This window comes from Chionomys nivalis, chromosome 2, assembly GCF_950005125.1.
Source record: "Chionomys nivalis chromosome 2, mChiNiv1.1, whole genome shotgun sequence".
Taxonomy (NCBI): Eukaryota; Metazoa; Chordata; class Mammalia; order Rodentia; family Cricetidae; genus Chionomys; species Chionomys nivalis.
Genome location: NC_080087.1, coordinates 136,153,011 through 136,729,726, shown reverse-complemented (window position 1 = coordinate 136,729,726; position 576,716 = coordinate 136,153,011). Strand labels below are relative to the sequence as shown.

At 37.4% G+C, this 576,716-nt stretch overlaps 2 protein-coding genes and 1 pseudogene across 5 annotated transcripts; 2 read left to right on the top strand and 1 right to left on the bottom strand.

Annotated features, from left to right (window-relative positions):
- Window positions 1–263,132: 263,132 nt before the first annotated feature.
- On the top strand, window positions 263,133–474,472 carry Nbeal1 (neurobeachin like 1). Of its 4 annotated transcripts, XM_057752692.1 has the most exons (56): window positions 263,133–263,295; window positions 263,974–264,248; window positions 278,975–279,066; window positions 279,481–279,642; window positions 283,447–283,528; window positions 284,374–284,501; window positions 296,198–296,280; window positions 312,479–312,564; window positions 319,807–320,113; window positions 322,649–322,755; window positions 329,517–329,603; window positions 332,005–332,088; window positions 348,017–348,115; window positions 348,203–348,783; window positions 349,626–349,758; window positions 350,322–350,441; window positions 351,642–351,945; window positions 352,137–352,222; window positions 355,269–355,358; window positions 358,279–358,447; window positions 358,881–359,014; window positions 365,560–365,719; window positions 365,829–365,931; window positions 369,388–369,544; window positions 370,540–370,698; window positions 372,213–372,372; window positions 373,288–373,376; window positions 376,153–376,689; window positions 381,053–381,228; window positions 399,586–399,739; window positions 400,179–400,307; window positions 403,597–403,902; window positions 404,206–404,355; window positions 406,612–406,769; window positions 410,213–410,337; window positions 412,580–412,706; window positions 413,500–413,648; window positions 414,527–414,660; window positions 415,754–415,855; window positions 417,331–417,426; window positions 418,012–418,136; window positions 419,001–419,141; window positions 420,605–420,735; window positions 434,795–434,904; window positions 436,981–437,098; window positions 437,891–437,988; window positions 442,786–442,902; window positions 452,891–452,980; window positions 454,732–454,841; window positions 457,216–457,388; window positions 459,364–459,458; window positions 463,764–463,880; window positions 464,236–464,397; window positions 465,411–465,559; window positions 466,733–466,868; window positions 468,369–474,472. In XM_057752692.1, exons 2-56 carry the CDS (start codon window positions 264,198–264,200, stop codon window positions 468,468–468,470), a joined length of 8,130 nt encoding a protein of 2,709 aa, XP_057608675.1. In that variant the 5' UTR covers window positions 263,133–263,295; window positions 263,974–264,197; the 3' UTR covers window positions 468,471–474,472. The 4 variants fall into 4 exon arrangements, with proteins under 4 accessions (XP_057608675.1, XP_057608683.1, XP_057608689.1 ...); XM_057752700.1 differs by lacking the exon at window positions 329,517–329,603; XM_057752706.1 differs by lacking the exon at window positions 415,754–415,855.
- Window positions 474,473–495,295: 20,823 nt separating this feature from the next.
- On the top strand, window positions 495,296–557,544 carry LOC130869328 (cytochrome P450 20A1). Its single transcript, XM_057761314.1, is given in 16 exon segments — window positions 495,296–495,539; window positions 499,213–499,351; window positions 500,027–500,136; window positions 500,139–500,198; window positions 501,800–501,832; window positions 501,835–501,941; window positions 511,937–512,101; window positions 518,412–518,468; window positions 518,470–518,491; window positions 523,217–523,341; window positions 525,060–525,114; window positions 526,424–526,458; window positions 529,853–529,917; window positions 541,396–541,482; window positions 557,386–557,446; window positions 557,449–557,544. Coding segments are annotated over 16 exon segments (1,461 nt in total).
- An 8,796-nt stretch (window positions 557,545–566,340) lies between these two features.
- LOC130870343 (40S ribosomal protein S11-like) lies at window positions 566,341–569,124 on the bottom strand (annotated as a pseudogene).
- Window positions 569,125–576,716: the final 7,592 nt, after the last annotated feature.

Here is a 576,716-nt window from a genome sequence, read left to right as displayed (position 1 = left end):
GCCTGATGACTGTAGACTTCAACTTTTTAAACTTTGTACAAAAAAAAAATGTTTCAATGAGTTCTTTGATGAGGAATGATTTTAGAAGGACTAGTATGTGAAAACTTGCTTTATTTAAGCACCCGTAGAACATTAATCCTTTCTCACTTCAGTCTTCTATAAAAAGAATCCAGGAGTAGTTAATGCATAAGCAATAGCTAATACAATAGTCTTACTAATTGATTTGTAATGACAAAATATGGGAGATCTTGGCCAAACAGAGATAATACTTCCAATTCAAATGTCTTAGCTAAAGTGATTTTGTATTTCTTCTGTAGACTCTTCTCAAACTCACAGAGATCCCCCTGCCTCTGCCTCTTGAGTGCTGGGAGTTAAGGAATGCACCACCACTGACCCGCAAATTTTGTATTTCTTAAGGCATCTTGAAACTATGATGAGTGTTGAAATGAATTTTAAGAACTTTTAGTAATGTAAACTGTACAGGAATACTTTCTGTTTGCCTTTTTTTAAAAAAATATCTTTAATATTTTTATTTTATGTATAAAGTGTTTTGCCTACATGTATGTCTGTATACCACACGTGTGTCTGGTGCCCACCAAGGCCAGAAGAGGGCATCAGACCTCCTGAAATTAGAATTATAGTTATGGGTCCTGGGGATTTAACCCATTTCTTTGGAAGAGCAGGCAGTGCTCTTACCCATGGAGCCATTTCACCAGCCCCAGGGATATTTTACAAAACAAAACAACAATAAAAGACACTATGGAAAACAAATGGGCACTGCTGCAAAAGTACTTGATTGTCTCAAACACAGATGAGGAGACACACTGATGGCTAGGAAAGGCTGAAACTCAAAAGGGCTGCTAGGGACAAAACTACAATTCTAGCCAGAGGCACAACAGCTGCAAGATTTAGAAATCTAAGCTTTTGCCCTAGGACTTCCCACCACTGTCTGGGAATGGGCATAGCCTTCTTGCTTAAGAGTACTTGCAACAGGCATTCTGACGTCACGTGGGAGGAGACTTTAAATCCAAATGGCTCTTGGTTGGCATTGGTGGGTGTCTTCCTAAGCAATTTTGCATTTTACTGGAAGTGGGAGCTGGGGGTCAAGAACCAGAGAGAAAGGTAACTGCTTGCATGGGGTTAATTCTGTTCTTGCTAAGAAACCCTGTGGCATCAGAGACCTGGGGCGGCATCTGCCAGGCTCTGGGTTCAGGGATCAGTAAGTTTGTGTGGGCAGAGCCTGGAGAGGGAAAAGAGGATGCTGATTGCTGACCAAGGTGTTCCCCAGGGAGGGGGGGAAGGGGAGGACTGCCTGGGAGGGACAGGTTAAAACGCTGCTTTCCTGTGGTAATACAGCATCTGAAAAGCCATATAAAAAGAAAAAGTCTGGGAAACTGAAGGCTTGAGAATAAGACCTAAGTGGAATGTAAGCAGCCAAACAAGGAGTGATGTGACTCAGTGCACAGCCTATTGTGCTAAAGTCCCCAGCTCAAACAAACAATAAAGTGGGTTTTAGTATTTGGTGTTAGTATTTGGGCATCTACATTGGCCTGCCTGTCCTTAGGGTCCTGACAGGAAAATTCCTCACCTGTAGCCACTAAGAGCACAAACAAATACAGCACACAGGGAAAATACTATCGTAAAGGAATAAACTTAGTTACTCTTCTACTTCAGAATAAAAGTGACAATTATTGCTTAATGATCCACTTGCATCTGGAACATTTTTCTGATATTGAAATCATGAATTAGGTTCTGAGCATGAAGCGCAGTTCCATTTCCACCGGTGGTGCTGGCTGCCTCTCCACACAGGAATTAAGATCTCAGGACCTCGACGAACCAGACCTTTATACCTGTCAAGCGTAAGTGCCTCCAACTATGGATCTCAGCTGCACGCTGCCATGTTCTGTACCTAGTTCTCAGAAACTGTAGAATCAGATGGTGAAAGTGGGTCTTCTCTAGTTCCACACTTGAGTCGCTCACTCTCCAAAGGTTAGTAATTCCTTCAGAGAGCTTTGGTTTTACTGTCTAAGTCTGTCAGTATTAATTATATTAGCAATTAAACTAAGAAAATGTCAATATAAACTCAATTTAAAATAACAAACTCATTATAAGGTTTCAAAAATAAAATGGTTTTATTTATTTACTTGTTTATTATTTGTTTTGGTTTGGTTTTTGGAGACGAGATTTCTCGATGTAGCCCTAGCTTTCCTGGCAATCACTCTGTAGACCAGGCTAGCATCGAGCTTTGAGATCTACCTGTCTGTGCCTCCAAAGTGCTCAGATTAAAGGTACATGCCACCACCACCTACAATGCTTTTAATTTAAAAAAAAAATCTGGGTAAGCAAGATGACTCAGCAGGTAAAGGCACTTATCAACAAACCCAAACACCTGCTTTCATTCCCCAGACCCACATGGTAGAAGAGAACCTGCTGCTTCAGCAGCTACTGAACACCAGCTGCTCTCTCTCTACCTCTCTCTCTCTCTCTCTCTCTTACACACACACACACACAAAATAATAAATGTAATAAAATTAAAATATTTCCAATGCAAAACAATTTCATTGGGCAGCAAAACATGGTCTCCCCTTTTAACGTCAGATCCCATTAATATCTGACTAAAGAAAGACAGTTAGAATCTATGTCTGCTGCTGCATTCAGACTGTCCTAGCAGCCAGTCTCTAGGAAGCAATGTATGCATGAAAGGATGAGCATGATAAGAAGCTAAATAAGAAAGTGAACCCAAAGAAAATCATATAGTCATCCGCATGGAGAGGGGGAAGTAGACAAGATTGCAGGGCAAAAACTGGGAACTTGCGGGTGAGGTGGCATGGGGCAAAGGGGAAATGGGATGAGAAATATGAGAAGGGGAGGATGGGAGGAGCTCGGAGGATTGGGATGGTTGGGATATAGGAAGGATGGATACGGGAGCAGCGAAGTATATATCCTATCTAAGGGAGCCATCTTAGGGTTGGCAAGAGACTTGACTCTTGAGGGGTTCGCAGGTGTCCAGGAATATGTCCCCAGCTGGTACCTTGGGCAACTAAGGAGAGGGAACCTGAAATGACCCTATCCTATACTGATGAATATCTTGCATATCACCTTAGAACCTTCATCTGGCGATGGATCGAGGTAGAGACAGAGTCTCAATTTGGAGCAACGGTCTGAGCTCTTAAGGTCCAAATGAGGAGCAGAAGGAGGGAGAACATGAGCAAAAAATCAGGACCACGAGGGATGCACCCACCCACTGTGACAGTGGAACTGATTTATTGGGAGCCCACCAAGGCCAGCTGGTCTGGGACTGAATAAGCATGGGTTGATTCCGGACTCTCTGAGCATGGCGGTCAATGAAGACTGATGAGAAGCCAAGGACAATGGCACTAGGTTTCGATCCTAATACATGAACTGGCTTTGTGGGAGCTTAGCCTGTTTGGACGCTCACCTTTCTGGACGTAGATAGAAGGACCTTGGTCTTCCCGCAGGGCAGGGAATTTGGACTGCTCTTCAGTATCGAGAGGGAGGGGGAATGGAGTGGGGGGAGGAGAAGAGGAGTGGGGATAGGGGGAGGGAAGTGGGGGGAGGGCAATATTTGGGAGGAGGGGAGGGAAATGGGAAATGGGGAGGAGGTGGAAATTTTAATTAAAAAAGAATAAAAATAAATAAATAAGTAAAAAAAAAAAAGAACAAACAGCATCTTAGTTTTGATGTAGTGATACCTAGATATATATACCTTGGAGAACATGACTAGACTTGATCAACAGTTGTCTGGATTGGAGGTGGGGAAGTTTGATACAGATTGACAGGAAACAGTCTGTTATTTGTATGACCTGGGGTATGACCTCACCTTTTTGTACTTTGAATCCCTTGTGTATAGGAATGGAGATAGGTTGAGCGGTGGTGCACATATTTAATTAAATGGAGGTAGTCTAATCTCTGGGTTTGAGGCCAGCCTGGTCAACACACAAATTCCAAGACAACCACAGCTACACAGAAAAACCTGTCTTCCAGAAAAAGAAAGAAAAAGAGTGGAGATACTGGGAGATTGCTCAGTGGTTTAGAGTCATTCCTATTCTACCAGAGGACCCAAATTCAGTTCCCAGTACCCACATCGGGCAGGTCACAACCACCTCTGACTCCAGCTAAAGGAGATCTGATGCCCCTTTTGTGACCTCCATAGGCACTCTCGTTCATGTGTGGTTATGCCTATGCAGACAAAATATACATAGAATATAAAATAGAACTTTTCAGTTTTTTAATGGAGACAATGGCAGACTCTCCTTAACAAGTAGTTCTGAATATTTATTAAGTGTTCATATAGGTCAACTGCTCTTAAGTTCTTCACGCATATTAACTCTTGATACTTGGTGACAACTTTCCCTTAAGGCACAATGGCCTACAAGGGAATACAAACAAGGGAGCAGTTATAGGGGCATAAATAGAGATGAAAGTGTTTAGGTTATTGAACAGGCCTTTAGAGTACTTGGTACAGAAGATCTATGGGCCTGAAACACACCTTTAAGGATAATATATGTGTTGATAATGTCATGCACAAGGAAATTTGGTTTGTTATTTGTGGTGCTGAGGATTGAGCACAAGCTGAACAAAACAATGAGATATATCCCTGTCACAGAAGTACATTTTATTCCCCCCATATTTTATACCTAAACTGCTGTAACCTCATGGTATGCTTTCCTGCTTTAAGGAATGCATTGTGTTTAGTTATTTAAAGCTTAAAGACTAATGTTTGATGTTGTTGTTACGATTTGTGTTTGTGTGTTTGTGTGTGTGTGATGGATAGCCTTGAAATAATGCAGACTTGAACACAGAAGGAAATGTTTTTGATTGCCTTCTTAATATGCAACTTGGTATGATTTCCAGCTGTAAAACAATAAAGAATACAAGACCTATCCATGATAAAGTATTTATTCAGAAAAATATCCAACATCTATATAAGGTATTAAATTGTCTGATTTTAGTGATTTTGCAGCGTGGTTTAAATTCTGCTTGTCAGAGACAGGGTTTCTCTGTCTAGCTCTGGCTGTCAGTGGAACTCACTCTGTAGACCAGGCTGGCCTTGAACTCACAGACATCTGCCTGCCTCTGGCTCAGGAGTGCTGGGATTTGCTGGGATTAAAGGTGTGAGCCACTAGCACCCAGTTTTATTGTTTTTTTAAAAGCAATGTATAAGTAAATCCCACAGTTTTACAAAAATAGCTATTCAAGTAATCCACACAAAGTTGTTTTCACCGTTAACAATTTCTATGGCATTTGACATGGGCTACAAACATGGCCCTGTGGTAAAGTACTTTCTTAGCATTTGGCTTCAGACCTGGGCTCAATTCCCAGTACCACCAAAAAGAACAAAACAAAACAAAACAAAACAACTACTTTTTACTAGGAAGACCCTTTTCCCTTCCTCAATAAAAGAGAGGTCAGGAGTGTGCCTTGTATCAGCAATTCCAGCACTTTCTTATCAGACGCTGGGGGGATTGCAAGTCCCAGGTCAGGCAGGGTCACATAGTAAGACCCTATCTAAAATACATAACAGCCAGGAAATCTTAAAATGAAAAATGGTCTATGTTTAGTAATAGTGCAAGTTAGTTTGAGTCATGAAAAATTAAAACAAAAATCAGTCTATAAGAAAATGTTGATGAGGGTCTGAAGAGGTGGCTCAGCATCTAAGAACACTGCTTACTCTTCCAGAGGTGCTGAGTTCAGTTCCCAGTAACCACATACTGGCTCACAACTGTCTATAGTGTGATCCCATGTCCTCGTCTGACATAAAGTTGGACGTGCAGGTAGAGTACTCATATAAATAAAAATAAGTTTTTAAAGAAAAAAAGGAAGGAAGGAAGGAAGGAAGGAAGGAAGGAAGGAAGGAAGGAAGGAAGGAAGGAAAAGAAATGAAGGAAGAAAAAGTTGATGAAGCCCGGTGGTGGTAGTGGTGGGAGCACATGCCTTTAATCCCAGCACTCAGGAGCCAGAGGCAGGAAGAGCTCTATGCGTTAGAGGCCAGCCTGGGCTACAGAGTGAGCTCCAAGACAGCCAAGCCTACACAAAGAAACCCTGTCCCATAAAACCAAAAGAGTTGATGATCTAAATATTTGTGCAGTAGGACATACCTATAATCCCAGATTTGGAAAGCAGGAGAATCCATTGTTCTGGGCTATGGAAACTCATGACTCAAAAAAAAAAGAAGAATAAAAGAAAAGAAAAACTATATGTATGTAGGACTGGAGGGTTTTTTCTGTGATTAAGAAAACTGTTTGCTCTTGCAGAGGACCTGAATTCAATTTCTGGCACTCACACAGAAACTCAAACCATCTGTAACTGCAGTTCTTCTCATCTAGGAGCACACAACACACATGCTTACATGCAGTGAAGATGTTTATATGCATAAATATACATGTACATAATAATTGACGAGAGGCTGAAGAGGTAGCTCAGCAGTTAAGAGCACTTGTTCTTCCAAAGGGCCTGTGTTCATTGCCAGCACCTGCTTGGTCAATCACAACCCTCAGTAACTCCAGTCCCCTGGATCTGATGCCCTCTTCTGGCCTACTTGAACATTGTGTGCACATGATGTACAAAGTTTACAAAACACCTAGACACATAATTTATTTTAAAAATAATTGAGCAAGACATGGTGGTGCATGCCAGTAATCCCAGCACTCTGGAAGCTGAGAGGAGAATCTTGAGTTCAAGGTTAGCCTGAGCTACATAACAAGTCCAAGGTTACCCTGGTATGTATAGCAAAAACCTTTCTAAATTTTAGAAAATAGATATTAAGAGGGATTACAGCATAAACAATAAAATATCAAAATGGAAAAGTCAAAATAACCAGAAAAAAACCAAATATTAACTCTCACAAAATGATTTATTAACAAATTATTTTACAGATGAATGCTTTCAAATAATTAAAGGTCAGATGGTTTTTAAACATGAGAGTTGTCATAGAACATAAACACAATTATCAAGAGGCTACTATATGCGTGTACAACAACTTATAGGCATCATAATAAAATCAAACCAATCACCGACAGACATAATATACAAAGCTCAATAATTGCTATCAAAATGTATTTGGCAAATAGGCAATTATTATTTAAGATAAGGTCTTGCTCAGATTAGGTGAGTCTCTAGCCAGAATCTTTGGGCCTTCCTTAGTCCTCTAAATGCTGGAATTAGATGCATGCATGGCAACAACTGGCTCAGCAAATGCTTTACGCATGACCATATGCCTGGTACTGTAATAGATGTCTGAACTAATATAGCACAACACCTGCCCCATGGACTCCATTTCAAGTGGGACGATGGCTACAGGAACAAGTATTTCCCATTACAAGATTATTAAGTTAGCTACAAAGTAGTAGATTTCATAATGGCATTTTTACACATGTTTTCTTCTTCCACACCCTGCCCTCTGGCCTTTGCCTTGCCCTCCGCTCTGTCCCATTCTTGCTGTTTTTCCATTGCCCACAACAACCTAATTTCTGCTCTCCCAGTACAATATTGCATTATCTTCTGTCAGTGTTCCTGTACCCTAATCCTTCAGGTCTCTTTTTCCCTCTCACAGTTCTCTAGTTTCATGAGTCATCCACACATGGACACCGACCCACTCACACATAGAAACTTCAATCAAGGCTACACACATGAGAGAAAACATAGTGCTTATCTGAACGCAGTTTATTTCAGCTAACATTCTGAATTGAAATTTCACCCATTTTCCTACAAATGTCATTTTTTTACTTTTAAATCTGTGTGTGTGTGTGTGTGTGTGTGTGTGTGTGACCACAGAGATGAGAGATGTCAGACCCTCCTGGGGCTTGTGTTACAGGTGGTTGTGAACTGCCTGGTTTGAGTGTTGGGAATCAAATGCTGGTCCTCTGGAAGAACAAGAAGTGCTCGTTATCACTGAGGCATATGGGCAGATCATGTGATAGTTTTGGTTGTCGTCCTCAAAGATTTGTTTATCTTTTATTTTTATGTGTGTGAATATTTTTCCTGCAATATATGTGTACATCCGTGGTGACTGTGGAGGCCAGAAAGGGATTCCCTGGAACTGGAGTTATAGATGGTTCTGAGCCACCAAGTGGGTGCTGGGAACCAAACCCAGTTCCTCTGTAAGAGCAGCCAGTGCTTTTCCCTGAGACATCTGTCCCACCACTTTCTCATTTTTGACAAACCTACTTACTGATTTCCACAGTAGCTGCAATTTATGCTCACTAGCAGTGAGTAAAGTTTCCTCTTTCCTCAAATTCCTGCCAGCATCTGTTGTTCTGTTTTCTTGATGAAAGTCATTCTGAGCTAGTAAGGTGAGAGTATAAATCATTTTAATTTCACCTTTCCCTGATGGCTTAGGATGTTGAACCCATCATCAAATATTATTTGCCATTTCTATTTCTTCCTTTGAGGACTGTCTGCTCACCTCATTACCTCATGTATGGATTGGATTTGGTTTAATCTTGGCTGTTTTTACATAATAGAACCCTATGCGATACAGAGTTGGCAATGATTTCTCAAATCTGTAAGCTGTCTCTTCAGTTGTGAGGTTCCTTCCATTGTTAGGCAGGTTTTTAGTTTGCTATAATCCATGTGTCAGTCCTTGGGTTGTGTTCTCTGCTGTCACAGTCCATTCAGAAGTTCCTACCTCTGCATAGGATGATTGTTGACACGGGACATAGTTGATGTGTCTTCCCTGCAGTTTCAGCATGTCCTGTCTTCACATGAAGTCTGTGATCTATTTTCAATGTTTCATGTAGTTTGAGACTCGACCTGATTTCATTCTTCTACAGGTACATACCCAGTTTTCTCAGCACCATCTGTAAAAGGATCTTTCCTAATGACATCTGGGTTCAAGGGAAAAAATGAAGTACCTTCTAGGGCTGGGTTGATGAATCCATGATTAAGAGCACTTGCCGCTCTTGCAGAGGACAAAGGTTCAGTTAACAGCACCCGTATGGCAGCTCACAATCCCTTATATCTCTAATTCTAAGGTATCTGATGTCATCTTCTGGAGAGTAGTTGACTGTTCAGTTTTCATGAGTTTGTAGGCATTCTGGGGGTAGAATTGTTGTTGAATTCTAGCATTATTCCATGGTAATCCAATAGTACACAGCTGGTTACTACATTTTCTTTTGTATCTGTGAATGTTTGCTTTGTTACTGATTATGTGATCAATTTTTGAGAAGGTTCCATGAGATGCTGAGAAGAAGGTATTTTCTTTTCTGTTGGGTGGAATGTTCTATAGATGTCTATTAATTTCATTTGTTTCACTACATCTGTGATATCTCTTATTGCTCCATTAAGTTTCTGTCTGTTTAGCCTGTCCATTGGTGAGAGAGGAGTGTTGAAACCTACTATTAGAGTGTGTGTTTCCCTTCTTTGAGTTGTGGTGGTGGAGAGTTGTCAGATGTCTGTGTTATTATGGGTGTTCTTAGCTTCCTTGGTTTGTGCATTGCCTTCTAGTAGTTTCTGTAAGGCTGGGTTTGTGGCTACCTATTATTTAAATCTGTTTTTGTCCTGGAATATCTTTTTTCTCCATTGATGGTGAAGGCAAGCTTTGCTGTGAATAGTACTCTGGGATTGCCTTCATGGTCTCTTAGTGTTGGCAGCACATCTATCTAAGACATTCTGGCTTTCATGGTTTCCACTGAGAAGTCAGGTGTAATTCAAGTGCCTACGGACTCCTGATCTTTGATGAAGAAACCAGAAATACATGGGAGACCATTCTCTCCCTTATAAGAGATCATGTCAGCACACAGAAGCCACCCTATTGCTGACACACCCCCACATCCCAAAAAATATTTAATGGAAAGGAATTCCCACACAGACCTCAACCTAAAACCAGATATCTTGAACCTAACAGAAGAAAAAGAAGGGAAGATCCCTGAAATCAATGACATAGGAAAAGACTTTCTGAGCAGAACACTATTAACACAGACACTAATTTCAACAATTAATAAATGGGATCTCATGAAACTGAAAAGCTTCTGCATGACAAAAGATCCCATCATTCAGACAAAGTGGCAGCTTACAGAATGGTAAAATATTTTTTATCAACTACACACCCAATAGAGTGCTAATATCCAAAATTATACAAAAAAACTCAAACAAAATGTATAAAGAACTCAAAAGGCTAGATATCAAGAAAACAAATGACTCAATTAAAACTGGGAATTTTTAAACAGAGAATTCTCAATAGGGAATCTTAAGTGGCTGAGAAAGACTTAAATGTTCAACATTCTCAGTCATTAGTGAAATGCAAACCAAGTCTGCTTTGAGAGTCCATTTTACACCTGTCAGAATCCCTAGGATCAATAATACGAGTGACAGTTCCTGCTGGCAAGGATATAGAATAAGGGGTACACTCATCCACTGCTGGTAGGAGTGCAGACTCATACAGTCACTATGGAAATGAGTGTGGATTTACCTTAGAGAGATGGGAATTGATCTACCTCGTGATACAAATTGGATCCTTTATACAAATGAATATTACTCAGCCATTAAAAAGAATTAAATTCACAGTAAATGGGTAGAACTAGGGGGAGAAATCACCCTGAATGAGGTACCCAGACACAGAAAGCCAAATGTGGCATGTATTAGCTTACATGTGGATATACAGAATCACAGAGATTAAGCATAGAGTAACAGATTAAGGAGGAGAGAAGCATCTCATCAGGAAAGAAGAAATAGAATAGAAAGGTACAGGCTGGTGAGGGGAGGTGCAAGGAGAGAAATAGAGGGACGAGGGAGTGTATACAGGGAGAAACAGCTAAAACTAAGGCCACAGAAGTAGTGTGCAGTGGCATGGGTATTGATACAGTCGATGCTTCCTGAAATAAATGCATATGTGAAGGCAATCTAACAGAGAAATCAAATAACAGGGTGATGAGACTGTGTCTGAGAGCTTTCTCCTTCTGTCTTGCATTCCATTCTTTAGGTTGGGATTAAAGATGTGCACCACTGGGATTAAAGGCGTGCACCGCCAGGTTTCTATGGCAAACTAGTGTGGCTACTGAGATTAAAGGTGTGTGCTACCACATACTCTCTGATCTTCAGCTAAACTTTCTTTATTAAAATACAAATGAAATATCACTACACGTAAGTATCACAAAACATTGTAAAGGAGGGGACACATAGATTATAAGAGCCAGAGCATCATGGAATTTGCTGTGACATTGTATCTCCTAGGAATGTCAGAATCTACACCAATAAAATCTTATTAACATGGCTGCTTAAGTATGAGCTGAATAAGGACAAGAGGCAATCTATAAGGGACAAGGGGCCAACCAGCCCTACACAAAGAACTATAGGGAACTCACAAATGCCGGGAGTGGAGAAACAGTTTTAGTCCTACTGTGGGAAGAGTACACGAAATGCTTATCCAATACCAAATGGTGAGCCCTGAATCATACATACAAATAACATTATACTAAATTAAAGTATGTGTGTGTTATAGTTTCTTAGGTACTTAACAGTATGAATCCTTGTGATTTTTTTCACATATCCATACTATTATTTTGCTCTCCTTTCTCCCTGTGTATTTAACTCCCTTCAACCTAATTATAACCCTGACAGCATACAGACAAGTATCATACAGATTGGGCAGGTTACATACACATATGCATGTAACAAAATTAATGAAAAATCCATGAATTTGAAAGGGAACAAGGAGGCATATAAGAGCGGGTTTGAAGAAAAAAAGTAAAAGGAGAAATGATGTTTCATTGTTACAAAATATTTGTATAACTATGTAAAGACGTGTTGCATTTGTTGAATTATATGTAAAAATGTGTTGCTGTTTTACCTTGTCTGCCTAAGGCACCTGATTAGTCTAACAAAAAGCTAAATGGCCAATACCAAGAAAGAGGTATAGGCAGGACTTGCAGGCAGGGAAACTGAGTAGCAGGAGGAATTTAGGCTTAGAAAGGAAGAAAGAAAAAGAGATACCAGGGAGAAACCAGTGGCCAATCAGACACACATGGAGGAAGCAGGAAACCAAGACATACAGAATAAAAGAAAGGTAAAAAGCCCCAAGGAAAAATGTAGATGAATAGAAACAGGTTAAATTAAGTTCAAAAAGCTAGCAGGACGAGCCTAAGCTAAGACTAAGCACTTATAATTAATAAGAAGCATTCATAATAAATTATTTGGGAGTTTCTTGGTGGCCCAAAGGAAAATTCCAACTACACATAATACATTAATAAAATAAAGAAGTAGTTGTTTTTAAAGAATTAACATAAAAGGTAAAAAGGGACACAGCCAAGACTGTTAAATAGACAAGCTTGTCTCAGAAAAAAAAAAGAAGATAAAAAGAGATGTAACATATCCCTATTACCTGCACTGAAGAATTTTTCACAGATACTGCCATGGCATAACCACATGGGAATAAGGTGGCCTGCATTAATTAAAAGAGTTTCTAATAGTAAAGTATATTACAGTTGCTTATGACTTAAAATGTCATTATAAAATATCTAGCAAATTAAATTCAACTTGATTACATTATCATTTCTTCCCACTACATTCCTTAGGATGAATTTTAATTTATTAACGCCATGTATCACTAAGCTAAAATCCTGATACAATTATCTCAATTAAACTAAGAAAATGTCAATATAAACTCAATTTAAAATAACAATCTTATTATAAGGTTTCAAAACTAAAATGGTTTTATTTATTTGTTTGCTTCTTTGCTTGTTTTGGTTTGTTTTGGAGACAAGATTTCTCGATGCAGCCCTAGTTTTCCTGGCATTCACTCTGTAGACCAGGTTAGCATCGAACTTTGGGATATACCTTTCTCTGCTTCCAAAGTGCTCAGATTAAAGGTGCGTGCCACCACCACCTACAATGCTTTTAATTTAAAAAAAAAATCTGGGTGAGCAAGATGACTCAGCAGGTAAAGGCACTTATCAACAAACCCAAACACCTGCTTTCAATCCCCAGACCCACATGGTAGAAGAGAACCTGCTGCATCAGCAGCTACTGACCACCAGCTGCTCGCTCTCTTTCTGTCTCTCTCTCTCTCTCTCTCTCTCTCTCTCTCTCTCTCTCTCACACACACACACACACAATAATAAATGTAATAAAGTTAAAATATTTCCAATGCAAAACAATTTCATTAGGCAACAAAACATGGTCTCCCCTTTTAACGTCAGATCCCTTTAATATCTGACTAATGAAAGACAGTTAGAATCTATTCTGCTGCTGCATTCAGACTGTCCTAGCAGCCAGTCTCTAGGTAGCAATGTATGCATGAAAGGATGAGCATGAGAAGAACAAACAACATCTTAGTTTTGATGTAGTGATACCTAGATATACATACCTTGGAGAACATGTCTAGTCTAGATCAGCAGTTGTCTGGATTGGAGGTGGGGAAGTTTGATACAGATTGACAGGAAACAGTCTGTTATTTGTATGACCTGGGGTATGACCTCACCTTTTTGTACTTTGAATCCCTTGTGTATAAGAATGGGGATAGGTTGAGCGGTAGTGCACATATTTAATTAAACGGAGGCAGTCTAATCTCTGGGTTTGAGGCCAGCCTGGTCTACAGACAAATTCCAAGACAACCAGAGCTACACAGAAAAACCTGTCTTCCAAAAAAAGAAAGAAAAAGAGTGGAGATACTGGGAGATTGCTCAGTGGTTTAGAGTCGTTCCTATTCTACCACAGGACCCAAATTCAGTTCCCAGTACCCACATTGGGCAGGTCACAACTGCCTGTGACTCCAGCTCAAGGAGATCTGGTGCCCCTTTTGTGACCTCCATAGGCACTCTCGTGCATGTGTGGTTATGCCTATACAAACAAAATATACATAGAATATAAAATAGAACTTTTCACTTTTTTAATGGAGATAATGGCAGACTCTCCTTTACAAGTAGTTCTGAATATTTATTGAGTGTTCATATAGGTCAACTGCTCTTAAGTTCTTCATGCATATTAACTCTTGATACTCGGTGACAACTTTCCCTTAAGGCACAATGGCAAACAAGGGAGTACAAAAAAGGGAGCAGTTATAGGGGCATAAATAGAGACGAAAGTGTTTAAGTTATTGAACAGGACTTTAGACTACTTGGTACAGAAGATCTATGGGCCTGAAACACACCTTTAAGGATAATATATGTGTTGATAATGTCATGCACAAGGAAATTTGGTTTGTTATTTGTGGTGCTGAGGATTGAGCACAAGCTGAACAAAACAATGAGATATATCCCTGTCACAGAAGTACATTTCATTCCCCCCATATTTTATACCTAAACTGCTGTAACTTCATGGTATGCTCTCGTGCTTTAAGGAATGCATTGTCTTTAGTTATTTAAAGTTTAAAGACTAATGTTTGATGCTTTTGTTACGATGTGTGTGTGTGTGTTTGTGTGTGTGATGGATAGCCTTGAAATAATGCAGACTTGAACAGAGGAGGAAATGTTTTTGATTGCCTTCTTAATATGCAACTTGGTATGTTTTCAAGTTCTAAAAAAATAAAGGATACAAGACCTATCCATGATAAAGTATTTATTCAGAAAAATATCCAACATCTATAAAATGTATTAGATTGTCTGATTTGAGTGATTTTGCAGTGTGGTTTAAATTCTGGTTTGTCTGAGACAGGGTTTCTCTGTCTAGCTCTGGCTGTCAGTGGAACTCACTCTGTAGACCAGGCTGGCCTTGAACTCACAGACATCTGCCTGCCTCTGGCTCAGGAGTGCTGGGATTTGCTGGGATTAAAGGTGTGAGCCACTAGCACCCAGTTTTATTGTTTTTTTAAAAGCAATGTATAAGTAAAACCCACAGTTTTACAAAAATAGCTATTCAAGTAATCCACACAAAGTTGTTTTCACCGTTAACAATTTCTATGGCATTTGACATGGGCTACAAACATGGCCCTGTGGTAAAGTACTTTCTTAGCATGTGGCTTCAGACCTGGGCTCAATTCCCAGTACCACCAAAAAGAACAAAACAAAACAAAACAACTACTTTTTACTAGGAAGACCCTTTTCCCTTCCTCAATAAAAAAGAGGTCAGGAGTGTGCCTTGTATCAGCAATTCCAGCACTTTCTTATCAGACACTGGGGGGATTGCAAGTTCCAGGTCAGGCAGGGTCACATAGTAAGACCCTATCTAAAATACATAACAGCCAGGAAATCTTAAAATGAAAAATGGTCTATGTTTAGTAATAGTGCAAGTTAGTTTGAGTCATGAAAAATTTAAACAAAAATCAGTCTATAAGAAAATGTTGATGAGGGTCTGAAGAGGTGGCTCAGCATCTAAGAACACTGCTTACTCTTCCAGAGGTGCTGAGTTCAGTTCCCAGTAACCACATACTGGCTCACAACTGTCTATAGTGTGTGATCCCATGTCCTCGTCTGACATAAAGTTGGACGTGCAGGTAGAGTACTCATATAAATAAAAATAAGTTTTTAAAGAAAAGAAGGAAGGAAGGAAGGAAGGAAGGAAGGAAGGAAGGAAGGAAAAGAAATGAAGGAAGAAAAAGTTGATGAAGCCCGGTGGTGGTAGTGGTGGGAGCACATGCCTTTAATCCCAGCACTCAGGAGCCAGAGGCAGGAAGAGCTCTATGCGTTAGAGGCCAGCCTGGGCTACAGAGTGAGCTCCAAGACAGCCAAGCCTACACAAAGAAACCCTGTCCCATAAATGAAGGCGCAAGTCATAAACAATCCCACACCAGTTTGGAATTGTGATTAATAGGGTGGTATTTATTTAAAGGGGAATAAACTTACAGATCACGGTCCCAGACAACAGCCCTCTGCGCACGCAATTAGGAAGAAGTCTATTCGCCGGAACCGGAGCAGGAAGTAAAGAGAGAGAGGAGGGAAGTGGCCGCTTTTTTTAAAGGGAAAGATACCACGCCCCAATGGGCTGGTATCTTGGTGGCTATTGGCTGGAGGAGCGGAAGGACCTTCCGCAACACCTCCCCCTTTTATTTAAGTAAGAGAGTTCTAAACCTACTATGAAATTATATACAATAAGTACAAATATCCTATTCTAACTAGCTTAGGTCTTATATAATAAATAGCTTGGCTAAGTCATGAGTTGAAAGTAACTACATTTATATAGTCTTCAACCCCATCGAAGATCTGAGAAGGGAAATAATGTTACCTGAGTAATTAGGAAGTGCAATCAAACAACTTCTAAAACATGCAACAAATCACAGAGACAACTAGCTACCTGGGCAATCACCCAAGGTCACGTTTGCAGCGTTGAAGCAACCAACTTTGGCTAAGGCCTAACATAACTGACACACCATTTTCAAAGGCAAGAAACTTGTCAAAACTATCTTACCCTGTCTTGGCAGGATATGACAGTCCTGTTTTTTCCATTCACAGATACTCTGTATTTCTGTCAGTGGTTGAGGTATGGGCATTTCTTTACCCAAAGGCCAGTTCAGCCAAGAAGAAAGGCTCCAGGTGGAGTGTCTTTGGTGCTCAACATTCTCTCGGGAATAGAGCGGTGTTGCCAGGAGCAATTGTGTCTCACTACCACAAAACTCTGAGTTAGATTAAAGGCCATTTTCTACAGCTCTTTGAAGAGGTTGAAGATTATCTATCTATACTGAGTATAATCTCTATGTGTCTAAAGAACCTGATTAGTCTAATTATAAATGACAAACTTAGAATACTATTGATCTATATAATTCTCAATACCTATCTAACTTAAAGACTAAGACAATAAACAACTGTGAAACAAATGAGGACAATGACCTCCAAATATAAACAATGTACAAATATACATTGCAGTATGGTAAATGTATATCAATACACAAGCAATATGTAAGTATCTTAATCAGAGGTAGAAATGTACACTGCAATATGGTAAATATATACAATATATATCAATACAATATATGTCAATACATAAAAATGTTTTTAAACAGAGGTAGAAACATGCATGCATACAATAGTCAATATAATTTCACTTTGTATCAATATATAAGAATCGATACCGATACATTTGTCTCAAAACAATAACTCACAAGTACCAACAAGTACCAATCTATTATCCCTCTTTTTTTTTTTCAAATGATCCCTGAGCTTATTATAAAATTCCTTCCCCAACCCTCAACCATATACCAATTTATAATCAACCCCTAAATGATGTCCCTAAACCCAAGGGCAAACTTTACTGGGAGAGGGGACGTCGTCCTCTAGAGTTACTTCCAGCTGTCATGGGGGCGACGTTCTTTCTGGGGGATCCTGTGAAAGTAAAATGATGGTTAAATTTCAAGATCGATGTCTTTTAAAATTGCAAATAGTCTCTGAGTATTTTGTGCAGGTCTGGCCAGAATGTTGTATAAGAGGTGCACCATTTCAGCTAACCAAGTTGGGATCGTCTTGTGCAGCTGGTACCCAAAACAGGTCTTGTAGTAGCGCTATCAGTATCATGACGTCATATCAACCAGGTGGAGTCGTTGTTATGGGGCCCCATCTTCTTCCTGGAAACTTTAAATGTCACTTCAGGAAAAAACTCATTGTTCATTGTGAAAAACTTAAACATTAATCATATAGACATACACACACACACACACATATATGTATATTCAATGAAAGGAATGATAGATATATTCAATGAAAGGTATGATAGATATGAAGAAAAGCAAAGATGTTTTCTAAACTCATATTTCTTTCTGTCCCCTATCATGGCTCTTGACATGAGACAGAAACTCCAGAAACTCTGGGTTTTTCTCTTACCAACAGGCTTGGAATTGGAGAGGGACTGAGCCAGAGTCCAACTTCAAAACCAGCTCTATAAATTTAGAAATATGGTTTAGTATATTTTACTTACACAACTTATTCAGTTTTCTTGATAGTTCCTATTGGGCAGGTATTTTTCCATCTGTCAGTATTCAAACCTCCAGGATCCCTTGAATTTTTCAAAGATGAGTGTTTTCCTGTGGAGATAAGAACAGAACCCTGCCCCCATTCTATATGTTTTTCTTACCACCTGTAGGAATATCATCATTGTGGATGAGTTGTCATTTCTCCTTTCCAAGAGGTTTCTCCTCTTCAAATCGAACCTTTATTAATTTTGATGGTATCCACAATTTTTCTTCTCCTGTGGAAACAAGAGCAAAACCCCTTCCCCAACGTAGCACATCTCCTGGCTTCCATTGAGAGGTCAGCACATCTTTGAAATAAATTGGTTGATTTAGTTCAGCAGACTTTTCCATTATCCAATGTCTTTCTGCTGCTGTCGTTCCTTTCTCATTAGCGTTAAGAAAATTCAAGGTCAATAAAGCATTATGTAATCTATTTCTGGGGGTATTTTCGGTCCCTTTCTGTTTGTTCAGCATATCCTTTATAGTACGATTTGATCTTTCTATAACTGCCTGACCTGTGGGATTATGTGGTATACCTGTAATGTGTTTTATATTATAATAAGCAAAAAAGCGTTTCATTTTCTTAGATACATATGCTGGACCATTGTCTGTCTTTATTTGTGCAGGTATTCCCATGATGGCCATAACTTCCAATAGATGTGTGATTACTGAATCAGCCTTTTCTGAGCTCAGGGCAGTAGCCCATTGAAAACCTGAATACGTGTCTATGGTGTGGTGTACATATTTTAATTTACCAAATTCCATAAAGTGGAACACATCCATCTGCCAGATTTCATTTCTCTTAGTACCCTTTGGGTTACTCCCTGCAGGCAACGGTGTTTGATTATAGAAGGAACAAGTAGGACATCTCTTTATAATGTCCTTAGCTTGTTGCCATGTAATGGAAAATTCTTTCTTTAGGCCTTTACTATTGACATGATGCTTCTTATGAAATTCTGAGGCCTGCAACACGCTTCCAATCAATAATTGATCAATCTCAGCGTTGCCTTGTGCTAGAGGACCAGGCAGACCTGTATGGGACCGGATGTGTGTTATGTACATCGGACAAAGCCTGTTCCTGATTATGTCTTGTACCTGGATAAACAATGAAGTCAACTCTGTGTCATCTGGTATAAATTCAGCAGTTTCAATATGCAAGATAACTCTTTCTGCATATTGTGAATCTGTAACTATATTAAGAGGTTCTTTAAAATCCCTTAGCACCATAAGAATGGCATATAATTCTGCCTTCTGGACAGAATTATAAGGGCTTTGTTCCACCTTACTCAATTCATCTGACTTATAACCTGCTTTCCCTGATTTATTTGCATCAGTATAGAATGTACGGGCTCCAGTTATTGGAGCATCACGTACAATTCTAGGAAGAATCCAAGAAGTTCTCTTTATTAGGTTAAGTCTACCACTTTTGGGATAGTTGCTATTAATTTCTCCCAAAAAATTAGCACAAGCTCTTTGCCATGGTTCATTGTCTTCCCATAACTTTTTTATTTCTTCAGTAGTAAAAGGCACTATAATTTCTGCTGGGTCTATACCTGCTAGTTGACGAAGTCTCAGTTTACCCTTTATAATTAATTCAGAGACTTTTTCCACATAAGTTTTTAATTTTTTACTTGGTTTATTAGGTATAAATATCCACTCTAAAATAATATCTTCCCTCTGCATTAGAATCCCTGTAGGAGAAATTCTGGAAGGCAATATGACTAGGATGCAGCTAAGATTTGGGTTCACCCTATCCACATGTGCCTCCTGTAATTTTTCCTCAATCATTGTCAGTTCCTTTTCTGCTTCAGCTGTCAGTTTTCTTGGACTATTCAAATCTTTATCACCATCTAAGGTTTTGTTTAAATGAACTATTAGATCAGGTGTTATCCCAACAGCTGGTCGTAGACTGGAAATGTCTCCTAACAATCTTTGGAAATCATTAAGAGTCTTTAACCTGTCTCGCCTAATTTGTGCCTTTTGCGTTTTAATTTTCTCTAACCCTATTCTGTAACCTAGGTAATTAATAGAATTTCCTCTTTGAATCTTTTCAGGGGCAATTTGTAATCCCCACCTAGGCAAGACTTTCTTTACTTCTTCAAACATCCTTTCTAAAGTATCTTTATTTGAATCAGATAACAAGATGTCATCCATGTAATGGTAAATTATGGACTTGGGGAATTGTTTACGAATTATTTCCAATGGCTTACTTACAAAATATTGGCACAATGTAGGACTATTGAGCATACCCTGTGGGAGGACAGTCCATTGATATCTCCTATTAGGCTGAGAATTATTATAAGTAGGCACTGTGAAGGCAAATTTTTCTCTATCCTTTTCTTGTAACGGTATGGTGAAAAAACAATCTTTCAAATCAATAACTATAAGAGGCCATCCTTTTGGTAATAGAGAAGGCAAAGGAATTCCAGATTGTAGTGGGCCCATAGGTTGAATTACCTTGTTGACAGCTCTTAAATCTGTCACCATTCTCCATTTACCGGATTTCTTTTTTACAACAAACACAGGAGAATTCCAAGGGCTGGTTGATTCTTCAATATGGTGAGCATCTAGTTGCTCTTGCACCAGCTGTTCCAATGCCTGTAATTTATCTTCAGCTAGAGGCCACTGTTTGATCCATATTGGCTTCTCAGTTAGCCATTTTAAAGGTAGGGCTGTTGGTACCTCTAAAGGTTTGGTATTTGCTGTATGTTCTTGTACAGCCTGAATGGCTGGTGACCTTTTCCCATAATATCTCATCATGTCCTTCCCAGAATTATGAGTTCCTGGAACTACAGGAATGTTAATCTGGGTATTCCATTGCTGTAGCAGGTCGCGGCCCCATAAATTTATTGTGATATTGGCAATATATGGCCTTAGTCTTCCTATTTGCCCTTCAGGCCCTATGCATTCAACCCATCTTGTGCTTTGTTTTACACGAGATAGGGTTCCAATTCCCAGGAACTGAACATCTACCTCTTGAAGAGGCCAATTCGGATGCCACGATTCTGGAGTAATGATACTTACATCCGCACCTGTGTCCAATAAGCCTTCAATAAAAGTGCCATTTATACAGACTCTTAGCTTTGGTCTTTGATCATTAATAGAAGTCTGCCAAAATATACGTTTACTCTGTCCTACTGGGTTTTTTGACTCATCCTCCATGCGTAATTCATCATTTAGACCAGTAATATTTTTTACAGCAGAAATTGGAGCTTTTAATTTTCTTGGTGAGGCACGTTCTCTACTGTGACTGGGAATGACTGGGCCACTGTTGGCTTGGGGGCCTGCGAGAGGCCCCTCAAGGAGTTTCCCGACTGTATCGGGTTGCCTTGTCTGTCTGTTGTTGACCTGCATTCGTTGGACCAGTGTCGGCCTTTACCGCATCTCCTACATATACCTGAAGGCCGAGGTCTCCTATTTTTGTCATTCCCAGACGGGATATTATTCCTAGAAATCCTTTGCCTGCAATCCCTTTTCAGATGTCCTAATTTACCACAATTAAAACACCTGGCAGTTTGATGTCTCCTCATTGCTTTGGAAATCGCTTCTCCTACCCAAGATTCATCATTATAGCTAAACGTCTCGACATTCATTGTATGCTGAATCCATTCATCCATAGGTGCTGATCTAAACTTTAAAGGCCCAATTATCTTTTTGCATTCTATGTTTGCATTCTCAAAAGCTAGAGATTCAAGAAGTAGTCGTCTAGCTTCTGGGTCTGTTACCCCTATGTCCAGAGCCTTAATTAATCTTTGCAAAAAGTCAATAAAGGGTTCTCTCTGTCCCTGCCTAATTCTGGTATATGATTCAACCCTTTTTGCTGGATCTTGTAGCCTATTCCAAGCATTTAAAGCTGCTTGGTGACATAAACACAGTACTTCATCATCATAAAGAGCTTGGACCTGTGGGTCAGCATATTCTCCTACACCAAGAATTTGATCTTGGGAAACCTCCACACCTTTTGCTCTTCCTTGCTGTTCCATATGTTTGGATTCTTCTCTGAAATAGATTCCAAACATCAAGGAAGGTCCATTATCTAAAACTGCAGACACTAACTGATGGAAATCGTGGGGGGTAGCTCTAGCATTAGAAGCCCAAGTCCTTATCATTTCCTTAACATATGCAGAGTGCAAGCCAAAGGTAACTATAGCTTGCTTAATTTCTTTTAGATCATTCATTGCTATTGGCATCCATCTAGCTTCTCTGACTCCCTTTGAGCCTTTAGAAGTTGACGCTTTGTCAGAATGAATTACAGGGTATGTCGCTAAAACCCTGGGTAAGCCAGATCTAATAGCTGGTGGTGGCATTGTATCCTGTCCTTGTGCCTTCTTACTCTGTTCACCAGCTCCAATAATTTCTTCAATCATTTCAAGTCTTTTTATCATTGTCTCTCTTAAATCCTGAATCTCCTGAGCTACATGTGTTTCTAGTGATTTTACTGAGGTATCAATTTTTTGGTCCCCATTCTGCACCTGTGATTTCAAAGCTTTTGAATCCTGAATCTCCTGACCTGTATTAGTTTCTGGTAAAGATTGCATGGTTCTTAGGAGTGCCATAATTTTCCTAAATAATAGAATATTCAAAAGAATACTGAAACCTAGTAACCAGTAAATTAAGTTATCTCCATAGTCGTATAAACCTTGCATGAAAAAACCCATTGTTTTGGTAGTCAAAATAGTAAAATTCATGTTGGAAATGAAAACTGCCATATTACCTATTATTCAGCAGGTGGCGCTGTTCCCAAGTCGCGACGAAAACGGGGTCCTGTTTCAGTGTCCGCCTAGTATTTGTTAAAAACTGGGAAATGCAAGTTGCTCAACAAAGTAAATGTAATTAAATCAATTTCGTACACGGAACCATAAACCCAGAATCCAGGGGTAGAGAAGAGTAACCCGGAAGCTGTGTATGCCTCCACGTGACAGAGTCGTCCCAAGGGGTTGCAGCTTTCCGCAACCAGTAACCGCGTGCTCTGGTTCGCTCCGCTTAAGAGCTGCGCTTGCAAGGGAGATTTGAAAACGATTCAGAAAAGAGCAAACCACGTGGGCAGAGACTACGCGGGCCTGTGGAATTTAAATCCACGTAGCGAGGCAAACGATAGGCTGCGTGGGGACTTGAAGTCAATCTGAGGTGTCTAAAGGGAAAATATAAAGAACTGCAACAAGAAAAGCCACTGCGTGATGATTTATGTTAAACTGCTGGCTCCACGCACAAGGCACAGGCCGCAAGGCACAGGCCGCAAGGCACAGGCCGCGGCCGAACTGGCGGCCGGCAGCCGAGCGGGGGAAGAAGGGGTCCTAAAACCAAACGTTGGGTGCCAGATGAAGGCACAAGTCATAAACAATCCCACACCAGTTTGGAATTGTGATTAATAGGGTGGTATTTATTTAAAGGGGAATAAACTTACAGATCACGGTCCCAGACAACAGCCCTCTGCGCACGCAATTAGGAAGAAGTCTAGTCGCCGGAACCGGAGCAGGAAGTAAAGAGAGAGAGGAGGGAAGTGGCCGCTTTTTTTAAAGGGAAAGATACCACGCCCCAATGGGCTGGTATCTTGGTGGATATTGGCTGGAGGAGCGGAAGGACCTCCCGCAACACATAAAACCAAAAGAGTTGATGATCTAAATATTTGTGCAGTAGGACATACCTATAATCCCAGATTTGGAAAGCAGGAGAATCCATTGTTCTGGGCTATGGAAACTCATGACTCAAAAAAAAAAAAAAGAAGAATAAAAGAAAAGAAAAACTATATGTATGTAGGACTGGAGGGTTTTTTCTGTGATTAAGAAAACTGTTTGCTCTTGCAGAGGACCTGAATTCAATTTCTGGCACTCACACAGAAACTCAAACCATCTGTAACTGCAGTTCTTCTCATCTAGGAGCACACAACACACATGCTTACATGCAGTGAAGATGTTTATATGCATAAATATACATGTACATAATAATTGACGAGAGGCTGAAGAGGTAGCTCAGCAGTTAAGAGCACTTGTTCTTCCAAAGGGCCTGTGTTCATTGCCAGCACCTGCTTGGTCAATCACAACCCTCAGTAACTCCAGTCCCCTGGATCTGATGCCCTCTTCTGGCCTACTTGAACATTGTGTGCACATGATGTACAAAGTTTACAAAACACCTAGACACATAATTTATTTTAAAAATAATTGAGCAAGACATGGTGGTGCATGCCAGTAATCCCAGCACTCTGGAAGCTGAGAGGAGAATCTTGAGTTCAAGGTTAGCCTGAGCTACATAACAAGTCCAAGGTTACCCTGGTATGTATAGCAAAAACCTTTCTAAATTTTAGAAAATAGATATTAAGAGGGATTACAGCATAAACAATAAAATATCAAAATGGAAAAGTCAAAATAACCAGAAAAAAACCAAATATTAACTCTCACAAAATGATTTATTAACAAATTATTTTACAGATGAATGCTTTCAAATAATTAAAGGTCAGATGGTTTTTAAACATGAGAGTTGTCATAGAACATAAACACAATTATCAAGAGGCTACTATATGCGTGTACAACAACTTATAGGCATCATAATAAAATCAAACCAATCACCGACAGACATAATATACAAAGCTCAATAATTGCTATCAAAATGTATTTGGCAAATAGGCAATTATTATTTAAGATAAGGTCTTGCTCAGATTAGGTGAGTCTCTAGCCAGAATCTTTGGGCCTTCCTTAGTCCTCTAAATGCTGGAATTAGATGCATGCATGGCAACAACTGGCTCAGCAAATGCTTTACGCATGACCATATGCCTGGTACTGTAATAGATGTCTGAACTAATATAGCACAACACCTGCCCCATGGACTCCATTTCAAGTGGGACGATGGCTACAGGAACAAGTATTTCCCATTACAAGATTATTAAGTTAGCTACAAAGTAGTAGATTTCATAATGGCATTTTTACACATGTTTTCTTCTTCCACACCCTGCCCTCTGGCCTTTGCCTTGCCCTCCGCTCTGTCCCATTCTTGCTGTTTTTCCATTGCCCACAACAACCTAATTTCTGCTCTCCCAGTACAATATTGCATTATCTTCTGTCAGTGTTCCTGTACCCTAATCCTTCAGGTCTCTTTTTCCCTCTCACAGTTCTCTAGTTTCATGAGTCATCCACACATGGACACCGACCCACTCACACATAGAAACTTCAATCAAGGCTACACACATGAGAGAAAACATAGTGCTTATCTGAACGCAGTTTATTTCAGCTAACATTCTGAATTGAAATTTCACCCATTTTCCTACAAATGTCATTTTTTTACTTTTAAATCTGTGTGTGTGTGTGTGTGTGTGTGTGTGACCACAGAGATGAGAGATGTCAGACCCTCCTGGGGCTTGTGTTACAGGTGGTTGTGAACTGCCTGGTTTGAGTGTTGGGAATCAAATGCTGGTCCTCTGGAAGAACAAGAAGTGCTCGTTATCACTGAGGCATATGGGCAGATCATGTGATAGTTTTGGTTGTCGTCCTCAAAGATTTGTTTATCTTTTATTTTTATGTGTGTGAATATTTTTCCTGCAATATATGTGTACATCCGTGGTGACTGTGGAGGCCAGAAAGGGATTCCCTGGAACTGGAGTTATAGATGGTTCTGAGCCACCAAGTGGGTGCTGGGAACCAAACCCAGTTCCTCTGTAAGAGCAGCCAGTGCTTTTCCCTGAGACATCTGTCCCACCACTTTCTCATTTTTGACAAACCTACCTACTGATTTCCTCAGTAGCTGCAATTTATGCTCACTAGCAGTGAGTAAAGTTTCCTCTTTCCTCACATTCCTGCCAGCATCTGTTGTTCTGTTTTCTTGATGAAAGTCATTCTGAGCTAGTAAGGTGACAGTATAAATCATTTTAATTTCACCTTTCCCTGATGGCTTAGGATGTTGAACCCATCATCAAATATTATTTGCCATTTCTATTTCTTCCTTTGAGGACTGTCTGCTCACCTCATTACCTCATGTATGGATTGGATTTGGTTTAATCTTGGCTGTTTTTACATAATAGAACCCTATGCGATACAGAGTTGGCAATGATTTCTCAAATCTGTAAGCTGTCTCTTCAGTTGTGAGGTTCCTTCCATTGTTAGTCAGGTTTTTAGTTTGCTCTAATCCATGTGTCAGTCCTTGGGTTGTGTTCTCTGCTGTCACAGTCCATTCAGAAGTTCCTACCTCTGCATAGGATGATTGTTGACACGGGACATAGTTGATGTGTCTTCCCTGCAGTTTCAGCATGTCCTGTCTTCACATGAAGTCTGTGATCTATTTTCAATGTTTCATGTAGTTTGATACTCGACCTGATTTCATTCTTCTACAGGTACATACCCAGTTTTCTCAGCACCATCTGTAAAAGGATCTTTCCTAATGACATCTGGGTTTAAGGGAAAAATTGAAGTACCTGCTAGGGCTGGGATGATGAATCCATGATTAAGAGCACTTGCTGCTCTTGCAGAGGACAAAGGTTCAGTTAACAGCACCCATATGGCAGCTCACAATCCCTTATATCTCTAATTCTAAGGTATCTGATGTCATCTTCTGGAGAGTAGTTGACTGTTCAGTTTTCATGAGTTTGTAGGCATTCTGGGGGTAGAATTGTTGTTGAATTCTACCATTATTCCATGGTAATCCAATAGTACACAGCTGGTTACTACATTTTCTTTTGTATCTGTGAATGTTTGCTTTGTTACTGATTATGTGATCAATTTTTGAGAGGGTTCCATGAGATGCTGAGAAGAAGGTATTTTCTTTTCTGTTGGGTGGAATGTTCTATAGGTGTCTATTAATTTCATTTGTTTCACTACATCTGTGATATCTCTTATTGCTCCATTAAGTTTCTGTCTGTTTAGCCTGTCCATTGGTGAGAGAGGAGTGTTGAAACCTACTATTAGAGTGTGCTGTTTGATGTATGCTTTGAGTTCTAGTTTGTGTGTTTCCCTTCTTTGAGTTGTGGTGGTGGAGAGTTGTCAGATGTCTGTGTTATTATGGGTGTTCTTAGCTTCCTTGGTTTGTGCTTTGCCTTCTAGTAGTTTCTGTAAGGCTGGGTTTGTGGCTACCTATTATTTAAATCTGTTTTTGTCCTGGAATATCTTTTTTTCCATTGATGGTGAAGACAAGCTTTGCTGCGAATAGTACTCTGGGATTGCCTTCATGGTCTCTTAGTGTTGGCAGCACATCTATCTAAGACATTCTGGCTTTCATGGTTTCCACTGAGAAGTCAGGTGTAATTCAAGTGCCTACAGACACCTGATCTTTGATGAAGAAACCAAAAATACATGGGAAACCATTCTCTCCCTTATAAGAGATCATGTCAGCACACAGAAGCCCCCCTATTGCTGACACACCCCCACATCCCAAAAAATATTTAATGGAAAGGAATTCCCACACAGACCTCAACCTAAAACCAGATATCTTGAACCTAACAGAAGAAAAAGAAGGGAAGATCCCTGAAATCAATGACATAGGAAAAGACTTTCTGAGCAGAACACTATTAACAGAAACACTAATTTCAACAATTAATAAATGGGATCTCAAACTGAAAACTTTTGCATGACAAAAGATCCCATCATTCAGACAAAGTGCCAGCTTACAGAATGGTAAAATATTTTTTATCAACTACACACCCAATAGAGTGCTAATATCCAAAATTATACAAATAAACTCAAACAAAATGTATAAAGAACTCAAAAGGCTAGATATCAAGAAAACAAATGACTCAATTAAAACTGGGGTATAGATCTAAACAGAGAATTCTCAATAGGGAATCGTAAATGGCTGAGAAAGACTTAAATGTTCAACATTCTCAGTCATTAGTGAATTGCAAACCAAGTCTGCTTTGAGAGTCCATTTTACACCTGTCAGAATCCCTAGGATCAATAATACGAGTGACAGTTCCTGCTGGCAAGGACGTAGAATAAGGGGTACACTCATCCACTGCTGGTAGAGTGCAGACTCATACAGTCACTATGGAAATGAGTGTGGATGTACCTTAGAGAGATGGGAACTGATCTACCTCGTGATCCAGCTCTATCACTCTTGGGCATTTACCCAAAGGACACTTCATCCTACCACAGAGACGCTTACTCAACCATGTCCATTGCATCTCTATTAATAATGCCCAGAATATGGATAACATAATCAAGACATGAATATGAATGGATAATAAAAATTGGAACCTTTACACAAATGAATATTACTCAGCCATTAAAAAGAATTAAATTCACAGTAAATGGGTAGAACTAGGGGGAGGAATCACCCTGAGGGAGGTACCCAGACACAGAAAGCCAAATGTCGCATGTATTAGCTCACATGTGGATATACAGAATCACAGAGATTAAGCATAGAGTAACAGACTAAGGAGGAGAGAAGCATCTCATCAGGAAAGAAGAAATAGAGTAGAAATGTACAGGCTGGTAAGGGGATGTGCAAGGAGAGAAATAGAGGGACGGGGGAGTGTATATAGGGAGAAACAGCTAAAACTGAGGCCACTGAAGTAGTGAGCAGTGGCATGGGTATTGATACACTTGATGCTTCCTGAAATAAATGCATATGTGAAGGCAATCTAACAGAGAAATCAAATAACAGGGTGATGAGACTGTGTCTGAGAGCTTTCTCCTTCTGTCTTGCATTCCATTCTTTAGGTTGGGATTAAAGATGTGCACCACTGGGATTAAAGGCATGCACCGCCAGGTTTCTATGGCAAACTAGTGTGGCTACTGAGATTAAAGGTGTGTGCTACCACTTACTCTCTGATCTTCAGCTAAACTTTCTTTATTAAAATTCAAATGAAATATCACTACATGTAAGGCTCATGAAACATTGTAAAGGAGGGGACATACAGATTATAAGAGCCAGAACATCATGAAGTTTGCAGTGACATTGTATCTCCTAGGAATGTCAGAATCTACACCAATAAAATCTCATTAACATGGCTGCTTAAGTATGAGCTGAATAAGGACAAGAGGCATGGTATAGGGAACAAGGGGCCAACCAGCCCTACACAAAGAACTATAGGGAACTCACAAATGCCGGGAGTGGAGAAACAGTTTTAGTCCTACTTCTGGAAGAGTACACACATTGCTTATCCAATACCAAAAGGTGAGCCCCGAAACCATACGTACAAATAACATTATACTAAATTAAAGTATGTGTGTGTTATAGTTTCTTAGGTACTTAACAGTATGAATCCTTGTGATTTTTTTTCACATATCCATACTATTATTTTGTTCTCCTTTCTCCCTGTGTATTTATCTCCCTTCAACCTAATTATAACCCTGACAGCATACAGACAAGTAACATACAGATTGGGCAGGTTACATACACATATGCATGTAACAAAATTAATGAAAAATCCATGAATTTGAAAGGGAACAAGGAGGCATATAAGAGCGGGTTTGAAGAAAAAAAGTAAAAGGAGAAATGATGTTTCATTGTTACAAAATATTTGTATAACTATGTAAAGACGTGTTGCATTTGTTGAATTATATGTAAAAATGTGTTGCTGTTTTACCTTGTCTGCCTAAGGCACCTGATTAGTCTAACAAAAAGCTAAATGGCCAATAGCAAGGAAGAGGTATAGGCAGGACTTGAATACAGAGGAAATGTTTTTGATTGGCTTCTTAAAATATTCTTAATATGCAAGTTGTTATGTTTTCCCGCTCTAAAACAATAAATGTTACAAGACCTATCCATGGTAAAGCATTCAGAAAAATATCCAACATTTATATAAGGTATTAAATTGTCTAATTTGAGGGATTTTTCTCCCAATACTTTTTCTAATCCAAACTTTCAATGCCTAATAAAAATGATTGTAGTTTCTTACAGAAAATGGTTATTCATATTGTTTATCCAGAATGTCTCTTCAAGCCCCATCAACAAAAGATTTTCTTAAGACTTTTGCATTTCTTTACAGTGTCTTATGTCCATTGTATAAATTTCCTCTCAGGAAATTTGAAGAGATTCCAAGATTTTAAAGACCTTGGGTATGTAATATTTTTATTAGTCTAAGATCTTATCAGAACACAGAAGAAACACATATTATAAATTTGTGAATCCTCTGAATTAGTAGGTTCAGTTTTAGGACGATCACTGTTAACAGCATGTGTATGATGTACTGAAAAAGAAGGAAAATTGATAGATTGTAGCATATTCAACATTTTGGTTCCTGTAACAGACGCCAATGCTTGGTAATTGTTAAATATAGGAGTTATTGAGGTAAAGAGATGGCTCAGTGGTTAAGAGTACTGTCTGCTCTTCCAGAGGACTCAGGTTAGGCTCTCAGGACCCATATGGTGCCTCACAGTCATATACAATGATTCCTCTTTTGACCTCCACAGCCACCAGGCATACACATGTTATGCATATATGTAGGCAAAATATCCATATACATAAATTTTAAATATACATTTATATTTATGATATATGTATGTATATATATATATATAGTAGACTACTTGGTACAGTGGATCTATGGACTTCACACATATATTTATACACACACTCTCACACAGACATTCACTCATGCATGCACACGCACACACGTGTGACTGACTTAATTCATGGCTATAAAGGATGGAACGCCGAAAAGATGAACATGTGTGTCAGAATAGTATTACCTTTATAACAAGACCATGCCTTCAAACTCCCATTTTTTTGGAATAGATTCATTCATAGGGCTCTCACCTGCCTGAAGTCTCATGTCTTTGTATCATTAGTATCTGACTCTGGGGACTAAGTTACCAACATGAATTCTGCAGAATAAACATTCAAACTGTAGCAGTCCATTATAGCAGAAGTTTAGGTGATAGAACGTAAAGCACAAACCATGAGGAACATAATGTACAGCCTGGTATGGCCTTTAATCCCAGAATTCCAAAGACCAAGGCAAATAGATCCTCTGAATTCAAGGCTACCCTGATCTACATGATGAATACCAGGCCAGCCAAAGCTACTCAGTCCTGGTCTCAAGAAACATAAAGTGCAGCCTGGGTACCATTGTTTATAGTGGCAAAACCATAGCAGTAAGGTCTGATGAAAACGATGAGATTGTCTTATTTTGATTTCCTGATTCTTGAATAAAACACAGAATAAAACTAATGAAGGGGGCTGGAGAAATGGCTAAGAGCACTGTCTGCTCTTCCAGAGGACCCCAGTTCAACTACCAGCAACTACATGGTGGCTCACAACCAGCACATTGTATGCATAGGAGATAAATAAATCTTTCAAAAAAAAGACACTAACAGAGGGAAGAGTTTATTACATTAATCATCAAGGGAATTAAGGGCAGAAACTCAAGCAGGAGCAGAGGTGGGAACTATGAAGCCAAGCTGTTTACTGACTCGTTCTCCATAGCTTGCTCAGCTTGCTTTCTACTACAGTCCAGTATTACCTACTTGGGTGGCACTGCCCACAGAGGACTAGCCCTCTCCCATCAGTCATGAGTTAAGGGAGTGCTTCATAGATATGCCCATTGGCCAGCCTAATGGAGACTTTTCCTTTATTGAGGTTCCATCTTTCCAGATGACTCTAGTTTGTATCTGGTTGACAAAGCTAACCAGCAGAGAGATGAAGTTTAAAAGTATTATAAAGAAAGACAAGCACAGATCAGATGTGGTGCTGCACATGTGTGATCCCAACACTTCAGGAAACTGAGGAAGGAAAGCTGTTTGTTTGGAGACACAGGGATGGAAGGAGATTTAGTGACAGATAATGACTAATGTACTAATAGAAGTACATTGAATGTAGGAAAATGAAAAGGTTTTTGAGGAGAATTCTATACTCAGCTGTTAAACACTGTGCAAAGTAATCTGTGTAATGTGAACAAATACACAAAAATCAATGATGAATAAGATCTTCAGAGTAGACTCAAATATCTTCAAACAGGTATGCATGCAGTGTAGCTTTAAAATACACTTTTACTGTAGCCTTTATGCTTGCTAACACGGTTGCTCGTTATCTTCCTGTTTCTCATAGGTATCTCTTTGCACTGTCCAAGAGCGCCCTCTATGCAGTGGAAGCCCCTCATACCTGGCCTAACATCCTGGCAGCCTTGGTATGGCTGATAGACTACATCAAGGTATTTGATTGATAGTTTAAATCTTACCTTTAAACGTTTAGTTTTTGTTTTGTTTTGTTTTTCCTCACAATGAATTTCTATTCTCTCCCTATCTGACTTTTGCAACTTGTCTCCAAACCTGCTTCTGCTTTCAAAGCACGTCTGATTTGAAGTTCTTCAAACTGTTAGTGTAAGAACGGTGAGCAGGGAGAAGCTCTGCTTGACAAATTGTTTTCCTGGGGTGTTAGAGTTTAGACAAAAATGAACCCATCGTTTTTCTTTGAGAAATTCATTTTGTTATTTTTTAAAAATAGAATCAGTGTTAATCACAAAAAATAGGGAAATATAGAATGAATATTTTCCCAACTTACAGATAACTTTTAAGTCATTTTCTTTGGATATATCTTTCTTTCTTTCTTTCTTTCTTTCTTTCTTTCCTTCCTTCCTTCCTTCTTTCTTTCTTTGGTATTAGGTGTTGAACCATGGGTCGCACTACCATTGAGGTGCACTTCAGCCCTGGATATTGGTTTCAAAGTCCTGTTTACTCTAAAACTGTGTACAGTCATGTTTTGCTTGCTGATGTTCTGTCACTGATGGATGGCATGGTGGTCCCATAAGATTATTACAGATATGAACTAATTTCTGTCACTTAGTGATGGAGCCATTGCAAAATTGCTCATCTCTGGTGATGCTAATATAAACCTGTGCTGCAGCCATATAAGAGTATAACACATAAGTTAATGTTGCCTGACATGTTTACCCTACTTATTTTATAGAGTGTATGACATTTTTTTAAACAAATGTTTTTTTTTATTGTAAAACAGTGCCATGTAAATCTGTAGCAGCCTCTTTTTTCTACATATTAACAAGTTTTCCTCCAAGGAAACTTATAGCAATTAAAAATACTCAGCCTCCAGATGTGATAGCATACTTTTTTGAGTACTAGCACTTGGGGCAGAGGCAGGCAGATCTCTGAGTACAGGGACAGCCTGGTCTATGCAGAGACAGCCCTTCTCTACACAGCCATGGATGAGCATTGTGTGCCTATGGAGAGGCATTACTGTTTCAGACTCTACCTATGTGGAAACTTTAAAGCTGTTTGTTTTCTCAGTTTTATATCCCGCTACGTGATTTCGCTATTAATTTGAAACTTTTCTTTTTTGGTTGGTTGGTTGGTTTTTTCTGTGAGTGAATCTCACCAAGTTGCCTAGTCTGTACTCTGGGGTCAAAGGTCAAATAATCTTCCCACTGCAATCTGGTAAATAGCTGGAACTACAGGTATGTGCCACTGCATCCAGCTTTTAATCCAGCATTTTATTTGAACCTTTTTGTATGAAATTCTTTCTGTCTCAAACTGAGCCAATGATTTGGGAAGGCATATTGTTGGGTTTGGTTTGGTTTTGTTGTCAGGTTGCTGTGCCTTTGAGAAAGGAATGGCTGGGATATGGTGAGTGGGCGTTTTGGTTCATCATTTTGGAATAGAAACTGTATTTCACTGGTAGTCTTAACTGGGATCACCAGTCCTTGGCATTATATCCAGGTTTGGTTTTTGTTGTTTTTTGTTGTTGTTGTTTTTGTTGTTGTTGGTTTTTGGAGTTGACTTCGTATTCCCTAGATTTATGGTCCCCCATGTTAGTGTTAGAGCCTCTTTTATTCTGTGTAGGCACTCTTCAGCTGAACCGCACTTCCCAGTCCTGATGATGCCTTTGAAGGCTTTAACTTGTTATTTCTGTGTGTGTGTGCGATGTGTAAACATGCTTATGCTGTGGCACACATGTGAAAGTCATAGCATAATATTTTGGAGTTGGTTACTGAGTCTGGTCTGTTGTTCATGTTTTTAATAACTGACAACATGACAAAAAGAATATTGCTATTTTTTATATTTTTATTTTTTTTTAAAGTTGAACTTCAAAGTTTCACACAAGAGTAATTGCCTGGGCTGGAGAGATGGCACAGAGGATAAAAGCATTGACTGCTTTTTCAGAGGTCCTGAGTTCAATTCCAGCAACCCCATGGTGGCTCACAACCATTATAAGATCTGATGCCCTCTTCTGACATGCAGAAGAACACTGTATACATAGCAAATAAATCTTTTTTTTTTTGGCTGTTGAAGTCACAAGGGCCCAGTCTTTAATGAGAGGCAAGGGGAGGGAAGGAGAGGGAAGGAAACTGGTGCACTCTGGGGTGCTCCAGGCATCTTCCTGCAGCCTCCTGCAAGGGATCTCGGGGTTCAGGGATGTCCTGTTTCAGGTCCCGAGCTTGAAGCCTCTCTGGGCATGGCCCAGGCGCTGGAGTCCTGGTCCATATCTGCTCAGAGTCCCGAGGCCTCCTGAGTGTTCTGTGTCCGCCGGGGTGGGGGGATGAGGGGGTTGGGGGGATGAGGGGTGGAGGGGTGGGGGTGTGATGGGGGTGGAAGGATGAGGGGGAGGGGCCTTGACACCACTGCAGCTCACCTGAGCTCTGCCACCCAGAGCACCATCAGCTTATACCTGTGTGAAGCCTCTGTGTGAAGTACCTGTGTGACCTGGACCTTGGATCCCCTGCGGTGATTGCAGCTCCTCCTCTGGTTGCACAAGTGGAGGCAGAGGCTGCAGAGCAGCAGCAAGGGGAAAAGCAGCGTTTTTATTTTGTTGTTGTCGTTCTTTTTTCTTCTTTTTCTGCTTCTCCCGCGCGCTGGGAGCCAGCTACAAGCGTGGCAGGAAAAAAAAAGTAATTGCCTTTTTTCCTTTTGCAATGATGCAAAAAATAATGATATTACTGTGTATTTGCATGTGCATGGGCACATGTACGCATGCTACAACATATATGTGGAATCAAGCCCAGGTTGCCAAAACTGTATATCATGCTTTTACCTCCTTCTCGCTACACTTTTTTTCCTTTTATCTTATCAATTTACAAAAACTTATCTCCACTTCCTACTACTGGAACTGCAAATGCTCATCTCCACATTCAGCTTTTACATGGTTACCTTAGCACAAATTCAAATAAATACCTGCAGTCAGCTATGAGGGTAAGCTGAGCAATCCAAGAGCAGAGTGGCCAGGCACTAGAGAGAACTTTAACTTCTACCAATGCTTAGACCTAAGGGGCAATCCTCTTTTTGGGCTCCCTCCTCAGGCTCTCTCCTCAGACTAAAGGGACAATCCTCAGAATACTCTGAGCTCTTGTCTCCTCCCCTCTTATATTCCTCTCTCCATCCAGCCCTATCACTCCTGTCTCCACCTCTCTAGTGGTGGGATTGAAGGTGTGGGATCACCTCTGCAGGAGCTCTGTTTCTCTTTTAGACATTCAGTCATGTGTAACCCAGAGTGGTCTTGAACTAACAGATCCCTCTGTCTCTTTCTCCTTAGTCCTGGGATTAAAGATGTGTACCTTCTAGTGGTTTACTCTGCACTCTGATCTTCAGGCAAGCTTTCTTTTTTAAAACATGAAAAAACCCATCACAATAGTTATTGGGCCTCCAAACTCAATTCGTCATGCTTGTATGGTAAGCATTTTATCCACAGAACATTTTCCCAGCCTATCGATATTATTTAAAATTCTGTGTTTTGCTTACCCCTCCCCCATTGGCTTCAAATTGCATTCATAAACATTAGGGAAACATTCCCATCTTGACAATATTTAACGTTAACATTTGGGGAAGTATTGATTTTCTCATTTATTCATCTCTATTTCTTCAGTAAGATATAGCTTTCTTAGTATCAAGTATCATGTTTTTAAGTTCCATTTGTTTTGATGTTTTCTTAACTATATTTCTATGCTGAGACTTGTAGTGATATTTCAAGACTTTCTTGTCTCACTAGTCTTAATAAACTATCTTACCCCATTCTAAATCATTTTCTATTACTACCACTGTTTAAAAAGAAAGGTTTTTTTGTATGTAACAAAAATTATGATATATTCAGATAAAAGGTAGTGTTTTCCCTACAGAAGTGGATGTGCTGTTATCTCAAAAATGGCTTATTAAGCCAGGCTTAGTGATTCTGGCCTGTAATCTCATCTAATTAGGAAGCTAAGGCAGAAGAATCACAGGTATCTGTCCTTACAAGTGCTTCTACAAACAGAGGTTTAGGCCAGCCTGTGCAACTTAGATCCTGTTGCAAGATAAAAAGGAAAAGAGAACTTAAGAATAGCTCAGTGATAGTTTGCTGGTCTAGCATACATATGACTGTTAATTCAGCGCCCCCAACCCCAATGAAGTTACTGCTGGCTGGTGATGGAAGAGAGTATAGGGAGCTTGTCTAAGCAAGTATTAGATCCTGACATAATGGTTGTAGGAACAATTGAAAATGTTCCTTTAAAATATTATTTTTACTTATCTGTGCTTGTGAAAATCTGTGTGAGGCCAGAAGAGAGCACTGGGTCCACTAGAACCAATGTCACAGGCATTTGTGAGATATACGAACTTGAGTCCTCAAGAAAAGCACCAAGCACTCTTAACAATTTGAGCCCTCTCTCCAATTCTGAATATATTATTATTCTCTTCACCTCCATATATAATATATTGACTGATGGCCTCTGTCCATTATTTGTTATTTTTTTCTGATCCCAAATTGCTTCATAATATTTTATAAGTGGCTTGATAGTTTCTCTCATTCTTCACTGTGCCTCTTTGCTCACTTGGCACACAGTCTGTCTGCATAGCAGCAATTTGACCATGGCCCCATCTCTTTTAGAGACTAAATAAAAAGGTTGCATGAGCTCCAAAATCAATTTTGGTTAGGGCCTGGCTTGGATTTCCTGTGCCCTGAACAATGCTCATAAATAGTATTTTGTTAGAGAATACCATCTTCACCTGGTGGGAGCTCCATTCTATAGCGTTAGGTGAAGACTCTATCTCAAAACAATGTTATCAAAGCGCTTGCGAGATGACTTGATTAAGAGAACTTCCTACCCTTCCGAGAACCAGAGTCCCCGCACCCACACCAGGTAGCTCTTAATTACCTATAACTCCAGCTACAGTGAGTCCAGTGCCCTCTTCTGACCTTGTAGAACACTGTATATATAATAAACAAATCTTTAAAAAAGAATGAATTTTACAAACTATTAAACCACTAATCTAGTGTGCTGTTTGTTTACTATTTAGATTTATCATACCAAGAAAGAAAGCACACCTTGTGGAGAAGAAACAGAAGATGGAATTAAGCATGATAAGGTACTATATATTACTATAAACAATATATAAAGAGGATACTTTTATATTCTTCACTAAAAGGTGTTCTTTTCTAAGTTCCAGGAGAGTCAAGGCTTCACAGAGAAACCCTGTTTCAGGGGAAAAAAAGAAAGAGGGGGGAGGCTAGAGGAAGTTAACAAGTCATTATATTTTCATGTAAATTATTTTTCTCTCAGTGTTATGTAGTGATGGGGGAATATCACTTTGACACCTATGGCACAAAAGATCAGTGGGGAAAACCAACATTCCTCAAGATGCACTAGGGATGTAAGAGTAGAGAACAGTTCAGCTGTTGTAACTATCCTCCATCTGTCCAGGGAGTACATGGACATAAAAATGTCAAGTGTAGCAGGTGGAAAGGTCGAGACTTGAGATCCCTAGAGCGTGTCAGCCAGCCAAACTGATCAAACCAGGGAGAGATCTTATCTAAGATAATTAGATGAAAGCAGCTGAGTAAGGCTCACAATGTAACCTCTGACTTCTGTATGCACACATGCATACTCATGATCACATAAACATGCGTATGCATGTTTTAGAAGGTAGTATCTACTGAATTGGGGGAAGGGAAAGGATAAGGTACTGAAAACCTGAAGGATGCTGTAGGTTGATTCTGATGAAGTATTTGGGCTCTTTTCCAGAGGATTTATATAATGACTCCAAGCTGGAGTCATTAGAGGCAGAAAACAAAGCACTCCATGAAGAGATTGCAAGATTGGAGAAAGAAAGATAAAAAGAACAAGTTAGTAACCATGTTTTTGAACTTACTTGACAACTCTTTAGACTTTTGAGCCTGTTTGAGAAGACCTTCTTATGAAAGGTGTTTTTAAATGGGTTAACAAATAAGCTTCTTAGAGGTAAAATAGTATAGACTTTCAGTGAAGCCATGTGTGGTATCTGCGGTACTTTGTTTTACCTTGTGGTCTATCAGTCGTGGACTAATGGTGCTCAGAATATGATGAAAGACTCCTGCCTGTTTATATAAGGCCCAAACTACCCTTTGGACAGGGTCCCTGGGGTATTTACTTGCAAGGAGCATTGTTTTCAAGAGGTTCTGAGTTTAGGTAGTGAAATCACGGTGGTATAGTGTATACATATAGAGTATACTGTAATATGCATGATTTTATAAAAGCAAGATGATAATGTGGGTGTTTATTTAAATATGTAAGGGTATTTTGCCTACATGTATATCTGTGTACCACATTCACACTGTGCCAGTGGAGAAGAGAAGAAGATGTCAAATCTGAACTCAAGATACAGAGAGTAGTTAAATTGAATTCAGGTCCTGTGAAAGCGGGCATTGCTTGTAACCCTGATAACAGAATCTACCTTTATCTTGGTTTTATTAGTGGAGCACCTAGATTGTTCTGAAAAGTAATCAGATATTAAGTATTTGAGTTTCTACTTTATACTTGGTTTTTCCCTATCTAGAACTGAAGTCTTTCATTAAATTATTACGTTACAGTAGTAATACCAAAGTTTTTTTTTTTTTTTTTTTTTTTTTTAGTTCTTTTGACTGGTTCTAAGGTAAGTGTAAATAATATTGCTTTCTTAAAAATACAGAATGCTTCTTGGTAAAAATAACTAATTTAGTACTTTTTTTCTTCAAGAATCGTCTACTATCATTAAAGAAATTGAACACTTCCTTGTAGTCAGATGTTGAAAAGTGTAAAGCATACATGAGCAGTTTGGAGTCACATTTGTCCATCCTAGATAAGAAACTGAGTGGCCTCGATGAGGAAATTAGTAGATTAGGTAAGCAAAGCTAAGGGATCATTTAGATTGTCCTATGGGCCTCTGTAAATAGCTATGTGATCTTTTCCTTCTTTGATAACTTTCTGTAGTAGTTATTAGTTCTTTCAACCAGGCATAGGAGCACACACCTTTAATCCTAGCATGTGGGAAGCAGAGGAGGTTGATCTCTGTGAGGCTGAAGCCAGCCTGGTCTACCAAATGAGTTCCAGAGTTGTATCGTGAGACCCTGTCTCAAAAAAAAACCAAACTAATAATTGTCTGCATTTTCATCCTGCCTGGTTTCTGTCCTCCCACCAGGTCCCACAGACATTTATCCCCAAAAAAATCAAACAGAGGTCTATAGTAATGACAAACTGATTGGCCCATCAACTCAGGCTTCTTATTAACTCTTATAACTTATATTAACACATTATTTTTATCTATGTTGGCCACATGGCTCAGTTCAGCTGAGCAATCACATCTTCCTTCCTCTGTGGTTGGGACAGGACTGGGGAGGAATGAATTCTTCTTTTCTGTTTTACCCACCTCTACTTCCTGACTGGATACTGGCCAATCAACATTTATTTAAAACATTATTGAAGAACTCTACAGCCTTACTAAGTAATCTTCATCTGCCTCCCCACAGACTATTTTCCATCCATTCAAATACATTTTCTTTTGTCTTGCCATTTCCCTAAGCCACTTATGTTCTTTGCTGAAGATGTTGTATCAGTTGAAATTCTAAGCAACCCTCTGAGAATTCTTAATCTTCTAAGTTGCTCCAGTGTACCCCCTGCCGTGTGTGTGTGTATGTGTGCATGTGTGTGTGTGCATGTGCGTGTGCGCAAATGTGTGTGTGTTCATATATTTGTATCTACTTGTAATTTCTTTTTTTTATTGAAAAAAATTTTCTGCCTCCTCCCCGCCTCCCATTTCCCTCCCCCTCCTCCCAGCCCTCCCCCCTCCCCCCACTCCTCTTCTCCTCCCTCTCCAGTCCCAAGAGCAGTCAGGGTTCCCTGCCCTGTGGAAAGTCCAAGGTCCTCCCCCCTCCATCCAGGTCTAGGAAGGTGAACATCCAAACTGTCTATGCTCCCACAAAGCCAGAACATGAAGTAGGATCAAAACCCGTGCAAGAGTTGTCTCCAGAGGTTATGTTTGTCTTTGTAAATATATACCTTGATTTAAGCACATAGGGGTCAGGTAGCTTTTCTTTATGTGCTAATTTTTAATTATCTGTGATTCAATAGTCTCTTATAATTAGAGGAAGACATAGTCAATGCTTCCATAAAAACAAGTACTAAATTGTTAGGATGAAAAGGGAAGATGGCCTTGTGGGATGATGAAATTCCGTAGCTTGCTTCTGCAGGCAAATGCAATGGAGTCCTATTCATCTATGAACACTCCTTCAAAACCCCCCAAAGACCATGAATCTTCCCACCTCTAACCCCTTACCTGTTTTGTGTATCCAGAGATGATTATGAATATAATAAACAAATGACAACATGAAAAAAAATAAAACATGATTGACCGAATATATACAATTGTCCGGCAACAAATAATAATTATTTTTTTCTCTCATACCTCCAAATGTAATCTAAGAGTCAATAATATGTGCTTGCCAAAGGACTCAGGAAGAATCTGTTTTTTTCCCAGCTTTTATGGGTGATAGCTTATGTGGGTTTATGTCCACATCACTCTAATCTCTACCTTCATCTTCTTACTGTCTTTTTTCTGCATCCTCTTTTTTCTTCCTTTTTAAGGCTATATTTGTATCCCATGCTGGTTTTGAATTGAAGATCCTCTGGCCCCAGCATCCAGGGCTCATAATAATACATAACCTAAGCTCACCTCAAACTCAAAATATTGCCTCCAAAAGTCAGAATTATAAATTGCCACCACATCCTTCTCTTTTCTCCCCTCTCTCTGTCTTTTCTTTTTTCTTTTTTTTCCTTTTGGTTTGTTGGTTTGTGTTTTTTCTTCCAAGATAGGGTTTCCCTTTGTAGTGTTGGCTACCCTGGAACTCTCTTTGTAGACTAGGCTGGCCTTGAACTCACAGAGATCTGCCTCCCGAGTACTGGGATTAAAGGTGTGTGCCATCACTGCCCACCTTTTTTTTTTAAGTTTTATGTGTATGTTAAGTTTATGTGTACCACTTGTGTACCTGATATCCTCAGGTCAGAAGAGGGTGTCAGATCTGCTGGAACTGGAGTTACAGATGGTTGTAAGCTACCCATGTAGGCTCTGGGAACTAAATCTGGGCCCTATGGAAGAGCACTATGTTCTTCAGATGTTGTGCATCTCTCTGGTCCCTAAGTCATCATCTTCCTATCTGCATGAATTCTCCGTTTACCTCTATCTTACAGTGGTACCTATGGTGATGTTTAAGGCACACCTGCATAATCGAGGGTTCTCTCATGTCAGCATTCCCAATCACTTGCGTGAGGACCATTTTCCAGATTAGGCAATTTTTACAAATTCAAGAGATGTGGAGACCTTCCCAGCCCACTGTACTTCCAGCGTTCTCAGTACATGACATTTTTAGTTTTGAACAGTCTAACTGAGCAAACCCGTTTGACAGTACACTTATCTCACGGTCTCAAGTACTAGGATTATAAGTGAGAGCATTGTTCTTTTTCTCTGTAAAAGCTTTACTTTGAAACATAATCACGCTGAAGTTAGAGCAGTGTTCCTTTTCTCTGTATGATTTAGTGAGAAACGCACATGTGTTTCTCTGGAAAGAGAAGCATTTGTTTGGGACATGTCAAAGGATTGTTAGAGGTGAGAGAAGTTTTGATTTTCTCTGTAAAAGCTTTATTTTGATAGATAATCACGTTCTTTTGTAAGTATACTAATTTCATGAGAAGCTTTATTGAGAAATGCACATGTGTTTCTCTGAAAAGAGAAGTAGTTGTTTGGAACATTTCAAAAGATTGTTAGAAGCACGAGCAGTGTTCCTTTTCTCTTTACAAGCTTGAATTTGAAGGATAATCAGGTACTTTTGAAAATGTATTAATTTCATGAAAATCTCTAGTGAGGAACGCACATGTGTTTCTCTGAAAATAGAATCAGTTGTTTGGGACATGCAAAAGTATTGTTAGAATCGAGTCTAGAGTTTCTTTTCTCTGTACAAGCTTTACTTTGAAAGATAACCATGTTCTTTTCAAAGTGTATTAATTTCATGAAAAGCTCTAGTGAATAATGCACATGTGTTTTTCTGACAAGAAAAGCAGTTGTTTCGGCCACGTGAAAGCATTGTTAGAAATGATAGAAGTGGGCTTTACTCTGTACAAGCTTTCCTTTGAAACATCATCACATTGTTTTGAAATTGCATATATTTCATGAAAAGCTTTAGTGAGGAACGCACATGTATTTCTCTGAAAAGAGAAGCCGTTGTTTGGGACATGGCAAAGCATTGTTAGAGGTGAGAGCAGTGAGCTTTTCTCTGTACAAGCTTTATTTTGAAAGATAATCACGTTCATTTGAGAGTGTATTAATTTCATGAAAAGCTTTAGTGAGAAAAACACAAGAGTTTTTCTGAGAAGAGAAGCAGTTGTTTGGGACATGTCTAAGGAGAGTTCAAAGTGAGAGCCGAGATCCTTTTCTCTGTACAAGCTTTACTTTGAAAGATAATGACGATCTGTTTAAAGTACATTAATTTAATGAAATGCTTTAGTGAGAAACTCACATGTGTTTCTCTGGAAAGAGAAGCAATTGTTTGAGTCATGTTAAAGCATTGTTAAAAGTGAGAACAGTGGGCTATTCTCTATACAGCTTTACTTTGAAAGATAATCTCATTCTTTTGAAAGTGTATTAATTTCATGAGAAGCTTTAGTGAGAAATGCACATGTGTTTTTTTGAAAAGAGAAGCAATTGTTTGGGACATGTCAAAGGACTGTTAGAATTGAGAGCGTTGTTTCTTTTCTCTGTAGAAGCTTTACTTTGAAAGATAATCATGCTCTTTGAAAGTGTACTAATTTCATGAGAAGCTTTAGTGAGAAATGCATATGTGTTTCTCTGAAAAGAGAAGCAGTTGTTTGGGACATGTCAAAACATTGTTTGAAGTGAGAGCAGTGTGCTTTTTTCTGTACAAGCTTTACTTTGAAAGATAATACATTCTTTTGAAAGTGTATTAATTTCATGAAAATCGTTAGTGAGAAACGCACATGTGTTTTTCAGAAAAGAGAAGCATTTCTTTGGGTCATGTCAAAGGATTGTTAGAAGAGAGAGCCATTAGCATTTCTGTGTACAAGCTTGAATTTGAAGGATAATCAGTTTCTTGGAAATTGTATGAATTTCATGAGAAGCTTTAGTGAGAAATGCCCATGTGTTTCTCTGAAAACGGCAGCAGTTGTATTGTGAAATGTCAAAGCATTTTGAGAAGTGAGAGTTTTACCTTTTCTGTGTACATGTTTGAATTTGAAGGATAATCAAGTACTTTTGAAAGTGTATTAATTTCATGAAAATCTCTAGTGAGAAACACACAAGTGTTTCTCTGAAAAGAGAATCGGTTGTTTGCAACATTTAAAATATTGATAGAATTGAGTGTAGAGTTGCTTTTCTCTGTACAAGCTATGATTTGAAAGATACACACGCCCTTTTGAAAGTGTATTAATTTCATGAAAAGCTCTAGTAAGAAACACACATGTATTTCTCTGAAATAGAAGCACTTGTTTGGGAAATATCAAAGGATTGTTAGAAGTAAGAGCCATTCTTTTTTTTGTGTACAAGCTTGAATTTGAAAGATAATCACTTTCTTTGAAAGTGTATGAATTTCATGAGAAGTTTTAATGAGGAACGCACATGTTTGTCTCTGAAAAGAGAAGTAGTTGTTTCGGGAAATTTCAAATCATTGTGAGAAGTGAGAGCCCATACCTTTTCTGTGTACAAGCTTGAATTTAAGGATATTCACGTTCTTTGGATATGTATTAATTTCCTGAAAATCTCTTCTGAGAAACGCACATGTGTTTCTTTGAAAAAAGAAGCAGTTGTTTAGGCTATGTCAAAGGATTGTTAGATGTGAGATCAGTGTTCTTTTTCTCTGTTCAAGCTTAACTTTGAAAGATAATCAGTTTCTTAGATAGTGCATGAATTTCATGAACAGCTTAAGTTAGAAACACATATGTGATTCTCTGTAAAGAGAAGCAATTGTTTGAGAAATGGCAAAGCATTGTTAGGAGTGAGAACAGTGGGCTTTTCTCTGTACAAGCTTTACTTTGAAAGATATCACGTTCTTTTGAAAGTGTATAAATTTCATGAAATACTTTATTGAGAATCACAAGTGTTTTTCTGAAAAGAGCAGCAGTGTTTTGGGGCATGTCAAAGGATAGTTAGAAGTAAAAGCAGAGATCCTTTTCTCTGAACAAGCTTTACGTTGAAAGATAATCTTGTTCTTTTAAAAAGTGTACTAATTCCATGAGTAGCTTTAGTGAGAAACGTGCATGTGGTTCTCTGAAAGGAGAATCAATTTTTGGGACATCAAAGGGTTGTTAGAAGTGAGAGCATTATTCTTTTTCTCTCTGAAAGATTTACTTTGAAAGATAATCACGTTCTTTGAAAGTGTTTTAATTTAATGAGACGCTCTAGTCAGAAACGCACATGTGTTTTTCTGAAAAATGAAGCAGTTGTATGGGACATGTCAAAGGATTGTTAGAATTGAGTGTAGAGTTCCTTTTCTCAGTTCAAACTTTACTTGGAAAGATAATGACTTTCATTTAAAAGTGTATTAATTTCACGAAATGCTTTAGTGAGAAACGTACATGTGTTTCTCTGAAATAGAAGCAGTTGTTTGGGATATGTCAAAGGATTGATAAGTGAGAGCATTGCTACTTTTCTCTGTAGAAGCTTTCCTTTGAAAGATAATGATGTTCTTTTTAAAGTGTATTAATTTCACGAAATGCTTTAGTGAGAAACGCGTATGTGTTTCTCTGAAAAGAGAAGCAGTTGTTTGGGCAAAGGGAAAGCATTGTTAGAGGTGAGAGCATTGTTACTTTTCTCTGTAGAAGCTTTCCTTTGAAAGATAATCACATTCTTTTGAAAGTGTACTAATTTCATGAGAATATTTAGTGAGAAACTCACATGCGTTTCTCTGAAAAGAGAAGCAGTTGTTTGGGATATGTCAAAGGATTGTTTGAAGTGAGAGCACTGTTCCTTTTCTCTGTACAAACTTAAATTTGAAGTATAATCACGTTCTTTTTAAAGTGTATTAATTTCATGAAATTCTTTATTGAGAAATGAACATGTGTTTCTCTGAAAAGGGAAGCCGTTGTTTGGGACATGACAAAGGACTGAATTAAGAAAGAGCATTGATACTTTTCTCTGTAGAAGGTTTCCTTCGAAAGACAATGACATTCTTTGAAAGTGTACTAATTTCATGAGATGCTATATTGAGTAACACACATGAGTTTCTCTGAAAAGAGAAGCAGTTGTTTGGGACATGTCAAAGGGTTGATAGAAGTGAGACCATTGTTACTTTTCTCTGAAGAAGCGTTAATTTGAAAGATAATTACATTCTTTAGAAATTTTTCTAGTTTCATGAGAAATTTTTGTGAGAAACACACATGTCTTTCTCTGATAAAAGAAGCAGTTGTTTGGTACATGTCAAAGGATTGTTAGAAGTGAGAGAAAGTATGCTCTTCTCTGTACAAGCTTTACAAGAAAAATAATCAGTTGCTTTGAAAGTCTATGAATTTCATAACAAGCTTTAGTGAAAAAAACACATGTGTTATTCTGAAAAGAGAAGCAGTTGTTTTGGCCATTTAAAAGCATTGTGAGAAGTGAGAGCTATTAGCTTTTCATTGTACAACTTTTACTTTGAAAGATAATCGTGTTGTTTTGAAATTGTATTAATTTCATGGAAAGCTTCAAGCACACATGTGTTTCTCTGAAAAGAGAAGCAGTTTCTTGGGCATTGTGAAAACATTGTTAGACATGAGAGCAGTGGGCTTTTCTCTGTACTAGCTTTACTTTGAAAGTTAATCTCGTTCTGTTGAAAGTGTACTAATTTCATGAGCAGCTTGAGGGAGAAATGCACAGGTGTTTCTCTGAAAAGAGAAGGAGTTGTTTGGGACATATCAAAGGATTTTTAGAATTGAGATCCTTGTTACTTTTCTCTGTAGAAGCTTTCTTTGAAAGATAATGACGTTCTTTTTAAAGTGTATTAATTTCACAAAATGCTTTAGTGAGAAACGCACCTGTGTTTCTCTGAAAAGAGAAGCAGTTGTTTGGGCAATGGGAAAGCATTGTTAGAGGTGAGAGCATTGTTCTTTTTCTCTGTAGAAGCTTTCCTTTGAAAGATAATCACATTCTTTTGAAAGTATACTAATTTCATGAGAATATTTAGTGAGAAACGCACATGTGTTTCTCTGAAAAGAGAAGTAGTTGTTTGGGACATGTCAAAGGATTGTTAGAAGTGAGAGCACTATTCCTTTTCTCTGTACAAGCTTAAATTTGAAGTATAATCACGTTCTTTTGCAAGTTTATTAATTTCAGGAAAATCTCTAGTGAGAAGCACACATGAGTTTCACTGAAAAGAGAATCAGTTGTTTGGGACATGTAAAAGTAATGTTAGAATTGAGTGTAGTTTTGCTTTTCTCTGTACAAGCTTTACCTAAAAGATAATCTTGTTCTTTTTAAAGTGTAATAATTTCATGAGAAGCTATTGTGAGTAACACACACGTGTTTCTCTGAAAAGAGAAGCAGTTGTTTGGGACAAGACAAAGCATTGTTATAAGAGAGAGCATTGTTACTTTTCTCTGTAGAAGCTTTCCTTCGAAAAATAATCACGTTCTTTTGAAAGTGTACTAATTTCATGAAAAGCTATTGTGAATAACACACATGTGTTTCTCTGAAAAGAGATGCAGTTGTTTGGGACATGTCAAAGGATTGATAGAAGTGAGAGCGTTGTTACTTTTCTCTGTAGTAACTTTAATTTGAAAAATAATCATATTCTTTAGAAAGTATACTAGTTTCATGAGATGTTTTAGTGAGAAACGTACATGTCTTTCTCTGATGAAAGAAGCAGTTGTTTGGCACAAGTCAAAGGATTGTTAGAAGTGAGAGAAGGTATGCTTTTCTCTGTACAAGCTTTACATGAAAGATAATTAGTTGCTTTGAAATCTATGAATTTCATCAGAAGCTTTAGTGAGAAAAGCACATGTGTTATTCTGAAAAGAGAAGCAGTTGTTTCTGCCATGTCAAAGCATTTTTAGAAGTGAGAACCATTAGCTTTTATTTGTAAAAGTTTTACTTTGAAAGATAATCATGTTGTTTTGAAATTGTATTACTTTCATGGAAAGCTTTCCTGAGAAATACACATGTGTTTCTCTGAAAAGAGAAGCAGTTTTTGGGCAATGTGAAAACATTATTAGAAGTGAGAGCATTGTTACTTTTCTCTGTAGAAGTTTTCCTTTGAAAGATGATCATGTTCATTGAAAGTGTACTAATTTCATGAAAATCTCTAGTGAGAAACTCACATGTGTTTCTTGGAAAGGAGAAGTAGTTGTTTGGGAAATGTAAAAGTATTGTTATAATTGAGTGTAGAGTTGCTTTTCTCTGTACAAGCTTTAATTTGAAAGATAATCTCGTTCTTTTGAAATTGTGTAATTTAATGAAAAGCTTTCGTGAGAAGCACTCATGTGTTTCTCTGAGAAGAGAAGCAGTTTGGGACATGGTGAGAAAAGCACATGTGTTTCTCTCAAAAAAAAAACGCAGTTGTTTGTGACATGTCAAAGCATTGTTAAAAGGGAGACCATTGTTCATTTTCTCTGTAGAAGCTTTACTTTGAAAGATAATCATGTTCTTTTGAAAGTGTATTAATTTCATGAAAGCTTTAGTAAGAAACACATATGTGTTTCTTTGTAAAGAGAAGAATCATTTGGGACATGTCAATGGATTATTAGAAATGAAAGCAGTGTTCCCTTTCTCTGTACAAGCTTGAATATGAACAACAATCACGTTCTTTTGAAAGTGTATTAATTTAATGAAATGCTTTAGTGAGAAAAGCACATGTATTTCTCTGAAAAGAGAAGAATTTGTTTGGGACATGACAAAGGATTGTTAGAAATGAGAGCAGTTTCGTTTTCTCTGTACTAATTTCATGAGAAGCAGTTGTTATGGCCATGTCCATGCATTGTTAGAAGTGAGAGCCTTTAGCTTTTCTTTGTACAAGTTTTACTTTGAAAGCTAATCACAGTGTTTTAAAATTGTATTAATTTCGTGGAAAGTTTTCATGAGAAATGCACATTTGTTTCTCTGAAAAGAGAAGCAATTGTTTGGGATGTGTCAAAGGATTGATAGAAGTGAGAACGTTGTTACCTTACTTTTCTCTGTAGAAGATTTCCTTTGAGACATAATCACGATCTTTTGAAAGTGTACTATTTTATGAGACGCTTTAGTGAGAAACGCACATGTGTTTCTCTGAAAAGAGAAGCAGTTGTTTGGGATATGTCAAAGGATTGCTTAAGTGAGAGCAGTGTTCCCTTTCTCTGTACAAGCTTGATTTTGAAGGAGTACGTTCTTTTGAAAGTGTATTAATTGCATGAAAATCTCTAGTGAGAAACGCACACGTGTTTCTCTGAAAGAGAATCAGTTGTTAGAGATATCTATAAGTATTGTTAGAATTGAGTGTAGAGTTGCTTTTTTCTTTACTAGCTTTACTTTGAAAGATAATGGCGTTCTTTCTAAAGTGTATTAATTTCACAATATGCTTTATTGAGAAACCCACATGTGTTTCTCTGAAAAAGAAGCAGTTGTTTAAGACATGTCAAAGGTTGGTTAGATGTGTGAGCATTGTTACTTTTCTCTGTAGAAGCTTTACTTTTAAAGGTAATCATGTTGTTTTGAAAATATACTAATTTCATGAGAAGCTTTAGTCAGAAACGTAGATGCGTTTTTCTGAAAAGAGAACCGGTTGTTCAGCACATGTCAAAGGGTTGTTAGAAGTGAGAGAATTTATACTTTTCTTTGTACAAGCTTTAATTGAAAGATAATCAGTTTCTTTGAAAGTGTTTCTGTGAACAGAGAAGCAATTGTTTGGGACATGTCAAAGGAATGATAGAAGTGAGAGTGTTGTTACTTTTCTTTTTAGAAGCTTTTCTTAGAAAGATAATGACGTTTTTTATAAAGTGTATTAATTTCACAAAATGCTTTAGTGAGTAACCCACATGCATTTCTCTGAAAAAAGAACCAGTTGTTTGGGACATGTCAAAGGTTTGTTAGAAATGAGAGCATTGTTATTTTTCTCTGTAGAAGTTTTCTTTGAAAGATAATCACATTCTTTGAAAGTGTGCTAATTTCATGAGAATCTTTAGTGAGAAATGCACATGCATTTCTTTGAAAAGAGAAGCAGTTGTTTGGGATATGTCAAAGGATTGTTAGAAGTGAGAGCACTGTTCCTTTTCTCTGTATAAGCTTAAATTTGAAGTATAATCACGTTTTTTGAAAGTGTATTAGAAGTGAGAACTGTGTTCCATTTCTCTATACAAACTTTATTTGAAAGATAATCACGTTCTTTTGAAAGTGTATAATCTCATGAAATGCTTTAAGTCAGAAATGCACATGTTGTTCTTTGAAAAGAGAAGAAGTAGTTTTCGACATGACAAAGTTGTTAGAGTAAGAACAGTGTAGTTTTCGAATGACAACATTTGGAAGATGACAAGTCTGGAACATCTCAAAAAAGAGTTAGAAGTGAGTTCCGTTTTGCTTTTCTTTGTTCAAGCTTTTCTTTGAAAGAAAATCATGTTATTTGGAAAGTGTATAATTTCATGAAATGCTTTAGTGAGAAATTGACATGTGTTTTTCTGAAAAGAGGAGCAGTTGCTTAGGACATTTAAAAGTATTTTTAGAATTTAGAACAGGGTATCTTTTCTCTGTTCAAACTTTACTTTGAAAGATAATCACGTTATTTTGAAATTGTATAATTTCATGAAATGCTTAAGTAAGAAATGCACATGTGTTTCTCTGAAAAGAGGAGCAGTTCTTTGCGATCAGACAAAGAATTGTTAGAAGTTAGAACAGTGTTCCTTTTCTCTGTACAAACTTTATTTGAAAGAAAACAACGTTGTTTTGAAAGTGTACAATTTCATGAAAAAGTTTAGTGATAAATGCACATGTGTATCTCTGAAAAGAGAAGCAGTTGTTTGGAACATGTCAAAGTATTGTTAAGAAGTGAGAACAGTGTTCCTTTTCTCTGTACAACTTTACTTTGAAAGATAATCATGTTCTTTGAAAGTGTATAATTTCATGAAATTCTTTATTGAGAAACAGACATGTGTTTCTCTGAAAAGAGAAGCAGTTGTTTGGAAGATATCATATTTGGAACATGTCAAAGAAGACTTAGAAATGAGTTCTGTTTACTTTTCTTTGTGCAAGCTTTACTTTGAAAGAAAATCACATTATTTTAAAAATGTATAATTTCATAAAATGCTTTAGTGAGAAATGCATATGTGTTTCTCTTAAAAGAGGAGCAGTTGTTTGGAACATATAAAAGTATTGTTAAAAGTGAGAACAGTGTTCCTTTTCTCTGTACAAACTTTACTTTGAAAGATAATCACGTTCTTTTGAAAGTGTATAATTTCTTGAAATGCTTTAGTGAGAAATGCACATGTGATTTTTGTAAAGAGAAGGAGTGGTTTGCAACATGAAAAAGTATTGTTAGAAGTGAGAACAGTGTTCCATTTCTTGTACAAACTTTATTTGAAAGAAAATTACATTGTTTTGAAAGTGTACACTTTCGTGAAATGTTTTAGTGAGAAATGCACATGTGTTTCTCTGAAAAGAGGGACAGTTGTTTGCAACATGACAAAGTATTGTTACAAGTATTATCAGTGTTCAATTTATCTGTACAATCTTTACTTTAAAAGAAAATCACATTCTTTTGAAAGTGTATAATTTCATGAAATGGTTTAGTGAGAAATGCACATGTGTTTCTCTGAAAAGAGAAGCATTTGTGTGGGACTTGTAAAAGTATTGTTAGGAGTGAGAAGACTGTTTCTTTTCTCTGTACAAACTTTACATTAAAAGATAATCATGTTCTTTTGAAAGTGTATAATTTTATGAAATGCTTTATTGAGAAAAAGACATGTGTTTGTCTGAAAAGAGAAGCAGTTTTTTGGAAGATACCAAGTTTGGAACATGTCAAAGAAGAGTTAGAAGTGAGTTCTGTTTACTTTTCTTTGTGCAAGCTTTACTTTGAAAGAAAATCACATTATTTTAAAAATGTATAATTTCATAGAATGCTTTAGTGAGAAACGCACATGTGTTTCTCTGAAAAGAGGAGCATTTGTGTGGGACATGTAAATGTATTGTTAGAAGTGAGAAGACTGTTTCTTTTCTCTGTACAAACTTTACATTGAAAGATAATCACGTTCTTTTGAAAGTGTATAATTTTATGAAATGCTTTATTGAGAAGTGGACATGTGTTTGTCTGAAAAGAGAAGCAGTTGTTTGGAAGATATCAAGATTGGAACATGTCAAAGAAGAGTTAGAAGTGAGTTCTGTTTTGCTTTTCTTTGTGCAAGCTTTAATTTGAAAGAAAATCATGTTCATTGAAAGTGTATATTTTCATGAAATGCTTTAGTGAGAAATGCACATGTGTTTCTCTTAAAAGAGGAGCAGTTGTTTGGAACATATAAAAGTATTCTTAGAAGTGAGAACAGTGTTCCTTTTCTCTGTACAAACTTTACTTTGAAAGATAATCACGTTCTTTTGAAAGTGTATAATTTCTTTTTTTTTTATTTTTATTCTTTTTTAATTAAAATTTCCACCTGCTCCCCATTTCCCATTTCCCTCCCCTCCTCCCAAATATTGCCCTCCCCCCACTTCCCTCCCCCTATCCCCACTCCTCTTCTCCTCCCCCCACTCCATTCCCCCTCCCTCTCGATACTGAAGAGCAGTCCAAATTCCCTGCCCTGCGGGAAGACCAAGGTCCTTCTATCTACGTCCAGAAAGGTGAGCGTCCAAACAGGCTAAGCTCCCACAAAGCCAGTTCATGTATTAGGATCGAAACCTAGTGCCATTGTCCTTGGCTTCTCATCAGTCTTCATTGACCGCCATGCTCAGAGAGTCCGGAATCAACCCATGCTTATTCAGTCCCAGACCAGCTGGCCTTGGTGGGCTCCCAATAAATCAGTTCCACTGTCACAGTGGGTGGGTGCATCCCTCGTGGTCCTGATTTTTTGCTCATGTTCTCCCTCCTTCTGCTCCTCATTTGGACCTTAAGAGCTCAGACCGTTGCTCCAAATTGAGACTCTGTCTCTACCTCGATCCATCGCCAGATGAAGGTTCTAAGGTGATATGCAAGATATTCATCAGTATAGGATAGGGTCATTTCAGGTTCCCTCTCCTTAGTTGCCCAAGGTGCCAGCTGGGGACATATTCCTGGACACCTGCGAACCCCTCAAGAGTCAAGTCTCTTGCCAACCCTAAGATGGCTCCCTTAGATAGGATATATACTTCGCTGCTCCCGTATCCATCCTTCCTATATCCCAACCATCCCAATCCTCCGAGCTCCTCCCATCCTCCCCTTCTCATATTTCTCATCCCATTTCCCCTTTGCCCCATGCCACCTCACCCGCAAGTTCCCAGTTTTTGCCCTGCAATCTTGTCTACTTCCCCCTCTCCATGCGGATGACTATATGATTTTCTTTGGGTTCACTTTCTTATTTAGCTTCTATAGGATCACACATTATATGCTTAATGTCTTTTATTTTATGGCCAAAAACCGATTATGAGTGAGTACATCCCATGTTCCTCTTTTTGAGTCTGGGATACCTCACTCAGGATAGTGTTTTCTATTTCCATCCATTTGCACGCAAAATTCGAGAAGTCATTGTTTTTTACTGCTGAGTAGTACTCTAATATGTATATATTCCACACTTTCTTCATCCATTCCTCCATTGAAGGGCATCTAGGTTGTTTCCAGGTTTTGGCTATTACAAACAATGCTGCTATGAACATAGTTGGACAAATGCTTTTGTCATTTGATGTGGCATCTCTTGGGTATATTCCCAATAGTGGTATTACTGGATCTTGGGGTAGGTTGATCCCAAATTTCCTGAGAAATCGCCACACTGATTTCCAAAGTGGTTGCACAAGTTTGCATTCCCACCAGCAATGAATGAGTGTGCCTCTTTCTCCACAACCTCTCCAGCAAAGGCTATCATTGGTGTTCTTGATTTTAGCCATTCTGACAGGTGTAAGATGGTATCTCAAAGTTGTTTTAATTTGCATTTCCCTTATCGCTAAGGAGGTTGAGCATGACCTTAGGTGTCTTTTGGCCATTTGAATTTCTTCTGTTGAGAATTCTCTGTTCAGATCAGTGCCCCATTTTTTTATTGGGTTCATTAGCATTTTAAAGTTTAGTTTCTTGAGTTCTTTATATATTTTGGTGATCAGACCTTTGTCTGTTGCAGGGTTGGTGAAGATCTTCTCCCAGTCAGTGGGTTGCCTTTTTGTCTTAATGACAGTGTCCTTTGCTTTACAGAAGCTACTCAGTTTCAGGAGGTCCCATTTATTCAATGTTGCCCTTAATGTCTGTGCTGCTGGGGATAAACGTAGGAAGTGATCTCCTGTACCCATATGTTGTAGAGTACTTCCAACTTTTTCTTCTATCAGGTTCAGTGTGTTCAGACTAATATTGAGGTCTTTAATCCATTTGGACTTGAGTTTTGTGCATGGTGATAGATATGGATCTATTTTCATTCTTCTACACGTTGACAACCAGTTCTGCCAGCACCATTTGTTGAAGATGCTCTCTTTTTTGCATTGAATACTTTTAGCTCCTTTATCAAAAATTAGGTGTTCATAAGTTTGTGGGTTAAAATCAGGGTCTTCTACTCGGTTCCATTGGTCGACTTCTCTGTTTTTATGCCAATACCAAACTGTTTTCAATACTGAGGCTCTGTAATAGAGTTTGAGGTCAGGGATGGTAATGCCTCCAGACGATCCTTTATTATATAAGATTGTTTTGGCTATCCTGGGTTTTTTGTTTCTCCATATAAAGTTGATTATTGTCCTCTCAAGATCTGTGAAGAATTTTGATGGGATTTTAATGGGGATTGCATTGAATCTATAAATTGCCCTTGGTAGAATTGCCATTTTTACTATGTTGATCCTCCCTATCCAAGAGCAAGGGAGATCCTTCCATTTTCTGGTATCCTCCTCAATTTCTTTCTTCATTGACTTAAAGTTCTTGTCAAATAGATCCTTTACTTCCTTGGTTAGGGTTACCCCAAGATATTTTATGCTATTTGTGGCTATCGTGAAGGGTGATGCTTCTCTGATTTCCATCTCTGCTTCCTTATCCTTTGTGTATAGGAGGGCAACTGATTTTTTGGAATTGATCTTGTATCCTGCAATGCTACTAAAGGTGTTTATCAGCTGAAGGAGTTCTTTGCTGGAGTTTTTGGGGTCGCTTATGTACACTATCATATCGTCTGCAAATAATGAAAGTTTAACTTCTTCCTTTCCGATTTGAATCCCTTTGATCCCCTTATGTTGTCTTATTGCTATTGCTAGAATTTCAAGCACTATATTAAAGAGGTATGGAGAGAGTGGACAACCTTGTCGTGTTCCTGATTTTAGTGGAATAGCTTTGAGTTTCTCTCCATTTAATTTGATGTTAGCTGACGGCTTGCTATAAATAGCTTTTATTATAGTTAGGAACGACCCTTGTATTCCTAATCTCTCTAAGACCTTTATCATAAAGGGATGTTGAATTTTGTCAAATGCTTTTTCAGCATCTAATGAAATGATCATATGGTTTTTTTCTTTCAGTTTATTTATATGATGGATTACATTGATAGATTTTCGTATGTTGAACCAGCCCTGCATCTCTGGGATGAAGCCTACTTGATCATAATGGATAATTTTTCTGATGTGTTCTTGGATTCGGTTTGCCAGTATTTTATTGAGTATTTTTGCGTCGATGTTCATGAGTGAGATTGGCCTGTAGTTCTCTTTCTTGGTTGTGTCTTTGTGTGGTTTTGGTATCAGAGTAACTTCAGCTTCATAAAAGGAATTTGGCAATGACTTCTCTGTTTCAATATTGTGAAATACATTAAGGAGTATTAGGTCTTCTTGGAAGTTCTGGTAGAATTCTGCATTGAAGCCATCTGGACCTGGGCTTTTTTTGGTGGGGAGGTTTTTTATAACAACTTCTAATTCTTCGCGACTAACAGGTCTATTTAGATTGTTCACCTGGTCCTGGTTTAACTTTGGTATATGGTACTTATCTAAAAAAGTGTCCATTTCTATAACATTTTCCAATTTTGTGGCATACAGATTTTTGTAGTAAGATCTAATGATTCTCTGAATTTCCTCTGAGTCTGTGGTTATGTCTCCCTTTTCGTTTCTGATTTTGTTAATTTGCGTATTCTCTCTCCGCCGTTTGATTAGTTTGGATAGGGGTTTATCAATCTTATTGATTTTCTCCATGAACCAGCTTTTTGTTTCATTGATTCTTTGGATTGTTTTCTGTATTTCTATTTTGTTGATTTCAGCCCTCAATTTGATTATTTCCAGTCTTCTACTTCTCCTAGGTGAGTCTGCTTCTTTTTTTTCTAAAGCTTTCAGGTGGGCTATTAAGTCTCCAATGTGTGCTTTCTCCGTTTTCTTTAAGTGGGCACTTAATGCTATGAATTTTCCTCTTAGCACTGCTTTCATAGTGTCCCATAGGTTTGAGTATGTTGAGTCTTCGTTTTCATTGAATTCAAGAAAGACTTTAATTTCTTTCTTTATTTCTTCCTTGATCCAGGTGAGGTTCAGTAGTTGACTGTCCAGTTTCCATGAGTTCATAGGCTTTCTGGGGATAGCATTGTTGTTGAATTCTAACTTTAATCCATGGTGATCTGATAAGACACAGGTGGTTACCGATATTTTTTTGTAACTGTGTAAGTTTGCTTTGTTACCGAGTATGTGGTCTATTTTCGAGAAGGTTCCATGAGCTGCAGAGAAGAAGGTATATTCTTTCCTATTTGGGTGGAATGTTCTATAGATGTCTGTTAAGTCCATTTGATTCATTACCTCTCTTAATCCTCTTATTTCTCTGTTAGGTTTCTGTTTGATTGACCTGTCCATTGGTGAGAGAGGAGTGTTGAAATCTCCTACTATTAGTGTGTGTGGTTTGATGACTGCCTTGAGTTTTAGTAACGTTTCTTTTACATAAGTGGGTGCTTTTATATTAGGGGCATATATATTCAGGATTGAGATTTCATCCTGGTGAATTGTTCCTGTTATGAGTAAAAAATGTCCATCTCCATCTCTTTTGATTGATTTTAGTTTGAAGTCAACTTTCTTAGAAATTAGTATGGCCACACCTGCTTGTTTCTTAGGTCCGTTTGCTTGATAAACCTTTTCCCAGCCCTTTACTCTGAGTAGATGTCTGTCTTTGTGGTTGAGGTGTGTTTCTTGTAAGCAGCAGAATGTTGGATCCTGTTTTCGTATCCAATCTCTTAGCCTGTGCCTCTTTATAGGTGAGTTGAGTCCATTGATATTAAGTGATATTAATGACCAGTGGTTGTTAACTCCGGTCATTTTTCCTTTCTTTCTTTCTTTCCTTTGGTAGTAGAGTTTGTGTGTTTCCCTTCTTCAAGTTGTGCTGGTGAAGGGTCTTTAGATGTCTGAGTTATTGTGGGCATTGTTGGACTCCTTGGTTTGTGATTTTCCTTCAATTACTTTCTGAAGGGCTGGATTTGTGGCTACGTATTGTTTAAATTTGTTTTTATCCTGGAAAACTTTGTTTTCTCCATTTATAGTGAACGAAAGCTTGGCTGGGTATAGTAGTCTGGGCTTGCATCCATGGTCTCGTAGTTTCTGCAGTATATCTATCCAGGACCTTCTGGCTTTCATGGTTTCCATAGAGAAATCAGGTGTAAGTCTGATAGGTTTACCTTTATAGGTAACTTGACCTTTTTCCTTTGCAGCTCTTAATATTCTTTCTTTATTCTGTATGTTTTGTGTTTTGATTATTATATGACGAGGAGATGTTTTTTTTTGATCCAGTCGATTTGGTGTTCTGTATGCTTCTTGGACCTTCAAAGGAATATCTTTCTTAAGGTTGGGAAAGTTTTCTTCTATAATTTTATTAAATATATTTTCTGGACCATTGAGCTGTACTTCTTCTCCTTCTTCTATCCCTATTATTCTTAGGTTTGGTCTTTTTATTGTGTCCCAGATTTCCTGAATGTTTTGTGATGAGAATTTGTTGGTTATGCTGTTTTCTTTGATGAGAGTGTTTATTTTCTCTATGGTATCTTCAGTGTCTGAGATTCTTTCTTCTATCTCTTGTAATCTGTTGGTGGTACTTGTCTCTGTAGTTCCTGTTCGTTTATTCAAATTTTCCATCTCCATCCTTCCCTCGGTTTGTGTTTTCTTTATTACTTCCACTTTGTTCTTCAAGTCTTGAACCGTTTCCCTTACCTGTTTGATTACTTTTTCTTGTTTCTCTTGGTTTTCTTGGGTATCTTTGAGATATTTATTCATTTCCTCTACCTTTTTGTTTGTAATCTCTAATTGGTTGTGGCAGTTTTTCACCTCCTGTTTAAGGTCCTCTATTATTTTCATAAAATTCACTTTTGAGTCGAATTCTTCTAATTCTTCTGTATTAGGGTTTAGACTTCTCATTTCGGGATTCCTGGATCCTGGTGATGTCACGTTGCCTTTCAAGTTGTTGGGGGAATTCTTGCATTGGCGCCTGCCCATCTTTTCCTTCAAATGGAGCCAGGAGAGGCCTGATGTCTTGGACCAGTCTTTGCTGTGACTAACTCTCTAGGTGTATCTCCTCAGTGTAGGGGCAGGAACCGTTCCCTTCCAGGTGAACTCCTCAACACCAAAATATGGATGCGTGGTATTCCAATGACCCGTGTAAAGAAGGCCGAATGCAAGGGGTCGGGCGGGGTCCAGTAGAACACAGGCGACACTGCAGTACAAGCTGGAGGTGCCTGCGCTCCCTTTCGGGGGTTGCTGAGGCCTGCCCACTGCTCTGGTTGGGTAGCCTTAGTGTAGGGGCGTTTGTGCTCTCTACCGGGACCGTCCGCCCCAGGATAGTACACACTCACCCGGAAAGTGTATAATTTCTTGAAATGCTTTAGTGAGAACAGCACATGTGATTCTTTGTAAAGAGAAGAAGTGGTATGCAACATGAAAAAGTATTGTTAGAAGTGAGAACAGTGTTCCATTTCTTGTACAAACTTTATTTGAAAGAAAATCAAGTACTTTTGAAAGTGTATAATTTCATGAAATGGTTTAGTGAGAAACACAATGTGTTTCTCTTAAAAGAGGAACAGTTGTTTGGAACATATAAAAGTATTGTTAGAAGTGAGAACAGTGTTCCTTTTCTCTGTACAAACTTTACTTTGAAAGAAAATCACGTTCTTTTGAAAGTGTATAATTACATGAAATGCTTTAGTGAGAAATGCACGTTTCTCTGAAAAGAGGGGTAGTTGTTTGAGACTTGACAAAGTATTGTTAGAAGTTAGTACAGTATTGCTTTTCTCTTTACAATCTTTACTAAAAGAAAATTGCATTCTTTTCTTTTTTTTATTCTTTTTTAATTAAAATTTCCAACTGCTCCCCGTTTCCCATTTCCCTCCCCCTCCTCCCACACATTGCCCCCTCCCCCCACTCCCCTCCCCCATCCCCACTGCTCTTCTCCTTCCCCCAGTCCATTCCCCCTCCCTCTCGATACTGAAGAGCAGTCCAAATTCCCTGCCCTACAGGAAGACCAAGGTCCTCCCACTTCCATCCAGGCCCAGGAAGGTGAGCATCCAAACAGGCTAAGCTCCCACAAAGCCAGTTCATGTATTAGGATCGAAACCTAGTGCCATTGTCCTTGGCTTCTCATCAGCCTTCATTGTCCGCCATGTTCAGAGAGTCCAGTTTCGACCCATGCTTATTCAGTCCCAGTACAGCTGGCCTTGGAGAGCTCCCAATAGATCAGTTCCACTGTCACAGTGGGTGGGTGCACGCCTCGTGGTCCTGATTTCCTTGCTCATGTTCTCCCTCCTTCTGCTCCTCATTTGGACCTTAAGAGCTCAGACCGTTGCTCCAAATTGGGTCTCTGTCTCTCTCTCGATCTATCGCCAGATGAAAGTTCCTGTGCCATTCTCCTTGGCCTCTCATCAGCTCTCATTGTCCGCCACATTCAGAGAGTCCGGTTTTATCCCATGTTTTTTCAGTAGCAGTCCAGCTGGCCTTGGTGAGCTCCCAATAGATCGGCCCCACTGTCTCAGTGGTTGGGTGTACCCCTCATAGTCCTGACTTCCTTGTTCATGTTCTCTCTTCTTCTGCTCCTCATTATAACCTTGCGAGCTCAGTCCGGTGCTCCAGTGTGGGTCTCTGGCTCTATCTCCATCCATCGCTAGATGAAGGTTCTATGGCGATATGTAAGATATTCATCAGTATGATTATAGGATAGGTTCATTTCAGGTTCCCTATCCTCAGGTGCCCCAATGAACTAACTGGGGACATTGCCCTGGGCACCTGGTAGCCATTCCAAGTTCAAGTCTCTTGCCAACCCTTAGGTGGCTCCCTTACCTAAGGTATGAGTTTCCCTGCACCCCTATCCAACCTTCCTTTATCCCCAATCACCCCGATTCCCCCAGTTCCCCTCATCTTCTCCTTCACACTTGTCTCTCCCTATCACCCCTCATCCCCATCCCACCCTACCCCCAAGATTCCAATTTTTTGCCCATCAGTCATGTCTATTTCCCATAGCTGGGAGGATATCTATATGTTTTTCCTTGGGTTTACCCTCTTGTTTAGCTTCTTTAGGATCACAAATTATAGACTCAGTGGCCCCTATCCATGGCTAGAAACCAATTATGAGTGAGTACATCCCATGTTCTTCTTTTTGGGTCTGGGTTACCTCACTCAGGATCGTATTTTCTATTTCCATCCATTTGCATGCAAAATTCGAGAAGTCATTGTTTTTTACCACAGAGTAGTACTCTAATGTGTATATATTCCACACTTTCTTCATCCATTCTTCCATTGAAGGGCATCTAGGTTGCTTCCAGGTTCTGGCTATTACAAATAATGCTGCTATGAACATAGTTGGACAAATGCTTTTGTCATATGATAGGGCATCTCTTGGGTATATTCCCAAGAGTGGTATTGCTGGGTCCAGGGGTAGGTTGATCCCAATTTTTCTGAGAAACCGACACACTGATTTCCAAAGTGGTTGCACAAGTTTGCAGTCCCACCAGCAATGGATGAGGGTACCCCTTTCTCCACAACCTCTCCAGCAAAGGCTATCCTTTGTGTTTTTGATTTTAGCCATTCTGACAGGTGTAAGATGATATCTCAAAGTTGTTTTGATTTGCATTTCTCTGATCGCTAAGGAGGTTGAGCATGACCTTAAGTATCTTTTGGCCATTTTAACTTCTTCTGTTGAGAATTCTCTGTTCAGTTCAGTGCCCCATTTTTTAATTGGGTTAATTATCCTTTTAAAGTCTAGTTTCTTGAGTTCTTTATATATTTTGGAGATCAGACCTTTGTCTGTTGCGGGGTTGGTGAAGATCTTCTCCCAGTCAGTAGGCTGCCTTTTTGTCTTAATGACAGTGTCCTTTGCTTTACAGAAGCTTCTCAGTTTCAGGAGGTCCCATTTATTCAATGTTGCCCTTAATGTCTGTGCTGCTGGGGTTATACATAGGAAGCGATCTCCTGTGCCCATATGTTGTAGGGTACTTCCCATTTTCTCTTCTATCAGGTTCAGTGTGTTCAGATTGATATTGAGGTCTTTGATCCATTTGGACTTGAGTTTTGTGCATTGTGATAGATATGGGTCTATTTCATTCTTCTACAGGTTGACATCCAATTGTGCCAGCACCATTTGTTGAAGATGCTTTCTTTCTTCCATTGTATACTTTTAGCTCTTTTATCGAAAATCAGTTGTTCATAAGTTTGTGGGTTAAAATCCGGGTCTTCTATACGATTCCATTGGTCGACTTCTCTGTTTTTATGCCAGTACCACGCTGTTTTCATTACTGTAGCTCTATAATAGAGTTTGAAGTCAGGGATGGTAATGCCTCCAGAAGTTCCTTTATTGTATAAGATTGTTTTGGCTATCCTGGGTTTTTTGTTTCTCCATATAAAGTTGATTATTGTCCTTTCAAGATCTGTGAAGAATTTTGATGGGATTTTAATGGGGATTGCATTGAATCTATAAATTGCCCTTGGTAGAATTGCCATTTTTACTATGTTGATTCTCCCAATCCAAGAGCAAGGGAGATCCTTCCATTTTCTGGTATCCTCTTCAATTTCTTTCTTCAATGCCTTAAAGTTTTTGTCAAATAGATCTTTCACTTCCTTGGTTAGAGTTACCCTAAGATATTTTATGCTGTTTGTGGCCATCGTGAAAGGTGATGATTCTCTTATTTCTCTCTCTGCTTCCATATCCTTTGTGTATAAGAGGGCGACTGATTTTTTGGAGTTGATCTTGTATCCTGCCACATTACTAAAGGCGTTTATCAGCTGTAGGAGTTCTTTGGAGGAGTTTTTGGGGTCGCTCATGTACACTATCATATCATCTGCAAATAATGCAAGTTTAACTTCTTCCTTTCCAATTTGAATCCCCTTTATCCCCTTATGTTGTCTTATTGCTATTGCTAAAACTTCGAGAACTATATTGAAGAGGTATGGAGAGAGTGGACAGCCTTGGCGTGTTCCTGATTTTAGTGGGATGGCTATAAGTTTCTCTCCATTTAATTTGATATTAGCTGTCGGCTTGCTGTATATAGCTTTAATTATATTTAGGTATGACCCTTGTATCCCTAATCTCTCCAAGACTTTTATCATAAAGGGATGTTGAATTTTGTCAAATGCTTTTTCAGCATCTAATGAAACGATCATATGGTTTTTTTCTTTCAGTTTATTTATATGATGGATTACATTGATAGATTTGCATATGTTAAACCAGCCCTGCATCTCTGGTATGAAGCCTACTTGATCATAATGGATAATTTTTCTAATGTGTTCTTGGATTCGGTTTGCCAGAATTTTGTTGAGGATTTTTGCGTCGATGTTCATGAGTGAGATTGGCCTGTAATTCTCTTTCTTGGTTGTGTCTTTGTGTGTTATTGGTATCAGAGTTACTGTAGCTTCATAAAAGGAATTTGGCAATGACTCTTCTGTTTCTATATTGTGAAATACATTAAGGAGAATAGGTATTAGGTCTTCTTGGAAGTTCTGGTAGAATTCCGCATTGAAACCATCTGGTCCTGGACTTTTTTTGGAAGGGAGGTTTTTGATAACAGCTTCTAATTCTTCACGACTAACAGGTCTATTTAGGTTGTTCACCTGGTCCTGGTTTAACTTTGGTATATGGTATTTATCTAAAAAAGCGTCCATTTCTTTTACATTTTCCAGTTTTGTGGCATACAGGCTTTTGTAGTAAGATCTAATGATTCTCTGAATTTCCTCTGTGTCTGTGGTTATGTCCCCCTTTTCATTTCTGATCTTATTAATTTGCAAATTCTCTCTCTGCCGTTTGATTAGTTTGGATAGGGGTTTATCAATCTTGTTGATTTTCTCCAGGAACCAGCTTTTTGATTCATTGATTCTTTCAATTGTTTTCTGTGTTTCTATTTTGTTGATTTCAGCCCTCAGTTTGATTATTTCCAGTCTTCTACCCCTTCTAGGTGAGTCTGCTTCTTTTTTTTCTAGAGCTTTCAGGTGGGCTGTTAAGTCTCCAATGTGTGCTTTCTCTGTTTTCTTTAAGTGGGCAGTTAGTGCTATGAACTTTCCTCTCAGGACTGCTTTCATAGTGTCCCATAGGTTTGAGTATGTTGTTTCTTTATTTTCATTGTCTTCAAGGAAGAGTTTAATTTCTTTCTTTATTTCTTCCTTAATCCAGGTATGGTTCAGTAGTTGACTATTCAGTTTCCATGAGTTTGTAGGCTTTCTGGGGGTAGCATTGTTGCTGAATTCTAGCTTTAATCCATGGTGATCTGATAAGATACAGGTGGTTATTAATATTTTTTTGTAACTGTGGATGTTTGCTTTGTTACCGAGTATGTGGTCGATTTTTGAGAAGGTTCCATGAGCTGCAGAGAAGTAGGTATATTCTTTCCTATTTGGGTGGAATATTCTATAGATGTCTGTTAAGTCCATTTGATTCATTACCTCCATTAATTCTCTTATTTCTCTGTTAGGTTTCTGTCTAATTGACCTGTCCATTGGTGAGAGAGGAGTATTAAAGTCTCCTACTATTGTGTGCAGTTTGATGGCTGCCTTGAGTTTTAACAATGTTTCTTTTACGTACGTGGGTGCTTTTATATTAGGGGCATAGATATTCAGGATTGAGACTTCATCCTGATGAATTGTTCCTGTTATGAGTAGAAAATGTCCCTTTCCATCTCTCCTGATTGATTTAAGTTTGAAGTCAACTTTGTTAAAAATTAGTATGGCCACCCCTGCTTGTTTCTTAGGTCCATTTACTTGATAAGCCTTATCCCAACCCTTTACTCTGAGTAGGTGCCTGTCTTTGTGGTTGAGGTGTGTTTCTTGTAAACAGCAGAATGTTGGATCCTGTTTTTGTATCCAATCTGTTAGTCTGTGCCTTTTTATAGGAGAGTTGAGTCCATTGACATTAAGTGATATTAATGACCAGTGGTTGTTAACTCCGGTCATTTTTTAAGTTGTAAATTTTGTGTGTTCCCCTTCTTTGTGTTGTGCTGGTGAAGGGTCTCTAGTTGTCTGAGATATTGTGGTCATTGTTGGACTCCTTGGTTAGTGATTTTCCTTCTATTACTTTCTGTAAGGCTGGATTTGTGGCTATGTATTGTTTAAATTTGTTTTTATCCTGGAAAATTTTGTTTTCTCCATTTATAGTGAACAAAAGCTTGGCTGGGTATAGTAGTCTGGGCTTGCATCCATGGTCTCTTAGTTTCTGCAGTACATCTATCCAGGACCTTCTAGCTTTCATGGTTTCCATAGAGAAGTCAGGTGTAAGTCTGATAGGTTTACCTTTATAAGTAACTTGGCCTTTTTCCTTTGCTGCTCTTAGTATTCTTTCTTTATTCTGTATGCTTTGTGTTTTGATTATTATATGGCGAGAGGATGTTTTTCTTTGATCCAGCCTATTCAGTGTTCTGTATGCTTCTTGAACCTTCATAGGTATATCTTTCTTTAGGTTGGGAAAGTTTTCTTCTATAATTTTATTAAATATATTTTCTGGACAGTTGAGCTGCGCTTCTTCTCCTTCTTCTATTCCTATTATTCTTAGGTTTGGTCTTTTTATTGTGTCCCATATTTCCTGAATGTTTTGTGATGAGAATTTGTTGGCCTTGCTGTTTTCTTTGATCAGCGTGTTTATTTTCTCTATGGTATCTTCAGAATCTGAGATTCTTTCTTCTATCTCTTGTATTCTGTTGGTTATGCTTGCTTCTGTAGTCTCTATTCGTTTACCTAGATTTTCCCTGTCCAGCTGGCCTTCTGTTTGTGTTTTCTTCTTTGCCTCCATTTCAGTTTTTAAGTCTTGAACTGTTTCCATTATCTGTTTGATTGTTTTTCCTTGGTTTCCTAGGGTATCATTCATTCACTGATTTACTCAATTCTTCAAACTTTCTGTTATACTTCTCATCCATTTCTATAAGGGCATTTTTTACATGTTGTTTAATGGCGTCAATCACTTTCATAAAGTCAATTTTATCTACTTCTTCATGATTAAGGTGTTCATGTCCTCCTGTTGGGAGGTCGCTGGGTTCTGGTGGTTTCATATAGTTTTTCAGATTGTTAGGTGAATTCTTGCATTGGCGCCTGCCCATCTCTTTCTCCGAATGCTCCCCTATGGATCTTCTTTTACTGGATCAGGTCTCCTTGCCTACTGATGTACCTTCCCAGTGATGGCTCTCTGCAGTGATAGCTCACCTGGTGCTCCAGTGATGTCTCTCCTTGCTTCTTGCAGGCAGGCCAGTGAAACAAAGGAAGTCTCCTCTGCCTACTTGCCCTGAGGTTTTGCCCCCAGCGCCAGACAGACTGAGCTGGATGGTGTTATGTGCCCAAAGAGGAAAGGGGGCAGAAGGAAGAAGGGTTCTGGATGCAAGCTGGGTGGGACAAGAAGAGAGAGGCAGTATGGGGGGTGTAGAGCCCCTGCAGGGAGCCCAGGGAGTATAGGGAGGGGGATGAGGAATTTCAGAGTTCCCTGTCCAGGGCTGCTTCCGCCGCCGCTGGTCACAAACTCACCCCACTGATGTCTCTCCTGGTGCCGAGATCAGATCTCCCTGCAGGTTGGGTAGTTTGTAAACAAAGCGCCTACCTTGGTTGCTGCAGGCAGGCCAGTGAAACAAAGGAAGTCTCGCCTGCCTACTTGCCCTGAGGATTTGCCCCCAGCACCAGACAGACTGAGCTGGATGGTGTTATGTGCCCAAAGAGGAAAGGGGGCAGAAGGAAGAAGGGTTCTGGATGCAAGCTGGGTGGGACAAGAAGAGAGAGGCAGTATGGGGGGGGTAGAGCCCCTGCAGGGAGCCCGGGGAGTATAGGGTGGGGGATGAGGAACTTCAGAGTTCCCTGTCCAGGGCTGCTTTCGCCGCCGCTGGTCACAAACTCACCCCACTGCTGTCTCTCCTGGTGCCGAGATCAGATCTCCCCCACTGCTGTCTCTCCTGGTGCCGAGATCAGATCTCCGTGCAGGTTGGGTAGTTTGTAAACAAAGCGCCTACCTTGGTTGGTGCAGGCAGGCCAGTGAAACAAAGGAGGTCTCGCCTGCCTACTTGCCCTGAGGATTTGCCCCCAGCACCAGACAGACTGAGCTGGATGGTGTTATGTGCCCAAAGAGGAAAGGGGACAGAAGGAAGAAGGATTCTGGATGCAAGCTGGGTGGGACCTTGCATTCTTTTCAAAGTGAATAATTTCATGAAATGGTTTAGTAAGATACACACATTTGTATCTCTGAAAAGAGAAGCAGTTGTTTTTGACATGACAAAGTATTGTTAGAAGTGAGAACATTGTTCCATTTGTCTGTACAATCTTTACTTTGAAAGAAAATCACCTTATTTTGAAAGTGTATAATTTCATTAAATGCTTTAGTGAGAAAAGCACATGTGTTTCTCTGAAATGTGTAGCAGTTTTTTGGGACATGTAAAAATATTGCTTGAAGTGACAACAGTGTTTCTTTTCTCTGTACAAACTTTATTTTGAAAGATAATCACGTTCTTTTGAAAGTATATAATATCATGAAATGCTTTATTGAGAAACGGACATGTGTTACTCTGAAAAGAGGTGCAGTTCTTTGCGACCGGAAAAAGTATTGTTAGAAGTGAGAACAGTGTTCCTTTTCTCTGTACAATCATTACTTTGATAGCAAATCACGTTCTTTTGAATGTGTATAATTTCATTAAATGGTTTAGTGAGAAACGCACATGTGTATCTCTGAAAAGAGAAGCAGTTCTTTGGAACATGTCAAAGTATTGTTAAGAATTGAGAAGAGTGTTACTTTTCTCTATACAAACCTTACTTAGAGAGATAATCACATTCTCTTGAAAGTGTATAAATTCATGAAATGCTTTAGTGAGAAACACACATGTGTTTTTCTAAAAAGAGATGCAAATTCTTTCCGACAAGACTAAGTATTGTTAGAAGTGTGAACAGTGTTCCATTTCTCTGTACAATCTTTACTTTAAAAGATAATCACATTCTTTTGAAAGTGTATAATTTCATGAAATGATTTATTGAGAAACGCACATTTTTATCTATGAAAAGAGAAGCAGTTGTTTGGAAAATGTCAAAGTATTGTTAAGAAGTGAGAACAGTGTTCCTTTTCTCTGTACAAACTTTACTCTGAAAGATAATCACATTCTTTGGAAAGTGTAATAAATTCATAAAATGTTTTAGTGTAAAACGCACATGTGTTTCTCTGAAAAGAGGAGCAGATGTCTGAGACATGTAAAAGTATAGTTAGAAGTGAGAACAGTGCTCCTTTTCTCTGTAAAACTTTGCTTTGAAAGATAATCATGTTCTTTTGAAAGTGTATTTATTGCATGAAATTCTTTTAAGAAACACACAAGTGTTTCTCTGTAAAGAGAAGCAGTTGTTTGCGACCTGTCAAAGTATTGTTAGAACTGAGATAACTATTCCTTTTCTCTGTACAAGCTTTACTTTGAAAGATAATCACATTGCTTTGAAAGTGCGTTCATTTCCTGAAAAGCTTATTTAGAAACGCACATGTGTTTCTTAGTAAAGAGAAGCAGTTGTTTGTGACATGTCAAAGTATTGTGAGAAGTGAGATTAGTGTTCCTTTTCTCTGTACAAGCTTTATTTTGAAAGATAATCACATTATTTTGAAAGTGTAGTTTTTCTTGTAAAGCTTAAGTTAGAAACGCACTTGTGTTTCTTGGTAAAGAGAAGCAGTTGTTTGCGGCATATCAAAGTATCGTTAGAAGTGAGATCAGTGTACCTTTCTCTGTACAAGCTTTACTTTGAAAGATAATCACATTCTTTTGAAAGTGTATTCATTTTATAAATAGCTTTAGTAAGAAACGCACATGTCTTTCTCTGTAAAGGGAAGCATTTCTTTGCGACATATCAAAGTATTTTTAGAAGTGAGATCAGTGTACCTTTCTCTGTAGAAGCTTTACATTGAAAGATAACCACATTCTTTTGAAAGTGTATTCATTTTATTAAAAGCTTTAGTAAGAAGAGCACATGTCTTTCTCTGTAAAGAAAAGCAGTTGTTTGTGACATGTCAAATGTTTGTTAGAAGTGGGATCAGTGTTCCTTTTCTCTGTACAAGCTTCATTTTGAAAGATAATCTCGTTCTTTTGAAAGTGTATTCTTTCCTGAAAAGCTTTAGTTAGAAACGCACTTGTGTTACTTGGTAAGGAGAAGCTGTTGTGTAGGACATGTAAAAGTATTGTTTGAAGTGAGGTCAATATTCCTTATCTCTGTAGAAGCTTTCCTTTAAAGATAATCACATTCTTTTGAAAGTATATTCATTTCCAGAAAAGCTTTAGTAACTAACATACATGTGTTTCTTGGTAAAGAGTAGCAGTTGTTTGCGTCATGTCAACGTCTGGTTAGAAGTGATATCAGTGTTCCCTTTCTCTGTACAAGCTTTAATTTGAAGGATAATCAAGTTCTTTTGAAAGTGTATACATTTTTTGAAAAGCATTAGTTAGAAACACACACGTGTTTCTTGGTAAACAGAAGCCATTGTTTGCGACATTTCAAAGTATTTTTAGAAGTGAGATCAGTGTACCTTTCTCTGTACAAGCTTTACATTGAGAGATAATCACATTCTCTTGAAAGTGTATTCATTTCATTAATAGCTTTAGTACGAAACGCACAAGTGTTTCTCTGTAAAGAGAAGCTGTTGTTTGCGACATGTCAAAGTATTGTTAGAAGTGAGATCAGTGTTCCATTCTCTGTAGAAGCTTTGCTTTGAAATACAATTACGTTCTTTAAAAAGTGTATTCATTTCTTTAAAAACTTTAGTAAGAAATGCACATGTGTTCCTTGGTAATGAGAAGCAGTTGTTTGCGACATGTCAACGTCCTATTAGACCTGAGATCAGTGTTGCTTTTCTCTGTAGAAGCTTTAATTTGAAAGATAACCACATTCTTTGAAAGTGTATTCATTTCATAAATAGCTTTAGTAAGAAACGCACATGTGTTTCTCTGTAAAGAGAGGCCATTTTTTGCGACATGTCAAAGTATTGTTATTAGTGAGATCAGTGTTCCTTTTCTCTGTACAAGCTTTACATTGAAAGATAATCACGCTATTTTGAAACTGTATTCTTTCCTGAAAAGCTTTAGTTAAAACGCACTTGTGTTACTTGGTAAGGAGAAGCAGTTGTTTGCGACAGGTCAAAGTGTTGTTTGAAGTGAGGTCAATATTCCTTTTCTAGGTACAAGATTTACTTTGAAAGATAATCACATTCTTTTGAAAGTATATTCATTTCCTGAAAAGCTTTAGTAACTAACACACATGTGTTTCTTGATAAAGAGAAGCAGTTGTTTGCGACATGTCAACGTTTGTTAGAAGTGATATCAGTGTTCCTTTTCTCTGTACAAGCTTTACTTTGAAGGATAATCACATTCTTTTGAAAGTGTATACATTTCTTGAACAGCTTTAGTTAGAAACACACATGTGTTTCTTGGTAAAGAGAAGCAGTTGTTTGCGACATGTCAAAGTATTGTTAGAAGTGAGATCAGTTTACCTTTCTCTGTACAACTTTACTTTGAAAGATTATCATATTCTTTTGAAAGTGTATTCATTTCATTAATAGCTTTAGTAAGAAACGCACAAGTGTTTCTTTGTAAAGAGAAGCAGTTGTTTGCGACATGTCAAAGTATTGTTAGAAGTGAGATCAGTGTTCCATTCTCTGTAGAAACTCTGCTTTGAAATATAATCACGTTCTTTTAAAAGTGTATTCATTTCTTTAAAACTTTAGTAAGCAAAGCACATGTGTTACTTGGTTAGGAGAAGCAGTTGTTTGGGACATGTCAAAATATTGTTTGAAGGGAGATCAATATTCCTTTTCTCTGTACAAGCTTTAATTTGAAAGATAATCACGTTCTTTTGAAAGTGTATACATTTCTTGAAAATCTTTAGTAAGAAACATACATGTATTTCTCTCTAAAGAAAAGCAGTTGTTTGTGACATGTCAAATTATTGTTAAAAATGAGAACAGTTTTCCTTTTCTCTCTACAAGCTTTACTTTGAAAGATAATCTCATTGTTTTGAAAGTGTATTCATTTCAAAAATAGCTTTAGTAAGAAACGCACAACTGTTTCTCTGTAAAGAAAAGCCATTTTTTGCGACATGTCAAAGTATTTTTGGAAGAGAGATCAGTGTTCCTTTCTCTGTAGAAGCTTTACTTTGAAAGATAATCACATTTATTTCAAAGTGTATTCATTTCATGAAAAGCTTTAGGAAGAAACACACATGTGTTTCCCTGTAAAGAGAAGCAGTTGTTTGCGACGTGTCAAATTATTGTTAGAAGTGATATCAATGTTCCTTTTCTCCGTAGAAGCTTTACTTTGAAAGAAAGTCACATTCTTTGGAAAGTGTATTCATTTTATAAATAGCTTTAGTAAGAAACACACGTCTTTCTGTGTAAAGAAAAGCAGTTGTTTGCGACATGTCAAATTACTGTTAGAAGTGAGATCAGTGTTCCTTTTCTCTGTAGAAGCTATGCTTTGAAATATAATCACGTTCTTTTGAAAGTGTATTCATTTCTTGAAAAGCTTTACTAAGAAACCCACGTGTATCTTGTTAAAGAGAAGCAATTGTTTGCGACATGTCAAAGTATTGTTTGAAGTGAGATCAGTATTCCTTTTCTCTGTAGAAGCTTTATTTGAAAGATAATCACATTCTTTTGAAAGTGTATTCATTTCTTGAAATGCTTTAGTAAGAAACGCACATGTCTTTTTCTGTAAAGCAAAGCAGTTCTTTGTGACATGTCAAAGGCTTGTTAGAAGTGAGATCCGTGTTCCTTTTCTCTGTAGAATCTTTGCTTTTAAATATAATCACATTCTTTTTAAAGTGTATTCATTTTAGGAAAAGCTTTATTAAGAAATGCACATGTGCTTCTCTTTATAGAGAAGCAGATTTTTTCGACATATCTATTACTGTTTGAAGTGAGATCAGTTTTCCTTTTCTCTGTAGAAGCTTTACTTTGGAAGATAATCACATTGTTTTGAAAGAGTTCATTTCAAAAATAGCTTTAGTAAGAAACGCAAAAGTGTTTCTTTGTAAAGAAAAGCAATTGTTTGCAACATGGCAAATTACTGTTAGAAGTGAGATCAGTGTTACTTTTCTCTGTAGAAGCTTTGCTTTGAAATATAATCATGTTCTTTTGAAAGTGTATTCATCTCTTGAAAAGCTTTATTAAGAAACACATGTGTTTCTTGGTAAAGAGAAGCAGTTTTTGCTACATGTCAAAGTCTTTTTAGAAGTGAGATCAGTGTTCCTTTTCTCTATAGAAGCTTTACTTTGGAAGATAATCACGTTTTTTTGAAAGTGCATTTATTTCATGAAATACTTTTGTAAGAAACACACATGTGTTTCTCTGTAAGGAGAAGCAGTTGTTTTCGACATGTCAAAGTATTGTTAGAAGAGAGATCAGTAGTCATTTTGTGTGCAAGCTTTAATTTGAAATATAATCACGTTCTTTTGAAAGTGTATTTATTTCTTTAAATGCTTTAGTAATAACACACATGTGTTTCTTGGTAAGGAAAGGCAGTTGTTTCTGACATGTCAAAGCCTTGTTAGAAGTGAGATCAGTATTCATTTCTCTTTAGAAACTTTACTTTGAAAGATAATCACATTCCTTGAAAGTGTATTCGTTTCATAAATAGCTTAAGTAAGAAACGCACAACTGTTTCTTTGTAAAGAGAAGCCATTGTTTACGACATGTCAAAGTATTGCTAGAAGTGAGGTCAGTGTTCCTTTTCTCTGTAGAATCTTTGTTTTGAAATATAAACATGTTCTTTTGAAAGTGTATTCATATCTTGAAAAGCTTTAGTAAGAAACGCACATGTGTTTCTCTGTAAAGAGAAGCAGATGTTTGCAACATGTCAAATTACTGTTAGAAGTGAGATTAGTTTTCCTTTTCTCTGCAGAAGTTTTACTTTGAAAGATAATAACGTTCTTTTGAATGTGTATTTATTTCATGAAATGCTTTTGTAAGAAAAGCACATGTGTTTTTCTGTAAAGAGAAGCAGTTCTTTGGAACATGTTAAAGTATTGGTAGAAGTGAGATCCGTATTCCTTTTCTCTGTACAAGCTTTACTTTGAAAGATATTCACATTCTTTTGAAAGTGTATTCATTTCTTGAAAAGCTTTAGCATGAAACACACATATGTATCTTGGTAAGGAGAAGCAGTTGTTTACGACATTCAAAGTATTGTTTGAAGTGAAATCAGTATTTCTTTTCTCTGTAGCAGGTTTACTTTGAAAGAAAATCACATTCTTTGAAAGGGTGTTCATTGCATAAATAGCTTTAGTAAGAAACGCACATGTGTTTCTCTAAAGAGAGGCCATTTTTTGCGACATGTCAAAGTATTGTTAGAAGAGAGATCAGTGTTCCTTTCTGTGTAGAAGCTTTACTTTGAAAGATAATCACATTCTTTTGAAAGTGTATTCATTTCAGGATTAGCTTTAGTAAGAAACACACGTGTAACTTGGTAAAGAGATTCAATTGTTTCCTAAATGTCAAAGTCTTGTTAGAAGTGAGATCAGTGTTCCATCCTCTGTAGAAGCTTTGCTTTGAATGATAATCACGTTCTTTTGAATGTATGTTCATTTCTTAAAAAGTTTTAGTATGAAACGCACATGAGTTTCTCTGTAAAGAGAAGCAGATGCTTGCAATTGTCAAATATCTATTAGAAGTGAGATCAGTTTTCCTTTTCTCTGTCGAAGCTTTATTTTGAAAGATAATCACGTTTTTTGAAAGTGTATTAGTTTCATATATAACTAGTAAGAAACGCACAGTTGTTTCTCTGTAAAGAAAGGCCATATTATGCATCATGTCAAAGTATTTTTAGAAGAGAGATCAGTGTTCCTTTCTCTGTAAAAGCTTTACTTTGAAAGATAATCACATTCTTTTCAAAGTGTATTCATTTCATGAAAAGCATTAGGAAGAAACGCACATGTGTTTCTCTGTAAAGAGAAGCAGTTGTTTCCGACATGTCAAGTATTTTTAGAAGTGAGATCAGTGTTCCTTTTCTCTGTAGAAGCTTTGCTTTGAAATATAATCATATTCTTTTGAAAGTGTATTCATTTCATGATAAGCTTTAGTTAGAAATGTACATGTGTTTCTCTGTAAAGAAAAGCACTTCTTTTTGACATGTCAAATTACTTTTAGAAGTGAGATCAGTGTTCATTTTCTCTGTGGAAGCTTTATTTTGAAATATAGTCATGTTCTTTTGAAAGTGTATTCATTTCTAGAAATGCTTTAGTAATAATGCTCATGTGTGTCTTGGTAAGGAGAAGCAGTTGTTTCTGACATGTCAAAGTCTTGTTAGAAGTGTGATCAGTATTCATTTCTCTGTAGAAGCTTTACTTTGAAAGATAATCACATTCTTTGAAAGTGTATTCATTTCATAAATAGCTTAAGTAAGAAACACACAAGTGTTTCTCTGTAAAGACAAGCCATTGTTTGTGACATGTCAAAGTATTGTTAGAAGTTAGATCAGTGTTCCTTTACTCTGTAGAATCTTTGATTTGAAAGATAATCAAGTTCTTTTGAAACTGTGTTCATTTCTTGAAAAGCTTTTGTTGGAAACGCACATGTGTTCCTTGGTAAAGAGAAGCAGTAGTTTGCGACATGTCAAAGTATTCTTAGAACTGAGATCAGTATTCCTTTTCTCTGTAGAAGCTTTAATTTGAAAGATAATCACATTGTTTTGAAAGTGTATTCATTTCATAAATAGCTTTAGTAAGAATCTCACAAGTGTTTATCTGTAAGAGAAGCAGTTGTTTGCAACATGTCAAATTACTGTTAGATGTGAGATCATTGTTCCTTTTCTCTGTACAAACTTTACTTTGAAAGATAATCACATTCTTTTTAAAGTATATTCATTTCTTGAAAAGCTTTAGTTAAAAACGCACATGTGTTTCTTGGTAAGGAGAAGCAGTTGTTTGCAACATGTCAAAGTATTGTGAGAAGTAAGATCAGTGTTCCTTTTATCTGTAGAAGCTTTACTTTGAAAGATAATCATGTTCCTTTGAAAATGTAATCATTTCTTGAAAAGCCTTGGTTGGAAATGCACATGTGTTTCTTGGTAAAGAGAAGCAGTTGTTTGCAACATTTCAAAATATTGTTAGACGTGAGATCAGTATTCCTTTTCTCTGTACAAGCTTTAGATTGAAAGATAATCATGTTCTTTTGAAAGCGTATTTCAAGAAAAGCTTTAGTAAGAAATGCATATGTGTTTCTTGGTAAAGAGAAGCCGATGTTTGCCACATATCAAAGTATTGTTAGAACGGAGATCACTGTTACTTGTCACTGTACAAGCTTTACTTTGAAAGATAAGCACATTCTTTTGAAAGTGTTTTCATTTCTTTAAAAGCTTTAGTAAGAAACGCACGTGTTTCTCTGTAAAGAGAAGCAGTTGTTTGCGCCATGTAAAATTACTGTTAGAAGGGAAATCAGTGTTCCTTTTCTCTGTACAAGCATTACTTTGAAAGATAATCACGTTCTTTTGAAAGTATATTGATTTCTTAAAATGTTTTAGTAAGAAAGACACATGTGTTTCTGGGAAAGGAGAAGCAGTTGTTTGAGACTAGTCAAAGTATTTTTGAAGTGAGATCAGGATTCATTTTCTCTGGAGAAGCTTTACTTTGAAAGATAATCATGTTCTTTGGAAAGTGAACTCATTTCTTGAAAAGCTTTAGTTGGAAACAAACTTGTGTTTCTTAGTAAAGAGAAGAAGTTGTTTGCGACATGTCAAAGTATTGTTAGAAGTGAGATCAGTGTACCATTTCTTTGTAAAAGCTTTACTTTGAGAGATAATCACATTCTTTGGAAGTGCATTCATTTATGAAAAGCTTTATTAAGAAATGCACAATTTTTTCTCTGTGAAGAGAGTACTTTTTTGTGACATGTCAAGTTATTGTTAGAATTGAGATCAGTGGTCCTTTTCTCAGCACAAGCTTTACCTTGAAAGATAATCGCGTTCCTTTGAAAGTTTATTAATTTCACGAAAGCTTTAGTACCAAACGCACATGTGTTTCTTTGTAAAGACAATCAGATGTTTGCTACGTGTGAAAACATTGTTAGAACTGAGATCAGTGGTCCTGATCTCAGCACAAGCCTTACATTGAAAGATAATCACGTTCTTTGAAAGTTTATTAATTTCTCGAAAGCTTTAGTAAGAAACTCACATGTGTTTCTATGTGAAGACAAGCAGTTGTTTGCTAAATGTGAAAGCATTGTTAGAACTGAGATCAGTGTTCCTTTTCTCAGTACAAGCTTTACTTTGAGAGATAATCACATTGTTTTGAAAGTTTATTAATTTCAAGAAAGCTCCAGTACCAAACGCACATGTGTTTCTTTGTAAAGACAAGCAGTTGTTTGCTAAATGTGAAAGCATTGTTAGAACTGAGATCAGTGTTCCTTTTCTCAGTACAAGCTTTACTTTGAAAGATAATTGCGTTCTTTAGAAAGTTTATTAATTTCACGAAACCTTTAGTAAGAAACGCACATTTGTTTCTGAGTAAAGACAAGCAGTTGTTTGCGATGTGTGAAAGAATTGTTAGAACTGAGATCAGTGTTCCTTTTCTCAGTACAAGCTTTATTTGAAAGATAATTGCATTCTTTTGAAAGTTTATTAATTTCACGAAAGATTTAGTAAAAAACGCACATGTGTTTCTTTGTAAAGACAAGCAGTTGTTTGCTATGTGTGAAACAGTGTTCGAACTGAGATCAGTGTTCCTTTTTTCAGTACAAGTTTACTTTGAAAGAAAATGGCGTTCTTTTGAAAGTTTATTAATTTCATGAAAGCTTTAGTAAGAAATTCACATGTGTTTCTTTGTAAAGACAAGCAGTTGTTTGCTATATGTGAAAGCATTGTTAGAATTGAGATCAGTGTTCCATTTCTCAGTACGAGCTTTATTTGAAAGATAATTGCGTTCATTTAAAAGTTTATTAATTTCACGAAAGCTTTAGTAAGAAACGCACAGGTATTTCTTTGTAAGGACAAGCAGTTGTTTGCTCTGTGTGAAACATTGTTAGAACTGAGATCAGTGTTCCTTTTTTCAGTACAAGTTTACTTTGAAAGGAAATCGCGTTCTTTTGAAAGTTTATTAATATCACGAAAGCTTTAGTAAGAAACACGCATGTGTCTCTTTGTAAAGACAAGCAGTTGTTTGCTATGTGTAAAGAATTGTTAGAACTGAGATCAGTGTTCCATTTCTCAGTACGAGCTTTACTTTGAAAGATAATTGCGTTCATTTGAAAGTTTATTAATTTGACAAAAGCCTTAGTAAGAATGCACAGGTGTTTATTTGTAAAGGTAAGAGTTGTATACTAGGTGAGAAAGCATAGTTAGAACTGAGATCAGTGTTCCTTTATCAGTACAAGCTTTACCTTGAAAGATAATCGCGTCCTTTTGAAAGTTTATAAATTTCACGAAAGCTTTAGTAAAAAACGCACATGTGTTTCTTTGTAAAGAAAAGCCATTGTTTGCTACGTGTGAAAGCATTGTTAGAACTGAGATCAGTTTTCCTTTTCTCAGTACAAGCTTTACTTTGAAAGATAATCGGGTTCTTTTGCAAGTTTATTAATTTCACGAAAGCTTTAGTAAGAAACGCACATGTGTTTCTTTGTAAAGACAAGCAGTTGCTTGCTACGTGTGAAAGCATTGTTAGAACTGAGATCAGTGTTCCTTTTCTCACTACAAGCTTTATTTGAAAGATAATCACGTTCTTTTGAAAATTTATTAATTTCACGAAAGCTTTAGTAAAAAATGCACTTGTGTTTCTTTGTAAAGACAAGCAGTTGTTTGCTATGTGTGAAACAGTGTTCGAACTGATATCAGTGTTCCTTTTTTAGTACAAGCTTTATTTTAAAAGATAATCGCGTTCTTTTGAAAGTTTATTAATTTCACGAAAGCTTTAATAAGAAACGCACATGTGTTTCTTTGAAAAGACAAGCAGTTGTTTGCTATGTGTGAAGCAGTGTTCCAACTGAGATCAGTGTTCCTTTTCTCAGTACAAGCTTTATTTTAAAAGATAATCGCGTTCTTATGAAAGTATATAAATTTCAAGAAAGCTTTAGTAAGAAACGCACATGTGACTCTTTGTAAAGACAATCAGTTGTTTGCTACATGTGAATCCTCTTTTAGAACTGAGATCAGTGTTCCTTTTCTCAATACAAGCTTTACTTTGAAAGATAATCGCATTCTTTTGGAAGTTTATTAAGTTCACGAAAGCTTTATTACCAAACGCACATGTGTTTCTTTGTATAGAAAAGCAGTTGTTTGCTACGTGTGAAAGCACTGTTAGAACTGAGGTCAGTTTCCTTTTTTCCTACAAAGTTTACTTTGAAATATAATCGCGTTTTTTGAAATTTTATTAATTTCAAGGAAGGTTTACTAAGAAACGCACATGTGTTTCTTTGTAATGACACGCAGTTGTTTGCTTCATGTGAAAGCATTGTTAGAACTGAGATCAGTGTTCCTTTTGTCAGTACAACCTTACTTTGAAAGTTAATCGAGTTCTTTTGAAAGTTTATTAATTTATCGAAACCTTTAGTAAGAAACGCACATGTGTTTCTTTGTAAAGACAAGTAGTTATTTGCTACATGTGAAAGCATTGTTAGAACTGAGATCAGTGTTTCTTTTCTCAGTACAAGCTTTACTTGAAAGACAAACGCTTTCTTTTGAACGTTTATTAATTTCACAAAAGCTTTTGAAAGAAACGCACATGTGTTTCTTTGTAAGGACAAGCAGTTTTTTGCTACGTTTGAAAGCATTGTTAGAACTGAGATCAGTGTTCCTTTTCTCACTACAAGCTTTACTTTGAAAGATAATAGCGTTCTCTTGAAAGTTTATTAATTTCATGAAAGCCTTAGTACCAAACACACATGTGTTTCCTTGTCAAGACATGCAGTTGTTTGCTACGTTTGACAGCATTTTTTGAAATGAGATCAGTGTTCCTTTTCTCAGTACAAGCTTTACTCTGAAAGATAATCACGTTCTTTGAAAGTTTATTAAATTCAGGAAAGCTCCAGTACCAAACGCACATGTGTTTCTTTGTAAAGGCAAGCAGTTGTTTGCTACGTGTTAAAGCATTGTGAGAACTGAGATCAGTGTTCCTTTTCTCAGTACAAGATTTACTTTGAAAGATAATCACGTTCTTTTGAAAGTTTATTAATTTCACAAATGCTTTAGTAAGAAACGCACTTATGTTTCTTTGTAAAGGTCAAAGTTGTATGCTACGTGTGAAAGCATTGTTAGAACTGAGATCAATGTTCCTTTTCTCAGTACAAGCTTTACTATGAATGATAATCGTGTTCTTTGAAAGTTTATTAATTTCACGAATGCTTTAGTAAGAAACGCATTTGTGTTTCTTTTTAAAGGTAAGAGCTGTATGCTACGTGTGAAAGCATTGTTAGAACTGAGATCCATGTTCCTTTTCTCAGTACAAGTTTTACTCTGAAAGATTATCGTGTTATTTTGAAAGTTTATTAATTTCACAAATGCTTTAGTAAGAAACACACTTATGTTTCTTTGTAAAGGGAAAAGTTGTATGCTATGTGTGAAAGCATTTTTAGAACTGAGATCAGTGTTCCTTTTCTCAGTACAAGCTTTACTTTGAAAGGTAATCGCGTTCTTTTGAAAGTTTATTAATTTCACGAAAGCTTTAGTAAGAAACGCACATGTGTTTCTTTGTAAAGGCATGCAGTTGTTTGCTATGTATGAAATCATTGTTAGAACTCAGATCAGTGTTCCTTTTCTCAGTACAAGCTTTACTTTGAAAGATAATCGTGTTGTTTTGAAAGTTTATTAATTTATCGAAAGCTTTAGTAAGAAACACAGATGTATTTCTTTGAAAAGACAAGCAGTTGTTTGAAACGTGTTAAAACATTGTTAGAAGTGAGATCAGTGTTCCTTTTTTCAGTACAAGCTTTACTTTGAAAGATAATCGCGTTCTTTTGAAAGTTTATTAATTTCACGATAGCTTTAGTAAGAAACGCACATGTGTTTCTCTGTAAAGACAAGCAGTTGTGTGCTACATGTGAAAGCATTGTTAGAACTGAGATCAATGATGCTTTTCTCATTACAAGCTTTACTTTGAAAGATAATCACGTACTTTTGAAAGTTTATTAATTTAAAGAATGCTTTCGTATGAGACGCACCTGTGTTTCTGTGTAAAGGTAAGAATAGTATGCTACATGTGAAAGCATTGTTAGAAGTGAGATCAGTGTTAATTTTCTCAGTACAAGCTTCACTTTGAGAGATAATCACATTCATTTCAAAGTTTATTAATTTCACGAAAGCTTTTGGAAGAAACGCACATATGGTTCTTTGTAAGGACTAGGAGTTAGTTGCTACATGTTAAAGCATTGTTAGAACTGAGATCAGTGTTTCTTTTCTCAGTACATCTTTACTTTGAAAGATAATCACGTTCTTTTGAAAGTTTATTAATATCACGAAAGCTTTAGTAACAAATGCACATGTGTTTTTTTGTAAAGACAAGCAGTTGTTTGCTACGTGTGAAAGGATTGTTAGAACTGAGATCAGTGTTCCTTTTCTCAGTATGAGCTTTACTTTGAAAGCCAATCGCGTTCTTTGAAAGTTTCGTAATTTTAAGAAAGCTTTAGTAAGAACCTCACATGTGATTCTTGTTAAGAAAAGCAGTGGTTTGCTACGTGTGAAAGCATTGTTAGAACTGAGATCAGTGTTCCTTTTCTCAGTACAATCTTTACTTTGAAAGATAATCGCATTTTTTGAAAGTTTATTAATTTCACGAACGCTCCAGCACCAAACGCACATGTGTTTCTTTGTAACGACATGCATATGTTTGCTATGTGTGAAAGCATTGTAAGAACTGAGATGAGTGTTCCTTTTCTCAGTACAAGCTTTATTTGAAAGATAATCGCTTTCTTTTGAAAGTTTATTAATTTCACGAAAGCTTTAGTAAAAAACGCACTTGTGTTTCTTTGTAAAGACAAGCAGTTGTTTCCTATGTGTGAAAGCATTGTTAGAACTGAGATCAGTGTTCCTTTTCTCAGTACAAGCTTTACTTTGAAAGATAATCGCGTTCTCATGAAAGTATATAAATTTCAAGAAAGCTTTAGTAAGAAACACAAATGTGTTTCTTTGTAAAGACAATCAGTTGTTTTCTACGTGTGAAACCTCTTTTAGAACTGAGATCAGTGTTCCTTTTCTCAATACAGGCTTTACTTTGAAAGATAATCGCATTCTTTTGAAAGTTTATTAAGTTCACGAAAGCTTTATTACCAAACGCACATGTGTTTCTTTGTAGAGACAAGCTGTTGTTTGCTATGTGTGAAAACATTGTGAGAACTGAGATCAGTGTTCTTTTTTCTCAGTACAATCTTTCCTTTGAAAGATAATCACTTTCTTTTGAAAGTTTATTAATTACCCGAAAGCTTTAGTAAGAAACGCACATGCATTTCTTTGTAAAGACAAACAATTGTTTGCAACGTGTGAGAGCATTTTTAGAACTGAAATCAGTGTTCCTTTTCTCAGTACAAGCTTTACTTTGAAAGATAATCGCGTTCTTTTGAAAGTTTATTAATTTCATGAAAGCTCCTGTACCAAGCGCACATGTGTTTCTTTGTAAAGACAAGCAGTTGTTTGCTGCATGGGAAAGCATTGTTAGAACTAATATCGTTTTTTTTAAAGTTTATTAATTTCAAGAAAGTTTAGTATGAAACGCACATGAGTTTCTCTGTAAAGACAAGCAGTTGTTTTCTGCGTGTGAAAGCATTGTTAGAACTGAGTTCTGTGTTCCTTTTCTCAGTACAAGCTTTATTTTGAAAGATAATCGCATTCTTTTGAAAGTTTATTAATTTCACGATAGCTTTAATAAGAAACGCACATATGTTTCTTTCTGAAGACAAGCAGTTGTTTGCTACGTGAAAAGAATACTTAGAACTGAGATCAATGTTTCTTTTCTCAGTACAAGCTTTACTTTGAAAGATAATCGCGTTCATTTAAAAGTTTATTAATTTCACGAAAGCTTTAGTACCAAAGGCACATGTGTTTCTTTGTAAGGACAAGCAGTTGTTTGCTACGTGTGAAAGCATTGTTAGATCTGAGGTCAGTGTTCCTTTTCTCAGTACAAGCTTTAATTTGAAAGATAATCGCATTCTTTTGCAAGTTTATTAATTTCACGAAAGCTATAGTAAGTAACGCACATGTGTTTCTTTGTAAAGACAAGCAGTGGTTTGCTACGTGTGAAAGCATTGTTAGAACTGAGATCAGTGTTATTTTTCTCAGTACAAGCTTTACTTTCAAAGTTAATCGTGTTCTTTTGAAAGTTTATTAATTTCACGAAAGCTATAGTAAGAAACGCACATGTTTCTGTGTAAAGACAAGCAGTTGTTTGCTACGTGTGAAAGCCCTGTTAGAACTGAGATAAGTGTTCTTTTTCTCAGTACAAGCTTTACTTTGAAAGATAATATCGTTCTCTTGAAAGTTTATTAATTTCACGAAAGCCTTAGTACCAAACACACATGTCTTTTCTTGTCAAGACAAGCAGTTGTTTGCCACGTGTGACAGCATTTTTAGAAATGAGATCAGTGTTCCTTGTCCCAGTACAAGCATTACTTTGAAAGATAATCACGTTCTTTGAAAGTATATTAATTTCAAGAAAGCTCCAGTACCAAACGCACATGTGTTTCTTTCTAAAGGCAAGCAGTTGTTTGCTACGTGTGAAAGCATTGATAGAACTGAGATCAGTGTTCCTTTTCTCAGTACAAGCTTTACTTTGAATGATAATCGAGTTCTTTGAAAGTTTATTAATTTTACGAATGCTTTAGTAAGAAATGCATTTGTGTTTCTTTGTAAAGGTAAGAGTTGTATGCTACGTGTGAAAGCATTGTTAGAACTGAGATCAGTGTTCCTTTTCTCAGTACAAGCTTTACTTTGAAAGATAATGGCGTTCTTTTGAAAGTTTATTAATTTCAAGAATGCTTTAGTAAAAAACGCACATGTGTTTCTTTGTAAAGACAAGCAGTTGTTTGCTACGTGTGAAAGCATTGTTAGAACTGAGATCAGTGTTCCTTTTCTCAGTACAAGCTTTACGTTGAAAGATAATCGTGTTCTTTTTAAAGGTTATTAATTTCACGAAAGCTTTAGTAAGAAAGGTATATGTAGTTTCTTTGTAAAGACAAGCAGTACTTTTCTACGTGAAACCATTGTTAGAACCGAGATCAGTGTTCCTTTTCTCAGTACAAGCTTTACTTTGAAAGATAATCGTGTTGTTTGGATAGTTTATTAATTTCAAGAATGTTTTAGTAAAATACGCACTTGTGTTTCTTTGAAAAGGTAAGAGTTGTATGCTATGTGTGAAAGCATTGTTTGAACTGAGATCAGTGTTCCTTTTCTCAGTACAAGCTTTACTTTGAAAGATAATCGCGTTCTTTTCAAAGTTTATTAATTTAAAGAATGCTTTCGTAAGAAACGCACCTGTGTTTTTTTGTAAAGGTAAGAGTTGTATGCTACATGTGAAAGCATTGTTAGAACTGAGATCCGTGTTTCTTTTCTCAGTACAAGCTTTACTTGGAAAGATAATCGCATTCCTTAGAAAGTTCATTAATTTCAAGAAAGCTTTAGTAAGAAACGCACATGTGTTTCTTTGTAAAGACAAGCAGTTGTTTGCTACTATTGAAAGCATTGGTAGAACTGAGATCAGTGTTCCTTTTCTCAGTACAAGCTTTACTTTGAAAGATAATCGCGTTGTCTTGAAAGTTTATAAATTTCATGAAAGCTCTAGTAAGAAAGCACATGTGTTTCTTTGTAAAGACACGCAGTTGTTTGGTACGTGTAAAAGCATTGTTAGAACTGAGATCTGTGGTCCTTTTCTCAGTACAAGCTTTACTTTGAAAGATAATCGCGTTCTTTTGAAAGTTTAGTAATTTCAAGAAAGCTCCAGTACCAAATGCACATGTGTTTCTTTTTAAAGTCAAGCAATTGTTTGCTACATGTGAAAGCATTGTTAGAACTGAGATGTGTTCCTTTTCTCAGTAGAACCTTTACTTTGAAAGATAATCGCGTTCTTTTGAAAGTTTATTAATTTAAAGAACGCTTTCGTAAGAATCACACCTGTGTTTTTAAAGGTAAGAATTGTATGCTACATGTGAAAGCATTGTTAGAAGTCACATCAGTGTTAATTTTCTCAGTACAAGCTTTACTTTGAAAGATAATCACATTCATTTGAAAGTTTATTAATTTCAAGGAATCTTTAGTAAGAAACGCATATGTGTTACTTTGTAAATACAAGCAGTTCTTTGCTATATGTGAAAGGATTGTTAGAATTGAGATCAGTGTTCCTTTCCTCTGTACAAGATTTACTTTGAAAAATAATGGTTTTCTTTTGAAAGTTTATTAATGTCACGAATGCTTTAGTAATAAACACACATGTGTTTCTTTGTAAAGACAAGCAGTTGCTTGGTACGTGTGAAAGCATTGTTAGAACTGAGATCAGTGTTCCTTTTCTCAGTACAAGCTTTACTTTGAAAGATAATCATGTTCTTTTGAAAGTTTATTAATATCAAGAAAGCTCCAGTAACAAACGCACATGTGTTTCTTTGTAAAGACAAGCAGTTGTTTTCCACTTGTGAAAGCATTGTTAGAACTGAGATCAGTGTTCCTTTCTCTACAAGCTTTACTTTAAATATAATCACATTCTATTTAAAGTTTATTAATTTCAAGAAGCTTTAGTAAGAAACGCACATGTGTTTCTTTGTAAAGACAAGCAGTTGATTGATACGTGTTAAAGCATTGTTAGAACTGAGATCAGTGTTTCTTTTCTCAGTACAAGCTTTACTTTGAAAGATAATCGCGTTCTTTTGAAAGTTTATAAATTTCACGAACGCTTTAGGAAGTAACGCACATGTGTTTCTTTGTAAAGACAAGCAGTGGTTTGCTATGTGTGAAAGCATTGTTAGAACTGAGATCAGTGTTATTTTTCTCAGTACAAGCTTTACTTTCAAAGTTAATCGTGTTCTTTTGAAAGTTTATTAATTTCACGAAAGCTATAGTAAGAAACGCACATGTGTTTCTTTGTAAATACAAGCAGTTATTTGCTACGTGTGAAAGCATTTTTAGAACTGAGATCAGTGTTCCTTTTCACAGTACAAGGTTTAACTTGAAAGATAATCGTGTTCTTTTGAAATTTTATTAATTTCCTGAAAGCTTTAGTAAGAAACGCACGTTTCTTTGTAAAGACAAGCAGTTGTTTGCTACATCTGAAAGCCCTGTTAGAAGTGAGATCAGTGTTCCTTTTCTCAGTACAAGATTTACTTTGAAAGATAATCGACTTCTTTTGAAAGTTTATTAATTTCACGAAAGCTTTAGTAAGAAACGCACATGCATTTCTTTGTAAAGCCAAGTAGTTGTTTGCTACATGTGAAAGCACTGTTAGAAAAGAGATCAGTGTTCTTTTTCTAAGAACAATCATTATTTCAAAGATAACCGTGTTCTTTTGAAAGTTTATTAATTTCACGAAAGCTTTAGTAAGAAACACACATATGTTTATTTGTAAAGACAAGCATTTTTTTGCTACATGTGAAAGCACTGTTAGAACTGAGATCAGTGTTCATTTTCTCAGTACAAGATTTAGCTTGAAAGGTAATTGCGTTCTTTCAAAAGTTTTTTAATTCCACGAATGCTTAGTTAGAAACGCACATGCGTTTCTTTGTAAAGACAAGCAGTTGTTTGTTACATGTGAAAGCCCTGTTAGAACTGAGATCAGTGTTCCTTTTCTCAGTACAAGCTTTCCTTTGAAAGATAATCACGTTCTTTCAAAAGTTTATTAATTTCACGAATGCTTTAGTAAGAAACGCACATGCGTTCCTTTGAAAAGACAAGCAGTTGTTTGCTCTCTGTGAAAGCCCTGTTAGAACTGAGATCAGTGGTCCTTTTCTCAGTACAAGTTTTACTTTGAAAGATATTCGTGTTCTTTTGAAAGTTTATTAATTTCATGTAAGCTTTAGTAAGAAACGCACATTTGTTTCTTTGTAAAGACAAGCAGTTGTTTGCTACATGTGAGAGCATTGTTAGAACTGAGATCAGTGTTCCTTTTCTCAGTACAAGCTTTACTTGAAAGATAATCTCGTTTTTTTAAAAGTTTATTAATTTCAAGAAAGCTTTAGTAAGAATCGCACATGTGTTTCTCTGTAAAGACAAGCAGTTGTTTTCTGCGTGTGAAAGCATTGTTAGAACTGAGTTCAGTGTTCCTTTTCTCAGTACAAGCTTTACTTTGAAAGATAATTGCGTTCTTTGAATGTTCATTAATTTCATGAAAGCTTTAGTAAGGAACGGACATGTGTTTCTTTGTAAAGACAAGCAGTAGTTTGCTATGTGTGAAAGCACTGTTAGAATTGAGATCAGTGTGTTTTCTCAGTACAAGCTTTACTTTGAAAGATAATCACGTTCTTTCGAAAGTTTATTAATTTTACGAAAGCTTTAGTTAGAAACACACATGTTTCATTGTAAAGAGAAGCAGTTCTTTGCTCTGTGTGAAAGCCCTGTTAGAACTGAGATCAGTGGTCCTTTTGTCAGTACAAGTTTTACTTTGAAAGATAATCGCGTTCTTTCGAATGTTTATTAATTTCTCGAAATCTTTAGTAAAAATCGCATGTGCTTGTAAAGACAAGCAGTTGTTTGCTACATGTGAAAGCCCTGTTAGAACTGAGATCAGTGGTCCTTTTGTCAGTACAAGTTTTACTTTGAAAGATAATCGCGTTCTTTCGAATGTTTATTAATTTCTCGAAATCTTTAGTAAAAAACGCATGTGCTTGTAAAGACAAGCAGTTGTTTGCTACGTGTGAAAGCACTGTTGGAACTGAGATCAGTGTTCCTTTTCTCAGTACAAATTTACTTTGAAAGATAATCGCGTTCTTTTGAAAGTTCATTAATTTCACGAAAGCTTTAGTAAGAAAAGCACATGCGATTCTTTGTAAAGACAAGAAGTTGTTTGATACGTGTGAAAGCATTGTTAGAACTGAGATCAGTGTTCCTTTTCTCAGTACAAGCTTTACTTTGAAAGATAATCACGTTCTTTCGAAAGTTTCTTAATTTCACAAAAGCTTTAGTAAGAAACGCACATGTGTTTCTTTGTAAAGACAAGCAGTCGTTTGCTACGTGTGAAAGCACTGATAGAACTGAGATCAGTGTTCCTTTTCTCACTACAAGCTTTACTTTGAAAGATAATCACATTCTTTCGAAAGTTTAGTAATTTCACGAAAGCTTTAGTAAAAAACGCACATGTGTCTCTTTGTAAAGACAAGGAGTTGTTTGCTACATGTGAAAGCACTGTTAGAAATGAGATCAGTGTTCCTTTTCTCAGTACAAGCTTTACTTTGAAAGATAATCACATTCTTTCGAAAGTTTCTTAATTTCACGAAAGCTTTTGTAAGAAACACACATGTGTTTCTTGGTAAAGACAAGCAGTTGTTTCCTACGTGTGAAAGCCCTGTTAGAACTCATCAGTGTTTTTTTCTCAGGACAAGGTTTACTTACAAAATCATCGTGTTTTTTGATAGTTCATTAATTTCACGAATGATTTAGTAAGAAACGCACATGTGTTTCTTTGTAAACACAAGCAGTTTTTTGCTACGTGTGAAAGCACTGTTCGAACTGAGATCAGTGTTCCTTTTCTCAGTACAAGCTTCACTTTGAAAGATAATCGCGTTCTTTTGAAAGTTTATTAATTTCATGAAAGCTTTAGTAAGAAACGCACATGTGTCTCTTTGTAAAGACAAGCAGTTGTTTGCTATGTGTGAAAGCACTGTTAGAATTGAGATAAGTGTTCCTTTTCTCATTACAAGTTTTACTTTGAAAGATAATCACATTCTTTTGAAATTTGATTAATTTCACGAAAGCTTTAGTAAGAAACACACATGTTTCATTGTAAAGAGAAGCAGTTGTTTGCTACGTGTGAAAGCCCTGTTAGAACTGAAATCAGTGGTCCTTTTGTCAGTACAAGTTTTACTTTGAAAGATAATCGCGTTCTTTTGAAAGTTTATTAATTTCTCGAAATCTTTAGTAAAAATCGTATGTGCTTTAAAGTCAAGCAGTTGTTTGCTACGTGTGAAAGCACTGTTAGAACTGAGATCAGTGTTCCTTTTCTCAGTACAAGCTTTACTTTTAAAGATGATCGCGTTCTTTCGAAAGTTTATTAATTTCAGGAAAGCTTTAGTAAGAAACACACATGTGCTTCTTTGTAAAGACAAGCAGTTGTTTGCTACCTATGAAACCATTGTTAGAACACTGATCACTGTTCCTTTTCTCAATATAAGCTTTACTTTGAATAATAATCATGTTCTTTTGAAAGTTTATTAATTTCACGAAAGCTTTGGTAAGAGACGCACGTGTGTTTCTTTGTGAAGACAAGCAGTTGTTTGCTACGTGTGAAAGCACTGTTAAAACTGAGATCAGTGTTCCTTTTCTCAGTACAAGCTTTACTTTGAAAGATAATCACGTTCTTTTGAAAGTTTATTAATTTCACGAAAGCTTTAGTAAGAAACGCACATGTGTTTCTTCGTAAAGACAAGCTGTTGTTTGGTCCGTGTGAAAGCATTGTTAGAACTGATATCAGTGTTCTTTTTCTCAGCAGAAACTTTACTTTGAAAGATAATCGCGTTTTTTGAAATTTATTAATTTCACGAAAGCAATAGTATCAAATGCACATGTGTTTCTTTGTAAAGACAAGCAGTTGTTTGCTACTTGTGAATGCCCAGTTAGAACTGAGATCAGTGTTCCTTTTCTCTGTACAAGCTTTACTTTGAAAGATAATTGTGGTCTTTCGAAAATTTATTAATTTCACGAAAGCTTTAGTAAGAAACGCATGAGCTTGTAAAGACAAGCAGTGGTATGCTATGTGTGAAAGCCCGGTTAAAGCTGAGATCAGTGTTCCTTTTCTCAGTACAATTTTACTTTGAAAGATTAATTTCACGAAAGCTTTAGTAAGAATCGCACATGTGTTTCTTTGTAAAGCCAAGCAGTTGTTTGCTAAGTGTGAAAGCACTGTTAGAACTGAGATCAGTTTTGCTTTTCTCATTACAAGCTTTACTTTGAAAGATAATCACGTTCTTTCGAAAGTTTATTAATTTCTCGAAAGCTTTAGTAAAAAACACATATGTGTCTCTTTGAAAAGACAAGCAGTTGGTTGCTATGTGTGAAAGCACTGTTGGAACTGAGAACAGTGTTCTTTTTTTCTGTAAAAGTTTTACTTTGAAAGATAATCGGGTTCTTTCGAAAGTTTATTAATTTCACGAAAGCTTTAGTAAAAAACGCATGTGCATGTAAAGACAAGCAGTTGTTTGCTACGTGTGAAAGCACTTTGGAACTGAGATCAGTGTTCCTTTTCTCAGTACAAATTTACTTTGAAAGATAATCGCGTTCTTTTGAATGTTCATTAATTTCACGAAAGCTTTAGTTAAAAACGGACATGTGTTTCTTTGTAAAGACAAGCATTAGTTTGCTACATGTGGAAGCACTGTTAGAACTGAGATCAGTGTTCCTTTTCTCAGTACAAACTTTAGTTTGAAAGATAATCGCGTTCTTTTGAAAGTTTATTAATTTCAGGAAAGCTTTAGTAAGAAAAGCACATGCGATTCTTTGTAAAGACAAGAAGTTGTTTGATACGTGTGAAAGCATTGTTAGAACTGAGATCAGTGTTCCTTTTCTCATTACAAGCTTTACTTTGAAAGATAATCACGTTCTTTCGAAAGTTTCTTAATTTCACAAAAGCTTTAGTAAGAAACGCACATGTGTTTCTTTGTAAAGACAAGCAGTCGTTTGCTACGTGTGAAAGCACTGATAGAACTGAGATCAGTGTTCCTTTTCTCAGTACAAGCTTTACTTTGAAAGATAATCACATTCTTTCGAAAGTCTCTTAATTTCACGAAAGCTTTTCTAAGAAACACACATGTGTTTCTTGGTAAAGACAAGCAGTTGTTTCCTACGTGTGAAAGCCCTGTTAGAACTCATCAGTGTTCTTTTCTCAGGACAAGGTTTACTTACAAAATCATCGTGTTCTTTTGATAGTTCATTAATTTCACGAATGATTTAGTAAGAAACGCACATGTGTTTCTTTGTAAAGACAATCAGGTTTTTGCTACGTGTGAAAGCACTCTTAGAACTGAGATCAGTGTTCCTTTTCTCAGTACAAGCTTCACTTTGAAAGATAATCACGTTATTTCGAAAGTTTATTAATTTCACGAAAGCTTTAGTAAGAAACACACATGTTTCATTGTAAAGAGAAACAGTTGTTTGCTACGTGTGAAAGCCCTGTCAGAACTGAGATCAGTGGTCCTTTTGTCATTACAAGTTTTACGTTGAAAGATAATCGCGTTCTTTCGAAAGTTTATTAATTTCTCGAAATCTTTAGTAAAAATCGCATGTGCTTGTAAAGTCAAGCAGTTGTTTGCTACGTGTGAAAGCACTGTTAGAACTGAGATCAGTGTTCCTTTTCTCAGTACAAGCTTTACTTTTAAAGATGATCGCGTTCTTTTGAAAGTTTATTAATTTCAGGAAAGCTTTAGTAAGAAACACACATGTTCTTCTTTGTAAAGACAAGCAGTTGTTTGCTACCTGTGAAACCATTGTTAGAACACTGATCACTGTTCCTTCTCTCAATACAAGCTTTACTTTGAATAATAATCGTGTACTTATGAAACTTTATTAATTTCACGAAAGCTTTAGTAAGAGACGCACATGTGTTTCTTTATAAACACAAGCAGTTTTTCGCTACCTATGAAAGCATTGTTAGAACTGAGATCAGAGTTCTTTTTCTCAGTACAAGCTTCATTTTGAAAGATAATCACTTTCTTTCGAAAGTTTATTAATTTCACCAAAGGTTTTGTAAGAAACGGACATGTGTTTCTTTGTAAAGACAAGCAGTCGTTTGCTACATGTCAAAGCACTGTTAGAACTGAGATCAGTGTTCCTTTTCTCAGTACAAGCTTCACTTTGAAAGATAATCACGTTCTTTCAAAAGTTTATTAATTTCACGATAGCTTTAGTAAAAAACGCACATGTGTCTCTTTGTAAAGACAAGCAGTTGTTTGCTACGTGTGAAAGCACGGTTAGAACTGAGATCATTGTTCCTTTTCTCAGTACCAGCTTTACTTTGAAAGATAGTCGCGTTCTTTCGAAAGTTTATTAATTTTACGTAAGCTTTAGTAAGAAATGCACATGTGCTTCTTTGTAAAGACAAGCAGTTGTTTGCTACCTGTGAAACCATTGTTAGAACACTGATCACTGTTCCTGTTCTCAATATAAGCTTTACTTTGAATAATAATCATGTTCTTTTGAAAGTATATTAATTTCACGAAAGCTGTAGTAAGAGAAGCACGTGTGTTTCTTTGTGAAGACAAGCAGTTTTTTGCTACGTGTGAAAGCACTGTTAAAACTGAGATCAGTGTTCCCTTTATCAGTATAAGCTGTACTTTGAAAGATAATCACGTTCTTTTGAAAGTTTATTAATTTCACGAAAGCTTTAGTAAGAAACGCACAAGTGTTTCTTCGTAAAGACAAGCTGTTGTTTGGTCCGTGTGAAAGCATTGATAGAACTGATATCAATGTTCCTTTTCTCTGTACAAGCTTTACTTTGAAAGATAATCGTGTTCTTTCGAAAGTTTATTAATTTCACGAAAGCTTTAGTAAGAAACGCATGAGCTTGTAAAGACAAGCAGTGGTTTGCTATGTGTGAAAGCCCGGTTAGAGCTGAGATCAGTGTTACTTTTCTCAGTAGAATTTTACATTGAAAGATAATCACGTTCTTTTGAAAATTCATTAATTTCACGAAAGCTTTAATAAGAAACGCACATGTGTTTCTTTGTAAAGATAATTAGTTTTTTGCTACCTGTGAAAGCATTGTTAAAACTGAGATCAGAGTACCTTTTCTCAGTACAAGTTTTACTGTGAAAGATAATCGCGTTCTTTTGAAAGTTTATTAATTTCACGAAAGCTTTAGTAAGAAACACACATGTTTCATTGTAAAGAGAAGCAGTTGTTTGCTACATGTGAAAGCCCTGTTAGACCTGAGATCAGTGGTATTTTTGTCAGTACAAGTTTTACTTTGAAAGATAATCGCGTTCTTTCGAAAGTTTATTAATTTCTCGAAATCTTTAGTAAAAATCGCATGTGCTTGTAAAGTGAAGCAGTTGTTTGCTACGTGTGAAAGCAATGTTAGAAATGAGATCAGTGTTCCTTTTCTCAGTACAAGCTTTACTATTAAAGATGATCGCGTTCTTTCGAAAGTTTATTAATTTCAGGAAAGCTTTAGTAAGAAACGCACATGTGCTTCTTTGTAAAGACAAGCAGATGTTTGCTAATTGGGAAACCATTGTTACAACACTGATCACTGTTCCTTTTCTCAATACAAGCTTTACTTTGAATAATAATCGTGTACTTATGAAACTTTATTAATTTCACGAAACCTTTAGTAAGAGACGCACATGTGTTTCTTTGTAAAGACAAGCAGATTTTTGCTACCTATGAAAGCATTGTTAGAACTGAGATCAGTGTTCCTTTTCTCAGTACAAGCTTTACTTGGAAAGATAATCACGTTCTTTCGAAAGTTTATTAATTTCAGGAAAGCTTTAGTAAGAAACAAACGTGTTTCTTTGTAAAGACAAGCAGTCATTTGCTACTTGTGGAAGCAGTGTTAGAACTGAGATCAGTGTTCCTTTTCTCAGTACAAGCTTTACTTTGAAAGATAATCACGTTCTTTCAAAAGTTTATTAATTTAACGGAAGCTTTAGTAAAAAACGCACATGTGTCTCTTTGTAAAGACAAGCAGTTTCTTGCTACCTTTGAAACCATTGTTAGAACACTGATCACTGTTCCTTTTCTCAGTACAAGCTTTACTTTGAATAATAATCGTGTCCTTTTGAAAGTTTATTAATTTCACGAAATCTTTAGTAAGAGAAGCACGTGTGTTTCTTTGTGAAGACAAGCAGTTGTTTGCTAAGTGTGAAAGCACTGTTAAAACTGAGATCAGTGTTGCTTTTCTCAGTACAAGCTTTACTTTGAAAGACAATCACGTTCTTTTGAAAGTTTATTAATTTCAGGAAAGCTTTAGTAAGAAACGCACATGTGTTTCTTCATAAAGACAAGCTGTTGTTTGGTCCGTGTGAAAGCATTGTTAGAATTGATATCAGTGTTCCTTTTCTCAGTACAAGCTTTACTTAGAAAGATAATCGTGTTCTTTCGAAAGTTTATTAATTTCACGAAAGCTTTAGTAAGAAACGCACATGTGTTTCTTTGTAAAGATAATTAGTTTTTTGCTACCTGTGAAAGCATTGTTAGAACTGAGATCAGTGTTCCTTTTCTCAGTACAAGTTTTATTGTGAAAGATAATCGCGTTCTTTTGAAAGTTTATTAATTTCACGAAAGCTTTAGTAAGAATCGCACATGTGTTTGTGAAGCCAAGGAGTTGTTTGCTACGTGTGAAAGCACTGTTAGAACTGAGATCAGTGTTGCTTTTCTCATTACAAGATTTACTTTGAAAGATAATCACGTTCTTTCGAAAGTTTATTAATTTCACGAAAGCTTTAGTAAAAAACACATAAGTGTCTCTTTGAAAAGACAAGCAGTTGGTTGCAATGTGTGAAAGCACTGTTAGAACTGAGAACAGTGTTCTTGTTTTCAGTAAATGTTTTACTTTGAAAGATAATCGGGTTCTTTCAAAAGTTTATTAATTTCGCGAAATCTTAGGAAAAAACGCAGTTGCTTGTAAAGACAAGCAGTTGTTTGCTACGTGTGAAAGCACTGTTAGAACTGAGATCAGAGTTCCTTTTCTCAGTACAAATTTACTTTGAAAGATAATCGCGTTCTGTTGAAAGTTCATTAATTTCACGAAAGCTTTAGTTAAAAACGGACATGTGTTTCTTTGTAACGACAAGCATTAGTTTGCTATGTGTGAAAGCACTGTTAGAACTGAGATCAGTGTTCCTTTTCTCAGTACAAGCTTTACTTTGAAAGATAATCACGTTCTTCCGAAAGTTTTTTAATTTCACAAATGCTTTAGTAAGAAATGCACATGTGTTTCTTTGTAAAGAGAAGCAGTTGTTTGCTACGTGTGAAAGCACTGTTAAAACTGAGATCAGTGTTATTTTTCACAGTACAAGGTTTACTTTTAAAAATCATGGTGTTCTTTTGATATTTTATTAATTTCACGAAAGATTTAGTAAGAAACGCACATGTGTTTCTTTGTAAAGACAAGCAGTTTTTTGCTACGTGTGAAAGCACTCTTAGAACTGAGTTCAGTGTTCCTTTTCTCAGTACAAGCTCCACTTTGAAATATAATTGCGTTCTTTTCCAAGTTTATTAATTTCACGAAAGCTTAAGTAAGAAACGCACATGTGTCTCTTTGTAAAGACACGCAGTTATTTGCTATGTGTGAAAGCACTGTTAGAACTGAGTCAGTGTTCCTTTTCTCAGTACAAGCTTTACTTTGAAAGATAATTGCGTTCTTTGAAAGTTCATTAATTTCACGAAAGCTTTAGTAAGAAATGGACATGTGTTTCTTTGTAAAGACAAGCAGTAGTTTGCTATGTGTGAAAGCACTGTTAGAAATGAGATCAGTGCTCCTTTTCTCAGTACAAGCTTTACTTTGAAAGATAATCATGTTCTTTCGAAAGTTTATTAATTTAACGAAAGCTTTAGTAAGAAACGGACATGTGTTTCTTTGTAAAGACAAGCAGTTTTTTGCTATGTGTGAAAGCACTGTTAGAATTGAGATCAGCGTTCCTTTTCTCAGTACAAGCTTTTCTTTGAAAGATAATCACGTTCTTTCGAAAGTTTATTATATTCACGAAAGCTTTAGTAAGAATCGCACATGTGTTTCTTTGTGAAGCCAAGCAGTTGTTTGCTACGTGTGAAAGCACTGTTAGAACTGAGATCAGTGCTGCTTTTCTCATTACAAGATTTACTTTGAAAGACAATCACGTTCTTTCGAAAGTTTATTAATTTCACGAAAGCTTTAGTAAAAAACACATAAGTGTCTCTTTGAAAAGACAAGCAGTTGGTTGCTATGTGTGAAAGCACTGTTAGAACTGAGAACAGTGTTCTTGTTTTCAGTAAATGTTTTACTTTGAAAGATAATCGGGTTCTTTTAAAAGTTTATTAATTTCACGAAATCTTTAGTAAAAAACGCAGTTGCTTGTAAAGACAAGCAGTTGTTTGCTACGTGTGAAAGCACTGTTAGAACTGAGATCAGAGTTCCTTTTCTCAGTACAAATTTACTTTGAAAGATAATCGCGTTCTTTTGAAAGTTCATTAATTTCACGAAAGCTTTAGTTAAAAACGGACATGTGTTTCTTTGTAACGACAAGCATTAGTTTGCTATGTGTGAAAGCACTGTTAGAACTGAGATCAGTGTTCCTTTTCTCAGTACAAGCTTTACTTTGAAAGATAATCACGTTCTTCCGAAAGTTTTTTAATTTCACAAAAGCTTTAGTAAGAAATGCTCATGTGTTTCTTTGTAAAGAGAAGCAGTTGTTTGCTACGTGTGAAAGCACTGTTAAAACTGAGATCAGTGTTATTTTTCACAGTACAAGCTTTACTTTGAAAGATAATCGCGTTCTGTTGAAAGTACATTAATTTCACGAAAGCTTTAGTTAAAAACGGACATGTGTTTCTTTCTAACGACAAGCATTAGTTTGCTATGTGTGAAAGCACTGTTAGAACTGAGATCAGTGTTCCTTTTCTCAGTACAAGCTTTACTTTGAAAGATAATCACGTTCTTCCGAAAGTTTTTTAATTTCACAAATGCTTTAGTAAGAAATGCACATGTGTTTCTTTGTAAAGAGAAGCAGTTGTTTGCTACGTGTGAAAGCACTGTTAAAACTGAGATCAGTGTTATTTTTCACAGTACAAGGTTTACTTTTAAAAATCATGGTGTTCTTTTGATATTTTATTAATTTCACGAAAGATTTAGTAAGAAACGCACATGTGTTTCTTTGTAAAGACAAGCAGTTTTTTGCTACGTGTGAAAGCACTCTTAGAACTGAGTTCAGTGTTCCTTTTCTCAGTACAAGCTCCACTTTGAAATATAATTTCGTTCTTTTCCAAGTTTATTAATTTCACGAAAGCTTAAGTAAGAAACGCACATGTGTCTCTTTGTAAAGACACGCAGTTATTTGCTATGTGTGAAAGCACTGTTAGAACTGAGTCAGTGTTCCTTTTCTCAGTACAAGCTTTACTTTGAAAGATAATTGCGTTCTTTGAAAGTTCATTAATTTCACGAAAGCTTTAGTAAGAAATGGACATGTGTTTCTTTGTAAAGACAAGCAGTAGTTTGCTATGTGTGAAAGCACTGTTAGAAATGAGATCAGTGCTCCTTTTCTCAGTACAAGCTTTACTTTGAAAGATAATCATGTTCTTTCGAAAGTTTATTAATTTAACGAAAGCTTTAGTAAGAAACGGACATGTGTTTCTTTGTAAAGACAAGCAGTTTTTTGCTATGTGTGAAAGCACTGTTAGAATTGAGATCAGCGTTCCTTTTCTCAGTACAAGCTTTTCTTTGAAAGATAATCACGTTCTTTCGAAAGTTTATTATATTCACGAAAGCTTTAGTAAGAATCGCACATGTGTTTCTTTGTGAAGCCAAGCAGTTGTTTGCTACGTGTGAAAGCACTGTTAGAACTGAGATCAGTGCTGCTTTTCTCATTACAAGATTTACTTTGAAAGACAATCACGTTCTTTCGAAAGTTTATTAATTTCACGAAAGCTTTAGTAAAAAACACATAAGTGTCTCTTTGAAAAGACAAGCAGTTGGTTGCTATGTGTGAAAGCACTGTTAGAACTGAGAACAGTGTTCTTGTTTTCAGTAAATGTTTTACTTTGAAAGATAATCGGGTTCTTTTAAAAGTTTATTAATTTCACGAAATCTTTAGTAAAAAACGCAGTTGCTTGTAAAGACAAGCAGTTGTTTGCTACGTGTGAAAGCACTGTTAGAACTGAGATCAGAGTTCCTTTTCTCAGTACAAATTTACTTTGAAAGATAATCGCGTTCTTTTGAAAGTTCATTAATTTCACGAAAGCTTTAGTTAAAAACGGACATGTGTTTCTTTGTAACGACAAGCATTAGTTTGCTATGTGTGAAAGCACTGTTAGAACTGAGATCAGTGTTCCTTTTCTCAGTACAAGCTTTACTTTGAAAGATAATCACGTTCTTCCGAAAGTTTTTTAATTTCACAAAAGCTTTAGTAAGAAATGCTCATGTGTTTCTTTGTAAAGAGAAGCAGTTGTTTGCTACGTGTGAAAGCACTGTTAAAACTGAGATCAGTGTTATTTTTCACAGTACAAGCTTTACTTTGAAAGATAATCGCGTTCTGTTGAAAGTACATTAATTTCACGAAAGCTTTAGTTAAAAACGGACATGTGTTTCTTTCTAACGACAAGCATTAGTTTGCTATGTGTGAAAGCACTGTTAGAACTGAGATCAGTGTTCCTTTTCTCAGTACAAGCTTTACTTTGAAAGATAATCACGTTCTTCCGAAAGTTTCTTAATTTCACGAAAGCTTTTGTAAGAAACACACATGTGTTTCTCTGTAAAGACAAGCAGTTGTTTTCTACGTGTGAAAGCCCTGTTAGAACTCATCAGTGTTCCTTTCTCAGTACGAGGTTTACTTTTAAAAATCATGGTGTTCTTTCGATAGTTTATTAATTTCACGAAAGATCTAGTAAGAAACGCACATGTGTTTCTTTGTAAAGACTAGCAGATTTTTGCTACCTATGAAAGCATTGTTAGAACTGATATCAGTCTTCCTTTTCTCTGTACAAGCTTTACTTAGAAAGATAATCGTGTTCTTTCGAAAGTTTATTAATTTCACGAAATCTTTAGTAAGAAACGCATGAGCTTGTGAAGACAAGCAGTGGTTTGCTATGTGTGAAAGCCCGGATAGAGCTGAGATCAGTGTGCCTTTTCTCAGTACAATTTTACTTTGAAAGATAATCACGTTCTTTTGAAAATTCATTAATTTCACGAAAGCTTTAGAAAGAAACGCACATGTGTTTCTTTGTAAAGATAATTAGTTTTTTGCGACCTGTGAAAGCATTGTTATAACTGAGATCAGTGTTCCTTTTCTCAGTACAAGTTTTATTGTGAAAGATAATCACGTTCTTTTGAAAGTTTATTAATTTCACGAAAGCTTTAGTAAGAATCGCACATGTGTTTCTTTGTGAAGCCAAGCAGTTGTTTGCTACGTGTGAAAGCACTGTTAGAACTGAGATCAGTGTTTCTTTTCTCATTACAAGATTTACTTTGAAAGATAATCACGTTCTTTTGAAAGTGTATTAATTTCACGAAAGCTTCAGTAAAAAACACATAAGTGTCTCTTTGAAAAGACAAGCAGTTGGTTGCTATGTGTGAAAGCACTGTTAGAACTGAGAACAGTGATCTTGTTTTCAGTAAATGTTTTACTTTGAAAGATAATCGGGTTCTTTCGAAAGTTTATTAATTTCACGAAATCTTTAGTAAAAAACGCATTTGCTTGTAAAGACAAGGAGGTGTTTGCTAAGTGTGAAAGCACTGTTAGAACTGAGATCAGAGTTCCTTTTCTCAGTACAAATTTACTTTGAAAGATAATCGCGTTCTGTTGAAAGTTCATTAATTTCACGAAAGCTTTAGTAAGAAACGCACATGTGTCTCTTTGTAAAGACACGCAGTTGTTTGCTATGTGTGAAAGCATTGTTAGAACTGAGTCAGTGTTCCTTTTCTCAGTACAAGCTTTACTTTGAAAGATAATTGTGTTCTTTGAAAGTTCATTAATTTCACGAAAGCTTTAGTAAGAAATGGACATGTGTTTCTTTTTAAAGACAAGCAGTAGTTTGCTATGTGTGAAAGCACTGTTAGAAATGAGATCAGTGCTCCTTTTCTCAGTACAAGCTTTACTTTGAAAGATAATCATGTTCTTTCGAAAGTTTATTAATTTCACGAAAGCTTTAGTAAGAAACGGACATGTGTTTCTTTGTAAAGACAAGCAGTTTTTTGCTATGTGTGAAAGCACTGTTAGAATTGAGATCAGCGTTCCTTTTCTCAGTACAAGCTTTACTTTGAAAGATAATCACATTCTTTCGAAAGTTTATTAATTTCATGTAAGCTTTAGTAAGAAACGGACATGTGTTTCTTTGTAAAGACAAGCACTTGTTTGCTACGTGTGAAAGCAATGTTAGAACTGATATCAGTGTTCCTTTTCTCAGTAGAAGCTTTATTTTGAAAGATAATCGCATTTTTTGAAATTTATTAATTTCACGAAAGCTTTAGTATCAAACGCACATGTGTTTCTTTGTAATGACAAGCAGTTGTTTGTTACGTGCGAAAGCATTGTTAGAACTGAGATCAGGGTTCCTTTTCTCACTACAAGCTTCACTTTGAAAGATAATTGCGTTCTTTTGAAATTTTATTAATTTCACGAAAGCTTTAGTAAGAAACGCACTTGTGTTTCTTTGTAAAGACAAGCAGTTGTTTGCTACGAGTGAAAGCTTTGTTAGAACTGAGATCAGTGTTCCTTTTCTCAGTACAAGCTTTACTTTTAAAGGTAATCAAGTTCTTTTGAAAGTTTATTAATATCACGAAAGCTTTAGTAAGAAACGAACATGTGTTCCTTTGTAAAGACAAGCAGTAGTATGCCACGTGTGAAAGCAAAGTTTGAACTGAGATCAGTGTTACTTTTCTTAGTACAAGATTTACTTTGAAAGATAATCACATTCTTTGAAAGTTTATTAATTTAACGAAAGCTCTAGTACCAAACGCACATGTGTTTCTTTGTAAAGACTAGCAGTTGTTTGCCTCATGTGAAAGCATTGTTAGAACTGAGATCAGTGTTCCATTTCTCAGTAAGAGCTTTACTTTGAAAATAATCATTTTCTTTTGAAAGTTCATTAATTTCAAGAATGCTCCAGTAACAATGCACATATGTTTCTTTGTAAAGGCAAGCAGTTGTTTGCTAAGAGTGATAGCATTGTTAGAAGTGAGATCAGTGCTCCTTTTTTCAGTACAAGCTTTACTTTGAAAGATAATCGCGTTCTTTTGAAAGTTTATTAATTTCATGAATGCTCCAGGACCAAAGGCACATGTGTTTCTTTGTAAAGGCAAGCAGTTTTTTGTTATGTCTGAAAGCATTGTTAGAACTGATCAGTGTTCCTTTTCACAGTACAAGCTTCACTTTAAAAGATAATCTCGTACTTTTGAAAGTTTATTAATTTGAAGAAAGCTTTACTAAGAAACGCACATGTGTTTCTTTGTAAAGACAAGCATCTGTTGGCTATGTATGAAATCATTTTTAGAACTGAGATCAGTGTTTCTTTTATCAGTACAAGCTTTACTTTGATAGATAATCGCGTTCTTTTGACAGTTTATTAATTTCACGAAAGCTTTAGTAAGAAAGGCATATTTGTTTCTTTGTAAAGGCAAGCAGTTTTTTGCTACGTGTGAAAGCACTGTTAGAACTGAGATCAGTATTCCTTTTCTCTACAAGCTTTACTTTGAAAGATAATCGCGTTCTTTTGAAAGTTTATTAATTTCACGAAAGCTTTATTAAGAAATGCACATGTGTTTCTTTGTAAAGACAAGCATTTGTTTGCTACGTGTTAAAGCATTGTTAGAACTGAGATCAGTGTTCCTTTTCTCAGTACAAGCTTTACTTTGAAAGATAATAGCGTTCTTACAAAGTTTATTAATTTCAGGAAAACTTTAGTAAGAAACGCACATGTGTTTCTTTTTAAAGACAAGCAGATGTTTGCTACGTGTGAAAGCATTGTTAGAACTGACATCAGTGTTCCTTTTCTCAGTACAAGCTTTAATTTGAAAGATAATCGCGTTCTTTTGAAAGTTTATTAATTTCACAAAAGCTTTAGTAAGAAATTTTTATGTGTTTCTTTGTAAAGACATGCAGTAGTTTGGCATGAGTGAAAGCATTGTAAGAACTGAGATCAATGTTTCTGTTCTCAGTACAAGCTTTACTTTGAAAGATAATCGCGTTCTTTTGAATATTTTTATTTTCATGAGAGCTTTACTAAAAAACGCACATGTGTTTCTTTGTAAAGACAAGCAGTTGTTTGCTATTGTGAAAGCATTGTTACAGCTGATATCACGGTTCCTTTTGTCAGTACAAGTTTTACTATGAAAGATAATCGCGTTCTTTTGAAAGTTAATTAATTTCACGAAAGCTTTGTACCAAACGCACATATGTTTCTTTGTAAAGGCAAGCAGTTGTTTGTTACGTGTGAAACCATTGTTAGAACTGAGATCAGTGTTCCTTTTCTCAGTACAAGCTTTACTTTGAAAGATAATAGCGTTCTTTTGAAAGTTTATTAATTTCACGGAAGCTTTACTACCAAACGCACATGAGTTCTTTTAAAGACAAGCAGTTGTTTGCTAAGTGTGAAAGCATTATTAGAACTGAGGTCAGTGTTCCTTTTCTCAGTACAAGCTTTACTTTGAAAGATAATAGCGTTTTTTGAAAGTTTATTAATTTCAGGAAAGCTTTAGTAAGAAACGCTCATGTGTTTCTTTGTAAATACAAGCAGATGTTTGCTACGTGTGAAAGCATTGTTAGAACTGAGATCAGTGTTCCTTTTCTCAGTAGAAGCTTTACTTTGAAAGACAATCATGTTCTTTTGACAGTTTATTAATTTCACGGAAGCTTTAGTAAGAAAGGCACATGTGTTTCTTTGTAAAGATAAGCTGTTGTTTTCTACGTGTGAAAGCATTGTTAGAACTGAGATCAGTGTTCCTTTTCTCAGTACAAACCTTACTTTGAAGATAATCGCATTCTTTGAAAGTTTATTAATTTCACGAAAGGTTTAGTTCCAAACGCACATGTTTTTCATTGTAAAACAAGCAGTTGTTTGCTACATGAGAAAGCATTGTTAGAACTGAGATCAGTCTTCCATTTCTCAGTAAGAGCGTTACTATGAAAATAATCGTGTTCTTTTGAAAGTTTATTAATTTTAAGAATGCTCCAGTAACAATGCACATATGTTTTTTGGAAAGGCAAGCAGTTGTTTGCTAGGAGTGATAGCATTGTTAGAACAGAGATCAGTGTTCCTTTTCTCAGTACAAGCTTTACTTTAAAGATAATCGCGTTCTTTTGAAAGTTTATTAATTTCAAGAATGCTCCAGGACCAAAGGCACATGTCTTTTTTTTTAAGGCAAGCAGTTGTTTGTTACGTGTGAAAGCATTCTTAGAACTGAGATCAGTGTTCCTTTTCTCCCTACAAGCTTCACTCTGAAAGATAATCGCGTTCTTTTGAAAATTTATTAATTTCACGAAAGCTTTAGTAAGAAACACATATGTGTTTCTTTGTAAAGACAAGCAGATGTTTGCTCCGAGTGAAAGCTTTGTTAGAACTGAGATTAGTGTTCCTTTTTTCAGTACAAGCTTTACTTTGATAGATAATCAAGTTCTTTTGAAAGTTTATTAATATCACGAAAGCTTTACTAAGAAACGAACATGTGTTCCTTTGTAAAGACAAGCAGTAGTTTGCCACGTGTGAAAGCAAAGTTTGAACTGAGATCAGTGTTACTCTTCTCAGTACAAGATTTACTTGAAAAGATAATCACGTTCTTTTGAAAGTTTATTAATTTAACGAAAGATTTAGTACCAGACACACATGTGTTTCTTTGTAAAGACTACCAGCTGTTTGCCTCATGTGAAAGCATTGTTAGAACTGAGATCAGTGTTCCATTTCTCAGGAAGAGCTTTACTTAGAAATAATCATTTTCTTTTGAAAGTTCATTAATTTCAAGAATGCTACAGTAACAATGCACATATGTTTCTTTGGAAAGGCAAGCAGTTGTTTGCTAACAGTGTTAGCATTGTTAGAAGTGAGATCAGTGCTCCTTTTCTCAGTACAAGCTTTACTTTGAAAGATAATCGCGTTCTTTTGAAAGTTTATTAATTTCACGAATGCTCCAGGACCAAAGGCAAATGTGTTTATTTGTAAAGGCAAGCAGTTGTTTGTTATGTGTGAAAGAATTGTTAGAACTGAGATCAGTGTTCATTTTCTCCGTACAAGCTTTACTTTAAAAGATAATAGCATTCATTGAAAGTTTATTAATTTCAGGAAAGCTTTAGTAAGAAACGCACATGTGTTTCTTTGTAAAGACAAGCACATGTTTGCTACGTGTGAAAGCATTGTGGGAACTGAGATCAGTGTTCCTTTTCTCAGTACCAGCTTTATTTTGAAAGATAATCATGTTCTTTTAAAAGTTTATTAATTTCACGAAAGCTTTAGTACCAAACGACATGTGTTTCTTTGTAAAGAAAAGCAGTTGTTTGCTACGTGTGAAAGCATTGTTAGAACTGAGATCAGTGTTCTTTTTCTCAGTACAATCTTTATTTTGAAAGATAATCGTGTTCTTTTGAATGTTTATTAATTTCACAAAAGCTTTAGTACCAAATGCACATGTGTTTCTTTGTAAAGACAAGCAGTTGTTTGCTACATGTGATAGCATTGTTAGAACTGAGATCAGTGTTCCTTTTCTCAGTACAAGCTTTACTTTGAAAGATAATCGCGTTCTTTTGAAAGTTAATTAATTTCACGAAAGCTTTAGTAAGAAACGAACATGTGTTTCTTTGTAAAGACAAGCAGTAGTTTGCCACGTGTGAAAGCAATGTTACAACTGAGAGCAGTGTTCCTTTTCTCAGTACAAGATTTACTTTGAAAGATAATCGCGTTCTTTTGAAAGTTCATTAATTTCACGAATGCTCCAGGAGAAAATGCACATGTGTTTCTTTGTAAAGACAAGCAGTTGTTTGCTAAGTGTGAAAGCATTGTTAGAACTGAGATCAGTGTTCCTTTTCTCTACAAGCTTTACTTTGAAATATAATCGCGTTCTATTTAAAGTTTATTAATTTCATGAAAGCTTTATTAAGAAATGCAGATGTGTTTCTTTGTAAAGACAAGCAGTTGATTGATACGTGTTAAAGCATTGTTAGAACTGAGATCAGTGTTTCTTTTCGTAGTACAAGATTTACTTTGAAAGATAATAGCGTTCTTTTGAAAGTTTATTAATTTCACGAAGCTTTAGTAAGAAACGCACATGTGTTTCTTTGTAAAGACAAGCAGTTGTTTGCTACGTGTGAAAGCATTGTTAGAACTGAGATCAGTGTTCCTTTTCTCAGTACAAGCTTTACTTTGAAAGATAATCGAGTTCTTTTGAGAGTTTATCAATCTCAAGAATGCTCCTGTAACAATGCACATGTGTTTCTTTGTAAAGGCAAGCAGTTGTTTGCTACGTGTGATAGCATTGTTAGAACTGAGTTCAGTGTTCCTTTTCTCAGTACAAGCTTTACTTTGAAAGATAATCGCGTTCTTTTGAAAGTTTATTAATTTCAAGAATGCTCCAGGACTAAAGGCACATGGGTTTCTTTGTAAAGGCAAGCAGTTGTTTTCTATGTGTGAAAGCATTGTTAGAACTGAGATCAGTGTTTCTTTTCTCAGTACAAGCTATACTTTGAAAGATAATCACGTTCTTTTGAAAGTTTATTAATTTCACGAAAGCTTTAGTAAGAAACGCTCATGTGTTTCTTTGTAAAGACATGCAGTATTTTGCCACGTGTGAAAGCATCCTTAGAACTGAGATCAGTGTTCCTTTTCTCAGTACAAGCCTTACTTTGAAGATAATCGCGTTCTTTGAAAGTTTATTAATTTCATGAAAGCTTTACTACCAAAAGAACATTTCTTTCTATGTAAAGAAAAGCAGTTGTTTGCTAAGTGTGAAAGCATTGTTAGAACTGAGATCAGTGTTCCATTTCTCAGTAAGAGCTTTACTTTGAAAATAATTGTGTTCTTTTGAAAGTTCATTAATTTCAAGAATGCTCCAGTAACAATGCACATATGTTTTTTGGAAAGGCAAGCATTTGTTTGGTAGGAGTGATAGCATTGTTAGAACAGAGATCAGTGTTCCTTTTCTCAGTACAAGCTTTACTTTAAAGATAATCGCGTTCTTTTGAAAGTTTATTAATTTCAAGAATGCTCCAGGACCAAAGGCACATGTGTTTCTTTGTAAAGGCAAGCAGTTGTTTGTTACGTGTGAAAGCATTGTTAGAACTGAGATCAGTGTTCCTTTTCTCACTACAAGCTTCACTCTGAAAGATAATCGCGTTTTTTGAAAATTTATTAATTTCACGAAAGCTTTAGTAAGAAACGCACATGTGTTTCTTTGTAAAGACAAGCAGATGTTTGCTACGAGTGAAAGCTTTGTTAGAACTGAGATCAGTGTTCCTTTTCTCAGTACAAGCTTTACTTTGAAAGATAATCGCGTTCTTTTGAAAGTTTATTAATATCACGAAAGCTTTAGTAAGAAACAAACATGTGTTTCTTTGTAAAGACAAGCAGTAGTTTGCCACGTGTGAAAGAAATGTTTGAACTGAAATCAGTGTTCCTTTTCTCAGTACAAGATTTACTTGGAAAGATAATCACGTTCTTTTGAAAGATTATTAATTTAACGAAAGCTTTACTACCAAACACACATGTGTTTTTTTGTAAAGACTAGCAGCTGTTTGCCTCATGTGAAAGCATTGTTAGAACTGAGATCAGTGTTCCATTTCTCAGTAAGAGCTTTACTTTGAAAATAATCATTTTCTTTTGAAAGTTCATTAATTTCAAGAATTCTCCAGCAACAATGCACATATGTTTCTTTGTAAAGGCAAGCAGTTGTTTGCTAAGAGTGTTAGCATTGTTAGAAGTGAGATCAGTGTTCCTTTTCTTAGTACAAGCTTTACTTTGAAAGATAATCGCGTTCTTTTGAAAGTTTATTAAATACACGAATGCTCCAGGACTAAAGGCACATGTGTTTATTTGTAAAGGCAAGCAGTTTTTTGTTATGTGTGAAAGCATTGTTAGAACTGAGATCAGTGTTCCTTTTCTCAGTACAAGCATACTTTAAAAGATAATAGCGTTCTTTGAAAGTTTATTAATTTCAGGAAACCTTTAGTAAGAAACGCACATGTGTTTCTTTGTAAAGACAAGCACATGTTTGCTACGTGTGAAAGCATTGTTCGAACTGAGATCAGTGTTCCTTTTCTCTACAAGCTTTACTTTGAAATATAATCACGTTCTATTTAAAGTTTATTAATTTCATGAAAGCTTTAGTAAGAAAAGCACATGTGTTTCTTTGTAAAGACAAGCAGTAGTTTACCTCATGTGAAAGCATTGTTAGAACTGAGATCAGTGTTCCTTTTCTCAGTACAAGATTTACTTTGAAAGGTAATCGCGTTCTTTTGAAAGTTCATTAATTTCACGAATTCTCCAGGAGAAAATGGACATGTGTTTCTTTGTAAAGACAAGCAGTTGTTTGCTAAGTGTGAAAGCATTGTTAGACCTGAGATCAGTGTTCCTTTCTCTACAAGCTTTACTTTGAAATATAATCACGTTCTATTTAAAGTTTATTAATTTCATGAAAGCTTTATTAAGAAATGCAGATGTGTTTCTTTGTAAAGACAAGCAGTTGAATGATACGTGTTAAAGCATTGTTAGAACTGAGATCAGTGTTTCTTTTCTTAATACAAGCTTTACTTTGAAAGATAATAGCGTTCTTTTGAAAGTTTATTAATTTCACGAAGCTTTAGTATGAAACGCACATGTGTTTCTTTGTAAAGGCAAGCAGTTCTTTGCTACGTGTGATAGCATTGTTAGAACTGAGATCAGTGTTCCTTTTCTCAGTACAAGCTTTACTTTGAAAGATAATCGCGTTCATTTGAATGTTTACTTATTTCAAGAAAGCTCCAGTACCAAACGCACATGTGTTTATTTGTAAAGACAAGCAGTTGTTCGCTATGTCTGAAAGCATTGTGAGAACTGAGATCAGTGTCCCGTTTCTCAGTACAAGCTTTACTTTGAAAGATAATCACGTTCTTTTGAAAGTTTATTAATTTCACGAAAGCTTTAGTAACAAAATCACGTGTTTCTTTGTAAACACAAACAGTTGTTTCCTAAGTGTGAAAGTATTGTTAGAACTGATATCAGTGTTCCTTTAGTCAGTACAAGCTTTACTTTGAAAAATAATCGCTCTCATTGAAAGTTTATTAATTTCACGAAAGCTTTAGTAAGAAACAAACATGTATTTCTTTGTAGAGACAAGCAGTAGTTTGCCACGTGTGAAAGCATTATTAGAACTGAGATCAGTGTTCCTTTTCTCAGTATAAGCTTTACTTTGAAAGATAATTGCGTTCTTTTGAAAGTTTATTAATTTCAAGAAAGCTTTAGTAAGAAAAGCACATGTGTTTCTTTGTAAAGACAAGCAGTAGTTTACCTCATGTGAAAGCATTGTTAGAACTGAGATCAGTGTTCCTTTTCTCAGTACCAGCTTTACTTTGAAAGATAATCGCGTTCTTTTGTAAGTTTATTAATTTCACGAAAGCTTTAGTACCAAAAGCACATGTGTTTCTTTGTAAACACAAACAGTTGTTTGATAAGTGTGAAAGCATTGTTAGAACTGATATCAGTGTTCCTTTTCTCAGTAGAAGCTTTACTTTGAAAGATAATCGCGTTTTTTGAAATTTATTAATTTCACGAATGTTTTAGTATAAAACGCACATGTGTTTCTTTGTAAAGACAAGCAGTTGTTTGATACATGTGAAAGCATTGTTAGAACTGGGATGAGTTTTCCTTTTCTCAGTACAAGCTTTACTTTGAAAGGTAATCGCGTTCTATTGAAAGTTTACTAATTTCCATAAAGCTCCACTACCAAACCAACTTGTGTGTCTTTGTAAAGGCAAGCAGTTGTTTGCTACGTGTGAAAACATTGTTGCAACTGAGATCAGTGTTCCTTTTCTTAGTACAAGCTTTACTTTGAAAGATAATCGGGTTCTTTTGAAAGTTTACTAATTTCCACAAAGCTGCACTACCAAAAAAACATGTGTGTCTGTGTACAGGCAAGCAGTTTTTTGCTATATGTGAAAGCATTGTTACAACTGACATCAGTGTTCCTTTTCTCAGTACAAGCTTTTCATTGAAAGATAATCGCGTTCTATTGAGAGCTTATTAATTTCATGAAAGCTTATTAACTAACGCACATGCGTTTCTTTGTAAAGATAGCCGTTGTTTGCTACGTGTTAAAGCATTGTTGAAACTGAGATAAGTGTTCTTTTTCTCAGTACAAGCTTTAGTTTGAAAGATAATGTCGTTCATTTGAAATTTTATTAATTTCATGAAAGCGTTAGTAAGAAACGCACATGTGTTTCTTTGTAAAGACAAGCAGTAGTATGCCACGTGTGAAAGCACTGTTAGAACTGAGATCAGTGTTCCTTTTCTCAGTACAAGCTTTACTTTGAAAGATAATCGCGTTCTTTTGAAAGTTTATTAATTTCACGGAAGCTTTAGTACCAAACGCACATGTGTTCTTTGTAAAGACAAACAGTTGTTTGCTAAGTGTGAAAGCATTGTTAGAACTGAGATCAGTGTTCCTTTTCTCAGTACAAGCTTTACTTTGAAAGATAATCGTGTTCTTTTGAATGTTTATTAATTTCACGAAAGCTTTAGTACCAAACGCAAATGTATTTCTTTGTAAAGACAAGCAGTTGTTTGCTACATGTGAAAGCATTGTTAGAACTGAGATCAGTGTTCCATTTCTCAGTAAGAGCTTTATTTTGAAAGATAATGATGTTCTTTTGAAAGTTTATTAATTTCAAGAATGCTCCAGTAACAATGCACATGTGTTTCTTTGTAAAGGCAAGCAGTTGTTTGCTACGTGAGAAAGCATTGTTAGAACTGAGATCAGTGTTCCTTTTCCGAGTACAAGCTTTACTTTGAAAGATAATCACGTTCTTTTGAAAGTTTATTAATTTCACGAAAGCTTTAGTAAGAAACGCACATGTGTTTTTTGTAACGACAAGCAGTTGTTTGCTACATGTGAAAGCATTGCCAGAACTGAGATCAGTGGTCCATTTGTCAGTAAGAGCTTTACTTTGAAAGATAATGGTGTTCTTTTGAAAGTTTATTAATTTAGAATGCTACAGTAACAATGCACATGTGTTTCTTTGTAAAGACAAACAGTAGTTTGCTACATGTGAAAGCATTGTTAGAACTGAGATCAGTGCTCCGTTTCCCAGTACAAGCTTTACTTTGAAAGATAATCACATTCTTTTGAATGTTTATTAATTTGACGAAAGCTTTAGTGAGAAACGCACATGTGTTTCTTTGTAAAGACATCAGTTTTTTGCTACGTGTGAAAGCATTGTTAGGACTGAGATCAGTGTTTCTTTTCTCAGTATAAGTTTACTTTGAAAGATAATCGCGTTCTATTGAAAGTTTGTTAATTTCATAAAAGCTTTTAAGAAACGCTTATGTGTTTCTTTGTAAAGACATGCAGTAGTTTGGCACGAGTGAAAGCATTGTTAGAACTGAGATCAGTGTTCCTTTTCTCAGTACAAGCTTTGCTTTGAAAGATATTCACGTTCTTTTGAAAGTTTATTAATTTCACGAAAGATTCAGTACCAAACGCACATGTGTTTCTTCGTAAAGACAAGCAGTTGTTTGCTATGTGTGAAAGCATTATTAGAACTGAGATCAGTATTCCTTTTTCATACAACCTTTACTTTCATACAACTGTACTTTCATACAACTGGGGGCTGGAGAGATGGCTCAGTGGTTAAGAGCATTGCCTGCTCTTCCAAAGGTCCCGAGTTCAATTTCCGGCAACCACATGGTGGCTCACAACCATCTGTAAAGAGGTCTGGTGCCCTCTTCTGGCCTGAAGAATCGCGTTCTTTTGAATATTTTTATTTTCACGAAAGCTTTACTAAGAAACACACATGTGTTTTTCTCTGTAAAGACAAGCAGTTGTTTGCTACTTGTGAAAGCATTGTTACAACTGATATCACTGTTCCTTTTGTCGGTACAAGCTTTACTATGAAAGATATTCGCATTCTTTTGAAAGTTAATAAATTTTACGGAAGCTTTTGTACCAAACGCACATGTGTTTCTTTGTAAAGGCAAGCAGTTGTTTGTTACGTTTGAAACCATTGTTAGAACTGAGATCAGTGTTCTTTTTCTCAGTACAAGCTTCACTTTGAAAGATAATCGCGTTCTTTTGAATATTTTTATTTTCACGAAAGCTTTACTAAGAAACGCACATATGTTTCTTTGTAAAGACAAGCAGTTGTTTGCTACGTGAGAAATCATTGATAGAACTGATATCAGTGTTTCTTTCCTCAGTACAAGCTTTACTTTGAAAGATAATCACGTTCTTTTGAAAGTTTATTAATTTCACGAAGCTTTAGTACCAAACGCACATGAGTTCTTTGTAAAGACAAGCAGTTGTTTGCTAAGTGTGAAAGCATTGGTAGAACTGAGATCAGTGTTCCTTTTCTCAGTACAAGCTTTACTTTGAAAGATAATCGTGTTCTTTTGAATGTTTATTATTTTCACGAAAGCTTTAGTACCAAACGCAAATGTGTTTCTTTGTAAAGACACGCAGTTGTTTGCTACATGTGAAAGCATTGCCAGAACTGAGATCAGTGTTCCATTTCTCAGTAAGAGCTTTACTTTGAAAGATAATGGTGTTCATTTGAAAGTTTATTAATTTAGAATGCTCCAGTAACAATGCACATGAGTTTCTTTGTAAAGACAAGCAATAGTTTGCTACGTGCTAAAGCATTGTTAGAACTGAGATCAGTGTTCCTTTTCCCAGTAAAAGCTTTACTGTGAAAGATAATCACGTTCTTTTGAATGTTTATTAATTTCAAGAAAGCTTTATTAAGATATGCTTATGTGTTTCTTTGCAAAGACATGCAGTAGTTTGGCACCAGTGAAAGCATTGTTAGAACTGAGATCAGTGTTTCTTTTCTCAGTACAAGCTTTACTTTGAAAGATAATCGTGTTCTTTTGAATATTTTTATTTTCACGAAAGCTTTACTTAGAAACGCACATGTGTTTCTTTGTAAAGAAAAGCAGTTGTTTGTTATGTGTGAAACCATTGTTAGAACTGAGATCAGTGTTCCTTTTCTCAGTACAAGCTTCACTTTAAAGATAATCTCGTTCTTTTGAATATTTTTATTTTCACGAAAGCTTTACTAAGAAACGATCATGTGTTTCTTTGTAAAGACAAGCAGTGGTTTGCTACGTGTGAAAGCATTGATAGAACTGAGATCAGTGTTTCTTTTCTCAGTACAAGCTTTACTTTGAAAGATAATCGCGTTCTTTTGAAAGTTTATTAATTTCACGAAAGCTTTAGTAAGAAACGCTCATGTGTTTCTTTGTAAAGACATGCAGTAGTTTGCCACGTGTGAAAGCATTATTAGAACTGAGATCAGTGTTCCATTTCTCAGTTAGACCTTTACTTTGAAAGATAATGGTGTTCTTTTGAAAGTTTATTAATTTCAAGAATGCTCCAGTAACAATGCACATGTATTTCTTTGTGAAGGCAAGCAGTTGTTTGCTACGTGTGAAAGCATTGTTAGAAGTGAGATCAGTGTTCCTTTTCCCAGTACAAGCTTTACTTTGAAAGATAATCGCGTTCTTTTGAAAGTTTATTAATTTCACGAAATCTTTAGTAAGAATCGCTTATGTGTTTCTTTGTAAAGACTAGCAGTTGTTTGCCTCATGTGTAAGCATTGTTAGAAGTGAGATCAGTGTTCCTTTTCTCAGTACAAGCTTTACTTTGAAAGATAATCACGTTCTTTTGAAAGTTTATTAATATCACGAATGCTCCAGGACCAAAGCCACATGTGTTTCTTTGTAACGGCAAGCAGTAGTTTGTTACGGTTGAAAGCATTGTTAGAACTGAGGTCACTGTTCTTTTCTCAGTACAAGCTTCACTTTGAAAGATAATCGAGTTCTTTTGAGACTTGATTAATTACAAGAATGCTCTAGTAACAATGCACATGTGTTTCTTTGTAAAGGCAAGCAGTTGTTTGGTACGTGTGATAGCATTGTTAGAACTGAGATCAGTGTTCCTTTTCTCAGTACAAGCGTTCTTTTGAATATTTTTATTTTCACGAAAGCTTTACTAAGAAACGCACGTGTTTCTTTGTAAAGACAAGCAGTTGTTTTCTACAATTGAATGCATTGTTAGAACTGAGATCAGTGTTCCTTTTCTCAGTACAAGCTTTACTTTGATAGATAATCGCGTTCTTTTGAAAGTTTATTAATTTCACGAAAGCTTTAGTAAGAAAGGCACATCTGTTTCTTTGTAAAGACAAGCTGTTTTTTTCTACGTGTGAAAGCATTGTTAGAAGTTAGACCAGGGTTTCTTTTCTCAGTACAAGCTTTACTTTGAAAGATAATCACATTCATTTGAAAGTTTATTAATTTCACGAAAGCTTTAGTAAGAAACGCTCATGTGTTTCTTTGTAAACACATGCAGTATTTTGCCACGTGTGAAAGCATTGTTAGAACTGAGATCAGTGTTCCTTTTCTCTGTACAAGCCTTACTTTGAAGATAATCGTGTTCTTTGAAAGTTTATTAACTTCATGAAAGCTTTACTACCAAAAGGACATTTCTTTCTTTGTAAAGAAAAGCAGTTGTTTGTTAAGTGTGAAAGCATTTTTAGAACTGAGATCAGTGTTCCTTTTCTCAGTACAAGCTTTACTTTGAAAGATAACCGTGTTCCTTTGAAAGTTTCTTAATTTCAAGAATGCTCCAGTAACAATGCACATGTGTTTCCTTGTAAAGGCAAGCAGTTGTTTGATAAGTGTGAAAGCATTGTTAGAACTGAGTTCAGTGTTCCTTTTCTCTACAAGCTTTACTTTGAAAGATAAATGCGTTCTATTAAAGTTTATTAATATCACGAATGCTTTATTAATAAATGCACATGTGTTTCTTTGTAAAGACAAGCAGTTGTTTGCTACATGTGAATGCATTGTTATAACTGAGATCAGTGTTCCTTTTCTCAGTACAAGCTTTACTTTGATAGATAATCGCGTTCTTTTGAAAGTTTATTAATTTCATGAAAGCTTTATTAAGAAAGGCACATCTGTTTCTTTGTAAAGACAAGCTGTTTTTTTCTACGTGTGAAAGCATTGTTAGAACTGAGATCAGTGTTCCTTTTCTCAGTACAAGCTTTACTTTGAAAGATAATCACATTCATTTGAAAGTTTATTAATTTCACGAAAGCTTTAGTAAGAAATGCTCATGTGTTTCTTTGTAAACACATGCAGTATTTTGCCACGTGTGAAAGCATTGTTAGAACTGAGATCAGTGTTCCTTTTCTCAGTACAAGCCTTACTTTGAAGATAATCGCGTTCTTTTGAAAGTTTATTAATTTCACGAATGCTTTATTAATAAATTCACATGTGTTTCTTTGTAAAGACAAGCAGTTGTTTGCTACGTGAGAAAGCATTGTTAGAACTGAGATCAGTGTTCCTTTTCTCAGTAAAAGCTTTACTTCGAAAGATAATAGCGTTCATTGAAAGTTTATTAATTTCACGAAAGCTTTAGTAAGAAACGCACATGTTTTTCTTTGTAAAGACAAGCAGTAGTTTGCTACGTGTGAAAGCATTGTTAGAACTGAGATCAGTGTTCCTTTTCCCAGTACAAGCTTTACTTTGAAAGATAATCGCGTTCTTTTGAAAGTTTATTAATTTCACGAAGCTTTAGTAAGAAACGCTTATGCGTTTCTTTGTAAAGACATGCAGTAGTTTGGCACGAATGAAAGCGTTGTTAGAACTGAGATCAGTGTTTCTTTTCTCAGTACAAGCTTTACTTTGAAAGATAATCGTGTTCTTTTTATTATTTTTATTTTCACGAATGCTTTACTTAGAAACGCACATGTGTTTCTTTGTAAAGACAAGCAGTTGTTTGTTACGTGTGAAACCATTGTTAGAACTGAAATCAGTGTTCCTTTTCTCAGTACAAGCTTCACTTTGAAAGATAATCTCATTCTTTTGAATATTTTTATTTTCACAAAAGCTTTACTAAGAAACGCACATGTGTTTCTTTGTAAATACAAGCAGTTGTTTGCTACGTGAGAAATCATTGATAGAACTGAGATCAGGGTTTCTTTTCTCAGTACAAGCTTTACTTTGAAAGATAATCGCATTCTTTTGAAAGTTTATTAATTTCACAAAAGCTTTAGTAAGAAAAGAACTTGTGTTTGTTTGTGAAGACAAGCAGTTGTTTTCTAGGTGTGAAAGCAATGTTAGAACTGATATCAGTGTTCCTTTTCTCAGTACAAGCTTTACTTTGAAAGATTATCATGTTCTTTTGAAAGTTTATTAATTTCACGAAAGCTTTAGTAAGAAACGCTCATGTGTTTCTTTGTAAAGACATGCAGTAGTTTGCCACGTGTGAAAGCATTATTAGAACTGAGATCAGTGTTCCATTTCTCAGTAAGAGCTTTACTTTGAAAGATAATGGTGTTCTTTTGAAAGTTTATTAATTTTAGAATGCTCCAGTAACAATGCACATGTATTTCTTTGTAAAGGCAAGCAGTTGTTTGCTACGTGTGAAAGCATTGTTAGAACTGAGATCAGTGTTCCTTTTCCAGTACAAGCTTTACTTTGAAAGATAATCACGTTCTTTTGAAAGTTTATTAATTTCACGAAAGCGTTAGTAAGCAACGCACATGTGTTTTTTGTAAAGACAAGCAGTTGTTTGCTACGTGTGAAAGCATTGTTAGAACTGATATCAGTGTTACTTTTCTCAGTACCAGATTTACTTTGAAAGATAATCACGTTCTTTTGAAAGTTTATTAATTTAACGAAAACTTTACTACCAAATGCACATGTGTTTATGTGTAAAGACTAGCAGTTGTTTGCCTCTTGTGAAAGCATTGTTAGAAGTGAGATCAGTGTTCCTTTTCTCAGTACAAGCTTTACTTTGAAAGATAATCGCGTTCTTTTGAAAGTTTATTAATTTCACGAATGCTCCAGGACCAAAGCCACATGTGTTTCTTTGTAACGGCAAGCAGTTGTTTGTTAAGTGTGAAAGCATTTTTAGAACTGATGTCAGTGTTCCTTCTCTCAGTACAAGCTTCACTTTGAAAGATATTCGAGTTCTTTTGAAAGTTTATTAATTTCAAGAATGCTCCAGTAACAATGCACATGTGTTTCTTTGTAAAGGCAAGCAGTTGTTTGGTACGTGTGATAGCATTGATAGAACGGAGATCAGTGTTCCTTTTCTCAGTACAAGCTTCACTTTGAAAGATAATCGCGTTCTTTTGAATATTTTTATTTTCACGAAAGCTTTACTAAGAAACGCACATGTGTTTCTTTGTAAAGACAAGCAGTTGTTTTCTACGTGTGAAAGCATTGTTAGAAGTGAGATCAGTGTTTCTTTTCTCAGTACAAGCTTTACTTTGAAAGATAATCACGTTCATTTGAAAGTTTATTAATTTCACGAAAGCTTTAGTAAGAAACGCTCATGTGTTTCTTTGTAAACACATGCAGTATTTTGCCACGTTTGAAAGCATTGTTAGAATTGAGATCAGTGTTCCTTTTCTCAGTACAAGCCTTACTTTGAAGATAATCGCGTTCTTTGAAAGTTTACTAATTTCATGAAAGCTTTACTACCAAAAGAACATGTCTTTCTTTGTAAAGAAAAGCAGTTGTTTGTTAAGTGTGAAAGCATTGTTAGAACAGAGATCAGTGTTCCTTTTCTCAGTACAAGCTTTTCTTTGAAAGATAACGGTGTTCTTTTGAAAGTTTCTTAATTTCAAGAATGCTCCAGTAACAATGCACATGTGTTTCTTTGTAAAGGCAAGCAGTTGTTTGCTAAGTGTGAAAGCATTGTTAGAACTGATGTCAGTGTTCCTTTTCTCTACAAGCTTTACTTTGAAAGATAAACACGTTCTATTGAAAGTTTATTAATTTCACGAATTCTTTATTAATAAATGCACATGTGTTTCTTTGTAAAGACAAGCAGTTGTTTGCTACGTGAAAGCCATTGTTAGAACTGAGATCAGTGTTCCTTTTCTCAGTAAAAGCTTTACTTTTAAAGATAATAGCGTTCTTTGAAAGTTTATTAATTTCACGAAAGCTTTAGTAAGAAACGCACATGTGTTTCTTTGTAAAGACAAGCAGTAGTTTGCTATGTGTGAAAGCATTGTTAGAACTGAGATCAATGTTCCTTTTCCTAGTACAAGCGTTACTTTGAAAGATAATCACATTCTTTTGAATGTTTATTAATTTCCCGAAAGCTTTATTAAGAAAAGCTTATGTGTTTCTTTGCAAATACATGCAGTAGTTTGGCACAAGTGAAAGCATTATTAGAACTGAGATCAGTGTTTCTTTTCTCAGTACAAGCTTCACTTTGAAAGATAATCGTGTTCTTTTGAATATTTTTATTTTCACGAAAGCTTTACTTAGAAACGCCCATGTGTTTCTTTGTAAAGACAAGCAGTTGTTTGTTACGTGTGAAACCATTGTTAGAACTGAGATCAGTGTTCCTTTTCTCAGTACAAGCTTCACTTTGAAAGATAATCTCGTTCCTTTGAATATTTTTATTTTCACGAAAACTTTACTAAGAAACGCACATGTGTTTCTTTGTAAAGACAAACAGTTGTTTGCTACGTGAGAAATCATTGATAGAACCGAGATCAGTGTTTCTTTTCTCTGTACAAGCTTTACTTTGAAAGATAATCGCGTTCTTTTGAAAGTTTATTAATTTCACGAAAGCTTTAGTAAGAAACGAACTTGTGTTTGTTTGTGAAGACAAGCAGTTTTTTTCTAGGTGTGAAAGCAATGTTAGAACTGATATCAGTGTTTTTTTTCTCAGTACAAGCTTTACTTTGAAAGATTATCGTGTTCTTTTGAAAGTTTATTAATTTCAGGAAAGCTTTAGTAAGAAACGCTCATGTGTTTCTTTGTAAAGACAAGCAGTTGTTTGCCACGTGTGAAAGCATTATTAGAACTGAGATCATTGTTCCATTTCTCAGTAAGAGCTTTACTTTGAAAGATAATGGGGTTCTTTTGAAAGTTTATTAATTTCAAGAATGCTCCAGTAAAAATGCACATGTATTTTTTGTAAAGGCAAGCAGTTGTTTGCTACGTGTGGAAGCATTGTTAGAACTGAGATCAGTGTTCCTTTTCCCAGTACAAGCTTTACTTTGAAAGATAATCGCGTTCTTTTGAAAGTTTATTAATTTCACGAAAGCTTTAGTAAGAAACGCTTATGCGTTTCTTTGTAAAGACATGCAGTAGTTTGGCACGAATGAAAGCGTTGTTAGAACTGAGATCAGTGTTTCTTTTCTCAGTACAAGCTTTACTTTGAAAGATAATCGTGTTCTTTTTATTATTTTTATTTTCACGAATGCTTTACTTAGAAACGCACATGTGTTTCTTTGTAAAGACAAGCAGTTGTTTGTTACGTGTGAAACCATTGTTAGAACTGAAATCAGTGTTCCTTTTCTCAGTACAAGCTTCACTTTGAAAGATAATCTCATTCTTTTGAATATTTTTATTTTCACAAAAGCTTTACTAAGAAACGCACATGTGTTTCTTTGTAAATACAAGCAGTTGTTTGCTACGTGAGAAATCATTGATAGAATTGAGATCAGTGTTTCTTTTCTCAGTACAAGCTTTACTTTGAAAGATAATCGCATTCTTTTGAAAGTTTATTAATTTCACAAAAGCTTTAGTAAGAAAAGAACTTGTGTTTGTTTGTGAAGACAAGCAGTTGTTTTCTAGGTGTGAAAGCAATGTTAGAACTAATATCAGTGTTCCTTTTCTCAGTACAAGCTTTACTTTGAAAGATTATCATGTTCTTTTGAAAGTTTATTAATTTCACGAAAGCTTTAGTAAGAAACGCTCATGTGTTTCTTTGTAAAGACATGCAGTAGTTTGCCACGTGTGAAAGCATTATTAGAACTGAGATCAGTGTTCCATTTCTCAGTAAGAGCTTTACTTTGAAAGATAATGGTGTTCTTTTGAAAGTTTATTAATTTTAGAATGCTCCAGTAACAATGCACATGTATTTCTTTGTAAAGGCAAGCAGTTTTTTGCTACGTGTGAAAGCATTGTTAGAACTGAGATCAGTGTTCCTTTTCCAGTACAAGCTTTACTTTGAAAGATAATCACGTTCTTTTGAAAGTTTATTAATTTCACGAAAGCGTTAGTAAGCAACGCACATGTGTTTTTTGTAAAGACAAGCAGTTGTTTGCTACGTGTGAAAGGATTGTTAGAACTGATATCAGTGTTACTTTTCTCAGTACCAGATTTACTTTGAAAGATAATCACGTTCTTTTGAAAGTTTATTAATTTAACGAAAACTTTACTACCAAATGCACATGTGTTTATGTGTAAAGACTAGCAGTTGTTTGCCTCTTGTGAAAGCATTGTTAGAAGTGAGATCAGTGTTCCTTTTCTCAGTACAAGCTTTACTTTGAAAGATAATCGCGTTCTTTTGAAAGTTTATTAATTTCACGAATGCTCCAGGACCAAAGCCACATGTGTTTCTTTGTAACGGCAAGCAGTTGTTTGTTAAGTGTGAAAGCATTTTTAGAACTGATGTCAGTGTTCCTTCTCTCAGTACAAGCTTCACTTTGAAAGATATTCGAGTTCTTTTGAAAGTTTATTAATTTCAAGAATGCTCCAGTAACAATGCACATGTGTTTCTTTGTAAAGGCAAGCAGTTGTTTGGTACGTGTGATAGCATTGATAGAACGGAGATCAGTGTTCCTTTTCTCAGTACAAGCTTCACTTTGAAAGATAATCGCGTTCTTTTGAATATTTTTATTTTCACGAAAGCTTTACTAAGAAACGCACATGTGTTTCTTTGTAAAGACAAGCAGTTGTTTTCTACATGTGAATGCATTGTTAGAACGAGATCAGTGTTCCTTTTCTCAGTACAAGCTTTACTTTGATAGATAATCGCGTTCTTTTGAAAGTTTATTAATTTCACGAAAGCTTTAGTAAGAAAGGCACATGTGTTTCTTTGTAAAGACTAGCTGTTTTTTTCTACGTGTGAAAGCATTGTTAGAAGTGAGATCAGTGTTTCTTTTCTCAGTACAAGCTTTACTTTGAAAGATAATCACGTTCATTTGAAAGTTTATTAATTTCACGAAAGCTTTTGTAAGAAACGCTCATGTGTTTCTTTGTAAACACATGCAGTATTTTGCCACGTGTGAAAGCATTGTTAGAACTGAGATCAGTGTTCCCTTTCTCAGTACAAGCCTTACTTTGAAGATAATCGCGTTCTTTGAAAGTTTACTAATTTCATGAAAGCTTTACTACCAAAAGAACATGTCTTTCTTTGTAAAGAAAAGCAGTTGTTTGTTAAGTGTGAAAGCATTGTTAGAACAGAGATCAGTGTTCCTTTTCTCAGTACAAGCTTTTCTTTGAAAGATATCCGTGTTCTTTTGAAAGTTTCTTAATTTCAAGAATGCTCCAGTAACAATGCACATGTGTTTCTTTGTAAAGGCAAGCAGTTGTTTGCTAAGTGTGAAAGCATTGTTAGAACTGATGTCAGTGTTCCTTTTCTCTACAAGCTTTACTTTGAAAGATAAACGCGTTCTATTGAAAGTTTATTAATTTCACGAATTCTTTATTAATAAATGCACATGTGTTTCTTTGTAAAGACAAGCAGTTGTTTGCTACGTGAAAACCATTGTTAAAACTGAGATCAGTGTTCCTTTTCTCAGTAAAAGCTTTACTTTGAAAGATAATAGCGTTCTTTGAAAGTTTATTAATTTCACGAAAGCTTTAGTAAGAAACGCACATGTGTTTCTTTGTAAAGACAAGCAGTAGTTTGCTATGTGTGAAAGCATTGTTAGAACTGAGATCAATGTTCCTTTTCCTAGTACAAGCATTACTTTGAAAGATAATCACATTCTTTTGAATGTTTATTAATTTCCCGAAAGCTTTATTAAGAAAAGCTTATGTGTTTCTTTGCAAATACATGCAGTAGTTTGGCACAAGGGAAAGCATTGTTAGAACTGAGATCAGTGTTTCTTTTCTCAGTACAAGCTTCACTTTGAAAGATAATCGTGTTCTTTTGAATATTTTTATTTTCACGAAAGCTTTACTTAGAAACGCCCATGTGTTTCTTTGTAAAGACAAGCAGTTGTTTGTTACGTGTGAAACCATTGTTAGAACTGAGATCAGTGTTCCTTTTCTCAGTACAAGCTTCACTTTGAAAGATAATCTCGTTCCTTTGAATATTTTTATTTTCACGAAAACTTTACTAAGAAACGCACATGTGTTTCTTTGTAAAGACAAACAGTTGTTTGCTACGTGAGAAATCATTGATAGAACTGAGATCAGTGTTTCTTTTGTCTGTACAAGCTTTACTTTGAAAGATAATCGGGTTCTTTTGAAAGTTTATTAATTTCACGAAAGCTTTAGTAAGAAACGAACTTGTGTTTGTTTGTGAAGACAAGCAGTTGTTTTCTAGGTGTGAAAGCAATGTTAGAACTGATATCAGTGTTTTTTTTCTCAGTACAAGCTTTACTTTGAAAGATTATCGTGTTCTTTTGAAAGTTTATTAATTTCAGGAAAGCTTTAGTAAGAAATGCTCATGTGTTTCTTTGTAAAGACATGCAGTAGTTTGCCACGTGTGAAAGCATTATTAGAACTGAGATCATTGTTCCATTTCTCAGTAAGAGCTTTACTTTGAAAGATAATGGGGTTCTTTTGAAAGTTTATTAATTTCAAGAATGCTCCAGTAACAATGCACATGTATTTCTTTGTAAAGGCAAGCAGTTGTTTGCTACGTGTGGAAGCATTGTTAGAACTGAGATCAGTGTTCCTTTTCCCAGTACAAGCTTTACTTTGAAAGATAATCGCGTTCTTTTGAAAGTTTATTAATTTCACGAAATCTTTAGTAAGAATCGCTTATGTGTTTCTTTGTAAAGACTAGCAGTTGTTTGCCTCATGTGTAAGCATTGTTAGAAGTGAGATCAGTGTTTCTTTTCTCAGTACAAGCTTTACTTTGAAAGATAATCACGTTCATTTGAAAGTTTATTAATTTCACGAAAGCTTTAGTAAGAAATGCTCATGTGTTTCTTTGTAAACACATGCAGTATTTTGCCACGTGTGAAAGCATTGTTAGAACTGAGATCAGTGTTCCCTTTCTCAGTACAAGCCTTACTTTGAAGATAATCGCGTTCTTTGAAAGTTTACTAATTTCATGAAAGCTTTACTACCAAAAGAACATGTCTTTCTTTGTAAAGAAAAGCAGTTGTTTGTTAAGTGTGAAAGCATTGTTAGAACAGAGATCAGTGTTCCTTTTCTCAGTACAAGCTTTTCTTTGAAAGATATCCGTGTTCTTTTGAAAGTTTCTTAATTTCAAGAATGCTCCAGTAACAATGCACATGTGTTTCTTTGTAAAGGCAAGCAGTTGTTTGCTAAGTGTGAAAGCATTGTTAGAACTGATGTCAGTGTTCCTTTTCTCTACAAGCTTTACTTTGAAAGATAAACGCGTTCTATTGAAAGTTTATTAATTTCACGAATTCTTTATTAATAAATGCACATGTGTTTCTTTGTAAAGACAAGCAGTTGTTTGCTACGTGAAAACCATTGTTAAAACTGAGATCAGTGTTCCTTTTCTCAGTAAAAGCTTTACTTTGAAAGATAATAGCGTTCTTTGAAAGTTTATTAATTTCACGAAAGCTTTAGTAAGAAACGCACATGTGTTTCTTTGTAAAGACAAGCAGTAGTTTGCTATGTGTGAAAGCATTGTTAGAACTGAGATCAATGTTCCTTTTCCTAGTACAAGCATTACTTTGAAAGATAATCACATTCTTTTGAATGTTTATTAATTTCCCGAAAGCTTTATTAAGAAAAGCTTATGTGTTTCTTTGCAAATACATGCAGTAGTTTGGCACAAGTGAAAGCATTGTTAGAACTGAGATCAGTGTTTCTTTTCTCAGTACAAGCTTCACTTTGAAAGATAATCGTGTTCTTTTGAATATTTTTATTTTCACGAAAGCTTTACTTAGAAACGCCCATGTGTTTCTTTGTAAAGACAAGCAGTTGTTTGTTACGTGTGAAACCATTGTTAGAACTGAGATCAGTGTTCCTTTTCTCAGTACAAGCTTCACTTTGAAAGATAATCTCGTTCCTTTGAATATTTTTATTTTCACGAAAACTTTACTAAGAAACGCACATGTGTTTCTTTGTAAAGACAAACAGTTGTTTGCTACGTGAGAAATCATTGATAGAACTGAGATCAGTGTTTCTTTTGTCTGTACAAGCTTTACTTTGAAAGATAATCGGGTTCTTTTGAAAGTTTATTAATTTCACGAAAGCTTTAGTAAGAAACGAACTTGTGTTTGTTTGTGAAGACAAGCAGTTGTTTTCTAGGTGTGAAAGCAATGTTAGAACTGATATCAGTGTTTTTTTTCTCAGTACAAGCTTTACTTTGAAAGATTATCGTGTTCTTTTGAAAGTTTATTAATTTCAGGAAAGCTTTAGTAAGAAATGCTCATGTGTTTCTTTGTAAAGACATGCAGTAGTTTGCCACGTGTGAAAGCATTATTAGAACTGAGATCATTGTTCCATTTCTCAGTAAGAGCTTTACTTTGAAAGATAATGGGGTTCTTTTGAAAGTTTATTAATTTCAAGAATGCTCCAGTAACAATGCACATGTATTTCTTTGTAAAGGCAAGCAGTTGTTTGCTACGTGTGGAAGCATTGTTAGAACTGAGATCAGTGTTCCTTTTCCCAGTACAAGCTTTACTTTGAAAGATAATCGCGTTCTTTTGAAAGTTTATTAATTTCACGAAAGCTTTAGTAAGAAACGCTTATGCGTTTCTTTGTAAAGACATGCAGTAGTTTGGCACGAGTGAAAGCGTTGTTAGAACTGAGATCAGTGTTCCTTTTCTCAGTACAAGCTTTACTCTGAAAGATAATCACGTTCTTTTGAAAGTTTATTAATTACATGAAAGCTTTAGTACCAAAGCACATGTGCTTCTTCGTAAAGTCAAGCAGTTGTTTGCTATGTGTGATAGCATTGTTAGAACTGAGATCAGTATTCCTTTTCTCATACAACATTTACTTTGAAAGATAATGGCGTTCTTTTGAAAGTTTATTAATTTCATGAACGTTTAAGTAAGAAACGCACATGTCTTTCTTTGTAAAGACAAGCAGTTGTTTGCTACTTGTCAAAGCACTGTTATAACTGATATCACTGTTCCTTTTGTCAGTCGAAGCTTTACTATGAAAGATAATCGCGTTCTTTTGAAAGTTAATAAATTTCACGAAAGCTTTTGGACCAAACACACATGTGTTTCTTTGTAAAGGCAAGCAGTTGTTTGCTACGTGTGGAAGCATTGTTAGAACTGAGATCAGTGTTCCTTTTCCCAGTACAAGCTTTACTTTGAAAGATAATCGCGTTCTTTTGAATATTTTTATTTTCATGAAAGCTTTACTAAGAAACGCACATGTGTTTCTTTGTAAAGACAAGCAGTTGTTAGCTACATGTTGCATTGTTAAAACTGAGATCAGTGTTGCATTTCTCAGTAAGAGCTTTATTTTGAAAGATAATGGTGTTCTTTTGAAAGTTTATTAATTTCACGAAAGCGTTAGTAAGAAACGCACATGTGTTTTTTGTAAAGACAAGCAGTTGTTTGCTACGTGTGAAAGCATTGTTAGAACTGATATCAGTGTTACTTTTCTCAGTACCAGATTTACTTTGAAAGATAATCACGTTCTTTTGAAAGTTTATTAATTTAACAAAACTTTACTATCAAACGCACATGTGTTTATTTGTAAAGACTAGCAGTTGTTGGCCTCATGTGAAAGCATTTTTAGAAGTGAGATCAGTGTTCCTTTTCTCAGTACAAGCTTTACTTTGAAAGATAATCGCGTTCTTTTGAAAGTTTATTAATTTCACGAATGCTCCAGGACCAAAGCCACATGTGTTTCTTTGTAACGGCAAGCAGTTGTTTGTTAAGTGTGAAAGCATTGTTAGAACTGAGGTCAGTGTTCCTTTTCTCAGTACAAGCTTCACTTGGAAAGATAATCGAGTTCTTTTGAAAGTTTATTAATTTCAAGAATGCTCCAGTAACAATGCACATGTGTTTCTTTGAAAAGGCAAGCAGTTGTTTGCTACGTGTGATAGCATTGTTAGAACTGAGATCAGTGTTCCTTTTCTCAGTACAAGCTTCACTTTGAAAGATAATCGCGTACTTTTGAAAGTTTTTTAATTTGACGAAAGCTTTACTAAGAAACACACATGTGTTTCTTTGTAAAGACAAGCAGTTGTTTGCTATGTGTGAAATCATTGTTAGAACTGAGATCAGTGTTTCTTTTATCAGTACAAGCTTTACTTTGATAGATAATCGCGTTCTTTTTAAAGTTTATTAATTTCACGAAAGCTTTAGTAAGAAAGGCACATGTGTTTCTTTGTAAAGACAAGCTGTTTTTTTCTACGTGTGAAAGCATTGTTAGAACTGAGATCAGTGTTTCTTTTCTCAGTACAAGCTTTACTTTGAAAGATAATCACATTCATTTGAAAGTTTATTAATTTCACGAAAGCTTTAATAAGAAACGCTCATGTGTTTCTTTGTAAACACATGCAGTATTTTGCCACGTGTGAAAGCATTGTTAGAACTGAGATCAGTGTTCCTTTTCTCAGTACAAGCCTTACTTTGAAGATAATCGCGTTCTTTGAAAGTTTATTAATTTCATGAAAGCTTTACTACCAAAGGAACATGTCTTTCTTTGTAAAGAAAAGCAGTTGTTTGTTAAGTGTGAAAGCATTGTTAGAACAGAGATCAGTGTTCCTTTTCTCAGTAAGAGCTTTATTTTGAAAGATAACCGTGTTCTTTTGAAAGTTTCTTAATTTCAAGAATGCTCCAGTAACAATGCACATGTGTTTCTTTGTAAAGGCAAGCAGTTGTTTGCTAAGTGTGAAAGCATTGTTAGAACTGAGTTCAGTGTTCCTTTTTTCTACAAGCTTTACTTTGAAAGATAAACGCATTCTTTTGAAAGTTTATTAATTTAACGAATGCTTTATTAATAAATGCACATGTGTTTCTTTGTAAAGACAAGCAGTTGTTTGCTACGTGAGAAAGCATTGTTAGAACTGAGATCAGTGTTCCTTTTCCCAGTACAAGCTTTACTTTGAAAGATAATCACGTTCTTTTGAATGTTTATTAATTTCACGAAAGCTTTATTAAGATACGCTTATGTGTTTCTTTGCAAAGACATGCAGTAGTTTGGCACCAGTGAAAGCATTGTTAGAACTGAGATCAGTGTTTCTTTTCTCAGTACAAGCTTCACTTTGAAAGATAATCGAGTTCTTTTGAAAGTTTATTAATTTCAAGAATGCTCCAATAACAATGCACATGTGTTTCTTTGTAAAGGCAAGCAGTTGTTTGCTACGTGTGATAGCATTGTTAGAACTGAGATCAGTGTTCCTTTTCTCAGTACAAGCTTCACTTTGAAAGATAATCGCGTACTTTTGAAAGTTTTTTAATTTGACGAAAGCTTTACTAAGAAACACACATGTGTTTCTTTGTAAAGACAAGCAGTTGTTTGCTATGTGTGAAATCATTGTTAGAACTGAGATCAGTGTTTCTTTTATCAGTACAAGCTTTACTTTGATAGATAATCGCGTTCTTTTTAAAGTTTATTAATTTCACGAAAGCTTTAGTAAGAAAGGCACATGTGTTTCTTTGTAAAGACAAGCTGTTTTTTTCTACGTGTGAAAGCATTGTTAGAACTGAGATCAGTGTTTCTTTTCTCAGTTCAAGCTTTACTTTGAAAGATAATCACATTCATTTGAAAGTTTATTAATTTCACGAAAGCTTTAATAAGAAACGCTCATGTGTTTCTTTGTAAACACATGGAGTATTTTGCCACGTGTGAAAGCATTGTTAGAACTGAGATCAGTGTTCCTTTTCTCAGTACAAGCCTTACTTTGAAGATAATTGCGTTCTTTGAAAGTTTATTAATTTCATGAGTTTTACTACCAAAGGAACATGTCTTTCTTTGTAAAGAAAAGCAGTTGTTTGTTAAGTGTGAAAGCATTGTTAGAACTGAGATCAGTGTTCCTTTTCTCAGTAAGAGCTTTATTTTGAAAGATAACCGTGTTCTTTTGAAAGTTTCTTAATTTCAAGAATGCTCCAGTAACAATGCACATGTGTTTCTTTGTAAAGGCAAGCAGTTGTTTGCTAAGTGTGAAAGCATTGTTAGAACTGAGTTCAGTGTTCCTTTTTTCTACAAGCTTTACTTTGAAAGATAAACGCATTCTTTTGAAAGTTTATTAATTTCACGAATGCTTTATTAATAAATGCACATGTGTTTCTTTGTAAAGACAAGCAGTTGTTTGCTACGTGAGAAAGCATTGTTAGAACTGAGATCAGTGTTCCTTTTCCCAGTACAAGCTTTACTTTGAAAGATAATCGCGTTCTTTTGAAAGTTTATTAATTTCACGAAAGCTTTAGTAAGAAACGCACATGTTTTTCTTTGTAAAGACAAGCAGTAGTTTGCTACATGTGAAAGCATTGTTAGAACTGAGATCAGTGTTCCTTTTCCCAGTACAAGCTTTACTTTGAAAGATAATCACTTTCTTTTGAATGTTTATTAATTTCACGAAAGCTTTATTAAGATACGCTTATGTGTTTCTTTGCAAAGACATGCAGTAGTTTGGCACCAGTGAAAGAATTGTTAGAACTGAGATCAGTGTTTCTTTTCTCAGTACAACCTTCACTTTGAAAGATAATCGAGTTCTTTTGAAAGTTTATTAATTTCAAGAATGCTCCAATAACAATGCACATGTGTTTCTTTGTAAAGGCAAGCAGTTGTTTGCTACGTGTGATAGCATTGTTAGAACTGAGATCAGTGTTCCTTTTCTCAGTACAAGCTTCACTTTGAAAGATAATCGCGTACTTTTTAAAGTTTTTTAATTTGACGAAAGCTTTACTAAGAAACACACATGTGTTTCTTTGTAAACACATGCAGTATTTTGCCACGTGTGAAAGCATTGTTAGAAATGAGATCAGTGTTCCTTTTCTCTGTACAAGCCTTACTTTGAAGATAATCGCGTTCTTTGAAAGTTTATTAATTTCATGAAAGCTTTACTACCAAAAGAACATGTTTTTCTTTGTAAAGACAAGCAGTTGTTTGTTAAGTGTGAAAGCATTGTTAGAACTGAGATCAGTGTTCCTTTTCTCAGTAAGAGCTTTACTTTGAAAGATAACCGTGTTCTTTTGAAAGTTTCTTAATTTCAAGAATGCTCCAGTAACAATGCACATGTGTTTCTTTGTAAAGACAAGCAGTTGTTTGCTAAGTGTGAAAGCATTGTTAGAACTGAGTTCAGTGTTCCTTTTTTCTACAAGCTTTACTTTGAAAGATAAACGCATTCTTTTGAAAGTTTATTAATTTCACGAATGCTTTATTAATAAATGCACATGTGTTTCTTTGTAAAGACAAGCAGTTGTTTGCTACGTGAGAAAGCATTGTTAGAACTGAAATCAGTGTTCCTTTTCTCAGTAAAAGCTCTACTTTGAAAGATAATAGCGTTCTTTGAAAGTTTATTAATTTCACGAAAGCTTTAGTAAGAAACGCACATGTTTTTCTTTGTAAAGACAAGCAGTAGTTTGCTACGTGTGAAAGCATTGTTAGAACTGAGATCAGTGCTCCTTTTCCCAGTACAAGCTTTACTTTGAAAGATAATCACGTTCTTTTGAATGTTTATTAATTTCACAAAAGCTTTATTAAGATACGCTTATGTGTTTCTTTGCAAAGACATGCAGTAGTTTGGCACCAGTGAAAGAATTGTTAGAACTGAGATCAGTGTTTCTTTTCTCAGTACAAGCTTTACTTTGAAAGATAATCGTGTTCTTTTGAATATTTTTATTTTCACGAAAGGTTTACTTAGAAACGCACATGTGTTTCTTTGTAAAGACAAGCAGTTGTTTGTTACGTGTGAAACCATTGTTAGAACTGAGATCAGTGTTCCTTTTCTCAGTACAAGCTTCACTTTGAAAGATAATCTCATTCTTTTGAATATTTTTTTTTCACGAAAGCTTTACTAAGAAACGCACATGTGTTTCTTTGTAAAAACAAGCAGTTGTTTGCTACGTGAGAAATCATTGATAGAACTGAGATCAGTGTTTCTTTTCTCAGTACAAGGTTTACTTTGAAAGATAATCGCGTTCTTTTGAAAGTTTATTAATTTCACGAAAGCTTTAGTAAGAAACGAACTTGTGTTTGTTTGTGAAGACAAGCAGTTGTTTTCTAGGTATGAAAGAAATGTTAGAACTGATATCAGTGTTCCTTTTCTCAGTACAAGCTTTACTTTGAAAGATTATCATGTTCTTTGGAAAGTTTATTAATTTCAAGAAAGCTTTAGTAAGAAAGGCACATGTGTTTCTTTGTAAAGACAAGCTGTTTTTTTCTACGTGTGAAAGCATTGTTAGAACTGAGATCTGTGTTTCTTTTCTCAATACAAGCTTTACTTTGAAAGATAATCACATTCATTTGAAAGTTTATTAATTTCACGAAAGCTTTAGTAAGAAACGCTCATGTGTTTCTTTGTAAACACATGCAGTATTTTGCAACGTGTGAAAGCATTGTTAGTACTGAGATCAGTGTTCCTTTTCGCAGTACAAGCCTTACTTTGAAGATAATCGCGTTCTTTGAAAGTTTATTAATTTCATGAAAGCTTTATTACCAAAAGAACATGTCTTTCTTTGTAAAGAAAAGCAGTTGTTTGTTAAGTGTGAAAGCATTGTTAGAACTGAGATCAGTGTTCCTTTTTTCAGTAAGAGCTTTACTTTGAAAGATAACCGTGTTCTTTTGAAAGTTTCTTAATTTCAAGAATGCTCCAGTAACAATGCACATGTGTTTCTTTGTAAAGGCAAGCAGTTGTTTGCTAAGTGTGAAAGCATTGTTAGAACTGAGTTCAGTGTTCCTTTTTTCAACAAGCTTTACTTTGAAAGATAAACGCGTTCTTTTGAAAGTTTATTAATTTCACGAATGCTTTATTAATAAACGCACATGTGTTTCTTTGTATAGACAAGCAGTTGTTTGTTACGTGTGAAACCATTGTTATAACTGAGATCAGTGTTCCTTTTCTCAGTACAAGCTTCACTTTGAAAGATAATCTCGTTCTTTTGAATATTTTTATTTTCACGAAAGCTTTACTAAGAAACGAACTTGTGTTTGTTTGTGAAGACAAGCAGTTGTTTTCTAGGTGTGAAAGCAATGATAGAACTGATATCAGTGTTCTTTTTCTCAGTACAAGCTTTACTTTGAAAGATTATCGTGTTCTTTTGAAAGTTTATTAATTTCAGGAAAGCTTTAGTAAGAAACGCTCATGTGTTTCTTTGTAAAGACATGCAGTAGATTGCCACGTGTGAAAGCATTATTAGAACTGAGATCAGTGTTCCATTTCTCTAAGAGCTTTACTTTGAAAGATAATGGTGTTCTTTTGAAAGTTTATTAATTTCAAGAATGCTCCAGTAACAATGCACGTGTATTTCTTTGTAAAGGCAAGCAGTTGTTTGCTACGTGTGAAAGCTTTGTTAGAACTGAGATCAGTGTTCCTTTTCCCAGTACAAGCTTTACTTTGAAAGATAATCACGTTCTTTTGAAAGTTTATTAATTTCACGAAAGCTTTAGTAAGAAACGCTTATGTGTTTCTTTCTAAAGACATGCAGTAGTTTGGCACGAGTGAAAGCCTTGTTAGAACTGAGATCAGTGTTCCTTTTCTCAGTACAAGCTTTACTTTGAAAGATAATCACGTTCAGAAAGTTTATTAATTTCACGAAAGCTTAAGTACCAAACGCACATGTGCTTCTTCGTAAAGTCAAGCAGTTGTTTGCTATGTGTGAAAGCATTGTTAGAACTGAGATCAGTATTCCTTTTCTCATACAACCTTTACTTTGAAAGATAATGGCGTTCTTTTGAATGTTTATTAATTTCATGAAAGTTTTAGTAAGAAACACACATGTGTTTCTTTGTAAAGACAAGCAGTTGTTTGCTACTTGTGAAAGCACTGTTACGACTGATATCACTGTTCCTTTTGTCAGTACAAGCTTTACTATGAAAGATAATCGCGTTCTTTTGAAAGTTAATAAATTTCACGAAAGCTTTTGTACCAAACACACATGTGTTTCTTTGTAAAGGCAAGCAGTTGTTTGTTACATGTGAAATCATTTTTAGAACTTAAATCAGTGTTCCTTTTCTCAGTACAAGCTTCACTTTGAAAGATAATCGCGTTCTTTTGAAAGTTTATTAATTTCATGAAAGTTTTAGTAAGAAACGCACATGTGTTTCTTTGTAAAGACAAGCAGTTGTTTGCTACTTGTGAAAGCACTGTTACAACTGATATCACTGTTCCTTTTGTCAGTACAAGCTTTACTATGAAAGATAATCGCGTTCTTTTGAAAGTTAATAAATTTCAAGAAAGCTTTTGTACCAAACACACATGTGTTTCTTTGTAAAGGCAAGCAGTTGTTTGTTACATGTATAACCATTGTTAGAACTGAGATCAGTGTTCCTTTTTTCAGTACAAGCTTCACTTTGAAAGATAATCGCGTTCTTTTGAATATTTTTATTATCACGAAAGCTTTACTAAGAAACGCACATGTGTTTCTTTGTAAAGACAAGCAGTTGTTTGCTACATGTGAAAGCATTGTTAGAAGTGAGATCAGTGTTCCTTTTCTCAGTACAAGCTTTACTTTGAAAGATAATCGCGTTCTTTTGAAAGTTTATTAATTTCACGAATGCTCCAGGACCAAAGCCACATGTGTTTCTTTGTAAAGGCAAGCAGTAGTTTGCTACGTGTGAAAGCATTGTTAGAACTGAGATCAGTGTTCCTTTCCCTAGTACAAGCGTTACTTTGAAAGATAATCACGTTCTTTTGAATGTTTATTAATTTCCTGAAAGCTTTATTAAGAAAAGCTTATGTGTTTCTTTGCAAAGTCATGCAGTAGTTTGGCACAAGTGAAAGCACTGTTAGAACTGAGATCAGTGTTTCTTTTCTCAGTACAAGCTTTACTTTGAAAGATAATCGTGTACTTTTGAATATTTTTTTTTCACGAAACCTTTACTTAGAAACGCACATGTGTTTCTTTGTAAAGACAAGCAGTTGTTTGTTACGTGTGAAACCATTGTTAGAACTGAGATCAGTGTTCCTTTTCCCAGTACAAGCTTTACTTTGAAAGATAATCACGTTCTTTTGAAAGTTTATTAATTTCAAGAAAGCGTTAGTAAGAAACGCACATGTGTTTTTTGTAAAGACAAGCAGTTGTTTGCTAAGTGTGAAAGCATTGTTAGAACTGATATCAGTGTTACTTTTCTCAGTATCAGATTTACTTTGAAAGATAATCACGTTCTTTTGAAAGTTTATTAATTTAACGAAAACTTTACTACCAAAGGCACATGTGTTTCTTTGTAAAGACTAGCAGTTGTTTGCCTCATGTGAAAGCATTGTTAGAAGTGAGATCAGTGTTCCTTTTCTCAGTACAACCTTTAATTGAAAGATAATCGGTTTCTTTAGAAAGTTTATTAATTTCACGAATGCTCCAGGACCAAAGCCACATGTGTTTCTTTGTAACGGCAAGCAGTTGTTTGTTAAGTGTGAAAGAATTGTTAGAACTGAGGTCAGTGTTCCTTTTCTCAGTACAAGCTTCACTTTGAAAGATAATCGAGTTCTTTTGAAAGTTTATTAATTTCACGAAAGCTTTAGTAAGAAGAGATCATGTGTTTCTTTGTAAACACATGCAGTATTTTGCCACGTGTGAAAGCATTGTTACAACTGAGATCAGTGTTCCTTTTCTCAGTACAAGCCTTACTTTGAAGATAATCGCGTTCTTTGAAAGGTTATTAATTTCATGAAAGCTTTACTACCAAAAGAACATGTCTTTCTTTGTAAAGAAAAGCAGTTGTTTGTTAAGTGTGAATGCATTGTTAGAACTGAGATCAGTGTTCCTTTTTTCAGTAAGAGCTTTACTTTGAAAGATAACCGTGTTCTTTTGAAAGTTTCTTAATTTCAAGAATGCTCCAGTAATAATGCACATGTGTTTCTTTGTAAAGGCAAGCAGTTGTTTGCTAAGTGTGAAAGCATTGTTAGAACTGTGTTCAGTGTTCCTTTTTTCTACAAGCTTTACTTTGAAAGATAAACGCGTTCTTTTGAAAGTTTATTAATTTCACGAATGCTTTATTAATAAATGCACATGTGTTTCTTTGTAAAGACAAGCAGTTGTTTGCTACGTGAGAAAGCATTGTTAGAACTGAGATCAGTGTTCCTTTTCTCAGTAAAAGCTTTACTTTGAAAGATAATAGCGTTCTTTGAAAGTTTATTAATTTCACGAAAGCTTTAGTAAGAAACACACATGTGTTTCTTTGTAAAGACAAGCAGTAGTTTGCTATGTGTGAAAGCATTGTTAGAACTGAGATCAGTGTTCCTTTTCCCAGTACAAGCTTTACTTTGAAAGATAGTCACGTTCTTTTGAATGTTAATTAATTTCACGAAAGCTTTATTAAGATACGCTTATGTGTTTCTTTGCAAAGACATGCAGTAGTTTGGCACCAGTGAAAGCATTGTTAGAACTGAGATCAGTGTTTCTTTTCTCAGTAGAAGCTTTACATTGAAAGATAACCGTGTTCTTTTGAATATTTTTATTTTCACGAAACCTTACTTAGAAACGCACATGTGTTTCTTTGTAAAGACAAGCAGTTGTTTGCTACGTGTGAAAGCATTGTTAGAACTGATATCAGTGTTACTTTTCTCAGTACCAGATTTACTTTGAAAGATAATCACGTTCTTTTGAAAGTTTATTAATTTAACAAAAACTTTACTACCAAACGCACATGTGTTTATTTGTAAAGACTAGCAGTTGTTTGCCTCATGTGAAAGCATTTTTAGAAGTGAGATCAGTGTTCCTTTTCTCAGTACAAGCTTTACTTTGAAAGATAATCGCGTTCTTTTGAAAGTTTATTAATTTCACGAATGCTCCAGGACCAAAGCCACATGTGTTTCTTTGTAACGGCAAGCAGTTGTTTGTTAAGTGTGAAAGCATTGTTATAACTGAGGTCAGTGTTGCTTTTCTCAGTACAAGCTTCACTTTGAAAGATATTCGAGTTCTTTTGAAAGTTTATTAATTTCAAGAATGCTCCAGTAACAATGCACATGTGTTTCTTTGTAAAGGCAAGCAGTTGTTTGCTACGTGTGAAAGCATTGTTAGAACTGAGATCAGTGTTCCTTTTCCCAGTACAAGCTTTACTTTGAAAGATAATCACGTTCTTTTGAAAGTTTATTAATTTCACGGAAGCTTTAGTAAGAAACGCTTATGTTTTTCTTTCTAAAGACATGCAGTAGTTTGGCACGAGTGAAAGCGTTGTTAGAACTGAGATCAGTTTTCCTTTTCTCAGTACAAGCTTTACTTTGAAAGATAATCACGTTCAGAAAGTTTATTAATTTCACGAAAGCTTAAGTACCAAACGCACATGTGCTTCTTCGTAAAGTCAAGCAGTTGTTTGCTATGTGTGAAAGCATTGTTAGAACTTAGATCAGTATTCCTTTTCTCATACAACCTTTACTTTGAAAGATAATGGCGTTCTTTTGAATGTTTATTAATTTCATGAAAGTTTTAGTAAGAAACGCACATGTGTTTCTTTGTAAAGACAAGCAGTTGTTTGCTACTTGTGAAAGCACTGTTACAACTGATATCACTGTTCCTTTTGTCAGTACAGGCTTTACTATGAAAGATAATCGCGTTCTTTTGAAAGTTAATAAATTTCACGAAAGCTTTTGTACCAAACACACATGTGTTTCTTTGTAAAGGCAAGCAGTTGTTTGTTACATGTGAAACCATTGTTAGAACTGAGATCAGTGTTCCTTTTCTCAGTACAAGCTTCACTTTGAAAGATAATCGCGTTCTTTTGAAAGTTTATTAATTTCATGAAAGTTTTAGTAAGAAACGCACATGTGTTTCTTTGTAAAGACAAGCAGTTGTTTGCTACTTGTGAAAGCACTGTTACAACTGATATCACTGTTCCTTTTGTCAGTACAAGCTTTACTATGAAAGATAATCGCGTTCTTTTGAAAGTTAATAAATTTCAAGAAAGCTTTTGTACCAAACACACATGTGTTTCTTTGTAAAGGCAAGCAGTTGTTTGTTACATGTATAACCATTGTTAGAACTGAGATCAGTGTTCCTTTTTTCAGTACAAGCTTCACTTTGAAAGATAATTGCGTTCTTTTGAATATTTTTATTATCACAAAAGCTTTACTAAGAAACGCACATGTGTTTCTTTGTAAAGACAAGCAGTTGTTTGCTACATGTGAAAGCATTGTTAGAAGTGAGATCAGTGTTCCTTTTCTCAGTACAAGCTTTACTTTGAAAGATAATCGCGTTCTTTTGAAAGTTTATTAATTTCACGAATGCTCCAGGACCAAAGCCACATGTGTTTCTTTGTAAAGGCAAGCAGTAGTTTGCTACGTGTGAAAGCATTGTTAGAACTGAGATCAGTGTTCCTTTTCCTAATACAAGCGTTACTTTGAAAGATAATCACGTTCTTTTGAATGTTTACTAATTTCCCGAAAGCTTTATTAAGAAAAGCTTATGTGTTTCTTTGCAAAGACATGCAGTAGTTTGGCACAAGTGAAAGCATTGTTAGAACTGAGATCAGTGTTTCTTTTCTCAGTAGAAGTTTTAATTTGCAAGATAATCGCGTTCTTTTGAATATATTTATTTTCACGAAACCTTTACTAAGAAACACACATGTGTTTCTTTGTAAAGACAAGCAGTGGTTTGCCAAGTGTGAAAGCATTTTTAGAACTGAGATCAGTGTTTCTTTTCTAAGTACAAGCTTTATTTAATGAAAATCGCGTTCTTTTGAAATTTTATTAATTTCACAAATGCTCCAGGACCAAAGGCTCATGTGTTTCTTTGTAAAGGCTAGCAGTTGTTTGTTACGTGTGAAAGCATTCTTAGAACTGAGATCAGTGTTCCTTTTCTCAGTACAAGCTTCACTTTGAAAGATAATCCAGTTCTTTTGAAAGTTTATTAATTTCAAGAATTCTTCAGTAACAATACACATGTGTTACTTTGTAAAATCAAGCAGTTGTTTGCTATGTGTGAAAGCAATATTAGAACTGAGATCAGTGTTTCTTTTCTCAGTACAAGCTTTACCTTGAAAGATAATAGCGTTCTTTTGAAAGTTTATTAATTTCATGAAAGCTTTATTAATAAATGCACATGTGCTTCTTTGTAAAGACAAGCAGTTGTTTGCTATGTGAGAAAGCATTGTTAAAACTGAGATCAGTGTATTTTTTCTCAGTACAAGCTTTACTTTGAAAGATAATGTCGTTCATTTTAAATTATATTAATTTCATGAAAGCTTTAGTAAGAAACGCACATGTGTTTCTTTGTAAAGACAAGCAGTAGTTTGCCACGTTTGAAAGCATTGTTAGAACTGAGATCAGTGTTCCTTTTCTCAGTACAAGCTTTACTTTGAAAAATAATCGCTTTGTTTTGAAAGTTTATTAATTTAACGGAAGCTTTAGTACCAAATGCCCATGTGTTCTTTCGAAAGACAAGCAGTTGTTTGCTAAGTGTGAAAGCATTGTTAGAACTGAGATCAGTGTTCCTTTTCTCAGTACAAGCTTTACTTTGAAAGAAAATCACGTTCTTTTGAATGTTTAGTAATTTCACGAAAGCTTTAGTATCAAACGCAAATGTGTTTCTTTGTAAAGACAAGCAGTTGTTTGCCACGTGTGAAAGCATTATTAGAACTGAGATCATTGTTCCATTTCTCAGTAAGACCTTTACTTTGAAAGATAATGGGGTTCTTTTGAAAGTTTATTAATTTCAAGAATGCTCCAGTAACAATGCACATGTATTTTTTGTAAAGGCAAGCAGTTGTTTGCTACGTGTGGAAGCATTGTTAGAACTGAGATCAGTGTTCCTTTTCCCAGTACAAGCTTTACTTTGAAAGATAATCGCGTTCTTTTGAAAGTTTATTAATTTCACGAAAGCTTTAGTAAGAAACGCTTATGCGTTTCTTTGTAAAGACATGCAGTAGTTTGGCACGAATGAAAGCGTTGTTAGAACTGAGATCAGTGTTTCTTTTCTCAGTACAAGCTTTACTTTGAAAGATAATCGTGTTCTTTTTATTATTTTTATTTTCACGAATGCTTTACTTAGAAACGCACATGTGTTTCTTTGTAAAGACAAGCAGTTGTTTGTTACGTGTGAAACCATTGTTAGAACTGAAATCAGTGTTCCTTTTCTCAGTACAAGCTTCACTTTGAAAGATAATCTCATTCTTTTGAATATTTTTATTTTCACAAAAGCTTTACTAAGAAACGCACATGTGTTTCTTTGTAAATACAAGCAGTTGTTTGCTACGTGAGAAATCATTGATAGAACTGAGATCAGTGTTTCTTTTCTCAGTACAAGCTTTACTTTGAAAGATAATCGCATTCTTTTGAAAGTTTATTAATTTCACAAAAGCTTTAGTAAGAAAAGAACTTGTGTTTGTTTGTGAAGACAAGCAGTTGTTTTCTAGGTGTGAAAGCAATGTTAGAACTGATATCAGTGTTCCTTTTCTCAGTACAAGCTTTACTTTGAAAGATTATCATGTTCTTTTGAAAGTTTATTAATTTCACGAAAGCTTTAGTAAGAAACGCTCATGTGTTTCTTTGTAAAGACATGCAGTAGTTTGCCACGTGTGAAAGCATTATTAGAACTGAGATCAGTGTTCCATTTCTCAGTAAGAGCTTTACTTTGAAAGATAATGGTGTTCTTTTGAAAGTTTATTAATTTTAGAATGCTCCAGTAACAATGCACATGTATTTCTTTGTAAAGGCAAGCAGTTGTTTGCTACGTGTGAAAGCATTGTTAGAACTGAGATCAGTGTTCCTTTTCCAGTACAAGCTTTACTTTGAAAGATAATCACGTTCTTTTGAAAGTTTATTAATTTCACGAAAGCGTTAGTAAGCAACGCACATGTGTTTTTTGTAAAGACAAGCAGTTGTTTGCTACGTGTGAAAGCATTGTTAGAACTGATATCAGTGTTACTTTTCTCAGTACCAGATTTACTTTGAAAGATAATCACGTTCTTTTGAAAGTTTATTAATTTAACGAAAACTTTACTACCAAATGCACATGTGTTTATGTGTAAAGACTAGCAGTTGTTTGCCTCTTGTGAAAGCATTGTTAGAAGTGAGATCAGTGTTCCTTTTCTCAGTACAAGCTTTACTTTGAAAGATAATCGCGTTCTTTTGAAAGTTTATTAATTTCACGAATGCTCCAGGACCAAAGCCACATGTGTTTCTTTGTAACGGCAAGCAGTTGTTTGTTAAGTGTGAAAGCATTTTTAGAACTGATGTCAGTGTTCCTTCTCTCAGTACAAGCTTCACTTTGAAAGATATTCGAGTTCTTTTGAAAGTTTATTAATTTCAAGAATGCTCCAGTAACAATGCACATGTGTTTCTTTGTAAAGGCAAGCAGTTGTTTGGTACGTGTGATAGCATTGATAGAACGGAGATCAGTGTTCCTTTTCTCAGTACAAGCTTCACTTTGAAAGATAATCGCATTCTTTTGAATATTTTTATTTTCACGAAAGCTTTACTAAGAAACGCACATGTGTTTCTTTGTAAAGACAAGCAGTTGTTTTCTACATGTGAATGCATTGTTAGAACGAGATCAGTGTTCCTTTTCTCAGTACAAGCTTTACTTTGATAGATAATCGCGTTCTTTTGAAAGTTTATTAATTTCACGAAAGCTTTAGTAAGAAAGGCACATGTGTTTCTTTGTAAAGACTAGCTGTTTTTTTCTACGTGTGAAAGCATTGTTAGAAGTGAGATCAGTGTTTCTTTTCTCAGTACAAGCTTTACTTTGAAAGATAATCACGTTCATTTGAAAGTTTATTAATTTCACGAAAGCTTTAGTAAGAAACGCTCATGTGTTTCTTTGTAAACACATGCAGTATTTTGCCACGTGTGAAAGCATTGTTAGAACTGAGATCAGTGTTCCCTTTCTCAGTACAAGCCTTACTTTGAAGATAATCGCGTTCTTTGAAAGTTTACTAATTTCATGAAAGCTTTACTACCAAAAGAACATGTCTTTCTTTGTAAAGAAAAGCAGTTGTTTGTTAAGTGTGAAAGCATTGTTAGAACAGAGATCAGTGTTCCTTTTCTCAGTACAAGCTTTTCTTTGAAAGATAACCGTGTTCTTTTGAAAGTTTCTTAATTTCAAGAATGCTCCAGTAACAATGCACATGTGTTTCTTTGTAAAGGCAAGCAGTTGTTTGCTAAGTGTGAAAGCATTGTTAGAACTGATGTCAGTGTTCCTTTTCTCTACAAGCTTTACTTTGAAAGATAAACGCGTTCTATTGAAAGTTTATTAATTTCACGAATTCTTTATTAATAAATGCACATGTGTTTCTTTGTAAAGACAAGCAGTTGTTTGCTACGTGAAAACCATTGTTAGAACTGAGATCAGTGTTCCTTTTCTCAGTAAAAGCTTTACTTTGAAAGATAATAGCGTTCTTTGAAAGTTTATTAATTTCACGAAAGCTTTAGTAAGAAACGCACATGTGTTTCTTTGTAAAGACAAGCAGTAGTTTGCTATGTTTGAAAGCATTGTTAGAACTGAGATCAATGTTCCTTTTCCTAGTACAAGCATTACTTTGAAAGATAATCACATTCTTTTGAATGTTTATTAATTTCCCGAAAGCTTTATTAAGAAAAGCTTATGTGTTTCTTTGCAAATACATGCAGTAGTTTGGCACAAGGGAAAGCATTGTTAGAACTGAGATCAGTGTTTCTTTTCTCAGTACAAGCTTCACTTTGAAAGATAATCGTGTTCTTTTGAATATTTTTATTTTCACGAAAGCTTTACTTAGAAACGCCCATGTGTTTCTTTGTAAAGACAAGCAGTTGTTTGTTACGTGTGAAACCATTGTTAGAACTGAGATCAGTGTTCCTTTTCTCAGTACAAGCTTCACTTTGAAAGATAATCTCGTTCCTTTGAATATTTTTATTTTCACGAAAACTTTACTAAGAAACGCACATGTGTTTCTTTGTAAAGACAAACAGTTGTTTGCTACGTGAGAAATCATTGATAGAACTGAGATCAGTGTTTCTTTTGTCTGTACAAGCTTTACTTTGAAAGATAATCGGGTTCTTTTGAAAGTTTATTAATTTCACGAAAGCTTTAGTAAGAAACGAACTTGTGTTTGTTTGTGAAGACAAGCAGTTGTTTTCTAGGTGTGAAAGCAATGTTAGAACTGATATCAGTGTTTTTTTTCTCAGTACAAGCTTTACTTTGAAAGATTATCGTGTTCTTTTGAAAGTTTATTAATTTCAGGAAAGCTTTAGTAAGAAACGCTCATGTGTTTCTTTGTAAAGACATGCAGTAGTTTGCCACGTGTGAAAGCATTATTAGAACTGAGATCATTGTTCCATTTCTCAGTAAGAGCTTTACTTTGAAAGATAATGGGGTTCTTTTGAAAGTTTATTAATTTCAAGAATGCTCCAGTAACAATGCACATGTATTTCTTTGTAAAGGCAAGCAGTTGTTTGCTACGTGTGGAAGCATTTTTAGAACTGAGATCAGTGTTCCTTTTCCCAGTACAAGCTTTACTTTGAAAGATAATCGCGTTCTTTTGAAAGTTTATTAATTTCACGAAAGCTTTAGTAAGAAACGCTTATGCGTTTCTTTGTAAAGACATGCAGTAGTTTGGCACGAGTGAAAGCGTTGTTAGAACTGAGATCAGTGTTCCTTTTCTCAGTACAAGCTTTACTCTGAAAGATAATCACGTTCTTTTGAAAGTTTATTAATTACATGAAAGCTTTAGTACCAAAGCACATGTGCTTCTTCGTAAAGTCAAGCAGTTGTTTGCTATGTGTGATAGCATTGTTAGAACTGAGATCAGTATTCCTTTTCTCATACAACATTTACTTTGAAAGATAATGGCGTTCTTTTGAAAGTTTATTAATTTCATGAACGTTTAAGTAAGAAACGCACATGTCTTTCTTTGTAAAGACAAGCAGTTGTTTGCTACTTGTCAAAGCACTGTTATAACTGATATCACTGTTCCTTTTGTCAGTCGAAGCTTTACTATGAAAGATAATCGCGTTCTTTTGAAAGTTAATAAATTTCACGAAAGCTTTTGGACCAAACACACATGTGTTTCTTTGTAAAGGCAAGCAGTTGTTTGCTACGTGTGGAAGCATTGTTAGAACTGAGATCAGTGTTCCTTTTCCCAGTACAAGCTTTACTTTGAAAGATAATCGCGTTCTTTTGAATATTTTTATTTTCATGAAAGCTTTACTAAGAAACGCACATGTGTTTCTTTGTAAAGACAAGCAGTTGTTAGCTACATGTTGCATTGTTAAAACTGAGATCAGTGTTGCATTTCTCAGTAAGAGCTTTATTTTGAAAGATAATGGTGTTCTTTTGAAAGTTTATTAATTTCAAGAATGCTCGAGTAACAATGCACATGTGTTTCTTTGTAAAGGGAAGCAGTTGTTTGCTACGTGTGAAAACATTGTTAGAACTGAGATCAGTGTTCCTTTTCCAGTACAAGCTTTACTTTGAAAGATAAAAACATTCTTTTGAAAGTTTATTAATTTCACGAAAGCGTTAGTAAGAAACGCACATGTGTTTTTTGTAAAGACAAGCAGTTGTTTGCTACGTGTGAAATCATTGTTAGAACTGATATCAGTGTTACTTTTCTCAGTACCAGATTTACTTTGAAAGATAATCACGTTCTTTTGAAAGTTTATTAATTTAACAAAACTTTACTATCAAACGCACATGTGTTTATTTGTAAAGACTAGCAGTTGTTGGCCTCATGTGAAAGCATTTTTAGAAGTGAGATCAGTGTTCCTTTTCTCAGTACAAGCTTTACTTTGAAAGATAATCGCGTTCTTTTGAAAGTTTATTAATTTCACGAATGCTCCAGGACCAAAGCCACATGTGTTTCTTTGTAACGGCAAGCAGTTGTTTGTTAAGTGTGAAAGCATTGTTAGAACTGAGGTCAGTGTTCCTTTTCTCAGTACAAGCTTCACTTGGAAAGATAATCGAGTTCTTTTGAAAGTTTATTAATTTCAAGAATGCTCCAGTAACAATGCACATGTGTTTCTTTGAAAAGGCAAGCAGTTGTTTGCTACGTGTGATAGCATTGTTAGAACTGAGATCAGTGTTCCTTTTCTCAGTACAAGCTTCACTTTGAAAGATAATCGCGTACTTTTGAAAGTTTTTTAATTTGACGAAAGCTTTACTAAGAAACACACATGTGTTTCTTTGTAAAGACAAGCAGTTGTTTGCTATGTGTGAAATCATTGTTAGAACTGAGATCAGTGTTTCTTTTATCAGTACAAGCTTTACTTTGATAGATAATCGCGTTCTTTTTAAAGTTTATTAATTTCACGAAAGCTTTAGTAAGAAAGGCACATGTGTTTCTTTGTAAAGACAAGCTGTTTTTTTCTACGTGTGAAAGCATTGTTAGAACTGAGATCAGTGTTTCTTTTCTCAGTACAAGCTTTACTTTGAAAGATAATCACATTCATTTGAAAGTTTATTAATTTCACGAAAGCTTTAATAAGAAACGCTCATGTGTTTCTTTGTAAACACATGCAGTATTTTGCCACGTGTGAAAGCATTGTTAGAACTGAGATCAGTGTTCCTTTTCTCAGTACAAGCCTTACTTTGAAGATAATCGCGTTCTTTGAAAGTTTATTAATTTCATGAAAGCTTTACTACCAAAGGAACATGTCTTTCTTTGTAAAGAAAAGCAGTTGTTTGTTAAGTGTGAAAGCATTTTTAGAACAGAGATCAGTGTTCCTTTTCTCAGTAAGAGCTTTATTTTGAAAGATAACCGTGTTCTTTTGAAAGTTTCTTAATTTCAAGAATGCTCCAGTAACAATGCACATGTGTTTCTTTGTAAAGGCAAGCAGTTGTTTGCTAAGTGTGAAAGCATTGTTAGAACTGAGTTCAGTGTTCCTTTTTTCTACAAGCTTTACTTTGAAAGATAAACGCATTCTTTTGAAAGTTTATTAATTTAACGAATGCTTTATTAATAAATGCACATGTGTTTCTTTGTAAAGACAAGCAGTTGTTTGCTACGTGAGAAAGCATTGTTAGAACTGAGATCAGTGTTCCTTTTCCCAGTACAAGCTTTGCTTTGAAAGATAATCGCGTTCTTTTGAAAGTTTATTAATTTCACGAAAGCTTTAGTAAGAAACGCACATGTTTTTCTTTGTAAAGACAAGCAGTAGTTTGCTACATGTGAAAGCATTGTTAGAACTGAGATCAGTGTTCCTTTTCCCAGTACAAGCTTTACTTTGAAAGATAATCACGTTCTTTTGAATGTTTATTAATTTCACGAAAGCTTTATTAAGATACGCTTATGTGTTTCTTTGCAAAGACATGCAGTAGTTTGGCACCAGTGAAAGATGTGTTAGAACTGAGATCAGTGTTTCTTTTCTCAGTACAAGCTTCACTTTGAAAGATAATCGAGTTCTTTTGAAAGTTTATTAATTTCAAGAATGCTCCAATAACAATGCACATGTGTTTCTTTGTAAAGGCAAGCAGTTGTTTGCTATGTGTGAAAACTTTTGAAAGTTTTTTAATTTGACGAAAGCTTTACTAAGAAACACACATGTGTTTCTTTGTAAAGACAAGCAGTTGTTTGCTATGTGTGAAATCATTGTTAGAACTGAGATCAGTGTTTCTTTTATCAGTACAAGCTTTACTTTGATAGATAATCGCGTTCTTTTTAAAGTTTATTAATTTCACGAAAGCTTTAGTAAGAAACGCTCATGTGTTTCTTTGTAAACACATGCAGTATTTTGCCACGTGTGAAAGCATTGTTAGAACTGAGATCAGTGTTCCTTTTCTCTGTACAAGCCTTACTTTGAAGATAATCGCGTTCTTTGAAAGTTTATTAATTTCATGAAAGCTTTACTACCAAAAGAACATGTCGTTCTTTGTAAAGAAAAGCAGTTGTTTGTTAAGTGTGAAAGCATTGTTAGAACTGAGATCAGTGTTCCATTTCTCAGTAAGAGCTTTACTTTGAAAGATAACCGTGTTCTTTTGAAAGTTTCTTAATTTCAAGAATGCTCCAGTAACAATGCACATGTGTTTCTTTGTAAAGACAAGCAGTTGTTTGCTAAGTGTGAAAGCATTGTTAGAACTGAGTTCAGTGTTCCTTTTTTCTACAAGCTTTACTTTGAAAGATAAACGCATTCTTTTGAAAGTTTATTAATTTCACGAATGCTGTATTAATAAATGCACATGTGTTTCTTTGTAAAGACAAGCAGTTGTTTGCTACGTGAGAAAGCATTGTTAGAACTGAAATCAGTGTTCCTTTTCTCAGTAAAAGCTTTACTTTTAAAGATAATAGCGTTCTTTGAAAGTTTATTAATTTCACGAAAGCTTTAGTAAGAAACGCACATGTTTTTCTTTGTAAAGACAAGCAGTAGTTTGCTACGTGTGAAAGCATTGTTAGAACTGAGATCAGTGCTCCTTTTCCCAGTACAAGCTTTACTTTGAAAGATAAAAACGTTCTTTTGAAAGTTTATTAATTTCACGAAAGCGTTAGTAAGAAACGCACATGTGTTTTTTGTAAAGACAAGCAGTTGTTTGCTACGTGTGAAAGCATTGTTAGAACTGATATCAGTGTTACTTTTCTCAGTACCAGATTGACTTTGAAAGATAATCACGTTCTTTTGAAAGTTTATTAATTTAACAAAACTTTACTATCAAACGCACATGTGTTTATTTGTAAAGACTAGCAGTTGTTTGCCTCATGTGAAAGCATTTTTAGAAGTGAGATCAGTGTTCCTTTTCTCAGTACAAGCTTTACTTTGAAAGACAATCACGTTCTTTTGAAAGTTTTTTAATTTCACGAATGCTCCAGGACCAAAGCCACATGTGTTTCTTTGTAACGGCAAGCAGTTGTTTGTTAAGTGTGAAAGCATTGTTAGAACTGAGGTCAGTGTTCCTTTTCTCAGTACAAGCTTCACTTGGAAAGATAATCGAGTTCTTTTGAAAGTTTATTAATTTCAAGAATGCTCCAGTAACAATGCACATGTGTTTCTTTGAAAAGGCAAGCAGTTGTTTGCTACGTGTGATAGCATTGTTAGAACTGAGATCAGTGTTCCTTTTCTCAGTACAAGCTTCACTTTGAAAGATAATCGCGTACTTTTTAAAGTTTTTTAATTTGACGAAAGCTTTACTAAGAAACACACATGTGTTTCTTTGTAAAGACAAGCAGTTGTTTGCTATGTGTGAAATCATTGTTAGAACTGAGATCAGTGTTTCTTTTATCAGTACAAGCTTTACTTTGATAGATAATCGCGTTCTTTTTAAAGTTTATTAATTTCACGAAAGCTTTAGTAAGAAACGCACATGTGTTTCTTTGTAAAGACAAGCTGTTTTTTTCTACGTGTGAAAGCATTGTTAGAACTGATATCAGTGTTACTTTTCTCAGTACCAGATTTACTTTGAAAGATAATCACGTTCTTTTGAAAGTTTATTAATTTAACAAAACTTTACTATCAAACGCACATGTGTTTATTTGTAAAGACTAGCAGTTGTTTGCCTCATGTGAAAGCATTTTTAGAAGTGAGATCAGTGTTCCTTTTCTCAGTACAAGCTTTACTTTGAAAGATAATCGCGTTCTTTTGAAAGTTTATTAATTTCACGAATGCTCCAGGACCAAAGCCACATGTGTTTCTTTGTAACGGCAAGCAGTTGTTTGTTAAGTGTGAAAGCATTGTTAGAACTGAGATCAGTGTTTCTTTTCTCAGTACAAGCTTTACTTTGAAAGATAATCACATTCATTTGAAAGTTTATTAATTTCACGAAAGCTTTAATAAGAAACGCTCATGTGTTTCTTTGTAAACACATGCAGTATTTTGCCACGTGTGAAAGCATTGTTAGAACTGAGATCAGTGTTCCTTTTCTCAGTACAAGCCTTACTTTGAAGATAATTGCGTTCTTTGAAAGTTTATTAATTTCATGAGTTTTACTACCAAAGGAACATGTCTTTCTTTGTAAAGAAAAGCAGTTGTTTGTTAAGTGTGAAAGCATTGTTAGAACTGAGATCAGTGTTCCTTTTCTCAGTAAGAGCTTTATTTTGAAAGATAACCGTGTTCTTTTGAAAGTTTCTTAATTTTAAGAATGCTCCAGTAACAATGCACATGTGTTTCTTTGTAAAGGCAAGCAGTTGTTTGCTAAGTGTGAAAGCATTGTTAGAACTGAGTTCAGTGTTCCTTTTTTCTACAAGCTTTACTTTGAAAGATAAACGCATTCTTTTGAAAGTTTATTAATTTAACGAATGCTTTATTAATAAATGCACATGTGTTTCTTTGTAAAGACAAGCAGTTGTTTGCTACGTGAGAAAGCATTGTTAGAACTGAGATCAGTGTTCCTTTTCCCAGTACAAGCTTTACTTTGAAAGATAATCGCGTTCTTTTGAAAGTTTATTAATTTCACGAAAGCTTTAGTAAGAAACGCACATGTTTTTCTTTGTAAAGACAAGCAGTAGTTTGCTACATGTGAAAGCATTGTTAGAACTGAGATCAGTGTTCCTTTTCCCAGTACAAGCTTTACTTTGAAAGATAATCACTTTCTTTTGAATGTTTATTAATTTCACGAAAGCTTTATTAAGATACGCTTATGTGTTTCTTTGCAAAGACATGCAGTAGTTTGGCACCAGTGAAAGAATTGTTAGAACTGAGATCAGTGTTTCTTTTCTCAGTACAACCTTCACTTTGAAAGATAATCGAGTTCTTTTGAAAGTTTATTAATTTCAAGAATGCTCCAATAACAATGCACATGTGTTTCTTTGTAAAGGCAAGCAGTTGTTTGCTACGTGTGATAGCATTGTTAGAACTGAGATCAGTGTTCCTTTTCTCAGTACAAGCTTCACTTTGAAAGATAATCGCGTACTTTTTAAAGTTTTTTAATTTGACGAAAGCTTTACTAAGAAACACACATGTGTTTCTTTGTAAAGACAAGCAGTTGTTTGCTATGTGTGAAATCATTGTTAGAACTGAGATCAGTGTTTCTTTTATCAGTACAAGCTTTACTTTGAGAGATAATCGTGTTCTTTTTAAAGTTTATTAATTTCACGAAAGCTTTAGTAAGAAAGGCACATGTGTTTCTTTGTAAAGACAAGCTGTTTTTTTCTACGTGTGAAAGCATTGTTAGAACTGAGATCAGTGTTTCTTTTCTCAGTACAAGCTTTACTTTGAAAGATAATCACATTCATTTGAAAGTTTATTAATTTCACGAAAGCTTTAGTAAGAAACACTCATGTGTTTCTTTGTAAACACATGCAGTATTTTGCCACGTGTGAAAGCATTGTTAGAAATGAGATCAGTGTTCCTTTTCTCTGTACAAGCCTTACTTTGAAGATAATCGCGTTCTTTGAAAGTTTATTAATTTCATGAAAGCTTTACTACCAAAAGAACATGTCTTTCTTTGTAAAGACAAGCAGTTGTTTGTTAAGTGTGAAAGCATTGTTAGAACTGAGATCAGTGTTCCTTTTCTCAGTAAGAGCTTTACTTTGAAAGATAACCGTGTTCTTTTGAAAGTTTCTTAATTTCAAGAATGCTCCAGTAACAATGCACATGTGTTTCTTTGTAAAGACAAGCAGTTGTTTGCTAAGTGTGAAAGCATTGTTAGAACTGAGTTCAGTGTTCCTTTTTTCTACAAGCTTTACTTTGAAAGATAAACGCATTCTTTTGAAAGTTTATTAATTTCACGAATGCTTTATTAATAAATGCACATGTGTTTCTTTGTAAAGACAAGCAGTTGTTTGCTACGTGAGAAAGCATTGTTAGAACTGAAATCAGTGTTCCTTTTCTCAGTAAAAGCTTTACTTTGAAAGATAATAGCGTTCTTTGAAAGTTTATTAATTTCACGAAAGCTTTAGTAAGAAACGCACATGTTTTTCTTTGTAAAGACAAGCAGTAGTTTGCTACGTGTGAAAGCATTGTTAGAACTGAGATCAGTGCTCCTTTTCCCAGTACAAGCTTTACTTTGAAAGATAATCACGTTCTTTTGAATGTTTATTAATTTCACAAAAGCTTTATTAAGATACGCTTATGTGTTTCTTTGCAAAGACATGCAGTAGTTTGGCACCAGTGAAAGAATTGTTAGAACTGAGATCAGTGTTTCTTTTCTCAGTACAAGCTTTACTTTGAAAGATAATCGTGTTCTTTTGAATATTTTTATTTTCACGAAAGGTTTACTTAGAAACGCACATGTGTTTCTTTGTCAAGACAAGCAGTTGTTTGTTACGTGTGAAACCATTGTTAGAACTGAGATCAGTGTTCCTTTTCTCAGTACAAGCTTCACTTTGAAAGATAATCTCATTCTTTTGAATATTTTTTTTTCACGAAAGCTTTACTAAGAAACGCACATGTGTTTCTTTGTAAAAACAAGCAGTTGTTTGCTACGTGAGAAATCATTGATAGAACTGAGATCAGTGTTTCTTTTCTCAGTACAAGGTTTACTTTGAAAGATAATCGCGTTCTTTTGAAAGTTTATTAATTTCACGAAAGCTTTAGTAAGAAACGAACTTGTGTTTGTTTGTGAAGACAAGCAGTTGTTTTCTAGGTATGAAAGAAATGTTAGAACTGATATCAGTGTTCCTTTTCTCAGTACAAGCTTTACTTTGAAAGATTATCATGTTCTTTGGAAAGTTTATTAATTTCAAGAAAGCTTTAGTAAGAAAGGCACATGTGTTTCTTTGTAAAGACAAGCTGTTTTTTTCTACGTGTGAAAGCATTGTTAGAACTGAGATCAGTGTTTCTTTTCTCAATACAAGCTTTACTTTGAAAGATAATCACATTCATTTGAAAGTTTATTAATTTCACGAAAGCTTTAGTAAGAAACGCTCATGTGTTTCTTTGTAAACACATGCAGTATTTTGCAACGTGTGAAAGCATTGTTAGTACTGAGATCAGTGTTCCTTTTCGCAGTACAAGCCTTACTTTGAAGATAATCGCGTTCTTTGAAAGTTTATTAATTTCATGAAAGCTTTATTACCAAAAGAACATGTCTTTCTTTGTAAAGAAAAGCAGTTGTTTGTTAAGTGTGAAAGCATTGTTAGAACTGAGATCAGTGTTCCTTTTTTCAGTAAGAGCTTTACTTTGAAAGATAACCGTGTTCTTTTGAAAGTTTCTTAATTTCAAGAATGCTCCAGTAACAATGCACATGTGTTTCTTTGTAAAGGCAAGCAGTTGTTTGCTAAGTGTGAAAGCATTGTTAGAACTGAGTTCAGTGTTCCTTTTTTCAACAAGCTTTACTTTGAAAGATAAACGCGTTCTTTTGAAAGTTTATTAATTTCACGAATGCTTTATTAATAAACGCACATGTGTTTCTTTGTAAAGACATGCAGTAGATTGCCACGTGTGAAAGCATTATTAGAACTGAGATCAGTGTTCCTTTTCTCAGTACAAGCTTCACTTTGAAAGATAATCTCGTTCTTTTGAATATTTTTATTTTCACGAAAGCTTTACTAAGAAACGAACTTGTGTTTGTTTGTGAAGACAAGCAGTTGTTTTCTAGGTGTTAAAGCAATGATAGAACTGATATCAGTGTTCTTTTTCTCAGTACAAGCTTTACTTTGAAAGATTATCGTGTTCTTTTGAAAGTTTATTAATTTCAGGAAAGCTTTAGTAAGAAACGCTCATGTGTTTCTTTGTAAAGACATGCAGTAGATTGCCACGTGTGAAAGCATTATTAGAACTGAGATCAGTGTTCCATTTCTCAGTAAGAGCTTTACTTTGAAAGATAATGGTGTTCTTTTGAAAGTTTATTAATTTCAAGAATGCTCCAGTAACAATGCACGTGTATTTCTTTGTAAAGGCAAGCAGTTGTTTGCTACGTGTGAAAGCTTTGTTAGAACTGAGATCAGTGTTCCTTTTCCCAGTACAAGCTTTACTTTGAAAGATAATCACGTTCTTTTGAAAGTTTATTAATTTCACGAAAGCTTTAGTAAGAAACGCTTATGTGTTTCTTTCTAAAGACATGCAGTAGTTTGGCACGAGTGAAAGCCTTGTTAGAACTGAGATCAGTGTTCCTTTTCTCAGTACAAGCTTTACTTTGAAAGATAATCACGTTCAGAAAGTTTATTAATTTCACGAAAGCTTAAGTACCAAACGCACATGTGCTTCTTCGTAAAGTCAAGCAGTTGTTTGCTATGTGTGAAAGCATTGTTAGAACTGAGATCAGTATTCCTTTTCTCATACAACCTTTACTTTGAAAGATAATGGCGTTCTTTTGAATGTTTATTAATTTCATGAAAGTTTTAGTAAGAAACACACATGTGTTTCTTTGTAAAGACAAGCAGTTGTTTGCTACTTGTGAAAGCACTGTTACAACTGATATCACTGTTCCTTTTGTCAGTACAAGCTTTACTATGAAAGATAATCGCGTTCTTTTGAAAGTTAATAAATTTCACGAAAGCTTTTGTACCAAACACACATGTGTTTCTTTGTAAAGGCAAGCAGTTGTTTGTTACATGTGAAATCATTTTTAGAACTTAAATCAGTGTTCCTTTTCTCAGTACAAGCTTCACTTTGAAAGATAATCGCGTTCTTTTGAAAGTTTATTAATTTCATGAAAGTTTTAGTAAGAAACGCACATGTGTTTCTTTGTAAAGACAAGCAGTTGTTTGCTACTTGTGAAAGCACTGTTACAACTGATATCACTGTTCCTTTTGTCAGTACAAGCTTTACTATGAAAGATAATCGCGTTCTTTTGAAAGTTAATAAATTTCAAGAAAGCTTTTGTACCAAACACACATGTGTTTCTTTGTAAAGGCAAGCAGTTGTTTGTTACATGTATAACCATTGTTAGAACTGAGATCAGTGTTCCTTTTTTCAGTACAAGCTTCACTTTGAAAGATAATCGCGTTCTTTTGAATATTTTTATTATCACGAAAGCTTTACTAAGAAACGCACATGTGTTTCTTTGTAAAGACAAGCAGTTGTTTGCTACATGTGAAAGCATTGTTAGAAGTGAGATCAGTGTTCCTTTTCTCAGTACAAGCTTTACTTTGAAAGATAATCGCGTTCTTTTGAAAGTTTATTAATTTCACGAATGCTCCAGGACCAAAGCCACATGTGTTTCTTTGTAAAGGCAAGCAGTAGTTTGCTACGTGTGAAAGCATTGTTAGAACTGAGATCAGTGTTCCTTTCCCTAGTACAAGCGTTACTTTGAAAGATAATCACGTTCTTTTGAATGTTTATTAATTTCCTGAAAGCTTTATTAAGAAAAGCTTATGTGTTTCTTTGCAAAGTCATGCAGTAGTTTGGCACAAGTGAAAGCACTGTTAGAACTGAGATCAGTGTTTCTTTTCTCAGTACAAGCTTTACTTTGAAAGATAATCGTGTACTTTTGAATATTTTTTTTTCACGAAACCTTTACTTAGAAACGCACATGTGTTTCTTTGTAAAGACAAGCAGTTGTTTGTTACGTGTGAAACCATTGTTAAAACTGAGATCAGTGTTCCTTTTCCCAGTACAAGCTTTACTTTGAAAGATAATCACGTTCTTTTGAAAGTTTATTAATTTCAAGAAAGCGTTAGTAAGAAACGCACATGTGTTTTTTGTAAAGACAAGCAGTTGTTTGCTAAGTGTGAAAGCATTGTTAGAACTGATATCAGTGTTACTTTTCTCAGTATCAGATTTACTTTGAAAGATAATCACGTTCTTTTGAAAGTTTATTAATTTAACGAAAACTTTACTACCAAAGGCACATGTGTTTCTTTGTAAAGACTAGCAGTTGTTTGCCTCATGTGAAAGCATTGTTAGAAGTGAGATCAGTGTTCCTTTTCTCAGTACAACCTTTAATTGAAAGATAATCGGTTTCTTTAGAAAGTTTATTAATTTCACGAATGCTCCAGGACCAAAGCCACATGTGTTTCTTTGTAACGGCAAGCAGTTGTTTGTTAAGTGTGAAAGAATTGTTAGAACTGAGGTCAGTGTTCCTTTTCTCAGTACAAGCTTCACTTTGAAAGATAATCGAGTTCTTTTGAAAGTTTATTAATTTCACGAAAGCTTTAGTAAGAAGAGATCATGTGTTTCTTTGTAAACACATGCAGTATTTTGCCACGTGTGAAAGCATTGTTACAACTGAGATCAGTGTTCCTTTTCTCAGTACAAGCCTTACTTTGAAGATAATCGCGTTCTTTGAAAGGTTATTAATTTCATGAAAGCTTTACTACCAAAAGAACATGTCTTTCTTTGTAAAGAAAAGCAGTTGTTTGTTAAGTGTGAATGCATTGTTAGAACTGAGATCAGTGTTCCTTTTTTCAGTAAGAGCTTTACTTTGAAAGATAACCGTGTTCTTTTGAAAGTTTCTTAATTTCAAGAATGCTCCAGTAATAATGCACATGTGTTTCTTTGTAAAGGCAAGCAGTTGTTTGCTAAGTGTGAAAGCATTGTTAGAACTGAGTTCAGTGTTCCTTTTTTCTACAAGCTTTACTTTGAAAGATAAACGCGTTCTTTTGAAAGTTTATTAATTTCACGAATGCTTTATTAATAAATGCACATGTGTTTCTTTGTAAAGACAAGCAGTTGTTTGCTACGTGAGAAAGCATTGTTAGAACTGAGATCAGTGTTCCTTTTCTCAGTAAAAGCTTTACTTTGAAAGATAATAGCGTTCTTTGAAAGTTTATTAATTTCACGAAAGCTTTAGTAAGAAACACACATGTGTTTCTTTGTAAAGACAAGCAGTAGTTTGCTATGTGTGAAAGCATTGTTAGAACTGAGATCAGTGTTCCTTTTCCCAGTACAAGCTTTACTTTGAAAGATAGTCACGTTCTTTTGAATGTTAATTAATTTCACGAAAGCTTTATTAAGATAGGCTTATGTGTTTCTTTGCAAAGACATGCAGTAGTTTGGCACCAGTGAAAGCATTGTTAGAACTGAGATCAGTGTTTCTTTTCTCAGTAGAAGCTTTACATTGAAAGATAATCGTGTTATTTTGAATATTTTTATTTTCACGAAACCTTACTTAGAAACGCACATGTGTTTCTTTGTAAAGACAAGCAGTTGTTTGCTACGTGTGAAAGCATTGTTAGAACTGATATCAGTGTTACTTTTCTCAGTACCAGATTTACTTTGAAAGATAATCAGGTTCTTTTGAAAGTTTATTAATTTAACGAAAACTTTACTACCAAACACACATGTGTTTATTTGTAAAGACTAGCAGTTGTTTGCCTCATGTGAAAGCATTTTTAGAAGTGAGATCAGTGTTCCTTTTCTCAGTACAAGCTTTACTTTGAAAGATAATCGCGTTCTTTTGAAAGTTTATTAATTTCACGAATGCTCCAGGACCAAAGCCACATGTGTTTCTTTGTAACGGCAAGCAGTTGTTTGTTAAGTGTGAAAGCATTGTTATAACTGAGGTCAGTGTTGCTTTTCTCAGTACAAGCTTCACTTTGAAAGATATTCGAGTTCTTTTGAAAGTTTATTAATTTCAAGAATGCTCCAGTAACAATGCACATGTGTTTCTTTGTAAAGGCAAGCAGTTGTTTGCTACGTGTGAAAGCATTGTTAGAACTGAGATCAGTGTTCCTTTTCCCAGTACAAGCTTTACTTTGAAAGATAATCACGTTCTTTTGAAAGTTTATTAATTTCACGGAAGCTTTAGTAAGAAACGCTTATGTTTTTCTTTCTAAAGACATGCAGTAGTTTGGCACGAGTGAAAGCGTTGTTAGAACTGAGATCAGTTTTCCTTTTCTCAGTACAAGCTTTACTTTGAAAGATAATCACGTTCAGAAAGTTTATTAATTTCACGAAAGCTTAAGTACCAAACGCACATGTGCTTCTTCGTAAAGTCAAGCAGTTGTTTGCTATGTGTGAAAGCATTGTTAGAACTTAGATCAGTATTCCTTTTCTCATACAACCTTTACTTTGAAAGATAATGGCGTTCTTTTGAATGTTTATTAATTTCATGAAAGTTTTAGTAAGAAACGCACATGTGTTTCTTTGTAAAGACAAGCAGTTGTTTGCTACTTGTGAAAGCACTGTTACAACTGATATCACTGTTCCTTTTGTCAGTACAAGCTTTACTATGAAAGATAATCGCGTTCTTTTGAAAGTTAATAAATTTCACGAAAGCTTTTGTACCAAACACACATGTGTTTCTTTGTAAAGGCAAGCAGTTGTTTGTTACATGTGAAACCATTGTTAGAACTGAGATCAGTGTTCCTTTTCTCAGTACAAGCTTCACTTTGAAAGATAATCGCGTTCTTTTGAAAGTTTATTAATTTCATGAAAGTTTTAGTAAGAAACGCACATGTGTTTCTTTGTAAAGACAAGCAGTTGTTTGCTACTTGTGAAAGCACTGTTACAACTGATATCACTGTTCCTTTTGTCAGTACAAGCTTTACTATGAAAGATAATCGCGTTCTTTTGAAAGTTAATAAATTTCAAGAAAGCTTTTGTACCAAACACACATGTGTTCCTTTGTAAAGGCAAGCAGTTGTTTGTTACATGTATAACCATTGTTAGAACTGAGATCAGTGTTCCTTTTTTCAGTACAAGCTTCACTTTGAAAGATAATCGCGTTCTTTTGAATATTTTTATTATCACAAAAGCTTTACTAAGAAACGCACATGTGTTTCTTTGTAAAGACAAGCAGTTGTTTGCTACATGTGAAAGCATTGTTAGAAGTGAGATCAGTGTTCCTTTTCTCAGTACAAGCTTTACTTTGAAAGATAATCGCGTTCTTTTGAAAGTTTATTAATTTCACGAATGCTCCAGGACCAAAGCCACATGTGTTTCTTTGTAAAGGCAAGCAGTAGTTTGCTACGTGTGAAAGCATTGTTAGAACTGAGATCAGTGTTCCTTTTCCTAATACAAGCGTTACTTTGAAAGATAATCACGTTCTTTTGAATGTTTACTAATTTCCCGAAAGCTTTATTAAGAAAAGCTTATGTGTTTCTTTGCAAAGACATGCAGTAGTTTGGCACAAGTGAAAGCATTGTTAGAACTGAGATCAGTGTTTCTTTTCTCAGTAGAAGTTTTAATTTGCAAGATAATCGCGTTCTTTTGAATATATTTATTTTCACGAAAGCTTTACTAAGAAACACACATGTGTTTCTTTGTAAAGACAAGCAGTGGTTTGCCAAGTGTGAAAGCATTTTTAGAACTGAGATCAGTGTTTCTTTTCTAAGTACAAGCTTTACTTTAATGAAAATCGCGTTCTTTTGAAATTTTATTAATTTCACAAATGCTCCAGGACCAAAGGCTCATGTGTTTCTTTGTAAAGGCTAGCAGTTGTTTGTTACGTGTGAAAGCATTCTTAGAACTGAGATCAGTGTTCCTTTTCTCAGTACAAGCTTCACTTTGAAAGATAATCCAGTTCTTTTGAAAGTTTATTAATTTCAAGAATTCTTCAGTAACAATACACATGTGTTACTTTGTAAAATCAAGCAGTTGTTTGCTATGTGTGAAAGCAATATTAGAACTGAGATCAGTGTTTCTTTTCTCAGTACAAGCTTTACCTTGAAAGATAATAGCGTTCTTTTGAAAGTTTATTAATTTCATGAAAGCTTTATTAATAAATGCACATGTGCTTCTTTGTAAAGACAAGCAGTTGTTTGCTATGTGAGAAAGCATTGTTAAAACTGAGATCAGTGTATTTTTTCTCAGTACAAGCTTTACTTTGAAAGATAATGTCGTTCATTTTAAATTATATTAATTTCATGAAAGCTTTAGTAAGAAACGCACATGTGTTTCTTTGTAAAGACAAGCAGTAGTTTGCCACGTTTGAAAGCATTGTTAGAACTGAGATCAGTGTTCCTTTTCTCAGTACAAGCTTTACTTTGAAAAATAATCGCTTTGTTTTGAAAGTTTATTAATTTAACGGAAGCTTTAGTACCAAATGCCCATGTGTTCTTTCGAAAGACAAGCAGTTGTTTGCTAAGTGTGAAAGCATTGTTAGAACTGAGATCAGTGTTCCTTTTCTCAGTACAAGCTTTACTTTGAAAGAAAATCACGTTCTTTTGAATGTTTAGTAATTTCACGAAAGCTTTAGTACCAAACGCAAATGTGTTTCTTTGTAAAGACAAGCAGTTGTTTGCTACATGTGAAAGCGTTAGAACTGAGATCAGTGTTCCATTTCTCTGTAAGAGCTTTATTTTGAAAGTTAATGGTATTCTTTTGAAAGTTTATTAATTTCAAGAATGCTCCAGTAACAATGCACATGTGTTTCTTTGTAAAGGCAAGCAGTTGTTTGCTACGTGTGAAATCATTGTTAGAACTGAGATCAGTGTTCCTTTTCCCAGTACAAGCTTTACTTTGAAAGAAAATCACGTTCTTTTGAAAGTTTATTAATTTCACGAAAACTTTAGTAAGAAACGCACATGTGTTTTTTGTAAAGACAAGCAGTTGTTTGCTACATGTGAAAGCATTGCCAGAACTGAGATCAGTGATCCATTTCTCAGTAAGAGCTTTACTTTGAAAGATAATTGTGTTCTTTTGAAAGTTTATTAATTTAGAATGCTCCAGTAACAATGCACATGTGTTTCTTCGTAAAGAGAAGCAGTAGTTTGCTACGTGTGAAAGCATTGTTAGAACTAAGATCAGTGTTCCTTTTCCCAGTACAAGCTTTACTTTGAAAGATAATCAAGTTCTTTGGAATGTTTTTTAATTTCATGAAAGCTTTAGTGAGAAACGCACATTTGTTTCTTTGTAAAGACAAGCAGTTTTTTGCTAAAAGTGAAAGCATTGTTAGAACTGAGATCAGTGTTCCATTTCTCAGTAAGAGCTTTGCTTTGAAAGATAATGGTGTTCTTTTGAAAGTATATTAATTTCAAGAATGCTCCAGTAACAACGCACGTGTGTTTCTTTGTAAAGGCAAGCAGTTGTTTGCTACGTGGGAAAGCATTGGTAGAACTGAGATCAGTGTTCCTTTTCCCAATACAAGCTTTACTTTGAAAGATAATCGCGTTCTTTTGAAAGTTTATTAATTTCACAAAAGCTTAGTTAGAAACGCTTATGTGTTTCTTTGTAAAGACATGCAGTAGTTTGGCACGAGTGAAAGCATTGTTAGAACTGAGATCAGTGTTCCTTTTTTCTGTACAAGCTTTACTTTGAAAGATAATCACGTTCTTTTGAAAGTTTATTAATTTCACGAAAGCTTTAGTAACAAACGCACATGTGTATCTTCGTAATACAAGCAGTTGTTTGCTATGTGTGAAAGCATTGTTAGAACTGAGATCAGTATTCCTTTTCTCATACCAGCTTTACTTTGAAAGATAATAGCGTTCTTTTGAAAGTTTATTATTTTCATGAAAGTTTTAGTAAGAAACGCACATGTGTTTCTTTGTCAAGACAAGCAGTTGTTTGCTACGTTTGAAAGCATTGTTAGAACTGAGATCAGTGTTTCTTTTCTCAGTACAAGCTTTACTTTGAAAGATAATCGCGTTCTTTTGAATATTTTTATTTTCACGAAAGCTTTACTAAGAAACACCCATGTGTTTCTTTGTAAAGACAAGCAGTTGTTTGCCAAATGTGAAAGCATTTTTAGAACTGAGATCAGTGTTTCTTTTCTAAGTACAAGCTTTACTTTAATGAAAATCGCGTTCTTTTGAAATTTTATTAATTTCACGAATGCTCCAGGACCAAAGGCTGATGTGTTTCTTTGTAAAGGCTAGCAGTTGTTTGTTACGTGGGAAAGCATTGTTACAACTGAGATCAGTGTTCCTTTTCTCAGTACAAGCTTCACTTTGAAAGATAATCAAGTTCTTTGAAAGTTTATTAATTTCAAGAATGCTTCAGTAACAATGCACATGTGTTACTTTGTAAAGTCAAGCAGTTGTTTGCTACGTGTGAAAGCAATATTAGAACTGAGATCAGTGTTTCTTTTCTCAGTACAAGCTTTACCTTGAAAGATAATAGCGTTCTTTGAACGTTTATTAATTTCATGAAAGCTTTATTAATAAATGCACATGTGTTTCTTTGTAAAAACAAGCAGTTGTTTGCTACGTGAGAAAGCATTGTTAAAACTGAGATCAGTGTTCTTTTTCTCAGTACAAGCTTTACTTTGAAAGATAATGTCGTTCATTTTAAATTATATTAATTTCATGAAAGCTTTAGTAAGAAACGCACATGTATTTCTTTGTAAAGACAAGCAGTAGTTTGCCACGTTTGAAAGCATTGTTAGAACTGAGATCAGTGTTCCTTTTCTCAGTAGAAGCTTTACTTTGAAAGATAATCGCTTTGTTTTGAAAGTTTATTAATTTAACGGAAGCTTTAGTACCAAACGCCCATGTGTTCTTTCGAAAGACAAGCAGTTGTTTGCTAAGTGTGAAAGCATTGTTAAAACTGAGATCAGTGTTCCTTTTCTCATTAGAAGCTTTACTTTGAAAGATAATCGTGTTCTTTTGAATGTTTAGTAATTTCACGAAAGCTTTAGTACCAAACGCAAATGTGTTTCTTTGTAAAGACAAGCAGTTGTTTGTTAAGTGTGAAAGCGTTAGAACTGAGATCAATGTTCCATTTCTCAGTAAGAGCTTTATTTTGAAAGTTAATGGTATTCTTTTGAAAGTTTATTAATTTCAAGAATGCTCCAGTAACAATGCACATGTGTTTCTTTGTAAAGGCAAGCAGTTGTTTGCTACGTGTGAAAGCATTGTTAGAACTGAGATCAGTATTCTTTTCCCAGTACAAGCTTTACTTTGAAAGAAAATCACGTTCTTTTGAAAGTTTATTAATTTCACGAAAGCATTAGTAAGAAACGCACATGTGTTTTTTGTAAAGACAAGCAGTTGTTTGCTACATGTGAAAGCATTGCCAGAACTGAGATCAGTGATCCATTTCTCAGTAAGAGCTTTAATTTGAAAGATAATGGTGTTCTTTTGAACGTTTATTAATTTAGAATGCTCCAGTAACAATGCACATGTGTTTCTTCGTAAAGAGAACAGTAGTTTGCTACGTGTGAAAGCATTGTTAGAAATGAGATCAGTGTTCCTTTTCCCAGTACAAGCTTTACTTTGAAAGATAATCGCGTTCTTTTGAAAGTTTATTAATTTCACGAAAGCTTTAGTAAGAAACACACATGTGTTTCTTTGAAAAGACAAGCAGTTGTGTGCTACATGTGAAGGCATTGTTAGAACTGAGATCAGTGTTCCATTTCTCAGTAAGAGTTTTACTTTGAAAGATAATGGTGTTCTTTTGAAAGTTTATTAATTTCAAGAATGCTCCAGTAACAATGCATATGTGTTTCTTTGTAAAGGCAAGCAGTTGTTTGCTACGTGTGAAAGCAATGTTAGAACTGAGATCAGTGTTTTTTCTCAGTACAAGCTTTACTTTGAAAGATAATCACGTTCTTTTGAAAGTTTATTAATTTCACGAAAGCTTTAGTAAGAAACGCTCATGTGTTTCTTTGTAAAGACATGCAGTATTTTGCCACGTGTGAAAGCATGGTTAGAACTGAGATCAGTGTTCCTTTTCTCAGTACAAGCCTTACTTTGAAGATAATCGCGTTCTTTGAAAGTTTATTAATTTCATGAAAGCTTTACTACCAAAAGAACATGTCTTTCTTTGTAAACAAAAGCAGTTGTTTGCTAAGTGTGAAAGCATTGTTAGAACTGAGATCAGTGTTACTTTTTTCAGTACAAGTTTACTTTGAAAGATAATCGTGTTCTTTTGAAGGTTTATTAATTTCAAGAATGCTCCAGTAACAATGCACATGTGTTTCTCTGTAAAGGCAAGCAGTTGTTTCCTAAGTGTGAAAGCATTGTTAGAACTGAGATCAGTGTTCCTTTTCTCTACAAGCTTTGCTTTGAACGATAATCGCGTTCTTTTGAAAGTGTATTAATTTCACGAAAGCTTTAGTACCAAACGCACATGTGTTTCTTTGTAAAGACAAGCAGTAGTTTGCTAAGTGTGAAAGCATTGTTAGAACTGAGATCAGTGTTCCTTTTCTCAGTACAAGTTTTATTTTGAAAGATAATCATGTTCTTTGAATGTTTATTAATTTCACCAAAGCTTAATACAAATTCACGTGTTTTTCTTTGTAAAGACAAGCAGTTGTTTGCTACATATGATATCATTGTTAGAACTGAGATTAGTGTTCCTTTTCTAGGGACAAAGTTACTTTGAAAGATAATCGCGTTCTTTTGATAGTTTATTAATTTCACGAAAGCTTTAGTAAGAAACGAACATGTGTTTCTTTGTGAAGACAAGCAGCAGTTTGCCACGTGTGAAAGCAATGTTAGAACTGAGATCAGTGTTCCTTTTCTCAGTACAAGATTTACTTTGAAAGATAATCGTGTTCTTTTGAAAGTTCATGAATTACACGAATGCTCCAGAACAAAATCCATACGTGTTTCTTTGTAAAGACAAGCAGTTGATTGATACGTGTTAAAGCATTGTTAGAACTGAGATCAGTGTTTCTTTTCTCAGTACAAGCTTTACTTTGAAAGATAATAGCGTTCTTTTGAAAGTTTATTAATTTCAAGAAGCTTTAGTAAGAAACGCACATGTATTTCTTTGTAAAGACAAGCAGTTGTTTGCTATGTGTGAAGCATTGTTAGAAATGAGAACAGTGTTCCTTTTCTCAGTACAAGCTTCACTTGGAAAGATAATCGCATTCTTTTGAAAGTTTTTTAATTTCACGAAAGCTTTATTAAGAAACGCACATGTGTTACTTTGTAAAGACAAGCAGTTGTTTGCCACGTGTGAAAGCATTCTTAGAACTGAGATCAGTGTTCCTTTTCTCAGTACAAGCTTCACTTTGAAAGATAATCGAGTTCTTTTGAAAGTTTATTATTTCAAGAATGCTCCAGTAAAAGTGCACGTGTGTTTTTTTATAATGGCAAGCAGTTTTTTGCTACGTGTGGAAGCATTGTTAGAACTGAGATCAGTGTTTCTTTCCTCAGTACAAGCTTTACTTTGAAAGATAATCACGTTCTTTTGATAGTTTATTAATTTCACGAAAGCTTTAGTACCAAACGCACATGAGTTCTTTGTAAAGACAAGCAGTTGTTTGCCAAGTGTGAAAGCATTTTTAGAACTGAGATCAGTGTTTCTTTTCTCAGTACAAGCTTTACTTTAAAGATAATCGCGTTCTTTTGAAAGTTTATTAGTTTCACCAATGCTCCAGGACCAAAGGCTCATGTGTTTCTTTGTAAAGGCAAGCAGTTGTTTGTTACGTGTGAAAGCATTGTTAGAACTGAGATCAGTGTTCCTTTTTTCAGTACAAGTTTACTTTGAAAGATAATAGCGTTCTTTTGAAAGTTTATTAATTTCATGAAAGCTTTAGTAAGAAACGCACATGCGTTTCTTTGTAAAGATAAGCAGTAGTTTGCCACGTGTGAAAGCATTGTTAGAACTGAGATCAGTGTTCCTTTTCTCAGTACAAGCTTTAATATGAAAGATAATCGCGTTGTTTTGAAAGTTTATTAATTTCACGGAAGCTTTAGTACCAAACGCACATGTGTTCTTTCGAAAGACAAGCAGTTGTTTGCTAAGTGTGAAAGCATTGTTAGAACTGAGATCAGTGTTCCTTTTCTCAGTACAAGCTTTACTTTGAAAGATAATCGTGTTCTTTTGAATGTTTTTTAATTTCACGAAAGCTTAATGAGAAACGCACATGTGTTTCTTTGTAAAGACAAGCAGTTTTTTGCTACATGTGAAAGCATTGTGAGAACTTAGATCAGTGTTTCTTTTCTCAGTCCAAGTTTACTTTGAATGATAATCACATTCTTTTTAAAGTTTATTAATTTCATGAAAGCTTTAATAAGAAACGCACATGTGTTTCTTTGTAAAGACAAGCAGTTGTGTGCTACATGTGAAAAAATTGTTAGAACTGAGATCAGTGTTCCATTTCTCAGTAAGAGTTTTACTTTGAAAGATAATGGTGTTCTTTTGAAAGTTTATTAATTTCAAGAATGCTCCAGTAACAATGCACATGTGTTTCTTTGTAAAGGCAACCAGTTGTTGGCTACTTGTGAAAGCAATGTTAGAACTGAGATCAGTGTTTCTTTTCTCAGTACAGGCTTTACTTTGAAAGATAATCACGTTCTTTTGAAAGTTTATTAATTTCACGAAAGCTTTAGTAAGAAACGCTCATGTGTTTCTTTGTAAAGACATGCAGTATTTTGCCACGTGTGAAAGCATGGTTAGAACTGAGATCAGTGTTCCTTTTCTCAGTACAAGCCTTACTTTGAAGATAATCGCGTTCTTTGAAAGTTTATTAATTTCATGAAAGCTTTACTACCAAAAGAACATGTCTTTCTTTGTAAACAAAAGCAGTTGTTTGCTAAGTGTGAAAGCATTGTTAGAACTGAGATCAGTGTTCCTTTTTTCAGTACAAGTTTACTTTGAAAGATATTCGTGTTCTTTTGAAAGTTTATTAATTTCAAGAATGCTCCAGTAACAATGCACATGTGTTTCTCTGTAAAGGCAAGCAGTTGTTTCCTAAGTGTGAAAGCATTGTTAGAACTGAGATCAGTGTTCCTTTTCTCTAGAAGCTTTGCTTTGAAAGATAATCGCGTTCTTTTGAACGTGTATTAATTTCACGAAAGCTTTAGTACCAACTCACATGTGTTTCTTTGTAAAGACAAGCAGTAGTTTGCTAAGTGTGAAAGCATTGTTAGAACTGAGATCAGTGTTCCTTTTCTCAGTACAAGCTTTATTTTGAAAGATATTCATGTTCTTTGAATGTTTATTAATTTCACGAAAGCTTTAGTACAAATTCACATGTGTTTCTTTGTAAAGACAAGCAGTTGTTTGCTACATATGATATCATTGTTAGAACTGAGATCAGTGTTCCGTTTCTCAGGACAAAGTTACTTTGAAAGATAATCGCGTTCTTTTGAAAGTTTATTAATTTCACGAAAGCTTTAGTAAGAAACTAACATGTGTTTCTTTGTGAAGACAAGCAGTAGTTTGCCACGTGTGAAAGCAATGTTAGAACTGAGATCAGTGTTCCTTTTCTCAGTACAAGCTTCACTTGGAAAGATAATCGCGTTCTTTTGAAAGTTTTTTAATTTCACGAAAGCTTTATTAAGAAACGCACATGTGTTTCTTTGTAAAGACAAGCAGTTGTTTGCCACGTGTGAAAGCATTGTTAGAACTGAGATCAGTGTTCCTTTTCTCAGTACAAGCTTCACTTTGAAAGATAATCGAGTTCTTTTGAAAGTTTATTATTTCAAGAATGCTCCAGTAACAATGCACATGTGTTTCTTTGTAATGGCAAGCAGTTTTTTGCTACGTGTGATAGCATTGTTAGAACTGAGATCAGTGTTCCCTTTCTCAGTACAAGCTTTACTTTGAAAGATAATCTCGTTCTTTTGAAAGTTTATTAATTTCACGAATGCTCCAGGACCAAAGGCACATGTGTTTCTTGTAAAGGCAAGCAGTTGTTTGTTACGTGTGAAAGCATTGTTAGAACTGTTCAGTGTTCCTTTTCTCAGTACAAGCTTCACTTTAAAAGATAATCACGTACTTTTGAAAGTTTTTTAATTTGACGAAAGCTTTACTAAGAAACGCACATATTTTTCTTTGTAAAGACAAGCAGTTGTTTGCTATGTTTGAAATCATTGTTAGAACTGAGATAAGTGTTTCTTTTATCAGTACAAACTTTACTTTTATAGATAATCGCGTTCTTTTGAAAGTTTATTAATTTCATGAAAGCTTTAGTAAGAAAGGTACATGTGTTTCTTTGTAAAGACAAGCTGTTTTTTTCTACGTGTGAAAGCAATGTTAGAACTGAGATCAGTATTCCTTTTCTCAGTAAAAGCCTTACTTTGAAGATAATCACCTTCTTTTGAAAGTTTATTAATTTCAAGAAAGCTTTAGTACCAAACGCACATGTTTTTCTTTGTAAAACAAGCAGTTGTTTTCCACGTGTGAAAGCATTGTTAGAACTGAGATCAGTGTTCCTTTTCTCAGTACAAGCTTTACTTTGAAAGATAATCGTGTTCTTTTGAAAGTTTATTAATTTCACGGACGCTTTAGTACCAAACGCACATGAGTTCTTTGTAAAGACAAGCAGTTGTTTGCCAAGTGTGAAAGCATTTTTAGAACTGAGATCAGTGTTTCTTTTCTCAGTACAAGCTTTTCTTTAAAGATAATCGCGTTCTTTTGAAAGTTTATTAATTTCACGAATGCTCCAGGACCAAAGGCTCATGTTTTTCTTTGTAAAGGCAAGCAGTTGTTTGTTACGTGTGAAAGCATTGTTAGAACTGAGATCAGTGTTCCTTTTCTCAGTACAAGCTTCACTTTGAAAGATAATCGAGTTCTTTTGAAAGTTTATTAATTTCAAGAATGCTCCAGTAACAATGCACATCTGTTACTTTGTAAAGTCAAGCAGTTGTTTGCTACGTGTGAAAGCAATATTAGAACTGAGATCAGTGTTTCTTTTCTCAGTACAAGCTTTACCTTGAAAGATAATAGCGTTCTTTTGAAAGTTTATTAATTTCATGAAAGCTTTAGTTAGAAACGCAAATGCGTTTCTTTGTAAAGATAAGCAGTTGTTTGCTACGTGTTAAAGCATGGTTAAAACTGAAATCAGTGTTCTTTTTCTCAGTACAAGCTTTACTTTGAAAGATAATGTCGTTCATTTTAAATTCTATTTATTTCATGAAAGCTTTAGTCAGAAACGCACATGTGTTTCTTTGTAAAGACAAGCAGTAGTTTGCCACGTGTGAAAGCATTGTTAGAAGTGAGATCAGTGTTCCTTTTCTCTGTACAAGCTTTAATTTGAAAGATAATCGCGTTGTTTTGAAAGTTTATTAATTTCACGGAAGCTTTAGTACCAAACGCACATGTGTTCTTTCGAAAGACAAGTAGTTGTTTGCTAAGTGTGAAAGCATTGTTAGAACTGAGATCAGTGTTCCTTTTCTCAGTACAAGCTTTACTTTGAAAGGTAATCGTGTTCTTTTGAATGTTTTTTAATTTCACGAAAGCTTAACGAGAAACGCACATGTGTTTCTTTGTAAAGACAAGTAGTTTTTTGCTACGTGTGAAAGCATTGTTAGAACTTAGATCAGTGTTTCTTTTCTCAGTCCAAGTTTACTTTGAATGATAATCGCATTCTTTTGAAAGTTTATTAATTTCACGAAAGCTTTAGTAAGAAACGCACATGTGTTTCTTTGTAAAGACAAGCAGTTTTGTGCTACATGTGAAAGCATTGTTAGACCTGAGATCAGTGTTCCATTTCTCAGTAAGAGTTTTACTTTGAAAGATAATGGTGCTCTTTTGAAAGTTTATTAATTTCAAGAATGCTCCAGTAACAATGCACATGTGTTTCTTTGTAAAGGCAACCAGTTGTTTGCTACTTGTGAAAGCAATGTTAGAACTGAGATCAGTGTTTCTTTTCTCAGTACAGGCTTTACTTTGAAAGATAATCACGTTCTTTTGAAAGTTTATAAATTTCACGAAAGCTTTAGTAAGAAACGCTCAAGTTTTTCTTTGTAAAGACATGCAGTATTTAGCCACGTGTGAAAGCATGGTTAGAACTGAGATCAGTGTTCCGTTTCTCAGTACAAGCCTTACTTTGAAGATAATCGCGTTCTTTGAAAGTTTATTAATTTCATGAAAGCTTTACTACCAAAAGAACATGTCTTTCTTTGTAAAGAAAAGCAGTTGTTTGCTAAGTGTGAAAGCATTGTTAGAACTGAGATCAGTGTTCCTTTTTTCAGTACAAGTTTACTTTGAAAGATAATCGTGTTCTTTTGAAAGTTTATTAATTTCAAGAATGCTCCAGTAACAATGCACATATGTTTCTCTGTAAAGGCAAGCAGTTGTTTGCTACATATGATATCATTGTTAGAACTGAGATCAGTGTTCCTTTTCTCTACAAGCTTTGCTTTGAAAGATAATCGCGTTCTTTTGAACGTGTATTAATTTCACGAAAGCTTTAGTACCAAACGCACATGTGTTTCTTTGTAAAGACAAGCAGTAGTTTGCTAAGTGTGAAAGCATTGTTAGAACTGAGATCAGTGTTCCTTTTCTCAGTACAAGCTTTATTTTGAAAGATAATCATGTTCTTTGAATGTTTATTAATTTCACGAAAGCTTAAGTACAAATTCACATGTGTTTCTTTGTAAAGACAAGCAGTTGTTTGCTACATATGATATCATTGTTAGAACAGAGATCAGTGTTCCTTTTCTCAGGACATAGTTACTTTGAAAGATAATAGCGTTCTTTTGAAAGTTTATTAATTTCACGAAAGCTTTAGTAAGAAACGAACATGTGTTTCTTTGTGAAGACAAGCAGTAGTTTGCCACGTGTGAAAGCAATGTTAGAACTGAGATCAGTGTTCCTTTTCTCAGTACAAGATTTTCTTTGAAAGATAATCGTGTTCTTTTGAAAGTTTCTTAATTTCAAGAATGCTCCAGTAACAATGCACATGTGTTCCTTTGTAAAGGCAAGCAGTTGTTTGCTAAGTGTGAACGCATTGTTAGAACTGAGATCAGTGTTCCTTTCTCTACAAGCTTTACTTTAAATATAATCACATTCTATTTAAAGTTTATTAATTTCAAGAAGCTTTAGTAAGAAACGCACATGTGTTTCTTTGTAAGGACAAGCAGTTGATTGATACATGTTAATGCATTGTTAGAACTGAGATCAGTGTTTCTTTTCTCAGTACAAGCTTTACTTTGAAAGATAATAGCGTTCTTTTGAAAGTATATTAATTTCAAGAAGCTTTAGTAAGAAACGCACATGTGTTTCTTTGTAAGGACAAGCAGTTGTTTGCTACGTGTGAAGCATTGTTAGAAATGAGATCAGTGTTCCTTTTCTCAGTACAAGCTTCACTTGGAAAGATAATCGCGTTCTTTTGAAAGTTTTTTAATTTCACGAAACTTTATTAAGAAACGCACATGTGTTTCTTTGTAAAGACAAGCAGTTGTTTGCCACGTGTGAAAGCATTGTTAGAACTGAGATCAGTGTTCCTTTTCTCAGTACAAGCTTCACTTTGAAAGATAATCGAGTTCTTTTGAAAGTTATTATTTCAGGAATGCTCCAGTAACAATGCACATGTGTTTCTTTGTAAAGCCAAGCCGTTTTTTGCTATGTGTGATAGCATTCTTAGAACTGAGATCAGAGTTCCTTTTCTCAGTACAAGCATTACTTTGATAGATAATCTCGTTCTTTTGAAAGTTTATTAATTTCACGAATGCTCCAGGACCAAAGGCACATGTGTTTTTTTGTAAATGCAAGCAGTTGTTTGTTACGTGTGAAAGCATTGTTAGAACTGATCAGTATTCCTTTTCTCAGTACAAGCTTCACTTTAAAAGATAATCGCGTACTTTTGAATGTTTTTTAATTTGACGAAAGCTTTACTAAGAAACGCACATATTTTTCTTTGTAAAGACAAGCAGTTGTTTGCTATGTGTGAAATCATTGTTAGAACTGAGATCAGTGTTTCTTTTATCAGTACAAGCTTTACTTTGATAGATAATCGCGTTCTTTTGAAAGTTTAATAATTTCACGAAAGCTTTAGTAAGAAAGGTACATGTGTTTCTTTGTAAAGACAAGCTGTTGTTTTCTACGTGTGAAAGCATTGTTAGAACTGAGATCAGTGTTTCTTTTCTCCGTACAAGCTTTACTTTGAAAGATAATCACATTCTTTTGAAAGTTTATTAATTTCACTAAAGCTTTAGTAAGAAACGCTCATGTGTTTCCTTGTAAAGACATGCAGTATTTTGCCACATTTGAAAGCATTGTTAGAACTGAGATCAGTGTTCCTTTTCTCAGTAAAAGCCTTACTTTGAAGATAATCGCGTTCTTTTGAAAGTTTATTAATTTCAAGAAAGCTTAGTACCAAACGCACATGTTTTTCTTTGTAAAACAAGCAGTTGTTTTCCACGTGTGAAAGCATTGTTAGAACTGAGATCAGTGTTCCTTTTCTCAGTACAAGCTTTACTTTGAAAGATAATCGTGTTCTTTTGAAAGTTTCTTAATTGCAAGAATGCTCCAGTAACAATGCACTTGTGTTCCTTTGTAAAGGCAAGCAGTTGTTTCCTAAGTGTGAAAGCATTGTTAGAACTGATATCAGTGTTCCTTTTCTCTACAAGCTTTACTTTGAAAAATAATCGGGTTCTTTTGAAAGTTTATTAATTTCACGAAAGCTTTATTAAGAAATGCACATGTGTTTCTTTGTTAAGACAAGCAGTTGTTTGCTACGTGTTAAAGCATTGTTAGAACTGATTTCAGTGTTCCTTCTCTCAGTACAAGCTTTACTTTTAAAGATAATCCCGTTGTTTGGAAAGTTTATTAATTTCACGAAAGCTCTAATAAGAAACGCACATGTGTTTCTTTGTAAAGACAAGCAGTTGTTTGCTACGTGTGAAAGCATTGTTAGAACTGAGATCAGTGTTCCTATCTTCAGCTAAAGAGTTACATTGATATATGATCTCATTCTTTTGAAAGTTTATTAATTTCACGAAAGCTTTTTTAAGAAACATATAAAGCACCCACTTATGTAAAAGAAATATTGCTAAAACTCAAGGCAGACATCAAATCACACACACTAGTAGTAGGAGACTTCAACACACCTCTCTCACCAATGGACAGGTCAATCAGACAGAAAACTAATAGAGAATTAAGAGAATTGTTGGAGGTAATGAATCAAATGGACTTAACAGACATCTATAGAACACTCCACCCAAATAGGAAAGAATACACCTTCTTCTCTGCAGCTCATGGAACCTTCTCGATAATTGACCACATACTTGGAAACAAAGGAAATCTCCACAGATACAAAAAAATATCAATGTCCACCTGTGTCTTATCAGATCACCACGGATTAAAGTTAGAAGCCACCAACAAAGCTACCCCCAGAAAACTGACAAACTCATGGAAACTGAACAGTCAACTACTGAACCACACCTGGGTCAAGGAAGAAATTAAGAAAGAAATTAAAGTCTTCCTTGAATTAAATGAAAACAAAGAGACAACATACTCAAACCTATGGGACACGATGAAAGCAGTGCTAAGAGGAAAGTTCATAGCACTAAGTGCCCACTTAAAGAAAACGGAGAAAGCATACATTGGGGACTTAACAGCACACCTGAAAGCTCTAGAAAAAAAAGAAGCAGACGCGCCCAGGAGGAGTTGAAGACTGGAAATAATCAAACTGAGGGCAGAAATCAACAAAATAGAAACACAGAAAACAGTCCAAAGAATCAATGAAACAAAAAGTTGGTTCTTGGAGAAAATCAACAAGATTGACAAACCCCTATCCAAACTAATTAAACGACAGAGAGAGAACACGCAAATAAATAAGATCAGAAATGAAAAGGGGGACATAACCACAGACACAGAGGAAATTCAGAGAATCATTAGATCTTACTACAAAAGCCTGTATGCCACAAAACTGGAAAATGAAAAAGAAATGGACACTTTTTTAGATAAGTACCATATACCAAACCTAAACCAAGACCAGGTGAACGATCTAAATTGACCTGTTAGTCGCGAAGAATTAGAAACAGTTATCAAAAATCTCCCTTCCAAAAAAAGCCCAGGGCCAGATGGTTTCAATGCAGAATTCTACCAGAACTTCCAAGAAGAGCTAATACCTATACTTCTTAATGTATTTCACAATATAGAAACAGAAGAGTCATTGCCAAATTCCTTTTATGAAGCTACAGTTACCCTGATACCAAAACCACACAAAGACCCAACCAAGAAAGAGAATTACAGGCCTATCTCACTCATCAACATTGACGCAAAAATTCTCAATAAAATACTGGCAAACCGAATCCAAGAACACATTAGAAAAGTTATCCATTATGATCAAGTAGGCTTCATTCCAGAGATGCAGGGCTGGTTCAACATACGCAAATCTATCAATGTAATCAACCATATAAATAAACTGAAAGAAAAAACCATATGATCATTTCATTAGATGCTGAAAAAGCATTCGACAAAATTCAACACTCCTTTATGATAAAGGTCTTGGAGAGATTAGGGATACAAGGGGCATATCTAAATATAATAAAAGCTATTTACAGCAAGCCGACAGCTAACATTAAATTAAATGGAGAAAAACTCAAAGCCATCCCACTAAAATCAGGAACACGACAAGGATGTCCACTCTCTCCATACCTCTTCAATATAGTGCTTGAAGTTCTAGCAATAGCAAGACAACATAAGGGGATCAAGGGGATCCATATTGGAAAGGAAGAAGTTAAGCTTTCATTATTTGCAGATGATATGATAGTATACATAACCGACCCCAAAAACTCTACCAAAGAACTCCTACAGCTGATAAACACCTTTAGTAGCATGGCAGGATACAAAATCAACTCCAAAAAATCAGTTGCCTTCCTATACACTAAGGATAAGGAAGCAGAGAGGGAAATCAGAGAAGCATCACCTTTCACGATAGCCACAAATAGCATAAAATACCTTGGGGTAACTCTGACCAAGGAAGTGAAAGATCTATTTGGCGAGAACTTTAAGTCTTTGAAGAAAGAAATTGAAGAGGATACCAGAAAATGGAAGGACCTCCCTTGCTCTTGGATTGGGAGGATCAACATAGTAAAAATGGCAATTCTACCAAAAGCAATCTATAGATTCAACGCAATCCCCATCAAAATCCCATCAAAATTCTTCACATCTGGAGTAGACAATAATCAACTTTATATGGAAAAACAAAAAACCCAGGATAGCCAAAACAATCTTATACAATAAAGGATTGTCTGGAGGCATTACCATCCCTGACTTCAAACTCTATTACAGAGCTACAGTACTGAAAACGGCTTGGTACTGGCATAATAACAGAGAAGTCGACCAATGGAATAGAATAGAAGACCCTGACTTTAGCCCACAAACCTATGAACACCTGATTTTCGATAAAGGAGCTAAAAGTATACAATGGAAAAAAGAGAGCATCTTCAACAAATTGTGCTGGCAAAACTGGAAGTCAATCTGTAGAAGAATGAAAATAGATCCATATCGATCACCATGCACAAAACTCAAGTCCAAATGGATTAAAGACCTCAATATCAGTCCAAACACACTGAATCTGATAGAAGAGAAAGTGGGAAGTACTCTACAACACATGGGCACAGGAGAACACTTCCTACATACAACCCCAGCAGCACAAACACTAAGGACATCATTGAATAAATGGGACCTCCTGAGACTGAGAAGCTTCTGTAAAGCAAAGGACACTGTCACTAAGACAGAAAGGCAACCCACTGACTGGGAGAAGATCTTCACCAACCCCACAACTGACAAAGGTCTGATATCCAAAATATACAAAGAACTCAAGAAATTAGACCGTAAAAGGTTAATCAATCCAATTATAAAATGGGGCACTGAGCTGAACAGAGACTTTTCAACAGAAGAAGTTCAAATGGCCAAAAGTCACTTAAGATCATGCTCAACTTCCTTAGCAATCAGGGAAATGCAAATCAAGACAACATTAAGATACCATCTTACACCAGTCAGAATGGCTAAAATCAAAAACACCAATGATAGCCTCTGCTGGAGAGCTTGTGGAGAAAGGGGCACTCTCATCCATTGTTGGTGGGAATGCAAACTTGTGCAACCACTTTGGAAAGCAGTGTGGCTGTTTCTCAGGAAAGTCGGGTTCAACCTACCTCTTGACCCAGCAATACCACTATTGGGAATATACCCAAGAGATGCCCAAACATACAACAAAAGTATATGCTCAACTATGTTCATAGCAGCATTGTTTGTAATTGCCAGAACCTAGAAACAACCTAGATGTCCTTCAATGGAAGAATGGATGAAGAAAGTATGGAATATATACATATTAGAGTACTACTCAGCAGTAAAAAACAATGACTTCTTAAATTTTGCATACAAATGGACAGAAATAGAAAACACTATCCTGAGTGAGGTAAGCCAGACCCAAAAAGAGGAAAATGGGATGTACTCACTCATATTTGGTTTCTAGCCATAAATAAAGGACATTGAGACTATAATTCGTGACTCTAGAGAAGCTAAATAAGAAGGTGAACCCAAAGAAAAACATATAAGCATCCCCCTGAATATTAACCTTCATCAGGCGATGAAAGAAGACAGAGAAAGAGACCAACATTGGAGCACTGGACTGAAGTCTCACGATCCAAAGGAGGAGCAGAAGGAGAGTGAGCACGAGCAAGGAACTCAGGACGGCGAGGGGTGCACCCACACACTGAGGCAATGGGGATGATCTATCGGGAACTCACCAAGGCCAGCTGGCCGGGGACTGAAAAAGCATGGGACAAAACCGGTCTCGCTGAACATAATGGACAATGAGGACTACTGAGAACTGAAGAACAATGGCAATGGGTTCTTGATCCTATTGCATGTAATGGCTTTGTGGGAGCCCAGGTAGTTTGGATGCTCACCTTAATAGACCTGGATGGAGGTGGGTGGTCCTTGGACCTCCCACAGGGCAGAGAAACCTGCTTACTCTTTGGGCTGAAGAGGAAGGAAGACTTGATTGGGGGAGGGGGAGGGAATGGGAGGTGGTGGCGGGGAAGAGGCAGAAATCTTTAATAATTAAATTAATTAATTAATAAAAAAAAAGAAAGTTTATTAATTTCAAGAGCTTTAGTAAGAAAAGCACATGTGTTTCTTTGTAAAGACAAGCAGTAGTTTACCTCATGTGAAAGCATTGTTAGAACTAAGATCAGTGTTCCTTTTCTCAGTACCAGTTTTACTTTGAAAGATAATCGTGTTCTTTTGAAAGTTTACTAATTTCACGAAAGCTTTAGTACCAAAAGCACATGTGTTTCTTTGTAAACACAAACAGTTGTTTGCTAAGTGTGAAAGCATTGTTAGAACTGATATCAGTGTTCCTTTTCTCAGTAGAAGCTTTCCTTTGAAAGATAATCGCGTTTTTTGAAATTTATTAATTTCACGAATTTTTTAGTATAAAACGCACATGTGTTTCTTTGTAAAGACAAGCAGTTGTTTGATACATGTGAAAGCATTGTTAGAACTGGGATCAGTTTGCCTTTTCTCAGTACAAGCTTTACTTTGAAAGATAATCGCGTTCTATTGAAAGTTTACTAATTTCCATAAAACTCCACTACCAAACGAACATGTGTGTCTTTGTAAAGGCTAGCAGTTGTTTGGTACGTGTGAAAACATTGTTACAACTGAGATCAGTGTTCCTATTCTTAGTACAAGCTTTACTTTGAAAGATAATCGCGTTCTTTTGAAAGTTTACTAATTTCCACAAATCTGCACTACCAAAAAAACATGTGTGTCTGTGTACAGGCAAGCAGTTTTTTGCTATGTGTGAAAGCATTGTTACAACTGAGATCAGTATTCCTTTTCTCAGTACAAGCTTTACATTGAAAGATAATCGCGTTCTATTGAGAGTTTATTAATTTCATGAAAGCTTTAGTAAGAAACGCACATGCGTTTCTTTGTAAAGATAAGCAGTTGTTTGCTACGTGTTAAAGCATTGTTAAAACTGAGATAACTGTTCCTTTTCTCAGTACAAGCTTTACGTTGAAAGATAATGTCATTCATTTCAAATTTTATTAATTTCATGAAAGCTTTAGTAAGAAACGCACATGTGTTTCTTTGTAAAGAGAAGCAGTAGTATGCCACGAGTGAAAGCACTGTTAGAACTGAGATCAGTGTTCCTTTTCTCAGTACAAGCTTTACTTTGAAAGATAATCACGTTCTTTTGAAAGTTTATTAATTTCACGGAAGGTTTAGTACCAAACGCACATGTGTTCTTTGTAAAGACAAGCAGTTGTTTGCTAAGTGTGAAAGCATTGTTAGAACTGAGATCAGTGTTCCTTTTCTCAGTACAAGCTTTACGTTGAAAGATAATCGTGTTCTTTTGAATGTTTATTAATTTCACGATAGCTTTAGTACCAAACGCAAATGTGTTTCTTTGTAAAGACAAGCAGTTGTTTGCTACATGTGAAAGCATTGTTAGAACTGAGATCAGTGATCCATTTCTCAGTAAGAGCTTTATTTTGAAAGATAATGGTGTTCTTTTGAAAGTTTATTAATTTCAAGAATGCTCCAGTAACAATGCACATGCGTTTCTTTATAAAGGCAAGCAGTTGTTTGCTACGTGTGAAAGCATTGTTAGAACTGAAATCAGTGTTCCTTTTCCGAGTACAAGCTTTACTTTGAAAGATAATCACGTTCTTTTGAAAGTTTATTAATTTCACGAAAGCTTCAGTAAGAAACGCACATGTGTTTTTTGTAAAGACAAGCAGTTGTTTGCTACATGTGGATCATTTTTAGAACTGAGATCAGTGTTCCATTTCTCAGTAAGAGCTTTACTTTGAAAGATAATGGTGTTCTTTGAAAGTTTATTAATTTAGAATGCTCCAGTAACAATGCACATATGTTTCTTTGTAAAGACAAGCAGTAGATTGCTACGTGTGAAAGCATTGTTAGAACTGAGATCAGTGTTCCCTTTCCCAGTACAAGCTTTACTTTGAAAGATAATCACGTTCTTTTGAATGTTTATTAATTTGACGAAAGCTTTTGTGAGATACGCACATGTGTTTCTCTGTAAAGACACCAGTTTTTTGCTACGTGTGAAAGCATTGTTAAACTGAGATCAGTGTTTCTTTTCTCAGTACAAGTTTACTTTGGAAGATAATCGCGTTCTATTGAAAGTTTATTAATTTCACGAAAGCTTTATTAAGAAACGCTTATGTGTTTCTTTAAAGACATGCAGTAGTTTGGCACCAGTGAAAGCATTGTTAGAACTGAGATTAGTGTTCCTTTTCTCAGTACAAGCTTTACTTTGGAAGATATTCACGTTCTTTTGAAAGTTTATTAATTTCACGAAAGCTTTAGTACCAAACGCACATGTGTTTCTTCGTAAAGACAAGCAGTTGTTTGCTATGTGTGAAAGCATTGTTAGAACTGAGATCAGTATTCCTTTTTCATACAACCTTTACTTTGAAAGATAATAGCGTTCTTTTGAAAGTTTATTAATTTCATGAAAGTTTTAGTAAGAAACGCACATGTGTTTCTTTGTAAAGACAAGCAGTTGTTTGCTACGTTTGAAAGCATTGTTAGAACTGATATCAGTGTTTCTTTTCTCAGTACAAGCTTTACTTTGAAAGATAATCGCGTTCTTTTGAATATTTTAATTTTCACGAAAGCTTTACTAAGAAACACACATGTGTTTCTTTGTAAAGACAAGCACTTGTTTGCTACTTGTGAAAGCATTGTTACAACTGATATCACTGTTCCTTTTGCCAGTACAAGCTTTACTATGAAAGATAATCGCGTTCTTTGAAAGTTAATAAATTTCACGAAAGCTTTTGTACCAAACGCACATGTGTTTCTTTGTAAAGGCAAGCAGTTGTTTGATACGTTGAAACCATTGTTAGAACTGAGATCAGTGTTCCTTTTGTCAGAACAAGCTTCAATTTGAAAGATAATCGCGTTCTTTTGAATATTTTTATTTTCACGACAGCTTTACTAAGAAACGCACATGTGTTTCTTTGTAAAGACAAGCAGTTGTTTGCTATGTTTGAAAGCATTGTTAGAACTGAGATCAGTGTTTCTTTTCTCAGTAAGAGCTTTACTTTGAAAGATAATGTTGTTCATTTGAAAGTTTATTAATTTAGAATGCTCCAGTAACAATGGACATGTGTTTCTTTGTAAATACAAGCAGTAGTTTGCTACGTGTGAAAGCATTGTTAGAAATGAGATCAGTGTTCCTTTTCCCAGAACAAGCTTTACTTTGAAAGATAATCACGTTCTTTTGAATGATTATTAATTTCACGAAAGCTTTAATGAGAAACGCACATGTGTTTCTTTGTAAAGACAAGCAGTTTTTTGCTACGTGTGAAAGCATTGTTAGAACTGAGATCAGTGTTTCTTTTCTCAGTACAAGTTTACTTTGATAGATAATCGCGTTCTTTTGAAAGTTTATTAATTTCACGAAAGCTTTAGTAAGAAACGCACTTGTGTTTCTTTGTAAAGACAAGCAGTTGTTTGCGACATGTGGATCATTTTTAGAACTGAGATCAGTGTTCCATTTCTCAGTAAGAGCTTTACTTTGAAAGATAATGTTGTTCTTTGAAAAGTTTATTAATTTCAAGAATGCTCCAGTAACAATGCACATGTGTTTCTTTGTAAAGGCAAGCCATTGTTTGCTACTTGTGAAAGCATTGTTAGAACTGAGATCAGTGTTCCTTTTCTCAGTACAAGCTTTACTTAGAAAGATAATCACGTTATTTTGAAAGTTTATTAATTTCACGAAATCTTTAGTAAGAAACGCACATGTGTTTTTTGTAAAGACAAGCAGTTGTTTGCTACATGTGAAAGCATTGCCAGAACTGAGATCAATGTTCCATTTCTCAGTAAGAGCTTTACTTGGTAAGATAATGGTGTTCATTTGAAAGTTTATTAATTTAGAATGCTCCAGTAACAATGCACATGTGTTTCTTTGTAAAGACAAGCAGTAGTTTGCTACGTGTGAAAGCATTGTTAGAACTGAGATCAGTGTTCCTTTTCCCAGTACAAGCTTTACTTTGAAAGATAATCACCTTCTTTCAAAAGTTTATGAATTTCACGAAAGCTTTAGAAAGAAACAACAATGCATTTCTTTGTAAAGACAAGCAGTTTTTTGCTACGTGTGAAAGCACTGTTAGAAGTGAGATCAGTGTTCCTTGTAAAGACAAGCAGTTGTTTGCTCCATATGAAAGCACTGTTATAACTGAGATCAGTGTTCCTTTTCTCAGTACAATCTTTACTTTGAAAGATAATCGCGTTCTTTCAAAAGTTTATTAATTTTACCAAAGCTTTAATAAGAATCGCACATGCGTTTCTGTTACAAGCATTTGTTTGCTACGTGTGAAAGCACTGTTAGAACTGAAATCGGTGTTCCTTGTAAAGACAAGCAGTTGTTTGCTACGTGTGAAAGGATTGTTAGAACTGAGATCAGTGTTCCTTTTCTCAGTACAAGCTTTACTTTGAAAGATAATCACATTCTTTCGAAAATTTATTAATTTCACGAAAGCTCTAATAAGAAACGCCCATGTGTTTCTTTGTAAAGAAAAGCAGTTGTTTGCTACGTGTGAAAGTATTGTGAGAACTGAGATCAGTGTTCCTTTTCTTAGCACTAGCTTTTCTTTGAAAGATAATCACGTTCTTTTGAAAGTTTATTAATTTCACGAAAGCTTTAGTAAGTAACGCACATGTGTTTCTTTGTAAAGACAAGCAGTTGTTTGCTATGTGTGAAATCATTGTTAGAACTGAGATCAGTCTTCCTTTTTCAGCACAAGATTTACCTGAAAGATAATCGCGTTCTTTTGTAAGTTTATTAATTTCAAGAAGGTTTAGTAAGAAACAGACATGTGTTTCTTTGTAAGACAAGCAGTTGTTTGCTACGTGTGAAAGCATTGTTAGAACTGAGATCAGTGTTCCTTTTCTCAGCACAAGCTTCACTTTGAAAGATATTCGCGTTCTTTCGAAAGTTTATTAATTTCACGAAAACTTTATTAAGAAACGCACATGTGTTTCTTTGTAAAGACAAGCAGTTGTTTGCTTCGTGTGAAAGCATTTTTAGAAATGAGATCAATCTGCCTTTTCTCAGCACAAGATTTATTTGAAAGATAATCGCGTTCTTTTGCAAGTTTATTAATTTCAAGAAGGTTTAGTAAGAAACGCACATGTGTTTCTTTGTAAGATAAGCAGTTGTTTGCTACGTGTGAAAGCATTGTTAGAACTGAGATCGGTGTTCCTTTTATCAGGACAAGCTTTACTTTGAAAGATCATCACGTTCTTTTGAAAGTTCATTAATTTATCGAAAGCTTTAGTAGGTAATGAACATGTGTTTCTTTGTAAAGACAAGCAGATGTTTGCTACGTGTGAAAGCATTGTTAGAACTGAGATCAGTGTTCCTTTTCTCAGCACAAGCTTTCCTTTGAAATATAATCGCGTTCTTTTGAAAGTTTATTAATTTCACGAATGCTTTAGTAAGAAACGCACATGTGTTTCTTTCTAAAGACAAGCAGTTGTTTGCTATTTGTGAAAGCATTGTTAGAACTGAGATCAGTCTTCCTTTTCTCAGCACAAGATTTACCTGAAAGATAATCGCGTTCTTTTGTAAGTTTATTAATTTCAAGAAGGTTTAGTAAGAAACAGACATGTGTTTCTTTGTAAGACAAGCAGTTGTTTGCTACGTGTGAAAGCATTGTTAGAACTGAGATCGGTGTTCCTTTTATCAGGACAAGCTTTACTTTGAAAGATCATCACGTTCTTTTGAAAGTTCATTAATTTATCGAAAGCTTTAGTAGGTAATGAACATGTGTTTCTTTGTAAAGACAAGCAGTTGTTTGCTACGTGTGAAAGCATTGTTAGAACTGAGATCAGTGTTCCTTTTCTCAGCACAAGCTTTCCTTTGAAATATAATCGCGTTCTTTTGAAAGTTATTAATTTCACGAATGCTTTAGTAAGAAACGCACATGTGTTTCTTTGTAAAGACTAGCAGTTGTTTGCAACGAGTGAAAGCATTGTTAGAACTGAGATCAGTGTTCCTTTTTTCAGCACAAGCTTAACTTTGAAAGATAATCGCAGTCTTTTGAAAGATTATTAATTTCACGAAAGCTTTAGTAAGAAACACACACGTGTTATTTTGTAAAGACAAGCAGTTTTTGCTACGTGTATAAACATTTTAGAACTGACATCCCTGTGCCTTTTGTTTGTACAATCTTTACTTTGATAGATAATCACGTTCTTTTAAAGTTTATTTATTTCACGATAGCTTTAGTAAGAAACGCACATGTGTTACTTTGTAAAGACAAGAGGTGTTTGCTACGTGTGAATGAATTGCTAAAACTGAGATGGGGGTTCCTTTTCTCAGTACAAGCTTTATTTTAAAAGATAATAATGTTTTTTGAATGTTTATTAATTTCATGAAACCTTAAGTAAGACACGCACAGGTGTTTCTTTGTAAAGACAAGCAGTTGTATGCTACGTGTGAAAGCATTGTTAGAACTGAGATCAGTGTTCCTTTTCCCAGTACAAGCTTTACTTTGAAAGATAATCACCTTCTTTCAAAAGTTTATGAATTTCACGAAAGCTTTAGTAAGAAACGCCAATGCATTTCTTTGTAAAGACAAGCAGTTTTTTGCTACGTGCGAAAGCACTGTTAGAAGTGAGATCAGTGTTCCTTGTAAAGACAAGCAGTTGTTTGCTCCATGTGAAAGCACTGTTAGAACTGACATCAGTGTTTCTTTTCTCAGTACAATCTTTACTTTGAAAGATAATCGCGTTCTTTCAAAAGTTCATTAATTTTACCAAAGCTTTAATAAGAAACGCACATGCGTTTCTGTTACAAGCATTTGTTTGCTATGTGTGAAAGCACTGTTAGAACTGAGATCAGTGTTCCTTGTAAAGACAAGCAGTTGTTTGCTACGTGTGAAAGCACTGTTAGAACTGAGATCAGTGTTCCTTTTCTCAATACAAGCTTTATTTTGAAAGATAATCGCGTTCTTTCGAAAATTTATTAATTTCACGAAAGCTCTAATAAGAAACGCCCATGTGTTTCTTTGTAAAGAAAAGCAGTTGTTTGCTACATGTGAAAGTATTGTTAGAACTGAGATCAGTGTTCCTTTTCTTAGGACTAGCTTTTCTTTGAAAGATAATCACGTTCTTTTGAAAGTTTATTAATTTCACGAAAGCTTTAGTAAGTAACGCACATGTGTTTCTTTGTAAAGACAAGCAGTTGTTTGCTACGTGTGAAAGCATTGTTAGAACTGAGATCAGTCTTCCTTTTCTCAGCACAAGATTTACTTGAAAGATAATCGCGTTCTTTTGTAAGTTTATTAATTTCAAGTAGGTTTAGTAAGAAACAGACATGTGTTTCTTTGTAAGACAAGGAGTTGTTTGCTACATGTGAAAGCATTGTTAGAACTGAGATCAGTGTTTTTTTTCTCAGCACAAGCTTCACTTTGAAAGATATTCGCGTTCTTTCGAAAGTTTATTAATTTCACGAAAACTTTAGTAAGAAACACACATGTGTTTCTTTGTAAAGACAAGCAGTTGTTTGCTTCGTGTGAAAGCATTTTTAGAAATGAGATCAGTCTGCCTTTTCTCAGCACAAGATTTACTTGAAAGATAATCGTGTTCTTTTGCAAGTTTATTAATTTCAAGAAGGTTTAGTAAGAAACGCACATGTGTTTCTTTGTAAAGAAAAGCAGTTGTTTGCTACGTGTGAAAGCATTGTTAGAACTGAGATCAGTGTTCCTTTTCTCAGCACAAGCTTTACTTTGAAAGATAATCGCGTTGTTTGGAAAGTTTATTAATTTCACAAATGCTTTAGTAAGAAACGCACTTGTGTTTCTTTGTAAAAACAAGCAGTTGTTTGCTACGTATGAAAACATTGTTAGAATTGAGATCAGTGTTCCTTTTCTCAGCACAAGCTTTACTTTGAAAGATAATTGTGTTCTTCTGAAAGTTTACTAATTTCACGAAAGCTCTAATAAGAAACGTACATGTGTTCCTTTGTAAAGACAAGCAGTTGTATGCTACGTATGAAAGCATGGTTAGAACTGAGATCAGTGTTCGTTTTCTCAGCTAAAGCTTTACATTGAAATATAATCACGTTCTTTGAAAGTTTATTAATTTCACGAAAGCTTTAGTAAGAATCGCATATGTGTTTCTTTGTAAAGACAATCAGTTATTTGCTACATGTGAAAGCATTGTTAGAACTGAGATCAGTGTTCCTTTTCTCAACACAAGCTTTACTTTAAAGATAATCGCGTTTTTGAAAGATTATTAATTTCACCAAAGCTTTAGTAAGAAACACACAATTGTTGTTTTGTAAAGAAAAGCAGTTGTTTGATACATGTGAAAGCATTGTTAGAACTGAGATCAGTGTTCCATTTCTCAGAAAGAGCTTTACTTTGAAAGATAATGTTGTTCTTTTAAAAGTTTATTAATTGCAAGAATGCTCCAGTAACAATGCACATGTGTTTCTTTGTAAAGGCAAGCCATTGTTTGCTATGTGTGAAAGCATTGTTAGAACATATATCAGTGTTCCTTTTCCCAGTACAAGCCTTCCTTAGAAAGATAATCACGTTCTTTTGAAAGTTTTTTAATTTCACGAAATCTTTAGTAAGAAACTCACATGTGTTTTTTGTAAAGACAAGCAGTTCTTTGCTACATGTTAAAGCATTTCCGGAACTGAGATCAGTGTTCCATTTCTCAGTAAGAGCCTTCCTTTGAAAGATAATGGTGTTCATTTGAAAGTTTATTAATTTAGAATGCTCCAGTAACAATGCACATGTGTTTCTTTGTAAAGACAAGCAGTAGTTTGCTACGTGTGAAAGCATTGTAAGAAATGAGATCAGTGTTCCTTTTCCCAGTACAAGCTTTACTTTGAAAGATAATCACATTCTTTTGAATGTTTATTAATTTCACGAAAGCTTTAGTGAGAAACGCACATGTGTTTCTTTGTAAAGACAAGCAGTTTTTTGCTACGTGTGAAAGCATTGTTAGAACTGAGATCAGTGTTTCTTTTCTCAGTACAAGTTTACTTTGTAAGATAATCGCGTTCTTTTGAAAGTTTATTAATTTCACAAAAGCTTTAGTAAGAAAAGCACATGTGTTTCTTTGTAAATACAAGCAGTTGTTTGCTACATGTGAAAGCATTGTTAGAACTGAGATCAGTGTTCCATTTCTCAGTAAGACTTTACTTTGAAAGATAATTTTGTTCTATTGAAAGTTTATTAATTTAAAGAATGCTCCAGTAACAATGCACATGTGTTTCTTTGTAAAGACAAGCAGTTGTTTGCTATGTGTGAAAGCATTGTTAGAACTGAGATCAGTGTTCGTTTACCCAGTACAAGCTTTACTTTGAAAGATAATTGCGTTCTTTTGAAAGTTGATTAATTTCAAGAAAGCTTTAGTAAGAAAAGCACATGTGTTTCTTTGTAAAGACAAGCAGTAGTTTACCTCATGTGAAAGCATTGTTAGAACTAAGATCAGTGTTCCTTTTCTCAGTACCAGCTTTACTTTGAAAGATAATCGTGTTCTTTTGAAAGTTTATTTATTTCACGAAAGCTTTAGTACCAAAAGCACATGTGTTTCTTTGTAAACACAAACAGTTGTTTGCTAAGTTGACAGCATTGTTAGAACTGATATCAGTGTTCCTTTTCTCAGTAGAAGCTTTACTTTGAAAGATAATCGCGTTTTTTGAAATTTATTAATTTCACGAATGTTTTAGTATAAAACGCACATGTGTTTCTTTGTAAAGACAAGCAGTTGTTTGATACATGTGAAAGCATTGTAAGAACTGGGATCTGTTTTCCTTTTCTCAGTACAAGCTTTACTTTGAAAGATAATCACGTTCTATTGAAAGTTTACTAATTTCCATAAAGCTCCACTACCAAACGAACATGTGTGTCTTTGTAAAGGCAAGCAGTTGTTTGCTACGTTTGAAAACTTTGTTACAACTGAGATCAGTGTTCCTTTTCTTAGTACAAGCTTTACTTTGAAAGATAATCGCGTTCTTTTGAAAGTTTACTAATTTCATGAAAGCTTTAGTAAGAAAGGCACATGAGTTTCTTTGTAGAGATAAGCAGTTGTTTGCTACGTTTTAAAGCATTGTTAAAACTGAGATAAGTGTTCTTTTTCTCAGTACAAATTTACTTTGAAAGATAATGTCATTCATTTGAAATTTTATTAATTTCAGAAAGCTTTAGTAAGAAACGCACATGTGTTTCTTTGTAAAGACAAGCAGTAGTATGCCACGTGAGAAAGCACTGTTAGAACTGAGATCAGTGTTCCTTTTCTCAGTACAAGCTTTACTTTGAAAGAAAATCGCGTACTTTTGAAAGTTTATTATATTCACGGAAGCTTTAGTACCAAACGCACATGTGTTCTTTGTAAAGACAAGCAGTTGTTTGCTAAGTGTGAAAGCATTGTTAGAACTGAGATCAGTGTTCCTTTTCTCAGTACAAGCTTTACTTTGAAAGATAATCATATTCTTTTGAATGTTTATTAATTCACGAAAGCTTTAGTACCAAACGCAAATGTGTTGCTTTGTAAAGACAAGCAGTTGTTTGCTACATGTGAAAGCATTGTTAGAACTGAGATCAGTGATCCATTTCTCAGTAAGAGCTTTATTTTGAAAAATAATGGTGTTCTTTTGAAAGTTTATGAATTTCAAGAATGCTCCAGTAACAATGCACATGCGTTTCTTTGTAAAGGCAAGCAGTTGTTTGCCACGTGTGAAAGCATTGTTAGAACTGAGATCAGTGTTCCTTTTCGGAGTACAAGCTTTACTTTGAAAGATAATCACGTTCTTTTGAAAGTTTATTAATTTCACGAAAGCTTTATTAAGAAACGCACATGTGTTTTTTGTAAAGACAAGCAGTTGTTTGCTACATGTGAAAGCATTGTTAGAACTGAGATCAGTGATCCATTTCTCAGTAAGAGCTTTACTTTGAAAGATAATGGTGTTCTTTTGAAAGTTTATTAATTTCACGAAAGCTTTAATACCAAACGCACATGTGTTTCTTTGTAAAGGCAAGCAGTTGTTTGTTACATTTGAAACCATTGTTAGAACTGAGATCAGTGTTCCTTTTCTCAGTACAAGCTTTACTTTGGAAGATATTCACGTTCTTTTGAAAGTTTATTATTTCACGAAAGCTTTAGTACCAAACGCACATGTGTTTCTTCGTAAAGACAAGAAGTTGTTTGCTATGTGTGAAAGCATTGTTAGAACTGAGATTAGTATTCGTTTTTCACACAACCTTTACTTTGAAAGATAATAGCGTTCTTTTGAAAGTTTATTAATTTCATGATAGTTTTAGTAAGAAACTCACATGTGTTTCTTTGTAAAGACAAGCAGTTGTTTGCTACGTTTGAAAGCATTGTTAGAACTGAGATCAGTGTTTCTTTTCTCAGTACAAGCTTTACTTGGATAGATAATCGCGTTCTTTTGAATATTTTTATTTTCACGAAATCTTTACTAAGAAACACACATGTGTTTCTTTGTAAAGACAAGCAGTTATTTGCTACTTGTGAAAGCATTGTTACAACTGATATCAGTGTTCCTTTAGTCAGTACAAGCTTTACTATGAAAGATAATCGCGTTCTTTTGAAAGTTAATAAATTTCACGAAAGCTTTTGTACCAAACTCACATGTGTTTCTTTGTAAAGGCAAGCAGTTGTTTGTTACATTTGAAACCAATGTTAGAACTGAGATCAGTGTTCCTTTTCACAGTACAAGCTTCACTTTGAAAGATAATCATGTTCTTTTGAATATTTTTATTTTCACGAAAGCTTTACTAAGAAACGCACATGTGTTTCTTTGTAAAGACAAGCAGTTGTTTGCTACGTTTGAAAGCATTGTTAGAACTGAGATCAGTGTTTCTTTTCTCAGTAAGAGCTTTACTTTGAAAGATAATGGTGTTCATTTGAAAATTTATTAATTTAGAATGCTCCAGTAACAATGGACATGTGTTTCTTTGTAAATACAAGCAGTAGTTTGCTACATGTGAAAGCATTGTTAGAAATGAGATCAGTGTTCCTTTTCCCAGTACAAGCTTTACTTTGAAAGATAATCACGTTCTTTTGAATGTTTATTAATTTCACGAAAGCTTTAGGGAGAAACGCACATGTCTTTCTTTGTAAAGACAAGCAGTTTTTTGCTTCGTGTGAAAGCATTGTTAGAACTGAGATCAGGTTTCTTTTCTCAGTACAAGTTTACTTTGAAAGATAATCACGTTCTTTTGAAAGTTTATTAATTTCACGAAAGCTTTAGTAAGAAACGCACATTTGTTTCTTTGTAAAGACAAGCAGTTGTTTGCTACATGTGGATCATTGTTAGAACTGAGATCAGTGTTCCATTTCTCAGTAAGAGCTTTACTTTGAAAGATAATGTTGTTCTTTTAAAAATTTATTAATCTCAAGAATGCTCCAGTAACAATGCACATGTGTTTTTTGGAAAGGCAAGCCATTGTTTGCTACTTGTGAAAGCATTGTTAGAACTGAGATCAGTGTTCCTTTCCCAGTACAAGCTTTACTTAGAAAGATAATGACGTTATTTTGAAAGTTTCTTAATTTCACGAAATCTTTAGTAAGAAACGCACATGTGTTTTTTGTAAAGACAAGCAGTTGTTTGCTACATGTGAAAGCATTGCCAGAACTGAGATCAGTGTTCCATTTCTCAGTAAGAGCTTTCTTTGAAAGATAATGGTGTTCATTTGAAAGTTTATTAATTTAGAATGCTCCAGTAACAATGCACATGTGTTTCTTTGTAAAGACAAGCAGTAGTTTGCTACGTGTGAAAGCATTGTTAGAACTGAGATCAGTGTTCCTTTTCCCAGTACAAGCTTTACTTTGAAAGATAATCACGTTCTTTTGAATGTTTATTAATTTCACGAAAGCTTTAGTGAGAAACGCTCATGTGTTTCTTTTAAAGACAAGCAGTTTTTGGCTACGTGTGAAAGCATTGTTAGAACTGAGATCAGTGTTTCTTTTCTCAGTACAAGTTTACTTTGAAAGATAATCGCGTTCTTTTGAAAGTTTATTAATTTCACAAAAGCTTTAGTAAGAAAAGCACATGTGTTTCTTTGTAAATACAAGCAGTTGTTTGCTACATGTGAAAGCATTGTTAGAACTGAGATCAGTGTTCCTTTTCTCAGTACAAGCTTTACTTTGAAAGATAATCGCATTCTTTTGAAAGTTTAGTAATTTCACGAAAGCTTTAGCAAGAAACGTATATGTGTTTCTTTGTAAAGACAAGCAGTTCTTTGCTACATGTGAAAGCCTTGTTACAACTGAGATCAGTGTTCCTTTTCTCAGTACAAGCTTTACTTTGAAAGATAATCGCATTCTTTTGAAAGTTTAGTAATTTCACGAAATCTGTAGTAAGAAACGCATATGTGTTTCTTTGTAAAGACAAGCATTTGTTTGGTACGTGTGAAAGCACTGTTAGAACTGAGATCAGTGTTCCTTTTCTCATTACAAGCTTTACTATGAAAGACAATCGCGTTCTTTTGAAAGTTTATTAATTTCACGAAATCTGTAGTAAGAAAGGCACATGTGTTTATTTCTAAAGACAAGCAGTTGTGGGCTACGTGTGAAAGCACTGTTAGAACTGAGATCAATGTTCCTTTTCTCAGTACAAGCTTTACTTTGAAAGGTAATCGCGTTCTCTTGAAAGTTTATTAACCTCAGCAAAGCTGTAGTAAGAAATGCACATGTGTTTCTTTGTAAAGGCAAGCAGTTATTTGATACGTGTGAAAGCACTTTTAGAACTGAGATTAGTGTTCCTTTTCTCAGTACAAGCTTTACTTTGAAAGATAATCGCATTCTTTTGAAAGTTTACTAATTTCACGAAAGCTTTAGTAAGAAACGCACATGTGTTTCGTTCTAAAGACAAGCAATTTTTTGCTACAAGTGAAAGCACTGTTAGAACTGAGATCAGTGTTCCTTTTCTCAGTACAAGCTTTACCTTGAAAGATAATCGTGTTCTTTTGAAAGTTTATTAATTTCACGAAAGCTTTAGTAAGCAACGCACATGCATTTCTTCTTAAAGACAAACAGTTGTTTGCTACGTGTGGAAGCATTATTAGAACTGAGATCAGTGTTCTTTTTCTCAGTACAAGCTTTGCGTTGAAAGATAATCACGTTCTTTGAAAGTTTATTAATTTCAGGAATGCTTCAGTGTGAAACACACATGTCTTTCTTAGTAAAGACAAGCAGTTGTTTGCTACATGTGAAAGCACTGTTAGAACTGAAATCAGTGTTCCTAATCTCAGTACAAGCTTTATTTGAGAAATAATCTTTTTCTTTTGAAAGTTTATTAATTTCACGAAAGATTTAGTAAGAAACGCACATGTGTTTCTTTGAAAAGATAAGCAGTTGTTTGCTATGTGGGAAAGCATTGATAGAACTGACATCAGTGTTCCTTTTCTCAGTAAAAGCTTTACTATGAAAGATAATCGCGTTCTTTTGAAAGGTTATTAATATCACGAAAGCTTTATTTAAACACACATGTGTTTCTTTGTCAAGACAAGCAGTTGTTTGCTACGTGTGAAAGCACTGTTAGAACTGTGATCATTGTTCCTAATCTCAGTACAAGCTTTTTTGAAAGATAATCGCGTTCTTTTGAAAGTTTATTAATTTCATGAAAGCTTTAGTAAGAAACGCACATATGTTTCTTTCTAAAGACAAGCAGTTGTTTGCTACGTGCGAAAGCATTGTTAGAACGGAGATCAGTGTTCCATTTCGCAGTACAAGCTTTAGTTTGAAATATAATCATGTTCTTTTTAAATTTAATTAATTTCATGATTGCTTAGTAAGAAATGCAAAAGTGTTTCTGTGTAAAGACAAGCTGTTGTTGGCTATGTGTGAAAGCATTGTTAGAAGTGAGATCAGTGTTCCTTTTCTCAGTACAAGCTTTACTTTGAAAGATAATCGCGTTCTTTTGAAAGTTTATTAATTTCATGAAAGCTTTAGTTAAACACACATGTGTTGCTTTGTAAGACAAGCAGTTGTTTGCTACATGTGAAAGCATTGTGAGAAGTGAGATCAGTGTACCTTTTCTCAGTACAAGCTTTACTTTGAAAGATAATCGCGTTCTTTTGAAAGTTTATTAATTTCACGAAAGCTTTAGGAAGAAACGCACATATGTTTCTTTGTAAAGACAAGCATTTGTTTGCTACATGTGAAAGCATTTATAGAACTGAGATCAGTGTTCCTTTTCTCAGTACAAGCTTTAATATGTAAGATAATCGCGTTCTTCTGAAAGTTTATTATTCTCAAGAAAGCTTTAGTAAGAAACGCACATGTTTCTCTTTGTAAATACAAGCAGTGTTTGCTACATGTGAAAGCATGTTTAGAACTAAAATCAGTGTTCCTTTTCTCACTACAAGCTTTAGTTTGAAAGATAATCACGTTCTTTCGAAAGTTTCTTAATTTCACAAAAGCTTTAGTAAGAAACGCACATGTATTTCTTTGTAAAGACAAGCAGTTGCTTGCTATTTGTGAAAGCATTGTTAGAACTGAGATCAGTGTTCCTTTTCTCAGTACAAGCTATACTTAGAAAGATAATCGCCTTCTTATGAAAGTTTATTAATTTCACAAATCTTTTCTAAGAAACACACATGTGTTTCTTTGTAAGACAAGTAGTTGTTTGCTACATGTGAAATCATTGTTAGAACTGAGATCAGTGTTCCTTTTCTCAGTACAGGCTTTACATTGAAAGATAATCACGATCTTTTGAAAGTTTATTAATTTCACGAAAGCTTTAGTAAGAAACGCGTATGTGCTTCTTTGTAAAGAAAAGTAGTTGCTTGCTACATGTGAAAGCATTGTTAGAACTGAGATCAGTGTTCCTTTTCTCAGTACAAGCTTATCTTGGAAAGATAATCGCGTTCTTATGAAAGTTTATTAATTTCAGGAAAGCTTTAGTAAGAAACGCACAAGCGTTTCTTTGTAAACACAAGCAGTTGTTTGCTAAGTGTGAAAGCACTGTTAGAACTGAGATCAGTGTTCCTTTTCTCAGTACAAGCTTTACTTTGAAAGATAATCGCGTTCTTTTGAAAGTTATTTATTTCAGGATTTCTTTATTATGGAACGCAAATGCGTTTCTTTGTAAAGACAAGCAGTTGTTTCCTACCTGTGAAAGCAATGTTAGAACTGAGATCAGTGTTCCTTTTCTCAGGACAAGCTTTACATTGAAAGATAATCGCGTTCTTTCGAAAGTTTATTAATTTCACGAATGCTTTAGTAAGAAACGCACATGTATTTCTTTGTAAAGACAAGCAGTTGTTTGGTACGTGGGAAAACATTGTTAGAACTGAGATCAGTGTTCCTTTTCTCAGTACAAGCTTTACTTTGAAAGATAATCGCATTCTTTTGAAAGTTTATTAATTTCATTAAAGCTTTAGTTAAACACACATGTGTTGCTTTGTAAGACAAGCAGTTGTTTGCTACGTGTGAAAGCACTGTTAGAACTGAGATCAGTGTTCCTTTTCTCAGTACAAGCTTTACTTTGAAAGATAATCGCGTTCATTCAAAGTTTTTTAATTTCACGAAAGCTTTACTGTGAAACACACATGCATTTATTTGTAAAGACAAGCAGTTGTTTGCTACGTGTGAAAGCATTGTTAGAAGTGAGATCAGTGTTCCTTTTCACAGTACAAGCTTTACTTTCAAAGATAATCGCGTTCTTTTGGAAGTTTATTAATTTCACGAAAGCTTAAGTAGGAAACGCACATGTGGTTCTTTGTAAAGACAAGCAGTTGTTTGCTATGTGGGAAAGCATTTTTAGAATAGAGATCAGTGTTCCTTTTCTCAGTACAAGCTTTACTTTGAAAGATAATCGCGTTCTTCTGAAAGTTTATTAATCTCACGAAAGCTTTAGTAAGAAATGCACATGTTTTCTTTTTAAAGACAAGCAGTTGTTTGCTACGTGGAAAAGCATGGTTAAAACTGATATCAGTGTTCCTTTTCTCACTACAAGCTTTAGTTTGAAAGATAATCACGTTTTTTGAAAGTTAAATTTCACGAAAGCTTTGGTAAGAAAGGCACATGTGTTTCTTTGTAATGACAAGCAGTTGCTTGCTATGTGTGAAAGCACTGTTAGAACTGAGATCAGTGTTCCTTTTCTCACTACAAGCTTTACTTTGAAATATAATCGCGTTCTTCTGAAAGTTATTTATTTCAGGATTTCTTTATTATGGAACGCAAATGCGTTTCTTTGTAAAGACAAGCAGTTGTTTCCTACTTGTGAAAGCAATGTTAGAACTGAGATCAGTGTTCCTTTTCTCAGTACAAGCTTTACTTTGAAAGATAATCGCGTTCTTTCGAAAGTTTATTAATTTCACGAATGCTTTAGTAAGAAACGCACATGTATTACTTTGTAAAGACAAGCAGTTGTTTGGTATGTGGGAAAACATTGTTAGAACTGATATCAGTGTTCCTTTTCTCAGTACAAGCTTTACTTTGAAAGATAATCGCGTTCTTTTGAAAGTTTATTAATTTCATGAAAGCTTTAGTTAAACACACATGTGTTGCTTTGTAAGACAAGCAGTTGTTTGCTACATGTGAAAGCATTGTGAGAAGTGAGATCAGTGTTCCTTTTCACAGTACAAGCTTTACTTTAAAAGATAATCACGTTCTTTTGAAAGTTATTTATTTCAGGATTTCTTTATTATGGAACGCAAATGCGTTTCCTTGTAAAGACAAGCAGTTGTTTCCTACCTGTGAAAGCAATGTTAGAACTGAGATCAGGGTTCCTTTTCTCAGTACAAGCTTTACTTTGAAAGATAATCACGTTCTTTCGAAAGTTTATTAATTTCACGAATGCTTTAGTAAGAAACGCACATGTATTTCTTTATAAAGACAAGCAGTTGTTTGGTACGTGGGAAAACATTGTTAGAACTGAGATCAGTGTTCCTTTTCTCAGTACAAGCTTTACTTTGAAAAATAATCGCGTTCTTTCAAAGTTTAATAATTTCACGAAAGCTTTAGTGTGAAACACACATGCATTTATTTGTAAAGACAAGCAGTTGTTTGCTACGTGGGAAAGCACTGTTAGAACTGAGATCAGTGTTCCTTTTCTCAGTACAAGCTTTACATTGAAAGATAATCGCGTTCATTCAAAGTTTTTTAATTTCACGAAATCTTTACTTTGAAACACACATGCATTTATTTGTAAAGACAAGCAGTTGTTTGCTACGTGGGAAAGCATTGTGAGAAGTGAGATCAGTGTTCCTTTTCTCAGTACAAGCTTTAATATGTAAGATAATCGCGTTCTTCTGAAAGTTTATTATTCTCAAGAAAGCTTTAGTAAGAAACGCACATGTTTCTCTTTGTAAAGACAAGCAGTGTTTGCTACATGTGAAAGCATGTTTAGAACTAAAATCAGTGATCCTTTTCTCACTACAAGCTTTAGTTTGAAAGATAATCACGTTTTTTTGAAAGTTTAATTTCACGAAAGCTTTAGTAAGAAACGCACATGTGTTTCTTTCTAAAGACAAGCAGTTGCTTGCTATTTGTGAAAGCATTGTTAGTACTGAGATCAGTGTTCCTTTTCCCAGTACAAGCTATACTTAGAAAGATAATCGCCTTCTTATGAAAGTTTATTAATTTCACAAATCTTTTCTAAGAAACGCACATGTGTTTCTTTGTAAGACAAGTAGTTGTTTGCTACATGTGAAAGCATTGTTAGAACTGAGATCAGTGTTCCTTTTCTCAGTACAGGCTTTACATTGAAAGATAATCACGATCTTTTGAAAGTTTATTAATTTCACGAAAGCTTTAGTAAGAAACGCGTATGTGCTTCTTTGTAAAGAAAAGTAGTTGCTTGCTACATGTAAAAGCATTGTTAGAACTGAGATCAGTGTTCCTTTTCTCAGTACAAGCTTATCTTGGAAAGATAATCGGGTTCTTATGAAAGTTAATTAATTTCAGGAAAGCTTTAGTAAGAAACGCACAAGCGTTTCTTTGTAAACACAAGCAGTTGTTTGCTAAGTGTGAAAGCACTGTTAGAACTGAGATCAGTGTTCCTTTTCTCAGTACAAGCTTTACTTTAAAAGATAATCGCGTTCTTTTGAAAGTTATTTATTTCAGGATTTCTTTATTATGGAACGCAAATGCGTTTCTTTGTAAAGACAAGCAGTTGTTTCCTACCTGTGAAAGCAATGTTAGAACTGAGATCAGTGTTCCTTTTCTCAGTACAAGCTTTACTTTGAAAGATAATCACGTTCTTTCGAAACTTTATTAATTTCACGAATGCTTTAGTAAGAAACGCACATGTATTTCTTTATAAAGACAAGCAGTTGTTTGGTACGTGGGAAAACATTGTTAGAACTGAGATCAGTGTTCCTTTTCTCAGTACAAGCTTTACTTTGAAAGATAATCGCGTTCTTTCAAAGTTTAATAATTTCACGAAAGCTTTAGTGTGAAACACACGTGCGTTTCTTTGTAAAGAAAAGCAGTTTTTTGCTATGTGTGAAAGCACTGTTAGAACTGAGATCAGTGTTCCTTTTCTCAGTACAAGCTTTACTTTGAAAGATAATCGCGTTCATTCAAAGTTTTTTAATTTCACGAAAGCTTTACTGTGAAACACACATGCATTTATTTGTAAAACAAGCAGTTGTTTGCTACGTGTGAAAGCATTGTTAGAAGTGAGATCAGTGTTCCTTTTCACAGTACAAGCTTTACTTTCAAAGATAATCGCGTTCTTTTGGAAGTTTATTAATTTCACGAAAGCTTAAGTAGGAAACGCACATGTGGTTCTTTGTAAAGACAAGCAGTTGTTTGCTATGTGGGAAAGCATTTTTAGAACAGAGATCAGTGTTCCTTTTCTCAGTACAAGCTTTACTTTGAAAGATAATCGCGTTCTTCTGAAAGTTTATTAATCTCACGAAAGCTTCAGTAAGAAATGCACATGTTTTCTTTTTAAAGACAAGCAGTTGTTTGCTACGTGGAAAAGCATGGTTAAAACTGATATCAGTGTTCCTTTTCTCACTACAAGCTTTAGTTTGAAAGATAATCACGTTTTTTGAAAGTTAAATTTCACGAAAGCTTTGGTAAGAAAGGCACATGTGTTTCTTTGTAATGACAAGCAGTTGCTTGCTATGTGTGAAAGCATTGTTAGAACTGAGATCAGTGTTCCTTTTCTCACTACAACCTTTACTTTGAAAGATAATCGCGTTCTTTTGAAGGTTTTTTAATTTCACGAAAGCTTTAGTAAGAAACACACATGTGTTTCTTTGTAAAGACAAACAGTTGTTTGCTACATGTGAAAGCATTGTTAGAACTGAGATCAGGGTTCCATTTCTCAGTACAAGCTTTACTTCAAATGATAATCGCGTTCTTTTGAAAGTTTATTAATTTCATGATTGCTTAGTAAGAAACGCACATACGTTTCTTTGTAAAGACAAGCAGTTGTTTGCTATGTGTGAAAGAATTTATAATAGGGAGATCAGTGTTCCTTTACTCATTACAAGCTTTACTTTGAAAGATAATTGCGTGCTTATGAAAGTTTATTAATTTCACGAAAGCTTTAGTTAAACAAACGTGTTTCTTTGGAAAGACAAGCAGTTGTTTGCTACGTGTGAAAGCATTGTTAGAAGTGAGATCAGTGTTCCTTTTCTCAGTAGAAGCTTTACTTTGAAAGATAATCGCGTTCTTTTGAAAGTTTATTAATTTCACGAGAGCTTAAGTAAGAAACGCACATGTGGTTCTTTGTAAAGACAAGCAGTTGTTTTCTATGTGTGAAAGCATTGTTAGACCTGAGATCAGTGTTCCTTTTCTCAGTACAACCTATACTTTAAAATATAATCACGTTCTTTTGAAAGTTTAATAATTTCACGAAAGCTTTAGTAAGAAATACACATGTGTTTCTGTGTAAAGAAAGCAGTTGTTTGCGACAAGTGAAAGCATTGTTAGAACTGAGATCAGTGTTCCATTTCTCAGTACACGTTTATTTTGAAAGATAATCGCGTTCTTTTGAAACTTTATTAATTTCATGAAAGCTTTAGTAAGAAACGCACTTGATTTCTGTGTAAAGACAAGCAGTAGTTTGCTACGTGGGGAAGCACTGTTAGAACTGAGATCAGTGTTCTTTTTCTCAGTACAAGCTTTACTTTTAAAGATAATGGCATTCTTTTGAAAGTTTATTAATTTCACAAAAGCTTTAGTAAGAAACGCACTTCTGTTTCTGTGTAAAGACAAGCAGTTGTTTGCTATATGTGAAAGCATCATTAGAACTGAGATCAGTGTTCCTTTTCTCAGTACATGCTTTGCTTTGAAAGATAATCACGTTCTTTTAAAAGTTTATTACTTTCACGAAAGCTTTAGTAAGAAACGCACATGTGTTTCTGTGTAATGACACGCAGTTGTTTGCTACATGTGAAAGCATTGTTAGAACTGAGATCAGTGTTCATTTTCTCAGTACAAGCTTTACTTTGAAAGATAATCACGGTCTTTTGAAAGTTTAATAATTTCACGAAAGCTTAAGTAAGAAACGCACATTTTGTTCTTTGTAGAGACAAGCAGTTGTTTGCTATGTGTTAAAGATGTTAGAACTGAGATCCGTGTTCCTTTTCTCAGTACAAGCTTTACGTTGAAAGATAATCGCGTTCTTTTTTAAGTTTATTAATTTCTTGCAAGCTTAATTAAGAAATGCACATGTCATTCTTTGTAAAGACAAGCAGATGTTTGCTACGTGTGAAATCATTGTTAGAAGTGAGATCAGTGTTTTTTTCCTTAGTATAAGTTTTACTTTGAAAGATAATCGCTTTCTTTTGAAAGTTTAATAATTTCACGAAAGCTTTAGTAAGAAACGCACATGTGTTTCTTTGTAAAGATAAGCAGTTGTTTGCTATGTGGGAAAGCATTGAAAGAACTGAGATCAGTGTTCCTTTTCTCAGTACAAGGTTTACTATGAAAGATAATCGCGTTCCTTTGAAAGTTTATTAATTTCACAAAACCTTTAGTAAGAAACGCACATGTGTTTCTTTGTAAAGACAAGCAGTTGTTTGCTATGTGTGAAAGCACTGTTAGAACTGAATCAGTGTTCCTTTTCTCAGTACAAGCTTTACTTTGATAGATAATCTCGTTCTTTTGAAAGTTTATTTATTTCACGAAAGCTTTAGTTAAACACATCTGTGTTTCTGTGTAAAGACAAGCAGTTGTTTGCTACGTGTGAAAGCATTGTTAGAAATGAGATCCGTTTCCTTTTCTCAGTACAAGCTTTACTTTGAAAGATAATCGCGCTCTTTTGGAAGTTTATTTATTTCACGAAAGCTTAAGTAAGAAACGCACATGTGGTTCTTTGTAAAGACAAGCAATTGTTTCTACGTGTGAAAGCATTGTTAGAACTGAGATCAGTGTTTCTTTTCTCAGTACAAGCTTTAATTTGAAAAATAATCATGTTCTTCTGAATGATTATTAATCTCACGAAAGCTTTAGTAAGAAACGCACATGTGTTCTTTGTAAAGACAAGGAGTTGTTTGCTACGTTTGAAATCATTGTTAGAACTGAAATCAGTGTTCCTTTTCCCACTACAAGCTTTACTTTGAAAGATAATCACGTTCTTTTGAAAGTTATTAATTTCATGTAAGCTTTAGTAAGAAACGCACATGTGGTTCTTTGTAAAGACAAGCAGTTGCTTGCTACGTGTGAAAGCATTGTTAGAACTGAGATCAGTATTCCTTTTCTCAGTACAAGCTTTACTTTGAAAGATAATCGCCGTCTTTTGAAAGGTTATTAATTTTACTAAAGCTTAAGTAAGAAAAGCATATGTGGTTTTTGGTAAAGACAAGCAGTTGTTTGCTACATGAGAAAGCATTGTTAGAACTGAGATCAGTGTTCCTTTTCTCGGTACAAGCTTTACTTTGAAAGATAATCGCGTTCTTTTGAAAGTTTAATACTTTCACGAAAGCTTTAGTAAGAAACGCACATGTGTTTCTTTGTAAAGATAAGCAGTTGTTTGGTATGTGGGAAAGCATTGATAGAACTTAGATCAATGTTCCTTTTCTCATTACAAGCTTTACTATGAAAGATAATCGCGTTCTTTTGAAAGTTTATTAATTTCACGGAAGCTTTAGTTAAACACACATGTGTTTCTGTGTAAAGACAAGCAGTTGTTTGCTACGTGTGAAAGCATTGTTAGAACTGAGATCAGTGTTCCTTTTCTCAGTACCAGCTTTACTTTGAAAGATAATCGCGTTCTTTTGAAAGTTTATTAATTTCACAAAAGCTTTAGTAAGAAACGCACATGTGTTTCTTTGTAAAGACAAGCACTTGTTTGCTACGTGTGAAAGCATTGTTAGAACTGAGATCAGTGTTCCTTTTCTCAGTACCAGCTTTACTTTGAAAGATAATCGCGTTCTTTTGAAAGTTTATTACTTTCATGATTGCTTACTAAGAAACGGACATGTGTTTCTGTGTAAAGACAAGCATTTGTTTTGGTTTCTAGCCATGGATAGGGGCCACTGAGTCTATAATTTGTGATCCTAAAGAAGCTAAACAAGAGGGTAAACCCAAGGAAAAACATATAGATATCCTCCCATCTATGGGAAATAGACAAGATTGATGGGCAACAAATGGGAATCTTGGGGGGTGGGGTGGGATGGGGATGAGGGGAGATGGGGAGAGAAAAGTGTGAAGGTGAGGATGAGGGGAACTGGGGGAATCGGGGTGATTGGGGTTAAAGGAATGTTCAATGGGGGAGCAGGGAAACTCATACCTTAGTTAAGGGAGCCACCTAAGGGTTGGCAAGAGACTTGAACCTGAAATGGCAACCAGAAGCCCAGGGCAATGTCCCCAGTTAGTTCATTCGGGCACCTGAGGATAGGGAACCTGAAATGAACCTATCCTATGATCATACTGATGAATATCTTGCATATCGCCATAGAACCTTCATCTATCGATGGATGGAGATAGAGACAGAGACCCACACTGGAGCACCGGACTGAGCTCCCAAGGTTATAATGAGGAGCAGAAGGAGAGAGAACATGAACAAGGAAGCCAGGACCATGAGGGGTGCACCCAACCACTGAGACAGGGGGGCCGATCTATTGGGAGCTCACCAAGGCCAGCTGGACTGCTACTGAAAAACACATGGGATAAAACCAGACTCTCTGAATGTGTTGGACAATGAGAGCTGACGAGAGGCCAAGGAGAATGGCACAGGAACTTTCATCTGGCGATGGATCGAGAGAGAGACAGAGACCCAATTTGGATCAACCGTCTGAGCTCTTAAGGTCCAAATGAGGAGCAGAAGGAGGGAGAACATGAGCAAGGAAATCAGGACCACGAGGCGTGCACCCACCCTCTGTGACAGTGGAACTGATCTATTGGGAGCTCTCCAAGGCCAGCTGACTGGGACTGAATAAGCATGGGTTGAAACTGGACTCTCTGAACAAGGCGGACAATGAAAGCTGATGAGAAGCCAAGGACAATGGCACTAGGTTTCGATCCTACTACATGAACTGGCTTTGTGGGAGCGTAGCCTGTTTGGATGCTCACCTTCCTGGACCTAGATAGAAGTGGGAGGACCTTGGTCTTCCTGTAGAGCAGGGAATTTGGACTGCTCTTCAGTATCGAGAGGGAGGGGGAGTGGACTAGGGGGAGGAGAAGTGGAGTGGGGATAGGGGGAGGGAAGCGGGGGGAGGGGGCAATATGTAGGAGGAGGGGGAGGGAAATGGGAAAAGGGGAGCAGTTGGAAATTTTAAGTAAAAAAGAATAAAAAAAAAGAAAGTTTATTAATTTCATGAAAACTTAAGTAAGAAACGCACATGTGGTTCTTTGTAAAGACAAGCAGGTGTTTGCTACGTGTGAAAGCATTGTTAGAACTGAGATCACTGTTTCTTTTCTCAGTACAAGCTTTACTTTGAAAGATAATCGCATTCTTTTGAAAGTTAATAATTTCATGAAAGCTTTACTATGAAACGCACATGTGTCTTTGTAAATACAAGCAGTTGTTGCTACGAGTCAAAGCATTGGTAGAACTGAGATCAGTGTTCCTTTTCTCTGTACAAGCTTTACTTTGAAATATATTGATGTTCTATTGAAAGTTTATTAATTTAACGAACGCTTTAGTAAAAAACGCACATGTCTTTCCTTGTAAAGACAAGCAGTTGTTTGCTACGTTTCAAAGCATTGTTATATCAGAGATCAGTGTTCCTTTTCTCAGTACAAGCTTTACTTTGAAAGATAATCACGTTCGTCTGAAAGTTTATTAATTTCACGAAAGCATTAGTATGAAACACACATTTTTTTTGTAAAGACAAGCAGTTGTTTGCTACCTGTCAAAGCATTGTTTTAACTTAGATCAGCGTTCCTTTTCTCAGTACAAGCTTTAATTTGAATGTTATATAATCACTTTCTTTTGAAAGCTTATTAATTTCAAGAGAGATTTAGTAAGAAACGCACATGTCTTTCTTTGTAAAGACAGCAGTTGTTTGCTAAGTGTGAAAGCATTGTTAGAACTGTGATCAGTGTTCCTTTTCTCAGGACAAGCTTTACCTTTAAAGATAATCACGTTCTTTTGAAGTTTATTAATTTCACGAATGCTTCAGTAAGAAACGCACATGTGTTTCTTTGTAAAGACAAGCAGTTGTTTGCTACGTGTCAAAGCGTTGTTTGAACTGAGATCAGTACAAGCTTTACTTGGAAAGTAATATAATCACGTTCTTTTTTAAGTTTATAAATTTCAAGAGAGCTTTAGTAAGGAAAGCACATGTGTTTCTTTGTAAAGACAAGCAGTTGTTTGCTACGTATGAAAGTATTGATAAAACTGAGATCAGTGTTCGTCTTCTCAGTACAAGCTTTACTTTGAAAGACGTTCACATTCTTTTGAAAGTTTATTAATTTCATGAAAGATTTAGTAAGAAACGCACATGTGTTTCTTTGTAAAGACAAGCAGTTGTTTGCTACGTGTGAAAGCATTGTTAGAACTGAGATCAGTGTTCCTTTTCTCAGTACAAGCTTTACTTTGAAAGATAATCAGGTATTTTGAAAGTTAATTAATTTCACGAACGCTTTACTAAGAAAAGCACAAGTGTTTCTTTAAAGACAAGCAGTTGTTTGCTACGTTTGAAAGCATTGTTAGAAATGAGATCTGGGTTCCTTTTCTCAGTACAAGCTTTACTTTGAAAGTTATATAATCACGTTCTTTTGAAAGTTTATTAATTTCAAGAAAGCTTTAGTAAGAACCGCACATGTGTTTCTTTGTAACGACAATCAGATGTTTGTTACGTGTCAAAGCATTGTTTGTACTGAGATCACAATTCCTTTTCTCAGTACAAGCTTTACTTTAAAAGTATATCACATTCTTTTGAAAGTTTATTAATTTCACGAAAGCTTTAGTAAGAAACGCACATGTGTTTCTTTCTAAAGACAAGCAGTTGACTGCTACGTGTCAAAGCATATGCAGAACTGAAATCAGTGTTTGTTTTCTCAATACAAGCTTTACTTTAAAAGCACATCATGTTAGTTTGAAAGTTTATTAATTTTACGAAAGCTTTGGTAAGAAACGCACATGTGTTTATTGTAAAGTCAAGCAGTTTTTTGCTACATGTCAAAGCATTGTTAAAACTGAGATCAGTGTTCCTTTTCTCAGTACAAGTTTCAGTTTGAAAGATAATCACATTCTTTTGAAAGTTTATTAATTTCACGAAAGCTTTACTATGAAACCCACATGTGTTTCTTTGTAAAGACAAGCAGTTGTTTGCTACGTGTCAAAGCATTGGTAGAACTGAGATCAGTGTTCCTTTTCTCTGTACAAGCTTTACTTTGAAAGATATTAATGTTCTTTTGAAAGTTTATTAATTTAACGAATGTTTTAGTAAGAAATGCACATGTCTTTCTTTGTAAAGACAAGCAGTTGTTTGCTACGTGAGAAAGCATTGTTATATCAGAGATCAGTGTTCCTTTTCTCAGTACAAGCTTTACTTTGAAAGATAATCAAATTCGTCAGAAGGTTTATTAATTTCATGAAAGCATTAGTAAGAAACACACATGTTTTTTCTTTTGTAAAGACAAGCAGTTGTTTGCTACGTGTCAAAGCGTTGTTTGAACTGAGATCAGTGTTCCTTTTCTCAGTACAAGCTTTACTTGGAAAGTTATATAATCACGTTCTTTTGAAAGTATATTAATTTCAAGAGAGCTTTAGTAAGAAACGCACATGTGTTTCCTTGTAAAGACAAACAGTTGTTTGATAGGTGTGAAAGCATTTTTAGAACTGAGATCAGTGTTCCTTTTCTCAGTACAAGCTTTACTTTGAAAGATAATCAGGCAATTTTGAAAGTTAATTAATTTCACGAACGCTTTAGTAAGAAAATCACATGTGCTTCTTTAAAGACAAGCAGTTGTTTGCTACATGTGAAAGCATAGTTAGAACTGACATCAGTGTTCCTTTTCTCAGTACAAGCTGTACTTTGAAAGATAATCACGTTCTTTTGAAAGTTTATTAATTTCAGGAAAGCTTTAGTAAGAAACACAAATGTCTTTCTTTGTAAAGACAAGCAGTTGTTTGCAACGTTTCAAAGAATTGTTATATCAGAGATCAGTGTTCATTTTCTCAGTACAAGCTTTACTTTGAAAGATAATCACATTCGTCTGAAAGTTTATTAATTTCATGAAAGCATTAGTAAGAAACACACATGTTTTTTTTTTTGTAAAAACAAGCAGTTGTTTGCTAAGTGTCAAAGCATTGTTTGTACTGAAATCTGCGTTTCTTTTCTCAGTACAAGCTCTACTTTGAAAGATAATCCCGTTCTTTTGAAAGTTTATTAATTTCAGGAAAGCTTTATTAAGAAACGCACATGTCTTTCTTTTTAAAGACAAGCAGTTGTTTGCTAAGTGTCAAAGCATTGCTTGTACTGAGATCAGGGTTTGTTTTCTCAGGACGAGCTTTAATTTGAAAGTTAATCACATTCTTTAGAATGTTTATTAATTTCAAGAAAGCTTTAGTAAGAAACGCACATGTGTTTCTTTGTAAAGACAAGTAGTTGTTTGCTACGTGTCAAAGATTTGTTAGAACTGAGAACATTGTTCTTCCTCTCTGTACAAGCTTTACTTTGAAAGATATTCAGGTTCTTTTGAGAGTTTATGAATTTATCGAAAGCTTTAGTAAGAAACGCACATGTGTTTCTTTGTAAATACAAGCAGTTGTTTGTTCGTGTCAAAGCATCGTTTGTTCTGAGATCAGTGTTCCTTTTTTCAGTAAAAGCTTTACTTTGAAAGATAATCACGTTCTTTTGAAAGTTTATTATTTTATCGACAGCTTTAATAAGAAACGAACATGTGCTTCTTTGTAAAGGCAAGCATCTTTCGGTCCGTCACAAAGCATTGTTAGAACTGAGATCAGTGTTCCTTTTCTCAGTACAAGCTTTACTTTGAAAGATAATCAGGATCTTTTGAAAGTTTACTAATTTAAGGAAACCTTTGTAAGAATCACACATGTGTTTCTTTTTAAAGACAAGCAGTTCTGTGGTACATGTGAAAGCATTGTTAGAACTGAGATCAAGGATCCTTTTCTCTGTACAAGCTTTACTTTGAAAGAAAATCACGTTCTTTTGAAAATGTATTAATTCAACGAAAGCTTTAGTAAGAAACGCACATGTGTTTCTTTGTATAGACAAGAAGTTTTCGGTATGTGTCAAAGCATTCTTAGAACTGAGATCAGTGTTCCTTTTCTCAGTACAAGCTTTACTTTGAAAGATAATCACATTCTTTTGAAAGTTTATTAATTTCATGAAAGCTTTAGTAAGAAACACACATGTGTTTCTTTGTAAAGGCAAGCAGTTTTTTGCTACGTGTCAAAGCATTCTTTGTACTGAGATCAGTGTTTCTTTTCTCAGGACAAGCTTTAATTTGAAAGATAATCACATTCTTTAGAAAGTTTATTAATGTCAGGATAGCTCTAGTAAGAAACGCTCATGTGTTTCTTTGTAAAGACTAACAGTTGTTTGCTACGTGTCAAAGCCTTGTTAGAACTGAGAACATTGTTCTTCCTCTCTGTACAAGCTTTACTTTGAAAGATAATCAGGTTCTTTTGAGAGTTTATGAATTTATCGAAAGCTTTAGTAAGAAACACACATGTGTTTCTTTGTAAAGACAAGCAGTTGTTTGTTCATGTCAAGGCATCGTTTGTTCTGAGATCAGTGTTCTTTTTTTCAGTAAAAGCTTTACTTTGAAAGATAATCACGTTCTTTTGAAAGTTCATTATTTTATCGACAGCTTTAATAAGAAACGAACATGTGCTTTCTCTAAAGTCAAGCACTTTTTCGGTTCGTCACAAAGCATTGTTAGAACTGAGATCTGTGTTCCTTTTCTCAGTACAAGCTTTACTTTGAAAGTTATATAATCACATTCTTTTGAAAGTTTATTAATTTCAAGAAAGCTTTAGTAAGAACCGCACATGTGTTTCTTTGTAACGACAATCAGATGTTTGATACGTGTCAAAGCATTGTTTGTACTGAGATCACAGTTCCTTTTCTCAGTACAAGATTTACTTTAAAAGTATATCACATTCTTTTGAAAGTTTATTAATTTCACGAAAGCTTTAGAAAGACACGCACATGTGTTTCTTTCTAAAGACAAGCAGTTGACTGCTACGTGTCAAAGCATATGCAGAACTGAAATCAGTGTTTGTTTTCTCAATACAAGCTTTACTTTAAAAGCACATCATGTTAGTTTGAAAGTTTATTAATTTTACGAAAGCTTTGGTAAGAAACACACATGTGTTTATTGTAAAGTCAAGCAGTTTTTTGCTACGTGTCAAAGCATTGTTAGAACTGAGATCAGTGTTCTTTTTCTCAGTACAAGCTTCAGTTTGAAAGATGATCACATTCTTTTGAAAGTTTATTAATTTCATGAAAGCTTTACTATGAAACGCACATGTGTTTCTTTGTAAAGACAAGCAGTTGTTTGCTACGTGTCAAAGCATTGGTAGAACTGAGATCAGTGTTCCATTTCTCTGTACAAGCTTTACTTTGAATGATATTAATGTTCTTTTGAAAGTTTATTAATTTAACGAATGTTTTAGTAAGAAACACACATGTCTTTCTTTGTAAAGACAAGCAGTTGTTTGCTACGTTTCAAAGCATTGTTATATCAGAGATCAGTGTTCCTTTTCTCAGTACAAGCTTTACTTTGAAAGATAATCAAATTCGTCTGAAAGTTTATTAATTTCATGAAAGCATTAGTAAGAAACACACATGTTTTTTCTTTTGTAAAGACAAGCAGTTGTTTGCTACGTGTCAAAGCGTTGTTTGAACTGAGATCAGTGTTCCTTTTCTCAGTACAAGCTTTACTTTGAAAGATAATCAGGATCTTTTGAAAGTTTATTAATTTAAGGAAACCTTTGTAAGAATCGCACATGTGTTTCTTTATAAAGACAAGCAGTTCTGTGGTACATGTGAAAGCATTGTTAGAACTGAGATCAAGGATCCTTTTCTCTGTACAAGCTTTACTTTGAAAGAAAATCACGTTCTTTTGAAAATGTATTAATTCAAGGAAAGCTTTAGTAAGAAATGCACATGTGTTTCTTTGTAAAGACAAGAAGTTTTTGGTATGTGTCAAAGCATTCTTAGAACTGAGATCAGTGTTCCTTTTCTCAGTACAAGCTTTACTTTGAAAGATAATCACGTTCTTTTGAAAGTTTATTAATTTCACGCAAGCTTTTGTAAGAAATGCACATGTGTTTCTTTGTAAAGACAAGCAGTTGTTTGCTACGTGTCAAAGCATTGTTTGTATTGAGATCAATGTTCCTTTTCTCAGTACAAGCTTTACTTTGAATGATAATCAAGTTCTTTTGAAAGTTTATTAATTTCACGAAAGCTTTAGTAAGAAACGCACATGTGTTTCTTTGTAAAGACAAGCAGTTGTTTGCTACATGTCAAGCATTGTTAGAACTGAGAACATTGTTTTTTTCCTCTGTACAAGCTTTATTTTGAAAGATAATCATGGTGTTTTGACCGTTTTTTAATTTTAGCAATGCTTTAGTTAGAAACATACATTTGTTTCTTTGTAATGAAAAGCAGTTGTTTGCTATGTGTCAAAGCATTGTATGTACTGAAATCAGTGTTCCTTTTCTCAGTACAAGCTTTACATTGAAAGATAATCATGCTCCTTTGAACGTTTATTAATTTCAAGCAAAGCTTTAGTAAGAAACGTACACGTGTTTTTTTGTTGTGGTGGCGTGAATGAATGCAGACAGATTATATAGATATATACAGCTTTAATAAGGAAATAGACTTACAGGACCACAGGTTCCCGTGGAGAACAGGAAAAGCAGGGCAAAAGAAAAGGGCTGCTGGGATCACGCCTGGCATATTTATCCGTAAACATTAGCCCGAGGCGAACATGCCCCCAATGTGTGGGGCTATATCCCTACATCTCTCCCTTTTGTCTAAATAAGATAGAACTAAAGCAAATACAACTATATACAATAATAACAAATAATAAATATAATAAACAATATTGAGAACAAAACTTTTGCTAAACATTCTATCTCAAGGAGTCTACATAACTTAGAGAGTAACTACAATTATATAATCTTCAACTCCGTCAAAGATCTGAGAAGGGAATAAATATTACTTAACAATCGAGAGATATCCAAAATGTGCAACAATTGACAGAGACAACTGACTACCTGGGCATTCACCCAAAGTCTTGTTTGCAATGTTGAGTCAACCAACTTTGGCTAAGGCCTAACATAACTGGCATACCATTCTTAGAACTATCCTACCCTGTTTCATCCACTTAGGGATAGTCTGTATCTTTGTCAGAAGTTGAGGTATGGGCTTTTCTTAACCCAAAGGCCAGTTCTGCCAAGAAGACAAGCTCCCAGTGGAGTGTCTTTGGTGCTCAATGTTCTCTCGGTGTTGCCAGGAGTAATTGTGTCTCGTTGGCACAGAAATTTTAGGTTAGATTAAAGGCTATTTTCTACAGCTCTTCGAAGAGGCTGAAGATCATACTATCTATACTAAATATAATCTCTATGTAACTAAAAGACCTGAAAAATAAATATGACAAACATAATTCTCAATACCTATCTAACTTGAAGACTAAAAGAATAAACAGCTGTACAATATATGAAGACAATGATCTTCAACTGTAAACAATGTCATAGTATCAGAGGTAGAAATGTACAATGTAATATGGTAGATGTATCAATACAATATAGACAAAGTTATAAGTATACTCATACAAAAATAGAGGTAGGAACACTCACATTCAATATTCAATATATCAATATACAAGAAACAGTACCAATACAATTTTCTATAAACAGTAATTCACAAATACCAATCATCCCATAAAACCAGTTAATCCCCCTTCTTCTTCCTCTTCTTCTTTTTTTTTCATAAAAATATCACCCCATCCCCTCAACCCTAAACCAACCACTAAAAGATGTCCCGAACCCTGAGGGCAAACTCTGTTGGGAGAGGGGATGTCGTCCTCTAAGATTGCTTCTAACTGACATGGGGGCGACGTTCTTCTTAGGGGGTCCTGTGAAAGCAAATGATGGTAAAATTCCCAAATTAACCTTTGACCTAAGAAAATTGTAACTAGTCTCAGAGCGTTTTGAGAAGGTCCGACCAGAGTGTTGTCAAAAATGTGCACCATTCAAAATTGTCTCATGTAGTTGGTACCAAAAAACAGGTCTAATATTAGCGCTTTAAAAAAAAAATTCATGACGTCATAAAAACCAGATGGAGTTGATGTCGTGGGGCCCCATCTTCATCCTGGAAACTTCAAAGATTACTGTAGGAAAATTTGTTGCTTGTTATGGGAAATTTAAACATTAACAACAAGGACATATACTGACATATAAAGAACGACACAGATATGAGGAAAAGCAAAGAAAGTTTAAGACATATATATAAATTAATACTTACAGAACATGTCCCTCCATCAGTAATTAAATATTAGGGGTACCTTAAATTTTTTGAAGATGGGTATTTTCCTGTGGAGATAAGAAGAGAACCCTGCCCCCAACCTATCTGTATTACTTACCATCAGTATGATTGCCATCCATGTGATTGAATTGTTATTTATCTTTCCCAAGTGGCTTCTCTTCATCAAAACGAACCTTTATTAATTTTGATGGTATCCACAATTTTTCCTCACCTGTGGAGACAAGAGCAAATCCCCTTCCCCAACACAGCACATCTCCTGGCTTCCATTGTGAGGTCAGCACATCCTTGAAATAAACTGGTTGATTTAGTTCAGTAGACTTTTCCATTATCCAATGTCTTTCTGCAGCCGATGTTCCCTTCTCATTAGCGTTGAGGAAATTCAAGGTTCACAAAGCATTATGTAACCTATTTCTGGGGGTGTTTTCCACCCCTTTCTGTTTGTTAAACATATCCTTTATAGTTCGATTTGATCTTTTTATGACTGCTTGACCTGTAGGATTGTATGGTATACCTGTAACATGCTTGATATTGTAATAATCAAAAAACCGTTTCATTTTCCTAGAGACATAAGCAGGACCATTATCTGTCTTTATTTGTGTAGGTATACCCATGATAGCCATGACTTCTAATAAATGAGTGATTACTGAATCAGCTTTTTCTGAACTTAAAGCCGTTGCCCACTGAAATCCTGAATACGTGTCAATGGTGTGATGAACATATTTTAATTTGCCAAATTCTGCAAAGTGGAACACATCCATCTGCCAGATTTCATTCCTTTGGGTGCCCTTTGGATTAGCCCCTGCAGGCAGTGGCATTTGGTTATAGAAAGAGCAAGTAGGGCATTTCTTTACAATCTCCCTAGCTTGTTGCCATGTAATAAAAAACTCTTTCTTCAAACCTTTGCTATTAACATGATGTTTTTTATGAAATTCAGAGGCTTGTAGCACACTACCAATCAATAATTGATCAATTTCTGCATTACCTTGTGCTAGAGGACCTGGCAGACCCGTATGGGATCGGATGTGTGTTATGTACATAGGGCAAAGCCTGTTCCTAATCAAATCTTGCACCTGGTTAAACAAAGAGGTTAGTTCTGTATCATCAGGTATAAATTCAGCAGTTTCAATATGTAAAATAACTCTTTCTGCATATTGTGAATCAGTAACTATATTAATAGGTTCTTAAAATCCCTTAGCACCATAAGAATGGCATATAATTCTGCCTTCTGGACAGAATCATAAGGACTTTGTTCCACCTTACCCAAGTCTTCTGATTTGTAACCTGCCTTCCCTGATTTATTGGCATCAGTATAGAATGTATGGGCTCCAGTTATTGGAGGATCACGGACGATTCGAGGAAGGATCCAAGAAGTTCTCTTTATGAAGTTAAGCCTCTTGCTTTTTGGATAGTTGTTATTAATGTCTCCCAAAAAATTAGCACAAGCTCTTTGCCATGGTTCATTATCTTCCCATAATTTCTTTAGTTCATCAGTAGTGAAAGGCACTATAATTTCTGCTGGGTCTATGCCTGCTAGTTGACGAAGTCTCAACTTGCCTTTTATAATTAACTCAGAGACTTTTTCCACATAAGTTTTCAGTTTCTTACTTGGTTTATGTGGTAAAAAGATCTATTCCAAGATAATATCATCTCTCTGCATTAAAATTCCTGTAGGGGAAATTTTTGATGGTAGTATGACAAGAATACAATCGAGCTCTGGATTTACCCTGTCCACATGTGCCTGTTGTAATTTTTCCTCAATCATCGTCAGTTCCTTTTCTGCTTCAGCTGTTAATTCTCTGGGACTGTTTAAATCTTTGTCACCATCCAAGGTTTTGTTCAAATGAATTATTAGATCAGGTGTTATCCCAATAGCTGGCCGTAGACTGGAAATGTCCCCTAAGGGTCTTTGAAAGTCATTAAGAGTCCGTAGGCGATCTCTCCGAATTTGTGCCTTTTGTGTCTTAATTTTTTGTAAACCTATTTTATAACCTAAATAATTAACAAAATCTCCCTTCTGAATCTTTTCAGGAGCAATTTGCAATCCCCATTTTGGTAAAAGTATTTTTATTTCTTCAAACAGTCTGTTCAAGTTATCCATGTTTGAATCGGATAACAAAATGGCGTCCATGTAATGGTATACTATCGATTTGGGAAATTTCTTCCGTATTATTTGCAATGGTTGATTCACAAAATATTGGCACAGGGAGGGGCTATTTAACATACCCTGGGGGAGGATGGCCCAGTGGTACCTCTTCGAAGGTTGAGAATTATTATAAGTAGGCACTGTGAAGGCAAATTTTTCTCTATCTTCTTTTTGTAAAGGTATAGTGAAAAAACAATCCTTTAAATCAATAACTATGAGAGGCCATCCTTTTGGCAATAAAGAGGGCAAAGGAATTCCAGATTGCAGAGGGCCCATAGGTTGAATAACCTTGTTGATAGCCCTGAGATCTGTCACCATTCTCCATTTACCTGATTTCTTCTTAACCACAAATACAGGAGAATTCCAAGGGCTGGTAGATTCTTCTATATGTCCAGCATCTAATTGCTCTTGTACCAACTGTTCTAAAGCCTGTAACTTTTCCTCAGCTAAAGGCCATTGCTTTGTCCATATTGGTTTCTCAGTCAACCATTTTAAAGGCAAGGCTGTTGGTATCTCTGAAGGGACATCAATTGCTTGTTCTTGCACAGCCCGAATGGCCGGTTTTCTCCGTTTGTAATATCTTTTAATATTATCCCCAGAAATATAGGCTCTAGAAGTAGCAGGAATGTTAATTTGGGTATTCCATTGTTGTAATAGGTCACGACCCCATAAATTCATTGCAATATTGGCTACATATGGCCTTAATTTTCCTATTTGTCCCTCTAGTCCTATACATTCAACCCATCTCGTGCTCTGCCTTACTCGAGATAGGGTTCCAATTCCCAGGAGCTGAACATTTACATTCTGAAGAGGCCAATATGGATGCCAAGATTCTGGGGTAATGATACTTACATCTGCACCTGTGTCCAGCAGGCCAGTAATAAAAATGCCATTTACACACACTCTCAGCTTTGGTCTTTGGTCATTTATAGAAGTTTGCCAAAACACATGGAACTCATCTTTCTGATCATTATTGCTTGTAACAGTAGGCATGGGGCTTTCTAATTGTCCTGATGAGTCACGTTCTCTGTAGTAACTGGAAATGACTGAACCATGTTTGCCATGGGGGCCTGTGAGGCCCCCCCTCTCACGTTTCCCGTCTGTATCAGGTTGCCTTGTCTATCTCTTGTAGACCTGCACTCATTCGTCCAATGTCTGCCCTTTCCACATCTTCTACATAAACCTGAAGGCTGAGTCCTCCTATTTCTGTTATTTCTAGAAGATGCATTATTATTATTTCTGAAAATCCGTTGTCTACAATTCCTTTTCATATGACCCATTTTGCCACAATTAAAACATTTGGTATTCTGATGTCTCCTTTTACCATTGGAAATTGCTTCTTCTACCCATGCTTCAGTGCCATAGTCAAATGTATCAACATTCAGTGTATGCAAGACCCATTCTTCTAATGGCGCTGATCTGAGCTTTAAAGGTCCCAAAATCCTTTTGCATTCCACATTTGCATTTTCATAAGCCAAAGTCTCGATCATTATACGTCTTACTTCTGGGTCAGATATCCCTATTTGTACAGCTTTAGTTATTCTTTGTAAAAAGTAAGTAAAGGGTTCTTTCTTACCCTGTTTAACTCTGACAAATGATTCCATCCTCTGTCCTGGGTCTTGCACCCTGTCCCAAGCCCTTAAGGCTGTTGTAGTACACATGGAGAGTGTGTTTTCATCCAAATTAGCTTGTTCCTGAGGGTCAGAAAATAGCCCCTCTCCCAAAATTTGATCTATGGAAATCTCAATTCCCTTTACTCTTTCCTGCTGTTCTAAAAGTCTAGCCTCTTGCCTGAATAAGCATTTCCATTTCAATTGTGTTCCACTCTCAAGGACAGCAGAGCTCAGTTGAAACCAGTCAGAGGGTTTGACTTTATTTGTTGTGGCCCAAGATCTTAGCATCTCTTTAACAAAAGAGGCGTTCATTCCAAAAGTCATTACAGCCTGTTTAATTTCTTTGAGATCATTCATACAGACAGGTTCCCATGTATCTTCCTTGATGACCCTAGGGTTTCTGGAACCAACTACTTTCTCTGTTGTTACAACTGGAAAGGCAGGTAGAACTGTAGGTAGAGCTTTGTGGGAATTGTTCCGGAGGGATTTACCCACAGATTTAGTTAAAATTTGCCTTTCTACCTCTTGCTCTTCTTCCTCAGAATTTAGAAATTCCTCAATCTTTTCAATTCTATTCACCATTGCCTTCTTTAATGTCTGAATCTCCTGTCCAGAATTATGTTCTAAAGCCTTCATTGAGGATTCTAAAGTATGAAGTTTGTCCATTAGAGATAACATCTCATCTTTGGACATAATTTTTATAGCATAAACCGTGCCTTCTTGTATTGACAATCTTTCCACCAATCTGTCATAAGCTTTAGACAAAATCCGATTGTCACATTCAGCAGTTTTGATTCTCTCTCTCAGTTAATGTTTCAGTTCCTACTGAAAGGGACTGAAGCTTACGACTCAAATCAGCTGTTCCTTCTTCCATAGTAATGAATTTCTCCTAATATCAGCTGTTAATGTTTCAGTTCCTACTGAAAGGGACTGAAGCTTACGACTCAAATCAGCTGTTCCTTCTTCCATAGTAATGAATTTCTCCTTAATATCAGCCGTTAATGTTTCAGTTCCTACTGAAAGGGACTGAAGCTTGCGACTTAAATCAGCTGTTCCCTCTTCCATAGTAATGAATTTCTCCTTAACATCAGCCTGTACCTCTTCTAAATTTTGTTCAGTTTGTCGAGTTGTGTTAAACAAAGATCTGCTCTCTGCCTGGAGAACTTCAAACTGATTTTTGAGAAGATTGTTGTCATTCTCAATTGTTTTTAAGCGTTCAACCTCGTCTCATAAAGACTTTATCATATTTCTATTATCAAACCATACAGTACCAAGGAAAACTACGAATCCCAGAAAGATCCATATCTGTGGGCTGACAGACACTTCTTGTAAAATCTCCCACATGGTACAACTGAAAAGGCTGTTAAAGTCTTGAATGGTAATGTTTTCAGACATTTTTCTTATTTATAAAAGAAAATTATGTACCTGTAATGAAGTTTTCCTGCCAGTGGTGGCAAAAGAAATGCACCTGAGTCCACGTGGTCTAAGCCAGAGCCGGTCTGAAACAATTAACTCAAAACAAAAATTATTGTACTGCCTGTTAAGGGAAGGGGTTGGCGGCTTTTGCTTCAAAACCGCAGGTGCTTCCCTTAAATCAGGCAGTGAGGGTTTGGAAGAAGCAGGGAGCTATTAACTGCTCTGTGGGGGTCGCTGCTCTGCGACTTTAGTGGCCGGGAATGGGGGAAGGGAAAGCAAGCAGGGAGCGTGCTGTAAATAGCACTTCCTGAGCTCCGGTATTATATCCTTCTGGAGTCTTTGATGGAGTTGAAGAATGGTTAGTTATAGTTATAGTTTTCCTTAATTATGATAAAAGATAAAATAGATATAAATATTTTAACTGTAATTCTTGCTTGATAACTATTTTGTTATATGTAATCTTACTATGTTAAAGTAAAAGCCATTTTTTGTTTAAACAGAAAAAGGGGAAATGATGGAGGTGGGTCATCTTTCTATCTGTTGTTTCATTGGTTAAGTAATAAAGAAACTGCCTTGGCCTCTTTAATAGGACAGAAAATTAGGTAGGCGGAGTAGACAGAACAGAATGCTGGGATAAAGAAGCCGAGTCAGGAGTCGCCATGATTCTCCCACTCCAGAGAGACGCAGGTTAAGATCTTTCCTGGTAAGCGAGCTCATGGTTCTACACAGAATATTAGAAATGGGTTAGATCAATATGTAAGAGCTAGCCAATAAGAGGTTGGAAGTAATGGGCCAGGCAGTGATTAAAAGAATACAGTTTCCAAGTAATTATTTCGGGTAAAGCTAGCCGGGTGGCGGTGGGAACACAGCCCCGCCACTCTTATTTCAACACTTTGTAAGGAGAAGCAGTTGTTTGCTATGTGTCAAAGCATTGTTTGCACAGAGATCAGTGTTCCTTTTCTCATACAACCTTTACTTTGAAAGATAATCACGTTCTTTTTTAAAATTTATTAATTTAATGAAAGTTTTAGTAAGAAACGCACATGTCTTTCTTTGTAAAGACAAGAAGTTCTGTGGTACATATGAAAGCATTGTTAGAGCTGAGAAGAATGATCCTTTTCTCTGTACAAGATTTACTTTGAAATAAAATCACGTTTTTGAAAGTTTATTAATTTAAGAAAATCTTTAGTAAGAAACGCACATTTGTTTCTTTGTAAAGACAAGCAGTTTTTCAGTACATGTCAAGTAATTGTTAGAACTGAGATAAGTGTTCTTTTTCTCAGTACAAGCTTTACTTTGAAAAATAATCAGGTTCTTTTGAAAGTTTATTAATTTAACAAAATCTTTAGTAAGAAATGCACATGTGTTTCTTTGTAAAGACAATCAGTTGTTTGCAACGTGTCAAAGCATTGTTTGTACTGAAATCAGTGTTCCTTTTCTCAGTTCAAGCTTTACTTAGAAAGATAATCATGCTCTTTGAAAGTTTATTAATTTCAAGGAAGCTTGAGTAACAAACGCACATGTGTTTCTTTGTAAAGACAAGCAGTTCTGTGGTACATGTGAAAGCATTGTTAGAACTGAGGTCAATGTTCCTTTTCTCTATACAAGCATTAGTTTGAAAGAAAATCACGTTCTTTTGAAAGTTTATTATTTTAAGGAAAGCTTTAGTAAGAAACGCACATGTGTTTCTTTGTAAGGACAAGCAGTTTTCGAATTGTTTCAAAGCATTGTTAGAACTGACATCAGTGTTCCTTTTCTCAGTACAAGCTTTACTATAAAAGAAAATCACGTTCTTTTGAAAATTTATTAATTTAAAGAAAGCTTTTGTAAGAAACGCACATGTGTTTCTTTCTCAAGACAATCAGTTGTTTGCTACGTGTCAAAGCAATGATAGAACTGAGATCAGTGTTCCTTTTCTCATTACAAGCTTAACTTTGAAAGATAATCACGTTCTTTTGAAAGTATATTAATTTAAAGAAAGCTTTAGTAAGAAACACACGTGTTTCTTTGTAAAGACAAGCAATTGTTTGCTACGTGTGAAAGGATTGTTTGTACTGACATCAGTGTTCCTTTTCTCTGTACAAGCTTTATTTAAAAGATAATAGTGCTCTTTTGAAAGATTATTAATTTAATGAAAGCTTTAGTAAGAAACACATGTGTTTCTTTGGAAAGACAAGCAGATCTGTGGTACATGTGAAAGCATTGTTAGAACTGAGATCAATGACCCTTTTCTCTATACAAGCTATACTTTGAAAGAAAATCACGTTCTTTGAAAATTTATTAATATAACAAAAGCTTTAGTAAGAAACCTTCATGTGTTTCTTTGTAAAGCAAGCGGTGGTTTGCTACATGTCAAAGCATTGTTTGTCCTGAGATGAGTGTTCCTTTTCTCTGTACAAGCTTTACATTGAAAGATAATCACATTCTTTTGTAGGTTTATTAATTTCACGAAAGCTTAAGTAAGAAACGCACATGTGTTTCTTTCTAAAGCATGCAGTTGTTTCCTACATGTCAAAGCATTTTTAGAACTGAGAACATTGTTCCTTTTCTCTGTACAAGCTTTACTTTGAAAGAAAATCACATTCTTTTGAAAGTTTATTAATTTCACGAAAGCTTTAGTAAGAAACTCATATGTGTTTCTTTGTAAAGACAAGAGTTGTTTCATCAGTGTCAAAGAATTGTTAGAACTGAGATCAATGATCCTTATCTCTGTACAAGCTTTACTTTGAAAGAAAATCATGTTCTTTTGAAAGTTTATTATTTTACGGAAAGCTTTAGTAAGAAACGCACATGTGTCTTTGTAAAGACAAGAGTTGTTTCATATGTGTCAAAGCATTGTTTGTACTGAGATCAGTGTTCTTTTTCTCAGTACAAGCTTCACTTTGAAAGATAATCACGTTCTTTGGAAAGTTTATTAATTTAACAAAAGCTTTAGTAAGAATCGCACATGTGTTACTTTGTAAAGACAAGCAGTTTTTCGGTACGTGTGAAAGCATTGTTAGAACTGAGATCAGTGTTCGTTTACCCAGTACAAGCTTTACTTTGAAAGATAATTGCGTTCTTTTGAAAGTTTATTAATTTAAAGAAAGCTTTAGTAAGACACGCACATGTGTTTCTTTGTAAAGACAAGCAGTTGTTTGCAACGTGTCAAAGCATTGTTTGTACTGAAATCAGTGTTCCTTTTCTCAGTTCAAGCTTTATTTTGAAAGATAAACACGTTCTTTTGAAAGTTTATTAATTTAACAAAAGCTTTAGCAAGAATCGCACATGTGTTTCTTTGTAAAGACAAGCAGTTTTTCAAATTGTTTCAAAGCATTGTTAGAACTGAGATCAGTGTTCCTTTTCTCATTACAAGCTTTACTTTAAAAGAAAATCACGTTGTTTTGAAAGTTTATTAATTTAAAGAAAGCTTTAGTAAGAAACGCACATGTGTTTCTTTCTAAAGACAATCAGTTTTTTGCTACGTGTCAAAGCATTGATAGAACTGAGATCAGTGTTCCTTTTCTCAGTACAAGCTTAACTTTGAAAGATAATCACGTTCTTTTGAAAGTATATTAATTTAAAGAAAGCTTAATAAGAAACACACGTGTTTCTTTGTAAAGACAAGCACTTGTTTGCTACGTGTCAAAGAATTGTTAGAACTGCCTTCCCACATGCAAAGGAGACAGACCCAAGGCTGTCATCTCTTACACATTTTCAGGACAAATCTTTGGTCCCTGAGATAGATGGTACTCTGGTAGGCATGCATCTGGCTAGCTATCCCTCTGCAAGCAGCAAATGTTATTACCCTAAGCGACTGGCCCTGAGGGACACATAGCTCTCTCTGCCTCTCAGTGCCCTAAAGCAGCCCCCATCCTTCTCTGTCCCCAAAGAAAAAGGCCACTATGATCTCCCTCAGCTCCCAATTGCTATTCCTCACTGAGAAGCAGAGGAAGGAATTTCAGTTGAGAGGAAGCCGATGGAAAATTTATTTGAAGACATTTGAGTTTCCAGTAAGTGTTGGATAATTGTTTAAAGATCAGAGGCACAAGGTAGTTGTGTACAATGGAGGTCTCAAGGTCATTAGCAGGGGGATGGTGACTGAGGCTGGAAGAGAACCAGACCTTGCTTCTTCTTCTTTTTTTCTATTTGAAGTCCATTTGCTATAAATGCATATTCATTCAGGTACTTTCCCCAACCTGCAGAGGAAGGTTATGTCTCTGCTGTAGTTCTCACTCTGAACTTAGGAAGTAAAATGTGAAGCCCTTCTAAAATACAGAGCCACAGAGGCCGCACACAGACCATCATCCCGATTCTAGGGATGGAAGATTGACTGAAAAAATAAAAACGGTCCCAAGAACAATCACAAGAGAACAAAAATATCAATGCTTGTCATCCTATAAACTGTTTCCACTGCTGCCTCCCACACGGCATGTTCCTCCACATTACACAGGTATTTATCTTTACAAAGACTTGGCTAACTCAGTATACTTGCCATATATAAACATCATTTAAAAATAAATAAAATATCTTTGAAAGCGAGTGGCCAGATGTGACTTCTAACACATTTTTCTTACAATAGGAACAGGCACTCCTTGGAATGCAGCTGAAGGCAGTGCACAAACATAAAACACAAAAGAATGTATGTGCTACCATAAAGGAAGGAAGAACAAAATCAATTAAAATAGCATCTAATATAAACTATGAATAAAGCCACAGGGTGCAGGGGCCAGCCAGGAAGGCTCCAGAAGGCCGGAGCTGGGGAGCTAGAAAAAGAGTACAGAAGAAGGAACTTGAGTCACAATCTAAGGTACCGAATAAATGCCCTTGAGATCCTACCAATGTAACTGTGTGGGAGAAAGGGCGAAAGTTTTGTGTAGAAGAAACATGCAGAATGTGCTCCAACAGTCTACCCTGCGTAGGCACTGCCTACGCTTTAACCTGTGAGCACAGGCGGAGCAGCAACTGGCAGCTTGCAACCCTGTGTAAAGATAGGGAAGAGCAGCCTGACTGTACAGCCATAGACTCTTACAGCCACGGGACCAGGTTTCATGTCGACTCTATAGTGCAGCGTAGTCTTCACAGTATATGGCTTGGATGGCCTTGGGTGAGGGTGGTGAGCTATGTCTGCGGTCTCCCTCCCCAAGAGCCCTGGCCTAATAAATCACAAGAAACACCTGGAAAAGGACTCGTTTGAGAAGTATCGGCAAAGTGCCTAACCAGCACTGCCACCACAGTCTCCGTCCAGTACAGGGGAACCTAAGGAGACCTGGCCACTAAGTGTCCCATGTGCTCCTGACAAAAAGACAGACAGAATGGGATGAGGAATATAAACCCAAGGCTCTTATGACGTCCCTCTGGGTTTATGAGCAGTGACAATTACACCCCAGTGACATAAGATGTTCATAAAGGGACAAGCCACGTCAGGAGGGAAGGGGACTCTGTCCTCTCTTTAGACTTTTCCTCTGAATCTAAAACTTCAAAATTAAAGTTTATTATTCCTTTTTTCCCCAAAATGGCTATGTAACTCTGTCTTCTCTTAAATACCCAGCTATTGGCGTTTAATTTAATCTTAGCTAATTTTCCTATGCACTGTGGTGATTCATGAGCAGATCAAAGATTTCATTTCTAAAAAATGTGATGTAGCCATAATAGTTTAATGAAAGAGTTCTCTTTAATTGAATTAGAAGGAGACACATTTCCCCTGCCTCCATTTCCCCCAGGGAGAGAACATTGTGTCATCTTGTTAGCTGGGTTCCCCTGGGGCACAACCTCTCACTAGCATATCTGTCATGGTTAAGGGACCCTGGGAGACAGCAGCAGCCTGAACAGCCCCCACACACATGAAGTTCACAGAGGTGCTGTGTTTCCTTCTCCTTTAAAGAAGGGCTATCCACAAGGCCTTGACGAATAATGTTCATTCACCTTCTGTTTTTCCAGGACCTTCTGAAGAAGTAAGTCCTCGGAACGGGTTTCATAAACACATCTAGAAGGAGTCCACTGAGCTGTGTTCCTTTTTTTTATTTTATTTTATTTATTTTTATTTTTTATTTTTTTTAATTTTCATTTTTATTCTTTTTTAATTAAAATTTCCACCTGCTCCCCATTTCCCATTTCCCTCCCCTACTCCCAAATATTGCCCCCTCCCCCTATCCCCACTCCTCTTCTCCTCCCCCCACACCATTCTCCCTCCCTCTCGATACTGAAGAGCAGTCCAAATTCCCTGCCCTGCGGGAAGACGAAGGTCTTCTATCTACGTCCAGGAAGGTGAGCGTCTAAACAGGCTAAGCTCCCACAAAGCCAGTTCATGTATTAGGATCGAAACCTAGTGCCATTGTCCTTGGCTTCTCATCAGCCTTCATTGTCCACCATGCTCAGAGTCCAGTTTCAACCCATGCTTATTCAGTCCCAGACTAGCTGGCCTTGGTGGGCTCCCAATAAATCAGTTCCACTGTCACAGTGGGTGGGTGCATCCCTCATGGTCCTGATTTCCTTGCTCATGTTCTCCCTCCTTCTGCTCCTCATTTGGACCTTAAGAGCTCAGACCATTGCTCCAAATTGAGTCTCTGTCTCTATCTTGATCCATCGCCAGATGAAGGTTCTACGGTGATATGCAAGATATTCATCAGTATAGGATAGGGTCATTTCAGGTTCCCTCTCCTCAGTTGCCCAAGGTACCAGCTGGGGACATCTCCCTGGACACCTGCGAACCCCTCTAGAGTCAAGTCTCTTGCCAACCCTAAGATGGCTCCCTTAGTTAGGATATATACTTCGCTGCTCCCGTATCCACCCTTCCTATATCCCAACCATCCCAATCCCCCAAGCTCCTCCCATCCTCCCCTTCTAACGTTTCTCATCCCATTTCCCCTTTGCCCCATGCCACCTCACCCGCAAGTTCCCAGTTTTTGCCCTGCAATCTTGTCTATTTCCCCTATCCAGGCGGATGACTATACGATTTTCTTTGGGTTCACTTTCTTATTTAGCTTCTCTAGGATCACAAATTATATGTTCAATGTCCTTTATTTATGGCTAGAAACCGATTATGAGTGAGTACATCCCATGTTCCTCTTTTTGGGTCTGGGATACCTCACTCAGGATAGTGTTTTCTATTTCCATCCATTTGCACGCAAAATTCGAGAAGTCATTGTTTTTTACCGCTGAGTAGTACACTAATATGTATATATTCCACACTTTCTTCATCCATTCCTCCATTGAAGGGCATCTAGGTTGTTTCCAGGTTCTGGCTATTACAAACAATGCTGCTATGAACATAGTTGAACAGATACTTTAGTCATATGATAGGGCATCTCTTGGGTATATTCCCAAGAGTGGTATTACAGGATGGTAATGCCTCCAGAAGTTCCTTTATTGTATAAGATTGTTTTGGCTATCCTGGGTTTTTTGTTTTTCCATATAAAGTTGATTAATGTCCTCTTAAGATCTGTGAAGAATTTTGATGGGATTTTAATGGGAATTGCATTGAATCTATAAATTGCCCTTAGTAGAATTGCCTTTTTAACTATGTTGATCCTCCCAATCCAGGAGCAAGGGAGATCCTTCCATTTTCTGGTATCCTCTTCAATTTCTTTCTTCAAATACCTAAAGTTCTTGTCAAATAGATCCTTCACTTCCTTGGTTAGAGTTACCCCAAGATATTTTATGCTATTTGTGGCTATCATGAAGGGTGATGCTTCTCTGATTTCCCTCTCTGCTTCATTATCCTTTGTGTATAGGAGGGCAACTGATTTTTTGGAATTGATCTTGTATCCTGACACACTACTAAAGGTGTTTATCAGCTGTAGGAGTTCTTTGCTGGAGTTTGTGGGGTCACTTATGTACACTATCATATCATGTGCAAATAATGAAAGTTTAACTTCTTCCTTTCCAATTTGAATCCCTTTGATCCCCTTATGTTGTCTTATTGCTATCACTAGAACTTCAAGCACTATATTAAAGAGGTATGGAGAGAGTGGACAGCCTTGTCGTGTTCCTGATTTAAGTGGGATGGCTTTGATTTTCTCTCCATTTAATTTGATGTTAGCTGTCGGCTTGCTATAAATAGCTGTTATTATAGTTAGGTACAACCCTTGTATCACTAATCTAAGACCTTTATCATAAAGGGATGATGAACTTTGTCAAATGCTTTTTCAGCATCTAATGAAATGATCATATGGTATTTTTTCTTTCAGTTTATTTATATGATGGATTACATTGATAGATTTTTGTATGTTGAACAAGCCCTGCAACCCTGGGATGAAGCCTACTTGATCATAATGGATATTTTTTTGTAACTGTGTAAGTTTGCTTTGTTACCGAGTATGTGGTCTATTTTCGAGAAGGTTCCGTGAGCTGCAGAGAAGAAGGTATATTCTTTCTTATTTGAGTGGAATGTTCTATAGATGTCTATAAAGTTCATTTGATTCATTACCTCCCTTAATCCTCTTATTTCTCTGTCTGATTGACCTGTCCATTGGTGAGAGAGGAGTGTTGAAATCTCCTACTATTAGTGCGTGTGGTTTGATGACTGCCTTGAGTTTTAGTAATGTTTCTTTTACATACGTGGGTGCTTTTATATTAGGGGCATAGATATTCAGGATTGAGACTTTGTCCTGATGAATTGTTCCTGTTATGAGTAAAAAATGTCCCTCTCCATCTCTTCTGATTGATTTTAGTTTGAAGTCAACTTTGTTAGAAATAAGCATGGCCACACCTGCTTGTTTCTTAGTTCCGTTTGCTTGATAAACCTTTTCCCAGCTCTTTACTCTGAGTAGATGTCTGTCTTTGTGGTTGAGATGTGTTTCTTGTAAACAGCAGAATGTTGGATCCTGTTTTCCTATCCAATCTCTTAACCTGTGCCTCTTTATAGGTGAGTTAAGTCCATTGATATTAAGTGATATTAATGACCAGTGGTTGTTAACTCTGGTCATGTTTTCTTTCTTTCTTTCTTTCTTTCTTTCTTTCTTTCCTTTTTTGGTAGTAGAGTGTAGAGGGGAGCTGCAGGCTGTGTTCCTGCTGCCCCAGCTCCTGGCCGCCTGGCTAGCTTATGCCCCAAAATAACAACACACAGACTGTATTCTTTTAAACACTACTTGGCCCATTAGCTCTAGCCCTTACTGGTAATTCTCATATTCCGATCAACCCATCTCTAATAATCTGTGTAGCATCAGTCGTACCAGGAAAGATTCAGCATGTCTGACCTGGTGGCTTGCTTCATTGCATCTGGCTCTGAGAGGAGCTGCCCTGCATCTGAGCTCACTTCCTCTTCCTCCCAGCATTCTATTCTGTTTACTCCACCCACCTAAAGGCTGGCCAATCAAATGGGCCAAGGCAGTTTCTTTATTAGCCAATGACCTTCCTCCATCAGTAGAGTTTGTGTATTTCCCTTCTTCAAGTTGTGCTGGTGAAGGGTCATTAGATGTCTGAGTTATTGTGGGCATTGTTGGACTCCTTGGTTAGTGATTTTCCTCAATTACTTTCTGTAAGGCTGGATTCGTGGCTACGTATTGTTTAAATTTGTTTTTATCCTGAAAAATTTTTTCCCCATTTATAGTGAATGAAAGCTTGGCTGGGTATAGTAGTCTGGGCTTGCATCCATGGTCTCTTAGTTTCTGTAGTACATCTTAGTTTCTGTAGTACATCTATCCAGGCTTTCATGGTTTCCATAGAGAAGTCAGGTGTAAGTCTGATAGGTTTACCTTTATAAATAACTTGACTTTTTCCTTTGCAGCTCTTAATATTCTTTCTTTATTCTGTACATTTTGTGTTTTGATTATTATATGGTGAGGAGATTTTTTTTTTGATCCAGTCTATTTGGTGTTCTATATGCTTCTTGGACCTTAAAAGGAATATCTTTCTTAAGGTTGGGAAAGTTTTCTTCTATAATTTTATTAAATATATTTTCTGGACCATTGAGCTGTTCTTCTTCTCCTTCTATCCCTATTATTCTTAGATTTGGTCTTTTTATTGTGTCCCAGATTTCCTGAATGTTTTGTGATGAGAATTTGTTGGTTTTGCTGGTTTTTTTTTTTTGAACAGTGTGTTTATTTTCTCTATGGTATCTTCAGTGTCTGAGATTCTTTCTTCTATCTCTTGTAATCTGTTGGTAGTACTTGTCTCTGTAGTTCCTGTTTGTTTACCCAGATTTTCCATCTCCATCCTTCCCTCAGTTTGTGTTTTCTTCATTACTTCCATTTCATTCTTCAAGTCTTCAACCATTTCCCTTACCTGTTTGATTGCTTTTTCTTGTTTCTCTTGGTTTTCTTGGGTATCTTTGAGAGATTTACTCATTTCCTCTACCTTTTTGTTTGTAATCTCTAATTGATTATGGCAGTTTTTCACCTCCTGTTTAAGGTCCTCTATAATTTTTATATAATTCACTTTTGAGTCAAATTCTTCTAATTCTTCTGGAATAGGGTGTACAATTCTTCTTATTTCGGGATTCCTGGATTCTGGTGATGTCATGTTGCCTTTCAGGTTTTTGGAGAAATTCTTGCATTGGCGCCTGCCCATCTCTTCCTTCAAATGGAGCCAGGAGAGGCCTGGTGTCTTGGTCCAGTCTTTGCTGTGACTAACTCCCTGGGTGTATCTCCTCAATGTAGGAGCAGGAACCGTTTCCTTCCAGATGGACTCCTCAGCACCAAAACATGGACGCCTGGTAGTCCAATGACCCGCGGACAAAAGGGTGAATGTGTGGGGTAGGGCGGGATCGAGTAGAACACAGGAGACCCTGAAGCACAAGCTGAAGGTGCCTGCATTCCCTTTTGGGGGATTTTGAGGCCTGCCGGTAGGCAGGCACTCACCACTCTGAGGGGGTAGCCTTAGTGTAGGAGCAGGAAGCTGTTCCTCAGCAAAGGACCTTGCAGACAAGGCAGGATTCGGGGGGGTAGGGGGGGTTGTGTGTAGGAAAGAAAGACTTGCAGCAGGAGCTGGGGGAGGGGGGTTGTGCTCTCTTCAGGGACAGTCCGCCCCCTGGATAGCACACACTCACCCATCCAGATGAAACTCCTCAGCACCTAAACAGGGAAGCCTGGTAGCCCAATGAGCCAGGGACAAAAGGAAGAACCTGGCAGGCAGGGCGGGGTACAGAAGAGCACAGCAGACCCTGCAGCCCTAGCTGAAGGTGCCCACGCTCCCTTGAGGGGGACCTTGAGGCCTGCCCAGTAGGCAGGTACTCACTGCTCTGGGTGGATAGCCTTAGGGTAGAAGCTGGAAAATTGTTTTTGAGCAGAGGACATAGCAGACAGCAGAGCAGGCTTGGGGGGGGGACCTGGGGGTCTGGGTCTTGTGTAAGAAAAGGGGCCCTGCAGCAGGAACTGGGGGAGGAAGATTTGTGCTCTCTTCAGGGACAGTCCGTCCCTGAATAGCACACACTCACCCGTCCAGATGGAACTCCTCAGCACCTAAACAGTGGCACCTGATAGCCCAGTGAGCCAGGGATAAAAGGCTGTTTGTCTTTTTTTTGACAAAAGATCTTTATTATTTTTATTTTTTGTATAAAGTGTTTTGCCTACATGTATGTCTGTATACCACATGTGTGTCTGGTGCCCACCAAGGCCAGAAGAGGGCATAAGACCTCCTGAAATTAGAATTATAGTTATGGGTCCTGGGGATTTAATCCAGGAAGAAAGAAAGCATCTTCAACAAATGGTGCTGGCACAACTGGATGTCAACCTGTAGAAGAATGAAAATAGACCCATATCTATCACCATGCACAAAAATCAAGTCCAAATGGATCAAAGACCTCAATATCAATCTGAACACACTGAACCTGACAGAAGAGAAAATGGGAAGTGCCCTACAACACATGGGCACAGGAGATTGCTTCCTATGTATAACTCCAACAGCACAAACATTAAGGGCAACATTGAATAAGTGGGACCTCCTGAAACTGAGAAGCTTCTGTAAAGCAAAGGACACTGTCATTAAGACAAAAAGGCAGCCTACTGACTGGGAGAAGATCTTCACCAACCCCGCAAAAGACAAAGGTCTGATCTCTAAAATAAATAAAGAACTCAAGACACTAGGTGTTAAAATGTTTATTAACCCAATTAAAAAATGTGGCACTGAACTGAACAGAGAATTCTCAACAGAAGAAGTTCAAATGGCCAAAAGACACTTAAGGTCATGGACAACCTCCTTAGTGATCAGAGAATTGAAAATCAAAACAACTTTGAGATACCATCTTACATCTGTCAGAATGGCTAAAATCAAAAACACCAAGGATAGCCTTTGCTGGAGAGGTTGTGGAGAAAGGGGTACCCTCATCCATTGCTGGTGGCAATGCAAACTTGTGCAACCACTCTGGAAATCAGCATGATGGTTTCTCAGGAAATTTGGAATCAACCTACCCCTGGACCCAGCAATACCACTCTTGAGAATATACCCAAGAGATGCCCTATCATATGACAAAAGCATTTGTAAGACTATGTTCATAGCAGCATTATTTGTAATAGCCAGAACCTGGAAGCAACCTAGATGTCCTTCAATGGAAGAATGGATGAAGAAAATATGGAATATATACACATTAGAGTACTACTCTGCGGTAAAAAACAATGACTTCTCGAATTTTGCATGCAAATGGATGGAAATAGAAAATACTATCTTGAGTGAGGTAACGCAGACCCCAAAGAAGAACATGGGATGTACTCACTCATAATTGGTTTCTAACCATGGATAGGGGCCACTGAGTCTATAATTTGTGATCCTAAAAAAGCTAAATCCGAGGGTGAACCCAAGGAAAACACATAGTTACCCTCCTGGCTATGGGAAGTAGACAAGATTGCCGGGCAAAAAATTTGGAATCTCGGGGGTGGGGTGAGATGGGGGTAAGGGAGATGGGGAGAGAAAAGTGTGAAGGACAGGATGGGGGAACTTGGGGAAACGGGATGATTGGGGATAAAGGAAGGTTGGATAGGGGAGCAGGGAAGCACATATCTTAGTTAAGGGAGCCACCTAAGGGTTGGCAAGAGACTTGAACCTGGAGTGGCTACCAGGTTCCCAGGGCAATGTCCGCAGTTAGTTCCTTGGGCAGCTGAGGATAGGGAACCTGAAATGACCCTATCCTATAGCCATACTGATGAATATCTTGCATATCACCATAGAACCTTCATCTAGCGATGGATGGAGATAGAGACAGAGACCCACACTGGAGCACCGGACTGAGCTCCCAAGGTCCTAACGAGGAGCAGACGGAGGGAGAACATGAGCAACGAAGTCAGGACCACGAGGGGTGCACCCACCCACTGAGACAGTGGGTCTGATCTATTGGGAGCTTACCAAGGCCAGCTGGACTGTGACTGAAAAAGCATGGGATAAAACCAGACTCTCTGAACATGGCGGACAATGAGAGCTGATGAGAGGCCAAGGACAAGGGCACGGGGTTTTGATCCTACTACATGTTCTGCCTTTGTGGGTACCTAGACAGTTTGGATGTTCACCTTCCTAGACCTGGTTGGAGGCGGGAGGACCTTGGACTTTCCACAGGGCAGGGAACCCTGACTGCTCTTCGGACTGGAGAGGGAAGAGAAGAGGAGTGGGGGGAGGAGGAGAGGGGTGGGAGGAGGGGGAGGGAAATGGGAGGCGGGGAGAAGGAGGAAAATTTTTTTTTCAATAAAAAAAAAGCTGAGTGGCTGGCATCTAGCGCTGCAGAGACAAAGACAGGGTCTGACATAGGATGTTTATGATACTAAAATATTTTGAAAATGGAAGCAGCCTCTACATTATGTTATGGAACAGATTGCTTATCTTTACTGAAAGGGAGATTAGAACCAGTAAGACAATAGTGGGTATTAAACTATGGGGTTAAACATAAAGCAAGAAAAGTAGATATTAGGAAAAGAGAATGAATCCTGATTTTGAAGCCAAAGGAAACATTTTGAGGAGAGTTAAGGAGCCTGAGATTTCTTGTCAAGCAGTCTGTGAGTTACCATTGAAATAGACATAAGAGATATCAGTGATGTACTCGGGATAACACATTGAAATTTTGCGATCATGGATTGCCTTGTGATGCAGGAATCATATATGTTCATTTTTACACTGCCTTGCTTGAGTGTATTGAATACTTGAAGTTGCATATGTGTTATCTTTAGTGAGGACTTAAGTATACATGACAAACAAATACAACACACAGAGAAAATACTATCGTAAAGGAATTAAACTTAGTTACTCTTCTACTTCAGAATAAAAGTGACAATTATTGCTTAATGAACCACTTGCATCTGGAACATTTTTCTGATATTGAAATCATGAATTAGGTTCTGAACTTGAAGCGCAGTTTCATTTCCACTGGTGGTGCTGGCTGCCTCTCCACACAGGAAGTAAGATCTCAGGACCTCGATAAACCAGACCTTCATACCCGTCAAGCGTAAGTGCCTCCAACTATGGGTCTCAGCTGCATGCTGCCATGTTCTGTACCTAGTTCTCAGAAACTGTAGAATCAGATGGTGAAAGTGAGTCATCTCTAGTTCAACATTTGAGTCTTTCACTCTCCAAAGGTTAATAATTCCTTCAAGGAGCTTTGGCTTTACTATCTAAGTCTGTCAGTATTTATTATATTAGAAATTAAACTAAGGAAATGTCAATATAAACTCAATTTAAAATAACAATCTCATTATATGATTTCAAAAATAAAATGGTTTTATTTATTTATTTGCTTCTTTGTTTGTTTTGGTTTGGTTTTTGGAGACAAGATTTCTCGATGTAGTCATAGCTTTCCTGACACGCACTCTGTAGACCAAGCTAGCATCGAACTTTGAGATCTACCTGTCTGTGCCTCCAAAGTGCTCGGATTAAAGGTGCTTGCCACCACTGTCTACAATGCTTTTATTTTAAAAAAAAACCTGGGTAAGCAAGATGGCTCAGCAGGTAAAGGCACTTATCAGCAAGCCCAAACACCTGCTTTCAATCCCCAGACCCACATGATAGAAGAGAACCTGCTGCTTCAGCAGCTACTGAACACCAGCTGCTCTCTCTCTCTCTCTCTCTCTCTCTCTCTCTCTCTCTCTCTCTCTCTCTGTCCCTCTCTTTCTCTTTCTCTCTGACACACACACACACACAATAATAAATGTAATAAAATTAAAATATTTCCAATGCAAAACAACTTCATTGGGCAGCAAAACATGATCTCCCCCTTTTAACGTCAGATCCCTTTAATATCTGACTAATGAAAGACAGTTAGAATCTATGTCTGCTACTGCATTCAGACTGTCCTAGCAGCCAGTCTCTAGGAAGCAATGTTTGCATGAAAGGATGAGCATGAGAAGAACAAACAGCATCTTAGTTTTGATGTAGTGATACCTAGATATACATACCTTGGAGAACATTTCTAGACTAGATCAGCAGTTGTCTGGATTGGAGGTGGGGAAGTTTGATAAAGATTGAAACAGTCTGTTATTTGTATGACCTGGCGTATGACCTCACCTTTTTGTACTTTGAATCCCTTGTGTATAAGAATGGAGATAGGTTGAGTGGTGGTGCACGCATTTAATGAAACGGAGGCAATCTAATCTCTGGGTTTGAGGCCAGCCTGGTCTACAGACAAATTCCAAGACAACCAGAGCTACACAGAAAAACCTGTCTTCCAAAACAAGAAAGAAAAAGAGTGGAGATACTGGGAGATTGCTCAGTGGTTAAGAGTCATTCCTATTCTACCACAGGACCCAAATGTAGTTCCTAGTACCTACATCGGGCAGGTCACAACCACCTGTGACTCCAGCTCAAGGAGATCTGATGCCCCTTTTGTGACCTCCATAGGCACTCTCGTGCATGTGTGGTTATGCCTATACAGACACAATATACATAGAATATAAAATATAACTTTTCACTTTTTAATGGAGATAATGGCAGACTCTCCTTTACAAGTAGTTCTGAATATTTATTGAGTGTTCATATAGGTCAAATGTTCTTAAGTTCCTCATGCATATTAACTCTTGATACTCAGAGACAACTTTCCCTTAAGGCATAATGGCAAACAAGGGAGTACAAGCAAGGGAGCCTTGATAGGGACATAAATAGAGACGAAAGTGTTTAGGTTATTGAACAGGCTTGTAGACGACTTGGTACAGAAGATCTATGGGCCTGAAACACACCTTTAACTATAATGTGTGTGTTGATAAAGTCATGCACAAGGAAATTTGGTTTGCTATTTGTGGTGCTGAGGATTGAGCACAGAGCACTTCACAAGCTGAACAAAACACTGAGCTATATCCCTGTCACAGAAGTACATTTTATTCCCCCCGTATTTTATACCTAAAATGGCTGTAACCCCATGGTATGCTCTCCTGCTTTAAGGAATGCATTGTGTTTAGTTATTTAAAGCTTAAAGACTAATGTTTGATGCTGTTGTTACAATTTGTGTTTGTGTGTGTGTGTGTGTGTGTGGTGGATAGCCTTGAAATAATGCAGACTTGAACACAGAAGGAAATGTTTTTGATTGCCTACTTAAAATATTCTTAGTATGCAACTTGGTATGTTTTCCAGCTCTAAAACAATAAAGGATACAAAACCTATCCATGATAAAGTATTCATTCAGAAAAATATCCAACATCTATATAAGGTATTAAATTGTCTGATTTGAGTGCTTTTGCTCCCAACACTTTCTCTAGTCCAAAATTTTCAATGCCTCATAAAAATGATTGTAATTTCTTTTTTTTTTTTTTTTTTAAGTTTTTCGAGACAGGGTTTCTCTGTGGTTTTGGAGCCTGTCCTGGAACTAGCTCTTGTAGACCAGGCTGGTCTCGAACTCACAGAGATCCACCTGCCTCTGCCTCCCAAGTGCTGGGATTAAAGGCGTGCGCCACCACCACCCGGCCTGATTGTAATTTCTTACAGAAAATGGTTATTCACATCGTTTATCCAGAATGTCTCTTCAAGCCCCATCAACAGAAGATTTTCTTAAGATTTTTGCATTTCTTTACGGTTTCTTATGTCCATCATATAAATTTCCTGACAGGAAATTTGAAGAAGTGATTTCAAGAATTTTTAAAGACCTTGGGCATGTAATATTTTTATTAGTCTAAGATCTTATCAGAACACAGAAGAAATACATATTATAAACTTGTGAATCCTCTGAATTAGTAGGTTCAGTTTTAGGATGATCACTGTTAACAGTATGTGTACGATGTACTGAAAAGAACGGAAAATTGATGGATTGTAGCATATTCAACATTTTTGTTCCTGTAACAAAAAACAATGCTTGGTAATTGGTAAATATAGGAGTTATTGAGCTAAAGAGATGGCTCAGTGGTTAAGAGTACTGGCTGCTCTTCCAGACGACTCAGGTTAGGTTCTCAGCACCCACATGGTGCCTCATAGTCATATACAATGATTCCTCTTTTGACCTCCACAGCCACCAGGCACACACATGTTATGGATATATGTAGGCAAAACATCCATATACATAAATTTTAAATATACAATACATATATTATATATATATATATATATATATATATATATATATATATATATATATATATATATATATATATAGTAAACTACTTGGTACAGAAGATCTATGGGCTTAAACACACATATATTTATACACACGCTCACACACACACATGCACTCATGCATGCACACACACACACACGCACACGTTGATTGACTTAACTCATGGTTATAAAGGATGAAAAGCCCAAAAGATGGCATCAGCATGTCTTCAGCCTCTAATAAGGAAGTGCCTTCTTGGTGGGTCATGACATGTAAGAAAATACCATATGGCAAGGAGGGGCATGTATGTCTGAAAAGGATTATCTTTATAACAAGGCCATGCCTTCAAACTCCCATTTGTATTGGAATAGATTCATTCATAGGGCTCTCACCTGCCTGAAGTCTCATGTCTTTGTATCATTAGTATCTATCTGACTCTGGGGACTAAGTTCCCAACATGAATTCTGCAGAATAAACATTCAAACTGTAGCAGTCCATTATAACCGAAGTTTAGGTGATAGAACATAAAGCTCAAACCATGAGGAATATAAAGTACAGACTGGTATGGTGGTAGGCGTTTAACTCCAGAATTCCAAAGGCCGAGGCAAATAGATCCTCTGAATTCAAGGCTACCCTGATCTACATGATGAATACCAGGCTAGCCAAAGCTACTCAGTCCTGGTCTCAATAAAACATAAAGTGCAGCCTGGGTACCACTGTTTATAGTGGCAAAACCATAGCAGTAAGGTCTGATGAATACGATAAGATTGTCTTATTTTGATTTCCTGATACTTGAATAAAACACAGAATAAAACTAATGAAGGGGCCTGGAGAGATGGCTCAGAGTTTAAGAGTACTGTGTGCTTTCCCAGAGGACCTGAGTTCAACTCCCAGCAACCACATGGTGGCTCACAACCATTTGTAATGAGATCTGGTGCCCTCTTCTGGTGTGTGGGCATACAAGCCAGCAGCACATTGCATGCATAGGAAATAAATAAATCTTTCAAAAAAAAAACACTAATGGAAGAAAGAGTTGATTACATTAATCATCAAGGGAATTAAGGGCAGAAACTCAAGCAGGAGCAGAGGTGGGAACTATGAAGCCAAGCTGTTTACTGACTCATTCTCCATAGCTTGCTCAGCTTGCTTTCTCCTACAGTCTAGTACTACCTACTTGGGTGGCACTGCCCACAGAGGACCAGCCCTCTCCCATCAGTCATGAGTTAAGGAAGTGCTTCGTAGATATGCCCATGGGCCAGCCAAATGGAGACATTTCCTTTATTGAGGTTCCATCTTTCCAGATGACTCTAGTTTGTGTCTGGTTGACAAAGCTAACCAGCAGAGAGATGAAGTTTAAAAGCATTATAAATAAAGACAAGCACAGATCAGATGTGGTGCTGCACACGTGTGATCCCAACACTTCAGGAAACTGAGGAAGGAAAGCTGTTTGTTTGGAGACACAGGGACGGGAGGAGATTTAGTGACAGATAATCACTAATGTGTAATGGAAGTACACTGAATGTAGGAAAATGAAAAGGTTTTTTTTTTCAGGAGAATCCTTCTATACTCAGCTGTTAAACACCGTGCAAAGTAATCTGTGGAATGTGAATAAATACACAAAAATCATTGATGAATAAGATCTTCAGAGTAGACTCAAATATCTTCACAGCAGGTATACATGCAGTGTAGCTTTAAAATACATTTTACTGTATCCTTTATGCTTGCTAACACGGTTGCTCCATGCAGACAGAACACTGTATACATAGGAAATAAATCTTTATTTAAAAAAAGAGTAATTGCCTGTCATTTCATTTTTTTCCTCTTGCAATGATGCAAAAAATAATTATATTACTGTGTATTTGCGCGTGCATGGGCACATGTATGCATGCTACAACATATATGTGGAATCAGGTCCTGGTTGCTAAAACTGTATATCATGCTTTTACCCCCTTCTCGCTAGCCCTTTTTTCCTTTTATCTTATCAATTTACAAAAACTTGTCTCCACTTCCTAGCACTGGAACTGCAAATGCTCATCTCCACATTCAGCTTTTACATGGTTACCTTAGCACAAATTCAAATAAATACCTGCAGTCAGCTATGAGGGTAAGCTGAGCAATGCAAGAGCAGAGTGGCCAGGCACTAGAGAGAACTTTAACTTCTACCAATGCTTAGACCTAAGGGGCAGTCCTCTCCACTGGCTCTCTCCTCAGACTGAAGGGACAATCCTCAGAATGCTCTAAGCTCTTGTCTCCTCCCCTCTTCTATTCCTCTTTCCATCCAGCCCTATCACTCCTGTCTCCACCCCTCTAGTGGTAGGATTGAAGGTGTGGGATCACCTATGCAGGAGCTCTGTTTCTCTTTTAGACATTCACTCATGTGTAACCCAGAGTGGTCTTGAACTAACAGATCCTGCTGTCTCTTTCTCCTGAGTCCTGGGATTAAAGGTATGTGCCATGACACCATGCCTTCTAGTGGTTTACTTTGCACTCTGATCTTCAGGCAAGATTTCTTTGTTAAAACATAAAAAAACAACATCACTACAGTTATTGGGCCTCCAAACTCAATTCGTCATGCTTGTATGGTAAGAATCTTATCCACTGAACATTTTCTCAGCCTATCGACATTATTTAAAATTCTGTATTTTACTTACCCCACCCCATTGGTTTCAAATTGCATTCATAAACATTAGGGAAAAATTCCCATCTTGACAGTATTTAACATTATCATTTGGGGAAGTATTGATTTTCTCGTTTATTCATCTCTATTTCTTCAGTAAGATATAGCTTTCTTAATATCAAGTACCCTGTTTTTAAGTTCCATTTGTTTTGGTTTTTTCTTAACTATATTTCTAAGTCATTAACACTGAGACTTCTAGTGATATTTCAAGATTTTCTTGTCTCACTACTCTTAATAAACTATCTTACCCCATTCTAAATCATTTTCTGTTACTACCACTGTTTAAAAAGAAAAATTTTCTTGTTATTTAATTATGATATATTCAGATAAAAGGTAGTGTTTTCCCTACAGAAGTTGATCTGCTATTATCTCAAAAATGACTTTTGAAGCCAGGCTTAGTGATTCTGGCCTGTAATCTTATCTAATCAGGAAACTAAGGCAGAAGAATCACAGGTATCTGTCCTTACAAGTGCTTCTACAAAGAGAGGTTTAGGCCAGCCTGTGCAACTTAGATCCTGTTGCAAGATAAATAGGAAAAGAGAACTTAAGGATACCTCAGTGATAGGTTGCTGGTCTAGCATACATATGACTGTTAAATCAGCCCCCCCCCCAATGAAGTTACTGCTGGATGGTGATGGAACAGAGTGATAGGGAGCTTACCTAAGCAAGTATTAGATCCTGACATAACGGTTGTAGGAACAATTGAAAATATTCCTTTAAAATATTATTTTTACTTATCTATGTGTGTGAATCTCTGTGTGAGGCCAGCAAAGAGCACTGTGTCCACTAGACCAATGTCACAGGCATTTGTGAGCTATGCAACATGGGTGCTAGGAAACGAACTTGAGTCCTCAAGAAAAGCACCAAGCACTCTTAACAATTTGAGCCCTCTCTGCAATTCTGAAAATATTATTATTCTCTTCACCTCCATATATAATATACTGATTGATGGCCTCTGTCCATTATTTGTTATTTTTTCTGATCCCAAATTGCTTCATAATATTTTATAAGTGGCTTGATAATTTCTCTCATTCTTCACTGTGCCTCTTTGCTCACTTGGCACACTGTCTGCATAGCAGCAATTTGACCATGGCCCCATCTCTTTTAGAGACTAAATAACAAGGTTGCATGAGCTCCAAAATAAATTTTTATTAGGGCCTGGCTTGGATCTCCTGTGCCCTGAACAATGCTCAGAAATAGTATTTGGTTAGAGAATACCACCTTCACCTCGTGGGAGCTCCATTCTATAGCATTAGGTGAAGACTCTGTCTCAAAACAATGTTAGCAAAGGGTTTGCAAGATGACTTGACTAAGAGAACTTCGTACCCTTCCAGAGAACCAGACTCCCCCCACCCATACCAGGTAGCTCTTAATTACCTATAACTACAGCTACAGTGAGTCCAGTGCCCTCTTCTGACCTTTCAGAACACTGTATATATAATAAACAAATCTTTAAAAAAGAATGAATTTTGCAAACTATCAAACCACTAATCCAGTGTGCTGTTTGTTTACTATTTAGATTTATCGTGCCAAGAAAGAAAGCACACCTTGTGGAGAAGAAACAGAAGATGGAATTAAGCATAAGAAGGTACTATATATTACTATAAACAATACATAAAGAGGATGCTTTTATATTCTTCACTACAAGGTGTTCTTTTATAGAACTTGTCTTTTGCTTTCTAGGAAATTTCTGAGTTTGATTTTTTAAACCAGATTTAATTCATTAATTTTTCCTGTGTAAAATCTCTCATATGGTGGCCATAGCTAGAGCCTATGTCCTCTGAGCAGAGACTCTGTTGTGAGTTTTCACCAATGGTCAATGAATTCCTGAAAAGGAGATTTGGTGAATATAGTCTTTTTCCGGAGGTTAGGGGTAAGGTAACTGTAGGTCATGGAGATGGCCTCAAAGGTGGCCTTGGCAAGATTGCCCAAATTCTTACTACATATTCCTGACTGTCCTAGAACTTTCTATGTAGGCCAGGCTGCTCCTGACTCAAAGAGAAGTCCCTGCTTGGCTTCCAAATGCTGGGACTGACAACATGGAAAGCCATTCCCAAGCAAACTGCATATAAAAAAAATTAATCTAAAGGAAAATATTTTTAGTAAAATAAGATTGGTCTGGGGCTGGAGAGATGGCTCAGAGGTTAAGAGCATTGACTGCTCTTCTAAAGGTTCTGAGTTCAATTCCCAGCAACTACATGGTGGCTCACTACTGTCTGCAATGAGATCTTGTGTGCTCTTCTGGCATGGAGGTGTACAGACAGAAAGAACATTGTATACATAATAAGTAAATGAATCTTTTTAAAAATTGATCTTTAAAAAAAAACTTAGTGTGCCTTCTATTCAAATGACATTATAACTTCCTAAAATTACTAACCACAAAAACTTAAAAATGTTAACTGAAAAATGCAAATTTAACCATGTGCACCCCTTTAATCCCTGCACTCAGGAGGCAGAAGCAAGCAGACCTCTGTGAGTTCATGGCCAGGCTGGTCTATATCGTAAATCCCAGACTAGCCAGGGCTACATAGTGAGACCTGTCTCAAAAAGAACTGGAAGGAAGGAAAGAAGGAAGGAAGGAAGGAAGGAAGGAAGGAAGGAAGGAAGGAAGGAAGGAAGGAAGGAAGGGAAAGAAAGAGAGAGGAGAGAGAGAGAGAGAGAGAGAGAGAGAGAGAGAGAGAGAGAGAGAGAAAGAAAGAAAGAAAGAAAGAAAGAAAGAAAGAGAAAAGAAAGAAAGAAAGAAAGAAAGAAAGAAAGAAAGAAAGAAAGAAAGAAAGGTATTGAAACTAACATATGTGTTATAGGTAAGATTCCTTTTCCTCCTGTTTCTTACTTTAATGTAATTATTTGTCAGTACAAAACATAACTATTTGGTGAGGAGAGGGGTTAGGGAATTGCTGGGGCTTGAATCCAAGGCATGTTGCATGCCAAGAAGTCCTTTTAAATTATTCAGATTGGCCTTAAACTACTCTGTACTCAAGGAAGGCTTGAACTCACACAACTTCTGCTTTGGCTTCACAAGTAGCTGAGACTGAAGGATTGGCACATATTGACCCTTAAAATACTGCATGTAGGTTGTTCTGGTTTATTTTGTTTTGGCTGCTGTAGTTAGGCATATTGTTACCACTTCCAAAAGTAGTTGTGCTAAATATAATAAACAGTTGGGTGTGGTGGTACACTTCCATAACTTCAGCACACAGAAGCCTAAAAAATGGGAGGTCATAAATGCTAAAGAGAAAAGTAATTATTTCTTGGTGAGATTTCTGTCCTGCCCGGTTCCACAATCATTAAGTACCAAAGAAATCACACAGAGGTCTACATCAGTTATAAACTGATTGGCCCATTAGCTCGGGATCTTATTAACTCTTATGACTTATATTAGTCCATTATTCTTATCTGTGTTAGCCACATGGTTCAGTACCTTTTTCAGAGCCATAGTCACATCTTGCTTCTGTGTCTGGACAGGACAGCAGATGGAGCTTCTCTCTTCGCAGAATTCTCCTGTTCTCTTTGACCTTCCTCTACTTCCTGTCTGGTTGTCCCACCTATACTTCCTGCTAGGCTACGGCCAATCCACATTTATTTAAAACATAATTGACAAAATATAGACAAATGTCCTGCACCAACTATTTAAAAAAATAAGTATAAGTTCATTCCATATACTTTATTAGAACGTAAAATGCATGATAAACCCCACTTTATTCTAAAATACAAACATTAGCTTGAGAATGAACTTTACCTTATTCATATTGCCTGATATATATTAAGGACCATAGGCATCTCAGAATAAAAACTGCTTTGCGCACTAGTTTTAACTGTGTCTTGTTAAAGCCTGTCTCACAAAATGAAATTGGTAATCATTCTAGTTTTATTTTTTTATCAATGCCTGAGAAATAGTTTAAAGTTACATTAACTGACTAGCGTAGTATCAGTGACCTGTTTTGCTCAGAGTGTATATGTGTACATTCATGTGTGTCACATGCACATATGAGATCAGAGGACAACTTTCAGGGGTTGACTCCTTCTCCCACTATAGACCCTGAGTCTCAAACTCAAGCGGGCAGACTTGCAGAGGAAGTACTTTCACCCACTCAGCTCTCCAACCAACCTACCCCTTTGTTTTAAACAAGAATGAACCTGCCACATTAAGCAGTGATCCAAGCTGCAGAGGCTGCTGGAGAACCTTTTACCTTTTCCTCTTGAGAATCCTCAGACTGGAGACAGAGCTCTTTCAGAGCAATTGCCTGAAACATCCAGAGCCCTGGGCTCTGTCAGCCCCTCAGCAGTAACAGTAAAGCTCCTAGGGAAGAGCCCCCCATGGCAGGGCATGAACAGTGGATTACACTTCTAGCACAGTTTATCACAGGATAACTCAGCATCTGGTCATCAGCTTTGTGGGACTACAAGCTACATAGGATTCAAACTTACCACACCTAAAGAAAGTGATTTACAAGAGAGAGGAGTGAAGTGGCATGAAGGTATAGTCATTTGTCACCAGTAGGGTCCCTTTCAGGTTACAGGAATGTTCACTGCCTATCTAGGCTACCTCTTCCATATCAACAGGGTAATGAGAGGGTTTCTTAGTAAGCACAGTATTGGTGAAAGGATATGTGTTTGTCTTGGGAAATATGTACTTTATCTAGGCTGTGGAACACTCTGATTAGCTGTTCTCAGAGTCATGTGTTGTGAGACAATATGATTCCAACATTCAGGGAGGTTGAGGAAGGAGAATCACCAGTACACTGGACTACATAGTGAGTTCCAAAGCAGGCTGAAGTACACTGGTCAAAACGCTTCATGTTTGAAAACAGAACTTTCTCTAGGGTCACAGCTCTAATAGTCTCCACTTTCCATGGCATTATTCACCTGAAGTTTCTGACTTTCATAATTAGTCCCTGTCTGTCTAATTGGAATTAGACAATCATAATCCATTTCAATTTTTCATAAGTTGCATATCCTTCTTTTTTTTTTCTTCCAGTCTTATAGATGCATAGTAGTGACTCGGAGCTTTTGTTTCGGCTTGTTTGTTTGAGTCTTTGTTTAAAAAAATACTATTATTTTATGTGTGTGGTTGATTTGCCTGCATGTAAGTCTGTGTACAATATGTGTGCAATGCCCCTGGAGGCCAAAAGAGAGTGCCAGATCCTCTGGACTAGCATGATAAAGAGTTGTGAGCCACCATGTGGGTGCAGAGAACCAAAACCAGCTCCTCTACATTAGCAACAATTACTCTTAACTACTGAGATATCTCTGTAGCCTCTGCCTCATCATCATCATCATCATTGTTATGTTTTGTTTGTTTTTTTATGGCCTATTTAGCCTGCATATATGTGTGAAACACATATGTGCCTATTGCCCCAGGATGTCAGAGAGAGGGCATCAGATCCTCTGGGACTGGTGCTGTGAATAGTTGTGTGGCGCCATGTTGGTGATGGGAAAAAAACCATGTCCTGTGCAGGAGGACCACTGAGCCTCGCCAGCCCCAGCATTCCCCTTAAAGAAGACTAAGTTTGTGCATTTTATGTCGAATTATATTTTTTAGTAAGCTTCCTGGGTTGACTTCAAAACATCTTCCCAATTGTGTATTTTCATACCTATTCATGTTTAGAAGTAAGAGATTGTGTACATCTTTATAACACAGTTAACAGCAGGTTTTCAATCTCTTATTCTAAGGAATTTATATAACTGCCTACTCCATTTTTATTCAAATTTAAATTTCCAATTTGAAAAAAAATGGAACAAACCTAATACAGAATCGTGTCTTTGTTTTTAAAATCTACTTATCACAATCAGTTGTTTCTGGACTACACCATCAAATGCTATGAGAGTCATGACCGGTGCTGACATCTTTGAAGAGGAGAATGCAGAGCTGAAGTCGAAGCTGAGTAAGTGCCCTTCATGCTGTGCTGACACTTAACTCTGGGTGTTTGCTTGTTTTGTCATGCCTGATTTTTTCATTAGCTACTTTATGAGGTGGGTATCTATGAGTTGTTCTTTGATGGTTCTTTAATGGGGACAAGTAATAGTTAAGCAAAAAATAGTCAGCTCTGAGTCATACCCCTTTCTAGTTATGTGAATTCAAGACATGTTTGACCTCTTTGAAAGCTAATGAACTAGAGAGCAATGTAATAAAATACCAAATGAGCCAGGTGACAGTGGTGCACGTCTATAATCCCAGCACTTGGGAGGCAGAGTTTGAGGCCAGCCTGGTCTACAAAGTAAGTTCCAGGAGAGTCAAGGCTTCACAGAGAAACCCTGTTTCACAGGGAAAAAAGAAAGGAGAGAGAGAGAGAGAGAGAGAGAGAGAGAGAGAGAGAGAAGGAGGAGGAGGAGGAGGAAGTTAACAAGTCATTGTATTTTCATGTAAATTATTTTTCTCTCAGTGTTATGTAGTGATGGGGGAATATTACTTTGACACCTATGGCACAAAAGATCAGTGGGGAAAACCAACATTCCTCAGGATGCACTAGGGATGTAATGTTAGAGAACAGTTCAGCTGTTGTAACTATCCTCCATCTGTCCAGGGAGCACATGGACATAAAAATGTCAAGTGTAGCAGGTGGAAAGGTCGAGACTTGAGATCCCTAGAGCGTGTCAGCCAGCCAAACTGACCAAACCAGGGAGAGATCTTATCTAAGACATTAGATGAAAGAAGCTGAGTAAGGCTCACAATGTAATCTCTGACTTCTGTATGCACACAGGCATACTCATGACCACATAAACACCCATAACACACACAAGGGAAAATTCATTGTGATCTAATATGGAAAACATTTAGTGAATTATTTAATATTTCTGTATATAATTAAACATATAAATTAATCTAGTCAAATATTTTTTACATACCTACTGTGTGCCAGGCACCAAAAATGCAGTAATAAAGAACAGAAAATCTTGACTTTATTCTGTTAGAAAGAAAGACATGATAATTAAATGAGGAACCATTAGGCAAATAACAACAGGTGCTATGAAAGAAAGCTGAAGCAGGCTGAGGGCCATAAGCTATTCCATGGAGTAAAAATAACACTTGCTATTTTAGAAGGTAGTATCTACTGCATTGGGGGAAGGGAAAGGATAAGGTACTGAAAACCTGAAGGATGCTGTAGGTTGATTCTGATGAAGTGTTTGGGCTTTTTTCCAGAGGATTTATATAATGACTCCAAGCTGGAGTCATTAGAGGCAGAAAACAAAGCACTCCATGAAGAGATTGCAAGATTGGAGAAAGAAAGAGAAAAAGAACCGGTTAGTAACCATGTTTTTGAACTTACTTGACAACTCTTTAGACTTTTGAGCCTGTTTGAGAAGACCTTCTTATGGAAGGTGTTTTTAAATGGTTAACAAATAAGCCTCTTAAAGGTAGGATAGTATAAACTTTCAGGGAATCCATGTGTTGTATCTGCAGTACTTTGTTTTCCCTTGTGGTCTATCAGTTGTGGACTAATGGTGCTCAGAATATGATGAAAGACTCCTGCTTGTTTATATAAGGCCCAAACTACCCTTTGGACAGGGTCCCTGGGGTATTTATTTGCAAGGAGCACTGTTCTCAAGAGGTCCTGAGTTTAGGTAGTGAAAACATGGTGGTATAGTGTATACATATAGAGTATACTGTAATATGCATGATTTTATAAAAGCAAGATGATAATGTGGGTGTTTATTTTAATATGTAAGGGTATTTTGCCTACATGCATATCTGTGTACCACATACACACAGTGCCTGTGGAGAGCAGAAGAAGATGTCAAATCTAAACTCAAGATACAGAGAGTTGTTAAATTGAATCCTGGTCATGTGAAAGCAGGCATCGCTCATAACCCTGATAACAGAATCTTAACTTTATCTTGGTTTTATTTGTGGAGCACCTAGATTGTTCTGAAAAGTAATCAGATATTAAGTATTTGTGTTTCTACACTATCCTTGGTTTTTCCCTGAAACTGAAGTCTTTCATTAAATTAATACATTACAGTAGTAATACCAAAGTTCATTTTTTTTCTTTTTTATTTCTTTTGACTGGTTCTAAGATAAGTGTAAATAATATTGCTTTCTCAAAATACAGAATGCTTCTTGGTAAAAATAACGAATTTAGTATGTTTTTCTCTTCAAGAATCATCTACTATCATTAAAGAAATTGAATGCTTCCTTGCAGTCAGATGTTGAAAAGTGTAAAGCATACAGGAGCAGTTTGGAGTCACATTTGTCCATCCTACATAAGAAACTGAGTGGCCTTGATGAGGAAATTAGTAGACTAAGTAAGCAAAGCTAAGGGATCATTTAGATTGTCCTGTGGGGCTCTGTAAATAGCTATGTGATCTTTTCCTTCTTTGATAACTTTCTGTAGTAGTTATGAAGGTTTCAGTATTAGTTCTTTCAACCAGGCATAGGAGCACACACTTGTAATCCTAGCACATGGGAAGCAGAGGCACGTGGATCTCTATGAGGTTGAAGCCAGCCTGGTCTACAAAATGAGTTCCAGGACAGCCAGAGCTGTATCATGAGACCCTGTCTCAAAAAAAAAAAAAACAAAATAATTGTCTGCATTTTCATCCTGCCTGGTTTCTGTCCTCCCACCAGGTCCCGCAGGCATTTATCCCCAAAGAAATCACACAGAGGTCTATAGTAAAGACAAACTACTCATAGAAGCTCAGGTTTCTTATTAACTCTTATAACTTATATTAACCCATTATTCTTATCTATGTTGGCCACATGGCTCAGTTTGACTGAGCAATCACATCTTCCTTCTTTTGTGGTTGGGACAGGACTGGGGAGGAATGAATTCTTTTGTTCTGCTTTACCCACCTCTACTTCCTGCCTGGATACGGACCAATCAACATTTATTTAAAACATAGTTGACCGAATGTAGACAATTGTCCAGCAACAAATAAGAATTATTTTTTTCTCTCATACCTCCAAATGCAATCTAAGAACCATTAAATATGTGCTTGCCAAAGGACTCAGGAATAATCTGGTTTTTTTCCAGCTTCTATGGCTGATAGCATACCTGGGGTTATGTCCACATCACTCTAATCTCTACTTCCATCTTCTTACTGTCTTTTCTCTGCATCCTCTTTTTTCTTCCTTTTTAAGACTATATTAGTATCCCATGCTGGTTTTGAATTGAAAATCCTCTGGCCCCAGCGTTCAGGGCCTGTAATAATACATAACCCAGGCTCGCCTCAAACTCAAAATATTGCCTCCAAAAATTAGAATTATAAATTGTGACCACACCCTTCTCCCTTCTGTCCTCTCTCTGTCTTTTCTTTTTTCTTTCGTTTTTCTTTTTTTTTTCCTTCGGTTTGTTGGGTTTTTTTTATTCTAAGATAGGGCTTCCCTTTGTAGTGTTGGCTGTCCTGAAATTCTCTTTGTGGACTAGGCTGGCCTTGAATTCACAGAGATCTGCCTCCCATGTGCTGGGATTAAAGGTGTGTGCCATCATTGCCTAGCTTTTTCTTTTAAGTTTTATGTGTATGTTAAGTTTATGTGTACCACATGTGTACCTGATACCCTCAGGTCAGAAGAGAGTGTCAGATCTGCTGGAACTGGAGTGACAGATGGTTGTAAGCTACCCATGTAGGCTCTGGGAAGTAAACCTGGGCCCTCTGGAAGAGCACTATGTTCTTCAACTGCTGTGCATCTCTCTGATCCCTAAGACTTCATCTTCCTATCTGCATGAACTCTCCATTTGCCTCTATCTTACAGTGGTACCTATGGTGATATTTAAGGCACACCTGCATAATCCAGGGTTATCTCATGTCAGCATTCCAAATCACTTGTGTGATGACCATTTTCCAGATTAGGCAATTTTTACATTTTCAAGATATGTGGAGCCCTTCAAGCACACTGTAACTTCCAGCGTTCTCAGTACATGGATTTTTTGGTTTTGAACAGTCTAACTGAGCAAACCCAGTTGACCATCCACTTATCTCGGCATCACAAGTACTAGGATTATAAGTGAGAGCGTTGTTCCTTTCCTCTGTACAAGCTTTACTTTGAAAGATAATCATATTCTTTTGAAATTGTATTAATTTCAAGAGAAGCTTTCATGAGAAACGCACATGTTTGTCTCTAAAAAGAGAAGGAGTTGTGTGGGACATGTCAAGGGATTGTTAGAAGTTAAAGTAGTGTTTTTTTTCTGTACGAGCTTTACTTTGAAAGATAATCACATTCTTTTGAAATTGTGCAATTTCATAAAATGCTTTAATGAGAAACACACATGTGTTTCTCTGAAAAGACAAGCAATTGTTTGGGACATGTCAATGCATTGTTAGAAGTGAGGGCAGTGTTACTTTTCTCTGTACAAGCTTTAATTTGAACGATATTCACGTTCTTTTAAAAGAGTATTAATTTAATAAGAAGCTTTAGTAAGAAGGGCACAAGTGTTCCTCTGAAAAGAGAAGCAGTTGTATGGGACATGTCAAAACATTGTTAGAAGTGAGAGCAGTAAGCTTTTCTCTGTACAAGCTTTACTTTGAATGATAATCATGATCTTTTGAAAGTATATTAATTTCTTGAGAAGCTTTAGTGAGAAACGCACATTTGTTTCTCTGAAAAGAGAAGCAGTTGTTTGGGACATGTCAAAGGATTGTTAGAATTGCGACCTCTTTTGCTTTTCTTTGTGCAAGCTTTACTTTGAAAGATAATCCCGTTCTTTTGAAATTCAATTAATTTCATGAGAAGCCTTAGAGAGAAACGCACATGTGCGTCTCTGAAAAAAAAGAAGTTTAGGGGACATGTCAAAGAATTGTTAGAAGTGAGAGCAGTTTTACTCTACTCTGTGAAAGCTTTACATTGAAAGATAATCATGTTCTTTTGAAAGAGTATTAATTTCATGAGCAGATTATTGAGAAACGTATATGTGTTTCTCTGAAATTAATACACTTTGAAAAGAACTTGATTATATTTCAAAGTAAACCTTGTACAGAGAAAAGGAAATGGCTCTCAATTCTAGCAATGCATTGCCAAGTGGGAAATATCTCGTTCTCTTTAGGGAAACACGTGTGATTCTAACTAAAGTTTCACATGAAATTCAGACACTTACAAAGGAATGTGAATATATTTGAAATTAAAGCTTGTATAGAAAAAAGCAAAACTTCTCTCACTTCTAACAATGCTTTGACATGTCCCAAACAAATGCTTCTCTTTTCAGAGAAACACATGTGCGTTTCTCACTAAAGCATGTAATGAAATTAATACACTTTCAAAAGAAAGTGATTATCTTTCAAAGTAAAGCTTGTACAGAGAAAAGGAAATGGCTCTCACTTCTAACAATGCTTTGCCAAGTGCGAAACATCTTATTCTCTTTTCAGAGAAATATTTGTCTTTCTCAGTAAAGCTTCTCATGAAATTCATACACTTACAAAGGAATGTGAATATCTTTCAAATTAAAGCTTGTACAGAGAAAAGCAAAACTTCTCTCACTTCTAACAATGCTTTGACGTGCCTCAAACAACTGCTTCTCTTTTCAGAGAAACACATGCGTGTTTCTCACTAAAGTCTCATGAAATTAACACTTTCAAAAGAATGTGATTGTCTTTCAAAGTAAAGCTTGATCAGAGAAAAAGAAATGGCTCTCACTTCAAACAATGCTTTGCCAAGTGCGAAACATCTGGTTCTCCCTTCAGAGAAACACTTGTGTTTCTCCTAAAGCTTCTCATGAAATTAGTACACTTTGAAAGAAACTGATTATCTTTCCAATTTAAGCTTTTACACAGAAAAGCTAACAGCTCTCACTTCTAAGAATGCCTTGAAATTTCCGAAACAACTGCTTCTGTTTTCAGAGAAAAACATGTGCATTTCTCATTAAAGTTTCTCATGAAATTAGTACACTTTCAAAAGAACATAATTATCTTTCAAAGTAAAGATTGTACAGAGAAAAGGAACAACTCTCTCATTACTAACAATCTTTTGATGTGTCCTAAAAAAACTGCTTTTCTATTCAGAGCAACACTGGCCGTTTCTCACTAAAGCATTTCATGAAATTAATACACTTTGAAAAGAATGTGATTATTTTTCAAAGTCAAGCTTGTACACAGAAAAGTTAATGGCTCTCACTTCTAAGAATGTATTGAAATTTCCGAAACAACTGCTTCTCTTTTCAGGGATACACATGTGCGTTTCTCACTAAAACTTCTCATGAAATTAGTACACTTTCAAAAGAACGTGATTATCTTTCAAAGTAAAGCTTGTACAGAGAAAAAGGAATGGATCTCACTTCGAACAATGCTTTGCCAAGTGCGAAACATCTGGTTCTCTTTTCAGAGAAACACGTGTGCGTTTCTCACTAGAGCTTTTCATGAAATTAATACATTTCAAAAGAACGTGATTATCTTTCAAAATAAAGCTTGTGCAAAAAAAGCACACTGCTCTCACTTCTAAAAATGCTTCAACATTTCCTGAACAACTGCTTCTCTTTTCAGAGAAACACATGTGTGTTTCTCAGTAGAGCTTTTCATGAAATTAACACACTCACAAAGGTTCGTGAATATCATTCCAGGTCAAGCTTGTACACAGAAAAGCTAACAGCTCTCACTTCTAACAAGGCTTTGACATTTTCGAATCAACTGCTTCTCTTTTCAGAGAAACTCATGTGTTTCTCACTAAAGCTTCTCATGAAACTCATACACTTACAAAAGAACGTGAATATCTTTCAAATTAAAGTTTGTACAGAGAAAAGCTACTCTGCACTCAATTCTAAAAATTTTTTGATATCTCCCAAACAACTGCTTCTCTTTTCAGAGAAACACATGGGCGTTTCTCACTAAAGCATTTCATGAAGTTAACACACTTTCAAAGAACATGATTATCTTTCAAAGTAAAGCTTGTACAAAGAAAATGAAATGGTTCTCACTTCTAACAATGCTTTGCCATGATGGAAGAAGGTCATTTGTCAATAAACAAACTGCCTTGGCCCATTTGATAGGCCATCCCTTAGGTGGGTGGAGTAGACAGAATAGAATGCTGGGAGGAAGAGGAAGTGAGCTCAGATGCAGGGCAGCTCCTCTGAGAGACAGATGCCATGTTCCCCTCTCCCGGCCAGATGCGATGAAGCTCCGACCCAGGATGGACATAGGCTAGAATCTTCCTGGTAAGCACACCTCAAGGTGCTACACACATGAATAGAAATGGGCCAAGCAGTGTTTAAATGAATACAATCTGTGTGTTGTTATTTCAGGGCATAAGCTAGCTAGGCAGCCATGAGCCGGGCTGTGGGAAGAGGCCCACAGCTCCTACTACAGATGGCACCCAGACATGGGGCACTGAATCTACAGAAAGCCTGAGAATGCTTGGGAAAGATTAAAGCATGTTTTGTTCATAGCAGCAATTTCTTGGGTCTGCTCTGCTTGCTAGAGGCAAGCAAGCGCTCTCATCTAAGAGAGGCTTCCTGACTCAGCTTTAGCTGCAAAACCCTGCAGCTCATTAAGAGGTCCTTCCATGAAACACTTAAATGGTATTGATAAAAGCTGAATGCATGCTTTTCGGTTTTCAGCCGTAGCAGGAAAAAATGTGCCGTTTAAAAATGCCGTCTTTCTGGGTCGTCCTGCCAGGGCAAACTCTGACTGTTTGAGGCAGGAGGTCAGCTATAGAGAGAGCATTTGAGTGTTGTAGCTTGTTTGCTGGCAAGGACCTTGAAACGCCACAGAGTTGTGGTGATAAACATGGTTACAGCCGGTACCTCTGCCATGAAGCTGGAATGCTAAGGAATGGGCTGGACCTAGCCAGCAAAGCCACGGCTTTAATCCTACCCATATTGCTCAGTAATTTAAAGGCTCGTGTGGTCAGAAAAAGAGAGAGATACAGTAAAGAGAGATTCAAAGACAAAGAAAACCTTTAAATGGTTTACAGTGTACTTAAAAATATATGCAGGCTAAATATTAAAGTTCTTAAAAAAATAAGGAAGAAAGAGAGTAGTTGGGTGTGGTAGTACACACCTTTAATCCCAACACTTGGAGGCAGAGGGAGATTGACCTCTGTGACTTCAAGGTGTGGTAGCACATGCCTTTAATCCCGATGCCTGGGAGGCAGAGACAGATGGATCTCTGAGAGTTCAAGGACAGACTGGTCTACAGAGTTATTCCAGGATGAAGATATACAGAAAATATAAAATAAAAGTAAAAGCAAACGAAACAGAGGTTAAAATAAAGCCACACGCAGATGGAAAATACAATGAGAATCTTGATACTATATGCTATTATGCTCTGTTTGAATTGTTTGAATGCTGAGGAAGGAGCAACAGCTGCTAAAAGATATTTGTTTATAAATGTTGCTGAACTAATCCAAGATAGATATTTTCAAAATACCTTGACTTCAGAATTTGGATCTAAGGATATGATACTTTGGAAAAGAGTTTCTTCTTTTGTTTTTACAGAGGATGAGACACTGTGGATTGCTTCTTCGATCCCAATATGGTATGATAGACCACGCCCTCCTGAAGGGTTGCTGTGAACACCCTTAAAAATTGCTTCGCTCAACTGCCAACTGAGATGAACCTAGCAGACAGGTTATCCCATAAAAGACCTGAATAACAGCGCCCCCATTCAGCAGGAAGCAGTTTGGAGAGAAAAAACTGTGCCCATGTTCCCATATATTGTTTATAAATGTTCTTTTACATTTAAAGGGGGAGATGATATAGATGTGAATAATTTGCATTGATATGAATCTTGGTTTACTGATATTAATTTAAGGTCAATTTTATTATATGTATATGTATTTCTGATATTGATTAAGGTATTGTGATTGTGTAGTTCACATAAAAATGTAATGTATATAGGTTGTTAATGGATAATTATCAATAATAGTCAAGCTTGTAGTCATGTTAGATTTTCTAGACATACATAGATATATTTTAGATAGGCATTCTTCATATCTTTCAAAGATTATAAAATATGGCATTTTAAGTGTTTTAATAACTTAAGGTTTTTCATGACAATGAGACACTCTGCTCCTGGCAGCACCAATCTACTTCAAGAAGAAGATGGGCATCGAAGAGGCACCTTATGGAGTTTGATAGCCATTTGGGCAAGAAGCTGTTCTTGCCTGGACTATTGCATAAACTGGACACAAAGAACCTGCAGAGAGAGGACTACTGAACTTGCCTAAAGGTGAGATGATTTTTCGGGGTTCCTGATTTATGAAAGAGTCTGTGAGACATTCTGCAGGACATGGTAGATAGTGACTGAACTGCCTTTGAAATTTCCTGCTTCATGGAAACATCTCTGGATACTATGGGCCTGAAGGCTGAAGATGGATGCCCCAACAGTGCAGAGGAACTTTGGGTGACTGTACAGGTAGCGAGATGTCTCTGTCATTTCTAGAGTTTTGAAAATTGCTTACTTTTTGTTTGCTTAGGTAATATTGTATTCTTCTGGAGTCCTTGATGGAGTTGAAGAATAGATAGATAGTTATAGTTATAGTTTTCCTTAGTTATGATAAAGATAAAATAGATGTAAATATTGTAATTTTTACTTGATAACTGTTTTGTTATATGTAATTTTGCTATGTTAAAGTTAAAGCCTTCCCTTTTTTTGTTTAAACAAAAAAAGGGGAAATGATAGAGGAAGGTCATTTGTCAATAAACAAACTGCCTTGGCCCATTTGATAGGCCATCCCTTAGGTGGGTGGAGTAGACAGAATAGAATGCTGGGAGGAAGAGGAAGTGAGCTCAGATGCAGGGCAGCTCCTCTGAGAGACAGATGCCATGCTCCCCTCTCCCAGCCAGATGCGATGAACGTAGGCTAGAATCTTCCTGGTAAGCGCACGTCAAGGTGCTACACACATGAATAGAAATGGGCCAAGTGGTGTTTAAATGAATACAATCTGTGTGTTGTTATTTCGGGGCATAAGCTAGCTAGGCAGCCATGAGCCGGGCTGTGGGAAGAGGCCCACGGCTCCTACTACATTGCCATGTGCGAAACATCTGGTTCTCTTTTCAGAGAAACCCGTGTGTTTCTCACTAAAGTTTCTAATGAAATTCATACATTTACAAAGGAATGAAATTAGTACACTTTCAAAAGAACGTGATTATCTTTCAAAGTAAAGCTTGTACAGAGAAAAGAAAAACTTCTCTCACTTCTAACAATACTGTGACTGGTCCCAAAAAACTGCTTCTCTTTTCAGAGAAACATGTGCATTTCTCATCAAAGCATTTCATGAAATTAGTACACTTTCAAAGAAACTGATTATCTTTTAAAGTAAAGCTTGTACAGAGAAAAGCAAAATATCTCTCACTTCCAACAATACTTTGAATCTTCCCAAACAACTTCTCTTTTCATAGAAACATATGGCCGTTTCTCACTAAAGCATTTCATGAAATTAATACACTTTCAAAAGAACGTGATTATCTTTCAAAGTAAAGCTTGTACAGAGAAAAGTAAAACTTCTCTCACTTCTAACAATGCTTTTCCATGTCCCAAACAACTGCTTCTCTTTCAGAGAAACACATGTGCGTTTCTCACTAGAGCTTTTCATGAAATTGATACACTTTGAAAAGAACGTGATTATTTTTCAAAGTCAAGCTTATACACAGAAAAGTTAATGGCTCTCACTTCTAAGACTGTATTGAAATTTCCGAATCAACTGCTTCTCTTTTCAGGGATACACATGTGCGTTTCTCACTAAAACTTCTCATGAAATTAGTACACTTTCAAAAGAACGTGATTGTCTTTCAAAGTAAAGCTTGATCAGAGAAAAAGAAACGGCTCTCACTTCGAACAATGCTTTGCCAAGTGCAAAACATCTGGTTCTCTTTTCAGAGAAACACTTGTGTTTCTCACTAAAGCTTCTCATGAAATTCATACACTTACAAAGGAATGTGAATATCTTTCAAATTAAAGCTTGTACAGAGAAAAGCAACTCTGCACTCAATTCTAACAATGCTTTGGCTGTTCCCAAGCAACTGCTTCTCTTTTCAAAGAAACACATGTGCGTTTCTCACTAGAGCTTTTCATGAATTTAACACACTTTCAGAAGAATGTGATTATCTTTCAAATTAAAGCTTGTACAGAGAAGAAGTAACGGCTCTCACTTCTAACAATGCTTTGACATTTCTGAAACAACTGCTTCTCTTTTCAGTGAAACACATGTGTGTTTCTCACTAAATTTTTCCATTAAATTAATACACATTCAAAAGAACGTGTATTAATTTGATCTGGTCTGAACCGGTCTAAACTGGTTTGATCCGGTTTGAACTGGTCCAAACTGTTTTGATCCGGTTTGAACTAGTCTAAACCAGTTTGATCTGGTTTGTTCCGGTCTGAACCAGTCATACCGGTTTGATCTGGTTTGAACCTGCCTTAACAGATCTAATTTGGTTAGAGCCGGTCTAATCTGCTTTGAACCCTTTTGAACTGGTTTGAATCAGTCTAAACAAGTTTGATCTCATCTGAACCAGTCTTATATGGTTTGAACTGGTCTCACTGGTTTGATCCAGTTTTAGTTGGTCTAGATGAGTTGAATTGGTCTTAACCGGTTTGATCTGGGTTTGAACTGGCCTGAACCGATCTAATCCAGTTTGAGCCTGTGTAGTCTGCTTTGAACCAGTTTGTTCCAGTTTGAACTGGTCTAAACCAGTTTGATCTGGTCAGAACCAGTCTAATACAGTTTGATCCGGTCCAAACCGGTTAGATTGGTGTGAACTTGTTTGATCCGGTTTTGAACCGGTCCAAAGTGGTTTGATCCAGTTTGAACTAGTTTGATCTGGTCTGATCCAGTTTGATCTGGTCTGAACCATTCTAAAGTGGTTTGATCCAGTTGAGCCAGTCTAATGCAGTTTGATCTGGTCCAAACTGGTTTATTCCGGTGTGAACCAGTTTGATCCGGTTTTGAACTGGTCCAAACTGGTTTGATCCAATTTGAACCAGTTTGATCCTGTCTGATCCAGTTTGATTCAGTGTGAATTGGTGTAAACTGGTTTGATCCAGTTGAGTCGGTCTAAAATGGTTTGAACTGGTCTAAACCGGTTTGAACCAGTCTAAACCGGTTTGACATGGTTTGAACCATTTTATTCTGGTTTTGAACCTGTCTAAACTGTTTTGAACCAGTCTAAACTGGTCTGATCCAATTTGAAACTGTTTGATACGTTTTGAACTGCTCTAAACCAGTTTGATCCAGTTCGTGCCTGTCTGAACTGGTCATACCCGTTTGATCTGGTTTGAACTGACCTGAACCAATCTTATCCGCTTTGAGCCCATCTAATCCAATTTGAAACAGTTTGAACTGGTTTGAACTGGTCTAAACAAGTTTGATCTCATCTGAACCGGTCTGATCCAGTTTGAACCGGTCTAAACCATTGTGATCTGACTTTAACCGGTCTAAATGGTTGAATCCGGTTTGAACCAGTCTAATCAGCTTTGAAACAGTTTGATCCGGTTTGAACCGGTCTAAACCAGTTTGATATGTTCTAATCTGGTTTGAACCGGTTTAATTTGTTTTGAACTGGTTTGAGCTGGGATGAACTGGTTTGAACCGGTCATAATGGTTTAATCCGGTTTGAGCCGGCCTGAACTGATCTAATCTGGTTTGAGCCTGTCTAATCCACTTTGAACCAGTTTGAACTGGTCTAAACCGGTTTGATCCTTTTTGAACCATTCTAAACCAGTTTGGTCTGGTTTGAACTGGCTTACATCGGTCTAAACCAGTTAAAACAGGTCTAAACCGGTTTGATCCAGTGTGAGTTTGATCCGGCTCCAACTGGTCTAAACCAGTTTGATCTGGTCTGAGCCAGTTTGATCCAGTTTGAACCAGGCTAAGCTGGTTTGATCCAGTTTGAGCCTGTCTAAAGTGTTTTGAACCGGTCTGAAATGGTTAGATCTGGTTTGAATCAGTTTGATCTGGCTTTGAACCAGTCTAAACCAGTTTCAACCGGTCTAAATTGGTTTGATCCAGTTTGAACCCTTTTGATCTGGTCTTATCCAATTTGATCTGGTTTTAGTCGCTCAAAACTGGTTTGAACCAGTTTTAAACAGTTTGATCTGGTTTTAAACCTGTCTAAACCGGTTTGAACCGTCTGATCCAGTTTGATCCAGTTTGAGCCTGTCTACAAGAGTTTGAACTGGTCTTAACCAGTTTTATCCGGGTTTGAACTGACCTGAACCGATCTAATTTGATTTGAGCCTGTCTAATCCGCTTTGAACCAGTTTGATCCAGTTTGAACCGTTTTCAACTGGTTTGATCCAGTTTGAGATGATCTAAACTGGTTTGAATGGGTATAAACCTGTCTCATCCGGTTTGAACCAGATTGTTGAAACCACTTTGATCTGGTTTGAACTGGTTTGAACCAGTGTAAACCGGTCTAATCTGTTTTGAACTGCTCTAATCTGGTTTGAACTGGTCTAAACCAGTCTAGTCCGGGTAGAAATGTTCTAATCGGATTTAAACCAGTCTCATCCGGTTTGAACTGGTCTAATCTGGTACAAACCAGTTTGATCCAATTTTAACCAGTTTGAACTGGTTTAAACCGGTCTAATCGGTTTGAACCTGTCTAATCTGGTTTCGATGGTCTAATCTGGTTTGAACCGGTCTAAACTGTTTGAATTGGTTTGAACCAGTTTGATCAGGTGTGAACTGCTCTAAACTGTTTTGATCCAGTCTGAGTCAGTTTGATCCATTTTGAACCCGTCTAATCTGGTTGGATCCGGTTTGAGCTGGTTCAAACCAATCTAAACCAGACTAATCCAGTTTGATCTTGTCTAAACAAGTCTAATCTAGTTTGAACCGGTCTAAACCAGTTTAAACTGGTCTTAACCGGTCTCATCAGGTTTGAACCAGTCTACTCCAGATCAAACCAGTTTGATCCAGTTTCAATTAGTTTGAACCGGTTTAAACATGTCTAATCTGGTTTGAACCAGTCTAGTACGGTTTGAACTGGTCTAAACTGGTTTCATCCAGTCTGAACAGGTCTAAACCGCTTTGATCTGGTTTAAAATAGTTTGATCAGTTTTGAACTGGTATAAACCAGTTTGATCCCGTTTGAACCAGTTTGATCAAGTTTCAACCGATCTAAGCTGGCTTGATTTGGTTTGAGTCAATCTAAACCAGTCTAATCCAGTTTGAACTGGTCTAATCCAGTTTGCCGGTCTAAACCAGTTTGAACCAGTCTAAACTGGTCTCATCTGGCTTGAAATGTTCTACTCCTGTTCTGACCAGTTTGATCCACTTTGAACCAGGTAGAACCGATTCAAACTGGTCTAATCTGGTTTGAACCAATCTAATCTGGTATGGACCAATCTAATCCTGTTTGGACCGGTCTAAACCGTCTTGATCCGGTTTGAGTCATTCTAAACCAATTTGGAGCGGTTTAAACTGGTCTAATGTGGTTCGAACTGGTCTCATCCAGTTTGAACCGATCTAAACCACCTTAAACCACTATGAACCAGTCTAATCTGGTTTGAACTGGTCTAATCTGGTTTGAACTGGTCTAAACCAGTTTGATCCTCTTTGAGCTGATCTAAACTGGCTCGAACCGGTCTAAACCGGTCTAATCCAGTTTTATCTGGTCTAATCCAGGTTGATCCGGTCTAAGCCAGTTTAAAACAGTCTTGACCGGTCTCATCAGGTTTGAACCAGTCTACTCTGGTTCAAACGAGTTTGATCCAGTTTCGATCAGTTTGAACCGGTTTAAACTGGTCTAAACCAGTTTCATCCAGTTTGAACTGATCTAAACTGCTTTGATCCGGTTTGAAATAGTTTGATCAGTTTTGAACTGGTCTGAACCAGTTTGATCAAGTTTCAATCGATCTAAGCTGGTTTGATTTTGTTTGAGCCGGTCTAATACAGTTTGAACTGGTCTAATCTGGTTTGACCCGGTTTGAGCCAGTCTAAACTGATCTCATCCAGCTTGAAACAGTCTACTCCTGTTCTGACCAGTTTGATCCAGTTTGAACCAGTTAGAACCGGTTTAAACCGGTCTAATCTGGTTTTAACCAGTCTAATCCAGTTTGGACTGATCTAATCCAGTTTGGACTGATCTAATCCAGTTTGGACCGATCTAATCCTGTTTGGACCAGTCTAAACTGGTTTGATCCAGTTTGAGTCATTCTAAACCGATTTGAAGCAGTTTAAACTGATCTAATGTGGTTTGAACTGGTCTCATCCGGTTTGAGCCGGTCTAAACCAGTTCGAACCGGCTTAAGCCAGTCTCATCCTGTTTAAACCGATCTAATCCGGTTCAAACCAGTTTGATCCGGTTTTAACTAGTTTAAACTGGTCTTATCAGTTTTGAGCCTGTCTCATCCAGTTTGAACCAGTCTAAACCAGTTTGAGCAGGTTTAAACTGGTATAGTCTGGTTTGAACTGGTCTAGTCCAGTTTGAAAAGATCTAATCTTGTCTAATCCGGTTTGAACCAGTCTAATCTGGTATGAACCGACTAAACCGATTTGATCCAGTTTGAGCCTGTATAAACAGGTTTGAACCAGTCTAACCAGTCACCTCCATTATGAACTGGTATAATCCACATCAAATTGGATAGGTCCGTGTAGTAATATGAGCGGCCGGGCTGCATCCCCGGCACCCAGCTGCCCACATGGCTAGCTTATGCCCCGAAATAATTACACGGAAACTGTATTCTTTTAATCACTGCCTGGCCCATTAGTTCCAGCCTCTTATTGGCTAGCTCTTATATATTGATCTAACCCATTTCTAATATTCTGTGTAGTATCACGAGCTGGCTTACCAGGAAAGATCTTAGCCTGCGTCTGTCTGGAATGGGAGAGTCATGGCGACTCCCTCACTCGGCTTCTTTCTCCCAGCATTCTGTTCTGTTTACTCCACCCACCTAAGGGCTGGCCTATAAATGGGCCAAGGCAGTTTCTTTATTAAATGAAAGTAACTCCTCCATCAGGTCCGGTTTAAACCGGCTCAAACCAGATTAGACTGGTGAATACTGAAATAGACCGGAGTAAACCGGTTCAAACTGGTTTAGACTGGCTGAAACCATGTCGAACCACATTAGATCGGCTTAGATCAGTTCAAACTGGATGAGACCAGTTCAAACCGCATTAGACTGGATTAAACCGGCTCAAACTGGTTTAGAACAGCTCAAACAGGTTTAAACCAGTTTAGACTGGTCCAAACAGGATTAGATAGGTCCAAACCGGATTAGACTGGTTCAAACCAGATTAGACCGGTTTAAACCGGTTCCAAGCGGTTCAAACTGTATCAAACTGGTTAGAACAGGAGTAGACCGTTTCAAACCAGATGAGACCAGTTTAGACCAGTGGAACCAGTTTAGGCCGGCTCAACCCGAATCAAACCTGTTTAGACTGAATCAAACAGAATTAGACCGGATCAAACCGGATTAGACAGGTTTAAAATGGTTCAAATCAGATCAAACAGAATAAAACTGGTTTGAACCAGATTTGATCTGGTCATCCAGATGAGACCGGTTTGGACCAGTTCAAATAAGTTTAGACCATCTCAAACTGAATCAAACCAGTTTAGACCGGCTCAAACCGGTTCAAACCGGATTAGACCGGTTCAAATCCGGTTTTAACTGGTTTGAACCTGTTTAAACTGGTCTTATCTGTTTTGAACCAGTCTCATCCAGTTTGAACTGGTCTAAACCGGTTTGACAGATTTTTAAACCAGTATAGTCTGGTTTTAACTGGTCTAATCCAGTTTGAAAAGGTCTAAACCTGTCTAATCCAGTTTGAACCAGTCTAATCTGGTTTTAACTGACTAAACTGTTTTGATCCACTTTGAGCCAGTATAAACAGGTTTGAACCGGTCTAACCGGTCACATCTGGTATGAACCGGTCTAATCCACTTCAAACCAGTTTGATCTGGTTTGAACCGGTGTAGTGGCATAAATGAAGGCAGACAGAAATTTTAATAATATATTCAGCTTTAATTGGGAAAGAGACTTACAGAACCGAGGTTCCAGTGGAGAATAGGAAAGCAAAAGGGGCAGGGGAGAGCACACCAGCAATATTTATTAGTAAAAAATTATCCTCAGGTGACCCTGCCCTACAAGCAAGGTGACTGGCTGGGGCTACCCCTTCATCTCCCCCTTTTGTCTAAATAAGATAGAGCCAAACCAAATACAACTATATACAATAGGAACAAATAATAAATACACTAAACATTCTATTCCGAGGAGTCTAAATAATGTAGAGAGTAACTACAATTATCTAATCTTCAATTCCGTCAAAGATCTGAGAAGGGAATTAATATTACTTAACAAACAAGAGATATCCAAAATGTGCAACAAATGACAGAGACAACTGACTACCTGGGCAATCACCCAAAGTCTCGTTTGCAATGTTGAGTCAACCAACTTTGGCTGAGGCTTAACATAACTGACATACCATTATTAAAGGCAAGGAACTTTCTTAGATCTATCCTACCCTGTCTTGGCAAGATAAGACAATCCTGTTTTATCCACTTATGGATATTCTGTATCTTTGTCAGTAATTGAGGTATGGGCTTTTCTTAACCCAAACGCCAGTTCTGCCAAGAAGACAAGCTCCCAGCGGAGTGTCTTTGGTGCTCAACGTTCTCTCGGGAGTAGAGTAGTGTTGCCAGGAGTGATTGTGTCTCATTGGCACGGAATTCTAGGTTAGATTAAAGGCCATTTTCTACAGCTCTTCGTAGAGACTGAAGATTATACTATCTATACTAAATATAATCTCTATGTATCTAAAAAAACCTGATTAACCTAAAAATAAATATGACAAACACATAATTCTCAATACCTATCTAACTTGAAAAGACTAAGAGAATAAACAACTGTACAATATATGAAGACAATGATCTCCAACTGTAAACAATGTCATTACATATCAAATGTAAACAATGTTATTATATAAATAATATCAGAGGTAGAAATGTACATTATAATATGGGAAGTGTATCAATACAATATAGACAAAGTTATAAGCATACTCTTATACAAAAATTAGAGGTAGCAGCACTCACATTCAATATTCAATATATCAATATACAAGAATCAGCACCAATACAACTTTCTAAAAAACAGTAATTCACAAATACCAATCATCCTATCAAACCAGTTAATCCCCCCTTTTTTGAAAGTACCCCTAATTCCATAAAATATCTCCCCCATACACTCAACCCTATAAATGATGTCCCTAACCCTGAGGGCAAACTCTGTTGAGAGAGGGGACATTATCCTCTAAGATTGTTTCCAGCTGACATGGGGGCGACATTCTTCTTGGGAGTTCTGTGAAAGCAAATGATGGTAAAATTCCCAAATTAACCTTTGACCTAGGAAAATTGCAACTAGCCTCTGAGCATTTTGAGAAGGTCCGGCCAGAATGTTGTCAAAAATGTGAACCATTCGAAATTGTCTCGTGCAGTTGGTACCAAAAAACAGGTCTAATTTTAGCACTAAAAAAAATCATAACGTCATAATAACCAGATTGAGTTAATGACATGGGGCCCCAACTTCATCCTGGAAACTTCAAAGATTACTGTAGGAAAATTTGTTGCTTGTTATGGGAAATTTAAACATTAACAACAAAGACATATACTGACATATAAAGAAAGACACAGATATGAGGAAAGGCAAAGAAAGTTTATCAAGTATATAATTATTCTTATTCTGTCCTATTTCATGGCTCCTGACCTGAGACAGAAACTCTGAGACATCTCTTATCAACAACTTGGGATTGAAGAGGGACTGAACCATAGTCCAGCTCTACATATTTATAGAGAAATGTTTGATAAGACATATATAAAAAAATTAATACTTACAGCACACGTTTAGTTTTATTGTTGATCCTTAGTGGGTCGTAACTAGTTTCCATCCATCAGTACTTAAATATTCAGGGTCCCTTAAATTCTTTGAAGATGAGTGTTTTCCTGTGGAGATAAGAAAAGAACCCTGCCCCCAACCTATCTGTATTTCTTACCATCAGTATGATCCCCATCCTTGTGAATGAATTGTTACTTATCTTTTCCAAGTGGCTTCTCTTCTGCAAACCAAACCTCTATTAATTTTGATGGTATCCACAATTTTTCCTCACCTGTGGAGACAAGAGCAAAACCCCTTCCCCAACACAGCACATCTCCTGGCTTCCATTGTGAGGTCAGCACATCCTTGAAATAAACTGGTTGATTTAGTTCAGTAGACTTTTCCATTATCCAATGTCTTTCTGCAGTCATTGTTCCCCTCTCATTAGCGTTGAGAAAATTCAAGGTTAACAAAGCATTATGTAACCTATTTCTGGGGGTGTTTTCCACCCCTTTCTGTTTGTTCAACATATCCTTTATAGTTCAATTTGATCTTTCTATGACTGCTTTACCTGTAGGACTGTATGGTATACTTGTAACATGCTTAATATTGTAATAATCAAAAACTGTTTCATTTTCCTAGAAACATAAGCAGGACTTTATTTGTGTAGGTATACCCATGATAGCCATGACTTCTAATAAATGAGTGATTACTGAATCAGCTTTTTCTGAACTTAAAGCAGTTGCCCATTGAAAGCCTGAATAAGTGTTAATGGTGTGATGAACATATTTTAATTTACCAAATTCTGCAAAGTGGAACACATCCATCTGCCAGATTTCATTCCTTTGTGTGCCCTTTGGATTAGCCCCTGCAAGCAGTGGCGTTTGATTACAGAAAGAGCAAGTAGGGCATTTCTTTACAATCTCCTTAGCTTGTTGCCATGTAATAGAAAACTCTTTCTTCAAGCCTTTGCTATTAACATGATGTTTTTTTAATGAAATTCAGAGGCTTGTAGCATATTGCCAATTAATAATTGATCAACTTCTGCATTACCTTGTGCTAGAGGACCTGGCAGACCCGTATGGGATCGGATGTGTGTTATACACATAGAGCAAAGCCTGTTCCTGATCATATCTTGTACTTGGATAAACAATGAGGTTAGTTCTGTATCATCAGGTATAAATTCAGCAGTTTCAATATGTAAAATAACTCTCTGTGTACTGTGTATCAGCAACTATATTAATAGGTTCTTTAAAATCCCTTAGCACCATAAGAATGGCATATAATTCTGCCTTCTGGACAGAATCATAAGGATTTTGTTCCACCTTACTCAAGTCTTCTGATTTATAACGTGCCTTCCCTGATTTATTGGCATCAGTATAAAATGTACGGGTTCCGGTTATTGTAGTATCACGGACGATTCGAGGAAGGGTCCAAGAAGTTCTCTTTATGAAGTTAAGCCTCTTGCTTTTTGGATAGTTGTTATTAATGTCTCCCAAAAGGTTAGCACAAGCTCTTTGCCATGGTTCTTTATCTTCCCATAATTTCTTTAGTTCATCAGCAGTGAAAGGCACTATAATTTCTGCTGGGTCTATGCCTGCTAGTTGACGAAGTCTCAACTTGCCTTTTATAATTAACTCAGAGATTTTTTTCCACATAAGTTTTCAGTTTCTTACTTGGTTTGTGTGGTAAAAAGATCTATTCCAAGATAATATCATCTCTCTGCATTAAAATTCCTGTAGGAGAAATTTTTGATGGTAGTATGACGAGAATACAATCGAGCTCTGGATTCACCCTGTCCACATGTGCCTGTTGTAATTTTTCCTCAATCATTGTCAGTGCCTTTTCTGCTTCAGCTGTTAATTCTCTGGGACTGTTCAAATTTTTATCACCATCCAAGGTTTTGTTCAAATGAATTATTAGGTCAGGTGTTATCCCAATAGCTGATTGTAGACTGGAAATATCTCCTAACAGTCTTTGAAAGTCATTAAGAGTCCGTAGGTGATCTCTCCTAATTTGTGCCTTTTGTGTTTTAATTTTTTTGCAAACCTATTTTATAAATAATTAACAGAATCTCCCATCTGAATCTTTTCAGGAGCAATCTGCAATCCCCATTTAGGTAAAAGTATCTTTATTTCTTCAAACAGTCTGTTCAAGGTATCCATGTTTGAATCGGATAACAAAATGTCATCCATGTAATGATATACTATAAATTTGGGAAATTTCTTGTGTATTATTTGCAATGGTTGATTTACAAAATATTGGCACAGGGAGGGGCTATTTAACATGCCCTGGGGAAGGACGGCCCACTGGTATCTCCTCGAAGGTTGAGAATTGTTATAAGTAGGCACTGTGAAGACAAATTTTTCTCTATCTTCTTTTTGTAAAGGTATAGTGAAAAAACAATCCTTTAAATCAATAGCTATGAGAGGCCATCCTTTTGGTAATAAAGAGGGCAAAGGAATTCCAGATTGCAGAGGGCCCATAGGTTGAATAACCTTGCTGATAGCCCTGAGATCTGTCACCATTCTCCATTTACCTGATTTTTTCTTAACCACAAATACAGGAGAATTCCAAGAGGTGGTAGATTCTTCTATATGTCCAGCATCTAATTGCTCTTATACCAGCTGTTCTAAAACCTGTAACTTTTCCTCAGCTAAAGGCCATTTCTTTGTCCATATTGGTTTCTCAGTCAACCATTTTAAAGGCAAGGCGTGTTGGTATCTCTGAAGGGACATCAATTGCTTTGTGTTCTTGTACAGCCCGAATAGCCAGTTTTCTCCGTTTGTAATATCTTTTAATATTATTCTCAGAAATATAGGCTCTAGAAGTAGCATGAATGTTAATTTGGGTATTCCATTGCTGTAATAGGTCATGACCCCATAAATTCACTGCAATATTGGCTACATATGCCTTAGTTTTCCTATTTGTCCTTCTGGCCTTATGCATTCAACCCATCTCGTGCTCTGCCTTACTCGAGATAGGGTTCCAATTCCCAAGAACTGAACATTTGCATCCCGAAGAGGCCAATACAAATGCCAAGATTCTGGGGTAATGATACTTATATCTGCACCTGTGTCTAGCAGGCCAGTAATAAAAATGCCATTTACACACACTCTTAGCTTTGGTCTTTGATCACTTATAGAAGTTTGCCAAAACACATGGAACTCATCCTTCCCATCATTATTGCTTGTAACAGTAGGCATGGGGCTTCCTAATTGTCCTGACAAGGCATGTTCTCTGCAGTAACTGGAAATGACTGAACCATATTTGCCATGGGGGCCTCACGTTTCCCGTCTGTAACAGGTTGCCTTGTCTATCTCTTGTAGACCTGCATTCATTCATCCAATGCCTACCTTTCCCACATCTTCTACATAAACCTGAAGGCTGAGTCCTCCTATTTCTGTTATTTCTAGAAGATGCATTATTATTATTTCTGGAAATCCATTTTCTACAATTCCTTTTCAATTGACCCATTTTGCCAGAATTAAAACATTTGGTATTCTGATGTCTTCTTTTACCATTGGAAATTGCTTTCTACCCATGTTTCAGTGCCATAGTCAAATGTATCAACATTCAGTGTATGCAAGACCCATTCTTCCAAGGGTGCTGATCTGATATTTAAAGGCCCCAAGATCCTTTTGCATTCCACATTTGCATTTTCATAAGCCAAAGACTCGATTATTATATGTCTTGCTTCTGGGTCAGATATCCCTATTTGTACAGCTTTAGTTAGTCTTTGTAAAAAGTCACTAAAGGGTTCTCTCTGACCCTGTTTAACTCTGACATTTGATTCCATTCTCTGTCCTGGGTCTTGCACCCTGTCCCAAGCCCTTAAGGCTGCTGTAGTACATGTGGAGAGGGTGTGTTCATCATAACTAGCTTGTTCCTGAGGGTCAGAGAAGAACCCTTCACCTAGAATTTGATCTAGGGAGACCTCAATTCCCTTTGCTCTTTCCTGCTGTTCTAAAAGTCTAGCCTCTTGCCTGAATAAACATTTCCAGTTCAATTGTGGTCCACTCTCAAGGACCGCAGAGGCCAATTGGAGCCAGTCAAAGGGAGTGGCCTTGTTTGTTCCAGCCCATGATTTTAGCATCTCTTTAACAAAGGAGGCATGCATCCAAAAGTCATAACAGCCTGTTTAATTTCTTTGATATCATTCATACGGACAGTCTCCCATGTATCTTCCTTGATGACCCTAGGGTTTCTGGAACCAATCACTTTCTCTGTTGTTACTACTGGAAAGTCAGGTAGAGCTTTAGGTAGAGCTTTGTGGGAATTATCCCAGAGAGATTTACCCACAGATGAAGTTAAAATTTGCCTTTCTACCGTTTGCTCCTCTTCATCAGAATTTAGAAATTCCTCAATCTTTTCAATTCTATTCAACATTGCCTTCTGCAATGTCTGAATCTCCTGTCCAGAATTATGTTTCAAAGCCTTCATTGAGGATTATAAAGTATGAAGTTTGTCCATTAGAGATAACATTTCATCTTTGGACATAATTTTCATGGCATGAAATGTGCCTTCTTGTATTGACAATTTGTCTGCCAATCTGTCAAAAGCTTTAGACAAAATTCGATTTTCACATTCAGTAGTTTTGATTCTCTCAGTTAATGTTTCAGTTCCTACAAAAAGGGACTGAAGCTTATGATCCAAATCAGCTGTTCCCTCTTCCATAGTAATGAATTTCTCCTTAATATTAGCCTGTACCTTTTCTAAATTTTGCTCAGTTGACCGAGTCATTTTAGACAAAGATCTATTCTCTTCCTGGAGAACTTCAAACTGATTCTTGAGAAGATTGTTGTCAGTCTCATTTGTTTTTAAGCGTTCAACCTCTGCCTTAAGAATCCTGGATTCATCTCGTAAAGACTTTATCATATTTCTATTATCAAACCATATAGTACCAAGGAAAACTACGAATCCCAGAAAGATCCAGAGATTTGGGGTGACAGACACCTCTTGTAAAATCTCCCACATGGTACAATCAAAAAGGCTGCTAAAGTCTTGAATGGTAACGTTTTCAGACCTTTTCCATCAAATCTGTATTTATTTTTATTTATAAAAGAAATTTTTTACCTGTAATGACCGTTTCCTGCCAGCAGATGGTTGGGGTGGCGAAGTGCACCTGAGTCCATGTGGCAGAAGTCAGAGCCGGTCTGAAACAATTACTCAAAACCAGAAGTTAAAGCAGACTGTGTGCTGTGTGAATTAGAGCAGGCACCAGGCTGATAAATAGCAGTTGGGGGGAGGGCCAGGAAGCCTGGCAGAGCCAAAGCCGGACTCAGCCTTGAGTTAGGCATGGATGGGTTAGAGTGGTCATGGAAGTGGTCCATTTGTATTACTTTTTGCGGGCTGGCGTGCTGCTCAGCCTTTGATGACAGGAGCTTCAGACCAAATCTGCTGCTGTGGTGGCTGTGGCGGCACAAACGGAGAACCACTCTGGTGCTGCAAAACCCAGGCACCTGAGCTTCCGCTTATTCAGGCAGCGGGGTTCTGCTTATTCAGGCAGCGGCTGTACTGCTGCAAACTCAGCCAAGGCAGGCAGGGAGGGGTTAACGTGCTCTGGCCGAATAAGTTGGTGGGCGGGGAGGGGCAGGTCAGGGCCCGCAGGCTATGGCGTGCGTGGTGGAGTTGCTGATCTTCCGAGCCATGACTGCACTGGGGCCCGAGTCCTGTACTAAAAAACAGCGGGGCGCCTGGCAGCTGGGCTGGGAGCATGCTGTGTAGTTAGGACCCAGACAGAGAGCTGCAAGATTTGGGTGTGCAGCTCTCTTCAACTAAAATTCAAGCCTGTGCCCTGGGCTGCTCAGGGGTGGAGGCAAAGAGCCCGACGTTGGTGCGCCAAATGTAGCGGCATAAATGACGGCAGACAGAAGTTTTAATAATATATTCAGCATTAATTGGGAAAGAGACTTACAGAACCCGAGGTTCCAATGGAGAACAGGAAAGCAGAAGGGGCGGGGGAGAGCACACCAGCAATATTTATTAGTAAAAAATGTCCTCAGGCGACCCTGCCCTACAAGCAAGGTGATTGGCTGGGGCTACCCCTACAAACCGGTTTGAACTAGTTTAAACCGGTCTAATCCGGTTTCAACCGGCCTAATCCAGTTTGATCCAGTTTGAGTCAGTCTAAACCAGTTTGATTCGGTTTGAGCCAGTCTAAACTGGTTTGAACCAGTCCAAACCAGTCTCATCCAGATTGATCCAATCTAATCTGGTTCAAACCAGTTTTATCCTGGTTGATCCGATTTGAACCATTTTAAACCTGTCTAATCCGTTTTGATCTGGTCTAATTCTGCTTTAATCAGTCTAAACAGGTTTGATCTGGGTTGAGCCAGTCTAAACAGGGTTGAACTGTTCTAAACCGGTCTCATCTGGTTTGAATCGGTTTAAACCGGTCTAATCCGGCTTGAACCGAGACCAATCTCATCTGGTTTGAACTGGTTTGAATGGGTCTAATCTGGTTTGCGTCGGTCAAATCCGGTTTGAACTGGTCTAATCAGGTTTGAACCGGTCTAAACCGGTCTCATCCGGTTTTAACCAGTCTCATCCAGCTTGAACCCGTCTAAACCGGTTTGATCCAATTTAAACCAGCTCAAACGGGCTAATTCAGTTTGAACCGGTCTAAACCAGTTTGATCCAGTTTGAACCGATCTCATCCGGTTTGATCCTGTTTGAACCAGTTTGTTCAGGTTTCAGGACAGAGACTTCCCACTGAGACTAACTGACCCCTCTTCCTTATGCTGTACTTAATAAATGAGCTTACTGGCTGCAGAGAGGGAATACATCCCCACTTGATCCGATCTTTGTCTGTCACTCCCACATCTCCCCAGTCAGGTTTCCAGGACCAAGCAATGCAGAATAGGAGAATTTCCTGGGAGAAATTTTAAGATACCTAAAATCGTTAAAATTGCTTACAGTGCGCTGTTCTAAAACAGTGTTCATTTTAGCAAGTGTTCTTATTTTAAAATTTCTTTAAAATGCATTTCTGTGTGTTTATATGTGTGCCACATTCAAATAGGGGCAAGAGGACAGTTTGCGTGAGTGTCTCCTTCCACCAAGGTCCGAGGTTGGAACTCAGGTCACCAGTTTTGGTGGTGAGCACCTTTACCCACTCTTCATCTCTCCAGCCCAATGACATTATTTTTAAAGAATCTACTGTAGCAGAATATAATTTAGGAGAATGAGGAGATCATGTGTAATCTATTTTTATTAAAATTGTTTATTATTGACTGAATACAATTTTCACAGTTACTATAGGTGATTGATGACAACTGTTCAGACAATTTTTGGAGTCAAATTACATAGTCTTGCTTTATGGCACTGTACTATCGAACTTTCATCATTCATATGCAGATTATGAAAGCTATTAAATTGTCTCCAAGGAAAGCCATGGCACTTTTCAGCCTGCTTATAGAAAATGGATTTCAATCATCTCACTAGTACCAGCTGATTTCCAGAGCCCAGGGCTCCTCCCTTAATGGGCAAAATATTTTCAACCTAAAAATATATTGGACCTACAGTTTCATTCTGCTTGCCACCTAACTGGTATATGCAATACTCGGTTACATGAAATAATACCTGTGTGGTAGTTTGAAAGAAAACAGCCCTAATAGACTCCTAAGGAGTTGCACTATTAGGTATGACCTTTTTGGAGTAGGTGTGGCCTTGCTGGAGGGCATCACTGGGGGATGGGCTTTGAGGTTTCAGAATCTCAAACTAGTAGCTCACTTTTCTTGATACCTGAAGATCCAGATTTAGAACTCTCAGACCCTCTCCAGCACCAGACCTGCCGGCAGTCTGCCATATTCCCCGCCTTGTTGATAATGTACAAAACCTCTGAAACTGTAAGTCAGCCCAATTAAGTGTTTGCTTTTATAAGAGTGCCATGGGTGTAGTCATAATGTCTCTTCACAGAAACAGAACCATCACTAAGGCAACTTGTCAAGTCATATTTGAAAAGATAAGAGATTTCTTTTTTCTTTTTTTTATTTCAAGACAAGATTTCTCTGTGTAGCCTTGGCTGTCCTGGACCTTGCTCTGTAGACCAGGCTGGCCTCCACCTCACAGAGGTCTGCCTGCCTCTGCCACTGAACTGCAAATACTGGGATTAAAGGCGTGCGCCACTGCAGGTGGTTTGTTCCTTCTTTGACACTGAAGGTTCTTATCCTGCTGTTGTTTGTTTGCCTTCCTTGAATTTGTGTATGTATATAAACCCTTATTAAAGCCCTAGTAGTACTGCATGAGAATTTGGGATTGGTTCTAACTCAGATAATATAACCTTTATGTTAAGGTTTATTCAAGTCAAACCATCAGGACAACGGCATTGTGTTTTGATCCTACTGCACGTACTGGCTTTGTGGGAGCCTAGTCTGTTTGGATGCTCACCTTACTAGACCTGGATGGAGCGGGGGGGGGGGGGGGGAGGCACCTTGGACTTCCCACAGGGCAGGGAACCCTGACTGCTCTTTGGATTGTAGAGGGAGGGGGAGGGGGCAGGGGAGGGGGAGGCAAATTGGAGGAGGGAAGGAGGTGGAAATTTTTAATTAAAAATAAAAAACTTTTATTGTAAAGACAGTATGAGTTTCTCACTTAGGAAGATAGCATCAGTAACAAAGTCATATCTGTATTGTTAAAAGAATCTGGATTTAGCAGGTGTTGGTGGTTCATGCCTTTAATCCCCACACCCTCACCCTTAACTCTGTCATGATTGAATGTAAGTAGGTCAGGGCAATAGTGAATAAACAGATATGGCAGTATTAGCAAAACTCTCAAACAAGTCAAACTGAGTTTTATTGAACACTTGAATATTGACAGGGGAGAGGAGGGTTCACGTCTTATGAAGCCACATTTGTACTTCATATTGTAGAAAAGAGTCTGCAAGTACACATTGTAATAGCTGACTCAGCACTGCTAAAAGTTTGTTTGGTGTTAACCCTGAGCCCAGGTGGCCTTGCGAATACACTGCACAGAGAGTACAAGAGAAACAAGAGAGAAGCTGCAGCACTGTGACTCTCAGAGACAAGGCTGACCAGCTGATCAGAGCAGGAAGACGAAACTTTGAAATGGTTGTCTGCCTCTGTTTCCATTTCATTAAAGACAACTGGCTGGAAATCAGGAGGCAAATAGAGGATGCTAATCTGTTGTCTCCTCAGATCACAAGGTTTCTAAATAAAGTGGCCTAATGACTCAATTCCTGTTTTCTACTCATTGGTGTTTGTTGTGACAGGTAAAAGGAACTCAGCATTTTGATGACAGTCTCACACAATCTACTTTCACCGTTTGATAGCTAAACTGTGGTATAGTCTGCAAAGCTTAAACATTTATGCTGTGGTTCTAGACAAGAAAAGTTTGTAGATTTGTAATAGATGAAAATAGAGGGTGGAAGGTGGTGACTCAGTGGTTACAAACACTTGCTGCTCATCCAGAAAATGTCCCTGATTCCCATATCAGAAGGCTCTCAGCCCCCACTACCTAGCTCCGGAGGGATCAGACTTTCGGCCTCTGAGGATGCGCAAACACATGTGGCACAATGACACACCACACACAGCGAAATGGGGCATTAGTTGACTTTTAAAATAAAGGTCACGAGGGTGAAACTCCCATGATGGCGTTCGTAGCTTTATATTTATTTGTTTATTGTGTGTGTGTGTGTGTGTGTGTGTATGCCAGAGGTTAATTTTTGTGAGCAGGTCGTCGCCTTCCATTTTGTTGAGGCAGGCTCTCTTCAAGTTATTACAATCTAGCTGGCCCTCCTGTCTTCATCTTTCATCTCAGGAGGTCAGGCTTGCCCAGCAACCCATCTCACTCCCTTTCTCTCCTCTCCTCTTTTCTTTTCACGTGGCATAGGTTGTCCCCAGAGCTGCTATGTTGCCAAAGTGCTGGGATTACAGACCTATGCCTTTATGGCTGTCTTTGATCATTTCTGATGCTGAGTGATTCCTTATGGAATTTCACTTTGCTAAGTTTACTTCATTGTGCTTGATGGGAATCAAACACAGGGCATCTCAGATACTAAGCTGAGCTATAACATTGAGTAACGTTTTCACAATAGTGTTTTAAAATTTTTAGATTTAAAAGATGGTTAATCTTACGCTTTTCTCCTCCTTTCAAACAACAACAACAACAAAAAACCTTTATGAATGTTGTGTGGGGCTAATAACAGAGTCTTGCCCTTTGTTTCTTTTTTGAAAGACAGAAGTGATTCTAAGTTCTTGGTGGAGCGATATCCTTGGAATAGTCACAGACATAGTACAAAGGCACCACCACAAGTAAAGGAAAAGGAGGTGTGTCCCAGGACCAATCGAATGGCTACAAAGAAATCAAATCGAAATCCTCTCTAGACGTCACCACAGAGTCCAGGGCGCTCAGCTGATCTGCAGAGGCATCGCAGGCGCCAGGCGAGGGAAGTTCCGTCCGCCCCACCTAGCAGGGGCGGGGCGCGACGTCAGCACGTCGGTCCTCACGTCCAGCTGGGAAAACACTGACCTGAGAGCCCAGGCTGGCGCCGGCCGCTCACAGAGCCCGGGAGCCGAGCGCACTGCGGCTGCGCGAGCATGCCGGGGGCGGGGCTTCTGTGCCGAGCGGCCCCTGAGGAGCGGCGGCCGGAGGGCCTGGTAAATCCCGAGACGCCGGAATGGGTAGCCGAGGGGCTGCTCCGCCCCCGGCCCCTCCCGCCCCCGCCTCCCGCCGGCTCGGCTTCGGGTTGACGCGGGGCTTAGCCCGGCAGGGCGGAGGGCGGCAAGTTAGCCCGCGGCTGGGTGGCGGCGGCAGGCCTGAGCGCGGTGAGGGGGCGCGGAGGTCGGGCGGAGGCGGCTGCCGGGCGCCGAGCGGGAGAGCGGGAGGCCCGGGGCGGTGGGGCGCGGGGCTGCAGCCTGAGGGTTGCGGCCGGCCCGGGCGGTCCGGCTGGGGCCGGTTGAAGTTGATTGGCGTGCCTGACGTTTGTCGTGCTTGTTCTTAGCGGGGACGCGGGGAGGAAAGGGAAGGGTCTCGGAACGCGGGGCGCTCCCCCAGGTGGTCCCTGCCTCTTGCGTGGAGAGGTGGAGGCCAGGTAGGCGGCGGTAACGTTCACGGTGTGGGTGGTTAAAACAAACAAACCAGGAATTCCTCCGGCCCTCCCCCACGCCCTGCCCTGCTACGCTGCGAACATTCCCAGCAACTTTTAAGTAGCAGGCTAGAAATCGCAGAGATTTGATGTTTGATCCGTGCTCCTGGTCTTTTAAGGTTAAAGGCAAACACGTTATTAGAGAGTAGTTTTCTCTTCCCATCTATTGTAGTTTTGGTGGTGAACATGCCTGGAAGATTTTAGTACTTTATGTTGATGTTAGTCGCGGTGTACAAAACAGCTTCTCTGAGATCCAATCAGATTAGAAAATTATCCCTTTTCTTGGGTAAGCAAGGCAGACAAATATTTGGATAAAAAATGGATGTAGAAAAACGTTGGGTATTTTTGTATTTCACAGACTTATTTACAAGCCCAGCTACTACTGATGAAGATGTGTTGGGGAGTGGCTGCTGAAATTGACCTTTACTGACCCGAGACAGTTTTATTTGTTTCACTTACTTGTTTATCACCCTGCTTTGAGTTTTACTGCAACGGCTGAGAAACTTGAAAAATAAAATAACATGCTGTGGTCTTGAACCTTCTTTCTGAGGAAATACTGAAGTGCCAAAGTGGAAAGCCAGAATGGCAGCCAGAGAGAGGCTCTTTGAACTTTGGATGCTTTATTGTACAAAGGTAATTGCTTTTATTTCTGTACTTAAAAATACATGATTATAAAATTTTGTATCCAGCATTATGACCTCAGATGGCTAGTGTGTTTGTTCATATTAATAATCCTGAATTGGCAGGTGTGGTGGAACATGCCTTTAGTGCCAGCACTTGAGAGCAGAGGCAGATGGAGAGAGAGTTCTGTGAGTTCAAATCCATCCTAAGAGAGTTCTAGGAAAGCCAGGGCTGCATAGAGAGCTCCTGTCTCAAAACAAAACAAAACACCCTAACAGCAGCCTCCCAATCCTGAATTTTAAAAACATTTAAGAGATTTTATATTTTCCATGGTTTTTCAGATTTGAGTACATTGACCACTGGCCTACTATTAAAAACTTAATGTGTTTTTTGATATTATCTTCAATGATGTCAAAATTATATAGGTAAGATTGTGCCTATAAAAGGAAAATAAAACTTTTTGCGTGTGTGTGTAGGATGTGTGAGACACATGGGTGCCATGGTACTTTTATAGAGGTCTGGGGACAGCTTTGTGGGTTTGGGTTTCTCTCTCCACCTTTCCATAGCTACCTAGGGTTGTATTTAGGTCTGCCGGATCATGTGGCCTGTGCTTTAACCATGGAGCCATTTTACTTGAAAACAGTTGACCTTTAATGCTGTTTTTGGCTTAAGGACTCTTTTGTGAGGATATTAAACTTTTTTCAGCAGGCTTTTATGATTTTATTTTTATTGATTTGAGGTGGTTATGTAATTACCATTGTGTTAGCACATACCGGCACTATCTCATTTGATACTAACTAGAGTCTGGCAAGGTGGGTATTGTAATTATTCCTTTTCACTGATGAGAGAACTGGTGTAGGTGTGAATTTGAAACCCAAAAGCATGTGATTCAGGTTCCCATGCTTTAAAAAATCATTTTAACTCTGTAAGGTTTTGCCATTCAGAAATAATTTTCTTGGACTTACTTCATGTGGGTTTTGCATGGAAAGTTAGATTTTAAGTCATTGATACTAATTAAGGGTGCTTCTCAAGTAAGGATCCATACTACTACTTTGAAGATACTGGCAATGGCCAGAGAAGCATCCTTAGTTAAGTTAACTTAGGTGTTTGTGATTATGCTCTCAGGTCACAGCCTGTAGTTTTACATTATTTTGGGGGGGGCTTTTTTCTTTTAATATAATTTCAGGTATTTTAATTATTTTTATTTTATGTGTGTTGACATTTTGTCTGCATGTTTGTCTTTGTGAGGGCGTCAGATCTTGGAGTTACAGATAGTTAGTTGTCATATGGGTCCTGGGAATTGAAACCCAGGTCCTCTGGAGGAGAAGTTAGTGCCACTGAACCACCTCTCCAGCCCCAATTTTGGCTATTTAAAAATCAAATTATTCCTCAAAAGTCATCTAATTTTCACTGGAGTTTTCCTTAACTTCCTGGTTAGATCTCCAAGTTGAAGGCCAGCCTGATCTACGTAGAGAGTTGCAGGTCAGCCGCTGCTATATTATTAAAGTATATCTCTGTACATACATATGTGCACAGAAATGCACACATACATATTTTGAAATGTTACTATGAAATTTTAAAATAGCTTCCAGGCTTATGTAATTGACAGAAACATCTTTAAAAAATAGACAACCCTTCCAATAAAAAGGGAATCTATTGCATCCAGACACTTTTGAACATAGTCACTAATTAATACTTTAGCCAAAAGTTAAAATGAAATTTAAATATGATTGTCTAATAATTTTAAAATGACTTGTTTAAAAATATATCAAACTTTCTAATTTTCACCATTTTCAGAATAAGAAAAGGGTAAATGAGATTACATTGTTTTACTATTTATGTTTTTTTCTAGGTAGATTAAGTGACAGTGAGTATTGAAAAGATTTTATGTTATTGACATTCCCTGGGGTTTTTTGTTTCTTGTTTTTTTTTTTTTTTTTTTTTTTTTGATATATACATGAATCCTTTTGTCATGATCTCTGGTTGTGTCCCTGAGCTCGATTTAACCCTACTGTTAAATTTTGAAGCCTTTCTTCTTAACAGAAAGATAAATCTGATTTTTACCATTAAAATTAAACCATGTTTGGTCTTAATAGAATTTATTTTTATTGTTTCAAAGAATGGCTGTTTAAAAATTTTGATTTTTTTTGTATATATTATCAGTTCATGGGTAGATGATGAACTTGTTGGATAATAACTTCTATACTTTGAATCAGATAGCTACTAAGTGTACACTCACAAATGGAACTCATCTCCCTACTGAGGTTGCTAACTGGTGCATCACTGATCTTTGGCCCTATCCTGTTTTTCCTACTCTAGCAGTTAGTCCCTCAAAACATGACTTCCCACCAACATCGGACACATTTTAAGGTCTTTTTGCTTTGCATTTTATTTATTTATTCATTTATATATTTATTTGGGATTTTCAAGGCCAGGTTTCTCTGTGTTGACCTGGCTGTCCTGGAATCAAGTTCTGTTAGACCAGGCTGACTTCAAACACAGAGATCCACTTGCCGCTGCCTCCCCAATGAGAGGATTAAAAGTATATGGCAGTACCACCCAATTGCGTTTTATTCTTTTGATGAGTTTTCATGCAATTTAAAGACTTTCCAGATCTTCTAAAAACATTTTATGCAGCTTAGTTCTGAGATCTTCTTAGCCTTTGTGGCTTCTAATTGTGAGGTCCAGCTTTGGCTCTGATATTTTGTTTGTGACCATGAGTAAGACTTTTTGTGCATGTTTTGTCATTTGCTAAGTAATACTGTATGTTTAGGGAGGATGCTTTTATTTGTAGTCTTACATGTTGTCTGGATGTTTTGCCTGTGTATATATGTCTTTGTACCACATTTCTGCCTGGTGTCGATGGAGTCTAGAGAGGTCATGGGATCCTCTGGAACTATAAATATGGATAGTTGTGGCCTGGGGATTGAACGTAGGTCCTCTGGAAGAACAATCAGTGCTCTTAACCTCTGAGCCATCTCTTCAGCTTCAGATTTTTTTCCCTTTTTGTGTTAATGAATCTCCGTGAGGTTTTGAAAATTGTTTATCTTTGGATTTGGGTACTTGTAAACTGGCAAGTATAGAGCCTTGATTCAGGTTCTAGTTTGGGTTTGATAGGCTATAATAGTTCATAAATGCAGTCTTCACCAATTATTTTTATCTATTTTATGAGGATTTTTCATGACTAATATTAAAGGACCTTTTTATTTGTAAGGATATATAGAGAAATAACCTTTTATCATTTATTGATGATTTCCTTAAAAGAAAGTCATGCTGCGTAAATGATTGATTCTCTTTGCCAACTTCCAGAACAGTGATTTGGTTAACAAAATGAACAGTTTCTCTGGAATGTCAAAGTTTATTTTTAATTAATTAATTAATTTGTAAAAGTATTTATTATATATAGTGTTTTGCCTGAATGTATGTCTGCATGCCAGAAGACGGCACCCGATCTCATTCCAGATGGTTGTGAGCCACTATGTGGTTGCTGGGAATTGAACTCAGGACTTCTGGAAGAGCAGCCAGTGTTCTTAACCTCTGAATCATCTCTTCAGCACCCCCCCCCCCCGTTTATTTTTAATGATTAAAATTTAAAGTGTTTACCATTTTACTACTCCACTTGATTTTTTGAGTATATAAAACATTGTATCCATACCCAGTTAAAGAAGAAATCTTTGAAGATCACGCAGTGAATTTATGACATCTTTCATATTTGCCACAGTTCTAAACTGACTTCGGTACATGTACATCAGTAGCAAGTCACTCTTGTAATGTTTTGGATGTTGCCACTGATTAGTTTGAAAGTTTAGTAGAAGCACCCTTTGGCTTATACTGCTTTGTAGAAGGAGTGCTATGGACTGTGTCTACTTACTCATCCGAGTTCAAAACTAAATGTTAGGGATTAAAATCTGAGTAGAAGCTTCTCTTTTAGCAGGTGGATCCTCTCATATTTGTTGAACATTTGGTAAAACACTTGGTATTTTTTTATTTTTAATAGGTTTTTCTTAAATTAGCCAGTATTTATGGAGTGTGCTCTGTTTTAATACATGTACACATGAGATAAGCCAGGCTAATTAACATATATATTCCCTCACATAATTACTTTGTGAGGTGCAGTTTGTTTTGTTACCAAATGTTTCAGATATAATTTTTCTTACATTGTACTTCCAACAATAGGGTTTAATTGCATTGTTAGAAATATGGCTATCTATAATTGATTTGTTGACTTATGTATTTCTTGCATAAGAAGATAGTGTTCTTGTTCTCTGAACATTGCTACATTAGTGCATGTGCCCACTTATTCAAGTTACATGTAGTCTGAACATTCTTGCTTTCAAAACCATCTCCACCTAAGGTCAAGGATTTGATTGACAGTGCATTACATATAGCTTTAAAAGTTAAACATTAAATTTGAACAGCTCTAATCTAGTATCTGATTTTTATACTTCTCTGGATATATTTATAAAGTAGACAGTTAATTTGGATGTTCTCTCTTTGCCTTTTGATTAGTTTGGATAAGGGTTTGTCAATCTTGTTGATTTTTCTCAACCAGCTTTTTGTTTTTGTATTGTTTTCCTTGTTTCTATTTTTGTTGATTTCAGCCCTCAATTTGATTATTTGCTGTCTTCTACTCCTCCTGGGTGAGTCTGCTTCTTTTTGTTCTAGAGCTTTCAGGTGTGCTCTGAGACGTCAGAAATGTGGCTTTCTCCAGTTTCTTTATGTGGACACTTAGTGCCGTGAACTTTCCTCTTAGCACTGCTTTCATAGTGCCCCATAGGTTTGGATTCGTTGTGCCTTCATTTTCGTTGAATTTTAGGAAGTTTTTAATTTCTTTATTCATTTATTCATTGACCCAGGGGTGATTCAGTAGTTCACTATTCAATTTCCATGAGTTTGTAGGCTTTCTAAGAGTAGTATTGTTATTAAATTCTAACTTTTATCCTATAAAAAGGGGGTTACTCCAATGTTTTTTGTATCTGTGGATGTTTGCTTTGTTACTGAGTATATGATCAATTTTAGAGAATGTTCCATGAGGTGCTGAGAAGAAGGTATATTCTTTTTTGTTTGGGTGGAATGTTCTATAGATGTCCGTTAAGTCCATTTGATTCATTACATCTGTTATTTCTCTTATTGCTCTGTTAAGTTTTTGCCTTGTTGACCTGTCCATTGGGGAGAGTGGAGTGTGTTAAAGTCTCCTACTATTGGTGTGTGGGATTTGATGTGTGATTTAAACTTTAGTAATGTTTCTTTTACATATGTGGGTGCTCTTGTATGGTGTATCTATGTATGGCCATAGATGTTCAGGATTGAGACTGCATCTTGATGAATTGTTCTTGTTATGGGTATAAAGTGTCCTTCTCCATGTCATCCGATTGATTTTAGTTTGAAATCAGTTTTGTTAGATATTAGTATAGCCACACCTGCTGGTTTCTTAGGTCCTTTGATTGGAAAACCTTTTCCCAACCCTTTACTCTGAGGTTGTGTCTATCTTTGAGGTTGAGGTGTGTTACTTGTATACAGCATATACAGCAGAAGGTTGGATCCTGTTTTTGTATCCATTTTCTTAACCAGTGTCTTTTTATAGGTGAATTGAGTCCATTGATATTAAGTGATATTAATAATCAGTGGTGGTTATTCCGGTTTATTTTTTGATAGTAGTGCTTGTGTGTTTCTCTTCTTTGGTTACACTGCTGGGAGGTTATATGTTGCCAGTGTTTTTGTGGGTACAACTAACTTTCTTGAGTTGGGGTTTTCCTTCTAGTATTTTCTGTGGTGTTGAAGCCCATGTGGGTCCAACACAAATTCCCTAACTGGACCGGAACGGAGTCACGAGGGATAGTCAGACATAGCTTACACGGTCATCCTTCAAGGGCAAGATCTCTCCAAAGGATCTCTCGTTTATTCTCCAAAGACCTTATATATCATCACATCAATTGAGTGGGAAAACACATTAGGCTGTCTCCTAGGCTACGAGGTGCATGGGCTCAAGGCAAGTCCGCATCTACCTGTATGCAAGCAGTAAGGTAGGCCATGAATTAGCATCTCTATAAGACATCCTCTTAGTTACAAAAGGAGGAAGCACCGAACCTCTCATCAGCTTTAGCCAACATCTCTTCTCAGGTAATCTACATTTATAACAAAAGAAACTAGAAGCAGCACATCCTGGCTATTGTTAGGCAGAGACAGCTTGTCTGCAGAGTTATGTGATCAGCTCAGACCGGGCTAATGGCTCTTGTGCCATACCGAAATATGGGCCTACACTGTGGGACTGGGTTTGTGGGTATGTATTGTTTAATTCCTTTTTTGTCATGGAGTATCTTGTTTTCTCCATTGATGGTGATTGAAAGCTTTGCTGGGTATAGTAGTCTGGGCTTGCATCCTGGGGTCTCTTAGTGTCTGCAGCACATCTGTCCAGGACCTTCTGACTTTCAAAGTTTCCATTGAAAAATTGGCTGTAATTCTGCTAGGTCTACCTTTACATGTTACTTGACCTTTTTCCTTTGCAGCTCTTAATCTTTTCTTTATTCTGTATGTTTTGTGTTTTGATTATCATATGTCAGTGTGACTTTTTGTTTTGTTTTGTTTTTTTTGATCCAGTCATATTTGGTGATCTGTAAATTTGTTGTCCCTTCATAGGTTCTTTAGGTTGGGAAAGTTTTCTTCTATGATTTCGTTGAATATATTTTCTGTGCCTTTGAGCTGTATTTCTTCTTTTTCTATCCTTATTATTCTTAGGTTTGTTCTTTTCATAGTGTCCCAGATTTCATGGATGTTTTGTGTTTAGAATTTGTTGGATTTAATGTTTTCTTAAGCCATTGAATCTATTTTTTTTCTATAGTATTTTCAACACCTGAGAGTCTTTATTTTATCTCTTGTATTCTGTTGGTTATACTTGTCTCTGTAGTTCCTGTTCATTTACCCAGGTTTTCCATATCCAGAATTTTCTTGGTTTGTGTTTTCTTTATTACCCCTATTTCAGTTTTCAAGTCTTGAACTGTTTACTTCACCTGTTTGATGGTTTTTTCTTGGTTTTCTTAGGTTTCTTTGAATGATTTATTAATTTCTTCCAATTTTTTGTTTGTCTTTTCCTCTGTTTCTTTAAGGGAGTTTTTCATTTCCTCTTTAAAGATATCCATCATTTTCATACAGTTATATTTAAAGGCATTTTCTTCTTCTTCTGGGTTAGGATGATCAAGTCTTCCTGTTTTGTTTTTGTTTGGTTCTGGTGTTACCATGTTGTGTTTTAGGTTGTTGGAGGACTTCTTGCATTGCTGCCTACCAATCTCTTCCTTCAAATGAGGCCTGCTGTGTCTTTGTGTCTTGGACCAATCTTTGGAGTGTTTGGGAGTTTTTCTTGGTTTGCTCTTTATTGTCAGTGTCTGTCTCAGAAAGCCTCTGAGGTCTCTCTTAAGCTGACTTTCTTGGTCTTCTCTCCTTGTTCGTTCTCTTGATCCTCTCACTTGGTCCCCTCAGTATTGTAGCAAGCTCTTAGCTCATAGGCAGGGTGGGGCTAGTAGCCTAGAGGGTCTGGTAAATGAAATTGGTTTTGGGGAGCCTACCTGCAGGACAGTCTTCTGCTGGCTGGCTAGAAAAGCCGAGGGATTTGGGGAAGGAGCCCCCGGGTTTTGTACTATCGTGGAGGCCCTAGAGAGTGGGGTGTCCCACCGTGTAGCTGTTCACTCACCTCTTAAGTCCCCTTAGTATTGGAGCAAGCTATGTTTCAGAGTGCAATAGAGGTTGCAGGAGGATAGGCGTGTTTGTCTCGTTTTCATTCTAGTTGGTAGAAATTATCACAAAGTGATAGAGGGGTAACATTTTGAAATGTGCCATAAAGTAGATTGAAAATCAGTACTCATTAATTATTATGTTTTTTTAGACAGTGTCATTTATCCCAGGCTCGTATAGAACTCTTTTTTTAAATTAAATTTATTATGTGTGAATGTTTTGGCTACATGTACCACTTGTGTACTTGGTGCTGTGGAGGTCAGAAGAGGCATTGGATTCCTTGGAACTGAAGTTTGTGATTGTGACTCATCATTTAGGTGCTGGGGACGGATCTATGATCCTCTACTGTAGCAACAAGTGCTCTAACCCAGCCAGGGCTCTTGATATTCCTGTCTTATCCTCTCTAGTACTGATGCTATAGGGATGTTTGATCTTTTTCTGTTATTGTTGATATTCAGATTACATTGAAAAATTAAGTGGAGCTCATAGAAATGGATCCAAAGTTTAGTTCTGATTCTGCTTTTGATCTTAAGGACCTCGAATTTGCTCATCTAGTTTCTTTATATTTCTATTTTCTCATCTGTCAAATTAGAAAAATAAAGTAACTTTTATTTATCTCTCAAAGTTGTTGAGGAAAAATAAATTTGTTTTATTGACATTTACATTAAAAGTAAGAAAATGTTGTTAGTATTTTGTATCATAATTTCTGTTGGTCTTTATATTTATAGTCAAGGGTAGTTTTTCTCTCTTTGGTGGTAATGAAGCTGAGCTAATATAATATCTTAAGTTTTAATCTTAATTTTCAGATTGCCTTTTAAGTAAGCATAGTGCTTACTTATTTTGAATAATAGTATGACTTTTTATTTCCCTAACTCTAAACCAATTTTGTTTTGAACCTTTGTGATGCTTCATTTCCTGATGTTGCCCTTTGTCCTTCTAAATCTGGAATATGACTGAAATAGATAGTTTTGCAGTGAGCTCAGAGTAAAGTTCCTATTCAGAATAAAAGTTTTGCTGTATAGTGAAAGTAGGATTTAATGATGTTTTATTTAGATAAAAAGTAATGTACTTTCTTTTATATAGATTTTGAAAACTTGTACTGGTCGCTTCTAATTACATGTTTGTTTCAGGTCATGGATACTTTATATCAGAAGACCTGGAGCTTGTCTTTATGAAATGAATATTACCTCTGTGGTTTGTTTGTGCTCTTCATGTACTACTCTTTCAAAATGTTAAAATGGCATGAAAACTTTTTATTGTTGGCCTGGTCATGGTGACACACATCTTTATCTGTACATTCAGGATGCATAAAAAGATCTCTGAGTTCAAGACCAGCTTGGTCTACATGGAGAGTTTCAGACTAGCCTGGCTGTGTAGCGAGACTCTGTCTCAAAAATCACATTTTTTAAAAATTCTTTTGATTATCTAAAGTTCCCTCGTAGTTGGTAGCATATGTAGCATTTAATCTATGCTTTGGAAACTGATACTTTGGCAAAGTTAAGTAGTACAAGATTACTAGGTTTCTAGGTGAACATTTTGAGTTTCTGGTCCTTGAGGGATATTCAGGTGCTTCAGAAGTAGATATGGAGTTCAAAAGGGAGGTTTGTGCTAGAAATAAATATTTGAGAGTTATATTAGAAATTATCTGTACATAAGAAGAAAAGGGTAAAAGTCAGGATGTTTTGGTCCTGAAGAATTTCTGTTAGGAAGAGAGAAGTCCAATATTTTTATGTCTTAGACATATAATATATGTTTAGGAGTTTGAATGGGAGACTAAGAGTGTTGGTGCCTCAGAAAGTAGAATGGTTTGTGAAATAGTCCAGAAGAATAAAATATAGCATTCAAGAAAAGCATTTGTAAGGCTGGGTTTTAGTAGTGTACATTTGTACTTTTAGTACTCAGGAGGCTGAGAAAGGAGAATTCATAGTTCCAGAACAAAATGAAAAACTAGGGCTGAGGAGGAGGCTCAGTGTCTCATGTTCTTGTTTTGGAAGTGTAGGTGCTAGAGTTCTGGCATTAGTGCACATCTGTAATTCCAGTTAGCTACAGTGAGATGAGATAGGAGTTGGAGACAGGTGAACCAGCTAGCCTGTGCTCAGTGGTGAATAAGAGACCCTGCCTCAAGAGAGGTGGAAGGTTAGGAACTTTATATGGATGCTTGGTAAACACACACACACACACACACACACACACACACGAGTCTTTCACACTCAAAAAATTACTCCTCCAGACATTGTGGAGGTTGTTGGTAGTTTCAGTAAAGCAGTCTATAAGGAGTGATAATGAAAGATGTTAAAAATAAAAGTTCTCTACTTATTTATTCATTTAATCGTATTAGGGAATGAATGCAGGTCCTCATGCATGCTAAACAGGTGCAGTACTATTGACTTACAAACCCCTTGTCTTTCTCAATTTTGTTATTAAATTCAGAATTAAATTGGTTGCCATGCTGCTTTTATCATTTAAAAAGGTTTCCTTTTGTTTTTTTTTTCTTTTTTTGCATTAAACTGGTCAAGAATATTGGTCTGTAGACCACATTTTGGCATCTAGAACATTGAAATAGTCTGAAATTTCCAAATATCCTTCTGTAATTCTACAGTTGTATGATGTAAGGAACTTATTACTCCATGAATTATGTTCCCATAATTTTGTGTAACAATATTGTTTGCTCCTAAGATGATTGACATAGCTAACAAGTTAATAGGAATAACACAAACTTTAAAGATTCTTACATGTAAGTTAGGCATCCCAGAAACCAATGTCTGATAGCTCCCTGAAACTGCAATTTTAGAAATAAAGCTTTGCTCAGTTATTCTGTTTGTAAGTTGAGTTGCCCTTGCTACAGCTTTTCCTTTACTGCAAAATTAACACAAGTTTTCTATAAGGGAGTTGGTGGTGGTGGCACAAGCGATGGGGAAAAATGTAGATAGATTTCCAAGTTCAAGGCAAACCGAGGTCAGTCATGACACTGTTTAAAAAGGCCAAAAACCTTAAGCCCTCCCAAACTACAACAAAAAAGTTTTTTTTTGTTTTTTTTTGTTGTTGTTGTTTTGTTTTTTGAGTCGGGTTTATCAGTGGCTTTGGAGCCTGTTCTGGCACTCACTCTGTAGACTAGGCTGGCCTCAAACTCAGTGATCCACCTGCCTCTGCCTCCCAAGTGCTGGGATTAAAGGTGTGCACAATTTAACAAAGTTTTTACTGCAAAGTTATATAATGAAATCAAGAATCCATTCTATCGCAGTTCACTTTCTTGATCACAGTTGTTCATATCCCTGCTATATATAAAGTGTACTTTTTTTATCAGTAATTTAAAACGTCCTGTATATTTTTAAATATTAGAGTACTACTCAGCAGTAAAAAACAATGACTTCTTGAATTTTGCATGCAAATGGACGGAAGTAGAAAACACTATCCTGAGTGAGGTAAGCCAGACCCAAAAAGAGGAACATGGGATGTACTCACTCATAATTGGTTTCTAGCCATAAACAAAGGACATTGAGCCTATAATTCATGATCCTAGAGAAGCTAAATAAGGTGAACCCAAGGAAAAACATATAGTCATCCTCCTGGATATTAACCTTCATCAGGCGATGAAAGGAGACAGAGACAGAGACCCACATTGAGCAACGGACTGAAATCCCAAGGTCCAAATCAGGAGCAGAAGGAGAGAGAGCACGAGCAAGGAACTCAGGACTGCGAGGGGTGCACCCACATACTGAGACAATGGGGATGGTCTGGGTCTGAAAAAGCGTGGGATAAATCCGGACTCGCTGAACATAGTGGACAATGAGGACTACTGAGAACTCAAGAATAATGGCAATGGGTTTTTGATCCTACTGCACGTACTGGCTTTGTGGGAGCCTAGGCAGTTTGGATGCTCACCTTACTAGATCTGGAAGGAGGTGGGAGGTCCTTGGACTTCCCACAGGGCAGGGAACTCTGACTGCTCTTTGGCCTGATGAGGGAGGGGGACTTGGTTGGGGGAGGGGGAGGGAAATGGGAGGCGGTGGCGGGGAGGAGGCAGAAATCTTTAATAATTAAATAAATAAATAAAAATGAAAAAAAAAGTCCTGTATATGTACTTAATCTTGAACCAGGATTTGTGATGACATAGACATACATCATCAAGTCCATTTGTGACTTCTCTTGATACTAAAGTCTGAATTCAGAAGACATCATCAATATATGTCCACCACAAAGCTAACACAGAGTGTTAAAACTAAAATAGGAGTGCCACAATAAAGATTTCATGGGTGAGAAGAATGATAGGCACATAAGTAATAGTTCATGGCAACCCTGAAAACCGAGTAATCCCTGCTCCTTCTACCTCCAGAAAACTAAACTGCTATGGTTTTGTACTGCCAAGGTCACTCTTTTATTTCTTCTGCCCCTGTACTCTAGGGAATTCTTATTTTTCTATAATTTTCCTTTTTGCCTTTTTTTTTTTAATCTGAAGTGGATATAAGAGTCTGCTCTTTAGATCTGAAAGTCACTCAAGATGATGAATGTTCTGCTAAGTGTACTTCTGGATCTCTCTTGTCTAGTGGTGTTGTCTAATACCTCCAGTGTATACTCTATTGAAATTAAGGAAACTGCCTGTTCCTTATTTTAGTAGTAAAGACTGGGTTTTTCCACCACTGAATACTCTGAAGCTAAGACATATATGTGTGGGTTTGCATATGGCTACTTTTGACTCGGGTCAGTATAATTTATAATGATAGTTTTTATCTTTAGGTCTTCTGCTGCTGTTTGCGGTATGGCATGTTTGTCACTGTTAGAACATACCATGAGAATGTTGAGTGTAATTTTGTATGAAAACATTGAGATTCAGATATCAGGCTATTCCTAAACTCCAGAAAAATGATAATTGGGTCAGATTTTACGTGTTTGTTGTTGGCATTCAGTAGTTAACCATTTTTTGTTTGTTTTGTTTTTGTTTTTTCTAGACAGGGTTTCTCCATTTCCCTGCCTGGCCTGGAACTCACCTGCCTCTGCCTCCTGAGTGCTGGGGTTAAAGGTGTGTGCCACCACTGCCTGGTGTCATTTTATCTTTTTATTCAATTGGTATGTTGTTGTTTTGTTTTTATTTTTGTTTCTTGAGCTGGGGACTCACATTGTAGCTCTTGCTTGCCTGGAACTCAGTATTAGATCACACAGTTCTCTAGCCTTTGCCTCCTGAGTGCTGGGATTTAAGTCTAGGTGATATTGAGTTGACCGTAGCAGTCTTGAAATACTCACTATATTTGTGTGTTGTGTTAGTAAATGTACAAATAGGGAGGTAAGACCATGCTGTGGTGTTTCAGTATACTGAACTTAATCATGGGAGTGACTAAGAGGTAATCCTCTGCTCTGTTGGAAAACTGGTAAGGAGAACTCCGAGTGATTATATTTTTATTGTTCTATACTGAGGAGAAATAATACAATCACTACTGTTTCTGATTTCGGGCTCCTTTTTATGACCCTTCACAGCAAAGTATAGTTATCTACAAATTCTTTCAAGCTGTACAAGATATTGTTATTTTGTATGCTAACATTTTTATAGCCTTGATTTGATGGTTCCTGACTGAACCCAAACTTTTCTTTTTTAACCTACTAAATATACCCCTGCTGGCATGCATGGCTCACAGCCAGTATGGTGTAGTAGAATGGGCACCTGTTGGATTCATGTATCTTTGCAGCACTACAGTTTTTAGTTTATGACTTTGGACAAGTTATACATTCTTTTGTAATCTCTCAAATTAGGAAAACCAAACCCTTTCTGGATAGTGTAAGGTATAAATAAGAAAATGGGTTAAGGCCAGGCAGTGATGGCACACGCCTTTAATCTCATAATTTAGAGGGAGAGATGGGTGGATCACTGTGAGTTCGAGGCCAGCCTAGTCTACAGAGCAAGTTCCAGGACAGGCTCCAAAGCTACAGAGAAACCCTGTCTTGAAAAGCAAAGCAAAACAAACAAACAAAAAAAAGATATAGGTTAAAAATGCCTGCTGTTCCAGGCATTTTCCAGTAAATGAGGATACTTTTTATTTTTTCAAGACAGGGTTTCTCTGTAGCTTTGGGACCTTTCTTGGAACTTGCTCTCAAAGTTCCAGGCTGACCTCAGTCTCACAAAAGCATCTGCCTCTGTGTTCTGAATGCTGGGATTATAGGCATGCACCACCACTGCCCAGTGAAGATACTTTTATGCTTCTTAAATGAAACAGTACCTTTCTTCTTTGTGATTGTTCAGTTTCCTAGGAGAATTCTATGCTTTCCCAACACTTGGTAGTACTGACCTTTGAACCTGATACTAGAGAGTTGCTAAATAAAATATGAAGAGAAAGGCATTAATTTTTTACAGTGTGTGTGTGTGTGTGTGTGTGTGTGTGTGTGACTGCTTTGCGCCTAACTTTTACCAAGAAGTAATCCTCTGCTTACTTTTCTTTTAAAGAAACTAATAAGGAGAACCCTGGTACTTGTATTTTTGGAGTTCTAGCCCTAGTGAGTAAATAAATGAATAAATAGACAAATAACATTCTACTTTGAAACATAAAAAGCAAGTAATAAGTATTAGAAAATTTCTCATGGTACTACTCTTTGTCTAAAATATTTCTACCTTCTGATTTGTCTTGTGAAGTTGTAGATAGTGGTGACTTATAAGCTAATATTGAGCCAATATAGTAATAGAAAAATCCTGAAAGGTCAGCAATTGTTATATATTCTGGGAACATTCTTTGAGATTCTGGATTATAGCAAAATGCTTTTATTTTAGGGAAACAAATAACTTTGCTAGTGATCCCTTTGCCTTAGATCAATGCTTAAGCTATGATGTTTAATGATTAAATGTCTATACTCCTAAATTACTTGTTGAAATTTGACTGCCATAAAGAACTGTTGAAGAGATAAAGGGGAGGGGAATGCTCAGATTACAGATGGGATCCTGTGAATGGCTATTGTTCCCACTTAGGTAATTATTTATGTGTGAAAGCATTGATTTTCTGACAGATAATATTGTGATGATCTTCTAATTTCAGAAAGATCCAGATTACCTGAGACTATGGTTGGACAATTTTGTTTTAAGTTATGAACAATTTTTAGATGTTGACTTTGAAAAGCTTCCTACCAGGTATGTAGAAACACTGGTTTATTACCACTGGGTGAGATTATTAATTTTTGGCAAAAGAATTTTATTAATGTAAGACCAGCATCTTTGCCAACAGCTTGATACTACTGCATGGCCATGTTCTCATGACAGATATTGCACAGTGATCATAGCAGTCTTCCTGGACAGTATTATACCATGCTCTTAGAAACCTCTTTGCTTTGGTGAGCTACTATCCTCTCAGTGGTCTGACACTAGCTACTCAGTTCAGCCCCAGATTTCACACGTGCAAGACAGAGTCCTCCACAAGACTGTTTGTACTTCAGGTGGAAGCTGCAAATCTTGGCAGTCAGCCACTCTTGAAATTTTGTTATTACATTTAATTAATTAATTATCTGTCTTAAGTTTCAACACTATCTCCTTGCCCATATCTGACAGGGTAGATGATATGCCTCCAGGAATATCTTTGCTTCCTGATAATATTCTTCAGGTTCTGAGGATCCAACTGCTACATTGTGTTCAGAAAACAGCAGATGGGTTAGAGGAACAGCAACAAGCATTGTCAATTTTGCTTGTCAAATTCTTTATTATTCTTTGCAGGTATGTGTTGTAAAAATTTTTAAATTTTTATTTATTCTAAAAGTAAAAATTTAAGCATAATTATTATCAAAACTATAATAATACTTGTAGTGATACTTGTTTGTATAATTCTTTAATGGTACCACAGTTTGTTTGTTTATTTAACTATATTGAAGGATATCTTGGTTGCTTCTAGTTTGGGACTGTTATTTATAAAATTGTTGTAAATATTTGTGTCCAGGTTTTATATGGATAATTTTCAACCCATGTAGACAAATACCTAGGAACAATAATGCTATATCACTTCGTTATAACATTATCACAGTCAATGAATGAGGATTCCCATTGTTCCCCATTTTCCAGTTTTTATTTCATGTTCATTGGTATTTTTGCTACATGCATGTCTGTTTGAGGGTGTCAGATCTCTTGGAATTGAAATTACAGATAATTGTTAGCTGCCACGTGGGTGCTGGGAATTGAAACTGGGTCCTCTGGAGGAGCAGCCAGTGCTCTTAACTGCCAAGCCTTTTCTCCAGTCACATTTTTCAGTATTTGATGATACCATTTGTTGGCAGAGGCTGCTTGAGACTCGAAGTAATCACACAAAAATTGTATTTTTAAATCACTGCTTGACTTGCTCTAGCTTCTTATTTGCTAGCTCTTACATCTTAAATTAACCCATTTCTATTAATTTGTATATTGCCACGTGACCAGCAAGGTGAGGCACATCTGTCTCCTGTGGGTGGCTTCATAGTGTCTCTCGATATCTCTTTCAGCCTGGCTTTACTCTGTTAAGCTATTGGCCCAAAACAGCTTCTTTATTAACCAATGGCAATAAAACATTCACAGCATACATCAGCTACCTTTTTCTGTCTAAATAAAAAGGAAGGATTTTACTCTAACATAGTAAAATTACATATAATAAAACAGGTTTCAAGGAAGAATTACAGTTACAATATTTACATCTACTTTATCTTTTATCATAAGTAAGGAAAATTATAATTATAACTACTTTTTTTCAAATAATACAGTATCTATGTGATTATTTCGGGGCTGAGCAGCCGGGAAACAAACGAGCAGCCTCTACCAATAGTCATTCTTTTAGCTTTTAGCTATTGCAATAGGTGTATAGTATTTATTGCTGTTCTTTAATGATGTAAAATATTTAACATTTTTTTGAGACTATTCATAATGTTTTTTGGTGAAGTACCTACAAAAGTCTTGCCAAATTTTAAAATCGGATTGTGTTTTTATTTTGATAGATCTGTAAATATTTTGATATACAGGTTTTTTTTTTCAGATGATTGGTACATGTTTTTTGTTTTTGTTTTTTCATTGTCTGCAAGTTGTCTTTTTATTCTCTTAATACTGAGGCACAGAAGTTCTTAATTTTAGTGAGTCTCTTTTTTCCCCAAATGGATTGTGCTTTTAGTTTTTTTATCTGCAAAGTTGTCAGTCAGTCTAAGAGACCTTAGATTTTCCTTCTGAAGTCTCTAAAAATGTTGCTGTATTTTGGGGCTCTTCCAAAGGATCAGGTTATATTCACTTGTATCCACAGCACCTACATGGCAGCACACAGTCGTCTGTCACTCCAGTTGCAGGGATTGTGATAACTTCTTCTGACCTCTGAGGGCACTGGACAGCCGTGGTACCCAGACATACATGCAAGCAAAACACTATACACATGAAAGGAAAAATCAAAACAAAACACAATGCTACTATAATTCATTTCACTTATCTCTAAGCTATAACTACTCAATATATGTTTGGTGTTGTATTGAATAAACTATTATGTTGGATCTGTTAAAAAAAAAAAGATGGTTACACAGAGAAACCCTGTCTCAAAAGCAAACAAAAATTGAGTTCATTGGATTTTTTCTAATTGTGAACATGACAGTGATGACACTTAGACTTTCAATTTGGATCAGAAACTGAAAGTCCTTCTTTATGTAGATCCATTTGTTTTATTTTTTTTGGGAGGATGGGAGGGGAGGCAGAGGGGAAGAAGAAGTAGCTCTGAGAGTACAAGAGTGCATGAGAGTGGGATTACACAGAAGCATAGGTGGCACTGGTGCTGTGGTCCCCACAGTGGCAGTTGTTATGTTTGGTTGTCTTACCAGTTGATGGGTTCATCTTATTAATATGTAAGTGTTCTTTTACTGCTTTGTCTGTGCCTCAGAGGCACGGCCTTAAAGGCTACTGCGGTTACCAACCAGATGGGCTATCCCTACTAAACATAGAGAAGTGTTCTCGCTATTTATAGGACTGCAATGATAACAAAGAACAGTTCAATAAAAATTTACCTATAGGTCCATTTCCCCTGGACCTTTCTCTTTTCCCAGCACTAATTCTCATCTAACTTTTAAAGTTGGGAGTTTTAATCCCAGCACTAGAGAGGTAGAGGCAGGTGGATCTCTGTGAAGTCAAGGCCAGCCTTGTTCATGAACAACTCTGTTACACAGAGAAACCCTGTCTGTAAAACCAAAAAAAAAAAAAAAAAAAATTGTAAATTTTATTACATAACTGCTGAGAGACAATACACAGGTCATGTAATTGACCACTTAATGTCATTCATTTTTTTTTAAACAAAAAAATTGTGCTTTTGCTACAGTCAGTTTTAGAACTTATTAATCAGTTCCTAAAGACATTCAGTTTTGTTTTGATTATAATATATTTGGTGTGTGTGTCTGTGTGTGTGTGTGTGTGTGTGAGAGAGAGAGAGAGAGAGAGAGAGAGAGAGAGAGAGAGAGACAGAGACAGAGACAGAGAGAGAGAGAGAGAGTTTGGAAGAGATGGTTGTCTCCTGGTGTTACTGGGATTTAATTCAGGTTGTCAGGCTTGGTGGCAGATGCCTTTACCCTTTGTGCCATCTTCCCAGCCCCAGTGATGCTGAATTTTTAATCTCTTAAGAAACTGCCAAACTGTTTTCCAGAGTAGCTATTAGAATTTAAAATCCAACCAGCTTGAAGGTTTCAGTTTCTGTATTCCTGTCTTTTCTGCTCTTGTCTTTACAGTGTCTTTTCTGCTTGTCTTTTCAGTGAATCTGGAAGTCGTTTTCATGACTGATGATGTCGAACATTTTTCATGCTACATATTATTTATATGTAGTACATTGTGGGCTACACACAGACTTTAAAATTTAAAACAATGTATATGCATGTATGTACATGTGGTAGTTGCTTACGAAGGCGAAAGGACGTCAGATCCCCTTGATCTGAAGTTACAGATGGTTGTGAACCACTGAACCATCTCTGGTCCCTATACAGAGAATTTTAACTGTTGCTACGTTAGAGAAACTGCTAAGGTGTCATAGTTTAATTTTTTAAGGTGTGAAGTCTATTAACTTTTCCTGTTCTGTGAACATCTAGATTTTAAGATAGAAAATTTTATAAATCACAGTGTCTCAGAATGGAAAACTTCATTAGTTTATTGCAAACCTTTTAACAGTAATGTCAAGAAAATATTTAGGTCTCATAAATTAGCTTAGTATGTGTTACAACTAAAGTCCTTAAGTACTCTCTACTTTAAACAGAATGTAATGCTATGTCTTCTTAGAATATTTAAAGGTGGCAATGCCCCTTGTATTGTGGGACTTCTGATACTGTTTACAAAATAGGACATAAATCAAAATGAGGGAGCTAAAATTAAGAAAGTAGAGTGAAATAAGTAATGGTACATACTTGAATAATGGCAATGCTCTATGAATTGTTTTCTTTTTTAATATCATTAATATTTTATTTGCTAGTATCAGTTCTCAGGATCCACGCTGAATACACTAGCAATATATTGCTCATATATAATGAATGTTATTCTTTTATCTTCTAGGAATTTATCAAATGTAGAAGAAATTGGGACTTGCTCCTATATTAATCTTGTTATTACCATGACAACACTGTATATTCAGCAAGTAGGTGTGAATACATTCCTTTTTGTTGCTTTATTGAGACTAACTAGGTTTTACTTTGTTTTTTTAATATTGTTATTAACCTTGCTAAATGTTTTCAAAGAAGGTAGTAATTGAACAGATAATTAATCTATTTTATAAATCTTGTATTTTATTTTTTAAAAAGTGATTTATTCATTTTTATTCATGTACATTAGTTTGCCTGTATAACGGTATTGGAGCTCTTGTAACTGGAGTTACAAACAGCTGTGAACTGCCATGTAGCTGCTGAGAATTGAACCTGGCTCCTCTGGAAGAGCAGCCAATGCTGTTAATCACTGAGTCATCTCTCCAGTCCCAAATTCTTTATTTTCTAAAAGTAGACTAGTTATTTATATTTTTTGTTGGTTGGTTGGTTGGTTTTGTTTTTTCGAGACAGGCAAATTCTCTGTGTAGCCTTGGCTGTCCTGAAACTCAATTTGTAGACCAGGCTGGCCTCAAACTCACAGAGATCCACCTGCCTCTGCCTTCTACTCCCGAGTGCTGGGATTAAAGGCAGCGTGCACCACCATTGCCTGACACTTTATTTTAATTTAAAATTTTTTTATAGTTTTTAAAAATGTCACAGTGTTTCATTTTATGTATGAATTTATTATAAATCTTGCTGAAAAGTATGATTACCAAAGATGTTTGACTATTTCAAACTTATTCTAGGAAGAATTTAATATCTGAGAGAATGTATCTAATCCATATAATTAAATGACTCATAAGGAATCAAAAGCAAAATTAGGCTTCTGTAAATAAAAATGACTTATTGAAAGCTGATAATTGAAATATGCCCTTACTTTTATGTTTAATTTTATTCTCAGTTAAAAAGCAAAAAAAAGGAAAAGGAAATGGCTGATCAGACATCTATTGAAGAATTTGTGATCCATGCATTGGCATTCTGTGAAAGTTTATATGATCCTTATAGAAATTGGAGACATAGAATTTCAGGGTATGTCTTATAAATGATACTTTTGAGACTGAGTCTTACTTTGTAACTTGTCTGGCATACAACTTGTTAAATAGACCAGGCTGGAGAGAGCCACCTGCCTTGTAGTACGAGCTGCGGTGGGCAGCATTCCCGTTCAGCTCCACAGGGCTAGCTTTACCCAAAGTAATTTCAGGGAAACTGTATTCTTTTGAACACTGCCTGGCCCATTAGTTCTAGCCTCTTATTAGCTAACTCTCACATCTCGATTAACCCATTTTTAATAATCTGTGTAGCCCCAAGAGGTGTGACTTACCAGGGAGATCTTAACCTGCGTCTGTGTCGGGTGGGAGGATCATGGCGATTGCCTGACTCAGCTTCTTTCTCCCAGCATTCTGTCTGTCTACTCCACCTACCTAATTTTCTGTCCTATTAAAGGGCCAAGGCAGTTTCTTTATTAACCAAAGAAATCAACACAAAACAGAAGACTCCCCACATCATTTCCCCTTTTTCTGTTTAAACAAAAAAGAAAGGCTTTCAATTTAACATAGTAAGATTACATATAACAAAACAGTTATCAAGCAAGAATTACAGTTACAATATTTATATCTATTTTATCCTTTATCATAACTAAGGAAAACTCTAACTAACCAGTCTTCAACTCCATCAAAAACTCCAGAAGGATACAATATTACCTAAGCAAACAAGAAATAAGCAACTTCCAAAACTCTAGAAATGACAGAGACATCTCGTTGCCTGTACAGTCACCCAAAGTTCTTTTGTACTGTTGGGGCATCCATCTTCAGCCTATAGGCCCATAGTATCCAGCAGACATTTCCATGAAGCAGGAAATTTCAAAGACAGTTTAGTCACTATCTGCTGTGTCCTGCAGAATGTCTCATAGAATCATAGATCAGGAACCCTGAAAGATCATCTCACCTTTAGGCAAGTTCAGTAGTCCTCTCTTTGCGGGTTCTTCACGTCCAGTTCATGCAACAGTCCAGGCAAGAGCAGTTTTTTGCCCAAATGGCTAACCAACTCCATAAGGAGCCTCTTCAATGCCCGTCTTCCTCTTGAAGTAGATTGGTGCTGCCAGGAGCAGACGTGTCTCATTGTCATGAAAAGCCCTAAGTTATTAAAACATTAAATGCCATATTCTGCAGTCTTTGAAAGATATGAAGAATGCCTTTCTAACTGAAATATATCTCTGTACATCTAGAAAATCTAACATGACTACAAGCTTTACTATTATCAATGATTATCCATTAACAACCTATATTTTCTAATTAAACATTACATTTTTAAATGAACTACACAATCACAATACGTTAATCAAGAGCAGAAATACATATACATATAATAAAATTGACCTTAAAATCCATAGCAATGCAAATTATTCATGCCTATATCCTTTCCCCCTTTAAATGTAAAAGAACATTTATAAACAGTATTTGGGAACATGGGCGCAGTTTTTTCTCTCCAAACTGCTTCCTGCTGAATGGGGGTGCTGTTAATCAGATCATTTAGGGTGTAACCTGTGTGCCAGGTTCATCTCAGTTGACAGTTGAATGAAGTAATTTTCTGAAGGTGTTCACAGCAACCTTTCAGGAAGCGTGGTCCATCATAACCGTATTGGGATAGACGCAATCCACAGGGTCTCATCCTCTGTGAAAACCAAAGAAGACCCTCTCCAAAGCATCATATCCTTAGACCCAAATTCTGAAGTCATAGTACCCTTATGAAATCCATTCTGGTTCTGCTTTCAGCCCATATAATGAAATGTCTCTCTGTACTTATCTCCTTTACAGTCAAAAATTTTAAAGAAAACACAGTGTACATAATCCAGACTCTCTGTGAATTTTCCATTTTTACATGGCTTATTTTCCTTTATTTCTTTTAATCTATAACTATCTGTATTTTGTCTCTTTAAAGACTTTACCCCTTTTTTTTCTTGTCTCTCCCAAGCCTACGTACACTATCCAACATTGTGACCCATAGAGGTCTTTTATGTCTGAATCTGTCCTATTGTGAATCTGTAATTTTTTTTACAATCCAGGAACATTTCTTAAAATGTTAAGTATTTCTTAAAAACTTAAATTGCACCATGTAGGAGTAATATGGTACTGCCTGTTTACTGCCAGTCTAAACCTTAACTGCACTGTTGTTATGGTAATTACGAACGGTCCTGCCTGAGGTCAGCACAGTTCAGCATGGCAGAGTGGAGCTGGAGACTTGTGACTGAATCAGTTGTGCCTTTGAACTGCAGAGCAGCGGGCTGCTCTGGATGTTGGGTCCACCTCTCTCCAATTTGCTCTCCTGCCTGTTTAAGCCTGATCCCAAAGTCTGCCCAGGCAGGGAGCGCAGGCATGGTCTCAAAGTACTTTATTCTTGATCCCGAGTGGGAACATAAACACCCAGGCCACAAACGCACCATAGCCGGAGTTTGCACTGGCTGCAGGACCCAGGAAGCTGCGTTTTAAAACCAGACGGCTTTTTTTTTTTTAAGGCTGCTGAGTCAGGAAATTTTCTCTGCGGCACGCCACCCACAAACAGCAAAATGCTGCCTTAAGTTCTCTCAGGTTTTATATGGATCTAGTTTAACACGTTGGAGCGCCACTCTGTTGTAGGAGCAGCAGGCTGCGTTCCCACCCGGCTCCTGCACGGCTAGCTTTACCCAAAATAATGACATGGAAACTATATTCTTTTGAACACTGCCTGGCCCATTAGTTCTAGCCTCTTATTGGCAAACTCTCACATCTCGATTAACCCATTTTTAATAATCTGTGTAGCCCCACAAGGTGTGGTTTACCAGGGAGATCTTAACCTGCGTCTGTGTCGGGTGGGAGAATCATGGCGACTGCCTGACTCGGCTTCTTTCTCCCAGCATTCTGTCTGTCTACTCCACCTACCTAATTTTCTGTCCTATTAAAGGGCCAAGGCAGTTTCTTTATTAATGAAATCAACACAAAACAGAAGACTCTCCCACATCACTGCCTCTGGAGTGCTAAGATTAAAGGCCTACACCACCGATTTGACCATAATGTTAAAGCCTCAGTATTGGCCTGACAAGGTGGCTCAGTGAGCTTATGAGCAACATATGCTTGAGGACCTGCGTTCATGTAAAGCTTGATGTGAGAGCATAAAAGTCTATATTCATGGTGTTTATGAAGAAATTGGAAGTGGAGACAAGAAAAACCCTGGAGGTTCACAGGCAAGCTAACCTGGCTCATGCAATAGAAATCCAACAGAGACATTGTCTCAAACAAAGGGGTTGAACAAGTTTGCATTCCCACCAGCAATGGAAGAGTGTTTCCCTTACTCCACAGCCTCTCCAGCATAAGCTATCATTGGTGTTTCTGATCTTAGCCATTCTGACAGGAGTAAGATGGTATCTCAGAGTTGTTTTAATTTTCATTGACTTGTTAGCTAACTAAGGAAGATGAGCATTTCCTTAAGTATATTTTGGTCATTTGAGATTCTTCTTTTGAAAATTCTCTGTTTAGTTTAGTACCCAAATTTTAATTGGGTTATTTAGAACTTTAATGTCTAATTTCTTGAGTTATCTATATATTTTGGAGATCAATCCTTTGACTGTTGTTTGTTGTAATAAGAGCGGCGGGGCTGCGTCCCCAGCACCCAGCCGCCTGCAGGGCTAGCTTATGCCCCGAAATAATTACACGGAAACTGTATTCTTTTAATCACTGCTTGGCCCATTAGTTTCAGCCTCTTATTGGCTAGCTCTTACATATTGATCTAACCCATTTCTAATATTCTGTGTAGTACCACGAGCTAGCTTACCAGGAAAGATCTTAACCTGCATCTGTCTGGAGTGGGAGAATCATGGCGACTCCTGACTCGGCTTCTTTATCCCAGCATTCTGTTCTGTCTACTCCGCCTACCTAATTTTCTGTCCTATTAAAGGGGCCAAGGCAGTTTCTTTATTACTTAACCAATGAAACAACAGATAGAAAGATGACCCACCTCCATCAGTTGTTGGGTTGGTGAAGTTATTTTCCCATTCCCTTTTTGTCTTATTGACTGTGTCCTTTGCTTTACAGAAACTTCTCAGTTTCAGGCGGTCCCATTTATTTATTGTTGCTCTCAGTGTCTGTGATACTGGGGTTATATTTAGGAAGTGGTCTCCTGTGCCCATGCATTGAAGGCTACTTCTCACTTTCTCTTCTATCAGGTTCAGTGTGGTCAGATTTATATCAAGGTCTTTAATCCATTTGGACTTGAGTTTTGTGCATGGGGATAGATATGGATTTATTTTCATTCTTCTACATGTTGACATCCAGTTATGCCAGCACCATTTGTTGAAGATACTTTTTTCCCCATTATATTATTTTAGCTTCTTTGTCAAAAATCAGGTGTTCATAAGTGTGTGGATTAACATCTGTGTCTTCAATTCAATTCCATTGGTTAACATCGCTGTTTTTATGACAATACCAAGCTGTTTTCACTAAGGTAGCTCTGTAATAGAGCTTGATGTCAGGGATGGTGATGCCTTCGGTAGTTCCTTTTTGTGGCTATCCTGGGTTTTTTGGTATTCCATATGAAGTTGATTATTGTTCTTTCAAGGTCTGTGAAGAATTGTGTTGGGATTTTCATGTGGATTTCATTGAATCTATAGATTTCTTTTGGTAGGATTGCCATTTTTACTGTGTTGATCCTTCCTATTCAAGAGCATGGGAGATCTTTTCATTTTCTGGTATCTTCTTCAATTTACTTTTTCAAAGAATTAAATTTCTTGTCAAAAAGGTCTTTCACTTCCTTGGTTAGTGTTATCCCGAGATATGTTATGTGATTTGTGGCTATCGTGAAAGGTGATGTTTCTCTGATTTCCCCCTCAGCTTCTTTATCATTTTTATATGGGAGGGCTACTCATTTTTTTTTTTTTTTTTTTTAGTTGCTCTTGTGTGTCCTGCATATCACTGAAGGTATCTATCAGCTGTAGGAGTTTTCTGGTAGAGGTTTTGGGGTCTCTTATGTATACTATCATATCATCTGCAAATAACAAAGTTTGATTTCTTTCTTTCCAATCTGAATCCCTTTGATCTCCTTTTGTTGTCTTAATTGCTATTGCTAAAAATTCAAGAACTATGTTGAAGAGATACGGAGAGAGTGGACAGTCTTGTCTAGTTCCTGATTTTAGTGGAATTGCTTTGAGTTTCTCTCTATTTAATTTGATGTTGGCTGTCACTTGCTGTATATTGCTTTTATTATATTTAGATATGTTCCTTGTATCCCTGATCTCTCCAAGACCTTTATCATGAACGGGTGTTGGATTTTGTTGAATGCTTTTTCAGCATCTAATGAAATGATCATTTTTTTTTCATTTTATTTATATGATGGATTACATTGATAGATTTTTGTATGTTGAACCCCTAATCTCTGGGATGAAACCGACTTGATCATGGTGGATGATTTTTTTGATGTGTTGTTGGATTCGGCTTGCCAGTATTTTATTGAGTATTTTTTCATTCATGTTCATGAGTGAGATTAGTCTGTGATTCTCTTTCTTGGTTGAGTCTTTGTATAGTTTTGGTATCAGGGTAACTGTAGCCTCATAAAAAGAGTTTGGCAATGTTCCTTTTGTTTCTATTATGTGGAACCCTTCAAGGAGTATAGGTATTAACTCTTCTTGGAAGTTCTGGTAGAATTCTGCATTGAAACCATCCGGCCCTGGGCTTTTTTTTGTTTGGGAGATTTTTGATTTTGATGGCAGCTTCTATTTCCTTGCAGCTCATAAGTCTATTTAAATTGCTCACCTGGTCTTGATTTTATTTCGTTATATGGTATCTACCTAAAAAATTGTGCAGTTCTTTTACATTTTTCAATTTTGTGGAGTACAGATTTTCTATGTATGACCTAATGATTCTCTATATTTCCTCAGTGTCTGTTGTTTGTCCTCCTTTTCATTTCTGATTTTGTTAATTTGGATGTTCTCTGTCCACCTTTTGATTAGTTTGGATAAGGGTTTGTCAATCTTGTTGATTTTCTCAAAGAAGCAGCTCTTTGTTTCATTGATTCTTTGTATTGTTTTCTTTGTTTCAATTTTGTTGATTTCAGCCCTCAGTTTGATTATTTGCTGTCTTCTACTCCTCCTGGGTGAGTCTGCTTCTTCTTGTTCTAGAGCTTTCAGGTGTGCTCTGAGACGTCAGAAATATGACTTTCTCCAGTTTCTTTATGTGGACACTTAGTGCTTCCTTGTCGCACTGCTTTCATAGTGCCCCATAGGTTTGGATTCGTTGTGCCTTCATTTTCGTTGAATTTTAGGAAGCTTTTAGTTTATTTATTTATTTATTCATTGACCCAGGGGTGATTCAATAGTTTACTGTTCAATTTCCATTATTTTGTAGGCTTTAGATGTCTGTTAAGTCCATTTGATTCATTACATCGGTTCTCTTATTTCTCTGTTACGTTTCTGTCTTGTTGACCTGTCTACTGGGGAGAGTGGAGTGTGTTGAAGTCTCCACTGTTAGTGTTTGGGGTTTGATGTGCGATTTAAGCTTTAGTAATATTTCTTTTATATATGTGGGTGCTCTTGTATTAGGGTCATAGATGTTCAGGATGGAGACTGCATCTTGATGAATTGTTCTGGTTATGAGTATAAAGTGTCCTCCATCTCTTCTGATTGATTTTTGTTTGAAATCAGTTTTGTTAGATATCAGGATAGCTATACCCGCTTGTTTCTTAGGGCCATTTGAATGGAAAACCTTTTCCCAGCCGTTTGCTCTGAGGTAGTGTCTGTTTTTAAGGTTGAGGTGTGTTTCTTGTATACAGAAAAATTCTGGATCCTGTTTTTGTATCCATTCTCTTAGCCTGTGTCTTTTTATTGGTGAATTGAGTCCATTGATATTAAGTGATATTAAAGACCAGTGGTTGTTAATTCTGGTTATTTTTCAGTAGTAGCGGTTGTGTTTCCCTTCTTTGGGTTATGCTGGTGGAGATTATCAGATACCTGTGTTTTTGTGCATGCACTTAGCTTCCTTGGGTTGGGGTTTTCCTTCTCATACTTTCTGAAAGGCTGTGTTTGTTGATATGTATTGTATAAATCTGTTTTTGTCATTGAATATCTTGTTTTCTCTATTGATGGTGAATGAAAGCTTTACTGGATATAATATTCTGGGCTTGCATCCATGGTCTCTTATTGTCTGCAGCACATCTATCCTGGGCCTCTGGCTTTGATGGTTCCCATTGAATAGTCGGGTGTAATTCTGATATGTTTACCTTTATATGTTACTTACCCTCTTTTCTTTTTCAGCTCTTAATATTCTTTCTTTATCCTGTATGTTTTGTATTTTTATTAGTATATTGTGAGGGAACTTTTTTTTTGATCCAGTCTCATTGGTGGTCTGTAAGTGTCTAGTATCTTCATAGGTATATCCTTTTTTAGGTTTTGAAAGTTTTCTTCTATGATTTTGTCAAATATATTTTCTGTGCCTTTGAATTGTATTCTTATCTTATTATTCTTAGGTTTGTTCTTTCATGGTGTCCCAGAATTCCCGAATGTTTTGTGTTAAGAATTTGTTGGATTTAATGTTTTCTTTGACCAATAAGTCTATTTCCTCTATACTATCTTCAGCGCCTGAGATTCTTTCTTCTATCTCTTGTATTCTGTTGGTTTTACTTGTCTCTGTAGTTCCTGTTTGTTTACCCAGATTTTCCAAATCCAGAATTCCCTCAGTTTGTGTTTTCTTTATCACCTGTTTTTCAGTCTTCAAGTCTTGAACTGTTTCCTTCACCTGTTTGATTGTTTTTTTTTTTCTTGGTTTTCTTTGGTACTTTGAGGGATTTATTAATTTCTTCTAATTTTTTGTTTGTCTTCTATTTCTTGAAGGCAGTTTTTCATTTTCTTTTTAAAGGTCTTCATTTTCATAAAGTTACATTTAACGTTGTTTTCTTCTGCTTTTTCTGAATTAGGATGATCAAGTCTTCCTGTTTCGTTTTTGCTTGGTTCTGGTGTTACCATGTTGCTTTTCAGGTTGTTGGAGGAAATCTTGCATTGGTGCCTACTCATCTCTTCCTTCAAATGAGGCTTGCAGTGTCTTTGTGTCTTGATCCAATCCTTGCAATGGCTGTCTGCGTGTTTGGGCGTTTTTCTTGGTCTGCTCTGTACTGTCAATGTCTGACTGGAAAGCTTCTGAGGTCTCTCTAAGCTTGCTGTCTTGGTGCTCTGTCCTGATCCCCTCAGTGTTGTAGCAAGCTCTCAGCTCTTAGGTGGGGTGTGACCAGTAGCTTGGGGGTGTCCAATGGATGGGTTTGGGTTTTGGGGGAGCTAACCACAGAAAAGTCCCCACTGGCAGGATAGAAAACCCGTGGGAGTTGGGAAGGGGCCCAGGGTTTTGTTCCACTCGGGAGGACCTAGAGAGTGGGGTGTCTAGCCATGTGGCTGTTCACTCGCCTCTTAAGTCCCCTCAGTATTGGAGCAAGATGTGTTTCAGAATTCCACCAAGGTTGCTGTGGGTTTTGACAGCCAACATCTTAAGTATTGCCAGTTACAATGAAAAAGAAGAAAAGAAAGTGATGAAACTCTTATATTTAATTTTTTTGGGGATCATGTTGCATGCCAGATCATTTCCATTCTGAATTTGCTGTTGGCCAGAACTGATTATGTCCCTTCCTCAAGGAACCCCATCAGCTCTGCCATAGGAGTAGGAAGATTGTGAAAACGACAAAAATTTGGCAAACAGTACTGTGACTGCTTCTTGCCTTTGTGCCTCTCAAGACTTTTTTTAAGTATGCACAGGTACACATAACACTTCTTCATTGTAGGCTTTCTAGTAATTTATTGTTTTAGTTCCAGTGACTCAGTTTTCCTCTACTTTGATTTGATGCTAGAGATTTTGCAAAGAACATTGTATCTCTTCTTCCCACTTTTCTCTCTCCCACTTACTGCATTTAACAATGAAGAACTCCAAGGAAATCTGTTAAAGTTTTGAAACAGTGACATTGTTCTTTTTCTTTAAAGGCAGCAAAGCAGATAAAACAAGAACTGTCAGTCTGAATATGACAGAGGCTTGTTTTTTTAAAAAAAAGGAATTTATTTATTTATTTATTTATTTATTTATTTATTTATTTATTTATTATGTATGCAGAGTCCTACCCACAGGCCAGAAGAGGGCACCAGATCTCCTTACAGATGGTTGTGAGCTATCATAGGGTTGCTGGGAATTGAACTCATGACCTCTGGAAGAGCAACCAGTGCTCTTAGCCTCTGAGCCTTCTCTCCAACCCTGCAAAAAGAATTTAAACATGGTAAAAGGAGTCAAGATGTATATAAAGGTAGCTTTGATAACAACCTAAAACAAAATAAGTAAAGCAGTTGTTAGAAACAAACATAATTTTGAAATCTTTTTTTTTTTTTTTTTATTTTTGAGACAGGGTTTCTTTCTCTGTTATCCCTATCCCTGGCTGTGCTGGAATGCGTTCTGTAGACCAGGCTGACCTTGAACTCAGAGATCTGCCTCCCGAGTAGAGTACTGGGATTAAAGGCATGTGCTGCCACTGCCTGGCCAGTTTTTGAAATTTTGAACAATGCAAAGTTTTAAATAGCATGATGTTATATAACACATGATGGAAGATGAGCACATGTCAGGTGGCCAGACAAGAAAAGCACACATTAATGATAGAAGTGTATATGGTATTTCATGAAGCATTATGCTGGGAACTGTTTTTATGTTCTCTGATATACTTAAAAATTCTTCAGTAGTAGAGCTGCTTCAGTGGCAAGTGGCAAAGTAAGGTCAGACTTCAATGTTTTTGACTTGATAGATTCAGTCATACACTTACAAGGAAAAATATGGAAGACCTATCCAAATGATTCATAGCAGTAGCTTGTATCTTTTCTTTAAACTGATTGTGAAATTAAATGGTCATTTACAATAAGTGTACTGTTTACCAAAAGATTCAGGTAGAAAAAATGTGAGCTAAAGCAGCATCGTTTCATATTCAGGAACATTTAAAGTTAAGAGTTTTTAATTGGCATAAGGGATGTTTTTCATATTTCATGGAAATATTAATTAATCTGTTAACTTTATTTCGATTGTACTTGGAGACTCTTAAATAGTAACTCAGAGGAACTAAAGTATACTAATAAAACAAAATGAAAACCCAGCAGCAACAGCAGCAAAACCCTCTCCTTAAAGTATGGGTCTAAGATATAGCTCAGTGGTAAAATGCTTTCCCTACCATTCCCTAGAGACCAGATTCCATCCTACCGCCAGGCTGGGGAAAGGGATATACAAAAATGCCTGTTTGTTTATTCAGCTGTTTATTCAAATGTTTATTAGTTCATTACTGTGCTTACTGTAAGTTTAGTAGGTATCATTGCCTGTCCATGGAGAAAAAAAATTGTTTAGTTATGCCGTAAGCTCTGTTTACCAAATGTGACAATATATGCACAAAAAATAATCACAGAAAAGAATAATAAACTATTAAGAAAAAAATTATGAATTCATACCACTACTAAGTAACTTGGTAAAGAAAAAATTAAATTTCTTGTAGTAGTAGATTATGAAGTGCCAATTAATAAGTACAGAGATGATGTTGGAGTTGAAAGAAAGTCAGCATTTTGATTTATGTGTCAGAGTATAAGATTGTGTCAGTCACAGATCATTAATAAATGATAAATCTAGAGGCAAGTTCTGATTAGCAGCATATATATGGATGCTTAAAATGTCTTTGTATAAATTACTAGTTACTTGTAAGTGAAAAATTAATAATGTCAGTATTATTCACTATAATAAAGTTGACTGGGTAACTAAAATTATGATCAGTGAGAGCTTCACACATGATACCAAGAACGATGTTATTGTCTTCTGTAGTAGTTAGTCGTTCAGCTATGAATGCATAGTCCAAGCCTAATTGTGAGAAAGCACCAAGCAAAGTCCAAAATAAGAACTTCCTATTAGAAAGGGGAGACTGGTGTACACCTGTAGCCTAAAGATATACAGAATTTCTAGGTAGTTTCAGATATTTTTCCATTCAGTGTTTTTAATAATATTAAACATACTTTTCAGGACATGATAAAAATCCTTATAATTTTAATTTCAGTTTTTAATTTTGCCATTCCACTATGTGATAATGTTATTGGTTTTAACAGGTTTTATTCTCCAATATTTTTATCACCTTGTCTATCTAAGTGATTTTATTTTGTGTTGAACTGAAATGACTGAAGTGCTCTTAGTAAAAGCCTGCATACATTTTTTTTTGGCCTTGTTAAAGTTTATAGAAAATATCCATGGAAACTCCTGGAGTTTTCATTAAAAGATAATCCTTTTTTTTTTTTTTTTTTTTTTTTTACTGAATTTGCATCCTTAAAATCAGGGAACTTAAAGGTCTGGACTCAGCACAGGTCAGTCACTGGCTTCTGCGGTTTCCAAGGAATACTGTCATAATCTTAGCTATCACTTTCTCAGGACTGCCATGCAAATTCTTCTGCAGATTGGGAATTTAAATGCTGGTTCTTTTTAAATTCCCAGTTATTTGGAGACTTAAGTTGGCTGTCACAGTGCGTAATTAAAGTGTTCTCTAATCGGTAAGGACTTAAGTTGTTGTTTCAACTTCTCTTTGAACATTGTACCAATCCTGAAGATGTTTATTCAGTATGCAAACCCAAATCAGGATGTTAAATTTGTTTTGCAATTGTTTTTTACATTGTGCCACCTCTGCTTTTTCATGTTGTAATTTGTTACTGACTTTTTTTTTAATGATAGACGAATCCTTAGCTCTGTGGAAAAGAGCAGACAGAAATACAAGCCAGCTTCTCTCACAGTGGAGTTTGTTCCTTTCTTTTATCGTAAGTAACATCCTACTTTACTTTGATTTTGGTCACTTCTGATTAGTGTCTTTTTTCTTACTCTGATTTTGACCTTAATTTGGTTTGTGATTTTATAAAGTAAAGACTACTAAAGAACAAAACCACGAGGTTAGTTAATTTGTGTTTGGTTGTGCTGATGGTTCTCGGTTTGATTAATTTTCTCCATTTAATTCTTTTTAAGAGCTGATCTGTTGTTTCTGTGAGCTGAACATTTTAAAGATTGCGTATTTTAGAACTTCCCAATCTTTAACTAAAACGAGAAATCTTTTTTTTCCTTTTTTTTTATTTTTTAATTAAAATTTCCACCTGCTCCCCATTTCCCATTTCCCTCCCCCTCCTCCCACATATTGCCCCCTCCCCTAAATCCCCTCCCCCTATCCCCACTCCTCTTCTCCTCCCCCCAGTCCATTCCTCCTCCCTCTCGATACTGAAGAGCGGTCCAAATTCCCTGCCCTGTGGGAAGACCAAGGTCCTCCCACTTCTACCTATGTCCAGGAAGGTGAGCATCCAAACAGGCTAAGCTCCCACAAAGCCAGTTCATGTATTAGGATCGAAACCTAGTGCCATTGTCCTTGGCTTCTCATCAGGACATGTCTGCCATGTTCAGAGAGTCTAGTTTCAACCCATGCTTATTCAGTCCCAGTCTAGCTGGCCTTGGTGGGCTCCCAGTAGATCAGTTCCACTGTCATAGTGGGTGGGTACACACCTCGTGGTCCTGACTTCCTTGCTCATGTTCTCCCTGCTTCTGCTCCTCATTTGGACCTTAAGAGCTCACACCGTTGCTCCAAATTGGATCTCTGTCTCTATCTTGATCCATCGCCAGATGAAGGTTCTAAGGTGATATGCAAGATATTCATCAGTATAGGATAGGGTCATTTCAGGTTCCCTCTCCTCAGTTGCCCAAGGTACCAGCTGGGGACATCTCCCTGGACACCTGCGAGCCCCTCTAGAGTCAAGTCTCTTGCCAACCCTAAGATGGCTCCCTTAGTTAGGATATATACTTCACTGCTCCCATATCCATCCCATTCCCCCAAGCTACTCCCATCCTCCCCTTCAAACGTTTCTCACCCCATTTCCCCTTAGCCCCGTGCCACCTCACCCGCAAGTTCCCAGTTTTTGCCCTGCAATCTTGTCTACTCCCCTATCCAGGCGGATGCCTATACGTTTTTCTTTGGGTTCATTTTCTTATTTAGCTTCTCTAGGATCACAAATTATATGCTCATTGTCCTTTATTTATGGCTAGAAACCGATTATGAGTGAGTACATCCCATGTTCCTCTTTTTGGGTCTGGGATACCTCACTCAGGATAGTGTTTTCTATTTCTATCCATTTGCATGCAAAATTCGAGAAGTCATTGTTTTTTATCACTGAGTAGTACTCTAATATGTATATATTCCACACTTTCTTCATCCATTCCTCCACTGAAGGGCATCTAGGTTGTTTCCAGGTTCTGGCTATTACAAATAATGCATTATGATCAAGTAGGCTTCATCCCAGAGATGCAGGGCTGGTTCAACATACAAAAATCTATCAATGTAATCCACCATATAAATAAACTGAAAGAAAAAAACCATATGATCATTTCAGTAGATGCTGAAAAAGCATTTGACAAAATTCAACATCCCTTTATGATAAAGGTCTTAGAGAGATTAGGGATACAAGGGTCGTATCTAAGTATAATAAAAGCTATTTATAGTAACCCGACAGCTAACATCAAATTAAATGGAGAGAAACTCAAAGCTATTCCACTAAAATCAGGAACACGACAAGGCTGTCCACTCTCTCCATACCTCTTTAATATAGTGCTTGAAATTCTAGCGATAGCAATAAGACAACATAAGGGGATCAAAGGGATTCAAATTGGAAAGGAAGAAGTTAAACTTTCATTATTTGCAGACGATATGATAGTGTACATAAGCGACCCCAAAAACTCCAGCAAAGAACTCCTACAGCTGATAAACACCTTTAGTAGTGTGTCAGGATACAAGATCAATTCCAAAAAATCAGTTGCCCTCCTATACACAAAGGATAAGGAAGCAGAGAGGGAAATCAGAGAAGCATCACCCTTCACGATAGCCACAAATAGCATAAAATATCTTGGGGTAACTCTAACCAAGGAAGTGAAGGATCTATTTGACAAGAACTTTAAGTCTTTGAAGAAAGAAATTGAGGAGGATACCAGAAAATGGAAGGATCTGCCTTGCTCTTGGATTGGGAGGATCAACATAGTAAAAATGGCAATTCTACCAAGGGCAATTTATAGATTCAATGTAATCCCCATTAAAATCCCATCAAAATTCTTCACAGATCTTAAGAGGACATTAATCAACTTTATATGGAAAAACAAAAAACCCAGGATAGCCAAGGCAATCTTATATAATAAAGGATCATCTGGAGGCATTACCATCCCTGACTTCAAACTCTATTACAGAGGTTCAGTATTGAAAACAGCTTGGTATTGGCATAAAAACAGAGAAGTCGATCAATGGAACCGAGTAGAGGACCCTGATTTCAACCCACAAATATATGAACACCTGATTTTTGATAAAGGAGCTAAAAGTATTCAATGGAAAAAAGAGAGCATCTTCAACAAATGGTGCTGGCAGAACTGGTTGTCAACATGTAGAAGAATGAAAATAGATCCATATCTATCGCCATGCACAAAACTCACATCCAAATGGATTAAAGACCTCAATATCAGTCTGAACACACTGAACCTGATAGAAGAAAAAGTGGAAAAAAAAAGAAAAAAAAAAAAAAAAAAAAAAAAAAAAAAAAAAAAGAAAAAGTGGGAAGTACTCTACAACATATGGGTACAGGAGACCACTTCCTACGTATATCCCCAGCAGCACAGACATTAAGGACAACATTGAATAAATGGGACCTCCTGAAACTGAGAAGCTTCTGTAAAGCAAAGGACACTGTCACTAAGACAAAAAGGCAACCTGTTGAATGGGAGAAGATCTTCACCAACCCCGCAAAAGACAAAGGTCTGATCTCCAAAATATATAAAGAACTCAAGAAACTAGATTTTAAAATGCTAATTAACCCAACTAAAAAATGGGGCACTGAACTGAACAGAGAATTCTCAACAGAAAAAATTCAAATGGCCAAAAGACACTTAAGGTCATGCTCAACCTCCTTAGCGATAAGGGAAATGCAAATTAAAACAACTTTGAGATACCATCTTACACCTGTCAGAATGGCCAAAATCAAAAACACCAATGATAGCCTTTGCTGGAGAGGTTGTGGAGTAAGGGGCATACTCATCCATTGCTGGTGGGAATGCAAACTTGTGCAGCCACTTTGGAAATCAGTGTGGCGATTTCTCAGGAAATTTGGGATCAACCTAATCCAAAACGAGAAATCTTGAGAGATATTCAGAGAATATATGTTTAGCATGCACCAAACCTTCCATTTGATCCTTAAAACTGGAAAACAAGCCAGTTAGCACCCATTAAGTGATGTGACTATTTTGTATGTACATGGCTATGTATATGTTCTGGTTTTACCCTCACTGTTGTTTTTATGTTGAAGCAGGGTTCCTTGTCTCCTAGCTTGACCTCAAACTTGCTGTAGCTGAGTATGACTTGATCTCATCCTGAGTGCTGGCATTACAGGCACCTGCCACCATACATGGCTAGTTTTCACTCATAGAAATGATTGTGCTGGAGGCTAGAGAGATAGATGACTTAGTAATTAAGAGTGCTGGCTGCTTTTGTTGAGGACCATGGCTGGTTCTCAATTCCAGTTCCTTTTCTGGCCTTTCTGGTCTCTATGTACACATGGTGCACATATATACATGTAGGTAAACATCTGGAAATAAATAGTGCTGAGGTAGGAATGTAATTTAGTTGGTTCAATCCTTGATTCTCATGCACTGGTTTTATTTTATTACTGCATTATTGAGATATTGTAGCTAGAAGTATTCTCTGTGCCACTGGTCCTCCTGGACTGGTATTTCTCTGCCCACCTATTCCCAAAGCTGCTTATGAAATAACCACTCTGAGGCTTAATATTAATTATATTCTCTTTGGCTTATTAGCTCGGTGTTCTTATTAACTAATTTACATCTTAAATTAACTCATTTTTATTGTTTTATATTTTACCATAAGGCTCATGGTTTGTTACCTCAGTTCTTGCTTCCTTTGTGGCTGCAGACATCTCCCTCTGTTCAGTTTAGTTTTCCTGCCCGGCTGTATTATCTACTGCCATAGGCCAAAACAGCTTCTTTATTAACCAGTGGTAATAAAACATATTCACACATTCTAGTATGCTTTGACTGCTATAACAGAATACTTGAGATTGTGACTTAAACACAAGTTTATTTTCTCATAGTTTTGGAGACTTGACTTGTAAGAGCCAGGTCCTAGAAGGATTTGGTTTTTGGTGAGGTCTTTTTGTAGCCTGCTGGTAGTCTCCTTGTATTCTCAGATTTTAGAAGGACTGATACCTCTTCGGACAAGAGCATCAATTTTGTTGTTTCAGGCAATCCCTTCTCTGATCTTATCTAACCTTAATCTCTTCTTCAAAAGCCCAGGCTCTAGTTTAGACATGGGTGTGTGTGAGTTAAGGCATCAGTATTTGAGTTTGGGAGGGATAGTTGAGTCTATACTGTTTCACACCCCCACCCCAGTAATGTTTTATCACTTGCAAAATATGTTTATTTCATCCTGGTAATCTAAATGTCTTAACACATTCCAGTACTGGTTCTCAATAGTCTAGAATCCAAAATCTCCTCTAATTGTTAATCAGATATGAGCAAAACTCAGATGCATTCACAATGAGTCCCCTTCCCTCTTCAGCTGTGAACCTGTGATAGGTACTTCTAAAATACAATGGTGAATCCAGAATAGAATTTAGATTCTCATTCTAAAAGGGAGAAATTGCAAGAAAGAAAGGGAGTACGTGTTTCAAGCTTGTCGGCGACCAGCCCTGACATAAATAATTTCTTATACCACAGTGGAGGCATGGAAATGAGATGCTATTCATACGACAGTATTTGGAGGGAGTTCAGGGATCATTCAGATCCTGAACATCTCAAATCACATCCTGAAAAGTCCCCATTTATTTTCCAAACAGCTTTTTTTTAAACAAAGGTAAACTGAGGGGGAAGTTCATTAGCATTCTGTTTCCTAGATGGGGGGGATGACTTAGGTCACTTCCTGCCTATGCCTATTTTGTCATGTCTACTGAAAACATCTCTTCTCCAGGCAATTTCTTAATTTACAAGAGAAGGAGCAGAATGATATTAGCATACCCTGACCACTTGTTAGGATGGCGTCAGGTTATTTTACTTCTTGTAGGTCACTCAGAATTCTCAGAATTATGGGCCTGCATAATTCAGCCCCTACACAAGCTATCATAAAATCAGAAAAGATAACAAATTTCATTACTTAAAGATTCAAAATGATATTTGGTTTAGTGCTTTGCTCTTCGATTAGGGAGCTAGTGCTATGCCTTCTAGCTCTATAAGGCATCCAGTTTAGTTATTTAAAATTATTGTATGTATCTATGTTTGACATGTATGTGGGCAAGCATGCCGCAGTGTACAGTCAGAGACCAACTTTGTGGAGTTAATTCTTTCCTTCTGTTTTTACGTAGGTTCCAGAAATAGAACCCAGGTCACCAGCTTTGCACAGTAGAAGTCTTTACTGACTGAATCATATTGCTGGCCTTAAAAATTTTTTTCTGTGTAGGGATTTGCCTTTATCTGCTTTCTTGAGTCACCACCTGTGTGCTTGTATTTGTGAGCACAGTCCTGCCCCTGAGGCTCTGAGTAGGTTGTTCTGACCCACTCTAACTGTGGTGTGGTCCTCTGAAATTGAAGAAACACAGCTTGACCTTCATTCCTTCCTGTTTTCTCTGTTCTCTTCAGTTGAAAATGGTAATGGCTTTATTGGTATAATTCTGTTCTTATTTCCGACCTGAACTGAAATGGCTAATTAAGTCAGTAAGTCATATTGTCACTGGAATCTTGGCTTAGACTCCTTGTGATCTCCATCAAGAATAGAGACAAGACACACAGCGTAGTATAGATTTTCCTGGGGGACTTTGAAGTGGGTGATGGGCTTGCTTAGATTGTTTTTTCTAGGAGGGAGCAATGGTATGTCCTTACTCTTTATCAAGAGTGTCTCCTTTTACATAAAACTCTTTAAAAGTTCAGAGCTGTTGTAGCCACCCCTGGATGCCTCTAGGGCCAGAGATAAGAATCAGATCACATTCTTCTTACCAGTAATTAAAGTCCTGCTCTTCCAGACCTTTGTTTAATTGGTTTCTTAACTCAGTGCCTTCTCAGTCTGCTAATACCTATCTAACAACTATCTAACAACTTCTCCCACAATACACACATGAAGAGTTGAGGCCCTAAAGTCATTTAGGAAAGTAGCATTGGGCTAATCTGTCTGTTTTGGGCTGAAATGGAATGTAGAAGGGTTTCAGAGCTCTACTCTTAGTGATTTTCAGGCCTCAGAGGACAACAAGGGGATCCAGAAAGGAATTAGAACTGCTGCAGGACTATTTGAGGGTGGGTTGAGTGAAAATAAGAGGAGAAAAAAAATTAAGAATGAAGGAAAAGAAAAGTAAGGATATGATTGCTTCTAAGTAGATTGAAGAGTAGGTTTATTGTAGATAAAAAGGAGAGCATAGCCAGAGGCATCTGGAAGGTCCAGAGTGAACAAAATCAGTTTAGCCAAAGTGGCTGGATTATATAGGGAAGAGCAGCTAGGGGAAGGGCAACCTAGCCCCTGGGCTGGAGAAGTTTAGAGTAAGATACAGGGTATGCCAGTCATACCCTGGTAACAGGTATGGACTGCGGGATGTTGGGAGAACCTGGTGGCCAGGTCTGCTTTGATATGTTAGACACCTCAGCTTTGGTGTCTTTGGTTTGAGACTTTGCATTCACCACAAGTGGTGGAAATGTCCAATATAGGTTGAGCTGTTTTGTTTTTTATTAAAAAGGATTTTCTTTAAAAAAATTACTTTCATTTTATGTGCATTGGTATTTCGCCATGGCCATCAGGTCTCCTGGAACTGGAGTTACAGACACTGTGAGCTGCCATGTGGGTGCTTGGAATTGAACCCAGGTCCTCCGGAAGAGCTGCCAGTGCTCTTAACCACTGAGTCTTCTCTCCAGTCCCTAAGAGTTTTTTAAAAAAATCATTTATTCATTTGTTTGTGTTTGTACATGTATGAGTGTGCCACACTTTGCATGTGTGGAGGACAGAAAACAGACAGCTTACCGAAGTTTCTTCTCTTTCTAACGTGTGGATCCTGGGATTTAAGCTCATGTTGTTTGTATTGGTGGTAAACACCTTTTAACTTACTGATTCATCTTTCTGGGCCTTGAACCTTCTTTTGTTTGTAATGTATATGAGATGATATTAGGCATATCCACAAAATGCTCAACCTTAATAAAAGCACAGTGTCTGCTGACAAGTGCTGAAGGTATTTAAAGTAATACTTTTGTACAGTTGCTTTTTAAATAAAATAATTCATACTTTAGAATTAAGAGAAATTTTCTGAGCTATATAATTTATAACTTCCTGAATATGTGTATAATAAGAATTTTAATATGCCAAAATGATATTCTCTATATCTGTACATGGAATAAAAGCTGTTTTAGGTAATAAAGATACTTTTGAGATTCACTAGAGAGATGCACTGAATCAGATTTAAGGAAACATCCTTTAGTGAAGCTGCTTGCTGCTGGGGAATCTGGAGTAGAAGTAACAACAAAAATGAGAACAAAGGAAAATACATTTATAGACTTGTGAGGAAAGAGGGGGTCTTCAAGTTTAGTTAAGGTTAGTGAAGGTACTAGATAGAATATCAGGCAACTCAGGGTGCCTTGAGCCTGGCTACAGTGAGCTGACCTTATTGTCTTGCCTTGTGTGGGCTTCCACTTGTTTGCAACTTAGCAAAGCACTAGATAGAAGTTGTAGCTGATCTCTTCTAACAAAAGCTACTAGTTACACCAGTGAAAACATTCAGGTTCCAACCATGTTGTAGCATAGGTAGATAGGCACATAGCAGGATAATCAGAATTACTTCCTTTTGATCTTATATTTAGAAATCCTAGTCTATACCTGTCAGTTCTTCCTAAGAGCAACCAGGACCAAAGGATAGTAGTGCCTTAGAGCCATTAAATGCCATTAGGAGCTGACCAGCATATTCTCAACTTCATGACCTACTCAGTAATCTGCCATTCTGAGAAATCAAAGGCAGGCAATCCTATTTTACATCAATGGAGATCAATCCTATATAAATAATACCACTGGGATACATGAACAAACACAGATCTGTTGTTCTCACTATTAAATTCTATGTTACATCAACGGAGATCAGTCCTATATAAATAATACCACTGGGATACATGAACAAATACAGATCTGTTGTTTTCAATATTAAAAGATTTTCTGACTTAAACATCTTTTGTTAGTCTTTTATGTAGCTTTTCCTCAGATTTGAAAATATCCTGATGTCTTGATTATTTAATTGTTGTGAAAGGAGTGCTGGAAAGGCAAGGCTTAGCATATATCTTAGCACTGCTGCCTTTGTCTCATCCTTTTAAAGCTCTTGTCTTTTTTGATTTCAATTCAAATTACTAGAGCATTGGGGAAGTATCCTAATCTAGCAACCAGGTTTAAAGCAAAAGAACTAGCTCTGGGATAGTCAGTTGTAGAGGACTTTCGTCATAGCCTTGAAGAAGAGCATGTACTACTGAAGTCCAGAGTAGTGGGAGTGGGTATGTGTGGGTAAATGTGGCCGCTTGTTTGTTTCCCGGCTGCCCGGCAGCTCAGACCACAGATAACCACACAGAAATTGTATTAATTAAATCACTGCTTGGCCTATTAGCTCTAAATTCTTATTAGCTAGCTTTTCCATCTTAACCTATTTCCATTATTTTATATTTTACCATGAGGTTCGTGGCCTACTGGCAAGGCAAAATTCTGACATGACTGTCTCTGGCGGCTGCTGCTTGGCTTCTCCCTGGCTCCCCCACCTTTTTCCAACATTCAGTTTAGTTTTCCCTGACTATCTCTACTCTATCCTATCACAGGCCTAAGACAGTTTCTTTATTAAACAATTGTATTCCCAACATACAGAGGGGAATCTCACATCAGGTATGTCTATTGACTCAACTTTTATCTTCTCTGTTGCCATGAGCATAGTCTTGGGCCTGAATAAAGAACAGTTTTGATGTTTATTTGATTTATTTATTTTGATCTTTTGAGACGGCTTCTCTGTGTAGTCCTAGATGTCATGGAACTTACTCTGTAGACCAGGCTGGTCTTGAACTCACTCTCCCTCCTGAGTGCTGGGAATAAAGGTGTGTGTCACCACACCCAGCTTAATTTTTACTTTTAAAAATTAGACTTAGTTATTTTATGTGAATGTTTTGCTGTATATATTCCTATGAACCGCATACATTAGATGTCACAAGATAACATCAGATCCCTTGGAACAACAGTTAAAGATGATTGTGAACCACAGTGTGGGTACTTGGAATCAAACCCTGGTCCTCTACAAGAGCAACAGTTGCTTTCTACCACAGAGCCTTCTCTCTAGTCCTAAGAGAACTACATTTTATCTTGGGTATAAAAAGAATAAGACTAGCAAGAACCAAATACAAATAGCAAGGCTTAGCTTTTTCTAAAACTTTTTTTATTATTGAGAATTTCATGAACACATCCAATGAAATATTATCATATTTACTCTCATTATCCCTCCAATTCCTCCTATATTTTCTTCAAAACATACCTTTCACAAACTTCATGAGTTATTTTAAAATAACCTGATAACTCTAGTTATTGTTACCCATATATGCATGATAGCAGAGTCATTCATTGGAACATAGGAACCTTACCAGTGGCCACATCCTCACAGAAGAATGAGTCTCCCCCCTCCCAAGTGATCCTCTGACATCTATATTGGTGCCATACATGAAAACATGTTCCTCCTTTCCCACATGGTAAATAAATAAATGCAAAAGGAAAAAAAGAGCCAGTCAGTTGATAACTATGATGCGCCTGCCTCCATGTAAGTTTATATTGACACCCATTTTTCACATTGAAAGCAGTTTAGACAATCTCCATAACCCTTAGGCAGTCTCTGTAATCTGTGGTTTTTATAGCCTGATGGTTTGTTAGGCTTAGAAGGATATTCAATGGATGACTGGGTTTCTGCCTCGTGAAAGAGATCTACATACAGAAAAAGGCATTGATAAATCACCTCGGAAGGGGTTAGGCCAAAAGCTGTTTGAAGTCTTACGTAGGCTCTTGGTAATAATTGCTCTTTAGATATACTCAATCTCTGGGCATAATTTTTAAAAACTACTTAGTGGTCTGATTAGAATGTTACACCATTTTAGAAGAGTAAGGCCTCTAAGAGGAATGAAGATAGTATCAACTTCCCAGAGATTTGGATATAAATTGAGTGATTTGGGAAGCAGATGAACACACATTTTTATTTTAAAGAGTACCTGAAAAGCTAAGTGGAGGATTAATTTCTGGAAAGAGGGCTTCTTCAGATGCTTCAGTGACCTTTTCAGGTTGAGGTGGAAAGGTCGTGTGCAAGGAGCACTAACATGTGGTAAGGGATAGTCGGCTGCCTGTTTGCCTGCTGCCTCTCATTTCTTAGTTTCCTAAATGACTTATTTGGTATTTCAGCCAGCAAATGTATTGTCTCTAATGAATCCATAATTGATGGGATTGCTTTTAGCATTAAAATAAAATCTTTTTCCTCCAGAGGGCAGTATGTGCATGTATTACCAAGAAAGGTATTTAAAGTCAGTGTACATAGTTTCCCATTTGCTCTGGTTAAGTTCAGCAAAATTTAAGCCTACTCTTTTAACCAACTGTGCTGATTTCTGGGTGGTAGAGATCAGGCTTCTGTGATACCTGAAAGGAGAACCGTAGTAGCACCATAAACCATAGTAGCTGGTTTATTACTCACATAGGAACTGCTGTTGGTGAGCCATATTGCATTTGTGAACTTTAAGTAAAGTAAACCATACTCTGGGGTAGGAAATAAAGTAGAGGAGTTGAGGTAGGACACTGTTGTAAAAATATTTCAAAGTTATCAAGTAGCCAGGCTTGGTAACAGAAGAGTATCTAAACCAGTGGGAGATTGATATAAAATATAGACAGTGGAGACCCCAAAGTAAATTTAAGGACTTCTCCTATTAAAGAGTCGTGACAGCTACTATTTTTCTTTCTTTTTCTCTTCTTTTCCCACCTCCCTTCCCCTCTGTCCCCCTCTCTCTTTTTGAACCAGAGTGTCTCCACGTAGTTCGGACTGTCCTAGAACTCACTGTGTAGACTACGCTGTCCTAGAACTCAGATTCCAGCTGCCTCTACCTCCCAAGTGCTAGGATTAAAGGCTGCAGTTAATGTATCCTGTCAACCGTTGGGCAACTGAATCAGTTTTAATAAATATCCTACAAGTAGATAGATAGCTTTGACCTAGAGCATAATTGAGAACTCCAGGGTTACACCCTGGTATTTGGTAACATACAGTTTAAAAGATCTGCCAGGTTGTGATAACCTCCAAAGTTACATCCCTGATTAAAGAAGCTTTTAATTTCTCAGAAGACTTCTTTTGTTCTTAGTCCCATGAAGGAAAACTTGGTTGCTTCATTTTAGGGATTCATTTAGAAACTTATGCATAAAGCTCTACCTAGGAATCCAAAGTATACAGTAACCTGTTAGTTTTCCAGAGGCTGTTTTCTAGTGGATGGCTTTGATAGGATCAGATACCCTGAGCCAAATGATTCCCAGAAATAGTTTCTACAATAGTAATGGGGCTTTAGACTTAGAGATTCCATATATCCTGTGATCTAGGAAAGTGAAAGGCTTTGTTTTATGATTTGGGGCCTCCGATTATTTCAGTTTTGTTGAAAACATCCAAAACATTGTAAGGGCATTTTTTACATGCTGTTTAAGGGCGTCAATCACTTTCATAAAGTCAATTTTATCTACTTCTTCATGATTAAGGTGTTCATGTCCTCCTGTTGTGAGGTCGTTGGGTTCTGGTGGTTTCATATAGTTTTTCAGATTGTTGGGTGAATTCTTGCATTGGCGCCTGCCCATCTCTTTCTTCGAATGCTCCCCTATGGATCTTCTTTTACTGGATCAGGTCTCCTTGCCTACTGATGTACCTTCCCAGTGATGGCACTCTGCAGTGATAGCTCTCCTGGTGCTCCAGTGATGTCTCTCCTGGTACCAATATCAGATCTCCGTGCCCAAAGACGGCTCTCCTGGTACCCAGATTAGCTCTCCCACTGATGGCTCTCCTGGTACCAAGATCAAATCTCCCTGCAGGTTGGGTAGTTCGTAAACAAAGCCCCTACCTTGCTTGTTGCAGGCAGGCCGGTGAAACAAAGGAAGTCTCGCCTGCCTACTTGCCCTGAGGATTTGCCCCCAGCGCCAGACAGACTGAGCTGGACAGTGTTATGTGCCCAAAGAGGAAAGGGGGCAGAAGGGAGAAGGGTTCTGGATGCAAGCTGGGTGGGACAAGAAGAGAGAGGCAGTATGCGGGGTGTAGAGCCCCTGCAGGGAGCCCAGGGAGTATGGGGGGGGGGATGAGGAACTTCAGAGATCCCTGTCCTGGGCTGCTTCCGCCGCCAGTCACAAACTCACCCCACTGATGTCTCTCCTGGTGCCGAGATCAGATCTCCGTGCAGGTTGGGTAGTTTGTAAACAAAGCGCCTACCTTGCTTGGTGCAGTCAGGCCAGTGAAACAAAGGAAGTCTCTCCTGCCTACTTGCCCTGAGGATTTGCCCCCAGCGCCAGACAGACTGAGCTGGATGGTGTTATGTGCCCAAAGAAGAAAGGGGGCAGAAGGAAGAAGGGTTCTGGATGCAAGCTGGGTGGGACAAGAAGAGAGAGGCAGTATGCGGGGTGTAGAGCCCCTGCAGGGAGCCCAGGGAGTATAGGGTGGGGGATGAAGAACTTCAGAGTTCCCTGTCCAGGGCTGCTTCCGCCGCCGCCAGTCACAAACTCACCCCACTGCTGTCTCTCCTGGTGCCGAGATCAGATCTCCGTGCAGGTTGGGTAGTTCGTAAACAAAGTGCCTACCTTGCTTGATGCAGGCAGGCCAGTGAAACAAAGGAAGTCTCTCCTGCCTACTTGCCCTGAGGATTTGCCCCCAGTGCCAGACAGACTGAGCTGGATGGTGTTATGTGCCCAAAGAGGAAAGGGGGCAGAAGGGAGAAGGGTTCTGGATGCAAGCTGGGTGGGACAAGAAGAGAGAGGCAGTATGCGGGGTGTAGAGCCCCTGCAGGGAGCCCAGGGAGTATAGGGTGGGGGATGAGGAACTTCAGAGTTCCCTGTCCAGGGCTGCTTCCACCGCCGCCGGTCACAAACTCACCCCACTGCTGTCTCTCCTGGTGCCGAGATCAGATCTCCGTGCAGGTTGGGTAGTTCGTAAACAAAGTGCCTACCTTGCTTGATGCAGGCAGGCCAGTGAAACAAAGGAAGTCTCTCCTGCCTACTTGCCCTGAGGATTTGCCCCCAGCGCCAGACAGACTGAGCTGGATGGTGTTATGTGCCCAAAGAGGAAAGGGGGCAGAAGGGAGAAGGGTTCTGGATGCAAGCTGGGTGGGACAAGAAGAGAGAGGCAGTATGCAGGGTGTAGAGCCCCTGCCCCAAAACATTGTAGATAGAAGCTAATGGAACATAGAGGGCCCTTTTCTTTCCACCAGGCCAATCAAGCTGTTAAGTTGTCTGTTTCAGTATCATGCATTGTCTTTGAAACCTGTTTAAATTGATGCTTGCTTACTTTGACTTCCAAATGGAGCAGTTTGTTATCTTTTTTCTTTCTTTTTTTTAATTGTTCGACTTTATCAGAGGATATAGTGGGGGTGTAGTGATCATGTGTATTTTTTCTGGAATGGCTTTGAAGACATTGAGGTTGACTTGGGATGGGCCGTTTGCTGTGGGTGATCAAAAATAGGTAAAACTTGTATTCACCTTTTTGCATCACCTTCCTCTTTTTCATGACCTTTGCTTTGACTCTGGCTTTGGATGAGATAGAATTTTTTTCTTCATTTTTGTTGCAATTTTCTTAAAAGGGCTCTTCAGATAACTTATTTTTGCTGCTTTGTTAGAAAATGTGTGGGTTTTGTGTGTGTGTGTGGTTTTTTTGTTGTTTTTTTGGTAACAAAATGTGCCTTGCAACATGCATTAAAATTCGTTGTCTGTTTTGATCTCTGTGTGTATGTGTTGTACATGTCTACATAAATGTCAGAAGTCATTGTTCTACCTGTGAATCCTGGTGGTTGAATTTAAGCCATCAGGCTTGCAGGAATTGACTTTCTACCCGGTAAACCTTCTCACTTCCTCTTCTAGCAAAATTTTGATTAGAGAATACATGGAATGTATATTTTATAGTCTTTATACTGTTTATTTTCTTAAGTTTCCCTAGAGCTGAATGAAATACCCATCTTACATGTTAGTATAAGATTATAAAATCTCCCTGCTTACACCATCTTTGTAGTTTTTGCCTGCATGTAGAATTTTACATTATCTGATGAGGATTGTTACTCAAACACAAAGCAAGTGTTATATGTGTTTTCAAAGCACCTGGTATAACAGTCTCCATTCCAGTATTCTACTTTGCAAATTCCAGTTGTTCCAGCCTCTCCTAAAATTGTTTTCTGTTCCCTGAACTCATTAAACAGCACTGGTCTTTTAGGGTTCTCCCATTTTGTGCAGTGATTCTGAAAGTGTCTCTAAACAGAAGTCTGAATTAATTCTTGAGTTCAGCATGTTTTCCATCTGTGTTTAACAGTTTTCTGACCCTATTTCTGGGACCCCTTTGTCCATTTTTATATTGTTTAAAACAGTTATTCCAACATAGCTGTAATGGCCTAATTTTTTTAAATTACTAGTTTCTATTAGTACATTTTACAGCTATATTTGGTAGTTTTATGTGTAAAGTTGGATATCTGTCATTTTTATGTAAGTATGTAATAAAGGCAAAAAAGATTATAAAAAGAATGGACAAATAAGTGCTGGGCAGATGGCTCAGTCAGTAAAGTACTTAGTGTGCAAATGTGAGGACCCACACAGTCTATAATTCCAGTGTTCAGGACAGAGTTAATGAGAATCACATACATGTCCATGAGCTAATGCTCCTCCCAAATTGGTGGGGTAACAAGAGTTTGTCAGTAGAGAACTGGTTATGAAATGTTCATCATGCTGTTTTGTTTTGGTGATAAAGGTGAATAAGGTAGATTATCTGTTAAATTATAGTAATGTCTATAATGTATTAAGTTCAAAAACTAAAAGTGTATTTAGTGCTTTCCACATCCATGAGTTCCACATCTGCAGACACAACTAGCTGTAGCTTAAAAACATGCAGTGGGAAAGAAATTTCATCTATACATGCACAGACTTTTTTGTTTTCGTCTAAACAGTACATTGTTAGAGTTACATACTATTTGCATTTTTAGTTAGTCTAAGTAATCTGGAGATAATTTAATGTATATTGGAGGATTGACATAGGTTACAAAAGCAAATTTTGCTCCATGGCTTTTTGTATTTCGAGGTGAGAGTCCTGGATCCAATATTCACTGAAATCCTTAAAAAGACTCTATATTGTATAGCTCTTCAAAAAAAAAAATTGAAGGTAGAAGTATGTTGATAAATTGAGGAAAAGGTCAGAGGGAAACTTCTGAATTCATTGTTTTGTTTTCCTGCCTTATTTTTTGACATGTACATTTATATTAAATGTATATTAATAGTAGCAAAATATTTTATTATGCTAAAAGACATTAGGTCCTAGAAATGTAGAGTATTGATCCTTGGAGTAGATTTAAGATATTTTTATTAAACTCTTTTATTTTGTAATTCACTAAAGTAAGGGTCAGTTGTTAAGAAAACAGAAGAGAGTTTAAGTTAGGACTGGGTTAAGTTCTAGTTCTGTCACTTAGTAACCACATTACTTCAGATGAGATAACAACTTATCTTCCAGTAGCTTATTTATACTGGGACAGGATGTTCTTAAGGAGTACTATGAGAAGTAAATGAGACGTGACACATTTGTCAGCCTTGCCTTCTGACAGATTTTTAGCCTTTTCATAGAGTTCTTCATATGTCAATTTCCTTAGACATGAATTGTGTTCTGAAATAGAAATCTTATTGATTTGTTTATTTGTGTATTATATTCACAGAATGTTTTCAGGAAAGTGAACATCTCAAGGAAAGTCTTAAATGTTGCTTATTGCATCTCTTTGGAGCCATTGTAGCCGGTGGGCAGGTGAGGACAGTGTTGAAAGTTAATGTATAATTTGTAATTAACAACACAAAGTCTCTTCATGGATTATTTAATTCATTCTGTCTTTTGTAACTTGATGCTTCAGATAACTTTCAAATTTATATCTTATTTAAAACTAAACTTCTTAAAATCTTCCATTAAAAACCTAAGTAACATTAACACTGACAATTAGTATTATTGGATGAATAGATTACATGAGTATTGATATTATAAGTTCCTATTCCTATTGACTTTTAGTTATTATTTTAAAGTATAAAGGAAATCAACTTTATTAGAGGTATGAAGAAATAAAATTCAAGCCAGTTTGATTTCCAAAGTCATAAATTTATTCACTCTGCTGTCTAGATGCGATTACTAAATATATTTATACAGCTATATTTGTTCCAAAAGTATTTCTATGGCAAACTAAATGTAATTGCCTGTTGCAAAAAGGTTAATAATTCAGAGAGAATGTTCTACATGTTTTCTTAAATGATGCATTTTAAGTGAGAGAGTCTTTGTCCTTTGTACATTTTGTGTAGTATACCCATTGTAGAGTTTGGTAAAGACACTTATCAGAATTTTTTAAATGTCTAAAGTATATATCATAAAAGAAAAACTACCTTGAAAATTTAGTTGCTGAAATGGTAATAAAACAAGTTTGTGACATAATAATATGTGCTTTTATGTGGTCTTGGGGTTGAATTTACGACCCCATACATGATAGAGGCAAACACTCATGCTGCTGTCCAGCTCCACTATGGTTCCCCCCACTCCCATCCCAAAACAGGGTTTCTCTTTGTATAGTTTTGGCTGTCCTGAAACTTGCTCTGTAGACCCAGGCTGGCCTCAAACTCAGAGATCCACTTGCCTCTGCCTCCCGAGTCATGGAATTAAAGGTGTGCTCCACCATGGCCTGGCTCTCCAACTATGGCTTTTTATAATTCATAAAACAACAGGATACAGCAGTGAGTCAGTCATCGTGCTACAAAGCTTTAGTCAGAATGATGCAGGAGGTTGAGACAGGATTCCTTGAGCCAAGGAATTTGGAAGAACAGCATACATAACCTAGGAAGAACTTACGTTTGATAGGCTGTAAAGGATCTTGCTATGTTGTAACAACTATAAAATATGAAAGTACACATTTTTATTGGTGGCAGAATCACAGGAATTACATCGCTGTGTTTTGTTGCTTACATTGAAATTTAAATAAAATACTGTATTTCCACTGCTGAAATTTTCTCCCTATATTTTCTATTTTTGTTTCTATCTATGTTATCATATTTTTCAATTAGTAATCTTCACATCCAGTGCATACTCACTCCTGTCGCTTTTATATTTCTGCTAGAATTTTTTTCTCTGGTTTATTTATCCTGTTCCTTTTTAGAATCCAGTGTCGCTATTTAGGCTTCCTGGTAGGTTTTGTGCACTTCTCTTGATTCTAGTGGAAGATAACAGTCTTTCTAAGATGAAAGAAGCAGTGGTTTAGATCTTGCTTTCTGGTTGTTTTTCTGAGACAAGGTTTCTCTGTGTAGCCCTGGCTGTCCTGGAACTTGTTCTGTAGAGCAGGCTGGCCTTGAACTCAGTATCCTCCTGCCTCTGCCTCCAGAGTGCTGTGATTAAAGGGGTGTGCCACTGTTGCTCAACCTTACTTTCTGTTTTAAGTTTGTTTCATCACTTTGTTTCATTTGCTGCTTTTCTTCTTTTGGATCATTGCCTTACAGTTTCCATCAATTTTTTACTGTTGTGATTAGGAATTGATAGATAGATAAACATGAAAAAAATAGGAATGGTGTTGACTGAGGGGGAATCCTACGTGGGTCTCATTCGTCTCTGAGCACCTAGAGACATATTTTTGTTAGTACTCATTCATGGGTTATGAACCTCAAGGATAATTCTGTAATGAACTGTTACCAGGAAAAATAAAATAGGTACCAGTGACTTGATTTATTGTGTTATATGCTACTCAGAATCTTTGTGATCAGACCATAGTCAGTTAGACTTACAGAAGTCAGAAGGTTGCTTGCTGGTTGTTGGGTCAGGACAACAGATTTTTAGTTGATTGAGTATTTGATGATGTAAGAAGGATCTTATTAAAGGAAAAGAAAAAGTCTGATAGCAGGTCTTTTCCAAAGTGTTGTACTTGAATTGTTCACTGACATATTTGTATTTTAGATCTGTAAATATACATAAGAGAATCTGTTGTGTTTTGTTAAGTGCAAGGATGCTAGGGTTGACCTAGGTTTGAAATGAGTCTGTCTCACAGAGGTTGAACTCAAATTATTTGTCTTTAGGTTACATACTTATAATGTGCAAACAGTGATATTAACAGGATATATATAAGAACTAAAGGACACATACTCTTGGTAAAACAACGAGCAAAAGTGGCCTATGCTTGTAAGAATGAAGGAGGTTAGAATTGTATCTGATTTATTATTTGCAGTATAATAATGAAATAATCCCAGTTTAATTTAGTTTTTGTTTGTCTCTGAATCAAAAACTGCAATTGTGGAGTTGGAAATGTAGCTTAGTGGTGCAGCATACACTTAGCATGTGGTGGCCCTGGGTTTAGTCCCTAGCACTTGAGGGGAAAGAAAGAAAATAAAAAGTTAGTAAACAGTTCAGGCTCTTCAGAGACTCTTGATTCCTTCTGAACATCAGTTTGTTAGTAGCTGCCAGTGTTTTGACCATAATGTCGGACATTTGGAGCACAAAAATGGGGTCATGACAGAGATACTGACATAAATAAACTCATAAATAAATTCAGGAGATACTGATTTCTCATTTCTTCAACTACTGATCTCTCATTTCTTCATTCTCTCTCCTTCCCTCCCCCCTTCTCTTCTTACACAGGTTTCACTATATAGCCCTGGCTGGCTTGGAACTCACTTTGTAGATCATATCTGCATGCCTCTGCCTCTCAGGTGCTGGAACTAGAGAAGTGTAACACTGCATCTGCTCAGTCCTGTGTCTCATTTACCAAACTCGGGCATTGCCATGTAAAAGGACCAAATGTGTCCAGATGATAAAATTCATTTCCTGAGACTTCTTATCAGCAGGGAAATAGGCAGTATGATCTATATTCTTGGTAGCCATGTATCCAGGAAAACATCCTGGGTTCTAATTGTAAAGATTTTTAGGGGAGATCAAATACTGGTTAATGCCATCAGTACTTTCTTCCATAATATTATCTGTTATTGTTATTATTATTATTATTGGTAAAAGTAAGACTGAGTGACCTATGGACTGTTATTGCACAATTATGTTCATTACATATTGTTTTTCTCCTGCATTATTGGACAGTGAACCGAGGACTTCACATGTGCTAGACACTGCTATAGCACTGAACTGTATGCACTTCTCCTTTTTGTCACAATTAAATTTTGGGACAGGGTCTCACTAAATTGTCTATATAAGTCTCAAACTTACTTTGTAGCCCAAGCAAGGTATGAACTTACTGGTTCTCTTGCCTTAACTTCCCCACGGATCCGGGATTATAGACCTGTGCTATAAAGCCTGGTTTCATTTCATTTTAATAGCAACTACTCAACATAAGTAGTTTCAGGGCTGGAGAGGTGGCTCAGAGGTTAAGAGCATTGCCTGCTCTTCCAAAGGTCCTGAGTTCAATTCCCAGCAACCACATGGTGGCTCACAACCATCTGTAATGGGGTCTGGTGCCCTCTTCTGGCCTGCAGGCATACACACAGACAGAATATTGTATTCATAATAAATAAATAAATATTTTTTTAGAAGGAGTTTCAGAAATTTTGTAAAATCAGTCATAAATGTGTCAGTCATTTTACAAACCTAAGTCATTTGGAATGGACTTAGTTCTACAACATAAAATCTAGTTACACTGATGTTTTAAATTTAGTTAAGAAGTTTAAATGTATGCAGTGTATTGGCAGAAGTTTCTGCCTGCCCGGTCCTGCAGTCACACAGAAACTATATTATTTAAATCACTGCTTGGCTAATGTTTTAAGTGCATTGCTAGCTAGCTCTTCTGTCCTTGGCTAACCCATTTCTATTAATCTGTGTATTGCTACATGGCTGTGGCTTACTGGCAAGATTTCATCACATCTGTCTCTGGCGACGGCTACATGGCATCCTGCTACTCTGCCTTCTTTCTCCCAGCAGTTTAGTTTTCCGTGCCTACCTCTGTTCTGCCCTATCACAGGCCAAAGCAGTGTCTTTATTCATTAAATAAAAGCAACACATAGAAGGACTTCCCACACCATTTCCCCTTTTCTATTTAAATAAAAAGGAAGGTTTTAACTTTAACATAGTAAAATTACATATAACAAAACAGGTATCAAGCAAGAATTATAACTACAATAATTACATCTACTTTATCATAACTAAGGAAAGCTATATCTATTCTTCAACTCCATCGAAGACTCCAGATGGATATATTACCTGAGTAAACAGAAAGTGCATTGTAAGCTACTTTCAAGTCTCTAGAAATGACAGAGACATCTCGCTATATGGATAGTCACCCACAGATCTTCTGTATCATTTGAGCATCCATCTTCAACCCATACTACTGGCCCATAGTATCCAGCAGACTATTCCATGAAGCAGGAAATTTCAAAGACAGTTCTGCCTATATTGTCCATTTGTCAGTCACTTTCTTCTGTGTCCTGCAGAATGTTTGGCAGACTCTTTCATGAAGCAGGGACCCCGAAGGACTGTCTCACCTTCTTTAGGCAGTTCTGGCAGTCATTTTTCTGTGGATCTTGCAAGTCCAGTCAAACAGTTAAGGCAAGAACAGTTTCTTGCCCAAATGGCTAACAAACTCCATGAGGAGCCTCTTCGATGCCCATCATCCTCTTGAAGTAGCTTCGTGCTTCCAGGAACAGATGTGTCTCACTGTCATGAAAAATCCTAAGTTCTTAAAACATTTTAACTGTCATATTCTATAGGACTTTGAAAGGTTTGAAGAATAACTATTCATCTGAAATGTGTCTCTGTACATTTAGAAAATCTAACATAACTACAAGCTTGACTATTACAGATGATTACCTGTTAACCTATATTTTTAAATTATACATTACGTTTTTAATGAGATCCACAAACATGAGACCTTAATCAAGATCTGAAGTATATAGTATACAGTATAACAACATTGACCTTAAATTTATATCAATAAACCGAGTTCCATGCCAATGAAAATTTCTATAGCATATCCTCCTTTAAATGTAAACAAATATTTATAAACAATATTTAGGAATTTTGGCATAGTTCTCTCCAAAGTGCTTCCTGCTTTTTGGTGGGCAAAGTATATTGGGGGGTGTTAATGGCATCCTTTTGGGGGTGTCTTGGTTCATCAAACCACATTAGTCTAGAAGAGATCCATAGGTTCTCATCCTCTGTGAAAGCAAGTAGAACCTCTTTTCCAAAGCATTATATCTTTCGACCCATATTTTGAAATCAAGATACCTGTAAAGTATGTATGTTAGTTTATCTTAGCAGCCTGTACAATGAAATGTCACTCTGTACTTAGCTCCTTCACAGTCAAAAAATTTAAAGAAAACATAATAGTACATATAATCCAGAATTTTGCGTATATTTCATTGTTATGTGGCTTATTTTTCTTACTCTATTATTTTTCTACAAGTTTACTCTATTTAAAGACTTCATTTTACTTTTTAAAACTATTTACTTTTTTTTATGATTCTCTATATTCTTTTTCTTCTCTGTCCCAAACCTATGTACATTTTTCCAGCATTGTGACCGGTTTACAGGTCTTTTTTATCTGAATTTGTCTTTATTGCATATCTGTAATTATTTTCTGACCACAAGCCCCCCCCCCCTTTAAATACTAAGTGGGCTTAGCTAGAGCCAATGCTTCTTAGCCTTTTGATTCAGCCCAGTCCAATGTGGTGGAGGTCCATTCACTCCCTCTGAGAATGCCGGGTGGGAGCCACGCTCACCACTTCAACTCTGGTAGCCTGTTGGCCCATACTTCCACCAAGTAACTTACAGCACACAAGTGACCCACAAACCCCATTCAAGTGCTCGGCCTCCTAAAAGAGCCAGAGTTCATGCTGGCAGCACAAACCAGGAAGCTTCCATTTCAAAACCACTCAGTTTTTTTTTTCCTGTGGTATAAACCACTGAATCGGGAAGACCTCTTTTAAAGGAGCTGCGTATAATTTCTTCCTAAACTTTCTTATGTTTTTTTTTTTTTTAATATTTATTTATTTATTATGTATACAATATTCTGTCTGTGTGTCTGCAGCCAGAAGAGGGCATCAGATCTCATTTCAGATGGTTGTGAGCTACCATGTGGTTGCTGGGAATTGAACTCAGGACCTTTGGAAGAACAGGCAGTGCTCTTAACCTCTGAGCCATCTCTCCAGCCCCCACTTTCTTATGTTTTAAGGAGATTCAGTTGGCCACGTTGGCCCCAATTTGTTAGTGGAGACCACTTGTTTGTTCCCGACTGCCCAGACCGTGGAATAATACTCAGAAGCTATATTATTTAAATCGCTGCTTGTCCAATCACTTAAGCGTATTGCTAGCTAGCTTTTATATCTTTGGTTAACCCATTTCTATTATTTTATATTTTACCATGAGGCTTTTGGCCTACCTGTAAGGTTCTGGCTGGCAGCTTGCACCTTTCTTCTCTGGCAGCTCCATGGCATCTCTCTGACTCCGCCTACTCTCTCTCTATATCTCTTTCAGACTTTACTCTGTTAAGCCATTGGCCAAAAGCAGGTTCTTTATTAGCCAATAAAAGCAGCACATATCCAGAAGGTCTTTTCACATCAGCAGTGGGTACAGAAACCCTGAGAAATGTTCATGGGCTAAGACCCTTTGTGTGTCCTGTTTTACTTTCTGTACACTGCCTACAATTTAATGCTTGGGTTGTATCTATTTTAGTGTAAGGTGGTTCTAAGCATTGTGTCTGCTCTCCAGGATGGAAAAGGAAAGAAAGAAACCCCTTTCCATTTGTAAAGAAATAGCCCTTTTATAGTCTTTGTCCTCTGTTTTTTTGAGCAAAACCATCTTACATGCTGTCTTTTAGCTGCAAAGGAAGTGAAGTTGAACTTCAGATTAGTAGTAAACAAAATAAGGCCTCGATACAAGTAACATTTGCAGTGTTTATCAAATATATCTGTTAATAACTTTGTTAATTTATTTAAAAGAAAAGGTTACCCATAGGCTTACTAATTCTCTGTTATTGCAAATATGTAAAACCTTTAGATTTCATTTCATCTTTTATTGTTTTTAATGTTTCAGAGGAATGCTTTGCAAGCAATTTCTCCAGCCACCATGGAAGTTCTCATGCGAGTTTTGTCTGATTGTGATTCATGGGAGGAAGGAGATCCTGAGGAAGTGGGTAGGAAGAGAGAACTAACTCTGAAATGCCTGACACAAGTGGTACATATCCTTCTTACTAGCAGTTCTGACCAGCGTCAGGTGGAAACCAGTACCGTACTGGAGAACTATTTTAAATTGCTCAATTCAGATCACTCAGCTTTACCCAAACAGAGGAAGTCCATGCGGTGGGAAAGCCAGTTCATAGTTCTGCAGATTAAGATGCTCAGTAAGTATTCAATAAAGATTTCCTTCCCTCAGTTCATTTTTGCTTTTTTATTCTCAGTTTCTTTTGAAATGCAGTTTGCTGTATTAAAAATATTGACTGTTTAGTTCAAGTAATGTGTATTTATATTTTTGACTTCCAAATGATTAGTATGGAATTGATTTGTTTACATTTTTACTTTATCATTTTTACATTTTTACTTGTCTGTTCTTTTTTGGAAGTATAATCCAGTAAAGTGTGTCTGTTAAAGAGAAAGTTGTCACTAAAATTACCAGGAAGAAGATTTTTTTGAAAATATTATTTATATTCTTTTACCTATGATAAAAATTAACTAAATAAATGCCTCTCTAACATTTCAATTCTTTAGGACAGAAAATCTAGTTGTCACAAAGAACCCTTGTGTCTTTGTCTCTTTTTCTTCTCTTTGTTTTGTTTTGTGCCTCTGTGCAACTATATTTAGTCTCTGTACTTTGCAAACTCCTTAATCAGTTTGATGATGATTTTTTGTTTTGGTAACAGTGCATTAGTATAGTACATACTCTGTATCCATTGTTTCAGTCAATAGGTGACTCATACTCATTATTCCCTTCAAATGGAGTCAGATACTCAGTAATTTTCCTGAAGTATCTCAGCTCCTACTGAGTAGAACTGGCATGGAAAGGCCAAGACTCTGATTCTACAGGCCCATTCTCTTTGTGATCCTGAAGAGAGAATAATGCATGCCAAAAAGTAGTGATGCTGCAAGCGCATTTCAGACTCCAGAATTGATATTAAACATATCAGTTGATCATTCCTTATGTTTTATTGTTCGTCTAAATCTCCTTTTAATATATATATGTATATATGTATATATATAAAAACCTAACACAAAAAGAAATGTTTCCTTTTATATTAGTAATTTTTAAAAAATTTATTTATTATGTATTTATTATGTATATAGTGTTTTGTCTGCATGTATCACTGCAGGCCAGAAAAGGGCACTAGACCTCATTATGGATGATTATGTTGTTGCTGGGAATTGAACTCAGGACCTCTGGAAGAGTAGTAGCCAGTGCTCTTAACTGCTGATGTATCTCTCCAGCACACTTAGTAATTTTTGTGGTGTGAAATAGAGCACCAGATAAGATGTAGACCCTCAGCCTGCCGTTTCCCATCAGATGTCTCAAGTGTCTCATGGTCATCTTACATACTGGATTTTAAAGTTTCATTGTTGGAGCCCATAATGATAGTTCAGCATGTTGTAAATTGTGATCGGTACTTTATATGATTCCTGTTGTGTTCCCTGTGTTAGATTATTAAAGAACTGTACTCATTTCAGAGGTAGATGTTGTCATTACCACTAAACTAGGAAACTTAGTAAGCAAAAAGAAAATGAAAGTTTTTCCATCTCAGTAGTGCAGTGGTTGTGCAAGCCTTTAATTCCTGCACTCAGAAGGCAGAGGCGGGCAGATCTCTGTGAGTTCGAGGCCAGACTGATCTACAAACTGAGTTCCAGGACAGCCATGGCAGTTATACAGAGAAACCCTATCTCGAAAAACAACATCAAAAAAGTTTTTATATCTCACCACCTAGATATAAAGAACAGTTAATGATTTGGCATATATATTTATATGTACATGTATTATTTTACAAATATATCAGATAAAATCTTATTGAAAATGAATCATCATTTGTTTATATAAAAGAATAGTTTTGTAGAGTTTTTAGTTCATATGCTATAATGTAATTTTCTATAGATTTGTTTGTTTGTTTTCCAAGACAGGGTTTCTCTGGGTAGTCTCAACTGTTTTGGAACTCACTCTGTGGACCAGGCTAGCTACCAGCTCAGACAGCCACTTGCCTCTGCCTCGCAAGTGCTGGGATTAAAGGTGAGCACCACCACCACCCAGCTATTTTTTTGATAGTAATTATAAGTTGTAAATTTAAAAATTAGTTTGATTCTCTGTTGGATGGAATTCTTTTTTATATTAGAAACTATGATATTTGCCATGCCAGATATCCTTTGATTTTTCAAATGGATTATCTCCACAGTAGGAACTGAGAGATAAATATTATGTTTTCATAGGCCATATAGTAAATAACATAAACAAATATTGCTTCTTTTTTAAAGATTTATTTATTTATTATGTTTATATACATGCCTGATGAGGGCACCAAATCTCATTATAGATTGTTGTGAGCTACCATGTGGCTGCTGGGAATTGAACGTCTAGAAGAGCAGCCAGTGTTCTTAACCTCCAAGCCATCTCTCCAGCCCCCAGATATTGCTTATTAATAGCAAATCAGACACAGGATGAGTTTTATGAAAGAACAAATAAGCAGTTTGCTAAAAAATATTTGCTAGTCATATGTACAGTTTAAACTAGTTTGAACTATAAAGTATGAAAATGTTCACTTTTCTTTACATCTTTTGTTTTCTGTTCCTTATCTACATTATTTCCCAGTTAATTTGCATAGCCTAACTTTAAAATGATGACGATACATGTTCGATCCCAAAGTTTTACTTTTACACGAGTCATTTTTGTTTTTAATTTATAGATACCATCACAGCCATGTTAGACTGCGCAGACAGGCCTGTTCTTCAGGCCATTTTCCTTAACAGTAATTGCTTTGAACATCTCATACGACTTCTACAGAACTGCAAGGTACTTTATTATCAACTTTTTATATTTGTGAACTTTTGTTTGTTTGCGTATTTACTTATTTGTGTGCGGGGATGTGTGCCACAGCATAAATGTGGAGGTCAGAGGACAACTTGTAGGAGTCGGTTCTGTTTCAGCATGTAGGACTTAGGGGTTAAACTCAGGTTGTCAGGCTTGGCAGCAGTGCCTCATCCTCCTGAGCCATCTTGTTGGCATTGTTTATGACTTTTTAAAATGTTATTGTTTTAGTTGGGCATGCCTTTGATCTCAGTGCTTAGGAGACAGAGGCAGGTGGATCTCTGGGAGTTTGAGGCCAGACTTGTCTATGTAGTGAGTTCTAGTTCAGGGCTACATAGTGAGACCCTGTCTCAAAAAATCAAAAAACAAACAAAAACAATAACAAAGGTTTGTTTTGATTCAGATTTGAGCATGCCATTGCAAAAAATTTTATTGTCAATTTGTGTTTGCATTTCATTATATTGCCAAGTTTTATCTTTTTTGCCAGATAAACTGGTTTATTTATCATTATAAAACTAGACTATATTAGCATATGTACATATATCTTCATCCCATCCTAGAGGTGAGAAAAGTGAGGCACAAAGATTTATACCCTGTCCAGGATCACAGACCCAGTGAGAGACAGAAGTAGGACTCCAGCCAAGGCTGTCCTCTCTGATGGTGTGTAAGTATCACTGGGTACTCTGCCTCTCACGCTCTCACTAACTCAGCCTAGGCTAGAAAGAGGGCAGCAGCATTCAGTTCATACATTCTGGTCTAGGAACTAGGCAGATATTTAAATCCTCCAAGCTCAGAAAAACCTGTCAAAGCAATCTACTCACTGTCTACATGGGAACAGGTTTTATCTTAATTGAAGCTAGAATTATATTATTTATAATTATCTGAAGGTAGTAAAGCTCGTGTGAATATTTGTGTATGATATTTTAATTTAGGAAATATTTTATTTTCCAACAGACATTAATACATTTAAAGTCATGGACTACTGATTTCTTGATTCACTAATTTCTCTAGAACATACAGATACAGTCAAGGTCCTCATGCTGTGTGGCAAGCACTTGTATTCACTGAGTCATCTTCCCAGCCTCCCCTTTTTTTTTTTTTAAAAAAAAAAATCAGATACTCTTTTTTGAGACTGGCCTCAAATCACAGGCATCCACCTGCCTCTGCCTCCCAAGAGCTGGGTTTAAAGGCATGGACCCATTTCTGTCCAGCTTCAGATAACACTTTGAAGTTTTATAAATGGAATTCTATTTTTTTTTAAATATCTATCTGTCTGTCTATCTATCTATCTATGTATTTATTTATTATGTATACAATATTCTGTCTGTGGTGCGGGCCAGAAGAGGGCACTAGACCTCATTACAGATGGTTGTGAGCCCCCATGTGGTTGCTGGGAATTAAACTCAGGACCTTTGGAAGAGCAGGCATTGCTCTTAACCACTGAGCCATCTCTCCAGTCCCCCAAATGTTTTTAAAAGTAGGAAAATTTGTATTAAAAAGTTGCAATTAAGTAGAAAATATAGAAAGCTAGAAAAATAATAGAAACACTGTTAAAACTCATGGTACAGGTTACTAGTTTGCTTTTCACTGTTGTTACTATTTACCAGTTTATACTTGTAACAGCAGTTTGAGAGAGTGAGGGTACAACAGTTAATGTTTCTGCCCTTCATATTGTATGCCCATGGATTTAAGATTTTATCAAAAGTTTTTAGAAAGGTTAGAAATGAAACTACACCATAGATCTTATATCTTTCTATTAATTCTTCTACTTCCTAGTTGAAAACACTTGGTTGATTCGAATATTCCTCAGTAAGGATTTTTGTTTTTCTCACTGTAAAACGGTATATCTTTGAAATTTTTTAATATTCATTTCTTACTTTATAATAATAATATAGTTAAATAGAGCATAAAATGCATTTAATATATTGATGAAGTCTGTAATAATAAAAATTTCAGAATTGTCAAAAACTCCTGAATACTAGTTAGTCAACATGTCTAACCTCCTGTGTTTTATTTTAAACCTTATGTCTTTTAAATATTATTTATGTGAAAAATATCATAGAGAGATGAAAATACACAACAGAAATATTTATAAAACACTTTTATTGTAAAGACAGTATGACTTTCTCACTTAGGAGGATAGCATCAGTAACAAAGTTATCTCTTGTATTATTAAAAGAATCTGGATTTAGCAGGTGTTGGTGGCTCATGTCTTTAATCCCCACACCCTCACCCTGAAATTTGTCAAGATGAACTTCTCTTTAGTATATGAATAAGTCTAGTATGAACAGTTTTTTTTTCTCATATCTAACCAGAATGATGACCTCACAGTTACGTGTTACAGAGTGACACAGTCCAAGAAATACAACTTCAGGATGGACATCACCAAGTGTACTTCCTCAAACTAAGATAGATATAACTCGCCAAGTGATAGAATCTTGTAGGTCACTGTCACATAGTGATCTGTCATTTACCAAAACATCATATATTACACGACTATACTTGTTCCAGGACAGCCAAGTTCCATAGTTATAGCTCTTGTGCTTGTTTTTTAGGTAGGGCCTCACTTTATAACCTGGGCTTGCCTCAAACTTACTGTGGGACTGTCTTTGAAGTTCACAGCAATCCACCTGCCTCAGCTTCCCAAGTGCTAGCTTTATAAAAGTTAAATATCTCATGTCACTTACTACATTTTTCTTTGAAATTGAAAATACCAAAGAAGGAATGATTTTCAGGAGGGAAAGCCAGGCCTTTGGACAAGTCCCTTTCCTTTCAGTAGTTTTCTCCATTTGGGCTATTTAATCATGTTTGCCCATTCTTCTGCCCTTGCCGCCAACACCCCCACATCCTTCCGAATTCTCAGTAGTTCCTCTTCTACTTGAATCAATTGCTTTTTTGTTTGTTTGTTTGTTTTTCCGTATATGAGAGAGAACATGTGGCACTTGTCTATGTCTTTCGTATTATATCTCATTCACTTTGCTTCAGGTGACAGAATTTAAATTTTATTTGTTTCCTTTGGTTAACATTAATACCACATTATATGGTGTGCCATATTTTCTTTGTCCATTCGATGGTTGACACGCTGCTGGGCTGGTCATTCTCCTAACTGTTGTACATAGTCCAGCAGTATAACAAGCATGCGAGTGTCCTTTGTTCATTGATCTTATTTCCTTTGATATATACCAAGGAGTGGGAGAACTGGATCATATAATAGTTCTATTCTTAGTTTTTTGAGATATGTCCATACTGTTTCCCTTTAGACTGTACTAATTAATTAATATTCCTACCAGAAGCATAAGGGTTCCACACCCAACCTTAAAGAAATTTTGCCATTCAGGCAGTAATTGTTTCAAACATTAAAATTAAATCTTTAAAGTAAATTTTCAAATTTACTCATTATACAAGTGAAGAAATAATGCCCTGAGGTGTTAAATTACTAACTCTTGATCTAATAATTGTTGGAACTAGGATTTTTATACTCATGTTTTCTGACTTTAAATTCATTATAATATATAGTTACTACAAATTTGTTTCTCATTCAGGATTATTGATTTTTAACTAGTATCAAATATTGACTGTGTATTAAATATAAGACAATTGTAAGTTTTGGGTTTTTTTTAAATTTTTGTTTTGTTTGGTTTGGTTTTTCAAGACAGGGTTTATCTGTATTACAATTTTACTGTCCAGGAACTTGCTTTGTAGACTGTGCAGGCCTTTACCTTAGAGAGATTCACCTACCTCTGCCTCCCGAGTGCTGGGATTAAAGGTGTGTGCCACCGCTGCCTGGTGACAATCACAGTGTTTATTGACATAACATCTTATGAGCATAGTTAGGATTTCTGGATGTATAAAAATACTTGGAATCTTGTGAAAATTTAAGTTTCAAAATGAATTGTATATTTCTTTCTGTATCATTTTGTTGTTACTTTTAATAAACAAATCATTTAGTCTGTTTTATGCAGTAATGCACAATCAAGATGATTTTACTGTTTAAACATCAATACTCCATGGAAATACTCCAATTAAAGCTGTCAAATAGCAGAAATAATTTATGCATTGGTGAAAAATTTTAGACTGATGTTGGTAGTTTTTCTTTGAAAACTCATTGTGTATGTGTGTGTGTGTGTGTGTGTGTATATCTGTGTGATATAAATGTGTGCACATATCCCAAAATATTCATCTGAAGATCAGAGGACATCTGGGAATGGAACTTAGGTTGATGTGCTTGTCCAGCAAGTACTTTTTACATACTGATCCACTTGTTGACCTATACTGTTGGTAGCTTCTTTGGCATCTTTGTGTATGGTAGTCACCAATTTAAATATGTGTTCATTTTCCAAGAACCTGTGTAAAGGCTTTTGTCTTTGGCATCTAAGTTTCATTATAATATAAACTTCTTATATATGTGTAAAATATATATTGCATGGTATCATATATTAGAATTTTATGGTTAGATGTGATGAATGTTGAATATATTGGTAATTCTTTTAGTTTTGTATAATGCATTTTGATAACTCAATGATATTTTAACTATAAGAAAAAAACACAACCTGTCATTAGTAATAGGAATGATTTAAAACCCTCATCTTGGCTGAAATTTTGTGCTTTCTTTGTCTTAAATTATTAGAGTTATACTTTCTATTTTAAGACCAAGAACTTTAACAGTATTCTGTGGGCTGGGCAGTGATGGTGAATACCTTTAAACCCACACTCTGTTGGCAGAATTCAGGGCCAGCCTGGTCTACAGAGTGAGTTCTAGGACAGCCAGGGCTACATAGAAATACCCTGTCTTGAAAAACAAAAACAAACAAACAGACAAACAAATTCTTTGTGTAGGCTGGTGTGTTAGCTTCTGTTTTGTCATAATAAGGATCAGACTTGGGGACCTTTGCCTGTTAGGGTTGTGCTTTATTAGTGAGTTATATACCTGACCCTGGAGACTATTTAATTTTACTTTTGTCTGAGCATCCCCATTCCTTTACACTTGAGTAATAAAGAAATTAATATCATATATAGTTTTCCTTCTAATATTGGCTTTCATTTTTGAAATCCCTATTGTGTGGTAGACATGTAAATAAACTACTATAGATCATATATCATTTAACCTGCAGGATTATTTGATAAGATAGTCCCATTTTGGATAAATAAGCTTGTAGAAGTAGTAAAGAACAGGGATGTAATTCATTTATAGAGCACCTTCCTAAATATGCATGAGGCCCTACGTTTGAGCTTTAACACCACACATACACACTCTTAATGATACTAAGGATCGTTTAGAGATTTTGCCAGGTTAGGTAGTACAAATTCAATTCAAATACTCAAGAAGTTAAATAAAACCAAGATGCAAATCAAGGTCTCTGATTCCAAAGCCCTGTTTCCAAAGCCTGTTATTGCATTAAGCTTTACATATACTCTTGTATCCAGTATTACACTACACTGCTGCCCAGTTTATACTCTATCATTTATACATGTAATTGAACTTTTTCTATTTTCTGAAATAACATAATTTCCTAAGAAATTCCTTATTAGGATGCTGTTAATTTCTTTATAAGCCTTTCTCTCCATTTCACTTTCATTTGAAGTTTCTTTCTCCCCATTGAGTTGACAGAAGCCAAAATCTTTTTGGATGCTGAGTTAAGACACTAAAAGTAAAGTACCTAATGCCTTTGATTCATGTAAAATAGAATAGTCATGGGCCAGTGGTACAACTCATTTGGTAAAGGGAGTTGTCACTCAAATGACAAGTGTTAGATCTGTCTTTGACCCATTTATCAGAGTTTGATCTGTGGAACTCATGTAAAGGTGTAAGGAGAGAACTTTTTCCCTAAAGTTGTCCTTTGACAACTGTGCTCTGTGGCATATGCCTTCATTCCTTTTATGCCCGCACATATATGCATCCATTATAATGATAACAAGTTTTTAAAAATCTTAAGGCACGGGACTGGAGAGATGGCTCAGAGGTTAAGAGCATTGGCTGTTCTTTCAGAGGTCCTAAATTCAATGCCCAGCAATGACATGGTGGCTCACAACCATCTTTAGTGAGATTTGGTGCCCTCTTCTGACCTTCAGGGAGAGATACATGCAGGTAGAACACTGTACACATAATAAATAAATAAACAAATAAGTAAACAAATCTTAAAAAAAAACCTTAAAGCATACCATGTGTGCCAGAGATTTCCCCAGTTTCCTTTTGAGACTACAAAGTAAAATATGAAGTAGGTTCAGGTGAAGAATATTTTTTAACAAGATGTGAGGTCAGATAAACTTGGGTAGTCAGTGCTGTACACTGATTTCCTTTGTCAAGCTATATATTAGTCTCTTGGAGACTCTGAGAAGTATTTTTGGAAAGAGTTCCTTTTAATGTTAGCTTAGTAGGATTTTATAAACTTACTCAGCTAAACACATCATCATTTACTGAAGTATCTTTTATATAGTTCAGTAGCAGTTTACTTTTCTGAGTGTCATTCTTTGTTGTTTCTTTAATAATTTGGGAATATTAATCTATTGTTAGTTCCTAGTGTGAGTTCTAAAGAAGAATCATATCTACAGCCATTATATACTGTGTAAACTGCTATAAAATTGTTATTCAGAAAGCAGCTATTTCTGGAAGGGATGTACTTTGTATCTGGATTCTTGGATTAGTTTTCAAGAGACATGAAATTCCAGTTGGACCTCATTCTGCTTTTAGGTAACAATTTAACAATTTAATGTTCTTTTTCCATTATTCTTGTCTCTGTTTTTAACAGCTATTTTTAAATGCTCACAGTATGGTAGCAGACAAGAACGAGAAAGACCTTGCCAACCAATTACTGACAGAGATAAGTGAGGACCAGGTATCTACAAAGCCTGCATCTTGTTTCAGCTGAAGTCCAGAATCAGTCAATGGGTTAACTATTCCTGTGCTTTTCTTCTTATTTTTCCAAAAAAAAAAAAAAAAAAAACCCTCTGATTCTAGTAATTATTTATTTTTGAGGATTTTTAAAATTAAAAGATAAACCTTCATTACAATTCTGTGTTAATGTGTGCCTTTTTTTCAGTTTGGGAAGATAAAAAGTACAGGAATGGATCCCAGTATCACTGTTGACCCACCTGGTGATGACTTTGTTCGAGGGGCTTCTTTTTCTAAGCACTGTGGTGTATTGGGACGTGAGGGCGTTGTTTCTGAATATGCACAGTCATTGTCAATATCTTGATTCTTTGCTTCTTATTGACATAATGATTATAATTTAATGGACAACCTGAATCTTGGAGGAAGGGAAGAAGATGATGAGCCCCTTGAATATTAATTGAGCATACAATTTTATTTTTTTCTGTTCTCAAAATTCAACCCTATATTGGAATATCAAAATATATTTGGTAAATTAATTTGAGAAAAACCAAAAACCTACCTGTAAATTTGCTTTTTTTCCTCAACATAGTTTGTTAGAGAATTTATATATGTTTTGTTAAAATTATTTTAATTGGTGTAGGAGTTCCTTCTGTTTGTATATTGCTTTCATTGGTTAATGAATAAAGAAACTGCCTTGGCCTAGTTGATAGGATGGAACTTAGGTAGGTGGAGAAGACAGAACTGAATACTGGGAGAAAGGAGACAGAGTCAGGGAGAAGCCATGGTCCTCCGCCAGAGATGGACGCTGGTTAGAATCTCTGGTAAGCCACTGCCACGTGGCAATACACAGATTAATGGTGATGGGTTAAACTAATATGTTAAGAGTCAGCCAATAAGAAGTTAGAGCTAATGGCCAAGCAGTGTTTTAATTAATGCAGTTTCTGTGTGTTTAATTCGGATGTAAGCTGGCCAGGCGGCCAGGACAAACAAGTGGCCCGCTCCCTACAACATTTAATGTTAGGTTTGCTGAGCTGTAGAAAAGGAATATTGTAATCTGTTGATTTCTATTTATGGGTGTAAAATAGAGATTCACAGAGCTCTTTATTGCTTTAGATTCTTTCTATTTATACTCTCTTAAGGGCTTCTTAAATATATTATAATTTCTTACAAAAGATTATGGTAATTTAAAAGGTAGCTATGATGAGGTCTTTTTAGTTTATTCTTGAACAAAGTCCACCACAGATTTTATTCGTATGAATCTTGTGTATACAGAATTTAAATTTATAGTTTACTACAGATGTTTTCTTGTGTAAAGTCAGGACTCTAGATTAAGTACCACACAAAAAAGAAATAGAACTTAGTAAACCTAAAGAGCTAAAGAGTTTAAGAGAATGTTATTATGTGAGTGGCTAGCTTAAGGTCATAATAATATTGCATGTTTTATTTTTAAATCATAGTCATTTTTAAGTATGTCTCTCAGTGTGTGAGAGTGGAGTGCCCTCAGAGACCAGGAGAGGGCATCACACCTCCAGGACTAGAGTTACAGACTGTTGTGAGCTGCCATGCAGGTACTGGGAATTGAATCCAGGTCCTCTGCAAGAACACCAATGCTCTTAACTGTTGAGTCATCTCTACAACCCCAGCTTTCTAGTATAAAGTCTACAAAGCTTAGTTAAGTCTTATAAAGCAACCATGTTAAATTTTTAACTTCTTTTTATTTTTTTAGTATTATTGATGGCACTTATTAATTTATTCTCTAGGAGAATATCTCATGATATCTAATGCATATCATAATTATGATTAATCTTAAATAAAAGTCAAGTGAGTTTTTAATTCTTCCATAAAACTTTTGACATGAAAGATTGCTTTCTCCAAAGCATACCACTACTTATATATACATATTTCATTTTCATCATTTGCCTCAAATTATTTATAGAAATAGATATGCCTGTTTAACGATATGTCCATATCATTTCCATTTCTGTACAGAATTCGGAAACCAAGCAAACAGTTATTTAAGCTGTTTCATTATACATGTTAACTATTTAAGCCTAGTAGGTTCAAGTATGCTTGAAGGGAAATTATAGTATAAATTCTAATTGCAGACCTCCCTCCTCTCCTCTTGAGATTGTCCATTATTTTTTAAAGGCATGTATAAAGTTTGTTTTTCCCCTCCCCCTCAGAAAAGTTAATATTAAATGAATGTGCTTCATTTTTCTTGACATGTGGTGTATCTTCTCTTAATTAAGAAACTTTTTCTTGCAGATAATATTGTTTCAAAAACCCATCTGGTAGGAAGAGGAATACAATGCATGTTATTATTTCTTCAGGTTTTCAGAACAAAGGTTTCCATGTGAACAAAATTCTGAGTACATTTGTTAATTTCTTGCTGTTCCCTTTGTTAGGTATTTCAGGGGCGGTTAGATTGTTTGGCTGTATCAACAATTCAAGCTTTGACAGCAGTGATGAAGAATTCTCCAGCTGCTAAGGTGGGAAATGGATTTTTTAAGCTTTAAAATATGTTTATTATATTAATTTTTGTTGTGTTAATTCCAAAGCCCGCTTGTTCGTCCCGGCCGCCTGGCTAGCTTAGCTCCAAAATAACCACACAGAAACGATATTAATTAAATTACTGCTTGGCCCATTAGCTCTAACTTCTTATTTGCTAACTCTTACATCCAGTTTAATGCATTTCTGTTAATCTGTGTATCGCCACGTGACAGTGGCTTACCAGCTAAGTTTTGGCAGTATGTCTTACTCTGGCAGTGGATCCATGGCTTCTCTCTGATTCTGCCTCCTTTCTCTCAGCATTCAGTTCTGTCTTCCCCGCCTACTTAAGTTCTGTCCTATCAACAGGCCAAGGCAGTTTCTTTATTAACCAATGAAAGCAACATAATGCACTTCCTGTTTACTGAGGTGTAACATGAGGGCCGGGCTCGTTGGGATTTCTGTCCCACCGGTCCCCCAGCACTTTAGTCTCAGAGAAAATCACACAGAGATCTCCATAAGTTATAAAACTGATTGGCCCATTAGCTCAGGCTACTTATTAGCTCTTATAACTTATTTTGTCCCATTATTCTTATCTATGTTAGCCACATGGCCCAGTACCTTTCTCAATGGGGTAGATCACATCCTGCTTCTTCGGTCGTCTGGGCAGGAGTGGGGAATGGGCTTCCTCCTTCCTAGAATTCTCCTGCCTCTACTTCCTGTCTGGTTGACCTGCCTATACTTCCTGTATGGCCAATCAGCGTTTATTCAAAATATGATTGACAGAATACAGACAATTCTCCCGCACCACTTAGGCAATATTATAACCTTCTGGAGTCTTTGATGGAGTTGAAGAGTAGATAGTAATAATATAGTTTTCCTTAGTTATGATAAAAGATAAAGTAAATATAAATATTGTGACTGTAATTCTTGTTTGATACCTATTCTGTTATATGTAGTTTTGCTATGTTAAAGCCTTCCTTTTTGTTTAAACAGGAAGGGGGAAATGATGTGGGAGGTCCTTTTGTCTGTGTTGCTTTTATCAGTTAATGAATAAAGAAACTGCTTTAGACCTATATCAAGGAAGAACTTAGGTAGGCAGGGAAAAAGAAGGGCAGAGTCAGAGAGAAGCAATGGGAACCACCAGAAACAGAGACATCTCGCTGCCTGGACAGTCACCCAGAGTTCTTCTGTACCGTTTGGGCATCCATCTTCAGCCTGCAGGTCCATAGTATCCAGCAGACTTTTCCATGAAGCAGGAAATTTCAAAGACAGTTCAGTCACTTTCTTCTGTGTCCTGCAGAATGTCTGGCAGACTCTTTCATGAAGCAGGAACCCCAAAAGACTATCTTACCTTTAGGCAAGTTCAGCAGTCTCTGTGGCTACTGCATGTCCAGTGATGCAGTCTAGGCAAGAGCAGTTTCTTGCCCAAATGGCTAAGGAGCCTCTTCAATGCCCATCTTCCTCTCAAAGTAATTGGTGCTGCCAGGAACAGATGTGTCTCACTGTCATGAAAAGTCTTAAGTTCTTAAAACATTTTAAATGCCATATTCTGAAGGTCTCTGAAAGGTTTGAAGAAAACCTAAATAACATGGCTACAATCTTGACTATATAATAGATGACTATCTATTAACCTATAAAAACCTAAATAACATGGCTACAATCTTGACTATATAATAGATGACTATCTATTAACCTATATTTCTTAATGATACATTAAATTTTTTAAATGAGCTACATAATCACAAATCCTTAATCAAGAGCAGAAATCTACATATAACAAAATTGATCTTAAATTTGTATCAATAAATCAAGATCCATACCAGAGCAAATTATTTATATCTATATCAAAAGTGTATAAAGCCTAACACCTGTCAAGTAGTTTACAAAAATAGCTCACCTTCTTATAATTTGCTGATAAATTTACATACAAACTCCTTATGGATACTGCAGGATTTTAAAAGCTATTGATGACTTTACATGGTAGTGTATATCTTTAGTCCCAGCACTCAGATGGCACCCGCCTGTTATACATTGCCAGTTCCAGGCTAACCACGGCTATGCAGTGAGATTGTCTCAAAACAAAAACAAAAACAAAATCACCAAAAAAATTACATTGATGAAGGAGCTGCACACTATTTACAGCCTTGGTTAAAAGAGGGTCACATTGTTGGGATTAGAGGGGATCTTACTGCTGGTGTTGAGAGTGTATAGTATGGTTATTGAGCTTAAATAATTAAGTTTCCCAGCATAGCTATTTATTAATAAAATAATCATATTTGCTATTTAGTTAGTTTATAACTATCCATAATATGAGTATTTTTCACATGTGGTTACCTTGCCAGTATGGAACTTGTTTTCCCAATATGTGTGGCTATAGAGTTCTGTTTTATTTCTTGTGATCATTAACCTAGGTTTTATGTTTGTTCTCTCTTTCTTTTAAAGATTTGTTAATTTTTATGTGCATTGGTGTTTTGTCTGAATATATGTCTGTGTGGGGGTGTTAGATCCTCTGGACCTGAAGTTACAGATAGTTCTGAGCTGCCATGTGGATTCTGGGAATGGAGCCCCAGTTTCTCTGGAATTGCAATTGGTGCTTATAACTGCTGAACTGCCCGTCTATCTCCTTATATCAGTTCTTACCCACTGTCCTGACTGTAGTTTCATCTGATTATGCTCATATACATAATAATAAGTAGCTCATTTAGTGGTTCTAAGTATTTTGAGTTATCTGTTTAACATACCAGACACATAGTTAATTATATAATGTGACGTGATCATCACCCTAACTTCTGATCTCCACCCTGAAGTACTATATTCTCCACTTTTCTGGTCTTGGGAATGTTCCTTGAATTATTATAATCCTTGTTAAGTTTATTTCAGGCTTTATAGTCTGATTTCTGATTTTACTTGCCACTTAATATAAGGGTTTTATTTTTGTTTTAAGGGAAATCACTTTAAGCACTTAGAGGTTCACTTATTAGAAAAACAAATTCATATTATTGTTCTGAAATTCAAATCTTCAAGGCTGTTTAAGTCATTTAAAGGTGGGGGTTTTGCTTGTTTGTTTGTTTTACTGTAATACCTTTCATGGTTTAACATTTTAAAGATTATGTAAAAGGATGGGATCTAGCTCAGTCCTAGAGTATATACTTAATATGCTTAGGGCCCACACCTTTTCTCTGTAAGTAAGAGGCTTTATGACAAAGTTTCTCTTAATACGTTGTTAATACGTTGTCAAGGAATCCCAGGCTAATTTCATGATATACCAATTATTTTTTTCTTATGCGATACCAATTATATTTTTCTTTATTATAAGGGCAAACTCACAAAACAGGAACAAAAAGTTTCACCTCAGCTGTGTTATATGGGAATGAGAGGGGGGGAGGGAGGGAGAGAGGGAGGGAGGGAGGGGGAGGGGGAGAGAGAGGGAGGGAGGGAGGGAGGGAGATCCCTGAGCAGGCTTGCAGTTTTCTCCAGCTACTCTAAATTTCATGCCCTAACCTGGTCCAGCCTTCAAAGATTCCCCATCACCGCCCCGTTTTGTCTAAATAAGAGTGTTCCAAACCCAATACAAATTATATACACTAGGAACAGATATCAATTATAAAATTGTGCTCACAACCCACATAAACAGTATTAAACAAGGAACACATGCTAAATGTTTTAATGAACATTCTATCCTCAAGAGTCTAAGTCTTGCATTGGAAATGGTTTGGCTAAATCATAAGAGGAAGATAACTACAACTATCTAATCTTCAACCCTCTTGAAGGCCTGAGAAGGGAGATAATATTACTTGAGTAGGCAGGAAATGCAAGCAGCTTCCAAAATGTGCAGTATATGATAGAGGCAACTGGCTACCTGCTTCCTCAAAGTCTCATTTGCAATGTTGAAGCAACCAACTTTGGCCGAGGCCTAATGTAACTGACAGACCATTTTCAGAGGTAGGAAAATTTTTAGAACCATCTTACCCTATTTTGGCAAGGTTTGGCAGTCTTTTTTCTTGTGTCCTGCTCTACACCATGTACTTTGTCAGTGGTTGATGAATGGGCAATTCCTTGACCAAAGACCAATTGTGCCAAGAAGGAAACAAGCTCCAAGTGGCATGTCTTTGCTGTTTAACATTCTCTTGGGAGTAGATCAGTGCTGTCAGGAGCAATCGTGTCTCACATCAATGGAAACCTAAGTTATTTAAATGCCATGTTCTACAGATCCTTGAAGTGGTTGAAAATTACCTATCGATGCACACTATAATTTCTATGTATCTAAAGAACTTAATTAATCTGACTATATGTATAACAAACTTGAATAACTATTGACATATTATACTTTATACCTTTATAACTTAAAGACTAAGACTTTATATCAGAATATTAAACAACATTTAAACAACTTTGCAATAAAGGAAGACAATGACCTCAAAATGTAAACAATGTATAAATATCTTGATGAGAGGTAGGAATATATATTGTAATATGATAAATGTATACCAAAATTGTATCAATATACAAAATGTCTTAAAAAGGTAGAAACATGTATGCATACAATCTGATGAAATAACTTTGTATAGGTGTACAAATATTGTAAACAGAAGTAACAAATATAATGTGAACTTGTATTAATATATAACAATCTATACAAATGTAAATTGTCCATAAATAATAGTTCACAAGTTTTTACTTTATTACTCACTATGATTATTATTAATATGGATAAGTTCACATTAAATTACCTGTTATCCCATTCAATTTTTTCTTTTTTTTTTCTTTAGATTATTGTCTAGTATAATTGCAAATGATTTCTGAGTAGTTGATAGGGTTTTCAAAGTTTTTCTTTGAAGTTCTGACCAGAGTGTTGTGAGAAGGTGCGCCGTGTTAGGAGCTAGTACCCCCAAAAAACAATCTTTATTTTAGCGCTGTCAGCATCATGATTTTATCTTAAACAGGTGGAGTCATTGCTATGGGGCCACATCTTCTTCCTGGAAACTTTAAAGATTATTGGAGGAAAGGGATCTGTAGAAAAATCTAATGTTTATTGTGGAAAACTTAAACATTATTTATAAAGACATATATTCAATAAAAATACAATTTAGACAAAATAGGCATGGAGAAAAAACAAATTTCCTATTTTGTAACCTAAGTAATTGACAGAATCTCCTCTTTGAATCTTTTTAGGAGCAATTTGTAATCCCCATTTAGGCAATTTTGTTTGTTTGTTTTTCTTTTTAACCTCTTGAAACATTCTTTTTAAGGTATCTGCATTGGAATCAGATAACAAAATGTCATCCATGTAATGGTAAATTACAGACTTATAAAATTGCTTACATATTATTTTCAATGACTAACAAAGTTTTGGCATAGGGTGGGGCTATTGAACATTCTCTGTGGGAAGATGGTCCATTGGTATTTCCTAGTAGGCTGAGAATTATTATAAGTAGGCACTGTGAAGGCAAATTTTTTTCAGTCCTTTTTTGTAAAGGTATAGTGAAGAAATCTTTTAAATCCTTTTGGTAACAGACAAGGCAGAGGAATTTCAGATTATAGAGGGCCCATAGGTTTAATAACCTTGTTGACAGCTTTAAGATCTATTACCATTTTCCGTTTTTCAGATTTCTTTTTAACAACAAATACAGGAGAATTTTAAGGAATAGTAGAATTTTTAATATGTTGAGCATCTAGTTTCTCATGTACCAACTGTTTTAAAGCTTTTTGTTAGAGGCCATTGTTTAACCCATATTGGTTTCTCAGTTAACCATTTTAAAGGCAGGGCCATTAGAACCTCTGAAGGTTTGCTAGTTGTTTTGTGTTCTTGTACAGCGTGAATGGCTGATGACCTTTGTCTTTAATACCTTATCATATCTTTCCCAGAAACATAAGTTTTTGGCACTGCAGGAATGTTAACCTCAATATTTCATTGCTGTAACAGGTCACAACCCCATAAATTCATTGCAGTATTAGCTACATATAGTCTCAGTCTTCACTTTTTTTCTTTCTACCCTATTTCATGCATTGTTTTACTTGAGATAGGGTTTTAATTCCTAGGAACTGAATATCTGCCTCTTGATGAGGCCAATTCAGATGCCAAGATTCTGGAGTAATAATATTTACATCCGCACCCATGTCTATCAAGCCCTCAGTAACAATGCCATTTACATTTTTAGCTTTGGTCTTTGATTATTTATAAAAGTTGCCAGAATATATGTATTTTATTTACTACTAGAGTTTTTGATTTATCCTCCACATCTATTTTATCATTCAGACCACTGTGGTTTTTTACAGTGGGCACTGGATTTTTAAAATTTTTTGTGGGACATGTTTTCCACAAACATTGGAAAGATTGGACCATTGGACCTGTGAGAGGCCCCCAAGAGAGTTCTCCGATGGTATCGGATTGTCTTGTCTGTCCTTTGTCAACCTACATTTATTGGTCCAGTGTCAGCCTTTGCCACACCTCCTACAGACACCCGAAGGCTGAGTCCTCATATTCTTGCCATTTCTATAGTAAATATTATTTCTAGGAATTTCTTGTCTAAAATCCCTTCTCAGATATTCTATTTTTATCACAATTAAAACATTTAGCATTTTGCTGTTTCATCATACCATCGGAAATCACATCCCCTACCCAATTTATTATTATAGTCAAATATCTCAACATTCATTATATGCAGATCCATTCATCCATTGGTGCTGATCTGACCTTTAGAGGCCCAAGGATCGTTTTCCATTCTAAGTTGGCATTTTTTTTTTTTTTACCAGGCTGGACTCGAACTCACAGAGATCTGCCTGCCTCTCTAAGTTGGCATTTTTAAAAGCCAAAGATTTAATAAGTATATATCCATCTTCTGGTTCTGTTACTCCTATTTGTCCAGCCTTTGAAAAAAGCCACTAAAAGGTTTTCTCTGACCCTGTTTAATTCTAATATATATTTTTTTCTTTTTTGGTGTCAGAATCCTGTCTCAAGAATTTAAGGCTGCTGTGCTGCATAGGGATAAGGTGTATTTGTCGTAAAGAGCCTGGTCCTTAGGTTCAGAGTAAGAACCCTCGCCAAGAATTTGATCTTGGGAATCAAAGTTCTCAAGATCTCAAGTTCTTTTGCTTTTTCTTTTGTTAAAAAATTTTTGTCTTGCACTCGGGAGGCAGAGGCAGGCAGATCTCTGTGAGTTTGAGACCAGCCTGGTCTACAAGAGCTAGTTCCAGGACAGGAACCAAAAGCTACGGAGAAACCCTGTCTCGAAAACATTCAAAAAATTTTTTTGTCTTTTTTTCAAATAAACTTTTTAGAGAAGCTGCGGTCTATCTTTTAGGACCACTGAGATTATCTGAAGCCGAGCTTATGGGGTAGCCTTATTGCTTGAAGCCCATGTTTTGACCATTTTCCTAACAAAGGGTGAATGTGGGCTGTAAGAAATGATTGCTTATTTAATTTCTTTTAGATCACCCATATGAATGGGTTCCATTTATATTTTTTGACTACCTTAAGGTATTTGGTGCCAGATGGTCTTTCCAAGGAGATCACTGGATAGGCAGTTAGAACTCTGGGTAAGCCATCCAGGAGTTTGGTATATACTAATGGGGCTAAATTTTGTAACTTTTGTCCCTGCTCAACAATTTTGATAAATTTTTTAATCTTTTTAAATTTTTTTTTTACTACTGCCTTGTCCAGTGTTTTGTTTTAATACCCTCCTTGAGGATTTCAAGTTTGAAGTCTGTGCAGTAAGGATAACATCTCATCCTTGGACATAATGGTTTTTTACAGTTTTTAATTGATTTTTATTGAGCTCTACATTTTTCTTTGCTCCCCTTCCTGTCTCTCCCCTCCCCCTTTCAACCCTCCCCTGAGAGCCCCGTGTTCCCAGTTTACTCAGGAGATCTTGTCTTTTTCTACTTCCTGTGTAGATTAGATCTATGTAAGTTTCTCTTAGTGTCCTCATTGTTGTCTAAGTTCTCTGGGGAATAAAAAAAGATGAAATCTCAGTATTGTTTTGATTTGTATTTATCTGATGACTAAAGATTTTGAACATTTTCTTAAGTGTCTTTCAGCCATTATAGATTCCTCTGTTGATTCTCTGTTTAGGTCTGAAATCCATTTTTTTTAAATTGGATTATGTGTTTTTTTGATGACCAATTTCTTGAGTTCTTTGTCTATTTTAGAGATCAGACCTCTGTCTGAAATGGGGTTAAGTGAAGATTTTTTTCCCATTCTGTAGGTTGTCGTTTTGTCTTGTTGACCATACCCTTTGCTTTACAGAAGCTTTTCAGTTTCAGGAGGTTCCATTTATTAATTGTTTCTCTCAGTGTCTGTGCTACTGGGGTTATATTTAGGAAGTGGTCTTCTGTGCCAGTGCGTTCAAGTGTACTTCCCACTTTCTCTTCTGTTAGGTTCAGTGTGACTGGCTTTATCTTGAGGTCTTTGATCCATTTGGACTTGAGTTTTGTGCATGGTGATAGATATCAGTCTATTTTCATTCTTCTACATGTTGCTATCTAGTTATGCCAGCACCATTTGTTAAATATGCTATCTTTTCTTCTATTTGATACTTTTTGCTTCTTTATCAAAAATCAGGTGTTTGAAGGAGTGTGGATTAATGTCCGGGCCTTCTATTCGGTTCTATTGGTCCTTCTGTCTGTTCTTATGTTAATACCAGGCTGTTTGCAGTACTGTAGCTCTATAGTAGAGTTTGAAGTCAGGGACTGTGATGTCTCCAGTAGTTCGTTTATTTTACAGGATTGTTTTGACTATCCTGGGTTTTTTTGCTTTTCCATATGAAGTTGAGTACTGTTCTTTCGAGGTCTGTGAAGAATTTTGCTGGGATTTTGATGGGCATTGCATTGAATCTGTAGGTTGCTTTTGGTAAGATTGCCATTTTTACTGTGTTAATTCTGCCTACCCAAGAGCATGGGAGATCTTTCCACTTTGTGGTGTCTTCTTCAATTTCTTTCTTCAGAGATTTAAAGTTCTTGTCATACAAGTCTTCCACTTGTCTGGTCAGAGTTACTCTGAGGTATTTTATACTATTTGTGGCTATTGTGAAGGGTGTTTTTTTCTCTAATTTCTTCTCCAGCCCTTTTGTCATCTGTGTACTGGAGAGCTACTGGTTATTTTGAGTTAATCCTGTATCCTGCTACATTACTGAAAGCTGTAGAAGTTCCTTGGTAGAATTTTTTGGATTGCTTATGTAAACTGTCATATCATAAGCAAACAGTGAGAGTTTGACTTTTTCTTTTCTGATTTGTATCCCCTTGGTCTCCTTTTGGTGTCTTATTGTTCTAGCTAGGACCTCAAGAACTATATTGACTATGGAGAGAGTGGACAACCTTGTCTTGTTCCTGATTTCAGTGGAATCACTGGGAGTTTCTCTCCATTTAGATTGATATTGGCTGTTGGCTTATTGTTTATTGCCTTTATTATGTTTAGGTATGTTCCTTGTATTCCTGTTCTCTCCAAGACCTTTATCATGAAGGGATGTTGTATTTTGTCAAAAGCTTTTTCAGCATCTAACGAGATGATCATGTGTTTTTTATTTTTCAGTTTTTTTATATGGTGGATTAGGTTGACAGATTTCTGTATGTTGAACCATTCCTGCTTCTCTGGGATGAAGTCAACTTGATCATGGTGGATGATGGTTCTGATGTGTTCTTGGATTTGATTTGCTAGTATTTTATTTAGTATTTTTGCATCAATGTTCATGAGAGAGATTGGCCTGTAATTCTCCTTTTTAGTAATGTCTTTCTGTGGTTTGGGTATCAGGGTAATTGTAGCCCTCATAAAAAGAGTTTGGCAATGTTCCTTCTGTTTCTATTGTGTGGAATAATTTGAAGAGTATTGGTATTAGCTCTTCTTTGAAAGTCTTGTAGAATTCTGAGCTCAAACTATCTGGTCCTGGACCTTTTTTGGTTGGGAGACTTTTGATGACTGTTTCTATTTCTTCAGCAGTTAATGGTCTGTTTAATTTGTTTATCTAGTCTTAATTTAATTTTGGTAAGTGATATTCAGAAAATTGTCTATTTCCTTTAAGTTTTCCAGTTTTATGGAGTACAGTTTTTCGAAATATGATCTGATGATTCTCAGTGTTTCCTCCATATCTGTTGTTATGTCCTTTTCATTTCTGATTTTGTTAATTTGGTTATTCTCTCACTGCCTTTTGGTTAGTTGGATAGAGGTTTGTCTGTTTTATTGATTTTCTCAAAGAACCACTGATACTTTGTATTGTTTTCTTTGTTTCTATTTTGTTGATTTCAGCTCTCAATTTGATTATTTCCTGTCTAGTTCTCTTAGGTGAGTTTGCCTCTTTTCGTTCTAAAATTTTCAAATGTTAATTCACTGGTGTGTTTTTCCAGCTTCTTTTTTTTTAATTTTATTTTTTTAATTTTTTTTATTAATTAATTTATTTAATTATTAAAGATTTCTGCCTCTTCCCCGCCACCACCTCCCATTCCCTCCCCCTCCCCCAATCAAGTCTTCCTCCCTCCTCAGCCCAAAGAACAAGCAGGTTTCTCTGCCCTGTGGGAGGTCCAAGGACCACCCACCTCCATCCAGGTCTATTAAGGTGAGCATCCAAACTACCTGGGCTCCCACAAAGCCATTATGTGCAATAGGATCAAGAACCCATTGCCGTTGTTCTTCAGTTCTCAGTAGTCCTCATTGTCCGTTATGTTCAGCGAGACCGGTTTTGTCCCATGCTTTTTCAGACCCCGGCCAGCTGGCCTTGGTGAGTTCCCGATAGAACATCCCCATTGTCTCCGTGTGGGTGCACCCCTCGCGGTCCTGAGTTCCTTGCTCGTGCTCACTCTCCTTCTGCTCCTCCTTTGGATCGTGAGACTTCAGTCCAGTGCTCCAATGTTGGTCTCTGTCTCTGTCTTCTTTCATCGCCTGATGAAGGTTAATATTCAGGAGGATGCTTATATGTTTTTCTTTGGGTTCACCTTCTTATTTAGCTTCTCTAGAATCACGAATTATAGTCTCAATGTCCTTTATTTATGGCTAGAAACCAAATATGAGTGAGTACATCCCATGTTCCTCTTTTTGGGTCTGGCTTACCTCACTCAGGATAGTGTTTTCTATTTCTGTCCATTTGTATGCAAAATTCAAGAAGTCGTTGTTTTTTACTGCTGAGTAGTACTCTAATATGTATATATTCCATACTTTCTTCATCCATTCTTCCATTGAAGGACATCTAGGTTGTTTCCAAGTTCTGGCTATTACAAACAATGCTGCTATGAACATAGTTGAGCATATACTTTTGTTGTATGTTTGGGCATCTCTTGGGTATATTCCCAATAGTGGTATTGCTGGGTCGAGAGGTAGGCTGAACCCGACTTTCCTGAGAAACCGCCACACTGCTTTCCAAAGTGGTTGCACAAGTTTGCATTCCCACCAGCAATGGATGAGAGTGCCCCTTTCTCCACAACCTCTCCAGCAGAGGCTATCATTGGTGTTTTTGATTTTAGCCATTCTGACAGGTGTAAGATGGTATCTTAATGTTGTCTTGATTTGCATTTCCCTGATTGCTAAGGAAGTTGAGCACGATCTTAAGTGTCTTTTGGCCATTTGAACTTCTTCTGTTAAAAAGTCTCTGTTCAGCTCAGTGCCCCATTTTATAATTGGATTGATTAACCTTTTACGGTCTAATTTCTTGAGTTCTTTATATATTTTGGATATCAGACCTTTGTCAGTTGCGGGGTTGGTGAAGATCTTCTCCCAGTCAGTGGGTTGCCTTTCTGTCTTAGTGACAGTGTCCTTTGCTTTACAGAAGCTTCTCAGTCTCAGGAGGTCCCATTTATTCAATGATGTCCTTAGTGTTTGTGCTGCTGGGGTTATACGTAGGAAATGTTCTCCTGTGCCCTCCAGCTTCTTCATGTAGGTGTTTAGTGTTATGAACACTTACCACTGCTTTCATTGTGTTCCATAAATTTGGGTATGTTGTGTGGTCATTTTCATTGAATTTTAGGAAGTTTTTAATTTCTCCCTTTATTTCTTCCTTGATCCATTGATGATTCAGGTGAGCATTCTTTAATTTCCATGTGTTTGTGGGTTTTCTGGAATTAGTATTGCGCTTGACTTCTAGTTTTAAAACATGGTGATCTGATAAGGTACCTTGGGTTATTCCTTTTTTTTTTTTTAATTTGTTGAGGTTTGTTTTGTTACCGAGTATGTGGTCAATTTTTGAGAAGGTTCCATGAGATGCTGAGAAGAAGGTGTATTCTTTTCTGTTTGGATAGATTATTCTATAGATGTCTGTTAAGTCCATTTGAGTCACAACACCTGTTCTCTTATTTCTCTGTTCATTTTTTTGTCTGGCTGATCTGTCCAGTGGTGAGAGTAGAGTGTTAAAGTCTCCCACTATTAGTGTGTGGGATTTAATATTTTATTTAAGCTTTAGAAGTGTTGCTTTTATATATGAGGGTCCCCTTGTATTTGGGACATAGATGTTCAGTATTGAGAGTTCTTCTTGATTGATTTTTCCTCTGACTAATATGAAATGACCTCTTTGTCTCTTTTGACTGATTTTAGCTTGAAGTCTATTTTGTTAGATATTAATGACCAGTGATTGCTATCTCCTGTTAATTTACTTTTCATTGTTAGTAATGTTAATTTGTGTGTTTTTCTCTTCGGGATTTGCTGCTATGAGACCATCAATTGTCTGTGTTTTTGTTGGTGTAGCCAGCTTCCTTGGGTGGAAGTTTTCCTTCTAGTATTTTGTGTAGGACTGGGTTTGTAGCTAGGTATTGGTGAAATCTAATTTTGTCATGAAATATCTTGTTTTGCCTTTCTATGGTGATTTAAGTTTTGCTGGGTATAGTAGTCTGGGCTGGCATCCATGGTGTCTTAATGTCCATATAACACTTGACCATAACCTTATGGCTTTCATTGTCTCCAGTGAGAAGTCAGGTGTAATTCTGATAGGTCTACCTTTATATGTTACTTGCAGCTCTTAATATTCTTTCTTTACTTTGTATGTTTAGTGTTTTGATTATTTGGCGAGAGGACTTTTTTTTAATCCAATTTATTTTGTGTTCTGTAAGCTTCTTGTGTCTTCATAGGCATATCTTTCTTTAGGTTGGGAACGTTATCTTTTATGATTTTGTTAAATATATTTTATGTGCTTTTGAGTTGAACTTCTTCTCCTTCTATACCTATTCTTAAATTTTCTTTTCATGATGTCCCATATTTCCTGGATATTTTGGGTTAAGCTTTTGTTAGATTTAATGTTTTCTTTAACTGATGAGTCTATTTCCTCTATTGTATCTTCAGCACTTGAGATTCTCCTTTCCATCTCTTGTATTCTGATATTCATGCTTGCTTTTGTGGTTCCTGATCATTTCTCATGATTTCTGTTTCTATAATTCCCATGGCTTGTATTTTCTTTCTTGTCTCTATTTCAATTTTCAAGTCTTGAATAGTTTCTTTCATATGTTTGATTTCTTTTTCTTGATTTTCCCTGAGGGATTTGCTGATGTTTTTCAAATTTTGTTTGTCTTTTCCTCCATTCCTTTGGGGGAATTTCTCATTTCCTCTTTAAGAGTTTTAAACATCCTCTAGAAGTTATTTTTTAGGTCATTTTCTTCTGCTTTACCTATATTTGGTTGTTCAAGTCTTGCTGTTGTAGGGTCTTTAGGTTTTACTGGTATTGTGTTGCTCTTGTGGTGTTGAATATGTTCTTCTTACCTTTCCTACTCATTTTTTCCTCTAATAGGTGTGGTTGGGGTGTCTGAGATTCTGTTGATTAATCTTCTAGTTGCCAAAGAATCCAAAGCTCAGATTGTTGTTCCTTATGGTACAGTCAGTGCCACAGTTCTAGTTTACCCATTGGTTACTTTGTGTTCCTAGAGATAGCTCAGTACTCCTGTGTTTTCTCTGCTCCCTTGGAGTTTGTTGTCTCAGGCCTACTAGGTTACTGGCTTTTACCGGTTTCTGTAAATCTTGGTCTGGATCCCCTCCTGTGGATGTCCCTTGCCTGGAGTTGGTCCTGCAAAGGTTTCTGGCTCCAATCTACTGCCTCGGAGTTCCCAGGCTCGGGTGCACCTGGAACTGCAGAGGACCTGGCTCTGGCTTACTCCCTCAGAGATTCCAGATTCACACTTAAGCCTACAGAGGTTCCAGGTTCCTGCCTATTGCCTTTGATGTCCCAGACCAATGCTCAGGCCTACAGAGGTCCTGGCTAAGACCTACTCCCTCTGAGGTCCCAGACTCACGCCTGGCCCCGCAGAAATCTCTGGTTCCTTCCTACTCCCTCAGAGGTTCCAGATGCACGCCTAGACTGGCAGATGTCCTGGCTCAGGCCTAGTTTCTGGGAGGTCCTAGACTCACACTCAGACCCATAGTGGTCCTGGCTTAGGTCTACTCCCTTGAAGGTCCCAGATTCACGTTAAGACTCTCAGCAGTCTCTGGCTCTGACTCACTTGCTCAGAGGTTACTCCCGCTTACTCTGGATCTTGAACATAATTTTTATGGCATACATATTACCTTGATGGACAGGCACCCTACCCATCAATCTATCATAACTGTTTAACAGATTTTGCTTAATACATTCAACAGTATGAATTCTCTCAGAGAGTGTCTCTTCACCCTCCATCACTGACTGGGTTTGGTCCATGAAATTGGTCGTATCTTTCTCCAGAGTGCCGATTTTTCCTTTTAGCTAGTCATTATCAGTCTTACAGTGCCTCATTCATGGCTCTGTTACCAAACAATTTTTACAGGAGAAAATATGAAATACGAAACTAATCCCTGGTATGAAATATATGGATGTAGGATGGAAATTACATAAGCCTTGTACAATTCTGTACATGGTATAAGTTAAAAAACTGTTGTCTTACATTGATAAATTATTTGTTATGTTGACATTATAAATCTCACCTGTCATAAGGTATATTGATTTGAAGTATGTGCAATAACTGTTACCTGCCAGCAGGTGTCGCAATTATATCTGTGTGGCCAGAAAATCCTAGCCAAGGCCTTTTCACATTGGTTTTAACCCATTAGATGTTTAAATTAGGATCAGTTATTAAAGTGATCAAAGTGATTTTGAGAGTTGGTGGCCAGGATAAAGAGAAAATCCAGAGCCTTCCATCAGTACAAATCACAGACCCTGCACTCTGTAGAGATCTCTCTGCGGCAGCAGCATGGGTACTGGAGGGACAGGAAGGCAATGTGCCTGAGAAGCCACACCCAGAGCGGCTCTGGGATGCCACTGAAGCCAGAGCTTGCTGTAGAGCCACGCACAATGGTGGCGGCTGGAGCTTTCGGGGTCCCCAAGCCAGTTGTTGAGGGACACGGGTCAAAGAATCCCAGGCTAGCTCCAAGATATACCAATTATATTCTTCTTTATTATAAGGGGCAAACTCACAAAACAGGAACGAGAAGTCCAGCCTCAGCTGTGTAGCATGGGAACCACAGAAAGAACCCTGGGAAGGCCAGTGGTTTTCTCCAGGTACCCAAAAGGTCAGACCCTAACCTGGTCCAACCTGTTAAAGATCATTGGCTAACAGAGATTCCCCATCAAAACAACGTTATTCTTACCCTTGGCATGCAATTTATTCCTTATAGAGATAACTGGGTTTTTTTTTAAACCTTTTTATGGTTGGTGTATCTATTTTTGCCTAATTTAATGGACTGATTTTGTATTTTCTAGGTTTTTTGTAGTCTTATATTTTATTTTTAATCTTTGAGTTAAAAAATGTTCATGATTTTAGGAACGCTAATGTGAAATTGATGCTCCAGATCATTTAGACACAGAGAACAGAGAGAAAATTCTTTGTACTCTTATTTTGGCCACTAAAATTTGAGCATTGTTATAGACCTAACTCAGGGCCTCCAGTCTGCTACTGAGCTACATCTTGGATTTTATTAACCAAATAGTTTTTAATATTTAATATTCCAACAAATTTAATCATTGAAAATGTGCTTTGATATGTTGTCTTCCCCTTTAGGAAGTATTTAAAGAAAGAATTGGATATATGCACATGTTTGAGGTATTGAAATCTTTGGGTCAGCCATCACTAGAACTGCTTAAAGAACTTATGAATATGGTAAGTTTTTAACCATTATGATGTGAAGTTCCTTTGTTTCAACTTTAAGAATAGTAAGTAACCTTTTACTTCTGTGTCACTTTTCAGGCTGTAGAAGGCGATCATACTTCAGTTGGTATTTTGGGCATTAGTAATGTCCATCCTCTCTTGGTTCTTATCCAATGGCTTCCGGAGCTAGAATCACATGACCTACAAATATTCATCTCTGATTGGCTGAGAAAAATTTGTTGTATTAATAAGCAGAGCCGAACTATGTGTGTGAATGCAAACATGGGAATAAGAATCATTGAAACCCTTGAATCCCATTCTTCCCTACATCGAACTTGTGCTGAGAACTTGATAACAATTCATGGTTCATTGGGGAGTCTGTCTGTGAGCTCAGAAGAAATCCGTCGACTACTACGATTGCTGAGAGTAGACGAATCTGAGTTTATTCACCCATATACCATTCCTGTGACTCGTGCAATTCTGACAATGGCACGGAAACTCAATCTTGAGAGTGCACTGCAGTATTTTAATTTGTCACATAGCATGGCAGGAATTTCTGTACCTGCCATTCAGAAATGGCCTGGGTCTGCATTTTCCTTCTCTGCTTGGTTTTGCTTAGATCAGGATCAATTACCCCTTGACACTGCTAACAAAGGAGGAAAAAGAAAACAATTATATAGGTAATGGTACAAATTGTGGAATATAAATGAATTGTCACATTTTTAAGTAGGATAAAGAATCTATAACAGTTTATATGAAATTTTTTATCTTGTGCCTGTATATAGTTTAGAAGTGCTTTTTTATTGCTTTCAAAATAATTCTGTATTTTGTATATTTTCCTGGCTAAATGCTGAGTAACTTTAGGAAACAAAAATGAAAGTAGTATAACAGTGGAGAAGAAATAGTAAACTGTTCCCCTGAAGGAGTTGTGTTTTCATGTAAAACATTCAGGCCTCGGGTAGCTAATAATTTTTAATATGCCTTATTATTAAAACGTTTATGTGTGCTTTCTGGATGTTTGGAAGACTTTAAAAGATTTGAAATTTGTGGTTTTGTTCTAGCTCACAGAGTTCTCAACCTGTGAGTCCTTTGGGGGGCATCTAAGGGCCCTTTCACAAGTCACCTAAAACCATTAGAAAACACAGATAATTATATTTGCTTTGTAACAGTAGCAAAATTACAGTTATGAAGTAGTATTGAAATAATTTTATAGCTAGGGGTCACTACAACATGAACTGTATATCAAAGGATCACGTCCTCAGGAAGGTTGGAAACCACTGCTCTAGCTTGATAATGAAATCCCACTTTTCAGTGTTACCTTTTATAATTTTTTAGCTTTTATGCCCAAAATGGATTTAAAAATGACTGAAATCAAGTCTATTGTATAGCAATAGAATTAAGATTGCAGCATTGTTGATAAGGATATTTGTAATCACATTATATGTTCACAATGGTGAACTTCAATGATGAAGAGACTTGTCTACTTTATTTCAGAGGTTCTGATAACATATATTTTTGTTAGTTTTTTTACAGGAAGTGGAATGGGTTTTGAAGCTTTTATTACTCAGTCAGGTATGTTGGTTGTGGCAGTGTGCACAAAAAGAGAATATGCAACAGTTATGCTTCCTGACCACAGTTTCTGTGACTCTCTCTGGGTAAGACTTCAGGATGCCACATCAAACTCTCATTCTATCTTTCCTTTAAGATGTATAACAGTGCCCGCCTTTAATCCCAGCACTCAGGAGGCAGAGGCAGGCGACTCTCTGTGAGTTCCAAGGCCAGCCTAGTCTACAAGAGCTAGTTCCAGGACAGGCTCCGAAGCAACAAAGAAACCCTGTCTCAAAAAAAGAAGAAGTATAACAGTTTGATGCATTTATAGCAGGAGGTTTTTTCTGCCAATATTCATTTCTAATGAATTAATGTTAAATCAATGTATTTTTGTTGCTTGCCTCAAAAATATAAAATGATTCTCCTTGAAGAAAATAATTTTAAGAAGATTTAGAACCTTAGAAAATTTTTGTGAGTCTAATGATAAAGGCTTAATTGTTTTATAGTACATAAAAAATTGTTACTTGTTTTGAGAACATCATTGAGTAAGCATTTTAGCTTTCCTTAATATTTTGTTCACACAAATTATAAAGTAATAATCTGTAAGCATATGTCATTGCAAAGACAGGATGTAATTTTCGTCATTTTAATGTGTGCTTTACTTCATTAGCACAACATAACCATTGTTCACATGCCTGGGAAAAGGCCCTTTGGTCAGAGCATCGTCTATATCTATGACAATGGACAACAAAAGGTTTCTGCTCCTCTCAGATTTCCTGCCATGAATGAGGTCAGTATATGTAGCTTCTTTTTTTTTTTTATGGCCCTAATTGATTGCAAAATCCTGAGAATATTTAGAAAATATATTCTAAATATTTTCCTAAAATGCTATGATATACTTTTCTATCTCTGTTAAATATCTTTGTTAAATTTGAACTAGTGATTAAGTAGCTTCAACCTTTATTCTCCACCTAGGTTAGGAAAGCTTTTTGAGATTGGCTAATTTAAGAAAGTCTTTGGATGAAGTAGAATATTTGTCAGTCTGATTTTCCTAGTAAGTTTCTTATTTCTCATCATGACTATTGAAGGTAGCTTTTAATAAACATTATACTGTTACATAATACCCAATAAATTTTGTAGGGGAAAAGTAATTATCATATTTTAGATAATAGTAAAGCTCTTTTAATTTTTAAAAATAATACCCATTGCCAGACAGTAGTGAATCCCAACACTCAGGAGGCAGAGGCAGGTGGATTTTTGTGAGTTCAAGGTCAGCCTGGTCTACAAGAGCTAGTTCCAGGACATGCTCCAAAGCTACCAAAAAAAAAAAAAAAAAACCCTGTCTCGAAAAAATAAAACCAAAAAAACAAACAAACAAAAATACTCATCAGAAAGCTTATTGATTCATAAAAGTAATGTCTGTTTTATCTCAGTTAAAAATAAATTTGAGAGCCGGGCGATGGTGGCGCACGCCTTTAATCCCAGCACTCGGGAGGCAGAGGCAGGCGGATCTCTGTGAGTTCGAGACCAGCCTGGTCTACAAGAGCTAGTTCCAGGACAGGCTCCAAAGCCACAGAGAAACCCTGTCTCGAAAAACAAAAAATAAATAAATAAATAAAATAAATAAATTTGATGTTGATGTCTTAGGTATATACTTCCCTATTTATGTTGTGTTTCAGTTGAAAAATTGACTTCCATTTCTATTTTCAAAGTGTTTATTTGCTTACTTTTATATAAATGATTTCCTCTTATTTTTAATTAAATTTTTTTTTTTGGTTTTTCGAGACTAGTATTTCAGTTCATTGTTTAGTTTTGTGTTTTTTTGAGATAGGGTCTTATTATCAGCTCATGATCCCTTTGCCTTGGCCTTCACCAATGCCAGGACTTAAGTATGTGCCACTAGCTTTACACTGTTTAAATGTGAAGAGAGAGATTTATTTCAAGTTGTATGATTCTAAATAATTTTTGTCATTTTTTGTTTAATTTTTAGCCATTTACTTCCTGTTGTATTGGTTCAGCTGGGCAAAGAACCACTACTCCTCCACCATCTCAAATCCCAGATCCACCGTATTCTACTCCCATAACCCCTCACCGGACATCATTTGGTGGAATATTGTCATCAGCCTCCTGGGGTGGAACAATTGAAAAATCAAAATTAATTACGAAATTAATTTCAGCTGGAACTCAAGATAGTGAATGGGGTTGCCCCACATCCTTGGAAGGGCAGCTAGGTTCTGTTATTGTGTTCCATGAAGCACTCCAGCCTTCACAGGTTAAGACCTTATACTTAGCAGGTAAGCATATACAGCCACAGTACTTAGCATTGTCTCTCCCCCAGCCCCCTTTTGTTGGAATGCATCCTAAGATCTATGTTATTTGAGTTGTTAGAAGCATCTTGATTTTAAATTTTATTCTGGTAACATAGAACTAAGGATACCACGTATATTCAGTGATGTATGTGTGTGTGTATGTAACTCATTTTCAGGTCCAAATTGCTTAAGCCCTTGGAAGTGTCAAGACTATGATATGACTGGCCTACCAAGTAACATCCTCCTTCAGTACACAGCAAAGGTCAGAGTAAATGCATAGATTGTCCATATTTGTAACTGCTGTGAGCTTGAATTCATCATTTTATTCCTTTTGTCATTTCAGTTGGCAATTGAGGAGGGGCTTCCATCATGATGTGTAAAAAAAATTTTTTTTAAAGGAAGTTGGTAAGCAGCAAAAGTTGAGGCAAAACTCAACTAGAGTTCAGGTGCTATGTCATTCTACTAGTGTGAATTGAACTAGTTTCAGGAGTTTGAGTTGGTTTTAGTGAAAAAAACCTTTTAAACTTATATTTCTCTAGTTATATGAAGAAAGAGGTGAAACAGTCATACTCAAACCTTGGTTCGCTTTTTAAGATGTGATGTTGAGAGAAGGAGAGATGTTTTCTAAAGGATATAAAAACCTTTTGGTATACCTGCCATGTCTAGTTATTTTGCTTCAAAGACCTAGCTACCAAAAGTAATTGGAACTAAGACTGAAGGAGACAAGACGTTAGATAGAATGGGGAGGAAGAAGCAGAGCAGTGTCACAAGCAGCATCATTTGCCTCCATCGTATTTGGTGTTACACTGACACAGAAAATACTTTTATTGTGAGATAATATAGAACATCCTTTTCTAGTTTAGCAACCTGGTACGTGATCATACTATTTATTTGTTACATCTGTCCTAATAAAATAAGATTCTATGTTCTGTCAACTTTGTATTTTAATAAATTTCAAACCTTAGAAGTTATTAAAAAGATAATAGTATAATAATCCTAAATTAGCCAGTTGTTAACATTTTGTTGTATTTGATGACCTTTCTCAGGTGATTTGTAAGAGCATCTTGCTATATCTGTAAAACTTTATCCCTGAATGGTTTTACAGTTACTTACATTATTGAGTATATAATCGGTTTTCAATTTTCCCTAAAATACTTATTACCAAAAATTAGTTTTGGTTCAGTCAGGATCCATGTACTTTCTCCAACAGTATGTTTGTTTACCAAACCATAATAACCTTCTTAATTGGCAACTTCTAGTCTTTACTCTCCTATTTAGTCTCTAATATGTAGCACAGATGACTAGGAAATTGTTGGATCTAATCTAAATAGTATACTGATTAATATATTCTTTTGTTTTGTTTTGTTTTTTGTTAGAGTGACATATTCTTGACATGTAATGGGCATCTGTTTTTTTGTTTTGTTTTGTTTTTTGGTTTTTCAAGACAGGGTTTCCCTGTGTAATAGTCCTAGCTGTCCTGGAACTAGCTCTTGTAGACCAGGCTGGCCTCAAACTCACAGGGATTCACCTGCCTCTGTCTCCTTTGTGCTGGGATTAAAGGTGTGCGCCACCACGGCCCAGCCGGGCATCTGGTTTTTATTATTATAGTTGTAATCTTTTTACAAAATAATTTTTAATTTAGTGTTACTAAGATATTTTTTGTGACTGCTTTTTTGTTTGTTTGCTTTGTTTTTGTTTTTTGAGACAGGATTTCTCTTTGCAGTTCTGGCTGTCCTGCAACTCACTCTGTAGAACAGACTAGCCTCAAACTCAGAGATCTGCCTGCTTCTGCCTCCTGAGTTCTGGGACTAAAGGTGTGCACCACCACTGTCTAACTTGTGACAGAAAACTTTTTAAAAATCTGTACTATTAAAAATTAGTTATTATCATATTTTTCCCCAAGAAATATAATTAATATGTAAGCAAATCAGTTTATTGAAGTTGTGTTTCTCTAAAATGGTGTACATAACGGACAATGAGGACTACTGAGAACTGAAGAACAATGGCAATGGGTTCTTGATCCTATTGCACATAATGGCTTTATGGGAGCCCAGGTAGTTTGGATGCTCACCTTAATAGACCTGGATGGAGGTGGGTGGTCCTTGGACCTCCCACAGGGCAGGAAAACCTGCTTGCTCTTTGGGCTGAGGAGGGAGGAAGACTTGATTGGGGGGGATGGGAGGTGGTGGCGGGGAAGAGGCAGAAATCTTTAATAATTTAATTAATTAATTAATTAAAAAAATAAAAAATAAATAAAAAATAAATAAAATGGTGTACATAATGATGCATGTTTTTAGAGTGAGTTCATGGAGTTCTTGCATTCTTTATGACCTCTTTGGAGACTGATGACAGGCTTTAAAAATATACTGTAAGAGTAGATTCTAGTTGGTTTACTCTTTCACCAGCTTTTTGAACACTTTTAAAAAATAACTCAAGTATTAAAAATGCTAATTTGTTAAATGGTACTTTGAAATTTCTTCACTAGTCAACTGTTTCTCCTTCTTGTCCTTATTTGTAGCAGGTGTTTAGTCATCTCTTTCTTTAAAATTCAGTCTTGTCTTTGTGCCAAGAACTGAAGGCATTGACATACTTTTGATAAATAAGTGCTTTAGAATTTAGATTTAGTCTCTGACTTTTTTTTTTTTTTTGAGACTTTAATGACTTGAGATGTCTCAGTAGGTAAAGTGCTTGATGTCTAAACATAAGGACCATGTTTGGACCCCCAAACACCCATATGGACCTTATGATGTGTGCTTCTAACCCCAGTGATGGAAGGTCCTTGACAAGTAAAGAGATTGCTTGCCAGTGTATAGCTAATTGGTGATCTCTAGATCCAGTGAGAGAGACTGTCTCAAAGAAGAAGGTAGAGAGTGATTAAAGACATCCAAAATCTTTTTTTTTTTTTTGGATTTTTCTAGACAGGGTTTCTCCGTGGCTTTTTGGTTCCTGTCCTGGAACTAGCTCTTCTAGACCAGGCTGGCCTCAAACTCACAGAGATCCGCCTGCCTCTGCCTCCTGAGTGCTGGGATTAAAGGCGTGCGCCACCACCACCCAGCAAGACATCCAAAATCTGATGAGCACATCTGATCTCCACAGACATAGACCTGATTGCATGCCCCACAAAGATGCGTGTGCACACACACACACACACACACACACGGGCGGGGGGGGACAGTAAAAGGCAAATGCTAGGCAAGTCATTGATTTTATTGTGTACTTTTAAAATTATGATGAAACATTCTTTATGTAATTAAAGTTATCTTTTGTTCTAATTGCACTAAAATACTATTTTTTTCCTTTGTTCTTAGGCTTGCGAAAATTCAATTTGCCTTGACTTGTCTACTAATTATTTACATGGAAGATTAACAGGAAACAAAGTAGTGAATTGGGACATTAAAGTAAGTTAATACTAATATATAATAGGCAACCTAATATAATTTAATGTAGTAGGGACCAGGGCACCTTGTTTGTCCTGGCCACACACACACATACACACACACACACACACACCTGCTAGCTTACACCCGAAATAATCACACAGAAACTGTATTCATTTTAACATTGCCTGGCCCATTAGCTCTAGCATCTTATTGGCTAACTTTCACATCTTGATTCAACCCATTTTTAATAATCTGTGTAGCACCATGAAGTCGTGGCTTTCCAGGAAGGATTCTAACCAATGTCAGTCTCAGGCAGGAGCTTCGTGGCTTCTGCCACTCTGCCCCACTTCCCAGCATTCTCTTCTGTCTACACCGCCTATCTAAGTTCTGCCCTATCAAAAGGCCAAGGCAGTTTCTTTATTCAACCAATGAAAGCAACACATAGACAGAAGAACTTCCTACACCAATTTAATTTAATTTTAATTTTACTTAAGCATAGCACATAACTTGAACCTTTTTTTTTCAATATTACAAACTGGATCTAGGCCATTTTGTATTTTGGACATCTGATTTACTACTGAACCACCTTCCTAGGCCCTGAGTGATGAGGAGGGGCTAGGGGAGGTGCATGCATGTATGTATATGCTGTTAGAAATCTATTCTTCACTAGTTGCATGGATTGGACTGAAATCTTGCCTTTTAGGCTTGCCTTAGTCAGTGAGCACTCAGGACCACCATGTCTCTGTTCTTCTGGTGCTACAGTTTATAGGCAGTCCATGCTCTGAGTTTTACTTGGGTGTTTGGGATTTGAATTCAGACCTTAGGTTCTCATGCTTGCAGAACAAGAATTCTTATCCACTGAGCCATCCAACCTGCTCAGTGAGATGTCCCAGGTTTTATCTTTTATATTTTTGTGTAACACTGGACATGATGGTGCATGCCTTTAATCCCAGCACTCAGGAGGCAGAGTGAGACAGATCTCTTTGAGTTTGTTTTCAGCCTGCTCTATATAGGCATTTTAGAATGACCAAGGCTATTTATTGAGACTCTGTCTCCAAAATAAAACAAAAATTGTAACTAATTAATTAATTAAATGTTATTCAGATTTATATTCTGAAGGATGAATAGTTACAGTAGTTGAATGACTATTGTAAACTATGCCATCAACTTAGCCAGCTTAAAAATGCATAGTTTAACTTTTGCTTTCCGTGTAATATTGGCTTTAAAAGACTAGTTTTGTGTTCTATGTGTAGAAACTTAATTTTCTCAGGTATGCTGTGCTCATCTGAAAATCAGTCTTTAATACTTTGTATTGTAGCTATACAAATCAACTAATCAAACATTTTTTCTAATGTAGGAAGCAAAACAGGAACAGAATTATTGCAGATCATTCTGGAGTCCCTTGGTTACTACCATATTCTTTCTTTTTAAGGTTTATTTATTATCTATACAGTGTTCTTCCTGCATGTATGCCTGCAGGCAAAAAGAGGGCACCAGATCTTATTACAGATGATTGTGAGCCACCATGTGGTTGCTGGGAACTGAACTCAGGACCTTTGGAAGAACAGCTAGTGCTCTTAACCGCTGAGCCATCTCTCCAGCAGGAACAGAATTATTAAGAGAAAACCAGTTATAATGTTTGTGCTTAAGTAAAATCTAATCCTCCCCCGCCCCCCCCCCCCACACACACACACAAGAAGAAACAGGACTGAAGGAGCATGTGATCAAACCAGACTCTCTGAATGTGACTGACAATGGGGGCTGACTGAGAAGCCATTGATAAAGGCACTGGGACTTGTTTCTACTGCATGTACTGGCTTTTTGGGACCCTAGTCTATTTGGATGCAAAGCTTCCTAGGCCTGGATGTAGGGGGGAGGGCCTTGGACTTCCTACAGGGCAGGATTCCCTGCCCTCTCTTAAGGAGGGAGAGGGAGGGAGGAGGGCGAGTGGAGGAGCAGGAAGGGAATGGGAGGAGGGGAGGAAGTGTAAATTTTTGAATGGAAAAAAAATAAAAAAAATTTAAAACGTAAAACACAGCAATGACAAAAAATAATAACCAAGAAGGAAAATATTTGCCATCCAAAAAGTTCAATTACTACTACTCAAAGAGTTCTTTAAAATCAGTATGTTTTTCCCTCAACACATACTTTTTATCTTTTTATTTAATGGGTAAAATAAATTTTAGATCATTTAAAAATATGCAAAATAAAGTGGCAGGGATGTAGTTTATGAATAGCTCTTGAAAACTCAGGTATAACATAAAGAATTTGGTATTGGGAGGTTTTGCTGAATAAGTGTTTTTAGCTGCAGTTGTAACAACCATATGAAATGGGAGATTTGTTAATCTCCTTTCCTCCCTTCTCTTTCTGCTTCTTTTCCCTCCCCTTCTCTCCTTCTCTACTCTCTTTCTCTCTTATTCCCTTCCAGGATGTCCTTGAACATGGAATGTTCCTGCCCTAGCCTTACAGTAACACATCAGTGTAGGTTTGAATGTCTTAATGATTAATAATAGTAACTTCATATAACATCCTCTGCCAGGCATACAGCACATTTCATATATTAGCTTACTTTACCTCTTCTGTCTTTTGTTAATTAAAATTTGAAGAATCTGTCATACTTCTAGTCCCTTGTATTTCTGATGCAAAACCGTGTGGTGACAATTGCTTGTTCTTAGCATTGTTGGAGTTGCATTATATGTTGCTGTGTTTGAACTTCCTAAAATCTATAAAACAAGCACAGAAAAATGGCCTGAAATGGTCTCTTTTGAATGTATATTTTGGTTATCTTTGAGACTGTCTGCTTAAATATTCTTTCACCTTAGTCTATTCCATATATTACTTAAAGTTTATTAACAAACTATATCTTCATATATCCTGTAGATACTAAATCAAACCATTGTTTTTATTGTAGTATTAAAAAATTTAATTTTGTTTTCAGGACATCATCAATTGTATAGGTGGGTTAAATGTACTTTTTCCTATCCTGGAACAAATAAGCCACTTTATTGAAGGACAGACTTCTGAAGGAATGAATGAAAACACAGTTCCTGAATTAATAACACTTAGTGAACAGGAATGTATGGCATTGTCCTCCACAAAGGCATCAGGTAATTAAATTATATTAGCCTAAATTAGTCATTTAGAAAGTTGAGAATTAGTTGGAAAATAAAATGCCATACCACTTAATTATTTATAGCTGTTGTAGCTTCCCTCCTGAACTGCCATCGTTCAGTAAATTTATAATACTTTCGTTAAAACATCAAAGATAATAATTTTACTTTTGACTATCTTTAGTTTATGCTCTTAGTGGAAAAAAAAACCCTGCTATATTGTTAAATCATGGTAAAGAAAGTATTTACATACGGATACAATTATATTGTAAGTAGTTGCTGCTTTTTCTAATTTTATTGTATAAATGAGTCTTAGAAGCAAGCTTCTGAATTGGATTGCTTCTTTGTTGCAATGTGTATTATGACATAAAATATGTGATGTCAAATTGATGAGAATGATTGTGATAATGATGTTTTCCTGTTTTTACAGAGTCAAGACTAGAGAAAAATCTAGTTGCAACATTTATCTTGATTGTGAAGCACTTTATTCAGAGGCATCCTATCAACCAGGACAATCTTATTCAGTCCCATGGGGTTGCAACTCTTGGTGCCTTACTTCAAAAGGTAATCAAATTTAACATGACGTTGATTTATTTAATAATGATCATAAATGGCTATTGTAATTTTATTCCTATTAATAAATGTTACTAATGATTACTGTATTACAACTCAAGTTGTATTAACGCATGTGACTTGTTTCACAGGCAGCTTTTATAAATTTTAATAGAATAATACAAATTGCTTATATAAGAATATATGTTCTTGATAGAACATCCCCATTGCCTCAGTGTGTGGGTGCACCCCTTGCAGTCCTGAGTTCCTTGCTCGTGCTCACTCTCCTTCCGCTCCTCCTTTGGATCGTGAGACTTCAGTCCAGTGCTCCAGTGTTGGTCTCTGTCTCTGTCTTCTTTCATCGCCTGATGGGTCTGAAAAAGCATGGGACAAAACCGGTCTCGCTGAACATAATGGACAATGAGGACTACTGAGAACTGAAGAACAATGGCAATGGGTTCTTGATCCTATTGCACGTAATGGCTTTGTGGGAGCCCAGGTAGTTTGGATGCTCACCTTAATAGACCTGGATGGAGGTGGGTGGTCCTTGGACCTCCCACAGGGCAGAGAAACCTGCTTGCTCTTTGGGCTGAGGAGGAAGGAAGACTTGATTGGGGGAGGGGGAGGGAATGGGAGGTGGTGGCAGGGAAGAGGCAGAAATCTTTAATAATTAAATAAATTAATTAATAACCCCCCCCCCAAAAAAAGAATATATGTTCTTTTTTTAATTTCATTTTACGTTCCAACTACAGTTCTCCCTCCCACCCCTCCTCGCCTCCCCCCAAGTAACTACCCCATCCGGTCTTCCCAATGGGAAAGGATTCCCATGGGGAGTCAACAAAGTCTGATACATTAAGTTGGGGCAGGACCAAGCCCCTCCCCACTACATTAAGACTGAGCGAGGCATCCCACCATAGTTAATGGGCTCCAACAAGTTAGGTCATAGACTAGGGATACATCCTGGTTCTACTGCCAGGATGGTCCAAGCTCCACCACTGCCTCCCACATATGGAGGACCTAGTTCAGTCCTATGAGGCTCCACAGCTGTCGGTCTGGAGTTCATGTGTTTCCCTGAACTTGTCCAACTGTCTCTGTCAATTTCTCTATTTTTATCCTGACCTCCCTTGTCATAAATTTTCCTCCTCCCTCTCTTTAGTTGGATTCCCAGAGCTCAGCCTAGTGCTTGGTTGTGGATGTATATTTCCTTAGTTGCTAAGTACAAATTCAAATGAAAGGTGTTTGAGAACAAGAAGACTGTTTCACACAGCTGATAAACTGACATTGACTGTATTCATCAGGAAATCCTTTGTTGTGAGGGAGAAGAGAGCTGGCATGTTTGCTATAAAAGAAATGAAAGTCTGTCTACAACAGCTAGGGATTGTTAAGTTCCAAGAGTAGCTGTTGCCATTTGTCCCAGGCTGGACTCAAATTTCTGCATCAACCTTCTGAGTGCTAAGATTATATATGTGCGGTCATGCCTGACCTGATAAATAAAGACAAATTTCTAGTTTAACATGGTTTTCAGATAAGTCTTAACTTACAAGGAATAATTAAAGCAAATTACAAGGCCACTTTAATTGGAAGCTCATTGCATATACCACAGTTTAGCTTCTCTCCTGCGTTTTTTTAAACTTTAGTAGGTGCTGAAATGGCCCCCATCATAAGAAGTTGTGGGAAGGCAGGGGAAGTATTCCAAGAGACACATGAAATCAGCATGCCACTTTACCATGGTAGGTTTTCTCATAGTGACAGTGCTGGAGAGAAGACTCCTGTGGAGAAAGCTAGTGACAGTGGTTAATCCTGACATTTGGAAGATATAGGCAGACTGGCTTCTGTAAGATTGAGGCCATCCTAGTCTAAGTACTTAGAGAGTCCTAGGACAGCCAGAACTCCATAGTAAGATCCTACTATTCAAAAAAAAACCATGAAAAATCAGTTAAGCTTTATGTGGCTGTTTCAAATAACCACTAGGCAGTATGTGGTGGTGCACAACTTTAATAGCAGCACTTGGCAGGACACAGGTCAGCCTAGTCTACAAAGTGAGTTCCAGGACATCCCGGGCTATACAGAAAAGCCATTTCTCAAAAAATTAAAAAGAAAGAAAAAAGGAAGGTTCTTATATATGAATGATGAATCTTATATATCTGGTCTGACGCTCCTACCACTGAAAGACTGCCATTTTGTGTCAGAGGTATTAAGAAATTATTGAGATTATTTCATGTGGCCAAGAAGAAAGTCTTCTGTTCAGTCAACTTAAGATCACCTTTCACATGGTGTATAGACTGACTCAGGAGGCCTGTTTATAAAGATCAGTCAAGACTACTGGCCAGATGAGCAGACAGAGTCACATAGAAACACTGATATTGAAAGGATGCCTATTTCATACTATTTTTGTTATTGTCAACCTAGGGTGCCAGTATGCAAAGTTTGTAGCCTGCTTTCTGGGGAACTACTAGTTTATAGTTCTATTGAAACCCTCTATGAGATCATTTTATGATATCATTGAGATATTTGTTTACAAAGTTGGGTTATAAGGCCCCAGTAAAAGTCATTTTCTTGGGTTTAATTTACTCAGCAATTTACTCATCAGAACAGAGGCATTGGGAGAAATGAACACAATCATGCCCACCTCACAGTGTTGTGAAGGGAAAGGCATGGTGGAAAAACGATGATCCTGGTTAAGGTTGAGAGCCACTAAAGTTACCGCTGTACTTCTCAGTGGGCCCTGGAGAGAGGAACTGCGACTGTGAGAAAAGATGATGTCCTCACTCCACGTGCAGTGACTGGACTTCATTGGTCTGTCTGTGGGAGGAATAATTCTTCTTTAAAGTTTTCTGGAGAGAAATTTCTTTTTTATTCATTTTATTTTTGTGTGTATTGGTGTTTTGCTTGCATGTATGTCTGTTTGAGAGTGTCAGATCCCTTGGACCTGGAGTTACTATACAGTTCTTCCTGGAATTTTTGGGTTTTGATTTTTGTAGTGTGAACCACAAAGATATAGATACACATAGACACATACACATATATTAAAGGGATGCTGGGAACAACAGACTCTCAGAATTGGGGATCAAGGGAGCTGGGAACATAGGCTGCTTCATGCCACCTAACTCTGGTCTTCATAACCCAAGAAAGCACACACTACTTCTTTTTCTCCTTTTAAGAAGTCATGTTCACAGACAGGAAGCCACACTTTAAAGCTGTTGATAGAATGAATTCGTACAACAGTTCCCCATTTTGTCTAAATAATAAGATTCTAATCCTACCATAAAAGCATTTACAATAAGAACAAATATCAAGTGTTGTCTAGGAGCACGAAAGGGTAGTAACATACACAAAAATGGAACTAAAGCCAACAAGTACATCAAGAAAGGAACACATACTTAGATGTCCAGGCTATAGGTAATTGTCAAATAACAGAGACAATTCCAATACTTGTCCTATCCTGAAGAGTCTAAGTTTTATAACTAATATGCCTTAGCTAAGGTATGAGAGGTTAGTAACTGTGACTGTCTAGTCTTTAACACCATAAAAGCCCTTAGAAGGAAAATATTTTTACTTGAGTAATCAGGAAGTGTAAGCAAATGACTTTTAAAAGTTACAAGAAATCATAGAAATAGCTGGCTGTACAGCTGGACAGTCATCCAAAGTCTCTCTGTAATATTGGGGCAATAATTTTGGCTATAGGCCTAGAATATCTGACAGACCATTCTCAGAAGCAGGAATATCTGAAAGACTGTCCTACTCTGTCATGACAAGGGTCAGCAGTTGCTTTCCCTTGTGTCCTGCTTGTCCAGATTGGACAACTCGCTTACTATTAGCAGTTGAGGCAAGGGCAGTTCATTGCACAATAGTCCAGTTTTGCCAAGAAGAAAACAAGCTCCATATGGAATGTCTTTGGTGTCCATCTTTCTCTCAGAAGTTGGTCAGTGATGCCAGGAGCAGTCATGTCTCATGTCAACAGGATTTTAAATTATTAAAACATTTAAATGTCATATTCTGTAGATCTTCGAAGTGTTTGAAGATTACCTGTCTATGTAAAGTACATCTCTGTGCATCTAAAGAACCTAAAATAACTACAAGTATGACAAATATGGGTCATTCTGTAATTCTTAATAACTTATATAGCTTAAAGACTAAAGCTTAACATTATAGAAATAAACAATCTTCAAACGTGTATAGCATAAGGATAATCTCAAATTTTAACAATATATAAAAATATCCTAATCAGAGGTAGAAATGTATAGTGTAGTATGACAAAATGTTCTTAATTTGTATCAATATACAAAATATCTTAAGCAGAAGTAAAAACCTACATACAATATGGCAAAAATAATTTTAAATTTCTGTACAAGGATATTGTAAACAAGTAGGAACATACACAATAGGAAAAATAAAATTTTGAATTTGTATCAGTATATAAATTACCTTAGAAATACAAAAATAATTTTACACATGTATCAATATACAGGAATCTATACCAGTGTAAATTGTCTAAAACTAATAGTTGCTAAAATAGTTTACAAGTAAATATACTAGTCTACCTTGTTATTTTAGCTTATCCTTTTCCCTTTTTTCTATACCAAACAAGATTCCTGATTCTAATTATTATTATTCTGTCCCCAATTCTATAATAACTTATAACCAACCCTGAGGAAAACAAAAAGCCATTCATCCCATCTGTTGGGAGAGGGAGTTCATTTTTTCGGAATTACTTCCAAAATTACTGCAGGTGGCAATATCTCTATAGGATCATGTAAAATTTTAAAACAGTGGATAAGTCTCAAGAGGGCTGGCTAGCTGTAACATTTATAGCCAGTCTCTGAGTAGTAGGTAAGGCTTATCTGAAATTCTTATCTAAAATTATGGCTAGAGTGTTGTAAGAAGGTGGAGCATCTCAGCTAGACAAATTAGAATCATCTTAAACAGTTTGTAGTTCAAAACCGATCTTTGAGTAGTGTTTATTAGCTCTATGGCATCATCATGAACCAGGTAGTATCATTATTGTGGGATCCCATCTCCTTCTAGAGACTTCAGAGATTGCTGTTAGGAAAATTTATTGTTCACTATGAAAAACTTAAACATTATTAATATCAAAACAGAAAGTCTAAATTTTAAGATATTTATCCAAAGAAAGGTACTAAAGAGTCAAAAATAAATAAGGGGAGAAATTGAATTTTGGGGACATAACAGAGTTTTGACAACAATAGTCTCTAGGTTTTTGGCTTCTGTCTCACATCAGGTGGCTCTTCTGATATGAGACAATAAACTTTGAATTTTTCTTTTAACAACATACTTGGATTTAGAGGAGAGAATCACACTCCAGCTCCAAAACCAGCTTTGATTTTTAACTTGAGTAGGTACTGCAACTTTTCTGAGAAGTAAAGAAATATAGATGTTTAGGTAGTGAGATTTTTTTTCTTTGCAGAGAATTTTGGTACCTTAGGTCAGATTTTTCTTTGCTTAGTATTTTTTTCTAGATAACTTTCTCTTCTTCTGTAGACATCTAAATGTCCAAAATCTTTTGATTTCTTGAATGTGGGTTTTTTGATTTCTTCAGTTTTACAGGAATATCTAAAATCTCTGTTTTCCTGTAAAGACAGAAAGAAACAGAACCCTATCCAAACTCTTATTTGTTGGGTTTTCCTTTTGACATGTCACATCTGCTGATGAAATATCACTTCTCCTTATTAATAAGTTTTTCCTGTGGAAACAAAAGTAAAACCTCTTCCCCAATGTTAACACATGTCCTGGTTTCCATCCTGAGGTCAACACATCTTTAAAGTGCACAGTTTTTTTTTCTATTGTTGAATGATTTCCATATCTGTTGTTCCTTTCTCGGTAGCATTAAGGAAATTCAAATTAAATAAGACATTAAACAATCTGTCTATTCCTTGTCTGTAGAATGGGAATGAAGATAATTTCTTAGAGTGTCTGTAAAAATTTATAGTGATAAGGTGTAGTGATATTTTGTTTGTACTTTAAGTTTCCATGAAGATCAGAGTTCAGATCTAAGTCACCACTAGAGGCCATAGAATGGTGCCACACACCTTTAACCCCAGGACTCGGGACACAGAGGCAGAGGGATCTCTTTTAGTTCAAGGCCACCCTGAGCTACACAAGATTGAATCTGCCTCAAAGAGAAACAGAAGCAGTGCAGTCCTAGGTGTGATGGAGACAGTTGTAGTCTGAGGATGATCTGTGGAACAGGGCAGTCTTCAGTCTGAGCATTGGCAGAGGTAAAGGATCTCTAGTGGCTGGCTCTTTGCATTTCAGATCTTCAGCATTAACCCCCATATCTAACTCAGCTTTTTAATTATTAATACCAATTTGAATTCATGCTATAATAAGGTGCTTTGAGAATTAAGAAGAAAGACTTTAGAAACATGGCATCGGAAAATATGATCCAGTGTTGAATTATAAAGTTTAATGAGTTAAGTTACTTATATTTTGTACCATTTTTATTCTATATTTTAGGGACATTCTGAATTATTTGAAGTAATAGTTTTATACTGTTGTTTAAACTGACCTTCATTAAACCCTTTTCTGCTAAATTATAGGTGCCAGGTACCCTAATGGATGTTAATGTATTGGTGGCAATTCAATTACTAATTGAACAGGTGTCATTAGAAAAAAACACATTATTGCTTCAACAAATGTATCAGTATTTACTCTTTGACTTCTGCATTTGGAACCGTGGAGATTTCCCTTTTCGGATTGGTAAGACCAAACTTTCAGATAAAATATTATGTAGTTGTTTTCAGAATATATGACCTCCTGTGTGACTTTATTCCAGTTATGTTATTTATAAGTGAACATTTTCTTTTAGGCCATATACAGTATATTTCAACTATCATTAAAGACAGCAGGAGAATTTTTCGGAAGAAGTACGGTGTGCAGTTTCTCCTAGATACACTCAGGATTTATTATGGGTATGACATCTTTGTTTCTTTTCAGTTTAATTTGTTCCTTTCTGTTTGACACTTGACTGGAGTGTGTAGCTTATTCCCTTGACCAGCGATTCTTTTATTCTAAAACTTTAGAGAAAAAGGGTAGTGTAAGGTTAAAATGATAAGCAATAGATTACCATTTATTAGATTTGTTTGTTTGCTTTGTTAATTGTGTAGTGCTATTTAAATCATTAAGATTCTCTGTATTTAAGCTTTTTCATCTATAAAAAGGAGATTAAAACTGTGACTATAATCTGTGATAGTTTTGAGAATTAAATCAGTTAATATTTAAAGCACTTACAACTGTGTCTGATTCTTAGTATTAAAATTTTATAGTTATATGGCAAATATTGTAATAGTTTTATTTTTGTCACTGAAGTGTCCCTTAATGTAAAAGAAGCCAACTTGGCTTCTTGTTTGGTATTGTACTTTCCTAATAAACGTGATTCATAAACAGTGTGGCACTGCAGGCCTGTAACTCCAGCATTTGGGTGTTAGAGGCAATCGGGTCAGAAGTGCAGGGTTGTTCTCAGCTCCACAGCAAGTTGTAGGCACGCCTAGGAAAGGCTAGACTCTTTCAAAGAAGGAAGGAAGGAAGGAAGGAAGGAAGGAAGGAAGGAAGGAAGGAAGGAAGGAAGGAAGGAAGGAGATAGAATGAAAGAAAAGGTACTATGAATTCTAAATTATTAAAAGTGTGTGTGTGTTGTATTTGGTCATGGGGTAAAAGGAGTATATGTGTAAATGTTGTGGATGCTAGAAGTCAAATTCTGATGTTGTTCACACCCCCTTTTTTGATTTCTTTCTTTTTCTTTTCTTTCTTTCTTTCTTTCTTTCTTTTTTTTTTTTTTGAGACTGGTTTTCTTTGTGTATCCCTATCTATTCTACAACTCAATATGTAGACCAGGCTGTCTTTGAACTCACAGAGATCCTCCTGACTCTGATGAGTGCTGGGCTTAAAGGTGTGGACACCCAACTTCTGGTGTCCTTTTACTTGGAGGTGAGAACCAAACCCAGGGCCTTGAACTTGCTAGGCAAATTCTCTACTACTGAGTTAAATCCTTAACCCCTCTGGTATCTCCCTTAATTGCTGTCCCTTAAAATCTATACCAATGTAAATTATTCATATCTATATCATTTCCCCCTTTAAATGTAAAAGAACGTTTATAAACCATATTTGGGAACATGGGTGCAGTTTTTTTTCTCTAAACTGCTTTCTGCTGAATGGGGGCGTCGTTAATTAGGTCTTTTATGGTATAACCTGTATGTCAGGGTCATCTTAGTCGGCAGTTGAGTGAAGTATTTTTTGAAGGTGTTTACAGCAACCTTTTAGGAGGGCGTGGTTTATCATACCATATTGGGATAGATGTAATCCACAGAGTCTCATCCTCTGTGAAAACAAAAGAAGACCCTCTCCAAAGCATCATATCCTTAGACCCATATTTTGAAATTATAATACCCTTATATCCATTTTGGTTTAGCTTGGCAGCCCATGTAATGAAATGTCTCTCTGTAGTTAACTCCTTTACAGTCAAAAATTTTAAAGAAAACATAATAATATAAAGAATCTAGACTCTCTGTGAATTTTTTATTTTTATGTGGCTTATTTTTTTTTATTTTTTTAATCTATAACTATCTGTATTTTGTCTCTTTAAAGACTTTACCCTTTTTTAAGACATTAACTTTATTTTTTATATATATTTTTTCTCTCTTAAGCCTACGTATATTCATCTAACAGTGTCTGAATTAGTTTTATTGTGAATCTGTAATTTTTTTAGTATCTAGGAGCAATTTGTTTTGCGCTTTTAAATCGCTAAGCGTTTAAGAATCTAAGCGGTGACATTTCTAGGTCAAAAACAGGTACTGCCTGCTTGCCCCGCCCAGTCCAACATGGCGGAGCCGCTCGTGCCTCTGATCCTTGCACATTGTTCCAGGCATACAGCAGTCCACATTGCCATCAAGCAAGCCATAGCACTTTATTCCAAATGCTCCATTCAAAAGCTCTGTCTCCCGCCGGAGCCAGACAGAGATCGCGATGGCGGCACAGCCCAGAAAGCCGGCATTTTAAAACAGCCAGTTTTTTCCTGCCGTTGAAACAGGACAATTTTTTTGCCGCTCGCAACCCACAAACAGCAAAAAGCTGTCTTAAATTTTCTCTCTCTTCTTTTTAAGCCCTCTCAGGTTTTATGTGGAGTTTATTAGCACGTTGGGTGCCACTCTGTTGTAATATGAGCGGCGGGACTGCATCCCTGGCACCCAGCCGCCCGCATGGCTAGCTTATGCCCCGAAATAATTACACGGAAACTGTATTCTTTTAATCACTGCCTGGCCCATTAGCTCCAGCCTCTTATTGACTAGCTCTTACATATTGATCTAACCCATTTCTAATATTCTGTGTAGCCCCATGAGCTGGCTTACCAGGGAAGATCTTAACCTGCGTCTGTCTGGAATGGGAGAATCATGGCAACTCCCTACTCGGCTTCTTTCTCCCAGCATTCTGTTCTGTTTACTCCGCCTATCTTAATTTTTGTCCTATTAAAGGGGCCAAGGCAGTTTCTTTATTACTTAACCAATGAAACAACAAATAGAAAGATGACCCACCTCCATCACCTTGGTTTTTGAGACAGTCTCTTATTTAAACCTGGAGCTCATCTATTTGGCTAGAGTGAATATCCAACAAACCCTAAGAATCCTATCTACCTCTCCCCAACACTGGATGCCATATACAGCTGTTTACACGGGTTCTGAAAATCTAAACTCAGGATTTTAGACTTTCATAGGTCCAAATAGGCTTTTTTAATTGGATGAGTCAGTTTCCCAAGCCACTTTTGGATATATTCTTCTCATATGGCTACTTGTGCACGTGTGTGTGTGGGGGGGGGGGGTAAAAGCCAGAACCTTAGGTGTCATTTCTCCTCAGATGCCGTTTACCTTGGTTTTTGGAGATAGGGACTTCTCGTGGCCTGTGGTTCTCTATTTGGCTACACTGCCTAGCACCAAGCTCCAGACCACCTGTTTCTTCTATCTTTCTAGTTCTAAGTTTGCAAGTGTGTGCTACTATGTCCAGCTTTTTCACATGAATTTTGGAGAATGTACTCACGGCCTCATGCTTTTGCAGCAAGCACTTTGTAGACTTTATGGCAAGTATTTAGAAAGATTTTTGTTTTTAAGATTTAGATTACATCTATTTCAGTGTTTGTGTGTATGTGCGGGGTTGGAGGAGCATATGCCACAGCACATGTGTGGAGTTAGGACAGCTATGAGATTTAGATATCACCTTCCATCATATGGGTCCCAGGATCAGAGTAGGTGGTCAGACTTGGCAACAGATGCCTTTATCCATTCATTATAAGCCTTAATTTTTAACATTATGAATTCCTTTATATAACATCATCAAAGTATTTAACATTTCAACTTTCACACTTTTGTTTTCTTTTTCAGGCATGGTTGTACATGTAATGAGCTTTCTCCAGAAGATATTCGAACAATTAGGACTTCTTTGTATGGGCTAGTTAAATATTTTCTTTGTAAAGGCGGAACTCATGAAGAAATACAAAGTATCATAGGTTACATAGCTGCTACTAATGAGGAAGAACAGGTATCATGCTTTAGATGAATTTTAGTTTTAACTGAAATAATTGTCTAATGAATAAAATCCTGTTGGTGTTCAATACTGCCAGATTGGAAAATAGTTGCTGTGACAAAATACCAGAGAAGAACTATTGTAAAGAGTTAAGGTTTCATTGAACTTAAGATTTAAGAATTTTCCATTGTATTTTATTTCCCCTTCTTGCTTCTGAGCCATGATGAGACAACATTTGCTAGGAGAGCATAGTAGAAGAGATCTCTCTTTTGGCAGTCAAGAGGCAGAAGGGAGCTGGATGGGAAGGGCCAGGGATAAGAGATAGCTTTCAAAAATACAGTTTCTTTTATCATTCCAACCATTGATATACTCTTTGTATAGCCTGTTATAACCACCTGTTAGTGTTCTTACAATATGACCACCTCAGTGGGGCCTCCAGCTACGCTTCATATCAAATCATTACACAGTTGTTGTGTCTGGTCATTCTCCAGTTTTGTTTTCAAAATTTTCTTGGTCTATATTTTATTTTCTTGGTCTATATTATATTTTCTGCCATCAAATTTAGAACTTAACTATACCTATAAAATAGTATTAAGCAGTGCAGATAATACAGTTGTGAAATTATTCATTTAACATAATAGAATCCACATAATTAAGAGAAGTTAACAGATAACTATGAAACAAGAATATGATTGTAAGAGAGAGATAAGACATATGAGGTTTTATCAGAGGATTTTAAATGTTGAAGAGACCAGGTTCGATTCTTCTATGGAAGAAATTTCTTTTCTTATGGGCAAACAGACTGGGAATGGTTCCAGAGATATTGAATATGTATAATGAAAAACTATTGCAAAAGGGAATGGAAGAAGCAAAAGAGATCAGAGAGAAAAGGCAGAGTATAGCCGATTTAGTTATATACCTATTTTGAGGCGTATTCCCTTTTGCTGCCTGTATACATTAGTGAATTTTGTTTGTTTGTTTGTTTGTTTTGTGTTGTTTAACTTTAAAAGCTTGTTGGAATTTTGGATATACTCTTCAGTCTTCTACGAACCAGCCCAACTAGAGGTCAGCTTTTCTCACTGATGTTTGAACCAGGAAATGCTGATATACTGTATGCTTTGCTACTAAATCAGAAGTACTCTGACAAACTAAGAGAAATCATTTTTAAGGTACACAAATTTTGTAAGCATCTTTATATCTTGGGTACATTTGTGATTATATGAGTTTATAACTAAATTACTTTTGCAAACTTCTTAAGTTTGGTTTGTTACATATTTTTCCTGTTTGTGTATTTTAAAAACTATACTATAGTTTAAAAACTTAACTCTATTTAAGTAGTAGAGTACTGGCTTAGTATGTGCTGAGTTTATGTCACTCCCCCAAATCTTACTAGTACATCTAAAAAGGGGGTGGGGGACCTAAACAAACAAAAACATCAAAATAGCAAGCAAAAAATTAATATAACCAGGCAAATCATCTCAGTGGAATATCCACTTCGTCATATTTTTCTTAATATAAAACCTCTGAGTTCTTCCTTGACATAAAGTACATCGGTGTAGTACATCAGATCATTTAGCAGTTAATAATAGCAGCACTTCTGTGATGCTCACTTTATGTCAGACAGTTTGTACTCTTCGGGGAGTAGTTTTCTTAGTCCCTACCACTGTTATAGAAGATGGATACTTTTCTTACTCCTGCATTACAGGTGATAAATTGAAGCTGATAGACTAATGGCTTTGTTAAAACACATGGAGTATATTTTATTTGCTATCCAAACTAAAGTCTCTGAACCCTTGTCTGAAACCACCGTTTTTAACTCTTTGTTAACTAAAAATATAAGATCCAGGCATATATCTACCAGCTTTTTTTCTTAGTTAAATTCTCCTTGTCCTTAATTGTCTGATGATTTTTGTTTTTACATTGTTATTAGAGTTATGTTATTAAATATACTTTTAAGGGTTTATGTTTTGATTGCTTGTGTTTCAAATCACTAAGCTTTAGAATACAATGATGAAGAAAAGGTCTAAAGTAGTTTGTTTGTTAGGGTTGCTTATGGTTGGTTACCAGTGAGGCTGCTCTTGGAAGCATCTGCTCTCACTAGGGTTTATTCATAGAGAGGAAATATTATTTCTTCTAAAAATATTTCTTAGTGATTGTATATGATATTCTGACACAATTATCCTTTTATAGTTTATAAGAAAATAACCTCTTAAATAACATTACTTTTACCCCTGGAAAGTTCAGCTTCTCCTCCCATTTTTAGATATAGATTATTTAGGTTGCTTCACTAAGGTTTTCTGTTATTGAAAATGGGTCTGTTATGTAAATAAGTTAAGACCGGTTTAGGCTGGATGTGATGGCACATACCTTCAGTCCCAGCAGTGGAAGACAGGACACACTAGTCTCTACGTAGTGAGTTCCAGGTCAGCTGGTGCTATATCGAGAGACCTTATCTAAAATACAAAACAAAAAATGAATGATAATGATAATAGTAATATCTTAACACATAAATGTGTTCTTCCTGTCTGCTAACTATATATACTACTCTTTCACCGGCCATTTTTAAACTAGAATTTTAAACATTATTTACACAAATATAGATACAGTTTCAGTAAAATTTATTAACGATCCAAAATCTAATGTTTCTCTGTATTGAAAAGACTGTATTACTTTTTGTGACCAGGTTATAGAGCAGATGTTAAAATGCACCAGTGTTTATGAACGTAGTAAACAACGCATCCGTCTCAGAGAAGTTGGCTATTCAGGAATTGGACTCCTCCTTAATGAAGTTCCAGTTAATGTGTCTCTCATTAAAAATCTTGTCAATCAAATCATTAATGCAGGTATGACTAAGATTGGTAACAGTGATGTGTTTAAGAAATTGTTTTTTCTCTGTGAAAGTTTTCTTAAAAATCTCCTCTTTCAGGTTAGTTTTTAAATTACTTGTTATTTGGTTTTGCAGAGTGTTTCTTAGAAAATATATACATGTACTTGCTTTTGACTTCCAGGACATAGCTTTAAAGTAAATGTTTACTAACTGAGTAGCCAAGTTAATGACTGGTTTCCTAAATTTAAAAAAAAGAGCATTAAAGAAAATATGTATAAAAGGAGCTTAAGGGGCTGGAGAGATGGCTCAGTGGTTAAGAGCATTGCCTGCTCTTCCAAAGATCCTGAGTTCAATTCCCAGCAACCACGTGGTGGCTCACAACCGTCTGTAAAGAGGTCTGGCGCCCTCTTCTGGCCTTCAGACATACACACTGACAGAATATTGTATACATAATAAATAAATAAATATTTAAAAAAAGGAGCTTAAAAGTTTAAAGGTATTTATGTTCTGAAAGGTAAAATGAAAACAAATTTGATACATATTTTCTTTCTAATGTTTTGTAATATTTTTTTCTGTACTTAGCCACAAAGTAGAATTTATGGCAGATGTTCGACTTGGGTCTGGAAATGAGGCTCTTTATCTTCAGTGGTTTGCTAAGTAGTTTATCAAGTCTCATTGGTAACCCAAAATATTTATATAAAAGATAATAATACTGTATCCCTGAGGTATAGACCATATACTCAGACAGTCAAAGAAAGAGAAGTTATTTAAGCTTGATTTGAATATTATCAACCTGAAGTTTTGGGGGGATATTGGAACATAGCTATAGTTCTCCTTGGAAAGTGAATAATTACTTCAGCATTCATACAAGTAACACTTTTCTTTCTTTGGATATCCATGAAATTTAATTTTAACTTTTCTTTAATCATAGATCCTGTTATCAATTTCAAAGATCTGTTATCTGTAGTATATATCTCTCACAGAACACACGTAAATGTCAGAATGGTCCTCTGTAGAAAGGTTAGTACATTTTCAAGAAGTATTTTTACAATAAGATCATCTTACTATGACTGTTTTTCTTTGAGTAGTTTGTAGCAGATACAAGTTCTATGTTTGCTTATTTCATAATAGAAATTATTTTATAAGCAGTTTAAATTAGACATGGTGATGTATAACTTTAATCACACCACATGGAACAGGCAAAAGGATCATATGCTACAAGCCAGCCTATGTAATCCAAGACTGTCTTAAATTGAACGAATACACACTTACATAAATAAATAATAAATTGTTCCTTTTAGAAAAGAATCAATTTCATGTAATTATAAGAAATCAGTGTGTCATTTTTTTGTTTAGTTTTATGAGACAGGGTTTCTCTGTATAGTCATGGCTATTCTGAAACTCACTCTGTAGACCAGGTTGGCCTCTACTCACAGAGATCCTCCTATCTCTATCTCCTGGACTGCTGGGATTAAAGGCATGCACCACCACCACCCGGTTCCAGTATGTCAAGAGTTAGCTTTACTTCCTCTTCTGTAAATAATTCCTTTTCATTATTTATTACCAGAAAATACCATCCTTTCCCAGAACCCTCAGTGCTTGTACTCTTTTTTTCCTCCTCCCTTCCCATTTTCCCTTTTTTCTCCCCTGATCTTCTTCCCCCATCCTCTTCCCTTTCTTTGTGGTAAACACTACACTCCATGTTCCTTTTAATTTTTTTTACTTTGAAGAAGCAATCTAAGTTTCTCAAACTCACCTTGAAGTTGTGATCTTCTGCTTCAGTTTCCCAAGTGGCTGGTGTTGCACCACTACGTCTGTGTCTGGTCCTGGTCATTCCTAATGGTTTCACCATATTTCAAAGGGTCTACTATCTAAATGTATTTTAAATATTACATTTTATTTATTTAGGGTGTGTGTGTGTGTGTGTGTGTGTGTACATTCAAGTGTGAGTATGTCCATGCTTCAGTGAGAAAGTAGAGTTTAGAAAACCACTTGGGGAGTTGGTTCTTCTCCTGCTTTGTGGATACCAGGAATCAAACCCAAGTCTTCAAGCTGGACATCAAGTGTCTTTTTTCAACCAAGCCATTTTTCTGGAGCCCGTATGTCTAAATTTTTGACATTATGACATGACATTGTTATCTAAAGATGTGTAGAGCTTCATTCATAGCTATCCTCATATGCATGAGTTCATGATCTCATGCTGGATATACCTGTAAACTTTATGGAAATAATTTCCTAATATTTGTTTATAAAAGTTCATATAATTTATCTTCAATTTACATTTAACCTTTGGAGACTTGCTTTGGCTTTGTGCTTCATTTTGATTATAACATTTTGTCTCCTGTTCAGGTAACCCTTACCACATGACCCACTAAGCCATCTCAACATATCTGGTTGCATAGCTTTCATTCTGTATTTATTCTTTAGAATATTATGTGGTTTCATATTGATAGACAATTAAGTTTCTTCTCTTTCCATGTTTTATTAACATCTTTTTTGTTATTAGTATCTATTACTATTAACGTGAATAAAATGATGCAAGAAAATGCAAATATACAAATATTTCCAAATACATAATATAATCGAATGTAACCGAACTGTTATGAGTGCAGTTAATGATTTTAAAAGGTATCAGAGGCATCTCTGTCAACTAATTAAAAGTTAAAAGCTAAAATTAAAGTTTTCATCCGTATTATTTTTTTATTGATTTTTATTGAGCTTTATATTTTTCTCTGCTCCCTTTCCTGCCACTTCCCTCCCCTTGAACCCACCCCCAAAGTCCACATGCTCCCAGTTTATATTCAGGAGATCTTGTCTTTTTCTACTTCCCATGTAGATTAGATTCATGTATGTCTCTTGTAGGGTCCTCATAGTTGTCTAAGATCTCTGGGATTGTGATTTGTGGGCTGGTTTTCTTTGCTTTATGTTTAAAAACCACTTATGAGTGAGTACATGTGATAATTGTCTGTCTGTGTCTGGGTTATCTCACGCAAAATAATGTTTTCTAGCTCCATCAATTTTCCTGCAAAATTCAAGATGTCATTTTTTTCTACTGTGTAATACTCCATTGTGTAACTGTACCGCATTTTCCTTACCCATTCTTCTGTCAAGGGGCATTTTGGCTGTTTCCAGGTTCTGGCTATGACAAACAATGCTGCTATGAACATAGTTGAGCACATGTCCTTGTGGCACAATTGAGCATCCTTTGGATATATACCTAAAAGTGGTATTACTGGGTCTTGAGAAAGGTGGTTTCCTAATTTTCTGAGAAATCGCCATACTGACGTCCAAAGGGGTTGTACCAGCTTGCATTACAATATCAAAGAGCTTCAGATATTTTATAATCTAGTAAGAACATAATCCCGGGCCGACAAGATAAATCAGTCAATAACAGTATAAAGAAATGGATCCTTGGCATCCATGTTAAAGCTGTGTGTGTTCTTGTGTGTTGTCTGCAACCCCAGCATTTTAGGAGCTAGAGTCATAAGGTAGCTGAGTCTTGTTGGCCACTGCCCTAGTCCAGGTTCAGTAAGAGACCCTCTTACAAGGGAATGAGGTGGGAAGTAATAGAATAAAGCATTCAGTACCCTTCTTTGTACTCCATGTGTAAGCGTATGTATCTGCACATGCACATAGTCACATATACCACACACAGAACATAATTTGAAAGTTTATTTTATTGTTTCTCAGTAAATTACTGTTATTAAAATAATTGAAAAGAGATCTTTTCATAAAAATATTGTATACCTTTTGAAGAATTTTGTATTATTTTTTGTAATTTTTGTTCTCTTTGCAGATATTACAGATTTTGCAGTCCCAGCCAGAAGCAGCATACCAGATAGCACAACAAGTGGGTTGGCAAGATACCTTTGTTAGACTTCTCTTAAAAGCAAACTTTGAAAATGTAAATTCTCTTCATAAACATGGAAAGACTGTTTCAGTGAAAGAAAATAAAAATATGTCCACTGAAAAGCTAGATGATGAAAAAATGACATTACCTGATGTATCTTCAGATCATTGGAGTTTGGAAGATAGTCAGTCCCTGAACTCAAACACACCATTATTTCAAGAAGTAAACTCTGAAGTAGAATTATCTTTCAAGTCAGAAAATGAAGAATTCTGGCATAGTAACACTTCGCATCTGAGTTTAGATCTCAGTGGAACTGACTCATGTGAACTGAGTGAGTGTGGAAGTCAAATGCCAGACAGTTCACCTAGCACACCATCCCCAGTGGAGTCTACTAAGTCGTTTTCTGTGCCATCTGACAGAGAAAGGAGTATCACAAATGAAATGGACTTTAGTGATGACTTCGCTTTCCTTGAAAGCAAAGAGGTAAATTTGCTTATCCTTCCAAAATCAGTTTTAATTCTCATTAGGTCTGGTCCTTTGCAGTATGTGAGCTGTTACTAATATCTCCATTCATAGTCTAAGTCTCATCTAAAATTTAGAACGGTCATTGTCACAAGTCACTTGTAAATATCTTCCTTTTTGGTTTTGTTTTGGTGTGCCTGTATTTGTATGTATATGTATGGTAATAGGATTTGAGCATACAGACTCGCACATGTTAGGTTATCTTTTTCTGTGTTTGTGTGTATGTACATGTACCATGTTTGTGCCTGATGCCTGTGGAGGTCAAAAAGGACATTTAGTCTGGTGGTGTTGACACAAGCCTTTAATCCCAGCACTCGGGAGGCTGAGGCAGGTGAATCTCTGTAAGTTTGAGACCAGCCTGTTGTATAAGAGCTGTTTGTTGAAGGAGGGGCTGCTTGTTCATCTCAGCCGCCCGGCTAGCTTAGATCCGAAAATAATCACACAGAAACTATATTATTTAAATCACTGCTTGGACCGTTAGCTCTCACTTGTTATTTCCTAACTCTTGTATTTTAATTTAACCCATCTTCATTAATCTCTGTATCGCCACATTGCAGTGACTTACCTACAAATTTCAGCATGTCTGACTCTGATGGCTCCATGGCGGCTCTCTGACTCCGTCCTTCTTTCCCCCAGCATTCAGTCCAGTCCCTCCTGCCTACCTAAGTTCTGCCCTATCTACAGGCCAAGGCATTTTCTTTGTTCATTAATGATAATCACTGCACACAGAGGGGACTCCCTCATCACCTCCCTTTTCTGTTTGAATGAAAAGGGAGGTTTTGACTTTAACATAGTAAAAGTACATATAACAAAACAGTTATCAAGCAAGAATTACAGTTACAATATTTATATCTATTTTATCTTTTATCATAACTAAGGAAAACTATAAGTATAAATTCTTCAACTCCATCAAACACTCCAGAAGGATAAAATACTACCTAAGTAAACAGGAAGTACATTCTAATCAACTTCCAAAACTCTAGAATTAACAGAGACATCTCGCTGCTTGGACAGTCACCCAAAGTTCTATACCGTTGGGGCATCCATCTTCAGCCTACAGGCCCATAGTATCCAGCAGACTTTTCCATGAAGCAGGAAATTTCAAAGACAGTTCAGTCACTCCTATATCCTGTAGAATGTTTTGCAGACATTTTCATGAAGCAGGAACCTCGAAGGATCATCTCACCTTTAGGCAAGTTCAGCAGTCATTTCTCTGTGGGTCCTTCATGTCCAGTTAAACAATCCAGGAAAGAGCAGTTTCTTGCCCAAATGACTAACCAACTCTATAAGGAGCCTCTTCAATGCCCACCCTCCTCTTTAAGTAGCTTGTGCTGCCAGGAGCAGATGTGTCTCATTGTCATGAAAAATCTTAAGTTTTAAAATATTTTAAATGTCATATTCTGAAGGTCTCTGAAAGATCTGAAGAATACCTATCTAAGTGAAATACATCTCTGTACATCTAGAAAATCTAACATGACTACAAGCTTGACTATTATAGATGACTCTACCTATATTTCTTAATTATTACATTTTTACAGGAAATACACAATCACAATACCTTAATAAAGAATACACAATCACAATACCTTAATAAAGAACATGAATATACATAACAAAATTGACCTTAAATTTGTACCAATAAATCAAGATACATACCAATGCAAATTATTCGTATCTATAGCATATCCCCCTTTAAATGCAAAGAAACAATTATAAACAATATTTAGGAATGTGACTGTAGATCTGTCCATACTGCTTCCTGCATTTTGGGGGTACTGTTAATCAGGTCTTTCATGGTGTATCCTATATGCTAGGTTTATCTCAGTCAGCAGTCGGGTGAAGTAATTTTTTGAGAGTGTTCATGGCAGCCTTTCAGTGGGTCATGCTCTATCAAACCAAACCAGTCTTGAAGCATGCACAGGTTCTCATCCTCTGTGGAAACAAGAGAAGAACCTCTTTTTCAAAGCAACATATCCTTAGACCCAAATTGGGTCATGATACCTTTATAATATACATGCTGATTTAGCTTAGCAGCCTATACAGTGAAATGTCTATACCTAGCTCATTCACAGTCAAAAAATTCAAAGATAACACAATAATATACATACATGATCCAGACTCTCTGTGAATTTTTCATTTTTACATGGCTTATTTTTCTTTACTCCTTTTTAATCTATGACTATCTGTACTGTCTCTTTAAAGCCTTTTTTAAAACAATTTACTTCTTTTCCAACTCTCTGTACTCTTTTTCTTCTCTCAAGCCTACATACATTTATCCAGCACTGTGACTCATCTGGATTTGTGTTTATTGCATATCTGTAATTCTTTACTGTCCAGGAGCACTTTTTAAAATGCCAAGTGCTTCTTAAAACTTAAGGTGCCCCAGTACTAGGGTTTATACAGTACTAACTGCTTGCCCATCCAGTCTAAAACTTAAGTTGTGCCATTACTATGATATATACGATATGCCTGCTTGTTCTGCACAGTCCAGCATGGCATTGCTGTTTTCTGGCTCTGAGAGCCATGCCAACAGCCCCATTCTTAGGCACACAGTCAGTCAATGTCGCCATTAAGCAAGCTGTATCAGTCTGCTCACAAACCCCATCCAAATACTTGGTCTCCTGAAAGAGCCAGAAGTCATGCTGGCAGCTCGTTCCAGAAAGCCTGCATTTCAAAATGGTGTGGCTTTTTTTCTCTACTGCTGCTGCTGAGTGAGGAAAACCTCTCTTAATGAAGCTGTTCCATGCCGCCAGCAAACAGCAAGAAACTGTGTTAAACCCTGTATTTTTGTGTCTAGAATTCCTTTTCAAACTCTCTTAGGTTTTAAATGGATTTAGCTGGCCACATGAGCGCCAGTCTGTTGGAGGAGGAATCACTTGTTTGTCTCAGCCACCGGCTAGCTTAGGCCCGATATAATCCAACAGAAACTGTATTATTTAAATTACTGTTTTGATGGAGGAAGGTCATTGGTTAACTAATAAAGAAACTGCCTTGGCCCATTTATAGGCCAGCCCTTAGGTGGGTGGAGTAAACAGACAGAATGCTGGGAGAAAGAAGCCGAGTCAGTGAGTCGCCATGATTCTCCCACTCCAGACAGACGCAGGTTAAGATCTTTCCTGGTAAGCCAGCTCATGGTACTACACAGAATATTAGATCAATATGTAAGAGCTAGCCAATAAGAGGCTGGAGCTAATGGGCCAGGCAATGATTAAAAGAATACAGTTTCCGTGTAATTATTTCAGGGCATAAGCTAGCCATGTGGGCGGCCGGGTGCCGGAGACGCAGCCCCGCAGCTCCTATTACAACAGAGTGGCACCCAACGTGCTAGTGAACTCCACGTAAAACCTGAGAGGGCTTAAAAAGGACACAGAGAGAATTTAAGACAGATTTTTGCTGTTTGTGGGTTGCGTGCGGCATAAGCTAGCCATGTGGGCGGCCGGGTGCCGGAGACACAGCCCCGCAGCTCCTATTACAACACTGTTTGGCCCATTAGCTCTAGCTTCTTATTGGCTAACTCTTATATTTTAATTTAACCCATCTCTAGTAATCTGTGTATTGCCATGTAACAGTGGCTTACCTGCAAAGTTTTAGCCTGTCTGATTCTGGCGGCTCCATGGCATTTCTCTGACTCTGCCCTTTTTTCTTCCAGCATTCAGTTCAGTCCTTCCTGCCTACCTAAATTCTGCCCTATCTACAGGCCAAGGCAGTTTCTTTATTCATTAATGGTAATCACAGCAACACAGAGGGGACTCCCACATCAGCTATTTCTAGGACAGCCAGGATTGTTACACAGAGAACCCCTGTCCTGTACCCCACATACACAGAAAGGGATTGAGTGTCCTGGAATTCAAGTTATGAATGGTTGTAAGCCACCATTTGGGTGCCTGAGTTGAACCACTTTGACCAGTAACCACTTAGCCATCTTTCTAGCTCTCCATCCCTCTCTTTAGAACAGAGCCTGCATCTGAAACATTTTGTGTCTTCAGGCAATAAAGGCATCTTAAAAAGGAACAGGAAAGGGACCTCAGCAGTTAACACTTGATGTGCTTCCAGAAGACCTGAGATCCATTCCCAGAACTCTCATCAGGAAGCTCACAACTGTATGTAACTCTAGCTCCAGGGATCTGACAGCTTTGGCTTCCTTAGGCACCTTCACTTATGTGCCCATACGCACATTCAGAAACATACCTAACATAATTAAAAATAATAAAACTTAAATTCTAAAAATAACTTATGTAAATAACAAGTATATGTAGATGGCTCTGTGTTATGCTTTTTAATATTTCCTAACTCTAATAATTTAGTATTACTTAATGTTTTATAGGAATGTGAAGAGGAGCTTCTTCAGTTGGTTACAAATATTTTGAATTATATCATGTGTAAAGGACTAGAAAAGTCCGATGAAGACACTTGGGTTGAAAGAGGACAAGTGTTTTCAGCATTAACTAAACCAGGAATATCAAGTGAACTACTTCGACCGTCAGATGAAGTAAAACTAATGTAAGTATTCATTTAGTGATTTTTGTGAACCCCTCTGTAGAACGGAGTGGGAGTCTAAAATTAAATACTGATTCCTTAATTCAGTATATAATAGAGGCAGAAAGAAGAAGAAGCTATTTAATATTTTTCTTCCTTGGTTTTACTCTTCTAGTAGAATGTAGAAAAAAGTACAAATTCTCTTTCTCTACATCCTCACCAACATTTCTTCATTTGTTCTCTTGATATACATTCTGAGGAATCTGAAAGAAGTTTTACTTTGTGTTTTCCTGAATTTTTTATTTTTTTATTGATTTTATTGAGGTTTACATTTTTCTTGCCTTCCTTCACTTCATCTTCCCTCCCCTACAACCCTCTCCCATGGTCCCCATGCTCCCAATTCACTCAGGAGATCTTGTCTTTTTCTACTTCCCATGTAGATTAGATCCAAGTATACCTGTCTTAGGGTTCTCATTGTTGTCTAGGTTCTCTGGGATTGTGAATTATAGGCTGGTTTTCTTTGGTTTATATCTAAAAGCCACTTATGAATGAGTAGATATGAAATTTGTCTTTCTGGGTCTGGGTTACTTCACTCAATGTGATGTTTTCTAGATCCATCCATTTGCCTACAAATTTCAAGATGTGATATTTTTTTTCTGTGCTGTGTAGTACTCCATTGTATAAATGTACCACATTTTTCTTATCCATTCTTTAGTCGAGAATCATTTAGGTTGTTTCCATGTTCTGCCTATGACAAACAATGCTGCTATAAACATAGTTGAGCCCATGTCCTTGTGGTACAATTGGGTATCCTTTGGGTATATACCCTAAAGTAATATTGCTGGGTCTTGAAGAAGGTTGTTTCCTAATTTTCAGAGAAATCGCCACACTGATATCCAAGGGGGCTGTACTAATTTGCACTCCCACCAGCAATGGGAGAGTGTTCCCTTTACTCAGTATTCTCTGCAACATAAGTTGTCATCAGTGTTTTTTATCTTGGCCATTCTTACAGGTGTAAGATGTAAACTCAGGGTTGTTTTGATTTGCATTTCTCTGATGACTAAGGATATTGAGCACTTCCTTAAGTGTCTTTCAGCCATATTAGATTCCTCTGTTGAGAGTTCTCTGTTTAGGTCTGTACTCCAATTTTTTTATTGGATTATTTGTTCTTTTGATGACAAATCTTTTATGTTCTCTGTATATTTTGGAAATCAGACCTCTGTCTGATGTGGGCTTGGGGAAGATCTTTTCCCATTCTGTAGGCTGCTATTTTGTCTTGGTCACTGTGTTTTTTTGCCTTACAGAAGCTTTTCAGTTTTAGGAGGTCCCATTTATTAATTGTTTCTTTCAGTGTCTGTTCTGCTGGGGTTATATTTAGGAAGTGGTCTCCTGTGCCATTACATTCAAGTGTACTCCCAGTTTTTCTTCTTTGAGGTTCAGTGTGGCTGGATTTATGTTGAGGTCTTTGATCCATTTGAACTTGAGTTTTATGCATGGTGATATATGTGGATTTATTTTTATTCTTCTACATGTTGCTATCCAGTTATGCCAGCACCATTTGTTAAATATGCTTTCTTTTTTCCATTTGATATTTTTTGCCTCTTTCTCAAAAATCAGGTGTTCAAAGGTATGTGGATATTTGGGTCTTGGATTTGGTTCCATTGTTCCTCCTGTCTATTTTTATGCCAATACCTGGCTGTTTTCAGTACAGTAGCTCTGTAGTAGAGTTTGAAGGGATTGTGATGTCTCCAGTAGTTCCTCTATTGTACAGGACTATTTTGGCTATCCTGAGTTTTTTTTTTTTTCTTTTCCATATGAAGTTGAGTACTGTTCTTTTGAGGTCTGTGAAGAATTTTCCTGGGATTTTGATGGGCATTGCATTGAATCTGTAGATTGCTTATGGTAAGATTGTCATTTTTATTATGTTAATTCTAGCTACTCAATAGCATGGGAGATCTTTCCACTATCTGGTGTCTTCTTCAATTTCCTTCTTCAAAGATTTAAAGTTCTTGTCATACAGGTCTTCCACTTGTTTGGTTAGAGAAACTCTGAGATATTTTAAGCTATTATGGCTATTGTGAAGGATGATGTTTTTTTGATTTCTCTTTTAGCCCATTTATCATCTGTGTGTACCCTGCTACATTACTGAATGTGTTTATGAGTTGTATAAGTTCCTTGGTAGAATTTTTGGGGTCACTTATGTAAACTATCACATCATCAGCAAATAGTGAGATTTTGACTTCTTCTTTTCTCCTTTGTATTCCCTTTATCTTCTTTTGTTGTTTTATTGTTCTAGCTAGGTCCTCAAGAATTGAATTGAATTGAATAGATCTGAAGAGCAACCCTGTCTTGTTCCTGATTTCAATGGGATTACTATGAGAGTCTCTCCATTTAGTTTGATATTGGCTGTTGGCTTGCTGTATATTGTCTTTATTATGTTTAGGTATGTTCCTTGAATCCCTATTCTTTCCAAGACCTTTATCATGAAGAGATGCTATATTTTGTTGAAGACTTTTTCAGCATTAAATGAAATGATCATGTTTACATTGACAGATTTTATATTTTGAAGTATCCCTGCTTCTCTGGGATGAAGCCGACTTGATCATGGTGGATGCTTTTTTCTATTGTATTTTTGGATTCGTTTTGCCAGTATTTTATTTAGTATTTACATTCATGTTCATGAGTGAGACTGGTCTGTTATTTTCTTTCTTAGTGATGTCTTTATGTGGTTTGAGTATCAGTGTAATTGTAGCCTCATAAAAAGAATTTGGCAATGTTCCTTGTGTTTCTATTGGGTAGAACAATTTGAGGAGTATTGATATTAGTTCTTTGAAAATCATGTAGGATTCTGAGCTAAAAACATCTGGTCCCGAGCTTTTTTGGTTGGGAGACTTTTGATGACTCTTTCTATTTCTTTAACAGTTAAAAGTCTATTTCATTGGCTTATCTGTTCTTGATTTAATTTTGATAAGTGATATTTATCCAGAAAGTTGTCCATTTTCTTTATGTTTTCCAAGTTTGTGGAGTACAGGTTTTCAAAATATGACCTATTGATTCTCTGGATATCCTCTGTTTCTGTTGGTATGTCCCTCTTTTCTTTTCTGAGTTTGTTAATTTGTATATTCTCTCTCTACCTTTTGGTTAGTTTGGATAAAAGTTTGTCTGTTTTGTTGGTTATCTTGAAGAACCACCTCTTTGTCTCACTGATTCTTTGTATTGTTTCCTTGTTTCTATTTTGTTGATTTCAGTTCTCAATTTGATTATTCCTTCCCTCTAGTGAGTTTGCTTCTTTTAGTTCTAAAGTTTTCAAATGTTCTATTAATTCACTAGTTTGGGATGTTTTTCAGCTTCTTTGTGTAGGCATTTAAGTGCCAAGAACTTTCCTTTTAACACCGCTTTCATTGTGTCCCATAAATTTGGGTATGTTGTGTGATCCTTTTCATTGAATTTTAGGAAGTCTTTAATTTCTTCCTTTATTGCTTCCTTGACCCATTGATGATTCAGGTGAGCATTGTTTAATTTCCACATATTTGTTTGCTTTCTGGAATTAGTGTTGCTGTTGAATTCTACTTTTAAGCCATGGTGATCTCATAAGATACATGGGGTTATTCCAATTATTTTGCATTTGTTGAGGTTTGTTTTGTTATGTAGTATATGGTCAATTTCTGAGGTTCTATGAGGTGCTGAAAAGAAGGTATATTCATTTTTATGTTGATAAGGGATGTTCTATAGATGTCAGTTAAGTTCATTTGAGTCATAACATGTTAGTTCCCTTATTTCTCCGTTAATTTTCTATCTGACAGACCTGTCTACTGGTGAGAGTGGGGTGTTGGAGTACCCACTCTTAGTGTGTGGGGTTTAATCTCCGATTTAAGCTTTAGAAATGTTTCTTTTACATATGAGACTGCCCTTATATTTGAGGCATAGATGTTCAGTATTGAGATTTCCTCTTGATGGATATTTCCTGTGACTAATATGAAATGTCCTTCTTTGTCTCTTTTGATTGATTTTAGTTTGAAGTCTATTTTGTTAGATAATCGATTAGCTACACCAACTTGTTTCTTGGGTCCATTTGATTGGAAAAATTTTTACTCTGAGGAATTGTCTGTCATTGAGATTGTGGTGTGTTTCTTGTAAGTAGCAGAAGAATGGATTCTGTTTTCATATAATCTGTTAGCCTGTGTCTTTTTATAGGTGAGTTGAGTCCATTTATATTAAGGGATTTTAGTGACCAGTGATTGCTATCTCCTGTTCTTTTAGTTTTCCTTGTTGGTGATGTTATTTTGTGTGTTTTCCCCTTCTTTGGGATTTGCTACTGTGAGATCATCTATTGTCTGTGTTTTTGTGGATGTAGCCAACTTCCTTGGCTTGGAGTTTTCCTTCTAGTACTTTGTATAAGGCTGAGCTTGTAGCTTAGTTAAATCTGGTTTTCTCGTGGAATATCTTGTTTTGTCTTTCTATGGTGATTGAAAGTTTTGCTGGATATAGTAGTCTGGGCTTGCATTCATGGTCTCTTTTTTTTATTATTATTAATTAATTTATTTAATTATTAAAGATTTCTGCCTCTTCCCCGCCACCACCTCCCATTCCCTCCCCCTCCCCCAATCAAGTCTTCCTCCCTCCTCAGCCCAAAGAGCAAGCAGGTTTCTCTGCCCTGTGGGAGGTCCAAGGACCACCCACCTCCATCCAGGTCTATTAAGGTGAGCATCCAAACTACCTGGGCTCCCACAAAGCCATTACGTGCAATAGGATCAAGAACCCATTGCCATTGTTCTTCAGTTCTCAGTAGTCCTCATTGTCCGTTATGTTCAGCGAGACCGGTTTTGTCTTATGCTTTTTCAGACCCCGGCCAGCTGGCCTTGGTGAGTTCCCGATAGAACATCCCCATTGTCTCCGTGTGGGTGCACCCCTCGCGGTCCTGAGTTCCTTGCTCGTGCTCACTCTCCTTCTGCTCCTCCTTTGGATCGTGAGACTTCAGTCCAGTGCTCCAATGTTGGTCTCTGTCTCTGTCTTCTTTCATCGCCTGATGAAGGTTAATGTTCAGGAGGATGCTTATATGTTTTTCTTTGGGTTCACCTTCTTATTTAGCTTTTCTAGAATCACGAATTATAGTCTCAATGTCCTTTATTTATGGCTAGAAACCAAATATGAGTGAGTACATCCCATGTTCCTCTTTTTGGGTCTGGCTTACCTCACTCAGGATAGTGTTTTCTATTTCTGTCCATTTGTATGCAAAATTCAAGAAGTCGTTGTTTTTTACTGCTGAGTAGTACTCTAATATGTATATATTCCATACTTTCTTCATCCATTCTTCCATTGAAGGACATCTAGGTTGTTTCCAAGTTCTGGCTATTACAAACAATGCTGCTATGAACATAGTTGAGCATATACTTTTGTTGTATGTTTGGGCATCTCTTGGGTATATTCCCAGTAGTGGTATTGCTGGGTCGAGAGGTAGGCTGAACCCGACTTTCCTGAGAAACCGCCACACTGCTTTCCAAAGTGGTTGCACAAGTTTGCATTCCCACCAGCAATGGATGAGAGTGCCCCTTTCTCCACAACCTCTCCAGCAGAGGCTATCATTGGTGTTTTTGATTTTAGCCATTCTGACACTTGACCACGACCTTCTGGCTTTGTCTCCAATGAAAAGTCAGTTGTGATTCTGATAGGTCTGCTTTTATATGTTACTTGGCCTTTTTCCTTTTGAAGCTCTTAATATTCTTTCTTTATTCTGCATCTTTAGTGTTCTGATTATTATGTGGCAAGGGGACTTTTTTTTGATCCAGTCTATTTGGTATTCTGTAAACTTCTTTTGTCTTCATATGCATATCTTTCTCTAGGTTGGGAATGTTTTTTGTCTATGATTTTGTTAAACATATGTTCTGTGCTTTTAAGTTGGACTTCTTCTATACGTATTATTCTTAGGTTTGGTGTTTTCATGGTGTCCCATATTTCCTGGATTTTTTGTGTTATGCTTTTCTTAGATTTACTGTTTTCTTTGACCGGTGAGTCTATTTTCTCTATTGTTTTGAACACTTGAGAGTCTCTCCTCCATCTCTTGTATTCTGCTGTTTATGCTTGCATTCGTGGTTCCTGATTGTTTTCTCATGATTTCTGTTTCTATAATTCCCTCAGCTTTTGTTTCCTTTGTTGTCTCTATTTCCGTTTTCAAGTCTTGAATAGTTTGTTTCATATGTTTAATTTGTTCTTCATGATTTTCTTTAAGGGATTCGTTGATGCCTTCCAATTTTTTGTTTACTTTTTCATTTTTTCTTTAAGGGCATTCTAAAGTTATTTTTTAGATGATTTTCTTCTGCTTCATCTATATCTGGTTGTTCAAGTCTTGTTGTTGTTGGGCCACTAGTTTTTATTGGTGTCATGTTGTTCTTTGTGGTGTTCAGTGTGTTATTTCCTTGTCTACCCATCTTTTCCTCTGATTGGTGTATTTGGAGCTGTCTGTGTCTCCAGTGATCAGTCTTCCAGATGCCAGTGGATCCAAGGCTCACATGGTTGCTCCTCATGGTGTAGTCAGGGCAATGGTTCAGCCACCCCATTGGTTACTCTGTGTTCCTGCTTGTCACTCTGCAATACCAGGGATCGTTTGGGCTTTGCTTGTATGGGGATGTTTCTGCTGAGGTTGCTGCCTTTGGCCTGCTCTAGCAGAGTTCCTGGCTTAGGCCGGCTACCTTAGAAGTTGTTGATTTATGCCCGGTTTGGTAAAGGTCTCTGGTTCAGGCAGCTGTCTCAGTGGGTGCTCCCTTATACCTGCTCCTATGGAGGTCTCTGCCTTGGGCCTGCTCCTGCTGAGGTAGCTGGCTCACATCTGTTCCCATAGATTCCCCTAGCTTGGGCCTACTCCTGTAGAGGTTCCTGGCTTGGGCCCACTCCTACAGAGGTCTCTGGCTCAGGCCTACTCTCTCAGCAAAGAGCACATGTTTTGTTTTGTTTTCTGTGTTTTCCTGATATTTACGGATATTGAACATTCAGTATTTACTGTATTCTTTGGAGAACTATCAGTTCATTAAATAATTTCTTAGGATTGTTTTTGGAGGAAGGTATTTAATTTTATAGTTCTTTATATATTTGAGATTCTAATCCTATCTGATATCTAGTTGTCAAGAATTTTTTCTTTTTATTTACATAGGCTGTCTCACTTGGTGATATTTTCTTTTGCTCTTCAAAACCTTTTTAATGTCATGTTCTTCCGTCTGTCAATTCCTGGCATTATTTCGTATGCTTTCTGGAGTCTCTGTAGGATGCTCTTATCTATGTATTGTATATTCCTGCAAAATTTTCAAACTATCAGATCTTTAAGGTCATTGACCCTTTTTGAGTTGAGTTTTATGAAACATGAGAGCTGTGAATGTATTTCATTTCATTCTTCAACATGCCAAAATATAGTTTTTACAGCTCTATTTGTAAAAATATTCTCCAAATAGGTTTTATATTTTTTCGTCAAAAATAATGTGACTTCTAACTGTATACCTTTATTTCCTTATCCTTTATTCTGTTGTTCTACAAATCCGTTTTTGTGCTCATAACATGGTATTTGAGTCTGTCGCTCTGAAATATATGTGAGATCTGGTGTGATTCTTGCCATGTTAGTCTTTGTGTTTTGGCTGTTTGAGGTCTTTTTTGCTTTTATATAAATTTTAGAAATCTTTTTTCTAGCTATATGAAGGTTGTCGTAAGATTTGATGGGGATGGCATTGCCATTGTCCCAGTATTAATTCTTCCAATTCATGAGTATGGGAGGTGTAGTGGTAAAAATAAAAAATGCTGCTGGATCCCCAAGTGGCTGCAATGGCAGAAAAGCTCCAGGTCTCCCGAATGGCTGCAGCAGGCTATGAGGAGAGACAGACAGATGGGCACGCCATGAGACCACACCACAGGTCTCTGAAGGTGGCGAGTCCTGGGCAAGGACAGATGGATAGGCATGGCATGCAGAATGGAGTTGGATATTCATTTAGTGGGTTATGGAAGTATAGAAGGAAAGGGGGAGAAGAGGAGGGGTGTGGGAGAGACAGATAAAGAAGGGAGAGGCTGAAGCTGCCTCTCCGAGAGTGAGACAGAAAAAAGTAAGGAGACTCAGGCTGCAATAAGGAAGGAAGATCTGCCTGGGTGGGGAGGGGTGCCTGGGGAGGGAGTGGGCATTGGATTGTCTCTTAAAGAGACAGAACATATCATTACAGGAGGTTTTCCATTTTTCTGTTGCTTTATTTTATTAGTGTCTTAAGGTTCCTGTTGTGGAAGTCATTCACTTCTTTGTTACATAGATTTGTTGTTTTAAGCTCTTCTGAATAAGATGAGGTTCTCCCCCATCCTACCAAGCCCTGATTTCTTTCCTTGTAAGTTAGTTACTTGTAATGGTGATTTTGTACATTATTACTTTGTTAAAAGTATTTAGTAGTTTTAGAGGTCTACTGCTAGACCTTTCATTTCTCTATCCCCACCATTCAGTTTAATGTTAGTATTTGGTCTTTCTTGTAATCTTCTACATTAAGGATGTTCTGTCTATTCATAGTTTCTAGGTCTTTTACCATGAAGGAGTGTTGAACTTTGTTGAGGGCTTTTTCTACATCTAATGAGATGATAGTGTGACTTCTATTCTTAATGTCTCCATACTCTATTATACTTACTGATTTGTGTTTGTTGCACCATCTTTGCATCCTAGGATGAAACCAACTTGATCATGGTGTATGATCCTGTCAGTGTGTTCTTGACGTTGGTTTGCAAAATTTTTATTATCTTTGTGTTATATTCATTAAAGTAATTTTTTTCTTATTATTATGTGTCTTGGTTACTTTCCTATTGCCATATAAAACACCATGACCAAAGTAACTTATAAAAGAAAGTATTTAGTTTGTGGCTCATGGTTCCAGAGGGTTAGTCTCTAACCATGGGGGAGAACATGGCAATGGAGCATGTTGCTGAGAGGTTACTTCTTTATCTCCAAGTAGAAGATAGAGCTAGCTGGGAGCTTGCATCTGGTAACACACAGTTTTCAACAAGGCCACACCTCCCAGTCCTTTCTAAACAGTTTAATTAACTGAAACCAAGCATTCAAACATATGAGCCTGTAGGGAACATTTTCATTCAAACCACCACATTGTGTCTGTATCTGGTTTGGTATCAGGGTAATTTGGGACTTCACAGAACAAATCTGATGATGTTCCTTACCTTGCTATTTCATGGAACAGTTTAAGGAATATGTTGGTTAGTTTTTGTCAACACTAACTACAGTCATTTGGAAAGAGAAACGTCAATTGAGAATATATCTCTGTAAGAGTTACCTGTAGTAAAGCTTTTGTGGCATTTCTTGATTAATAACTGATGTGGGAAGGCTTAATTCACTGTAGGCAGTACCACCCCTGGGTAAACAGTGTTTGGTAGTTTAAGAAGGCAGCCTAAGTAAACCATGAAGAGCAAGCCAGTAAGCAGAGTACCTCTATGGTTGCTGTTTCAGGTTCCTGATTGAGTCTTACCCTGCAGGCTGTATTGAAGCTTTGTAACCTGTATTTATTCTTTGCTGTCAGGCCCTCATGCTAGCTCAGAATTTTATTGTAATTTTTTAATTTTTGTTTCCATCCTCTCACCCACACCTCAAAAGGGCCTTACTGTGTAGTGCTAGCTGGCTGGGAGCTCAGAGAAATCCTCTTGCCTCTGCCTCTCCAATGCTGGGATTAAAGGTGTATGCCACCATTCCCGGTGGTAACTTAGTTCTTTTTTTTTTTTTTTTTTTATTATTTTTTTTTTTTTTTTTTTTTAATTTATTTTTTTTATTCTTTTTTAATTAAAATTTCCACCTGCTCCCCGTTTCCCATTTCCCTCCCCTCCTCCCAAATATTGCCCCCTCCCCCCACTCCCCTCCCCCTATCCCCACTCCTCTTCTCCTCCCCCCACACCATTCCCCCTCCCTCTCGATACTGAAGAGCAGTCCAAATTCTCTGCCCTGCGGGAAGACGAAGGTCTTCTATCTACGTCCAGGAAGGTGAGCTTCTAAACAGGCTAAGCTCCCACAAAGCCAGTTCATGTATTAGGATTGAAACCTAGTGCCATTGTCCTTGGCTTCTCATCAGTCTTCATTGACCGCCATGCTCAGAGAGTCCGGAATCAACCCATGCTTATTCAGTCCCAGACCAGCTGGCCTTGGTGGGCTCCCAATAAATCAGTTCCACTGTCACAGTGGGTGGGTGCATCCCTCGTGGTCCTGATTTTTTGCTCTTGTTCTCCCTCCTTCTGCTCCTCATTTGGACCTTAAGAGCTCAGACCGTTGCTCCAAATTGAGACTCTGTCTCTACCTCGATCCATCGCCAGATGAAGGTTCTAAGGTGATATGCAAGATATTCATCAGTATAGGATAGGGTCATTTCAGGTTACCTCTCCTTAGTTGCCCAAGGTACCAGCTGGGGACATATTCCTGGACACCTGCGAACCCCTCTAGAGTCAAGTCTCTTGCCAGCCCTAAGATGGCTCCCTTAGATAGGATATATACTTCGCTGCTCCCGTATCCATCCTTCCTATATCCCAACCATCCCAATCCCCCGAGCTCCTCCCATCCTCCCCTTCTCATATTTCTCATCCCATTTCCCCTTTGCCCCATGCCACCTCACCCGCAAGTTCCCAGTTTTTGCCCTGCAATCTTGTCTACTTCCCCCTCTCCATGCGGATGACTATATGATTTCCTTTGGGTTCACTTTCTTATTTAACTTCTATAGGATCACACATTATATGCTTAATGTCTTTTATTTATGGCTAGAAACCGATTATGAGTGAGTACATCCCATGTTCCTCTTTTTGGGTCTGGGATACCTCACTCAGGATAGTGTTTTCTATTTCCATCCATTTGCACGCAAAATTCGAGAAGTCATTGTTTTTTACTGCTGAGTAGTACTCTAATATGTATATATTCCACACTTTCTTCATCCATTCCTCCATTGAAGGGCATCTAGGTTGTTTCCAGGTTTTGGCTATTACAAACAATGCTGCTATGAACATAGTTGAACAGATACTTTTGTCATTTGATGTGGCATCTCTTGGGTATATTCCCAATAGTGGTATTACTGGATCTTGGGGTAGGTTGATCCCAAATTTCCTGAGAAATCGCCACACTGATTTCCAAAGTGGTTGCACAAGTTTGCATTCCCACCAGCAATGCATGAGTGTGCCTCTTTCTCCACAACCTCTCCAGCAAAGGCTATCATTGGTGTTCTTGATTTTAGCCATTCTGACAGGTGTAAGATGGTATCTCAAAGTTGTTTTAATTTGCATTTCCCTTATCGCTAAGGAGGTTGAGCATGACCTTAGGTGTCTTTTGGCCATTTGAATTTCTTCTGTTGAGAATTCTCTGTTCAGATCAGTGCCCCATTTTTTTATTGGGTTCATTAGCATTTTAAAGTTTAGTTTCTTGAGTTCTTTATATATTTTGGTGATCAGACCTTTGTCTGTTGCAGGGTTGGTGAAGATCTTCTCCCAGTCAGTGGGTTGCCTTTTTGTCTTAGTGACAGTGTCCTTTGCTTTACAGAAGCTACTCAGTTTCAGGAGGTCCCATTTATTCAATGTTGCCCTTAATGTCTGTGCTGCTGGGGATAAACGTAGGAAGTGATCTCCTGTACCCATATGTTGTAGAGTACTTCCAACTTTTTCTTCTATCAGGTTCAGTGTGTTCAGACTAATATTGAGGTCTTTAATCCATTTGGACTTGAGTTTTGTGCATGGTGATAGATATGGATCTATTTTCATTCTTCTACACGTTGACAACCAGTTCTGCCAGCACCATTTGTTGAAGATGCTCTCTTTTTTCCATTGAATACTTTTAGCTCCTTTATCAAAAATTAGGTGTTCATAAGTTTGTGGGTTGAAATCAGGGTCTTCTACTCGGTTCCATTGATCAACTTCTCTGTTTTTATACCAATACCAAGCTGTTTTCAATACTGAGGCTCTGTAATAGAGTTTGAGGTCAGGGATGGTAATGCCTCCAGACGATCCTTTATTATATAAGATTGTTTTGGCTATCCTGGGTTTTTTGTTTCTCCATATAAAGTTGATTATTGTCCTCTCAAGGTCTGTGAAGAATTTTGATGGGATTTTAATGGGGATTGCATTGAATCTATAAATTGCCCTTGGTAGAATTGCCATTTTTACTATGTTGATCCTCCCTATCCAAGAGCAAGGGAGATCCTTCCATTTTCTGGTATCCTCCTCAATTTCTTTCTTCATTGACTTAAAGTTCTTGTCAAATAGATCCTTTACTTCCTTGGTTAGGGTTACCCCAAGATATTTTATGTTATTTGTGGCTATCGTGAAGGGTGATGCTTCTCTGATTTCCATCTCTGCTTCCTTATCCTTTGTGTATAGGAGGGCAACTGATTTTTTGGAATTGATCTTGTATCCTGCAACGCTACTAAAGGTGTTTATCAGCTGAAGGAGTTCTTTGCTGGAGTTTTTGGGGTCGCTTATGTACACTATCATATCATCTGCAAATAATGAAAGTTTAACTTCTTCCTTTCCAATTTGAATCCCTTTGATCCCCTTATGTTGTCTTATTGCTATTGCTAGAATTTCAAGCACTATATTAAAGAGGTATGGAGAGAGTGGACAACCTTGTCGTGTTCCTGATTTTAGTGGAATAGCTTTGAGTTTCTCTCCATTTAATTTGATGTTAGCTGACGGCTTGCTATAAATTGCTTTTATTATATTTAGGAACGACCCTTGTATTCCTAATCTCTCTAAGACCTTTATCATAAAGGGATGTTGAATTTTGTCAAATGCTTTTTCCGCATCTAATGAAATGATCATATGGTTTTTTTCTTTCAGATTATTTATATGATGGATTACATTGATAGATTTTCGTATGTTGAACCAGCCCTGCATCTCTGGGATGAAGCCTACTTGATCATAATGGATAATTTTTCTAATGTGTTCTTGGATTCGGTTTGCCAGTATTTTATTGAGTATTTTTGCGTCGATGTTCATGAGTGAGATTGGCCTGTAGTTCTCTTTCTTGGTTGTGTCTTTGTGTGGTTTTGGTATCAGAGTAACTTCAGCTTCATAAAAGGAATTTGGCAATGACTTCTCTGTTTCAATATTGTGAAATACATTAAGGAGTATAGGTATTAGGTCTTCTTGGAAGTTCTGGTAGAATTCTGCATTAAAGCCGTCTGGACCTGGGCTTTTTTTGGTGGGAAGGTTTTTTATAACAACTTCTAATTCTTCGCGACTAACAGGTCTATTTAGATTGTTCACCTGGTCCTGGTTTAACTTTGGTATATGGTACTTATCTAAAAAAGTGTCCATTTCTTTTACATTTTCCAATTTTGTGGCATACAGGTTTTTGTAGTAAGATCTAATGATTCTCTGAATTTCGTCTGTGTCTGTGGTTATGTCTCCCTTTTCGTTTCTGATTTTGTTAATTTGCGTATTCTCTCTCCGCCGTTTGATTAGTTTGGATAGGGGTTTATCAATCTTATTGATTTTCTCCAAGAACCAGCTTTTTGTTTCATTGATTCTTTGGATTGTTTTCTGTGTTTCTATTTTGTTGATTTCAGCCCTCAATTTGATTATTTCCAGTCTTCTACTTCTCCTAGGTGAGTCTGCTTCTTTTCTTTCTAAAGCTTTAAGGTGGGCTATTAGGTCTCCAATGTGTGCTTTCTCCGTTTTCTTTAAGTGGGCACTTAATGCTATGAACTTTCCTCTTAGCACTGCTTTCATAGTGTCCCATAGGTTTGAGTATGTTGAGTCTTCGTTTTCATTGAATTCAAGAAAGACTTTAATTTCTTTCTTTATTTCTTCCTTGAACCAGGTGTGGTTCAGTAGTTGACTGTCCAATTTCCATGAGTTCATAGGCTTTCTGGGGATAGCATTGTTGTTGAATTCTAACTTTAATCCATGGTGATCTGATAAGACACAGGTGGTTACCGATATTTTTTTGTAACTGTGTAAGTTTGCTTTGTTACCGAGTATGTGGTCTATTTTCGAGAAGGTTCCATGAGCTGCAGAGAAGAAGGTATATTCTTTCTTATTTGAGTGGAATGTTCTATAGATGTCTGTTAAGTCCATTTGATTCATTACCTCCCTTAATCCTCTTATTTCTCTATTAGGTTTCTGTCTGATTGACCTGTCCATTGGTGAGAGAGGAGTGTTGAAATCTCCTACTATTAGTGTGTGTGGTTTGATGACTGCCTTGAGTTTTAGTAACGTTTCTTTTACATAAGTGGGAGCTTTTATATTAGGGGCATAGATATTCAGGATTGAGACTTCATCCTGGTGAATTGTTCCTGTTATGAGTAAAAAATGTCCATCTCCATCTCTTTTGATTGATTTTAGTTTGAAGTCAACTTTCTTAGAAATTAGTATGGCCACACCTGCTTGTTTCTTAGGTCCATTTGCTTGATAAACCTTTTCCCAGCCCTTTACTTTGAGTAGATGTCTGTCTTTGTGGTTGAGGTGTGTTTCTTGTAAGCAACAGAATGTTGGATCCTGTTTTCGTATCCAATCTCTTAGCCTGTGCCTCTTTATAGGTGAGTTGAGTCCATTGATATTAAGTGATATTAATGACCAGTGGTTGTTAACTCCGGTCATTTTTCCTTTCTTTCTTTCTTTCCTTCTTTTGGCAGTAGAGTTTGTGTGTTTCCCTTCTTCAAGTTGTGCTGGTGAAGGGTCATTAGATGTCTGAGTTATTGTGGGCATTGTTGGACTCCTTGGTTTGTGATTTTCCTTCAATTACTTTCTGAAGGGCTGGATTTGTGGCTACGTATTGTTTAAATTTGTTTTTATCCTGGAAAATTTTGTTTTCTCCATTTATAGTGAATGAAAGCTTGGCTGGGTATAGTAGTCTGGGCTTGCATCCATGGTCTCGTAGTTTCTGCAGTATATCTATCCAGGACCTTCTGGCTTTCATGGTTTCCATAGAGAAGTCAGGTGTAAGTCTGATAGGTTTACCTTTATAGGTAACTTGACCTTTTTCCTTTGCAGCTCTTAATATTCTTTCTTTATTCTGTATGTTTTGTGTTTTGATTATTATATGACGAGGAGATGTTTTTTTTTGATCCAGTCGATTTGGTGTTCTGTATGCTTCTTGGACCTTCAAAGGAATATCTTTCTTAAGGTTGGGAAAGTTTTCTTCTATAATTTTATTAAATATATTTTCTGGACCATTGAGCTGTAGATCTTCTCCTTCTTCTATCCCTATTATTCTTAGGTTTGGTCTTTTTATTGTGTCCCAGATTTCCTGAATGTTTTGTGATGAGAATTTGTTGGTTATGTTGTTTTCTTTGATGAGAGTGTTTATTTTCTCTATGGTATCTTCAGTGTCTGAGATTCTTTCTTCTATCTCTTGTAATCTGTTGGTGGTACTTGTCTCTGTAGTTCCTGTTCGTTTATTCAAATTTTCCATCTCCATCCTTCCCTCGGTTTGTGTTTTCTTTATTACTTCCACTTCATTCTTCAAGTCTTGAACCGTTTCCCTTACCTGTTTGATTACTTTTTCTTGTTTCTCTTGGTTTTCTTGGGTATCTTTGAGAGATTTATTCATTTCCTCTACCTTTTTGTTTGTAATCTCTAATTGGTTGTGGCAGTTTTTCACCTCCTGTTTAAGGTCCTCTATTATTTTCATAAAATTCACTTTTGAGTCGAATTCTTCTAATTCTTCTGGATTAGGGTGTACACTTCTCATTTCGGGATTCCTGGATCCTGGTGATGTCACGTTGCCTTTTAAGTTGTTGGGGGAATTCTTGCATTGGCGCCTGCCCATCTTTTCCTTCAAATGGAGCCAGGAGAGGCCTGATGTCTTGGACCAGTCTTTGCTGTGACTAACTCTCTAGGTGTATCTCCTCAGTGTAGGGGCAGGAACCGTTCCCTTCCAGATGAACTCCTCAACACCAAAACATGGATGCGTGGTATTCCAATGACCCGCGTAAAGAAGGCCGAATGCAAGGGGTCGGGCGGGGTCGAGTAGAACACAGGCGACACTGCAGTACAAGCTGGAGGTGCCTGCACTCCCTTTCGGGGGTTGCTGAGGCCTGCCCGCTAGGCAGGCACTCACTGCTCTGGTTGGGTAGCCTTAGTGTAGGGGCGTTTGTGCTCTCTACCGGGACCGTCCGCCCCAGGATAGTACACACTCACCCGTCCCGATGAAACTTCTCGGCACCTACACAGGAACTCCTGGATGCCCCAATGAGCCAGGGACAAAGGGAAGTAGGGCGCAGGCAGAGCAGGTCCAGGAGATCACAGCAGAGACTGCAGCCCCAGCAGCAGGGGCCCGCTTTCCCTGGCGGGGACCTTGAGGCCTGCCCTCTAGTCAGGCACTCACTGCTCTGGGCTGGTAGCCTTAGTGAAAGGGCAGGAAACTGTTCCACAGCTAAGGACCTTGCAGACAAGGCAGGCTTGGGGGTGGGGGTGGGGGGCGGGTGTGTAGGAAAGAATGCCTTGCAGCAGGAGCTGGGGGGGGGGGGGCGTTTGTGCTCTCTACCGGGACCGTCCGCCCCAGGATAGCACACACTCACCCATCCAGATGGGACTTCTCAGCACCTATGCAGGGATTCCTGGTGGCCCCAATGAGCCGGGGACCAAGGGAAATAGGGGGCAGGGAGAGCAGGTCCAGGAGATCACAAGCAGAGACTGCAACCCCAGCAGCAGGGGCCCGCTTCCCCTGGTGGGGACCTTGAGGCCTGCCCTCTAGTCAGGCACTCACTGGTCTGGGCTGGTAGCCTTAGTGAAAGGGCAGGAAACTGTTCCACAGCTAAGGACCTTGCAGACAAGGCAGGCTTGGGGGTGGGGGTGGGGGCGGGTGTGTAGGAGAGAAAGCCCTGCAGCAGGAGCTGGGGGAGGGGCGTTTGTGCTCTCTACCGGGACCGTCCGCCCCAGGATAGCACACACTCACCCGTCCCGATGAAACTTCTCGGCACCTACACAGGAACTCCTGGATGCCCCAATGAGCCAGGGACAAAGGGAAGTAGGGCGCAGGCAGAGCAGGTCCAGGAGATCACAGCAGAGACTGCAGCCCCAGCAGCGGGGGCCCGCTTTCCCTGGCGGGGACCTTGAGGCCTGCCCTCTAGTCAGGCCCTCACTGCTCTGGGCTGGTAGCCTTAGTGAAAGGGCAGGAAACTGTTCCACAGCTAAGGACCTTGCAGACAAGGCAGGCTTGGGGGTGGGGGTGGGGGGCGGGTGCGTAGGAAAGAAAGCCTTGCAGCAGGAGCTGGGGGGGGGGGGCGTTTGTGCTCTCTACCGGGACCGTCCGCCCCAGGATAGCACACACTCACCCATCCAGATGGGACTTCTCAGCACCTATGCAGGGATTCCTGGTGGCCCCAATGAGCCGGGGACCAAGGGAAATAGGGGGCAGGGAGAGCAGGTCCAGGAGATCACAAGCAGAGACTGCAACCCCAGCAGCAGGGGCCCGCTTCCCCTGGTGGGGACCTTGAGGCCTGCCCTCTAGTCAGGCACTCACTGGTCTGGGCTGGTAGCCTTAGTGAAAGGGCAGGAAACTGTTCCACAGCTAAGGACCTTGCAGACAAGGCAGGCTTGGGGGTGGGGGTGGGGGCGGGTGTGTAGGAGAGAAAGCCCTGCAGCAGGAGCTGGGGGAGGGGCGTTTGTGCTCTCTACCGGGACCGTCCGCCCCAGGATAGCACACACTCACCCGTCCCGATGAAACTTCTCGGCACCTACACAGGAACTCCTGGATGCCCCAATGAGCCAGGGACAAAGGGAAGTAGGGCGCAGGCAGAGCAGGTCCAGGAGATCACAGCAGAGACTGCAGCCCCAGCAGCGGGGGCCCGCTTTCCCTGGCGGGGACCTTGAGGCCTGCCCTCTAGTCAGGCCGGTAACTTAGTTCTTAAGGGTAAATTCTCAAGATGATGTCTGCTCGCTGCCCTCATAAGTCATACAGAGCAGCAGGGAGGCTTTTCTCTTCACTGCTGATTCATCCCCTAGAGATCACTATCTCACTAGAGCTTGCAACTCTGAGGATTGTAGAGGCTGTGGACTTGTCTTCAGGATAGGACTGTCCGTCCCTTGCTCCCTTAACTTTTGAAGGCTTCTTCTTCCCCTCTTCTTGCAGAGGTTTCAGAGGCTGGAATTTTGCTTCCTGTTTTTTCCTTCACATTTCTCAAGTGTTCTTTTACTACCTCTTTTGATGTATAATTTTTTTTCTTCTGTTTCTTTCTTTGAAATAGTCTGTTTCTTATTTTATTCTAACTTCTTTCATACTACACCACACAGAAACAGCCTGCCATTTTTCCCAGAAGTCCTCAATCTACGATCTTAGTGACAACCTGTTGGTGAGAGTATATCTTTGGAGTTACAGTGCTACTAATAAGTAACTGGTTTTTTGGTTTTTCTTTCCAAGCTTATAATGGTTTTAAGAGAACTTTATTTTATGCTTAGTTTGCTACAGAAGATGTTAGAATGGACAGTCACAGAACACAGAGATGCAAAAAGTAGTCCTGTAACTGCTGAAAATGCCTTCCGACTCATGCTGATCACACAGGACTTCCTGCAGTCAGAAGGACTGGTTAATTCAAACATGTGGACTGAGAAGGTTAGTGACGACCCTTTGAAATTGCATTTCAGGTCCTAGGGTAGTGGCTAAAGCTTGTGATTTTAACTTTTAAGAGGGTGAGGCAGAAGGATTGTCACAATTTGAGTTCAGTAGAAGCTACATAGACAGTTCCAGGTTAGCCTGAGCTATAGTGTGATATGTTATTGCAAACAAAACAAATTATAATATATAGATAAATATTTTGGGTAGTTCAGAATTATTTAAAGAAAGAAATTTTGCTTCTCTTCCTTTTGGAGCATTAATGTTTAATCAAATGTAGTAAACAGATTTTATTAGTTGTTACGGTGGTTCTTTGGTTTTTGGCAATTACACATTAAACTACTTCTGCAGTATTTATGATTGGAATTAGTGCTGAAGAAAAATCAGTACATTTAAAAGATGGATGTTTTTATTTCTCAATTCTGTGTGTGTGTGATAGCTTTTAGAAGATACCACACAGCTCCTTGATTATCTGTCAGCGTGGTATTCTGAGAATCCAGGATGGGTAAAACTCTCTCAGATACAGATCCAGTTGCTTCTGGAGTTCATTGGAAGAGGCAGTTTGCAGGTTTGTCATTTCTTTTTATGCTGTTTTCTGTCTTCTCATATACCATAGTTACTGATGTATAACAAGATAATAATGCCTTTTCAGTACTTTTTAAAAATTTTATTGTATTTATTTATTTTATGTGCCTGCATTGTGCACTTATGTAGAGGGCAGAGACTACATGGTTTTTGGAATCAAACTTAGGTCAAAAGTCTTTGTGGCACACACCTTTACCTGTTGAACTATCTCTCGGACTCTCTTTTCAGTATCTATTGTGTTTCAGAAAATATGAGAAAAAAATTTCAATTTGGTAAGATCAGAAAGGAGCTTAAGAAGCAGCTTTTTGTTATTCTCGGACTTAGGACTCTTATTTTAATGCTTCCTTTTAGGGTTACTCACAGGTCATCTGTATTCACTGTGGCTTGCTAGCTGCTAAATAGCTTTGCAGGGATATTTGTATATCTGAATTTTAGGAATTATATTTTTAGGGAAAATGATTTATGATAACTTTTCTTTTGAACTCTTTTCCTATTTTACTAATCCAAAGTTTTACACTCTGTTATATATTAGAAAATTCCTCTGACATTTGCTGTTGTTTTTCTGTTCTCGTTGGGTACATTTAGTCTTGATAAATATTTGATAGCTATTTACTTTTGTTTGTATTTGAGTGTATGTGTTTGTGTGTGTATGTCATTGAGCGAATGAACATTTGTGGCCCAGCATCCTATGGAGGTCAGAGGACAACCTTGGGTGTTGGTCCTCAACATGTACCTTTATTTAGAGCAGGACCTGTTTTGTTGTTTACTGCTTTGTACACCAGGCTAGCTGACCCCTGAGTTTCCAGGAATTCTCCTGTCTTGGTTTCTCATCTTTGTATAGTAGTGGCAGAATTACAGTCCAGCACTAACATGTCAGCTTTTATGTGGACCCTGCAGATTCAAACTCAGATCATTATACTTGTATAGCAAACATTTCATTTACTGAACCAGCTCTCTAACCCTGAATTTTTTTAAATATTCAGCTTTATTATTGGATAATTAGGATTAGGATGAGACAGAATTCTAGTGCTGTTCCTAAACTAGATGTAATGTTGTTAAGAGTATGGAGAGACAAAATTTTTTTAACATAAAGCTGGCCTATTACAAAAAGTCTCTAATCCAGTGGCTGTATTCTCATTTGTTCTCCTCCTCAAACCCTTTTTCATTAGCTTTTTCCTCTTCAGTACTAGTGATTGAGTGAATAGTAATGGAGAGTTCTCTTTTGCTTGGGTTTGTACTATTAATATGTGTTTGTCCTAGGAAGTTTAAGGTTAATTAAATTTTTAGTTAAGGTCCCAGACTCCTTATATATCTGTATGTAGTCAAATAGTTATGATTCCATGTAATGAAACTCCAAAACAGACTTCATTGAGATTTGTTCTCTCACACAAATAATTGAGAATTGCTTTATTAAGATAAGTTTAAGACAAGATTCTGTCCGTCTGCTTATTTGCCTTTCTCACCACACTGTTCTTTGCTTAAGGATGCAAATTACAATTGGGCCTGTTTTCAACTTCATTTTCTGATGTGGGATGTATATGTGTTGCTTTTATTGGTTGATGAATAAAGCTGTTTCTGTAAAAGGTTTAGCAGAGTAAAGCCGGGTGAGAAATCAGAACAGAGATAGAGAGTAGGCAGAGTCAAAGAGAAGACGTGTAGCTGCCAAAGGAGAAGCTGGAAATGCTGGAACCTTGATGAGTCCACAGTCTTGTGATGATACATAGGTTAATAGAAATGGGTTAATTCAAGATGTAAGAGATAGCTAGAAATATGTGATGGAGGTGGGTCTTGTATCTATCTGTTGCTTTTATTGGTTAATTAATAAAGAAACTGCCTTGGCCCTGATAGGACAGAAAATTAGGTAGGTGGAGTAGACAGAACAAAATTCTGGGAGGAGGAAGCCAAGTCAGGCAGTCGCCATGATTCCCACCGCTCTTATTACAACAAATATGCCTGAGGCATTGGCCAAACTGTTATAAATTAGTGTAGTTTCTGTGTGATTATTCAGATCTGAGGCAGCCATAAAATGAAAAGCAGTCTTATCTTGTTGTAATATGAGCGGCAGGGCTGCTTCCCTGCACCCAGCCGCCCGCATGGCTAGCTTATGTCCCGAAATAATTACACGGAAACTGTATTTTTTTAAACACTGCTTGGCCCATTAGCTCCAGCCTCTTATTGGCTAGCTCTTACATATTGATCTAACCCATTTCTAATATTTTGTGTAGCACCACGAGCAGGCTTAGCAGGAAAGATCTTAACCTGCGTCAGTCTGGAGTGGGAGAATCATGGCGACTCCCTGACTCAGCTTCTTTTTCCCAGCATTCTGTTCTGTTTACTCCACCCACCTAAGGGTTAGCCTATCAAATGGGCCTAGGCAGTTTCTTTATTAATTAACCAATGAAAGCAACAGATTAATACAAGACCCACATCCATCATTAGCTTACAATTTTCCCCCAGAGAAAAATACTGCTGCTTCCTATAGTCATTGTTGGTAGATAGTTCTCCACAAGTCTGTTGCATTTCTGTTTAATCATGTGACTAATTGTTCTTCTTATCTATTCTTTTGTTGTTATTTGTTTATCATTCTGGGTTTTTTGTTTGATTGTTTTGAGATAGGTTCTCTCTATTTATTCAAGCTGTTCTGGAGTGTTTTTGTTTTTGTTTTGAGGTATAGCCCTGGTTATCCTGGAACTCACTAGACCAGGCTGCCCATCATAGAGATCTGCCTACCTGTGCCTCCCAAGTACTAAGCTTAAAAGTGTGTGCCACCACACCTGGATATCCATTCTTTTGAGTTGTTTCGTATTGTGAACAGCTGTTAAAGATAGAAACCATGATTCTTTCTAGAGTAAAAGGCGCTTGTTGGCTGCCTACTGTAAGAAAGCTAGTCCCTTTCTCGAAGGCAAAGATCAGCTGAATATAAAAAGTGCTGAGCCCTCCTACACTGGTTGTTCCTCTCTGAGCAACCAGTCTGTATGCAGATGTCTTACAGGTTTTATTTCACTTAGAATTGGAATTGGGGAATCAGTCCGAATGGTGATAGTGTGATTATTAAAAATTTTTGTGGGTTTTTGTCTCTCTCCAAATAGTTTCATGCCAATGTCTATGAAACCATTGCACACTTAACTTTTTGCTTGGACGTAAAGTAAATCCATAGTCATTGACAGTTACTACATAAAACTTCTGTATTTTTGGAGTGAGTCAGATCTTTTGCTAATAGTCTATGTTTGCTTTAATGATTTTTTTTTCTCTTTTAACCTTTTTTCTTTCAGGTTTGTGCAATAGCATCAGCTAAGCTAAATGCCCTTCTTCAGACTAAAGTGATTGAAAGTCAAAATGAAGCATGCTACATTTTAGGGAAACTAGAACATATTCTAAGTCGGTCAATCAAGGAACAGACAGAAATCTATTCATTTCTGATTCCTCTTTTCCGTACTCTGGTTTCTAAAATTTATGAGCTTCTTTTCATGAACTTGCACCTGCCTTCTTTGCCTTTTACTGATGGAAGTACTTCATTTTTTGAAGATTTTCAAGAATACTGCAATTCAGATGAATGGCAAGTTTACATTGAAAAATACGTAAGTTTTTAAAATCATTTTTCTTTATATGTGTGTGCATGAGTGTATGCTTGCATACGTGTGCAGGTGTGTGCTGCACACAAAGAGACAAGAAGAGGGTGTGAAATCCCTTGGAGCTAGGGTTGCAGGATGCATATGAGTGCTGGGACCTGTGGTTGCTCTCAGCAAGTATTCTTTTAACTGTTGAGTCATTCCTCCAGTCTCACAGTTTTGTCTTTTCTGAGCAATGCTTTTCTGTTGATTTATCATTTTTATAGGGGAGTATATAAATTCTGTGTATTCTTTCTTTTTCTCTCATCTAAGATTATACCTTACATGAAGCAGTATGAAACACATACATTTTATGATGGTCATGAGAACATGGCACTTTACTGGAAGAATTGCTATGAAGCCTTAATGGTGAATATGCATAAAAGAGACCGAGAGGGAGGAGAAAGTAAATTGAAATTTCAGGTAAAAGCTGTTTTCTAGATCAAGTTTTCATGTTAACTACCAGTATTTACTATTATATGAAAGTAACTCTACCAGAAATTTGGAAAGAAGGTCAATCATTAACCATTTCAATAGTAAAAATTGACTTTATGATTGTGTAAAACATCTTATTAAGTTGAAAATCTGTTAGTAGATACTGCTAGAGTGTTTTGATGTGCCCTCCACTCAAACAAATTAATTTCAATTAAACATTTTGTTTGTTTTTAAAACAGGGTTTCTTCTGTGTAGCCCTAGCTGTCCTGGCACTAGCTTTGTAGACCAGGCTGACTTTGAACTCATAGAAATCCGCCTGCCTTTGCCTCCCGAGTGCTGGGATTAAAGGTGTGTGGCACTACCACCCTGCCAATTAAACATTTTAAAGCTATTTATTTTTATTAGTGTATGTGTACTTGAATACATGCTTGTGCCTGGTTATGTGCAAGAGACCTAAGAGGTCAGAAGAGAATATTAAACACCTGGAACTAGAGTTACAAGTAGTTGTGAACCACTGTGTTGGTGCTGGACCTGAACTTGGTTCTTCTATAAGAGCAAGAAGCACTCTTAACCCCAAGCCATCTCTACAGCACACCAATTAAAAATAAGTAAATAAAAGCAGAAAAAGAAAAATCAGTGAATCTAAAATCAAACTCTTGAAAATGTTTGCAAAATCAATAAACTTTTAGTCAGCTTGACAAAGAGAAATGAAAACTTACTTGCAGCAGAAATGAAAGAGGCAGTGTTGCCATCAACCCCACAGATGTAAGTTGCTTAGGACGTGGAAATATGACTACTCAGATCCACCAGTTTCTTGGTAGGTAGAGGATTTAAAATTTATTTTAAAATGTAAAGATAAACTGCATAGTCTTTTATGTATAAATAAAGTTAAATTTATATACCTTTAAAAAGAGAAAATGCAAGGTCTGAGTGGTTTTACTAGCAAATGTGCCCAACTTTTTAATTGCATGTTTATTTTTTGAAGCAGGGTCTCCTGTTGCCCCTACTGACCTTGAACTAATTTTCTGTGTCTGCAAAGATGGCCTTGAACTTAGGACCCTCCTGTTTTCACTTTCCAGATGAGTTTGCCACTGTTGGTGCCTTTTTGTTGATTGGACTGCTAGAGAAACATGTTACCAGTTGTGCCATATTTCCCGCCTGTAAGCGCTTGTGCTTACTTCACCAGTAAGGTTAAGGAAATCAGGCCAACTTGGAGAGTCCCCAGCACAGCTGAGGTTGTGACAATATACTGAGAGCAAACAGACTCTTTAGACCTTTATCAGAAACAGAATAGACTGGCAATTGGCAGGATCAATACAATTGTAGGTGCTAGGATACAGTGACCTTTGCAAGCCATACAGGGTACGCAAGATTAATGTCTAAGACCTGTTGTCCTGTCAGGTTTTCTTGATTCCATGGCTACAAAGGGAATGTACAGAGAAACAAGAGGTAACATGAATGCTTCACTGCCTGAGGGACTGCATCAGTATCTCTCTGGAACTGGAAAACACATTGTACCCCAAGAGCCATGGACTCAAACCTGAGGAACTATAACACATGCCTCTTAAGGCAGCTAGGTCAGGCCAACTCCATGGTTTCCAGCATCAGCCCACTACCAAACATTTAATGAAGAAGTTGTAGACATGTAATAAAGGTGGTGATGAGTTCTTAATTGGTTTTCATGGAACTTTATGATTTCCTCAGTTTTCTCAGCAGTGGTCTGTTTTAGTCGAATCCAGGTACAATTTCCTTCACACGTCTGGTAACAGCTACAATTCATTCACAGCTTGTTCCTCTGGATTTACATCAGTTCTTTTAAGTTTTAACTTTTTTTTTTTTTTTTTTTTGAAACAGTCTGAGGTATCACGGAGTGGCTTCAAGCTTTATATACAGCTATGGATAACCTTAAACTTGTGATCTTCCTGACTCTACTTCCTTAGTGTTGGGGTTACAGGTGTAGACCACCACACTTGGGGTGCTTGGGAGGAAATTCAGCCTGTTACACTCTGTAGTAGATGCCCTTTACCCCACTGATCTATTTTATCAACCATAGTGCATGTGTGCTCCCTTTTTATGCGTCAGAATACATAAGTAGAACATAACTGAAATTCTACCGTCCTCATCAAAGACAAATACTGTAATAAGAAAAGGATGTTATTATATCTTTCCTCATACACCATTCTTATTGGTCAGATTAAAATTTGTAAATATATTATAAAATGTTTCTTTTGCTGTTTATTTTAGGAGTATTTTGTGGAGCCATTCAATCGAAAAGCACGCCAAGAGAACTTGAGGTACAATAATATGATTAAACAACTTAGCAGTCAACAGTTGGCCACTTTTAGATGGTGGAAGGCAATTAGACTCTATCTTACATGTGAAAGGGGGCCTTGGGCTAAAAGGTAGGTGCATGTTTTGTCTTTTTGAGCTGCGGCTGTATATTTTAAACTTTTTTTTATTATTATTTTACTGTTTTTATCGAGCTATATATTTTCTCTACCCCCTCTCTTCCTCTCCCCTCCCATTCTACCCTCTCCCCATGTCCCCATGCTCTCAGCTTACACAGAAGATTTTGTCTTTTTCTCTGTCCCGTAGTTTAGATCCATGTATGTCTCTCTTAGTGTCCTCATTGTTGTCTAGGTTCTTTGGGATTGTGATTTCTAGGCTGATTTTCTTTACTTTATGTCTAAAAACCACTTATGAGTGAGTACATATGATATTTCTCTTTCTTGGTCTGGGTTACCTCACTCAATATGATGATCCATCCATTTATTTGCACGCAAATTGCAAGGTATCATTTTTTTAATTCTGTTTAGTATTCCATTGTGTAAATGTACCACATCTTCTTTGTCCATTCTTCAGTCAAGGGGCATTTAGGTTCTTTCCAGGTTCTGGCTTTGACAAATAATGCTTCTATGAACATAGTTGATACCCAAAACTGGTATTGCTCAGTCTTAAGGAAGTTTTTTTTTTTTTAATTTTTCTGAGAAATCAGCATACTGATTACCAAAGTGACTGTACCAGTTTGCGCTCCCACCAGCAACTGAGAAGTGTTCCCTTTACCCTACATTCTCTCCAGCATAAGTTGTCAGTCAGTGTTTTTGATCTTGGCCTTTCTTACAGGTATAAGATGATTGTTTTGATTTGCATTTCTCTGATAACTAAGGATGTTGAACATTTCCTTAAGTGTAATTCGGCCCTTTTAGATTCCTCTGTTGAGTTCTCTGTTTAGGTCTGTACTCCACTTTTTTTGGATTATTTGTTCTTTTGATGACCAATTTCTTGAGTTCTCTGTATATTTTGGACATTAGACCTCTGTCTGATGTGGGGTTAGTGAAGATCTTTTCCCATTCTGTAGGCTGTCGTTTTGTCTTGTTGACCATGTCCTTTGCTTTACAGAAGCTTTTTAGTTTCAGGAGGTCCCATTTATTAATTGTTTCTCTCAGTGTCTGTGCTAGTGAGGTTATATTTAGGAATTGGTTTCCTGTGCCAATACGTTCCAGTGTACTTCCTACTTTATCTTCTATAAAGTTGGTTTTATGTTGAAGTCTTTGATTCATTTGGACTTGAGTTTTGTGCATGGTGATAGATATGGATCTATTTTCATTCTTCTACATGTTACTATCCAGTTATGCCAGCACCATTTGTTAAATATGCTTTCTTATTTCCGTCTGATATTTTTTGCTTCTTTGTCAAAAATCACGTGTTCAAAGGTATGTGGATTAATATCTGGGTCTTCTGTTTGGTTCCATTGGTCCTCCTGTCTGTTCTTATACCAATCCCAGGCTGCTTTCAGTACTGTAGCTCTGTAGTAGTTTGAAGTCAGGGACTGTGATGTCTCCAGAAGTTTCTTTAATGTACAGGACTGTTTGAAGGTATCCTGGGTTTTTTGCTTTTCCATATAATGTTGAGTACCATTCTTTCGAGGTCTGTGAAGAGTTTTGCTGGGAATTTGATGAACATTGCATTGAATCTGTAGATTGCTTTTGGTAAGATTGCCATTTTTACAATGTTAATTCTGTATACCCAAGAGCATGGGAGATCTTTCCGCTATCTGGTGTCTTCTTCAATTTTTTTCTTCAAAGATTTAAAGTTTTTGTCATACAAGTCTTCCACTTGTTTGGTTAGAGTTACTCTGAGATATTTTAAGCTATTTGTGGCTATTGTGAAGGGTGATGTTTCTCTGATTTCTTTCTCCGCCCATTTATTATCTGTGAAGGCTGGCTCAGGACTGCCACCTTAGAGGTTGCTGATTCACAACAGGTCCCTCAGAGGTCTCTGGTTCAGGCCTGCTCTGTCAGGTAGTTCCCTTGTACCTGCTCCTGCTCCTATGAAGGTTGTTGCTTCCACATTTAAACTTTTAAGCCATCTCTATTTCAGTTTTTTAACAAGTATTTCAAACTTTATTGTCATTTTATGAATTGGTTTGGAATGATTAGAGGTTTGTACCTTGTGGGTAGTTCTTCTACTCTGATATTACATATATTAGACTCAAGTAGTTCATAAGAATATTTCTGCCTTCTTAAGCTGAAGTTGTACTTCAACACTTTGCAACTTATTTTTACTTCTGTTTTGGTGTATATATTTTATAACCCTTGTTTTTAAAAAATAGTAAACTAAACCTTTTGTTTATCTTTTCAACCAGCTAGTGAAAGGATAAACATTTACTTGTTTGCCCCTTTGAGCTACTATTACCAGTGCTGTGTAGACAGTTGTGTCAAAATGTTGGTTTGAGAGAATGCTTTTAATTCTTCTGGGTATGTATAATACAAGTTCAATTTCTGGGTCATATTTCATATTTAACTTATCAAAGAATTGACTTTCACATCTGCTACATTACTTTATGTTTAGAGTATGAGTATATGTTTTCCAATTTTGCCACATTCTAACCAATGCTTGTCACTTTCCAGTATTTTAGATTTCCCTGTGTTGTGTAGAAATCATTACCATGTAACTTTGCTTTCCATCTTCCTAATAATTAATGATGCTGAGCACTGTTCCATGTGCTTGTTGTTGTCTTGTTTCCTTTGCCTAGCTATCCAAATGAGTTGTTGGACTTTTTTTGGTGTGTTTGTGTGCATGTATGTGTGTTGTATAGTATTCTCAATAACCATCAAGAGGTGATTTTCAGATACGTAGTTCACTTTCTTGATAGTGTTGTTGTTCAATGCTATCAATTTTAATGAATCTAGCTCTTTTTTTTAATGTATTTTAAATAGTGTACCTATGTCCAGGGTCATAAAAATTTACCTTTTTCTTCTAAACGTTTAACATCTTAACTTTGATATTTTGGTCTTTCATTTGTTTTCAGTTATCTTTATTTATAATAAAAGTTTAAAATTCTATTATGGTCATGAAATTGTATTTAACGGTGAAAAAATAAAGTAATCAAGCTAGAAGTCTGAAAGTTAGTCTTCAAATCTTAGTTGTCTACCATTAAGCTTCATGGCATCTTGGGTAAATAATTGAGGCTCTCTTAGGTACATCATGTGTATGTCATAATTAAACATGCTCATTTTAGTTTTCCTGACAAGTGTCCAGATGATAAATACAAACATTTAAATTTGTTCAAAAGTAATAGCTAGCATATGAAGCGTATTAGGTTTAATATATGATATTTGCATACATTGTGTCATTATACTTTGTTTCTATTTATCCCCTACCCCACTGTTTTCCTTAAAATTTACAAGTCTTTAGTTTTATAGTGCTGGTAATCAAAACCAGGGCCTTGTGCATGCTTGGCAATGCTTGAACATTGTCCAAAATAGTATTAAACAATTGTGAATTATTTTTTACTCCCTTCAAACAACTAATCTTTATAATGTTTCATTGTGAATGTTTCTAGGAAACAGAATCGAATTCATTGGAAACTGGCTAATGTAGAAAATTATTCCCGCATGAGACTTAAACTGGTACCTAATTATAATTTCAATAACCATGAGGATGCTAGTGCCTTAAGAGATAATTTAGGTGAGTTACAGTACTTACCTATTTTAATAAAGTGAAGATGTTGATGGAATGCTTATTGTTTGTTATTTTAGATGTTGACTTAAGAAGGAAGGGATATAGTGCTTTAAACTGTATGTATAAATGGGTATATGAATTCAATGTTGTTAATTTTACCTGAATCTAAGTCTGTGAAATATGAAGTATTTCTTGTGATGAGTTTGTGGCAACTACATGTTTACCAAGTAATAGTTATTGTCAGTGTAGCTGCTTCTGTGCCAGTTATGTCTCATGAAAGGTTTATATATGAAATCAGTGTCAACTTTTTGATTTTTTTTCCCATTTAACATTGATACCCTACAAAACTGAAGAAAACCATAATGCCTATCATTTAGGATTCTATATTCTAAAGTAAATCAGATATTGGAATTTTTCCCCTTAATACAAAATAATATTTTTGTCCATGATACAGACATTAATTGGATGCATTTTACATAGCCGCACACAGTTGTATAAACTGCCCTGCTTTGTCAGTATTCTGGGACTTGAATATGTTGAAATTTAACTATCCTCATCACCTAGAACACTTCTTTTTATTTTCAGTGAATTACTTCAATTTGGTAGTTGTAAATTACACTATTTCTCTGTTATTTTTCAAGGAAATTCACACTCCTTTTCCTTCTCATACCTCCGCACGTGATCATGGGTCTAATTTTATAGCCTTTTCTCTTTATTTCAGTTGTCTTAAATTCAGGAAAACCGCTGTCCTTTCAACTTTTCTCATCACAGTTTTACCCGTTGAGGCCTGACATCTTGTCTCCCCACTTCCCCCCAATCCATATGGCATGGCTATTGTCCTTGTGTCACCTCTGGGCAGTCTGTTGGTTAGACCTAATGTGGGTGTTCTCAGTAGCTACACTCCACGGCAAGCCATGGCTCTTACAGTTCTTAGATGTTCCCTGACCACATCCCCTCCAGCATCTATTGTCTGTTGTCCATTGATTGATCTTTGCCATTCTGACTGGGAAATGATATTTTGAAATTGTTTTCATAATATTTCCGTAGTTGCTAGGGACAGTAAACATTTTTTAGATATCTCTTAGCTATTTTTTTCTTCTTTTAAAATCTCTCTATTCTAGTCCTGGGCCCATTTTTTAATAGGTGTGTGTGTGTGTGTGTGTGTGTGTGTGTGTGTGTGTGTGTTGTTTAGGCTCCTTTCTAGATTCTTTTTATATTCTGGATATTAACCTTATGTTAGAGGTGTAACTGGTTAAGATCCTCTTCACTGTTGGGGTTTGTTGTTGTTTTGTTTTTTAACTCTACAGAGGCTTTTTAGTTTTATGAAGTCCCATGTAGTCATAACAGTTTTTGGTTTTTTTTGTTTTTGTTCTTTGTTTTTCAAAACAGGGTTTCTCTGTAGCTTTGGAGCCTGTCCTTGTAACTAGCTCTTGTAGAACAGGCTGGTCTCGAACTCACAGAGATCTGCCTGCCTCTGCCTCCTGAGTGCTGGGATTAAAGTCGTGCGCCCGCCGCCGCCTGGACCGTCATAACAGTTTTAAAAAGTAGAAATCACATATTCAGAGAGAACAGAGATAGGACAGAATTTAAATCTAATGTACCAACTCGTGGAAAATAACACACACAGTATTTTATATTGTGTAAACAAAAGACTTTGTAATAAAAGAGGGCTTTGTAATAGAAAAGAACATGGACTCTTTTCCACGTACTCCAGAAAATGATTCATCCATCTATTGATTACCTGTCAGCTATAGACAACTAACTGATCATACACCGTTTTGGGTTTTTTTGTTTTGTTTTGTTTTTTTGAGGAAGAGCCTTGATGTAGCCCTGGCTGTCCTAGAACTAGCTATGTAGGCTAGGCTAGCCTCTAACAGAGATACACCTGCCTCTGCCTCCAAGTGCTAGGGTTAAAGGGCATGTGCCACTATGTGTAGACCAGCTCACACTTGCTATTTAGTACAAGTGCACAATCATATATCAACACATTGAGACTATTTTACTACTAGCATGCTTTTTAATTGAGATAATTATTATTTATGGATTCATAATTTGCATAAAGTCAGCTTTCTACCTCAGACTGCTAATCCAGTACTTAGCCTATTTCTGAATCGAATTAGCTATTGTTAAAAATAACTATAATTTTAAAGCATATATTTTAATAATCAAGCCTCATAACTGTCAGAAAATGTAGAAGCGCTATAAAAACTTTGTGCTATTTTTAACTGAATCTTTTTTGCTTAAACAGGTGTCCAACACTTGCAGCCTTCTAGTGACTCTTTGCTTTTGGAAGTAGTGAAACAAGTTAAACTCAGTGACATGGAGGAAGATGGACTAGAACTTCTGGAAGAGGACGTGGCAGCCAGAGTAAATGTGTATGTGTGTGTGTTGGAAAGCATTTACGTTGTGTATGAGAAATGGGATTTGCTTGAATTTGTTTTTCCAAAGTGCAATTATTAATAACAAGCTGTCTTTAAAAACCTGTGAGTATTTACTAAAATTATTAAGGAAGGCTTTTCACCTGGGTTTGTTGGGATCTGTATCTTGAAATTATAAAGTATTTTTGAATGAAAACATTACATCGAATGATGTCTGCCTTAAGCTGTGTTTATATGGAAATGTGCAACAGAATCTGGGGGTAAAACACAGCAGTAGCTGGCTCATCTAGTATGCATACCACAAAGCCTAGGATTTGATCTGGGATTTGAAAGAAAATTATCTGCATAAAATATAAAAGCAAAAGAAAATAAAGATATAAGAAGAAATTCATTCAAGCGACATGAAAAGGCTAAACAATTATTGAAACAAAACTTAGTAAAAAAAAATAAACATATTAAAAAAACATAAGCTTCTAGCTGGATTGAAAAGGAATTTCAAAAAGACAGCATAAACATTCACTATCAGCAGTAAAAGAAGATATTCTTTTCTACATAAGTGAACTAAATTGATGATTGCTTCTTTTTGGTTTTATTTTTTGGTTTTGTTTTGTTTTTTGAGACAAGGTTTCTCTGTAGCTTTGGAGCCTGTCCTGGAAACTAGCTCTTGTAGAACAGGCTGGCCTTAAACTCACAGCAGTCCACCTGCCTCAGCCTCCTGAGTGCTGGGATTAAAGGCGTGCACCACCACTGCCTGGCAATGATTACCTCTTTTAAACTGTTTGTTTGACAGTGATGAGAAGGAAGAACAGGATCAAAAGGAAAAATTGGTGTTGACTGAAGACTGTGAACTCATTACAGTAATCAACATAATTCCTGGCAGACTAGAAATCACTACTCAACACATTTACTTCCATGATAACAGTATTGAAAAAGAAGATGGTGAGTAGCTTTGGGAAAATACCTTCAGTATTCAGTTCCATCAGTTATGAATTAGAGGGAGAAAGAAGCAAAAATTATTGTAAAATTATGGTTTTTCTTATAAAATTAAAAATGGAAAGCCAATAATGAATTAGATTCATCCCACCATTATGTTTTGAAGGGGAATGATAATTTGTATATGTAGACACGTACACACACACCGTATTAGTGATTGAAGCCAAGGCCATTTTTTGATTTTTGGGTTTTGTTTGTTTGCTTGTTTGAGACAGGGTCTCTCTGTATAGCCCTGGCTATTCTGGAACTCTCTGTAGTTCAGGCTCACCTTGAACTCAAGAGATTCAGAAACCAGGGCTGTATTCTTACACAAGACAAATGTTACCCAGGCTGATCTTACACTTAAAATCTTCTTGCCTTAGCCTTCTGAGTGGCTAGGATTATAGGTATGCATACCCACAACCAATTGCTTTTTGTCATTGCCATCATTATTAGTGTATTTTAAGAGTTTTGGCTTGAGGGTATCACAATAAACTTATGGTTACAAAATGCAGTCTTAATTTTATCATACCTTTGTATGTTATGCACCATCCTGTAAGTGCTTACTTTTTTATGATTAAATCTGAAGATCCAACATCTTAGGAAGAGAAAGATTTCTAAAGTATGAGTATTTAGAAGTATCATCTATTCTTATAGAAAGGTAGTAGAATAGCTTTGGGGTTTTAGAGTAGTTTAAAAGAAACAATTTATAACGGTAAGTACATGTTTCCTACAATGTGGTATTTCTTTCCCCTAAGTACTACTTTTGGAAACGAGATGTTTTTGCATACACTAAGTAGTAGCTTTATGGGGCACCTCAGTCACAAGATTTCTTCTGTTTTCAGGAATAGGCTTTGATTTTAAGTGGCCTCATTCTCAAATTCGAGAGATTCACTTACGTCGTTACAACTTAAGAAGATCAGCACTTGAGATATTTCATATTGATCAATCTAACTACTTTCTCAATTTCAAAAAAGAGGTATGATACCTTTCTGATAATCACAGAGTATTACTTTGGAATAACTTCCAGCTATTGAACTCTAATTGTGTTTTGGACTGTATTCCTATCAACTGAAAATGTTAAAGGAGAAAATGTGTTCTGAGACTAGTCAGTATATAAACCTTTATTGGTATTTGGGGGGGGGGGTGTATAGTAGAACATTGAATATCATCCAGTAGATGCCAGACATCTGATTATGTTATAAGCTTCGACAAGCTGTGCATAGTGTGCTTGGGTTTTATGTCAATATGATGTTTCAGCCTCATGACACCGTTTTTTTTTTTTTTAAACTGTATGTGTGGAAGTTGTAGTGTGCCTGTAGAAACCACAGGGTAACGTAATAAGAGTCAGTTCTTTCATTCCACAATGTGGTTCCTAAGGATCAAAGTCAAGCAATTAGAATTCCTGGTAGGCACCTTCATCTTCCATTTTATTGTCTCCATGACCTCATTTAAGATTGAAATTTCCAGGCCGGGCGATGGTGGCGCACGCCTTTAATCCCAGCACTCGGGAGGCAGAGGCAGGCGGATCTCTGTGAGTTCGAGACCAGCCTGGTCTACAAGAGCTAGTTCCAGGACAGGCTCCAAAACCACAGAGAAACCCTGTCTCGAAAAACCAAAAAAAAAAAAAAAAAAAAAAAAAAAAAAAAAAAAGATTGAAATTTCCAAATACCCCATCTCCAATTATGAACCTGTTATTTGAGGATCAGTTTTCTAAATCATAAACTTTAAAAGAACATATTTAAACCACAGCATCAAGTATAGTAAAGAAATTAAAAGCATAATCCACTGTTGATATGAAATGTCCAGAAGAGTTGAAGTTATAAAACAGGTAGTGGATTAGGATTTTCAAGAAAATAGGGAATAAGCAGAATTGGAGATAACTGCTAACAAGTTGTGGAGTGGTGAAGATTCTCTGAAGTCAAAAAAAATTAATAATAATGGCACAACTGTGAAGCAAGAAGAAAATACTATTATTCTTAAAGGATTATGTCTTGCTAAAACTATTACAAAACCCTTAATCCATATTTGTCTTGACAAGTTTTTAAACTAAACAGTAGTATTTTTTGTAGGTTAGAAACAAAGTATATAGCAGCCTGTTGTCATTTCATTCTCCTAATAGTTATGGAGCAAGATCACCACAAGAATTGTTCAAAGCATCAGGATTGACACAGGTAGGAAAATTTATAGGTTGTTGTTATCATTCGTTTTATATCTCAGAATTTTGTACTGTTTTCTAACTGCTCATGACCATTTATTGATTCATTCATTTATTCATTTACTCATTCATTCATTCATTCGGTTGGTTGGTTGGTTGGTTGGTTGGTTGGTTGGTTAGTAAGTTTTGGTTTTGTGGATACAAGTCTGTCTAGCTTTGGCTGACCTAGAACTCATTATGTAGATTAAGTCGGACCTCAGATACACAGAGATTGACACTCTGTCTCCTACATACTGGGATTAAAGGTGTGATCCACCATTCCTGGCCTTTGTTCTTCTATTTATAGTGTGTGTATGTGTGTATGAGTGTGTGTGTGTGTGTGCGTGTGGGGGGGGGGATTGGAAACAGGGCCCCATGCATGCCAGGCTCTTCTGTGAAGTTCCCTAATCAAGAATATGTTGTCTGAAATAATCCTTGTTTAATAAGGTACAGTTCATTTTGCTTTTGAATAAACTTTATTCATTAACTATTGATTTTTCAACTTTACACCTAAGAACAATTGAGCTTCCTATATGTAGAAATATATCGCAATATATGGATTTCACTTTATATATTGCAGCATACAAATTTCATTTTTCACTATTCACCATAATTATAACCTTTTGCTTTTGGTCCACAATGGGTTAACATTGATTTATATTCTATCAGGAAAACTCTGATGTATAACTCTACTGTGTATGCACATTAGAAAACTAAATGATTAAGGTGATTAATAGAAAGGAATGTTTTTTCCTATCTAGTCCCACCTCATTTTACTCTGTAAAGGTGTTTTTTATTCTTCAGATAGTTAATCATTCTAAAATCCAATAACCTTAGCTTAGCACATAGGATGTTAAGCTTTAGATGTTAAAGTACTTCCTTCTAGTATGTGTAGTTATAAAATTGGGGTCTTTTTAGAAATTAAAGTTTTAAGATAAATAAAATAATTTAGTTGAAGAAGACTTAATTTTTCTTCTTTCCCCTCTGTGTTACACGAGACTAAACCCAGAGTATTACACTGCAGTGCTCTACACCAACCTATGTCCCTAGGCTTTTTTTTTTTTAATGGGTTGGTATATTAGCCAAGGTATCCTCCAACTTGCCATCCTCCTAAATTATACTCTTGAGTAGCTAGAATTAAGCATACACACTATGACACCTGGCAAGACCTGGCAGAACTTAATTCTTATTTAAGACTTCCCAGAGTATGGTATAATGCTTTTGTTTATTTATTTATTTATTTATTTTGCTCTTTGTCTTAGAGACTAATTTTCAAAGGAAATAAATTATGGAGACGTTGATTTATCTTTATGTTAAACTTCTTTAGATCCATCTCATCAATCATGAAGATAGATAATGATTACAAAAAAAATATGTTGGTTATTAATAATTGTCACATTCTAAGAGGTTACATGATACAATTCTGGTTTTGTTCTTTTTTGTACTGTTCAGAAATGGGTGAATCGAGAGATAACAAACTTTGACTACCTCATTCAAATAAACACAATGGCAGGACGAACCTATAATGACCTTGCACAGTACCCTGTAGTAAGTTTGTATAAATTTCTAAAATTAACTTATACTTTTATAATATATAATATAATATACTTATACTATGTTTGATATTTATGCTTTTATTTAGAAAAATGGAGAGGCTTGGGTATAGCTCAATGGTAGAATAGTCTTGTACCATATGTAAAACTCTGGGTTCAGTCCCCAGCATTATAAAAGAAACCCTCATGTATAGTACACCTACCCTGCCTTTATGTTTTCCACCCCATATTACTTTTTCTTCTATGTGAGTGTTGGGAATTGAGTCCAGGTCCTCTGGAAGAGCACTCTGTGCTCTTAACTACTGAGCCGTCACTTCAGTCCCAATCCATATTTTTAAAGTATCATAAACATGAAGACTAGTAATTAAAAACTAAAGTTCTATTTGTTTCATTGTATTAAAAACAACCCAGAAGAATTGAACTGAAATAAACAAATATTAAAATATGTCTTTAAAGGATTCTTAATGGGAAAAACTTTGTAGTGATTACCCGTTTTTATCTTTATGAACATTTTATATTTGATGTGGGAATGTTATGTTCTCTAGGAAGAAATCTCTAAATTTTGAATTATGTCTCTTAGTTTCCCTGGATTTTGCAAGATTATACTTCAGAAGAGTTGGACCTTAATAACCCCACTGTATTTCGAGATCTTTCTAAACCAATTGGAGTAGTTAATGAAAAAAATGTGAAAGCTATGCAAGAAAAGTAAGTGCTTTTTAAATCTTTTGAGATAGCCATTGTTTGAATTTGTGCTAATTTCAGTCAAAAAACTAAGCATTACCCTTTTTAAATTAAAAAGATTTCTTTATTATTATTATTATTATTATTTGAGTATGATTGGATTTTACTGCATATATTGTGTACATCACACATCACACATGTGCCTACAGAGGTCAGAAGAAAGTGTTGGATCTGGAACTGGAGTTACGAGTGCCTGTGACCTGCTCTGGGTGCTGGGAATTGACCCCATGTCTTCTAGTAGAGTAGCTAGTGCTCTTAATTGTTAAGCTAGCTCTTCAGCCCTAAGTGTTTGGGAAAAAAAAAAATTGTTTTTAATATGTGTGGTTTTTTTTCTGCATGTATGCATGGTTCCTACAGAGACCAGAAGAAAGGACATCATAAATTCTAGAACTGGGGTCACAGAGGTTTATGAGCCACCACATGAGTACTGGGAACCAAACCCAGGTCCTCTGGAAAGGACATCATATGTTATTAACCACTGGACGATTTATCCATATCCATGTTACTTTTTATCAAAGCTACTTAAATTTTTTTTCAGTTATCCTTGTGCATATTCACATGCAGGCAAAACACTCATACACGTAAATAAAATTATTTTAAATGTTCTAAAAGCTTGTTTTAGTGATACTTCATTGTTTAGGAAACATGCTTAGAAATTAATTTTTTCCTGTTGTTATATGTGGGGATTCAGATACTTAATTTGATAGTAAAGTTTATGACTAAGGATTGACTTTTTAAAGAATACTATGCTTTAAGCAAACTAATATAGATTTAGACTCTTATCATTTTGTTATTAAGGTCGTAAAACTCCACCCTTTTTTTTTTAAGGTATGAAACTTTTGAGGATCCAATGGGAACGATTGATAAGTTTCATTATGGTACTCACTATTCAAATTCTGCAGGTGTCATGCACTATCTTATCCGTGTAGAACCGTTTACTACCCTCCACATCCAGCTTCAGAGTGGAAGGTATGCTTAGAATAAAAACCTATTTTTTCTCTGACTATAAAGTTGAGAAGAACTATTCATCTTGATGTCATTTTCTGAATGATAGATTTATGCCTTTTAAATCCTCTACTAGGTTTTAATTTAGATAAAATCAGCTAAAGTACTTTAAGAACCAGTCATTCCAATTGGTTCAGATATAAGACATTTGAATATGATTTTTTTTCACTGTTATTGTAGTATACATTTGGAATCTCTTCAAATTTGAGAAGTCAAGCAGAGATTTATAATTAGATATCAGACCAAGGTTGTTGTCCAGTAGCTGAGAATTTGTCTAGCATGTACAGGTCCTGGGTTCAATTCCAAGTAACAACTCCCTCTTCAAGTTATTGAATTAGGGTGATTTAGAGCTAAATCTGAGCCATCTCAGCAGTGACTACACAATATTTGTGAAGACTAAATAGAGGAAGCAGTTGGGGATTCATAGCAGCCATTTAAACACATCTGTGATACTGCAGTAATGACATTATCTGTGGGTATTGTAACTTTCCTATATTTCACGTTTTCTTAGTTATTCTAAGGAAACTACATAAATCTTGTACTGTCAGTCTGTATTCTCCAGGTACCTTCCTTGTACGCATTTTGTTCCTGTTCTTAGCATTACCATTTTGTTTTCTCAGTCAACATTATACAAATTCTGCCTATTTTATTATCATTGCTTATAACATCTATAGTTAGCCTAAATTCTCTACCACATCTTAATTACAATAAACTTTGATTTTCAACAAGAGACTCTGTCTTTAAGATTATTAAGCATCAGTAAAATGTTGTACTGACAGGTAAAAATTCATAAGACACAGGAAATTATGATAAGGTTTATGTTGGTTCTTTATAATTTTATGAAGAAATGTGGTTTGACAGAGCTTTAAAATTTCTTCTGTTTGTGCTTTATAAAATACCACCAAGAAAGTACATACAAGAAAATTCAATAAGGGACTTGTATTTAGAATATATAGAGAGCACTTACAACCAAATACACTGAATTTAAAAATGGAAAAGGGGGCCGGGCGGTGGTGGCGCACGCCTTTAATCCCAGCACTCGGGAGGCAGAGGCAGGCGGATCTCTGTGAGTTCGAGACCAGCCTGGTCTACAAGAGCTAGTTCCAGGACAGGCTCCAAAACCACAGAGAAACCCTGTCTCGAAAAACCAAAAAAATAAATAAATAAATAAATAAATAAATAAATAAAATAAAAATGGAAAAGGGTCTGAATAGCAATTTCTCTAAAGAAAATAGATAGGTGTCTAACAATACAAATGTGTGCAGTATCATTATCATAAAGATGATAAAAAATTGTTTTCAGATATTAAAAAGGAAGATAAAAAACAGCTGTACTCACATGTAAATTTGAAGGGAGCTTAAAGGTTTTTCGTTTTATGCTTCCTTGTTTTCATTCAGTAGACTGTTGTCTTTCAATCTCACATGCAGATTTGACTGTGCAGACCGGCAGTTCCATTCCATCCCTGCTACCTGGCAAGCTCTTATGGATAATACATATGATGTAAAAGAACTTATTCCTGAATTCTTCTATTTCCCCGAGTTTTTAGAAAATCAAAATGGTAAGAAATAGAGGGTTTAAAATTTTATTCTACAGGTCCCAATGAAAAATCCTGAAAAAAATTTTGAGGGCATCTTCTGTAGTACTGTATGATGTATTTAAGTTTTGTTCTGTGTGTAAATTAGTGACAGGATTTAACTGACACCGGAGAAATGACATATAGAACCAAGTCTTACTTTTCAGAGAAGTGATACCAGAAACTAAGGTATGAGTCAAATTTGAACTTCTGAGAGAGCTTATCTCAGAGTACAATCTTTACTAGAGACATGGACTGCTTTACACTGCCATTGCAAGTCTTTGAGGTAAATAAAGACAAATCCATGAGTAAACTCATATTTTTAGAGTATCATTGCAACTTATTTATCAGTTTATTTATGCTTTTTCTAACTATAACTGCTTTCAGAAATTAATGACCAGCATAAGTAGTTTCAAGAGACCTAGTAATTCACAAAGATTTAAGTGTTCTTTTATCTTTTAAATACTTCTGCTGACTCCTTATTAGTAATATACAAAAGGTGCACATTTAAAATAATGGCTGTATTGTTGCACTTTTTTATTACTAATTTTTATTGAGCTCTACATTTTTCTCTGCTCTCCTTCCCTCCACCCTCTCCCAAGGTCCCCATGTTCCCAATTGACTCAGGAAATCTTGTTTTTTTCTACTTCCTATGTAGATTATATCTATGTATGTCTCTCTTACGGTCCTCATTGTACTCTAAGTTCTCTGGGATTGTGATTTCTGGCCTGGTTTTCTTTGCTTTATGTTTAAAAACCACTTATGAGTGAGTACATGTAATAACTTTCTTTCTGTTTCTGTATTACCTCACTGAAAATAATGTTTTGTAAATCCATGCATTTGCCTGCAAATTTCAAGATATCATTATTTTTTTCTGCTATGTAGTACTCCATTGTGTAAATGTACCACATTTTCCTTATTCATTCTTCGGTCAAGGGGCATTTCAGTTGTTTCTAGGTTCTGGCTATGACAAACAATGCTGCTATGAACATAGTTCAGCACATGTCCTTGTGGCACGATTGAGCATCCTTTGGATATATACCCAAAAGTGGTATTACTGAGTCTTGCGGAAGGTTGTTTCCTAATTTTATGAGAAATCGCCATACTGACATCCAAAGGGGTTGTAACAGCTTGCATTCCCACCAGCAATGCAGAAGTGTTCCCTTTTCCCCACAACCTCTCCAGTGTAAGTTATCATCAGTGTTTTTGATCTTGGCCATTCTTAAAGGTGTAAGATGGAATCTCAGAGTTGTTTTGATTTGCATTTCTTTGATGACTAAGTGTCTTTCATACATTTTAGATTCCTCTGTTGAGAGTTCTCTGTTTAGGTCTGTACTCCACTTTTTTTTGGATTATTTGTTCTTTTGATGACCAATTTCTTGAGTTCTCTGTATATTTTGGACATTAGACCTCTGTCTGATATGGGGTTAGTGAAGATCTTTTCCCATTCTGTAGGCTGTCGTTTTGTCTTGTTGACCATGTCCTTTGCTTTACAGAAGCTTTTTAGTTTCAGGAGGTCCCATTTATTAATTGTTTCTCTCAGTGTCTGTGCTAGTGAGGTTATATTTAGGAATTGGTTTCCTGTGCCAATACGTTCCAGTGTACTTCCTACTTTATCTTCTATAAAGTTGGTTTTATGTTGAAGTCTTTGATTCATTTGGACTTGAGTTTTGTGCATGGTGATAGATATGGATCTATTTTCATTCTTCTACATGTTACTATCCAGTTATGCCAGCACCATTTGTTAAATATGCTTTCTTTGTTTCCATTTGATATTTTTTGCTTCTTTGTCAAAAATCACGTGTTCAAAGGTATGTGGATTAATATCTGGGTCTTCTGTTTGGTTCCATTGGTCCTCCTGTCTGTTCTTATGCCAATCCCAGGCTGCTTTCAGTACTGTAGCTCTGTAGTAGTTTGAAGTCAGGGACTGTGATGTCTCCAGAAGTTTCTTTAATGTACAGGACTGTTTGAAGGTATCCTGGGTTTTTTGCTTTTCCATATAATGTTGAGTACCATTCTTTCGAGGTCTGTGAAGAGATTTGCTGGGAATTTGATGGACATTGCATTGAATCTGTAGATTGCTTTTGGTAAGATTGCCATTTTTACAATGTTAATTCTGTATACCCAAGAGCATGGGAGATCTTTCCGCTATCTGGTGTCTTCTTCAATTTTTTTCTTCAAAGATTTAAAGTTTTTGTCATACAAGTCTTCCACTTGTTTGGTTAGAGTTACTCTGAGATATTTTAAGCTATTTGTGGCTATTGTGAAGGGTGATGTTTCTCTAATTTTTTTCTCAGCCCATTTATCATCTGCATTTATCCCTCTACATTACTGAAAGTGTTTATGAGCTGTATAAGTTCCTTGATAGAATTTTGGGGTCACTTATGTAAACTATCATATCGTCAGCAAATAGTGGGAGGTTGACTTCTTTTCTGATTTGATTCCCCTTGATCTCCTTTTGGTGTCTTATTGCTCTAGCTAGGACCTCAAGAACTATATTGTATAGATATGTAGAGAGTGGACAACTCTCTGAAATCTCAAAATGGTGGATTACATTGACAAATTTTTGTACTGAACCATCACTGCATCTTTGGGATGAAGCCAACTGGATCATGGAGGATCATGGTTCTGAAGTGTTCTTGGATTTGATTTGCCAGTATTTTATTTAGTATTTTTGCATCAATGCTCATGAGTGAGATTGGTCTGTAATTCTCTTTTTTAATAATGTCTTTATGTGGTTTGGGTATCAGGGTAATTATAGCCTCATAAAATTGTTTGGCAGTGTTCCTTCTGTTTCTATTGTGTGGAATAATTTGAGGAGCATTGGTATTAGTTCTTTGAGACTCTTGTATAATTCTGAACTGAAATCATCTTGTCCTGAGCTTTTTTTTGGTTGGGATACTTTTGATGACTGTTCCTATTTCTTCAGCTGTTATAATTGTGTTTAATTTGCTTATCTGGTCTTGGTTTAATTTTGGTAAGTGATTTTATCCAGACAGAAAGTTGTTCATTTCCTTTAAGTTTTCCAATTTTGTGGAGTACAGGTTTTCGAAATATGACCTGATGATTCTCTGTATTTCCTCAGTGTCTGTTTTTATGGCCCCCTTTTCATTTCTGAGTTTGTTGATTTGGATATTCTCTCTCTGCCTTTTGGTTAGTTTGTATAAATGTCCATTTTGTTGATTTTTTTCGAAGAACCAACTTTTTGTCTCATTGATTCTTTGTATTGTTTTCTTTGTTTCTATTTTGTTGATTTCAGCTCTCAATTTGATTAGTTCCTGTCGTCTAGTTCTCTTGGGTGAGTTACTTCTAAAGTTTTCAAATGTTCTGTTAATTCACTAGTGTGGGATTTTTCCAGTTTTTCTATGTAGGCATTTAGTGCTGTGAACTTTGGTCTTAATACTGCCTTGATTTTCATTCTCCTAAATTTATATTTTAGGTCATTTCCTTTTTCTTCATATGTATTTGGTTGTTCAAATCTTGCTGTTGTCGTGTCTTTAGGTTTTACTGGTGTCGTGTTGCTCTTTGTGGTGTTGTGTGTGTTCTTTCCTTTTCTACTCATTTTTTTTGTCTAATAGGTGTGGTTGGGGCTGTCTGTGATTCTGTTTGTTAGTCTTCTAGGTGCCAGTGAATCCAAGGCTCAGATGGTTGTTCCTTGTGGTACAGTCAGTGCCACAGTTCTGATTATCCCGTTGATCACTCCCCGCGTTCCTCAAGGTGGCTCAGCACTCCAGGGCTCTGTTCTGCTCCCTTGTAGTTTGCTGTCCCAGGCCTGCTCTAGCCTAGGTTGTTGGCTCAGACCTGTTTGTGTAAATGTCCCTGGTCTGGATCTATTCCTGCAGACATCCCTGGCTTGGGGTTAGTCCTGCAAAGGTCTCTGGCTCCGATCTACTCCCTCAGAGGTCTCCGACTCAGTGTGCCCAGACCCATGGAGTATCTGGCTCAGGCCTACTCCCTCAGATGTCACAGACTCAAGAGGTTTCTAGTCCTGCCTACTCCCTTTGACATCCTAGACCTACACATGAACCTGGCTTAGGCCTAGTTTTTCAGAGGTCCTAGACTCATGCCCAATGTTGTTCTCTTCTGTTGTCTTCTCTTGTTCTTCATTTTCTTAGTCTTCTTAGCCATGAAAGGAGGACGCAAGACACAACAAAACTCACGTGGCACGTGAGGCTTATTGCGGCGTGCAGGAGAGAAGGGGAAAAAGAGACCGAAGAGACGGTGTTCCAGCCTTTTTAAAGGGTCCCCCACATGCGTGTGTCAAACGCCACGTTCTGCACCTGCGCAGCGTTTGCGTGGAACGCTAGGGGCTCCTGGGAAATGTAGTTCCCCAGATGAGCTACGCTCAGGGGCCTTCTGGGCAATAACATTCCCACCCTTTTTAATTTATTAAAAATCTGGGGGGTTGAGAGTCTTAATGGGTAGGGAATAGGGGCGTAGCCCGGTCTCTCATAACTGCTTCCTGCTGACTTTGGGCGTCGAGGGGTCTGGGGAGTATTGATTGTCCTGGTGATGTCCTCTTGATCATGTCCTGTCCGCTGATGTTCTGAGGTGGCTGATTGAAGGAATCACATCTGTCTGGCTTTTGGGTAGCTGGGTAGTCATTAAGGTGCTAGAAAACAAAAGTCGCATTAGTAGAGAAGAAAATTAGTAGAGAAGAAAAGAGGAGGTTTGGGATTAAGAATGATAAAAAATTGAATGGTACTTATTCCATTAATGATCCGTTTGGGCCTGCTTCGTTCAAGTGGGTCGGGGTGGCTTCTTGGAAATTAAAGGAAATGTCTTAAAAGAAATAAATTCTTAACCATGTATGATGTTTTGGGCATTACCTTAACATCCGGGAGACACTGCTGCAGTCAGTGACGAACCTGTTGTGTCAAGGAACTTTGTTAAGAATTTGCTTACCACCTGAACCTTTGGCTCCGTGTCTGATGATGATTCCTGTAACGACAGCTGAGTGGTTATTCAGAAATTTAGAAAAAGAGGGTTGACTGAAAGATAGGACCTCTACTTTCCTTGGACTGGGAGTCCTCTGGAAGTTAAGAGAACAAGGTCCTGTCTGAGTTACCGTGTATGAGGGATTGTCTTGAGCTGGAGGAGTAAACGGTTTAAGATGTGACAGGTGAATCCAGTAAGGAATTCCCTCGAGCTTAGCGGCTGTGGGAGTCAAAAGAATTATTCTGAGGGGACCCTGCCATTTAGGGGAAAAAGGTGAAGGGACGTTGACCTGGGGGGGGGGAATAATACCTGATCTCCTATTTTAATTGGCGGTGGACATGGATTAGCACATGGTTGAGGTAATGAGTGGTCGGTAAAATCCCACAGTAGCAAGCATAGATGGGTTAGTAGTGGTGTGAGCAGGTCATCAGGAAGGGGGGAGGTTTTAGGTGGGAGGCCGGGGGTTAGAATGGGCCACCCATACATGAGTTCGAAAGGTGAGATAAAAAGGGGACTTTTTGGAAGGGCTGTAAGCCTGAGGAGGGCCAGAGGTAGAAGTCTTACCCAGTCGAGGTGAAGTTCCTGGGACATTTTTACAAGGGCGTCTTTTAAAGAACGGTTAGTCCGTTCTACCTTACCTGAAGACTGAGGGTGGTATGGGATATGGAAATGCCAAGGAATGTTAAGAGCCTTGGACAGGTTTTGAGAGATCTGGGAAGTGAACTCAGGGCCATTATCTGATTGAAGAGAGGTTGGAATTCCAAACCGGGAAATGATTTCTCGGAGAAGAACGTTGGAAACTGTCTGGGCTCTCTTGTTGGTGGTGGGGAAGGCTTCAACCCACCCAGACATTGTATCCACCAAAACCAGGAGATATTTAATTCTTTTGACTGTGGGCATATGAGTAAAATCCAGCTGCCAGTCAGTTCCCGGTATTTGGTCTTGGGATCTGACTTCTGGCAGATCCGACAGGAGGCAGTGATAGCCTTTAGGAACCTGATGTCCTCAGGGGTGGGTTGGAGGTGAGCCCTAACAAAATGAAGTAGAGCTTTGTTATTAGGATGAAAGAGCTGATGTAGGTAGGACAGGATCTGTTGGGTGTCAGGAGGTGTCTGTGAGAGTGTGGACTGTACTGTAAGAACTCCCTGAGATGACTGAGATAGATCTGGGCTCTGGAGTGCTGCTGTCTTAGCTGCTCTGTCAGCCCGATTATTTCCCTTGGAAACAATGGAACTGTCGGACTGGTGAGACCGACAGTGAATAATTCCTATAGCTTTAGGGAGATGGAAGGCTTTTAACAGGTTCATAATATAACCTGAGTTAGTTATGGATCCTCCTTTTGTCGTAAGAAGCCCATGTTCCTTCCAGATAGCCACATGGGACAAGAGGATATGAAACACATACTTAGAGTCTGTGTAAACATTTAAAGATTGTCCCTCAGCTAACTGAAAGGCACGGGTGAGAGCTATCAGCTCAGCCTGCTGGTTAGTAGTATGGGCTGGGAGTGCCCCTGCCTCGACTATCTCTGTATCTGATACTATGGCATAGCCTGCTCTACGGGTCCTATCACATAAAAAGGAGCTGCCATCTGTGTACTAGGTATAAGTTTGCCCTCCTGTATATGTGAGGGGTGGGGCAGTAGATCATCTAAGGTCTCTATGCAGGAGTGGGATGGGGAATCATTAACGTTAGGTTGAGGTAGAAGATTTGAGATATTAGGGGGTGGACAGCATTGAAAGGTAAGGCTGGCATCTTCTACCAGCACCACCTGGAGGGAAAGGACTCGGGAAGGGGGTAGGGTTTGTAAGCCTTTGTAAGTTAAGAGGTTGGACAGATTATGGTGAGAGAAGACTGTGGTGGGTGCCCCAAAGGTTAGTTTCTTTGACTCATGAATAAGAAGCTCAGCAGCTGCCAAAGCACGTATGCAGGGTGCCCAGCCCCGAGTGGTGAGGTCCATCTTCTTTGACAGGTATGCTACAGGCGCAAGAATAGGTCCCAATTGATGTCCTAAGACCCCAAGGGCATATCCCTCCTTTTCTGCTACATAAAGAGAGAAAGGACGAGTTAAGTCCGGAAGATGAAGAGCTGGAGCCTGGATAAGGGCCTGTTGGAGTCTCTGGAAGGGTTTGGTAACAGGGTGGAGAAGGGGCTCATGCAGGGAGCCGAGAGCTGCTTCGTATAGGGGACGGGCAAGGAGAGAAAAGGAGGGGATCCAGGAACGCAGGAAACCGGCCACTCCCAGGAACGATAAAACCTCTTCTTTGGTGGAAGGAGCTGCAAGAGATTGAATTAGTTTTTTTCTGTCCAGAGTGATAGCCTTTTGGGTTGGGGTTATGGCTAATCCCAAATACGTTACCTGAGTGGTGGACAGTTGAGCCTTAGAAGGTGAGACTCTATAACCCCTTTTGGATAGGAAATTTAATAGGGCTGCGGTGTCTGTCTTGCTGATCTCAAAAGACGGGCTGCATAGGAGAATGTCGTCTACATATTGAATTAGTTTTGATTTATGGAGAGACAGTGAAAGCAGATCAGAGGCCAAAGCCTGGCCAGAGAGGTGTGGGCTGTCCCAGAATCCCTGGGGAAGGACGGTCCAGGTGAGCTGCGTGGAAAAATTAGTGTCAGGATCAGTCCAAGTGAAGGCAAAGATGTTTTGAGATTGAGGGCTGAGGGGAATGGAGAAAAAAGCATCCTTGCGGTCTAGAACTGAGAAGTTCCTGGAGGAATGTTAGACAGAAGGGTAAGGAGATTAGGGATGACTGGGTGAAGAGAAACAACAGCAGAGTTAATAAGCCGGAGGTCCTGAACGAAACAATAAGTTCCGTTAGATTTTTTAACAGCCAGTATAGGGGTATTAAAGGGGGAGGAGGTGCTGCGGAGCAGCCCTTTCCTCAAAAGGTCAGAGATAATAGGCTTAAGTTTTCTGAGGCTCTGGGAAGAGAGGGGGTACTGAGCTTGAATAATATACTTGGTAGGGTTTTGTAACTGAATAACAATAAGGGAATGGTGTTTAGCTATGGCAGGATTTTGGGTGTCCCACACCAGAGGATCCACTTGGGAGGCTGGAAGAGGAAAAGACGCGTTAGTGTCAGAAGGTTGGGGGGCCAGGAGAAGAAGAAGCTGTGTCACTGACGAATCTAGAATAAAGCGAATGGGGGGAGTGAAAGAAATGGAGGCTCCAACCTTAGTTAAAAGGTCCCTCCCCATAAGGGGTATTGGACAAGTTGACATAACTAAGAATGAATGAGTGAGAAAAATACCTCTAAACACACAATTGAGTGGTGGAGTCTGTTGAAGTAAATAAGGCTGTTCCCCTACCCCGACAATAGGGGAACTTGAAGGAGAGGTTGGCCCCCAGAATTCCCTCAGAACCGAATACGTTGCTCCGGTATCCAAGAGGAATGAGATGAGCTGTCCTGACACAGTGAGAAGTACCCGTGGCTCCTGATTGCAGATGACAGTGGCAGTCGGTTCGTTAAGGGAGGAGCCCGGGCACCTTCAGTCGTCATCCAGGGCCAAGCCCAATAGGTCAACTTGGGAATTTTTAGGGTATAATGTCTCCATGCCACCAAGCACAAGAGGACAATCTACAGACCAGTGACCTTCCCTGTGACACCTTGGACAAGGTCCCCTAGGACTTCAATGGGCATCCTCGGGCCCAATGACCCGTCTTACCACACTTGAAGCACGGACCCGGTGGTTCACGCACCCTGGGAGGTGGGGGAGCAGCACGAACTGGACGAGATGGATAGTCTGTCACCTCGGTCGGTTGAGCAGCCGCGGCTATCACATGGCAGTGATTGCGAGCTTTGTCGTGTCGTGCATGATACACTTTGAAAGCTGTCTCCAGGACTTCTGCCTGTGGGGTTAAAGGGCCCTTCTCCAAACGCCTGAGCTTGGCTTTGATGTCTGAATAACATTGATTAAAAAAATGAGTCATTAGTAACTGCCTGCCCTCCGGGGATTCTGGGTCCAAGTTCGTGAACTGCAAAAGGGCTTTCGTAAGGCGTTCCAAAAATGCAGAAGGATTTTCCTTCGTATCCTGGATAATCTCTGAAAGTTTAGAATAATTTACAGGCTTGAGGGCAGCCTTACGGAGGCCTGTGAGGAGACAAGTTAAAAATCGGTCCCTGGCCAAAACCCCACCCGGACTGTTATAGTCCCAGTGTGGTTCTTGGTCTGGGACCGCCTCTGCCCCCGGAGGGTGGGAGGCTAGAGTTTGGTGAACTTCGTCCGCATGTTGTCTGGCCTGTTCCCAGACCCACCTGCGTTCCTCAGGAAGTTATTAGACAGGATCATAAAAATGTCGTGGAAAGTAAGGTTGTAGGATTGGGTAATATATTGAAATTCTTTTATAAAAGTGGTAGGATTAGTTAGATGTATAGGACCCAAGTAATTTGGCTATATGGGAAAGTTCCGACAGGGAAAACGGAACATGAACCCTAACCAATCCATCTGCACCAGCCACCTCCCGCAGCGGCAGGATGGCAGCAGGCTTGGCTTGGCTAGGATTAGGCTCCATGGCGGCACGTGAACGCGTGAGCGGAGGAGTGAAGGAGGGTGCCAGGGCAAGATGTCCTGCATGAGAGGAAGGGGAACTCGGCGGGGCTTTGGAAGACCGAGGAGGTGGAATAGGGCGGGAGGGAGATGGGGAGGATGAATCTGAAGAGGTTTCTGATGACCTGTATGACCTACAACGAGGAGAGGGGGAGTGGGAGGAGGCGGAGCCTGAGGAGCCAGATGGAGACCTGCTGGCAAAAGAAGGGTGTTTAAGTGAGACTCTTTTAGATCTGGAATAGGATTTGGGTGGGGTCTCTGGGGACCTAGAAGGTGAAAGGTGAGGTGAGGTTCTCTTATGCCTGGACCTGGAAGATTTACGTGGGACTTCTGGAGACCTACAACTGGAAGGTTTACGTGAGGTGTCATAGTGAGAAAGCTCAGGTGAGGGCTTTGTCTGCCTGGAAGAAACTTTGGAAGAAGAAGGCTTAGGTGAGGTGTCGCTTGACCGGGAAGAGCGGGAAGAGGTGGCTCTCCGAGACGGGGGGGGGGGGGGGGGTGGAGGTTCATCCGCGGGGTCCATGGCAGGAGCAGAGGGTTCCTGGAGGGATGGCATTGCTAAGAACATGTGGGCAGGTGAACAGTGAGCAGCAGCGGTGGGGTCAGTTTTAAGGGCCATGTAAAACAACGCCATTATATACATCATTTCTTTCCACTTAGCCGAATGGTGGCAATAGTTAGCTAACTCCCGTAGAATATCAGGGTTGAAGGAGCCATGAGGAGGCCATTTGAAATTTCCGTGTAAAGAATATTTTGGCCATGTTTTTGAGCAGAGACGGATGAGTGTAGATAACTTAATGGAAGGAATTAGGGTGTGAGGCTGAAGAGCTTCCAAAAGCTGTCCCAGGGGAGAGGATGGGGAAACTGTTTTTGAAGGCTTAGCGCCCATGGCTGGAACTGTGAAAATATTCACAGAAGGCACCCGAAGATGCCATGAACACAGCGGCTCTGGACACAGGCGTCCGAGTGACCAGAGGGCAGTGCTATAGGCTAACTGACCCGATCCTAGTCTCTGACGGGAAATGGGGGTCCCGGCTAGGAGGGGACAGTTAAGCCTGAAGGCCGCCCGTTGCAGCCGAGGCGCTTGCACCATAGCAAGCCCGTACGTAAAGAGGACAGAAAAAGAGCAGAAAGAAGAGGAGAAAAGAGAACCTGAAGCTCCAAACCTCCGGGCGCGGATAAAAACAGGTCTAGCCAAGGGTGGAAGGCCGGGGTGGGGGGGGGTTAGCAGCCGTACCCAGGACATGCCAGAGAAAGCATGGGTTCAGCCAAGGGTGGAAGGTGGGGGGGGACACGCCAGAGAAAGCACGGGTCCCACCGAGGGTCTAGCCGAGGGTGGAAGGCCGGGGGAGGGGCTGGGAACACACCAGAGAAAGCACGGCCCCACCAAGGGTGGAAGGCCGGGGGGGGGGGGGCACACGCCAGAGAAAGCACGGGTCCAGCCGGACAATCTCCGGGTGAGAGGGGCAGTTCAGCTAGCTGAAAGGGAAAACTCACGATTGAGCCGCAGATGGACTACGTGGGTCTCGTTGTGGAGCGGTCCTCAGTCCTGACCGTGCCCCGGCGCGAGGATGGAGCTCCGGGCAAAGCCGAAGCTCTGGCCCTGAATGGAGATCCGGGGCGGGCAGGTCTCCCTAGTCGTTCGGCACCAATGTTCTTCTCTTCTGTTGTCTTGTTCTTCGTCTTCTTAGTCTTCTTAGCCGCGAAAGGAGGACGCAAGACACAACAAAACTCACATGGCGCGCAAGGCTTATTGCGGCGTGCAGGAGAGAAGGGGAAAAAGAGACCGAAGAGACGGTGTTCCAGCCTTTTTAAAGGGTCCCCCACGTGCGTGCGTCAAATGCCACATTCTGCGCCTGTGCAGCATTTGCGTGGAACGCTAGGGGCTCCTGGGAAATGTAGTTCCCCAGGCTAGCTACACTCAGGGGCCTTACTGGGGAATAACACCCAGACCCACAGGTTCTCCTTAGGTCTTCTCCCTTGAAGTCCCACATTCAGGTCCAGACCCGCAGAGGTCTCTGTCTCTGGCACACTCACTCAGCGTTTGCTCCCCTGTACCTGCTCCTGTGGAGTTCGCTGCTATGGCCCAGATCGCTGTGCCATTCCTGCTCCCGCAAATGACCCTGTCTGGATCTGCTCCTGTTCTCCTGGAGCTCACTGTAGGTCTCCTCTGGCCCAGGTCACTGGCTTAGTCCTGCTCTTTTAGGAATTGCTCTCTCAGACCCACTCTGGTCTAGGTTGCTCAGTTGTTGCACTTTTTAAAAATTGGGTTTTTGGACTAGAAATGCATGATGATGATTAAAATTTTAAAATATCCAAGAATTTTTTTTGTAGTGTTATTTTACTTGATTACTACTCTTTTTTGTTTGTTTGTTTGTTGTTTGTTGTTTTTTGAGGGCATTTGGACCTTGCTCTGTAGACCAGGCTGGCCTCGAATTCACAGATATTCAAGTCCTGGGACTAAAGACGTGCACCACCACCATTTGGCTTTTATTACTTTTGTGTGTGTAAGGTACTGGAGATTGAACACAAAGTCTTGCGATCTTGGTTGGCACACACTCCACAACCATACTGCTTCCCTAACCTTACATTTGTTTTTAAAGCACAAATAAATTTGCATGATTTGGGGGTATGAGTTATGTAGATTACTAGACTGGAATTTAATAAAACCATTGGGTATCTAGGATAAGAAGAGTAATTGGGGTGAATTTGGATGAAAAACTTCAGGTACTCTTTGCTCAACAATTCATTATATTTAGGACCCAATTGCTGCCCTCAGCTGTATGACCCTGTAATACCTGTGTGTAACTGTAATTATATAATTGCTTGATAAGAACCTAAGCAGGAGAAAACAAATATATAATCTAATGGTAATAAATAGCTAGGAATAACTAGCAATAAAACCAATACAAAATTGCACAATGAAATTTCAGTGTTTTCTGTAATAAAAGGTTAGAGAAAATTTAATTTCAGGTTTATAGTATCATCTTTGTCAAAATTCTTCCTGTATTTTCACTCTGTTATTCTGAATATTTTGCCTTTGTTCATGGCTAGTCCTTCTAATTGGAACAAATAACTGAAGTAGCTTAAGCATAGTAGGTAGAAACAACAGTGTCTTACAAAGATGGGAAATGTTGATCTGTTGTGTCCCTCTTAAGTATAACCCCTATGACATCATTCTTTAGAACTGTGTCGTATACCACCACATGGAATAGGTATCACATTTAGGGCAGATGAAATGAAAGTTCTGCAAGTAAATTCAAAGGAAAATGACTGTGAAGTGGACAAAGGACTGTAGCTGCTGTGCGGTGGCCACTAACCAGAAAGCCTAACACTCTGCACTCCCTGTCATACTTTTTGTTTTCCTGTGTGTTTTTATTGGAGTTAATCATGGGTAGGAACTGTCACCTTCAAATTATGCCCCTCCCACCAAGCATGTCCATTTTAATCCTCTTGGGATGCTTTCTGGAACCTTTTCTTTTTCTTTGCACTCTGTGGCGCTAGCAGCATCTTCAGTTCCTCAGAAGAAAATTTCCTTTTCTTGGGGATGCTGGGGCTTGCTACCTCTTCTGGATCACTGACCACTTCCTCCTTCGATGAGGATTTTTTCCTGTTGGGAAGACTTAAGCTGCTAGTAGCCACCTCTTGAGGGTCACTGGCCAACTCTTCCTTGGGAAAAGCTTTCTTTTTCTTACCTTTAAATCTTACCTAGACTTGGGAAATGTAATATTTCAAGGCAGTACACTGTTATTTGAAGACTAGCATTTAAAACCTTTTTTTTTAAGGTCTTTTGTGTTAACATTTTCCTTCTCACAGTATGTGAACAAGAAAACCTCATACTTGAGAAAGTTCTGTCACATGTCATGTTCAGCTCTAATAGCAAGTATCTTAAGTATCTTTGTGAAATAGAGAATATAAGGTGTTATTCTTCCATAAAACAAAACTCTCAGTGAGTGAGTTTAAGGTATAAGTTACACCAAAGTTTTAAAGAACCATATTTTATAAACCATTTTCCATTTCTAGTATAAGAATTATTAATATTCTATTTTAAGCCAATTAAAGTGAGGATTGTAGTGCCTTTACTGTTCTTTTTCTTTTTCATTTGTGTGTGTGCGTGTTGCATGCATTTATATGCAGAAGCCAGAAGTCAATGTCTTTAATCCCATTCCACCTTAACTTTTTGAGACAAACTGGGTGGACTTCCCAGTAAACCCATAGGATTCTGATCTCCACACCCAGCTCTGTAGTCATTATCATGAGATATTCACTGTATGTGCCTTATGTGAGAGATGGAGATCCAAATTTAGATATTTATGATTAAGTCACTGAAATTTGCCCACTCTCTCCCAAGTTCTAAGAAAAAGAATTCTTACTTAGATGTACCTTCCAAAAATGAGTTTTAAAATACTTTATGTAGTTTAATTAATGAATAAAGTATACTGCAATAGATAGGTTAAAGTATTTTTCTAGTTATAGACCCTCTTTTGTATTTGTTTTACATCACTTGATTAAGTCTAAAATGATTCTGGTATTTTTATTTTTTGTGTATTAGAATTTAATCTGGGTCACCTACAAGTTTCTCAAGAATTGGTAAATGATGTCATTCTTCCAAGATGGGCTAAGTCAGCTGAAGATTTTATTTATAAACACAGAAAAGCTCTGGTAAGATTTTTGTTGTCTCACTACTAAGTCTAAAAATATAGATGTGTTTTTCAAAGATAAGTTAGTGTCCTTTTTTTCTATATTAATTTGTTATCTGTAATATATATTACTGTTCTAAAAGTACAATATAATAATTTAATCTTAGGATATAAATTTTGTGATACTATATGAATATGTACCAAAATATAGGTTTCTAACTTTTTCTGTTTTTAATAATAGCTTATAATGGTATATATACAAATAATCTACTTATAAATACCAATTATCAGTATCATAAGCTTTTGATTTTTGTGTAACGGCGTAAATGAATGCAGACAGATTGTAAAAATATATACAGCTTTAATGGGGAAATAGACTTACAGAACCAGAGGTTCCCGCGGAGAACAGGAAAGCAGAAGGGGTGACTGGGAACGCGCCCGCAATCTTTATAAGTAAAAAATATCCTCGGGGGACCCCGCCCCCTGCTAGCAAGGTGATTGGCTGGGTCCCCCCTACATTTTTGGTATATAGGAAATCAAATTTCCTATTTGATCAAGTCTTAGATTTTTTTTCTTGAACTGACAAGTTTTAGACAAGTATTACAAAAGAAACAACCACAAAAATGCATTCTGCACCTCTTATTTAACTCTCTTAGATTTGGGGAAAGTTAGTAGCTTTCTTGTGTTGTTTTGTTCACCCACTATACTTGGGGACATTTTGGAAATTTTGATTTTTGAATTAGCTGATAAATCCTCTGCAAATATTTTAAAATCTGGGAAAATCGCAATTCGAATTTGGCCTAGTCGCAGTTCCTTAGGAGGCTGAAACCTGAGTCCATGACTCTGAGGGCAGCCTGAGCCACGTGGTATGAACTTGTCTCAAAGCAAAGCAAACGGCAACAAGCAAAATCTCAAGCACTTGTAACCCAAATCATTTTACCTAAGGGATATTCAGCTGTAATTAACATTCCAGTTCTCTCTGTGTGTGCTGTATGGATTGCTATTCTGTTTACCCAGCTGCAATAATTTAATGTTTTGCAGTTTCTGTTTTTGTTTCATTTAAGTTAAATATTGTAGTGAGGGGCTGCAGGCCACTTCCCGCCTCTCAGCTCCCGGCCACCGGCTAGCTTTACCCAAAATAATTACACAGAAACTGTATTCTTTGAAATACTGCCTGGCCCATTAGTTCCAGCCTCTTATTGGCTAACTCTCACATCTTGATTAACCCATTTCTAATAATCTGTGTAGCACCACGAAGAGAGGAGAATCATGGTGACTGCCTGACTCGGCTTCTTTCTCCCAGCATTCTGTTCTGTTTTCTCCACCTACCTAATTTTCTGTCCTATTAAAGGGCAAAGGCAGTTTCTTTATTAACCAATAGACAGATGACCCTCCTCCATCAAAGCATGTCTACATTTTTAATTTTTTTCTGAAAGATACCCAAGTTCCAATAAAACTAGCCTATCCAAAATGCCACTTAAGAGTGTTTAGGTAAATTACCAAATTGGAACTGAAAGAATATTGTGAGTTAGTTTACCATTGATAATTGTGTTACTATCTCGCAGCACTGTTTACTGAGCAGTACTCGTCTTTTAAAAAAAAAAAAAGTGTTCAAGTGTTTTGCTTACATGTATGTCTATACTGTGTGTGTGTGTGTGTGTGTGTGTGTGTGTGTGTGTGTGTGTGTGTGTGCAGTGCCCAGCAAGGACAAAAAAGGAATCAGATATCCTGGACCTGGCGCCACAGATGTTTGTCAGTCATTGTGGATTGTTAGTCATCCTGTGGGTGGTGGGACTTGAACATGCTTGCTCTTGAAGAGCAGCCAGTGTTCTTAACTACTGAGCCTTCTTTCTGCCACCATGTTTTTGGTTTCTTTTTTTCCCCCTCTCTAAGACAAGGTTTCTCTGAGTATCCCTAATTGTCCTGGAACTCATACACTAGGCTGATCTTGAATATCTGCATGCCTATGCCTCCGAAGTGCTGAGATTAAAGGCATACACCACCATCTCCCTGCTACTCCATGCCCTTTCTAAAAAGCATGAATTTAGGTTACAGTTGGAAGATACCTATGTTAATTATTAAATTGTTCTCTCTCTAGGAGTCTGAATATGTTTCTGCTCATCTTCATGAATGGATAGACCTGATTTTTGGCTACAAACAAAGAGGACCAGCTGCAGTAGAAGCGCTCAATGTCTTCTATTACTGTAGTTATGAAGGTGTGAGCCTAACTACTTCTTCTTTTGTAGTACTTTGGGAGATTTAGGGTTTATTAGTTATGCATGGTATTTGGGCCTAGATACTTAACATAAAAAAGAGTACATCAACAAAATAGCTTCTTAGTTGCAAGGTTATGAAACTGCCACTGTCTCAGTTTTGTAATAGTAGTTTATGATTATATATGCGTATATATATTCCATGTATATAAAATCTAATTATATATACATATATTATATATGTGTGTTCCATACATATATATGGAAATCTAATTATAGTTGCCTATTATCACCATATCTTTTGGTCTCTTATTTGAGAAATCAAATTTCCTATTTAATCAAGTCTTACATTGAATATTGCACGTTATATTTGTAGTAAACTTTGAAAAAAAGTGCTTAGCATTTCCAGTATATAAATTCTTCTGATAGCATTAGCTTAGTATCAAAACTGTCTTCTGACAGCTTTGGGTAGAAAATGTTCTCACTTTTTAAACCTCTTTTTGTGTGTACATGATGTATGTGTGGGTACACAAGGAGGTTGAAGGTATATTTTAGGTGGCCTCCCACACTGGTTCTTCCCCTTATTTAAACAGGACCTCTCACATGTATCCACATACATATGTGCATATACACACAAATACGTACACACAAATAAAAATAGGTAATGTTACTAGAAAATTACTTTCTGGTGAGAAGTTGAAGACTGATATTATGTTTAAAATATGTTAATCCTTAATATATTTATCAGAATCATGCTAGTTTGCTTTTCTCCATAGTAATTACTTCTTGTTTTAGGTGCTGTAGATCTTGATGCCTTAACAGATGAAAAGGAAAGAAAAGCCTTAGAAGGGATGATTAACAATTTTGGACAAACACCTTGTCAGCTGTTAAAGGTAAACTGTGTAAGCTGTCAACAGCTTAGAGCAGTTGTTCTCAGTGTCTTAGTTAAGGTTTACTATTGCTGTGAGGAGACACCATGATCACAGCAATTCTTATAAAGAAAACGTTTAATTGAGGGACTGGCCTGAGGTTCAGTCCATTGTGGTGGTGAGCATGCCAGCATGCGGGCAGATGTGGTACTGAACCTGAGAGTCCTACATCTTGACTTATAGGAAATAGGAAATCTACTGACAGTCACACTGAGAGAAACTTAAGAAAAAAAGGCCTCAAAGCCTGCCCCAACAGTGATACTCTTCCAACAGAAGGTGTGGCCCAGATTGAGTGCCCTTCACCCTCAAGGTCTGAATTAAAGGTGTGTGCCATCCAGCCTCTTCCAACAAGACCATACTTCCTAATAGTGTCACTCTCTATTAGCATATCAACCTTCCTAATGCTGTGACCCTTTAATATAGTTCCTCATGTTATGGTGACCCCAACTATAAAATTATTTTCATTGCTACTTTGTAACTGTAATTTTGCTGTTATAAATTGTAATATAGGTATTTTTGGAGATAGAGCTTTAGTAAAGGATTCACAACCCACAGGTTGAGAACTGCTAGCTTAGAATGATGTCTCAAGTATTCTGAGGTTTGAAGAATAGTAGAGTCCTTGAGTAATTGTAGTTGGGAGGGTTTGGTTTGTGTGATTGCATTTATACTGTATTAAGTTGTAATGTACTCATGTAATTGAGACTCCTGATGCTAACATGACTGATAATTGAATCTCCAAGGAATAGTACTGCTGTTGTTTTAAAAGATTTTAGTAATTTAAAACTTAGAGAATTGGGCTGGAGAGATGACTCAGTGGTTAAAGCACTGACTGCTCTTACAGAGGTCCTAAGTTCAACTCCTAGCAACCTCTTGGTGGTTCACAGCCATCTGTAATGGGATCTAATACCCTCTTGTGGCATGCAAGCAAACATGCAGACAGAGCACGTATACATTTAAAAAAAATAAAATTAAATAAAATTTGCAAAATAAAAATACCTTAGAGAGTCATTGTCCACAATTAAGAAAAACATTAATAAACTATCATTTAAAACTAAGTAAATTTGATTGTTCCTGTTTAAGTAAGAAAAAAAACTGAAGTAGGATCTTGTTATGAAGCCAGATGTCTTGGCACATGCTTGTACTTCCAGATACTCAAGAGGCTAAGGTGGGAAATTATGAATTCTAGGGTAGTTTAGGTAACATCTTAAAAAGTTCACTCATGCTAAATGTTTTTCTGTGCTTGTACAATGCCCTGGATATGATTCCCAGCTTTAAGGGGAATGGGAATCTCCATTTCAATAATCAGTTGTTCATTAGTCACAGAAGAATTAAATTTTAACACCCCCCCCATGTGTGCTATGTATAGAAACATGTAAGTGTGGGACCAGAGGTCAAATATCTAGTGTTCTTTGCAGGAGATGTCCACTTTGTTTTTTGAGACAGAATCTGTCAGTGGACCTGGAGTTCGCTAGTGAGTACAACGGATATTTCTGTCTTTCCCTCCCCAGTACTGGATTACAAGTATACCCTTTCCTGCTCAGTTATTTTCGTAGATGCTGAGGTCAAGTTCAGGTCCTCATACTTGGACAATAAGCAGTTTACTAACTGAGCTATCTCCCCAGCCCTGTGTTTCTGAATATCAAATACAGTATATCATTAAAACTGTCCATATGTTGACACTCCTTCTATATGTAAGATTTTAAGCTATTGAAATCATTCCATAAATAGTTCTTATCACCCAGAACCTAAACTCAATGTTAAGACTCATTATAAAATATGTATAATACATAAGCAAATTATTAAACACTGCTATGTTTCCTTATACTGGTATGTGAATATAAATTGTTATCTTCCTAACTGCCACTAATTCATAAAAATCAGTCCAATATTTCAGAAGCTGTCATCTTTGTTAGCATGAATTTAAGGATAAAGAATAAATAATAAACTGGATGGTGGTGGTAAACATCTTTAATCCCAGTACTCAGGAGGCAGAGTCAGGCAGATCTCTGGGATCTCTGTGAGTTCAAGACCAGCCTGGTCTGAGTTTCAGGACAGCCAGGGCTGTTACACAGAAAAACTATCTCAAAAAAAAATTAATTAAATTTTTTAAATATCCCATTTATTAAGTATATACTTTCTTGCTTAGACACTGTGCATTATTTTCTGTAATTGTAACAGTAATGATACAATCTTCATTTTTTAAATTCGTAAGTCAAGACCAGGATGGTGGTTCAGAGGGTAAAAGTACTTGCTCTGCAAGCCTGATGACCTGGTGCTTTGACCTTGCATGGCTTTAAGGATTGACTTAACTGGGGCAAGGGGGTAATGAAGAAATGACAGACACACATTCAGCAAAGGTGGGATGCAGAGGAACCAGCTTTCTACAGGTCAGAGAGACTGGAAGCGAGATGCAGAATCAGTGAGAAAATCATACAGGCTTCTTCTTTCTGAGGGATTTAAGTTTCTGCTTTATTATTCTTTCTGTCCTTCTTCCACTCTAGTCTTCTTCTGTTCTTTTCTTCTACCCTGATGTTTCCCTTCTTTATCTTTTCAGTTGTTTCCCTTTCTACATTGTTTTTTTTCTGCTTTTATCCTTTTACTTCTTATTCTGATATTTGCCTTTATATCTTTGTTTTCCCTTTCCTTACAGTAAACTATGCATGGTAGCATATGCCTGTAATCCCAGCACTCAGGAGAATCCTGAGTTCGGGATCACTACATAGAGAGTTTGAAGCCATTGGGGATGCAGAGTGAAATCTTGTCTCAAACATTAAATGAAAAAGAAAAGGCAAAGTTACAGAATAAGCTGGGCCTAATGGTAAAATCCTGTAATTCTTCCTATTCAGGAGATTCATGAGTTCAGTGCTTGCTTAAGTTATAGAGTGAGTTTAAGGCCACCCTGACCAAGTGTTAGTGAGACCCTGCCTCAAAGAGAAAAGTTTAAAAAGGGTGGGGGGAATGTAGTGCAGTGGTAGATTCAGAATCAAACAGAACTCTAGGTGGAGCTCTGACTTAGAACCTTTAATTTTGCACCAGCTCTACCTTTTGTTGTGTTTTTCTAGACATGGTTTCTCTGTGTAGCCCTGTAGAGCAGACTGACCTCAAACTCACTGAGATCTGCCTGCCTCTGCCTCCTGAGTTCTGGTATTAAAGACATGTGCTACCACCACCAGACTTCAACTCTACTTTTTAAATTACTATTATTTTACAAGAACAGTAAGGATATACTGGTTGGCAGGGCAGTTATCCTGCCCTATTTGTTCATGTTTGTGGAGGTCAGAGTGTCATTTCTTGCATGTCATTTCTCTGGCACTGTCCAACATTTTGTGGAAATGCTTATCTTTTACTGGCCTAGAATTTATCAAGTAGGCTAGCTGGCTAACCACCTTGGCTGGCCTTTTTTAAAACAGGATTCTGTAAATTGAACTCAGGTCCTCATGTTTGTTTGTAGGCAGGTACTTTAGTAAGCCACCTCCCTCATACTAGTTTTTATTGTGATTTAAAAATATTATAAAAGGGGCTGAGGTTGTATTTTAGTCCAGGAATGTTGGCTTATTATGTGCAGTGTCCAAGATCAGCCCTGTCCCCACAAACACAGAAGAGAAAACCAGGCAGAGTTAGGACTCTCAGCCTGTAATTTAAAATAAAGTTGTTTTTACCTAAGTATTAAAAGGTACACATTTACATGACATCTATTTCCTACTATCTAAGATTTTGTAATAGAATCAAAAGAATCAAACTCCAGCTCCCTGATTTGTTCTTTTTACTTTCTGAGACAAAGTGTTACTATGTAGCCTGTACTGCCTTGAAACTTTAGCTGACCTCGAACTCAAATTCCTCCTGCCTCAGTTTTCTAAGCACTTGGATAGTCAGCATTGGTGATTATCTGGTAGAATTCTCACCTGTAACATATACCTGCTTGCAGATATTTTCACCATAAATTTCTGCAAAAATCCCCTTTAGAAGGACAACTCTAATACATATCAATTTTGCCCCAGAATAGTAAAAAGGTATTTAATATCTTATCAGTATGTTTTGCTAACATTAATTTACTTAATTCTGTATCTGCAACTTGAAAGGTAGGAAAAAATAATCTGTAAGTTATGCAATCATGTCTATAATTTGATTTTGATAGTTTTTACATTTTGATCAGTCTTTTAGGAATTATATACTACATCTTAAAGTTTGAATGTTAAGTGCTTCATTAATTTTACCAAAATTTTATTAAACATCCATCAAGTTTGAGATACACCTGCTGCCAAGACTGATGACCTGAGCTCAGTCCCCATATCAACATGGTAGAAGAAGGAGAATTGGCTATTGCATTTTTTGACCCCCACACATGCACAATGACATGTATATAACCACATATACACAAAAAATAAGTTAAATGGAATTTAGAAAGATTCCTATAGGCTAAATGGGAAGGACTGATCATAAACAACCAATGAATACTTAATAGAAAAAAGAAACAAGAAATCTTAAATAATTGATGAAAGAGCATATGGAAAAAAAATCATTCTGATCTAGAAATGTAGGAGTGATATCAGTAAGAAAAATTTAAAGTAGAAATGAGATGTCTGTAGAAAAGGATGGATGGCAAATTTGCTGGGGTATAGGCTAAGCCATGGCCTGGAGTTAACAGTGCCCAATATGCACTATTATAGCCCAGTCCTAATATGCACTCTATTACAGCCCAGTCCACTGAGTCGAGCAGGTTTCGATGTAACTCTGTCCTTTCTCCTTGAAATTATTTTGAAGGAACCACACCCTCCAAGATTATCAGCAGAAGAAGCTATACAAAAGCAAACCAAAACAGAAATCTCAACCCTCAACCTCTTTCAGCATCTCCCTGAATTGAAGTCATTTTTTATAGAGGTAATACCCAGCTTGGTAATATCAGAGACCTTTCTCCAATTCTCTATTTGTACATGTATATGTAGATGTGCTCATCTATGCCTATAGGTGTATCACTTGTGTGGTGTGTGCTTCTCTGTACCTATAGTTGTACTACTTATTTGTGAAAAAACAAAGGTCAGCTCGAGTAGTACTTTCGTCTGTTGCTCCTCCACCGTTTATTTATTTATTTATTTACATCCCAACTGCAGTTTCCCCTCCTCTCCTCCCAGTCCATCCCCCAAACTCCCTCTGCCCCCCTCCTCCACCCCCAACCTCTTCTTGTCCATTTCTGTTCAGAAAAGGGCAGGCCTCCCATGGGTATCAACAAAGCATGGTAAATCAAGTTGCAGTAAGCACCTCCCCTTTTATTAAGGCTGAGCAAGGCATTCCAGTATGAACTGTAGGGTCCCAAAAGCTAGCAAAAGAGTTGGTGACTTCCCCCACTCCCACTGTTAGGAGTCCCATTAGAAGACCAAGCTACAAAACTGTCACATATATACAGAAGGCCTAGGTCAGCCCCATGCAGCCTCCATGGTTGTCAGTTCAGATGCTGTGAGCCCCTATCAGCCCAGGTTAGTTGATTCTTGTGGTGTCCTTGACCCCTTTGGCTTTTACAATCATTCCTCTGTCCAGCAGGATTCCCTGAGCTCGGCCCCATGTTTGGCTGTGGGTGTGTGCATCTGTTTCCATCAGTTTCTTGATGAAGCCTCTCTGATGACCATTGGGGTACTCACCAATCTATGAGTGTAGCAGAATATCATTAGGAATTATTTCATTGACACTTGTTTTTTTTTTTTTTTTTCTCCAGTCATGTTTGGTTCTATCCTAAGTCCCTGGGTCATCCAGCCTCTGGGTCCTGGCATTCCAGACAATGTATGTCATAGGTCTCAGACTGAGAGTCTTCAGTTGGCCAATCCCACAATCTCTGTGTCATCCTTATCCCAGTACATCCCATAGGCAGGGCAGACTATAGGTTGAAGGTTATGGGTTGATGTCCCAATGTCTCTACTAGAAGTCTTGCCTGGTCACAGATCGTGGCCAGTTCAGACTACATATCCACTATTACTTGTAGTCTTAGCTAGAGTCATCTTTGTAGATTCCTGGGAGTTTCTCTTGCACCAGGTTTCTTTCTACCCTGCCCCCAAAATGCCACCCAATTTCAGTCTCTCCCACTACTCTTTTTGCCCACACCTCATCCCACCTGTTTCCTCCTTTTCCCATGCCTACTGGACCCCATTCCACCCTTGAAATCTATTCTATTTCCTTTCCAAGGGAGATCAGTGCATTCCGTCTAGAGCACTCCTTGTTATCTAGCCTCTCTGGGCGTGGGGATTGTAGTCTGGTTATCCTTTACTTTGCAGCTAATATTCAAGTTTAAAGTAAATGCATACCATGTTTGTCTTTCTGGGTCTGAGTTACCTCACTCAGGATGATTATTTATAGTTCCATCAGTTTGCCTACAAATTTCATGATGTCATTGTTTTTTACTGCTGATTAATATTCATTGTGTAAATGTACCACATTTTCTTTATCCATTCTGTCAGTTAAGGGGCATCTAGGTTATTTCCAGATTCTGCCTATTACAGATAAAGCTACTATGAACACAGTTGAGCAAATATCCTTGTAGTGTGATTGAGCATCATTTGGGTATATGCCCAAGATTGGTAAAGCTGGGTCTTGGGGTAGATCAATTCCTAATTTTCTGAGAAACCACCATATTGATTTCCAAAGTTTGCTCCTTCCATCAATGGTTGGAGTGTTCACTTTGTTCCACATCCTCTCCAGCATGAACTGTTACTTGTGTTTTTGATCTTAGCCATTCTGAAAGGTGGAAGTTGTTATCTCAGAGTTGCATTTCCTTGATAGCTATGGATGTTAAACAGTTTCTTGGCCATTGAGAACTCTGTTTATATCTGTACCCATTTTTAAATTGTATCATTTGTTTGTTTTTTTTTTTGTTGTTGTTGTTGTTCTTTGTTTTTTTTTTAATGTCTAGTTTCTTGAGTTCTTCAGATATTTTGGAAATCTGCTCTCTGTCGGATGTAGGGCTGGTGAATATCTTTTCTCATTCTGTAGGCTGTCGTTTGTCCTATTGACAGTGCCCTTTGCCTTAGGGAAGTTTTTTTAGTTTCATCAGGTCCCATTTATTAACTCTTAGTGCTCTATTCAGGAAGTTGTCTCCTGTACCAATGTGTTCAAGGCTATTTCTTACTCTCTCTTCTATCAGATTCAGTGTATATGAAGTAATGTTAAAGTATTCAATCCACTTGGACTTGCGTTTTGTTCAGGGTGATAGATATGGATCTATTTGTATTCTCCTACATGCTGACATCTAGTTATACCAGCACCACTTGTTGAAGGTGCTTTCTTTTTTCCATTGTGTTATTTTGGCTTCTTTATTAAAAATCAGGTGTCCATAGGTGTGTGGATTTATGTCTGGGTCTTTGATTCAATTCCATTCATCCACCTGTTTTTATTCCAAGACCATGTGGTTTTTATTTCTATGGCTCTCTGGTAGAGCTTAAAATCAGGAATGGTGATAACCTCTCGACATTCCTTTATTTTACAGGATTGTTTTAGCTATCCTGGATTTTTTTTTTTCTTTATGAAGTTGAGTATTGTTCTTTCAAGGCCTATAAGCAATTGTGTTGGAATTTTAATGGGGATTGTGTTGAATCTACATACTACTTTTGGTAAGGTGACCATTCTTACTATGTTAATCTTACCAAACCATGAGCATAGATCTTTCCATCTTCTGATATTTTCCTGAATTTCTTTCTTCAAAGATTTAACGTTCTTATCTTTTTTGTTTGCTTGCTTTGTTTTTTAGGAGTTCTCTGTGTAGCTTTGGAGCCTGTCCTGGAACTAGCTCTGTAGACCAGGTTGGCCTTGAAGTCACAGAGATTGACCTGTCTATGCCTCCTGAACGCTGGGATTAAAGGTGTGCACCACCACTGCCCAGCTGAAGTTCTTATCTTTTACTTGCTTGGTTAGAGTTACCCCCAAGATATTTTATATTGTTGTGACTGTTGTGAAGGATGTTGTTTCCTGATTTCTTTCTTAGCCCATTTATCGTTTGTATATAGGAGGGCTGCTGATTTGTGTATGTGTGTGTGGGGGGGGGGGTAATCTTGTATCCAGCCACTTCACTAAAGGTGTTTATCAGCTGTAGGAGTTCCATGGTAGAATTTTTGTAGCCACTTACGTAGACTATCATATCATCTGAAAATTATGTTACTTTGACTTCTTCCTTTCTAATTTGTATCTCCCTTGATCTCCTTTAATTGTTTTATTGTTCTAGCTAGAATTTCAAATACTATATTAAATAGATTAGGAGAAATTTCACAGCCTTGTCTTGTTTCTGATTTTGGTGGAAATTTTGCTTTGAATTTCTCTCCATCTAATTTGATGTTGACTATCAGCTTACTATATTTTGCCCTTCTTATGTTTAGGTATGTCCCTTGTCTTCCCTGTTCTCTCCAAGACTTTTATCATGAAGGGGTGTTGGATTTGGTCCAAGACTTTTTTAGCATCTACTGAAATGATCATATGGGTTTTTTTTTTTTTTTCAGTTTGTTTATATGGTGAATTACATTGACAGATTTTCATTGTCAGTCCATCCCTGCATCTCTGGGATGGAGCCTACTTGATCATGGTGGATGATCTTTTTGATGTATTCTTGCATTTGGTTTCCAAGTATTTTATTGAGTATTTTGCATCAATGTTCTTGAGGGAAATTAGTCTGTAATTCTCTTTCTTTGTTGAGTCTTTGTGGTTTGGATATCAGGGTGACTGTGGCCTCATGAAAAGAATTTGGCACTGTTCCTTCTGTTTCTGTTTGTGGAATAATTTGAGGAGTATTGGCATTAGGTCTTCTTTGAAAGTATAGTAGAATTCTGTGCTAAAACCATCTGACCCTAGGCTTTTTTTGTTTGTTTGTTTTGGTTTTGTTTTTTTGGGGTTTTTTTTTTTTTTTTTTTTTTTTTTGGCTGGGAGACTTAATGACAGCTTCTTTGGGGGAGGGGGTTGTGGGTCTATTTAAATTGTGTAATCTAGATTTAACTTTTGTATGTGTTATTTATCAATAAATTTGTCCATTTCTTTTAGATTTTTCCAATTTTGTAGAGTATAAGTTTTTGAAGTATGACCTAATTATTCTCTAGATTTCCCCAGTGTCTGTTGCTATGTTCCACTTTCATTTCTACTTTACTAATTTGAATATTCTTTTTGCTGCCTTTTAGTATAGATAAAGGATTTATCTATCTTGTTGACTTTAAGAACCAACTTTTTGTTTTATTAAACCTTTGTATTATTCTCTGTGTTTCTATTTTATTTATCTCAGTTTTGTTTGATTATTTCTTACTGTTTACTCATCTTGGGTTTGTTTCTTTTTTCTTCTAGAGCTTTGAAGTGTACTGTTAAGTCACTAGTGTGAGACTTCTCCAAATTCTTCAAGAGAACTCTTAGTTCTGTGAACTTTTCTCTTAGCACTGTTTTCATTGTGTCCCATAAGTATCTGTATGTTGTTGGGTATATGTGTGTGTGTACACGCATGCATATGTGTATGCATATTTTCCTTCTTTGGGTTATGCTGGTGCCAGATTATTTATTACCTGTATTTTCTTAGATATAGTTAACTTCCTTGGGTTTAAGTTTTCGTCCTAGTACCTTCGGTAGTACTGAATTTGTGGATGGATATTGTTTAAATTTGACTTTATCATGGAATATTTTGTTTACTCCATCTATGGTGATTGAAAGTTTTGCTGAGTATAGTAGTCTGGACTGACATCTATGGTCTCTTAGAGTCAGCAAAACATCTGTCCACACCCTTCTGGCTTTTAGAGTCTCGTTGAGAAATCGGGTATAATTTTAACAGGCCTGCCTTTATGTTATTTGGCCTTTTCCCTTGCCTCTTTTAATATGCTTTCTTTGTTCTGTGTTTTTAGTGTTTTGATTATTATGTGGAAGGGGGATCTTTCTTTTCTGGCCCAATCTATTTGGTGTTCTGGAAACTTCTTGTACTTTTATAGGCATGTCCTTTTTTAGGTTAGGAAATTTTTCTTCTGTGATTTTGTTAAAAATATTGTCTGGGCCTTTGGACTGGGAATCTTCTCCTTCTTTATTCCTTTTATTCTTAGGTTTGATCTTTTCATACTATCCCAGGGTTCCTGGATGTTTTGTGTTAGGAATTTTTTAGCTTTAACATTTTCTTTGACAAATGTATCTATTTCTTCTATTGTATCTTCAACTCCTGAGATTCTCTCTTCCATCTCTTGTATTCTGTTGATGATGCTTGCTGTAGTTCCTATTCACTCATCTAAGTTTTCCATTTCTAGAATTCCCTCAGTTTGTTTTCCATATTTAGGTCTTGAACAGTTTTATTCACTTCTTTCAACTGTTTTCTTGACATTCTTTAAGAGATTATTGATTTCATCCAACTTTTTTTGTCTTTTGGATTTCTTTAAGGGATTTACTCATTTCCTACTTAAGAACCTCTATCATCATCATAAAGTTGGTTTTAAGGTCATTTTCTTGTGCTTCAACTCTGTTGGAATACTCAGGGCTGAAGTAATGAGCTGGCTGGGCTCTGGTGGTGACACACTGACCTGGCTGTTTGTGTTCTCACACTTAGGTTTAGGCATCTGATTTGGAGTGATTTATAGATAGGGCTAGGAAATTTGTCTTTGTTGGACAGATATTTTCTTCCTTTGTTTCTGTTTCCTCTCTGGTCTTCTGACTGCCATGGCCTGTGGTTAAGTAAAGTCCCACCCCAATTCTCATGGCCAAACACAAGAAACTCTGTATAAATCCTGCCTCCTGCTCAATTCTCTGATGTATCTTTCCCTGAGGCAACCACCCGCCTGTGTTTTTCCCTATCAACAAATCTCTTGTGTGAATTTTATTATGCAGTGTGACTTTATGGTATTCTTTGGCTCCCAACTGCCAGGATACCTCTTCTTTCTTAACTATAACACTTACAGTTTCTCCAACAAACTTTGCGCCACCATTGCACTCATATGTCTTGCAGGCAAGACACCATTGTAGATCAGAGAGTGTGTGACTTGTTTGGTGTTGACATTTCTCTTTTGGTAGTGTGCAGAGTATCTCCCTGTACTAAAGATGTTAGCATATAGGGGTAAAGGCTCCATGTGGGCACCAGCTTGACTTCTCTATGTTCAGAGAGTTGTGTAGGTGTTGTCCTCAGCAATGGAGCCTTGCTGGCAGTTTATGGAGTACAACTTGGCAACAGCCTGGATTTTGGGAAGTTCCCCTGAACCAACAACTCTATTAAATGTAACCCAATCCTGGTGCTGGAATCTCCATTTGGTGACAAGAGATATCCAAATGGGGCTCTGTCTTTCCCATTATTTGGCAATTTCATTTAGATTATCTTCATATATGTATGTATTTTAAGAAGTGTCTACTGTATTAGGTTTTCAAGCTCTTCAAATGTCCCTTAATTTTAGCTATCTCTGTATGTATTCGTTTCCCCATCCATCTCTCCCTCTCACCTCCCCACTTGACCCCTCTGTTTCAGCCCCCACCTCCCATCCGTCTCTAACTATTTATTCTATTTTGCTTTTCTAGGGAGATCTTTCTGTTCACTCCAGTCCTTTACTTTATGTCTGTGGTTTACAGATTGTGGTTTAGTTGTCATTGATCAAACAGCTAATATCTACATGTAAGAAAATACACAGTATATTTGTCTTTCTAGGTCTGGATACCTCATTCAGGTTGATTTTTTTTTTTTTTTGTCTTTTATAGTTATCCATTTACCTGTCATTTGCAAGGTTTTTTTCAGCTTCTGAGTAATATTTTCTTGTATAAGTGTACCATATTTTCTTTATCCATTCTTCAACTGAGGAACATCTAAGTTGTTTCCAGTTTCTGGCTATTATGAATAGAGCAGCAATAAATATGGTTGAGCATGAATCTCAGTGATAGGATGAAGTATCCTTTGGCTGTATACCCCAGAGGAGTATAGCTGAATCTTGAGGTAGATCGAGTCCCATCTTCCTGAGAAACTCCACATTGATTTTCATAGTGACTGTGCAAGTCTGAACTCCACCAGCAATGGAGGAATATTCCCCTTGCTTCTTATCCTCCCCAGCATAAACTGGCACTTGAATCATTGATCTTAGTCATTCTGACATGTATAGGATGAAACCTCAAAGTCATTTTGATTTGCATTTCCCTGATGTCTAATGACCATGTTGGACTGGTCTTTTCAGCATCTAAGGAGATGATCATGTGCTTTTTGTCTTTCAAGTTGTTTATTTGGTAGATTACATTTATCAATTTATTATTACTGAGAGGACTTTCTTTTCAATTCCAGTCTACTTAATGTTCTGGATGTCTCTTGTATCTTGATAGATGTCTTCTTCTTTAGGTTAGGAAGATCTTAGTCCATGATTTTGTTGGAAATATTTTCTGTGCCTTTAACTGCATTTCATTTTCATCCTCTATTCCTATTATTCTTGGGTTTGGTCTTTTAGTGTCCCAGATTTCATGAATGCTTTGTGTCAGGATTTTTTTTTTAAGATTTAACATTTTTTTCTTTGACCGTAATATCCATTTTTTCTTCGTGTCTTTAGTGCCTGAGATTGTCTCTTTCATCTTTCATATTCTGTTGGTGAGGCTTGCTTCTGAGGTTCCTATTTGAGTACCTAAATTTTTCATTTTTAAAGTTCCGTGAGTATGAGTTTTCTTTATTAATTCTATTTTTATTTTCTTGATGTTGGGCTTCATGAGGCTTGGGCATGAGGCCCAATTAACTTCCTAAGCCTAACTTGAGTTTGGTGAGGCCTAGTGTAACTTCCTGAGCCTAGCTCATGTTTGGAGACCTGTTTGGCTACTCAACCTAGGCCCGTCTCTGCTCAGCCACCGCTAACATGGCAGAACATTATTGACCCTTGTTCCTTGCTTTGCCTCGACCCATCCAGGCTTCCCACCCCCTGTCTCAGCCTATATAAGTTCCTGCCTAATGCAATTAAACAAGATCCTGCTTTGACAGACTTTTGACAGACCCAACTCAGTGTGTGTGTGTGTGTGTGTGTGTGTGTGTGTGTGTGTGTGTTTCTTCCCAGTGGTTAGCAGGGAGGACCGTTTTTGAGGAATTTGTTCCTTTTCTCTTTAAGGATCTTCATTATATACTTAAAGGATAAGTTTTTTTTTCTTGTGCTTCAACTGTTTTGCAATATTCAGAGTTTGTTGTGATACAGTTGCTGGTCTCTAGTCAAGACATTATCCTGACTGTTATTTTGGTTTTTTACTGGTGTCTAGGTATCTCGGTTTTGGAAGATGGTAATTCTAGGTGCTGATACCTGGTGTTGTCTTTGTTGGGTGGTTGGATGGATAGTTTGTCCTTGGTTTCTGTTTCCTTCTCTGGTTCTTGTGGCGACTCTGTGTTGCCTGGTGGGGAATTCCTCTGGGATCCTAATAGATGCAGTCACTGGGGGATTCTAGATAAAATGTGTTTCTAGGTATTGGGAGCTGACACTTAGGAATGGAAATGGCCTGACAGGGGCACTGAGGGAGTCCACAGGAGGGAGGAAAGCAAGGCATTCCAGCCAGGATCTGCTTTGTCCCCCAGCAATGGGAGCAGAGAATTTCTAGGTATTGGGAACTGACACTTAGGTGTGGGGATAGAGTACAGAGGAGCTATACCAAGGTGTTCCACCAGGGTCTGCTTAGTCATCTGGGAATTAGGGCAGAGGGAGGAACTGGAGGAATGGAGGTAAGAGTAGCCTTCTGGTTCCCAGGGAATGATTACTAGGGTTGGAGGCTGGAATACAGCAGTGACGGGGGAGGAAGTTAGGAGGGGAAGATCTGTGTGATCCACTGGAGATGGGGGAAGAGTGTGGAGGCAGGATGCAGCAAGCAGTCTACAGAGCTGGGGGTGACTTAGGGTCTGAGGGAGAGCTCGAGATCTACAGTTAGCCTTCTTGCTTCTCTGGCTGGAGTCACAAATGACTCTTGATTCACAATTTGAAGAGAAAAGCAGTTTTTATGAATTTTATAACATTATTTATTAGATTTTATAACATTATTAGTTCTTATAGACCTCTTAGAATAATATTTGTGGGGGCTGGAGAGCTGGCTCAGCAGTTAAGAGCATTGCCTGCTCTTCCAAAGGTCCTGAGTTCAATTCCCAGCAAGCACATGGTGGCTCACAACCATCTGTAATGAGGTCTGGTGCCCTCTTCTGGCCTGCAGGCATACACACAAACAGAACATTTTATACATAATAAATAAATATTTTTTTTTAAAAAAAGGTTCAGGAATTCAAGGTCATCCTGGGCTACACGGGACCTTATCTAAAAAAAAAAAAATCAGAGTAGAATAATATTTGTTACATAGCTTATATATTCAATAATGTTATCCACAGTAAGTGTTATCTGCCATTTTTTTTAACTATAAACACATCAGAAAAATAATTCAAATTATTGTTATTTTGTATTGTGATAAGATGATGGCAATTGTTTCCTCAGAATGATATTCATTTTCGGGTCATAATATATGATTTTCATAAAATAGGACTTTCAGAAAGAACCTTAGTTAACAAAATATATTAATGTTTTTGATGTAAAGCCAAAATATTTTTCTATAAATTATAAACAACTTTCTCATTTAATTTATTACATCTGCATTATGTTTGTTTCAGTATAGCAGAGACAAGGAAAGATCCTAAATTACTGTTTTAAATGATTTCTGCTCCTTGGCATCTACATCTACTTACCAACAGAGTATTGGAATAGACAGTGTTTAGTTTCAGACAAGTCAGGTGTGCTAGCTATTCAAACGTGGCATGTAATTATTTTCTCACATTTTTATATTAAATTATTACATGATCAGGTAGAGTAAAATGAAGTATTATAGGGATCATCCCTGTTTAAAAAATTAGAAATTTTTAATTTGTACCTAATAAGTGAACAGAACCAGCCATTAAACATCTTTTATTTTACAGGGAATTAGTGATGGTATTCCTCTATTAAAGGCCATCATCCCCCAAAATCAATCTCGTTCTTTTATGTCTCAAGGCAGCCCTGAGTTACTGGTAAGTTTATGTATACCTATTTCATACTACGATGTTTACCAAAAATAGGAATAAATGTAAAAATATTTCTGTTACATTTCTAATATGTGAGGGTATACACATGCATCTGGAGGTCAGAAAACAACTTGGGCAAGTTGATTCTCTCCTTCAATGTGAGAAGAATTGAGCTTGGGTCCTCAGGATTGGTGGCAGGACCTTATGATTCTAAGCTATATCACTGACCCAATAAAAAATTTGAAAAAATATTTAGTATATTTTAGTGTATAGATATTTTGCTTGTTTGATATATACTGCATGCTTGCCTGGTTCCTTCAGAAGTCAGAAGAGGGCATAGATTTTCTGGAACTGGAGTTCTAGATAGTTATGAGCCACCAGATGGAGGCCAGAATTCAAACCTGAGTCCTCTGGAAAACAGCCAGTGCTTTTTTTCTTCTGAGCCATCTTTTCATCCCCTAAAAGAATATTTTTAAAATAATCAAGAAAACTAGAAGAATAGCTTTATGGTAGAGCACCTGCCTAGCACGTATGAGGCCGTAGGTTTGATCCTCGGCATTACAAAAAATAATGAGAAGTTTGTTATGAAATTATAATTTCATAACATTTGATTAATTTGAATAATTTGATTAAATATAAAAATTTCTTCTTTATATTTTGCTTTAAGTAGTTATTATAATTATTACATTTATCTAGAAAAATAAATCTGTGAAAATAGCTAGGAACCTTATCACCATAGCTATAATAGCAATAATCAGAACTAATACAGATCTTGTTAAGGTATTCTTCTAGGGCATTTCAGTGAGTGTTTTACCCATTTTTCATTTAGCCTACCCAACAGCTTTGTGTAGTAGGCACTAGTATGTTCCTTTTATGGATAAGAAATTAAATCTCAGAAGTTCCATGCCTGAAATCACAGAGCTAGCAAGTAGAGATCTGAGACCTTGGCATATGAACTAATCCTAGGTTCGTCTTATTCTAATTTTGTAACTTAGGTGTGATAGAAATGTGCTGTAGCACAGTTAACAGGAAAGAATTTAATTTAATTCAGAATTAAATTGCTTTTTATAATGGTATATATTGTGCTTGATTAGAAAACTATTCTAGAAATATATACAATAATATTGATAGTAGTTTTCAGTGGTAAGACTCTATAGTTTTCATCTTTAAAATCTATGTGTTTTTATGGGATGGGTGTCAGATTTGAGGCAGGGTTTCTCTGTGTAGCCGTGGCTGTCCTGGAACTTGCTCTGTAGACCAGCCTGGCCTCAAACTCAGAGAGATCTGCCTGCCTCTGCCTCCCAATTGCTGCTAAAACCAATTTTTTTTAAGTTACCTGAGTCGGGGCATGGGTATTGTGTTGTTTTATAATTGAAAGAGTAAAAATCTTTACACTTTTAAAAGCAAGTACATACTAAGACTATTGCTTCAGGGACATTGTAACTATAAACTCTACTGATCTGGGCTAAGTGATGATTATATCATGTTTGTCATGGCAAAGTTAACCTTTAATTTCTTCTGAATGTTAACACTAATGGTAATAACCTGAGTATTTAATATGAAAAATAATTAGCCAAAAAATAACTATTCTTACAGTAAGCTGTAAATAGTTATTTCCACTTAAATTATTTAGGATTTGGCTTCATGTATCTTACAGTATTCGCCTAATGATAATGTCAAAAATCTGTGAGCATTTGGCTATTTTTAGCCACATTCTTGAATATATTTTACTTGAGTTTTCATATATTGTTTTTCAGATAACAGTAAGCGTTAATTATATTATTGGAACCCATGGATGGCTACCTTATGACAGAAATATTTCTAACTACTTCACATTCATCAAGGATCAAACTGTGACTAACCCAAAGTAAGCAGATAACAAATGGGTTTTTGTTGTTTTATGGTTGGGTTTTTTTTTTATTTAATTTATTTTTTTTTCTTTTGTTTTGTTTTTCCCCCTAGACCAGTTTTCTCTGTGTAGCCTTAGCTGTCTTACTCTGTAGACCAGGCTGACCTTGAACTCACAGAGACCCACCTTCATCTGCTGGGATTAAAGGTGTACACCACCACTGCCCAGCGATTCCTGTAATTTTTAAAGTAATGCTTTGAGAAAACGATTTTCTCTTCTTTTTCACTTTTCTTCCCCTTCTCTGTTTTTAAGTTAACAGTATTTGGCATTCAGACATGGCTGAATTTCTATCCTAACAAATATAGAATAAAATATTATATTGGGAATGGTAAATTGTCATATTATTCTTTCTTTACTACTTAAAAATAATCTTCAGCCGGGTGGTGGTGGTGCACGCCTTTAATCCCAGCACTTGGGAGGCAGAGGCAGGCGGATCTCTGTGAGTTCGAGACCAGTCTGGTCTACAAGAGCTAGTTCCAGGACTGGCTCCAAAACCACAGAGAAACCCTGTCTCGAAAAACCAAAAAAGAAAAAAAAATAATAATAATAATCTTCATTTGGGTTTTTTATTCATTTTTATTGAGCTCTACATTTTTCTCTGCTCCCCACCCTGCCTCTCCCCTCCCCTTCAGCCCTCTCCCAAGGTCCCAATGCTTTCAATTTACTCAGGAGATCTTGTCTTTTTCTACTTCCCATGTAGATTAGATCTATGTAAGTCTCTCTTAGGGTCCTCATTTTTGTCTAGGTTCTCTGAGATTGTGATTTGTAGGCTGGTTTTCTTTATGTCTAAAAGCCACTTAAGAGTGAGTACATATGATATTTGTCTTTCTGGGTCTGGGTTACCTCTCTCAAAATGATGTTTTATAAGTTCCATCCATTTGCCTGCAGATTTCAAGATGTCATTTTTTTTTCTGCTGTGTAATACTCCATTGTGTAAATGTACCACATTTTCCTTATCCATTCTTCAGTTGAGGGGCATTTAGGCTATTTCCAGGTTCTGGCTATGACAAACAATGCTCCTGTGAACATAATTGAGTACATGTCCTTGTGGCACGGTTGAGCATCCTTTGGATATATACCCAAAAGTGGTATTACTGGGTCTTGAGGAAGGTTGTTTCCTAATTTTGTGAGAAATCGCCATACTGATATCCCACGGGACTGTACCAGCTTGCACTCCCACCAGCAATGGAGGAGCGTTCCCTTTACCCCACAACCTCTCCAGCATAAGTTGTCATCAGTTTAAGATGGAATCTCAGTGTTGTTTTGATTTGCATATCTCTGATGATTAAGGATGTTGAACATTTCCTAAGTGTCTTTCAGCCATTTTAGATTTCCTCTGTTGAGAGTTCTCTGTTTAGGTCTGTACTCCACTTTTTTATTGGATTATTTGTTCTTTTGAGGACCAATTTCTTGAGTTCTTTCCATATTTTTGAGATCAGACCTCTGTCTTTTGTGGGCTTAGTGAAGATCTTTTCCCATTTTATAGGCTGTCATTTTGTCTTGTTGACCATGTCCTTTGCTTTACAGAAGCTTTTCAGTTTCAGGAGGTCCCATTTATTAATTGTTTCTCTCAGTGTCTGTGCTGTTGGTGTTATATTTAGGAAGTGGTCTCCTGTGCCAATGTGTTCAAGTGTCCTTCCCACTTTCTCTTCTATGAAGGTCAGTGTGGCTGGCTTTATGTTCCGGTCTTTGATCCATTTGGACTTGAGTTTTGTGCATGGTGATAGATATGGTTCTATTTTCATTCTTTTACATGTCAATATCCAGTTATACGAGCACCATTTATTAAATATCCTTTCTTTTTTCCATTTGATATTTTTTGCTTCTTTGTCAAAAATCAGGTGTTCGTAGGTATGTGGATTAATATCCGGATCTTTGATTTGGTTCCATTGGTCCTCCTGTCTGTTGTTATGCCAATACCAGGCTATTTTCAGTACCATAGCTCTGTAGTCATTTGAAATCAGGGATTGTGACATCTCCAGAAGTTCCTTTATTGTACAAGATTGTTTTGGCTATCCTAAGTTTTTTACTTTTCCATATATAGTTGTTTACCATTTTTTCAAGGTCTATCAAGAATTTTGCTTGGGATTTTGATCGGCATTGCTTTATTTGGGTTTTTAATTGTTGTTGCTTTCAGACAGGGTCTCATTATGTAACTCTAACTGGCCTGGAACTCTCTGTAGAGACTAGACTGGCCTCAAAAACTAACAGCAACCTTTATGCCTCTTGAGTGCTAGGATTAAATAGTGCACTATCCTCCTGTCTGAGAAATATTTTATTGTTGGTAATATTCAAAGTTAAGGAAAAGTCTAAAGTCCAATTATGTTTACAGAGCTCAGCGAACTGTGAATGGTCCTTTTGCTCCAGGGCTGGAAGTTACTTCCAAGCTGTTTGTAGTGTCACATGATGCAAAGTTGCTCTTCAGTGCTGGACACTGGGATAATAGTATCCAAGTAACATCACTTACCAAAGGCAAAATTGTCTCACATAACATCCGACATATAGGTAAGAATTAACTTTTCCACAAAACTTGTTCTTCTGGGGTTTTTTAGTTTTAATTATTCAAGTTTTCTTTTGTGTGTACTGAGTGTTTTGCCTGCATGTATGTCTTTGTGAGGTGTCAGATCCCCTGGAACTAGAGTTACAGATAGTTGTGAGCTGCCATATAGGTGCTTGGAGTTGTACCCGGGTCCTCTGGAAGAGCAGTCAGTGCCCCAACCCCTGTTTTTTTTCAGCTGTATAAAAGTGGTACATGCTCCTGATAGCTTATTATATTGGGGGGACATTCAAACATCATATAAATTAAATATATTTTCATATTACACTAGAAGGTATTAAATCAAGTTTTATTTAGATGTTAAACAATGATTTTGTTGCCACATAATAAAAATTTGTCATCATTTCATAAAGACATTATTAACAGTAAAGTATGAGTTGTTGAATATATATTAACATCTTATTATTTCAGGCATCGGTATAAGAATAAAAGCTTTTTTCTTAAAAAACTTGCCAAATGAGGGTAATGGAATCTGTTGCTCTCTACTGGTGATTTTTCTTTTAATATTTTTAAATAACATTTTTTTCTTTTATCTTACATTCCGACCACAGTTTTCCCTCCCTCTTCTCCTAACCTCCCATCCTCCCCCCACACACACACATACACACACATACCCTTTGTCTCCATTCAGAAAGGGGCAGCCCTCTCATGAGCTTGAACAAAGCATGGCACATCAAGTTGAAGCAGGACCAAGTTCCTTCCCTTGTCTCAAGGTTGAGTGAAGCAGTACAACACAGGGATGGATGCTAAGAGCCTTGCAAACAGATCAAGCAACACAGCTGCCACACACATACAGAGGGTCTAGATCAGTTCCATACAGGTTCCCTAACTGTTGGTCCAGAGTCCATGGGCTCTCACGAGCTCCGGTCAGCTGTCTCTGTGAGTCTTTACCCCCTTACGTCATGACCCCCCCCCCCCAGCGCCTAGAATTCCTCCCCCCTTTCTTCATCAAGACTCCCAGAGCTCAGGCTAGTACTGATTGTGGATCTCTGCATCTGTTATCAGTTACTAGATAGAACTGTTACCAGTAATAGTTACTAGTCATCAATCTAATTTTATCTACTGGTATTCTAAGGTATCACTTTGTGTAGCTGTTAAGGGACTATTCTGGAAAATTGTTTTTAATTTATGAATTTGCACCATAATATGTACTATCTTTTTATTTGTTTGTGTGTTTGTTGTATGTGTATGAGTGTTTTGTCTGCATGTTTATCCGTATACCATGTGTATGTGGTGCCTACTGAGTCTAAAGAGGTCAACAGATCCCCTGGGACTGAAGGTACAGATAGTCGTCAGCCTTTAAATAGAGCTAGGAATCAAACTTAAATTCTCAGGAAGATAATCCCATAAATTATTAACTACTGAGCTATCTGTCAATTCCCTGTACTGTTTTTTAAGGATACATTCCATACGATAGCACTTTTTCAATAGGAAGAGAATGTGAATAGGGTGAGAGAGCAGAACACATAGCAGAATTACCTATGACTCCATTCTCAGTTCTCTGACAGCCCACAATGCTAGATTCGATGTCAACACTTTGCACATCCCATCTCACCCAGAATGAACGGTGTCAATGAAGGCTCTCAGGATGACTTTGATCCTGCAGGTGTCCTCTGTTACTCTGACCTGATGTTTTTTGTTACATTTAATTATTTTTGGAGGGGTATTTTATGGGGAGGGTGGGGGATAGCACATATATGTGCACTTGGAAGTTACATGACTGCTTGCAGGAGTCAGGACTCTCCTCCTATGTGTATCCAAAGGGACTAAGTGCAGATCACCAGTCTTGGCAGAAGGTTCCTTTTCTTGCTGAGCCATTTTGCCAGCCCTGGCTTAGTAATTATTTGAACATTAACTGAAACTGCCCTCAAAGATCTGTTCTGTCAAAACGTATCCATTTTATTTTATTTTTTCTTCAAACAGATATTGTGACTTGCTTAGCTACAGATTACTGTGGAATACACTTGATTTCTGGTTCCAAGGACACTACATGTATGATATGGCAGATAACACAACAGGTAATAATAAATAACACATGTTATGTTCTTGGACTGGGATAACAAGTTTTTCTCTGGTAGTAAATGACATTTTGATCTCAGTGAGAGATTGTCTTAAAAATTGAGGAAGAGAAGTGATTGAAGATATCATGAATGTCATCAGAACCTGGTTTCCATACATGCATGCATGGGCAAGTGCAGCCCCTGCCAGACATGTACACTACACACTTTCTCATACAAAACCCTCTTTAAAATTCTGTAGTAGTCTTACTGAAAATTGTTCTTAACTGGACGTGATGTGGATGATTACAGACTCGGGGCCTGAGCTTTTTATTGTCCATTTTTGAGATTATAACTTAATTGTTCCATTTCTTCCTTTTCCTCCATCCAAACCTTCCCCTATACCCTTTCCCACTCTCCTTCAAATTTCTTGACCTCTTTTTTCATTAATCGTTATTACATCTGTATGTGTACTTATATATACATATATTCCTAAATATAACTTGTTGAGTCCATATAACATTACTTGTATGTATTTTTTAAGAATTAACTGTTTGACACCGGACAACCAGTTGGTTGTGCTATTCCTGGGAAGGACCTCTCTCAGTTTTACTCAGTTGCCTGTTGTTCTTTGTGTAGGGTTGAGACTCTGTGTTTTCCCTATCCAATTTGGCGTGTTCATTGTTGTCACCCTATGTTCAGCCTACTTTTGGGCAGTTGTACTGATGAAACTTAATGGGTGTAGCTTCTGGTGCTACCAGGAGACACAATCCCACAGCAGACTGTCTGGTTCTGTTGCTTTTGTACTCTTTCTACCTCATCTTTTGCGATGATCACTGAGCCTTATGTGCGGGAGTTGTTTTATAGATGTTTGTGGTTTTTTGTCACAGTCTCCTTCTGTCACAAAGAAAAATTTCCCTGATGAGGGGTGAAGACTTACCTGTGAGTATAAGGACAAATGTTTATAGATTGTTGTTAGGGATTCTGCTGGTTTAGTAAGTTAGGGATTGTAGATTCTCCTCTAGTAACCATGATAAGGCCTGAATTTTATGATGAACCCAAAGCTAGTCTGGTTTACATAACAATACTCTATGACACAAAGAAAATCCTGTCTCAAAAAAATTAAAGAAAAACATAAATTTTATTTCTGTGTATTGACATTATTCTAATTATTTCTATACAAAAATACAAAATACCTTTACATTATTTGTCTCATACCCTTTTAATTTCTTTGGATAATCCCTTAATCACTTTATTTCCATTTGTGTTCTCTACTATGCTATATTTACTTCTGAATGGCACAATTTTACTACTATTTTGGTACTTATAGAAGAATGTTCATTTCTTACTTATTTTCACTACTGTGAAGGAAAGTTGTGCAGTAACATGATCGATTATTGTATGGTTATCCTTTTTTTGTTTTTGTTTTTTTTTTTTTTTGACAGGATTTCTCTGTGTAATCCTGGCTGTCCTGGAACTCCCTCTGTAGACTGGCCTCTAACTCACAGAGATCCACCTGCCTCTGCCTCCTAAGTACTGGGATTAAAAGCGTGCACTACCACCACCAGCGATGTATGTTTATCTTATTTTCACTAACTTTACCACATTTTTAAATTTATAATTATAACATTCTTGCATTTTCTGACCCTAAAGTATCTATGCCATCATGTGATCTAGAAATAATGGCCACTCTCCCAATTTTCCAATATATTGTTTTATTTTATTATCCTATTACATTGCAGTAGAGTTAGAACATGATAGTGAACATCCTGACTTAAATCTGATTTTGATTGAAAATGACAGTACAGTTTTGCCGCGTGATAGTGTTTGCTGTCAGTTTTTATCAGTATTGTGTTTTATATTTAGTTATTTTCTATCTTGGTAACTTTTTAATTTTAATGAAATTTCAAACTTATAGAAAAGTTGCAAAAACAATACATTCGTACCTTTGTCTTAACATTCTCAGTATCTTTCCCCTTCCAGCATGTTTATTTTTCTCACTGATTTAAATGTTGGCAGTACTTCCTATTCCATTGATAACATCTATGTATGTCTTCCAAGAACAAAGATTTTCTTTTTAAATTTTTATTATGGTTATTTATTTACGTGTATGGGGGTAATGCATACATGCCATGGTGCATATATGAAGGTCAGAATACAACTTTTGTGGATCAGTTCTCTTCTTCCACCATGGGTGGTTCTGGGGACCAAACTTTGGATATCATGCTTGCTAGCAAGTACCTTTACATACAGGTCCATCTTGATAAAAAGACTTTCTTACCCCCATAGTGCATTTGCTAAAATGAGAATGTTTAACGTTTGTACAGTGCCGTTATCTGATCTCATTTTCTGAGTATTAACAACAGTGTCCTCTATAATTCCTTTTAGAGTTTCCTTTTCTTTTTTCTAAATGAGTAAATCAAGAAATTTCTTAGATTTAAACTGCTTTGAATCATATAGCAAATTAACATTATTCATTTTCATTGCTACCACATTTTGCTGTTGTATTTTACTTGCTAATACTATAATTTTTTTCTCTTTTTTTAAAAATAAGGCCTCACTTTTTTCTGTATTCTTAAGTAAAAGATCAATTTTTGTTTTGTCATTATGATGTTTAATATTTGGATATGCAACCTTTATTGGATGAATTTAATAAGTGTTTCTTTCACTTGAATTGTAAAGTTTTCTGTTACTTTAATTACTTGATACAAGAATGATCTGTTTTGTAAATATATAGGATAAATTACATGTATCCCAAAGAGTAGAGTTTACAGGTATATTTTATGTGTAATATAAAAGCAGAGGGTCTAGACAGACTTATCTAGAATAAATAAGAATAAAACAATATGACACACAACTGATATTTCTTCGAATATAAAGTAAATGTAAACAAGGCAAATTTAATGACAAAGGCATTCATTATAGAGAAATTTTCTTGAGCATTTTCAGCCTGTGTGGAAGCTGAGGCAGATGCATCACAAAGTTAAGGCTTGCCTGACTACAAAGTGATAGTTTAAAGTCATGACACTGTGGTTTCAAAAATTATTTTTTAAAACACTGGGGACATGTCTCAGGGGTAGAACATCTGCATAGCATGCATGAAGTCTTAATAAGTGTTTAAAGCATCATTGGTGATGGTGCACAATTAGATTTCTAGGAAGAGGATTGTTGGTACTTATTGCCAGCCAGGTTATGCAAAAAACAGCTCCAGATTCATTGCTTTCCATGTCTCAAGGGAGTAAGGCCAAGAACAACAGAGCAGGGTACTGTGCATAGACAGTTAAGAAAAAGAATGATCGCTATAGAAATTAAAGACAGGAGCTAGAGATAAGGCTCTGAGATTAACACTGCTGCTTTTCCAGAGGACCCAGTTTTGATTCCCAGCATGCATATCAGAGTGCTCACAACTGCCTGTGACTCTAGCTCTAGGGGATCTAATGCCATCTTCTGACCTCCACAGGCATTCACACAAGAGGCATACATATGAATTAAAGGCAATCAGAATAAATATAATTGATGTCCCTAAAGTACAGGCTCCAGGACAGTGGTTCTCAACCTACCTAATTCTAAAACCCTTTAATACAGTTCCTCTTGTTGTGATCACCAACTCTAAAATTTTTTTTTTAATTTTTTTTTTATTGAAAAAAAAAATTTCCGCCTCCTCCCCGCCTCCCATTTCCCTCCCCCTCCTCCCGTTAAACATTTATTTATTTATTTATTTATTTATTTATTTATTTATTTATTTATTATGTGTACAATATTGTCTGTGTGTATGGCCCGAAGGCCAGAAGAGGGCGCCAGACCTCTTTACAGATGGTTGTGAGCCACCATGTGGTTGCTGGGAACTCAGGACCTTTGGAAGAGCAGGCAATGCTCTTAACCACTGAGCCATCTCTCCAGCCCACCAACTCTAAAATTATTGCTACTTCATAACTAACTTTGCTACAGTTGTGAATTGTAATGTAAATATCTGATATGCGACCCCCAGAGGAGTTGCAACCCGCAGATTGAGAACTACTGTTCTAATAAGTATTCATTTATATAATGTTATTTTAAATTAAGGAAGAATTCATGTGTAGGTTAAAAGAGCAAATAACTTGGGAAAACTAATATAAGAAATCAGCATTAATACTTTCTGTGTAAGTTTTGGACTGAGTATTACTGTGAGTGACTCAGTGGTTCTAACTACCTGTCTTATTACTTTGTTAAGAGAATGTTTGAATATAGTATAAACTTTGTTACAAAACACAAAAACAAGAGGCTTGTGAGTGGAGGGAAAAAACAATAAGACACCATTTCATGTTTGCTTTTCTTTTTTAATTTTAGGGAGGCACTGCTGTGGGCTTAGCATCTAAACCTTTTCAGATTCTTTATGGACACACTGATGAGATATTGAGTGTGGGCATCAGCACTGAACTTGACATGGCAGTATCAGGGTCAAGGGTAAGATTTCACCTTTAAGAAATAATACTTTTCTATAAATTGTGGAACAATGTTTATATTTGAAAAGGTTTTATGGAAATAGAATATTTTTAATATTTATTTTGAGCATTGTTAACGTAGAGTAATACAGAGAGAATAAACTTAAAAGAGGCTATGTTGTATTTGGGGATCTTATTGGCCTTACTAGTTCAGGAAGACGACACTCTATAAGATGATATGTTTTACCTAAAGCATATAACTCATCTATGGGATAATTATTTCCTCAGTGTCTTTCCCACATTTCTTTATTCAGCCACTTTGCCTTCTCCTTTTTGTTGTTTTGTATTTTTCATTCTCTGGAATCTTCCGTGTGTAGGATGGTACTGTGATTATACATACCATTCAGAAAGGTCAATACATGAGGACTTTACGGCCACCTTGTGAGAGTTCCCTGTTCCTGACCATTCCCAGTTTGGCTCTCTCTTGGGAAGGACACATTGTCATCTATTCCAGCTTGGAGGAGAAGCCCACTCTCAAGGTATTTGCTTCTGTGCGGCAGGTGTAGACCATCACTAATGTTTTCTCCCCTCTCTGCAAGGGCAGCTTTTTTATGGTTCAGTTGTTCTTTCTCATTGTTAGATAGACTTCTGCCACATTATTGTCCTGATATTTATATTTTACTTCAGATATTTATTTTGGCCTAATATTATACAAGGTTTCAAATGTAATTCCTTTTTTTTTTAAGATTTACTTATTATGTATTCAGTGTTCTGTCTTCATGTCTGTCTGTCTACAGGCCAGAAGAGGGTACAAGATCTCATTATAGATGGTTGTGAGCCACCATGTGGTTGTTGGAAATTGAACTCAGGACCTCTGGAAGAGTAGTCAGTGCTCTTAACCTCTGAGCCATCTCTCCAGCCCCCTCAAACGTAATTTCTTTTAGCTAAGGATGTAACTTGGTTGGTAGACTGCTTGTCTTGCAAGCATTGGAACCCTAGATTAACTACCTAACCCCACATACACAAAAAGCAATTAAAGAAAAAAGACAGAGTTTCTTTGTATCGCACTGGCTGTCCTGAAACTCACTCTCTAGACCAGGCTAGCCTCAAACTAAGAGATCCACCTGCCTCTGCTTCCTGAGTGCTGGGATTAAAGATGTGTGCCACCAGTGCCAGTGGTAGTATTAGGTATATCATGAACTTCAAGTAGCAGTGATAGCCAACATTTCTTTTGTAGGTAAGACAGTGTAGAAATAAACTGGATCTCCATATATTCATTTCCTTCTAATAGTAAAGCTTTTAAATATAAGGAACATCTTTTTTAGGAATGTGAAATATTTTTGAACTGGAATATTTTAACTCTTTGATTTAATTCGTAGTTGTTTCCATGGCAATAATGATTTAAAGTCAATCTGATAATTTTCTGTATACTTTTTCTTTGAATACAGTCATGTTTTTATCCCAGAAATCTTTCTGACTTGTTATATTTTAATTGACAATATGAAAACTCAGCTTTCTTGCAAGTTCCCTAAACTTTCCTGTTTCTTTATAGGATAAGAACATGTTACATGTGTTTTCTGTAAATGGAAAATATCTGGGGTCTCAAGTCCTGAATGAGCAAATATCAGACATGTGCATAATTGGGGAGCACGTAATCACTGGCAGCGTACAAGGGCTCCTGTCTATAAGAGAACTTCACAGGTAAGTGAATTAAATTAAAATGTTCAAACTGTCTGAAGAAGAGGTAGCAACTTATAGTTCAGAGGTTCAGTCGGGAGCATGGTGGTATGCAGGCAGATGTGCTGGAAAAGTAGCTGAGAGCCCTACATCTTGTAGGCAGCAGGGATTCAACTAGACTCTGGGTGGTTCCTGAGCATAGGAAACCTCAAAGCCCACCCCCACAGTGACACACACTCCTCCAATAAGGTCATACCCACTTCAACAAAGCCACACCTCCTACTAGTGCCATTCCCTTATTGGGGTCAGTTACATTGAAATTACCACAGTGACCTTGTCTCATAAAAGATAGAAGGTGAGAACAGACACCTGAGGTTGTCCTCTGAGCTTCATATGTGTACCAGCCTTGCACACATTTGCATCAAGTGTTCTGAGCATGCTGGAATATACTTACAATATCAGCATTTGGGACTCAGTCCTTTTTCCAATGATAGCTTTGCTTTCTCTCTCTCTCATCCTGATTTTAAGAGTCTTCTAACATAGAAAAATCAATGGACTCCTTTAGTTTTAATTACACACACACACACACACACACACAAACACGTATATATAAATATACCTAAGTCATTGGGTTCTCCACTTTCTAATCTTTAAATAACCGAAGGCATTTATTGTAATGGAATATCAGACAAAGCAAAAAAGACCTGTTTGATTAACCTCAAATATCACACACATGTACTTTCTTTGGGACTTTTTATTCACCTTTTACTTACAGATAAAAGCATTTAATGAAAGAACTTAAATTTTTGGTATTGTGGTGTTTATAATAATTGAGTTTAAGACTCTTTAGAAGTTGCCAGTTAAAGTAGCACGTTCAGGAGGACTGTGAGTTCAAAGTCATCCTAGCCTGCATAGCAAGACCCTATCTCAGACAACAACAAAAAGAGAAGTTGTGTTTGCAGAAGAGTTTAAGAATTTCTAGGATCTGGATAATCAGAAGAGTATTGTTTAAGAATTAATAGGATTTGAAATAGAGATGAACTTAGGGAAATTATGAGAAAATGAACTACAGTTAGGGATGTGGCACATCTGTAAAGTTGAAGTGCAGAGGTAGATGACGAAGTTTCCTTCCCTGTATAACCTTCTGTGCGTCTATCCTCTGTGCATGTAACTGTATCTGTTTTTTATCTCTTTTAGTTTGAATCTCAGCATCACTCCATTAGCCATGCGATTACCTATCTACTGTGTTTCCGTAACCAAAGAATGCAGCCACATTCTTGTAGGCTTAGAAGATGGCAAATTGATTGTAGTAGGTGTTGGCAAGCCAGCCGAGGTAAAATTCAGCATCATGGATTCTCCCTTACTATTGTGGGTTCCTTCGGTCCTTCATTCTAACTGATTCAGAAGTCTCCATTATGAATAAACTGAAACATAAATTTGATGTTTCAGAAAGAGCCAAAGTATAAAGTTGTTAAGTGGTAGTGTTTATCCTATGATAAAATTAAAAGCATGCTCATGGATTGGTCTTTGTATCACTGTGTGAATGAGAAAAATATTTTACTCCAAATCAAGACTCAAGAGGACTATGCAGATTGGAGGCATAAAAGTTCTTATAAAAATAAAATATAGGTCCAACAGTAAAACTAATTTGATTTCATAAATACAAAGCATGACTTATTTATTATATAAAGGCATTGTTTTTTAATTTGGAACTACGAATATCTTATATCCATATCCTTATTCACAGTGAGTTTACTGTAACAAAAAATTTACTTGCCTAATAGTCTTTCATGGATCTGACATTTGTTCCTCAGAAAACTTAATGACTCTACACCAGGTAACTTAATGATTCTCTCAGAAAACTTATTATATAGAATTAAATTAGTCATTGCATTTTTTGTGACACTCTTAACTTTTCCTGAGAAATGTAATATTGTATCTACAGGTGTTTCTTCAAGAGAAGAAATTAAGTTGAGTGGTAGTACAGACCTGTAATCCCAGTGCTTGGGAGGCAGAGGCAGGAGAATCACCACAATTAAGTTGAGTGGTAGTACACACCTGTAATCCCAGTGCTTGGAAGACAGAGGCAGGAGAATCAATCACCACAATTTAGGGGCCAGCCTGGTGTACATAGTAAATTCTAGGCAAACTAGGGCTATGTACCAAGATCTGCTGTCAAAACAACCACAGAAAAAGGCTAGAGAGATGTCACAGCAGGCCAGAACTTTTGTTACTCTGCAGCTGGGGCTCAGTTCCAAGCACTCACACAGCAGCACCTCACAACCATCTGTCATTCCAGGTCTAAGGAAACTCACACCCCTTCTTACCTTCACAGGCACCAGGCACATGTAGGCCAAACGCTCATTTGCATAAAATAAATAAATATTTAAAAAGAGAGTTAAAAACATTTTAAACATGTTTCCATTTAACATTGAGGTTCTTGATAGTTTCCTGAATTGCACCTGCTAGTGTGATGATTATGTAGAACTCTGAGTTACACACCTGTAATCCTTGCTAGTTGGGAGGCTAAGGTAAAAGAATCATAAGCAAAGATCTGCTTGCCTACTGGGTGAGTTCAGGGTCAGACCAAGCAACTAGTAAGACTTTGTCTAAAAAAGGGGTGTAGCTCCATCCTCGAGAGTATTTGCCTAACAAGAGGAGGCCTTGAGTTCAGTCTCTTGTACTGCAGTTATTAATCAAGAATCTTTTAAAATGTTAGCAAGTTTTTAACAAAACCTGTTCTGCACTTTACACATTCAGTGTCACGTATATTGATTTTATGTATCTTCATTTTTCTTAACATCTATTCGTTTCTCTGGATTACCTTAAACAGATGCGTTCGGGTCAGCTTTCTCGAAAATTGTGGGGATCTAGCAAGCGACTCAGCCAGATTTCAGCTGGAGAAACTGAATATAATACTCAAGATTTCAAATGATTGTTATTCTCACCTCCTGTGATGGAAAACCAAACTCCAGTTATTGCTTTGTCACTTTAGCTGCTCTCTACTCGCTGGAAGTCTTTAAGGATTTTATCTTTTAAAATGTTTAAAGATTACAACGGTTTGATATTTGTGAAGATGTAGGTTGAGTTCTAGAGGCTGAGGCAGGTGGATCTTAAGTTCAAGGTCAGCCTGGGCTACATAGCAAGACCTTGCCACAAAAATTAAGTAAATAAATAAAGAATAAAAATAAAGTTGTAGGTTCCATTAAGTCAATTTTAAAAGTTTCATCAGCAATGAGTCTAGTTTTGTTAACCAGTACTAAAGTTGAATTGAGAAAATATATTTGATTCAATTTGGTAATCCATTCCTAAATCATTAAATCCAATTTTTAAAAAACAAACTTCTAATATTATATACTTAGATTGAATTCCCTTAATCTAAGCAAATTTTTTTTTTCTAAGCAAAATTTAAGACATTTCTGATAAAGTAGCATAGGTGATGGAGAGTTGAGAGATGTGGCTTCTCATGATTCTTCAGATAATCATTTTTCTTTTTACTGACCATTTCATTAAAAGCATAACCTTTTAGGCATTTGTTGTACAATTGAGTTTTCAAAAATTGCAGGTCTATATAATTGGATTAAATACAAATATTGAAATAAACATTGGTTTATTTCCCTACCCCTACCTTTAATATATTAGTAATAAAAATTTACTAAATTGCGTTATTATCCTTAAGTAACAAAAGTTGAATAGGAAAAAGAAAAACTAGAGATAATTTTGACAAATGTACTTCATTAACAGTATATTTAAACAAAAATGCTAACTGTGGCTTTGGTCAGTTGGTCCTTTGAGTAACATTTGCAGCACAATTTACATGTGTGAAATTCAAAATTTTGTGAATTTGTCTTTATTAAGCAAAAACTGTACTCTCTTTGTGGTTAATCCTTTCTATCCTGATGATCATGAGTTTTCAGTGATGTTCTAAGAGGTCGTGAAAGATGGAGTAACACTGCATAATTCAGAGTAGCCATTTAGATAAAGTAATATCTTTTATTGCATGTTATATACAACTGTTTGGATGATAGCTATTTTGTTACAGTTTGTTAAATATTACATTATGTCTAATTTTTTAAGTAAACATGTTGATTGATTTAATTTGGAATTCAAAGTAATTGTTATTTATTTTTTGTAAAATTGACTTTTGAGTTATTAGGTTAGAGAAGTTTTACAACTACAAATATTGGCAATCTGAGATTCCACAGGCTTTGGGAAGATTGGTGAATCTCTGAAGTTGTACGGAAATTAAAAGTCACTAGATAACAACACCAGGAAGATGCACTTTTACAGTGGGGTGTAGCTGTTATCCATAGAAACTTTCGTAATGTATATTGGAAAAAATTATTAGAATGGATTGATAGCTGGATATTTTAGTTAATGATTATAAAATCTCATCTTGGCTGCTGTTGGTGTCAGTTCATCTTTTCAGGACTTTTCATGTGTTTTTGTTTCTTGATAGTAATAATGATGAATATTAAAATCTCAGGTAATAAGAGATTTATACTAAGATAATGTTCTTTCTTTTGGAAAGTGAGGTCAGAAGTTGTTTTGCTGTTGTTGGTGGTGGCAGTGTGTGCACATTTATACAATTTGCTATATGTACTTAGAGAATAAAATGCTGTAATATATAACTCCCCCCAGTCAGTATTCTGTTATTGTAAAATTGAAGAAAAAGAACAAATCAGAACATGAAAGTCAGGGAACTGCAAAAATAAAGATTAGCATTAACTTTCTAGCCAGTGTTGCCTGTGAAAGAAGTTTCTGTTAATTTCTCTTAGTCACAGTACATCCTTGTGTGTGAGGAGAAGTTTCTCTTTTTCCTTGTGGTACACATGGCACTGTTCAACACTGGAGCACTGCATACTACTAAAGAGTGAGTGTGCCCACAAAATTAGAGTTTAGACTTGAGGATTGACTCGTAGTTTTAGCTTCATTATATTTCTTTTCAAATATACTAAGAAAGTGAAACTGAGTGCCAGTTTTTGCTTAGTGTTGATAGAGGCATGGCATTTACCTGTAAATATAACATTATTTTTTACTAAAGATATCTCTAAGGAAAGCTTTAATTGAATTTTGAGCTGTCAATTCTTTTAAAATATGTTTATAAAGTAAATAACATCATCTTTGCCTCCTTTTCAATAAAAACATGAGACTTTTACTGTATTGGATATGAACAAGGTATTAAATGTATAATACCCTATATCTGGGATGTGTGTCTGAAGGTGTTCTCACATTGCTAAACCTATTATCTTAACCCTATCTTTACACTTTTTGAGTGATATGTACATTTTTCATCTAGACCCAAACCCTGATGTAAGTGTTCTGTCTCTAAAAAAAACTTCTTTACCCACTGGCAGCAAATACTCTTTCTTAGTACTTTTTCCTAATTTGTGTGCATGTCATGTACTTAGCGTTTTGTTTGTTTTAGATGATCCCATATAAATATTGTTCTGAAAATTTTCCTCAAAGTGCCTTTTCTGATGACATTAGGCAACAATACAATGCTATCAGGCACGTAATTTAAATACAGCATTTTCTGTTCCACTGATTATTCCCAACACCAGGCAGTGTCTTTGTTTCATATGGACAGAACCACTCTATTTCCTTTTCGTTATTGAAAAGTTCATTAGTTTTATCATGAGCTCTTAGACTTTCATATTTAAAATCACAATTTACATTTACCTCCAATAATATTGTCTGCTTGCTATTAATATTTCCTAACTCAATATTTTCCACACCAATATTTCGACAAAAAGTGTAAATTTTTTTTTCCAGTATTCGGGAGTGAACTCGGCCTCACGCATGTTAGGCAAGAATAAAAAGCATTAGTAATCAGTGCTAAAAGAAAAACAGAATCAGATGTCTTATAGCATTGAAGTTATAATGAGTAGAGTTCTCCCACTATGAAAGCATTGAGTAAATCCTCCTAAGTACTTTTGATGATGTTTGCAGATATGCTTCTGTATGAAATATTCTTTAATTTTTTCATAGATTTTAGAAGTTAGAACTAATAGAGCATAAACATTTGAGAGATTTAGGCTAGGGATATATCTTAGTGATGGAACACTTTCATATGAAGTCCTGGGTTTGGCATGGTATTTTTTACTCCAACACTGAGACAGTATAGAGCCTCACACAGAGTTCTACCACTGAACTCAGCACCTCAGCTCACAGAGTGGTTCCTAGTTTGAGGGTGCAGATCAGACCTACCTGTAGGATTCATCAGTAGGCTATGCCTCAGTAATACGTGGGACTTTCACAGGTTCAATCAATCCCAGCTCTCAAAAATTATAAATATATGTATGTACATATAATGTATATAAATGAATTTGTGCCTAAATTGCAGATATATTTTTATCTTGAAAATCATGTGACCATTGTAGAATATAGGATTTATATCTCTGCTTTTTGGTTATATGAAAATTATGTGGTTTATTATAAAAACCTTATATAAAAATAGCCACATTATCAACCTGAGTTTTTTTGGCAGTAGTTATTCATTAGACACATTGTTTAGACTAGCACCTTTACTGAAACAACACGGAAATGGTTTTTAGACACATTGCAAGATTTGGACACATGAAGATAATTCTTTTAGTGTCAAAAAGACACAAATTCAGAGGCATATATCTTTCCTTAGTGCACAGAGCAAGTTGAAAGTCACTGATTTGATATTCTTTTGTCTATGAAACAGTTTTCTTGTTAACCTTGAAAATATATATCTTGCATAAATTAACATAAGAATAGCCAAATTTCATCATTTGAAAAATTAGACAAAGTCTTACATACACATGGTTCCAATTACTTGGGAGAATGAGATGGAAGGATCACCTGAGCTGGGAAGTTCAAGATCAGCCTGGACAGTGTAGTAAGCCTTCATTTTAAAAGAAAGTAAATAATTTAATTAATGTTACAAAGGTGACGGTTAAAGAAGTGCTGCTGCTGTGTATTTCCTTTTATAGTGAGTTTTTTAGTAATTTATACTTATTCATAATTATAATAGTTGCAGAGTGTTTCACTGCTTTATAGTGCGTATTGTAAATGAGCAATGTAACATGAGACTGAGGACAGTTAGGTTTAAATGAGACTGAGAAGTTTCACTGATTAAAGTACTAACTATTTTTAAGAGAAGTCTTACAGAGTGGTGGCACACACCTTTAAACCCAGCCCTCGGGAAGCAGAGGTGGCTGTTCTCTGTAAGTCTTTACTTTATTTAAGATTATTTAAGTAATATATTCTGTTGACATATTAAAATTACATGCTTTCTTGTAGAGTAGTCAAATTGAGAATTACGCTTTAATGTTCCTTTTTTTTCTCTCTTTTCCTTTTTTTTTTTTTTTTTTGTTTGTTTTTTGTTTGGGGACAGATTCTTACTGTTGTAGTCTTGGTGGGCCTGGATGTATCCTTGTCAACGAAATTGGTCGCAAACTCAGAGATCCATCTACCTCTACCTCTCAAGTGCTGAGATTTTCAAGAATATACGTAATTATTTTGCTCAACAGAAGTAATTCTGTCAGGGAGATAACAGTAGTTAAATTTAATTGAAAATAAATTTGTATTATATTGGAATTAAAGAAAAAAGATTTTAGAAGTTTAAATGTTTTGTTAGGTAATCTCTAATGACTTGCATATAGTTTTACACTCATTCCAAGATTATGGTATATTACAGTAGCTCTATATTTTTTTCAAGACAGGTTTCTCTGTGTGGGTCTGGCTGTCCTGGAACTCACTTTGTAGACCAGCCTGGCCTTGAACTCACAGAGATCCACCTGCCTCTGCCCCCAAGTACTGTAAGTAAAAGCATGCGCTGCCACCAGCTCCTTATAACGACTCTTGTTGCTGAAGACCTTTTACATTTTGAACATTTCTTTTTCCTATTCTGCCTTTTACTTCTCAAAGACTGTGCTTCATAGATACTACCAAAAGCATTTTATATGTAGTTCTGTTACTTATAGTCAAATTTACATAAGAAAACTTTCTAGGAAGCCATGTGACTTTCTACTAAATTCTTTTACAGGATAAACTTACCTTTCTCTATCAGATAGCTTTTGTACAGTTGGAGACAAAAAAAAAATAGCAAAAAGTAAGCAGATCTCTAGATAGCCATTCTCTATCAAATTCATTGTTAAATTAAGACAAAATTAACAAACATTTGATTAATTTGACAGTTTTTCACATTAATTAGAAGCATTTCTGTTTTAACAGGATGACAGTCTTTTGAATACATGAATATACACTAACTAGTTCAGAAGATTTAGCTGAACATCCAAAATCACTTGTTTAAAAACAAGTTTTTATACTTCTTACCTGAGTATGGTAGTGCACCTCTAATCCTGACATAGGCTACAGCAGGAGGATTGCTTCAAGTTTGTGAGCTACCCTGACTATAGAATGAAATCTCCCTCCACTCCGTGTGTGTGTGTGTGTGTGTGTGTCTGTCTGTCTGTCTGTCTGACCACCACAACCACCTTAGAAATTGTGCTGCTAGTTACCATTTAAGGAGTCGTGTATTTATCTTAAAATGTCCCTTTTCATTTGTTCACTGGAACTGATTAAATGAACAAAAGGAATAGTAATAAGCCTCTTTTTATGTTGAATTATTGACTTGCAAACTGTCACTCATTGGGTACTTATATGCAAAAAGGGTGGTTCAAAGTTGAGCGACTTTTAGACTTTTTAAGGATGTAATAACTTTAATTAGCATTCTGATAACCAGATCACTGGTACGATTCATTTTGCTTTCATCCTTCTGAATCTATATACAAGATGTATTTTGTCATATCTTTTTAAGAACTTCAATGAATGTATATGAGTTAATGTTTGATTTGTTTCTGTATAGTATGATCAAAAATAGTTGAAAATTTTGCACTTGGTTAATCCCTTGGAAATTTACATTCTGATATTTTTTAAGGATGTACATTTATTTTGTACATAATAAACTAGCTTTGTATATGACAATGGTTTGAATCTAATAAAAAAAATGACATTGTAATGGTAAAAATAAAACAGCACCATTCCCCGAGGGACAGAGGGCCAGGGCCACAAGAGGCAGCATGTCCCAGGCAGGGAGCCACGCAGCAGGTGAGAGACCTTGACAAGTTGGTGGTTGGCAGTCCCACAAAGAGCCATGTCGGGTGAGAGACGGACAGATAGGCACGCCATGCAGAATGAGATTGGATATTCATTTGGTGGGTTGTGGAAGGGAAGGGGAGGACGGAGAAGAGGATGAGGAGAGAGAAAAGGGAGGAGATAAGTGGAGAAGTTACAGAGAGAGGGAAAAAGAGAGCTCACAGACAAAGTGGAAGGAAGATCTGCTTGCCTAGATGGATCATGGATGGGGGAGAGAGTGGGCAGGGCTTGTCTCTTAAAGGGATAGGACAGACCATTGCAGACATTACTTTCGTCATTTGACTTGTAATTCTTAGTTTATGGAGTTTGACTAGAATGTGTTGTTCTACTCAATTGTTTGAGTAGACAAAGAATTGAATGCAATAGTTAGTAAACAGAAAGCCAAGAAGTATTTGTTTCTTATATGAGAATCCCCTATGATCTGCACAAGTGAGTATTGGTGTTATTTCATCAGACTTTATTTATAAAGTTTTCTCAATAAGCAATCACCTTTAATTTTCATGTTTTGTTAACCATAATATTTTGATTATGAAATTTGACTCTATTTTTATTATGCAGCATCTTTTTCATTTGTATCCACCTAACTGTTAAATCCTGAACTTTAAACCTGGTAGATATTCTGAAATTGAGCTTACATGCCCAGCCTTGATGTATCAGTTTTCTGCACTTGCCTCAACCTTCCTTTTTTGCTAAGGTAGTGTGAAAAACAGATGCCCCAGCTTCTTGCTGGTATTTTGTCTCTGTATCCAGAACCACAACAGAAATTAACTTTGGTACCATGAGCTGGTCACAATACTCCATCTTAGTGAACGTTCTTCACAAGAACTAGAAACTTTCTGCATGAATTCCTCAAGATTCCTAAATCAGTGCACAGTCAAAGCTAGTCACAGGCTAGTGACTACTTTTTGTTAAATCCATAAAACCATATCCAGCATCAGATAAATGTTTTCAAATTATAATAAAACTTACAATATCACATCAGTTAACAAAGTCATAATTCTGTCCTTTGGGGACTATTTCTCAAAAAGATTGCAAAAAGCACCCAAGTGATGCTGTTGCTATAACAATGCCCCATCTTCCTAATTTTTAAAAAGGAGCTGGAGCTCAGCAGTTAAGAACACTTGCTCTTACACAGGATTCAAATTCAGTTCTCTACATCCACATAGTGACTCAATCAGTAACTCCAATTCCAGGAGGTCCGATACCCTCTTCCAAGCATGCACATGAACTCATTCACATAAAATGATAAAATACACGTTTTTTTTTTTTTAATAAAAAAAGGTCTCTTGCCAGGCGGTGGTGACAGACGCCTTTAATCCCAACACTAGGGATGCAGAGTCAGGTGGATCTCTCTGAGTTTGAAGCCAGTCTGGAATACAGAGCAAGATCCAGGACCGGCTCCAAAGCTGCACAGAAAAACCCTGTCTCGAGGGGAAAAATAAAAAATAATTAAAAAAAAAAAAAAAACAGCAGGGAAAGAAGAGGTAGATGTCTACTTGTCTCTGGCGTTATGTGGTGCTGGAACACACCCAGAACCGTATGCTAAAGTGCATCACTACTGATGGCTATTCATCCTCTAAAAGACTGCCCTGCCTCTGTGAATACAGTTGAAAGGGTATTAGGCTAGGAGCTAGTTTAGGAGAAAGGGAGGGAGGGAGGGAGGGAGGGAGGGAGGGAGGGAGGGAGGGAGGGAAAGGGAAGGAAGGAAAGGGAAGAAAAGAAAGAAAAACAGAAGGGCTCAGATACCTGGCAGGTACAGGCGTGCCAGAAAGGGTGAGATCCAGTTGCTTTGGGAGATTTTTGCCTAAAATTGTTGCTATATCCCTTTGTGCATTTCACTGTTGTTGATTCGGACCATCATTTTGATGGGAAGTCCTTTTAAATTTTATTTTAAAAACCAACCCTTAAAACATCCAGGGCAATTTACTGCAAATCAGAATTAACAGCCAGAGGTCCTACCTACCCGCTATCTACCACCGTGGCGCATGACTTTAATTCCATCACTAGGAAGGCAGAAGCTGGAAGTTCGAGGGTAATCTGGTCTACATAGTTTCAAGCTAGCCAGGGTTACATTGTGACACCTTGTCCCAAAGCAAAGACATTTAGTAGAAGCTTTTTTGAGAAACAAGGAGCATTTAATGGTGCTTAATTCTTAAGCCATCAAAGTGTCCAGCTTGGATCATTTGTCTCACTCCAGTGTAGCATGACTATCCCCGAGAAGACTTTATGCTGTAGCCTCCTGGTGTAGCCAGTACAGGGGTGATGCCCAGTGCGGGCGGGGCAGGGCGGGGTGGGGCAACGCGACCCCGGCCTGGAACCCTATGCAAGTGGAAGCATGCTGGACTTCGCCATCACCATTCTGCTGGCGCTGGTAGGGATGGTGCTGTACCTCTCTACCTGGTAACCTCCGATGTGCGCAGGGAAGCCCGCCTGAGAGGGGGCGCGAGGGAGGGAGAGTCACATGGCTCCTCCCAGGAGCGTGAACCGACCCGCCCATTCTGAGCGACACCGGGAACCGTGCTCTGGTTGTCCTGGGAGGTTCCCGGGAGCCTCATTCCGTGCAACTGTCATCTGAGCCCGCGTTGAATTATTTGGGGTGGGTTTTGCGGTATTTACGTCCTCAAACCACAGTCCCGTTGGCTACTGTATCGGTGGAAAAACTCCTTCCATCTTTCCCTAGCAGCCTGTGTCTGTCCCTGCATCGTTGTAATGGGCGAAGCCAAGCTCGCTACGATGCTCGCTAGGGCGAGAGCCATAGACACCCACCCCTCCTCACCTCCTACCCCGTTTCCCAAATATTGTCCACCTGTCCTTTTCAGAGGGGCAGCTCTTAAAGTCCTGAGTTAGGGCGAGAGCCATAGACACCCACCCCTCCTCACCTCCTACCCCGTTTCCCAAATATTGTCCACCTGTCCTTTTCAGAGGCGCAGCTCTTAAAGTCCTGAGTTAGTGGTTAAGGAATCGTCCTTAAAACATATCAACAAGCGCTGAAGTCCCAGCGCTGGAGAGGTGGCAGCAGGAGGATGGGAGCTCGGAACCCGCCCCGGACCACGTCAAACCCTGTCTTGGGGAAAAAAAAAAAAAAAAAAAAAAAAATTATACAATGTTTGGTGGATTTATGGAAAAGTGGAAAGTATTTATCAGGGTATGAGAGAAGCCCCCAAAGAAGACTAACAGCCACGTATAAAATAACAAGAGCGCTTTGTTAATTCCAGTGTTGGGGTGGCACTTGAAAACCCCTAAAGAAGATCCTTATAGGACCCAGCCATGACAGGCCCAATAGAGAGGACTGGGGCCTAACAATCACAAGCTCTTTTTAAGCTCAAGGAAATTCCAGAGAGGAGGAATTAACCTGGGGTTGATTGGTGGAAGAAACATTAATATGGGGGCTGATTGGTGAAAAGCCCTAGTGGTTAGGGACCTTCCAGCAGCAGGATAGGGAAAGCTGTCTTAAGCCTGCAGAAGTCTGGGTGGCACCTGCTGAGCTAGCTGAGGGGCTTGTGGGGGTGCTCGCTGATGGCCACCCATAAGTTGTGGTTTTCATGATACCTGCTTGTTCAGCTCTGTCCCATTCTAGTGAAGTGAAACTAAGGTCTGGTCTTTGTCAGGACTCTGGTCTGTTCCCCGACACCCCCCCCCACACACACACACACACAACTTCCAAACTTCAGTAATGAAGAGCCCCAAGTAGACTACTGGTGATGGAAATGCCCATTTGAAGTGTCTGTTCTGAGCTAGTGAATGGATTAGACTAATACAAATACCTGGACTCGTGAGAAACGAAACATTGATATGAAAAAGGTGAGAGAATAAATTGTGTCCTATCAAGCTATATCCCTGTGGTTGTAGCAGAAGTGAAACCAGACAGGGAAGGTAGACAGGTGTAAATGGCAGAGAGTCCATTTTAAGGACTTTTAGTCAATGTTCTACTGGAGGGTTTCAATAGATAGTGACAATTTTAGTTTTAAGAAAAACTGGGAATGACGTCTCTAGTCCTAGTACTTGGGAAGTGGAGGCAGAAGTGGTGTGGGAAGTCCTTTTGTTTATGTGTTGCTTTTATTGATTAATGAATAAAGAAGATTCTTTGGCCTGTGGTAGGGCAGAATAGATGTAGGCATAGAAAACTAAATTGAATGCTGGGAGGAGGAAAGCAGAAACAGGGAGAAGGCATGTAGCCTCTGCCAGGGACAGACACCTGTGCTGGAGCCTGCCAAAACTTTGCTGGTAGGCCATGACCTTGTGGTGATGCACAGATTAATAGAAATGGGTTAATTTAAGATATGAGTAAGCCAGAAATACTCTTAAGCTATTGGCCAAACAGTATTGCAAATGGTATATAGTTTCTGAGTAATTATTTTGAGTCTGAGCAGCTGGGAACAAAAAAGTAGCAAACCTTGCATCTCTTTTAAGAGGCCCCACCACCAAACACTTAACAGCATGCTTCTTGGTGGCAGTGATGTTGAAACTCTGTAGAGTTGTGGCAATAAACATGGCTCCCGCCAGTACTTCCACCTTGAAGCTAGACTCTCAGAGAGCTAAGGAATGGGGTAGAGCCAGTCATCAAAGCCATGGCTTTAATCCTAGCCTTATCACTTAGCAAATTAAAGACTCATGTGGTCAAAAAAAGAGAGAGATAAAGAAAAGATAAATTCAGATGAAAAAAAAAACCTCTAAATGGTTTACAATTAAAAATATATGTGTATATATATATATGTATATGTATATATATATATATATATATATATATATATATATATATATAGGCTTGGGAGAGAAAAGAAAAAGGATGAAGTCCTTTTAAAAAGAGAGTACCTGGGTGTGATAGCACACACCTTTAATCCCAGCACTTGGGAGACAGAGGCAGGAAGATGTCTGTGAGTTCAAGAACAGCGTGGTCTACAGAGTGAGTTCCAGGACAGCCAGAGATACACAGAGAAACCCTGTCTTCAAAAACCAAAACTTAAAAATAAAAGAAATAGAGTTTAAAATAAAACCACATAAAGATGGAAAATACACAGAGAAACTAAATACTGTATGTTATTGTGTAGTCTTTGAATTGTTTGATGGCTGAGGAAAAAGCAATAGCAGCTAAAAGACATTTGGTTGTAAATGCTGCTTGATTAACCCAACATACGTATTTTTTAAATGGCTTGACTTCAAATTTTAAGCCATATATGTTACTTTGGAGAAGAGGTTTTGCTTTTGTTCCCATAGGAAATCAGAGCCTGTGTATTCATTCTGGGTTAAGAAAGTCAGGTTTGATCAAGGAAAAGGGAAACCTCTGTTGGACTTTCCTCTGACACATCCAGGACCAAGCCTTACAGGATACTCCAGTCAAGGCTTGACCATAATCCTAAATTTTCTTTAGGTCACTGTAAGATTATCAGCACCCCCAATCAGCAGAAAGTAGCCTAGAAAACTATGCCCACATTCCCAAAAAGTGGATTATGGATGTTTGTCTTTGTTTAGAGTTTTGGTTATAAGTTGATATGGATAATGGTCAGGAAAAAAGCTAAACTAAGAAGATTATATTCAGGGTTCAGAGTTCTTGTTTTACAACAAAAACAAAAAATCGGTGGGAGCGCTGTGGGACGATGGTCTTGTATCCTGTCACTTGTGCTGCTTTAATAGAACGCTGATTGGCCAGGGGCCAGGCAGGAAGTATAGGCAGGGCAGCCAGAACAGGAGAATTCTGAAAAGAGGAAAGGCTCAGTCTGCAGTCGTCACCCAGACGCAGAGGACGCAAGATGAGACTGTTTCACTGATAAAGGTACCAAGCCACATGGCTAACACAGACTAGAACAATGGGTTAATGTAAGATGTAAGAATTAGTTAATTAGTTATAGACCAACCAGTTTATAATTAATGTAGGCCTCTGTGTGTTTCTTTGGGACTTAATGGGACCAGGGGGTACAGAAGCCTCTGTCAACACAGGAGAGTTTGAAGGTTTTCTTTGAGTATAGAGTCGAGATCATGTCTTAAATTTTATATACTAGAAATGATGGGGTTTCTTTAATAATAAGCAGGAAAAATGTCTTGAATTATTTTATTTCCTTTTACATAAATGAAAATCTTTAAATCAAGTAATTTTCAGATTTAAAAGTACTTTAATTTGAGAGTTGGACATGCACCTACTCAGAGAGCTCAGGTGGGAGGTCCTTGAGTTTGGAGCCATCTTGGCCAATGTAGTGAGATCCCACTTCAAAACAACCCTAACTTTATTAGGTAATTTTTATGAGAATCATTCTGACTACTCTGTTAAGACTGGGTCATAATTATGGGGCTGAGGCAATGGTAGGTGCAGAGAGAGTAATTGGAAAGATACTATAATATTTTGATGAGAGATAGTGTTGGCTTGGACCCAGGTGTAGTAGCACATTGGTAAGGATGACAACTTTGTGAAGAGAAAGCCATTGAGACTGAATATGTGAGCCTAAGAGATGCTGGAAGCAAAACACCATTGTGGGGAAGGCTGTTAGATGGAAGAATGGATTCGACCCCAGGAAAAGTAACGATTTTGTATAGTTTTTATTTTGGTGGGAGTTAGTGAGGTTTCATAGGGATCGGAAGGTTTGGTGTGATTAAGTAAGGTTTGGGACACCTGTTAGACAGATATCCAAGTGGAGGTGTGCAGACAGACATCAAGTGCCCAAGTTTTGAGTTTTAAGGTAATCAACAAGACTGGAGATAGTTTTGGGACTACCAGTGTATAGATAATATTTAAACTAGGTAATTTGCTCCAGTGTCCTGGGGAATTTAGATATAGGAGAGAAGAGGTCCAAGGTCTAAGCCCTAAATTCACTGTGTGTAGAGGCTAAAGAGAGAAATTGGGGTAGGGGAAGAGGGGACTGCAAAGAATCCTAAGGAGTGGCAGCCAGATCAAAGAAAGGAAAAGAATAATCAGTTAAGTCAAATGTGGCAAAATGTGCCAAGGAAGCACAGGTGTGAGAATTTAAAATATTGATACTCGAAGATGAGCAGTTCCATTGGGATGAAAGTATGATGACCTGACCATAGTGGACTGGTCAGTGGGAAGATGAGTGATGACCTAACTGGAGTGTATTGAAAGTTACTTAAGTATGGATAATTCTTTAAAGATTTGTAATATAGGGTACTGGTTGTGTAGAGGGGGAAGTGAGTAGAAGGAATCTTTCCATGTGGGAGAAATTATATCATGTTTATGTGCTAATGAGGACTATGAAGTTAGAAGGGAATCACCTTGTAAGAAACAGAATTGTTGAAACTGTTTTCTTGACTACTACTACTACTCCTTGAGACAGGATGAAATTAGTGCAGCTGTAGTGGGCTACGGGAACTGTAATTGGGAGGAAGACAGTTCTTCCCACAGTACTAGAAGGGAAGAGATTGTGAGGAAGTAAACTGGAGTGATAACTCAGAAGTTAACTGTTGTTTCTCATTCGGTACAGTGGCTGCACCTTACACAAAGGCTGTCCCAATCAACAATTGCAACTCCCCCAGCCATTTGGCCTCATTGGTGCATCCAGGCAGGAATTCTGTTCCCTCAGGCACCGTCTCTATCATTACCACTAAAGAAAACTTTATCTAAATCTCTATAGAACTCAGAATTCAAAGGTTGAGGTGAAATCCTGCTAGCTCAGAGAAGCTGAATAGCAAATAGTTCATCTTTTCTCCTTGCTCACATCTCCTGAAAAGGGGGTGTCCTTCTGTTCAGTGCCCCCTAAAGAACACTTAGAACTTTAGTTTTGTTACACTTAGTTCTGTTAGGAATTTTTCCTAACGTGAGCTCTCTGCCAACGCAAAAATCCCAATCAAGCCAAATCACAAGAAGCCAAATTTTAAAAATGTCCAGGTTTAATGTGATTCCCAGGGAGGGGTCAGGACCTTGCATGCTGGGATTTGGAGTCCAGAGCAAAGCATCTCCCAGGCCAGGGGCTGGAGGCTAAGCTCCCAACTTAACAAGTTCCTCCCTACCACTTTTGTCAGCTAGTTGCTGACTGAACCTCCTAAGTCCAGCTTAATTTTATTTAATCAAACAAATGTAACACACTTTAAACACAGTTAAAATGATGTTCCATGACAGTCAGTGGCACTTGCAGCTCTTGCAGATGACCCAAGGTAAGTTTCCAGTTCTCACATGGAGCATAAGTTGCTTGTAACTCCAGTCCAGGATCTGATACCCAATTTTGGCTTCTGAGGGCACTGCACATTAATAAAAATAAATAAAATTTGAGAAGAATATAAGGAAACAGATGTAGGCAGGTGTCATTAGAAGATTCCCAATTGCCTTTTTTCCCAAAGACATAGAAGCAGAGTTCTTGATCAGTGGTGAAGACAGGAAGCTGAAGAGAGGAGTGAAATGGTTCTCTGTTGCCACTCTAGCGGGATCTCAGCTTCCATGTAAAGTGTAGTCACAGAATAGAAGACAGAGAGAGAGTACTAAAGGATCCACACACAGACTTTTATTGTCAATACAAATCTAACAAAATAACAAAGAACACAAGGGAGGAAAGATTTAAATTTAAAATTTTCTGTCAGTCTTTTGGCTTTTAGGCCTTACCAGAAGTCCTGAGTTTAATCCCCAGCAACCACATGACAGCTCACAATCATCTATGGAATAAGATCTGGTGTCCTATTCTGTCCTTCAGGCAGAACACCATACACATAATAAATAAATCTTTAAAAAAATACAAACCACAGGGACAAGGCATGGTGAAAGAAATCTGTTTGCTGTTTGGCAGTCAGGAAGCAGAGGGAGGGAGAGAGTCCCAACTCCTAATAATTCATTCAACCCTTAAGAGTGGTTTCTATACCCAGTAAACCTTGAAAAACCTAATTTTTCATTTATGAGTGGTTATCAGTTGGACATAACTTTGGGGCTAGGGATGGGAGTTTGTGTCCACTTCTGGCAAAGACTAACGACCTACACTGGCCCTGTGCATGCACCCACCCATCTCTGTGATTTCATTTGTTCATCGTTTCTGATGTGTTTTGAATGTCTTGTGTTCTTGGTTTCTTTAAGCTCCTCTGACTCTTAAAATCTTTGTTTCCTCTTCTGCCAGATTCCCTGAACCTGAGAGGGGTTTGATGAAGATATGCCGTTTAGGAGTGAGTGTTCCAAGGTCTCTCACTCTCTGTGCTTTGTCAAGGCTGTGGGTCTCTGTATTTGTTCTAATCTACCACAAGAGGAAGCTTCTCTGATGATGACAGAGCAAGGCACTGATCTATGGCTATAGCAGAATGTCATTAGGTATCATTTTTATTTTTTTTTTGCATTCCTTTAGCAGAAGAGTACTATTTGGCTTTTCCTAGGTCCTGGGTTTGTCTGATCTCAGGGTTCTTGACCTGTGTCAGGCATGGGTTCCACTTCATGAAATGAGCCTTAAATCCAATCAGATATATATTGATTTGTTACTCCCACAAGCTTTGTGCCATTATTGAACTAACACATCTTGCAAGAGGTCATTATAGTGGTATATTACACAAACTCAAACCAGAAACAGATCTAGGTGGTGGTGGCTCACATCTTTAATTCCAGTATCCCAGCACTAGGGAGGTGGAGACAGGAATGATATGACTCGGTGGAGAGAGGAATGTGAAGGAGAAGAACAGGAACTCAGTGGAGTATGGAGTTTGAAAATTTGTGGAGACAGGATCTCACCCTTTCAGTCTGAAAATTTGATAGAGGTTAAAGGTCTCTCTAGTGGTTGGCTGCTTTGCTTTTCTGATCTTCAACTTGAACCCCAATATCTCCCTCTGGGTTTTATTATTCATGCTACATTTGGCACCCAACATTTCAGGTACAAATTCACAAAAAAAAAAAAAAGAAAGAAAGAGAAAAAAAAAAGCTTTACCCGTGGCTTCACAGCCACCAGCATAGGCCAGAACTACACATGATTGGAGTCACTGCCCTACTGGCTAGGTTTTTCTTTCTTCTCTCCTGGTGGGCTCTCCCTGAACTTCCTTATTAGGCTGCTTCCAAGCTAGGTAGCAGGGTTTTACTGTCTAGACAAATAATAATTGAATCTCTGGCTTTTGAAAATGCTAATTCTCAATATAAAAGGATAATGGTAAACAAAGACTGAGCTTTTGTTTCCCAGCCTCCCAGACGCAAATAGTCAAACAAAACTGTATAAATTTGTAACACTGGCCAATGGCTCAAGTGTATTCCTAGCTAGCTCTTAAATCTTAAATTAATCCATTTCTATTAATTTATGTATCAGCATGACATTGTGGCTTACTGGTAACATTCTGGCATCTTTCTCCTTCGGCAGCTACATGGCATCTCGTCAACCCCATCTTCTCCCTCTCTCTGTCTCTGTTTGGATTTCCTACCTGGCTTTACTTTGCTAAGCAACTGGCAGAAACAACTTTATTCATCAACCAATAAAAGCAACATGGATATGGAAGGACATCCCACATCAGATAATTAGGCTGTTAAAGGCAAGGTCAGCACTTTTGGAGGAATGGATCTGAGATACAATAAATATGGAATCTTACGACCATGATGATACTCATATAGGAGAGGTGATTTCCAGAGGTTTTGAGAAAAATTGAAATGTTAGTATTTCAATTGTGGCAAACAAGGTTACCTTAAAGGAATTGTAGACACAGTTTTCCAAAAAAAAAAAAAAGTTTTCTCTAAGAATAATCCATTCAGAATGCCCCTTCCCTCTGGATTATGCAGAAGGTATTGCAAAGGCAGTCGTGGACTAATGAATGTAGGACAATAAGGGATATTCAAGGTAGTCCTCCTTTGCCATTGGGAAACTTCTTGAGGGGCCTGTCTTAGTTGCTTCCTGCCATTGTAGAGGAAACTCTACATATAAAAATACATTTACATGTTATATATTTATATATAGTTTTATATAAATATATCTTTGTATGTTATATATTTTAATAGAGTTTTATATAACTATATATTTTATATTTATATAATTTATATTTATTTTATAAGTATATATAATATAAAGCATATTACATGTATCCTATAGGTCAGGCAGTTATAGAAGGATCAAATTGAACTCTAAAGGGTATGTTAAATAAGCAAAAAGAGGTGATAAAGATCATCATAAATCGATTACATAATGCTTTATTATCTTTGAATTTTCTAAATGCTAATGAGAAAGGAACAATAGCTGTGGAGAGACACTGAATAGTAGGGAAAAAACTGCAGAGTTAAATCAGCTGATATACTTTAAAGATGTACTGACCTCAGAATGGAAACTATGATATGTGTTACATTGGGGGAGAGATTTTGCTTTTGTTTTCCCAGGAGAAGAAAGGCTATGAATACCATCAAATTTGATAAAGATTCAATTTGAACAAGAGACAACTCTTTCTTTTTAACAAGAGATACCTCTTAATTAGAAGAGATGATAGTTCATCAAACAGCATGACTGTTTAATCAACTAACCTACAAAACTAGCAGATGCTTTTCATTTGATCAGATATAACTTGCTAAAAGAGCATCTCCCCAAAATTAGGGTTGGGGAAGGGTTTTGTTTCTGTCTTTTCTTGATAATAAAGGCATCCAGCTAAAGAATCTGAAGACCACTGGACAAATGAGACATCTGAAGAAAAAGCACAGATCATCCAGAAAAAAAAAGTCTCAAGAAAGAGTAAGTTGGCTTATTGGTATATCACATTTACAGCAGGATAAAATTTCATAAATCTTCCCAAATGTTTGTTTTTGCTATTTTCTGCAGACAAATAGTCTTTTTGTAGTCCCAGTCCAATTAAAGATTAAAGCTGACTTTGGAGTTGGAACATGCTTATTAAAGTAAAATCTGAAATCTCTTTTGAAACACAATTAATAAAAATCCAGAAACAGAAATTGAGGTTCAAGCTGAAGGTCAGAAAAGCAAAACAGCCAGCTACTGTCTCTTACCTCTTCCTTGGTAATGGCAATCCTACCTCCAGGAATCCTCAGAATGAGACTATGTAAGATCTATCTCCTCCTGTCTTATATTCGTCTATAGTGCTGGGATTAAAAGTGTACACCATTACTGCCCAGTTTCTATGGCAAACTAGTGTGGCTACTGCGATTAAAGGTATGTGTCACCACTGTCTGGTCTGCAAGGCTGATCAGTATGGCTGTTTTACTCTCTGAACTTTAGGCAAGCTCTATTTATTAAAATACAAATGAAATATCACTACATTCTGTCTCGTGTCAGAAGAACCACCTGACAAGGGACAAGTAAAAACAAAATTTTAAAGAGTATTTTATTGGGGGTGGGTGGTTTTTGGTAATTCAGTGAGTTATGCATATTTGTCGTTGTTTGGAGGGGTTATTATTTGTTGTGACCATGAGGAAAGTTGAACAAAGGAGATTAGATTCAGAGTTCTTGTTTTGAAAAGAAAAAAGGGGGATACAGATCTGGTAGGATAAATGGGTAGATTATTCTACATACATATCTATTCTTGTTCAAGGTATTGTACCTATATAATTCATTTAACAATATGATGCAAATTTGTAGTCCTTGAAAATGATTATTAACTACTGTTTAGGATAATAAGGTATTGCAGGATGGTAGTGTGCTGGGGACCCTTCCCCAACTTACTCAGTCATGGATGACCCTGGGTAGTGCCGCAGAAATCAGGACATAGGGGATGCAGAGTAGGAGATACAACTGAATACTTTATTGCAAGCCAGTGCTCTTTTTATAATACTCAAATCACGATTCAAACTAGGTTCCCATAATACATGAAAATGGTCTCATAAATTAGTAACTTGGTTGCAAATAATTTCAAGATCTTCGTGCCCTAATTAATCTAAATAAAAAGTCTGGTGTTATGGGAATAACTCTTGCTGTAACATGTATGTAAAAACACCTCATCAGAAGACAAACCACAACCTAATTAGAGCCTTTGAACTACAGTGCACATCTGTGTTCTCAAGGACTGAGCATTGGCAAGGCACTCTACTGATGGAAGAGGTTTGCCTCCTCCTGACTTGGTTTGCCAAGCCTATCAGCGAGAATGATACCTCAAGTCACCCTTGCACAGAGGTTTTTATGCAGTTCAAAACTGATCCTCCACGTCTTCCTCCTTTTTCCTTTTATAATGAGTAAGTTTGTTAATCCACATATTTAACAGCAATTCTTACATGCTCAATTGATGACGCTTAATAAGCAGTAAATAAAACAGTAGCTGATGGGGGAGTCTTCTGTTTTGTGTTAATTTCATTGGTTAATAAAGAGACTGCCTTGGCCCTTTAATAGGACAGAAAATTAGGTAGGCGGAGTAGACTGAACAGAATGCTGGGACAAAGAAACCGAGTCAGGCAGTCGCCATGATTCTCCCACTCCAGACAGACCGCAGGTTAAGATCTTTCCTGGTAAGCCAGCTCGTGGTGCTACACAGAATATTAGAAATGGGTCAGATCAATATGTAAGAGCTAGCCAAAGAGAGGTTAAAACTAATGGGCCAAGCAGTGTTTAAAAGAATACAGTTTCCGTGTAATTATTTTGGGTAAAGCTAGCCGGGTGGCGAGACGCAGCCCGCTGCTCCCACCACTATAACAAACCTATAACAATAACTACTATCCCTATACCGGCAGCAGTGTGGGACAAACTTTGTACCCAAGCCTTAGGGTCGAACCCTTCTAGTTTCTCAACAATCTGTTGAACAATGTCAGCATCTGTCATCTCTGGAAACTTCTGTGCAAATGTAAATTCAATATTAAAATGCAATTTTTCAATTTTTTTTGTCTTACAGATTAGTTGCCCAAAAAATAATTTTGCATTTTTCCCAGACTAAAACAGATTCATTAAAAGCCAAATCAATAACACAAAAAGTAGTGGAATTCCAATCACAACGTAATTTTTGTTCATTTTCTAACATCATCACCTTTTCTCCTGGATACCGTCTGCTTTAAGGCATCAACTTCATTCTGTAATCTGGCATCAATTCCAGCTTGCTGGGACCAAAGTTCATGAGAATCTTTATGCCAAGCGTCAACATCATGTTTAGTCTGCAACGAATTGTGTGAGGCTATTCCAGATGCCATGGCTAGCGTCACGACTGAAATTAGACTTAATAATACCGCAATAACCATTCCAATAAATCTTTTACTGGAAACAAGCAATTTCTCAAAAAAAAAAAAAAAAAAAACAAACCTCTACTGTTAACTGAATTAAAGAATTAAATGACCAAGGTCTATTTAATTTTACAGGTAACCAAATGTAGGGTTGCTGTTTCACAATCACGATGGACCGACCTTTTAAAGGAATAGAATTATTTAAGCAAGTGTATAAGGTAAAGTTAACACAAGAAATATTTTCAGAAAAAAACAAAATTCTCAAATAACAGTAAATAAAGCAAAGGAACACAAGCTGTAACATTCCAGCTTTTATACATAGTGAAATTATACACAGACGCGCTGGAAGCAGTTCCAGAAAATGATCCATTATAGACATACACAGTCTTTAAGGCAGCAGCCAGCTTCCAAATATGCATCTGACCAGCGTCAGGAAACTGTAGAGTAGCCATCCGAGGCCCACTTCTCCCTCCACCTCCCCAGGCCATAAGCCGAGGACCGTTAACTGGCTCGTTGTTCTTTGGAGCTGGAGCCATTGGCTTCTGCAGAAGTTACCGTCAGTAAAGCACACATGGTCAGGAAAAGATTCTCGGCTATAACCAGTTTATCACACTTTTGCAGAACAGCTTGACCATTAGCAGTGAGAGACTTAATTTGCCCCCAGGTAGGCACAGGAGCTTTAACGAGGGGGACGTTTTCTGGCCAATGATAGATAATTGGGCCATTGCTGCCACCGGCATCTAGATTGTCCTCGTTTCCCCTCGATGCCGTTCTTCTCTGCACAGCCATTTTAATGGGTCCTTCAGGCCTTGATCCAGCGGCCTGGAATCCACTGCTGGTGGCCATCCTGAAAAGACACAAGACCATACCTTCTATCTCTATGGGAGTCTGAATAGCTAAGAGCTTTAGATTTGTTATTTTATGGGAGGCCAATCATATAGAACCGTGTAACTCAGAGGACTGCTTGTATTAGGATGATTAATTATTAACTTGTATTTAGGACCTCAGTCTTCCTTTTACCTTTAAAGAACATGATTGCATAATTAACATAACTATTCTTTAGTGAAGAATCACCAGTCTTATTAATGGAGAAATCAATCAGAATTAGTACAACATAATTAAATATTTAGAATTTTTATAGTTTTTCTCAAAACTCATTATTGTCCATATATGAGTTTTTCCTATGTCATTTTAGTCTCTTGTTTGTCCTCTTGTCCTTTAGACAACATGTAAATCTCCATGAATGTCTCCTCTCATGAGTGTATCCAGCAGTCGGGAACATTGCAGAGATACATTTCAAACAAAAGCCAAAATATATAATATATGTATGTATGTGTGTATGTATCACAATAAAAATGACTTAAATTTGTCATATAAAACCTGTACTAATGTGAAACTTTTAAAACTAGCAGTAGCTTTCTTTATCTTAACCAATAATAATTTGTACCCAATTTCCTTTAAAGATGATAAGTATTTGTAACCCATTGGATCTAAATGATTAAAACTCATATTTTTTTCTGTGAAAACAAAAGCATAATTTCCCCAAACATAATGCACTTTAACTATTACTTTAAATTATCACTTTTTAAAGTACACAGGTTGGTATAACTCAACATTCTTTTAAGCAGCATCAAGACAGAGAAAGGTTAAAATGAGAAATTGCTGGCCAGCAGAAAAGCCCTTGAGTGTTAGCACAGTGAAGAAGAACTTGATTTAGGGAAGAAAAGAGGGGGAGCAACGCTGGTGGGCACAAATGTGTCCTGGCTGCCAGTATTCCAAAAAAAAAATGTTAACTTCTTCAGCCACCATCAAAGATTCTCTGTTACACATCTGTGCAGTTTTTCAACTGCAAGCAGTCAATTCTCTGCCGCCCCATACACAAGCGCATGTCTCCCTGTAGTGTCTCTGCCCACATGGGCATGCACCTGCACCCCCTGCCCTCTGCAGAAGTTGCTGGCTGGCTGTGGACCAGAGAACATTGAAGGAAGGTGGCCAGTGCCATGCCTCACCTTAGAGAAGGTTTTCTTTCAGGACCCAAAGTCCTGGAACTGATCCAATTAAAGTGCACAGGAGGATAGAGGCAGAGGCACCCTGCCTCCTCTCTTCCAGGATAACAAAGATCAATAGACAACAACGGACAGTAATGACAGACAGACAGGTACCACTTAAGCTTTTCAAAGACATGAACACATAAAACAGCAACATAGTAACAGTCAAAACACAGACCAAGACAAAGCGGGCTCATTCATTTGCAAATACCTTTTTAAGTCTCTAGATTCATACTCCCTTTTGCAGGGAACCAGGGACACACATCCTTTATACATTTTAAAAACTGAAGCAATTGTTGTCCTTCCTTAGTACCCCTAACCTTTAAAGTATCTCTAAATAAATGTACAAACAGCTCTTGGCTGTCTTCTTGGCCCATATTCACTTTACCTTTTTTTTAACACTTATATACAAGTTACTTCTTAGTTTACAATTATACTCGAGTTACGTTTTACTTGTTCTTCTCTTTTTTGTATTTACACCGCACCTCCTGTCCTTATAGCAGAAGATTGATCGATAGGCAAATAAGGTAAAGGCAGTTATTGAGCAGACATCATAATTTGTATTTCACCCTTATAATCACTATCAATTATTCCTAAATGCACTGTAATTCCTTTCATACTTAAGCTAGATCCTCCAGTTAGTAACCTAAAAGTCCCAGGAGGCAAGGGCCTATAGATCCCAGCCAGCACCTTAACAGGCAATTGTCCAGCTTTCAAAGTTATATCAGTCACGGCTGGTATGTCCACTGCAGCACTGTTTAGTGCCCAGCTGGAGTGAACAAATTGTGGCTTGCCCTTCTTACATCACAGACGTACGCCTTGTGTGGCATCCCACTTAAGTTGTTTACAGTTTTTCTTAAGGTTCCCTGGCTGTCTGCATCTATAACATTTTATAATCTTTCCTGAATTCTCACTCAGCTTATGGTAAGCAGAGGCCATAGTTTCCGCCATAAACTACATTTTTCTGGTCTTTGATAAAATATTATTACAAGTTTTCATGTATTGATTCAAATCCCCTGAATCCTTAATGGGTAAAATGGCCCTTCGGCAATCCTCATTAGCATTCTCATAAGCCAATAACTTCAGTAACTGCTGTCTTGTTTCCTCACCAACTACAGTTCTCTCAATAGTCTTCTTGACGTGGGCAACAAAATCTATGTAAGGTTCATTAGCCTTTTGAAAAACCTTAGTCCAGGACCCGTAGTGTTCTCCGGCTGGCCTAATCCGTTCCCATGCCTCATTAGCAATTCCAGTTAGCTGATCATGAATCTGAGGAGTATTTACCTGCTGATGTGGATCATCATATCACCCAGTTGCTGATAGCATAGCATATGTGATAGCTGTAATTGGATGGTCCTGACTGTGGGCATTCTGCCTTTCTTTCTCAATACACAAACCATTATACCACATTTGAAACTACAAATACTTCCCTTCTTTCAGTACCGAATGTGCCACAATTTTCCAATCCTCAAGAGCCCAATTTCCATAATGATGGGCAGTGCCAATTAAAATTCTTTAATGTAATGTGATTGTGGACCATACAAAGTAACTGCTTTCCAAATCCTACAAATATCATCCACATTGATACCTTCATACCATGGCGGTTGGGCTACTCCCCCAATAGGCGGCTGTCCTATGACAGGGAATACATGATAATCAAGGGGTCATCCTCATCCTGGTCAAGGCCAAACTCTTCTTGAGAGTCAAGATCACAAGGATCCAAAGATTATGCATATCCCCTGACTGCAGCTGCCTTAAATGATTGTCTCCACAGCGGAGGGGCTGACAGTTTTACCTTCACCTTATCTTTGGCGATAGTTAACAATACTTCCAGCTGTTTTTCTAACTCATTTGTCCTCTCCTTAGTAACTTCATTATCCTTCTGAGTAACCGTAACTGGCTTCTCAACTAACTGGGAATTATCTTTTTCAATCTCAGTGCATTTCTTCACTAACCTGTAACTTTTTCAGTGGAGCACTAACCTCGGATGCTAAGTCTTTCACTGTCTGCACGGCTTTAAAAACTACATAAACAAGAGACCATACAGACCAAAAGTGCACCGGTATTTTTTCACCTTGCTTCACAGCCTTCTCAATGTTCATCCAAACCCGATCCCAATTTCCTATATTCATTAAATTCTCATCTAAGGGAAACCAAGGATTATATTCTTTGATAATTTCAAGACACATCTCTAAGTCTGACCTAGATACATGAACACCATGAGTTTTCAGCAAATGTTTAAGCATAGACAGAAGTGGAGAAGAGTTAGCTTGTTCCATTACCCTGTAATTATTTACCTTATTATCCAGCACTCCTAACATTCTTTCAGGGACTCTGTTCAGGCGCCAATTGTTGGGGACCCTTCCCCAACTTACTCAGTTATGGTTGACCCTGGGTAGTGCCACAGAAATCAGGACACAGGGGATGCAGAGTAGGAGTTACAGCTGAATACTTTATGGCAAAACCAGTGCTGTTTTTATAATACTCAAATCACGATTCATAATACTTGAAAATAGTTTCATAAACTAGTAACTTGGTTGCAAATAATTTCAAGAGCTTCATGCCCTAGTTAACCTAAACAAAAAGCCTGGTGTTATGGCAATAACTCTTGCTGTAATATAATATGTAAAAACACCTCATCAGAAGACAAACCACAACTTAATCAAAACCTTTGAACTACAGTGCACATCTGTGTTCTCAAGGACTGACTATTGGCAAGGCACTCTACTTATGGGAGAGGTTTGCCTCCTCCCAACTTAGTTTGCCAAGCCTATCAGCAAGAATGTACCTCAAGTCACCCCTGCACAGAATTTTTATGCAGTTCAAAAACTGGTCCTCTACAGTAGTGATTAACTTGTAGTCAATATTTGAACTTGTAGTCACATTTGGTATCTTTTCAAGGTCAAACAAAGATATTTTAGACAAGTCATTGTCAAATACCTCAGAGATCTACAGAATATGGCATTTAAGATGTTTTAACAATATAGGTTCTACACAGCAGTAGAAAAAAATGACATTTTGAAATTTGCAGACAAATGGATGCAACTAGAAAAAGCCACCCTGGGTGAGGTAATAATATATATATATAATATATATTCACGTATAAGTAGATATTAGACATAAAGCAGAAGACCAGCATACAGACCACAACCCTAGAGAACCTAGGGAGCAAAGAGGACCCTAAGAAAGACATACTTGGATGTGCCTAGGAAGGGGAAAATTGGGAGCATGGGCAGCAGGGTGGAGGGTGGCAGGGGAGAGGGGAGGGTTGAAGGGGAGAAGAAAAAATGTATAGCAAAGAGGACCCTAAGAAATTGGGAGCATGGGCAGCAGGGTGAAGGGTGGAAGGGGAGAGGAAAGGGTTGAAGGGAAGAAGAAAAAATGTATAGCACATTCCTATCCAAACAATTAAAATGAGAAATAAAAAAAAGAAAATATTTTTCTCCACTTTTTACCTGAATTTCTTCTTCCTCTATTCCTATTACTTGTCTTTTTGTGATATTCTAGATTTCTTTTGAGGGGAAGGGGCTGGAATTGTTTATATTTAACATTTTCTTTGACTGAGGTATCCATTTCCTCTATATTACCTTCTGTGCCTTAGATTCTGTCTTCCACATGTTATATTTTGTTGATGAAGCTTGTCTCTGACAGTTCTTGTTCAAGTTCTTAAATTTTTCATTTCCAGTTTTCTCTTGGTTTAGGCTTTATTTATTGATCCTATTTCCAGTGTCATGTTTTCAATTGTTGTCTTCATTTCATTCCACTGTTTACGTTTTCATAGATTTCATTAATGGATTTATTAATATCTTCTTTAATGACCTTGAGTATATTCATAATAACTATTTTGAAGTCATTGTCGGTAATTCACCTATATTGCATTTTTCATGAGCCACTGCAGTAGGATTGCTGGGCTTTGGTGAAGACACACTGTCCTGGCTGGTATTGTTTTTTTTTGTTGTTGTTGTTGTTTTTTGTTTTTTTTTTGTTTTGTTTTTTGTTTTTTTATGGGCATCTGGTTTGGGGATGATTGTTAATTCTGGGTGCTGATATCTGGTCTTGTGATGGAAGAAGGTCATTGGCTAATAAAGAAACTGCTTTGGCCCATTTGATAGGCCATCCCTTAGGTGGGTGGAGTAGACAGAATAGAATGCTGGGAGGAAGAGGAAGTGAGCTAAGATGCAGGGCAGCTCCTCTCAGAGCCAGAAGCGATGAAGCAAGCCGCCAGGTCAGACATGCTGAATCTTTCCTGGTAAGACTGATGCTACACAGATTATTAGAGATGGGTTGATCGGGATATGAGAATTAGCCAGTAAGGGCTAGAGCTAATGGGCCAAGCAGTGTTTAAAAGAATACAGTTTGTGTGTCGTTATTTTGGGGCATAAGCTAGCCAGGCAGCCATGAGCCAGACTGTGGGAAGAGGCCCACAGCTCACCACTACAGTCTTGTCTTTGCTGGGTGAGTGTTCTGTTCAATTTCCTTTTCTGGCTCTTAGGAGAGTGTGGTGGCTATGGGTTACCCAGAAGGAATGCTTCTGTGCTCCTGCCACAAGTGGCCACTGAAGTCATGGACAGAAGGTGTTTCCAGGGAAGCCGACATAGGCATGGGGACAAGCTAGAAGTGGGTGGCCAAGAGGGTCCACAGGAGGGAGGAAAGTTGGGTGTGACACCAGGATCTGTGTTGACCTGCAACATGGGGCCCAGAGAAAGGAAATGCCACATCAGGGGGTCTGCTGTGAAGCTGAGGGGTAGACTACAGGCTAGAAATGAAGAACTGTGGTACTCCAGGGAGTACCTCCTGGAGTTGGCAGGTGAGATTTCTGATATTTTTTAAGACAGGGAATTATTATGTAGTATTGTCTAACTTTGAATGTGATCTTCCTTCAGTTTTCTGAATGCTGGAATTACAAATCTGGGCCACCATGCATGACTTTGGTTTATTATTTGACTAGAAAAAGAATACTTATTTCAGAAATGAGTAAATTGTAAACTAGACAACGATTTTTCTCTTTTTCTTTTTATAGCCAGGTGGATGGGTTCCATACAAGAGAAATAAGAGAATGTCCTTGATAGGGGCCTAGATGATGGTAAAGTGCTTGCTTAGCAAGCGTGGTCTTGAGTTCAATCATCAACACACACGAAGCAGGACACAGTTTTAGTCCCAGTACTGTTATTCCTGGAATTGTTTGGATAGCCAACCCAGCTTAATCAGAGAGCTTCAGATCCTAGTGAAAAACCTTGTTTCAAAACACCAAGGCAGACAGCCTTTGAGAATGACACCAGTGTTAATCTCTGGGATCTACATGCATATACACATGCACCTATGTACATGTGTCTGTAGCCAAACATACACACACACACACACACGCACACACACGGGGGGGGGGGGGATATACATGATATGGTTAACTGATAGAGCAGTTATTAAACTCTTTAAAGTATTTTTTGAAAAATGGGCAAAGGAAGATTATAGGATTTTTTTTTGGTTTTTATTTCTCTGGATAAGATTTCCCTGTATAACTTTGGAGGATGTCCTGGAACTTGTTCTGTAGACCAGGCTGGCCTTGAACTCACCTTAATCTGAGTGCTGGGAATAAAGGTGTGTGCCACCACCAACTGCTCAACCTGAAATAATTCTTTCCTTTTTTAATTAATTAATTTTTTTACATACCAATCCCAGTTCCCCTTCTTTCTCTTCTCCATCTCCCCTTCCTCCCACCACATCTCCCATCTGCTCCTCAGGGAGGTTAAGGCTTCATCTGGGAATTCATCTATGACTCCCCTGCTCCCTCACTGAGGTAAGACCAAGGTCTTCTACCCCACCTCACCCCATGCCTAGACTGAACAAGGTATCTCTACAAAGAGAATGGGCTCTACAAAGTCAGTTCATGCATTAGAGTTAGATTCTGGTCCCACTGACAATGGGGAGCCCCATATACTGCCCAAGCCACCTTGAGCATTGTCACCTATATTCAGGGGACCTAGTTCAGTCCTTTGAGGGTTCCCCAGTTGTCAGTCAGGAGTTAGTGCTCTTCCACAGGTCTGGGTCAGCTAATTCTGTGGGTTTTCCTATCATGGTCTTGATCCCTTTGGAGCTTGGCCCAGTTGTAGATCTCTGTATCTGCTTCATCTGTTTCTGGAAGAAGGTTCTAGCTTCTCTGGGGTTGTGGATTGTAGGCTGATTATCCTTTGCTTTATGTCTGATATACACTTATGAGTGAGTACATAGTATATTTGTCTTTCTGAGTCTGGTTTACCTCACTCAGGATAGTTTCTAGATCTGTCCATTTGCTTGCAAATTTATACGTCATTTTTTACTACTGAATAGTACTCCATATGTAAATGTACCACATTGTCTTTATTCATTCTTCACTTGATGGGCATATAGGTATTTTCCAGATTCTGATTATTATGAATAATGCTGCTATGAACATAATTGGGCAAATGTTCTTGTGGTTTGATTGTGACTCTTTTGGGTATATGCCCAAAAGTGGAATTGCTGAGTCTTGTGGGAGACTGAGTCCTAATTTTCTGCGAAACTGCCATACTGATTTCCAAAGTGACTATACAAGTTTACACTCCCACCAGCAGTGGAGAAGTGTTCTCCTTACTCCACATCTTCTCCAGCATAAACTATTATCAGTGGTTTTGATCTTCCTTTTTTTTTATTTCTTTTGGTTTTTCAAGACAGGGTTTCTCTGTGTTGCTTTGTTGCCTGCCCTGGAACTAGCTCTTGTAAACAAGGCTGGCATTGAACTCACAGAGATCCTCCTACCTCTGCCTCCTCAGTGCTGGGAATAAAGGTGTGCACCACTACTACCCCGCCAGTGTTTTTGATCTTAGCCACTCTGATTGGTGTAAAATGATATCTCAGAGTTGTTTTGATTTGTGTTTTCCTGATGACCAAGGATGTTGAGTATTTCCTTAAGTGTCTTTTGGCCATCTGAGATTCTTCTATTGAGAATTTTCTGTTTAGATCTGTACTCCAGTTTTTAATTGGATTATTTGGTAGTTTGATGTCTAGTTTCTTGCGTTCTTTGTATATTTTGGAGATCAGCCTTTTGTCAGATGTGGCATTGGTGAAGATCTTTTTGAACATGTCCTTTGCTTTACAAAACTGTCTTAGTTTCAGGAGGTCCCATTTATTAATTGTTACTCTCAGTGTCTGTGCTACTGGTGTTATTTATATTTAGGAAGTGATCTCCTGTGCCAATGCATTCAAGTGTACTTCCCACTTTCTCTTCTATGAGGTTTAGTGTGGATGGATTTATGTTGAGTCTTTGATTCATTTGGACTTGAGTTTTGTGCATGGCGATAGATTTGGATCTATTTGCCTTATTCTACATGTTGATATCCAGTTATGCCAGCACCATTTGTTGAAGATGCTTTCTTTTTTCCATTTTATATTTTTTGCTTCTTTGTCAAAAATCAGGTGTTCAAAGGTGTGTGGGTTAATATCAGTATCTTTGATTTGATTCCATCTATCTGTTTTTATGCCAATACCAAGTTGTTTCCGTTACTGTAGCTCTATAATAGAGCTTGAAGTCAGAGATGGCGATGCCTTCTTATGTTCCTTTATTGTACAGAATTGTTTTGGCTGATTTTTTGTTTCTTCATATGAAATTGAAAATTGTTCCTTTGAGGTCTGTGAAGAATTGTGCTGATATTTTGGTGGGTATTGCATTGAATCTGTAGATTGCTTTAGCAAGATTGCCATCTTTACTCTGTTAATCCTATCTTTCCATGAGTGTGGGAGATATTTCCATTTTCTGATATCCCTTTCAGCTTCATTCTTCAAAGAGTTAAAGTTCTTGTCCTACAAGTCTTCCACTTGTTTGATTAGAGTTACCTCCAAGGTATTTTATGTTGCTTGTGGCTATTGTGAGCGATGATGTTTATCTGAGCTCTTTCTCATCTCGTTTATCATCTGTACATAGGAGGGCTACTGATTTGTTGTTGTTGTTGTTAATCTTGTAGCCTACCACATTACTAAAGGTATTTATCAGCTGTAGTAGTTCTCTGGTAGAAGTTTGGGGTCACTTATGAATATTATCATATCATCGGCAAATAGTGAAAGTTTGACTTTTTTCCTTTTCAATATGTATCCCCTTGATCTCCATTTGTTGTCTTATTGCTCTAGCTAGAACCTCGAGAACTATATTGACTAGATATGGAGAGAGTGGACAACCTTGTCTTGTTCCTGATTTCAGTGGGATCGCTGTGAGTTTTTCTCTATTTAGTTTGATATTGGCTGTTGGCTTAATGCATATTGCCTTTATTATGTTGAGAAATGTTCCTTGTATCCTTGCTCTCTCCAAAACCTTTATTATGAAGGAGGTTGGATTTTGTCAAAGGCTTTTTCAACGTCTAATGAGATGATCATGTAGTTTTAATAATTCTTCCTTATACCAGGAGCCCATTAGCTTTGTTTCAATGTGGAAATGAGTCCTTGGATTCAGCTGAATTGGAGAGTTATTGTTTAAGGTCCTGGAGATGTCATGTGTAAACATGTAGGGCTTCTCAGATCTGTGACAGTTCATTACATAGCCATTCTTTTTTTCCCCATTCAGGCTTCCTGACAACCTGCAGGAATTCCAGGGATTGCACCAGCTGAAGAAGTAAGGTTTTGTTGTTGTTTGTTTGTTTGTGTTTTTTTTTTTTTTTTTTTTTTTTACCAAATCTCTTCCTTTATCGTCTCTTCTTTTTCAGCATTAAAACAAAACTATGTTTTCATGGAATTTTCTTTTCTTTCTTTTTTTTTTTTTTAATTTGGTGCTGGGGATGGAATCCAAGGCCCCAAGCTTGCTAAGCAAGTGCTGTGCCTTTGAACTACAGCCTCAGTCCTAAACATTATTTTACATTATTTTTACATTATTTAAATTTACCTCTGGGCGTACAATCTAGTCTTCTTTACAGTCTGAGAGGAAGGCTATCTGTCACTACTTCCTCCTTTCCCCATCCAGAGAAAGCTGAAAATAAGATAGAAACAGGACAGAAAAACAAAACAACCCTTGAAGGTATTCGTAGGATTTTGTCAGGCTGTGAGCATTCGCGTGGCTGTCAGGGTAGGAGTGAACAGTTGGGTAATTCTTCATTGGTGTCATGAATTCTCAAAATTCTCAGGAAAATCCATTTGATTGCTAAATGCAATTACAGAAACAGCAAGATGGTGAATATAATTGAATTTGAGATTTTTTAATAATTTAAATCTATTATCACTGTTAATTCAGCATCAACTGTGGCCTTTCTGATTTTTTTCAAGTTAAATTGATTACACGACATATCTGTCTTTTATCAGAGGTGGTAACCTTCCAGACATTGTGAACAGTGGAAGTTTGCCTGAGTTCCTGGTTAATTTGCATGAAAGATACAGGCCTGTGGCCTCTCTCTGGTTTAGGAGGCGTCTTGTGGTTTGGGCACCACTGATGTACTCAAGCAGCACTGCAACCCCAAAGACTTATAAGTTACTTGTTTTTCTCCTCAGCTGATCCATGCCTTCGGAGAATAAGGGTGGGAATGGCTGAGGTTGATTGAAGGCTCTGTGCTGTATGTTCGGTATGCACTAAAGTCCTGGTTATTTCATTTAATGCAATAGTATGAAATTATTTTTAATCTTTAATTTACAAATACACGCAATGCATTCCTATTGTAAATTACCTCAGGGTTCCTTTGAGGAAGCCAGAGAAAATAGTTTCAGAGTTTTCTGAAAGGGTTGATGTTTATGAGTAGCTAGGAAAGCTTGAGGGATATTAGTAAAGAAATAGTGTCACAAGTGCAATATAAAACACTAGATTGATTTAAAGATTCATATGATGATAGGGTTAGACTGAGGGAGTCGAGGGGTAACTACTTACTAGATGAACAGGTACTCTGGAAAAACAGCATTTTTATAGCAGGCTAAAGACTGCAGATATTTAGAAAGAAATTAATCCTTTCCTTATTCTTTGTATCAAAATGCACTTCAGAGCTGGGGAGAGGATTCAGTTGGTCAGGTGCTTGATGCACAGACTGCAGACCTTTGCTCGACCCCAGAGTCCACGCAGACAGCCAGGTGTGCAGACATGCTTTTGTCGTCCTGGTAGCATTTCTTGGGGCTCGTCCGTCAGGGAATCTAGTCAAATTGGCAATTCCCCATATTGTGTACAGCAACTGAGATTTAGGATGGATTTTACTTTCTTTGTATTTTACTGTGTTTTTTGAATTGTTTTTAGTAATGTGTTTGCACATAAATAATACAGCTACTAAGGTGAGCATCCAAACTGCCTAGGCTCCCACAAAGCCAGTACGTGCAGTAGGATCAAAAACCCATTGCCATTGTTCTTGAGTTCTCAGTAGTCCTCATTGTCCGCTATGTTCAGCGAGTCCTGTTTTATCCCATGCTTTTTCAGAGCCAGGCCAGCTGGCCTTGGTGAGTTCCTGATAGAACATCCCCATTGGGGAGAAGGCAGAAATCTTTAATAAATAAATAAATAAATAAATAAATAAATAAATAAATAAAACAGCTACTAAAGGAATAGAAAAGAGAAGGTGAGATCAGCTGATTTTATTTCTAAGACTTGAAAACAACCCACAAAATTATCCATTTTGCTTTAAAGTGTGGTGTGTGTGTCTCTAGGGAGTGTGGCTCAGGGGTTAAGAGTACCGGTTTCTCTTCCAGAGGACCCAGGTTCAGTTACCAGCACCCACATGAAGGCTCACAACTGCCCGTAGCTCCCATTCTAGAGTGTGCAGAGCACTATGATGGCTTTTGCTTGCATGTGATTCACAGACATACATTCAAGCAAAACATCCAGGCCCAAAAATAAAACAAATCTTTTGAAAAAGTAGTTCCATCCATAGGCATTTTATGCAGGCATTAGAGAAGCACAGTGGAATTCTGAATCAGGATAATTTTGCCCATTCTCATTGACTGTTGAACGGTTGCTTTTACAAAAGATTGTTAATGGTGTTGCCAGAAGATTGCCATGCTCTCTGCTGTCTCCCTTTACCTCACTGACCTCTGTCTTCTTGTTGAATATTTTTCTTTTGAATTATTTTTTTAGTATAGAAATACTGAATCTGTCTACTTCAGTGGACTCATTTGAAACCATGTTGAAGTCATTATTAAGGTTCAATCTGGTGGTGGGAGTGTGAGCAAAAACCATATGAGGAACAAACTCTATGGAAATTCCATGATGGCCACTTTGCAGAATAACTTTTCTCTCCTGCTAAAGGTAAGTGCTTGGTCTGCAGTGTAGACAATGGTGTGTGCAGAGTGTTTCAGGTGGTAAATGCTTGGTCTGCAGTGTAGACAACAGTGCGTAGTGTCCCAGGTGGTAAGTGCTTGGTCTGCAGTGTAGACAACAGTGTGTAGTGTCCCAGGTGGTAAGTGCTTGGTCTGCAGTGTAGACAATGGTGTGTACAGTGTCCCAGGTGGTAAGTGCTTGGTCTGCAGTGTAGACAACGGTGTGTACAGTGTCCCAGGTGGTAAGTGCTTGGTCTGCAGTGTAGACAACAGTGTTTACAGGGTGTCTCTAAACTACCAGTATACCTTATGTTTGCCACTCTTCTCGTACCTGTTTTTCTAAACTGACTTTTTAAAGATTGTATTATTATTATTATTATTTGTAGTTATAGGTAAGTGTGCATATTTGCTGGTGCTGGGTGACTTGTCTGGTCTAACTAGTCAGCTTGTTTCATACAGAACCCCTGTCTCTGCCTCCAGAGTCCTGAAATTAAAAGTAGGCCACCATTGATGGCTGGGGTTCCAAATTAAATCCTCAGATTCTACTCGCTGGACCATTTTCCTGGCTCCTTGGCCAGTCTTAAGCCAGGGTTGCCTAAGCATGGTGTGAGCATACATGAAACTGTCCTTGAAGTACAGATTACTGGGCCTCTGCCCGGCTATGCTGAGTCAGCGGGATGGGAGCCCAGCATCTTCAGGAAGTTCTGTAGGTGATTTATAAAGTCTGAGGACAATGACACATATCCATACTGTAGCAGTCGATTTTTGTTGCTCTGGAAAAGTACCCAGAAAAACAGTTTAAGGGAGGCAGAATGTATTTTGGTTGATGGTTTTTCTGTCTGGTGGCTGGTTCCACTGTTTATCAGCCTGTGGCAAGACAGAAGCGTGATGAAAAATTGTGAAGGAAGCAGAGGGTGAGAAGGGGTGGGGGTGGGGCAGATGCACCTTCACAGACATGGAGCTCTGCAGCCTAGTCTCGGTTTCCCGGGGCAGAGCACCTGTGGAAATGGACTCTCACTTGGCAAGGACCAGTAGTCCATGAGACAGTGTAGGAATTTGCAAGATTTGTGCCGCTTGCGGCTCTTCTCTGTCATTATCTTGCTGATTCTTTGGGCAATCTTTAGTTTTCTCTTGTCAGCCACACATGCAACAGTTATATTTTTTCCCTGAAAAATAAATTGCTCTTTCTTGAATATTTTCCCCTAAGTTTCAGTGGGGTGTCATGCTTCTCAAATCTCTTATCTGGAATTAATAACCTCATCTCCTAATCCTGGGAACTTTTCTGACTCAGTAGAGACAGGTGCACATGAAAAAACTTGGAACATTAACCGTGCTTCACAGTTCTGGAAAAGAGAGAAGGGCTGCACACACAGACTAGGGAAAAGGCCTCAGGAATGGACATGGTGTCAGCTGTTGAGAGCAAGTTCCTTGGACATCAATCATATAGAATCAATGATAGGACCTAGTAGGACCCGATGGGAAAAATGCAATGTAAAATGTGGAATGGAGAGATCCATCTTTACCATACACAGGAGCCTAAACTGATGGGATGGTGCATTGGGATGATGCATTGGGATGGGAAGAGTGCCATATCAAAGTCTGCCTTTTACAGAGGGATGGAGACTTGGGACCCTCTTGTAGAATATAGATATACAAGTGTATCTTGCAGACATTAAAGAATTGTCTGGATTTGAATATTGTTTTCCTTAAAGCATTGTACCCATGTCTATTGCTTTTTAATTTTATAACCACAAGTCCCTGCCAGCTGACATCAGTGCTGCACGAGATGTGTCTGACTGGATATTTAGTTAAGCCTACAAAAATGATGACCTCTATGTCTAGAATAAGGTTATATAGGGTATGGGAAAGTATATTTGGGGAAGCATAAAGGGGGAAAATTGGGCTTTTTATAATGATTACTACATATTTCTTAAAAGTCAAAAATAGGAGCCAATAATAAAACGATGTAAGCTTGGTAGAAAAATAAAGATGGCTCAAGCTATCAGGGCCACTCGGGTACAACGCACCTGGTGGTCAAAAGCTTTCCTCGTGCTAATGCCCCTTCCCATCTCAGGACCTAACCCTGAGCTGAGACTGTCCCACAGCAACCTAGTTTTCTCTGATCATCCTGACCTAGTTGTCCATGAATTAACTTATCAGTGCATTAGCCCACTAATAAATTTAGTGCTTCATGGTCCAGTCTCAATAGTGCATTGCACATGGACCTTCTGGGGGAACATTTGATACTCAGCCCTAACCACAAACCGTTTCCTTTCTGTCCCCAAAGGCTCTCAGCTGAGCTGTGTGTCACTGAGCAGTTTTCTGCCCTTACCTTCATCCTGACCTACTGCAGATGTTCTGAGTCCCTAACTGTCAGCTCCCCGCCTTCCTCACACCTCCAGCAAAACTCTCCATCTCAGCATTTTTGCTTTCTCTTGATCTTAATTCTCAAGGAATGCTTTTGCTTTCTTCCTGTCCCCCTCTACCTGCATTTGCAGCGCTGGTATTAATCCAGGGGCCTCACATGTTTTAGGAAAGTGTTTTCTTGCCTAGTCCTAAGAATTCTTCTTTCCACCAAAGCTAATCTACTCACCTTTGACCTGTTAAAATAATTTATCAATGTAATGTGTCATTGTTATGGAAAATGTGTAAACTAGCTATATAAACAAGTCATGATTTCACCATGTGTTATTATGTATATTAATATATATTACTGGGAACCATAGGAAGACTTTTGATCCCAGTCTGGGCAGTTTATGGAGGCCCTACCTCAGAAAAATAAATAGATAAGTAGCAAGTAGATAGCGATGTTAGTGATGAGTGCACTGTGAGAACAGTTTCTTTACCGTTTATCAGGGCCACAGCCTTCAGCTACCACGGCAATCGTCTGCATCTTAGTGTCTTTGGTTCAGATCCGAGTCGAGTGTTCTGATGACTGAGCTTTCTGTGTTCTGATGAGACAAGTTCTGGATTTTAGAACGTAAGAATTCACTCAACTGATTGAATTGCACAAATAGCCAAGCGTTTTGAGGTAATGGGTTATATTAACTCATTTAATCCTTGAAAATTTTATAGGTAGATAATATTATTTCCCCTTTTTAAAGAGGAAGAAACCAAGTAGTATGCCCAAGGTCATGCAACAATAAATCATAGGAAACGGTTTACCATCAGGACATCTCATACCAGGCTTATGTCTTACCCACAAGACTATATTGCCTCTCTGTAGTTTGGTCCTCCTCTCATGTGATTGTGCTTGGATAATTTTATTATAATCTTTAGTACTATTAACATCCTAATGCAAGGTAGAATTAAAAGTCTCTTCCTTGAAATATTAACAATTGCTAGGTATTGTTTTACACACCCTTAATCCCAGCACTCTGAAGACAGAGACAGGTGGATCTCTGAGCTTAAGGCCAGACTGGTCTACAGAGTGAATTTCAGTACAGCCGGGACTATATATTGAGACCCTGTATTGGAAAAAACAAAATTAAACAAAACAAAATATTAGTAATTTTATAATAATTATTAAATAGTTGCTTAATTTTTGAAAGAAATTTTGTATTTTTTTTCTAACAACTCATTTACTTTCCAGAATCTCATCTGCTGAGGCCGAGGCATGGTGGTGCATGCAGTCCTCGTACTCAGGAGGCTGAGACATGGTGGTGCATGCAGTCCTCATACTGGGGAGACCAAGGCATGGTGGTGCACGCAGTCCTCGTACTGGGGAGACCAAGGCATGGTGGTGCATGCAGTCCTCGTACTCGGGAGGCTGAGACATGGTGGTGCATGCAGTTCTTGTACTGGGGAGGCTGAGGCATGGTGGTGCATGCAGTTCTTGTACTGGGGAGGCCAAGGCATGGTGGTGCATGCAGTCCTCGTACTCGGGAGGCTAGACATGGTGGTGCATGCAGTCCTCATACTGGGGAAGCCAAGGCATGGTGGTGCATGCAGTTCTTGTACTGGGGAGGCCGGGGCATGGTGGTGCATGCAGTCCTCACACTCACACTGAGGAGACTGAGTCAGGGAGGTTGGGAGTTTGAGGTCAGTCTGGACTGTATAATGGGAGTGTGTTTCTTTCTTTCTTTTCTTCTTTTTGAGATAGGGTTTCTCTATGTATCTTTGGCTGCCCTGGAACTTGTTATGTAGACCAGGCTGGCTTCGAATTCATGTGCTACCATGCCTGGTTGAAATTGTTTCAACAAACAAATAAATGAATTCTGAATCATGTCTGTTAAACTATAATCCATGTATAGTTTAAGGTTAATGTTTCTGCCATTTGGTTTTTGTTAGTTGAAATTACTGTAGTATTTTACTTTGATTATTTTGAGGTTATCTCTTGCATCCTTAGAAGATGTATGATAAAATTGATAGCATATGTTCTTGAGGTTTTGTTTTGTTTTGTTTTGTTATTTGTTTGTTTTTGATTTTTCAAGGCAGGGTAACTTTAGGCCCTCTCCTGGAACTCACTCTGTGGACCAGGCTGGCCTTGAACTCACTGAGATCCACCTGCCTCTGCCTCCCAAGTGCTGAAATTAAAGGCATGCACCACCACCGCTTGACTTGTTCTTGAGTTTTGGCAGATCATATACATGTGATTTACTTATGTGAGGATAATTTGTAACAGAATATTGCAGCATCGACATTCTCCTGTGACTTGGTCACTGGAATTAATCAAGAACTGTCATTCTTGTTAATGTACATTGATCACATGTGATAGACTTGAATGGCAGAGTTAAAAGATGTCTGTTTTCAATCTGTGGGCCACAACTCCCCGAAGGGCCAAATGACCTTTTCGCCACCCTGCGTATCAGATATTTACGCTATGATTCATGACAAAATTACAATATTGTAGCAAAATTATTGTTATGAAGTAGCAACAAGAATAATTTTATGGTTGAGGGGGTCACCACAGTATGAGTAACTGTGTTAAGGGGTCACAGCAGTAGGAAGGTTGAGAACCACTGTACTAAGGGCATGCATTAATAGATCACAGCCCAGTTTGTGTGTAAGGGACTTAAAAGAAAGAAGGCTCGACATTAGTCTCTTAGCTGTGAGTTATCCTGGGGTTCATGTAAAAACTGGCTATGTGACACAGCTCTTCTACAACCTGAAGAACAAAATGAGTCCCAATAGGAAAGGGTTAAAAGAATGAGCACCAACTGTGTGAAGGTGAACATGAATAGCCAAGATCGAAAAACAGTTTAAGTCAAATGAAGCAATGCTGAGATTTTGTTTTTAAGAATGAGAAGTTTTCAAATTATAGTACATAGTCATGAGGTTGGAACTATGACACTGCTGAGGAACTCAAGTTGGTACACAGCTTCCCGAGGCAATATAGTCCATAGGAAAGATTGGCCAGTATTTCCATGGGGTTGTCCACTTGACACAGAATAGTCCATAGGAAAGATTGGCCAGTATTTCCATGGGGTTGTCCACTTGACACAGAATAGTCCATAGGAAAGATTGGCCAGTATTTCCATGGGGTTGTCCACTTGACACAGAATAGTCCATAGGAAAGATTGGCCAGTATTTCCATGGGGTTGTCCACTTGACACAGAATAGTCCATAGGAAAGATTGGCCAGTATTTCCATGGGGTTGTCCACTTGACACAGAATAGTCCATAGGAAAGATTGGCCAGTATTTCCATGGGGTTGTTCACTTGACACAGAATAGTCCATAGGAAAGGTCATTCTCCATTACACTGCAGTGCCACATCTGCCCATTATCAGCTTGAGGTGTGAGTCACTTGACTTATCTAAAGTTATCTGCACATGAGTTATATAAAATCATGTGACACAAAGTCTTCCATCTATTTTTGTACTTGATAAGAATCTTATAAACACATTATCTTTTAATCCAACTATTTCACATCTTATAGAAGCTAAATGCATTCAGAAGTGGATTAGAAAATTACCTTTTAAGCACTTTATAGCAGAAATTGAAAGAGCCTTAAATGTTCAGTAGGAGATTAACTAAATAAATGATAGTAACTTTATATAATAGAGCAGAATAAAATCATTAACATGGATGTACGCGTACACACAACATTTCAAGAGGAAGTTTTTCTGAAGCAAGTGACTTGATTTTCCTCTTCTTTCTATAACCTGAGTTATTGTTGAGATCTTTTTTAGATTTACTTATGAGTGTTTAGTTTCCATGTGTGCCTGGGCACTGTGTGCATGTCTGGTGTCCTAGAAGGTCAGAAGAGGGCGTGAGGTTCCCTGGAACAGGAGTTGCGGCCGGTTGTGAGCCATGTGGGTGCTGGGAATTGAAGAACCTGGGTCTTCTGCTAGAACAAGTGCTCTCACTGACTGAGCCCTCTCTCCAACTCCTTGATGAGATCTTTATTGTGCTTTTTTGCCATGTATTTATATGCTTTTGATAAAATGTGAGATCCTTTGCCTTATTTTATTTCATATTTGTTACTGAGTTCTAAGAGGTTTCTGTTTGTTTGTTTTTAAGACAGGGTTTCTCTGTGTAGCCCTAAATGTCCTGGAACTCTCTCTTTACACCAGGCTGGCTTCAGACTCACAAAGATCCATCTGCCTCTGCCTCCCAAATGCTGGAATTAAAGGCGTGTGCCACTATCACCTGGTCCAAGATTTTTTTTGTTTATTTTTTGTTTGTTTTTCTAAAAAAAGCTTTTTTATATTTATTTATCTATCTATCTATCTATCTATCTATCTATCTATCTATCTATCTATCTATTTATTTAATATGTATACAATATTCTGTCTGTGTGTATGCCTGCGGGCCAGAAGAGGGCACCAGACCCCATTACAGATGGTTGTGAGCCCCCATGTAGTTGCTGGGAATTGAACTCAGGACCTTTGGAAGAACAGTCAATGCTCTTAACCTCTGAGACATCTCTCCAGCACTCCTGGTCCAAGAATTTTTAAAACACAGTGTGTTCTAGTCCCTTGTCAGATACATGTTTTGTGAGATTCCTTTCTGTTTGCCTTGGAAGAGCAAATGTTTTCAGCATTAATGAACTATTATTTGCTGATATTTCTCTTTCATGATTGGCATTAAAAATCTCAGTACCTTTCCCTCTTTACAAGCTCAATGTCTTTCTCATTATTTTAGGCCTGTGTCCTATTTTAGCTGATCCTTGTGTGCTGTGTGGCTATACTGAGGTCTAGTTTTCATACATACCTGTTTAGTTGTTTAAAAGATGATCCTATTGAACTTTGCTGGAACTTTTTGTCAAGACCGGGTCAATCATACTTATTGGGCCATTGTTCATGCGTGTCTTGTCCCTTGATTTGTCTGTCCTCGAGTTTGCTGACCCATATGGGCCTAAACGAAATCTCACATTTTACCAAAAGCATATAAATATATGGCAAATAAGCACAATAAAGATCTCATCAAGGAGTTGGAGAGAGGGCTCAGTCAGTGAGAGCACTTGTTCTAGCAGAAGACCCAGGTTCTTCAATTCTCAGCACCCACATGGCTCACAAATGGCCGCAACTCATATTCCAGGGAACCTCATGCCCTCTTCTGACTTTATTTGTTCATTTAATTCATTCATTGGTGGCTCCAGTCTGTCTGCTCAAACCTACTGTTGAGTCAATCTGATGAAGTTTTATTTTTAATCCTGTGCTTTTCTGCTCTGAACTCTTAGGTAGTACCCTTTAAAGTGTGTCCTTTAATTGGTAGCCATTGTTCACTGAGACTTCATTAGCCTAGTTTCCTTTTGTTCTTTGTCTACAATTTAATCTAATTGATACAAAAGTCTATTCTTTCTTTTCATGTTTTGGAATATATAACCCTAATTTTTCCTTTTATTGAGAATAGATTTTTTTTCTCACTTAATATATCCTGATTTTGGTTCCCCTCCTTCTTCTCCTCCCAGTTCTTCCCCACCTCCCTCCCAACTGGATTCATTCCCTTTCTGTCTCTCATTGGAAAACAAACAGGCTTCTAAGGTGTAATAATAAAATGTAACAGGATAAACTATAGTAAGATAAAACAAAAACTATCATATCGTAAGTGGACAAGACAAGCAAAGAAAAAAAGCACAAGAGAAAAGCCTGTTCTTTAGTCTGCTGCCTGAGCTTCGTTTTCTTCTTTGTGTGTGTGTGTGTGCCTCAATTTTTTTAAATTTAAAACTGTACACTTTACATTTATATGGGGCAACTCTTGATGTCAGATTCTCCACCTGCCTGGGAGTTTGCATTTGCTTCCTATTTGTTTCTCATTTAGTGTCTTTTCTAAACTATCGTTGTGGGGTCTGTTCTTGGTCAAATGCAGCTGCTGAAGTATCTGTTCCCATAGCTTAGTGCCCAGTCAGGGTGTTGATTCACCCACCAAACTTGACGCCAGTAAGAAAAGGAGGAAAGCTGAACATAGGCAACACGGAGAAATCCGGTCTTGGGGGGGGGGGAGAAAAAGAAGAAAACTCTTTCGTGATTATAGATTGACTTTATGTTGGGAGTTCTGTTTAAATACTTACCCAAGCTCTTTATATTCAACCTTAGCTTTTACTTCCTGCTTGTACAGATGTTGATGCTTGCCAGATGTGAAAGCTGAGTGTCTCCTGGGGTCTTTCTGAGCATGCACACAAATAGACACCCTGATTCAGTAAGTTGCATCCTCTTAGGAGCATGTGTTTGGAACTCCTAGTAAATTCTCCCAAACTCTGCAGCACCAACCCCCATACAGGCTCTGCTTCTATTCGCTTGTCAGTGGTGGTGGGGCTTGGGTCAGGCAGCTCCAGGGGGCTGCTTCTCAGACTCACACCTGTACAGGGAGTGCATGAGATTTCTGCACACTTCTCCACACAGTGCACAGTGTTAAACTAAGAAATGGCTTCTAGCGCTCTCCACTTAATCTTCCTAGAGAGAGACCGCTGTCTGGGAGTTGATTTGTTGGAGGCACAGAATTCATGTTTCTGTCATATCTGTCTGTTTTGTGTTGCTGGATGTTGAACCCAGGACCCAGTGCATGCTGGGCACGTGACCGAACACCCAGCTACACTGTCAGCTTGAAAGTTGCATTGTAGTACATCAAAGTTCTTGTAAGAAATGTCAACTGGCTCTATTGATTAGTTTGACACTTTGGAATTCTTAAGGACTTTCTTGTATTTTCCCAAAGATAAATTTATATTCCAAAAGTTTCCCTTTAAGGAGGTATATTCCTAAGAAATGCTAAACCTTTTTATTTTGAATATTTATTCTCTTGCTCACAAAACTTAATTCTAATTCCTTAACCTGGAATGAAACTTTAATAGAATTTAATAGAGGTAACAGAAAAAGAGACATAACATAAAGATTTTGCTTTTACTAGTTCAGAAAGCCTCTACTGGTTCATGCAAGGTAGGAGGTGTTGTCCCAGCTTAACTGTGGAACTTCTGAACTTTAGGTTAGACAAATTACTGGGAGTGACTTTGCTTTGCAGGGTCACAATCAAAGGTAAAAATCAAGGTGGGTTTTTGGTTTGGTTTTTATTTATTTATTTATATGTTTATTTATTTATTTATTTATTTTTGCTCTAAAGTTTGTAGTCTTTTAGTACATACTGTTTTTATTTCACAGAGGGTTTGATAAACATATAAGAGAAAAAATGGCAAAGACTCCGAGAGGGTCCTCTCTTTAGAGCAATGTCCAGCACTTTCCCATCTTCACGTTTGTTGTTGAGTCACAGGTACTTCAGGAAATCTCTACTATCTGAAATCAGGTATTACTATTTTGTTCTGCTTAATGTCCGTTAGGTTTAAGATTTTTCCATCTTGAGTTTTTAGCTTATATTTTCTGTGTTTATTGTTGTGGTCATTCTGTCTTGTTTTAGAAATTAATCCTTTCTTTTGCTGAAGTTAAGGCCAAACCCTGAAGAATGTAATCACAGGTTGAGATACACCTGAGACATCTGAATGTTTAATTTGGCTACACAGTTGTTGTGCAAATGGCATGTGTCATCTTACCGACTCCCTCTTAAGATTTAGAGAGAGAGAAAGTAAAGTATTATCTTTCTGTTCTTTCCAGCTTTCCGAAGAGATATTAGATAAATGTCTGTCTACACAGAGAACCAGCTGTACCCCTGAGCCAGCATGTGCTTGATTTGCTTTGAAGTCTGTCGCACAATTGGTACTGGGTAGTACATTTGAAGATGAACAGGAAATCATGCTCTTCCAAAAGATTCATGGCACAGTGAGTCAAAGGCAACATTTAAGAGGATTGTTTCATCAGATTGCATAGTTGAATGCTGACTTTATCTCTCAAGAAAGTGCGTTTGTGCATGTATGCGTGCATGTATGTGTAGTTTGTACACATATGCTCATGTATGTCCTGACCCAAGATTAATATTCAATATCTTCCTCATATATCCCATATAACTTTTGAGATAGTTTCTCTTCCTGAGCCCTGAGCTCTGTGGTCAGTGAGCTTCAGGAGTCCGATCATCACCTCCACCAAGGGTTGCAGGTGTGTGTCACAACAGGCATGTTACCACATGAGTCATCTGCCCAGCTGTGTGCCTCTCAATATGTAAGCATCTTTGTTTTGGCCCAAAAAGAACAGTGGAAAGGGTGATAAGTGGGGCTTTTTTGTATTATGTGAAGATCTGTTTTCTTATTAGGCAAACGCGTTTTGAAATATAAAAAACGTATGATTAAATAAAAAATTAATACTTAGTATGTTATAAAAGTGCTATCGAATTGTAGAACAAAGCTATATTTAATAGAACTAGATTGTGCCCTACATAGAAAGATACTCAACACGATCGGTGTAGCATGAAGACGTTAATGAGGTGAACATGATTATGAGCAAAGTTAATTCGGTCTAAATTGAGTAACTTTGTCTTTTCTATATTCACATGTAGAGTTTTTTAGTTGGTTTCAACATGAACATTGGATTAACTTCATTTTTTGAAATCATATTTAGGTCATAAACTCCACCATTTCTCAGATTTGAGCAACCATTCCTTGCATTATTTAAGTCGACAAATAGTTTTTTCCTCTCTCTCTATTGAGACAGGGTTTCCCTACGCAGCCCTGGCTGTCCTGGAACTCACTCTGTAGTCCAGGCTGGTCTCAAACTCACAGAAATCTGATCTGTCTGTGTCTGCCTCCCAAGTGCTGGGATTAAAGTCGTATGCCACCACACCCAGTTTAATAGTTAAAGCAATGTGTTCTAAACAAAGTCACCAGGAACGGAAGGCTATTACCATGTCACTATTTAATATTACATGTGTGTTGGCAGGTGCATATGCATATGTGTGCATGTGTGTATATGTGTTGGAAGGCCAGAAGACAACTTCAGATGTCATCCTTAGGACTGTCATCCATCTCCTTTGATAGGGTCTTTTCATTTTTCTGAAGCTCATCAGTCTGCCTAACAAGGAATTCTCCTGTGTCTACTTTGCCAGTACTACAGTTACAATTGGGCATTCCCAAGCCCACTGACTTAGTTAGGGCTTCTGTTGCTGTGATTAAACACCACTACCAAAACCAAGTTGGGGAGGAAAGAGTTTATTCAGCTTACACTTCAACATGTGGTCCATTGCTGAGGGAAGTTAGGACAGGAACTCAAACAGGGCAGGATCCTCGAGGCAGGAACTGATGCAGAGGCCACGGAGGGGTACTGCGTACTGGCTTGCTCCTCATGACTTCCTCAGCCTGCTTTCTTAAGGAACCCAGGACCACCAGCCCAGGGGTGGTGCCACCAATAATGGACTGGGCCTTCCACATCAATCACTGATTAAGAAAATGCCTTACAGCTGGATCTTATGGAGTTGAAGTTCCCTCCTCTCTGATGACCCTAACTTGCGTCAAGTTGACATAAAACTAGCCAGTACACATACTTAAAATATTTATTTTATTTACTTGTTGTTTTATTTATTTATATCATTAGTGTATGCACATGATTTTGCATCCAGTGCATCTGTACATTTGTGGAGCCTAGAAGGGGGTGTTAGAGTTAGAGGGGTTTTGCTTGTCACACTGTAGTGAGCACTCTTAACCATGAGGCCTTTTCTCCAGTCCTCCACGTTTTTGTGTGGGTTCTGGGAATCTCCTCATACTAAGGCAACTGAGCCATCTCCAATCTTACATTGAAATGTAGACATTAATAATTTTGGGGGGTTTTTGTCTTTTGAGACAGGGTCTCTCTGTGTAGCCCTGACTGTCCTGGAACTCTCTATGTAAACTAGGCTGACCTCAAACTCAGAAACTCTCCTGCCTCTACCTCCTTGCCTCCTGAGTGCTATAATTAAAGGCATGTGTCACACCTGGCTTACTTGGCTTGAAATAATTTTAAGGTGAGTATTAGAAACACTTGATTAAACTCTGTTATTTTATAAATATTTATTCATTCATTAGTGTGTTTTTTCTATTACTTTTTTTCAGAGTTTTTGAATTGTTACTAAGTTAAAGATTTGTTTCTTGTATAATGATCCAGTTTCGAAAGATTAAAAGTTATTTTTCTGTTTATTTTCTTTAAATCTTAGACTAAAATTTTAACGTTTCCTTGGCTTAGTAAGTATTTATCAATATCTCAAGTGAAATAAAAATTGATAATTACCTGTTATTTATTTCTTTCCCTCATGTCTGAATCGTAGGGGATTACACATATACAGTAAAAAACCTGAGGACTCGCTTGAAGTTCTAGCAATAGCAATAAGACAACATAAGGGGATCAAAGGGATTCGAATTGGAAAGGAAGAAGTTAAACTTTCATTATTTGCAGATGATATAATAGTGTATATAAGTGACCCCAAAAACTCTACCAAAGAACTCCTACAGCTGATAAACACCTTTAGTAGCATGGCAGGATACAAGATCAATTCCAAAAAATCAGTGGCCCTCCTATACACAAAGGATAAGAAAACAGAAAGGGAAATCAGAGAAGCATCACCTTTCACAATAGCCACAAATAGCATAAAATATCTTGGGGTAACTCTAACCAAGGAAGCGAAGGATCTATTTGACAAGAACTTTAAGTCTTTGAAGAAAGAAATTGAGGAGAATACCAGAAAATGGAAGGATCTCCCTTGCTCTTGGATTGGGAGGATCAACATAGTAAAAATGGCAATTCTACCAAGGGCAATCTATAGATTCAATGCAATCCCCATTAAAATCCCATCAAAATTCTTCACAGATCTTGAGAGGTCAATAATCAACTTTATATGGAAAAACAAAAAACCCAGGATAGCCAAAACAATCTTATACAATAAAGGAACTTCTGGAGGCATTACCATCCCTGACTTCAAACTCTATTACAGAGCTTCAGTATTGAAAACAGCTTGGTATTGGCATAAAAACAGTGAAGTCGATCAATGGAATCAAGTAGAAGACCCGGATTTTAACCCACAAACCTATGAACACCTGCTTGATGGAGGTGGGTCTTATATTTATCTGTTGCTTTCATTGGTTAATTAATAAAGGAAACTGCTTGGCCCTGACAGGACAGAAAATTAGGTAGGCAGAGTAGACAGAACAGAATGCTGGGAGAAGGAAGAAGTGAGCTCAGATGCAAGACCGCTGCTCTCCAGGGCAGAAGCGATGAAGCTCCGACCCAGGATGGACGTAGGCTAGAATCTTCCTGGTAAGCACAACTCGTGGTGCTACACACATTAATAGAAATGGGTCAAGCAGTGTTTATATGAATACAGTTTGTGTGTTGTTATTTTGGGGCATAAGCTAGCCAGGTGGCTGGGAGCTGGGTGGCAGGAACGCAAGTCCACAGCTCCTTCTACACCTGATTTTTGATAAAGGAGCTAAAAGTATACTATGGAAAAAAGAGAGCATCTTCAACAAATAGTGCTGGCAAAACTGGATGTCAACCTGTAGAAGACTGAAAATAGATCCATATCTATCACCATGCACAAAACTCAAGTCCAAATGGATTAAAGACCTCAATATCAGTCTGAACACACTGAACCTGACAGAAGAGAAAGTGGAAAGTACCCTACAACATATGGGCACAGGAGATCACTTCCTATGTATATCCCCAGCAGCACAGACATTAAGGGCAACATTGAATAAATGGGACCTCCCGAAACTGAGAAGCTTCTGTAAAGCAAAGGACACTGTCATTAAGACAAAAAGGCAACCCACTGACTGGGAGAAGATCTTCACCAACCCTGCAACAGACAAAGATCTGATCTCCAAAATATATAAAGAACTCAAGAAACTAGACTTTAAAATGCTAATTAACCCAATTAAAAAATGGGGCACTGAACTGAACAGAGAATTCTCAACAGAAGAAATTCAAATGGCCAAAAGATACTTAAGGTCATGCTCAACCTCCTTAGTGATCAGGGAAATGCAAATTAAAACAACTTTGAGATACCATCTTACACCTGTCAGAATGACTAAAATCAAAAACACCAATGATAGCCTTTGCAGGAAAGGTTGTGGAGTAAAGGGTACACTCATCCATTGCTGGTGGAAATGCAAACTTATGCAACCACTTTGGAAATCAGTGTGGCGATTTCTCAGGAAATTCGGGATCAACCTACCCCAAGACCCAGTAATACCACTCTTGGGAATATACCCAAGAGATGCCCTATCATACGACAAAAGCATTTGTTCAACTATGTTCATAGCAGCATTATTTGTAATAGCCAGAACCTGGAAACAACCTAGATGCCCTTCAATGGAAGAATGGATGAAGAGAGTGTGGAATATATACATATTAGAGTACTACTCAGCGGTAAAAAACAATGACATCTTGAATTTTGCATGCAAATGGATGGAAATAGAAAACACTATCCCGAGTGAGGTAAGCCAGACACAAAAAGATGAACATGGGATGTACTCACTCATAATTGGTTTCTAGCCATAAATAAAGGACATTGAGACTATAATTTGTGATCCTAGAGAAGCTAAATAAGAAGGTGAACACAAAGAAAAACATATAGTTATCCTCCTGGATATGGGAAGTAGACAAGATTGCCGGGCAAAAATTGGGAACTTGGGGGTGAGGTGGGATGGGGGTAAGGGGAAATGGGGTGAGAAACATGGGAAGGGGAGGATTGGGGGAGCATGGGGAATGGAATGTTTGGGATAAAGGAAGGGTGGATATGGGAGCAGGGAAGTATATATCCTAATTAAGGGAGCCATCTTAGAGTTGGCAAGAGACTTGACTCTAGAGGGGCTCTCAGGTGTCCAGGGAGATGTCCCCAGCTAGTACCTTGGGCAACTGAGGAAAGGGAACCTGAAATGATCCTATCCTATAGCCATACTGATGAATATCTTGCATATCACCTTAGAACCTTCATCTGGCGATGGATCGAGATAGAGACAGAGACCCACATTGGAGCACTGAACTGAGCTCCCAAGGTCCAAATGAGGAGCAGAAGGAGGGAGAACATGAGCAAGGAAGTCAGGACCGCGAGGGGTGCACCCACCCACTGTGACAGTGGAGCTGATCTATTGGGAGCTCACCAAGGCCAGCTGGACTGGGACTGAATAAGCATGGGATGAAACCGGACTCTCTGAACATGGCAGAAAATGAGGGCTGATGAGAAGCCAAGGACAATGGCATTAGGTTTTGATCCTACTGCACGTACTGGCTTTGTGGGAGCCTAGCCTGTTTGGATGCTCATCTTCCTGGATCTAGACAGAAGTGGGAGGACCTTGGACTTCCGGCAGGGCAGGGAATCTGGACTGCTCTTCAGTCTCGAGAGGGAGGGGGAATGGAATGGGGGGAGGGGGGAGAGTGGGGAGAGGGGAAGGGGAGTGAAGGGAGGAGGAGAGGAGTGGGAGGAGGGGGAGGGAAATGGGAAACGGGGAGGAGGCAGAAATTTTTTTCAAAAAAAAAAAAAAAACCCCTGAGGACTCATTCTGCTGCCAAGTCCTTTTCAGTCTCTGTTTCCCCTTCTTTCTCCTCTTCTCCTTGGTTTTGGCCTGGGTTTGGGGGTTGTGAGGCACATATGGCAAGGGTCTCATATAACCCAGGCTGGTTTCTACATAGCCAAGGATGACCTTGAACTTCTAAGTGCTGGGGTTAGAGGCGTGGGCCTTCATACTAAGGTGCAGTTGGTACCAGGGATCCAGTCCAGAGCTTGTTATATGCTAGCGAGGCAAGCGCTGCACTACCCGAGCTGTGTCCTCTACCCTGTGTGAAACTTTTCAGTGGTAGCACGTGTCTTTAATCCCAGCACTCGGGAGGCAGAAGCAGGAGGATCTCTGTGTGTTTGAGGACAGCCTGGTCTACAAAGCAAGTTCCAGAATAATCAGGTCTACACAGAAAAACTCTGTCTCAAGAAACAAAACAGAAGAAAGAAAAGAAACTTTTCATATGCCAGCTGAAATTAGTTTGAAAGTGCCTTGATTGAAATCATTAAAAACTGTTCTCAGGAACTGTGGGTCACATGTTCGGACAGCCAGATGAAAAGGAAGAGCTTAGATGCTCAGCTCCACTGGTGAGGAAGGACTGCGATACTCAACAACTTCCGTCGCTCAGCATTGTGGGGAGATCTATGCACAATAGTACTTACATGGTTTCCTGTTTTTAGGTTTGGTCTGAGATTAGAAAAGGCTTTTTAGATGGGTCACTTGATAAAAATGCCACTCAGAAGAAAACAGTATCAAGACGGTAAGTTTAGCCTCTCTTAACTAACTAGTTTTTGGGAACTGCATGGTAGGCAGTTAGCCTAATGCTGATCCAGATCCCCAGGTCTCAGCTGAGCAGTGGTGGCCCACAGGCTACAGAGTGAGTTCCAGGACAGGCTTCAAAGCTACACAGAGAAACCCTGTCCCGGTGAAAAACAAAACAAAACAAAAAAAAAACCAAATAGATTCCCAGGTCTCACCTCAGATTTTAATAGGTTTCAAAGATACGCCCCTGATTTTAGTAGTTTTATCTTTGAATAGTGAGATTATTGATCTTTTTTTTCTCTATGCTTTTTCCTTCCATGTTTCATTCAGGGATAGTTTTTCAATGAAAGGTAGAAAAAGCAATAAGAAGAAGCTGACCCTCAGTACATGGCTTGTGGAAAGCATATGGGGAAACTAGAAAGCCATTCAATAGCATGTATTATGAATAATAAACACTAGTAAAATTCTCTAAAAGAAGAAAATATTTATGGTTTTTTAAATTTTATTTTATTTGTTGTGTATGAGTTTTTTTGCTTGCAGGTGCAGCTGTGCACCACTTGCATGCCTGGTGCCCACAGAGGCCAGAAGAGGGGCCAGATGTTCTGGAACCGTAATTACAGACAATTGTGAACCTCCAAGTGTGTGCTGGGAATCAAACACAAGTTCTCTGAGAGAGCTGCTGGTGCTTGCGACCGCTGAGCCACCTCCAGCCCATGTGTGTGTGTGTGGTGCTGAGGGTGCAAGGCAGAGGTCTACCACTGAGCATGGTGTCTAACCTTTATTATTGGCAGTACTGTTTCTGTAAGTAGGAACCAAAAACCAAACTAAATATCCAGTATTAGAGTAACTGTTAAGGAAATATATCAAAATGATTAAATATGCTATAGACATTTGTGGAAATGTATCAAAAAATTTAAAATTCTCTAACTTTGCTTTAAAATTTTCAATAATTTTATATGAATGAGCTTTTTTCTTTTGCTTATTTTTTCCTTCCTCCTCCTCCTCCTCCTCCTCCTCCTCCTCCTTCTCCTCCTCCTCCTCCTCTTCTTCTTCTTCTTCTGAGTCAAGATTTCTCTGTGTAACTATCCTGGCTGTCCTGGAACTCACTCTGTATACCAGGATGGTCTTGAACTCACAGAGATCTGCCTGCTTCTGTTTCCCAAGTGCTGGGGTTAAATGCATAAGCCCACCTATGAATGAGCTTTTTGCCTGCATGGTCATATATGCACAATGTGTGCACAGTGTCCTAGGAGGCCAGAAGAGGTGTTGAATCCTCTGGAACAAGAGTTACAGATATTTATGAGCTGCCATGTGGGTGCTAAGAACTGAACCTGGGTCTTCAAGTGCTCTCAACTACTGAGCCCTCTCTCCAGTCCCCCAAAATAAAAAAATAAATAAATACTGTCATTATAACTGAGTGAAATTTTATGTTTTCTAAATTGTCTGACAGTGGTTTATAATATATATAATATATATATGATGGCTTAGCAATTGAGTTCACTTCCTTATCCACATTGAGGAGAACACAAACACCTGTAATTCCAGCTCCCAGGGATCTGATAGCTGCTTCTTATCTTTGTGGGCACCTGCATGCCCTCACAAACATGTGTACACACAGAAATAAAAAATAGACATCAGTGTCATTTATAAAATAAAAAATAAAATTCACATAGAAAAGTCATATCTTGTAGGACTGGGGTGGCTTGGTTGATAATGTGGCTGTTCTAGCACAAGGACTTAAGTTCAGATTCAGCACCTATATGGAACCTGGGTGTGGTGGCATACACCCAAAACTCCAGCACTTGAGGGGACAGAGACAGCCTAACTGATCCAGTGAAAGACCTTATCTCAAAAAATAAGGTGCCAGACCATCAAGATGAATATTGGGCCAGCCAGACAGCACGTGTGCTCATGCAGACTAGAGTTGGATGTCTGACGTCATCCTCGTCACTCTTGAACATTAGACTAGTTTCTAGTTAAACCTAAAGCTCACTGACCAGGCCAGACCAGCTGAGCAGCGAGTCCTTCTCTTCTCTTCTCTTCTCTTCTCTTCTCTTCTCTTCTCTTCTCTTCTCTTCTCTTCTCTTCTCTTCTCTTCTCTTCTCTTCTCTTCTCTTCTCTTCTCCTCTTCTCTTCTTTACACGAACCATCGCTGGGGATGTGAATGTAGGTCCTCATGCCTGTGCGCACGCACTTTACTGGGCCAACCATGCTCATGTCAATATCTTTACTCTGACCTGCTTCATTTTCTTTTCTTGGAGCCAGGCAGGGTAACGAAACAAAGATTCTGCACAGTTGTGCACATGTGTGGTTCCAGCTACTTGGTATGCTGAGGCAGGAGGATCATCCATTTGAATCCAGGAGTTAGAAACCCACCTCCCTAAAGAAGAAAAGGCTTCATGAGAGCAACAGATTATTTTCCATACATAATGGTATTGCTTCATAAGCGTCTCTTAAAGATTATGACCTATTTGATACATTTCATATGATAGTATTCATTGCCATTCTCATCATTTGATTAATTCCCCTTTGTAAAAACTAAGTTTCAGAAATAGTCACAGTAATTCCCAAGCTTCATTACACCACAATTTGTGCTATTTTGTTTTAATATTGAAACCTGGTTTCTACCTCCAAACACTTAGATTCGGTTGCTGTGAGGTGTGATTTGTGTTTTACTATGTTTACAAATGCCTCCCAGGTGATTCCAGTGTGCTGTAGTGTGGGAAATGCTGGAGTATACTATCAGAAAATCAGTTATTCAAGTCTTATCACTATTTGGTCAAGGTTTATACTGTCTTGTTATGTGTCCAGTTCTGGGCGATAGTAATAAATAGGAAGAATTTTTGTACCTTATTCTAGTTGGAAGAAATTAGAAATGACCTAAATTTGTAAATTTATAGTATGAAAACTGCTGTGGTGAAAAGACTGGAAAGCTAGAGAGTGTGGGGCCGAGAGGCACCCTTAGAGATTATTCTGATGGGGGTCACCGCTTGAGATTATTGTTGATCAACAATTATGAGACCATGGGGTTACCTGGATGTCCAAGGGAAGTCCTGCTGAGAGACTATGACTCAGAGTCTTAGAGGGCTGACTACTCCTGGTGTGTCTGAAGCTAGTGTGCTACAGTGATGCAAAGTACAGGTGAGAGAGGGAGATGAGGACAGGGAACAGAGGCAGGAGTAATTCAGGTGCTTTTGCAATGAAGCGGGCTAGGAAGAGGCTAAGGCTTGGACCAGATGGTAGTGAGGGACAGAAACAAGGGAGCAACAGAAAATTCTGTGCTCTGAAGACAGAACCGTCAACACTAGCTAATGAGTTAAATATGGAGCAAGAGGGTAGAAGACAAGATGGTGAACCTTAGGAAGATACAGTTTTGCAGAGTGATCAAGAGTTTGGTGTGTTGGAAGCCACGTGTAATATGCTTTGTGTACTTAAGTGGAGATGTTGAGTTTGCAGTTAAATTTATGCAAATTTATTCGAGGAAAGAGGTTCTGACTAGAAGTGAAATTTTGAAAGTATTTATATAGTTTTAAAATCTTGAGACCAGAGATCACCAAGGCAGCAAATGCAGATTAAAAGGGAGGTTCAAAACAAGGCCCTTACATAGTGAGTTCCAGAAGAGCCTGGGCCAAATAATGAGGCCCTATCAACAAACAGACAAACCAAAAAAAGAAAGAAGTAAAAAAAGAGAAATAAACAACAACCCTTGGACTTTCCATCGTTAAAACAGTCACGAGCCAGAGGGAGTTGAGATGAGATGGGATGGACACCAGGAGAGTTCATGGAGTATGGTCCTGGGAGCCAGGGAAGCAGTGCTCCCTGGAGTGAGTCAGGCAAGATAAGGGATAAAGCAAATCTTGGATAGTTTTAGTGGTCATTGTTTACTAGTTATTTGTGTCGTTTAGGTTTCAGAATTTACCTTTCTGATTATGTCCTATCTGTCTCTATTTCTCAGTGAGTGAAACTTGATTGAGAGAAGCCGTGGAGTTAAGAAGATTTAGAAGGAAGGATTAATATTAATGGAGAAACGTGTGTTTGGAAGCCTGTGCGGCATTAGAATTGTTTTACGTTTTTACCTGGATGGTAATAATTTAGATGTTTCTTTCTTTCTTTCTTTCTTTCTTTCTTTCTTTCTTTCTTTCTTTATTTGGGGGGGGGGGGGTTCGAGACAGGGTTTCTCTGTGGTTTTGGAGCCTGTCCTGGAACTAGCTCTTGTAGACCAGGCTGGTCTCGAACTCACAGAGATCCGCCTGCCTCTGCCTCCCGAGTGCTGGGATTAAAGGCATGTGCCACCACCGCCTGGCTTAGATATTTCTTTAAAGTCAGTTAATTCTTGAATTGCATGTAGGTATTTTATGTACTTTTTAATATGTAACTAAAATTTAACAAGAAAGGAAGAAAAATATATATGAATTTAGATACAAATTTGCTTTTAAAACTATTGGTTACTGACTTCAATAGTTTTGTTCCACATATGGTAACTTTGAACAGATGTTTTTTTTTTGAGACATGGTTTTTCTGTTTAGCCCTGGCTGTCTTTGAACTTACTCTGTAGACCAGGCTGGCCTCGAACTCATAAAGAGATCTACCTGCCTCTACCTCCCAAGTGCTGGAATTAAAGGCATGCACCACCATTGCCCAGCTTGAACAGAATTACTTTTAGGAAGTTTAATCTCCACAAATACTTATATTCTTAATTTTTTTTCAAATTTTCTCCTTTAAGTCCTCATGCAGTTGGAATCTATTTTGAAGAAAGTTATACAGGAACAAAAAGGAAGGAACTTTAGTCCACCTATCTTCACTGACTCTTTAATACAAGGAAACCTTAATGAGCCGCAGATGATCAAAGTATTAAGCCTTTATGAGAAAGTTACATATGCATAGAGCTTTTCTTTTAGTCCACATGACCTCCAAGGCGTTGGATGTCTCTTTTGTTTATCATAAGTAGTCTATACCCCACTGGTTCACCCTCCAAAGCCACTATCGAGCATTTAACTTAGGCTAAGCAAACGTCAAGCTCAAATGATCTGTAGGCAGAGAAGAAGTGTGTGTGAGCTTTGGTGGACTCAGCCTTCCTGCCCTCGTGGCCACATTCCGTGCTTGTTTGTTACAGCATGATGCTCTGATTATGGTGTTGTCAGGCAAGGGCCCACAGTGGCATCTATAGGATGTCCTGACATGGCATATACAATCTCTGGTAGGCAGAAGGAAGTTCTGGATGTGAGTTTGTGCAGAAATTGGTCAGTTCTGAGGACAATAGCAGGCATGTCTTCCCTATGCCCAAGACATAAAAATAAGACTGAAGAGATTTGCCTGTAGTGAGCCAGTAAGATTACTAAGAAATAAATGTCGATTGCATCAAAAAGGCTGTACAACCTGGAGTGGGAGCACACACCTTTAATCCCAGCACTTAAAAGGCAGAGGCAGGCCATTTCTGAGTTCTAGGCCAGCCTACAAAATAAGACCCCATTTTAAAAAACAAAAGACAATGCAAGGTAGGATCCACCTGAAAGACCCTCAGAGAGTGTCTTCCTGCTGAGGAGACCCTTCCCCAAGGAACAGCGAGACCACCGGTGTGGATGCAATCAGCAAGAGGTTTATTCAGATACACGGGTACCCAGGGCGACAAAGTCTCTCGGAAGACTTGCGCGCCACATGGTTGGGGCAGGGGGTTTTTATAGGGTTGGGGAGCAAAAAGCGCGGCTTCAGAAGCGAGATGCCTGGTTACAGGATTCTGATTGGGTCATTCAAATGTGGCAAGGCTTAGGCTGAGTTTGAGCTGAGGACAAGTTCCCCATTTCATGGAAATCAGATAAGTCGCTGAGTGGGCACAGTCTAGGGACCCGGGGTGCTTTCTGTTCCTGTTCCTCCTGGGACCAGATGTTCGACCACAGATATCCTGTTTTGGCGGGCTTGCCTGCTTTAGAATTGACCCTTTTCAGCCCTTCTGCTACTATGAGGTACTGGCCTTGCAAGTGGCGTTACAAATGCTAGCAGTTTGGGTGATGAACTCGGGGTGAGGGTCTTTCACCACCCATGAGAGGGTTGATAGAAGAGGATGCAGGGTGTGAATAACCAGAATGCATTGCATAGTCTGATATCAAGGAACAAATTTAACTAAAATTGACAAAATTAAGGTAAAATTAACACAGGTAAGAAAATAGGCAGTCCAGTATTTAGAAATTTTTATTTGTTCTTTAACATGTGATGTGTGAGACTGGGTGAGGTTATGTACCCCGTGTGTGCAGGAGCCCTAAGAGGCCAGAAGATGGTGTCAGATTCTCTGAAACGCCGGGAGCCACCCATTGTGTTTGGTGTTTGCTGGGAACAAAACTTACGTCCTCTTAACTGCTCAGTACCCTCTCCAGCCCACAGCCCCTTAATTATATTGGTTCTCACATTACAGGGATTTGGGTGTTTTTTTTTTTTTGAAGACCTAATAAAGAAATAATATATTCCTCACACACTTTTTGTTGAGCCTAATTTTATACTCTATATTGTTTTAGTAGTACCTAGTAAAGATCACCTTATATTTCATACTTTCTAAACTTAGTTTTGTCTTGTAGATCCTAGAAGACAGTATGATATTTTCTCTGGCTGATGGCATAATAACTGCAAAGTGTAAGTATAAATTGACTTCTCTCTCAGATGGGTTACAGAGCATACACTGGCAAAGAGTTCTTCTGAAGAGAGAGACACTGCGAGAGCCCTTTGAAGTTTCCCTTCCTTGCTGCTGTGATCTTGTTTAAAAAGCTTGCTTCACATGGGTGCCTCCCGCATACACGTGTTCAGTTTCACCTTTGAAAACTGCCCTGAATTGCTTGGCACATTTTAGGGCCTATGAATTCTAGTTAGCACCTGTGAAATGAAATCTGTCAACACCTTTCCTGCTCCCTTCCCTCTGGTGCTACAGGTTGAACCCAAGTCCTTGTCCACATTAGATAGACAGTCCCCTACTGAGTCACAACCCTCTGTGGCTGCTTTTCATTAACTCTAGGCAGGTGTGCTGTTCATAAGGACTCAGGACGTGTACAGAGTCTACAGTGATGGTGCTCTGAAAGGACTCTCTTTTTGGAATTGAAGATGATTTCTATTTATAATTCTAAGATGTGTTACCTTCAACTGGTTTGTAGGTTTATATTGATACAGTATTATAAAAATGTTTATAAACATAAAAAGGCATAATATAAAATGCTTCCAGGAAGTATTCAGGTGGCAGTTTAAAATGTAAAAAATTTATGTTCCCTTGAAGGACTTCACTTATACTTCATTTCAAGAACAAATTTTTAAAATGATGAAGGCTGCTGGTGTAAACATCCACACATTTCTCTTCTTCAACATGTAGGTGTGTCTAGACGCTATAGACTAAGTGAAATTTGTGAAGATGTGTCAAGGATCTCAATTATTTAAAAAAAAAGTATTATTGAAATTTTATTATTTAAGTATTTTCTTACATACATTTATCTGTCGCAGTGGCAGTGAGCACATGCCAGAGTTTGAGCACGCACTGAGAGCTCACCCGACCCAGGTCCCGGGGGTTGTACCCACGTTGTTAGGTTTGCAGTGAGTGAACTCACCTCGAGTCATCTCACAACCCATCAGGGTTTTTTTTTTTATTGCTTATTTTCTTTAAATCTATATTACATTAAAATTTATCTTTGCTAAAGCTTTTTTTTTAAATGGAGTTAACCTGGGCATGGTGGCACATGTGTAAATTCCAGAGCCACACAGACTCGGTCTCAGAAACAGAAACAAAACAAAACTTAGTTTAATATACTGTGGCCACCACAAATTGGTTATCTCAAAGATAGAATTAAGAGTTAAATCTCATTTTCAGTATTTAGGGAGAGTTTATAAAAAACATTGCTATTTATTTCTTTGCATGTATGCTGTGAGTTTTTTAAAAGATGTATTTTTAATGCTTTACTAGTTTTAATTGATGATGAAGTCAAGCAGGACATATGGGTGACTAGTGTATACAGATCCTTGTTAGCAGTTTATAGATATATATTGTAAACTTGTACTGAATATATTAATATATATTGTAAATTGCATATGTTTACATATCTTTTGTGAAATGAAATGCTATGGTTCACCCAAAAGCCATCGTGGGCCAAGCTATATAAAGTGGCAACACATTCCTTTAGTCCCTGCATTCAAGAAGCAAAGGCAGGCAGATCTCTGGGAGTTTGAAGCCAGTCTGGTCTACAGAGCAAGTTCCAGGACAGCCAGGAAGTGTAGGGGAAGTTAAGGACATAGCCAGTTACTCTTGAATAATTGAGTTACCAGCTGGCTATTGATTTTAGAGACAATAAATGAATCAGGCATACACATTTTTAAAAAGTTAACTTTGGGTTTTGTGAGTGTAGATCATTATTACAACACTTGTCTTGCACACATAAGGCCTTGGTTTGATCCACCGCCCTGCAACAGTAGCAACAACAGAAGTAATAATAATAATAGTAATAATGAGAATTTAATTTTGAGTCAGTCCTAAGTCTGGAAAAAAAAGAAATTGATAAGGAGAGGTAAACAGTACTCCATACACATTACAGGGCAGGGGAAACAGGAAGGGAGAGCTCTCAATACTGCTGCTTAAGACATCCTTGGGGTTCCATTCACCATGTGAAAACAATAGCCTACAGAATGGGAAAAGATCTTCACTAACCCCACATCAGACAGAGGTCTGATCTCCAAAATATACCAAGAACTCAAGAAATCGTTCATCAAAAGAACACATAATCCAATTTTAAAAAAATGGAGTACAGACCTAAACAGAGAACGCTCAACAGAGGAATCTAAAATGACTGAAAGACACTTCAGGAAATGTTCAACATCCTTAGTCATCAGAGAAATGCAAATCAAAACAACTCTGAGATTCCATCTTACACCTGTAAGAATGTCAAGATCAAAAACATTGATGACAACTTATGCTGGAGAGGTTGTGGGTAAAGGGAACACTCTTCAATTGTTGGTGGGGGTGCAAATTGGTACAGCCCCTTTAGATATCAGTATGGCGATTTCTCAGAAAATTAGGAAACAACCTTCCTCAAGACCCAGCAATACCACTTTTGGGTATATATCCAAAGAATACTCAATTATGCCACAAGGACATGTGCTCAACTATGTTCATAGCAGCTTTGTTCGTCATAGCCAGAACCTGAAAACAATCTAAATTCCCCTCCACCAAAGAATGGATAAGGAAAATGTGGTACATTTACAAAATGGAGTACTACACAGCAGAGAAAAATAATGACACCTTGATATTTGTGGGAAAATAGATGGAGCTAGAAAACATTATTTTGAGTGAAGTAACCCAGACACAGAAAGACAATTATCACATGTACTCATTCATAAGTGGTTTTTAAACATAAAGCAAAGAAAACCAACCCACAAATCACAATCCCCAAGAACCTAGACAGCAATGAGGACTCTAAGAGAGACATGCATGGATCTAATCTACACGGGAAGTAAAAAAATACATGGGAAGTAAAAAAAGACATGATCTCCTGAGTAAATTGGGATCATGGGAACCTTAGGAGAGGGTTGAAGGCGAAGGGAGAGGCAGGGGGAGGAGCAGAGAAAATGTAGAGTTCAATAAAATCAATAAAAAAAGAAAATAATCCATAAACCTTCAAAAACCAAAAGTGAGCCAAGAGCCAGTGTCTGTCAGAGTGCATATTAAAAGTTCAGATGAGGGCCATGGGGATGGCTCAGAGGGTAAAGGTGTCAGCCATCAACCTGATGACCTGAATTTAGACCTAGGAAGCCACATGGTGGAAGGAAAGAACCAACTCCAATGAGTTCTGAACCCCACAGACATGTTAACACTTTTATATATGCATACATATGCACATACATTAATATGCAAACAGTAGATAAATATGATTAATGTTTTTAAAATAGTACATGTGGGTGAACCTTACCCCAAACCTATAGAATCTGAATCTCTGAATGTTAGGTTGCAGTATCAATAAACTCTCAGATGTTTTAGGGGAGCCAATAGCCTAAGCAATAATTACTAAAAGTCTAAAAAAAATAATGTCATAGGAACAAATCTCCCACTAATTTGATTTGTAGGAATCATTTCATTAGTGCTTCTAAATGAACAGGATGATTAAGTCAGGTCTTTATTTCATGAGACTGAAACAGATAATGCAACATAATCTCCAACATTCAGTCCTCTCTCAGGTGTTTATTCTCACTGACCTCAGATAGGAGGATGCAGACACCTGCCAGACTTCAGGAGGACGATGTCGTGATAGTGCACACGCGTTCTCATCTTCTATATGTTCCTGCTCTATTCAAATCCTGTGGAGAATTTTGTTTTTATTTTTGGTAACATTTATGTACATCTACCAGGGAAAACAGGAAGAAAGAAAATTTAAAAACTAAACCATTGGCTTTTTTTTCTTATTTTATACCAAAAATTACCCAGAAGCTACTTTCATTTATACTAATATAATTTTTACATAGTGTGTACCTGGGCAACAATGAGGACCCTAAGAGAGACATACATGGATCTAATCTACATGGGAAGTAGAAAAATACATGGGAAGTAAAAAAAGATAAGATCTCCTGAGTAAATTGGGATCATGGGAACCTTAGGAGAGGGTTGAAGGGGAAGGGAGAGGCAGGGAGAGGAGCAGAGAAAATGTAGAGTTCAATAAAATCAATAAAAAAAGAAAATAATCCATAAACCTTCAGAAACCACATTCACAACACAGATACAAACACATAAAACAATAAAAACACAAAATTAAAAATCATAATATACAAGCAAAAGAAAAATATGTTTTTAAAAACATGCCAGAACAAAGTATTTTGAGACAAAAGTCTCCAGAAGTACCATTGAGTTCATTTTGTTGTGGCTGTCTACAGCAACCCTCTAGTTCAGAGCTGCTCTGAGTTTATGAATCTTCTGTACATTCTGTGAATCAGATCATCTCATTGTTTCACTTGCTTCTCTCTGATAATTAGAGAGATGGAACAGCTTTTCATATGTGTATCAACAGTTCACATTCTCTTTCACCCCAGCACTTCTTCCTGGTGAGCTGTCTGCTTGTGCCTTGGCTGTCAGTTAGAAGTGGACTCCTTCCTGTTTATGATTCTTTCCCACTGATGCTCACAGGAGTTTTCAGGGTTTAGCCATATGCAGGTTTTAAATTTTCACATTGTCAAGTCTGGTTTTTCCTGCACAGCATCCAAATACCATGGTATGCTTAGGAAGCCTGGTCTGTTGTAAGATCATCAAGATAATGGCTGGTGGCGATTTTGTCACTTTTCATTTTCACTGTCTAGAGTAGAAGAGCTTTTGGGTGACTTTTGGGTGTTGCATTTGTGAACCTTTGTTTTCTAGACCCTCATTCTTTATGCCCTTGGTGTGGTTCTTCAGGACCCCAGCATTTGGCCGTCACCACACAAGTATGAAGTAGTGTCATGTCTTTTTGATTGCTGGTTTTTATGTGTAGTATAGTTGCATTCCTTTCTAATGTTTTAAAGAAAACATTCAGTATGTGGTAGTGTACATGACAATGGAAGTCACTCCACTTCTGTCTGCTCTTCACTGCTTCTCCTTCATTATTTCATCTGCCCTCTTTCCTCCTCTCTCCTTCCTTTTTTCATTCATTCTTGAGGCAAGGTCTTATTTGATAGATCATATTGACCTGGAACTTGCGATCCTGTCTCAGTCTCCTAAATGCTCATTGTGACATGTGATAATGTGCAAGTCCCCTCTGTGTGCTGTGATTACCATTGACGAATAAGAAACTGCTTTGAACCTATAGCAAGCAGAACTTAGGTAGGCAGGGAAAGCTAGACTGAATGCTGGGAGAAAGAAGGGCAGAGTCAGAGAGAAGCCATGGATCTGCTATCTGAGACAGACACGGGGAACTTTATCTGGTAAGCCACAGCCACATGGCGATACACAGATTAATAGAGATGGGTTAAATTAATAAGTAAGAGTTAGCCATTAAGAAGCTAGAGCTAATGGTCTAAGCAGTGATTTAAATAACACAGTTTCTGTGTGATTATTTTGCGTCTAAGCTAGGCAGTCGGCCGGGAAAAACAAGCAACCTCCTCCAACAATGTGATACTATCAATCTTGATGTTTGGTTTTGTCTTTTATTATTACTTATCTCCTAATCCATATAGTTATCTGATTCTATAACTGTCCTTTAGTCTTAATAGATTTTTTTAAAAAAATGTCTCTTACGTAGTTCTTTCATAGAATCCAGAAACCACACAGACACAGGTGTGTGTCTTGTGGGAATGGTGAGGGAGAGGTTGGCTCCTAGGAAATTTTCCTTAAGGGTGTGGGCTGGGATTTACGTCCCTGGGCAAAACTTAGATACACAGAGTTGTTTTGAGATCATACGACAGTGCCGAATGCAAGAGGAAGTCACGGTGATGGGACTACGGTTGTGTGTCCTCTATGGACGGTCACATTAAATACTCCTGGCACTTGAGGTTGTGTTTTAGATTCTTAGCATTAAAGATCCTTTGTTGTTATTTGTTTGTTTGTTTGTTTGTTTGAGACAGGGTTTCTCTGTAGCTTTGAAGCCTGTCCTGGAACCTACTCTGTAGTACAGGCTGGCCTTGAACTCACTGAGATCCACCTGCCTCTGCCTCTCGAGTGCTGGGATTAAAGGTGTGTGTCACTATCACCTGGTTTAAGGTTAAAGATTCTTAATAAAGCAGCAAATCTACATTTGTTATTCTAGAATGATAAGCTATTGGCTAAATTTTATATTCTATATGACTTTTATAATAAAATTGAAAAAGTGCTTCTGTAAAAATATGTATGCCTATAGTTATAGAAAACTAAAATTAGAAAACAAAATATTTATGTATTTTTTTCAATATAAGGTTTCTCTGTATAGCTCTGACTGTCCTGGAACTCACTCTGTAGACCAGGCTACACTCAGACTCAGAGATCCACCTGCCTCTGCCTCCTGAGTGCTGGGATTAAAGGTGTGCACCAGTGTTGCCCAGCAAAATTTTTTAATCTTTAAAAACATGTGAAACACACAAGTTTTTAAAAATTTTTGGTGAGATATGAAGAATCTGTAAGGTCTGCATTCTGTTCTAGTGCCATAGGGAGAGAAAGAGGAAGGGAGAGAGAAAAATACACGAGAGAAAGAGGACAAACTTCATTGGAACTTTTGACATATTGCTATTTCAAAGCATGCAGAGAAATTGAAACTGTTAAAAGGAATAGCCTATGTGGGATGCCCTTTTATATGCTATGAATATGTTTTATTGCCATTGGTTAATAAAGAAGCTGATTTTGCCAATAGCCAGGCAGAATAGAACCAGGCAGGAAATCTAAACAGAGAGGGAGAAAAAAGCAGAGTCGGGGCCTTGTAGCCACTGAAGGTGAAAGATGCCAGAACATTACCTGAAAGCCACAGCCATGTGGTAGTACACAGATTAGTAAAAACGGGCTAATTTAAGTTGTAAGAGCTAGTTAATAAAAAGCCCAAACTAATAGGCCAAATAGTTTGTAATTAATATAAGTTTCTGTGTGATTACTCGGTACTGGACAGCTGGGAAGTGAAAGCACAGCCTCCAGTTACAATAGGTGGAGGCAGATGTGGAGGCACACAGTTGTCATCCCAACTCTTGGATGTAGCAAGAGTTGCTACATCTTTTTCTATCCTGCCAGCCAGCTCCCAAATATCGACACAGAAACGTCTTATTAATTATGAAATCTCAGTCTTTAGCTTAGGTTTGCTCCCAACTACCTCTTATAAATTAATCTGCTTCTATTAATCTACATTTTACCACTTTTTTAAACCTCTTTTCCTGCATGTCCTGCTTCTTCTACACCTGACTGGCAACTCTGCCTTTTTTCCTTCCAGCTTCCCCCCTGCCCATAAGTCCCCCTTATACCTCCTGCCTCCCTATTGGCCATCCAACTTTTTATTACACCAATCACAATAATATATCTTCACACAGTGTACAAATATCCCACAATACTTGGGAGGTGGAAATAGGAAAAGTGAAAATTTGAGGATAACCTGGGCTACATATCAAGACTTTGTCACAAATGTCTACCTCTCCCAAATGGAATAGATGCTAAATTGTGGAAATCAGTTTGAGTTATTAAATTTAAAATATGTAAATGTTAGTATTATAGCTGAGAGCTTCCAGAAGTTGGCATTTCCTTATATATATCAGGTAGAAGGGTCAGAGATTTATTGCTGCCAGAACTTCGAGAGATAACTCACCCAGAGAAAAATACATATACATAGAACTCAGACACTAAAAAAAGTAGGTTAATTATAGCTTAATATAATTGTCACATGGAGGAGGAGAAAGAAGGAGCCTGGAATTGACTTTTTAACTAAATTTGATGCCTTTGAGATCTAAGTAAATTGTTGCTTGTTCTTTTTATGGCTGAGTAATCCTCCATCAAATAGATGTGCCACACTTTGTACAACCATTAACCTGCAGAAGGATATTGCGTTATTTTCAGTTTTCACTATTATGAATGAAGCTACTTTGAGCATTTGTATGTTTTTGTTTGAACATAAGATTTGTATTTTTATAAATGTCTATGACTATAACTTTTACATATGTTAAAACAAAGTAAGAAATTGTAATACTGGCTGGGAGTGTAATGTAAATTAGTAAGGTAGGAGGAATGTGAGTTGGAGGCTAGCCTGGGCTACACCGGGAGGGCCTGTCTCAGAAGGAAGGAAGATAGAGAGCAGGGAAGAAAACAATAATCTTCTGATTCAGTTATTTGGTTTCAGCATTGGTTCACTTCATCCAGGAACTGTGTGCTGTGCAAGGAACAAGTCCTGCTCTCTCAGCTGTTTGAGCAGAACAGGAGCAACTCCCGCCTCACAGGTGTGGGCAAGCATGAAGTGATACTTGCAGAGTACTTAGGAAAGCACCTCCTTCGTAACAAATATTTGGTGCATGTGTGTGCAGCACTCAAGGCTGGGTGCTATGCTAAACATTTTGTTTTTAATTTAAAATTTAAATACATCATGTTCTCTCTCCCTCTCCTCCCACCTATCCCACCCATGTCCTCCTTGTCTTTGACCATTGTTATTACACGTACATATAAATGAACCAACACATAAATGCATCCTGCCCAGTCCACTCTGTGCTGCTTGTATGTGTGTGCTTCTAAAGCTGCCCACTGGATGTCAAAAAGACAAGTCAGAGAATGTATCCCTGGAGGACATAATTCTCCTTCTCTCGGCAGTTGTCAGGGATGGGGCCTGGTGAGAGTCCCCCACCTTGGGAATGACAACTGCTGTTGGTATTGTTCAGGTCTTGCTTGGACAACCATGTTGTTGAGATTTCATGGGTGCGTCTCCTCTGTCATAACTAGAAGGCACAGTCTCACAGTGGACTTCCCGGTCCTGTGGCATGAAACATTTTTCTTACCTATTTCTACTTAATCCTCTCAACAGTCCATGAGCTGAGTCTTCTACTGCTGGAGATATTGATTAGAGAAGTCCTATTTACACAACAGAGCAAATAGAGACAGAATGCCTGCTGTTGGGTGCTGTTGACCTTGGTTATCTACTCAGCTGTGGAAATATTAGACACTGACGACCTTCTCAAGACAGATTAATGCAACGGATATGCCTTTTGGCACATTGTAAATACTGACATATTAATAATCTGTAGCATTGCTCTTAGATGTGTTCCTCAGAATCTGAATACACCTGTCCCCCTGTGTACATGGAGGACAGGTGCTTTCCACCAAGCCCACTACGTGTGCTCAGCGTTCCTCCTTTCTAATGCAGTGTAGATCCTTTAAAAACATTTGTACGTGTTTTTTTTTAATGTTTCTACTTCTTCAGTAGCATTTGACAGGGAAATTCTAGAATAAAAAAGCCTTTCTTAATCTCTTAAAATCTTTAACTTATAGTAAATACAGTATAATTCATAAATAGAATTTCAAGCTCAACTGCATAATTTTAATTGAAGAAATAATGTAACCTGCTACATTGCTGTATCTGAAGAATGTATTTTTTTCAATCCACTGTTCAGAAACAGCAAGAGATTAAACGTCTGTGTGTTCATTGGTTTGAAAGTATAATAAAGTGTAATGTTACTGCAGCAGATTTACACTATTTAAGCCTGTGCGTTTAGTGTTGATGTTTAAGGGGCAAGTGGGGCTGTGCTCTGTGAACCTCAGATTTTCCTTTTAGGTTTATTTATTTTTATTTATTTATTTATTAAAGATTTCCGCCTCTTCCCCGCCACCGCCTCCCATTTCCCTCCCCCTCCCCCGATCAAGTCTCCCTCCCTTGTCAGCCCAAAGAGCAATCAGGGTTCCCTGTCCTGCGGGAAGTCCAAGGACCACCCACCTCCATCCAGGTCTAGTAAGGTGAGCTTCCAAACTGCCTAGGCTCCCACAAAGCCAGTAAGTGCAGTGGGATCAAAAACCCATTGCCATTGTTCTTGAGTTCTCAGTAGTCCTCATTGTCCGCTATGTTCAGCGAGTCCGGTTTTATCCCATGCTTTTTCAGACCTGGGCCAGCTGGCCTTGGTGAGTTCCCGATAGAACATCCTCATTGCCTCAGTGTGTGGGTGCACCCCTCGCAGTCCTGAGTTCCTTGCTCATGCTCTCTCTCCTTCTGCTCCTTATTTGGACCTTGAGATTTCAGTCCAGTGCTCCAATGTGGGTCTCTGTCTCTGTCTCCTTTCATCGCCTGATGAAGATTAATATTCAGGAGGATGCTTATATGTTTTTCTTTGGGTTCACCTTCTTATTTAGCTTCTCTAGGAACACGAATTATAGGCTCAATGTCCTTTATTTATGGCTAGAAACCAATTATGAGTGAGTACATCCCATGTTCCTCTTTTTGGGTCTGGCTTACCTCACTCAGGATAGTGTTTTCTATTTCCGTCCATTTGTATGCAAAATTCAAGAAGTCATTGTTTTTTACTGCTGAGTAGTACTCTAATATGTATATATTCCATACTTTCTTCATCCATTCTTCCATTGAAGGACATCTAGGTTGTTTCCAGGTTCTGGCTATTACAAACAATGCTGCTATGAACATAGTTGAGCATTTACTTTTGTTGTATGATAGGGCATTTCTTGGGTATATTCCCAAGAGTGGTATTGCTGGGTCCAGGGGTAGGTTGATACCGAATTTCCTGAGAAACCGCCATACTGCTTCCCAAAGTGGTTGCACAAGTTTGCATTCCCACCAGCAATGGATGAGTATACCCCTTACTCCACAACCTCTCCAGCAGAGGCTATCATTGGTGTTTTTGATTTTAGCCATTCTGACAGGTGTAAGATGGTATCTTAATGTTGTCTTGTTTTGCATTTCCCTGATCTCTAAGGAAGTTGAGCATGATCTTAAGTGTCTTTTGGCCATTTGAATTTCTTCTGTTGAGAATTCTCTGTTCAACTCAGTGCCCCATTTTATAATTGGGTTGATTAGCCTTTTACGGTCTAGTTTGTTGAGTTCTTTATATATTTTGGAGATCAGACCTTTGTCAGTTGCGGGGTTGGTGAAGATCTTCTCCCAGTCAGTGGGTTGCCTTTTTGTCTTGGTGACAGTGTCCTTTGCTTTACAGAAGCTTCTCAGTCTCAGAAGGTCCCATTTGTTCAATGATGCCCTTAGTGTCTGTGCTGCTGGGGTTATACGTAGGAAGTGGTCTCCTGTGCCCATGTGTTGTTGAGTACTTCCCACTTTCTCTTCTATCAGGTTCAGTGTGTTCGGACTGATATTGAGGTCTTTAATCCATTTGGACTTGAGTTTTGTGCATGGTGATAGATATGGAACTATTTTCATTCTTCTACAGATTGACATCCAGTTTTGCCAGCACCATTTGTTGAAGATGCTCTCTTTTTTCCATTGTATACTTTCAGCTCCTTTATCGAAAATCAGGTGTTCATAGGTTTGTGGGTTAAAGTCAGGGTCTTCTATTCGATTCCATTGGTCGACTTCTCTGTTTTTATGCCAATACCAAGCTGTTTTCAATACTGAAGCTGTGTAATAGAGTTTGAAGTCAGAGATGGTAATGCCTCCAGAAGTTCCTTTATTGTATAAGATTGTTTTGGCTATCCTGGGTTTTTTGTTTCTCCATATAAAGTTGATTATTGTCTTTTCCAGATCTGTGAAGAATTTTGATGGGATTTTGATGGGGATTGCATTGAATCTATAGATTGCTTTTGGTAGAATTGCCATTTTTACTATGTTGATCCTCCCAATCCAAGAGCAAGGGAGATCCTTTCATTTTCTGGTGTCCTCTTCAATTTCTTTCTTCAAAGACTTAAAGTTCTTGTCAAATAGATCTTTCACTTCCTTGGTCAGAGTTACCCCAAGATATTTTATGCTATTTGTGGCTATTGTGAAAGGTGATGCTTCTCTGATTTCCCTCTCTGCTTCCTTATCCTTAGTGTATAGGAAGGCAACTGATTTTGTGGAGTTGATCTTGTATCCTGCCACATTACCAAAGGTGTTTATCAGCTGTAGGAGTTCTTTGGTAGAGTTTTTGGGGTCGCTTATGTATACTATCATATCATCTGCAAATAACGAAAGCTTAACTTCTTCCTTTCCAATACGAATCCCGTTGATCCCCTTATGTTGTCTTATTGCTATTGCTAGCACTTCAAGCACTATATTGAAGAGGTATGGAGAGAGTGGACATCCTTGTTGTGTTCCTGATTTTAGTGGGATGGCTTTGAGTTTTTCTCCATTTAATTTAATGTTAGCTGTTGACTTGCTGTAAATAGCTGTTATTATATTTAGGTATGACCCTTGTATCCCTAATCTCTCCAAGACCTTTATCATAAAGGGGTGTTGAATTTTGTCGAATGCTTTTTCAGCATCTAATGAAATGATCATATGGTTTTTTTCATTCAGTTTATTTATATGGTGGATTACATTGTTGAACCAGCCCTGCATCTATGGGATGAAGCCTACTTGATCATAATGGATAATTTTTCTAATGTGTTCTTGGATTCGGTTTGCCAGTATTTTATTGAGAATTTTTGCGTCGATGTTCATGAGTGATATATGCCTGTAATTCTCTTTCTTGGTTGGGTCTTTGTGTGGTTTTGGTATCAGGGTAACTGTAGCTTCATAAAAAGAGTTTGGCAATGACTCTTCTGTTTCTATATTGTGGAATACATTAAGGAGTATAGGTATTAGCTCTTCTTGGAAGTTCTGGTAGAATTCTGCATTGAAACCATCTGGTCCTGGGCTTTTTTTGGAAGGGAGATTTTTGATAACAGTTTCTAATTCTTCACGACTAACAGGTCTATTTAGATCGTTCACCTGGTCTTGGTTTAGCTTTGGTGTATGGTACTTATCTAAAAAAATGTCCATTTCTTTTGCATTTTCCAGTTTTGTGGCATACAGGCTCTTGTAGTAAGATCTAATGATTCTCTGAATTTCCTTTGTGTCTGTGGTTATGTCCCCCTTTTCATTTCTGATCTTATTTATTTGCATGCTCTCTCTCTGTCGTTTAATTAGTTTGGATAGGGGTTTGTTGATTTTTTTGATTTTCTCCAAGAACCAACTTTTTGTTTCATTGATTCTTTGGACTGTTTTCTGTTTTTCTATTTTGTTGATTTCAGGCCTCAGTTTGATTATTTCCAGTCTTCTACTCCTCCTGGGCGCGTCTGCTTCTTTTTTTTCTAGGGCTCTCAGGTATTCTGTTAAGTCCCCAATGTATGCTTTCTGTTTTCTTTAAGTGGGCACTTAGTGCTATGAACTTTCCTCTTAGCACTGCTTTCATCGTGTCCCATAGGTTTGAGTATGTTGTCTCTTTGTTTTTATTAAAATCACGGAAGACTTTAATTTCTTGCTTAATTTCTTCCTTGACCCAGGTGTGGTTCAGTAGTTGACTGTTCAGTTTCCTTGAGTTTGTCGGCTTTCTGGGGGTAGCATTGTTGTTGCCTTCTAACTTTAATCCGTGGTGATCTGATAAGACACAGGTGGACACTGATATTTTTTTGTATCTGTGGAGGTTTCCTTTGTTTCCGAGTATGTGGTCAATTTTCGAGAAGGTTCCATGAGCTGCCGAGAAGAAGGTGTATTCTTTCCTATTTGGGTGGAGTGTTCTATAGATGTCTGTTAAGTCCATTTGCTTCATTACCTCCAACAATTCTCTTAATTTTCTATTAGGTTTCTGTCTGATTGACCTGTCCATTGGAGAGAGGTGTGTTGAAGTCTCCTACTACTAGTGTGTGTGATTTGATGTCTGCCTTTAGTTTTAGTAATATTTCTTTTACATAAGTGGGTGCTTTTATATTAGGGGCATAGATATTCAGGATTGAGACTTCATCCTGCTGAATTGTTCCTGTTATGAGTATAAAGTGTCCATCTCGATCTCTTCTGATTGATTTTAGTTTGAAGTTAGTTTTGTTAGAAATTAGTATGGCCACACCTGCTTTTTTCTTAGGACCATTTGCTTGAAAAACCTTTTCCCAACCCTTTACTCTGAGTAGATGCCTGTCTTTGTGGTTGAGATGTGTTTCTTGCAAACAGCAGAATGTTGGATCCTGTTTTCGTATCCAATCTTTTAGCCTGTGCCTTTTTATAGGTGAATTGAGACCATTAATATTAAGTGATATTAATGACCAGTGGTTGTTTACTCCGGTTATTCTTATTGCTTTTGGTAGTAGAGTTTGTAGGGACATAGCCCCACTCATTGGGGGCGTGTTCACCTTGGGCTAATGTTTACGGATAAATCTGCCGGGCGTGATCCCAGCAGCCCTTTTTTTTTTATATATTACTTAAAGTGTTTATTCCACAAGATATGAATAGAAGCAATATTGACAATTTATTTTAATATGCCACAGTCACCCTGATATTGAATCCACAAAAATGTTCAAGAAAGAGACGTATTCCAAGAACTTTTAACCAATAAAGCTTCTCTCCATCCTATTACAATTTGTAACACATAAACATAAATATTTTACATTTGAATGATTGGTATTTTAAAATAGAACATGAGCAGCCATGCTGACTTTTTATTTAGAGTTAAACTGTCCCTATGAAGAAAAGATTTGTCTCTCACATATTGCTTGAGCTATGTCAATTTAGTTTTCTTAACAAGGCATGTCTACATTGTCCATTAAAATAATAAAGTCAAGTAATTATGTAATTTTTATTATTCTGATGGCATGAACATGTGAACAGTTGCACCTTGGCTAATTAGACTAAATAAAAAAAACCCAGCAGCCCTTTTTGCTCCACTTTTCCTGTTCTCTGCGGGAACCTGTGGTCCTGTAAGTCTATTTCCTTATTAAAGCTGTATATATCTATATAATCTGTCTGCATTCATTTACGCCGCCAAAAGAGTTTGTGTGTCTCCCTTCTTTGAGTTGTGCTGTTGAAGGGTCGCTAGATGCCTGAGTTATTGTAGGCAGTGTTGGCAATGTTGGATTCCTTGGGTTGTGATTTTCCTTCTATTACTTTCTGTAGGGCTGGATTTGTGGCTACGTATTGTTTAAATTTGTTCTTATCCTGGAATGTCTTGTTTTCTCCATTGATAGTGAATGATAGCTTGGCTGGGTATAGTAGTTTGGGTTTGCATCCATGGTCTCTTAGTTTCTGCAGTTTCTATCCAGGACCTTCTTGCTTTCATGGTTTCCATAGAGAAGTCAGGTGTAAGTCTGATTGGTTTACCTTTATAAGTTACTTGGCATTTTTCCTTTGCAGCTCTTAATATTCTTTCTTTAATCTGCATATTTTGTGTTTTGATTATTATATGGTGAGGGGATTTTTTTTTTTGATCCAGTCTGTTTGGTGTTCTGTATGCTTCTTGAATATTCAAAGGAATATCTTCCTTTATGTTGGGAAAGTTTTCTTCCATAATTTTGTTTAAAATATTTTCTGGGGAAAAAAAATAAAATATTTTCTGGGCCTTTGAGCTATAACTCTTCTCCTTCTTTTTTTTTTTTTTTTTTTTTTCGAGACAGGGTTTCTCTGTGGCTTTGGAGCCTGTCCTGGAACTAGCTCTGTAGACCAGGCTGGTCTCGAACTTACAGAGATCCGCCTGCCTCTGCCTCCCGAGTGCTGGGATTAAAGGCGTGCGCCACCACGGCCCGGCTCTTCTCCTTCTTCTATCCCTATAATCTTAGGTTTGATCTTTTTATTGTGTCCCATATTTCCTGAATGTTTTGTGATGAGAATTTGTTGGTTTTGCTGTTTTCTTTGATCAGTGCGTTTATTTTCTCAATGGTGTCTTCAGAATCTGAGATTCTTTTTTTCTATCTCTTGTATTCTATTGATTATGCTTGTTTCTGTAGTCTCTGCTCGTTGACCTAGATTTTCCATATCCAGCTGGTCCTCAGTTTGTGTTTTCTTCCTTGCTTCCATTTCAGTTTTCAATTTTTGAACTGTTTCCATTACTTGTTTGATCGTTTTTTCTTGGTTTCCCAGGGTATCATTTACGTATTTACTCATTTCTTCAAACTTTTTATTATACTTTTCATCCATTTCTATGAGGGCGTTTTTTACATGTTGTTTAAGGGACTCTATTGCTTTCATAAAGTCCATTTTTTCCTCTTCTTCTGTGTTAGGGTGTTCAAGTTCTTGTCTTGTAAGAATATTGGGTTCTGGTGGTTTCATGTTGTTTTTCAGATTGTTGGGTGAATTCTTGCCTTGGTGTCTGCCCATCTCCTATCGATACTATCTAATGGGTTTGATTTAATTGTAGTGGGGCGATCTGCTCTCAGTGTGGGCTTCACTGTTTCATGCTTGGACTATCCCACATCCGCTGGGTCTGTTCGCTGGTGTCTCTGCCGCTTGGCCCGTGAGCCAGTGTCTCCGCCGCCTGGGCCTGCCTGCGCCTGCCTGCGCGCAGGTGTCTCTGCCGCCTGGACCTGCCTGCGCGCCTGTGTCTCCGCCATCTGGTCCCGCCTGCGCCTGCCTGCGCACCAGTGTCTCTGCCTCCTTTGAGGTTTAATACAGGTTGTTTTGCTGACTAATCAGTGATGAAAGTGTTTTCTTCCCTTGGTTTTTCAGGCACATGGGAATACCCGGAGCTGAGGAAAATGGCTGAGACAACAGCAGGAAAAGAAAGATACTGTTCTCGCCTGCTTAGAACTAGATGCTCTCTCTATGACAGTGAAGAATCTATGTGATTTTTAATGTCAAATTCTTAATCTTTTTTTAAGGCAGGCCAAGTTTATTAAAGTAGATTAAAGCATACTTTTAAGGGGTGAGAAAAGACAATGGCCAAAGAGTTCCTTGTGATGATTTACCTTGTTGTAGACTTGATATTATTTTAAAAACTTTTAGTACAGACAACCTTCTTAGGTAAACTTTTTCTTGGTGCTGGTGACTTGGGCATCAAGTTTGCATTATCTAGCTAAAAACATCTCAAAATATATCATAATGGCAATCTGGATTCAGGGCAGGCATGAGGTTTTAACTGAATATGTAATTGACAGCCCTGTTGGTTTAGTTTTTATAGGAAGGGAAAAAGGTTTGTAAAGCTTCCTGCTATATAGTAATGACAAGGTTTAGGACTCCAGAAATCAAGTTTAGAAAATTAATCAATGAGTGATCATCAGAGGGTCGCCCCCAAGGCCCAGAGATGTGATTCAGCTGCTGTTTCTCTGGCAAGTAATTAGTCTTGATATTTTTTCTACTCCTTGGTTTTAAAAGCTGATGATTTGGGGAGGACTGCAGCCTTAAAGTTTTCTGTTCCTGCTAATGTCTAACTAGCTGCTTCAGAGTTTCATATCCACTTTCCAATCAAGACTCCCCTTTTCTAATTTAAAAATCTGCCTCATATTTCTTCCTTGCATTCTTAATAATGTTTGTAGACATAAGCATGTTGCATGATTAATAAACACTCAGAAAGAGAAATTGGGGTTCAACCAAAAGATCTGCAAAGCAAAACAGCCAGCCACTTGAACTGATTTCAAGCTCTTACCTTAAACTCAGTCCAAAATCGTGATCCTGTTTCCAGGAATCTCAGAAGGAGACTGACTTCTGAGTGAGAGCTGTCTCCTTCCATTTTATAATTCTCTCTATGACTGGGATTAAAGGCGTAAACCACTGGGCTTAAAAACTTGCACTGCCCAGTTTCTATGGAAACTAGTGTATTGAAGGTATGTGTTAACACTGCCTGCCTGCACTATAAGACTGACCAGTGGGGTGGTTTTACTCCCTGATCTTCAGACAAACTTCATTTACTAAAATACAAGTGAAATGTCACTACATAAGACCCTGAGTAGAGAAGCCATTTCTTCTCCGTCTTCTTTTCTGATGAAGCATTGATCTCTGATATGTAGAATGTTTACAAATTATTATTACTATTATTGCTTTATAAATAATACCATTCAATATTTCCACTTCCTCCCCTCCTCCCATTTCTCTCCCACTCCACTACCCACCCTCCCTCCAGTCCTAAGAGAGGGCAGGGTAACCTGCCCTGTGAGAAGTCCAAGGCCCTCCCCCACTCCATCCAGGCATAGTAAGGTGCGCATCCAAACAGACTAGGATCCCAAAAAGCCAGTACATGCAGTAGAATCAAAACCCAGTGCCATTATCATTGGCTTCTTAGTCGGCCCCAATTGTCAGCCACATTCTGAGGGTCCAGTGTGATCCCACGCTCATTCAGTCCCAGTCCAGCTGGCTTTGGTGAGCTCTCATTAGATCAGGCACACTGTCTCAGTGGGCTAACCAACCCCACACAGTCCTGAGTTCCTTGCTGATCTTCTCCCTCTTTCTGCTCTTCAACTGGACCTTGGGAGCTCAGTCCAGTGCTCCTATGTGTGTCTCTGTCTCTATCTCCATCTGTCGCTGGACAAAGGTTCTATGGTGATATTCAAGATAGTAATCAGTCTGACTATGGGACAAGACCAGTTCAGGCACCCTCTCCTCCACTGCCCCAGGGTCCTAGCTAGGGACAGCCCCGTGGACTCCTGGGACCCATCTAGAGCCAAGTCTCTTGCCAACCGCAAAATGGCTCCCTTAATTAAGATATCTTCTTCCCTGCTCCCATAACCGACCTTCCTCCATCTCAACCATCCCACTCCCCCAAACTCTACCCAACCCCCTCCCTTCTCTCCCCCTCTCCCCTTCCCCCACCCCACCTCCACCCCCATGCTCCAACTTTTGCCTGGCGATCTTGACTGCTTCCAATTTCCAGGAGGATCTATACGTTTTTGTTTGGGTTCACCTTATTACTTAGCTTTCCTAGGATCATGAACTATAGGCTCAATGTCCTTTGTTTATGGCCAGAATCCACTAATGAGTGAGTACATACCATATTCGTATTTTTGGGTCTGGGTTATCTCACTCAGGATAGTGTTCTCTATTTCCATCCGTTTGCATGCAAAATTCAAGATGTCATTGTTTTTTACCGCTGAGTAGTACTCTAATGTGTAGATGTGCCACACTTTCTTTATCCATTCTTCTATTGAGGGACATCTAGGTTGTTCCCAGGTTCTGGCTATTACAAATAATGCTGCTATGAACATAGCTGAACAAATGCTTTTGTAGTATGATAGGGCATCTCTTGGCTATATTCCCAAGAGTGATATTGCTGGATCTTGAGGAAGGTTGACTCCCAGTTTCCTGAGAAACCTCCACACTGATTTCCAAAGTGGTTGCACAAATATGTATTACCACCAGCAATGGATGAGTATTCCCTTACTCCTCATCCTCTCCAGCATAGGTTATCACTGGTGTTTTGATTCTGACAGGTGAAAGATGGTATCTCAAAGTTGTTTTAATTTGCATTTCCCTGATCGCTAAAGAAGTTGAACATGACCTTAAGTATCTTTTGGCAATTTGAACTTCTGTTGATAATTCTCTATTCAGTTCAGTACCCCATTTTTTAATTGGGTTATTTGGAATTTTAATGTATAGTTTCTTGAGTTCTTTATATATTTTGGAGATCAGGCCTTTGTCTGGTGCAGGGTTGGTGAAGATCTCCCATTCAGTAGGCTGCCTTTTTGTCTTAATGACAGTGTCCTTTGCTTTACAGAAGCTTCTCAGTTTCAGGACATCCCATTTATTCACTGTTGCTCTCATTTTCTGTGCTACTGGGGTTATACGTAGGAAGTGGTCTCCTGTGCCCGTGTGTTGCAGTGTGCTTCCCACTTTCTCTTCTATCAGGTTCAGTGTGGCCGGATTTTATATATATAATATTGAGGTTTTTAATACATTTGGACTTGAGTTTTGTGCTTGGTGATAGATATAGATCTATTTTCATTCTTCTACAGGTTGACATCCAGTTATGTGAGAACCATTTGTTAAAGATGCTTTCTTTCTTCCATTGTATAATTTTAGCTTCTTTGTCAAAAATCAGGTATTCATAGGTTTGTGGATTAATATCCGGGTCTTCAATTCAATTCCATTGGTCAACATCTCTGTTTTTTGCCAGTGTCAAGCTGTTTTCATTACTGTAACTCTGTAATAGAGTTTGAATTCAGGGATGATAATGCCTCTGGAAGTTCCTTTATTGTATAAGATTGTTTTGGTTATCCTGTTTTGTTGTTGTTGTTGTTGTTGTTGTTGTTGTTTTTCCATATAAAGTTGATTATTGTTCTCTCAAGATCTGTGAAGAATTTTGTTGCATTTTTTTTAGGGATTGCACTGAAACTATAGATTGCCTTTGGTAGAATTGCCATTACTATGTTGATCCTACCAACCCAAGAGCATGGGAGATCATTCCATTTTCTGGTATCCTCTTCAATTTCTTTCTTCAAAACCTTAAAGTTCTTGTCAAATAGATCTTTCACTTCCTTGGTCAGAGTTACCCCAAGATATTTTAAGTTATTTGTGGCTATTGTGAAAGGTGATGCTTCTCTGATTTCCCTCTCCGCTTCCTTATCCTTAGTGTATAGGAAGGCAACTGATTTTTTGGAGTTGATATTGTATCCTGCCACATCATGGAAGGTATTTATCAGCTGGAGGAGCTTTTTGGTAGAGTTTTTGTGGTCACTTATGTACACTATCATATCATCTGCAAATAACGAAAGTTTGACTTCTTCCTTTTCAATTTGAATCCCCTTGATCTTCTTATGTGGTCTTATTACTATTGCTAGAACTTCAAGCACTATGTTGAAGAGATGTGGAGAGAGTAGACAGCCTTGTCTTGTTCCTGATTTTACTGGGATGGCTTTGAGTTTCTTTTTATTTAATTTGATGTTATCTGTTGGCTTACTGTATATTTCTTTTATTATATTTAAGTATGATCCTTTTATCCCTATTCTCTCCAAGACCTTTATCATAAAGGGGTGTTGAATTTTGTCAAATGCTTTTTTTGGCATCTAATGAAATGATCATGTTTTTTTTTCTTTCAGTTTATTTATATGATGGATTACATTGATATATTTTCATATGTTGAACCAGCCCTGTATCTCTGGGATGAAGCCTACTTGATCATAATGGATGATTTTTTTGATGGGTTCTTGGATTTGGTTTGCCAGTATTTTATTGAGAATTTTTGCATCAATGTTCATGAGAGAGACTGGTCTGTAATATTTCTTGGTTGAGTCTTTGTGTGGTTCTGGTATCAGGGTAACTGTAGCTTCATAAAAAGAGTTTGGCAATGACTCTTCTGTTTCTATTATGTGAAACACATTAAGGAGTATAGGTATTAGTTCTTTTTGGAAGTTCTGGTAGAATTCTACATCAAAACCATATGGTCCTGGGATTTTTTCATTATGAGGTTTTTGATGACAGCTTCTATTTCCTCACAACTTATAGGTCTATTTAAATTGTTCACCTGGTCTTGATTTAATTTTTGTATATGGTATTTATCTAAAAACATGTCCATTTCTTTTATAATTTCCAATTTTGTGGCATACAGGCTTTTTTGTAGTAAGACCCAATGATTCTCTGAATTTCCTCAGTGTCTGTTGTTATGGTCCCCCTTTTTATTCCTGATCTTGTTAATTTGAGTGTTCTCTCTCTGCCTTTTGATTAGTTTGAATAGGGGTTTGTCAATCTTGTTGATTTTCTCAAAGAACCAGCTCTTTGTTTCATTGATTCTTTGGATTGTTTTCTGTGTTTCTATTTTGTTGATTTCAACCCTCAGTTTAATTATTTCCAGTCTCCTACTACTCCTTGGTGAGTCTGCTTCTTTTATTTCTAGATCTTTCAGGTGTGATGTTAAGTCTCTAATGTGAGCCTTCTCCATTTTCTTTATGTGGGCACTTAGTGCTATGAACTTTTTTCTTAGCACTGCTTTCATAGTGTCCCATATGTTTGGGTATGTTGTGTCTTTATTTTTGTTGATTTCAAAGAAGACTTTAATTTCTTTCTTAATTTCTTCCTTGACCCAGGGTTGGTTCAGTAGTTGACTATTCAGTTTCCATGAGTTTGTAGGCTTTCTGGGGGGTAGAATTGTTGTTGAATTCTAACTTTATTCCATGGTTATCCGATAAGACACAGGTGGTTACTACAATTTTTTGTATCTGTTGATGTTTGCTTTGTTATCAATATGTGATCAATTTTTGAGAAGGTTCCATGAGATTCTGAGAAGAAGATATATTTTTTTCTATTTGGGTGGAATGTTCTGTAGATGTCTGTTAAGTCCATTTGATTCATTACATCTATTAGTTTTCTTATTTCTCTGTTAAGTTTCTGTCTGGTTGATCTGTCCATTGGTGAGAGAGGAGTGTTGAAATCTCCTACTATTAGTGTGTGGGGTTTGATATGTGATTTGAGTTCCAATAATGTTTCTTTTACATATGTGGCTGCTTTTATATTAGGGGCATAGATATTCAGGATTGTGACTTCATCCTCATGAATTGTTCCTGTTATGAATATAAAGTGTCCATCTCGATCTCTTCTGATTGATTTTAGTTTGAAATTAATTTTGTTAGATATTAGTATAACCATACCCACTTGCTTCTTAGGTCCTTTTCCCAACCTTTTACTCTGAGCTAGTGTCTGTCTTTGAGGTTGAGGTGTGTTTCTTGTAAACAGCAGAATGTTGGATCCTGTTTTCATATCCATTCTCTTAACCTGTGCCTTTTTATCGGTGAATTGAGTCAATTGATATTAAGTGATATTAATGACCAGTGGTTGTTAACTCCAGTTATAATTTTTTAGTGGTAGTGTTTGTGTGTTTCCCTTCTTTGAGTTTTGCTGGTGGAGGGTTGTCAGATGTCTGTGTTATTATGGGTATTGTTGGCTTCCTTGGGTTGTGGTTTTCCTTCTAGTACTTTCTATAAGGCTAGGTTTGTGGTCATATATTGTTTAAATCTGTTTTTTTTTTTTTGTCCTGGAATATCTTGTTTTCTCCATCAATGGTGAAAGAAAGCTTTGCTGGGTATAGTCTGGGCTTGCATTCATGGTCTTTTAGTGTCTGCAGCACATCTATCCAAGACCTTCTGGCTTTCATGGTTTCCATAGAGAAGTCAGGTGTAATTCTAATAGATTTACCTTTGTATGTAGGGATAAGCTCCACCCATTGGGGGCGTGTTTGCCTCAGGCAAATGTTTACTGATAAATCTGCCGGGGCGTGATCCCAGCAGCCATTTTTGCTCTGCTTTCCTGTTCTCTGCGGGAACTTGTGGTCCTGTAAGTCTATTTCCCCATTAAAGCTGTATATATTTTTTATAATCTGTCTGCATTCATTTACATCGTTACATTTTGGCATCCAATGTCAGGCTATTTTGCCCCTGCCCCGGCACAGGGGGGTGCAAGCTCCATCTTTCCCAGCCTTTGTGAGCAAGTTAGTTACCGGAGCTCAGGAAGTGCAATTGGGCGAGCATAGCCTGCTAGCTTTCACAGCGCACTCGCTGCTTGCTTTCCGTTCCCCCACTCCAGGCCACAATACAGTCGCAGAGCGGCGACCCTCACTCGGCCCCTTATGCCTATGGTGGGCCTGCCCCTTCTTTCAGACTTACTCGGGCCAGAGCAGTTAACCGCTCCCTGCCTGCCTTCCAAAGCCCCACTGCCTGAATTAACGGAAGCACCTGCGGTTTTGAAACAAAAGCCACCACAGCAGAAGACAAAGTGACCCCTTCTGCGACCAATCTAACTTCTCAGGCAGTACAATAATTTTCGTTTTGAGTTAATTGTTTCAGACCGGCTCTGGCTTAGACCACGTGGACTCAGGTGCATTTCTTTCACCACCACTGGCAGGAAAACGTCATTACAGGTAAATAATTTTCTTTTATAAATAAGAAAAATGTCTGAAAATATTACCATTCAAGACTTTAACAGCCTTTTCAATTGTACCATGTGGGAGATTTTACAAGAAGTATCTGTCAGCCCACAGATATGGATATTTCTGGGATTCGTAGTTTTCCTTGGTACTATGTGGTTTGATAATAGAAATATGATAAAGTCTTTACGAGACGAGGTTGAATACTTAAAAACAATTGAGAATGACAACAATCTTCTCAAAAATCAGTTTGAAGTTCTCCAGGCAGAGAACAGATCTTTGTTTAACACAACTCGACAAACTGAACAAAATTTAGAAGAGGTACAGGCTGATGTTAAGGAGAAATTCATTACCATGGAAGAGGGAACAGCTGATTTGGATTGTAAGCTTCAGTCCCTTTCTGTAAGAATTGAAACATTAATGGCTGATATTAAGGAGAAATTCATTACCATGGAAGAGGGAACAGCTGATTTGGATCATAAGCTTCAGTCCCTTTCAGTAGGAACTGAAATATTAACTGAGAGAATCAAAACTGCTGAATGTGACAATCGGATTTTGTCTAAAGCTTATGACAGATTGGTGGAAAGATTGTCAATACAAGAAGGCATGGTTTATGCTATAAAAATTATGTCCAAAAATGAGACATTATCTCTAATGGACAAACTTCATACTTTAAAATCCTCAATGAAGGCTTTAGAACATAATTCTGGACAGGAGATTTAGACATTGCAGAAGGCAATGGTGAATAGAATTGAAAAGATTGAGGAATTTCTAAATTCTGATGAAGAAGAGCAAGGGGTAGAAAGGCAAATTTTAACTACATCTGTGGGTAAATCTCTCCAGGACAATTTCCACAGAGCTCTACCTACAGTTCTACCTGCCTTTCCATTAATAACAACAGAGAAAGTTGTTGGTTCCAGATACCCTAGGGTCATCAAGGAAGATACATGGGAACCTGTCCGTATGAATGATCTCAAAGAAATTAAACAGGCTGTAATGACTTTTGGGATGCATGCCTCTTTTGTTAAAGAGATGCTAAGATCTTGGGCCACGACAAGCAAAGTAACTCCCTCTGACTGGTTACAACTGAGCTCTGCTGTACTTGAGAGTGGACATCAATTGAAATGGAAATGCTTATTCAGGCAAGAGGCTAGACTTTTAGAACAGCAGGAAAGAGCAAAGGGAATTGAGATTTCCATAGATCAAATTCTAGGAGAGGGGCTCTTTTCTGACCCTCAGGAACAATCTAATTTGGATGAAAACACACTTTCCATGTGTACTACAGCAGCCTTAAGGGCTTGGGACAGGGTGCAAGACCCAGGAAAGAGAATGGAATCATTTGTCAGAGTTAAACAGGGTCAGAGAGAACCCTTTAGTGACTTTTTACAAAGACTAACTAAAGCTGAAAAATAAGGATATCTGACCCAGAAGCAAAACGTATAATGATCGAGTCTTTGGCTTATGAAAATGCAAATGTGGAATGCAAAAGGATTTAGGGACCTTTAAAGCTCAGATCAGCGCCATTGGAAGAATGAGTCTTGCATACACTGAATGTTGATACATTTGACTATGGCACTGAAGCATGGGTAGAAGAAGCAATTTCCAATGGTAAAAGGAGACATCAGAATACCAAATGTTTTAATTGTGGCAAAATGGGTCATATGAAAAGGAATTGTAGACAACAGATTTTCAGAAATAATAGTAATGCATCTTCTAGAAATAACAGAAATAGGAGGACTCAGCCTTCAGGTTTATGTAGAACATGTGGAAAAGGCAGATGCTGTATGAATGAATGCAGGTCTACAAGAGATAGACAAGGCAACCTGATACAGATGGGAAACGTGAGAGGGGTGCCTCACAAACCCCCATGGCAAACATGGTTCAGTCATTTCCAGTTACTGCAGAGAATGTGCCTCGTCAGGACAATTAGGAAGCCCCATGCCTATTGTTACAAGCAATAATGATCAGAAAGATGAGTTCCATGTGTTTTGGCAAACTTCTATAAATGATCAAAGACCAAAGCTGAGAGTGTGTGTAAATGGCATTTTTATTACTGGCCTGCTGGACACAGGTGCGGATGTAAGTATCATTACCCCAGAATCTTGGCATCCATATTGGCCTCTTCAGAAAGTAAATGTTCAGTTCCTAGGAATTGGAACCCTATCTCGAGTAAGGCAGAACACAAGATGTGGTGAATGTATAGGACTAAAGGGACAAATAGGAAAATTAAGACCATATGTAGCCAATATTGCAATGAATTTATGGGGTCGTGACCTATTACAACAATGGAATACCCAAATTAACATTCCTGCTACTTCTAGAGCCTATATTTCTGAGAATAATATTAAAAGATATTACAAATGGAGAAAACTGGCCATTTGGGCTGTACAAGAACAAGCAATTGATGTCCCTTCAGAGATACCAACAGCCTTGCCTCTAAAATGGTTGACTGAGAAACCAATATGGACAAAGCAATGCCCTTTAGCTGAGGAAAAGTTACAGGCTTTAGAACAGTTGGTACAAGAGCAATTAGATGCTGGACATATAGAAGAATCTACCAACCCTTGGAATTCTCCTGTATTTGTGGTTAAGAAAAAAATCAGGTAAATGGAGAATGGTGACAGATCTCAGGGCTATCAACAAGGTTATTCAACCTATGGGCCCTCTGCAATCTGGAATTCCTTTGCCCTCTTTATTGCCAAAAGGATGGCCTCTCATAATTATTGATTTAAAGGATTGTTTTTTCACTATACCTTTACAAAAAGAAGATAGAGAAAAATTTGCTTTCACAGTGCCTACTTATAATAATTCTCAACCTTCGAGGAGGTACCACTGGGCCGTCCTCCCCCAGGGTATGTTAAATAGCCCCTCCCTGTGCCAATATTTTGTGAATCAACCATTGCGAATAATACGCAAGAAATTTCCAAAATCGATAGTATATCATTATATGGACGACATTTTGTTATCTGATTCAAACATGGATACCTTGAACAGACTGTTTGAAGAAATAAAAATACTTTTACCTAAATGGGGATTACAAATTGCTCCTGAAAAGATTCAGAAGGGAGATTCTGTTAATTATTTAGGTTATAAAATAGGTTTGCAAAAAATTAAGACACAAAAGGCACAAATTCGGAGAGATCGCCTACGGACGGACTCTTAATGACTTTCAAAGACTGTTAGGGGACATTTCCAGTCTACGACCAGCTATTGGGATAACACCTGATCTAATAATTCATTTGAACAAAACCTTGGATGGTGACAAAGATTTAAACAGTCCCAGAGAATTAACAGCTGAAGCAGAAAAGGAACTGACAATGATTGAGGAAAAAGTACAACAGGCACATGTGGACAGGGTAAATCCAGAGCTTGATTGTATTCTCATCATACTACCATCAAAAATTTCCCCTACAGGAATTTTAATGCAGAGAGATGATATTATCTTGGAATGGATCTTTTTACCACATAAACCAAGTAAGAAACTGAAAACTTATGTGAAAAAAAGTCTCTGAGTTAATTATAAAAGGCAAGTTGAGACTTCATCAACTAGTAGGCATAGACCCAGCAGAAATTATAGTGTCTTTCACTGCTGATGAACTAAAGAAATTATGGGAAGATAATGAACCATGGCAAAGAGATTGTGCTAATTTTTTGGGAGACATTAATAACAACTATCCAAAAAGCAAGAGGCTTAACTTCATAAAGAGAACTTCTTGGATCCTTCCTCGAATCATCTGTGATACTCCAGTAACTGGAGCCTGTACATTCTATACTGATGCCAATAAATCAGGGAAGGCAGGTTACAAATCAGAAGACTTGGGTAAGGTGGAACAAAGTCCTTATGATTCTGTCCAGAAGGTAGAATTATATGCCATTCTTATGGTGCTAAAGGATTTTAAAGAACCTATTAATATAGTTACTGATTCACAATACACAGAAAAAGTTATTTTACATATTGAAACTGCTGAATTTATACCTGATGATACAGAACTAACCACTTTGTTTATCCAGGTGCAATATTTGATTAGGAACAGGCTTTGCCCTATGTACATAACAAACATCCGATCCCATATGGGTCTGCCAGGTCCTTTAGCACAAGGTAATGCAGAAATTGATCAATTATTGATTGGTAGTGTGCTACAAGCCTCTGAATTTCATAAAAAACATCATGTTAATAGCAAAGGTTTGAAGAAAGAGTTTTCTATTACACGGCAACAAGCTAAGGAGATTGTAAAGAAATGCCCTACTTGCTCTTTCTATAACCAAATGCCACTGCCTGCAGGGGCTAATCCAAAGGGCACCCAAAGGAACGAAATCTGACAGATGGATGTGTTCCACTTTGCAGAATTTGGCAAATTAAAATATGTTCACACCGTTGACACTTATTCAGGCTTTCAGTGGGCAACGGCTTTAAGTTCAGAAAAAGCTGATTCAGTAATCACTCATTTATTAGAAGTCATGGCTATCATGGGTATACGTACACAAATAAAGACAGATAATGGTCCTGCTTATGTCTCTAGGAAAATGAAACGTTTTTTTGATTATTACAATATCAAGCATGTTACAGGTATACCATACAATCCTACAGGTCAAGCAGTCATAGAAAGATCAAATCGAACTATAAAGGATATGTTGAACAAACAGAAAGGGGTGGAAAACACCCCCAGAAATAGGTTACATAATGCTTTGTTAACCTTGAATTTTCTCAACGTTAATGAGAAGGGAACATTGGCTGCAGAAAGACATTGGATAATGGAAAAGTCTACTGAACTAAATCAACCAGTTTATTTCAAGGATGTGCTGACCTCACAATGGAAGCCAGGAGATGTGCTGCGTTGAGGAAGGGGATTTGCTCTTGTCTCCACAGGTGAGGAAAAATTGTGGATACCGTCAAAATTAATAAAGGTTCGTTTTGATGAAGAGAAGCCACTTGGGAAAGATAAATAGCAATTCAATCACATGGATGGCAATCATACTGATGGTAAGTAATACAGATAGGTTGGGGGTAGGGTTCTCTTCTTATCTCCACAGGAAAATACCCATCTTCAAAGAATTTAAGGGACCCTGAATATTTAATTACTGATGGAGGGACATGTTCTGTAAGTATTAATTATATATATATATATATATATATATATATATATATATATATATATGTCTTAAACTTTCTTTGCCTTTCCTCATATCTGTGTCTTTCTTTATATGTCAGTATATGTCCTTGTTGTTAATGTTTAAATTTCCCATAACAAGCAACAAATTTTCCTACAGTAATCTTTGAAGTTTCCAGGATGAAGATGGGGCCCCACAACATCAACTCAATCTGGTTTTTATGACGTCATGAATTTTTTTTTTAAGCGGTAATATTAGACCTGTTTTTTGGTACCAACTACACGAGACAATTTCAAATGGTGTACATTTTTGACAACACTCTGGCCGGACCTTCTCAAAACGCTCAGAGAGTAGTTACAATTTTCTTAGGTCAAAGGTTAAATTGGGAATTTTACCATCATTTGCTTTCACAGGACCCCCTAAGAAGAACATCGCCCCCATGTCAGCTAGAAGCAATCTTAGAGTACAACATCCCCTCTCCCAACAGAGTTTGCCCTCAGGGTTCGGGACATCTTTTAGTGGTTGGTTTAGGGTTGAGGGGATGGGGTGATATTTATGGAATTAGGGGTGTTTTCAAAAAAAAAAAAGAAGAAGAAATAGTAGGGGGATTAACTGGTTTTATGGGATGATTGGTATTTGTGAATTACTGTTTATAGAAAATTGTATTGGTACTGTTTCTTGTATATTGATAAATTGAATGTGAGTGTTCCTACCTCTATTTTTGTATGAGTATGCTTATAACTTTGTCTATATTGTATTGATACATCTACCATATTACAATGTACATTTCTACCTCTGATACTATGACATTGTTTACAGTTGAAGATCATTGTCTTTATATATCGCACAGTTGTTTATTCTTTTAGTCTTCAAGTTAGATAGGTATTGAGAATTATATCTCTATGTTATTTAGACTCCTTGAGATAGAATGTTTAGCAAAACTTTTGTTCTCAATATTGTTTGTTATATTTATGATTTGTTATTATTGTATATGGTTGTATTTGGTTTAGTTCTGTCTTATTTAGACAAAAGGGGGAGATGTAGGGATAAGCCCCACCCATTGGGGGCGTGTTCACCTCGGGCTAATGTTTACTGATAAATCTGCTGGACGTGATCCCAGCAGCCCTTTTTGCTCTGCTTTCCTGTTCTCCGCTGGAACCTGTGGTCCTGTAAGTCTATTTCCCCATTAAAGCTGTATATATTTTTATAATCTGTCTGCATTCATTTACATTGTTACATTTGTATGTTACTTGACCTTTTTCCTTTGCAGCTCTTAATATTCTTTCTTTATTCTGTATGTTTTGTGTTTTGATTATTATATGGCAAGGGGATTTTTTTTGATCCTGTCTATTTGGTATTCTGTAAGGTTCTTGTACCTTCATAGGAATCTCCTTCTTTAGGTTGAGAAAGTCTTCTTCTATAATTTTATTGAATATATTTTCTTGACCTTTGAACTGTAATTCTTCTCCTTCTTCTAACCCTGTTATTCTTAGGTTTGGTCTTTTCATGGTGTCCCAGATTACCTGGATGTGTTATGTTAAGAATTTGTTGGATTTGCTGTTTTCTTTGATCAATGAGTTTGTTTCATCTATACTATCTTCAGCGCCTGAGATTCTTTCTTCTATCTCTTGCATTCTGTTGGTTATACTTGTCTCTGTAGTTCCTGTTCATTTACCCAGACTTCCATATACAGCCATTCCTCGGTTTGTGTTGTCTTTATAGCCTCCATTTTGGTCTTCAAGTCTTGACCTGTTTCTTTTACCTGTTTGATTGTTTTTTCTTGGTTTTCTTGGGTATCTGTGAGGGATTCATTATTTTCTTCTAACTTTTTGTTTGTCTTCTCTTCCATTTCTTTGAGTTTTTCACATCTTGTTTAAGGGTTTCCATCATTTTCTTTTTTTTTATTTTTATTTTTTTATTAATTAATTTATTTAATTATTAAAGATTTTTGCCTCTTCCCCGCCACCACCTCCCAATCCCTCCCCCTCCCCCAAGCAAGTCTTCCTTCCTCCTCAGCCCAAAGAGCAAGCAGGTTTCTCTGCCCTGTGGGAGGTCCAAGGACCACCCACCTCCATCCAGGTCTATTAAGGTGAGCATCCAAACTACCTGGGCTCCCACAAAGCCATTACGTGCAATAGGATCAAGAACCCATTGCCATTGTTCTTCAGTTCTCAGTAGTCCTCATTGTCCATTATGTTCAACGAGACTGGTTTTGTCCCATGCTTTTTCAGACCCCGGCCAGCTGGCCTTGGTGAGTTCCCGATAGAACATCCCCATTGCCTCAGTGTGTGGGTGCACCCCTCGCAGTCCTGAGTTCCTTGCTCGTGCTCACTCTCCTTCTGCTCCTCCTTTGGATCGTGAGACTTCAATCCAGTGCTCCAATGTTGGTCTCTGTCTCTGTCTTCTTTCATCGCCTGATGAAGGTTAATATTCAGGGGGATGCTTATATGTTTTTCTTTGGGTTCACCTTCTTATTTAGTTTCTCTAGAATCACGAATTATAGGCTCAATGTCCTTTATTTATGGCTAGAAACCAATTATGAGTGAGTACATCCCATGTTCCTCTTTTTGGGTCTGGCTTACCTCACTCAGGATAGTGTTTTCTATTTCCGTCCATTTGTATGCAAAATTCAAGAAGTCATTGTTTTTTACTGCTGAGTAGTACTCTAATATGTATATATTCCATACTTTCTTCATCCATTCTTCCATTGAAGGACATCTAGGTTGTTTCCAGGTTCTGGCTATTACAAACAATGCTGCTATGAACATAGTTGAGCATATACTTCTGTTGTATGTTTGGGCATCTCTTGGGTATATTCCCAATAGTGGTATTGCTGGGTCGAGAGGTAGGTTGAACCCGACTTTCCTGAGAAACTGCCACACTGCTTTCCAAAGTGGTTGCACAAGTTTGCATTCCCACCAGCAATGGATGAGAGTGCCCCTTTCTCCAATGTTACATTTAAAGTCGATTTCTTCTACTTCTTCTGGATTAGGGTCTTCAAGTCTTCCTGTTGCGTGTTCACTGGATTCTGGTGTTGTCCTGTTTCTTTTCAGGTTGTTGGAGGAATTCTTGCATTGGTGCCTGCCCATCTCTTCCTTCAATACGGCCAGGAGAGTCTTGGCATCTTGGTCTAATCTTTGCTGTGACTAACTGTGTACTTGGGGGATTTTTTTGTCTGCCCTCTCTTAGGACCCCTCAGCACTGGAGCTGGCTCTCAGATACCCTCCACCCTGAAGCAGACTGTGCTGGCGGATCACTCTGGACCTCCTCAGCATGGGAGCAGGGCCTCTTGCTGAACTCCAAAGACCTTGCAGACAAAAGGGCAGGCTTGGGGGACAGGGTGGAGTGGTACAAAGAAGCCCCAGCAGCAGGGCCACTCACCACTGGCTCTCCAGACCCCTCAGCCCTGAAGCAGGCTGAGTTGGGGGATCCAAGGACCCTGCAGATGAAAAGGAGTGCTTGGAGGCAAGTTGGAATGGGGTAAAGAAAGCCAGTAGCCAGGAACACGCCCCACTGGATGGCCAGAAAAGTTTAGGGAATTGGAGGGTGCCTGGACTTTGTTCCCCAGGACTGGCCAGCTGGGCCGCCACTCACTCACCACTCCGGATTTCCTCAGCAAAGAAGCAGGGCCTCTTTCTGGGCTCCAAGGACCTCGCAAACCAGATTCTTAATCTTTGGTAACTAGTTGACTCTCTTCTGGGCCAGATTTACATACACAGTGGCCACTGTGCTCATGAACGTGTTGGTGAGGAGGCTGCTTGCTGCCTCCTTGCTGTGGAAGGACACATTTTTGAGATGAAGTATGAACTGGTCACATAATCGAGGGAAGAAGCGTGGGCTACTGTCCCCAAAAGGAACTAGACATTTATACATTTTAAGTCTTTGTTAAGTAGATGAAGGGAAAAATACCTAATTAGAATATGTGCTGAGTCCTTTTACATCATTTTCTAAGCTGTTATTTTTATTCATGATTTTCTCAGGTTGATCTCTCAAATGAATTTTTTTTTCGAGAGAGAGGGTTTCTCAGTGTAGGATTGTCTGTCCTTAAATTCACTCTGTAGACCAGGCTGGCCCCGAACTCATAGAGATCCACCTGCCTCTGCCTCCCAAGTGCTGGGAAAAAGGGCATGTGCCACCACCACCTGGCTCAAATGAATAAACTTAGAATTCTTTGGTGAAAGTTGGAGAATCACGTTTTCTGAATATTCATAAGGAGAAACAATGTTACCTCCTTTTGCATTTCTATTAAATCATCTGTCACTCTATTTGGGTATTATTTTTGTTTTCTGAGTATCAGTTAATGTGCCTTAATCATTTTAATAAAGTTTTGGTAGTTTCCTAGACTAATGTCTAGGAACTAATGTCTAATGTCTGCTGTATTTTCTCATTGGTCCTAAACATTTGTCTAAAGGCTTGGACATTGCTCAGCAGTTCAGAATCTCTGGGACTAGCCCAATGGCTTTTTTTTTAATATTTATTTATTTATTATGTGTACAATATTCTTTCTGCGTGTATGCCTGAAGGCCAGATGAGGGCACCAGACCTCTTTACAGATGGTTGTGATCTACCATGTGGTTGCCGGGAACCGAACTCAGGACCTCTGGAAGAGCAGGCAATGCTCCTAACCACTGAGCCATCTCTCCAGCCCCCCCCAATGGCTTTTGAATGTGCTTCAGTGTAGTGTGGAGCTGCGGGCCTGCTTTTTGTCCTGCCCGGCTCCTGCCCGGCTAGCTTTATACCTGAAATAATTACACGGAAACTGTATTCTTTTAAACACTGCTTGGCCCTTTAGCTCTAGCCCTTACTGGCTAATTCTCATATCCCGATCAACCCATCTCGAATAATCTGTGTAGCACCAGTCTTACCGGGAAAGATTCAGCATGTCTGACCTGACGGCTGGCTGCATCGCGTCTTCCTCTGAGAGGAGCTGCTCTGCATCTGAGCTCACTTCCTCTTCCTCCCAGCATTCTATTCTGTCTACTCCACCCACCTAAGGGATGGCCTATCAAATGGGCCAAGGCAGTTTGTTTATTGACAAATGACCTTCCTCCATCATTTCCCCTTTTTCTGTTTAAACAAAAAAAAAAGGGAAGGCTTTAACTTTAACATAGCAAAATTACATATAACAAAACAGTCATCAAGAATTACAATATTTACATCTATTTTATCTTTATCATAACTAAGGAAAACTATAACTAACTATATATTCTTCAACTCCATCAAAGACTCGAGAAGGATACAATATTATCTAAGTAAATGAGAAGTAAGCAACTTACAAAACTCTAGAAATCACAGAGACATCTCTCTGCGGGTTCTCTGTGTCCAGTTTATGCAGTAGTCCAGGCAAGAGCAGTTTCTTGCCCAAATGGCTATCAAACTCCATAAGGTGCCTCTTCGATGCCCATCTTCTTCTTGAAGTAGATTGGTGCTGCCAGGAGCAGACGTGTCTCATTGTCATGAAAAATCCTAAGTTATTAAAACACTTAAAATGCCATATTTTATAATCTTTGAAAGATATGAAGAATGCCTATCTAAAATATATCTATGTACATCTAGAAAATCTAACTAACATGACTACAAGCTTGACTATTATTGATAATTATCCATTAACAACCTATATACATTACATTTTTAAGTGAACTACACAATCACAATACCTTAATCAATATCAGAAATACATATACATATAATAAAATTGACCTTAAATTAATATTAGTAAACCAAGATTCATATCAATGCAAATTATTCACATCTATATCACTTCAATGCAAGTGCTCCTTCTATGTGTCAGACTGAGGTGCAAGCTTGTCCTATTTCACTTGAAATCTCAAAACAGTATGTTAAACTCTATTTTCATGCAGAGATACAGAATTCCCAAGTTGGGAAGCAATTATGTTGTCATAATAACACAAAATGAACACTTTGGTAAGAAAGAATAAAACTCTAGTCAAAACCCATAGCCAATGTGGGGTCTAAGAAGAAAACAGATGGCTGAAGAAATTGTAAGCTGTATGATAGACAAGGAAATGTGCATATTAACAGGTGATGGACTCACACAAACTGTTCAGGATGTGGCTCAGTGGGAAGCCTTGAGTTCTGTCCCCAGCACCTTGAAAACAAAACAAAACAAAAATAATCAAAGTAAATAGATTAAGAAAAACACATGGAAAGAAGAATAGACAAAAGATTAGATGAGAGAAATGGCTGATGATTGTCTACAGCAATGTTTAGTCATTATTAAGTAAAGCAGTACTGAAGCGATTTAGGAGATATTTTAAGAATCATTCAAGATATACTTTAGCACTACTAAGTTTTATTTATGATGGTTTATTGATAGCATTATGGCTTAGTTTGTCTTTTGTCTTGTGCTATAATGATAAAGAATTTCTTTTCTGCTCTTCCACTGAGCTGTCATTCCAACCCTAAATTCTTTAACTCAGCTCCAGCTGCTGTTGCTGCTACTTGTTGTTTAGTTTTGTCTTGTTTACTAATAAATCCTTTTTCTGGGTCTGCAAGGTGACTCAGCCAGAAAAGGCACCTGCTACCAATCCTAATGATGTGTCTTTGATCTGAGATCTACATGATGGAAAGAAAGAACTGACTTCTACGTGTCCTCTGACTGACACAGTGCGCCCACCCACACAAATAAGTACTATTAGACATTTCCTTTTTCTGTTTTGTTTTTAGACAACTGTAGGAAGAATACCAATAGACAGATGATGTGGAATGCCCCTTTGCATGCTATGAATATGTTTTATTACCATTGGCTAATAAAGAAGCTGCTTTAGGCCTGTAGCAGCGCAGAATAGAGCAAGGCAGGAAATCCAAGCAGAGATAGAAGAGAAAAGAAGGTGGAGTTGGGGAGACACCATGTAGCTAATGAAGGAGCCATACACACGAACTTTACCCAGTAGGCGACAGCCTGTGGCGAAACACAGAATAATAGAAATGGCTTTTTTTTTTACGCTGTAGGAGTTAGTTAATAAGAAGTCTAAACAAACAATGTTTTAATTAATATAGTTTCTGTGTGATTATTTCAGACCTGGGCAGCAGGAAACAAATGAGAGGCCTCCATCAACAGATGGAAACGATTATTTTTAACACCACTGAATTTTTTTGTTTCTTTGTTTTTCTTTTGGTTTTTTGAGTCAGGGTTTTTCTGTGTAGCTTTGGAACCTGTCCTGAAACTCACCCTGAAGACCAAGTTGGCCTTGAACTCACAGAGATCCACCTGCCTCTGCCTCCCAAGTGCTGGGATCAAAGGTGTGTACCACCACCACTCTGTTGTTGGTTTTTCAAGATAGGGTTTCTCTGTGTAGCTCTGGCTGTCCTGGAATTAATTCTGTAGACCAGGATGGCCTTGAATTCACAGAGATTCACCTACCTTTGCTTCCCAAGTGGGCCACCACACCTGGCTACACCTCTGAATTTCATTTGTAATTTCCAAGAGCTATACATGTCAAGTTATAAAGCAAGTGTGTGCATACATGCATGCACACACACCAGTTGTTGTTCTATGATGTGTTTGTTGTTCAGATAATTGCAAGAACTATTTATGACTAATTAATATAGAATTTAGTTGGCTCCGCCTGCCTTCCTTTTCTACTGATTACAGATACATAATCAAGCAGTAGCATTTATTTCTAACACACCACACACACACACACACACATTTAAATTATTCTTGGTTACTATTGTATGGTTTCTAGAGTTGTCAAATTGTTAAATCTGGCCTTTCCCACCTGTGTTTTCTGTGGGCTGGACTTTGTTTGTGTTCTTTGTGATTTAGTGAATAGACTGGAAACTGGCAAAAGAGTACAGTGGGCAATTGATGTGTAAACTAGGTGTCAGGGAGAAATGCTGAAATAAGGGTAATTTTAAAGCAAGTAATTCCTGCTAAGCAAAGATTCTTTTGGATACTTCAGAAGTTTATTTACAAAAATAAACACAAACAGGGCGTGATGGCTCATTCCTGCAGACCCAGTACTCTGGAGACTTAAGCAGGAGGATTACTACTTAAATTCAAGGCGATCCTATGCTTCAGAATAAGACTAGAAAAGCAAATAAAAGTGGGCTGGTAAGATGGCTCAGAGATTAAGAACACTGACTGTTCTTCCAAAGGTACTGAGTTAAATGTCCAGCACCCACATGGTGGCTCACAGCCATCTGTAATGAGATCCGGTGCCCTCTTCTGGCCTGCAGGCACACATGAAGGCAGAACACTGTATACATAATAAGCAAACAAGCAAACAAACAAATAACAAATAAAAGGTCTGAGCGCCAACATTTCAAGTTATTTTAATACCTTCAGTGGGATTTACTGAAATGTTGAAATTTTGTTATATTTTGTTTTTGACACAGGGTCACCTGTATCCCAAGCTGGCTTCCAACTCACTACTACTGCTCAGGATGACCTTGAACTTTTGGTTTTCCTTACCTCTGTTGAGTCTTCTAACCTTGTCCTGACCACCCCTCCCTACCTATTTGTCATGTGACATTTTAGACAAGGCACTGCTGGATATACAGCCGTGAAGCAGTGAACAAAAACACACGGATGTGACATTGTTATCATGTCTGTCTATTCTTGTGCTTCATCTTGGAAAGGAAACCCCACTCCTATGTCCGGAGCTTTAACACATAGAATTCTCTGACACCCAGATCTCTCAAGTGCCCAGGAAGGAACTTATAGGTGACTACATGGCAAAAAACAAAGCAAATGAACAAACGGAAAAGCAAAGGATCCAGTTATGAGCTGTACTGTAGGGACACTGTTGGCTAGTTAGTCATGGTGACACTCACACTTGAGCGGCTGAGGCAGGAGGATTGTGAGTTCAAGGCAAACCTGGCCTACATGCATAGTGAGACCCTGTCTCAAAGGAAAGAAAAACTCTTAGGAGTCAAATCAGTGTTCCCTTTTTAGTGTATGACAAAAGAATCAGATTCGGTATCTTACCAAGGAGGACAATCCACAGTGGTGCTCGTTAGGAGAACTAGACAGCTTTCAGAGTAAGAGGAAACATAGCTAAAAATTTATTTCGTTGTTAGAGAGCATCATCAGCCCTTCATATGAATTGTTTGATTACACTGCTGCATAGCCTGTTATGATTTTTACCATCTGTTGCTTATGTGGCAAAGTCATTATGGGCTAATAGATATCCAGATTTTCCAGGGATTTGATGGTATAACCATATCAAAAGGTAGAGGCAGTCACCTAGGTAGGACTTCTGGGAATGGAATACAAGTCCATGGCCTTTTCTCTGTGGATATTTCACACGTAAGGTCTTTGGAAAATATGTGCGTACGCCTAGGCTGCTGTTACAGTCATAGGCTATTGTTAAGCTTTCAGAGTATAGATTCAAAAGGACTTTGAAAACACATTTTAAAATGTTCTTGATACAGAACCTTTGAGGAAGAAGAAGCAGATGTGCTTTGAATGCTAAATTTACTTAGATTTAAAAATACAAATCTTCCAGCAAAGTTGCCATGGCAACCTTTCTTAACATGTGTGTAAATTTTATGTCTGTCTCTTTGAGGTTTTCATCTTTCCCAATACATTGTCTAATCACAAAAATTGGGCACTGTGGTGTGTTTCTATATGGGTGGTGCCCCAAGGAAACCATACAGTTTTGGAAAATGTGGATCCAGCAATAGGGACAGTTCTGTGGCATGTGAACCTGCCAAGAGTAATGCCATCTTGCTCTCTGTGTGGTTGTAACTGATCTGATTTCAAAGATAAAGTTTGGTAATGAAAGAAACCCACGGTTATGTTCCACACTCCTGTTTATTCTTATCTAAGGGGTTTAGAGAAAGGTCTGAGAAAGTCTGGTAAATTGTGATGCAGCTTCCCTGAGACCGTCTAAATGTACTCTTTGGATGATGTCACAGGGTAACCCCAAAGCACAGCTACTTCCACAGTGGCAAGAGTGTGCAGAGGGATAAGCCCAAGCTGCTTCTGAGCCAAACCCCACCATTGCATCTCTCCTTCCACTCGGAGCTTCGGGTGTGTTTTCACTCTCAAATTCTAGTCTGCCTGTCAGGAGCAAGGAGAGCAGCAGGATTTAGAGGGGATTTTCACCCTCAGTTTTGATATTACAGATTTCTTTCTTCTTTTTTCCTTTCTTCCTTCCTTCCTTTTTGTTTTTGTTTTTCAAGACAGGGTATCTCTGTATAGCCCTGACTGTTCTAGAACTCACTTTGTGGACCAGGCTGGCCAGATATCCTTCTGCCTCTGCCTTGTAAGATTGAAGATTGTAGTGTAGCACTCCACTCCACTAAGACACTGACAACTTCTTGAGGTTTATGGTCAGCTTTTAAATCTGTGCAACAATCTTCAGTAGGACTGGATTGTGAAATATTGACTTTATTCTAGGTACCATCTGTGTCTTTGATATTACCTCTAGTGCTGTTGTAAATGAATCTCTTAGCTTTCTGTAGTTGAATCATGGACAAAGATTTATTTTTTTCTATTGGAAGGTCTTCTGATTTTTCCCTTAAAATTTCATTATAAGAGCCATGAAATAATCACAGATGACTACTTGGGGCCCATTAGCTCTAACTTCTTTTTTTTTTTTTTAAGATTTATTTATTAATTATGTATACATTGTTCTGCCTGCTTGTATGCTGTAGGCCAGAAGAGGGCACGAGACTTCATTACAGATGGTTGTGGACCACCATGTGGTTACTGGAAATTGAACTCAGGACCTCTAGAAGAGCAGCCAGTGCTCTTAACCTCTGAGCCATCTCTCCAATCCCCTAGCTCTAACTTCTTATTAGCTAACTCTTACATATTAATTTAACCCATCTCCATTAATCTGTGTATCATAGCTTACCAGCAAAGTTTCAGCATGTCTATTTCTGGCAATAGATCCATGGTGTCTTCCTCCTAGCATTCAGCCTAGCTTTCCCTGCCTACCTAAGTTCTGCCTTGCTATAGGTCCAAAGCAGTTTCTTTATTCATTAATGGTAATCACAGAACCCAGAGGAAATTCCCACATCTCTCATGGATAGGTAGGATTAACACAATAAATGTTAATGACAATATTACCAAATTAATATACAGATTCAATGCCATAACCATCTGATGGAGGAAGGTCATTGGTTAATAAAGAACCATTTGATAGGCCAGTCCTTAGGTGGGTGGAGTAAACAGAACAGAATGCTGGGAGGAAGTGAGGCAGACGCCATGCCTCTTCTCTCCAGGTCAGACGCGATGAAGCTCCGGCCCAAGATGGACGTACGCTAGAATCTTCTCGGTAAACCACCACCTCGTGGTGCTATACAGATTATATAAATATGGGTTAAGGCAAGATGTGAGAATTAGCCAAGAAGAGGCTATATACAATAGATCAGGCAGTGTTTAAACGAATACAATTTGTGTGTTGTTTTTTCAGGGGCTAAGCTAACCAGGCGCCTGGGAGCCTGACAGCAGAAAGTGGCCCACAGCTCCTTCTACAACCATCAAAATTCCAAAACAACTTTTTTTTTTTAAAAAAGAAAACTATATTTTTTCATTATATATAATGATCCAAGTTCACTCCCCCCTTCTCCCATTCGCTCCACATACCCTCCCTCTCCACCCCTATCCACTCCCTTGCTATTATATATAGGCTGACCAAGGTATCATCCAAATTGAATAGGTTCCCAAAAATTCAGTTCATGCAGTAGGGATAAATTCTGGTGCCACCGCCAGTGGCCCCTCAGTCTTCCACAGCCATGTAACTGTCAACCACATTCAGAGGAACAAATTTGGTTCTATGCTTGTTCCTTCCCAGTCCAGTTGGAGTTGATGATCTCCCATTAGCTCAGGTAGACTGTTTCAGTGAGTGAACCCATCATGGTCTTGACCTCTTTGCTCATATTCTCTTCCTCCCACTCTTCAACTGGATTTTGGGAGCTCAGTCCAGTGCACTGATGCGGGATTATGCTTCTGTTTCCATCAGTTGCTGGATGAAGGTTCTATGGTGATATTTAAGAAATTCATCAGTCTGACTACAGGGCAATTCAAGATCGGGCCCCCTCTCCTCTATTGTTTAGTGTCTTAACTGGGATTATACTTGTGGGATTCCTGGGAGTTTCTCTAGAGCTAGGTTTCTTGCTAACCCTATAATGGCTCCCACAATCAATATATATCTTTTCTTGTTCTTATCTCTATCCTCCCTCCATCTCGACTATCCCATTTCCTCAAGTTCTCCTCACCTCTCCCTTTCTCTCTTCCTCTTCCCCTTCCACCCTCAATTCTCTGCTCCATTCCCATGCTCCCAATTTTATCAGGTGATCTTGTCTGTTTCCATTTTCCAGGTGGATCTATATGTTTTTCTTAGGGTTCACCTTATTACTTAGCTTCTCTAGGATCATGAACTATAGGCTCAACATCCTTTTGTTTATAGCTAGTATCCACTTATAAGTAAGTATATACCATATTCATCTTTTTAGCTCTGGGTTACCTCACTCAGAATAGTGTTTTCTTTTTTCTTTTCTTTTCTTTTCTTTCTTTCTTTCTTTCTTTCTTTTCTTTTTTCTTTTCTTTTCTTTCTTTCTTTTTTCTTTTCTTTTCTTTCTTTCTTTCTTTCTTTTTTTTCTTTTTTCTTTTCTTTTCTTTTTTTTTTTTGTGAGCCAGACTATAACTTTATTTGTCCCAGGGAGCTGGCCAAAGCGCTTTCAGAACTTCTGGAACTGCTTCTTGGTGCCAACAGCCTTAGTGACATTGAGTACATTGAAACTCACAGGGGCCTGCACTTCCCCACAGTGACAATGTCGCCGATCTGTACATTCCTGAAATGGGGGACAGGTGCACAGACATGTTCTTGTGGCATTTCTCAAAGTGATTGTACTTTCGGATGTAATGAAGATAGTCTGGGCAGATGACAATGGTCCTCTGCATCTTCATCATGGTCACGACACCAGACAGGATCTGACCTCAGATGGAGATGTTGCCAGTGAGCGGGCATTTCTTGTCAATGTAGGTGTCCTCAATGGCCTCCTTGGGCATCTTGAAGCCTAGATCAATGTTTTTGTAGTACCAAGGGAGTTTGTCTGGTGCAAGACAATTCTGTATTCTGTCAATTATGTTTTAAATAAATGCTGGTTGGTCCATAGCCAGGCATGAAATATAGGTGGGACAACCCGACAGGAAGGCGGGGCAATGAGAACAGGAGTATTCTGGGAAGAAGGAAGCTCTTTCCCCAGTCCTGTCCAGACACCAAAGAAGGAAGATGTGATCTGCCCTGCTGAAAAGGGTACTGTACTGAGCCATGTGGCTAACATAGATAAGAATAATGGGTTAATATAAGTTATAAGAGTTAATAAGAAGCCTGAGCTAATGGGCCAATAAGTTTATCATTAATATAAACCTCTCTGTGTGATTTCTTTGGGGCTTAATGGCTGTGGGAACTGGGCAGGACAGAAACCCCAATAAGCAGGCCCTCATGTTACAGAATGATGCCCATATGGACAATTGCTTCCACATAAAGCCTGAGACAGCTTGGGAAGTAATTCTAGAACAAAATAACGGAATCCTGCATGGCTTCTTGGTAGCAGCAATTTCTTGGGTCTGTTCTGCTTGCTAGAGGCAAGCAAGTGCTCTCATTTAACAGAGACTTCCTCACTCAGCTTTAGCTGCAAAACCTTGCAGCTATTTTAAGAGGTCCTGCCACGAAACACTTACATAGTGTTGATGAAAAGCCGACCACATGCTTTTTGGTTTTCAGTCGTAGCAGAAAAAAAGCCACATTGTTTTAAAATGCTGGCTTTCTGGGCCATCCTGCCAGGGCAAACTGTGACTCTTTCAGGCAGGCAGTCTGACTATGGAGCATTTGGTGTGGTTTGTGAGCAGCCTGCTGCAGCTTACTTGGTGGCAGAGACCTTGAAATGCCATAGAGTTATGGCAATAAACATGACTAAATCTGATACCTCTGCCATGAGGCTGGAATCTCAGAAGGCTAAGAAATGGGATGGATACAGCCATCAAAGCCACAGCTTTAATCCTACCCATACTGTTTGGTAAATTAAAGACTCATGTGGTCAGAAAAAGAGATATACAGTCAAGAGAGATTCAAAGAAAAAATTGGTTTACTGTGTGTTTAAAAATATATGCTGGTTTGGGAGAGAAAAAGATAAAGGTTAAAGTCCTTAAAATAAAAAAGAAAGAGAGAGAGTAGTTGGGTGTGGTGGTACACACCTTTATCCCAACACTTGGGAGGCAGAGGCAGACAGATCTCTGTGAGTTGAAGGTGTGGTAGCATATACCTTTAATCCCAGCACTGGGAAGGCAGAGACAGGTGGATCTCTGTGAGTTCAAGGACAGTCTGGTTTACAGAGTAAGTTCCAGGACAAAGATACACAGAAACTCTGTCTCAAAAAGTCAAAAATAAAAATAAAAGAAATAGAGTTTAAAATAAAGCCACATAAAGATGGAAAACACACAGAGAATCTGAATACTGTATGTTATTGTGCTTTCCTTAAATTCTTTGAATGCTGAGGAAGGAGCAACACCTGCTAAAGATACTTGTTTATAAATGCTGCTAAATTAATCCAAGATAGGTATTTTGAAATTACCTTGACTTCAAAATTGAAGTCAAAAGGTATCTTACTTTGGAGAAGACATTTTGCTTTTGCTTCCACAGGAAATGAGAGGCTGTAGATTCATTCTGAGTTAAGAAAAATCATGTTTGATCAAGGAAGACCACCTGAGAAATCTCTGGTAGAAACAGATGGCCCAGATGTCTGAGTTCCACATCCAGAACAGATTCAAGACTGCTGCCTTGAGATGATCAAGACACACAGGATACTCTAATCAGGACTTAATCATAATTTTAAATATTCTTTAGGTCTGCACAAAATTATCAGCATCCCTAACCAGCCAGAAATAGTGAGAAAAACTACACTCACATTCCCCCAAAATGGACTATGGATGTTCTTTTTTGTGGGGGGGTGGGGGGGTGAATGGTGTGGGACAATTCTGTATTCTGTCAATTATGTTTTAAATAAATGCTGATTGGCCCGTAGCCAGGCTGGAAGTATAGGTGGAACACCCTGACAGGAAGTAGAGACAGGGCAATGAGAACAGGAGTATTCTGGGAAGAAGGAAGCTCTTTCCCCAATCCTTTCCAGATACCAAAGAAGGAAGATATGACCTGCCCCACTGCAAAAGATCCCGTACCGAACCATGTGGCAAACATAGATAAGAATAATGGGTTAATATAAGTTATAAGAGTTAATAAGAAGCCTGAGCTAAAGGGCCAATCAGTTTGTCATTAATATAAAACTCTCTGTGTGATTTCTTTAGGGCTTAATGGCTGTGGGAATTGGGCAGAACAGAAACCCCAAATAACAGGTTCTCATGTTACATTTTGCCTTGCCAGTTTCTCCAAGCAAAACATGCTTCTTGTTTTGAAAGATTGTGGGCTTCTTTTGGTAAGCACATTCGGTCTGAAAGTCCTCCATCTTCCTGGCAGCCTGAGGAAAAGAAAGCAGGATGGTGTTTTCAAATTCCATCCATTTGCATACAAAATTCAAGATGTCATTGTTTTTTACTGCTGAGTAATACTCTAATATGTAAATTGCAACATTTTCTTTATCTATTCTTCAGTTGAGGGGCATCTAGGTTGTCTCCATGTTCTGGTAATTACAAATCATGCTGCTATGAACATATCTGAACAAATACCTTTGTTGTATGATTGAGCATCTTTTGGGTAGGTGCCCAAGGTATTGCTGGATTTGGAGGTTGGTTGATTCTCAATTTTCTGAAAAACTGCCATACTTATTTCCAAAGTTATTGTACAAGTTTGCATTCCCACCAGCAATGGATGAGTGTTCCCCTTACTACACATCCTCTCCAGCATAAGCTATCATTGCTGTTTTTGATCTTAGTCATTGACAGGTGTAAGATGGTATCTCAGAGTTGTTTTGATTTGCATTTCTCTGATGGCTAGAGATGTTAAACATTTCCTTAAGTATTTTTTCCATTTGAAATTCTTCTGTTGAGAATTCTCTGTTTAGTTCTGTACCCCATTTTTTAATTAGGTTATTTAGAATTTTGATGTCTAATTTCTTGAGTGCTTTATATATTTTGGAGATCAGTCCTTTGTCTGATGTGGTGTTGGTGAAAATCTTTTCCCATTCTAGGTTGCCTTTTTGTCTTATTTACTGTGTCCTTTGCTTTACAGAATCTTCTCAGTTTCAGGAGGTCCCATTTACTTATTGTTGCTCTCAGAGTCCATGCTACTGGTGTTATATTTAGAAAGTGGTCTTTTGTGCCCATGCATTGAAGATTACTTCCCACTTTCTCCTCTATGAGGTTCAATGTGGTTGGATTTATATTGAGGTCTTTATTCCATTTGGACTTGAGTTTTGTGCATGGTGATAGATATAGATCTATTTTCATTCTTCTACATGTTGGCATCCTGTTATGCTAGAAACATTTGTTGAAGATACTTTTTTTCCATTGTATAATTTTAGTTTATCAAATATCCATGTTCATAGGTATGTGGATTAATATCCCAGTCTTTGATTGGATTACATTGGTCAACCTCTCTGTTTTTATGCCAATACCAAGCTGTTTTCATTACTGTAACTCTGTAATAAAGCTTGATGTCAGGGATGGTGATACCTCTGGAAGTTCCTTTATTGTACAGGATTGTTTTGGCTATCCTGGGATTTTTGTTTTTCCATATGAAGATGAGTATTATTCTTTCAAGGTCTGTGAAGAATTGTGTTGTGATTTTTATGGGGATTGCCTTGAATCTATGGATTGCTTTTGGTAGGATTGCCATTTTTATTATGTTTATCCTACTTATCTAAGAGCATGAGAGACCTTTCCATTTTTTTTTTTTTGGTATCTTCTTTAATTTCTTTCTTCAAAGACTTAAAGTTCTTGTCAAATAAGTCTTTAACTTCTTTGGTTAGTGTTACCCCAAGATATGTTATGTGATTTGTGGCTATTGTGAAAGGTGATGTTTCTCTAATTTCCCTCTCTGTGTCTTTATCATTTGTATATAGGGATGTTACTGATATTTTTTGAGTTGATCTTGTATCCTGACACATCACTGAAGGTATTTATCAGCTGTAGGGGTTCTCTGGTAGTTTGGGGGGTCACTTATATATACTACCATATCATCTGCAAATACCAAACATTTGACTTCTTCCTTTCCAATTTGAATCCCCTTGATCTTCTTTTGTTGTCTTGTTGCTATAGCTAAAACTTTAAGAACTATGTTGAAGAGATGTAGAGAGAGTGGACAGCCTTGTCGTTCCTGATTTTAGTGGAATTGCTTTGAATTTTTCTTCATTTAGTTTGATGATGTCTTGCTGTTTATTGCTTTTAATGTTTAGATATATTCCTTGTATCCCGGATCTCTCCAAGACCTATATCATGAAGGGGTGTTGGATTTTGTAGAATGCTTTTTCAGCATCTAATGAGATGATCATATGGTATTTTTCTTTAAGTTTATTTATATGATGGATTACATTGGTAGATTTTCATATGTTGCACCAGCCCTGCACTTCTGGAATGAAGCCTACTTGATCATTGTGGATGATTTTTTTTGATGTGGTCTTGGATTCAGCTTGTTAGTATTTTATTGAGTATTTTTACATCCATGTTCATGAGTGATATTGGTCTGTGGTTCTCTTTCTTGTTTGAGTCTTTGTGTGGTTTTGGTATCAGGGTAACTGCAGTCTCATAAAAAAGGTTTGGCAATGATCCTTCTGTTTCTATTATGTGGAGCACTTTAAGAGGTATAGGTATTAGTTCTCCTTGGAAGTTCTGATAGAATTCTGCACTAAAACCACATGGGCTTTTTTCAGTTGGGAGATTTTTGATGACAGTTTCTATTTCCTTGCAGTTTATAAGTCTATTTAAATTGCTCACCTGGTCTTAATTTAATTTTGGTATATGGTATCTATCTAGAAAAATGTTCATTTTTTTTAATTTTCCAATTTTGTTGAGTACAGTTTTTGTAATATGACCTAATGATTCTCTGAATTTCCTCAGTGTCTGTTGTTCTGTTCCCCTTTTCATTTCTGATTTTGTTAATTCAGATGATCTGTCTGTCTTTTGATTAGTTTGGATAAGGGTTTGTCTACTTTGTTGATGTTCTCAAAGAACAACCTCTTTGTTTCATTGATTCTTTGTATCGTTTTCTTTGTTTCTATGTTGTTGATTTCAGCACTCAATTTGATTATTTCCTGTTTCCTACTCTACCTGGGTGAGTCTTCTTCTTTTTGTTCTAGAGCTTTCAGGTGTGCTGTTAAGTCACTAATGTGAGCTTTCTCTATTTTCTTTAGGTGGGTACTTAGTACTATGAACTTTCCTCTTAGCACTGCTTTCATAGTGTCCCATAGGTTTCGATATGTTGTGCATTCATTTTTGTTGAATTCTAGGATGTCTTTAATTTCTTTATTTTTTCCTTGACCCAGGGGTGGTTCAGTAGTTCACTGTTCAATTCCTATGACTTTGTAGGCTTTCGGAGAGTAGTATTGTTATTAAATTCTAACTTTAATACATGGTGATCTGATAAGACACAGGGTATTACTACATTTTTTTTTGTATCTTGGAGGTTTGCTTTGTTACCAAGTATGTGATCATTTTTTGAGAAGGTTCCACGAGGTGCTGAGAAGGTATATTCATTTGTGTTTGGATGTAATATTCTATAGATGTTTATTAAGTCCATCTGATTCATGACATCTGTAAGTTCCCTTATTTCTCTGTTAAGTTTCTTTCTGGTTGACCTGTTCATTGGCAAGAATTGAGTGTGGAAGTAGCCTACTATTAGTGTGTGGGATTTGATGTGTGATTTGAGTAAAGTTTCTTTTACATATCTGGTTGCTCTTGTATTTGGGGCATAGATATTCAGGATTGAGATTTCATCTTGATGTGTTCCTTTTATGTGTATAAAGTGTCCTTCTCCATCTCTACTGATTGATTTTAGTTTGAAATGTATTTTGTTAGATATTAGGATAGCTATACCTGCTTGTTTCTTAGGTCTATTTGATGCAAAACCTTTTCCCCACCCTGTAGTCTGAGGTAGTGTTTGCCTTTTGTTTGAAGTGTGTTTCTTGTATAGCAGAAGGCTAGATCCTCTTTTTGTATCCATTCTCTATCTTATGTCTTTTTATATGTGAATTGAGTCCATTGCTACTAAGAGGTTTTAATGACCAGGGGTTGTTAATTCCTGTTATTTTTTGGTAGTAGTTTTGTATGTTTCCCTTCTTTGGGCTTTCTGGTGGGTTATCTGTTGCCTGTGTTTTTGTGGGTGCAGTTAGCTTTCTTGGGTTGGGATTTTCCTTCTAGTACTTTTTGTAGGGTTGGGTTTGTGGATATGTATTGGTTAAATCTGTTAGTGTCAAGGAATATCTTGTTTTCTCCATCAATGGTGATTGAAAATTCTGCTTGGTATATTAGTCTGGGCTTGCATCTATGGTCTCTTAGTGTCTGTAGCACATATGCCCAGGACCCTCCGGCTTTCATGGTTTCCATTGAGAAGTCGAGTGTAATTCTGATAGGACTTCCTCTGTATATGTTACTTGACCTTTTTCCTTTGCAGCTCTTAATGTTCTTTCTTTATTCTGTATGTTTTGTGTTTTGATTATTATATGGTGAGGGGACAGGTTTTTTTTTATTCAGTCAATTTGGTGTTCTATGAGCTTCATAGCAATATTCTTCTTTAGATTGGAAACGTTTTCTTCTATGATTTTATTTTCTATGAAATATATTTTCTATGCCTTTGAGGTGTATTCTTTCTCCTTCTATCCCTATTATTCTTAGGTTTGTTTTTTTCATAATGTCCCAGATTTCCTGGATGTTTTGTGTTAAGAATTTGTTGGATTTAATGTTTTCTTTGGCCAATGAATCTATTTCCTCTATAGTATCTTCAACACCTGAGATCCTTTCTTCTATCTCTTGTATTCTGTTGGTTATACTTGTCTCTGTAGTTCCTGTTAGTTTGCCCAGATTTTCCATATCCAGAATTCCCTTGGTTTGTGTTTTCTTTATTACCCTTATTTCAGCCTTCAAGCCTTAAACTGTTTGCTTCACCTCCTTGATTGTTTTTTCTTAGTTTTCTTGGGTTTCTTTGAGTGGTTTATTAATTTCTTCCAATTTTTTATTTGTCTTTACCTTCATTTCATTAAGGGAATATTTTATTTCCCCTTAAAAGGTCTCCATCATTTTCACAAAGTTATATTTAAAGTCATATTTTTCTGCTTTGTCTGGATTAGGATGATCAAATCTTCCTGCTGTATGACCACTGGGTTCTGTTGTTACCTTGTTCTTTTAAGGTTGTTGGAGGGATTCTTGCATTAGTACCTACCCATCTCTTCCTTCAAATGAGACTGACAATGTCTTTGCACCTTGGTCCAATACTTGTGGTGCCAGTCTGAGTGTTTGAGAATTTTTCTTGGTGTGTTCTGTACTGTCAATATCTGTGCCTCGGGAAGCCTCTGAGGTCTCTCTAAGCCTACTCCCTTGGTCTTCTCTTCTGGTTTGCTAATTTGGTCCTCAATCTTAGTCCCCTTGGTGTTGTAGCAAGCTCTTGGTCCCCTCAGTATTTATCAAGCTCTTGATTCCATTAGTATCGTAACAAGCTGTGTTTTAGAGTTCCACCAAGGTTGCAGGAGAATAGGCATGTTTGGGGTGGGATGGGACTAGTAGCTTGGAAGGTCAGATGGATGGGGTTGGGTTTGGGGGAAGCCTATATGCAGGAAGGTTTCCTGCTGGCTGGCTAGAAAAGGTAAGAGAGTTGGGAGGAAGGGACTGGGGTTTCATCCCACTCTGGAGGTCCTAGAGAATGGGGTGTCCCACCATGTGGCTGTTCACTCACCTCTTAAGTTCCCTCAATATTGGAGTAAGCTGTGTTTCAGAGTCCCACTGAGGTGTCAGGAGGATAGTGACTTTTCTCAAAACAACTTTTCACAGACCTCAAAAGAACAATAATCAGCATCATATCAAAACCCAAAAAACCCAGGATAGGAAAAACAGTCTTGGACAACAAGAAAGGGACCTTGGGAGGTATCACTATCACTGACTTCAAGCTTTACTATAGAGATACAGTAATAAAAATAGCTTGGCATTGGCATAAAAACAGAGATTTTGACCAATGGAATCAAATCGAAGATCCAGATATTAATCCACACACCTAGGAACATCTGATTTTTGACAAAGAAGCTAAAAATAGAAAATAGAAAAAAAAAGAAAGCATCTTCAACAAATGGTGCTGGTATAACTGGATGTCAACATGTAGAAGAATGAAAATAGATACATATCTATCAACATGCACAGAACTCAAGTCCAAATGGATCAGACCTTAACATAAATTATATCATACTGAGCCTTGTAGAAGAGAATAGTGGGAAGTAGCCTTGAATGAATTGGCACAGGAGACCACCTCCTAAATATAACTCCATTAGCACAGACATTTTTGATGATATATTGATTTTTATTGAGCTTTACATTTTTCTGCTCTCCTCCCTGCCTCTCCCCTTCCTACTTCAACCCTCCCCCAAGGTCCCCATGCTCCCAATTTATTCAGGAGATCTTGTCTTTTTCTACTTCCCATGTATATTAGAGCTATGTAAGTCTCTCTTAGTGTCCTCATTGTTGTCTAAGTTCTCTGGGATTGTGGTTTGTAGGCTGGTTTTCTTTACTTTATGTTTAAAAACCACCTATAAGTGAGTACATGTGATAATTGTCTTTGTGTGTCTGGATTACCTCACTCAAAATAATGTTTTCTAGTTCCATCTGTTATCCTGCAAAATTCAAGGTGTCGTTATTTTTTCTGCTGTGTAGTACTCCATTGTGTAAATGTACCACATTTTCCTTATCCATTCTTCGATCGAGGGGCATTTTGGTTGTTTCCAGGTTTTGGCTATGACAAACAAAGCTGCTATGAACATAGTTGAGCACATGTTTTTGTGGCACGATTGAGTATCCTTTGGATATATACCCAAAAGTGGTATCACTGGGTCTTGAGAAAGGTTGTTTCCTAATTTTCTGAGAAATCACCACACTGACATCCAAAGGGGTTGTACCAGCTTGCATTCCCACCAGCAATGCAGGAGTGTTCCCTTTTCCCCACCACCTTTCCAGCATAAGTCGTCATCAGTGTTTTTGATCTTGGCCATTCTTACAGGTGTAAGATGGAAACTCAGAGTTGTTTTGATTTGCATTTCTCTAATGACTAATGATGTTGAACATTTCCTGAAGTGTCTTTCAGCCGTTTTAGATTCCTCTGTTGAGAGTTCTCTCTTTAGGTCTGTACTCCATTTTATTTTATTAGATTATGTATTCTTTTGGTGACCAATTTCTTGAGTTCTTTGTATATTTTGGAGACCAGACCTCTGTTTGAAGTGGGGTTAGTGAAGATCTTTTCCCATTTTGTAGGCTGTCTTTTGTCTTGTTGACCATGTCCTTTGCTTTACAGTTTCAGGAGGTCCCATTTATTAATTGTTTCTCTCAGTGTCTGTGCTGCTGGGGTTATATTTAGGAAGGAGTCTCCTGTGTCAATGCATTCAAGTGTATTTCCCACTTTCTCTTCTATAAGGTTCAGTGTGGCTGGCTTTATGTTGGGGTCTTTGATACATTTAGACTTGAGTTTTGTGCATGGTGATAGATATGTATCTATTTTCATTCTTCTACACGTTGATATCCAGTTATGCCAGCACCACTTGTTAAATATGCTTTTTTTCTCATTTGATATTTTTGCTTCTTTATCAAAAATCAGGTGTTCTAAGATGTGTGGATTGATATCTGGGTCTTCTATCCGGTTCCATTGATCCTCCTGTCTGTTCTTATGCCAATACCAGGCTGTTTTCAGTACTGTAGCTCTATAGTAGAGTTTAAAGTCAGGGATTGTGATGCCTCCAGAAGTTCCTTTATTGTACAGGATTGTTTTGGCTATCCTGGTTTTTTGCTTTTCCAGATGAAGTTGAGTACCGTTCTTTCGAGTTCTGTGAAAAATTTTGCTGGGCTATCTTGGGTTATCTTTAGCCCCCTTAATATTAAGTCATTTATTGCCTAAATGCCTTCCTCTATATGGTAT

Bases quoted from the DNA above. Each gene is read 5' to 3' on its own strand.
- Nbeal1 (XM_057752692.1), top strand. From the start codon at position 264,198: ATGGCAGCCAGAGAGAGGCTCTTTGAACTTTGGATGCTTTATTGTACA. The intron at 312,565-319,806 runs GTGAGGACAGTG...TTAATGTTTCAG, and splicing joins CCATTGTAGCCGGTGGGCAG to AGGAATGCTTTGCAAGCAAT. The intron at 370,699-372,212 runs GTACACAAATTT...TTTTGTGACCAG, and splicing joins TAAGAGAAATCATTTTTAAG to GTTATAGAGCAGATGTTAAA.